The following is a 576,716-nucleotide window of genomic DNA, read 5'->3' on the forward strand; positions in this document are numbered from 1 at the left end:
ATTATTTTAGATTCAGTTCACACATTTGGGTAAGTGTATTTGACCATTTGGAGATCAAGAATGGAGAATCAGAATCAGTTCCTCCATTGCTTTTTACTTCTGAGTCCAAAATTTCTGCCTGTAGATGATGATTTTGTGGGCCAGCTACTCCTTGCTGAAGGCACAGAGGAGAATGATGGGCAGAAAATATTTCTGCAGATGATTTTGAACAGATTCTGTTCAAAAGATTGAAAATAAAAGAGCAAAGTCTAAACTCTATTATTAATTTGGACCAAAAAATGTGTGTAGCACCAAACCACCAGAGCAGTGATGGGTAGGAACCAGGTGGACTCTATTAGAAAGCGAGGAAGGGAATCTTTCTTCTTTCTAATAGCTGCCAAGAAACATGCTTGTTTCAGCTTTTGCATGAAATGATAGATGGGGGCTTTGAAGCCCAAATCTCTGGTTTTTTTCCTCCTCCCTTTGGGACATGGGTGCTGTGGATGTTCATTACTCACGTTGGAAACATTTGCCACAGGAAGCTCCTGGAACAGGGTTTGGAAAGCCATGAAAGCCCTAACGGCAGCTGAAAACATCAGTACTGTCCCAGCACTTGCTGAATCAAATTATTAAGTGCCAAGATAAATTAAAGTTTGTCTCTGAGTCATTCCCAATTTTACAGAGTCCAAGGTTTTCAAACTCCCTTCCTACCAAGAAAATCCTCTCTACTTGAAAAAGAAACCCCATTTTGGTGGCAGCAGCTTCCAAAATCTGGAACTGTGTTTTCAGAAATCTTGCTTCACTCTCCAGTAAATTCCTTTCCATCTCTCCTTGCCCAGTGAAATAACTGGAATATTTGCATTTTTTTTAAACCAGGATTTTCAGTAGTCATAAAGCATAGGCTAACGAGCCTCTTCTGCAAGGTTGTTTAGTTAATTAACATTTATACACTGAAGCAAGGCTCAAGAGCTAATCTATGAAGTGTTATTCAATGATCCTGAACATCTGGCTTGAGAATTCAAGATTTCACTGAAATTGAATTAAGATTCCTGCCATTAGGCCTTCAAAATAATGGAGATAAATACAACAAAAGCATGAAGCAAGGAGACACAGCTCTGTATGGCAAGCCTGTGGGCTGAGACAACCAGGAGCCACCCCTGTTCCTGGGGCTGTTGCTGAGACAACTGGGGTGCTGCAGGCAGCGGGTCATTATTTGTCTTCAGGGGGGAAACACTGAGCCCACAGCAGCTGAGGTCTCTGCTCCTACGCCACACTTGGCCAGTGGAGAAGAGGAAAAAGGGAAGACCTGCCCTTGGCTGCTTTCACTCTCAGTAGCCCCGAGCATTGCCCCTGCACTGGCTCAGCTCCTGTCCGTGGGGGCTGGCCCTGCCTTTCTGGGAGAACGGCACAGCCCCACACTCCTCTCTGTGGGTTGTTAAATAGGAAATTACCAAGCAAGTGGCTGGGTACAGGCCAACGCTGACACCCTTTGCGCTTGTGCCACCAGCAGACATACCCCGACTGAGCGTTGCTCACCTCTCTCCACTGCATCTCCAGCCAGCACCTCCCCCTGTGACACAACTTGCCCTGCTGTCTCCCAGAGAAAAGACCCGAATATAAAACAGAGAGTGCTTTCTCACCATCATTCAGCAACCATCAATTGTGCATCCCTTCCAGCATCTACAAGGGTTCGAATGAACAGCCTTGACATCACAGATCTCTCTTCCAGGCTCACCTTCCATTGAGACAGGAAAGCCACAGCACCTTTCAAAATCCTTGCTGCTTGAGCCTTATTCTCCTTACTTGGTGTCAAAACCAGGGTTTCCTATGATTTCACAAGGATTAAGATTAGGTTTAGTTTCTTCAGACGCTCCATACCTCATCCCCATCTCAGTAATACACCAGGGAGTGAAGACACATGACGGCTGCCCCTTGCAGGTGCAATCAATGAAGTTGGGGCATTTTAGGAGATGTAACTCATTTCCCTTCTTTAGCAGTGCCTGTGGTGTTATGTTTTGCTGCTGTAGCATGCTCGTAGGCTTAAGGCTTTTTATGTTATTGAATAACTTACCACCTCATTTCAGTGCTGGGTCTTGGCCTTCCAGCTGGTCACATCCTGGTTTGTTCCCAGGATGTCTTTTGGAGTGCACTATTTCCCCCCTCAAAATTAAGCCTGAATGATACTTGTGGATCATTAGCTTCAGAGACTACCTTCTGGATGGATGAAACCTTCATCACTATCCCAACAGGCCCCCAGCACTTGCAGTTCCCTCACATCTCATCCTTGGACATGCAACCTCAACCTTGTGCTCTAAAAACATCCACTACAGTACCTTGGACATGCAACCTCAAGCTCATGCTCTACAAACATCCACTGTAGTACCTTGCACTACAACCCTCACATTTCATCAGGCAACTGAACAGAAAGGAAAAATTTAAAAAAGAAAAAAAATGGGACAATTTGGGGCCACAGAGCACCCCAGAGGTCACAGAGGAGCCCCAGCCAAATGCTAAGAAGGGTGGTCAGCCTTGAGCAACTTAAGTGTGAGCCAGTCCAGCACATTGCTGTGCCAGGGATCATTCCCTGGGACTGATGTCTTCAGTAATGTTGTTGTGGCCATGTACTGGTGAAGTGTTTCTCACAGGCCAAGGACATACTTGCTCTTGGGAAGGTTGGGTGTGCGTGTGGATGTGTATGCATTTGCAGAACTGCATTCTGCAGTTGTGACTTTCTAGAGGATACTAGTGGGTGGTTCAAAAAATATAATAAGGATATTATTATACATATATAATTTGATTCTTTTAGTCTGAAATAAGCCCCTGGTAAATTTATATTTACTTGGCAGTGAAGATGTAAAACTTGGTTTGGCAGTTGCATTTAGGAAAACACTGGGAACTCAAGGGAAAAAATACTGCCTGGCTGAGTAGGTTGAACTAATGCTGAGAAATGGGGCTCTGTGAAAAACCCAGTTTTTCAGAGCTACTTCCCCAGTCTCCTTCCACCGTTGGCCAACAGACAGAAATTCAATATTTTTCTTTTAGTGAATGAAAAGCATAGTTAGAAACAGCCATTGGGTCAGGATCATATGCAAAAGCTCCTCTTGTGCTTTTGTTTCCTAATTGCTCTTGGAAGGATTTTTTGGACTGGGCTGACGCAGTTGTGTGTGTGAATTTCCTGGCAAATAAGGAAGGTGACTGTGTCCAAAAGACATTTAAGAGTGTGAATTCACAGCCTTTCCATGTCTAATCAAGGAGCGTAAACCATTAGCCACATGTTCTCCATTTCCATCACATTTTTTCACACTTAAACAAAAACATGCCAAAGAAAAGGTGCTACATTTTTTAATGCCCCCAAATAGGAACCACGGGAGTCCGTTAAATGCTGTGGTCATTTCCAGCATACAAATCAATTTTCCTTGTGGTGGTGAAGTGGTGAATAATGCTTGGTTTGTTTAAAGGAGCATAACTGATTTTGGATGAAGGATCCTGTCACTTTGGCATTTTTAGTTTTATTTATTGCACACAACCGTATAAAACCTGGTACTGGTCTCAGTGCCAGGCTTACTAGTGGAAAAGCTGAAAGGACCACATAACTCCTGGTGCAGCAAAGAGGTTCTCCTTCTGCAAGGCATTTGCTGGACTCCTGAAAAATTATTTTGAATAACATGGCAGAGAAGGATTTCATCAGTTGGCATCTACTGGCTTTATTTTTTCTTCCATTTTGCCTGTGTCAAGATGAATACATGGAGGTGAGCAGAAGATCTTATAAACCAGTGGCCAAAGTATTGCAAAGTCACCACCAGACTGGCCATAAAGGTTCCAGAAGCAGGGAAATATTGAAACAGCGGAGTCAACTTATAGAGTGGACTGTTGATAATAGCACTTCTACAGACCAAAAGGTCCTGAGACCAGAGGTAGATGATGTAGAACTGACTACCTCAGATAGAGTCCAGGTACTCTGAATTAATCTTCTAAAGATATCTTTAAAGCTAATGAGATTTTTTTTTTTTTGCTAAGATTACTAGTGATATATTTATGAAATTATTTTTATTAAAGGTGTGTATTGGTCTGTATCCTGCTGGGTTGCTTTATGGGATCTTTTAATGAGCTGGTAGAACCAGCAGTGGTTGGGGACAATGGTTTCAACATAGACAGCAGCCCTTTGTTTTGCTGAAACTCTGATCCTGTGCAATCATATATTCTAATATACAGTCTCTTAATTATTTCAAGGTATTACTTATTTAATATATTAAAATTTAAATTCTGTTAACTCATTTGGATGTGAAGGAAGATTACAGAATTTATAGAGGTATTTGGAAAGATTCAATTAGCAGAGAATAGCTTTACCTGAAAATTATGTCTATAAAGTATATTTTTTGAGCTTGAGACAAACATAATGAAATGGTGAGTGTTCAAAAAAATTTATTCTAAGGAATAACTTGAAAAAAACAGATGCTAATGTAATGAGTAGATTTAATAATATATATCAACTTGACAGTTTCAGAGGAAAAAAGACTCAGAATGAAACTCTAAATCATCTGTAGTATCTGCGTTTTAACCTGGGAATCTTTTTATGCCTTTTAAATGACATTTTAGATATTATAGTCATTAAGTCACAGCAAAGGGAAAATGGCATAATTTGATTATACATAAAATATTGCAGTCCAAATTTAAAAGGAAAAATCTGAAGGGCAGAAGATGAAGCTTTTTCTAGCACTAGGCAAAACAAAATTCCACTCAAATGAAGTGTTTGTTGATTGATGTTTTTTAGAAACAACAGGAACATTAGTGTTTCATTCCTATTGCTGATACAAATGTTTGAGTTCACCTTTTATCATTTGTTTTTTAAAACTCTTTCAGATCAAACTATGATATTTTGGATTCCAAAAATCATGGACATGCAGACAAGTGTTGAATAATAACCTATGTGATAAGCAGAGGAGATTTAATTTTAATCCTGTCCTAGGCTTGAAGAACTGAAACACATTGAAGTATGGGAATAGGTTTAATACACCACTATAGTCCCTGTATTTAAATTTTATAGTGCTTTGCATTTCGTATTTCTTGGGCAGGAGTTATGTGTTCCTCCAGTGCACTCAGCAAAATAGATATTTAACTGTAGGTATGTTAAATTGCACTTGCAGTATATAAACAGTGTAAACCATCTGGCATATAGTCCAATGAGCCAGCTAGTGTGTGTGTACCTCTTTACTGCAAAGAGAATTGTGCAGCTGCATACTACAGACCATGTATTATTGGTACTCAAAGAAGATTCCCCTTTAACTTAACATAATTTCAGATAATGCCAGATTTAATACAAAATTACAACTTTTGAGGGGTCAAACTCTCCCTCACAGAAAGTGTCACTGTGTTTGGGGTGCATGTGTCTCTCATCAGAGTTTAATGCAACATATTTGGAGTTGCCTGCTGGGGGAAGAGGTTGTGACATTAAAACTGAGCCTGGCGAGTGAGTACAGCTGATGGCAGTCGTTTACCTGCCAGACCCTCTCTAAGAAGCAATCTTTGCTGGGGAAATGATGCAACTTTTGGCTTACCGAAATGAAATGGAGCACTAGCAGATGCATGGCAGGCATAATCCATCACAGAGTGGCTGACGCAATAGGTATTTTTCCATCTCCAGACTCCAGGGATTTCCAGGCAGAGGAGGAACAAAGGTGGCACAGACATGTTTTAATTCATGTCAAACTCCTGTCTTCCCTTTGAGCTATCTGAAAGCTGTTTCAACCCAAAGTCCCTACCTTCTTGGTTATCTTAGCTCTGGCTGCAGAATTTCACCCTCTTGCTAAAGTGTTTTAATGGTCCCATTCCCTGTTGTGGAACAGAGACAATGGCATTTGTCTTTGCTGCATTGGGTACAAGGCCAGTTTCCACACTGCTGGTAACTTACATAAAATACAATGTGCATTTCTCAAGCACAAGAACTCGTAGTGACTGGGGAGAGCCATGCCAGCCACATTCTTCCTTTTCAGGTTGCTCTTTGAAAACTTTCAGGTACCCCTCAACCTACTGGTGTTTTACCCTGAATTTTGGCAATTTTGGTTTGTTTAATTCTTTGCCAGAGAAGGGACATGGAGGGCCTCAGTGGCCACAGAGACATGCTATTTTGCATTCAGAACAGGAGCCAAGAATGGTGGATGTACATTACTCATCTTCTGCATTGTCTTAGACAATATAACAGAAACACATAAAATTAATCAGGAAGTGAAAAAGAGCTGGGTCTTCACTTATGATTCGTTCACAGCTTTAAGTTAAGGGAATTTTATAGACCATCTGTTGCCTAGAACTGCCTCCTACATACTAAATCATAGGAAATTCAGCAAATAGCCTCAGAAATATTTCCAGTTTTCTATCTGTATTAGGATATCAATGTGGCAGATGCATTTCACAAACTCCTAAATCATAGTCATGTTCTGAGAGCAATGCCAAAGATTAATGGTGTGATAAAATTTATGTGCAAATGGCTGCATAGGACACCTTTGGCAAGTAGGTTGTAATTAATCTCTTTGTCCCATTTGAGTGTAATTTTACTTTAGGAACAGGTTTTTCCTTTAAATGTACTCTTCATGAAGTTCTCTGTTTTTACAGATTAAAAGACTATCCTGAATATTCATTGTTCTTGGCAGCTGACCATGAACATTTTTTTCCTCCTAGTCAAAGGATCAGTAAAGATAATAAGTCACTACTACTTTATGACTTGCATAAGTAGTTACTTTTAAGTTGGTGGAACTGTTCTCATACAACTAGGTTGGCAGGACTTGCCTCATTTAACATTTAATAACCTGCTGAGCTTTTTGAGAGGTAATGCCAAATAGTATTTGGTTATGACCAGCACTAGTATCTATTTTATGATAACATAGCAGGTTAGCTCATAATGTCGTTCAGGATTTCAGTGCATTGGGTAAAAAAACAAATTGTACCTGCACAGAGAGAGTCTCACATGCAGTCTAGTTTACTGGATTCATGCCTTCTCTTAGCTACAATCCAGAGTTCTAAGTTTTTGCACATTTCTAGGCTGATATGACTTCTTTTCTCTTGGCAGTTGTGTATATAGATTGCCTTCTCATTTAAAATGAATATGAACCACTATCAAGAAAGAGCTGGAGATTTTAATCTCAGTGCAACACTCAACATTAGCATTTCAGGTGGTGCAAAATGCTCGTGCAATTCCAGTCCTCTTGTACTTGTCTCCCCTTCAAGGACTGAAAATGAGCTGAAAGCAGGGCTACTTCTTCTCTCATATTAGGAAAGCTTTAAAGAGTGCGTCTGATGATTGTCATTTATGTTCTTCCTAACAACTGGGAGAGACAAAACAGCAAGAAAGATACAGATGGGTTTTCCAGGAACAGACAGTCCAACAGGCAGAACTCATTTTTCTCAAGTATAGACCTTACCCAGAATTAAGGTGAAAAGCATAGTATTGACCAAAACCGCATAAATATGAAGCCTTTCTGCCCATTGGCAAGTCTTGACATTTCCATAACTCTTTGAATATGAAGCATATTTGCTGAGCTGTCAGGTCAGCCTGTATTCCCATGGCAGCTCCAGCATCGGTGGTTCCAGCTGGAGAAGGCAAGTGTCTGTCCCATCAGAGGCACTGCAGTATTTTGGTGGCATGAAGGGGTTTTCTGTATCCATAAACATAAACTCCCAAGCCTCTTGAAATTAATGAATTTTAGGGATGTAGGTATTGGTAGATTGTAGACTTGGTATTGTTCAAAACACAGGCAGAAATGTTTAGTGTTTCAGATGAAGCCAGTTGATGACCTTGATGACAGGAATACAGCACACCTATATGTTCATTTGGCAGCTCCCATCCCAACCAGAGCTAGTTTTCTGCTGTTAAACCAACAGGTCTGCATTAGGCAAGTAATTTGAGGATAATAAAGATGCGTGGAAAGAAAGGAAAGGAAAACAAATAGTGGAATGATTAGAGAAAAGTAGTAGTTGGATTGGTGTAACTATCCCCCTCCAGAATTTAAGAACTGCAGGGTTGCACCTCAGGATAATAGCAAAGAATTGTAAGCAAAAAGAAATAAAGAGGGAGAAATAAGAAGGAGGTAGAGAAATAAAATCAAATCCTGGACCTCTACCTCAGCTGACCCATTGGAGGATTTGTGACCACAAGATCAATGCAAAAGCCTAGTTACGAAATCCAGCCAGGATTGAATGAGACGCCATTAATATAAATACAATAATGTGGGAAAGAAAAGCACTGAAGCAAAGCTATTATCAAACTACTATTACAGTAGCTGAGCTGTGTATAATAAACTCATTAGTTTATTTATGCTGCTATATTAGTTTCAGCATATAAACAGGTTTTCATAGTTACACACCCACAACTACAAATAATCAAATGCCCCTAACACCAGGTGTTTCGGTCGGTTCAAATTTTTGTCATGTATCTTGGTACTTTTTTAGGTTCTCCCAAATTTAGTGGCCTGTAAATATGCAAGTCTGGGGCCATGAAGAGGAATATGCTGCACAGACAGTTTTTAACATCTTCTTTGGGTGGTCCAACACAGTTTTCTTTATGTTTAGTAGAGGATAGTTAACTGCTGAATGTCAGATGCAGTCCCTTGCGTCCTACCACTAGTTGTACATAGGCTTGTTTGTCAACAAAGGTCAGCTGAAATGTGGGATTAGTGCAAAGCAGTATAAGAACCTAACTGAAATATTCATCTAACTTTCATTACTTGGTATTATTTTACTTTCAAAACCTTCATTATTTGACAGGACAAGTTATTTTTTTAATATTCATATAGGTCTTAGAACACTTGAAGAGGTATTTCCTTAAATCTTCCAGAAATAACATCTTCAGGGACAACCCAAGCAGGGGAGATTTCAGCCCAGATAAGAAGTGTTTTGAAAACTTACCAAATATATAAACAGAGAAAATATAATGAAGACCCTGTAACTGACATGCATATGATTGATGCCCTCCATGAATGAGCTATTTAAAGCTTACTTTTGTGCACTTAGCCCCCACAAACCGGACCACAGAATCCAGACTGTAGCTCCTGCTGCCGTGGTGACTTTGGAGTTCGACTCTACCAAGGGCCCCCAGGACCTCCTGGGCCCCCTGGGATGCCAGGTAAAGACAAAGTTTAATTCATTTTTTTATTATTCTAGTTACAGGCTATAAATCACAGGCTCTTCTATGAAATATCAGAGAATGGTCAAACATCAGTATTTGGGGACAGATTCAGGAATAAGTTTCTCTATAATTTCTGAGACAAATTTTCAATTAGACTCTAAAGTCTTTTCCACTGAAAACCCTTTTGTTATTAAAATTTAGCTTTCACAAATTCATACTGAAAGTAATCTTCTTACATTTCTAGAGCAAATTGGTCTCTCTTCTTGAAGCAGCATGAAGCTGCCATTAAAGTTGGAAGAACTTGCTCCCTGGAGTTGATTATTGGGATCACTTTTGAATATCCAGCTACGCTATTGTGTACTGTATTCAGGAGCTTTTTTTCATCTAGCACACTGCTAGCCAGTATTTTACAGACACACATATGCTTTTATTCTCTCATAGAAATGTCTTCTTTTCCTTCTTTCTTCTGTTCTTCTCTAATAAAAAGTACTTTTTTTTTCCATTAAAAATGCATACAGAAGAACAGGATACACAGGAAAAGGGTATGCTTTGATCTGATAATTGGTATGGAGAAAGAAGAGCCTAGAGAAGACAAAAAGATAGTTAGGTGCATGTTGGTGTAAGTTTGTTACAGCAGGTACCTTCAGGGATTTGAAAATTACCATTCCTAAAGCAGAAGTATAATGTAAATGAACATGTCACTGACTGACAGATTTGTCTCATCTTCAAAAGCTTACATCTTCTGTCATCACAATAAAAATGCAACTTCATAATTCTTCTGCCTCACAAATGTATTGACAGTAACAGACCTGACATAACCATACACACAAAAAATTAATGTAGTGATTTTTGGTAGAAATGGTTTACAGTAACAGTTAAATCTGACTGTTACGAAGTTAAATCTGAGTGAATGCAGTGTTTCAAGAACTAGCTTCAGTTGGCAAAATACTGAAATAAATTGTTGCTTTGACGTATTTTGGGTATTAGGCAAAATAAGGTCACAGGCATATTTGGTATTAGGCTGCTGTGAGCTATTCATGCATCAACCCTTTATAGAAATATCATTGACCATTATACAAGTAAGAAAAATCTAATGGTGAGACCTCTTGTGAAGAAATATTGCATTACGTATTAATAAATTGTTGGCTTCTTAGAAGCAGGACACAATTTTGTATTAGACCCACTCTTTCAAGGCTGCAGTGGACATACAGGGGCACGGCCCAGTTCCAGCTTTGCCCTTCCTCATGCGAGGATGTATCGCAGTCACACTTTCTTAACACCACAGAATGACACAAATGTATAGCTGACAGCAACCTTCTGCACCCTGGAATTTCTCTGTCTCCTTCATCTGCTGCATTTCATATCGTGCCCATAAGGGGAATGACAACAGCTGCTTTTCCCTTGATTGAATCAAATGTCACTTGCAGACTTCTGTTCTGAACTGGTAGAGGAGTAGCTCTGGCTTTACATGAAGGATCATTCTTGTTATTTTTAAGTTATTGATTTCTCTATCCAAACAATGCTTAATTTCTCCCACCATTTAGCTTCCTTTTTTGAAGTAAATTTTTTTCTCAATACAAAAACTCTGAAGAATCACTTAATCCCTAGATTTGATCTTAAACACCACCATTCTTCCTGTAAATTCGTAACCAGAGTGACTAAACAGAGAACAAGCAGAGTGGCAAAGAATCTAATTTAAATTCAGGTAGAATTAGAACAATGATGACACTAATTAATCCCCTGAGTAATTAGTTGAAAGGTCAGGCTTTTGTTTCAGATAGGCATAATAATTGCTCAGTTATTCTAGCCAACTTTAAAATTTTGTCAGTCGCATAGAAGTTTGCTCAGTAATTTCCTCAGCAAACATCAGGAAGTAAGTAACACTGCAGATGCAGGAATGTGTTTTTATAATGAGCCTTTTTACAAGAAGCCATCATTATAAAAATTTTGTCTTTCTTTAAATCTAGCAACATGCAAACAATCAACCCCTTCAAGCTAACCAGCAGCCTGAGAATGCACACTTTCCAGGTTTTGGTACAGATAGGTCATTTAGCTAGTTTAAGGCTACACCCATTCTTAATTTGTGTAGACATGCTTTAAAGATAGCAAAACATTAATCAAAATTATCTTAGCCTATCCTAATTAGCTTAAATTATGAAGAAATAAGTTTTTACACAAAAGGAAAAGAAAGAGTGCTTATGCAGGCTACCTGGTACGTGTCAATAGGCAGGGGCTTTCACTTTCCTTGAGCCTCACAATCGCTAAGGTCTTGTCCCTTGCACATCTCCCCAACAATGTAATGACTTGAGACATCAGCAGTTTATATGGCAACACCAAGACAGCATAAGGGTTAACTCTTAAACATCAATCTACGTCCTTCTGGAAGCTTGCTCCTCAAAACCTCCACCTTCAGCTTAACCACACAGTTGTTTCTTATCCATCACAGCTCAATCTGGGCTTTATGGTACTGAAAAGTCCATGTGTTGCAAACTGGTGGAGAAGGACCCTGTCACAGTCATCTGTTAAAATATATTATATGAAATTATTTAAGTTAAACATAAAGCTCTGTTTCCTTTAAGGAAATCATGGAAACAATGGAAATAATGGAGCAACTGGCCAGGAAGGAGCCAAAGGTGAGAAAGGAGACAAAGGAGATATGGGACCGAGGGGAGAGCGTGGCCATCATGGACCCAAAGGCGAGAAGGGTTACCCTGGGATTCCCCCAGAACTACAGGTACAAAATCTCTGGCTTGTGTTGGCTGCAGCATTTCTCAGGTTATGGTTTTCTTCTCTGAAAAACAGCACCTAACTACTGTAACATACTTAAGAAGTAAATCCCCCTGTAAATTAATACAGTGAGAGACATATATAGCTCTTGTCATGACTGACAAATTTGCTCTGCCAGATCTTCCTGGAAAAGAAAGACATCAGGGCTTAGTCTTTCCTTAGAGTATGAATCCAGCTGAGAAATGGACAGGAAGAAACATAAATGGTTCCCTTTTAGGGCAGAAAGCCAGTATCTGGGTCATTAAAGGAGAATAGCAGGGACTATCATTTTTCTATCAAGCTGTATCACATACATAACTGTGCTTCATATGGCATATGAAAAGAGTAAAGGAGTCACTCAGGCCCATGCTTCTCAGGTTAGTCAGGCTTTGTGAGATTCTCAGAAGCATATGTATGCAACTTCCTAAAGTATTGGGTCAAAACCTCTGAGTGCAGCCAGAAGTCCTCTGGTATTGAAAAATACCCCTCAGTAGCTATCTGTGTTTTTATATGTCTAAATACCTTAAATATGTTGAGAAGCATGTAGGTTCTACCCATGAATGAACTACCCAAAAGCCAGATAAGCATTAAAACATGGGTTCAAGCCTGAGCTTGTAAGCTCTGCTGAGGGATGGGATATATTTGTTTGGGCTCAACACTGTGTTGGCATAGACTCATAGCTTTTGGATTAGAGCTTCTTCATGTCCCAGGAATCTGGCAGGTGGCGGAGAGCTTATGTATGTATATACCTGCAGTACAGCAGAGACGTGGTGTAGTCCTGTTCTTAAGGCAACTGAAAGTAAATGGGACTTGGGTAACTAAGACCCTTGGTTGCTGTTGCAAAGGGGATTTAAGAATTTCCACACTGTATACTGCAGCGTAGCAATATATGAGCAGTTCATCTGCAATAGCAGGAAGACTTGACTATATGATGTAGTGCAGCTAAGATGCTGAAGGCAAGATTTAGATGCATGGCAAGCCTTTGAGATGTAGCCCTCCTGGTCTCCAGCTGCCACTCTGTAGGTCATATCAGCCAGCCCCGTGTGGCAGAATCCTAAAGCATGTCAAATGGCACAAGGTGCGTTTGCATGGGCCAGTGATTGCAGTCAGATTCAGCTTCAGAGAACCTACATGTGAGGGAAGCATCTGAGCTCCTATTACAATAACTGAGGATCTAGAAGAGCAACTCAGCTTAATCTGACAGTCACTGTTGCTTTTGGGCAAATGGGACTTCACATACCACAGAGTATATAGATCTGCAGAAGCTATAAGTGAGTTTGCATCCTCACTCACACAGACACACTTCAATGGAAGTGTCTTAGTCTTGATCTGATTTGTACGCCCCAAACCAAGTTCGCCACTGAAGGGACAAAGTGGGATATAAGCAAACATGTACAAAAAGAAATCCCACTTCCAAACACTCTGACTATGGGGAAAACTGAAGTTCTGGTCTATTTACGGATCTACACCTTTTAACTGAAGGATACTGTTTCCCAACAACAGTCATTCATATATGTTTTATATTGTTGTAAAAGGTATGCAAATTAACAGCAAAATCAACAGTACAACGAACGTGTGCAGTGTGGGAAAATGGCTTTGTATTTCTTGGCATTGTGTATGTTTGAATTCTCTAAGTTGCATGAAGATGGGGTAATTGCACAGAATAAAATTCACAATGAAAATAGTTTCTAAAATTACTGGACTTTTGTAATAAAGTAGAATTATTTTAGTATTCTTAAATAATTAACTGGAATTAACACTAAAGCTGAATATCTTAAAAATGTATTTGTTGTAATTACATTCAACATAAATCCTTTTGCAATTTTAAAATGAGCTATCAGCATTTTTTTCGTACATAAAGATAGTGGCAGTAATGTAATTAAAAACTGAATAATGAAAGAGGTTGAATAACAAAAGCTCACCTGTTTCCAAGTAAAATTCCATCACTGTTTTTAACACGTGTTTAAAAATTCTTTACACAGTATAGCATATCATTTCTTGTTAACATCATGCTTAAGAATTTTAGAGCAGGGATAGGTAGAGGAGAAAACACTTTTGAATCCAATAATAGTTTAAGTACAGGATTATTTTGAAAGACTTGGCATGTCCATGTTGATCTGCTATTTCAAAATGAGACCTAGAGAGAAAGGACATCTTTTTCAACTCTTCTGATCAGCCCAAGAAAAGTAGCATGGGGTCAAAGAGAATGTGAAATGGAATCTAGACAAAAAGCAATAAATTCCATCAAGCTGCCATTGCAGCTGCTTTCCTTTAACACATGATGAACTTTGATGTGATCCTGGCTGAGAAGCAAGAAGTTAACAATTTGCCGTCATAGAAAATGCATTCATGCAGGCATAAGGAAAATCAGTCCAAGCTTTCAGCTCACATCTGGAGCTCCTCAAATTTCTGAGCAGATGGCTAATGATTTCCATTGTTGGATCCAGACTTGCATTTGATTTTGCCTGTTTTGGTTTTGTTCACATTTGGATCTGAAATCAAAAGAAGATTGGGGTGGGTTTTCTTAATACCAGTATAGCTGGAATCTCACGAAAAATGTCATTTTTGTGAGGGGCAGTAACAACTGTAATGGAACCCTTCTCATCTAAGAAGTTAAGAGAGAGAGATAAAATGTCAAGTCACTGCGTGACCTTCTGGCATCCAGGTGCAGCAATTCTGCCTGTAGCCCTTTTACTGACAGTCAGATGGAGGATCACAGACTCACGGAAGAGATAACCTCCCTCCCTGCCCATGCAAGTTGGCAGGGTTTTTCCCTGGTATCTTGCTGAGGGTAATTTGAATTGTCCAATGTGGGAGGTTTTGCACTGCTTTCTATGAAAGATTTTCCACAGCCAATACATCTCATTGCAAGAAGTATACCATGAAGTTGAAGCACAGTTTTTACTTTCTTAGTTTCCTCTTTTGGTCTCCACCACTCTCTGTTGTCGTGATTGAGGGTACAGGGCAACTGGTAAGAGAGAAAAAGCACTGAATGTTGAGTCCCAGCAACTGCACTTACAGAGGATCTCTAATAAAAATGTTTAATTTATCTCTGAAGGTAGTTAGTAAGAAACACTAATGTGTATGGATTTTACCAATCATTATTTATTCCACACATTCAGTTAAAAGCAATATCCAGTCCAAATGCATTGGGGAATATATAAAAACTAATTAAATCACTTTTGTTGGAAACACCATCTATTTCAATGCCAGTTTTCTGTTGCATCATTCTAGAGAGACTTAGAAGTAAATAAAATCTCAAACGAAGGTCCTGACCTGCAAACACTTGCCCATACACTTACTTTTACAGTCATGAATAGTCCAATTGAATGTAAGAAGCCTAGTCCTCTTCCAGTTTCATTCAATGGGAGTTTGTTACTGGAGTTTAATGGCCTTGGAGCAGGCCCTAGAAGAACATCTCTGGCAGGAAAATAAACAGACCGCAAATACATGAAGAAATTCTGTAGCTAATTCCTCTACACATGTGCATTTCGTGAATGACTGCCTGAATAAGAACTGCATTTTTGCAGGTCGCATTCATGGCTTCCATGGCTACTCACTTCAGCAACCAGAACAGTGGGATCATCTTCAGCAGTGTTGAAACCAACGTTGGGAATTTTTTTGATGTCATGACTGGGAGATTTGGTGCTCCAGTTAATGGTGAGTGTTTGCAAAACAAAATAATGCAATTCTGGGAGCTACAGGGAGAAGTGTGGTCAATAATGATGAGAAACTAGTTAACTGGCTGTGCACAAGGCACTGATGAGACTCAGTCTGCATAGCTCTTGCTACCTACTTTCAGGAAAAACGAGACTGGAAACTAAGCAAGCCAAGAGAGGGCTTGCCAGCCAGTGAGACTAGTGCTGGGACAAAGGCAGGAGGAAGAGGCATGGCCAGAGCTGGGGAGGGAGCAAGACCATCTGCTTTGAGACCTTTAGCCCTTCAGCCACTGTGATGAGATAACCATGGCCTTCATGTTGCAGCATCAGCAGCTTCACAGTTGCCTCCTCCAGCTCGTGCCTCCAGTCACTCTCTTCATCCCTATCTTCCCTCATGCCAGTTCAGCCATGAGCTGGCCTGCAACAGACGTGTGGCTGGAAATGAGGCATTACATTTTTTCCTGAGTTATTTCTCCACTGCATCAATCCCCCATCTTACGCAGCTGTGGTGCCAGAAGAACAACGGGAGATGGGGGAGGCAGGGCCATAACCAAAACCATATCTAAGCAAAGCCTGAAACCACCTTCCTTCACTTAGCCTTTCTCACCCCGCCATTAATTTACTCACTGCTATGGGAAATGACATTAGATTGAATAAAAGTCAGGCCCTCCAAGTTTGCTGTAGCACATCTTACTGACAGCGGTGTGTGTCCTCACAGCTGTCTCCTTTTGAGGTTAATGTAGATGTGGATGTCAAAAAACTTTGACCCACAACGATTTAACAACTTTGATGCAAACTCCAAGCTCCCATTGCAGGGTCAATGCTACAGATGTACTGTTCAGGAATGAGGAGCTTGTCTTCCCACGCAGGGGAGTGTTGTAGAGCTCATGACACATAACGTGGTTGCACTGACAACATTGTTGGCACTTTTCAGACAGAGAAAGAGCTAGAAAGAAAAAGGGTGATGGTAAGCGTGTGTTGTGCAAGAAGAGAAACCAGTGGCTATGCCTGCATTGTTTAGTATGGAGTACTGCCAAGCGAGCAGCAGTGGGTGATGCTGAAACCACTCATGCCCTGCCTGGCCTGGGCAACATGCTGTCTGTCTGACAGCCTCTAAGGCTGAGCCCTGGCTGGCCTGGAGGCTGCCCTTTTGGGAGAGGGCAGGAGCAAGAAGGTAAGGAAAAAGAGGTGAGAGAGGGGCCACTAGACTTAGCCTCTGGGAAATTTACCTTTCAGTGAGAAGGAAGGGATGAGCGGTCCTGCCATGTTCAAACACAGTCCTATTTCTCTGGAACAGGATGTGGCTGAACCCCTGCCATATGCAGAATAAAAATGAATTAGATTTTCACACGCTATAAGCAGATGCAAAATACCCACTGGCAACTGGAAGGTAATTTTGGCCTCAGCTGGTTTTTTTTCTAAGCAAGAAGCACAAGTTTGTAGCATGATTACCTCCCTCTATGAAGAGAACACATTGTATTTGGTAATCTTTTCAGGGGTGTATTTCTTCACCTTCAATATGATGAAACATGAAGATGTGGAGGAAGTGTACGTGTACCTGATGCATAATGGTAATACAGTTTTCAGCTTATATAGGTAAGTGAAGGGCCAGGACGTTTTAATGCAAGAGACGTGTTTGCACAGATGCGGTACCTTGCTCACATTTCAAGAAACATGAAATTGTTCATTTTTTGAAGAAATTCTGTAGGGTAAAATAACCAACAAAGAAAAACTATTGTATTTTGCCCTCCTCAACTTGCAAATTTGGATCATACCTCCCACAGATCCTGGACCTAAAATTCATCCTTGATCACAAGTTCCTCAAAGCTCAGGGGAAATGAATTAGCACTGCAAGTCAAGGTTGGAGTCCAGTGGTAACATGCTGTCATTCTGTTAAAATATATCTTCATCCTCATTTTGCCTGTCAGAGAAAGGGCATAATGAAGTGTTCAGCAACTAGTTACAATCTTGTTAAAGATTAGGGGAGAGTAATTTACTTTAAAGGTGGAAAGCATTTAAACTGCAGTAGTAAGGATGAGTAAGAAGCAAAGGTGCTCCATTTACTGGCTTTGTTATCATTAGCACACTTTGAATAAAAAGTTTCTGAATTCTTTATGTTAGCTGGAGGATCATCAAGAATAGGATCCACTTCCAGCTTATCAACTTCTATAAGGACCAGGTCAAGGAGCTTGTAGCCAAATGGATATCTGAAAAAAATACATATTTGAAAAAAATATTATTTCTTTAGTGCCAACCAGGGGTGTGATGCCAAAACCAAGCTTGTCTCATGAGCCTGAATAAGCAGACACAAAAGCTTAGATGGATCACACTGGATTTTAGGCAGTTAGATGATAGCAGGTTCATTTAAGCTGTCCAGGTTTCTTCAACAGCCCGCACCTGAAGCACCACCAAAGGGTACTTCATCCCCAGTAGATCTTTCCTGCAAAAGTACTCAACTTTTTTCCCCTGCAGCATTGATGTCAGAAAAGGCAACAGGTGGAAGAAAGGGAACCAACACTCATGCAAAGCCAGCAGGTTAGCCCACATCAAACGCATCTACGTTCCAATGAAAGGCCTCAGGATGGAGTGAGCTGCCTTTCTCTGCCCACCGCCTGTGCCAGGAGCACAGGGGCTCAGCTCACGTGAGACTCCTGACCTGGAGGCATTTAAAATTAGCTGGAATGAATCCAAGGGAAAAAGAGTATCACAGGAAATCTTGTTGTGATGAACGAGCAGAGTTTTATTTTAAACAACAGATTTGTTCCTATGCCCTGGAAAAAAATATGTAAGTTAAACTTCCAGAATTTCAGAAAGGAATGAAATGATGCAGTTAAGTAAGGTGCAAAATTTGACCAGGAGATCAAATGCAGAAAGATGCCAAAATTTCCTCATAAAGCTGAAAAAATGTTGGCAAGCCTTTCAAGGAAGTTTTGTGCAGGATAACAATGTTCTTTCTTGGATTCTTTTTTTTTTAAAGTTGTTTGTTTAATCATTGTTGAGAAACAAAAAGCTGACTTGTTAAAATATTCATCCCTAGCTATGAATCAAAAGGGAAAGCAGACACTTCAGGAAACAGTGCAGTGCTAAAACTTGCCAAGGGAGATGAAGTTTGGCTGCGAATGGGAAACGGAGCCCTCCATGGGGACCATCAACGCTTCTCCACCTTTGCTGGGTTTCTTCTTTTTGAAACCAAGTAAAAAAAGAAACAACCCAATAGATGTTTATCTGAGGAAACTTCTTTTTTGGAACTGGTATTTTTCTCTGGCCTGTGGCACAGCATTACAACATTGAAAGATCAAGAAGGCTTGTTTTGATGCAATGTGTTGCTATTTGTGTATGAGATAAGCTGAATACATTGGGTAGTTGACACAGATTCACAGAACATGTACTATCACCTCAGCTCTATCTAGTGAATCATTAAATGTTGCTATTGCTCTCTTCTCCAAAGTGACAGAAAAACAAAGCAAAAGGAGTTTAAATAATTTAGAGAGCAGTTTGCGCAGTAAAGTCAATTTTGTCTGTAAATATACTTCAGCTAAGTATATGTCAGGAATGGAATAATTGATTCAAGTTTTTGTGTTCATTTATTCAGTTCTTATTACATGTTCATTTAAGTTTGCGTCATGGAAACAGGCCTGAATGAATTATAAGTAGGCTCAGCTGAGACCAGATTTAAAGGAAGAAGTTTTTACTGGACTAGAATGAACTTTACAAATAGAAGAAAAAAATGTGAAAATAAAGATGTCAAGGATTCAGGTTTATTGCATTCAAACCTCTGAAGATGTATCTGGTGTCATTTTTCATAGATTTTTAGTACATATTTATGCTCACTCTCTCTCTCTTAAAAGAAGAGTGGTAGTAATTCTTGCCTTAGTAGCAGCTTGAAGCTAAGGTAATTTAGCTGCAGTGTGCAGGGGATCAGACAGGGGAACTGTAATGTTTCTTCCTAGCCTTCAAATTGTTAAAACCTGATGTAACTGAATGCAAGGTGTCAAAGCAGAGGCATATACTCTGGAGAAGTTGGGATATGCCAACAGCACAAACAGAGAAACACACGCTTTGTGGAGTTTGGAGCTCTTTTAGAAGGATGTACCTTTTAATATTGCATATTTACTTAACAGTGAAGTTGTTGATACAGTTTTCCTAGCAGCCTTCCAAGTACCAGTATTTCAGGAAAAGACACTGAAGCCTGGCAAAGCAGCAGCTAACCCAGTTCAGTATTTAACTGGTGAAAGCAAATGCTGGCTGGCTCATGAGTTCTGGTCACAGTAAACTGGGCCATTCCTCACCATTAATATTTGCCACCGGCTTTTCAAAATTTGGGTACCTGAAATCCTGGCTTGCTACTTTCTTTTCATCAGAATCAGCACCAAATATACTGAGACAATACTGAAGTTTGAATGTATCTTCTGCACATTCTGGCTCTCCACACACAAGCTAATATAAATTACATTTTAACCAGACATTACCTGCCATTAATGTGTAACAAGCAAGCGGGGTTAGGAAAACATTTATTTGAAATTCTTTTATACTGTATACAGATATCAGTAGCACAACAATAAAGCAAATGAATCAAAATCTGCCCTATAAATTTGTATGTCCTTGTACACGTTCCTAGTGTATGTAAACCACGTCTTACAATGAAAAATGCATGTTGATACTTGATGATTATGACTTGTGATTTTTTAGTTTTAAGCATCAACCACTGAAAATATTAGCTTTAATGAACTGTCATCCAATGAATTTTCCTGTTTCTTTATGAACTCCGGTCAGGTTTGCACCACATAGGTTTTCATGCTTATTTTAATAAGCATTTTAGTAAAATTCTGGCACAGCTTCAAACTAAAACCCACCCACCACGTAATCAGATAATGTTTTTCTTTTGGAATAAGTGCACAAGCTGTATGAGATAGATGGCATCATAAGCTAATGTTCACAGTAGGAAAAATCTTGAAAAAAGTATTTCTTGTTGTGTTAGGAATGTTTGCTTACTTTGTAAACCATACATTTAGCCAATAAAGATTAATAGTCATAAAACTGTACTGGTTTGTTCATACCTGTATTTACTAAGGACCTTACCATTTGGAAGCTATGGAGATACGCTCCTAATATGTATTTCCTAAGCATTCATTTTGCTACTGAATGGGAGAAAGCCAGCACTAGGGGTCAAAATTTATTTATTTTACATGTGTGTACATATATACACACACACATAAAATTTAAATCCCTAAGGTTTCCTTTGGGTACTTAATTTTCCTTTATGGAATGGCTGTTTTAATCCATTTTGGTCAGAATAAAGCACTTACTTAGAAACTATGATACATACACTCATTTTAAGCTCCTTTACATTATCTCTTGTAATGGCCATGATATAAAAGAAAGCCAAGTTTTGCCATTCTCATCTTACGTTTTTTTCACAAGTTTTGTGCAATTTGGCCTGCTAAGAGTGGAAAGCAACTAAGAATCACCACAAAAGCTTCTGACAAACAAACAGCAGCATGGTCTCAGTTCCAAGGTTAAAGCTAAGGGGGTTTTTACATCAGGGTTGAAACTTCCTAGCTTTTGTATGAAATCTCTACAGTCTTTTCTCTGCAAAGTTATTGCACGCAATCTCTGCTGACTGACTGTTGTAATACTTTACAAATAAATTAACTTACATATTAATTTCAAAGATCCTTCAAAATATAGCAGCTGATGTAAAAATCTGTGTGTGTGTGTGTGTGTGTGTGTGTGTGTGTGTGTTCCTGTTCCTCAAAATTATCAAGTTTAATATTCAGTCATGTGGAATGTATGGGTTTTTTTCTCAGAAATGTTTATGAAAATCAGTCACCTCTCCATTGCCGCTGATAATTGAAAGACTCTGGCTTAGCAGATGCTCAAGACAAAATGTCTTCTGTCAGAGACTTTTGTCCTCTGTTATAAAATAGGTGGTATCTTGTAACCTGTTTTATGAGTCAGAAACCTGGAAACTCAAAAGCTGCAATTTGGAGTATACTTAATGGTTTCTTGTCTTTGCTAAGCTGAGTCTATATCTCTCTCCCCCACTCCATGAGCTCTCAGATTTAACCAAAACTTGGCAAGAGCTGCAAGCTCCTGGCTGCAATGAGAGCTGTGGTTTGGTAGGCAATATCCTGCCTCTGTGGTAGAAGCTGGCATTCTAGCAGGAGAAAACACTGCCCCGCACAGAGACAAGTTGAGCTCTGCTCTGTGACAAACACCAGCCACCACTCTTGGTCCTCCCTGCCCCCTGAGACCCAGGGACTGCTGTCCTTCCCCGTGATATTCTTGCAAGGTAGCAGCTCTAATTGCCAGCTGCGTTAGGAGCATTAAGAGCTGCATTTTGCAAAACAGGGCTGTGTGCCACTTGAGAGATGCTGGTTGGACCCCTTGGCAAAGGTAAAACACAACTTCTGTGCAAGAAAAACATGAATTAGAATGAAACCTAACTGAAGGCAAACATCTTAGGTCTGGGTCCCAGTTTCACCAGTGATGTTTAAAGAAAGTGGAAAGCAGATCAGTTTAATTAGAATTCCTCGAGAAAAAAAGCATCTGTGGTTTTAGTTTCAGAGGCTAGTCCATGGCCCAAGGGTGACTGAGTTGATTCCAAGGTGGTGTGTGAAAAGGCCCACAGTTCTTCATTTTGGTGAATCAGTAGCAAAATTTCTCTATTTTGCAGTTAGTTCTGCTTCAGCAACCAAAGGAAATAAAAACTGACAGTGATCAGTTCAGATTTAAAAAGCTGAGGCAACAAAAGAAATTATGCAAAGCAGTGCTCCAGGCTGGGTGTCATACTTGGGTATCAGTGAAGGAAGACACAAACTCTAGATACTATCTTCATAAATTAAAAGAACTCAATACAATGTACACTTCTTAGTACGACAAGGTTCCCTCTTACCCCAAAGGGCGACAGCTCCTTTAGTCTTTGGGCTAAACCACACAGTCCTAGCACAAGTCAGAGCATCTGCAGTGCCATGTCAATTTTCATTATCAAATAGTTTTCTTGAGGGAATTACGCAGCACAGGAGTAGCAGCAGAGAACAGCCATACTTCCCAAGCCTCATCCCCCTGCTCTCTGGTTAAATTGATACTGAAAAACAAAACAGTGCCGGAGTCTATTCTCTGGCCCAGAGTTATCATCTGACTATGTTAATGCTAATTAAACTCTCTCAGACCCCATAGCAGGGTGTCTGCTTGCAAAATTGTCTCTTGGGACTGATCCCCAGCTTGTGTTAACTTTCAAGCAGTACTCAACAAAAGTTTGGGAGATAGCTCCTTGTCATGGGCTAAAGGCATTCACAGGACTGTTCTGCTAACATAGTTGTATAACCCATCCATTTTGGTAACACCACCCTACCATCCAGCAACTCCCAGACATGGAAATTCTTGTTGCTGTTTAATTCACTAGTTGTACATTGTCCCTGAGTACCTTGCAGGCTGAACAGGGACTGGTAATAGGCGTGGGAAGAGACTATGAAGGCTTCTTGACATCGCAAATTCCTCCCAACAGGACTGACCAGCTAGGTCATTCTTTTCTACCACTGGATTGACGAAATCAGTGCACAGATGTTGGCATGAAGACTGTAAAGACAACAGTGGGAAAGCCTCAATACTGTGCATCTGCATTTGAAATAGGGCAGGGCATCATCCATAAACACACTCACAGAATAACAAAACCCATACGGTGCAAGGTTTTATTAAGCAAAGAGACTTCTTGTGTTAACTGGTGAAAAATTGCACAAATGGAGTTTAATCCTTCTGCTTTTCTGAAAGCAATCCAGCAGACGTGAGAAATTCCACAAAAATCAGTGTTTTAAAAGAATCACATTGTTACAACACCAAGAATGGAAATACCCATGTTAAAATCATCTTTGACATCTTAGCTCCTGTTCCCTGTGAATGTGTCTCACAGAATGTTCCTCCGATCATCTAGTCACATGCTACTTCTTGGCCTCATCCAGCAGCAATTATATGATGCTTACCGAACAAGGCATGGGCCATATACTGGAATGTGATAGCAAGAGATGAATATAGAACAGCTTCATTCAGTAACTTACCCAAATGTATAGTTAATGAATCACTGATACTATAGAAAATAGAGCATACTAATATGTCAGAAAGAACAGAGGAATTAAATTCACAACAGCAACCTTCATTTTAGCATTTTCTAAGAGCTTCATTTTTCAATCTTAGCAATTCTTTGAAAGAAAAACGCTCCAGGCTGTCACAGTTACACTGAAGTTGTTGAGAGTCAAGGAAGTCCGTAAGGACTGGAACTTCAGGCCAGGAGACGCAAATTCAGAGTTTGTGCCATTCTGTCATGTGAAAAGTCCTGGTCTGCAGCTGAAAGCACTAGATGGAATTTAATTTGTCTCTTTTAATTTGTTCATCTTTTAAACTAGAAAAAAGTAGATGTATGATTGTTTTGGACAAAATCTTTCAGATATTACATCACTTCAGATCAATGCTTTCTTCCCTCCAAGACTACCTGCTTCTCAGAATGCTCCGTGTTTGCTTTCTCAAATTATCAAAGGCACACACAATAAAGAACGTGAATTCGGTATGCCATAGCTAAAGCGCAAATAAATGGCTCATGGGCAAGGTGTTGTAAACAGTTTGTAAAAACAAAGGCTTATCAATCCATTGCACTGGCAATGTAGGAGAAATTGTCTTTACTGAATGCAGTGGACAACACTATCCAGCAGGAATGGTTCACTGGAAATAAGTTTAGGGCAGGATGGCCAAGTGGTAGTATATGTGGTACCCAGCACAGAGCTGAAGCTCAGTATCCATGCAAACAATATCTGGGAATAACCCTGGTCTAGAGTTTCCAGTCCCTATAATAGTGGTTAATAATAAACTCGTAGGAAAATATTTATTTTCTACTGATTAGCCAATATAAAGATTAGCTGTAAAAAGCTACTTGCAAGTCTTTTCATCTAAATCATTAAAGCACAGTAATACCATCAGCTGTGACTCAAAGGAAATAAAAGATGAGTATTTTGGTTCAGGTACAAGGGTAAATGTCCAAAGTACAGAAATCACCATCACAGGCATCAGTAATTTGTTCTACTTTAACAGAGTATGAGGGGACAAATTTCTGACACTGTGAAAGTTAACAGCAAAGCTTGTTTACTGCAGAAAGGCCAGATCATCACCCCAGTGGCTGACTGGACTAAACTCACAGACAGTAGTTTTTCTAGGATATGTTGATCTTAATGAAGTAGCAAAAGGCAGCTTATACAACTACTTTCTGTGGTTGAGACTGAGCTTTCATTACTAAATCTGTAATTCGTATTCTCAGAAGACAGAGCCAGATTCTCAAGCAGTGTGAATTCACAGCTACTTTAGAGGGATGTATCGATCTCAGGATAGATTCACTTTGGGCCTTTTTGCTGGTGTGTGGTGGGATGTACAGTTAAGAGAGTGAGCAATAGTACGCGAATCCACACTCACACAGAAGCAGAGAAACACAGAAAGGCAAAGAGATGCTCCAAGCTGAAGAACCTATTGAAATTGCAGAGATTATGCAGCTGCATTTGACAAGCATTTTGTACAAGGGACAGTGTGTCACAACAGCACACAATATGAGGTCAGAAATGTGGAGTATCACCTACACTGTCTGTGTGGATATGGAGAAGTGTTATGAATGGAGCACAGCTTCTATTCAGGCATGGCATAAATGCATGCTTCGGGATAAAGCATCCATGACTGAAAGCTTTGATAAACTTGGGACACAAAAATACCACCATAAATTTCATGAGAATCTTTAAAGTTCTCAATTTCAGATTAATGTATATATGTTTGAATTGACTAGAGAAGTTTCACCCTAAGTAGTGACCTATTAATTGCATTTTTAGGCAATTAAAATCATCAAGATTTGAAATATTGTAACAGATGTGAGCAATTATTGCTTTTTCATTTAACAAAACCAATACAAACTGTACTGATACTAGTATCTCTTTAACCCTGTATTAAGATGGACTAAACTGTAAACAATATACAGGTGAAACGGGAGAATCAAGGTTTTGTGTACAGCTGTAACTTCACATCCCTGCCTTGGTACTTTTCCAAAGGACTGAAAAGTGGGAGTAATTGTAAACAAACTGTACAAAGATACAAACTGTGAAAGTCTGGCATGCAGCGGAGCCAGCCTGTAGCACAGAAGTGCCTGTACCTCTGCAAGAAATGTTGATATAACACACAGTATATATAATTTCATTTTTTAAACACTGACTGTGGAATACACTGATTTCAGTATAGGAATGATATACATTTCACAGGATCACACAGTTGGCAACTCACTGACATAATTCAGTAAAGATCACAAAAGCAGCCTGACAAGGTGTGAAACACAACCTAGTGTCCCGCCACCCAGACTGGGGTTTTAACCTCAAAACAATCTCCTTTCCTATACTCGTTGCCTCTGCAGTGCTGAATTCATACAGCCACATACTTGCTGCTGCATATTAATGATACGTATTAAATGGTAGCACTGCAATGTTTTTACCACAAGCCCATGCTAGGGGATGGCTCCTTGTTTTTAACACATATTCTCTGCTGTCCAACTTACTTCCGGAGAGTTTACTGGATTCAGATAATTAGCCTCATCTTTTGGTTAATTAGAATATCTGTTTCTCTCTCATGCCTGTTTATTTCTTCGTTTGTTAAAATCCAATTTTTCAAAGTGGATTTAATGCTTATAAAATGCTGCCCTCAACTCCATGAAACTGAAATAAAATAATAAGGTCCTGATTTGAATGTTTCAGCCACAGAGTACCCATTGTAATGGTGGACAACAACAAAAAAGCAGGTGCAAAGGGCTGCTCAGTTAAACCACAGCAAAATCCAGACATTATCCAGTGTGTGATTATGGCATTACTTGGATGTGGTAAACGAAACAGCATCAGGTGAAATGAAAGAAGGCGACACAACAGGAATTGCCTGTCCTATTCAACACAAACTCCAGGACCCAAAGGTAAGAAGGGACAAAGGAAACTGAAAATTATCTACAGAAATGCAGCGTCCCAGTAACATGATGATGTCTGTGGAAACAAACCTTTATGTGGAACAGTGTCTCTAAGGGAGGGAGGTAATAGACAAACCAAGCCAGCTTCACCTGAATGAAAAGGCCTGCTTTTCTCTCTGCCATTTCTTGTGGGTGGCAGCACAGCAGTGGGTACAGTCAGGGGGATGGTCAAAGTGTCAGGAAAAGAGAGGACATTTCTGGCTGAAGCTCCACAACACCCCTGGCCGGCAGAAGGCTGCGGGGCCAAAGGCCTCCATGGTGACTCGTCTTCCCTTTGTGGCACCGCTGAGCTAACGGCTCTGCACCGGTGAGCTGCGATCATCAAAATACTGGTTAAATTGGTATTTATTTAAAATCCCGCCACCATCCTTTCCGCAAGCGGCCATGCCAGGCCTGTCCTTACCGGATTTAGCAGGGCCTGCTGAAGGTGCTGCTACCCCAGCTGCGGGCTCTGCTCCTCCAGGAGAGGCTACAGCTGCCGTAGCAGCAGCAGCTGCAGGACCAGGCAGCCCAGTTTAAAGGCACATCTGGTTTAAAAAACCCGGTTTTATCAGCTCTGCCGCCAATATCCCCGGAGTGTGGCCCGGGGAGGCTGAGGTGCGCGTGGGTTCGGACCGTGCACGGCAGCCCCGGGACGGGGCAGCCGGCTGGCACGGCCGTTGGCCACCCTGCAAAACACGACGGCTCTCGGAGTCCATTTTCACATTCTTTGCTGTCCGTCCGACCGCCGAGCAGCAAGAGAACGCCCATCTCCTGACTGAAAACCCCACGCGGAGGGGTAAGGGGGCGACCCTGGGTGTAGGACGGGGCTCAGGGGGCGCAGCCGCGGTGGATGGTGAGGAAACACGGGCCGTTTCCACAGGGGAGGGGCCACGCGAGCCTCCTCAGGCCCCGGAGAGTGAAGCCATGTTAAAAGGGAGAGGCGTGCGTGGCACCGCCCGCTCCTCCCAGGACACCCCTGGGAGCCTGGGGCGCTGAGCCCGTCACCGGAACCGACGCGGCTCGGGGGGCCGTGAGGGCGGCGGCGAGGATCGATATCTCGGGGCTCGGCAGCCGGCGGCCGCCATGGCGCTGAGCGGGGTGCGGGTGCTGGAGCTGGCGGGCCTGGCGCCGGCGCCGCTCTGCGGCATGATCCTCGCCGACTTCGGGGCCCAGGTGGTGCGGGTGGACCGGACGCCCCGCTCTGCCGTGGCCACCGACGTGCAGGGCCGCGGCAAGCGCTCCTTGGCGCTCGACCTGAAGCGACCGCCGGGCGCGGCGGTGCTGAGGCGGCTGTGCTGCCAGGCGGACGTCCTTATCGAGCCTTTCCGGCACGGTGAGGCGGAGCCGGCCTCGGGAGACGCCGGGGGAGGGCTGAGGGCGGGGGGAGCGGTGCGGCCGGGAGGTGGGCGCAGCGTCACGGAGGTGGTGCGGGGTGAGCGGGAGGTCCGGTGGGTGGCAGTTGAGGGGCCATGGGGTGGCGGTGCTGAGGGGACTCCTGTCAGTCTGTGACCTCTTGAAGTGCCTAGCGGGAAGGGAAGAGCTTCTGGGGGTTTATTTCGTGTGAACGGGTGAAAAATGCTGCGGGACGGACTGGGATTTGTGAAGTGCAAGAGCCGTGCGACACCGCAGGGAAGAAGCTGCGGGAGGTGATCAGCCAGGGCCTTCCCCCCGCTGACTGAGACACTGAGCAAATAGTTCTGGACGGCGCCACGGGTGACTGAGCAGACGATGCCAAGTGTGAGCTTGGGCAGCCGTCCTGCAGTGAATTTCAGGCCTGCTGGGGTAACTCAACTCACATCTGCAAGGTTAGCCTGTGGGTAAGATGTAGCAGACGGTGGTCTAAGTCTCAGAGCTTATGATTCCTCTGAAGACAACAGATATAACATGATCTCTTTGTTCATAAACCATACACAGGCACTCATCTGATGCTTATGCATGGGTTATTTCAGTATCCCTGCTGATCCTTGAGGATGCTGTTCTGTTACGAAGAGTATCGTTAAGGTCAGGTTGGATGGATGTCCCTGCTCATTGCAGGGGGCTTGGACTAGATGACCTTTAGGTCATCTTCCTTCCAACCCAAAGGTCCCTTCCAACCCAGTGAGGAGCTAGCTGAAGTGTTTGGGGGTTTCTGCAGTCAGTTTAGAAATAGAAGGCTGTATCACACACAAACAGAAGTTAAACATCACACATCATAAACAGGCTTAGCTATCCTGTGTCAGGGATAATGCTTTTCATTCTGAGAACAGGATTTTATGATGTTTTTTACCTTATGAATTTTCTGTTTTGTTCCTCAGAAGCTGTGCAAACAAAATTAAGACATTAAATTCCATTTTTCATTGTAGCTAGTTTCCTATTTTCTAATGGGATTTTTTTTTTTCCTTACCATGGAAATTTCTGTTTTCTTTGGTTTTATAGGCACTCACTTTTTTTTTTTTTTTAAAACCTGGAAATGCAGGTAATTTTGTAACTAGACGTTAAGTTTTAGGGGCCTGTAACTGAACTAGGCAAGTCTGTGATGCAGCATGAAGCTGGTGTGAACCAATGAGAAGATGAGGGCCCAAGTGGCAGGAGAGTTTCTTTAAACACGCATGTACCATTGACCTTCCGACACTGACTTAGTGACACCAGGGGTTAGTTGGCACCCAGTTCTCACTTGTGCTTTTGAAAATCTTGCTCCTTACCAAATTTCACTGCTTTCTCCCTGGCATTAATCACTTGCCCCTGCCCAGTAAGTAATACAATAGAAACAGGTCTTAAGGAATTTGAAGATTTAGTAATATTATGGACTAGTCTGTGAAACAAGTTGCAGTAATGGACACTGGGGGGGGAATAGGCACTGAATTTATGTTATCCCTTCCCCTTCAAAATGTGTCTCCCTGTGTCTCGCCAGTATAGGTTATACAGCATAGTCTGACCAAACTGCACTAAGCCAATAAAAATCTATCATTTATTTGCTACTTGAATTTGCTTCTTTTAAAGCCATTATTTTAGAACTGCAAGGTCAAAATTTTAGCCTTGATTACTGTAAACCCATGCTGACAAAACCTACATTTCATTGATTTCTCAAAGTTCCTTATTCACTGCATTACAAAAGAACACATTTTCTTTTGTGCAGTTCTTGCAAATCATTATGGAATAGTGGCATGGTCCATTTGCGTCAGTCAGTTAAAAGATGCAAGAACAGATGGGGAACTGAGAGGCTAATACGGTGAGGAAAGTATATTCCAGTGAAAGATGGAACCATTTCCATGTCATTTTAATGTGGAAAACATAAAAGTTTGCTTTCTCTCTCTCTCTTTTTTTTTTTTTTTTACAAGCCTTTGGTAGCTTTCTCTCTCATTTAACACTACATGGATTACAGCAAGCTGTCTGGCAATCTTTTGGGGAAGTAAAACAGGAAAAACAGCTGAAAAGAAAGAACACTAAAGCTTAATTTCCACTAATTGGCTTGTATTCAAAATGTATGCAGTGTGTTGGTAATTTTTAACATTCTGGCTGTTCACATTGTAGTATGGATACTGAATTAGAATGTATTACTTCACAAATTGCAGTTCAGTTCTGTTGTTGTATAATTTAACTTTGAACCATGTATATTTTGAATCTTGTTAAATGTAAATTAGTATTCCATGCCTTTGTCTTTTTAAGGTGTCATGGAAAAACTTGGTCTCGGTCCAGAGGTCCTTCTGCAGGAGAATCCCAGACTCATCTATGCCAGACTTACAGGATTTGGCCAGTCAGGACAATATGCTAAGTCTGCTGGTCATGATATCAATTATTTGGCTTTATCAGGTAGGCTGTAAAATTTCCTGTCAAATAAGGGGTTTTCCCCCCTTAAATAAAGACTCAAGAATTTATCAAAAGCTCATTTGCAGATAGCTCGAATTACCTGAGGTGCAGTCTGATGAAACAGCTGAGCAGATCGGAAGTGTCTCTGTCAGTGAAAGAAGGGTTTCCTTCTCTTTTTTTGTGTGCTTCTCCCTGCTTCTTTCTCTCCAGTTAGCTCTGGCGCTTGCTTAACCCCTCTCTAAGCTCCCTCACAAGTCAAAAACTGTCCAGGAGAAATAAGGATGTTTTTTCGCGTGGTTATTGAGGTGAAGCGGTTCATTAAGGGATCCAACAAACGTAAAAATTCAGCACAAGAAAGGAGGAAACATGGACTGGATGGGCTGTTCATTTTGGCAGCAGCAGTAAGCTGTTAGGCTGGATCAGCATGCCTTCTCGGGCTGTACAGTGTTTTCCTTCCTTTGTGCTATTTTATCTGGATAAAGTTTTCTCTTTGAAAAGAGGACTGAAGTTTTTTGCATTTTTGTCTTTCTTCAGGGCCTCTCTCCTAGAAAATCTGTATGCTTATAATTCTGAAAGGGCTGCAGATTATTTTGTGTGTGCGAGCACCTTTTTCTAAGTGAAGAAAAGCTAGGCAGCCTAAGCCATTTGAGCTCTTGTGCTTTTCTGCTGTAAATATCTCTCCATTGATACCAACCGAAAGGAAAGTAGGCTTAAAATAAAGTAGCAATGCTATGTTTCCTTAAGCTGTTATAGACAGTATGCTGGGTTTAAGTGTCACGATTCTACAAATATGCAGTAGCAAACAATAACAAAATTACCCAACTCTGGTGATAGCAGTGTGTCATGCATGGCCCCACCATGTTGTTCACACTGCTTCTGTCTGCTGTTTCTCTGAGCCTGTGAGGGAGGAGAGAAAGTGCCCCAAAACTTCTTGGCTTCCTACTGGATAAAGCATTTATTTTAGCCACAGCAAAGGGCCAGAGCAGAGGCACTGCAAATGTAGTGATCCGGTATCACCTGCTATGGAGAGTCGTCATGTTGAGTAATTAAGTTTCTTCAGGGATGGGTTCAGTCTTCTTGCATTATGTAAGATTGTCAGGGAATAAAAAAGAGTAAGGAAAGGATGCCTCATGTGAAACACTTTTGTCTTCATGTCCAGATGATTTCAAAGTATTACTGTATTTTTATTTGTTATTAGCGGAGGGAGAGTCAGTACAGAAACAGTGTAGTCCATCACTACCTTAGATTGTAGTGCTTTCTGTCTACAAAAAGAAGTGTTTTTTTCTCTGGAGCTGATTTAATCAGTAGTACCTTGTTTAGTCCTATCTTCCTAAAATTAAATCACTTTGCTTGAAATTTCACAGGTCAAGTTTTTCTTCCTATTTAAAGGAAATAGGACAAGATGTTTGGGAGGTATCATTCCTCAAAAATGATATCTCATATCCTGAGTATTTTCCTGATGAGCTTTGGTTTTCTTTAACTAAAAAATGGCTTGCATTAGAAACTCCAGATGTAAGTTAATATTAATATGTTGGTGCCTGTGACAACCTTTAGGCTGTTTAAAAGTGAGGTTTTAGTCAGCGACAGGGCTTTATGCTTGCACCACAGGCTTTGGAAACATCTTTATACTGGGCACTCAGTTGCTTGCACTTAGGAAGCACATTAGACTATTAGCTAACTAAACAGTGCATCAGAATCATGCAGTTCTCAGGAAATTTTGACCATGTATGCTGCAAGGCTCAGACTTTAGGCTACAGGCATAGGAGAGAGAGGATCATACTGCAGAGTTTCTTGCTTGCCCAAAGGGAATCGCCATAAGGGAACGAGAAAGAGTAAGGTGACAGTAAAGAGGTGGTTCAGGATGGCAGAGGAATGCTAACAGATTCAAAGCTCTGTCTGAAGTAAACTGGCTTAACCTTTGGTCTATTCCCATTCATTTCTGCATAACTGCTGGCATAAAGATAGGTTCCCTGTGTCTATGTTGCATGCAATCAGAGGTAACCTTTCTGCATTATTGACCTGTTCCTCTTACGCGCAACCTTTTTTTTTCCAAAGGTAGTTGAAGAGGGAGGATAGGACTGAAGTGCAGTTGTTGGTGTGAAATCCTTTGTTATGATTATTAATTCGTGGGTTATGTGCACAGAAGACGGTACATCTGCATTTTTTCTTTAAAAGATTCAGAGAAGAACAATTTACCAAAGTTACTTTGAGACATGTTCATAATGCCTATTGAATTCTTATGGGGGAGGTTCTATGCGGGTACAAAGTACTTAAACAGAATTATTGCACACAGGGGTTTTTGGATGAAATTTTGTCCCCATATAGCCAAATTATTGATGGTTTATCTGTGAGACTTTTATTAATCTCTTAAATTAAATGCATCTTCACTAATATAATTTCATATGTTCTATTCTTTTGTGAATTAAAGAGTAACTATTTGCTAAGACGCAGCCGAGTAGAGACAGAAGACTGTTGGTAGAAGCTTGCTTTATCCCTTGTTTACTTGCATAGATTGAAAAGAATGAAACTTTAATTGTTGAAATATAGAAATGAACATTTATACTTATGTTTGCTCTACTCTCAGGTGTGCTGTCAAAGCTGGGTAGAAAAGATGAAAATCCTTATGCACCTGTAAATCTTCTGGCTGATTTTGCTGGTGGAGGTGTCCTGTGTGCAATGGGCATTGTTACAGCCCTTTATGAACGTACCAAGTCTGGCAAAGGGCAGATCATTGATGCAAGTATGGTAAGTTTGGTCTCAAGAAGGTGAGGTTTCTTAGGTTTGCTTGTTTGGGTATTTTTTCTTACTCTTGTCTGTAAAAGGGAGGAAGTTCGAGCTATTCATAAGGTTTAAAACTGAGAACTTGTGAAAGGGAAAGTAAGTAATCTCATGAAATGGCTATTCCTTCATGTGCAAGCATTTTCACCTATCACTGTTGCCATAACAGCCTTATGACATGGGACACATTCAGTGGCTTTCCCCCTGTGCCATTCCCTATCTTTCCTTTTACCAGTCTGCCTTCTTCACAAAATATTAGCTGTGTACATTTGACAAGTAAGTTTTGTGTATGGAAATAGGGTGTATAATAAACAATTAACATAATGCATAACAGCAAAAATGATGATCCTAATAAAATAAAGGATTGCATTAGCTTTATCCAATGTACATCTGCTTATGAATTTGTGACAGGTCATGTCTTATTAGAAGCACTGTTCCCTTGAATAATTACACTGCCATGGATTATTGCCAAGAAGTCAATTTCAAACAGTTTGTGTTAATGTGCCATAAAATAAAAAAAAGGCTAAATTAGCTTAGTAATGAATACTATGCATTTTTTCACTGGAGGGCCACCCACTTACACACAGAGGAAAAACACGTATTTATGTTTATCCTTGAAACCTGTATTATCTGCAAGTGTTTTTTCCTCTCTCTGTCTCTTTTTCTGTTTTTAAAGAGTGTTGCAATTAAAATTTGACCTCCCTTCAAGGTGTTGTGATACAGTAAAGGCTATGATTTGGACTTAATTATAAATTGAAAAAAATTACATTAATTGAAAAAAATCCCTTTGTTGAAGAGGTCTTAAAGATAGAGTGGCAAGAGGTGTTAGCTATCTTGACTTAAGTAAGTTTTTGACAAATTCACATGACATTCTCAGAAGCAGGCCATGGCATTATGGTCTACATGAAAATTCTGTGGGATCAGTGCAAAACTGGTCTAATGTTTTTAACCCAACAATAGTTATTAGTAGTTGATTGTCAAAATGAAAAACTTACCAACTGGAGTTCTACAGATGTCTTTTGGGTTTTTTTCAGTGTTTTCTCCAATAAGCTGAATGATGGATGAGCGATTGTGTTTAGTAAATTTTCAGATGATGTGCATGTGGGAAGAACTACAAGTATGTTGGACATTTGGATTAGAATTGAAAAGGACCTTTTCAAATTGGAGAAATGGCCTGAAAAAAATTAGCTGAAATTCATGGAGACCACTGCTCTGTAGTTCTCTTAGGCAGAAACAATTAGCTGCACAAATGCAGTATAAGAACAATTAGCTGAAGTACAATCCTGAGGGTTTGTAGTAGTCACAAGCTGAACACGAGTCAACAATATGATGCTGTTGTAAAACACAGACACACTGTATTAGGATGTATAAACGGGAAATAAAGCCAGCAAAGTTTCTGAAGTAATTCTTCTAATCTATTCAATATTTATAAGGCCTCAGGAAAATACTGTTTCTGACACTGGCTATCATCTTTCCAAAAAAAATGACCAATTTGAGGAAGTCCAAGAAATACAACAAAAAAGATAGGAGTCTAAAACATGACCTACAAAGGAAAATCGAAGTAGTCGGTATATTTATGAACCAAAAACTGTGGAGAATTGTGACAAGTCTTCAAATATTTAAAAATATATTTCTTGTAGTTTGGAGCATTACCTTATTTTCACTATTGATACTTTAAGTCATTAAAATAATTTGTTATAACAAAAATCAGTGTAAGTCTGCTAATGTCCTAATGATATCTGTGGCTCACTGGGAATGGAATGTGTTGTGGGTTTTTGTATTTTTTTTTTTTTTTAAGCCCTCAAAACTTCTCTCTCTCAATTTTTTTGTGTCTCATTATAATTGTGGAATTTACAGTTCCCTGCTGATGTTTCTGGTGTCCTGTGAAATGGATGGAATATTGTCCAGTACCACTGGATGTACTTTACCTGGCATTTTGTTATGTTCCTTTCACTTGAACAGACTTTCAGGAAGACAGTTGATGAAAAATGTACATGCATCATCAACAGCATGTGATTTTGCTTGGAAAGGCTGGTACAAGCTTGATAATTCTTGAAAGGCTGAACAAACTCAATTTTCATCTGGTTGTACTCCACATAGCCAAGATTTTAAGGAGCAAGTTGGAACAGGATTAATCATGTTTTCCAGTGCTGTATTCATCAGATACTTGCCCATTTAGAGACTACCTTGCATGTCTATGTACCTGTCAGTGATGAGAGTGGGAGAATAATTTTTGTTCTAACTTGGTGATGGATATGAGCTTCCCAGTTCCCATGGTATAAGAGAGCTTTAGCGTTTGATTTCCTTCCAGTTTTCTTCTAAAAATAGAAGTCTTATTATAATCAGTAAATTCGAAGTAGTTAATGTTGAGATAAAAACTTGATACTTAGAGGACTGGTATAGGCATCTTGATTTCCAGAGGTTTAGAGGGCTTGATGGCTGTCAGATACTTAATGTTCTCTAGAGTCAAGAAACTTGTCCCATTGCCTAAAATTACTTACATTCTCTTTTTGAGCTCCTAATGATTATAAACTTGCTAAACAAGGAAACTTTGTGTATTGAAAGTGTGTTATCCATCTGAAGCTGCATTATTACATTTATGCTCCTTCTTATTCTCTAATTCTAGATGATTTCACATATGCAAAATAAACAGTAATTGAAAATTTTAAGAAATTAAACTACTTACCATAGATTTTGTCATTAAAAGTCTTATCAAAGGACAGAACTGGTGGTAGTTTTTTGCTGTTTTGTTTTATATAGAATTAAGGTAACATACCAGCTAATTTACTGAAGCTGTTACTTTTTCCTGTAAATCTTCAAGGTAGAAGGAGTAGCATACCTAAGTTCTTTCCTGTGGAAGTCACAGAATTTGGGACTTTGGAACAGACCTCGAGGTGAGAACCTGCTAGATAGCGGTGCACCTTTTTATGAAACCTACAAGACCTCCGATGGAAAATTCATGGCTGTTGGTGCCATTGAGCCTCAATTCTATGAGCAGTTAATAAAGGGTAAGTAGCTTTGAGCAGTTGTTTCACATCAGCAAAGCATGATTGAATGAATTCTTTAATACTTGATTTTAATTCATGACGTTGGTTATGTTGATTTCTTTGCAAAAGCCAAACACTTCTTGAAACTAATTGGGTAGTAGTGTAGCAGTTTAGTTGATTTTCTTCTTCTAGCAATTGATAACTATCTTTTTCATCCCTTCTTCACCTTACCCTCAGAAATTACACTTAAATTACAGATTTTCTTCTGGAGTTATGGTAATGGTAGTCTGTGATGTGGCTGGAGCACTAACAACTATTTCTGGAAACCACTTTTTTCAAGGGATTGTGAATGTACTTTAAAAAGGAGAACTAATTGTTTGGTATTGCAAATAAAATTTCAAGCAATTTCAGTTATTTGTGCTATAATTTTTTTTTTAAAAGAAGCTATTTAAATTGTTTCAGAAATGAATGTTCATTGGAAGTAGTTCATAGTATTTCTTGACAGAACAGAATTTTTCTAGAAGCAAAGTCAGCCTTATAAATTAATTTCCACCTCACCGTTTCAGAGTGCTTTTAGTGTCCAGCTGTGGATATAATTTTTACATTTGCCTGAAGACTCTTTAAATATGAATATAAAATATGATTTATCTGTTTGAGAAATAAGAATGGGTCATGCAAAATAATTGTGTGAAGTTAAAACAAATTTGCAGGCGCCTCTTTACCTTTGAACTGTTTGTGTGCTTCAAGCTTTTAATCAGATGTGTTCTTTGCTTCTAACTGGTTATTTAATTTAAAAATAATTTATTCTGCTGTGCTCCTTTGGTAGATTGCTATGCTTTCCGTGCAGAATTTATGAAAATACAAAAAATTCACAAAAGAATTTGGTATTTATTCTTTTTCCATTATTCTGAATATGAAGTATATAAACAGTTCTCAATCTAATTTTAGTTTTGCTTAATGAGTAGAAGGAATACCAGCAAAGGATATACCTAAAGTGGATGTACTCACTGTTATGTGAACCACTTTTGTACGTGCTTGACTTGCATGTGGTAAAAGGGAGGAAATTTGCTTACTTTGCTGAGTGAGGGTGGCAGTGGAGTAGCTCTTTATGCTTGCTCAGTCTCTCCCCACTGATAATTCCTTGAATCGTAGCATGGATACTTGTACTGGTTTTGGCTGGGATAGAGTTAAATTTCTTCATAGTAGCTGGTATGGGGCTATGTTTTGGATTTGTGCTGAAAATAGTGTTGATAATACACTGATGTTTTAGTTACTGCTGAGCAGTGCTTACACACCATCAAGGACTTTTCTGTTCCTCACACTGCCCCACCAGTGAGTAGGTTGGAGGTGCACAAGAAGCTGGGAGGGGACACAAATGGGACAGCTGACCTCAACTGAGCAAAGGGATATTCCATACCACGTGACATCATGCTCAGCAATAAAACTGGGGGCAGGTTGGCAGGGGGTCCACTGCTCAGGGACAGGCTGGGCATCGGTCAGTTGATGGTGTGCAATTGTTTTCATTTGCATCACTTGTCTTCCTTGGGTTTTATTTTCCTCTCGCTTTGTTATTATTTTTTTCCCCTCTTTTCCTTTATGTTTTTTAAAATTTTTCGTATTTGTTTGTAATTATTAAACTGTTTTTATCTCAAACCACAAGTTTCTTTCTCACTTTTATGCTTCCAGTTCTCCCTCCATCCAACCGGGGGGCAGGGGGGTGAGTGAGCAGCGGTGTGGTGCTTAGTTGCCAGCTGGGGTTAAACTGTGACAGTTCCTCTCACAGGCAGTTACTGCCAGCTCAGCCCCAATCAGCTATGTTGTGCTAACAAGAGCGTAGTCAGTGGCAGGGCCTGCACTTCCAGGAGTTCTTGAAATTCAGAAGCATAGTACGATGAAATGAAGGTAGGGGGTTGTAAGGTGGGGTATGCCTTTGGTGAGCAGGATCCCAGAAAGAGATCTTGTTCTGTACACTTCGGCTTTGTTCTCTTGCAACCTGTGATGCTCCCAAAGTTCTTGCACATCTGTGGCTGTAAATGGCTGCTTCTCTTTGTAGCTTAAAGAGGACACTGCAATTGCATAGAATATCCAAATTGGTACATGGTGATACATGAAACACATAAGGCAGGCTCCTGGAGTGACTCAGGGACATGTCCAGCATTATGTGCTGTCCCCAGATCAGATGTCAAGTTTTGAAGAGCCATGTTCTTGGCTGAAGAAGCTGGTACTTTGTCCCTCATTGTCCTGAGAATAACTTGTTTGCGAACTCCAATTCTAAGCTACTTGATCTTGAAAAAGAAAGTATAGTTGATTATTCCACACTTTGCAGTTCTTTGAAATGTTATTCTCATCCAATCCCTAAAGATTTTTTTGCTTGCAAGAAATGGAGTTGGGGAACAAAAATAAATATAAAACTGTATCAAAGTAAAATGTAAGCCCTTGCTCTGGAAGTTAGGGAATTTGGAATTCCAATACATGTCTTCAGGGAGAATGCTTGTATTGAATATAAAGGAAACAAGAAAAGAATAAAGCTGCTTACTCAAATACCCATATGTTTGGCTTAAAGTGATCAAACATTGGCCTGCAGTATTCATAGCTGCAGTATTTTATTCTTCTCTAGAGATTAAGTTGAGTAGCACTTACTTTTAAGCTACAGGAGGGGGATGGAATCTATATTTGTTCAGAAGGAAAACAAATTCTGTAATGGAGTCTGGTCTTGTTTGTCACTCTTCTTCTCGGTGAACCTTTGCTGGACACTCTAGCCTTCTCGTATTGATCATTGCTACAAGGCAAGACTCAGGCTTTTTCTCCCAACCAGCCAGCCAGCTTATCTAGAAAGAAGCCTCTGATGGATGAATCCAGTGGTCAGGCAATATAACATGATCAGTGACCAGTCTCTGTCTTATTTAGATAAATCTTTACTGAGGAAAATGCTAAAATTCTCTGTTTTCCTCTTAGTTGTTTCTCAGAAATTTACACCATTAAGTTGGAGCAGCAACTATGAATTCATCTGCCTATATTGGGGCACCCACATTGGACAGCTCTATTTTCACGTTTGAAAGTATTCCTTATGCTTACAATGCACAGAAATGGCTTGATTTTAACAGCTAAGTTTCAAAAATAGTTATTCCAGCAGTAAAGAACTGGTGTATCTGTAAGGAGACAACTACTGCAATCACAGCTGTGCCTGTGCTTCAGTCTGTTTCTGTCATATTTAAAAAATCCAACATACAGACTACAGTCTTCTGAGGAAATTTTGCTTTTTACCTTTAATTGTATCACAGTCTTTCCTTGTTTACAGTCAATAATTTTTCTTTGGTTATTTCCTGAAAGTGTGTTGTTGAAAGTATCAGAACAAACTAAAGATTTTTTCACAATATTGCTTTTCAAATAAGTGGTCTTTCTTCACTGTATTTTTAGTATTGTATTTCTGGGATATCTATTGCAGAAATTCAATTCAGAATTTAAGCCTTTGAATGTTATAGGGAAGAAAAAGCTGCTTGTGAGAATTGTATTGCTCTTTCACAAACCAGAGGAGCTTTGACTTAGGCTGAGTCGTCTGTTCCAGGCACTAATCCCCTGTTTCGAAGTGGTTGTAAAATGGTATGTTCCAGTTACAATTTCCATAATTTCATTTCATAAATTTTTCCCATAATTCTGGCCTGTTCTGCTGGTGAACAATATGGTGCTGTTCCAGATAAAATATATTCAAAAGCCATGTTATGTCTCTGTCCATATTCAGAGAGTAGGTTACTTTTGTTACTCCTATGTAATGAGAACACAAGGATATGGGTGTTGCAGATGTAAGAGTTGGAGATTTAAAGATTGCAGAATTGAGAAAGGAACATGATATCTGAACCATTTGTCACTGCTCACAGAATTCTGGTTAGCTGAAGTGAAACTAATTTCCTTTTGGTTTTGGTTCCCTTCAGTGTTTCCCTGCAGAATTAGGAATCCAGTGCTGGATCAGAGTGCAGTTAATGCCTTGACAAGGAAAGTTCTTAAGGGGTCTGCAGAGGCAAATTAACTTAAGTTTAAGAACATATAGCATTGTAGTCTGAGAAGATTGTTGGCTTTGTAGATCGTGCTTGGCAGGGAAAATTAAATTTCTGCTTACCACAAATTTATGATTTTTTTTTTTAAAAGGTTATATGAGAAACTGAAGCTATATAAAATAGATATGGTAAATAATTGTTGTAGTAGCTGTAGTATTATGAGTTGTATTCTGGACTCACTATAGACTATTTGCTGTTAACAAACATGCTGTAATCCTTTCGCTTATATTAATTTTATTGGTACGAAAGTCAGCCAAGAAATAACTAAAATGCCTTTGCATCTTATGAAAAATCTGATTTAAGAAACATGTGCTACTAATGTTAAGTCTCAATGTTTTGACAGAAAGAGACAGAGTGTCTTCCAACTGACCTGTAAATTGCTTCTGCAGGTTTCTTTTGATTTTTTAGCAGTATGTGCTTAGTATTGCTGTAGCCAGGCTACAAGAAGCATGCAGAACACATTAAATTTTGTGTATCAGATGAGAGTAAAGGTTTGATTCTGCATTATCATGTGGTGTAAATTTGGTTGCATAAGGTGAGCTTAGTATCAGCTTACATTGATGTGAAAAGCACTAGTAGTCACTGAAGTTCTGAACATGTATTGATAGTATTCCTTTTATACTACTTTAATACTCATATTTTGTGACTTGTATTTAAAAAGAAGGGAAAAAAAATAGGAAGCACTTGAAAAACATAATTTACATCATTATGAAGGGTTTCCACAGGGCGCTCAATTTTGTGATTGTAAAGTATTGTGTACTGTATTAAAAATCTGCTAATGTACAGAATTGAATACAACATTGTTAGTAAGAAGTGCAAAGTGGACAGTTTCCTCATTGCATTTTAGACACCCTCAGTGACACATAAGGTTAAGTTTTATTTGAATTTACTTACCGTGATAAGCCTTAAACATTGTACATACACTGTAAAGGCCAGGTTCTTGCTGCACCAAAACATTTGTAATTGTGGTAATTAAATATGTAAACTTGGAGTACTGCTATGGATGCACTTGCAGCGATGCTGTGGTAGTACTCTGGGCCTGATCAACCTTTTGCTGAACTGTCACTTTCCAAAAAATGATTTCATTTCAGTAACTTCAAGCAGTTTATGTAGTTACTATAATGAAAATTCACTACTGTCTTGGAATATTCTAAAGTTCAATTCCCTCTCAGAATGAGAATGAATTATATTTAGAGAGAGAGAATGAGCAATGGCATACACCTTATGGCTTGTGGTTTGGGCCCAAATTAAGGTTTCCCGTACTAGAGGGTTCTGTTCAGTCATGTTGTGGCAACATAATTTCAAAATTACTGTGCTATGAGCATACAATTTTGAAAAGAAAATCAGCAAGTTAAAACAAGAAAATCCTGAACAAAGCTCTGCTAGGGATCCTAAATAATTTTTTAAAATACTATGGCTGAAATGCTGTAAGAAACTGTTTATTTCCAACATACCAAAGCAACTTTGCTGATTTATCTGATGAATCTTCCTGTTTTCTCTCTCTTGAAATAGGTACCTAATATTACTGCAGTTTGTCTAAGATGTTCTGTAGAAATAGAGATTTCAATTTGTTGCATTAATAAATGACATGCAGATGTATGTCAATAAAACTATAGCATTTAAAGGAGGCTTAAAGCTATATCATTAGAAGGAGACTTACTTTTTTGTTTTTCAAAAATCATTATTTCAAAGCTGTACTAGGGCAGGTTACTGGGCTTTTCTAAACAAAAATCCCTAGATGAAAATTTGAACAAAACCCTTGGAAACAAGTTGTGATTGCTTTACCAGATATTCTGCGTACAAGATACTTTGCTTTTGATTATGTTGGGTGAAATCTGTCATCCTGTGGTATCCCAAACAATTCTGTGCTGTGTAATTGTTTCCTTGTTGACTCAGTCGCTCCTGCTGTGATTCTGTTCATCTGCACCACAAATGGTTAGCACAAGCTGGAAAATGAGAAGCTGTAATGCTTAAATGCTGTTGGTTCATGCTATTTAAAGTTGAAGCCTTCAGTGGTCAATGGAAAATGAGCATGTAATATTAAATTCCAGGTTCTGCATATTGTTCTATTTTGCTAGAGCATGTATGGTTAGGTTCAGCCAACTTTCCATCTGGCACAATCTTCAAATATAATTGTGTAATGGGATAATGGTAGAGCTCTGTTCATGTGGGACTGGCTACTAGAACCCAAACCATAATTAATAAGCAAATAAATACTTATGAAACAATGTTTCCAATCAACAAGATTTCATGCACTGAGACAAAATCTCAGATAGTATGTTGTTACTTAGCTTTACCTATTGTGGCAGGTAAATTTGCCTCACCTCCTAGTTCTTAAGTAAACTGTACAGCACTGTTCATCTTTAATATTATACTTTGAAGATTAATAATCAAATTAATTTTGAAAGCATTGTTAGTTTCTATTTAATTATGGATGCTCAACCAGTATAAGTAATCTTCAGCTGATTTTTTTTTTTTTTTTACAATGATATGAACAGTTATGAAGACTAGATTGTAAGTTTAGGGATTTAAGGTGCACATGACTTGGTAACTCAATAAGGACTGATGTTTACCTTGTAGTAATACTTATCCTGATATTAGAGATTCCTGCGTATAAGATGTGAAAATGCTTATTCTGTCTTTGACTGTGGCGATTTTCTTCTAAACATGAACCACTGCAAGGCTATATTTCTGAGTCTGGAGATTGGCAATTTCTCTGTGTTCTGCTTTGCAGTACCAAAGTAAGATTTCAAAGTATATATTCATTTTCAAAGCTACTATTTAGGAATCTTCAGATCAACAGTGAAATTCTTAAATACTATAATAATTTGGGGGAGACTATGAGCCCCAAGAAGTGCATGTAGTAGAGATTATGAGCAGAAAGAAAGAACTTAAACAGCAGAAGAATGGACGTTATCTTTGTTTCTTCTCTCCTGTATGTTCAGTAGCTATATGTCTAACCCTCTCGGTGATAAGCTGTAGAAATAGAAGATACAGAAAGTTTTTTCTGCCTGTCTACAGCCAAAGATTAGAGGAGTTCGGTGTAAATTCTACCTGCAAACAGGCATCTAGTAGCCAAACCTGTTAACAGTTGCAAGTCAAATCATCAGTCTGATGCCAGAAATCCAAGCGTATAAGAATGCTTAAAATTATATGTTTGCAGAACTCCACATTTTCTCTGCCTTTTACACAGAGCTGTTGTTTTCTAAGCAGCTCCCTTTTTTTGTTGTTTATGAAACATTATGATGATAGTTGTTCTGTAGGCTTTCTAATTTCTCAGATTGACTTCTTTCTTATCCCCACTTTTTCTGAGTTTTTCCTGCTATGCTCATGCTCCTGAATTTCAAGGTGTGACTGTTTGGACAACCTTCAATATACCACTTCTGATTTCTATTTGATATCATAGACTCTGTTTGTTCTGTCTCCATTTTGAAAGTGTGGTTTAATTGCCTTTTCTCTTTGTTTCTTACTTCCTTTTTGAGGTAAACGCTACAAGAAGTGATAACAATTCTCGCATCTCCTTGAAGTAGGAGAGTGGAAGGGTAGGGAGTGCAGAGACCAGGATCCTTGAGAACAGAAACAGAGGTGGGAAACTGGCTGCACAGGAGAGATACAAACTCCCCAATGAGAGGGAAAGTGGTGCTTAGTTAAGGGAAGGACCTAGGACTTGACTAGTTCAGGGAATTTTCGGTACAAAGCCTGTGTGTCCACCCTCTGCTCTTGTGTCTCAGAAGGGGTGTGCATATTGCATACCTAGGTTGTCCATGTGACTGATCTTCTGGGAAGCAGAGTTCTTAAGCAGTTAGTGAGTGTAAGGGCTATGGGTTTCACTATTCCAAAAGAGCAGCAGTGGAGAGTTGGAACCTGGGAAGTGTGCTGAAGAGGGGAGAGCAGCAACACTGCTGGAGTCCATTTGGACTGAGGGAGTCAAGAAGCAGGTCAGTTAGCCCACAGGCACCTGCTGCTGAGCTACCTTATGCACATCGAGCCTGGGTATATCCATCCACACCACCTTCTCATCTTTGGCATAGAAATATCCTGATCGTGTTGGACTTCAAACACTGTAGCCTGCTGAATGTCCAGCTCTGGCAGATGTACTGGCTTCTATGAGATAAGTATATTGCTGTAGTGCAAGACCCATTAGGCAGACATTTGTGTTGCTACTGCTAGGTAGAGAATACAGTACCTATTATAGAAAGTGTTCTCAGGACAAAATGGTATCTCTAGGCAGCTGCTGCTCTATGAAGTGTTTATACAGATAAGTGTTTATTATATGTACTTAGTTAAAAGGTTGTAGCTGTTGTGGTTTAGACTAATTGCAAGTAATAGAACATTTTATTCTTCTGCTCCCTCCCCCTCACAGATATCCTAATAAAGTTTGAAGTGACTTTCAGTATGTTCTGCTGTGTTGGACTGCCTGCAAAATACTAGCTTTTTGAGGAACATACTTAGCTGTGGGCAGCACTTGGTAATTTATCTAAGCTATACTGTAGTTAAAATTTGCTTTTCTCCTTTCAGGTCTCGGGCTAGATTCAGATAAACTTCCCAGTCAGTTGAGTTTCTCTGACTGGCCCAAAATGAAGGAAAAATTTGCATCCATATTTGCACAGAAGACACAAGCTGAGTGGTGCAGCATATTTGATGGTACTGATGCCTGTGTGACCCCTGTTTTGGCTTTTGATGAAGTTGCCTCACATCAGCATAACAAACAAAGAAGTTCTTTTATCAAAAATGATCAGGAAGAGATAAGTCCTAGACCTGCTCCTCTTCTATCAAGGACTCCTGCTGTTCCATCATTTAAAAGAGATCCTTTTATAGGAGAACACACAGAAGAGATACTTCTAGAATATGGATTTACTAAGCAAGAGATAGCCAAACTTTATTCTGATAAAGTAATAGAATTCAGTGAACCAAAAGCTAATTTATAATCTCTAACTATGCAGATCAGACAAATTTCAGCAAGTTTTTATGCATTAAAATTGAATTATATGACAAATAAATGTTTGCATGATATTGCTTTTAAACGATTTTTAAAAAATTAGTGAAGTTTTAAATTTAATTGAAAACAGTGGGAGTTACACACTCATGTACCTGGATTTTCTGCAGTCTAGAATGATACCAAAATTGTGTTCTGAAGATCTACACAGTTTGCTTGGTAAGCAGCTGTAAATCCTCAAAATTTTTCTTTAAATGTGGTATCCTGTGAAATGTTTGTTTCTTTTAATTCTTAGTTACACTGTTGCTTTGTAATATGCATTGTAATTACATGAAGGCAATACTTTTCATAAGATACAGTTATATTCTTCCTAAACAAGTGATTGTGTTGCTTACTTATATATTAGAAAGGATTTTTTTCCTCTCTTATCATATTAATTCATTTGCTTTATCATGCCAAAACAATGATTGAAATAATGCTGTTTTCTTATGTGCTGCTGCAGAGTTATTATCATAAAGTAATTCTATTTAATAGCCTGACTACATTTTCTTGATGCAGTCTCCTGATTGTATTACATTTGGGATTTCAGTTTGCCTAGAAAATCACTTCAGAACAGAGTTTGTTATTTTAAAATAGCTACCGAGTATTAATCCTTTCCTCTTTTTTTTGAAAAATGGTAGGCAATTTAGCTGCACAGGTTTTAAACAATGGTTATTCCGTGGTGATTTTAATTTCCTTCAAAATTAAACCGTCATTTGAAACAGTCTTCTTCAACGCAAAAGAAAATAAGCTTTTAAAAAGAATTAGTTATAGGCCTTAATACAGTTTTCTTTAGTCTGATGTGTCAGGAAGTATGATATGAGGAGTTGTTTTTGATAATTTTGCCAGTGTTTACCTTGCTGAAAATCAGTTTGTTGCTTACAAAGACTTCCAAAGCTGAGATATACTTTAGCTCATTTTACATGTGTCATGCCAAAAATTTCAGCATTACTGCTATAAAAAAACCTTTTACATTCTACCACATAAACACCTGCCTGGAAGCAAGAATTATCTAGTAGGTCCTGATAAATTAGATAAACAATCAGCAAAAGCATCTTAAGTTTCCAGCTGATAATCACTCTGATGTAAATTACTGAATACTATACACCTTTACAGAAAGATTTGACAATTTGCTTAGTCCCAGATGCATCTATCTAAACGTGTTGGAGAACAATAAACATCAAATGTAATCTGCAGTGCACAGAAGCTTTGACCCTAAAATGGCTGAAGTCAATTAAAAAACTCCTGTTAGCTTCAGCATAGGTTGGTTCAGCTGCCTCACTCAGGTGGCTGACCTGAAAGGTACAGTTTTGGTATGTCACTACAGATTTCTTTTAAGGCCATCTTTTGGCAGGGAGGGTTGTTTAAAAAAATCCTAAGTGATCCTGATATCATTTGTTTTTCAGAAACCATGAAAATTATCAGTTGTATTGAGGGTGGCACACAGCAGGTACAAAAAAATAGTCACCAGTTGCTGTTTGACAGGCTTCTGTCAAGCTCTTTATCTGCTACTAACACTAGGGCGATAGGTAGGTTCACTTACTAATCTTCATGAAGTGCATCAAAATTCTTTTCTGGATACATGTTACAGATTCTTTTTCCCCTGTTTGTTCAACAGGAAATCGGCACTATGGTGCTCACATTGCTTGCAGAACAGAAAGATGAGGGGTCTAGATTCTTGGTGTTACTGCTGTCCTACAGCAACAAGAGGAATAGATTGGTGTCAGGCTAATCCTGCACCTTGCCCATGTGATGTATGTTCCCATTATATATGTGTTTCATGCTTAAACAGTAATTCTTTAGTTGTGGATAATTGGGAGCTTTGCAGACACCCAAGAGCTCAGATCTGCTAATGTTAACACACGCTTCCCTGCCCCCTTCCTGGCATAACTAGTGATCACAGAGCCATGAAAAGTATGTGAGTCCCTCCCCCAGCACAGACCGATCCCACCCGGCATATGATCTGGGCTCCATGTCAGCCAGGGGAGGCAGCACTGACTTGCCGGAGCGCCAGAGCGATGACCTTAACAAAGGAGAGTTTCCACAGGGCTCTTCTGCCCTGTTCTGAGGCAGCCAAGGTCGACATGGACTGCACCAGAGAAGAGGAGGAGGCTCTGCTGCAGTCAGTGACGAGGACTGGAGCAGTGGTGCCAAAGAAGCGAGCGGTGGGAAGGCTGGTCATGCACAGCATGGCGATGTTCGGCCGGGAGTTCTGCTATGCCGTGGAGGCTGCCTTTGTCACGCCGGTACTGCTCAGTGTAGGGCTGCCCAAGAACCTCTACAGCCTGGTGTGGCTCATCAGCCCAATCCTGGGCTTCGTGCTGCAGCCTGTGGTAGGTTCAGCCAGTGATCACTGCACCTGCGGCTGGGGCAGGCGGCGACCTTACATTCTGGGTCTGGGCGTCGTAATGCTGTTAGGCATGGCTTTGTACCTCAATGGGGACGTGATGATCTCAGGTGAGTGAGGGGCGTGTGCTGTGTGACAGACAAAACCCATCCTAGCCTTTTGAATTGGAAAGAAAAGAGGGGTTCCTCTTTTCCCTGCTAAAATGGACTGTTAAAATTGAGCCTAGTGTTACTCAGCTGCAGTGAAGGAGCTGGGGAACACTGAAATCTTCATAAGCATTCAATCCTAATGCTGCATGTTGTGTACCCTAGAGGTAGTGTTCTGTAGTTTCTGCATGTGTTTACAGTATGCTGGTGTGGTTGCCTGATCAGTTCATATGAGTAAAGCACTGCTTAGGCCCAGAGAGGTTTTTATGAACTAAAATCTACCTTGTTAAGTTAAATGATCAATATTGTTTGTGTGATGTAATGCACATCCAAACTGAATATCTGTTGATCCCTCTTTTAGATAGATGAGCATTCAAAATACGTATCTTTAATTATTGCAGCACTGGCTTGACTCAGGACTGTGTTATGCTGGTGAATAATAGAAATCCCTAACTCCGTGGAAACCGTGTTGCACCTGGAATATGCAAAATCAAACAGGAGTGACATCCTTAGATACCGCTGTATTTCAGCTTGAGATGTAACTTCTCAAAGTCTTGATGGAAATTTGTTGCTGTCATTATGACTTGGCAGAGGGGGGAGGTTTGTGTTTTTATGGATTGTTTTATTCCCTCTTCCTGGATATCATTGGTGTATTCATTTGCCCCCAAAGAGATGTTACAGTCAACTCTTGATTATCTAAAACAATGGAAGCGTGGGACAAATAGAATAAACCAAAAAAGTACTACAAAATGCATGTACATAGCATGGCATGGAGCTGTGAAGGAGTAGATTAAGGCTAGTGATGCTGTTGATTGTGGAGCTTGGAGTAGCCCGAGCTTCTGCTGACTCAAGGCACTAAGTCAATTTAGCACAGCTCAGAGCTACACAGACTCAGTTATCCTGCTTCTCTGCTGTGATTCTGGTATCGCTGCTCTCTCTTGCATAACTAAGCATTGTTTAGATTTGGAGGTATCAGGAAAGATAAAATGTGGTTTTGCAGAACATGGCACTGTTGCTGTCAGAATGAGGATGTTTTTCTTTTTGTAGCTTTCATCGGTGAGAGAGACAAGCAGCGGACATGGGCAATAGCCATTACCATGCTGGGAGTAGTGCTTTTTGATTTTGCAGCTGACTTTATTGATGGCCCCATCAAAGCATATTTATTTGATGTCTGCTCTCATCAGGATAAAGAGAAGGGTCTGCATTATCACGCCCTCTTTACAGGTACTCAGATCCCTTCCTTTCCTTCCTACCTCGCGAAGGAGGGGAAGGTAATTGCGTGGATTTTATCCTCACTGTGTTTCTAATCTTGAATGAACTGATCTCGCGCTTCAGTCACGAGTCTTTTGTTGGTGGGTTTTTACTACTCCAGAGAACAGCAACTTGTGATTGCTGCTACAACAATTCTGCTGCAGAAGGCTGCAGGCATAAACATTTACAGCAACATAGCCATGATTTAAGTAAGAGCAATTAATTATTTAAAAAATTGAAGTAGTGTTTATTCAACTTGTTCTGATTTTTTTCAAGTTTTTGGTGAAGCAAATACTAAGGCATGTAAGTTGTTTCCTTGCCATAGCACATAAGAATAACATTTTTGACTCAGCATGTGACATAGAGCAAGAGCTGCACAAACCAGAATAGTTGATTTCCATTCTTCAGTAGTGCTCCAGTATGTTCCTATATAGAAATAGGAATTGTGTGTACAATTCAGAACTTCACAACTTCCACAAAGTAAGTCCAAGTGGTTTAGTCCAGGCTCTTGCAAATTAAGTAAGAGCTTCATTTGCCTTTACATGTTTGAAATGTTGCTGAATTACAGAAGGAAACCTTCTGCACTACGTGAGCCCTGTGTTGGGAAAATGCACAGGGAAGATACGTAAGGCTGTGTACCTGTAATGTGAATCGGGAGGAGTGAAAGGACTAGACAAAAAGCAGACTAGATGAGAAGTCATGCAGTCTGTGTGTTGATGCAGATTTTTGTGGTTACTGAGCTGTACCAAGAGCAGAGGCATGTAGTTTCAGTGGCAGTTACTCCAGTCGAGGAGGGAGGTGTAGTAGCTGTTGACAACAGGCTGATTTTGGACATACGAAATAGCTGTGTCCAGGAACACGGATTATAAGGGAACCTTAAAGCCATGTGGGAATGAAATCATTAGAAACTGACTGATTAAATTTTTAACAATCACCTGTTTGAACAGTGAGGGAAGTGAGTCTCTATGTAAATTCTTGCCTTCAGCCGAACTCTGGTTGCAATTTTTCCTTGGGTGATACTAAAAAAGTCTTGATTTCCAAATTTGGAGCTATGGATTTAGCTGATTCATTTGTGTACTAAGGTGTGAAAAGAGATGTAGGACAAATCACATCAAGTAGGACTGGAACAGATTGCATTATTTTGTCCAGCACCCTGTGCCCTCTATAGCAAGACCATCAGTAACTTAACCCTTCCTGATGGGTAATCACCTAGTCTTGATAGGTAATTACCTTGATAGGGGTTCTGCAGCCCTCCCAGGGCAGTCTGTTCCAGCACTTCACTGGCCTTGTTAGACAGTTTTCCCTAAAATCTAAGCTTAATATCCATTCTCTACAATTTATATTTATCATTCCTTGTTCTATCCCTACTGGACACACACAGCAATCTTCCCATTTCTTTTCTAGCTTCTGTTTTAGATATTTTTTTCCCCCTATTTAGTTCCTTCTTTTTATAGTAAATATCTCCAAGATTTTGCTCTCCAGTTTGTCTTCAGTTTAAGGTTTGAACATGAAACTCGATAACTTTGCAGTTATGAAACTTAGGACCACTGAGACAAGTGGAGGGAAGAGTGCACATATCCAACATGCAACACTTAGACTGCATTGCAGTCTCATGATTGCTTTTTGTCAAAACAGTATGCAAAGACAACCTCAAACATCAAACATTCACTCTGTGCAAACATTTAGTGTAGGTTTTCTTCAAAAAGTTAGTAACAACTTAATTGTTTTTCATGAGAACATGCAACTGTAAAATGCAGTAGGACACAAAGAAGGAGGGCCATAATCAGACCCAAGAGGGAAAAAAGTACAGAACGTCCAGAATGAAATCAAAGTCCCGTGTTTTGTAGGTGAAGCAAATGTAGGTCCTCTTACCTCTGTTACTTTTTGTTAGACAGAATGGTTCTGCCATACATTGTCTTCAGTTCCCCTAAGCAGAAGAGTAGAAATCTTCCAAGTCTTTCAAATGCTTCTATCCTGCTTAACCCCCATGTCCTGCAGAGCCACCTGGTTAACAAGGTGTCAAGACTCTACAAAGCTGTTTCCCTACCAGAGCTCTGTACTGTATGTAACAGTGTGCGCTTTCTTGCGCTTCTGAAACTGTGTGCACCAATAACAAAAACAAGAAATTGTAAAAAAAATTGGACTGAGCACTGGTTTTATTAAATTCAAGACAACAAGGTAGCATTCTCATTTTACCTTTTATTCTAACTTTTCTGAGAAAATCAGTAAACGGAATTACACATTTGTATTTGATCCTTTTTGTTTTCTTTTCCGAGTGGTGAGGTACTTGGATTTTGATAACTACAAAACAATGCTTTTGCTTTTAGCTCCTTTTTTTTAAAGTTCACATGGAGACAGTATTTCTGTTCAGATTCAGCTATATAAACTACATTTTACAAAGTCTAAACTATAGATAGTATTAATATAATTTAAAAAATATTTGTTCTGTGAACTTCTAAAAAACCCATAAATTTCAGTAGAATTTTGTTTTGTATTACTCACTGTTTCAAAGAAAAGAAAGCTTCAGAGTCAAGAAAAGAGATGGAGGCCCATGTTGCTTTATGTTGAGTCATTCTTTGGAGAGCTCTTTCCACCAGAGCTTGAGGAGATTTTTCAAGAGATGGTTTGGTAACTGCTCATGTATGTGATTAGCTCAGTATTCCTATTTCTTGTGATTAATATCTGAATAGTGATTATTCAGTCATTTCTAGAGGGGATCACGTGTTGAGGGTATTGGGTACTGTTTGTTTATTTTATCAATGCCAGTAGATCTTTTTCTCCTTTTTTCCCACCCCCATAGGTTTGGGAGGAGCCCTAGGTTACCTGACAGGTGCTATGGATTGGAGTCAGACTGTACTAGGATATTCCTTGGCATCGGAATTCCAGGTGATTTTCTTCTTCGCAGCCTTGGTTTTCCTAATCTGCCTTTCCATACATCTGCGCAGTATTCCTGAAGTCCCACTCAGATACGAACATGAAGAAACAAAGTTCTTGTTGGAAGTGACTGGATCCTATAAATATAGGTCCATAGAAGAGGACATAAAGAATTGTTACTTAAAATCAACATGTACTGAAATAAAAGCTGCAGCTAGACCAGGGAAACGCTCTGTTACATCACATACAGAGGTAAGTGCAGAGATGATTTTGTAAGACATATCGTTGCATCCCTGGAGGCCCTTTAATTATTTAATGCTGACCATTTGGAATGGACCCCTTTCACACACACAGAAGAAGAATCATGCACCAGGATACAGAGTCAGGAGAAAGCCTGCTTTCTTTTCTCTTTTTTTATTTCTAAAGTATTTCCAGCAAGAGGAATGAGAGTAGTCCTGGTGCTTTGAACAATTGACAGGGATGAGGGAGAACCAGGTTCAGGTTTCTGCTCTATGTCAGTCTCTTGATGTCCTCCTCGTGAACTTTGTCAAGAGGATCTACTTTGTCCTTCAGTCCTGATCAAATTAACATTAAATCATGGACAAGCACTACAAGCCATTAATCTTTGATATACATCTGTAACTCCCACTGAAGTCCACACACTTTCATACATAGTATATATGAAGTGTTTGTTCTCTGGTCTAGTAAACATTTGGGTTTGCTGCTGCTCAACGTTTCACTGAGGATTTAGTGACAGTACTGATGTGTTTAAAACTGCTACTTCTACAGCAATGCTACCTCGCTTCTGGAGTTTTTAGTTTTATTTTGAAGTGATGCTGTAGCCGTGTCTTTGCAGAACTTTTAGGTAGGCGAGGATAGCAAGTACTTTCAAATCATCACTTACTTTGTTTCTGCTGCATTTTTATAAGAGATTGCTTCAGTCTAAAGCAACTAGGAAAAAGTGAATCTATCTGAAAAATATCTGGAGAGCACTTTTCTAGAATGGTCTTGAGAACAGATAATAGTTTTTACTGTTTTGTTGATGATTTTTAGTGCTAGGAATTCTCAGTGCACTCTATGGTACACTAGGTAAGCAAAGGCTAATGTATATATTTGGCTATAGTATAACAATAAGTGATGAAACAATTGCTTGTTGTTTTAATTTCACCTCTGATCTCTTGGCGTTACATATATCTATCCCTGATACAGGTCTTGATAAATCAGGTAAAAAATCCTGAAAATGTGCGGGTGGTTATAAGTTAGAAACCTAAACTCATGTTTAAGCTACAAATAAAAGGGATTTATTACCTTTTACTATTTATCATTTGTATTATAATAACACTTGTTATTCCTAACCTGAAGAAAAATATTATTACACCAGATACAGCACAAAGGTGGAATAGAAGATGAACACTGCCTGATGAGAATGGCAGACAAACACAGAGAGGGGCAGACAGCAAAGCAACAGTTTGTCGGGAGAATATGGCTAGCACACTGCAATTCTGTCCCCGTTTCCCCACTGTAGGCCAACTTGAGCAGCCAGCATCCTTCACCAGCACTGTTCACTCTGAACATCCTCCAAATTGTCAGAGATGCTGAGTGTCATTGACTGCTTGGCCCGTGTGGGCTCTAAAGAAAGGAAGGTAAATGAAGAAGAGAGAGCAGATGCAGCAAAAGCAAGGGGAGCAGGCTATGGATTGGGGTAGCCTCTACCTTGGCAAGAACTAATGCCACTGAACCAGTAACATCTGATGCCCGAGCTGAAGCTCTGGCGTCCACTGTGGGACGATATCCACTGTTGGATGAACAGACATCCAAAGTGATTCATCTTTTGTTCTTTAGTTTAGTGCCAAATTACTCAGGATCTACTGCCATAAAACCCAAGTGATATTGATTCCTCTGTATCCTTATGAATCATCTCAGGCCTTGAGTTATAGTGATTTTATAGAGAAAATGATTGGGTATTGTGAGGTTTTGAAGGGTAAGGAACTTAAGTGGAGCCAAACTTCAGCACATCATTTAAATTAGCGCAGGCTTTGTGTGTTAGTGTGTATTGAATGTGTGCATTAAACTTTTCAGTTTCCATTTCCACTCTCTAAAATATCTAAATAGAAAGCAAGCATTTCTATCTAGCTGTCAAATTATTGTTTGTAATTACAGCAGTGTCCTTTGTAGTTCCCTGACCTTACATTAACACTTTGATTGGAAAGGCTGTTTTAAAGAACTGTGTGGAAGAGTTGAGCAAATTAAATAGGCCAAGTCAAATGGTAGTAATTATCCTTGAAATAACACTAATGAGACAATGTGGAATTTTGTTTGGTTGTTTTTTTATAATTGTAGAAGAATAGAAAGCTTACCCTGTTTAAAAGAGACAGTGATGCCAAGAGAAATTCCAAGGGATTTGGACAATATGCAGTTCAAGGTGAAAGTCGGCAACTTGAATTTTGGCATTCCTACGAGGATTAAAAACTTCCCGCTGTAGCAAAGTTTTTTCCAACTTTATATGTGGTGATTATTCATAGAGTAGCTTGCAGCATAACCTAGTTCAAAGGAAAGCAGAATTGTGAAAAGTAAGTAGAATATTGAAGGAAGGAAAAAATGTCGTTATCTTACAGCAAATTGAAGACAAAAATCAGCTTTCCAATAATGAACATAACTTTTACAGTTCTTCCACATTTCATGACCATACAGCTTCCCTTACCATCTCCCCCAACGCTGTTGCCTCCATACATCACTAGAGAAAATTGGAAGTGTTCCATCATGCACAGGTAAAATAATAGCTTTTTTTCTTTAAAAGCAAAGAACCGTGCAGGAGCTTTAAAGCAGTGAGAATTGTGTGTCACAAATGCCTGACATCAAGCACACCTACAGTACTAAAAAAAATTAAAAGTGATACAAGTGATCTGATGAATGTGACTGGAAAAGAAACAGAGAGAGTTTTGGGGCACAGGGCTCAGACAAGTAGGAGGGAGATAAGGTGGGGCATTGAAGATGGCGAGAAATTTTGTTTTTTCCCATCAGTGAGATTTGTTAACGAGCACCAAAAAAGTTTTGGTTCTGAAATCCTAGCACCCAGAGAAGGTTTTGATTTTGAAATGCGTTATTTCTCCCATGGGATGAGGTATTCAGGTGCTAGGATTTTGAGTGCTGCATCTCCTGTGGTGTATCACAGTCTTTCCCTGCTTCAAGGAGGGGAGGACAGTACATAGTGGAAATCTCATGGTAGTGATATGCCAGAAGAGGTTCAGTTTTCTAGGGAATTTAGCACAAAGAAGGGAATGGGAATGAGGTCTCAGAAGTGCCGTATTCCACAACTGATACGTTTTAATTCTCAGGAAGTATTTTGAGTTTCATTTTTTCTGTGGCAGCTTTAAATTTTCAGTGGAAAGCTGATTGTCTCCATAAAGAAATTATTTTGGTTTCTGGTTTGGGGGTTTTTTTTGAAACTCCACTGAATCTGTTTTGGCAGAAAATTTTCACTTGGATCTACAAGTAAATAATAATCCTACTGATTGTAACAGCAAGAAATGTTACATCCTTGCTGATGTAGCCCAGCTCTCCCAGAGTCTCTGTGAATCTTTTGGATGACTTTCTTAGGCAGTGGCTCTACAAATGACATATATAGTGAAGGACATTCAGTACCCAAGCAACCTTTCCTAGCAAAAACAAAGTAAAAACTTTGGAGGTTTAGCAATGAAAAGATGCTGAGGCCTTCTTCCTTTGCTGTCAGCTATTTTATTAGCCCAGGGCAATAATACAGTATTATTGTTAAATACTTGCTTTTAGGATGAAAGGCGGATGACCCTTAGATCACTCTTGAAGACACTTTTAAGCATGCCGTCCCACTATCGCTATCTGTGTGTGAGCCACCTCTTTGGATGGATGGCTTTCCTGTCCAACATGCTCTTCTTCACGGATTTCATGGGACAGGTAAAAGCGTAAAATCCTCTCGCTTCTCTGTCCTCTTAGCATCTCCTCCTCCACCAAAAAGAAATAAGGCAGTGTTATAATCCTGAAGAAATGACAGTAGTAGCAGAGCCAGTTGTATCTGGATGGCTGAACAAGAGTTTTGTAAAAAGCTAATTGATCTCAGGCCCTCGTTCTGAGCCAGAGCTGGTTGGATCTTAGGGGAAAACCTTTTAGTATTTGTAAGACTATTTGTGTCTATTTAACTGTTTCAAATGAAGCTCTCAGAGCTGTTCCAAACAAATCCATTCCCTGCTTTGTCTTCAGAGCTGCTCTGAGGTGGGCCGGTTTCCTAACTGAAGTAATGCTGATGTTGCTTGGATGCAGTTGGCCTTACCCTCGTGCATGGGCACTGTTGGCACAAGGCCGTTCACCTGCACTGCAGCTCTTTGCACACAGTGAGCTACTTGGTAGCCTAAGGCTTTTGTCTCCTCGAATTTGACTGTCCCTGCCATACCTCTTTAAACATTTCCCCGAGTCCCTTCTGCCAACAGTTCTTTGCCTTCGTGATGCCCAGTGCTCCGTTTTCCACCCCATTCCCAGGCAGTAAGACTGTATGTCCCTGCCCATGATTCTTGCCTATACGATCCTGTCTGCCTCCTTTCTTCCAGGGTACAAATGTGATCCTAGCACAAATCCTCTCATTGCCATTTCCTTTTTACTGTGGTTTCCACCCGGTATTTCCATTTCCTTGCCTTTTTTTGTCTCTGTAGATGAGAGGGAGGGTTTTTTTCCTGCAGTGTATATGAACAACTGAAAGAAAAAGTTTTGCTTGCCTAAATAAGGAACTGAGTAAGACAATTAATGGGTGGAAGAATGAGCGAGTGTGTTGGGGTAAGCCTGAAAGAGAAAACAAAAAAATCAATTGTAAATAAATTAGGGAAAGAAAGGCTAAGGCAAGAACACAGAAGTGGAGAGAGAAGGAGAGTGGGAAATAAGACACCCGAAGGAAAAAGAGCAAACAAGTCAGTGTAGAGTGGACAGTCCAGGAAAAGGCAGAGGGTAATAAATGAGGAGGAGCCTGGGATGTGAGAACCTGGGAGAAATGAGTCTCAAACCTGGAGAACTGTGAAGGGATGGTTAGGGCACTGCTTAACAGATTTCTTGGGTGCTAATTATTTCCCCTACCAGGGATGAGGTCCTGTCTTGGGTACTCTGTTCCCATAAGAAGAAGGTGTTACATGCATGCAGTCCATCCTTGCCGTCTGTGATCTTCGTGGTCTCTTTCAGGTTGTGTATGAGGGTAGTCCTTATGCACCTCATAACTCCACACTTTACCTTACCTACAAGACAGGAGTAGAGATGGGATGCTGGGGGCTGTGCATCAATGCTATTTCTTCATCAGTCTATTCGTGTAAGTACCCAGGAATGTACTCCAACACTGTGTTTTGATACAGTGTTTAAACTGTTTGCTGTTTGCCATTGCTTAAAAAAATTAAGTGATGTCAATTTAATTGGGTTTTTTCCACATTAAAACTTTAAGAAATGTTACATTCTCAGCATTGTTAGAAACTCTTACCTTAACTCAACCAGTTCCTGACCACATGATGAGGGGTCACTTGGGGAGTAAGGCATTGTTCTGCATGTGAACTGACCCTGAACACTGGAAATAATCCTGAAGTTAAATGCCAGACTAAAATGGATGCCATGGGCATCATTCTGAGATGCTCTTTCACCTAGCAGTGCTGTAGTTGTAGGTTCTCAAAGGTCCCTCTGATGGCCTCTCCCATCTGCATTCTTCATAAAATAACTTTTTCACAGTGCAGTAGAAGCTCTTGCCAGAAGCATGAATGTTGCTTTCCAAAATTGTGTGTAAATATGCTAGCACAGTTCCCCAGATAGATTTCACCATAGCTTTCACCAAGGATTAAAAAAATTACTTGCGATGTCAAAACTCAGATGAGCAGCTTTTGGGGGGCTGAACTGAGCATCTAAAAGAGGCTTGAGGGAAATCTTTTCCCCTTTGGAGCGTAACTACAGGCATCTCTGTAGCACTTTTCTCAGCTCAGACAGAGGTTGATGCCAAATGTTCGCATTATAATCAAACAGCAGAAATGTCTGAGGTTGTCAATTAGGGCAGTTCTTCCAGAATGGTTGTTAACTACTTCTTCTCTGGAGTTGGCTGTGCCAGAATAAAACTATCCCCAGAGAGAGCAAGTATCCTTTGGCAAGTTTATACCTACAATAATTTGAGGCAACTTCCAAAATCAGTAAGATTATCTCCTTTATTGCATTTTACAAAATAAACCCCCTTGAAGGAGCTCCCTGATGAAAGCTGATGTGTTTTGTTTTAGTCTTATCAGCATTTTCACTTTCTTTTCACAGACCTGCAGAAAATCCTTCTGCCATACATGGGATTAAAGGGACTTTATTTCATTGGATACCTACTTTTTGGACTGGGTACTGGATTAATTGGCTTGTTTCCCAATGTCTATTCCACTCTGGCTCTATGTTCCCTCTTTGGTGTCATGTCCAGCACATTGTACACAGTGCCATTCCACCTCATTGCAGAGTATCACAGGGAAGAAGAGGTGAGTTCAATGTCTAAGGAAGTCTAAGTTTGTATCTGTCTGGGTCTGTTTAGTCTATTTTGGGAGAAAACTGGATAGAACTGATGAGCAGCTTTTAATTTTAATTGCAAACTATTTATGGTGACACATTATAAATGGAAAGTTTCTGACAGAGAGAGTTAAGGTCCCAGCTCCAAACCCTCCAAACAGTCCTGCAGTGAGACAAATAATTACTTAGCATCACAACTGAAACAAAGCCAATCGCAGTACATGTTCGGGCAGTAAGCAGATAACAGGGCTCCACTTGGGTTGCCTTCAAGTGCTACATTCCTTATATCCTTCCTTCCAGCTATGTTAACTGAGGACTTCACTTCTGAATTCCTAAGGTTAATAACCACACTGCAAAAGCTGGCAGAATTTTTAGTTAACTGCAAAGTGTTACAAAAGCTGTTAGCTCATAAAGATATGAAATTCAAGTACAAAGTTTTATATAGTTCAGGATTAAATTATATACCACGTTCTCATTATCTTTCTAAATGTCTGGGTTTGGTTTTTGGTCCTCCACAGCATGAAATCTTGTTTCCAAGGAAAATCTGGAAAAGCTTGCATTCCTTATATCATGTTACTGGGCACAGCAGGATCTTCATGTCTTGTAAAGTGTTGAGCTCTGTAATGGAAAAGTTCTCTCAAGTCTCTTAAATTAGTGAGAGAGCTGGAAACAAGGATTAAGGAGAGTTGGGAGTACTTAGGAAAAGTTCTCACTATATCTGGAGACATTTGAATAAGTTAATAAAGGAAATATTGAACCACTGAGAAACAACACAGAAACATAGTTGAGACCAGCACAGGGATAGATCAAGTCCTTGAGAACATGTCCTACTGTTCTGTACAACTTCTAAGCATCACTATCTAAATGATGAGTACAAGGAAACTCTTAATTATTCTACTGAATCCTAGGAGGATGTCTCAATGTGGTTAAATACTTCATAGATCTGATTCCTAATTTTTCAGTTAATTTCTCTGTTCCTTCCAACAGAGAACGATCATGATGAAGAGTTTTTGAAATAACAACGGACAGGGAATGAACCCAGTTCAGGGTGAGATCACAATCCTAACATTGGGCTGGCCAACTCAGAGGGAATAAAGGCAAAATTATAGTCTAGCTCTGATTCAGAGCTGTTCCAAGACAAGTGAAATAACATATGCTGAAATGTGCATGGACTTTAATAGGCTAATATATTCAAATGTTACTTGTAAGACAACCAATTGTTTCTTGTTTGATGTATGGTACTTGCTATGCCAGATGTTAAATGATATATAATTCTATGTTACATCTGGTATTAACAGAATTAGGTTTAGCTCAAGTCTTCTATAATATAGAAGATTGAAAAAAATAAAGAGGAAACATCAAGTGCAGGATTGCATTCAGTTACACATTGTAAGGGATGAGCCCCAAGTGATTGTACTCTGAGCCCAGACAATGCTGCAAGAGACCCAAAATGGAAGTCATGGGTAGAGGCCTGGTGTCACTCCTCTTGACTGACTGGTGTCTCAACCACTTCTGGAACTGAGGCGAGAGAAGGTTCCAGAAATCCAGGAACTGGGACCAATAAATAGGGGCACGTATGAGTCTCTGGGGCTCTCTATGCTGAATATGCCCGTTGGCAGGTCCAATGCTGGATCCAGGACTGGTGATCTTTCTCTTTCTCTGTCTCCGTCTCTCCCCTGTCTTCCAAGTAATCTTAAAGCTGCTGCGTAATGGTCAAAATTGTTAAGTAACACAAGGCCAGCCTTGATTGCCCATAAAGCCGCATAGCTCAGGTATAGTTGTGAAAGTGCCAACAATCGCAGAACACTTGTTTCTATAGAAATTTTCCATTAAAGTTGACGCTTATGTATGGACCTTGAGTGTTATCTCACCTTAGTCCACACTGAAGGGGATTTGTGAATCTGAGTCACCTGCTCCTCTCCACAGGTGGGGCGTGAGACACACACTTGTATAATTGTTGTCAGAACTACTGGCACATAGGAACACTGGCCACAGCACAGCAAAATAGATATAATTAAAAAAAAAAAAATTGTGTCTAAAATTGGAAATACTTCAGGTGAAGGGACTGTATCATTCCAGAACAGAGAGCAGACATTTTCCCTCACTGTGCATTCTACCAAAATCACATGCTGGGTTTTAAAATGCTGCCATTTTAACTCCTGTTCTGTGCTGCTATTCCCTAGGATCCCAAATCAATTTTGTCTACTGGATTAGGAAAAGACTGTTTGTCTCCAGTACTTTTGAGCTTTGTGTGTTAACAGCTCAAAGGCAATGTAACAGGTCTTGCGAAAAGCAAAAAGCATCTTAATGGGCAAGGGTGTTTGGATTCCAGAAGACAGCAGCACAGCTAGCCTACAGCATGGAAACCTCTTGTTTGTTTGCAATACAACCTTCTCCATTAAACAGCCTATGCAAGAAGAACAATAAATATGTAAACTATCACATAATTTCCCAACAGAACAGAATAGTTCTTCTGTGGAGCGAATCACAGAACAGCTGAAGTTAGAAGGGACCTCAGAGACCGTGTAGTCCAATCCCCCTGCTCAAGCAGGGCCACCTGGAGCAGGTTGACCAAGGTCATGTACAATCTGGTTTCAATATTTCCAAGGATGGAGACTCTACAACCCCTCTGGTCAACCTGTTCTTGTGATCAACTACCCTCAGAGGGTGCTTATGTATGAGATGCTTGTATATAATAAATGAAGCCTTTGCTCTGCTATGTATATCATAGCAGATATACAGATAACCAGTAGTTAATAATGGTCTTCTGTAGTGTAGAAGAGTCCTAGTCTGGACATTTGTTTTCAGATTTTTTTTTTTCACCAGCAATAAAAGCACTACATTTAGATTTTAGTACTGAACTCCTTTATGTGCTTTGAGCCATAACTTCAGAGCACAGTGCTCCATTATAACAAATTATGCTCTGTATGTGCGTGGGACATAGTATGACTCAACATCTCTTTGAGGCTCTCCTTCAACTGTGAGAGTTGGAGCTAAATTATCCATGACAGGTCGTCCTGTACTGGGAAATGTCAGTTTGCCAGAGCTCAAATAGACCTGAACTGGTTTTTCTGATCAAGTTTAAATTCTTTCCTTGAAAGAATGGATAGAGGGAAAAAATGCAGATGGGAGAAATGGGACAGTGTGGGGGGAACTTGGAAAACTCATTATCACTTGTAACATCCCTGTTTGAGTTCCGTAACCTCTGTGGGACAAGCAGAAAAAATGGAAGGGAAACTGAGAGCTATTGGCCTGTCTTGCTGCACGTGGGGGTCGTGACAGTGCATTGGCTGGGACCTGCAAATTGTCGGCGCTGTCTCGTTTCACTGGGTTTTGTTTTGTGCTTATTTGCAGAGCCTGAAGCTGCAGGATGGGGAACAAGCTGGAGAGCATGGGCGAGGGAAGGGCATTGACTGTGCCGCTCTCACCTGCATGATCCAGCTGGCCCAGATCATTCTAGGTGTGGGCCTGGGGCTCTTGGTTAGTGTTGCCGGCAGTGCGGTCACTGTGATTTCAGCATCTATGGTGGCACTGATCGGCTGCTGCTTTGTTGCTTTTTGTGTTCGATATGTGGAGTAGGACTGTGTGAAGCAATTGGAAGGATCTCCCCAGGGGACCGTTTTCGTTCTGGGTCAGCAGCAGCAGTGCTGTTGCTGTGCTGGTACTGCTGGCACATCCTCCTCTCTTGCCTCCTCCAAGCGGTTGCAATTCCAGACCTTTATGAAATGGAGACTTGACAAAACTGGTTGCCTAATGCCTCAGATTGAAAGCTTCTGTATTTTGACTGCTTTATTACTTCATTCCTGCTGACCTCAGTGTATTAACACACTATTACATGTGACGGTGTGTATGCCCATGGTATCTCAATACCCTACATGAAGAGTCATTACAAAACTCCTCATAACCAATTTATGGATGTTAATAGATGAAGTATGTGATAAACTGAAGATGTAATAAAAATGGACAGTTAGGAAGGTAGTTGTTATTTATCTTGTTTTTCAAGTATCTTAAGTTTGGGGATATTCCTTCTGGTAGTCAAAAGCTGCAGGAAGATGAAACGTGTCAGAGGCCATGCAGGGTGCAATTGTGTTACGACTAGCAGTAATGTTAAATGGGATCAGTAAATTCCCAGCTACTGTCAAAAGCAGATTTGGGTGTGAAAGATAATTGGAAAATAAAAATATTGAAGCCTATTGTTTCAAAGCATAACTGTAAAGTAATTATTTTATACTGGATCCTGCTGGTTCTGTATAAATGAAATGAAAGTACTGACTGAGCTTGTCATGAAAGTCTGCCTCAGGCTGCTCTGCAAATCCATGTATAGGCACCTAAACAATCAATCTATAGGAAATAGCTGCTGTTTCTTCCTTCTTAAAAAACTGGCCTCTTGACTTTGATACTGTAATTGAAAAAATAAACTTGGCCAAAATAAGAATTTTATGAATGGTTGTAAGCCACTTAAATCTTGACATTGGATATGACAGTATTTAAAGTCGTATCTCTGTTCTATTTTCCTTCATGCATCTAGCTTTGAGTGAAATGGTGTTTGCTCTTTACAGAATATTGTAAATAAATTCAGTTCTGCAAAGCACTATCAGGAATTATTGTATAGTAAATACTTAAGTCCAGTTATTTGTATTTCATTGCATATGAAGCTTCATTCTTATTTTTATAATATTGCCAGAGTTTTGAAAATCCTGTGTTTATGAAAGTGATACACTGTATTTAAGCTGTGCTTCCTCTGTCTTGAAAACTGTCATATCCATTTCCTGTGTTATACGATAAGCCACATGAAACCATCTGCTAATGCAATATTCTTAATGAACAGTGACACAGAGAGGCTGTTCCAGGTATGGTATTTTTTTGTTTTTGTTTTTTTTAAATGTTGTACATGTATAATCAACACTGTTCAAAATGCACTGTTGAGCTGATCAGCTCTTACAAGCTCTGCATGATATGAACTGACACCACCACAATTAAATGGTTAGATTTGACCATAAAGTGCCTCTGCAGAGATGCACCAACTTCATCCTTTTTGTATGTTTTCAAGAGTAGAGTGAGTAATTTATTCTCAGGAAAAACAATTTTCCCTTAGGTAAACTCTTGTTAATTATAACAAGCCTATGGAAGCTTCAGCTACCTTTTCTTGTTGATGTTTGTGTCTCCACTGCAGGCCCAAACCAGGGCTCAGTGCATGGCAAACCTTCATAACTCTTTCATCCTGCCTTACGAAGAAGCCACATTGTATGGTTTCTTTCATTTTGTGGCTCTTCATGAATCCCCCTCATGTCACACTAGTGGAAGAGAAAAGCTTGGAAGACTGAGCCCCCAGACTGTGCTTGAAACACTTTGTAGGTGCTGAGATGGCTAGAGCACAAGGGTCTCAACCGGGACAAACAGGACAAGGCCAGAAAATGAAGGATGGTTGTCTTCTCAATTTGCTTTATGGCATCATTAGCTCACTAACTTCCATTAACTCAGTATCTCCTGGGAGGAGGAATTTTTAAGGGAAGAGTGAGGCTTCTGTGGAGCCATAAAAATAGAGAAAGGATGAGGTGATGTGATTTTATAGGACTGCAGGACTTGAAGCACCATGTAAACCCATGCTCCAGGAGCTGAGGTCATAACGCTCTGATTCCAGTGTGAAGCTGGGAAAGGAACTTTGCAATGTTTACCTATGTCTTTGTCAATATTTTCTTTGAGGTTTAACTCCATCAGAACATTAAAATTTGAATGGTCAATGCTATTTCTGCTCTGTTACACAAAGAGAAAGCTGGCATTGATTCAGGCTCACAGACTGACTGTAGATCTGTAGCAGCATAACAAGAATTGTGAACCTGCAGGGAGAAGAGAGATGTGACCATCACATATATCAATGCTTTTATTTACAAATTTATTCAGAGAAAACTGTTTCTAGAACTCGCATGTCTCCATAAAAACATCCTATACCTGTTTCTAAGACTTCAAAATAATAACTTAATGGGTCTTTGTTAAAAACAGCAAGCAGAAAAAACTATGTACAATTTCAGAAACAGTGTTTAAAACAGAAAAATTATTATGGTGCTCATTCTGAAGTCGAAAATGTATTTCAGGTGTTAACACAATCTAAAATGTTACTAATTCATGAGAAGGGATAGAATAAGTGTTTCAGCAATAGAAATGCTAAAATATTAAAAATGTTAAAGGCATTGAAGAACTGTACTGTGGTGCTATTAATTTAAGAAGTTCCATCTTTTCTGTCCTTTTACATTAGTTCAGGACTTGAGTTATCAGTATGATCAGTTATTGTACTTAATATCAGCTTTTATGGCAATGATGAGAGTTTCAAAGTTAGAAGTACCCTGGGTCTGACCTTTCTCATCTGGTTTTATTTCCATATACATAAAATCAAATAAATAAAGATCTTCTCTATATCATGTTTACACAAATGATACATTTAGATGAAAATGAGATGTCTTGAGATAACCAACCCCTCCTCCCTCCCACTTTAACAGAACTAGTCATGGCTGAATGAAACAAGGCAAGAAACAAGTCTGCCATCTTATCTTCATGACACTTTCCTTTTTCTTTCTCTTATGGATGCCTGACATGTACTCCCATTTAAGCAGGCATGTCATGCAAGCAAACCATTCAAGGAAGTTTGGGTTCTCGTTTGGAGGACTTGCAGTAATAGTAACATTACAATTGGTTTTTTTTTTCCAATGTTCATTCTGTCTTTCACAGTGATCTCATTAAGTTTCTTTGACTTCCAGTAGTCAGGTGGTTTGTGGGAGATGCTTTTCTTCCAGATAAACTACACAAGTCAGGATGATTCATAAATGTCTTTGCCTTGGCAGAACTCACAGCTTTAGCATTGGTGCCCAGGAATTGGTACAAGTCCCTGGAGCATGTCAAAAGATAGGGAGAATGGTGTAAGAAGGAGATGTGGCAATGATGACATGATATTTCTGAACGGTAGAGGGATCGCTTCATGGAGGGAAAGGGTGGAAGTGTCTGCTGTAAAATGTCTTCAAATGATTTTTGGTGTGATAAAGCTATAAAAAATGATCTATAAAACAAAACTTTTCCCTCTAAGTTTCCAGCATTCACTTCTTTTTCCCTAACTGCTCCTTCTTTGTTTATTTAAGCAGCAAATGTTTGGGGCCACTTGCCCAAGACTGAACTGTGGAAAGCAATTTGTCATTCTGTTGCCTTCTACGGTGTATTCAGTTTCATACATTGCTCCTTTAGTTATGCAAGGTGTGTTATCAGTTGTATTTGCTGAAGTTTTGTCTTGGAACTGAACTATTTACCTCCCCGTGTATTAATATTTTACCTGTCTATTAAAGATAATGACTTCACATCATGCAGAGAGACATCAAACCAGAGAGTATTGCCTTGTGTTGCTCCAGATAAATGCTTGCAGTAGTGGGAAAACAAAATTCAGTGCTTTCCACTCTGGATTTCACAGTAGACTGAGATAGGCAGATCCTGCCTGTTATTTTCAAGGAGAGGGATCTGTGACCTGCTCTAAAAAGCGGACATGCTTTTTGAAAGGATAATTATCAAAGGCTATGTCTGCTCCAAGGAGGAGGGGGAATGGGGCTGCGGTCGTTCTAAGGATCAAGTACTGTCCACCCCGAAGGCTCGCTGCTTGGTTGCCCCCCAGTGTACAAGGACATGATAGCAACTTCTCCAGAGCGTAGGAGCTGCTTTTCCTTGCATCGCTTTCTGACCTCAGTCCTGTCCCTCTGGGTTTCATCTTACTCTGAAGTTTCCTTATAGTGATGCAGTGCTGCAGTTGAGTTCTCTTTTTTTTTTGTGCCTAGACAACACAGGAAAGTTGCTTGTTACTTACTGGCTGTAACCCAGCTGTGTCATGCCAGTGAAGACACTGCCATATGGACACGTGGTGGTAGGAGCCCACCGAGGACGTGCCTAGCATCAAACTCATGGTAGAATCTGGCCTTCGAAACCTTCAGTGCTAATGCCAAGAGTCAATCCTGTAGCGCAGACATCCCCCATTCGTTTGGCAGATCAATTTTTGTTGCACTGGGTCCCAACAGGGAAGGTGCACCAGGAGGCAGGGACAGTGCTCGCAGCACATAGAGAGGACAACAGGCAGCACCAGGGTCTTTGAGACCTCTGTTTTCAGGGCCTCTCTGCTCACTAGGTGCTGAGGAGGAGAGGGGAAAATAGGAGAACTGTGGGGCCTAACGAGTGGCATGAGGGAAAGAAAAAGGTTCTGGCAGAGATGCCTTTTGTTAAAGACTGGGAGCACTAGCCTGCAGTTGCATGGCTGGCAGATCACCATATACGTGCAAATGTATCTCAATTGATTTGTTTTGGTTTTCAACATTCAGATCTGGTTCCTTTTTTTTTTTTCTTTTTTGATAAAATAAATGCCATCTTGCAATGCAATTTGCAAGTTACCAGATTCCAGGGATTTTGAGTACTTGTTTCTTTAGTATGTGCTGCAATTCCAACATAATATCCAATCCCAATAAGTAGACCTTTAGGAAATATATCCCAAATATTGTTAGAGTGCCATAACATTGCAAAACATGGCAATAAAACAGCTGTTAGAATTATGGTTATCTCTGAGAGAGACATGGCACCTTATCAAAGGGTGTTGTTCTTTTCTGAACAGGAATTTTTTTTTTTAATATTTTACTTGGCATGACTTTGTATCAAGTGTGCTCAAAAATCAAAGATTTCAGTCTGCGTCTCTGAAAATGTCATCTGAAATCCAAACTAGATTCTTCTTTTCACTATATGTGATTGGCTGTACAGGTTGAACAGTTATTTAATACAGTGCTGTAGGATCCCTGTTACCTTCAGTTCAGGAGTTCATGGGTAGCTGTCTACCTGTATATGCATCACTGGATTTGCCTATGAATAAGGGACTGGAGTTCAGCAGGAAATGCCTTTTGATGGGCAAGAGGAAGAATATATTTTCTCTGAGCCCCCTCAGCTGTTTCAACAGAAATAAAAAGCAGTAAAAACATTTTTGAAATCTGTTTATGACCATAAACATATAATAGATTATTTGAAATACACAGTAGGAGATGACTTGGAAGGCATAAAATTTTTAGAGGTTTTTCAGAATAAATGTCAAGCAAAACAGACATGCTAATTCGACTGTATTGGAACAAAGATGTATTCATAGCCATTTATTTGCCATCACAGAATCACATAGAAGCACAGAATAGTTGAGGGTGCCTCCAGGGATGACCTAGTTCAAGCCACCTGCTCAGCACAAAGTCACTAAAGCTGTGTCGAGCCAGATTCTGAGCATCTCCAAAGATGGAGACTCCACAACCTCTCTGGGCAACCTGTTCCACTGCTTGACCACACTTATCATAAAAAAGGGTGGTTTTTTTTTTCTTATGTTTAAATTTATTGAATTTCAGTTTGTGCGTATTGCCTCTTGTCCATCCCCTGGACAACACTGAGAAGAGTCTGAGAACTTCTTTAACCCCCCCCCCCCCCCTCCCTCAGGTATTTCCACACATTGGTAAGATCTCTCTGAGCCTTCTCAGCTCCAGGCTGAACAACCCTGCTCTGTCAGCCTCTCCTTGTATGGTAGATGCTCCAAATGCTCCATCATACTGGAGCCTCTCCAATAAGTTCACCTCTGTCTTGTACTGGGGAGCCCAGAACTGGACACAGCATCCCAGATGTGGCCTCACCAGGCTAAGCAGAGGGGAAGGATCACCTCCCTCGAGCTGCTAGCAGTGCTCTACCTAATGGAGCCCAGGATGCTGTTGGCTGCCTTTGCTGCAAGGGCACATTGCTGACTCATGTTCAGCTTGTCCACCAGGATCCCCAGGTCCTTCTCTGCAAAGCTGTTTTCCAGACAGTCGGCCCCCAGGCTGTAGCAGTGCTGGGGGTTATCTGCCCCCAGGTGCAGGACTTTGCATTTCCCTTTGTTGAACTGCCTGGGGTTGCTGCCAGCCCATTTCTCCAGCCTATCGAGGTCCCTCTCAGTGGTGGCACAACCCTCTGGTGTATCAGCCACTCCTCCCAGTGCGAACCTGCTGAGGGTGCACTCTGTCCCATCATCCAGCTCGTTAATGAAGATGTTGAACAGGACTGGCCCCAGTTTTGACCTCTGGAGCACACCGCCAGTCACTGCCCTCCAGCTGGACTTTGTGCTGTTTATCACAATCCTTTAAGCCTGGCAGTTCAGTCAGTTTCAGTCCAGCTCACGCCCACTTATCTAGTCCATACTTTATCAGTTTGTCTATGGGGATGTCATGGAAGAGAGCATCAAAAGCCTTATTTAAGTCAAGATAAACAACATCCACTGCTCTCCCCACATCCGCCAAGCCAGTTGTCTAATCAAAGGTTACCAGCTTAGTCAGAGGTGATTTCCCCATCATCTAATCATCATTTCCCCATCCAGGCTAATTGTTGGTAGCTATGAATTGAGAACAACTTTATTATCTCAGTTTTAGTATTTGGCCTGAAAAGAAAATTGAAGGTATTTGATTTTCAGATTTCTTGTCTAAGCTGATCAGAGACTTTTTTCACAGAGAAGTCATTTTTTTCCACAAGATTCCACTTTTATCCAGCATGAGATTAGATATGACTTCTGAACAAAAGTGGAAACGTTCATTGAACAATGATGTCAGAAGTCAGTGTTGAATAGTTAATTTGATCATTGTGCAATGAGTGTACTCATTCAGTTGGTCTGTGCAAGGAAAAACACTGGTCCTTGGAGAAATAGTATCTCATTGTTCCAAGGAATGGACGAGTGAGGGAGAGAGTTGTTATCTGAGTGAGCTACCTTTATTTAGTTATTTCCCACACTGAATAGTCTGCCAGTCCTCCCCAAGCAGATAGGTCAAGGTTTCAAAAAACTTGCACAACTAAATAAATTGTTTCTGTCTCCAGCTGTGGTTTTGGCCCAATTTGCTCAGCCATCCTGTGAGTCTTTATTTTACAGTTAAGATTTTGGGAAGGACTCTGAGGCTATGCACAAACATAGGCTAAGAAACCTGCACATATCTGCAAATGCATATGGATTTGAAAGAGACAGTTCTAAGGAAAACAACTCCATGCAACTAAGGAATATATCTAAGACATGTTACCAACTACACCTTAGCAAAGGAACGAGTTAACTGGTTTCCCAGCCTTTTCTTGCAGACTTTGTCTCAACTGCCACTGCACTGACTGATGCTGAGAATCTACCCAGAGGAGAGTCTTATTCCTGCTTAATCATGATAAAAGATATTTTCAATACCCCCCTCTGAACAGATTAATCAGAAGTCTCTTTTGAAGCAGGAGAAATAACCCTCCCTAAAAACTGGAGATCCAAGCTCCCAATCTCATATCCTTGAGCTGCACTGCACCCATACCTATGCCTGCTCAAGCTCAGGGATACCGATTAGATCAGAGCTTCTGCACAGGCACTCAATTGAATAATCAAGTTTTAAAGCAGACAGTCGTGAATGGGAATGAAGGAGCCTGGATTTTTTTTACTGCTAAAGTGAGTGCCAGAATAACTCAAAGAGAAAGTGAAGCAATATTTCTACCGAAGAGGCATTTCAAAGGGAAACCTGGAAATGCAATTGGAGTTTGTTATTGAATTAAGAGCTTGGTTAGTTATTGGGGGGGAGAGATACTTAAAAGTCCTTAGGCAATCAAAGTCAGTGCCTAATGAGAGTATCTGGGCTTTAAAGGTTCTTTCACTTTGTCACTAGATGTCAGCCTGCACCTTCGAGTCTCTATCATTCCGTAGCAATGTGCGCCTCTACCAGCAGTCCACCAGGAATCTCTAACAGGAGGAGACCCATCACAAAAATCTCTTAAAGAACTCTTAAGTATTGTTTTGTATCCTTCAGCTGTGTTTATTTTATTCCATGAAAAGGTGATTGTTACAAATGAAGACATGAACATTTGGAGGAGACAGGAGTGGTTTTGAAGCGGGCTATACTGATTACTTAGGAAAGCCCCAGATACCCAGTAGGATTTATTGTTGTTAATGTGTACTCTCAATGCTGGAGCTGGAAAGATCTGCTCAAGCTTACATGCCTGATGCTGTGTGCACACTCAGAGCAACTGCTCCTTCCTTGCAATGCTCTGGCTGGTGCCCCTGTCCATGCAACACAGAGCCCAGATTTCACACACTGATAGTTGGGTCTCACAGCACACATGAAACGAAATTTCTCTCTGCTCATGCACAGCTAGAGCAGTGCTCTTTGGCCATGCTGGACCCACACAGCCTGAACTGCCCGTCTGGCCTAAACCAACATTTGGCCAGTTGTGGATGGGTTGTGCCTCTTCAAACAGCATATTCATGATCTACACCTGGTGGATCAGTGGTTTAAGAGAGCGCTGCCCTTTAAGTCCATAGTCTAGTCCCTACACACCCAAGGTATTTTCCTGCTTGGATGATTTGCCAAATGTACGTTTTTTATGTCTTTAGCGATCAGATACCTGGGGCTTCCTCTGAGCATGGTATCTTGCTAGTATTCTGAGCTAACTATAGGTTGTTCTATATATCATCTATTTTACTGTTGTGTTTTGCTGGCATAAAATTATGTCTACATTGACATCCACAAAAGCACATGGGTTTTGTCATGCTGAGCACCGCAGAGGTTGTCATTTAGGCAGTTTGCTATCTACTGAAATTCATATTTATGCTTTAGACACCTGGATAGCTTTTTATGTAATGCATAAGAACACTAAAGCATCGGGATAGGGATTAAAATTCCAGCAAGCCAAGCAAGAAACAATGCTGTTCAAAAGCAAACACTAAAAAGAGAGTCTGGCTTTGAGATTCATCCCCTCTTCTTAATTTAGGTACTTTCTCCTGGCCTACAGAGACACGGTTAGATCTCTCTGAATTCTAGAGTTAAGTGTTCATGGTATCCTTTTTTCACACAACAGTGTAGCTTGCTTCATCTGCTAGCATAGGCATTAGGACTTTTTCCCAGAACATGTGAGACCCAAATGCATTTCTTGCAAATCCTTTGACACATTAGGCTGCTAGACTTAACGGGTCTAGAAAGGTCTCAGGTTCTTGCATGGCAAACTGAAACTTCAGTTGAATCAGGACCTGGGAACAAGTTAATTATTGTACTCAGAAAGGGGAGACCTAGAATTCAGACCTGGATCCAATTTCTCTTCTCTATTTACAAGGAAAAAAAATCTTGGCACTTCATTTTTGGGGCTCACACCCTAACCACTATGCTGCAAAGTAGCGTTCGAGGGCTTGCTTTCCCTTTGTGATTCAGCAATGGTGAGCAACTCATGCAACAGGGAACTGTTTCAAGCCAGAGGATTTGAGCACATTCACAGAGTAGCCCAGAGATTCAGTCATTCCTCAGGGATGTGGAAGGGGGGGAAGCTGCATCTCCTAGGCTGTGGGCAAAAGCTCTGCCCACTTATTGAATGGTTCAAAAGGGAATAGGAAGGAGTATAACCTGCACATGCATTGAAGGTGAGACAGGAGAACGATATCTAGACATAGATACAAAGGGATGGGGGGAATGAGTTAAGTTTACATCCCCTCCTAACTTAGTGTGGCCTGGCACAGGGTGTTCTGTGTTGGGATGCAGAGCTGCCTCCCTCGCTTAGGATACCCACTGTGGCCAGTCCTGACTGAGAAATCCCCATGAAGCACAGAGATAAATGCTACAGACTTAAGCAGATTTAGGCATGCTCAGGAGCAGACTTATAGGCACAAAAAATTTTACTAGAAAAAACTTTTAAGTACCTACAGACTTCAACTGGCAGCCATGTCAGGACTTAGGAACTTGTTGTACAGTACTTAGATGCTCAAGTTCTCTGTGGATATATCTGATTTCTTCAGAGTCTTTGCATCTGTATAAGTATGTCCATCAGCTGCCAGCTCACTTCTGCTGTTCTCCTCCAGGCACCTGTTATCTTCCCAGTTAGCAAGCACCCAAGACAGTAGTGGCAGTCTATTCTGCCTTGAAAAAATAGAACAACAGCTTCTCCTTGCAAGTACCAGAATCAGCTGCTTCCAGACCAAGCCTGAATTTTACAACAGGAGTTACCGACATGTACAGTAAGCCTAACAGAGTCTGCAAAGCATAATTGCCACTAATGGCACTGCAATTTTCTCTGGACAGAAATAGCAAGTTTGATCCACATCAATACTTAGAGGTGCCAAAGAACCCTCTGCAGAAATGCTTTTTTAGCAGAGTTGGGCAGATGTTGGAGTTAGGCTGCAGGGGAAGGGGCTAGAAATAGAGAGGGGTTTTGAATACTGTATGTATATATTAATCCCATATGCAGTATTGGGGATTAATGAACTTGTGTTTTGGCAACAAAACCAGAACTGTTGCATTTTTCCTGTCTTTTAAAAGAAAAATTTTGATCTTTCCATTTTCTCATAATTTAAAAAAATATTTAAAAATGTAAATATATAGCCTTACCATAAAAAGTTTCTCAGCTTAAAATTACACTTTTTTCATGCCCTTAAGAGTTCATTTCAGATCAACATAAATTTATTTCCCAGATGTTTCTCTGGTACACAGGCTGGGACAGGCATTGTCCCTGCCCTTCTCCAGGGTGCGAGAGCACTGAACTGCAGGCTCTAGGGCTGCTCACACCAGAGGAATTGAACTGGAGTTAATTGAAAACACTGGCAAGTATCAATGCAGACCCTTAACAAACAATTTAGCAGAACAAAAACCTTTGTGCTTGGTTTTAGCTGAACCCAAAAGTATCCCAGAGCAAACAGCTTGAAGTGTCTATGATTTGTTTCTTTTTCCCTTTTTTATTTATGGTTGTGCTGATTTCCTGGAGTGACATGCAAACAGTCTGAAGCACCGCATGAACAAAGCCTGCAGCCTCAGTCCCCTTGGAGAGATGGCTGCCTTGCCACACACAGTTTGGGGCTGTGAGTTTCCTCCCAGCAGCCTGGGGAGAGGCTGGGGAACAAGATGTCAGGGGGCTCACACCCTCCCCTCCAAACCCAGGCAAAGCATCACCTCTCCATGAAGCTGCAAGTCCTGTCCTTGGCTTTCTCCGTGGCTGTCTGGGTTGCTCTGTATCCTGGCAGCAGCAGAGGGGTTGGGGTGAGCTGGAAAAGCAGATCCTGCACAGATCGGGAGGAGAGCAACAGTGCTCCTTGTCCCCTCTCCTTCCTGGGTCCCTAAAAGAGGAGAAAGGGGCCAAGCCTGAACAAGCAGGAGCCTTGTACCCACTTGTCCTGGCTGTTCCCATCAGGGCAGGTATGAAATAGGACATAGGCTGCCTGATCCCTGTGCCCTCCCTGGAGCCCGGGGAGCAGTGACCACAGCCGGGTTGGCATCCTTTACAATGCCACACAGCAGTGACAAAGAAGCCCAGATCCCTCCTCCTGCCACAAACACACACACAGGGGTGGGAGGGCTGCTGGCCCCTTGCTGCTTGCGCCTCCAGGTTGGGGGGACACAGCTGAGGCCTCCCAGCCTTGCTCCACGCCATCCAGCCCCTCTCCTCCCTATGGTGCCCTGAACATCCTGCATCTTCCCTAGATGGAGTCCCATCACCCTCCCCAGTTCCTCTTCCCCAGAACAGGTACAAGCACTAAAAAGCATCTCCTAGAGACACCCCAATCCCCAAAGCACCACCACTGCCTCCTCCTACTCCTCCAGTCTGGTGGACATTTTCAAGACAACAATTTCAATCAACAAGTTTCTGAGAGCAGACACAGCCCCAAAAGAGCATCTCTCACGCAGAAGCCCTCCTTTACCCATCACTCCTCCCCTTGTCCCTACCAGGCATTCCATATCCCAGGGCAAGATCTTGCACAAACCCCACAGTCCCACCCCCCGCAGAGCCCCCTTCCCATCTCAGCAGCGCTGCTCCGTGGAGCTAGCAGGCAGCAGGTCATAGCGGCTGCTGTACATCACCACCCCAGGGGGGTAGTAGGCGACCTCCGGCTGGACGGTTGCAGCAGGGGAAGAAGCAGTGACAGGGTGGACAGGCACCAAGGCGTTCAGGGCCTGCTCCTCCTGCTCGGGCTTGGTGGTGTCGGTGAAAGGGCGCATGGTGGTGAGGGAAGGTGAGGTGATCCGCCAGAGGAGGCTCTTCAGTGCCTTGCGAAACTCCCTGCGCATGAGGCAGTAGAGGATGGGATTGAGGCAGCTGTTGGAGTGTGCCAGGCACACGCTGATGGGGAAGAGGTACAATTGGGAGAGGAAGTACTCAGTACTGAAGTGCACCACGTTGAGTTTGATGAGGATGCCCCACGTTGTGAGCGCTTGGTTAGGCAGCCAGCACAAGAAGAATGACAGCACCACAATGGACACTGACTTAGTTACTTTGGAGCGGCGCTTGGTGCTGGGACCACTGCAGGTGCTGCCAACGTGCCTGTCACTGATGAAACGTACCAGGAGCAAGTAGCAGAGGCTGATGACGGCCAGCGGCACCACGAAGCCCAGCAGCACCTTCTGGATGTGGTACAGACCCAGCCAGAACTGGGCATTGCTGCCTCGGCCCTCGGGGAACTTGACGAGGCAGAGCACATCATCAAAGACGGTGGCGGTGGTGGAAAAAATGGCATGAGGCAGGGAAGCCAGGATAGCTGACAGCCAGATGAGTGCACAAAGCCACTTGGCAGAGCAGCAGCCACGCAGTGGGTCACGTCGCCGCTGATTCTTCAAGGCGGAAGCCACAGAGCGGTATCGAGCCACACTCATAGCAGTGAGAAAGAAGACACTGGCATACATATTCATGGCTGTCACATATGAGACAATCTTACACATTGCCTTGCCGAATAGCCAGTTGAAGTCCAGTGCGTTCTCCACTGCCCAGAATGGCAAGGTCAGCACAAACTGGAAGTCAGTCACTGCCAGGCTGGTCACAAAGAGGTTGATGGAGGACTTTCTCCAGCCTTGTTTGCTTTTCATCAGATAGAGCACAAGCAGGTTGCCCACCAGCCCCAGGGCGCACACCACCGAGTACACGAGGGAGATGACAATCCGCACCACGTCGGAGCTGTCCCCCTGCATCCCATCGGCTCGCTCCAGGTTGATGTTCTTGAAGAGCTGCAGGAAGGACACGTTGCTCCTGTTGCCCATCTGGGCGCCCTCCAGGAAACCCAGCGGCGCGTCCCAGGACTCCCAGTCCTTTCCTTCCTTCATGCCGGCGGCTGGCGAGCAGGCACCGCGCTCGCACGGTTCGCCCATCCCATGCTAGGGAGGGCGACGGGTCCGCGGGAGCCTTTCCCCAGACCCCCGAGTCAGCAGCAGCGGGCAGCCTCTTCGGCGGGCGGGCTGCCGGACCGGGGACGGGGACGGGATCTCTCCGGCCCGGCGGGTCCGAGCGGCTGGCGCCGATGCCGCGCCGCGCCGCGGTTATATCCGCGCCGGCGGGGCCGGGGCATGCGCGGTGCAGCGGCGGAGCTCTCCCGGGTGCTGAGGGCGGGCGGCCACCCTCACCCCCCCCCGCCTCCGGCCGCCCCCCCGGCGCCGCGGTGCTCACGCCGGCTTCATCCCTGCTGCTCGCCTCCGTCCTGTTCCGCCTGCCGGGCCGGGAGCCGTGCGTGTGCACCGACCGGGCGGCGCGGTTCCGTGGGCCGAGTTTGGCAAGTTCCCGGCCCGAGTCGATGCTCTCTCCCAAAAAGTCCGGCCAGCGGGTCAGCTTCTAAAGAAAATCCCCTGCCTCGCCCCCCCAACTCCCGCGCTTGGGAAGCGCTGGGGACGTCGCACCTCTGCTCAGCTGCAGGGCGAGCCCCAAACAACCCGCGCTTGCCTGCCCGCCTGCCTGAGAAACCTCGGCACCACGCCTGGACGTGCTTCTCCGTCCCCGAAATGACCACCACATCCAGGACAGGGACCAACAAACACCCTTCCCGCTTCGGGGACCTCGGAAGACGGCGGCTTACCCCGGATTTCAAAACGAACGGCACGGGCAAGGAAGCTGCGAATTCCGGCTGCCGGTTGCACGCAGCGCTTGGACGAAGGCAAAAGCGGCCGCCACCCCCGGCGGGCAGAAGCCGCGTCGCCCCCCCCCCCCCCCCCCCCCCCGGCCCGGGAACCAGAGGGGCGGCCGCGGGCTCCCGGCAGCCGCCCGCCCGCCCGCCCGCCCGCAGGGGGCCCCGGCGCGCCGGGAAGCGGCGGCGGCCGCCGGCCCTGGCCCGGGGAGGGCGGCCGCTGCAGCCGGCCCCTTCCCTGCCCTGCGCGGTGCCCGAAACTCGCTTCTCCGCCAGGTTTGCAGCAGAAACGGAAAGCAGCCGACAGGAATCGGAACCGAGGCTTTCCTTCTCCCATTCCGCTCTTAGATAAATCAAAATAAGTGCGCATTTCGAAAACGAAACAGATGCTTAATACACCTAAATAAAGCACTGTGAATCAGCCGTCTGGGGCACATTAAGGAAAGATTTAACAAGTACATTGTTTCTCCATAGTATTTAAACTGATTTATTGTATTGAAATTCCTGCAAACGCATGGCCATGTGTGCCACTTCTTGCCAGCAGTCCACTCATCACTTCGGTTTCTATCTGCAGTGACCCTGTAAAAGTATCAGCCAGTCCACAGGAGTGCTGAAGGGGAACAAGAGTAATCAGTAAGTTTTATACATCATTCATATTGCATGTGATGAGAGTACGACTTACTGCAATTAGCAATGCAGTGCTCTGGGAAGGCTTAGCCTTCAGATTACTTGCTACACTAAATACATTGGTACTAGAATGAAACAAAAAAATTGAAATAATGGGCCTTCAAAAGGCTGACTGCAAGCAGGCCCTGAAAAATGGACTCCTGACATTTCTTCCCCACTTTCTCCAAATCATGGATTTTTTCTAGACTTCCATACCTCTTAATGACTGACTAGGGTTGGATTCAGGTGGCACTTTCAATAGTAGGGCATTAAGTTGCATCCCTTAGCCTCCTGAATGGCAACACCCAAAGTAAGCCATCACTGCAGTGAAACCTAACAACCCCATCAGCCCCATCATGTGTTGCACAGCCAACTGTAAAATACTACAGACAGGAGAGAAAGCCAAGGATCCTTCAACACCAGTAGTGCAACAACCATATAAAAAGCAAAGTGAAAACACCAAGTCTTAACCAGAGTTGCACCACTGCAGAGGTTCTGCAAACGGTACAGGAGGTGAAGGGCCCCCCAGCCCTCAGTGGTGCTGGCTGCCTTAGCACGAGTGTCAGCACTTATCCACAATGAAAATTAGTAAAATATTTGAAATAAGCAAGTTCTTGCTCAATTTTCCCCCCCTATTTAGTCCTTCCACTATTAGCTCATGAGGAAAAAGTCATCTGTAATCGAGCCATGCAGAGACTATGACACGTTCACTTGGTAAATCATTAGCGGGATGGACAGTGCAGGAAGTGGATTTTCTCCAGATTGATTTCTGCCCCATTCTGATCACATTGCTACCTCCACACCCAATTCTAAGCATTTCACTGGAAAAATTGCAGAAACCATGTCTTGCACGAAATAATTTCTTCTACCATTTGAATATTTCCCTGCTCGGCACTATATCTTCTTGATATACTGCAGAGGCTGAACAGTAATAAAGATTCAGAAAAGGGAGGGAAATCATATCTGAAGATACATTGCTTTCTTTGTTAGCCACCTAGAGAAAGCAACAGAGTGTGAACTGAGGTACCTCAACAGGAATACTGCTAGTGGATTTTGAACACAGGGCTGCAAGTGAAATGCTTGTCCAGGTTTTTTGTTCGTATTCTGACCACCAGACAAATTCCTTCTCAGTCTTGGGTGGTCTGTCTTTTTCTTTCGTCACGCTCCATCTCAGAGAAGAAGTTTTAGAGGCAGGTAAGGGAACTTGCTACACCTAGATGAATAAAAGAAATATTCACTGAATAATTTATTCATCACACCATCAGAACATTTCCATAGCCGGAAAAATGTTTAAAAAGTCATCAGCTATTTGCAAAAAGTATTACAAAATTCATCAGATACATTACCTAGGGGTTATTATTCTGGAAAATATTGTCTTCTATTTGTTCCTTATTTATTCCACCAATGCAGCCAAAGGCTTGTTGCTAATATGTAACTTTCTGGAGTCTTCTCTTTATCAAAGTGTCAGTGTAATTGGTGTTACTGACTCAATCTTTTTAAAAACTGTAATAAACTTGATGGGCATAGGCTTTGGGGATGTATTCTGGTGATAACAGGGAAATAATGGCTGATTTGTTTACTTTGGAAATCTCAAACAGATCCTATAGCGTTTTGTAAGAGGCTTTTCGGGGTTTATATAGTACTATGCTAAAATAATCCATGGGACTAAGGTTGCTAGTTTGCCTTCAGACAGCATCAATCTGTGCAGTAAACTTAAAAAGCTTGCATCAGTTCAGACCACCAACAGCAACTGCCCATTGATTTTGACTATATTGTATCAGAGATAGAAGTATCCCTGCAGGTATTTCTCAAATAGCCTTTAAAAATGTTTCAGATAAATATGCCAAATAAGCTATTTGCTGAAAAGGGTAATTTTCCTACAATTTACCCCAAAGGATCCCTATAATTTTTCACTTCCTTTACATACCTTGTACACAAACAGAAGACTGATTATGATTACAATAGTGACTGAATCAGCTGTACTCTGAAATGTTTTGGCTAGGGAGATGGGGTTCTGTCTTCCATATGAAAGTCATTTTTGTAGCTTAAAGTGGGTTTTTGAAATACTGAATTTATCACTATTTTAAATACAGAAACATGGGACTATTTCTCGGGGCATTTTTGTAGCAGCAAAGGATTTTTTAATCTTTTTCTGTTCGACATACTGAAGCAACGAGTAGTAAAATAGTAAAGCTCTTGAACAGATTTCATTAAAAAGAGTTATTAATACCTGTTACTTAAATGGGCTTTATATTATTCTTAAATGTTGCATTCTTGCCATAAAATTCTGGTTTATGAATAATTCTTTTTATGGCATTTTCTTCTCATTAAAACAAAATTTTGGAGCAGGAGAAGGAAAGGGAAATAGGAAAAAAGGGACGTTTCATATTTGTTTATTTTCTCACTTCTAATTTCTGGAACCCATATGGTCTCCCTTTGGCTTTTTATGAGCTCAGGGCTCCAATCTCAAGCTTTTGACTAAACTCAGACAATAACTGTTAACAGTTACATTTTCAACTGGATTTTCCAACTCTACTTTCTCCAAGCTGAGAGTGGAAGGTTTGGTGTGACTTGGTGTGTATCCACCATGGGAAGATTCTCACGGCAATTCGTTTCTTAAAAGTGTAGAAGGAAATGTATACATGTTTTCATTACAAAATGTCAGTTAGATAACACAATCAACACACTCAGTTAGATAACGTAATGATCATACCATCATAGGTATGCTTCATGGACCATAGACATATTCTCCAGAAAGTATTATTTGAATACAGATATAAATTTTAGTTTAAAAAAATTACTTTAATCATGTTCACGTCCTATCCACATTTGCCTTCTAGGTAGATCACTGAGAACGTATTTTCCTGGCACTAATTTTCATAAAAAGTTAATTTCAAAGTGACCTGTTGCTCCAGAAACATGCTTTAAAACTGTCAACATGGATACTAAGACCAAATGAGATTTTAAATTCACATAATCCAAGCATGAAATAATTTTGTGAATTAGCCCACCAATTACAAATAACAATCCGTGTTTGAACACTGATCAGCAATCTGAATGTGAGCAACCCAAAAAATTTCATGTAATAGAATCACTGACTACTTTAGAGTTTACTTCATTCTGTTACCTGAATCTGTCCAAAGACATACCATAAGTGCAACGTCAGCAAATATTTTTTTGCATGAGTAACTTACGAAATTCCAAAAATCTTTAAAGACTGTAATTGAAATGGAAGTTGAGAGATCCAACAGTGTCTCTGATTCAATTACCAATAGTTAGCTGTGTTAAGAGGCTGCATCTCTAAATGAGAAAGAGGGAATAAGATTTAAAAAAATGTGCTCACAAGCTTCCATTTAAATCTGTTTCAGAAAAAAATCAACGGATGCACAATAATTATCCAGCAAACTCCACAGAGTCTTTGGGATTCAGAGTCATTCTCTTTCAGTTTGTCTCTCTGCTAATACTCAGTACCTTTAACATGGCCCACCACATCACATGTGATTCATTTTCTTAACATTTCTAGTCCATGCAAACTGAGTTATCAATAAAAAAAAAAATGCCCTCACATTCACAAAAGGCTTCCAAACCTCAGGTTAAGCCTGTTTGGAACAGGAAACCATTAATAAATTTCTTATAATTAGATTTTTACAATTCTTTGTGAATAACCAAATAGTTTAATATATAGGTATCTAATTTTAATAGCCCACAAATGCTCTTCTAAATCAGGTCTGTACTGGGAAGACACAGTGCCATAAATTCTCTTCACTTAAATAGGTGGCCTCAGTATGTACTCACAGCAGGAAAGTGCTTTCTACTTGTGCCATTGCTTCACATTTTAACTGTATGTGACTCTGTCAGCTACAGCCACAGCATCCCTTAAGTAGGAATCCAACTGTCCCCCGGGGTATTCCCTGACACTACAGCCAGTGAATCATTTTTTTCTGTGTATGTGAACGCTGGCACAAAGCCCAGGGAGTTATAGATGTTTCAGATCAGATTCCCACAGTTCCCTTTCTCCATTCTGTATGACTTTTGCATCTACAATTTTTGGTCATTTAAAAAAAAAAAAAAATCAGACCAAAACAAAACACCCACATTCCCACAAGCCCTCTTGAGTTCCTAAAGCTTTTATTTCTCCATCACTTCCTGATTTTTTTCCTTCTCGCACGTGATGCTGTCTGGAGAATGGTTAACAGGGAAGAAAACAGGCAGAAGTAACAGGTTGAAAGAGTTAGTCCAGAATGAGAAACTCTCTAGTCTCAGGAAAGGGCAGAAGGAAAAACATTTCATGCTTGAAGAGAATTATAAGCAATGGGAATTAACTTTTCCTGCTGAAGAAGAAACCAAGATGGAATCCTGCATGAAATACTAGTTGCCTCACGTCAGACATGGTGAACACCTACCCCAAAAGATGACTAGAAATTGAAGCAAATAGTTAAATGCCTCTCATAGAAGGGCTGGTTTTCTGATTGCCTTCAAGAAGTTTGTTAAACCAGTACTTTGTAAACATACACCCGTCCCTTGAACTTTCACCCCTTCTTTCCAACACTCCTAGCCTGTTCTGCTCATTTTACAGTCCTTCTCCTTTTTATTCCATTTACTGTAGTTACTTCCTTATTCTCCAGTTTAATTATTTTAAAATATTCACAGCAAATTGTGTAGCTTGCTCGATGCAACAATTGTCAAGTGTTTTTAAAATGTTAAGTATTATAGACATTATATCAATTTCAGGTCACACTTAGCTTTAAATCAGTTTCAGGGAAGTACTGATAAGGAGTTAAGCAAGCTACAATATCCAACGTCACAAAAAGGTCTAGTGCCCACTATGTGACTAAATAATTCAAAGAATCCTAGTGGCAAGCACACCAGGAAACTTGTTGCTGTAACAGGCGAGATACTGTTATTCATGTGCAGAATATATGGAAGGCCATATTAAAATAAATACCTTGCAATGAACAAATCTTCTCTTGGCAAGTGTTGTTGGATATCAAATATTACACAAAATCATCCTCTTTTACAGGATCTGTGTCCTTCCATTAGCTAGAAGAGAGCACATTATGACTCATAAAGCAAACATCATTCTTTTATAAATATGTTCTGTTTCCAGAGTTACCATGTCTCAAGCCTGGGAGAAGCCATATTTCCATCTGATTTAGAAATCCTTGGAGTTTTAACTCTTCCTTGCATTTTCGTTCTCTGGAGTTTGAGGTTCACAGTTCTCACAGAACTGGGACAGCCATTCGCCTTTGCCAAAGTCTGAGCACAGGAACGAGCGTAATTAAGCACAGACCGCCATGAAACTATGCAAGAAACCCACGGCAGAGTCCATTTTAAGCAGAGGGCTATCGAAGAGGACGAGGAACTCGGCCCAGGCCTCAAGGACGGGACGGCACCGAAGCTGTGCCCTGGGCACCCACCCGTGGTACCTGGGGAAACCTCGGCAGAGGCTGCGTGAGGGGATCCTTGGCGGACAGTACCTGACAGGCGCTTAGAACCGTAGGTGCCGAGGCTGTTAGGAACTTCCCCTGCAAAGGGAGCACATTCCGACGTAACCCCAACGTGGCAGCGCACTGTTAAGACACAGGAACGACCTCAGCGCCCCGGGGAGAAAACCTGGCAGCCGGTCTCTGGCTGCGCGGGGGCCAGTGACCCCGGGCCGGGCCCTGAGGGGCCTTGGGCCCCGGGCACCTCAGGCGGGACGAGGCCCCCACCGTCCCTTGCCGCTGCGGCGGGAAGTGGCGGAAAACGCCTCGAACGCCCGCGTGCTTCCAGCACCTTCGCCGCAAGCCGGGGCGAAACCTCTGCCTGGGCGGGTGCGGGGCTGCGAGGCCGCGGCGGGCTCCTTCCCCCGGCCCCGCAGCGGAGACCCGCGCTGTGGGGCCGGGGAGGGGAGGCTGCCTTGTGCGGGACGGCCCTCCCCGAGGGCTGCCGGGGCTAACGCCCCACCTTTGCCTCTGTGGAGGGCGGAGTGGGGCGGGGGGGGGGAGGGGGCGACAGTCCCCGCTGGCGGCCTCTTCTCCCTTCTCCGCTGGCCCGGCCCGGTTCGATCCGGAGCGTTAACCGCGGCGGCTCCAAGGCGGGGGCTCCCGAGAGCGGCTCCCTCCCCACAACCCTCCTTCCTCCGCCGGCAGAAACCAGACACCGGGACGGCCCCGCGCAGCCCTTCTGGGGAGCGGCGCCTGTGTCCGGACGGCGCCGGGAGGCCGTTCCGCCGCTGCCCTGCCGCCCGGCCATGCCGCGGCCCGGCTAGGCGTCGGCGGTCGCGGCGCCCCGCTCGGAGCTCCCCGCCCGCACCATGTCATGTGTCCCGCGGAGCCGGGCGGCACCGGTCTCCTTCTGGCTCCTCGTCCTTCACCTCCAAGCGCCCTGCCTGGGCAGGGCCCCGCTGGCCAGCGGCTCGCTCTTCCCCGACGGGAGGCAAGGTGAGTGGCGGCGGCGGGCGGGCTGGGGTGCGGGGAGTTGCCCGGGCACGGCGTGAGGCAGAGCGGGTTCCCGCCGCCGCCGCCCCGCCGAGCAGCCTCGCCGCGAGCGTGCTTCCAGCCGGTCGAGTCGCGGCCCCTTGGCGCTGCTGGGGCAGGAGAGGCGGCCAGCCTCCCTGTTTCGGACCCCCTCCCCCCCGCCGTGCCCGGTTTGGCGTTCGTGTTACTGCCCGGGCTCTTGGGGGTACGAACGGGCAGCGCAGCCCTCGGCGCCTCCAGGGACCGGCAGCTCCAAACTTCAAGGTTTTGCAGTGAGCGCACACAGCTGTAGCTGTGCCTTCCTTCCTGCTGCTTTTTGGAAGTCATTGAGTTGCTCTGTATAGATGAAGGTATCGCTAAGTCCTGCTTTTTGCTCATCTTCCTCGTTAAGAGGCAGCTCCCTAAATACCAGAATCGTTTTGTGCTACTAAACTGAAAAAGTTTACTGTCCTGATTGTTTTTTTTTTAAACAAGTGATCACTGCTGTACTGCAGCAGCACAAACTACAGGAGGATTGGTGTTACCAGGGTATGAAACCCACTGTGACTTATTCATATTCAGTGAGGATGGTGTATGAAAAGGGAGGCTTCATCTGCGGGAGGAGTCTCTAGATTAACTTCGTTCCCCCAGCTGGTACTGGCTGCACACCTCCCTGGGGGAGTGTAACTCAGGAATTCTATCCTGTTGCCTGTTTAAGGAAAATCAGAGAAGCAGCTCCCAAGAGAGAAAAATTATGATTAGCTGGAAGGCTCTGCCTGGTGGTAGAAGACCCAAAAGTGTCAGAGGAAATTTTGCTTCCTGAAAACCTTCCTGATGCAATCAACAGCTGTGGTGCTGTCAGTGGGAGAGCTTGACACAGAGGAGAAAATCTGCTGTGCCCCTCAGAGATCATGGAAGGGAAAAGCAGTTAAGTAAGCTGCCTGAAAAGTGAAGTTAGTTCTGAAGTTAGTTCCTGCTGGATTCATTTAAAGTGAATGCAAACAATCATTGCATTCCTCTGACTCCACATGGGACAGAACAGGGTTGGCTGTGTTAGCACGTAGTAGCTGTTTAATTGTCAGGCATTTGGACATGAATGTAGAATTAATTTAACTTTCTAGGCATGAAAAACCTAGGCTTTTCCAGGAGTTTGGAAATAGCTTTGTGTAAAGGGACAGCTCAAAATTTGGCTAATTTTTTGCAGAGGAAGACTGAATGCAGTGCTAAATGTGAAGGACTAAAATTTATATCTCACATAGCTGAAGTGACTGTTGAGTGTTGTGCTCCCTCCACATCCACGAGTAGTGTGGCAGATGGAAGAGTTAAGGATGCCCTTGCTGAATGTTGAAGGCCTGCTCTCTGCCATGGGGCTTCGGAGCTCGGGGTGTTTCCTGGGTACAGAGCCTTTCTTTGGCTCGGGAAGGCGCTTCATCCAGAGATGAGCAATGCTATTTCCTATCCCAAGGAATCGTCTGAAAAGAAGCCGGAGGGTCTGAGGGGCAGATGTAGATGAACTACAAAGATGGAGATAAGACAATGGCAAATGATGACGTATCACAGTTTAAAGGAATCTTTCAGATAACTTGTTACTGTCTAAAAGAAGTTGTGCTTTTTCTGTCATGTGCGACAGACCGTGTACGTTTTTCTCTTTAACCTAGTTTATTCACTTTGTGTACAGCCATTGTTAATATAGGCAGTTCTCTGCTATGTGTGGTGAGTTTGAATCCACAGAGGACCAGAACAGACAGCGGTGGTTTTGAGTATTATCAGATGTTTTCAGTGATGCAGAATTAGGAGGGTCTGCAGGGAAGGTTTCTCCAACAATTTAAACAATTCTTAGACTCGTCAAACAAGTGTGAAGGGCCTGAACCTTGCTTGTCCTTTATGCCCAGAAGGGCCTGTGCAAACACCGTGATTGCAAGGCAAAGTACTGACTTGAACATGTGCTGCCAAGTGTGATGTTTTGGCCTTGCTTGCCGCACCAATGGAAGCTTACATGCTCAGACTGCAGTTGTGGAAAGACAGAGCATTCTCTGGAGCTACACAAGCCACCCAGGGAAGACTTCCCTTTCCTGGCCTATAAATCCTGAGCAGTGCCACTCGAAAGGCAGGGATTCCCTGGAGTGGAGAGTATTCTAGGTGGCCAAGGAGAACACCATGACAAGCAAGCCCCAAGGCTTGTCAGTGGCACTGGGATAGATTCCCTCCACTTAATGTTTGCTGGCACTAAGTTTTATGAGAACCTGTGGTGTTTTAATATGAATTATTACTTTAGGAAAATGGGGGCAGTCAGTGTTGAATAATACAACCCTTATTCTTGTGCAGTCTGGGTTGCATGTATTAAGTTATTCTGTTTGTTGTCTCTGCCTTCTAGTTGAGTGTTATTCTTTCCTAGAAAGGCAGAAAGGTATTACCAAAATTGTACCTCCTGTCTTTGTTTTACACTCTTCTCCAGCTAGAAAGGTCAAGTGGTATGTTAGGCTTAATGTGGAGCTCGGTAAATTGTTCCCTTATTGGTAGGATTGCCTTTGGTAACCTCTACCCAAAAGTCTGGATGAAACAGATAATGATTACTTGCAGAAATATCTTTAGCCTCATCTTGTTAAACTTTGTTATGTTGTAATCTTACTCTCTCTGGTCTTTGGCAAACTTTTTAATAAATCATTTCTGCAGTTGTATTACAGTATGTTATTATTGCAGCATAAATCTCCAGTGACTAGCATTCAGAAATGAGCACTTAAGGAGTGGGTGAAGTTAGACTTCTCTGATAATCCTGTTGCCACCAGGTACTTAGGCATTATTTGCCCTTTTACTGATGATGATGATGTCCAATTTGCCTTAACCTCTACACACTAATTACTCTAGTGATGAAATAAAAAACTTCCTTGAATAGTTTGAAGTCCAAAACCGCAAGTCTTTGGTCTTGTACAGAGCTTAACAGTTAAGCCACAACAAATTAAGCTCAAGACATCAAGCAGAGGCAAATCGCACAGTGACAGCAAATGAGTAAGTTTTCCTTCAGGCATTTAATTTGATTATTTCATGAGTTGTGCTGAAAACCATAGAAATGGGAGCCTGGTCTTGTAGCGTTTTCTGTTAGCCTGTCTTCGCTAGCACAATATGGGATGTGGGACTACCCAGGAGTCTTATAATTCAACTTCTGCAGGTAAGCCATACTTTTGGCTGTTTCTCCTTTCTTCTCCCTGCCTATTTTTTGCTTCATTCTGGAATGTGAGGAAGGGGGGACCTCGATTTAGCTTCAGCTGCTAAATTGTCAGGCAGCTGGTACCTATCTACAGGCAGTGTAAACTGCAGACGTGAAGGTGTGGACTCAGCTTTCAGTGTCTCACTCCCTGTCGTCCTTATGTGAACAAGGGCTGGAGACGTCTCTCAGAACTTGTGGTAGGTGTTAGTCTCCATGTTGTCAAGACCTGCCACTGTGGAGATCTAGAAGCCCACTGCTGTGGCTTGTCCTGCAAAGGCACAAAGTCCTTGTAGGCTGGTGAGAAGGCTTGTGTACAAAGAAATCTGTTGTGTATGAGAATAAGCTTGCTTCTGAAATAACGATGCTCCAGAGGCAAGGCCAAGTCTCTCATCTAGTTTTATATATGTGCTGGGAAGTGGGGTTTTTGTGTGTTTTGGTTGGGTCTTTTTGAATTGGGAGTGTTTCTGTGCATGTGTCTCAGGGGTCTATGGCCTGAGGAAGCATGAGTAGCCACGTCTCATGCTGCAGCTAATGAAGACAAAGGAGGTATGTTCCTCCCTGAAGGGGATGAATCCAGACAGCTATCTGTCCAGGCATGACTTATCCTGTGTGGCTTTGAAGGTGCAGGTAGTGGAGAGTGAAGTGTCTGTAGAAGGATTGTCTTAGCAGTCCTAGGGAGGAGTAAATTGTTCTGGAAGTACCTGGAGCAGGTTAATTGCTCTGTTAACCGGCTTAATTAATGAATGAGGTGTAATCACTTCATGTATAAGTGGCTGAGACTTTGGGAATGAAGAACAGCCCTGGGGAAAGAGGAACTGGAATGACATGTATACTCCCAATTTCTTTTTGATTAAATAAGTTCAGACTGTGATTTCTTGGCCTGAAGTCAAGTATGCCAGCAGAAGATCTGGCCCATAGGGACTGTGTTTTATGTGGATTTATGTTATTTGCTTGGGGCTTTTGAGTTTTATGCTAATTAAAAAAAAAAAATTGGGAACAGGTGGTGTTTGTTCTGTATCACAGCAGGAGCTAAGAATGCCAGCAATGCTTTCTTCCCTTGCTAGATCCTAACAAGTGATAAGATGTCCAATCTTATCCTGGCTGGAACCCCTTATACAAAAGGGCATGGTTACTTCATTCCTCTTCAAACCCTTCTTTAAAATTTCCTCCTCTGCTGCAACATCTGCTAAAGCTGATGCTACTGAGGTGCTATTGCTACAGACTATCAAGCCAATTAGTAGTGTTCTCTTCACCCATGTGTATTTGTAAGGCGCTCTCTCTTACTTCAGGTGGTCATCTTTCTGGACGTGTGAGGATGATCTCCTTGATCAGAGCATCATGTACTGGGGACCTAGAACAGAGAAGGTTCCCAGCTCTTGTGGGAGTGGGAAGGGGGGTGTGTGTGACAGTCAGTCTTTTATATGAATAGTGGCAAAATATTTTAAAAGAAGAATGTTAGCTTCTATATTGAGTGTTTTAATGGGAGAGTAGAAAGCCCAAATGAAGACTGTATTGCACGGTGGTCTGTGTGCTGCCTACCTTTGTGTTGGTAGGATGGTGTGGTGAATTGCAGTCACTTTTGAGTTTCCCTTTAAATCATGTGAGATCTGAACAGGCTAGCACTCACCCTAGTTTTGCTTCTTTTTTTCTCCTTCCTCTCAGAGCAATTTATCAAGACGTTGCCAGAATACCACGTCGTTGATCCAGCACGAGTAGATGCAAGTGGGCATTTTCTTTCTTTTGATTTACACCATCACATCTCAAACACAAGGAAGAAGAGAGATCTCGGCAAAGAGGAAAATTTGGTATATTACAAAATTAACCACAAGGAGAAGGATCTGTTTTTTAACTTGACTGTCCACTTGGGATTTCTTTCCCATAACTACGTAGTAGAAAGGAGACGTGGCAACCACACCAGTGCGAAGATTGCAACTCGCTCGGGAGTTCCGTGCCACTTCATTGGCACAGTGTTGCAGCCAGGTTCTAAGAGTGGGACAGCAGCGATCAGCACTTGCTATGGCCTGGTAAGTGATGTGACCTTTACTGGGGTTTTAGGCTAATTTTGGTGTCCTTAGAACTGAGCTAGATCATTGGTATATGAGTATGTCTGGTAAGAAACTGGATGAGCCATGTGATACCTTACTGACATAATGCTCTGAAAGAATCAGTTTAATACTGTGGATGTCATTTGGATTTTTGGAAGAGAGAATCAGAAGGTCAAAAGTTGATACTGAGGCCCCTTGTGGTTTGCTTTTCGCTACATTTTTTTTCTGGTGGTCTGGACTGAACATCTGTATCATTCATATGGCTTGAAGCCATCCAAATACCCAGTCATTGCACTGATCCCATTAGTAGTTGGAGTGCCTTTGCTATGCATCTGGATATGAGGTTCTGTTTTAGTTTCCTCTGAAAGGAATGTAGCTCAGGTGCACCAAATCGAAAGTTGCAAAAACTGGGAGATATGCTTCAGAACTGCACTGCAACTTCAGAAATAAATGGTAGGGTAGATGCAACCTTAGCTGGAGCTTTAAATTCAAACCTGCACCTCTTCTAGGCATCCCTCATTCAAAAGAGCATTTCTAAGGCTGGAGCTTTTACATTTCTCAATAGCTTGTGGTTCAGACTGAGACAAGGAGGTGGAAACCTTATTTTTGCTGTGCTTTGTTTTTTAGCACTACCATAGCTTAGGTTTCTCTTTCTAGAGGATAAGGCTGAACTTGTCTTGTCAGGGTGGGAAAGAAGAGACAAACTGCATGAATGTGAAGGGGATACTGTAGGGAGCCGTGTAAAATGGCGCATGTAATTTGTGAGAGGCAAAACGCAAAGGGTTTGTGGAGTGTGCGGGCAGAGGTAATGAAATGTATGCACTGTGCATGTGCTCTAGTGCCTTGATCCTTGAGTGACAGATGATAGTATTTGAAAGTGTGTAGCACAGTACACTGATGCCTTTTGGCCAATACATCTCAGTCTGCAACAGGCTAGGGACTGATGTTTCATTCTTGAGCCGGAACTTAACACCAAGGTGAGTGTCTGTAAAGTACATCCTTTCCTGCCAACCCATCAATATTGAAGTGTGTTCCTTGCTGTTGAGCAGTATGAAGCTTTCAGAAGCTTTGGAAAATCAGTGAGTTACAGAAGTATCTTGGCAATGTACAAAAAGCAACATGAAGACAGCTGTGATGTAGATTGACTGGGAAACTTCGGAATCTTACACAAGTGCTTTTGGCATGTTGCCTGGAGAAACAGACCATTGCTTGAAGTCGGAAGCTTCAGTCCCACAGACGTGAAGATAGGGATTTTCTAAGTAATTATTCCAGTGGGGACCAACTTACCGAAACTTCCCTGAAACATGTTATGGTCATACAGGGTCAGTAAGGAGAAGGAGATATGATGATACAAGTAGTGCCTTTGGTTGGTTTGTCATGTGCTTTACCAGAATGTCTTTGCTAGTTTTCGTTAGGATGAGAACTTGAAAATGAGGTGCTAGGTCTTCATTATGCCTTCTGAAGTATTTAGTCTGCAACAAGGATTAAGAACAAATACTCAAATTACATTTTAAATTCAGCTTGGTAATATTCTTCAAAGTGATCTTTTCATTTGGGTTACAAACTTTTTGAGGTTTACTTTGATTTGGAGGTTTTTGAAACAACGTTTGCTAGAATACACGCTTGGGGATTTGTTCTTTTTGACAAGACACTTGTATCAGAAAAATACTGTTCTGGTTTGCTATTCCCCCCTACCCCAAAATGAAACTTTGAAAATATAGAATCATAAATTAATTCAGGTTGAAAGTGACCTTTGGGGAAAAACATGATGGTTTTGATGCAATGATTTTCGAAGTCCAGAAGTAACTGCCCTGAAGAGGTTGCAGTAAGAGTTGGGTCTGAATCTCTTAATTCCTCTGAGTGCCACAAGCCGGGGAAAGGTGGTTTAGCTTGCCTTTCCCCTGGAAGTTTTCCAAAAGATCCAGTGTCACATGAAAACATTTATTAATGAATAGTTTTGCCAGCATTGAGAAGTGCAGTCTGGTTTTCAGGATAAAAACCTGGCATTTCTGAAACTGTTTGTGGTGGTCTGCTGCATCCTGAGCTAATGGTAAATTATTTCCACCCTGGAGATCCCCAGTTTTTTGCACTTCAGCACCATGTCTGTTTCTGCTTTTTTCTTTTTTTCTATCTGGGATGTGTTGTGTTTCTCCACTGAAAAGAAGTTTTCTGTTTATTCTTAAGAGGGAGGGAAGGAGAACTGAGAATAGGTAAACACCATGGAATTAGAGCAACTTATTGGAGATACTAAAACCCTATCTTATGAGGAGAAATGGTAAGCTTGTTTACTGTAGGAGATTAATTCTAAACTACGTGATAAAAAGTTACACGAAACAATGAATTGCACAGGGCGAGTTGTTAAGGCGGTTGAAAGGTGCCAGCTTCCCAGAATATGCTTTGGCAGCAGTGGCTCCTGCACAGGTTCTCACCTGTGACAGCCTGGGTCAGGACTGCACTCTGAGTGTGTGCTTTGGCAAATGGGTCCCAATAAAACTTAGCTTCTCAGCCCACCACTGCAAGCTGGCACAGTGCTGACGTGCTCAAGCCTCATAATCCAAGAGCTGGGAAGAACCAGTATCTTAGCCTTCAAATACGGGGAAGATATGTCCTTTCCTGATGCCGTTTTGGCTTGACAGCTCAGGTACGTTATAAAATGATAAACATATTGTGCTTTTTTTGTTGAGACGGTCCTTAATGGTCTTAATGAGGCATGGTAATGAGTGACAGGAAAGTGTGTGATCCCTAAACTGCTAGTTTTTGGCTTTCTTAAGGATAGGAGCTGGTCAAAAAATTTATGATACTGGAAAACACTGATTTGGTTAAATAAATATGTTGTACCGGAATATCCCTTTTGTTGATATTTTTAGTGGGAAATGGTTGAAATGTTATCTTGTAATTTTGTCCAAGTGAATTGCTTAAGAACATGTCATCTTTTGCCCCCCCCCCCCCAATTTGGCCTGAAGTGGGGAAAAAAAACCTCCTAGATATGCCTGTGGGAGGGGAATCCTAGTTTTAGTCCTCTTTCTGGAATGACTTCCTCTCATGTGAAGTCTATTTGATTCATATTTGAAAGTTCCTGAATTTCCAGGATAATAGCAGTGTATAAGAACAAAACAAAGATGTGTGGTGTAGATTTGTGTTCTGTCATAAAGATCACTCACACACAGCACTGGAAGTATAGAAAACCTAGAAATGGATCTTCATCTCCCTTGTGTTTTTACTTTGAAATAGATTCCTGCTTTCATTGGCATTACATGGGCATCACTCATATAACAAAGTTACAACTCTTACTATTCATTTTTATTCGTGACACTCTTCAGAATCAAATTTCTTCTGCATAAATCGAGTGGATGGTGCTGAGATGTGATTTTCAGAGGGGCACCTGTTTGACTACATCATATTGACAAATGATTGAAAACGAAAAGTGACACTTTCAAAATGTGGGAAACAGCGCTTTGCCATCAGTGCTTTTCCAGGTTGACAGTATGTTGCCTTTTCAGCTAGAATGTCATCATACTTAGGATTTGAAGCATTTGCTTAGCTGTTTTGAAAACAAAGTACGTTGATGTCTTACAAATTTCATTTTCCTATGTATTTATATGTTCCAAAATGGCCTGCAAGGGGAATAACAGAGTGACAGATTTGAGATACAAGAATGTGGTGGACAGTCATTGTATGACATTGTTCTTTTTTAAAAATGTAAATATGTCTCTATTTTCAGAAATATATATGGAAACACATGGCTAGTTTCATAAAGGGATTTGGGCAGAATTGGACAAGAGGATAAAGAAGACAAACTAGCAGATATCTGGAGGAACTAAGTTGTAATTTCCAAATCCATTTTTTTCTAACACTCTGTATGTATATCTGTGTTTCCCTTTCACGCTACATAGGTCATGACCTTCTTAACAGGTTGAAAAACATGATGTTGTAAGCTCTGTCTCTTCTTCTCTGGGTTAGTTGTCTAGTTAAGTCTTTTGCACTGCTGGGTCTTGTAGAATAATGCATGAGACTGCATTAACATGGGAAGATTTGGGCAGACCTTGCTGTTTATTTTGGGTCACAGTTGGAGGAGGAAACCCCAGAGAGGAAGTCACTACTGGAGCACCAGAAATGGATCAAACTGTGGCACTTGGGAAGACAGCAGACATGAAATCTCTTAGATACAGGAAAGTTTCCAAGAGGAAGGAAAGGGAGAAAATAGTTTTGGTTTTGTCTCTCTCAGTGGAAATAATATTTGGATTTGTCTTGGCAGGCTATTTAGGGCACACTTCTAATAATGCTTTATATTTCCAAAGTGCCTTTCCACAGGAGATTATAATGAACTTTTCCAAGTACCAATGCCTTAATTCTCAGTTGTGTGTTAGTCCTGAGATCCCCTGTGTCACAGCAGTAGTGTCAGCTTGTCCCCTCAGTAGGGCTGGGAGGGAGCAAGGCTCAGTGAAGTTCAATGAATACCTTAGGTTTATGCACTGAGTCCTATAGAGCTGTGAAGTGGATGTTTCTCTTGATAGTCTGTCCTCTTCATTAGGAACAAGGCCCTCTTTTATTCATCAGTAACACAGACACTGTTTATAGTATTTTTAGATGACAGAGCATCATTAAGGCTTTGTTTCCTTGACCCTTGTTTACAGTGGAGACCTGTCAATCGACAGTTGCTTCTGGTAATACTTTTATCTTCAAAGGCTATGCAAGCATCAGCATGGAAATGGCTGAAGAATAGAAGGACATTAGTATGGAAATTGAGAACGGTCTGTACACATGTACCTGGTAAGCTCCTGGCTATGCTGGGCCTTGCGTAGTAGCGCTGTGGACAGATTGTGCTTTGGCTGTCTCCAGCTGGTCAGAGGGTTGCCTCTGTCCTGAAGGGCATCAGCGTTTACAAGAAGTGCTGCTGTTGTCTGCTGCCCAGGCAACAGCAATGCAGTACAAAGTCGTGAAGCACTGTTTGTTTATTTATTCCCCCTCCCAAAATCCACCTACTGCAGAACACTGCTGTTTCTTAGCAGTGACAGACATACACACTAAACCTGGGGGCTGCTCTGTACTCTGGCGATCTGTAGAAAACTTGGTCAAGTCTGCTGCTTGTGCCCAGGATTTTTTGAAAGGTTTCCCCCACCTCAGTTCTTCCTCTGTGCCCAGCTAACAGTCAGGGCAGCCCTCTGTCAATGTTTAATTGGTGGCTGTATGACTGTTTCTCTTTATATGGCAGCTGGCGAGAGATGCTCCAAGTGGGACCTCTCTGGGCAGATCTGTGTCTGCCCTGACATATGTGGCAAGTTTGTCACTGAAGAGTGGAATGGTGGCTGAATTCTGCTCGAATGTAACTGTTCTCCTTATTGCAGGATATCACCATTATATGAAGCCTAAGAATGAGTTCTGGTACTTATGCAGTGTCACCTATATTCTTACTCTAGTCCACTCAATGCAGCATAAAATCCACCAATGGCATTTTATCTGTTGAACACATGCTTCAGTTTGGGGGAATTCAGCATGATCTCTGTTCTCCTGCTACATGCCAAGAAGCTTTTCTAGTTAGAGTGAGACGCTTTTTCCATGCTGACCACATGTTACCATGTTATGATCTGTCCCAGGTTGAACAGTTCTATGCAGGTACTGTAACAGTACTTCAGTGGAGGTGTGCCCTATGAAAGTGGTCTAATACTGCTGTTTAGGCTTTCCTCTCCTATGGATATGGAAAGTTTGCATCAGGATGCTGGACTACTCGTTATTTTCCTGTTGTGGTTTAACCCCAGCTAGCAACTAAGCACCATGCAGCTGCTCACTCACACCCCCCCCCCCCCCCCCAGTGGGATGGGGGAGAAAATCGGGAAAAGAAGTAAAACTCGTGGGTTGAGGTAAGAACGGTTTGATAGAACAGAAAAGAAGAAACTAATAATGATAATGATAACACTAATAAAATGACAACAGTAATAATAAAAGGATTGGAATGTACAAATGATGCGCAGTGCAATTGCTCACCACCCGCCGATCGACACCCACCTAGTCTCCGAGCGGCTATGCCCCCACCCCCACTCCCCCCAGTGTATATACTAGATGTGATGTCACACGGTATGGAATACCCCGCTGGCCAGTTTGGGTCAGGTGCCCTGGCTGTGTCCTGTGTCAACTTCTTGTGCCCCTCCAGCTTTCTCACTGGCTGGGCATGAGAAGCTGAAAAATCCTTGACTTTAGACTAAACACTACTTAGCAACAACTGAAAACATCAGTGTTATCAACATTCTTCTCATACTGAACTCAAAACACAGCACCGTACCAGCTACTAGGAAGACAATTAACTCTATCCCAGCTGAAACCAGGACATTTCCTTAGATGAGGTTTAGGGATAAAGGAATCTTTGCTTTTAACCAGTTTTATAATATTTTGTTCTAAAGGAATGGAAGGATAAAATGCATTATAATAGGGATTTTTATCTGCTTGTGTATCTCCCAATTTGTGAGGTTGGTTGGTTATTAACAATTTGTTTGCTAATCTGTTGTTAAAGGTAGTTACCAGCAAAGCTGGTAGTTACTAGCTGCAAAGCTACTGTTCTACACAATTCATTCCTATAGCCCAGAAAAATGACCATGTCTTTCTATTCCCTGGTGGTACACCTGTGACCAACAAAACTGTTTCTCTTAAAATGGAAGTGGGTTTCAGTCATTGTAAGTGGCCAAGTATGTGGCAGTACAGAAATAAACTTAAGGAAAGGGCATATGTAACGTCTTCTTCAGTTGCACTTGTGGCCACCTGAAACTGAATTCAGCACTGATCTCTAACATGGAATTGTACAGCCCCAGAACACATTTGGACACACATGCTGTTTTGGTGGCTGTTACTTCAAGAGGTGAATTGGAGTGTATTCCTGTAGTGCTACCTCAGACAAATGAATTCCATTCTGGGAACAAGGGTAGTGGGAAACAAATGCACACGTTCTTCTTCGGGGGTCTCTTCCCCTTCACTCTTCTCTCCTTGCTTCCTCTGAGAGAGTCTTTCACTTCTTTGTTTGCCATTCCTTGCCATATAGTACTTGATGGATCCTGCTTGTGGTTGGAAGTATGGCAGATGGCCCTACCTGCCAGTCATGTCATCTTATTTAGATGTCAGTGACATCTCCGCAGCAACCTCTTTTTGTCCAGCTAGTGATAATCTGCTGGAAGCAAAATGTAGGAATAAGGTGTCTGGGGAATGTCAGAGAGGAAAGCAACATGCCAGCCTTTTCCTTGGAGATGGGAATTGTTCCATGGTTGGATATAATGGAGCTCCCAAAGTCTAAACATTGTGATTTGGCTTGTTCTGGCATGTGTAAAGAAGGAAAAAAGCTGCTGAATAACTCTGTTGTGTATCTGCTGTACATTTCTTCTCTTAGGCAGTAGTATGGAAAATGCTGTAAGTAGAAAAATTTACACTGAAAGTAACTAAGTGTTCCCTGTGCATCTGTTCTATTATCGTGCTTGGTTTGCCTGTTTTCTCCATGTAATAATAAATATCTGGATATTCTCTTTGCTTGACTAGTGTTCTGGTTGTGTTGTGTGGTTTGGGGTGTTTTTTTGGAGATGATCCAAAGATAGGGTGTGTGATGGTGTTTTGTTGGTTTTCTTTTTCACAACAGATTCATCATTCAAAATTTGACTAATATTTGCTGCAGTACTTCAACATCCATCCCTTTTCTTTGTGTTTGAACTTCAACTATCCATCTGCCAGCTCCCTTCCCCCAGTCTTTTGTCTGCAAAAATACTCTAATTGACAGGTCAAATGAATCTCATCAGTGATCTCAATACATGAGAATCCGGCTGTGTCTGTGGCTCCTGGTCTTGGCCTTGTCACCTTTAACCAATACGAAGTTGTTAGCCCAGAAGCTGGGTATGGCTGGAGTTTTTATAATGCAGTTGTTAACTTTTCAGTGGAACAGTCATTGATGGGGTAGGTTAAAATAAGGATTAGTCAGTATGATCTGATTTGAATGGAGCACCCAGGATTAGAATGCTCCTTTAAGATAACTATTTTTTGAGAGTATGAAAGATTCTTTTTTATATAGTTTTAAGAAATCTTATTCTCTTGTTTAGATTTGTACCTACTTATTTGCTAATTACTTAGGAATATTGTTAGTGTACAGAGCTGTCAATCATATTTCCAGTTTCCATGAGTCTTTTTAATGAATCTTCTATGTATGTGTGTGTGTATCTTTTTTGGGTTTTTTTCTGCAAAACGATTTCATGAGTGTGGTGTTTTTTATAAAAAGTGTCTCGTTTACTGAGGGAAAACTGGGGGATTGTGACTTCAGTCTAAAGGTTGAGAACCCAGAAGTAAAAAATACACATAACATCTATTTTGCCTTGATTCTTAATAATGTAAAGTTTGTAAGATGGTCTGTTCTTTGTTTCTTCTAGTATCTTTGGAATTTGTTGGCCAAAATCAGCCCAATCTGAAAGAGACATGGAGGTATCAAAGCCATTAAGTTCTTACGAATTTTGCAGGTAAAGGTGGGAACTTTTGATCAGTGAAATGATGGATTAACACAAGCAGGTTGACCGGTGGCTCAGCACAACTGGAAGTTGTTACTCAGCACGGTGCAGTGCTACCTGTGGCCCAGCTGATGGAGGATTGCTGGAGGATTCAGGAGAGACTGGAGAAAATGACTTTAAGTGAGGAAATGGAGCACATGTGAGAAGCAGATCTGTGGGGAAACAAGGTTTTGATAGTTCTGCTGTTCATAAAACTTTTTTTTTTCTTTAATCCATTTTCATGATGCTGAACAGAAGGGTCCAGCTTGGAAGTAGAATTGTTTGCGCTGGTTGCCATATTAACAACACGTAATACCTGCTGCCCATCACAACACATGCTTTGTATGTAGTCATTAATAATGAGCAGAAGAGAGGGGAAGAACCAAAGCTTTCCTACATACCCAGTCAGTGATGCATATAATATGACATTAATAGGGACAAATCTTGCCAATTGCATGCCTTATTTTCTAGCTGTTCAAAAAAAGAAATTTACCAAGAAAAGCCTATCTTGCTCCTGTTCTGAGCAGCCAAACATGGGTAGAATGTTAGGTGGTGAACAGCAATGGGTGATCTAAACAACAGACCCAAATAGTCTGTGTCTACTGCTTCCACTTAGAGGATGGATGGGCTAGTGGTACTTTTACAGCAGCTGTGTGAGCCTGGCTTCTGGCACCAGCTGAAAACCAGCAGCCTGAAGATCAGGTCCTGCCTCTTCAATTCTCTCTGAATTCTATCAGAGAGGAGCAGCTGCAGTCCCTAAGCAGCATCAGCATCAGGGCGTGGTTATATATACACGTACTTCAGGCAGACACACATATGCAAATCTATATATGTATATGTAGCTCTGTCATTGCAGAACAGTTATGCTGCAGCTAAAGCTCTTGGTTTAAGATCCATGTTGTGTGCTGAGGAGGCTTCTGTGCTGTTTTATGTATTGGGTATTGGGAAGCCATGGCCAAATATATTGTTTTTTTCCAGAAACTGGCGCTTAACAATGGACTTTCCCAACCCATTTGTAAATTGCAACAGAATTTAAGTATTTAGTAATTTAGGCTCGGATATTTATGTCCTTTACATACACACTGGCTCCAAGGTGTGCTCTGGAGAAAGACTCATCTGAAATTGCAAGCTTTAAAAATAAATAAGTAAATAAGTAGTCATAAAAAAAGCTGGTTGTCTTGGCTAAACAGTGCCTATGTTTAAACACATGCATTGTGCTTTCCAATTCTCATGGCAAACAGCAAGTCCCTAATAAACTGCTTAAGCCTGTTGATGCATGGAAATCCCACGAGTAGATCTAAATCCATTGTGGTTGTAACTCACAATAAAGGCTCATGCAGGCAGTGTTTTTGATTTGAAGTTTTCTTTTGTTCAAATTCCACTCTTTTCTATTTTTAAATGTATATATTTAAAACAAAGATGATTCTAAGTGCTCAGTCCAAACTTTAATATCTGTTTATTTGGATGCAGCGTTAACTCTGTCTGCTTCCTTACTTAGAACAGTCATGGACCAAATCTGGTCAAAATCCTAAGAATGGAGGCTGTGGATAGGGTGAATGTCTGTTTTATCCAGCATCTTCTGTCCAACAATGACTAAGTAGATATCTAGGGAAGAGTAAGAACAGGGCAGTAGGACATCTCGCCTTTGTTCATCCTTGCTTCTGTTTTCAACTCAGATAAAATTTCTTGGTATGGGTATGTTTTCTCTGTTGAGAATCTATTGATGGATTAGTCTTTCACATACTTTCTTGGTCTCCCCTGAGTCACTTGGTGTAGAAACATGAATCTTTACTATAAGTTACAACAATTAAAAATGGATTTAGATGTATCTTCTTTTGCTTTTCACTAGCTTTTTATCAGCTTCATTTGATGCTTCCTGAATCTATTGTCTTGGAGGAGACAATGAATAGTTAAACACTGAGCACAGTGTTTGAGATGGTTTACTCAGTGGCATAGTGCATTCTTCATTATTTTTTTGTTTCTTGGTAATTCCAAACACTTGACACAGCCTTTTTGGACAGCTGTTGAGATGGGCTTGTTACGTAGTTCCAAGGTTTTTTTCTATGAAAATGGCAGCTCAGGTTCCTATTTCTGCACAGGAGCAAGTAGGTCAGAGGCCATCATTTTAATACACAAAGGTTGGGATTATTTCTCTGCTGCCTTTTTGCCTTCACCATGCCATGCTTTATCAATTTTCATTAATCTACAGTGAATTACATCTTCCTTCTTCTTGTTTAGCGGCTCAGGCTCAGGAGACTTTTCTGAAGCTTGTTGGTCGTCCTTCGTCCTTACTCTCCTGAATAACTTCTTATAGCTGTGTTTTATGCTGTATAACAGATTCTAATTTTTAATCAAAATGTAAACACAAGGAAAGTTGCCACTAAGAAAAAATTTATGTTCTTCTGCAACATTGTTAACACAGCCATAGCTCTGGAGCTTAATGGAACTTAATAGTTCAAGCAAATGTTTTTCTTCGTTTGTAGTACCTGTGGCTTTTACCTTCCCTCTGTATTCCCCCGTAATTTGTCTGATTTTGAGTTTATTAAATAGATAAATCAAGATCTAGTCAGGTCCACTGTCTTTATGATTAGATCAGATCAAGCAAATAGTGGATTAGGTATTGGGGGACAAAACATGTTTGTTTTTGGCAAAAATCCAATTACTATGTAATTTATTTTCTTTTTGCAGAAACTCCTCTGTTAAGAATTAACATGATTCTGTGTTAGCAAGAGATATATGAATAATTTGTATTACTACAAATCTCCTTGGTGGATACTTACGGAGCTGGAATGACATTATAGGTAGTATTTCACCCTTACTGAAGTCCATTACACTTCAGTTTGTGTGTATCACTTGAGAAAAATGTCTCTGCCAAAAACTATACTATGAATTCTTCTAGTAACTTCAGATCAACTGCATTTAAATTGGAGAGTTTTATCACTGAACAAAACATTTCCCCCCACCCCTCTTTTCCCAAAACGCTCACGTAGTATAATTTCACTGGAACTTTATTTGGATCCAAAACTAAATTTTTGTTTAGGACTTTGCCTGTCAGTATGTAATTTTGGATAACTTCCTAAAAGGAAAGCTAGCAAACAGTTTTTGTTTTGGAATTATGGAAATTATTGGAAAAAAATTCTTCCAGTTTGTGCATTACATTGTTTTAGTTCATCTCAATCTGCAGGTTTTTTTTAAGGGGGGGTGGGAATTGGCAGAAAAAATCCTCAAATTGTATTTCTGAATGCCAGGTGGTTTAACAACAAATCCCAAACAGTTGTTCCCATCTCAAAAATTTTGTTTAATTAGTCCCTGATTAAATGCCTGTTACTTTAGAGGTGGGCACAGGGGCAACTGAATTAGTAGAATTTTCTTTTGGTCTGTATTTCTATCAGTGTTGAATGACAGACATGATATTATAGTGCACCTGTGCAAATATTTGTAGTGTCTTTGTTTTGAGTGTGCATAATTATTGTTTATGATTTGCACAGTGGCAGTAATCTATTCGTTGCAAATCATTTTTGCATTCTACAATAGGTCAAATTTGTATTTGCTAGATTGGCAGGGGAATATTGTTATCTGGGAATGTTTATAGTCAGAAACATCATCTTAAATTGAAAACAAACAAGCCTGGCACATAATTTCCTAAATTTATGCTCTTTTTTTTTCCCCCTCAGGTCCTTTAAGTGAAAGAAAATTGTCTCTGCACAGTTCTCTAGAACTGTGGCTCTCTGGTAATTACGTATTTTAATAAGCCAGAAATCATAAATTTTTCTAGGTCACATATACCATGGTTTGCCCCAGACAATCTAGTAACTGGTTTTAAAAGGCAGCATTTTCATTGTGCTGTCTGAACTGTCATGGACTTCGAGGGGCTGTGTCTTGAGATGTAAATAATAATTGCATATGGGGAAGTTGCACACTTGAGTGCATTTAGGTTAAAATTCAGTTTGGTGCTGTTGGCGCTAAAATAATCTCCATACTGCGACTGCTCTGACCCCTCGCGGCTCTGCCCACTTGCAGGGGGTTAAATGAAGAAAGAGCTTGAATAAGAGTACTTAATGAATATTAAGTTGTCACTGTCCTTCACTGCTCCTTTGTGTATTGTTTCATGGCATGGACCCCTTTCTGCTCAGGGCATGAATACACTACTGGGCTGTAAGTTTTGAAATTTGTATGAAGGCCAGGATGTATGAAGGGTTGAGCAAGCGTCCGTAGACATCACATGCCTGGTTCTGGCGGTGCAGTGGTGTATGAGAGGGGTGCATGAAGCCAGTTAAGGGTCTGGATCTGCTTGGGCAGCCATGTGGAGCAGCAGGGAACCCTAATGCTCCCTCACCCTCATACTGGTGCTTGCTGCTGCTGCTTCCCAGGCATGGGAAGCAGCAGACAGAAGGCAAGTAAGTTTAGGCAGTGTGAGGGGGCCACTACAGCTGGTCCTGCATACCAGGAAACACGGTGTCTTCAGAATGTTCTTCAGCCAGGAGAAGCAAGGAGGCCAAAACATAGGTCGTTCCTTTGGTCTCCCCCTCCATCTTAAGGTAATGTAATGTGTGCCCCTCGCTCTGGACTGCATTGCAGATGAACAGTTTGGGTGTTGTCATATATACCAGTATGACACTAAAAAAATATTATTTAGTATGAATAGGGCTGAGTCTTGCATCTCACGTGGGTGGGAGTCTTTTTTTCATAAGGTGGATTTTTTAATATACCTTTTCTTCAGCAGAGTTGCCATATAAAGAAGCACTTCTAATGTAGTGCGGTATGCTGGCAAGTGGCTGACAAACTAGCTGGGGTGTGTTTTAATGAGAAGCAGTATGTAGAATAAAACCAATGGACTCCAGCAGCCTACCTCACAGGGGGTGCATGAGGCAAAAAGCATTTGGAGATCTCTCTGGGGTGAATGTGTAGGTTTCCAATCTGGTGTTCCTTCAGGAAAGGGAAAATTTAATGTCTTGAAAGAAAGGACTTCCGAACTTGATTCATGAATAATCATAGTGAATCATGCTCACAGATGCCTGGAGTCTCTATCTTATATATATCTCAGACATTGGAATAGGCTGCCCAGGGAAGTGGTTGAGTCACCATCCCTGGAGGTATTAAAAAAGTGCATAGACGGGGTACTCCAGAACATGGTTTAGTGGGCATGGTTAATAGTTGGACTCGATGATCTTGAAGGTCTTTTCCAACCTAAATGATTCTATGATTCTATGATTATGTGTAATCCCTGTTTTACCTTGGCAATTAAAGTTGGCATAGTAGCTTCACTTCTTAGTCAATGGCTGTGTATGCAAGCATCTTAAAGGGGTATGGAATCATGAATGGAATAAAACTGGTCTTTGCAACATCACTGATGTGGTGTTATTTATTTCCCCCCCCCCCCCCCCCCTTGCCTGCTGTGCAGCATGGCATAATACACCAGGTGCCAAAGTAGAACTACCCATGAGATTGCTGTATTTCATTTGTACTTTCCTCTAACTAAGTTTCTTTAGCCAACTCTGCTATTATTACAATAGCTGTCAGTGAGTACTCCTTTAACATGTGGTCTCTGACAAGGAAGATTATTTATATCTTTATATGTTTGTACAAACAGGTGTTAAATACATAGTATTTCCCCTCCCTGGTCTTTCTGCTGTGTTAAGGTGCACAAAACAAATAGGAAGAGGATACTGTACTTGTCTTAATGATGTATTTCACTATTTAAAAAAAAAAATGGAAACAATGTTGTGTTTCTCAGTCTTTATTATCACTTCTTTTTCACACTGGGACTGTCAGGGGTCCTTCTGCTAGGGTGAAAAACATCTTTATGTGTATTAGCGCTGTGCTGAATATAATAAGGTACTGGATCTAAGGCTAGGACTCTTAAGATCTGTTATAATTACAAGCAATATTTTGTAACTATTAACTTGTGCTGGAACTTGCAGCTCTGATTTCTAATCCTGTAGATCTAGTGTGTGTCCTCTATAGGTGTGCTTAACTTCTAAAGGGAAACAGTTTAGAAATGATGAAGGGTTAAAAAGAAGCAGCTGGTGGGGTAAGATACTTAAGTGGTATGGGACTTCTTTAATGATGTCTTCTTGGAAGCTCAGGACAAGTGATAATTCATGATTGTGGTCTTAATTCTTTAAAAAAGAAAACCACAAAAAGCTGGTGGGAATAAACAGAGTAAGAAGTAAAAGGAAAAACGAAATTTTGTTCTTGCAAATACAATAATTATATTCAGGTGGGGGGGAATGAAAATTAACATACAAGCTGCTCAGATAACCAAAAAAACTTGGTTCATAAGCAAAAATGTCTTAAAGAAAAGCTCATCAAAGGTGCACAAATTGGGAGCTTTTTCAAATACTTCAGAATCAGGAAGCCTTCCTGAGACTCTGTTAACAAGTGTGTGGTTGAAAATAGAAGAAGTGGTTGAAGGAGACAAGGCTGAAGTAGAGAAGCTATGTTATTTAATGAAAAACAAAAAAATCACTAAGACGAGGTGCTGTTCAAAAGGAATTAATATAAAATCATTGAATTACTAACTGTGAGACATAATCTATCATTTAAATTGACCTTCAAAGGTGGGTAATTATGTGGACAATGAGATACCTTGGATAGCAGAGTAGTAAATGGATAAAATGAGCAACTGATGGAGGAAAGCTCCAGCAAAGTGATGAGAAAGCAGCCTTTAACTGGAGAAGTCCCTAACTGGAAGATTGCCAGAACATCTGTAGGTCAGTGATTGTGTCCTTTCATCCTTTTACTGTTCTTACAGCCTTTCTGTAAGAACCTGCTCTTGTCTGCTGCCACATGAAGGCTACTGGGTTGAAGGGATCTTTATTTTAATCCAGTCTGGCCATTCCTGTGTTCTTACCGCATAGGGTGTATAACGGATTTTCACCAACCTGGAGAATTTTTGCTATAGCTATTTGTTAATATAGGTGCCCTTCTCTTGAAATCTGTTGTGCACAGTATAGAATACAAGAATCGGCTGCTGTTGCTGCCATGAGATATGAAGATTTCTTGAAGTTCTTTCTGGCTTTGTTTTCCGTATGAAATCTGGATTACCTTTGTTGCTTTGTCCTCAGAGGGCCTCGTTAGATCTTAATCTTCATTAAACAATCTTTGCCATGTCTATAGATGACACCAAAGCATTTGAACTGCATTGCCTATGCATTTTAGAACAGCTGTTGTCTTTTTCCTAATAACTCATAACCAAAGGGAGAAGCAGTATTTCTTCCCTCAACAGATTTTTACATCATGTCAGTTCAGAGTGGCTCAGTACTTGCTGACAGTTTTTGGTGTATCTTTTTATAATCTAGTTAAATTACAGTCTGGTAACAGACACTTATCAAAAAATGGCAGGTGCACATAACCTTTTTTGCATCAAAATGCACAGAGGAAGCTGCTGCTATTTCTTCAAAGTAGGACCCCAGTCCCAACAGCCAGAAAAAACGGATAAATTAGAAAAGTACAGGTTTCTCCTTACACAGAAAAATGCATATTTCTTATTTTATTGCTAGCTAAGCTACAGGGACAAAATGCCACTTGTTTATCCAATTAAGCGTTCTCTTTCAAATGAGGAAATGGATTTCACTTGGCTTTGGAGAAGAGTTCCAAAGTCTGAGAATAGTAGCAATTCAGGAGAGGGATGCCAACGAGAGTTATAAAGCTAAATGACCATTACTGCTCCAGTGGGAGGCAGTCCAAACCGAAGGAGGGAGTGAAGCTGGAGAGCGTAAATTAGCTACGACTAACCGCAAAGCCCCTGCTTGCAGCAGTAATCACTGTCTTCCAGGAAGAGGGGTAACTGTGTATTGAAATAGTGTAATATTAAATGTTAATATTAATTAGTAATATTAACTATAAATAATAAATATTAAATTAATTAAATATGTAATGCCAGATCATCAGCTACACTGATTTACCCAGGTGAGGTTTTAGGCCATCAAATCTGTTTTGTAGCAGTGCTCTGAATTGCTCTGGTCATTAGAAAGGAATACGATCTCCAAGCCAGTTGTGTTATGGTTTTGGCCATTTTCTTGTAATTAGGACACATCATCTTCTGGCAAGATAGCAGAGCAGTTTTTGGCATAATTTCTTCGTGTTATGGCTGTGAATGTTGCTTTATATGGTACTTTTTCTAATTAAGTTGAGTATCATAACACTTCTCAAGAAACGTGTTCTCTAAAGAGCTTGAATGTCAAATAGATATTTTAAAATGTAAGCCAGCCAAGTTTGTTTATGTCAAGCTTCTTTATGGAGACTGAAGCTAGCCAAACTGAGTTGTGTTTTTCATCCTTTGACAAATGTTCTGTGTTTCCCCATTACTAAGAATTTCTGTTCTTTGAACTATGAAGTCCCATCTGACACTGGCATGGGAAGTCATTATTCATTGAGACACTACAGTGTGAAGAGTCAAGGTGCAGAACAGAGAGATGCAGTGATGTACAAAGCCTGTAAATGGATAAGTCTTGGGGGAGTTAAAAGTCCAAATTAGAAAAACACGAGGCATAATAGCTCAGACTTTCAAAGTGGGTGGATTTCTTTGAAGTGTAAGAATTTGTGAATTGTCAGTCTGCCACTGGCGTTCCTGACTCTTAGCCCTCATACAGGCTATTTTTGTGACTGAGCAAGTCCCTTAGGTCCCATTTCTGTCCAAGTCAGGAGATCAGACTGATCTGATTTAAAACAAAACAAAAAAATCAATACAGAAAACCTCCACAAACCAACCCCCCTAAGCCCCAGCCAGTGTGCTTAGGGCCTCTCTTTTTTTCTTTTTTAACCTGCTTACAAGACAAGGTCTCATTAGGTGTTCAACCTGATCATGGCAGTAGATTGAGCTGTTTATCTGTGTTAGATCTGTAGCAATGCCTCAGAGACTCGAGCAGTATTCTCCACTGTCATTTGTCCACTGTAGAATTAAATCAGGGCACTAATTTATATACTTGCCTGGTACATATACCATTGGTGAAGCACCACTGTGTTACTGACTGAGAGAAGTTGTGTTAGGCATTTGGGAACTGCCTTTCATCCTTTCTATACACCCGGTTGCATCCAGCTAAGCGGGCTAATGATACCTATGTGGCAAGATGAGTATGTGTGTGTCTGTGTGTATGTACCATTTACCCTCCAGTATTTGGCACATATCACGTGTAATGATAGCTCTGCATTTCAGAGCACTGTGTGACTTGGGGTTACAGGTTGCCAGTCAGTGGTACCCAGCTTTCTTCTGTCTGGTGTCAAGACATGAGCCGTGCTGGGTTCTTCTTTAGGCACTGCAACGCTTCCATTGACTGGAAAGGCGGTTGAGCTTTGCTGGCTCAGCCCATCTGAGCTGCTCATTGCTTTCCTGGATGTACTATCTGACTGATTGCAGAATAGTTCTCCGATTTGTCTAATTTGGCAGTGGTAAAGAGGAACCTGAATGCAACCCCTAGGGACAGGGGGGTAGTAATTGGTGATGGCAGAGGTTTTCTGTCTGTGGCAAGGTGTGTAACAGACCGCAGCATAAAACAGGTAGCAGAAACCTCTTGGTGTGCTAGAAACCTACTTGCAGGGCTAGGGCCAGTGTGGTGAGACAGATGTACCACAGGTCGTGGACAAGACAGTAATAACTTTCATTCTGAGTACTAGAGAAAGAAGCCAATAAAACTGTAAATACCACAGGAAAGATTTTAAGTAAGGCTACTGAATTTCATGGCTTCATAAATTGGGAAAATATCAAGTGAGGGGAAATGACTGGGAGAAGTACAACTGTTCACACAGTCCCTTATATCTCTGTTCTGGGGCTGCTTTTATTTAATATTTTTTTTTATACTCATGGGACAAGAATAAGGAGCATGTGATGAACTTTGCTCAAGACGCAAAGCTGAAAAGTATCATCAGTACTGAGGAGGACTGGGATGTTGTATCACTAAAACATTATGTTAGACTTGAAGTAGCAGGGTGGAAAATTCAGGTGTCATAGTCTGGAGTGTGAAATCATAAATTTAGCCAATAATAGGAATTTCTGCTTTTAAAAGCTCATCTGTTGGAAGTGTAAGACCAAGACTTGAATATACCTGCTTTATAGTTTGTGTTTGTTTATTACTAGCAGGATGTTACCCTGGGAAAAAAAAAGAAAAAAGATCCTAGGATTGAGCAGAGATTAGAAGAATATGGGAAAACCTGTCTAAAGGTTCACTTAGAATAGAGCAGGCATTTCTCATTACTTAGTTTGAAAAAGGCAGGGAAAGAACTAGTGGGAAGTATCATGTCTTATTTTACTATTCTCCAGGTGTCTGCATTTGGCAGTTCTGGGAAGTAGGGTGGAGGGTAAGAGATGTTTGTCTGAGCCAGTCCCACTCTTATGTGGGATTTAGTTTATGCAACGGAGAACTGGCAACTAGATCTCTTGATTTAGGGTTTCCCTTCCCATCCTGTTTCTAGCTGCCTGAGTACTGTTTTGGATGCTCAGACCAGAGTGGTTTGTGAGGATTCACAGACTCTTCTTGGAACAAGCAGGCTGGCATTCTTAGGAAGACCTGGAAAACAGAAAAAGTAAATAAACTTTGAAATTGGAGCATAAGAGATTAGGTAACTGTGGGAGATGATTTAGGGATACTTGGACCTATCTGGGGGTGGGATTTCAAGAAGTCAAGACATTCCCTTTTAGCACTCCTCTGAAATCTGATTGATAAACATCTTACTTCCTTTTGGGGATATAAAGGCTAAAGTGAAGGTAATTCTCCAGGGCACAGTGTGCCTGTATTTGGTATGAGTCCAGATAAGGTAATGGATGAAAATAATTAAAACCAGCACCTTTCCCAAGTATAACCCCCCAAATACCCAAAAGACTTCTGAACCAAGTGAGATGCCTAACATGAGCTAAATTAACACAGTTGTGGATAACAGGGAGACAGAGGAGAGAAGTAGTAAAGGGAGAGACAGAAGTTGAAGAGAAGAAAAAAAAAATAAAGAAAAAGGAGAGCGTGTTCATGTAACTGATTGCAGAGAAAAGATCTTGGCAGCCATGAAGTTCAGTTGTCTGGGATCTGTTATATACAGAAGCTGAGGCAGTGCAGTCTGTATATGTCTAAAGGACAGCGAACACAGCAGTATTTATTCCTGTAGGGCTTGTGTCAGGGAGCACTTCACAGTGGTATGCATCAGGAGCATCCACTTGCCAGTGGCTTTATTTGGGAGCACAGATACTCAGAGAGACTGCAGCAGAACTTTAGAAACCACTGAAATCTTTTAAAAAGAACAGCAAAATACCTGAAATGTGCCCTGCTTCTCAGGGGTGTTGCAGCATAATTCTCTGGTCCTTTCAGTCAGGGACAGCAGGGTGTGGATGCCACAGCATTGCAGCTGTGGAGTCTGGCATAGCATTAACCTCTTTCCTGCTGGTTATGGCAGAAAACATTCTGTGCAAAAACCATATTTGCAAATGGGTTCTTTCAGGCTGTCCCATCTGCCTTCCCATCTGGGGCATTTCTGTTCCCTAGTATTAAGTGTTTCTCTACTGATCACTGCTGGTATATAGCAAGAGAAATAAAATGGATCCTGAAAATGGTTTGCATGAGGACTCTGCACTCTGGACCTGATCAAATAATACCCTCTCCTCATCAGACTTTTGCCCAACCTCTTTCCTTCAGGAGAACCAGGGATAGGTTACAGACGTGTCTAGCTCAGAAAAGCAGGAGAGAGCATCTCAGTACATTGGCACATGAAGGGTGCAGTGCCCACAACCGCAGGTGCTTTGGTATTTTATGCAGTGAAAGGGAGGAGGCAAGCATGAGTTCCAGACAAGGCTTAGGAGGTTTTTATAACCTCTTTCTTTGTCCTGTTCTGAGATGAACCTACCTATGCAAATACATTTCATACTTGTCTGCTGTAGATGGCGAACCATGGGGAGCACTGATTGCGTGGGATGCTCTGCCATGCTTGGCCAAGCATAGCCTGCTAAAAGCAATGTCTGTGAGCATCAACATTCTGGAGATGCTGAATGGGGCAAGCTTGAGAAGGTTTCCCCCCCCCTCCTTACAATCACATTTTCTTAGCCAATTTTCATTCAAAAGAATAATTTCTGAACAGATCAGTGAGGGTTGCTGGATAATTCAGGCAGAATGCACTAAAGAGCGAGAGTCCACCGTAACTGTTCTTAGAAATACCAAACAAGAAAAAGGTCCTCTTAAAATTTTCCCTTTGCTGGTCCTACTGTACTTGCTACGGTAGTTTTTATTCATTAGCCACATCTTAGAGTATGTGACATCTAAAGCAAATTAACATCTCTGTCTTCACATAACTTTGTCATAAGACCTCTTTTGTCCCTTCGTGATGACATACTGATGCCACGTTGCTTTGTGAGTGCAATTCTGTAGTGTAATACCAGCTTTTAGGTGTGACTGTCACCTGCCATACACTGTTCTGTGTGGTGCGGCTCAGCCCTCTTCTGTTCATTGCTTGCTCTGGCTTTTATTACTTCCTCTGACCCCTGCATGGAGCTCGGGCCGGTTGCTTGCACTGACCTCTTCAGTACAAAAATGAGGAGGGTGATGGGTTTGGAGGTAGGCTGGGCACCCCCTTCCCTCCCTGCGGTCAGTGGCATCCTTTTTTCTCTTCAGCGAAGTGCTGTGGCACCTTTGTGTGGTATCAGAAATGTTTGGTTGTAGGAGAAGGCTGATTGAGAGCAAAGGTCTCGTACGTTGAAGGAGTGATGGGGAGATGAATTACTCTAAATGTGGCCTCTGACTTTTATAATTAGATAGTCTCCAATTACTGTCTACCATCTTTTGTTGGTGTCTCCCGGGGCCATATCCTTGCTTGTCAGAAAGAGCGGAGTAACCTGTGAGAGTCTATAGGTGCTGCCCAGAGTCCCCTGAAGCTCACTAGCCCTTTGTCCAAAAGGCTTACTAGTACTACAGTTTCTAGTACTATCATGTGTCTTTTTGGTGTTGGTTTCATGAAGAATTCAAATTCACTGCTTTCTGTTGCTGAAGTAACATAATGTCTCTTATGTTGGTCTGTTACATGATCGCAGTGCACTGGAGTTGCAGAGAGAGAAGCCTGGGCATTCTGTCCTTGCACTCTAATTCTGCAACCTAAGAGCCAGATTAACTCTTTAGAGAATTATTTTCTGAGGAGTTTGCCAGGGCTGGAAAGGCTTTTGGGGTCACTTTTCACTTCAGGAAGTTACTGGGAAACATGTGAACCAGCAAACTACTTACTTTCTGGCTTGGATTCTTTTCTGTATAGACTTGCATTGGTTTTAGTCAGACAGCAGGTGCTTACTCTGTAGTCTCTGCTTTTTTTATCTCTGAAAGGCTAATTTGTACTCCAGCGACTGTGGCAAGAACAGAGAGGTGAACTTGATGCTGACAACAAGAAATTCTAATTGTTTGGCTCTGCATAAGTGTTGGACATTACAGAAAATACTCTGGTAGTGCTTCCAGATCAGTCTTGTACAGAGGCTGAGACAAAGACCATCTCTGATTTTCTGTATTACTATAACATCAAAGAATGAAACATGCTATCTCTGTCTTCTGCAGCAGCATAAACTTAATGGCTGACTTGTAACACAGTTCTTCATGTTGTATTATGTGTTACTAGAGCAAAGATTTACCCAGAGGGGCAGTTTCATGCTGTGGCTAAGGAAAAGAGACAGTAGTCCCAGATAATATACTGCGTTCTTTTTGGCTCGTTAACCGTGCTGGATTTTTTTAATCTGTAAAATGGGTAGAACTGCTCCTACTAGAGCCAAGAAGAGGTGCTGGGGTCAGGGCTGGGAATGGAGGAGTGATAGTTACAGCTGGGCAGCTGGGAGAAGTATGAGAAGAGCAGGGATTTTTGTCATAAGCAAACCAACATTTTTTGAGCCACAAAAACTCATAAGAATATTTGCAAAAGTGTCACAGCTAAGGGCCAAATTCTGGTCTTGTTGCACAGCCAAGAAAAGGGTAAACACCAGTGTGATGTTGAATGTTTTCATATGCTCAGAGCAACTTTAGAGCTTTGGCTGTATGTTGATACAGATTTCCTTGCACATAACAAAGCAAGAATGTAGTGCTTCTAAATAATTTTTCTATTTTTGTAGGATTATTAGACAACGCAGCTGCCACATAAGGGCAGGATCTACAATCAGACTAAGTGTTTTGCTGAAGAGTGTAACATCGGCATTTTCAACGTAGCTCAGGTTACTTGTGTGTTACTCAGCAGGCCACAGCGGATATTTATTGAAATAACAAGCCCATAAGAAAGGCAGCAGGCAGTTGGGAAGAATCCCCTGGGAACCTAATCAAAGTTAATTTTCAAACAGTTTTTTTATGTGTTGCTCCTGCTTGCATGGTAATGCTTTTGAGCTTACTGGGAAAAATAGGAAGTTCATGTCCTTAGGATAGGGCTGACTTGAGCCTGATTTGAAACTCATAGGATATTGTCCTGAGCTGTCACACATGCCTTGCTCTTTCTTTGTCCACTATATTCTGTCCTAAAAATACTATGTGCATGTCACATCAGAAACACACATCAATGAGTAGTAATTGAAGGGCTGATAATGGGGACAGGTTTAAACAGTTTGGACTATTGATTTTTAGGAGCTGGTACGTGCCTTTGCAAAGAAAGATAAATGCTGCACTGGATTTGCTAAAATACAAAGACTGGAGGGAAGGTTAAAGCAATGGCAGTTGCTATCTGACAGAGGAAGAGGTATTTTGCTTTGTTTCTGAGGAAACATAAGCTAGCCTACTGATGTGAGCAAATCAGCACTGGCAGATGGAAGAATAATGAGGTTGTAATAAGTATAGCTTGCATAAGTAAAGGTCTAACTGTACAGGCAGCTGAAGATGGAAAGACCATGGGGAAAAATATGAAATATCATACTGCTTACCATATGATGGTAGGTAGCAACGTGTAATTTTGAAGTGTATACTTCTTCTTGTCATTTGGTGTGGCAGCTCTGAAACAAGAAAACAATACTAGCCTGGCACCTGCTTTCTAGCAAAGCTTTTCTGTGCCAAGAGAAGCCTGGATATTGGTGAAAGTAGAGTAAATGTATCGCTCAGGCAAAGCAGAGCTGGCGGAGATGTAAGCAGGCCCCTGCAGCAATAGATGGCAGCGCCAGGAGAAGATTCTGAGATCCTGTTGTGTGTCTCCCAGGGTTGTGTTAACCCTCATAACTGCAGAGGTATGTTAAGAGCTCGTGTTCAGCCACTCTAAGGTGACACCAAGAGTCTCAGAGTTGCTGCTTTGCAGACTACAGCCTTGTTTCCCAAGGCTTAATTTCTCTGTTGTGTGACTTTTTGTTTGAACACCCAGAAATTTGTGCTGTTTCCTGGAGCTCAGATTACAAATGGCTCTGGTGGTTGTGTGTCTGTCACCTGTGCTCCTGATAAAGATGCATTCCCACAATCTTTATATTATCTACAGACAGCACCAGCAACATTTTCACGTCGTCTTTCAAATCTTTGTAAGAATGTTCAGTGCCAGAGGGGCAAAACTGATACCCCTGGAGGGTTTTGGTAGAAATGTACCTGCTTGATAATGGCTCCTCATTCATAATTGTATCTTAAGGTCTCTCAGCCAGGTTTTGAATCAGTGGAATGTGTATAGCATTGATTTTCTTTCAAATCATTCTTCATCAAAATGTGCCAAGATACATGCCTTACAAAGCTTAAATGTGTCTTAAGCATACTGTGTGTTTTACTGGTCAAATTGTAATCTCATTAGGAAATGTGATTAGAAAATGTAAAAATTGTAATCTCGTTAGATAGGATCTGCTGTTTAAAAAGTTTGCCTTGGCATATTTCCTGCTTTTAATTCTTTACTAGTCTGGTTAATATCAACTGTCCTTCTTTCCCTTCCTGCCCATCCTGAATCATGTCAAGCTGACATGACTGTGATGTCCTATGTTGTGCTGTGTGCCCTCACTAGATACTACGCCAGCACTGACTTTTTTCAGTTCTTGGGAAAATTTCTCTTGTTCCAAAATTTATTGAACAACACTGTGAAGTTTCCACGCAGTTCTTGACCTTCCCTTTTACAACGCGAAAGCAAGTTATCAAAACTTGCTGGCCCTAAAAGTGTCAAGCTTTAGGAGTTGCTCTTTAACATCTTCTTCAGTTACTTTTGAAGCAGAAATAGTATGACTACATTGCAGGACTATCTTCCCACCTACAAAACAAGAATACTTTGATAAACAATTCTGGTTTTGGTTTTTTTGTTTGTTTGTTTTTTCTGGCTGTCTTCTATGTATCAACAGTTCGATCATCTCCATTTAATAACAAACTAAAAGTTACATTTGTGTTATATTTGTGTTTCACTGGCTTAGTAATCACCATGTCAGGTGTAGAAAGGATCTAGACAAGGTAGATGTCTACCTCAACTGAATTCTTTAATTCTTCCTCTCTGCTGACCTGGGCATCTGTTCATTTTGCTTGAGGATACTTCTAGGGGAAACTTGTAAATACCAGTCCTTGCTTTTGAATCAGGTAGCATGACTTGTGCATGAATGTAAACGGGCATATGGTAGGTACAGTTTATTAGGATGAGATTGCAAGTATGAGTTAAAATGACACAGCAGTATGGGGGCAGCTTTTCAGGCAGATAAGCCATTGTGTTTGAACGTAGTTTGGACAAGAGAGGAGCCAAGTTCTAGTGGACAGATGCAGGACTATGGCTTAGATTTACCAGCGTTTGATTGAAATTTGAGCAGCATTTAAAAAAAATAGACTCTCTTAAAAAAATCCATTCACAAGTGTAGTTCAGAGAAAATCAGTTATTCAAACTGTGCCATCCACGTAAGTTAATCCTTTAAAACAGCTAACAAGAAAGCTGAAGAAATGAAGACCTGCACATTTGTCTCACTGCAAGTTTTATTCCATCAATTTCTCCCTTTCGAAGTTTGGGGTTTGTTTTGTTGTTTTTTTGGTTTTTTTTTTTTATTAATGTGTGGCTGTATCATGTTTTAGGATGACTTTGTTTTGGCTTTTCACTTTTATTTTTTAAAACTAGTGTGAGACATAAGCACAAAATAGATGAACTCTATGAATGCCAAACAATACTAGGAATTCTGTTTTTCATAAAAGCCAGAAATGCTCTAGTAGCGGCATTATGGCTTACGTGTCAAATTCACCCTTGTTGATGATAGCTTATGTTCACTCCCTTGGGTCTTTTATAAGTTTTGCTTCATTGTGCAGGCTTGTAAATCCCAATTATACTAATGGGTGTCATGCTTTCACATTATAGGAAAGAAGTGCCAAATACAGCCCACAGTGGGATGCCCTCATCTAGCAGCTAGCTCTTACACTATGGAGCCTTTCTCTTAGCTATCAAAAACATTTAACACTGGGGAAGAGAACATTAATACAGCTTGTATTTGAGTCCAAGGACAATGATCCGGAAAGCTGTTTGCAGTTGTTTTCTATCAGGCTGTTGCATATTGGGATGAGAGAGAAAGCAGTTCTCATATGAAAGAAAGAAAGTGGCATTTGCAAAGTTGATGGTCAGTTAATTATTGCTGAAAAATACATAGCAACTTGCTCTTGTACTTTTTAGAAACATTATTTGATATGCTAGCCTCATTTACTGAAATGTCTCGTAAAATAATTCTTTGCTACAAATTAGAAGGCCAAACATTTGTGCTCCCCTGTTTCTGAGAAACTGGTTCTCAGAAAGCCATGAAACATAGGTTGGCACCACTATATGGCATTTTGATGAGGGCTGATGTCCTGTCTTTGTTTTGAAAGAAATCAAATCACAGATGTTAACTGTGCTTTCCTGTGGAGTGTATAAGTAGGATGGGTAACTGTCTGATGGTTTTATATCGCTGATTTCGTTGGCAGCATTTTAAAGAGAGTGCATGAAAACAGGTGCATTCAGAGAGATGTATGGACACCAGTTTTAGTTTGTTCATGCTTCAAACCAGTGCTCTTAGAACTGGATTCATATGGGTTTATTTTAGACACTTACCCAAGAATCTTGAGGTGGGAGCATGGTTGCTCGGGATGGTGGTCCAGCCTGCTGAAGTTCAGAGTCATTCTTCTGAAGACCTCTAAAAGGGTCCTTCAGCAACTGAGCTCTTAACTGTGGTTATTGGTGCTTCATAGCTTTGTAAAGGCCTTATCTAGCACAGGTCACATTTATCTTTCATTAATAACTTCAGTAGGTATTTTGACTGCCTAAAGCTGGATGGGGGGAACCTATGGTGTTATCTCTGACTTAAGTAGGGGTTCAGTCTGTGTGTTCAGAAAGGAATGAAGTTACTACAGCCAGGATTTTTCCATTTGCTAGTCTGCTCTTCAGGTTTATGTCATACCCAGAGGCTCTTAAAAGGGTACTCAGAATCCTTACCCTTGACTGGTTTAATGAGACATTTTGTCTAGGCTATAGCTCCATAGTTTAACATCTTCTCTGGACGAAATGGTGGCTTTTTGCCTTTTTCATAATCCTGGCTGTTTTCCTTTCTTTTCTTCATCCCAGCCAAAGAAAATTATCTTGACAAATATTTGACTTCATTGAATATGTGTGAGCCCATGGCACAGTTGATTGGGTTTTCAGCTCTGGGCTGCTGGTCAATAAACAGGTTGACACTGGAGGGACTAGTATCCTGATTCTTAACATTTCCTGAAAGCCTGTGCTGCAGACGATACAGCAATTAGGTTTTCTTAGAATCTAAAAATGTGTGCAAGCAAGAGAGTAGCAATACTTATTACATGGAGTAATGATTTGGTATTATAAAAGCTTGTAACTCAGAGGGAAAACCATCTGGTGAAAAATATGTGCATTTTTCTCATTGCAAGTATAACCCTGGGGTTGTTTTTTCTCATTTTATTTCTGACTGCTTGTCATTTGGTCGAAGAACTTGTTAATGACCTGTGGCAATCAAAGTCAGCAATAGCTAACAGCGAAAATGAGAGTTAATTTTGGAACACTGTTGTCCCTCACTCCCCTCTGTTCTCTTATAAAATGTTACATGAACCTGTTGTGCCTTATCTTAAACTAAATTATTAGACGTAGGCACCGTGTATTCTTTTGTGGTTTTGATCTTTTCAGCAATGTCTCCTACCAGGTAGTTTAGTATGTATGGTGTGGAGCTATCTATAGATTGAAGAAATGGCTATCAAATGACTAGAAATATGACTTCCTGCTCTGTTTATAAATGATTTGATTTTTTGGAAACTATTTTTATTCCTGATTTTATGTTATAATGTTACTTCTTTTTTTTTTCTTTTTTTTTCTTTTTTTTTTTTTAATGAAGAGTGAACTGCCTCTAAATGTGTAGTAGAAGATACTGGATTTCATCATGGAGGGCCAATTTTTGCTCTTGATGTAACAGGTGTAAGTCTGCTTTGTTTCATGTGATGCAGCTGTAACGAAGGGAACAGAGTCTGTAACAGTATTCCGAGAATGAAGACTTGGACAGGGACAGCAGGCAGAAGGACTGTTCAGGTGTTACTTAGATGGGCAAGAGGGCTGAGTGGCCTTCTGTTAAGTATGAGGTAATTGAAGGAGAGTAGCAAAGAGATCGTATAGCAACTCAGCTGTCTCCAGGCTTGCCTGGGTATCTGGCTGTCTTTGCTTACATCTGCGCTTTGTAACGTGGTGGAACATGAAGATGCGCAAGCAAGGATTAGACTAGCTCAGGTACCAGAAAGGTCCAGCTCCCGCAAGCTCCACCTCCTGACAGCAACCCAAACAGATATCTCCTTTCCTGGAAAAGGTGAATTCAGCACTGACTGTGGTATTTTACCCCATAGCTGTCTCATGCTGTAACTAAATATAGGCCCCGTTATATGTCTTAAATGAGCAGGAGCTTATTGAAATGTAAAAGTATATTAAATAATCAGGTGTCAAGATTTTTTTCTTGTTACCAACAGCTGCTAAGTTATCTAGTGCTGGCTGCTTAAGTGCTATGACTTACCTGAATTTTAAAGGTGGTGTGGACCTTTAGTTCTGCATGAGCCTGACTTGAATAAGCATTTCTGTTTAATAACTTAAATAAAGTCCGGAGCTCCACCTCTGTGTTTTTTCCTGTTTGGCAGCTCCAGTGTGTGAAAGTAATAAATGAAATTGAAATGGCCTTTTCAGTGTGGCTCTGGGCTATACGGTTTTTCATAACTGGTTTTTGAAAACATAACTCTCCTTTTTAGAGAAAGTGGAGAGGTGTGCGTGACTGACACAGCTGGCCTTCCTGCATATCGTCTTCAAAGAAGCTGGTTTTTATTATTTTTCTTGTGATAAAAGAAGTAAAAATTAATCTGGAGAAACCCTAATCTCTCACGTATTTTTGTAGATTACATCTCATAGTTGATTGGTTGTTTTTTTTCCCCAGTCATAGTCCTCTTTTATGTGCTGAGTTTAGGAAAACTGGTGAATGGTCTTTAGCTTGCATGGAGATGGTATGCATGAGAAGAGTGGATTTTCCAGCTGAAGCATGCTGGAAATTCATTACACTGGTTTTTGTTTTGTTTTTTTTTTTTTAAATACCTGTCAGGTCTGAGTTTTCAAGTATCTTCTCCTTGCAGAGTTGGCTTGCAGGAGCACAGTTATCAGTGACTGCATTTCCCTTTCTTGGTGTGGCAGCTCCAAACACAGTCACTCCTTTCTTCTGTAAGCATCTGAAAAATACCTATGTTTGGTGGTGCATGATCACCCTGGCTTTGATACGCTCTTATTCTGTACAATACCTCTTGCTGTTTTATGATGTACCTGAGACTACTGACTAATGCAGAGTTTTGGACAATACTCACTTCTCTGCATTGATAGTGCTGCATTAGTGACAGACAGAAGTAATGAATTTTATTTCAAAGGTGTCTGTAATTCACAGTGAAATGGGTATTAGTAGTTTGGTGGGTTCAAGACATTATCCACTTTTCAAAGTGGTGACTGCTTAAAAATGCATCGTGTTCTGGCAAAAGTTATTACAATGTGTATTTCCAGTCAGCTGTGCTGAAGGGAAAGGAGGGAGACGAGATATCTGAAGGTAAGATCCTGTCTGAATCCTATGTAATTGTTAAGCTGGGTATGTAAAATCCTACCACAGTCCCACAAAAGGATTCAGTCTGCTTACTTTCTGGATCTATCTAACCCTGAAAGCTCCTACACACTAACATCTCAGCTGCAGCTCAACTACATACCTAGATTCTAGTGAAGGTGATGCAGAGTTAATTGTGGTTGTGGCAATGATTTTAGGAAATAATGTTCGTCTTTTGTGTTATAGCCTACTCGTGAGAATATTTTGCTCAGTATGTACACAACCCATTTCAAGGCTCAAGGCAAGAGGTTTCTATTTCTCCCTGGCACATCCAGGAAATGGAGGGCTTACTTTAGCCTTCGATTTCTACCATCTAGAATTAAATGCTTAAATCTGTGGTGTATCTGTGTAAATACATGACTAAATTGGCTGGGTGATTCCATCTCAAGTATTCAAAGCTGCTGAGCTGAGAGGACTTCATTGTACAGCCCTTCCCTGGGATAGACCCCATGGGTCTTAAACTTAATCCTGGGTTTGGTTTTTTCATTTTCTTTTCAAAGAAGGATCTGCAAGCTTTCTGAATGTAAACATGTTATTAACATCCCAGAGGTAAAGAACTTAATCTTTCAGCCTTCAGCTCCAGGTTTTTTCTGAACCTACAAAATCAGGAACTGTACAGATGTAATCAAATTGAGAAATGAGATTGTTTCTCTAGAAGTGACTGTAGGTTCCTTAGCACTACGTGGTGCCTGACACTTAAAATATGCAGAGGTTGGGGCACCAGAGCAGGGGGAGGAACAGGAAGGTTTTGTTCCTTCTTTTATCTGCACTCATTGTAGACAAGATAGCATTCAGTTCCTGCTCTTTTTTGGGGGTAAAGGTACCCACCCCCTTTATAGAAATGAAGAGGGAGGCATAGCCATTTGAAAAAAACCCAAAACCCTCAACAAAAAATCCCTGACCAAAAGTAGCTGGTGCTGTGCGTGCTGAGGAAAAGCAGTGTGAAACAGTACAGTAAGAAAAACAAGATGGATGATGTGCAACTTCTTGTGTTTTTTCTTGTCTTGATGCATTAAGCACCTAGTGTGCTAAACCTGAGAAAGATTTTTGACATACATGAATGGCAGCAAGAGATCGAAATCCCATTTGAAAACAAACACCTTACAATCCTAGCTGGTGTTTCGGTCACTGAAAATCTGTCCAGGCTGTTCTGGGGACTTAACGTCATTTAATGCCATGCTGGTGAGCCTGGTGTGGAATAGACTTACATATTTACCTTTTCTGGTAGACAAAAGTGCTTTTGTACTATCTAGTTTTGAGTCAATGGAGATTTTGAGTCAAAATCTTACTTTTGTATTGCTTGGTAAAGATAACATTGTTGGTGTTAGTATCATACTCAGTAATTTATGTGTGTGATTGAAACAAATCTTATTTGTGAGTGTTTTTTCCCCTATCTGAAGCTTTTTAAGCAAACCACATAGATAATAGCTTCACGTTTCATTTAAATGTCAGCTGTGGTATGTTTGAATTGTGGATTATATTATTAGGCAAGTTACATCCAAGCAGTGCTTCTAAATGAATCCTAAAGTTCAAGCGTCGTAAACAGTTGGACTTGACTATTTTTCTGAGTTCTTTTGTTAATTTGAGTAAATTCTTCCTCTGTTTACAAGAAAATATATTATACCTTGTTAAATACATGACTGTATAATTTATTGGATTTGCGAGCATACATGTATACAGCTTGTATAGTCATGAAAACCGGATAGTCTGTAGTGTGCCTCTGGCGAGGCAGCCTGCTTAAGCACAAAAAATGAAATTGAAGAGCTCAAACTGAGTTTAGGTCCTAAACGGATGAATCCAACCTACTACTTCAGGTTTAGCAATTTCAGAATTATTAATTTCAAACCCATGCATGCAACATGCTGTGAAATTATTTGTTGAAATGATAGTGAAACTGCAGTGGTGGGGAGATTTCTTTTTTTTTTTGGCTCAAATGATACCGATTAACTCATGTGTCCTAAAAAGATAATACAACATAAGACTTCTTATCTATTTGAATTGAGATGTCAAACTCTTACCTTAAATTGCACCCAGTTATCCATGTTTTGACAGTGTTTAACTTTAGGGAACTAAACTTCAGTGTACTGCTAACAATGAAGAGAGGAGACCAAGGGCACTTTAAATACCTGAAGTCCCGTAAGTGGCAGGAAATCATTTGGTATGTCCAGAGAATTCTGGTAAGTTGTGCGTGTTGCAGAAGGTGTTGCTGGTTCCTTTCTGGTAGTCCCTGGCAGTTTCATGTGAGGAAGATCTATACTAATCCCACAGTTGGGGATTAGTTTAATCTTCGCAGTTTTAGTCAGACATCTAAAGATAGTGTATACTGCCACAGACTGTATTCATGTTCTTTCATTCTTCAGAGCTCTGTTATTTCTAGATAGATATTCAGATTAAAATCCCAAATATGTACACACTGCACATTATAAACAGACCTTGGATGCTGTTGGTCATACAAGAGGATAGACCAAAGATGTGTCATTTCCCTGGCAGATCTGTGGTTTCTGTGTGTGTGATAGCTGGTTGTAATGACCTGTTGGATAACTATGCTGCTGACTGAAATGTATTCTTTCCTTTCCCCTGGTTAGGATTGAGAAGGAATCTCTGCTGATGCAAAATGTAACCATTTCTTCCTTAGAAGGACCATTAAAAAATTAGTAATGTGTCTTACTTAAAATGGGGTTTGGACTTTCTCATTGCTGTAGGTGCAAAGTGGCAGTTCTGTGCAGATATTCCTGCTGCTTCTGCAGTGTTCAAATGAGTGGCCCAGATGGGTTTTATCCTTCTAAGTTTATATTTTTCTTTGCCAAAGGCAAATTTTCATTGCAGGGAGTTTCTCTAGGCTTTTTCCACAACTATGTGCAACTAAAAATTTGATTAGGCTGTTGCCAAAGGATGTTAACAGAAGCCTTCTTTCGAGTCCTTAAACCAGGATTCATCTGCATCTGACTCATCCCCGATGTCAGCAGACAGTCAGAGGAAGCTGGATTGACTTTAGAATTGGATCTGAAATCTGAGGATGATCAGTCTGTTTCTTTCACTAAGGATGCTTTATCCATCTCTGCTGTTTATGCTGTTTAATTTTTCCTTTGGTGTGAGGTTGAGAGGTGCTGTCTTTCTTGCAGGTAGTAAATTTGTACAGAAGGGTCTTGCCTGAGCCTCACAGCCAATCATTAGCATTACTGGGACAGGAGAAAGCTGTCTTGGACTGAGACTTGCATGCTGGGTACAGTTAGATGATGCAGTAAGTAGTCTAAGCGCTGGAAAGGTGCGCACAAATAAAAAGTGCGAGGAATGACGTGATCTGAAACAATACAGAAGTTGATAACTCTCTTTCTTTTAGATCAGCTTTTCTTTGCTTGAAACTGTTCTTTAGGACTCTCCTGGTTCTGATTGTTTCAAAGCAAACTGAATTAAAGAATTGTAGGTGAATCTGAATGGTACAAGAGAACTGGTTCATTTTTCTTCTTCAAGAGAGGTTTTATAGAAAACTGTTAATTGCCCTAGGAAAACTTAAAGAACCCCCTCTCCTCATGCTCCAGGAATAGATTGCTGATTACATGCAATATAAATTAAGGGAAGAACAGATACAAAACAGTAACAAAAATATTTTTTTCCCAAAGGATTATTGTATCTGGAAGTTTGTGGGAGACCATGTATGCCTAAGTATGTCTGGATGTCCATTCAAAGTAAGGCTCAATCTCTAGGAAACAGACTTAGTCTCCTGCATCCTTTTTAGCTTTTAAAAATAAGATTTTGCTGATGTCATGTGTGTGTGAATAGCAGAGACTGGGAAGCCATGTGTACAGCCTCACTTCCCTACAATCCTGTAATTCTATTACTGAGAATTAGAAACTTGCATTAAAGCACTGTTGTTGTTGGGTTTTGTGTGTGGTTTCTTTTTTTTCTTTTTTTTTTTTTTTTTAACAGTTGCCACTGCATGCCACCTGATACAATACATACTGCTGTATGCTATTTATTATTGATGGGGATCCTGTGGGAAGATACTTTGGAGCAGTAAACGTAGTGCACTTGCCAAATACATCCATCACTCCTGCAAAAGGTGGTGATGTGTGGGAAGAACCCACAGCAAATCAAGTTGTTACATCGTTTTTATTAAGGAAATCTACTATAGCAGCATTAAGGTTGAGAAATGCCTGCTGCAGTGTTGCTGCTAGAACCTCAAGTATAAAATCAAGGGTGCACGTGGTATGAGATCTTTAAAAGACTCAGTCACAAATGCTTTTTGTATTGGATTCTTTTCAAGTGTTCCTAGTGACACTTAATTGTTGCAATTTCAACTGTTTCTCATTGCTTGCTGTGTGGACCCATGCTTTGTTTAATGAGAACATGTTTTTTATTTTGAGAACAAACTTAGATAGTTCTTCCTGAGTTTTTCAGTGCTCATCAGTGTGACTTCCACAGAAATGCATGTATTTTTCACAAAGCTGAAGTGGCTAAGGTGATAATATTACACTATTTTACATGTTATAACTCTGAGTACAGAGAGATTAAAATCAGATGTGCTTACTGCTTTGAGATATTTGCTATAAAGTATCAGAAAGTTCATTTCTACTTTCCCTGGGAATGTAAAATCACAATTTTTTGTATGTTCAGCTCCTGCCAGCTTTCACTGCAGGTAGGATATAAAAAAAGAACAACCCCCAAACGTTGTCAGGGGTTTCTCATGAGGTTTTGTGTTAGTGATGTGCCCAACATCAAATAAGAATGCTAGAACAGATGCAGTGGTAGAATTAAATTATCAAAGACTGCTTTAGCAATAGGTCCTTGATTCCCTTCCAGCATGTGCTCACAGATATAAACAAATGGTGGTCTAATCACGCAATCTTTTTCTTTCTCCCTTTCTAAAATATGGTGAGTTGCTATAAAAGTGTAGAGCAGCAGAAGTGTCCAGATCAATCTGGCTTTGCGCGTTATCCTGTAGCTGCACCACTAGACATAAGCAGGAGAATCAGACAGCAGTTACTTGTTGTTTGTATTGAGGAGAGTCAGCTTTGGGAGAGCGAAGTCAAAAATTCAGCTTTTGCCAAGCCCTTAACAGCTATGTTACTTGTTATCTATGAACTGTATATTGATCTTTAAAAAAATGTTAGTAAAATACTTGCACAGGGCTTGAGAAACTGTTGATTGTATTGGGGAAAAACAAAGTTATTACATAAACTGAAGTGGAATGTGCCACTGCTCTTTCTGTTGGTTTCATAACTTGGCTGATGAGCCAGATTGTATTTAGAAATAACCCATAGCATAGTGTCATGGTCCAAAATCTGGAACTTAATGCCATATTAGGTATAGCTGCAATCAGCTGCAATTTTGTTGGAATGATTACACATGGGGACTGGAATTTGGAATATGAACATGTTTATTAGCACATAAATGCCATTCTGATGGTTAGCTAGCATTTAATTGTTTGGGCAAACTACACTTAATTTTAACAGAGTGTCTAACATCCTCCTCGTATCTTGCAGCACCAGTCTGTGAAGTTGTAGCACTGACCGAGCAAAGCTGACGTAATTTGGATTAAAACTAATGCTATTCTCAGATGAAGGCTCACTATTTTGACTAATAGAGCTAGTGGAATTAAGGGGAAGAACATAGGTAGTATCGTAGAAAGTCTTTTGCATGTAACTGGCAGTGAAGACATCGTCACTATGTCTGTGTACAGTTTTACCCACACTGCTGTTTTAAAACCGGTTAAAGATTCCTAAATAGCCAGCAAAGGTCCCATTTTTCTGCTCCAGGAGCAGCTGGAAATTCAAGGCAAACATAGCAGTATGTGAGGCACTAGGGTAATCCCAGTTTAGCTGCTGCTTGCTAACTGTAGTTTGCAATTACTGGAAACCAGTTAGCAAAGGATGAGTGAGAGGGCTCCAAAGGGATAAATAAACAAGCAGTTCTGCCTGCTGCTGCAGCTGTCTAGGAAGGGATTCTGCAGGACAATAAGGAGCTGCAAGCAAGGCTTTGGGGAAATGGTGCTGAGTTCCAAAATATCTTTTTATAGCACTGCAGAAGCGACTACATCAGAGTAGAATGTTATATACTGTGTGGCAGGTAAAAATCAGCATTATTGGCATTATACATTGGGGGAAGAATGTGCTTGTCTTTTCCACCCACATGAGATTAAGGATTGGCTGCTTTTTTTAATGGAATTGTCCTGGGCCCAATTGACAAGAACTGTACTTTTTAAATCTTGCTCTGAACACAAGCTATGCTTGCTTTGGAAAGCAGTGGCAGAGATCTTCATGACTGAATTGTTCTTTGTCTTTGAAGAAGGACAGGCTTCACGAGGCTATTGTATTCTTGGTATCTGAGATAAATCCTATTTTGTTTTCAAATAGTGTTATCTCAGACCTCTTGTTTCAGGCTTCCTGCAATCTCAAGCAAATATAAAGGTTCATGCATAGACTCTGGCTGTGTTTTCACAAGTCTTTCACATATGTAACAGCAAAAATCTAGCTTTAAAAAACTGAATGGTCTGATGTGGTAGTGTTTCCTGACTTGACTTGTTTTATGGTGTCCTGTTCCTTACGCTTTGGGAACTGATATGTGTCGCACTCTGCTTTAAACTAGCTTTCACATCACTGCGCAATATAGAGATCCAAGAGGGAATGTATAATAAGCATCATCTATATGAATTAGTAAAAATAATATTGATTAAATGTCATTGTTTCAGGGGTAATATCTTTTAGTGTTTATGGAGTATCATTTTTACAAACTGCTTTGTTACATTTTTATGTCATTATTGCTACAAATTGCTAATGATAATGAGCGCTTCAATTCAGCTGGGTTGGAATGGGATGGAAGAATTGAATCTCTTGCAGGTCTGCTTTGTGAGGTGTAGGAATAAAGACAGTGGGTAGAGGTAGTATTTTCTGAGTAATGGCATTCATAGCAGCAAAAAGTTTACACAGAAGTGTAAGAACCATACAGTGGATCAACTGACTGGCCCAGTATTTTATTTACTGATATTGCCACTGTAACTTCAATGTTATGAAATTATCATAAAAAATAAATAAATGAAAAGAATAAAATCATAAAAGCCTAGACTAAAAAAAGAAAAAAAAATCAGAAAGCTGCAGAAAAAAATTTTCCACAGCTGGAGAGAAATTCAGTTATATATATTAATGAGAATACTTAGGCATGTGCTTCTCAATGAAATGCTTGTTGTATTTTGCTTCCAGTGCTTTACGGTTTTAAATGTTTTATTAGTTGGACAGGTGAGGACTTACTGCAAATGATCATAATTCAGAAATTAAAACTAGTCCATAATCTCTATCCTCTCTTTATGTGGTGATTAGAAATATCTCCATGCAGTCGAGAATATCTTCAGTACTGCTTGTTGGGTTGCAATGTTATGTACATATGATGAGTTTTACATCAGTTAGATGAAGATGTTACGCTCCAGGTGTTGGAGATTCACACAGCAATACAGACTTAGCAGCAGTCAGTTTTTTACAACCGAGTATAGCTATTTGGTGTTCCCCAGTGTGGCAGGGAGAAAACCATTAAGTGGAACACAGAACAGTCTAATGGTATCCCAGGTCAGTGTAAATGAGATGTATCTGACCAAACGTGAATGTCTCACGTATAGGTGTCCACTTCTCAGCTTGTCCAGACCTTCTACAGAGCCACTGAAGAGGACGCTTCTAGGACACTTTCTCTGGTGCAGTTTAACTCATCCCGAGATTGATGGTTCAAACTTGCCTATTCTTCACTGATTATGAAAGAGATCCTGAGGGCACAAGCTTAGAGGTATATATTTACATTTGGTCAGATGAATGCCATGTCTGCAGTTTGGTTTTGGCCTTGAAAAATACTAAATTATGGGTGGAGCTCATTGGGTCCAATCTGCCCAGCACTGGGAAGGTAGTTTATTTGTTTGTTTGCTTCAGCTTGTAAGAATAAGTTTAACATCTGGGATTCATATTTACCAGCTTTGCCAGTCACATGATGCCAGAGACAAGTCACGGGGGGGGGGGGGGCAGGGAGGGAGTCTAACAGGATAAAAGCAACAGTGAAAAGTCTACCTAAAAAGTAAGTCAATGTGTGGCTCATCCCCTAATGTAGGACTAAAGTAAATGTCGGTTTACATGATTAAAGTAACAGTTTCATTGGTAGCTGTTCTGTAAGCAATTAATATGTAGCCACAAAATCCATGGATGTTTGTTGGCTCTGATGAATAGGATCTTCTGAGTTACTTCAGAGATGCTTCTGAAGACTCTGCAGTCTCATCTTGCTGCAATAATTTGGGTGATGGCAGTAAAAGTTCCTTTCCTTTCACAACCAGTAATCTGGTTTCTGTCTTGCTTTTTAAACTTGTGCTTCTGACTTGTGTTTCAGTTTGGGATCACTGACCCTCTGAATCTTGTCAGGAGTCTTAGTCACTGTTCCATTCACCACAGTCCAGTTCCCACTGATGTGCATTTTTGTATTCGACTAGATTTACATTTAACTCCCAGGAAGCATAGTTTAGACAAGAATCAGAGCATAAACAAGATCGTTATTGCTCGGTAACTGCTAAGTGTGTTTGGTCAGGATTTGAACTGGTGGCCAGCTGGAACTGGGAAATGTATTTGCTTCTCCTGCTGTAGTGCTACACATAGTGACTATTCATGCTGCTCTTGTTTTTTTTAATTCCCTTCTGTTTCAGGTCATTGCTAGAAGCTTGGAAATGCAGCATATGAGCAATCAATTTTATTTTAACTCTGTACTGTTATTCATTACTGCACATATTGCATCAAAATGCAAGTCAGCCTGACTTGCGTAAGTCAGAATAAAAAAAGGCACTTCCAGTATTGCATTCTGTATGTTGCCAATTAAAAGAGAATAGTGTTATTCCCTCAGACAGAGAGCAGATGCTTCTGATCACAATGGTAACAAATGATTTATCAGTGAAGAATAGGGATGAGGAAACGTTTCTAGTCAATGCCAGGAGATTACAGATATTTAATTAAACCACCCACAGGCAGATTGGCCTAGCTGTCATTGTCTGGGGAGGAAAGCTGCTCCTTTGTAGTTCAAGCAGACAAAGACAGTCCTTTTCTTGAACCTTTGTGATTTGGTACTCCACATAGGTGCAAGTGACTGGGTACTGGTGCATCGAGCTACCATGAAAGGGTTTGAAACTATTCTTTCTCCTGGCTATTGGCTGAATCCAGGGGGGGCGGGGAGGGGGAGAAAACAAAATCATTTTCAGAGAACTTTTTCTAGCAAGCTGAAGTGTTTTTCAGTTTTGAGTCACCATTGGATCTCAATGTGTCAAGTGTCTCTTAAGTCATGCTCTCTAACTCGGAAGCCTTGAGAAAGTTGTGCTTGTGAGGCTCAGTAGTTTCTCAAAAGATCAGAGAAAAACTGCCTGCCTAAATCCCCTGCTTATGTTACCAGTTGTGCCCCTCCGTATTCACCGGAAACTGCAGGACAGCAATGCTACATGCGACTTGGTTATTCTGTCCCACTGGCCTTGCAGAAAGACCTCAGCTCAAGCTAGTTACAAATACAGAATAAATTAGGCAATGCTAACAGTCAGTGTCAGTTTTGATTTTTGCTGCCTACCTCTGCTAATTCCTGTTCCTTTTACCACCCAATGTTACCTGGAATACCTTGCTCTAGAGTCTTCCCATCTAGTTAACTGAGTTTTTAAATTAGACACCTCCTTAATCTGTGGTCCTTCTGTGGCCCATGGTTTCAGTCACCCTCTGGAGATGCCTGTCTCTTTCCACAGACAAAGTTACAGAAGACAGCACAACTCAGAGTAGCTTCTGTGATGATTTAAACATGAGATCAAAGACTCTGATGATGTTGTCAAAAGTGGTAGTGTTAATTCCAGTTAATAGTCACTGCTGTGCTGTGACACTAAGCCAGGAGATTGTAGCTTATGGCAAGTAAAAGACCTTCCTGTCAAAACATCCTGCTGCTCTCCAGTGCTACACAATGATACGCCAACTATGGGCTTGTCTGTTCACCAGAGCTTTCAATACCCTTACTGGGTTTGCTTCTAGGAACAAGCAGCAGAACTTCACATGAGGTCGAGGACTCTGTGTAGTAGCCCTTTCTGCTCCCCAGCCCTCTGTGTGGGCTTGACCGTTCCCATCCCTTCAAATCTCAGAACCTTCAGAGATGCTTTGGTGTTTCAATGCGGAAAAGACTGAGTTCTGCTAAAGCAGCTGTATCATTCATGGAAGTTCAGGTTTAGAAGGAGCAAGGTAAACATGAAGAAAGAGGAGTTTAAGGATATTTCTTGCGCCAACATGGCTTAAGCATTGGCCTTTCAGAAAGCTTCTGGCTCCTGTCCAGCTCTACTCAACTTGTTCCACCCCACAGTAATTCAGTCTGGGATCCCCCACACAGCACTGACTCCAGAAGCATTTGGGGAGTTCACCTGAGATGTAAGTATGCCCAGAATATCTGCCTGAACAGCACAGTAGAGCCTCTGCAGTGAAGTCTGTCCCACCAGAGTCCAGATCCCCTTCATCAGATCTTTGTCAGGAGGTGACCTGCCTGAACAACACCTGAGATCACCCTGATGCCTACACTCCTTCTTCTGTGAAGGCTACCACGTCAGGCTGTCAGCCCTCAGAATCAGTCCTTGTCCTTCCGAAATATTTTTCCGTCGAGTGAGAATTAGCTCAATAAGTGTTTTAAGGTTGATTCTTGGGTGACAGACTCAGAGGTAGAATTCTGCTACAACAACCTTCAAAGCTAGTTGAGCAGAATTACAAACTTTGTTACTTACTTCCTGCCTATAGCCTGTGGAAACACAACATGATGGCAATAGGACTGACTTTGCCCACACCTTTTCAATTGGTTGGTCACGTCCAAATGGACAACTGAGACAGCCAGTGCAGGTGGAAGGGCTGGCAGGAGGGTAATTGCATCATGAGGAAACCAGTTTTTATCAAGAAGCAGTGAAAGCAGGACTCACCTGAACAGAGTAATGAAAATACTGTGGGGTTTTTTTTGCAACAAGATCTTTGAACATCATGAAGTTTTCCATGGGCTCCTCCAAATGTTGTAAAACATATGATGTTCTTCTTTGATGGTGAATTATATAATGTGCCATCTACTAAATGAATGTGTTTTCTGAATTCCAGGTGTTGGCAGGAGCATGCCGTGGTCTAAGTGGACGGGTTGAATTTGGTTAAAGATATGATGGAAGTTAATCCAAATGCACTTCTCATGCATTTCGCGGTTCTGCTTGCAGATTTCTGTTTCTGTTTGGGCTTTCCTATTAGAAACACTCCATGGTAGCAGGGGACTGTGACGAAATCCTTATTCTTTCACTCTTTGCAGAGATGTCTGATGTTAATTACTCAGGAAAAGATTGTATTTAAGTTGCAGCATAGGGATTATGAAGCTTTTCTGGGAATATGAAAACACTGTGTTTGAAAAGTAGCAAATATTGCTAAATAAAACAATATAAATGAAAAAGTTCACCCCAGACCTTGGTACACTTTGAAAGAAGACTAATACATTGCTATTCTTGGAGGACCAGAAGTGGCCTGGGTTAGTGTGTCTGTAGAAGTACAAACAGACAACCATTATGGATTGTCTTTCTGATATGCTTCTGATTCCTCTGTATTTAGTGTATGTTTAACAGATTCTGGGTCTGTCAGGCATTAAAAAAAAAAAAATCACTTAATTGGTAGCTAGTCTTAGAGATTCATAGGAAGCATGTTTTTGTGATGAACAGTGTCTTGGCCACCACACAAAGGGTTTGCTGGGTACCTCAAGAGATAAAGCAGGGCCCGTGACATCTTGCAGCTTTGGCTGTAACATGGATGGTTTGTGTTGCTGAGACTCAGAGAAAGGTCTGTAAACACACACATGCACCCCATTGTGGCAAGTGGGTGTATATGGTATTGTTTGTAAGATGTTTTTTCAAGCCTATCTCTGTAGGGAGCCCAAGCAGTAAAATAAATTTTAATCCTCATGGGTAGTACTCATTTTTATTGTTGTTGTTATCAAGAGTAGTAATTCACATGGTAGTAGTGCTGTGTGTCTGAGTCACAGCCATTGTGCTAGGTTCTGCATAAACATCACCAAAAATTTATTCATTACTGTGAGTGTAGAACAAAAGGCAGCAGGATGAGTGCAGGCTGGAAGAGAATGTTTTCCCTTGGGAGATGGTACGTTTGACATATATTTTGGTGTTCTACCTTTTCCCTTCAACAAAGGGAATGGAGTTTTCTGTTTGAACCCTCTGATTCTGAGGGTTTTTTCAGCCTTTCAGTTCTGAAACCCAACTGGCAAATCCCAGCAATTCTGTGAGTAGTCCTAAAACGTGCAGATGGTGTGTGTCACCAGCAAAGCAGTGTTTGCCACTGAGTATTAGTGTCAGCAGGCCAGAATCTGCCATTCGTTGGCTGTCAGTCCCTCAGATAATTCAGAGTTGTGGCTTATGCTGCATTGTCCAAAAATCCTTGTGGATGCCTTATGTGTGAAGGATCCATGGCAGATGATCAATAAAATGAGCTCATGTGGTCTGAACTTCTCCCTCTCACTGTCTCTCTTTCTCATATACAGGCATACATGCTTGCAGCAAGCTGGATTATGGTATTTCTAAAGGATTTATGGCTGTAGAAGAAAATTATTTACCTGCAGCTTGAAAAAGGCTAACATATGTATATATATTTTTTAACAGATGTCCCATCTGGAGGAGAGCAAATTTAATTAAACTGTCTTATTTTTGTTTATGCATTGCCAATAGAATGAGACAAAGGTCAGCTGGTTTGTTGCAAGTCAAGGATTAATTAAAAATTCCTGTGCGAAGCGTTCTCTTCTCAGTTCTAGTCTAGCTGTAGTGCACAATTGCTCAAACCTTCTTCTCTGTAATTGCAGGGATCCAGCTGAGCTCTTTGTTGTAATTCTTGTGTTTCATGTGTGCTTGATTTTATTCTGTGTGTAACTGCATCCTTTGCTTATCCTTTATTTGCTTGCTTTCTGCACTTTACACTGCTGTGGCTAAGAGCTGGACGTGATTTCAAATGCTGGAGCTGGAGCTAGTCTTTAATTTCTGCAGCTGTGTTACAGTCTTCCTGAATTAGCAGAATTATTGTTTAAGGACAGCAGACAAGCAAATCCCAAAAGCTTCCCTGGAGCCTCACAAAATAATTGCTGAGACTTGAAATATGAAAAAAAATCTATTGAAAAGACTGTCTGAAACCTAAGGAGACAAGATAAAAACAGCTTGTACAGTAACTGTACATGCCTCTTAGCTTCTCAGTGAAAGGTAATCAAAGGCTGTGCCAAATTAATCAAATCAGATTATGTGGGGAAACTAAACACAGGGGTTTGGACAGTTTCGGCAGTAACTTCACAGGGAAGCCTAGAGCCTAAGGAAGAGGGTAGCTGAACGCTGGGCAGTCACAGTTGAAGGGCAGCTGTTGTCTCAGCAGCACTGGGCAGACCTGTTGAAGCTGTAACAAGGCACGTGCGAGTCTTGATGTTTTGAAGAAAATCGAGCAGAACCCAGAGATTTGCTGCCAAACAACAACCATTTGGGGGGGGGCAGGAGCCAGACTGTGGAAGGAAAGGAGAATGTGCATCCTGGAGTAGGAGTAGGTGGTGTAGCTCTTGGAAAACAGCCAGCAGCACTGGGGAAAGAAGCCTGCTAAAAGTGATTTTTACCACCCAGTTCCACTAAACCACCTCTGTGTTTCCAGCTCAGCTCTCACAGAACCTGCCTTGAAAAGTCTTCTCTTACAAAATGTGTGTAGGGCATCTGTAAGTGCCGCCATGTGTTGAGTACTGAGCATAGAGTAAGGTCAAGCATATTTTAAAGTGTGGAAAGAAGGAATGGGAACAATGCATGTGTTTTGCATCTAAGCCTACCGGAGGTGGCCTTTGGAATCCACACATAGTTTGTTGTGATGTAGCTGTCAGATCCATTCCTGCTGCAAATAATTCAGTGAGGTCGAGCCAGGGGTGTATTTGGTTCAGTGTTTGTTTTCTAGTTGTCATTGTTGGAGGGAAGAAGGAAAAACATGTAGCACTGACAAAGAAACACATCAGCTCAAGGAAATCTCGCCTGAATTGTTTTGGGGAGGAACAAAAATAGCTTTTGCTCGGCTAGTGCAAAAAACTTGTTTTTCAATTATAGCGTTTCCATTACTGATGCTTCAGTGCCTCTGTCATGATCCGGCATCATCCTGTACAAAGATCCTGGTTTTGAAAATCTCTCTCTCAAAAAGCCACAGTCTCATCTCTCAGTTGTAAAGATTTCTGCAGCACAGTTCTGGTATTTAGCTGTGCGACTCTGGCTAATAGTGACAGCAGAATGAATTGCTTATTTTATGTACTATTTCTGTAAGTTCACCTTTGCGAGGGGTGAACTGTGAATTATCGATGATTCAGTCCTGGATTTCTTCCTAAATTTGTTTCTAAACAGTCCTCTAACCACACAAAAGCTTATTAGAGGTTTATGGGTCAAATATACCTCTCTTTTAAGGAACTCTTATGTCCATTAGAGTTCTGTTAGGACTGTATATAATCTAGTCTTTATTATCTTCTATTTCTTTCCATTGTTACTTAGTTTTTGAATTTTCAGTATTCTTAGACTAGCAAGAATAGTGCTGAGTAGGAGCTGAAGAGACTTAGTATCTTTTAGGTTTGAGTAAACTTTTACTTTTTCAGTAGAACATTTAATTCTACAGAACTAGGAGCATGTCTTCAGGAAGGTGTTTTATCTGCAGACAACATCTGATCTGTACAAAAAGTATTTTCTAATTCTTTTGCATATTTTCCTACATATCACTGTATCACTTTTGCATAAGTATTATACATCCTAAAGAAACAAACTGCTGAATTCTTAGAAATGCTGAACATTTGTGCCTTTTTTTAATTTAAATGGATTTTAATAATTCCTGAATTCCTGAAGGGTACATTATGAGAATTTCAAAACATGCCAGTTCTAAAGACAAAACTTTTAACATCCCGTGAGCAAAAGAAGAGGTGACAACAGAGCTTTAACAGAAAGAAAATGAATCCTTTTACTATAGCAAAATACTTTTCCTCACCTGCCTGCTTCCAAAGAATGTCTTACTGCAATTTTTTTTTTTCAAATAAATAGCCCAATTCTTCTCTATATTGTCTTTTTCTGTGCTACAGGATACCACATTCAAACCTAAAAGGCTGACTGCTGCTTTTAAGCAAGACAAAATGAAACGCTTTTATTCCAAACAGTGTTGTATTTCCAAAATAGCAAAAGCAGTCTCTTCACAGTCAAAGAATTATTTTGATGGAAAGTCTAATTCTTCTGTCAGTTTCAAATAAAAACAATAGCTTTTTCAACAGACAAAACCTATTCTTTTACAGAAATATTCTAATAAAGAAACAAACACATGCATATCAAAACACTTCAAAACTGTGATCCTAAATTAGTAATTTTGAGACTGAAATCTATCCTTCTGATCTCTGTGGGTGAGCTACAAACTAAGACATTTTCTTTGTGTAAGCAGACAAAAGTGTATCCCCAAGAACGGTTTGGAAAAGGGGCACTTTTTAAAGGAAGTGGTTCCTGCTTGCATGGAGAGTTAAGACCTATGACAGTACAAGGTCAGCCCAAAAGTCCAGCCTGCCTCACAGTCAGTCTGGGACAAGAAGGGTGAGTCCAAAGAGATAGAAAGGAGTGCACATGCCCTGCTGTGAAGTCCCAGAGGGTCATCGTGGGCTGATGGTATGGCTAAAAGAAAATAAAAACCTGGAGTGTGAAAAGCACAATAGGAACAAGCCCCTAGGGCTGCAAAAGCAACCAAGAAGGCTAAGTACCCAACTGAGAAAGCCTCTTTTTCTACTGAAAAAGCTCCTACAAAGGGGCAGCACCTGAGCAGCAGATTGTGATTTCTGAGTTGGTGGCAGGTGTTAATTTGCCAGACCCTTGACTTTGTTGAGTATGCTGCTGACTTTCAGAAGGAAATAATGGTCAACAGCAGATTCCTGAAGAGAGGTGTAAAAACAGGGCTGGAAAATAGGGACATTTCCTTGACATGCTGTCTGTTTCTTAGCTGTAGGTGGTATTTTTCTATTTAAAAATGTGGGACATTCCGTACATGGATTTATCTAGCCATTTCTGGTAACTCTCTAAAACATTTCCTATTTGCAATTTTCAGTGGCAAATGCTCCTTCAGCTAATGTCTTGGGTGAAAAAATCTTTTGTTGCCTGCCAGCTTCTTTGAAGCTCCCTACCTCTTGTACTAGGGCAGATAGCAAACTGGAGAATTTCTCTGTGCCGCTTGCTGCTTCCCCATGTTGTCTCTTTTCCAGCCTTTTCAGGTGCTCATTATACAGGGCCTTGCTCTGGACAGTGTTGAACTTGCTAATTTTCCACCAGCTTCAGGAGGACCTTAAAGTATTCGGCTCCTTAGAGAAGGTAGTTGGCATTTCATCTAATCAAGCTCCTAGCGAGGGGGGCCTTGGTATTAGCAGAGATTTTATGCTGAGTAAACTCTGAGTAAACTAAGTTCTTGGTTTTGTACCAAATTTGATTTGGTTCTTATTGAGTATACATCCTGCCCAGTTTTGAGCCGAAACTTGACTGTGAGTAGATTGAGGAGTATTTGTTTGTCTTGCAGGCTTTTGTTCTTATTGGGGTTTTTTTGCACAACTTGAATTTCAAAGTATAGGTCATCTCTCTGCATCTCTGAGAGGGTTGTTAATTTTCTGCCTGCAAGCTGTAGTGTTACACACGTGCAGGTAATTTTGATGATATAGCAGTGTGTGCACTGTACCTCTCATATCAACGGGTTTGGTTTTCAGTCAGAATTGAACCTTCAAGGGGGGATTTAAATCAAGTTCAGAGCTAACTTAAGTGCTTTATGCTTTTGAACTGACCTGAACCCAATACTGAATCTGATCAGCCTTCAGCTTTGGTATGCATGGGAGCTGGGACTTGTACTAGATTTGTACAAACATTTATGGTGGTGTGCCAGACGCAGTCATAAAGTCACTTCATTCTCCTTTCTCAGGCGGACAGAAATAACAGGGAAGGTCAAATGAGTGGCATGTGATTTGCCTCAGGCCAATAGAAATTTAGCACTCCTGTTGTGATTGCCAGTTATCATCGTGCTCATTCCCAGACTGCCATGCGCTAAGCATCAGCTGTGTACTAGAAACTACACTTTGTCCTCCAAGTTCTGTGACTCAGTTTGAACCTTGTTCTTACAGCTTAATTTCATTTCTTCTCCCCTCTCCCTCCGCATCCCATTTCTTACTCTCAATCCTTTCTCAACACAGCCACTAGTTGGGATGCAAAGTAACCTTTTTGGTGTAGTGTGTCACTTACTTGACACTGATATCTTAATGTGCCACAGCTGCCCTCAACTGGGGACCGAATTTTCCCGTTTTGTGAGGTATTTGGTTTTGATAAGCTCCCTCCCCCTTCATTCCTCCCCAGTGAGAGCACAGCAAGCTGCAGCTTGAGCATGGCTTGCAGCCTGGTTCAAAGCTGTGCAGAGCAAACGGAGCAGCTGCTTTCTCATACCACCCACGGAAACAAGGGCAGTGTGTTTCAAGCTGCAGTTCTTGAGCAGAAGCCATGATTCCTCCTGTAGGAACTGAGCTGAAACTCCATGTCACAGTGCTGCTTTGAGGTTATCCTTTGGTATGGGGAAGTCACTTTTTATAAAGGCATTGGAAGCATAAATGGTAAGTGAAGAAGTGACTGAGGGCATGAGTATGGACTGCCTTTTAGGTCACCTTGATGTGATACTTCCGTGAGTGGTGGCATGACCCTTCCTAGGCATGCTGAAATTCATTCATAAGTCCCATCTGTGCTGTGCAGCCCGAGGCTTCATGAATTTGGAGGAAAGAGAGGCAGAAGCCTTCTCCCCCAACACACCTATGATCACAACTGCAGACCTAAAATATGCTGTCTGCTCTCAACATTTCTGCTTGCTTTTGGGCTGGACAGAATGAAGCTAGGAAAAGAGTGTCAGCAGGTGGGTCAGTGTAGTCCAGACTGATGTTGCTTTTCCTCACAGACTTCTGTTTCTTCAAGCAAAATAATTTCTGTGGAGTGGAAGAAGTTGGGCTGTGACCTTGCCTTGCTCTGCTCTTGAGGAGAGTAAAGCTCCTGCCAGGCTTTCATCCACTGGAAAATGGGATAATTGTGCTTTTTTCCATCTATCTGCACACGCTGTGGCAGCTGTCATCATTTGTATCTCTGCTTTTCTGGCTGTTGACTGGGGTTCCTGTGGGTCACAGGAATACAAACAATACTTGTCAATAGAAACAATGCCACTTGTCATTTGATCAAATATTTGCATTTAGTTATTCTGTAATAAAGTTTGAGCTCTGCAGTATTAACATTGTCATGCTCACTAGCTTGAAATTAGTTTTAGAATGTAAGTGAGCAGGAAGCCAAAACAGCCATGGTACTTTCTGTCTCCACGAGCAGAGATCGTGTCTGCTCTGTGGATCCTCTTGCTTGTGTTTTTATTGCTAATAGAAAGCCCAGTTTAGGCCAGGAACCTCTTAGCAATCTGGTGTTTAAATCTTTACTCTTCAGTGTTACATAGGCTTTAAATCATCAAACTTGATCTCCTTTGCAAGCTGTAAAAGTTTACTGGCTTCCAAATCAAAGCTTCACAACTTCTCATCCTGCTATCAAAAGTCTGAGAGAGGATTTCAAATGCTGAGCAGTACAAACCATTTTTATAGTGTTTATTTTCATTTTCATGAGAGACTGTTCTGATATTAATGAGATGAAAAAGCCCCTATTTGTACAATGTAGGCCCCCTGGATACAGTGCTTTCTGAAAAAGTTTAATTAGAAGGATATGAATTAGATGTTCGAAGAGTATTTTCCAGGAATAAAACAGCTGTTGCTCTTTCCTACTTTTCTAAACTGAAGGTAATTTTTGGAAGAATTGGGCAAACTTTTTGCTTTGTCTCAGAACAATGACACTTGCCAAGTTGGTTTTGGATCCCAAATGAAGTAAAAACTTGCTAGTCTCACCCTTTCATGACTATAGTCAAAGTAAGCCTCTTGCACCTGGAGAAACAGCTCTTTCCACCCACCCCACCCCCTCACCCCCCCCCAGCACTAGTTGCCATTAAAACTTCCAGTACAAAAACAGGGGAGGAGGGGAAGGGAGAAATCATGGATAAGAAGAAGAGTCAAAGACTCAGAAAAATACTGTGTTAATGTTCACCAAAGAGTGTCCTTCAGGCTGGATAGTAAAGCTTATTGATTTTTAATCTAGATTTAACTTGCTATTAGATTCACCCTGAGGTAGAGCTTGAGGCTATATTGACTACTTTTTCATACTCCTTTCTTGATGGAGTGCCCCGTGTGCCCTAGCTGACTTTTGCTGGAAGAAAATCTTCTGGGTGTTCTTTATCGTCAGGAGTGATGTAACTTGCTGTGTGGATGAGATCAGGGCACGGACTAGGCACCATCCACTCAGCCTGTCCTGGTGGGGTGTCACCTCACTGGCTTTGGGCCCACTAGGCAGCCCAAAGGACTGCAATGTTGTCTTCTCCAAAGACACTATGGACTTGTCAGCAATTGAGCGACAAGGAAATGTTGATGAAAGGTGCCCCAGATTTCAGGAGTGCCTTGGGCTTCAGAGAGCCCTTGGGAGTCTGTCTCTCAGCTGCAATGTGGAAATCAGGCTGGTAAGTAGAATAAGGTTTCAAACTGGGTTTGAGTTAATGAATTAAGAGTCAGCTGTGCCATGCAGTCAGTCTCCCTGCTGGATGCTCAGCCTGTGGCAAACACAGGCTTGTTTCAGCCTAATACAAGCAGAACTGGAAGTTGTGTAGGATTTATTAAATGCCATCTTTGCTGTATTTAAGACCATAAAAATGGCTAGTTATTAAATCTCCTCTAATGGACAATAATTTTTTACCCTGTTGGAATTTAATGGTGTGTCTGAGGTTTAGATGCAGCAAGGGAGGATGGTTCTGGCTCAAGCAGATCAAATCGGACATATTTCAAAAAGTAGAAAATGAGAATGCAGAAGGAAGCTGAAAGGTGCGCTGAGAATTGGACAATGTGAAGTGACTGCTGCTGGGCACTGTGATACAGTTAGAGATGTAGAAGCTGTGGGAACACAGCTCATGAACTGCTGGAGATTTCAAAGCAGAAGCCTGTACAGAGACTAACAACGCTCTAAGCAGTTTCACTGCCACACAGTTACCATCTTTCATTTGTGTATCTTCTATCATAAGAAAAGAAGTGAGATGATATATTTCTGTGATGCAAGTATAGCCACAGCCAACAGGGCACCCACAAGTGTATGTATGAATAAGATACATTGACTGTTACTTCTAAGGATAATCAGAAAATAGGCAGAAGAAATAATAAATGTTTTTAGGATGGACAGTAAAGATTGATAGTGGACAATGCCATGATGAACTACAAACAAAGGCGTCTTTTAAAATTATGTGTTCCAAGTTGTATTTTTTTCATGTGAGCATGCTCAAATCCCCACAGCAGATTAATTTCACAGAGAATTTCCTTGCATATAAATGAATGTAGCTGGGGTACTTCAGACTCTGTAAGAGATGCAAAGCTCATGGGGAGTTGGAGGTCCATAGAAATTATTCCTGGCTATCAGTATTACTTAATGAACTGTTTCTGCGGCACAGCAGAGGAGCAAATGAACACAGGATTTGGACTGTTTGCTTCTCTTACCCATTTTTATAAAGGGTGGATTTTTAATGCCTTAGCTTCTTAAGATGTATCCTAGATAACCTTTGTCCTAGTCCCCATCTCCACTGAATTGTGGAAAGAGGAATGAATCTGTCCTGCTCAAGTGCTGTGAAAAGAAGAAATGAAGTTGAGTGTCATCACCAGCAAGCCGATTCCATAACCCAGAGTAATGATTCTCTGCCAAGTCTCTCAGCTGAGTGATCATGTATTTTAAGTAGTTGTATAGTAGCTGATGAACACGACCATAGAAACTTGACTTTTCTCCTTTGCTGAGGGTATGTCCCCAGCCAGAAAGACCCTTGTCTCTGAAGTATCCAGGACTGATGTCTGACCATCAAGAACCTGAGAACTGGAGGATCTCAGACACTTCTTCCTCCTCTGATACCTTATTTTCTTCCACAAAAGTCCACCTTGCTGTAAATGTGGCTTTGCATTGGTATTTTCTTTTCTCTCCTTTGTGTCTGAACTTTTTGAGCCCACAGTGTGCAGGGCCTAACTCTGCACGTTTTTGACACTTCCGGCCAGTTTTCTGGCAGTGTCTGAAATACACGAGGTAGCAAGTGTGACAAATATAAGATTTGTGATATGGTAGTATCCTGTTCTTTTACTTATCTTGTTGTCTTAAAAATAAGCTATTTTAATTTTGGACCAAAGCTATGTTAAACTAAGGCTGTGTTCAGTGTCGTAGCACCAAATGGATTTTCACCAAATCCTGCTGAAAGCACTGTTTTTTTTCTGTAGAACTCTGTAAGAGCGAGAGTGTTGTCCTTTTCTGTGGGCAATGTTCATAAAAGTCTTTGTCAAATTTCTCAGTACCTAAAAAAATGATCACCCTCCTCTTTCTGCCTGAGCAAGCACATGGCAGGTCCATTTCTTTAGGTCTAGCTGAGGATGTAGGTGAAAATCTCATCTGGACGCTCATGTCACTAGGTTTGCGTTCTGGCTCAGGTAGGAACAGACAACGACTCGAAGAGGAAGATCCTTGGGAAAAAAAATTACATACAGAAAGCAATTAAGTCATAAGCTGAAAAAAGAAAATAAACTTAGCGTGTCTAATATTTACAGATAATTTACTTCACCAGTTCAGTTGCGATTATTTGCAGCTGAAGAGCACTGGTAATGCATGTTTCCTATGGCACAATTTTTTCTTTAATTAGCAAATTCTTTTATTCAAACTGAACTTCTCTTACCATGCATTACAGTTGTAATAAGCAGCTGGAGCAAAGTACTTAAAGGTAAAACCAGCATCTTGTCTTCTTACTTTTGTTTCACATTGCTTCTAAAAACTCGCCATGTTTTCAGAGTCTGTCGCTGCCTTTTTGTCAGAAATACTGCTGTCTGCTTTCAGTAAGTTACACACTACAGATGTTATTTTTTGGCACTATTGTCAAGATACTCAGTTATATAGCTTTAGACTGCAAATTGTTGGTTTTTTCCCTCCCTTTTTCTCCTGACATACACCCCCTAATTCCAGCCCCTCCTGTCTGGGATAACAGTGCAATTGCAAAACCTTAGCCAAGGCTAAAGCTGCTCTTTTCCCTTCCCAGAGGACTTGGCTTCAGCTTTCCACGTGGAAGTGATTGAAAAAATTCTGCCAGAAAATAGATTTTTACAAAACCCCTGAACTTTTGACCAAAAGAAATATGTGGAAAATATCTGCTTTCCACTGGAAAATGCAGATTGCTACTGAAAATCAAAAAAGTTGGTTGAAAACTTTGAGTCAGAAGTGTCCCAGGATCACCATGTCCTCCTGGCAAGCAACATGCAGTGTGGGAGATGCAACGTGTCCAGGGAGCTGTTTGTGTCAAAATAATGAGGCACTTGAACTAAAAATCCTATTAAGCAATGAAGCAGCACTTCCAGATACAGTCTGGGAAACATTTTCGGCCAAAATATGTCAGAATTTGGGGGTGAAGGAGGAGATTTGAAGGAGGAGAGAACAACAATTTAGAAAAAAATTCTGTGGTAGATTTTTAGATTTTCCCGTATAGGCATTGAGGGAGACAAACACATATATACCCACCTTACCCGCCACGTGACACTGCCCCACCCCCCCCTTTCTGGCCATTTGTATTACTATTTTACATGGTAGCGTTTCATGAAGAAGTTTAAATGAGGGAATCTTGGCTGCAGTCGTTTTTTCTGTGGTGAAAACTGAACACTGTAACGAGCATAAATAAGGCTGGCTTATTTCTGATGAGGTACTCCTTTGTGTATTCTGAGGCCGTGTGAATATCACTTAAAAGCGGATGATGCTACGAACTGCTAAAAAAAAGCATACATTGTATGTATACATAGCTTGAAAACTGATGAACTTTAAATGAAAAATTTTTGCTATTATATTTGTGAGTCAGAGAAGAACAGCTATAAAGAGCAAAACTAAAGAAGTGCTTAATCAGCAAAGGGAATTGTGCTGGTTCTGAGTGCTTTGAAGTAAGTTTAATGTGAAGATTGGTGGTGGTTTCTTCCAGTTGGTCTCAGCATTTCACTTCTTGGTGTATAGCCTGTGCAGGGTGAAAGTGCAAGTGCAAAGCACAAGTTCAGTTAAGTGCTGAAGTCTCTGGAAGCTGTTGGAAAGCATATCTACATTCTGGAAGTGGACTTCTACAGTCACTTCATCCCAAGCAGCACTAGCGGGCATGGTGCATTTGTCACTCTGATTTCCTTAATTGGCTTCACCCATAAATTTACTATCAGTAGGTTAGCATTTGAAATATATTTCTTTTTTTACAGTAATGGACTACTTCTGAGAGAACCACACTTCTCATGGTTAAACCCATTTTTTTATTCACTATTTCTAATGTATAGGGTCTTTATACTTCCAACTGATAGATTGTGTAATGGATGGATTTTTTTAAATTTATAACTTATAGTGTAACTTGTGTGTGCTTGTCTTTATGATTCTGGACAGGAATGAAAATCATGGTTTCTACCTGACATCCAAACAGTAAAAAATAAAATAGTTTCAGGATAAACAAAGCAAGGATAAAGGATTTTGGTTTAGAAGATATACAAATGCCTTACTTCTCTTCCAGTTCCTTCTGGGAATAGCCATGAGAAGAACTTTTCTCCTGGAGGATATCAGCTCCTCTTCTTGTTGTAGTCCAAAAGTGGAACTGGGAGATGTTTTTAGACATTCAAAAAAATACAGGATACTAGAATTAGGGGAAAGTTTTGAGGCAGGTTCTAGAACTGGTCTTTCTCATGAGCTAAATGTGTCTTCTCATCTCTGGTAAGTTTAGGCACACAGTGCAGCCATTTGCAGATAATAAAAATGGAGCATGTCATAATGTTTTACACAATTTTAGAGGATATGGAGAAATGCACATTTTTGGTATCACTCTTCAGTTTCTTTTGCAGTCATGAGTGTAATACATTTGTGCAGCAAGGTCTACGGTTCCTGAGCCTCCCTAAATTTGCTTTGGCACGTGGTACTTCAGATAACACAGGACACAAAACACATACCACATTTACAGAGGTGTATTTAAGACACTGGTCTCAAGAACCCTAATTTCCTCTTGGACTGGTGACTGGGAGTAGTAATACAGACCGGAGAATCTATTCAGATAATTTTACTTTTTCTGTTTTCATCTTCTTTTCCAGCTTGCTTTCTCCACATGCTGTAGCACCATGAGAACTGCAGTTGCAAGATATGTTACGACAATGCATGCACTGATTACAGGCTAGCAATATGGATAGAGAATACCCATATGCTGAAACTGTCAGGGAAGAGGGGGTACTCAGGGACGTTTGGTAGAACACTGACTGACACCTTTGGAGAGAGATGATCTGGCCTGGTTACAATATCCTGCCTGTGTCCTGTAACAGGGAACACATTGAGGCAGCTCTCTTTACTGGGGAGAGTGCAGATAGCACTAAAATGCCATGTAGGATGTAATGGCATTTCTCTTATTTTGTATTGTAGTGATGATGGTTTAATCCAAATTTCAAACTCTTTCAGAAAATCCCAGAGCACAAAGTTCAAGTGAAAGGAAAGATTGCTTATAAATATCTTGCTTTATTGGGGAATTTGTTACAGACAGAGTGGGCAGTTTTGTTTAAATAAATTCTATTGCTACTAGAATTTAGGATCCATGAGGCCTTTTGGGACAAATAATTTTTTTGTTGGAGTGTCTCCTTGGTAAAATAGGCCCTCAGACTTCTTCATGCTCTACAGTGACTTTAGTCTGGATATTGAGTGGGGAGCAGCCTTTTATTTTCCCAAGATTCAGCAATCTGTAGCCAACAAATATGAAAGTTCTGGTTATTATCAACCTCTTTTAAAGAACAAATGTTAAAGCTATCATGTAGAAGTTACACACACCTGAAGTAGCTTTCTACAGGGGAGATCTGACACACAGACATTGCCTATTAAGGGACATTAAAAATTTCCACTTTTTCTGCATGAAGTGCAGGAGGGTTCTCTTGGACCTTGCCTCATGTGACAAGAGGAGACAAACAGGAAGGTAGTGATTACAACATAGACAAGGACAGCGCTACTAACTGTGTTTCTGTCCATATTCAGTTATCTGTCAATGTAAAGAAGGAAGCACATGCGGTAGGTGTGAGTCAGGTAGCTACACATACTCCTGGAAAGTGCTACGATGACAGTGACAAGAACAGTATATGAACTAGTGCAGACAAGCAGTTACTGCAGAGGATGGGAGGAACAACTCCTAGTTTCATCCCAGATCGAGAGGAAGACTGGTAGAATTTCTGCTGCAGGTGGGTGGGATGTACAGTTGTACTGCTGAACTTAACAAATGTTGTCCACAGAATGCCAGTGGGTTGGGAGTGTTGTGGCTGTATTGGAACAAGGATGGCTTGGGATGGAGTTGTTACAGCAAAAAGCTGTAAGACTGTGAAAATAGATATTCCATACTGAAAAATGATGTTACAAAAACAATAATAATAATAAAAAAAAAAGGGAATGTCTGAAGCCAGGTTCTGTAGGAGCCGATGTTTGCTGGCTTATTGAACAATCTTTACTGCCATCTGTGTGTGTGCGTGTGCAGTATGAAATATGATGAATTTTTGGTTTTTCTCCTGCTCCACACAGCTTGAATGGAGAGCTGAATTTTAACATACAAGCATTGCTGGGGAAGCTTGGGAAATGAGGTTGCTACTAATATACTTCATTTTTTATATGATTGCCTGGCCTTTCTTCTTACAGATGCAACTTTGACACAATAATCCAGTGACTAATCAGCCTGCCCTATAAAATCAGGGTCTGCAGTGAAGATGGTTAGTTCTTCCTGGTTCCAACTGGGTTAAAAAATACAACAGGAAAAAAAAAGGTCAAATAATCTAGACTTTCAGAATATCCAGGAAGGATTGAATCCTGTGGAATGAAAAGGAATGGGCAAAGGTTTGTGACAGTGCTTTGATTCCTTGAGCAGCAGGAGGAAAGCCACATGTACTGATCGCCTGGTCTAGCCTCTGTGTGGGCGTTCTTGTTCTATAGACATCTTGACATCTTTATCCAATCTGAACATGGAATTTATTGCTTTTATAGTGTGTCTCAGCTCCTATGTCAAAAGCAGCCTTGATTTATAATTGAAAAAGAAACCTGAGCATTTTTGAATTTCATGTTTAAGAATCAGAAGTCTTGATTTCTTAAACATGAAACAAAAAACATACAGGCATTAACTGTAATCCCAGATGAGCAAACATATGTGACTTTGAGTCCTGAACCTGTGAAACTTTACGGGTGTAACCAAGGCTTCAAACCAAGACCAACCTCTGGCTTTTAAACTTTGACTCGCACTGGAAGACTAGAAGGAAAGAGTTTCTCTTCTTAAGGACTGTTGGGCAAACTCTGTGAAATGACAGTCACAGTTACTTATTTGTACAAGTTTGCTGTGGGATGTATTGGGCCTCTGGCAATCAGAGTGGAGGCAGAAGGTATCTGGTAGAGGGGACTTTGAAGCACATCATGTGGAGATCTCACTGAGCTGCCTTTGGGCTCCTAGTACATAGAGCCCGTGGTTACTTATATTTAAGAATGCTTTTCCTCCATTTATATGATTTCCCTCTTGTCCTTACCGTCATACTGGCTTTCCTAACTGTCCAGGGAAACTGTAAGACCTGGGAGTGTTTCAAAAGGGTTTTTGGATTTGTCTGTCCTTCTAAGTTTGAATACAGCAGCTGCAGGAACACAGTGTTGCTGCATTTTCTCCTGTTCCAGAACAAGTTAAGAAGGCTACACTGACCACAGCAAGAAAGCGAAGAGGAAACAAAGCCATAAGAGTGGGATACCTCAATCTCCTGTCACATCCCCAGTGTGGGCTGGGATGTCAGTAGATCTTTTGCTTTAGATTTAGTATTGTTGAAGTGGAAGGGCTATACAATGGTTCTGCAATATTAGCAATCCATGCAAAAATGCTGAGACACAAGGGACCAAGGCCATGTCCGGTTGCATGTGTCTCTTAGATCATGGCAGAGGGACATGTAAACTAATTGTGTAGTCCCGATGGGTATCAAAGGCCCTGTAGCTCAGTCAAAGCTGGGAGGTTGATACAGAAGTTATAGCATGAGAAATGTTACAGCCTTTGTTAGGCAGGTCTATTGTATGATCACAATAGCTTGCTATAATTCATGAAAAGCTACTTATTTCTTCCATTGGAAGTGTGGAGGCCAGAGGGGTTTGTAGTCTGAGTCAAGAGTACACCACACAGTGCAGCCTATCTGATGGGTTGCATGATCTGACTATGGAATTGCAGCTAGGGGCAGAATTGCGCTTTGTACTTATGAAACAGCTTCTATTCAGGGCTTGTTCTCTGGGGAATGGATGCAAAACATCAGAAGAACAAGATGCAACTCTCCCTAGTGCATCATGTTTGACAAATTAACTTTTGACCTTTCAGTGGCTTTGTACAAATATGGGAGCCTCTGCCTCAGTATAAAGGATTTCAGGTTATTAGGAAGAACATATTTTTTCTATTCCCCTTTGGACTGTTATGCCTTTGTGAGGTACAAAGCAACCTTGATGTATGCAGCAAAATAAATACTGAAAACCTGATGTTTTTCTATTTCTGCAGTGTAATGACTAGCTTATGAGAAAAGCTTAGGGGTGGTAATATGAAAAGTCTTTTATTTTTGACTTCCAGTACTGGACAGGAGAGATTAACTCTTTTATGCTTATTTTCAGACTGGATATTTCCATCTGCCCCATGGGGATTACTTCATTGAGCCCATTAAAAAGCATCCACAGAAGGAGGGAACACCCCATCCCCATATTATCTATGGGGCAAATATCCTTCAAAATGCTTTAAGGAGAAGACGGGCGATCCTGATGGAGAAGGAACAAGCATGTGGATTGAATGGTACAAATATTGCTGGATTTCTGCCTATTTACTTTCTGCACCTTTTTAAGCAGCTTATATTTTCCAGTGGTGTGTGCCTTTCCTTCTGCCAGGCTTTCTTAAATCCTGTAAAAAGAGATTATATAAAATGAGAACATCTCAGTCAAAACGCCTCGGGAGCCACCCCTCTGGGTTCCTTTGTGAAAACTTAAATCTCCCTTATGACTGCTGGGATATGTTTTTCACACCATTGATCCTTTCTACCCCTCACTTTTTTCTCCAACCAGAATTGTTCAGTGAGTTTGAGTCGAATTCTTGAGTAGTTCTGGGATGATGAGAATTGCAGTCATTATTATTTCTAATAAAATATTCATTCTCACTCCATGCAAATACTGTCCTCAACATAAAATACTCCCCCCTCTAATCCATGCTTAAAACTTAGGATTTCTAGAATCTCTGTGATAGTTACTAGAATATTTAAAGTCTTATTTGGTTCGTCTGAAAGTGGAGTGCAGGGCATCAACAGCAAAGTGTTTTTTGCAGAAGTGTAAGTAAAAATAATATTGGTGCACTAATACTCAGCATTGTGTCTTTTGGGAAAACAAACTAATACACTATCCTGGAAAGGAAGACTGTATCTAGAGGGTAGTTGGCATCTCATAATTACAAAATTAGTTCCTTTATTAAGTAAAGTCATTCACTTGATTGGCCTCATACCAAAAATTTACAGATCTTGCATTAGTTCTCTGATGTTGAGGCCTTCAAGCTGAGTCTGCACCAAACTTTAGAAAAGATACAGTATTGGTAGGGAGAATGAATAATAGCCTAAATGATGTAAGGGCCAAGTTATGTACAAATAGAGCTGCAGAATACGCAGGTGTGTGTTTCTGTCTTTCACAGGTTAATGATCAAAGAGTAGCTGGTTCTTTTCCAGGGGTGGAAAAAAAGGAGGAATGTAGGAATTTTTAATCTTCAGTCACGACTGCTGCTGAAGTTTTACTGCTGTGTAATATGAATTGATAAATTAAAGAAGCAAACAACAACTCAGCCCCACTATATTTCTGGTCATAGACCTGCTTTGCACTTCTTGCTTGCTGGCCAAGAGCAGTGTGAAATGATAGGTGGGGAAGACTAGAAAGCTGATGGCTTGCAGGGAGCTATTCAATCTTCTGTGATACTGGGAAAGTGAGGATAAGGGGAAGCTGTAAGAATTAATATGAATACTGTTCCTTATTATTCTTCATCAAATAAAAATATATCTACTTGTTAGACAAAAAAGCCTGAAATTCAAAAGCCATGAACATCTGAAGTTGATGTCTATTTTGGCTTAAATCTAAAATAGCTCCCTGATTTTCCGTTTCTTCTGATGACTGCTGGGACAAATGAGAGGACTTAGTTTAGATTTGCCTGTGAAGAATGAGGAAATTGTTCTTGCTTACTGTCTTCCAGGTTTCTTTTTTGGATGAAATAACATCGCTAGGCAATAATTTTAAGTATAGAGAGGAGACAGGAGATACAAGGGATCATGCTGTGTATTTGCTTTGTGTAGCCTGCTTATTTTTTTTCTACCTCTCACTTTTTACCCCTTGTATCTTTCTTCAAAATACTGCAGAATGAGACAGAAAAAGACTGGCTGTACCTGGATGCTGGAAAAAATTGAGCATAGCTTCCCTGACGTATCGTCACTTAGACCAGCTATGTTTGCTCTAATAGGCTTTTGGATTTAAACTGCCTGTCTAATGTTATTCATTCTAATGTGACAGAACTATATCTGGTGGTAATAATATGTTCACGACATTCCAGGCTAACAAAGGCAGTGTCTTATGAACTAACTAATACACTTTCATTTATGTTTCTATGTTTAACTGACTCCATCAGTCTTCAGAGGTAATGTCTGCCTTTGGTCAAGCAGTAATCTGCTTGGCTGTCATAAAAGTTAAGTAATCAGTGTGAAAAAGTTCATGGGGGGAAAAAAACATTTCCTTCATTACATTTTTGCCCTTTGTGTGACAGGATATAAAAATCATTGGTTCCCCTGAATGCCTTATGCTTTGTTATCTCACTTCTGTTGTAGCCAGCTCTTCAACAAGGGTAGAAAAAAGAAAGAAGTCAGTGTCATCTCCTGTTTACACTATGCATTGTCAGAGCAATTGCTCTTGTTAGAAGTGAAATACAGAGCAAAAAAGCAGAGTGAGTTAATTCTTGCTTTCTATGTTAAATATATTCACGACACAGGCTTTGGGGAATACTTGGTACATAAATACATTTTAAAGGTGGTAAGGTGACTCTTCCCCCTTTTCAAGACCTCAAGCAGTTCATACTGTTAAGTTTGATGCCAGAATTCTGGTACACCCACATGATACCACACATGGCCCAGAGTAATGCCTTTTGGGATCACTTTAAAGCAAAACAATTTCAATTTACAGTTCACATTTAATTCTAGAAACGAATTCTATTTTACAGATTGAACATCACGACTATTTTGTATTTTCAGCCCTAGCTTTGTCCCCATTGGGCTGGGGCTTAACTGATGAAGAGTTGCCTGCCATATCTTTTATAGGAACTGGTTTTCAGAATCAAATATTTTAATCTTGTGGGCTGAGATTCATCATACAGAGTGTCTAATTTGTTTATTTGAGCTCTGATTCTGTTAGTTTTTTAAACTTAAGCTAAGACAATTGAGTCATTTCTAAGACTTACACTTGGGAAATCCTTTGTGTGCCCAGGTTAAAATGTAGTGGTGACTTTTTGCTTGGAAAAGTTGAACCACCTGGATGCTTTCAAGTCAGCGCACAAAGTTGGATAGTGATAATAATAATCTTTTAGTCAGAACTAAGCTGTCTGTCAGGCAAGGAATGTGAAGACTATTTGTGTAGGCAAAGTCAAAATAGAGGAATTAGTCTGGGGGGGAAGAGGTGGAGGATGCTGACCTCCTGTGCAGTCTTTTTCAAGCTTTTTTTTAATGCAAGGACTGTGTCACCAGTTGGAAGAAGCCCTGTGCAGCATGCTCATGACTTTTACTGTGGCAACAACCACATGAATCTTCAGGCTCCAACCTGCTTGTCATCTGTGTCATCTACATACAGTAATACTTTAGCATCAGTTACATTCCTGTGCTCTTACAATGATTATATTAATTAGTTTATAATTTGCATTATCTTTAACAGTTTCAGATATTTGGAGAAAAATAATTGTGATAAATGATGTAGTTTAAAGTTTAGTTTTGTGCTGTACACTTCTATTGCTGCTTAGGCAACTGCCAGGTGACTCAGTCATTAGCTGCATGCAAAACTGAGGGCTAATCTTGAAAGTAGCATTACGATATTGTACATTGCAAGCTGCTGTCTTACTGTATCATTTGAAATCTGTGTGAGAAGTAGCAAAAATGGTAAATGAAAAGTGGCCCTGAGCTTTATAGATAATTTCTCTAATCATTTTTGCCTGTAGGATAGGAAACTAAAGATCTGGGGATTTGGTTTGGTTTTTTTTAAATAGATTATCTTAAAAACTTGAAAGTATTCCCGAGATATAATGCAAAAGAGAAGGAAGTATCCTCGCCTCTGCAGAATGAGAGAAGATCTCCCATTTCTTTCTGTTTGTTTTCATCAGTCTGCCACAAGGTATTGGTTTGTTTGTGAGCTGCAAAATGGAGAAGTTTTGTGAAGTTTGTGAATCAAAATGCTGTGATGTAACGGAGTCCTTCCTGACTAAGTGCTACAGAGGGGACTGATATGATATGAATAGATGGACATCTTTTTCTTGGACTGGTGAGGTGGTCAGGTTGCTGTCGTTTAGAAGAAGGGTAATTGAGTTTATTCAGACTGCAACCCAGTGATTGCTGCAGTAGTCTGTAATATATTAACTAAGGAAAGAAATGTTTAGGGTATTAAAATAGATCTCCGAGAATACTTCATTGGAGCTTTAGGTGTATGGATGTTGTCATATGCTTTACTCTCATTTTGGCATTGAAAAGATTTGATAGATGAGCTCCACACAGATCAGAAGTTAGGATTAGTTTGGGTTGTACATGGATGCCCAACTCCTTGTCGGCAGAGGAGTTATAAATCTTATAACTGAAAATTTGGCATTTGGAGCAATTTTGCATTGGAATTGTGATGGGATAAGGCTGGGGTGGGAGGAAGGAGACAGAAGCCAGGTGCTGTGTGAAGTAGTGGGGTGAAGGGAGCTGAAGGAGCAGAGCAACTTCATCTGTGCAAAACTGTTTTTTAAGTCTCTTGAATGATGGCTTGGTGGCATAGTTCATTTAACAGGTGACTAGAATGCCATTAAGCAGTTTCAGACAGTAGTTACCTGTTGTTCCTCCTAAGAATTATGTCTGAGTGCAGGATTTTATTCCATCATGGTCTTGCTTTTTGATGATTAACTTGATATTGCCAGAAGATTCTCTTCAATTTTTCTGTCTGCAAGTGTACAGCACAAACTGTTAGTCTTGGCTTTTGACAGTGAAGTCCTTTGTTTAACCACTTGGAAGAGGGAGAGAAAAGAAGCCCAGGACACTGTTTTATTCTCAAAGGATAGCCTATCTTTTTTTTTTTTTGAGAACTTTGTAGCCAATGTAAGCAGCCTTGCTCGCTGGCAGAACCCCTGGTACATGCTGTGTAGCTTCCATATTCTTTAAAGAATGATGCTGACATTTTTCCAGTATTTGTTTATCCTGTACTTAACCACATCAATTACTATTCAGCTTAATTTGCTTAGTTTCTTCAAAACACAGAGACTATTATTCTTGGGATGGTAAGTTCACACGTTGAATTGTAGTGAGATTAATTCAATGTAGAGGGAAAAGCATCTTTTTCCCTGCATCCCTCTGCTTTCTATGAACAGGCTCTACTAACCTGTTTAAAAGCTGCTTGCCATGAAAAAAGAGTGAATAGATATATTCAGTTAGAATGACCTGTATTGTAAAGTAGGAACAAGACAACAAACAGCTTGCAGCAGTACATGGAGTATCTCTCATCTCTGGAACAGTTTGCATTGAACTGAAAACTGTGAGTGCCTGCTTGTGCAGGCAGCAGAATATTTAGCATTTCAGGGGTGGGGTACCTGGGAAACAAAGACACAATAGCTGGTTTGTTGTAGCAGTGGATGAAACAATTGCTGCTAACTGGTATCAGGAGATTCCCTCCCCCCCGCAACAGGGTCATGAAATGAAAGCAGAAAATTCTAACTTTCTTTCAGGTTTCAGGAAGACTTTTCTTTATTCGGTTGCTCTCTGGAGTTTATTAGAAGCTAATCAGAAATAATACAGACTTTTTTTCATTGTCTTGTGCTTTCCTTTTCCAGAAAAAGGAAGAGTCATCTGTTTTCTGTGCCAGGGAGATAAGAAACCTTCAATTTTGAGTTTCTAACACCCGACATATGAATTTAAGAAGACTTCTGTGTTCATTTCACTTTACTGTCAAAAATCCTGTTACTTCTAACAAATGAGCAGGCGCAAATGTGTAGCCCTGGTAAGCAATAAAAAAAGGATTCTAGGTTTCTTTAGCATACAGATGTTTAATAGATATGTTTGCTATTACTTGAAATTCAGGTTTTAAGGACACAAGATAAGGTTCTTATCTCTTAACTTGAGTAGCCTAACAGTTAAATACTTGACTTTAAGCTAATCGTGTTACAAGCTGGCTCCTTTTATAATTACTGGAATAGAACAGTCATTGTCAAAAGCTGATTCACCCTATTCTAAGATGTCATCTTTGACTTTTGGGATGAATTGTGCTTGGGAGCTGTCTAGGCTGTAGTTACAGGCAGTAGAAATATTGGTAGAGGAGAAAGGAATAAAATACTGTATTTTGTGCAATTCTCCCTCTCCAGTTAAATGAGTGCAGACTCAGAAGTAGAACTTTCTCCAAGTCGATCCAAAGTCTGTGCTGAACAGGGGCCAGAGAAAGCTCAGTGCTGGCAGAGTGCTGGCACCTGCTTTCCCAGTCCCTGTTGTTTTCTCATCTTCTCTTTTCTGCTGGAATTTAACGTTCTGTATTTCACTAGCTCCTACTAACTGAAACAAGGTGCTTTCCAGAAGTACTTGCGTTGTGCAGGATGTAAGGGAGAAAAATGTGGAAATGTGATTGTTGTTATAATGTGGTAATTGTCAATTGTTGCCACCAAAAGGCATCAGAAACATGATACGTTTCCTCACTCAATGAGTGAATAAATTTTAAAGTTCTGTGACAGGCCATTTTCCAAATAATACAAGTCAAAACTATAAGGAGGAAGAAATCTGCTTCACTGTGTTTCAGTGGAGTCTTTCTGTTCAGTCCCTGTGCCACTGGAAAGAAACAGTGTTTGCTACACCATGCTTGCTTACTGCACTTGCTTTCCTGTGGTTTAAAGGGTAAACTGTGGTCTCTTCCATGTCTTCATTGAAAACAGTTTGCTTAACCACTCATCAGATTGAGGACTCTCAGTCTGGATCCAGAATGAACTTTCTAACCATGTACTGTCGTAGAGGAATATATTCTGCACTTGCTCTGTACCTACAGCTTACCTTATCAAACTGTGTGTGATGCTACTGCACTTTTTGAGTATTGCCATTGATTGGGTAAACAAATGCTTTGGTAATGTAAATTGCTGCAGTATTGATTCAGAGAGCAATAGCAAGCTTTAAAATTAAACTGTTACATGTCACATGCCATCCCTTTCTCTTTTGTGGGATAACACTAGCCTTGAACAATTGTAAACCTTATTTCCACAGTTGAAATAGAAAACCCAGAAAGCTAAGCTGCATTCAGGAAACATTTTTGTTGCAGGAATTTGAAAATTTGCTCAGAACACTTGACCCATTAATGTAATAGTATTGGCAAAGCTGTTCAGCCTTCAGTCTGGTTAGTGCAAGATTTCTCAGTCATACTGAACTCTCTGTGAACTTTCTAAAAAGAAACTACAATTACCTTATTATTTCTGGGCAGATCACAGATTTCTAATTCTTCTGAGAAGTGCTGGACTTGTGCTGTGGGGCTAATGCATTGATATGGGCTCAGTGTTCACAATTAGTTTCTCCAAAGTCTGCAGTCCCTGATGAGCCTCTGGCAGTCTCCTATCATATGTGACCCACTTTAAACAGGTGTCTGAGCACAGTTTTTCTGCATGAAACACGGTGTCCTTGCAGCTTGTCCACTCCTTGCTTGGGGTTGGTGTTCCTCACTCTTCATTTCCCAGCAGCTGCTTGAACTTGGATGCATTTTCTATACTGGGAGAGACTCCTCTGGATGAATTGTACTTAAAAGGAGATCTTAATACTCCTCTCAGCATAGATTTTAGTTTTATGATTAGTTGGGAGCAAGGGGAACTGCATAACTTAGGAGGTCATAAGATTTTTTCCATCCACCATTACTTCAGTCATCTTGTAGAGAACTGTAAGCTCTCTCCTTTTTAGGGAGAAGTGGGGCCATATCTGGACTTATCCCACACCACAGATGATTACTCAGTAGCATGTTCTGGGGTGCACAGATCCAGCACAGATCCTGGGGTGCACAGATTCTGCACTCCTGATTATCTGCTGAGTGTAGGATGGAGTTCTCAACTCCAGTGATGCATGCTTGTGGGGACCATTCTCATAATGAATTTCTGGCAATATTGAGTAGGTTGGGACGTGTTTAGTAGATGCAATTTCACTAGACAGCAGTCTGCAAAGGGCATCTTTTGGAGTCCAGGATGTCATTTCTGACACCAGTCTTTACGTCTGAATTGTTTTTGCGTTCGGTCAGTGAAAACAAGGATCTGCCTCAACACAGGTTTAGTGACCTACTGGACTTGCTAGCTGGATTTGATTTGTTGTGAAAGACTTCTAGTAGGGTGAGGTTTGCCCCTCTGTTTCACACTGCTTATTTAAGATTACCTGTTGCACAGTATTTTTGCAAAGAATACCTCTTTGCTGTGTGCTATTTCTGAACTGTCCTGAAAAAACTGTATGTAAATAACAGACTGGAGGGACATTATTCACTTAAAGATCATACAGAATTACACACAATTTTTTTTCTACAAAAAGGAATTGTCCAACAGAAGTAGGCATCCACCTTTATGCAAAAAAAAGTGGCCAGAAGATTGCTATGCTAAAAGATGTAGTAAATCTTTTTATTTGATGGCCTTAAGTACTGCACTTGTTTGAAGACTTTGTGGAAACATTTGTTGCATGTCAGTTTTCTGTATGAAAGAGCATAAAAGAGAATATTGGGTTTTTTGCCATGATCTCTTCTACGTTTTCAGCTTTTCTTCTCTTGCAAATATTCAACTTAAACTTACTTCAGCAAACAAGATGTTATCAGGTGGCTTAGCTGAAAAAAACTAAGTATTCCTGTCCTCTTTAAACAACTAATGATGAAGTCTTTGTGCACATAAATTAGACTGTTAAATTAGAGGAAGTCTCTTCTAACCCGTTCTAATCAGTCTCAATAAAAACTGCGCAAAAAATAATGTTTGTGCAAATTAGGAAGTCCAAAGCCTTGATGTCCTTTATTCATTTCTTAACAACAACAACAACAAGTTCTAATTGCATGCTGTCTCTGATTTGTGTTTATTTTAAAAAAGGTCTTGTCTAATATTTTGCTGAGCTGCAAAACAGTGTTTGAGTTGAAGCTGCAGAGAGATAGATTTTTGTATTTTAAATACTTTTTAAACACAATTAAAACACAGCCTCAGTCTGAGTCTTCCATTCTGCCAAAGTTAGAATTAGCAGCAAGTTTCTTGCCTGCCTGAGCTCTAAAACAAGCTAAATCAAGTTCCTTCCTCTCTGATCTGCACTGTTGTCAGTTGGGCCCCCAGTCTGGATTCCCTGTAGCTGTGTGGAGGTTTGGATTTGGATCAAAGTTTTCTTTCAGGTGCTGCAGTTTTAACAAGGGATCATTCCTGACATTTTCTGTATTATTTGCATGACATTCTCCAGGTAAAATATTCACTGAACCTCTCTGCTTTATGGTATTTTCTTTTCAGTGTCTCAGTTGCATCCATTTCCCATCGTGAGGTACTTCTGTCAGTCAGGTCTTCCTCAGAAGAGATGGAAGGAGGTGAGAGGGATGAAATTTCATCTGCCAGGGAGGTAATGGGGAAGAAGGGCAGTAAAAGAAGGGAGTTTCCTGCAAAGCCCAGACTGGTAACATTGGCAGGCAGCTGAAGGTTGTTTAAGCAGAAATAGCCTTAACATTGGAGAATGGATTACTGAACACCTCCTTCTCCAGCTGATGGATGTAGCCTGGTTTTATCCATCATTATCCATTTTTTGGATATTTTTCTCTCCTTAAGCTATAATTAATCATATTGTTTTATGATATGTGTGAACTGGATGTTTCTTTCAGGCAAGACTGTCTGCATTTTTCTCTCTTTCTGGTCCCATGTGTTTACATACCTTTATAATTTCAAAGCTACCTGGAGAGAAGAGGAGCCAGGGACTTTCTGCAAATGAAAACTGAGACTGTCATTTAGAAAATAACAGAGGCTGAGTCTGTTGACAGGGCTTTGCTTGGTTCTGTTTCCATGGGAGTGCAAATTTCAAAGCTCAAACCCAGTTCTAACCAAATGCTTTCAAACTTCTTGGCATTCTAGCGTGGGAGCCCCAATAGCTCCTGTCTGTGACAGATTTTGGCATAGTTTTCTGTAGGCAGTGAACCACAGGGAGTCCAGTTAATTATAGCTGGTGTTACTGGTGAACCTCCACCCTATTGATGACAAAAATGGAAGTGACTTAATGGAATCATGACATCCAACAGGTTATAGTGCCCCTGACAACCAGTTTCTGATAGGAAACTGGAATCAAAGGAAAAAGTCACTGTCAGAACTCTGGCTAAAACTGGAAACATCCTTTAGCCCATGCAGTGGTATGCATGAAGAGCTGAGAATGGCACTAGTCATGCCAAGACGTTGTTATCCTAACAGGGCTACTTGTGCTGCATCCCCTGAGATGTCTCAATGTCATTTGCGCTATTCCCTCCCCTTGCTCCTTCTAGCAGTTTACAGACACCTTTGCCAGCTCTCCGGAGTTGCAGGACGGAGTAGCTGGGTGATGGGCTGTCCCTGCTCTGCTGTTTCAACAGCTGTTGTCTGTGCATGAGTGCCTCTTCAGAGGCTTAATCAGGCAAAATGAAATCTTGTGGTGCTGAGCTGGAGCAGGAGAACCTCCATGGTCATCTTCCAAAATGTCATGAAGCTGGAAAATGTTGTTAATAGGACCTGCTTCTAAGAATAGAAAACATTAAAAGCAGCATGTGTCTGAGATTTTCAAGATGTCATATTAGCATAATTCATTCTGGTAACTCCCAGACTGACCAAACCTTTCTCAGTCCCAGGCTTGGGGGGGAGTCCTCACCTGTAAGAGCTGCTCTTGCACTGCTGCTGTTTGCTGCAGAAGCACAGCAAGGTTAGGGCTGATGTTTTGAAGGCTGCATTGCTTAGTAACATCATCTGAAATTCAAGACATTTGGCCTCAGCCAAGGACAAGGCTTGGAGGCCCCTCAAAGTGCTAGCATGTGTTTTTTCCTTTGAGCACTCTAGTGGGATTGGTATATTTTAAATACAGTGGAGAAATGGGATGGAAAAAACAATAGCTCGTCCAGGAAAAAGGTCAAATAAACTCTGTTGTATAAGCCCAGAGATAAGAAGGTTATAACATATGCAGCATTTCTTAAAGTTATCATATCAAACCTTGAAAGAATAGCATTTCGTTTCAAGAATAATTCCAGACTGTCTTTTTCTTCTTTCCCTTAGTAATCTGAATTTAAACCAAACTAATTAAAAGGCATAGCTTAACTACCACTTCAAAGACCTATTCTGTGAGTAGCCATTTCTCTTTTACAACACAGACGTTATACATTAATTTAGTTGGGGTACTTTACATTTCTTAAACTGTCTTTCAGACATTTAAAACAGATTTTTTTTTTTTCTTTAAACAATTCAAGTTACTGGAATTTTGGGTGAACTGTAATGGCTATTTTCTGTGTATAACAAACTGCTGTGCAAGGAATGTTCACTTACTGGTGGATGGTGCCTTCATGAGAACTTGGCCTCTGTGTCTGTGGCATGCCTTGAGCATGAAGGTCTTTAGACAGGTGCATGAAGATTGAGAGATGAGGAAGATGAGGCACAGAATTTCACTGACTTGACACCTGTCACCCAGTGCTGTCCACTCCCCCATCTTGCTTTCAAATTTTCTCTCATATGATGGTGCCAAAAAGACTGAATGGCCTGAATGGCCCAAAACAAACAGATACTTCCTATTTTAGGGAAGTATCTGTTTATTTTGGCTGTTTCTAAGGATGGCCAATGAGCAAAGGAATAGGATCCAGCCATTCTCTTCAGCTGTCACCCTTGCTCCCCCATAATGACTCATGCTGCTCCTCACAGTCCCTACATAATGAATATAAGTCATGATGGCTTTGAGTGATGTCTGGAAAAAGTACTGTTTTCTCCATAATTCTAGAGGAAGGAAGGAAGGGAAAAAATCAGTTGAAATTTAAATCCTGTAAATGTAATGTTAGAAGGCAAACATCAGGGCTTCTGCAGTCCATTGCAATACCTAATTAGTTCTGTTATAAAATTAATGGTATTACCTATTTGTTTGCTTTGTTCAGATAAACATGTTCTGAATATTACTATCTATTGGCTGCGGGTGAAAGGCTCTGGGAGCACTGCTAAGCTGGCTGTGCCGATATGGGGCTCTCGGTGTAGACTAATTTTTCTCGATTCTCAGGTGGGTCTGGCACCATGACTTGAATTCTGTGGTGTCCATGTCCAGTGTGCAGCAATAATTTCTGGTTTGTCCTGTGTAAACTTATATTTAGCTGAATTAATGAGCAGGTACAGTTTGTAGAATGAGAGCACTGGAGTATTCCTGAGAATGGCAATAATACATAAAATAGTTAATACAAATACCAAATTGGGGTTTCATCTTCACTTTACTAACAGCCAAGGACACTAGTTTTTCAATAGGGTTTTGGAGTATTTGGAAAATGCTGATTACTGTCTTGCTTTTTAGCTTTTAAAACCCCCTTCTAGTCCTGTTAGTGCACACTACCTATTAACTATGTGAAAGTATTTTGGGAAAAAAAAGAATGAAAAGGAATGTGTTTATATCCATGAGCTAAATAAAATGTTGAAACACAGTGCTAAAACAAAGCCTGGCAATTTATATAAGGAATGCTAATGGACCTTCTGTTCAGCTCCTTGGATGACTGAAAAAGTTTTGTTTAAAAGTTACAAGGGGCACTCCAAATACTTTATATTGGGTTTTAGAGTATTTTTCTTCCATCTCCTTCTCCCTCTGTGCATTTTGCTAAAAAATTGTATGATACATTTTCTTTTATGTGGCTACAACATGCAGTAGGTAGCTCTATGGCTGACATAGGTGATACCTTCTGGTAAGTTTTAAAAAAAAAAGCGGTTCTGTGTTCTGCGTTAATAGACCTAAGCTAAGATGTATAAAAAAAAGGAAAGTGTGATGTAGATTATTTTCTTAGTGTTCTCCTGTCCTTTTGTATTATAAGTCAGGATTTCAAGGCAGCTAAGAGACAATTTTTAAACTATTGGTTATAAGACCAGGACATTCTCATTGTCAGTGCTCTGTGAAGTAATCCTGTGTATATTTTAATGGGTGCTCCATTAATTCATATAAGTAAATGCATCCTTATACATTTTTACTTAGATATTTAGGACCTGGGGTCAGATTGTTTCTTAGCCAGTCAATTCTGCAAATACTAAGACAAAGATCTGTCTAGAACCATTTAATTTTTTTTTTTAATTTATTTTACCTGTTTTATGTTTGGACATGAAATAATCTATTTCTGTCTAGTGCTTTATAACCGGACTGTCATGTTACAGCTGGAGAACTCTCTCAAATCCAGTCCTGAAAAGATATTGTTATGTGAATTCTTAACTTATTTTCACATCTGGAAGAGTTAAAGTAGGTAAATCTGTCTTCTTGAAATCTACCCAATGTTTTTGTGGTGGCAGTGCCCAAAAATAAGGGGGTGCCCGTTGGGATGGTTTCAACTAAGTTCCCCAATTCCCATGCATATGGATATCCAGCAACCTCTCTGTTGACAACTTGAAAGAGATCTTTTGCAACGTGTCACAGTTTAAGGTGTACATTTTGAAAGCTGAACTAGAAACTATTATTTCTTAGAAATGTGAACATATTTGAGTAACTGAATGATAAAAATACCCTGAAAATACTAATCCAATGCCAGAATGTGTAGCAAAAACCTGACGTTGTAAACACATAGAATAGCTGCAAAGGCAGGCAGTTTATATGATGAACATAAATATTCTATTCAATAACTTTGCTTGAAAAATTTTGTTTAAAAGATGCCAGTGGTATTCCAAACACTATATATTCAGTTTTACAGTATTACTTTTTACCTGTAAGCAGAGTGCTGAGCTGGCATTTACTCTCGTACTGTAACACCATAGATATTCACGACAGCCACTATTCCTGTACAATGAGACAATGTTTGTGCTAATAAATTAAATACTCCAGTATTCTTTGGCATTGCTGCCAAGTAGCACAGAACAGTCTGTGTGCATACATGAAATTTTCTCAGCCTCTTGAACAGAGTGGCCAGATCCTGACTCCTGAGAGGGATTCCTGGCCTGTGTCCACTCCTGTGCCATGCTCAGGAATTGATTGAGAGCGAGCTCGTCAGCCCTTACTAAGGCCATGCCAACAACCATCCACTTTAATAGAGTAGGCAAACAACTTCCAGTGCTTTGGTGTGTTTGTTCCCTGCCTATATTTAACTTACTGGAGCAGGCAAAGCCTGGTGGGGCAAGTTCCTGTTGTATTTTTTTGGTGAGAGGGAGAGGACTTGAGAAGATGCAGTGCCGTTTTGCTCCATGGTGCTTCAAGAGTGGCATTATATCTCCATGGTACACAAAGAGCACATCACCTGGAGAGGAACCAAGTTAGTGGTGGGTGCTCTGTGCCCTGGCAGAGCATCTCTCTTGGGACAGTGAGTCTGCTGAGCTCTGCAAGGGTGCCATTCACAGGAAGCCAAAGGTGTCAGTGTTTTATAGCTGAAGGTCAAGCAGGAATAAGCCAGTTAAATCAGCGTAGTGGGGTTTCTCATCACTCCAAAATAGAAAAGTCAGATAGAAGTGTATGAGGATTGCTTCTGCATATGGAAATACGGAAACAAGTTTTCAGGAGTGATTTCTGCTTGCAGCTGCTGAGGTATGACCAGGGGGTTGGGTATTGTGCAAAAAGTTTTGGATCATTGGCCAAGCTGGAAAATAAGAGGGATTTGAGTGTAAGAGAAAAATTATGCATATGTTAGGGTGCACTCTGAAACATGATTTTGTTGTGACAAAAAACAAATGGAAAAATAGAAAGTTATTTCAGGTTTAAAACCATTTTGGTCAGGTGCAAATAAAGCATTTTTAATTTCTAGGGTGAAATGAAACATTTCTAGCTTTCATGTTCTTCAGCCTGTTTTAAGTAAACAACTGTATTCAGACTGAAAATAGTTGCATAATTGTTAAAGAAGTCTCATTTAAAAAGTATTGAAGTGAAGCATTTGACTTTTACGGTGTTTCATTGATAATTTTAAAATATTTGTGAATAGTTTCAGTTGACCAGAATCTACATTTTTGGTGACAAAAGTAGCAGACTGAAAATTTTCCTGCAGCTCTGGACTGTATTCATATGTTAGAGCAGCACTTTCTCAGTTGCTTCAATGTACAGCTGTAGACACAACCAGTTAAACATTGTAGTAATGTCAGAAATGAATGCTGTAATAGTATTTTGATGAATACTCTCCATGCTAACTCATAGCAAGCCAAGAATGCTGGTCGCTACTAACTGGTGTTATAGAACAGTGTTTCTGAGCCTTTTTTTAGTTGCAAGATCAATTGGTGTGGGTGAGAAAAAAAAAAGAGTATTTTGTACAGTTTTCACTTATGTCCAGCTAAAAATTGGCTAAACTTTGAGTGATCATTTGTGGCTCTTCTTTTGTTGGCTTGCTCATGTGTGTAGAAATGTTAATTTTTTTGAACTGTCTTGTAGATGCTTAATGGGTTATCAGTGGTCAGGAAACACTGCTACAGAACACTTCAGACAGTCTGTAACTTAAGGGGGTCAACTTTTAATAGTTAAGACTACTTAAATAACAAGTATGAGCTATACTGGATGCCACTGCTGAGTTTAACCTCTTGCCACACTTTTCCCAGTCTGTTACCAGACAAATACAATCAGTTTTTGTTCTTTTTTTACCAGGAGTGAATGAAGCAAATATTAGAATTATTAAGAGAGGTGAAATGTAATGGTTTTTAAGGTGCTACCAAAAATAATCTCTGTGTGTAGAAGGCAATGAGATGAGTACCTATAAGGTAGAGGCCCAGTGTTCTGGTAATATTGCCCAAGTGCAAAAAAATGCAAAATTACTATTTCTAGTAATAATAGCAGAGATGGAAAGAACTGCCATTGACTTCCAGAAGTTAATGGAGATAATGAAGAGCAAATTTTGTCAATGTTTTTAACATACAATGTGCTTCGGAAGCTAGAGACAGTCAAGTATTACGGAATATTGTTAAGTTTCTGTTTCTTCACAGAGCCTGTTTAGACTGTGAGCCCTCCTCCTGACAGAAAGCTTTATACGGAGAACATGAAACTCCTTGGTTAACTACAAGAGACTGCCCCAGAGCAGCTACTCAATAGCTGTTAGGTTTCCTGTAGAGACTCAATACATGCAGATAGTGTTCAGTCATGGTACCCAGTAGTATGTCTGGAGGGGGGGATACATGCTATGGGCTTGGGGACAGTTTGGAAAGATAAAGAGCTCATACCTGTTGGTGACCTAAGCAGTTTTGACACAATTTAGAGGACCTGTTTCAGTCCCTAAATGTTTTTGGAGTCTGTTCTGTCCTTAGCCAGCCCATGTATAGATACTGGGCCCTGTCCCAGTATGTGATTTGATGTGATTCGTTCCACGGTTCACCTAGGACGTGGCAGATTTCAGCTCAAGCGTTTGACCTGGAGTCATATCCTGAATTCCTGTATTTTTGTAACACTTATGTCACAAATACAGCTGACAAAATCTGCCACTTGCAAAGTGAAATTAATGTTTCCCTCAGCTGAAAAATCTCTCCATGATTCAACTTTTCAGCCAGGAGAATATGGATAATTAATTCACAAGGTCGAAGAAGGTCTAACAAGCACAACTGTCTGCTTCTTGGTTTTGACACTTAGAGCTATCTGGAGATTCCTGGGGAATGAGCTGAGCAGCACTTCCCAAGCTGTCTTTGACCCAGAACAAGTGCAAGCAGAGCGAAGGCGGTGGAGCAGAGTGTGCCGACATCTGAGAGTTGGCCCTAAAAATGGCATGAGGGGTTCAGGGTGCCTGGGCTTGCTCATGGGAGTCACAGCTGAGCTGGAACCTTGCAGAGTATTCAGTGAGGGGAGTTTTGTGTTTCGGGAAGAGAAGAAGTGCAGTTAGGGCAAGATGCGCAGAAGAATGCAAAGAGATCAGGACAAGCAGGACAGAGGTGGGTGACATGAAACAGCTTTAGTTTGGCAGCCATGCTTTTCACAGGCAGCTGCAAACCAGACTGCTGAGGTTCAGTTCTTGTTACGTTGGAAGTTTTCTTTGTGAGGGTGAAGCTATGAGCTGGAGCAGGGTCACAGCCTGCAGGGAGGCTGCATCCTGGTTTGGGGCCACCCAACACGCTGGAGTGGTGGCATCCCGCGGCTGCTCTGTGCTGCCTGTGTGTGTTTGCCTGTGATTTCCTATCCCTCCACGAGAGGAGGCAGGAACGGCTGATCCCAGCTGGTTCTCTAATGATCACTTGCAAGTGCAGAGAGACGCAAGTGGCTGGTTTTGCTGTATTAACTGAAGGGAAATCATGAGTCAGAGAGGAGTTCCTGTGGTGCACAAGTTGGCTCTTGGAGACCTAGAGGAGGCCCTTAAACACACCCAACATTTCTGATTCCGCATGGGGAAGCATAAACAGGCAAAATAGTGCTGGGAATATTGGTTTTGTGGTGATGGTGATAGTACAGGGAGGATTTTGTGAAGAGTATGTGTGTGGAGGGAGTCCTTCCTCAGTTGTTGAAGGCTGAAAAAGCCAATATGGGCATCCTGGGTATACAGAGCAGCAGTCTGTCCTCTCCAGCAAGGTGCAGGGAAATCTTGAGGTGTTTGCAGAGAGCAGAGCAAGACTGCAAGTGGGAAGAGAGGCCTCTTGTTTTCCTTCAAGGCGAATCCCAAACCCTTCCCTTCTGCTCTGCAGCTGTTTATCCCTGGTCAAACCATGGGAAACTTACACCCTGGCTGGAGGATGGACTAGCATGGAAGGAAGCACAGGTTAGGACTGGAGGAGAGCTTTATGCCGACATACCTGCCTCCTTTGCTGTACTTCAGCTTGTGGTTCTGTTGGGGAACAGAACAAAATGTTTCATTTTAGGACTTCGATAGGTATCTGTACCATGCAGAATTTGGTGTCTGATAAAAGAGGAGCTGCACAACATTTCTGAATAAAGTTTTTGTACAAGGAAATGCACCAGTTCACTTACAAACCCTGAATCAAATGTTATTATACTCAGTCATTCTTTCTTGAAGAGGGGACTGCTAATGTGCACCAGTTTTAGATTCAGTTAGTATTGTGAATTTAAATGTGTAAGTGTGGGTACATAAGCTGCCTTAATGGCATTTGCCCAAGAGGAATGGCTCTCCCCAGTCCCTGTGGTACAGCACCCAGCCTGCAGCTGGGTACACAAGCTCATTAAAGCCCAGCAGGTGGAGGCCCCTTTCAGCTGCCTCGAGTCCCTGTAGTGGCTGGTTGCAATCTGCACAGCTTGAAAACCATGTTGCTCTCTTGTCCCAATCACATGCAAAGAGCAAACCTTCCATGTAAATCACTTACACTGCCCAAATCCTTGGAATTACAACCCTTAGTGCTCCTTTCCTGTCTTTCGTCTCTTCCAGCATGGTTTTGCCTTTTTTGGCACCTTTCCTTGCATTAATACTCTCTGTCCACCATTCCTGCATTCTCACCAACTATTGAAGCTTGGCATTAGGGCAGCCAGCAATGAGTGCCTGTTGTGGAAATCACTTAGGTAACTTCAGAGAACTAATGGGCACTCCAGAGACGTGAGCTGCCAGTTTCTGGATCCTGCTGGTTCATAACTGTCCTCCTGTCCATGTGTCCAAGAAGCTCCACAAAACATGTATCCTTCCAGAGTTTCAACACTTTCTTTCACTGCTGAATTCTATAGTGCCTGCACAAACTTACCTGCAGCACGCAAGCTTAAGGAATAGAATCATGGAATCATTTAGTTTGGAAAAGACCCTTAAGATCATCTAGTCCGACTGTAAACCTACCACTGCCAAGTCCACCGCTAAACCATGTCCCTAAGCGCCACATCTACACACCTTTTAAATACCTGTAGGAATGGTGGCTCAACCATTTCTCTGGACAGCTGTTTCAATGCTTGACAGCCCTTTCAATACAGAAATTTTTTCCGAATACCGAATCCTAGACCTCCCCTGGCACAACTTGAGGCCATTTCCTCTCATCCTATCACTAGTTACTTGATAGAAGAGACCAGCACCGACCTCACTACAACCCCCTTTCAGGTAGTTGTAGAGAGCGATAAGGTCTCCCCTCAGCCTCCTTTTCTCCAGGCTAAACAACCCCAGATCCCTCAGCCGCTCCTCACAAGACTTGTGCTCCAGGCCCCTCACCAGCTTCATTGCTCTTTTTTGGACATGCTCCAGCAACTCAATGTCTTTCTTGTAGTGAGTAAGATCATTGTGGCCTTTTAGCCTTACTCCTGACTTAAGCAGGTTGGTGGCCTCTGATCACGAGCATGTAATCCATTTGGTTTTTCTTCATTATTATGTGAATGAAATTTATGGAACATTAATAGAAATTTTTGGAGTCTGATTCAAGAGCTTCTGAATACTATTTGGTTAACCTCGCTGAAAAGCAGATCAAACCTGACAATGCACAGACAACTACTTCAAGATGTCCCTTTCAGTTATTTGCATTAATTTTGTGTGAATAAATTTTCATATATATATGTAAAAAGAAGAAGAATTTTTAATAAAGCCCATATATTTAAATTCTCATTTGCATCATAATGGCTCCTCAAAACTGCATTTCTCTGTTATTCTTAGGTCAACAGTTCTTAAATTATTTGCTAAGAGGCATTAAGACATAGACATAATTTATTGGGAATTTTTAATCTGCAAATATGTTTTATAGTGAGATGCATTCTGTTTCAGAAGATACTTGTTTTTCATGAAATGAAAATAGAATTGTGCTGCAAGTTAAATTATTTTCAGATACCATTTTACCAAGTGCTAGGTTAATTCATAGAAAAGTCAGTTTGTTCTTCTAATCCATCACATTAATGTTTTCACCAAAATAAGGGGAACCAGCCACTGAAGTTAGCAAGTGATTGAGCATGGAAAGTTCAAACAACATTGAGTAATGTACTCCTAGAGAAGCATTTTATGCAGCTGTAATTTTTTATTGTCTCTTACTGACTTGGGTTTAATCCCTGGGAAAAAAAGTAAGAACATTCAGGCAGAAGGAAAATAGTGGTTGCAAAATGTAGAAAGCTCCAGGCATAGCTGTTTCCCATGAAGTTGTTCTCTATGTACCTCCTGATGCCAGTGGCCCAGAACATTTATCATTCCATCCTTCCAGCGTAAGTGGTAATGAGTGGCAGACACACTCATCAGCAGTATTGGATCAAGTGCATCAGTCAACACAGGTCCACTTTTAGCTTCAATTCTGCATTAGAGTGGTGTGACTCCACTGTTTGATACTTCATGTTTTTGACAGCAGGAATGTTAAAGTTAAACAAAGCTTGCAAAGTTGTGAGCTTGCTTTCTCTGTGCTTGTTTTTTTGGGGACTTGAGGGTTGTCAACATGGGGAAGTACATGATTAAATAGCTATACTAGTTTCCTCTGTGAACACTGCTTCACACTCAGCATTTGTGTCATTTAGCTTAGCCAGTTTCAGAAATGCTTATAAAAAGAGCTGGTTTGGTTACCTGTTCAGTTTTAAATTCATATCCTTTCTTCCCTGTTTTATAACAGTTTTTCCATACAGCATGTGAGCCCTTACTCTTGCATTGTCAGTATTCAGGCTTAGTTTTGTTACAGATATTTGTAACGACGATTGTATGTATAAAATACTACATGTACAAAATTTCTAGTGTATTTGGTTTCACTGATTTTGTTCTAGATAGCTGACTTATTTATTTCAGCAGAGATAGTTAGAATAGAGGAAGGTGTTCACTTACTGTATTTGAGTTTTGTAAATAATTAGTAAGTTCTTGCAGTAAATCAGCTATTTGAGTTGCTCTCCTCCTTCATGAGTGAAAGAGGAGAAGGTCTCGCCTTCTTTATCCAGAAATGTGCTGGCTAAAGCACTGTCCTGGGAAGTCCCAAGTCATTTATTAGATCTAGCTCAAAGCTGATGGGATAATAATCACTTTTCAGAAAACTCTGTTGATTTCCTCTGCCTTACTATCCTTTTAATTCTTATTAGCTAAGTCACTCCTCAGCCTTTCCTTTAGTTAGGCTATGATTGGACATGTATATACTTTTTAGTGCTCAGTTCATATTATTAATGATGTTTTCCTATGTTTATTCATCTTCTCTTGTACAATGACTCTGCTTCAACAGAGTTTATTAACCTCTTGAAGAACTCACCCCGAAACTACAGTCTTTTTGTTAATATTTAAACTGAAGGCATGTCTTAGAACGAAGATGAAGTGAAGATTATAGGAAAAATAATGTAGCAAGTTCTGAACAGTGTGGGATTTATTAGTCTAGCAGCCCTAGCATTGTTCATGCCTCATGTCTGGAGATGTAGCGTTTTGACTGTGAATATTATAGAGTGGTAAAAACAAAAGAGCTCTTGCACAAAGAGAAAGGAGGTGACGATAGAAAGTGAAGACATAAATCAGTACTACTGTATTTCATCTGACAGCCTTCAGTCGTAGGCTGCATTCTGCTCTTCTAGGAATTTCCAGACATTTTTGCCTTGCTTCGTCAAAGCCCTGTGTATCTCCAAACATATTGAAAGGTGGCTCTGTACAGTTAGCACCTTGATGTCCCCTTGTGTTGCACTGTATGCTGCACTCTTCATTGAGCAACACCTGCAGGAAACAAAGGTGGAAAAAAAGCCTTTGATGTGGAAATCTCACATAATGCCTGTAAATGAGGTGAGTCGTATCCGTTCTTTAAGGGAGTTTGGGGGGCAAAAAGGCAGAAATTAACAAAAAACCTTAATCAAGCAACATTTTGAGTGGGTGAGTTGTTCAAAGTGAAGAACTTAAATGTTTTTTATAGTGAGACTATTGACATTACTTCTTGAAGATTAGAAAGGTCTTTCTTAATAGGGTTTGGCAAATTGTGATACAGTTCTGTTGTCACCTAATGAAAAATGAAATTGATTTGCTAAAAGAGAGAATATAACTTTTCTTTCACACACAGAAGCCATGCAGCTTTAACCTGTACTGGAGAAGTTTGCACAATACTGTTTCTTCAAACACAGTTGAGACAGTTAACTTAAAATCTTTCCTTGTAGCTGAGAGTTAAGGGTCCTGTATGTTGTTTAATTAGTCAAGTAGGATTTGTATGGATAGTTTCAGGGGACATTTTTGTTTTTCACTAAAAACAATTTGGATTTTGATTTTAAAAACCAACCCTTTTGCTGAAATTCATCAGCTATTTCTAACTAGAGGTTGACGAAATGTTGTCATCTACACCATTTCTCCTGGTTATGCAGTGATATGGCTGGATATCACATATGACTTACGGAATATTGTACGTGACTTGTTTGGCTGAATCAGGTTTTCTAGTAAAAGCCTCACACCTGCAAAATTATCTCCCACAACAGATAGAAACTTCTGAGTATTGCTGCTTGAATTTCATGCAGTTTGTTAGCTGAATCTCTTACCAACCTTCTTTTTATTTAGTCTTAGACTGTCTTGGGTGTACTCTCAGCACAACTTTCATTTCTATTCTTAAGGACTGCGGCACTGTACATACCTGTGTTACATCTCTTTCTCAAAAATACATGGAAACCCTCAGGGTTCAGGTACACCCTTTCTCTCTTCTGCTGCTTGTGGAGCCTGTTGTGCTCAGCAGTTATGATGGTAGAGTATAGGGAGGCAGGGTTTTCTCAGTACTGTATGTTACTAGGTCTCAGACCATCCACATAGAGGTGACTATTGCAGTAACTGAACAAAGACTGAGGGAGACAGCAGGAGTGATGCTGCAGCATGGGTTAGTGGTGTTAGGGTAAAGGTTATAGCAGTCATAGTCCATTTCCCTTCTCTTAAAACAACCCCCCCAAACCAACAAAACCAAATAAACCACCCACTTTCTTTTCTTTGTTTTTACTCACAAATTATATTCTTCCATGTAGACAAGAACCTATTTTTCCATGCAGCTCGTTCTTCAAGATTAAGATAGAAAAATGTATGCCTTTCTTTGAGTCCCTTGGGTTGGTGGGAAGGCAACTTTCTTTACTGACTAACTTATTTTACTAGTTGATATATCTACAAGACAGTCTTTTTGTGGGGGTGCACAGGATGACACTGACAAGTGATTTGGGTTGCTAATCACAAAGGAAATTTATATCCTTGGGCTCTTTATTGTGACAGTGTAAAAATTATAAGCTTACACGTTGATTGGAATTTATTTACATTTATTTACACTTCTCTTACATTGAAGTATTTTTTAATGCTGTTTGCTTTGCCAGGCAGGTCAAAAATCTTATGGTTCTTTGTCTTTCACAAGTAGTACTTTCAGTGTCTTTTAAAATGCAAATGCCAGTTAATGCAAAAAGAACTCTGCTTACAACTATTTTTATTTATTTATTATATTCTAAATCTACAATATAGAATACATGACATTCTGCATAGTATATTAATTCAGCTTTGTACAGTATCCTTTAAAAGGTGGTCAAGGGAGGCACAGGTTTCCATCTAGGAGAATGAACCTTACGGGGGTAGGTTTGTAGGTTTGTGTGCTTCTCGGTGGTATGTGCCTGGTGCTGGCTGAAATCCTGAACTGGTACTGCGACGCAGTGCTAACTGCTCACAGTGTGTGTCAACTAATGAAGCTGCTGTGTACTGCACACTTGTGCACTGCTGCTCAGTTCTAGATGTGTGATGTGGCTGCTGTAGTTTTGGTTATTAATGCAGCATATTTCAATTTTACATGTAGTGTGTTGTCTGTACCAGCACTTCTTTCTCTAGGCATCTTTCCGACTGAGCTCAGAGAACCCATTTCTAAAAACCTGTGCATCTGCTTTTGCACATATACAATAAACCAAGATATCAATAACCTTTTATGCTGAGAGGTGTATTATACACATCATTAATAGTCCAATGGTGTCACATTTTGTAGACGTGCAAGATGCCGTGATACATTCTGGCTGCACTTAGGTCTTCTACAGGGCAAACAGCGCATTCATGACAAAGGCATAACAGATCTTCTTCTGGTGTGAACACAAGATTTCAGACCTAGCTACCAGGTCATCCATTGTTCGAGGGAAGAGTGCTCTGGTTAACTGTCCCTCAACACTTCGTAGTGCTGGGAGGTGGAGGTAATGCTGGATGACTGTCCCCTGCCACACAGTAATGGGGGTAATGCTGGACAGCCATAAGCCCTTTGAGGCAGGAGCTGTCTTTCTGGGCTGCGGATGTGCCCCATCTGGAATAAGGACATCCTCTTCCATGAGTGAGATGCCAAAGGACTACTGCAGTATCTGTAGTAGCAACAAGCCCACCTGATCCTACCTAGGACTCGGGGAATCCCAGCACTGTAGAAGTGTTCCTCTGGCTTCTGGGTTGGAAAAATGCCACCGGTTGCTGTCAAACTGGCATCTCTCACTTCTTTTTCAGGCCCAGGGGTATTTACATCCTTAGTATTTCCCTGGTAACACAGTCAGCTGGCATTCAAAGCTAGAATGAGTGGAGAGTAATTAGCCCCACTGAGTGCAGCACAAGGTTGCTAGCAGCTCTACAGAGCAAAGACTTCTTTGTGAAAGGCTTTAGATGCACAGATCCCAAAATTATAGTGGAAATGGTGTCTTGCCTGTCAGTCAGACATGACAGGAGCTGAGAAGCCCGCGGCCATCTGCCTGGCTGATATTTAGATGACACCTACTGGTGAAGTGTCCCCACTCTTCAGGGATATTTTCCATGCACAGAACAAGCCATTCTCAGATGTGCCACAGCACTGGGCTTAACGTGCCATCCTGCTGAGAATAAGAGCTGCCTGCGGAGAAAGCATATTCCTTATCTTAAACTATGAACTGGTGTCATTAGAGAGTTTAGCGCCAAACCACAGAAGAGAAATTCCTTGAAAATGGCATCCCCAATTCAATTTTTTTAACTTGGTTCTGTCTCACACTTTAATCCCTGGAGTTTGAGTAGGGGTAACTTTTGGATGCGTGTTTAATCTATCTAGGGGGGTATGCAAAACATTACTGGACAGGGCCTTTTGCAGGCTGGTGCCACTTCGGAGTTGACCCTGCTGTGGGTCAGGGAGGTGGCAGCCAAAAGTCCCTCGCAACCTATATCATCCTGTGATTCTGCAGTGCTGCCATTCTGTCTGCAAGTGTTACAGCCATACACTTCAAATCAAGCTTGAAAATATTTTCAAGTCAGTGTTGCTTCTTACTCTTCCAGATACCCTCGGCTTTTTCAAACAGCAGCAGAATCGGAGGGAGAGGTGGGAACAAAGTCATATGGCTGTCAGAAAGGTCTCTCGGCGCTCTGTCAGCAAGGAGCGATGGGTGGAGACGCTTGTGGTTGCAGACAGTAAGATGGTTGAATATCATGGAAGTGACCATGTGGAATCATATATCCTTACTATAATGAATATGGTATGTACGATATTTCCCTTTTTTAGATAGGTGAATGAAGCAAATTTTAACTTCATTATGTCACTGATCTCCTTGAAGCAAGTCTGTAATATTGTTCACTGAAACGAATGTAGTATTATTCATATATATTCATTGAAACTCTGTATTTTAAAGTATTTTTTACCTTGTATTTTGCATAGGCATAATTTTTCTCTGGATTTTAAGTGAGAGAAGTTTCATAGCTATAAATCCTAGCACTAATTTTCTTTCCACTGAAATTCCCTGTCTCCCCTGGAACCTGTTGCTCATTGGTGATTTCAGGTTGGTAGCTACAGCAACAGAGAGAAGTTCTACAGTTTTAAGCAGCCCACTGGAGATTGTAGTAACTTAGCAAGAGCTAAAATGTCAGTGTGTTAACTGTTTTGGTCACAAATCCAAACAGCACTATTTGAGCTATTACGAAGAAAGTTAACGCTGTCCCAGTTAAAACGAGTACAGCTGTTTTTCCGGATGAGTATCCTGCCTACAACACAAAGTCCATGTTGGAAAAAAAAAAAGTTTATCTTTCAGTGTTTTCCTGTGTGGCAAGTTTCAAAATGTAGGTTGATCTGGGAAAAGCAATAGTGTTTCATGAGACTGCCTACAGATATGTCTTCTGCTATTATCTGTATCATGGTAGATACTGACCTTGGTAGGTCTATTGAGGATGTCTTCTACGTCGTTATCATGGTATGTGTGTAATATATGTGACATTAATCACAGTGTAATTCTAGCCATGGTAACCGATCTGTCCCTTATGTTTATACAGTATGTTCCCAACTGTCCCCCAAGCAGTCTGACTAGCTACTGAGGCAGTGAGCCTGATAAAACAGACATAAAGCTGATATGAGTACATGAGGTTTTGTCCACACAGGGAGAATATGTGAAATAAAACCCTGTCATGATCAGATTGATGAACAAACAAGACTTAACATTTTCTCTGCAGTCTGTACCTCAGATATTAGGGTTAATCACAATGATTCAATTTTCAATCTAGTATCTTGAAAAAGACCCATATCCAAATCAGACCTTTGTAAACATAGTTCCCACTTTATTTTGGTAATTTCCCCTTTAGTGGTCTTCTGCAAAACAGTTTTGACCCAAATGCAATCCATTTTGTCCATTCGTATTTCTTGTGATATATGGCATAGCTCACATATAGATAGCCTATGACTATCTTCTGTTCTGATTCCCTTTCCTTCTGCCTAATTCAACATTGTGATGACGTTTATGACATTTGCGTCAAGTTTTTGCCAAGTGCAGTTCTTGCTCGTTTTTTATGTGGATTCTTATTTTAACTGGTTCTTTTTCTTTGCTTTTGTTCTTATTATCCTCTTCTGTGCTGTGAAAACACAAGAGTATACATCATTTAACTGATTTCTCTTTACCTAGTACTGACTAATTTTTGCTTTGTTGTGGCAGAAGCTGATTCCTATCAAATCAAAACAGAACAATTTGATATGCTGGTTTTTTAGCACCCTGAGTGGACTTTTCCATCAGTGTTATGTCACTCTAGATGTTGTGTTCTTTTCTGCTAATGTTTTTTAAGAACTCTGAAGTTCTTGAAAGGGAAATGGACATAAAATGATCTTGTGACTCCTTTTGCTCTTCAGCTTAGTAACTTTTGCCACATCCTGTATCATCACTCATTTGGCAGAGCTGCCTTTTGCAGTAGTTCTAACATTTATTGCATTTCAGTAAACTTTCAATGAAGTGCATTGAGGATTTAAAAAGCAAAACAACACCCCCGCCCCAAAATGAGTAGTGTGCTTGAAGTAAATGTTGTATTTTCTCTCTAAAGTCCTGTTCTGCTATAGAGGAATTGGTTAATCTCATACCTCCTCGCTCTGGCACAGGTCACAGGGTTGTTCCACGATCCAAGCATTGGCAATGCAATTCACATTGTGCTGGTCCGGCTTATCCTCTTTGAGGAGGAAGAGGTAAGGTTTTTATTTTCCTCAAAATATCACTTATAAAACTTGGGAGTTCAATGCATCAAGCTATAATTATAGAGAGGAGGGTTCATTTGCTTAAAATGTGTTCATTTTACTCTTCTATTAATCTTTGTCATGTCTGTTTTTAGAATAAATGCTGCCCTGGATAGCTAAGTATTTAGATGATGACTTAAGGTATTTCTGCATAAAATTGCCACAGAAAATGTAATTAAAACAGGCAAATTAGGAATGGGGAAATGGAATCATATCAAAAGAACATGGCATGCCAAGGAAGACTAGATGAGAAACAGAAATTATGCATCATCACTCAGAATCTAATTACCTAGCAGTACCTGAAATGTATTATAAAGTGTAATGCTAGAGTATTTGCAGGTCTCTGAAGAAGTAAAACTGTTATTGTGCAGCTCAAACACACGCTTTTCTTTTTAGATCTCTTTCAAAACAAAAAAATGAAGACTAAGTAAATACTAATTGCTGTAAAGTAGTTATATAATGAGATATAATGATATAATGAGAATATCTCTCATTCAAAAATATATTGCTACATGCTTAAATACATGCTGATTGTCATCATTTTATAGTTATTTTAAAACACTGTGCATGACATAGCTTGCTCTGACTGCAGGAGCACATTAAGAGGATTTTCTCAGTGGCTTGTGATTTATGGTCCCAACGCTATTGAAGGCAGTGAACCAAGCCATGGGGCCAGGTTATGTCTTCTGAAATAATTATTAGGACAGAGTCTATCCTTACAGCCCTCAGTGTAAGGATATGCAGGCCAAAATCTGTAGTTTGCATCTTAACAGGACCATTAGGACCTGAAGCCCATGATGATGTCCAGTTAAGTTTACTTGCTAAATTTCTGTGGCTGTTTTGATAATAAACCATGGATTCCTGTTCACTTTAGCATGGCAATGTCAGAAGCAGCAGCATTGAATATCTTTCAAAATTTGGTTTTAAGTTAGCCAGAAACTACTGTCTGGTAGCAGTGTTATTTAGGTGCTTTGTAAAAAGTTTACTTTACTTCAGTAGAGTAAACTGAGACAAGATACAGTGAATGCCCAAGACCAGAAATGAGAAAATATGTTTTTGAATTAGTTTATTTTTGCATAGTTTGTATTTCAGAAGAAAGTTCAGTAACTTGCATGTATACTATATAATAACAAGATGAGGAAGAAACATCTATGACTGCATTGTTTCTCTTTGGAATTGAAAAATATTGTGAAAGAAATACACCCTTAGAAGCAGAATTGTTCCCTGAGCATGACTTTGTTGATGTAACATTGAATGACAAACTTGAGCATGAAGTCCCACAGTAATTAGTCTTTGCCTTCTCTTTAGAGGAAAACTCGCTTTCAAGAGAATATAAAATGTTTGTTTGAAAGTTTTAATTCAGTGTTGGATCCCATGAAGTTCACTTACCAAAAAATATGTACATTTCTGCGTTTAATTTTTCTTTTAGCTGCACCAATTACAAAAATGTCAACACTTTAACTTAATATTCAATATGTTAGATAAATACATGTCATTACTTCTAATGATGGCTCTAGGTTTAGGCAAAAGCATAATCAATTGTGTTTCAAAGATTACCCAGCTTCTTGGCTAACATCACTGACATGTTATTGCAATGCAGTGTGGTCTTTATAATAATATTTTCCTTCATTTCCCATTAGCAAGGCTTGAAGATAGTTCATCATGCTGATAAGACACTAGCCAGCTTCTGCAAATGGCAGAAGAGTGTCAATCCCAAGAGTGACATCAACCCTACACACCACGATGTGGCCGTCCTTCTAACCAGGTATGACAGCAGTTCAGCAGCTGTGACTGACTGTTGTTTAGTTGTGGTTTTTTGGTGGTGGTATTTTTTTTATAGGCTCATGCCATCATTTAGTTCATCTGCACAGAACCCAGAAAAGTGGTCTGATGAAGACATGCTGTTTCTGAAGCACAGTGTCAATGCAAAAATGACCTTGTGTAATCGTGTCTGACACTCATACAGGCAGAGAATATGAGCTGTATTACAAAAATGTGGTTGAAGTTAGACCTGCTGTACCTTTTAAAGGGAGGGATTGTTTTTCATTTGTTTTCAAGGTACATATAACACTTTATGTTTGTATGTGGGTGTTTTATTAGAGATGCATCTTAGTCAGGAAATTGAAATCTGTATATCCCGAGAGATTAGCAATTTGCAGAGCTCAGGTCATTTTCCCCACTTGACCCTATCTCATTTTGTGCTCGATCACTCCTCTGTTCTTCTTTGAGGCAATATACCAAACAACGTAGCATGTAGATGAACAACTTCATAATGACAAATCCTAAAGTAATACAGAGGTGCAGCTCAGAATGGAAGAGTGTTTTGCGAACACAGTGCTGTTTATTTTTAAGCTTTAAAGTGTATGATTTTTAAATATTATCTCCATATTTAAGGAGACACAAAATGGTTTTTTACATGTGAGCAAGGGAGGCACAGAAAACTTAAAGGCTATGTCTGAGGTTACACAGGGAGTTTGTGGCAGGGCCTGAAGCAGAACTTGTACAAGTCTGTAAAAATGGATCCAAACTGCCCACAACTGAGAGAAAAGATTTGGTCTATGGTCTGCAAAAAAAAAGTCTTAAGTTAAAGTCCATCAGGAAAAAAAAAACCAACAAAAAATCCCTCAAGTGGTGCAGTAAAGACAGTCAGCAAATCTTAAAACAAAAATGAGAAAAAGAAGTCTCACAATGATGCGTTTACCTCTCCAAATAAACAGGCTTCAAACAGTTCACTTGAATGAAGCTGAGTTATGGTGAGTTTAATAAACTGTACTTCAAAACGCTGTCAGAGGTGGAGGTTGTAAAACTTTTTCTTATGTGAGTTGACAATAAACATATGTATTAGGCACTACAGCAGCATAAATATTGGCTGCACATTCTAGCAGTATAGTATTACAGTAGCAGAACAAGTGCATGTTGTTGTTGCGTATATGTTTGTAAAAATGTTAATGCTATGCTTTGCTTAAAATGCAAATTAGCAGTGATACATTATAAGATGGAGACTTACCACCCATTGTAAGTGACACTCTACAGTTGGTTTTATGCTATTCTAATGGCACATCTCTTTTGTGATTCTAGAAAGGACATTTGTGCTGGCATGAATCGTCCATGTGAAACCTTAGGTTTGTCTCATCTGTCAGGCATGTGTCAACCTCACAGAAGCTGTAACATCAATGAAGATTCTGGCCTTCCATTGGCTTTCACTATTGCTCATGAACTTGGACACAGGTATGGTTGAAAGTGAAGGGAGAACCTAGCTGAGTTTAATTTGTTATTTGCCAGACAGAAAAAAACAAGGAGTGAGATAATGTCTCTATTATTAAAACCGTGTTTGTTTTTTCTAAGCAAAGGAATAAGAAGGAGATTCTCAAGCCTTTGACTTTTGTTTATATTTACAGCTATTCAGTCTGCCCCTTTTAACAGAGTCTGCTAGAGCAGTATATCAGGATGAAATAATTAAGCTACAAAGAAGCATCACTTAATCGTGCTAATTTTTCCAAACAGGTACTGAATTACTATGCAATTACTTTACATGATCTCCGAATCAATCCAAATCATTTACATACAACATACCTGTTTCATTATGTCAAGGTATTTCAATATTGCAGATTAGCTAGAAACCAGTTTTGATTCAAGCAGTCAAACTTCACAGAAATATCAAATCTTTTTTCTCCTTTCTGATGAATAAATAAAGACACTTTTGGGTATTTCTTAACAACCGGTATCTTCTGTATATTAATGTTGCTGTTGTGGATACACTTAAGTCAACTGAAGTTCCTGGGCATTCAGTTTTGGACATGGCTAAACTTTTTTTATGATTGGGTATTTTTGCTTGTGTCGTGGTTTAACCCCAGCCAGCAACTAAACACCACGCAGCCCCTCACTCACTCCCCCCCACCCAGTGGGATGGGGGAGAAAATCGGGAAAAGAAGCAAAACCTGTGGGTTGAGATAAGAACGGTTTAATAGAACAGGAAAGAAGAAACTAATAATGGTAATGATAACACTAATAAAATGACAACAGCAGTAATGAAAGGATTGGAATATACAAATGATGCGCAGTGCAATTGCTCACCACCTGCCGACCGACACCCAGCCAGTCCCCCGAGCGGCGATTCCCCGCCCCCACTTCCCCGTTCCTATACTGGATGGGACGTCCCATGGTATGGAATACCCCGTTGGCCAGTTTGGGTCAGGTGCCCTGGCTGTGTCCTGTGCCAACTTCTTGTGCCCCTCCAGCTTTCTCACTGGCTGGGCATGAGAAGCTGAAAAATCCTTGACATTAGTCTAAACACTACTGAGCAACAACTGAAAACATCAGTGTGATCAACATTCTTCGCATACTGAACTCAAAACACAGCACTGTACCAGCTACTAGGAAGACAGTTAACTCTATCCCAGCTGAAACCAGGACAGCTTGAAATTAGATTTCTCAGTATTTCTAATTTCAAAGGATGTTTTGGCTGGTTAGTTGGTTTGTTAAACTCACCTGAAAAAATTCTGATTTTTGGATCTGTTTTGACACTGAGCTGTTCTCCCCAGGGTAAAGGCCTATCTCATGGATACTCCGGTTTGGCTATAAAGCCTGCACTTTTCAGCTGGACCGTGTTGCTTGGCTAGGTGACATGATCACTGCTGTATCTACAATCACATTACTTTCATTCTGCACCCAACCACCAGTCAGGATGAAGTCTGTATTTCCTGATGGGATATAGTAATAATAATCTCATACAAAGATTACTGAAGTATTGATCCTGTCACCTGTTAATTGGCCTTTCTTTATTCAACCCCTCAATTGCCAGAAAGAAAATAGTGTAAGTAAATAATGCTGAAATCATTACAGTTGGATCTGGGTGCTTTGGGTTTAGTTACTTGGTTCCCACAACCTCTTGCTGATGGGGAGCTTTTTTCATTAACACTAGTTGTCTGAAGACAGTTATTCCCCATAGAGCAGTGTGTGACCTTCTCCTGGTCTAGCTTGGGTGGCTGGTAACTCACTGTCCTTTGGATGCTGTGAGAGTACTGCTATACTTGCCTTTGCAGGAGTGGTGCAGAGCCTTGCCTCTAAGAATTGTCTCCACAAAGAAAATTGAATACTGTAGGGCTTGTTGTGAACATGAAACCATCCTTCCCTCAAGCCAGGTTAGAGTACATATGTTAAAAAGTTCAAACGTGAACAATAAAAGTCTGTAAGAACAGGTGAACAAAAAATGAGAAGCAAGCTGTGCACGCGTTCCTTGGATGCCAAAGTCAATGCTTTCCCATACTGTCCCTCTAGATGTTCGCCATCTCCTGTGTCAGCAGACCCTGTTCATGGAAAGAAGCCTGTCACTAAGGGAACACACATGCTTTTATACCTCAGAGCCATTACTGAATTTGATTCAGACTGAAATAGTGCCCTGCTTTTGGAACATTTGAGTCATGGTACAATTATATTTTCCAGAAACAAAGTCTTAAGTGGTTTGAACTCATTTTGATCTGTGACTGAATCACAACCTGAGTCAGTTTTCACTGCTCTTTCATACAAGGGCTTGTACAACTTCAGATGTTAACAGTGTAGGTGTCAACACCTTCATATGTCAATATCCTTGTATTTTATTATTTCAGATAATCTACTTCACGATGAGATGACGTGGAGGCATGTATGTTTAATCAGCTGAATCCCACCCAAAGTTTTTAATGTTTATGACTTTTACAAGTTGTTGAACAAAGAAATGCCTTAATAAGTCAGAGAAGCTGGAGAGAACCATGTTGGGAAGACCTGCCATGGAGGTCTGTTTGTAAGGCACAGTTTGTAAGGCACAGTCTGAGAAAGCTAAATAGGAGGAAAGACTGGAGGTTGTAGGCTAATTCACGGAACGTTCAGTAATTTGGAAAACTATCTCTGTCTCAAAAGAGATTTAAAAAGAAACAAGCAATAGAGACATGATTATAAGATAGTGTAAGACAGAGTGTAACAAAGCCTGATCTTTGTTAAAGTGGTACAAATCTGGGATCCAAGAGCTAGGAAGCTGTTAGCTTTAGCAGCTTTAACATAACTGAGATTTAAACTGTGACTCCCAGGTCAACTGTGCAATAGTGTTTTGACTCCCTTAAAAATACCCCTGCATATAGCTCTGACAGCCTGTTCTTTATTTTGTGCTGGTCAGTATTACTGTACATAACAGATATGTTTGAAAGCCTGTTGCAGTGTAGATTTTTTTGTAGGCTTTGGGTCAGATCTTCTATATGGCTTTTTAGCAAAAGGTATCTACAGCCCACCAGGGGAAGAAGCAACCTTAGTGTCTTTTTAAGCACAGTGTGGAACCCATGGATAGATGTTGTGGTACAGCCAATCAGCTGGAATTATTAGATGTTGTTTTTTATCTCCAGTTTTGGTATCCAGCATGATGGAAAAGAGAATGACTGTGAGCCCATTGGAAAGCACCCATATATTATGTCCCGACAGTTGCAGTACGATCCTACTCCGCTGACCTGGTCACAGTGCAGCAAGGAATACATCACACGTTTCCTAGAGTGAGTGATCAGGTTGTAGTATTTCCCTGAAATGAGTACAACTGTGTATGAGACATTTATGTGGAGTTTAAAGTAAATCCTGTATTATTACGTTCCTAGATGTAGGTTTTTGTAGTGTGCTTGAGTTAACTCCCATGGAGGGCGTACCCCAAGCTTATTGCTTACTTAGTATTTGGGAAAAGCTCCATTATATTCTTGCTTTCTGGAAGTGAACTCAAGTCTTGTCATATCAGCTCAGGTTTGGTGCAACCTGCAGCTTTTTGCAGTTATCAGGAAGAAAGAAGCATTTCCATCAAGGACTGATGGGATGTCATAAATGTTGCCCTTGCCCACAATAACATATGCTTGACTTCAATGACTTGTACAAATTCATTATGTTCTTTTTAAGAGCAGCAATATGGTATAACTTTAAGCAGAGGCTTTGGTGTGCTCTGAAGCCACACTGCAAACCATAATGACCTCATAATATTTCCACTTCGATAAACTATATTTTGCCTTTGTGACCCTACCTAACTAGGTGGAGTGCTGTTTGTTTGCAGCACTTCAGCATATCTTAGCTGGAATCTGAAAGTACTATTTCCAAAGGCCATATAAAAAATTACCATTAAGAATTAGATATTGAAAGTCTGTATAGAAGTGTCAAAAAAGTGTGGTTGTGGGTTGGTTTTTTTTAATATGCAATTTTTGTCTTTTAGCCGTGGGTGGGGATTCTGTCTGGATGATATCCCTCAAAAAAAAGTTTTAAAGTCCCCAATCATTGCTCCTGGAGTGATTTATGATGTGCATCACCAGTGCCAGCTTCAGTATGGTTCCAATGCTACTTTCTGTGAAGATGTGGATGTAAGTGCTGTATGTTTTTCTTCATTCTCTTAATAAGAACTTAATCTTCTTGAATGATGTGGAAGTGCAGTCAGTGAACCTCAGTTGCTAACTACAAATGCAGCATGTTCCAAGTCTCATAGGCCAGATGTGTAGCGCAGGCATTGCCTAACACTGTTTCAGTTCCACTCTGCAGATTCTGGAAGTGAGTTGTTGCACTGTTTGCCTTGTATTTTGCAAGACCTTTACTGGATCTGGCCCCATATCTATTGTTACATGCCTGTCCTTCAGTAGTAGAGTCATTTGGGTTTTAAACTTATAATACTGATCTTAGGTAAATTATCAATGCAGCTTAAATCCCATTTTAAAAATCAAGATACTTCAAGGTTGTAGCTTTCAACTGACCAAATTGATTCTGCGAACAAATCTTCAGTTCCAGGAAGAGTTTTCTGAAGAAACCAGGATTGTGCTCTCTTCCCCTATGTCCTGATTTTTCACACTCTTGATGGTCTAACTAATTAAAGGAAATTTCAGTCTATGTACCCTGAAGAATCTTTATTTTCCCATAAAATATAAGCTTTTTATGTGGAAATATGTAGTTTACAAAGTACCCTGGGGTTTGTCTCACAGCACAGCAAAACAGTGTTGTATGAAGATGCAAGGGAGCAGTATAGTCATAGCAGCACAACTGTCTACAAGAGCTAGGAGCCACTGCGGAGTAACAGGTTGTATTAGCTAAGGTGCAGTGGTCTGGTATTTTAACTGTACCTAGCATGTTCAGGGTTATTTGGCTCTGTACAGCATTTTTCTACATAGAACAGTTCAGAAACAGTGGCTTCAAGTGCTAGTCTAGCTACGTGATCACTAATTTTTGCTGTGTTTTGGGCAGCAATATGCAGCAAACTTTGCAGACAGCATCCAGCTTGCTCCCCTTGTTAAACAGGGCTGTGGCAGAAGTGGCATCATGGCTATCAGCAGTGCTGGAGTGTTTTGTAGGCAAGGTGTTGTGCACAGCTGTGGATTGGGGACTGCTGATGTTGACTGTTTATTCCATTCAGATAATTACATGTATCCTCATCTACCTTTCTATTAGGGATATTATTTCTGATTTATCTTCTCAGCCTTAATAGATAACATAATTACCGATGTTGAACTGCAACTACTGAATCTGAAGCAGGTATTGAAAGATTGCTTTCATTACCTGCTGTTCCAGTTTCCTCAGTTACCATAATTTGTCTGTTGGTACAGACAGAAAATTAAAGGTAGTTTTGCAGTATTAGTTCATTCTACCTCTCCTTGGGTTTGAAGCTAGTAGGCCTTTTACATTCGACATCTCCTGATTAACCAATTTTACAGCTAGACATATGTCAGAAGATTAATTGGTATAATCTCATTTTGCATTTTAGTGGAAGGGCTGTGTTTTACAGGTAGCTGAACTGGCAAGGAAAGGAATTGTGAATAGTATAGTCTGCCTGGCATGTTGCATGATCAGTGTAGTCATTTTGTCTAAGAGGTCTGACTGTTCTTTGCCTTTCCACTCTTTACTTAACACTCACTAACTGACCAGGCTACATTTGTTCTGTAACTTTCAATGTCTGACTGAATTCAATCCACAGATTCTTTTTGAGAGAAGAATCTGTATTTAGCTGGATATGTCCCAGGGTTCAGTGATTACACTTAGCAAAGACTGAGGTTTATAATTCAGATAGTGGTTTCCATGAACCATTTAGGTAGTAAGTCCTCTAAGCATCTTGTGAAGTACATAAATATCATACCTCTAATAAGGAAAAGAAGAGCAAAATACACAATAGGGGAAGGAATTTTCCAAGTGGTAGGTAGATCCATAGTTTCCTATAGGACAGGGTGTAGCAGCTCAGAATCCTTATGTTATTGCCCTCTCTTTATCTCCAAAACTTTCACTGACTTCAGTGAAACTGGGTTTTTTTGGACTCAAGTTTTCTTTAAGGCACAAACTCTGATTTTATAGATTGGGTGGAAAGTGTATACTGTATTGCTTCTGATAAAAATCACTTGCCTTGCAGTGGGTCCATGGTAATGTCATGAATTTCTGGCTGTTGCCTCCAAAAGCACACAGTAAACAGTGCTTTTTCATTTACTGTTGTTATTCCAGGATTCTTAGAGGTGGAAAAAAGGTCTGCTACATGGAGATCAATATGGAAAAATTCTTGCAAAGCTAAAGAATTTCCTCTGTGAACTCTTGACTTTGAAATCTATGAGTGCACTTCATAAAAATGTAACCGTCAGTGGAAAGCTGTGTTCGGTTCCTGTGCCTTTCTCTGGTGTCTGAAACACAGTACAGGAGTGCACTTTATACACTAAAAAGCACAAAACATATTCTTTATACAGGATTTAAAATAAGTGATGAATTTCATAATGAAAGAAAATTCATCAGCCAGAACACTTGCGTAGCTCTGCCTTGAGAACCTGACAACAGTGGCTTAACAAAGAGTTGCTAAGTAATGCTGCTCTTGAACTATAAATAGGGAACTGCAAAACAACCTTTGACTTGTATACATTGCCCAAAAGCAGCTAAATGAGCCGAGATGCAATGCCCCAGACATTGTATTCCAACTAGAGATTTGGGGTGCTTTGAGATGTTCTGTACTATCAACTTTCTTTCTGGTGTTCTAGATGACAACCAAGGTGAACACACAATGCAGAAAGTAAATAAAAGGCAACTTTCTCAAAACAGACTGTGCCCAAGCTTAGCTGTTTTAAATAGAAGCAGGTCAGAAACCAGCAGCCAAGTTTTGCATTTCACACTCAGCCAAACGTTGCTGCTAGCTTATTGGGGCTGGATTTTTGCAAGTGCCCAGTTTCTGTGTTGGCTCCCAAACCTGGCATGTTGCTTGCTCTGAGAATCCCAGTGGATGTTGCTAGTGAGATCCTTCTTATTGACTCCTTTCTCTGATGACACTTACAGCTATCACTGCTTCACAGGTAGATGCTGCCAGCTCTGTTCCTTCTCTCAGTGCTGAACTCTGTGTTTCAAACAGCTTCAGCCAAGACCTGGCCCAGAGCCCCTGGGCTTTTGCTTCTGCTGTTCCAGTTGGGAGTGCACAGTCTCTCTGACACCCCTGGTTTCCCCAACTGGGAAGTGGTCTTCCACACAAAGCCCTGCTCATTCAGGAGTTCCCAAGCATACAGGGCTCCTGCATGTCAACCAAAGGAGATGCTGGTGTGCATGTGAACTGAGGAGGGGGGAATAGCCCTTGATGTCTGTCCTCACTCTCTAGAGAATAGTTCTGATTGAGTGAAGAAGACTTGTTATAAGGTGGCTGTAATGTTTCTTGCCCTGTTAGGTTTGTTAGCTCTCAGGAGTTTTTGTCCCTTCTCTGGAGTTGACCACTGCACGTGGAGCAGCAGCTGAAATGCTGTGCTTTACTGGCAAGGTACTACATTAAGCTGGCACCAGTTTCTGAGTAACTTAATATGCATGCATTCACTAACCAGGGCCCTTACTCTACCCAGCCCACTAGGCTTTTTTCTCTGCCAGCTAGCCCGGACTGCTTCTTTTGGATCATTCCCTTTGCCATCTGCTTGGCTGATGTTTTAAGAGACCTGTGTTTTGATCTCTTTTTTTCTCATCCAGTTTTGGGACCTCCATGAGTATTGACCTGGCTGTTGTACTTGGAGACATGACGTTGTTTTTACTTACTTGGCTGGCTTCTCTAACCTTCTTTGATTTCACTGTATGTTTTCAGGCAGACAGCAATGCAAAATTGAACATTGTATTCATTAGTACTCATAAAATGCAAATAGTACAATCTCTGTTCACCTTCACTATAAACAGTAGTGCCCAGACTTCATAAAGCCATTTTTCTGGTATGTAGCTGTGAGCTGAGCAGCCGATTAGGAGAATATTTGAATGCATGTAGTTCAAGTAATTCACTTGACAGAAAGTATTCACCATTTTGTATTTGTCAGATAGTCCATCCTTGTACACCAAGAAGGAGTTCCTAAATTTGGACCCTTGGTGGGTGCTAACTTTGTGGAAAACCCTGAACATCTGCCTCTGGAAATACAGCCCTTATAAGGCTTTGTAAATGGATGTACAAAACTGTGGGAGACTTTTGAAAATCTTAGCTGTAGAAGTTCAGCTCTGCTTCAGACTGCTGCAGTTTTCTTTCTTTTCCAGAACCTTTGCCAAACACTCTGGTGCTCGGTGAAAGGCTCCTGCCGCTCTAAACTGGATGCAGCTGCAGATGGAACTCGATGTGGAGAAAACAAGGTGACTGTGAGCCATGCTGCCTGGAAGCTGCGCTGCCTGCAAAAGGGCAGCAGAGGAGCCATGAGTAGCTCTGTCATTGTTCAGCGTGAAAGAGGGGCATCCTGTGACGTCTCCATTTGCACTTCCACTTAAGTTTTCGACCTTCAGGGCCTGAAATAACAAACAATTCACAATAACATTTTCCGGCGATGGTGATCTTAAGCTGTGTGTCCTTTCTCTTCTCTCTTCAGTGGTGCTTCTCTGGTGAGTGCATTACAGTAGGCAAGACTCCCGAAGCAATCCATGGCGGATGGGGCATTTGGTCATCCTGGTCCCATTGCACAAGGACATGTGGGGCAGGAGTTCAGAGCGCAGAGAGACCATGCGATAACCCAGAGTAAGCTGAGTGCACAATCTTTTCTTACGTTTTATTCAAGACCCCTGATGTACTTATGACATTGGAAACTCTTTTATATGAGACTGTTATCAGCAGGTGCCACAGCAAGACAGACACTGAACACCTCTCCTTCCCAGTTAAGCATACCTGTGTGAAATTCAGTTGGCTCACCTTTTAGAATCGTCATCTCGTTCTTTAATCCTTACCCTCCATGCAGCTTATTTCTACACAAAATGAAAAAAAAATTCTGTTATTTAGCATTCAGGCTTTGCAGAAACAATAGAAATGTTGCTTTAATAATACTGCCACACCTGCCAGGTGAAAAGAATAGCTGGCAATCTGTTCCTGAGGGAAATCAAGGACTCACCTTTCATGTCTTGTTCTAGTCAGCTTTGTTTGAGCTTCAGACACATGAGTTGATAGGTACAGAACATGAAAGGGAGAATTTTCTAATACATATCTGAGTTCATGAAGACCCTACATCTCATTTTCAGAAATCACTAAGAGAGTGCCTAACAGCAGAAATCACTTGGCTTTTCTGGAAGAACCATCAAGCATTCTGGAAAATATGGTATTTTGGGGGAGTTCATTTAATAAGGTAATTTGTTGTGAGCTCAGCCGGGCAATGCAGCAAGCACTTCTTTGGGATACAGGGTTTGTCTAGATCTCTGTGCTCCATACTGGCATGTCTGGGTACTTGAACGTGTGAATGGTATCTCTACCCTGTCAAGGATTCAGATTCACCTTGTTATCCCATTGCAACCTGAAAGACATTGCTCTTTTAAAACTATTTTTTACACAGATTCTTATGTCACAATCTCAATGTTCCTTTTCTAGACCACAATTTGGAGGAGACTACTGCACTGGAGAAAGGAAACGCTATCGGATGTGTAACATTAGCCCCTGCCGCAAAGGCTTGCCAACCTTTCGTCAGATGCAGTGCAGTGAATTTGATACAGTTCCCTACCAGAATGAATTTTACCACTGGGTTCCTGTTTATAACACAGGTACGAAGCTACAAATTTTTTAAGATCTTGTATAACAAGTCAAATTTACAGACCTATGAGAAACCTCTATGAGGGCAAGAAGTCACTAAGTTACAAGTCTTTAATTAGAGATAAAAATCTGGTGTGCCTCCATATGTGGGTGTGCCTTTTGTGTATACACAAAGGCAGTGGTTCTCCTCTACACATAGATGTTTCTTCAAAGCTCTGGTGTTAATGGCTGTGAGTGTAACTAGCCCAGTTCCTGGAAAGATATTGCATGCAGAAAAGCTGTTGAAGTCTTGTCTATACTAATTGTTTGGGATTGACCTAAACCATCTTTTCCAGTGTCAACTGCAAAACAAGAAGTACAGTAGTATAGTGTAGAGCTGCATGTTTGGGCCTGCAGGCATCACTGCACCCAATGAGCAGAGCTCTTCTGCTGCACAAACATGGCTTTACTACTTCCAAACTCAGATCTGCATGGTAAGTGTACCTGGCACCACACTGAAGAAGTACTACCTTAGCATGTTCGGTTTTGTACTGCCTTGTATTGTAGAGACAGAACCGATGCCTCTGCCTTATAACTTGCTTTGTAACAGCTAGTTACTAATTACAGGGGTTATAGTTATTACCATGCAGTTTGATTCTTGGTGTATGCATAAATGTAAGATGTAGATTATCCAGTAGAAGCTAGCAATTTTTTAATGAAAAAATAAACCAGAGAAGTGAAGCTCAAGATTGAACTTTCATTTTCATTTGCCAGTATTATTTTTCAGCATGTTCATTGCATTTTCACAGTTACTGGCAGTTCTGAATATGTTTCCTAAATTTCAGCTACTGTTTCAATTTTTTCTAACAAATACACCATTGAAGATGAACCTGGAGCAGACAGACTTCCAGGAAAATTTCTGATGAAAGAAAATATGGTTGATAGAAAAAGACTTTTTCAGAAGGACTCCCAGTAAAACAAACCATGCAAAATGCTAACAGCCTAAGGCTTAGTCCAAAGCCAAACTCATAAACCATTTTCTACAGTCAACTGTCACTGAAGTTGGGATTCCAGTCCTCTCTGTTACTCACGTGTACCACTGCAGGGTACGGCCTTCGTTCTGTTCATGTCTGCTCTAGGGCAGAGCTACAGAACTGGTAGTTCTGCATGTTCATTTGTTGCAGAAGGTCTGCTTTTAAGGGAATTAAGAATCATGAATCAAATGCTTCCTGCACACTGGAAGGCAGGCCTATGGTGTGTCCATGCCATATTTCAAATAGAGCTGATTGGAGCTTTACAGACAAACCACTTATCTTTAAGTGCTGCATTGCTGAGCCTGATATATTTCATCTGGAACATCCTGGGTTTCAGTGACCTTTTACAAAATCCTTCAAATGCCAAGGATATATTTTTTCTGTGGCTTAAAAAGCTTTTTGACTGTTTTCACCTGTTTTCTCAGCAGCCTGAATTTCAGTCTAGAGTTACATATCTCCCCCGTGATCTGTGATGTCCTTGATGTTTGCAACTTCCTTCTTACATTCCATTGACAGCACTTGAAGTGTTTTCTTGCTGCTAAACTCTTAACTTACAAAAATCGTCGCTTCCTCAGATAGGCTGGCTCTCCTGGGAACGCTAATCTAAGCAGGTAGTTGGCCAAATCCTGTTCTGATCCTTCATCTGGCATCATCATTGTATGATTCAGGGTGGGTGGCTATCATGGGCACACTGCTTCCAGTTTTGTCCAGCCAGCGTTACCTACTGCACTGAAGTACATCTGAGAGTTTTCCTCCCATCTTAGTTTCAAATTTTCTTTCACTTTCCATTGGTTGCTAAAGGTGTCCTGAGCAAAATAACTTCAAATAGGGTCATGAAACAGTGCGCTCTCTGTGAGATGGAGCGGTCTGAGCCTTTCTTGTGAGTGTTTGTCCTAAACAAACCAAGACTTTAAACAAAAGCAAACCAACAGCCTCATGTAAACCACACACAAAAAAGAGCTGATGTTTCAGGGCTCTGGAGACTTAATCACCACATCCACCATATGTACACTAACCTTTGTCAGTGTGCACCAGCTTCCCTTACTTTTCCACTTAACTGGTGCAATCCAATTTCAAAGACTTTTCACAGCACTCTGTTACTACTTTAGCTTGCTGCCAAGAAGGTTTTGGCTTGTGTGGTGGGTTGACCCTGGCCAGATGCCAGGTGCCCACCAAAGCCACTCTATCACTCTCCCTCCTCAGCTGGACAGGGGAGAGAAATATAATGAAAAGCTCGTGGGTCGAGGTAAGGGCAGGGAGAGATGACTCAGCAATTACTGTCGCGGGCAAAACTGACTTGACTTGGGGAAAATTAATTTATTACCAATCAAATCAGAGTAGGATAATGAGAAATAAAAAACAAACCTTAAAACACCTTCCCCCCACCTGTCCCTTCTTCCCGGGCTCAACTTCACTCCTGATCTCTCTACCTCCTCCCCCAAGCAGCGCAGGGGGATGGGGAATGGAGGTTTGGGGTCAGTCAATCACACACTGTCTCTGCTGCTCCTTCCTCCTCAGGGGGAGGACTCATCACTCTTCCCCTGCTCCAGCGTGGGTCCCTTCCACGGCGTGCAGTCCTTCAGGAGCGCTGCTCCAGCGTGGGTCCCCCGCAGGGTCACAAGTCCTGGCAGAAAACCTGCTCCAGTGTGGGCTCCTCTCTCCACGGATCCGCAGGTCCTGCCAGGAGCCTGCTCCAGCGTGGGCTTCCCACGGGGTCACAGCCTCCTTCGGGCACCCACCTGCTCTGGCGTGGGGTCCTCCACAGGCTGCAGGTGGATATCTGCTCCACTGGGGACCTCCCTGGGCTGCAGATGGATATCTGCTCCACCACGGACCTCCCTGGGCTGCAGGGGGACAGCCTGCCTCACCATGGTCTTCCCCACGGGCTGCAGGGGAATCTCTGCTCCGGCGCCTGGATCCCCTCCTCCCCCTCCTCCTTCACTGACCTTGGTGTCTGCAGGGTTGTTTCTCTCACACATTCTCAGTCGTCTCTTCCGGCTGCAGTTGTGCAGTAATTTTTTTCCCTTCTTAAATACATTATCCCGGAGGCACTACCACTATCGCTGATGGGCTCGGCCTTGGCCGGTGGTGGGTCCGTCTTGGAGCCGGCTGGCATTGGCTCCATGGGGCACAGGGGAAGCTTCCAGCAGCTTCTCACAGAAGCCACCCCTGTAACCCCCCTGCTACCAAACCCTTGCCACACAAACCCAACACAGCTTGTGTTTTATTATCAGGCTTTTTAAATCCTCTCATACTGCACATGGGTTATAAGGGGAAAAGAAAATATCATGAAGCTTTCCCAAGCCCTGAGTGCATGTAACAGTTTTTGTGTGGAAGCACCTAGTTAAGGAGATCAAACCCTGAACTAAACATTTTGTGACATATTAGACTTTCTGCGTTCCTTCATCCTGCTGGAAAAACAGTAAATGATCTAGATGGTCACAATTGTCTCTCCTGGCTTTAATTTCATAGCTTACATAAGCCAGTTGTAATGAGTGACAAAGACTTTTTTGAATAGCTTATGATTTAATATAAGGTGAGATGCAACAAGCAGCTTTGACAAGCCACCTGGCAGAAGAGCAGTGAATGACATCTCGCTATTACCTAGGCTAACTCCAACTGAGATTTTCCCTTCTGTTTTAATTGAGTTTGGGCCTGTTGAGGAACTTTTGTAGTCCTGTTGTGGATTTGCCCCAGAGCATGGAAACCCATGTGCTCAAGCTGGAGCACCTGAGTATCCCTGGGAGTCTTAAAATGAAGGGGACTTCCAAGTTCAAGTGTAGCTAAAGTATCCAGCAGCTCTGACCAGGATATTTTCTGAACTATTCTCATGAGCCAGGCCCCTACTTTGACACTTTAGTCAGACTTCGGTGCTAAACTACTTCTCTTGCCATCAGGCTGACCCCACATTTATTTCTTTCACACCATTTGGCAAGTTACATTTATCTGAATCTGATGGCTTCTCGGGGCTTAACTTCTATGTAGTAAGTATGAGTCCTACACTGAATCATATAAATACCTTTCTTTTCTCAGTCAGTGCCAGGATCATCTCACGTACTGGCAGATAGGGGTTATGTTGCTAAAGTGTTTTAAATTATATATTTCTTCCAAAATATGTCTGTGTATCAAGTAAGATCTGTATTGATACAGTCACAGGGGCTGACCTAACAGCATGAGATATGTCTCTGCTGCCACAGCTTTGAAACTAAACTTTCTTTTGGAGTTCCAAGCTTGGTTAAAGTGATAAAGTAGCTTCACCTCAGCTTTTCTTCTCCATTTTGTCTGTGTTTGGTAATTGTCTTTTCTAACTTTCTTTGTTTTGGATTTCCTCAGCCAATTCTGAGTTCTCATAGAGGTGAGGGTTTGAAGAGAAGAGGACCAGCTCTTTTCTTCCTTGTGAAGTAGGAAAAAATATTGAAGCCTTATCTTCTGCTGGCAGACACATTAATTACATCCTTCTCATTCAGGTTAAGCTGGATCCTTCCTGTATGTGAACTCATGGGAGTCAGCTGTGAGGGAAACAAATTTAAATGGGAAGGGAATATGTTCCTTTCTAGTTATCTTAATGTTGTTCTGTTTACACTTGGTGAATCTGAACTTCATCATAATATACATAGGGGAATAAAATCACATGCCTGAATTTTAGATTTTTACTCAGCTTTCCTGGCTTGCTTCCTCAGTCCCATTCTGATTACAAATAAGTCACTGGGGAGCTCTGTGGCTTGGGATTCCATTACATCTGGGTTTCTTCTATGTATTAGAGGATTGATCTTGTCTCTAGTCAAACCAGCACCATAATCTTGGTGCAGGATATGGGCACTACAGATAAAAAACAGGATGTAATTTTTCTAGGCTGTTGAGTGTTGGTGGCACCTCAGCTAAAATCTTATGTCCAGCTAGGAGCAATGCACTGCCAGAAAGATGCAGCCACGCTGCAGGAGGTTTACAGGAGAGCAACATGGAAGTCAAATGATTTGAAAAACATAGTTTACGGGAAAGGTTGAGAAAAGCAAGTTTTGCTCTAGAAAAGAGAAGATGGAGTGAGTTAAATGCCAACTACCTGAAGAGACTTTCTAAGAGTATTTAGCATGCATATCCTTGAGCTAATAGAGATAACAGGCTAGCAAGACTGCATGGCTCCATGCAGTGTTGTGCTTGGGTCCAATAGAAGCTGTCGACATCTAAGCTCTTCTGTGCCCTTGTTAACTGACTTTGAAAAGCAGGACCCCGTGGTCTTATCAGCTTAGTTTGAATGTAGCTCTTCTGCTTTCAAACTTGGATTTGACTTCAAGTTTTCTGTCACTGTACATCATACTGCAATGTCCCATCCCCTCCACACAAGTAGTACAGGAATCCCCAGAGAGAGACGGATCTGACAGTTCTTCATGTCCATGAAAGGCAGGACAAGCAGAAATAGCCAAAACAGCATGAGGGAACTTCAGGTTGCATGTTAAGAAATCTTCATTGCCATATGGGTGGTTAAACTTTAGAACAGGTTACCTAGAGGTTGTAGATATAAATACAATCTAAGCAGGAGCAGTCTAAGTGGCTTTGATCCTATTTTGGTGTGGAAGGATGAGTAAAATCCTATAGGCTTTATGCAGGCAGAAATCAGCTCTGTTTAAATGGGAATTCAGTGTGCTTTTTCTGAACAAGGATTGTGTGAACATGGTCATTACTGAGTGTTCACAGATTGGATCTAGTAGTTCATGCATATGCTGGATTGCAAGAATTTCTGTATATTTTGGCCTAAAAGTTACTAAGATGACGGCCTTTTTGTTAAAGTCTCATTATGAATTAATCAAATTTGCTGAAGTAACTGAAACTAAACCAGCTGCTTTATTGAGTTCCTTCTGAGCAACCCTAGTGCTTATACTGATCTCAGTTTAGTCTTTTTAGATTTTCAGGACTGGAATAAGATTTAGAAAATCTGAATTCAATGCCAGTCTTTGCTTTCAAGTTCTTCCATCGGTTTTGGAAACTTATTTATTTTCCCTGTGTGTCAGTTCCCCAACTGAAAATAGGAGATGAAAGTACTTTCTACATCAGTCTCTGTTTCGTGTTTAAAATGTTAGACTTTTTGAGGACGGTGGCTGATTCTGGTACAGTTTGTTTACAGTCCTAGAATAATGGAGCCCTGATCTTTTGTCAGGTCCCTGAGCTCAGCTGTAAAAAATAATGATAGATAAGTAAATAATTTTAGAAAATTAATGGCTAATAACAGTGCTAGGATAATTTCCTCAGTGGTGCCCTAACCAGCCTTCTTTGCAGATGAAATAGCAAAATAACTTGAAGAATGATGGCAGGAGTATAAATATTGGATAGGATTGAGTTTGTGGGGAGGGAGCAATATCTTCTCATTTCCAGTGGGGCTCACTAGAAAACTGATAGGAAGAAAAGCAATACAAAATTTGTGGGTACAAGTAGGATCTAATTTTACATTGGTTACTACAATTAGGAAAACCAGGAAAGCTTTCATGCCTAGAAAGCCCTTCTTTGAATCATGAACCTTTGCAAGTCTGAAAGTTTGCTTGTTATTTATTTTCACTTTTTATTTTGTCTTAGTAAGGGAGTTATCTTTCTCTACAAACTTTTTCTGAGTTATATACTTAAAGCATCATAGTTATGTCAGGAATATGTCAGCAGTCAGCACTGCCTGCTTTTTCTTGCTCAGGGATTTCTGAAGTGAAATTGGATACCGTCTTGCTTGTTACACACAACTAGGGAGGAGGTACAGACAGCAAACTGCTGCTCTACGTATTTCATTACAAACAATGTAAAAGCTGAAATGGCTTTCTGCAAGGTCTGTGTCTGTCAAGATAGATTCTGAGCAGGTAAGGGACTAGCTGGAATTCTGGGATTCTCCTTTTCATAAGGGTATTGTGCTATGTGTTTAAAAAATGGTGCATTGAGAAGGTAAGCAAGGTGGAACAAAACTTAGAGCACTAAAGTAATCAAATTAGCCACATGGCCAGAAAAAGATTTCTGCAGATAGAAGTAAAATTACTTGTATCACTTATCACGACAGCTCTTACCAGAACAACTGATGGATGTTATGGCTGGCAGTTTTCACAGAGGGGCTTGAGGGCTGATGAGGATTACAAACTTTATGTTCTTGCCTGAGACTCTTTTGTAGCCTCATCTCTGTTGATAATCTTGAACATGATTTGCATCACCTTGAATTCCACCAGTTTTATAACCTTGGTCCATGTGTGTCCTCTGCCTCTAATCACTCTATTGCCCTTCCCGAAGGCATCTTTGAGAAGCCACAAGCACAACATTGTTGTCAGGCCTAAGATGCTATTTTAGCTCTACTGACAAGAGGGAAAATACAGAACTCCTCATTAAGGTTTTGGATTTCATTTAGTATCCTTTTCTTTATTTTTTGGATCCCAGTTCTGCAGAGATCCTGTTTACGTGAATGAGATTCATAGTTTTAAAGCTCAGGCTGTGTAGGATTCAGTCCTTAAGCTGCAAGCACTTTGGGGGCAGGAGCTGCTGTCACTCTTGTGCACTGCGTGGTATTGTGTATACATTGGTGCTGTACAAACCAGAGCAATGAGAGCGAATTTCCCCCTTCAAAAGAATAAACTCTTTTGTAGGAAAATACTTAGTTTCTTTGCGTTACCAGAAGTTTGAATTTCATTACTAGAAATTCCTCTGATTTTAAACACGGTTCTTTGTATGACACAACCCAGGTCAACAAAGGAGGAAGAGGGAGAAAGACATTCATCAGTCAGGATGTAGAAGATTTATAGTTACTGTGCATCCTTCAGAGACCAAGGGAGTGGCTTTTGTCGGCTCTGTCAGGCACAGGATGAAACTGTCACTCAGCAGAGGCACCTCTGCAGCACACAGGGATATTGTATTAAAATGGCTCAATAATGGTGCCTTGAAGTCCCTACTGACTGGCAGTTTTAAGGCCCACTGCTTTGCTTAGCACAGCATTTCAGCTTGCTGAGCATGAAGAAATTGCTTAAGCACCTGGGTAGACTAGGGTCTTGGAATAGACCACAACCAGAAGACGGGTCTTCTATTGCTGTCCCTCATCAATGAGACAGTGGATAATTTTTTTTTTTTTTTGGTCAGATAGCTCTGGAGGATTTGCCAGACACATTAATCCTCCTCTGCTGGAGGATTTCCAGGGAGTGGTATAAGAGCAGGGATTATATCTGTCTTTGCTTTGACCATGGTTTCAGTTCTCACTCATCTTCCGTGTACACAACATGTTTATCAAACTTGTGTCCTTTGACTCTCTGAAGCCTGAGTTTTGAAATTCCCATTCCCAAGGGCCAGTGTCTGTGAGGCAAGGCAGGGTATGTTTGGTTCTTCTTACTCCATGGATGGAATAGACTAAGGCTGGTCCATTGCAGAAAATCTTGTTCAGAGACCCACAGATTGCTTTTGCTACAGCTTTTCTCTTCCCTGTTGATTCCGTGCACATCTATCCAAGAACAGCCTGGGTCTGTCACACCTGCCAATATTATCCCCATTTCATAAGTTGCCAAGCAGAAAAGAAGTCCAGTGTTTGAAATAATTTATTAAGTGCCAGTGTGTAGCTGAAAATAAGCAGTGATGTGACAACCTGCTGACATGCAGAAGATCAGAAGCAAGCATTTGACTGCTCTCTGAGAGAGGCTGGCAGCAGTGATGAGCCGTTATAAATTATCTCTGAAATCACTCGGCCATCAGCTGGTGGAAGACTGTTGCTTGGCAGTGTCCTTAGCAATCTCACCCCCAGATTCCTCCTTTCCTCTCACTAATGACAGCTGGTTTTGCTGGTTTCCCATCCCTTTCTCCATCACAGCTGATGGCCTCATTACTGCTTGACTCAGCCAGCTGGCTGTTAATGGAGAGCATAGAGGCATGAGGGCACCAGCCTCCAGCTGCTTCCTAGAAGTCCACAAGTGGCATTTATCAGGTCCATGTTGCTCTGTCAGCAATATGACCCTGGCTCTGCTAACTGTTTCTAATTAGGCCATTTCTGTCAAATGCCAGGGAAAGTGAGTGGATGGTGCAGAAAAGACATACTGTCATTCCCTGTGCATTGCAGTTCAATGTCCCGCTGAAGTATTCTCTGAGAAAGTATCTTTGTTTTCCTTCCAGCAAACCCCTGTGAGCTCCACTGTCGCCCAATAGATGGCCATTTTTCAGAGAAGATGCTTGATGCAGTCACTGATGGTACTCCTTGCTTTGAAGGAAGGCACAGCCGAGATATCTGTATTAATGGCATGTGTAAGGTATTGGGTATGTTTGCATGTTTCTTTCTCTACAATTTTAAAAAGTTATGGGAAAATGTTTAACAAACTTCTTTTGAGGATCGAGGCCAAATACCCCAATTTACCACATTTTTAATGATCATGGAAACAAGTTTATAGAAACAGCTTTTCCAAGTAGATGCAAGAGTCATTTCCATCCTTTTTAATGAAACCATTAGACTGAATGCTAATTACTTTTGGTACCTTTTAACGCCTCTCTTCTTCTTCTGCTATTTTAAAACATCAGTTTAAGAAAATCTGTTTGTTTCTGATGAGATGTTTTCACAAAGGATTGTAGCTTTAGGGTTGTAATTGGTGTCACCCCTCTCTGTGGGGTTTTTTTGTGAAAATGCAGTTTAACATTACAGATTATGTAGCAGTTCTGAACTGACTTGTAATAGGATCAGACGTTTGCACTTGAGAGCAGTAAAAATTATGTTAATTTACAATAGTAAATTGAATAATGCTGTACAATGAGATAGCGGGCAAACACAGAGTATATGGCTCAATAATGTTCTGTTTATTGAAGAATAAGTATAAAGTTCTCTGCGTATTCGACATGTTGATAGTAGGTTTCCAGGATGATGTGTGTGTGTGGCATTTGAAGGTGTGTTCTGTAAATGCTGTAACACCCACAGTCTTAGCATTGGTTTTAGTGAATTTCTCATAAATAAAATGAGTACTTTATTTGTATTGGATGTATTTACAACTACAGTTTATTTCTTTGAATTGGGGATTTGTGTCCTGTACCCCTTTGAAGCCTGATAGTTTTTTTGCTGTTAACATCTTTGGAAGCAAAAGCAGGACTTGGTGTCTTGTGGAAACTACATTAGCTCCCTGTAGGGAGCTTGGGATTGTATGTCCTAAGTCATGGAATCATATAAAAATGCAACTAGAAGGGACTTCAAGAAGTCATCTGTTTCATCCCTTTACAGAATCATGCTCCTCTTTTGACATTTTTCACATTTTTTTCTTAAAAGACTTCTAGTGATGGAAACTCCACATTTTTAATAGGTCATTGGCAAACCCTCTCTGAAGACTTTCTGTTTTAGTAGAATGCCAGTGCCTCAAACGATTTGTTTTAAGCTTTCCTTGCAGGACGTTCATTTGTGAAAGGGAGTTACCAAGACCCTGCTCAAATACACAGTGAAGAGATTCTGCTTGAATTTGCTGAGAGACAGGATGGGTCTTCTAACTATGATGGTGAAAGACCTGACCTGGCCTTGAGCAGTTCAAACCAGATGGAAACACATCTTTAGCATATTGAAACGTGTAGTAAATGTTGCATACTGTATCAGTGCTTTTGACCTTTTCTTGGAAGCGGCCAAGTGCTAAACTCAGAAGGCTGTCTTTGTGATGTTACACTTTCATTTTCTGATTTGCAGCCCAAATGGACTGGGATCACTGTGGTTAATTTTAGTTTCCATATGCTTTCAGTATTGAATCTTGCCTGTGACAGTTCAAATTCATACCTATTTTAGAAATGACAAAACTTCATTCATCAGAAGCAATAGATCAGAGGTGAAACAAAAGCTAATTCTGATTGCAGTTTGTAGATACTAGATACACTTTAGCATTAATAGTTCTGGGGACTCGAAGCCTTCCTAAAAAATTTCCTCCAAGGTACTGGTGCTATCATAAATACAGTTTTGTCAGCATTTCACATGTTGACTACTACTTCACATCTTCTAACAGATTTAATTGGAGTCAGAATCACAGAGTGAACAATGTAATCATGCAGCTGCCACAGATGAGCCCAAATGATGAATAGGTAACCCAAATGGCTCACATTTCTGAAAGACAGTGTTCTTTTATCTGAAATAGGTACCCAACATAACACTTGAGGAGAAGCTTTTTCAAGTATCTCCATATAATTCACTAGTATTTTAGTCTAGCTAGTTAAACACAATACATACATTACAGGTCACGGTGAATAAACCTGGAAATGCATTTAATATAATTAGTCTGGTACATCATTCTTGTACTCTGATTGCAATGTGTTGCTAACGATGTGAAAAAGGAGTTCACAAACATTAGTGGTGATGTCTCTTAAAGCCCTGTTCTGGTCTTCGGTACTATATCTCAAAAAAACACTTCACCTTTGTTCTGAGTACTAAAGTAACACTTCACTTAGGTCTGAAATTGAGCAAAAAATCAAAATGGTGAGATGTTGTATGTTAGATCCACTGTCCATATCACTCACGTGTTTGGTGTGCAGAGGAGCTATTTTTTAACAACCGAGTTCAGAGTTTTCCTAGTGGATATGTCAAAACAAGATAGAATCAATCAAGGATTTAATCTCCTAAATTCAGCTGATTTCAACCTGATTTTGCAGTTTGCCATGGTTTTGTTCAGAGCGATCAGAGAAATTGGTCTTACCTTGATGGCTAAGTGTAGACTGAGATGCCTCATTTTAGCTACCTGAGGTATACTGGGTGCTTTCCTAGCCACCTTGGAAAAGCCGTAAAGTGTGAGTGGGAACTAAGTACAGACAGACACTAGCGCTGATTCACTTGGCCCTTGCAATTTGTCCAATACATGGGTCTTAATTTTTTAGAAGTGCTGCCTATGCCTCAGTGCAGAAAGGATCCTTACTGTTGAGGTGTTGGTATGGTATTCCTTTAGAACTTGCCTTGTCAATTCAAAGACAAGCTAGAATTGTTAACTCATTTGAGGGCCTGGCATATAAAATAGATGGGTACTCTCTCAGCTTTGTTACACAGAAGAGGAGTTCCCTAAACACATGTGATGGTGTTAAATCGCTCAGTGCTGGAACCAGTGGCTGCAAAGGGGGATCTCAAAGCTATGTGCCTGCAGTTGCAACCATGTTTTGTTCCAGGTGGTGCTAATAAGGAGATGAGAGATGTGGTCCCCTTAATCCTTTTATTGTATTTGCACCTAGCCTGGCCCTCCTCCAGATACCTTCTTAGACCCTCTTCCTGTCATGATGTCTGACTTATAAACAGCTTCAAGTAGAGGGAGTCAACAAGACCTGTCAGTAATTTAATCTAAAATCATCAAGATATACCATGACTAGTTTGCTATTTAACCATATTCCTCCACACTCATCCTTTGAGTGTCACTTTTTTCCCTTTATTCAGAAGATCTTTAAAACACATATCCTATCTTTCTGTGTTTTAAATTATACATCACAAGTGCACTCTTAATTCTTGCTAGAGCAGTCAGTTGCTCCCTCAGTCTTAATAAGCAAAGATATTGCCACCAGAGTATGTTGTTTGAGCAGTGATACATACATGACTGAGAAGTTTGGTCAAATACAAGCCATGGCATCATCTAAAAGTGAAGGCTTACATGGTGTATGCACTGAGAGTGTGCAGATGCTGAGGGTGGAGGACCTGGCATCTCTGCTGTTTCTAACAGGCATTCATCTCCTGCACAGAATTTTAATAGGCTTAAATGACCTTCAGTCATGCAAGTCTGTGAGCTGTTCTCTGTGGTAATTCACAATTGTTATGTTGAGAGACTAACGTTGTATTGGAGAATTACACAGCTGTGTAATACTAGGGAGGAAGGTGGGGTTTTATCTTGCTGAAAAGCATATTACACATCTCAGAGATTTTTGTAGTAGCTTTACTATACCTCTCACTATGATTCAGTCTTCTCCCACTGCTAGCCTGACAGGACATTGATTCAGACCCATCTAGACAAATTATAAGAGAAATAGGCACATCGGGACACATTTCTCTCCATTCAAGGCAATGTCATGGCCAACATGACATGAACATGATTTCTTTATTTAGAGATCAGTGGGGAAGACAAATGGAAGGAAGAGCTTAAAAGCACAATGTAGCATCCATGTAACTTTGATATCCAGGTCGTAGCCTTCAGCGACAGCAAGGATTTTTTTATCTGCCCCCCTGCTGCCAATGTGATGTGAAAGTTGCTCCCTCTGGAAGTGGCAAAAGGGTAATAACTCTGGCTGTTTTCCCTTTAGTCACTGAGCAGCAGGAAAGAAATTATTTCTCCTTCCTGTAATACAGTCAGGAAATTCAGGTCATTATTTCTGCCTCTGCACTGTGTGCTGGGACCAGAAATAAAGCTAGTCTCAGGTGTGTCAAAAAGGCTCTTGGTGAATGGTGCAATGGCAAAGAGCTGCATGAAGGGATGCTAATTTGCGCTGCAGCATGCTATGGCACACGGTTGCTGTAGCACAGCACGTTTCGTTGGTAGAGGGTGCACAAGGACATACATGTGCAAAAGAATCAGAGCCTAATTGCTGCTGATTTTGTTCTTGTTCTGTAACCTGCATTTAGTCTCCAGATCCCTTTTAACAGGCAATTTGGCAGAAATTTGAGGCACATTATTTAAGGCAGTTTTAGAAAATATGGCTACTGTGTATGTAAAAGAACCAGAAGAATGATGAAAGCAAGTAAAAGGAGGAGGAAGCATCTAGAAATTAATCTAATGGATGACAAAAATAATGTGATATTCACTGGAGCAGGAAAGTAAAACACGGCCTGGAAATTAAAGTTCATGTAAATGTACTTAGAATGAATAACTGCTGGAGCTGTTTATTCTGACACATGAGAATATACACTTTGTGGTGGCATTAATGGCCTTGTAAGATGAGGCCCTGTTGCTAGATACGAAGGTCATTGCACCACCAGCAGCCCCCAGAGCTAAGGAATAAAGATAAGGCTTTATTTACTGTGACACACTAAATTGCCTGCTCTGCTGCTGTCTGCAGTGCCTCATTATTGGGGATCCCTGCACCTCACCCTACTGCATGTATAGATAAGACTGTGATGTCTGATCAGATACTATGTTTCAAGTATCAGAGGAAAAACGAAATACAAGCTTCTGTGGTTATAACTGAAAGGGACAAAGGCATTCCATCATATCATAGCAATGTCATATTTTGACGCCATGGATGTGTTGCTAAAGGAAATGTATGGCCAAGTGGGAAGGATATGAGCTGATTCTGACTGAGCTGATAAAGAGTACAACCCACACAGAGACACTAATTGGCACCCCAAAGGCAGGAAAGTGGTGGTACTATGGTGCTGCTACCAGACTCATTTGCTAGTACCAGTGCAGTTGTTCAGGACTAATTTGTTCGGTGTTTGGGGGTTTTTACACTGCACAGTACTCACAAGGGACATATGCTCAGTGTTGTTCATTTCAAAATATCTGACTGACATCCTGAACTAGATAAATTATTTCTGGGTGCAACTGCTCAAACAAGCATGAACAGTAAATAAAGATGAACAGAAGCCTTTTCAAGAACACGCATTTTCAACCAGAAAATGCTAATTTGGCAAAAATTATACAATTTGAAGACAAGTAATTTTTTTTAAGAAGTTCAAAAGAGAAGCTCCAAAACACTTGTTAATAATATTTTATAATAGCAGAACATGAAGTGCAAGGGTTCCATTTCCAGATTTTCCCCAACTTTCTGTTTAATAGTGAATATATGCATAGAACAGGAAATAAACTTCAACTTTCAGGACTCCCCATAGAGGCTGGTTACTCCTCTGGTCTAATAATACACCTGATAACAATGACTTTACTAACTGTATGTAGGTGATTAACAAATGTACTGATAGTACAGTAAATATACTGCAGAATGCATCTCTTTAAGAAAACAGCTACACACCTACCTCTTTAAATTCATAGGAAGTGTTAAATATAAACTGCAGTGCATCTGTAGGTTGCAGGTGAAGAGTCAGATCTGAACTCTTGGCAAGACAAAGAAACATCCTGCACTTATCGCAGTGGCGTCTGTGTGCTTTGAATACTTCATTAAATCCATCCTTGGTCAAATAGCTGCATGCTTGGAGGCAAAAATGTAGTCACCTTCTTAATGTGTACTTATCTCTGTAACATTCTGTACTGCTCATAAACATGGTCCTTGGTGCCGAGATCTGTCTGTGTGAAAGACATTACAAAACCTTCCCTTTCTTGAAAGTAGCCTTCACTGAAAGGAGAGGGAAGCTGAGGCTGCTGCAGAACCTTTTGGCATGGCCATTGTTTTTCAGAGCTGGTATCAAAGGTGCTGGCTAAGTGTTGGCATTAAGTGATGGATGAGTCTTTTTTGAATCCTCTGTAAGAATGCGAGGTTGTTTAACACTTCCTAGTTTGAGGGCCTTCCTTGCTTCTGTTTTTGCAGCTTCTCTAGCTGTTCATTAAATCACTGGCACATAGAGGAAAAGTTCATATGTTTCTTGAGCTGAAAATGACAGGAAAATATTAGAGAATGCAGGAACCTTTACACCTAGATTAGTCTAATAGATGGATTTTCCTGTCAGAAGCTTACAGAAGATTACAGTAGCTGATGTACTGAAAGTAAAATAAGATCAAAATCAAAAGAGGGGGTACCCAGATTTTCATACATCAAGAGGGTGTTAGAGAAGTTGGCAGGTATCGCACCTGAAAGCTTATTTTGAGAAAAATCAGCCGAGAAGAACTTTAAGTACTACCAGACTTACGGCTATTCATCTAAATCACAGGCCTTCAGATATCTTAGATACTGTTAACAACCATTAAGTGTTGGACATTAGGTTGTGTTCTGCAACCTTGCTAGTTTTTAAAGAGAGGCAAAAACCACCCCAAAACCAAATAAAGATTTTCTTGAAGTTTAAAGGCATTAATGCACAGAATTTTTGGTTTGGGCAAGGAAGAAGTTTTGTCCTGACTCAGTATGAATAAATTTTTCTCTCACTTTCTCCTTGTAGCAAGCATGAACTGGAAAATCGGTCTTTACTAGAACTTTATCTTGACCCATTCCCCCATGCTGGCAAGCTGGAGAAGCAGCTGTCATGGGTGTAAAACTTCATGTCTGCTGAAGAGTTTCTCTTTGATTTCTCTGTGCTGGGGGGTTTGACTGCAGTAGAGGTTCTGCACTGTCTGACGGCCACAAAAAGCTAACACAGAGATTTCAATTATGTTCCTGCATTGTATTGCTAGGAATCCGTGGATGCTTCTGTGACATAAGAAGGCAGACACAAATCCTAGATTTATTGGCCAGTCCTGTATGTTGAGGCTATTTGGGTGGCACGTTTCCATCTCAAGTAACTGGTCACTAGTATATGTTTCATGACCTGGTGGTGGTTGTTGCTTGTTTGTTTGTTTGTTTGTTTTTCATGTTCATATAATACACATGAGTTTGACCTAGGTATAACAATCTCTACTATTAATTTGTTTATATAGGATATATACTCTTCCACAAAAATGATTCTTCCCCTTCTTATAAGAGCAGAGTACACTGAAGGCAGTGATACATGAGCTCTGAGTATTTCATTGTGGAGGCCACATTTATTCTGAAACTGTTTTTCCTTCTAGACTGTTGGCTGTGATTATGAGATAAATTCCAACGCAACTGAAGACCAGTGTGGAGTTTGCCTGGGAGACGGCTCTGCTTGTCGTACAGTGAAGATGGTGTTTAATCAAAGTGAAGGATTTGGTAAAACGGGTTCTTCTTTTGAACTCTTAAGTTGGTGAAGTCATTTCTCTACATAAAAAGGATTAAGCGCTTCTCATTGCAAACTGAGTGATCGATCTTCGTAGGAGATTGTAAATGGATGTTTCACAGTGAATCATGCTTCTGCCAGAAAAGATCTGTGGTCTGTGCTTTTTAAGTTCACCTTGTCTAATGAAAATTATGTCAGAGACCAACAAGTCCTATGCAAGTTACGCAGATAATAATAAAACCCAAAATAGAAAGTGCGTTTACAAAATGAATGTAATTTTCCACCTTGGAAAATCTGGACCAAATCTCTGGACAGTGTAAAGCACCAAGTAAATGCTGGAGTGGTTTGGGGATTAATTTCTAAGTGTCATAAGTCTGATACCATTGGCTCCTGGTGACTACGTGCCACCTCTTCCCCATGCAGAACTTTGCACTTTTGGTTGCTCAGAAATTTTCTGTGGGATGCCTCTGGCTTTAAAGGGGAGAAAAGTAACTCCCTGCAGGGTTAAGGTGGTCTGAATCAGCACTCAGAGGACTGAGCCTTTTTTCACTGATGGCACTGAGACATTCAGGCTTTGAGTTGCCTTGTGTGGGATGAAGGGGAGCTAGAGAGTGTAGAAGAGGGAGTGGGAGACTGAAACTGAATGACAACCATGGCGGTGAGCTGGAGATGGAAGCACCAGCCACGATGAACAGCTTTGAATGGGAAATCAGCACAGGAAGGGGAGAGGTGAGAAGATGGTGCACTGGAGAGTATGCTTAGAGCAAGGTCTGCAGCTGAAGAAAGAGGCTGGTGCAGAGATGAGAAGTCTCAAGAGCAATAATTGGTACCATGCTAGTGAGGAGGGAGAAACTGCAGTGAGGTGTGTCTTTGGCTGGCTTTTGTGTTTGTGGTTTTTTCATAAAATAATTCTGATTTGCACAAATATGATTTGTGCTAATAATTTAGAGCTGGTTTGATAAGATTTTCCAAAGTTTGAGGGTGTACTGGTTTCAGCTGGGATAGAGTTAACTGTCTTCCTAGTAGCTGGTACAGTGCTGTGTTTTGAGTTCAGAGCGAAGAATGTTGATAACACTGATGTTTTCAGCTGTTGCTCAGTAGTGTTTAGACTAATGTCAAGGATTTTTCAGCTTCTCATGCCCAGCCAGTGAGAAAGCTGGAGGGGCACAAGAAGTTGGCACAGGACACAGCCAGGGCACCTGACCCAAACTGGCCAGCGGTGTATTCCATACCATGGGACGTCCCATCCAGTATAGGAACGGGGAAGGGGGGGGGCAGGGATTCGCCGCTCGGGGACTGGCTGGGTGTCGGTCGGCGTGTGGTGAGCAATTGCACTGCGCATCATTTGTACATTCCAATCCTTTCATTATTACTGTTGTCATTTTGTTAGTGTTATCATTACCATTATTAGTTTCTTCTTTTCTGTTCTATTAAACCGTTCTTATCTCAACCCACGGGTTTTGCTTCTTTTCCCGATTTTCTCCCCCATCCCACTGGGTGGGGGGGAGTGAGTGAGCGGCTGCGTGGTGTTTAGTTGCTGGCTGGGGTTAAACCACGACAGAGGGAAAAGCACTTTCATTATTTCAGGGTTTTTTCTGTACTGTGTACTTGGATGTGCTTTCCTCTACTCCGTATCCCACAGGTTAACTGTGAAGATGCCTGCAACCATGCAGCAGTGCAAGCTGTATATGCGTGTGAGACTTAGAAAGGAAAATCTAGAGCTTCCTCTCCTCCAATACTACAGTAATCCTCCAGCCTCTGATCTTTTGCTTCTGCTACTCTAAAATTCACTCTGCCTTTGGCTGTGTGTGGGTTTTCCAAGGCTGCAGATGATGTGAAGTGTATTTTCAAATACCAGTTTTACCAAAAGGGTCCAGTACTGTAACACATGGGAGAATAAGTGCCTCTTATTTTATTTAAATTCATTTTGTGTTTTATCTTCACTTAGTTTTTCATGCTCCCAAGAATCAATAAGCCTTACTGACAGATACTGCTGAGGGTTACTGAGTGTTAAGTAAAATTACTTCATTGCTTTCTTTAGATTTAGCAAAAAATGGATTGATTCTGCAGATTGTCTTCTACAGACATTGACTCCATTGCAGATAAAATAAGAAAAAGTGTCAGGAAAGGCAGAGGTTGGTGGGCTCTTCAGCTTTTAAGACACCATGTGGATCTTGCTGATGTTTACAGATGCTTACTGATGCTTACTGAGAATAGGGAAATGGTTTTGTTCACAATATCTGGATTCTTTTTGTCTCTGACAAGTACTGTGGTATTCTGTCTTGCAGTACAGATTTACGTCAGAGTGGCTACTGAACAGTTTATGTAAATATAAAGACTTCAGGCTCATAAATTCAGTATAGGTAACAAGACTGGACCAAAGCATGCTGCCAGTCACTGGCAAGATTTGAAGAGTTTTTTCTATGTTTAATGGCACTGAGAAATAGAAAATCAAAGCTAATATATTTTGATTTAAAGCTTTATTCAGAACCTGAGTCAAGCAGGGCCTTTCTTGGGTCTGGTGCTGCAGCAGTGTGTATTCTGTCTGCAAGTTTACTTAAGTTGCCAGGCCAGACTAATGAAATGCTAGGAAAGAGTTTTACTAATTCAGCCTTTCACTGCACAGCTGTCGTGGTTTAACCCCAGCCAGCAACTAAACACCACGCAGCCGCTCACTCACTCCCCCCCACCCAGTGGGATGGGGGAGAAAATCGGGAAAAGAAGCAAAACCCGTGGGTTGAGATAAGAACGGTTTAATAGAACAGAAAAGAAGAAACTAATAATGGTAATGATAACACTAACAAAATGACAACAGTAATAATGAAAGGATTGGAATGTACAAATGATGCGCAGTGCAATTGCTCACCACCCACCGACCGACACCCAGCCAGTCCCCGAGCGGCGATTCCCTGCCCCCCCTTCCCCGTTCCTATACTAGATGGGACGTCCCATGGTATGGAATACCCCGTTGGCCACTTTGGGTCAGGTGCCTTGGCTGTGTCCTGTGCCAACTTCTTGTGCCCCTCCAGCTTTCTCACTGGCTGGGCATGAGAAGCTGAAAAATCCTTGACATTAGTCTAAACACTACTTAGCAACAACTGAAAACATCAGTGTTATCAACATTCTTCTCATACTGAACTCAAAACACAGCACTGTACCAGCTACTAGGAAGACAGTTAACTCTATCCCAGCTGAAACAAGGGCAACGACAGGGTGATCAGTTTTATCTGAAGTCTTACCGCCTCATGTTCAGAAAGAAAAGTTTTAAGATCTGTATTATTACTTGGATTTTCTTTAAAATTCTTTGTGTTTCCTGTGGATGCAAAATGGGAATAGCAGTCCAGGGGCTCCCAACACAGCTGCAAGAATGGCAGCATTGTCTGTGTAATGGATTCCATTAGAGTTTCATGATGGAAAACAAATCAGAGGTCTGATGTGCGCAGGTGGTCTCAGCTACTAACACTAATATTAGCAAGTATCTGGTCTGCACCTTGTTTTCAGGAGGTTCATTTGAAAATCATACAGGTTGCTTCAGCAGAACTCTTATGGCAGAAAGGTTGCAACACGAGCAGGGCATTGCAAAGCAGGGTCTAGGCCTGGGCAAAGAATTCACAAGCTCTCATGTTAAGGTAGAAGACTTGTGCTTTTATTTTGAGGTAGGAGTATTTAAAAGTCAAAATCCCTGTTGTTATTCATGTTGTTGTGATGACTGTGAAGGAGTATTGTGTATAGCAGAACGTTTGCAAGGTGTGCAAACTCTTTTGGAAGGAGAATTAATTGCGCTGCTGGATGAGGAGAAGCATTGGAGTAGGAGAAAGACTGAGGCACAAGGGGCAGGGGTTTAGGACTGTGTCAAGTGCAGGGAGTGTAGAGTAAATGGATAACAAAAAGGGGGAATGAGGTTGTGAGGATCAGATCCCCAAGATGGAGGCTGGACATAGCCATGGTGCAGTTATTTATCTCAGAGACTGGAAGGTCTCCTGGATCATCGCTTAGGAGTCTGTTTCTAGACTACAATTTTTTTCCCATTACCATCACACACTGCAGTGCTCCCTCTATTCCATGAGAAGGCTGTATGCAACTGTACCTTGACTTGCAAACCCAATATGCCACCAGGATCCTGTCTTCCACATAATATTCTTGTGGTAGTGCCTAGAGCCTGGCTTAGGAAAATCGTGCCTCAGGAGCATGTATTTTTAAGAGAGAGAACCTCACAGGTACAACAAACTGGAGAGCAGGATGGGAGCTGTTGTGGTAAGGAGATTGATTATCATCTGACCTGCATTACTGTGCTAACCACCTGAGTGAAATTGCTCCTCTCTCACAGCAATGGGAAAAGAGAAACAAGCTCTTCAGTCCTGCTAGAGCTGTGCCTACAACAAGGGTTGCATGAATTTATTCATGTTGTACTCTCATCAGTGTTTGGAGCATATGGATTTAATTTTAATTAAAAAGGGAAAGATTAATAGCATCTTAGAGTTGCCATTTCATGAGTGTGTGGTAGCACCCACAGTATGGATGCTCCAGGATTTAATGAGCGTAGCATGTCGGTTAGACAGCTGACATTTTGACTGTTATTGAATTTCAGATCTCTAGATCCTTATCAGATGAAAGCGTATAACTAGGAACAATTATATAAACACATCAAATCCACATCATTTTTAAACAAAAATTTATTTTGAGGGACAAACTCATAAGCTTGCTGGTGATTAGCTTTGCTTTCGAAAGCAGATAACATTCATTGGAAATTAGTCTGAGGTTCTGGGAAATCAGGAGGTAATTTAGCTAGTCAAAAAAAGGGAGGGCCAGGGAGAAGGGAGTATGATACATTGACCAAATGGTAACATCTATCACCGGACAGTTGCAATACATTTAAAATCAGGTTTATGAGTAACAGCAGGTGATTCAGACAAAAATAATTATGCAAAAACTTGAGAGGTTACAAATTTTTATTTCAACAGAAAGAAAATTATGGTTTATTGGTTTTATACTTTGTGTTTTGAACAAATGTTACTCTAATTACATCTGAAAAAAAACCTGCTGGAAAAGGACACCAACATTGCAAAGCCAAACTCTCAGGACGTGACACAATTAAGATTTTCCATGCTGTGTTAATTTGGTCCACTTGTGAGTATGCCTTCTAATCAAGTCTTTAGTTATACGATCACACACTGTGTTCACAACACATCTCCTCTGCACTAAATGAATAGAACATTTGGGAGAATCATTAGAACTTGGTTACTTATAATAGACCTATACCGCTCGTTTCCTATAATAGAAGTTGTTCAGTAATCCTCCAGATTTTGTTGTTCCCTTGACATATGAAAGACTGAAAAGTTTGAATTTCCACAGTCAGTCTAGGAAACTTGCAAAAGGTGATATCCAGAAAACTCTCCCTCTTGAGCATTAATAACTGGAAAAATACATACATAATTATATATTATTCATGTAATTAGGAAGGGCCTGAAGTAGACAGATCCTTTTTTGTACCATAAGCAACATAGGACATTAGAACCAATACTTATCACCCCACAAAAGAGCTGCGAAGAAAATTCAGATGTTAAAACTTTGGGGCACTTATTTATGACAGCAGGTTGTTGTACAGCATTTAAGTACTTCTGGTAGGTGGGGAGTGTTGATACTGAAGATCACTTAGTATGCCCAGCATGGTTTATCTCACTCGTGAGTGAGCAATCAAAGGTGATAAGCTTATCTCACAAGAAAGGTGAACAGGATGTGAGTCTCAGAATTTAATTCATGACCTCAGCAGTGTGTGACAAGAACTGGGGAACAGCCTATGTTCCAATCTTGAAGTAAGCCAGCACAAACTGCAGCTCACACTCCCAGGGCACCTGCTTGTAGAGCTGTCATCCATCCAATTTCTAAAGCCCAGCCAGGAGAAACAGCAAGAAGGCAATCTGAGTTTGTGTTCAAATTTCTACGTGAATTTCCTGGTTTTACAGTTCAGTAGCAATAGCAATAGCAGTTCCCTGTAAGGTGAGAAGCACAGAGCCTTATGTCATAGATTGCCTGTCGTGCAAACAGAATTCTGTAATAGATGCTCTGGGTCCATTCTTAAGACACATACCAAAAATCCCTTTTTACAGATAACTTTATACATGAAGAGCTGTTGAACTTCCTTATGAAAATCAGTAGTTTATAAAAATGTGTTCAGCTGATCATAGTAATTTGAGGCATTTGAATAACATTCAGGTTTTTGTAGCAAGGCTGTCGATGGGAAACACCCGTGGAGAAGTTAAATGACAAGAGAAGGTGCATGGAACTATGTACATACCTGCATGTTGGTGACAGATGAAAAAGTTCCTTGCACATTGAAAAGACCTTTCCCACAACAGACTGTTAACTTGCTGGGACTCCCTGGCATTTCTCCAGATTACTCACATTGCAGTATGCCAGAGCCCTTGGGTGTGGTTATGGAGATGTTGATGGTCATCTGGTGGAGTAGATTTTCCCTGGTGCAGCTTGGAAAGTCATTCACCTCTATATCCCTTCTAAATGCCACTGTTACTGCCTAAACACAATGTGTATTCATATTCCCCAACTGATACTGGAAAACCTGGCTTGGAAAGTCACACTACTAACTAACTGAAATACAAGCTCTGTGATAGCACATTTATATATATTTTCAAGCAAAGCTGATGTTTTAATAATCTTATGCATAAGTAAAATGCAGTGACATTTTTGTTGTTCACCTCCATAAACCTTTCTTGTCTCTTAGGATATGTTGATATTGGGCTAATTCCAAAAGGTGCAAGGGGAATCAAAGTCATGGAAGTTGCAGAAGCAGGAAATTTCCTTGCTGTGCGAAGCAAAGACCCAGAAAAATATTACCTGAATGGAGGCTTTATCATCCAGTGGAATGGTGAATACAAAGTGGCAGGCACGGTATTTCAGTATGACAGAACGGGGGATCTAGAAAACCTGACTGCTCCAGGACCCACCAATGAATCAATATGGATTCAGGTAAATAGATCACTAGCAGAACCTGCTGGTTTTGGATAGCAGCAGAATGTGCTGGGGCTCTGTAACTGAGGCTGGAGAAATACGTGCATTTGTATATAAACCACTCTATTAGCATGCTGTCTTGTGAAAATCAGCTGAGCTGTTTTAGAAATAAACACCTTGCTTGAGAGGGTTGTTCATCCTGCCTGAAAATAGGTGTCCAGTATCATAGTCTGGTCATTATTAAAGGCTGGTATAATCCAGTGGTGCCACTAGGATAGGGACCCTGCCACCTGTAGTTGGTCAGTCCTTTGCCCAAACTTCCTTGTCTCTTGTGCCATCTTAGATCTGCAGGTGGTTGTGATGTCAACCAGACCCACATGCAAAGTAACTATCACAAAAAGAGAGCTGATGTCAGGCTGTGAACAGGGAGAGCTAGGGAAGGCTGACAGAAGTGACAGCTTACACTGAGTGAGAAAATACAGCATTAGAAAAATGAATTAATAGCTTATGGTAAGTGAAATGGATCCATTTAGCATCCACTGGGGTTGCTCCCTTTTGTTTCTTTTATGTTGCTTTATAGATTCTAACTTAAACGTAACCAGCTTCTGTTAATTCTGCAAAAATACTTTTAAATTGCCCCTTTGTTCTCTGAATGTATCTTTCCTGGGTTTTTTGCCGGTGTATCCACCATGCAATTAAAAGAAGTATTAGGGGTGTGATGGGAGCCACTTTAACACTTTGAATGTCTGGTGAGAAGGCGCATCTAGTGGGTGCTCAATTTTCACTTTCAGTAACAAGGTCAAAGAAACGATTAGGAGGAAGAGTAGAAGTTCATTGCTGAAGTCTTTTATCCCTTGATGTTTTTCTTTTCTCGCTCTCATCAGCCAAATGGTAAATTTCTTGAGTGGCTCTTCTCAATTGGAATTTTCCTTCTTAATCCAGAAACACTGAAAATACTATTAAAGCAGTGTCTGAATAAAGTCTGTAGTTTTCTGGCCTAGTGGTTGTTTTGTAACGGCTATTTCAGAAGAGTAGGGAAATTATTATTTATAATGGTGATAGGCAGTGGCTCTTAATCAGCAGCACATTTGGCAGTGCCTTGGATGGACTTTGTGTTATCTTTTCTTACAGTCAATAGCATACCAATTATGCTGACCCACTTACTCCCACCTGTGCTTGCAAAAGTGCTTGGCAAGCAACTGTCTTAGAGAGATACACATATCCCACTGTCAGCACACAAATGGAAGTTTTGCTAGTCTGCTTTTCTGAACTGGTAGTAGGCTTCAAAATGGGCTGCTTTAAACCTTGCTGATTCTTCTGTTTTCATGCTTCGAAAGCTTTGGCCCAGTAGATTATTAAAATCATAAGTAATTAAATAAACCACACTCTTTTTCCAGCTACTTTTTCAAGAAACTAACCCTGGAATCCATTATGAATATACTGTACGTAAAGAAGAAAGTAATGAGAACGAGATTGGAGAGCCAGAGTATTTTTGGCAGTATGGAGACTGGACAGCCTGCAGTGTTACCTGTGGAAGAGGTAATTCCTCACTTCCTTTTTCTATTACTGTTTGTCTTCATTACTGGCAAATCTCATCTTTAAGTAATCCAGACAGCATCCTCAAAGAGGTAAGTTCTTTAATCTGCATTTGATGGGAAATCAAATCACATCGTTACAATAATGTACTTTGGCTTTCAATTAAAATGTTATTAAAGCATTTAAGGCAAATATGTTTCTATAACACCTGCCCTGAAATTCTCAACCTCTGTGAACCAAAATAAAAAACTACAATTTTCTTTTCCTCATAATTTATTGTCAATATTGTTCACAATAATCCTACTTCCCAGCAATACTAATTTATGACCTGCTCTTGTTTCCCTACTGAGTCTTTCCAATATGTTAACTACAAAAATAGTCTTCATTTCTGTCCTGCCTTGATAAGGAACAATGCTTTTTGTGTATTTCTCAATAATTACTTTATTTAAATCAGTCTTGAGAACTTATATGTCTCTGCCACTCTCAGTACAATGGCTTGGGAACAGCTGCAGTTATATGGTAGCTCTGTGCAGCATATTAAACCAGACAAGCAGAATGACACCCATGAAGTAGGATTAACAACAGGTCTAGAAGTTTGCCTTTGGTAACACACAGAAAATGCTAGCAGGAAAACTTTCTTTAAAGCAGTTAACAGATCAATGAGATAAAGTTAATGCTTGCAGTAAACCAACAATGATAAAAAGACTGAAAGTTTCTTTACAAAAGTAAAGGGTTTTACCCATACTTTGCAAGAATTATTTTTAAAAGATAAGAAAAATGTTGTGTGTGAAAGGAAGTCTGCACCTGGGGGGAAGAGACTGCAGCCTTCTGTCTGAATTAGTGCCTGAGTTTCACTGGACAGAAGACAGGTCCTGGAGATAGGATGGCAACCTTGTTTTTTGACCGTCTGTGTGAAAACAGTACAGAACAGTAGAAGATCAATGTTACAGCCACTGGACAAACAACATGAAATAAACCTTTTCTCTTTCTAATGCTAGGCTATTGTCTGTATTTTCTGATAATTGCCTTCTTTAACTACTTTCCAGAGGAAAGAAAAGGACAAATGTTGTAACAAATCCAATTGGGAGTCTAGAAGCAGTGATGATTACAGGAGTAACAATTTTTTGATCATTCCTGTTGGGGAAGATACTGAAATAACGCATTTCCAGTGGTTTGAACAAAGGACACTGTATGGCCTTAATTTTAGAAGATTAAAAGAATAATTTTAGAAGAGTAGTGTAAATTACCCCATCCCAATACCATTCCTATATTATTAAAAAAATATTTTTATATATATAATGGACATATTATAGAGATGTTTATACATCCATATATTATGTCTGTACAAATATTAATGTGGTTTGGTTTGGGGGGGGGGGGTTGAGACGAGCCTCTCAGCACAAAACACCATGTTCTTTCTGGTTAACAGGAAAAAAACCAAAACATTTTCTTTAAATAGGTACCCAAAACAAGTGTTTTGCTCAATTGCATGCTGTATGTTTTAGTTCTGATACCTAGTTGTGAATAGTGTTTAATGTAACAATTAGCGTGATAACAAAAGGGGGGGGGTGTTATTAGACTGTTTATTGTGTCGGTTTGGGTTTTTTTTACATCAGCTGCACTTTTCCCAGAACTGTTTCTCACTCAGTGAATTATAATCCTGTGTCCTACCTTCTGGCTAAAGAACTTTGTGACTTGGCTTTGATTTCTAACTGCCACATGGATTACTTAAATAGAGGACTGCAGGATAGAGGTTTTCTTCAGTTTTTATTTAATAAGTGGCTTCCCCTGTTTACTGTCTTTGAGGTCTTAATAAATATTTCTTGAGCTCATTGGCTTTTTCTTTGCTTAAGTAGAAATGATATGTTTCAGGCAAGACTGTGGACTTGCTGACATGAGTTTGCAGGGGGACCAAGAGGTGCATCACAGTTCAAAATGGGCATGGAAGCCTTCCCAGTTCTCTACATTCCTTCATGGACAGGAGAAAATAAATAGACCTTTTGCTCTCTTTCCTCTTACATACATATATTTATAGAAGTAACCGAACTGGTCTAAAGGAGGATGTGATCTGCTAATATATGATGCAGTCAGGTTATGGTCGCTTACTCCCTGCCCAGAAAAAAGAGAAACCCTGGCACAGAGCTTCAGTGCATCACTTGAGCCAGGGGAGCTCTGATATTAGTCTGTCTGCAGTGTTCTGTAGGTACCTGATGCTTAATCTGGTGGTGCTCTGGGCTGTCTGAATGTGGACCAGCTGTGCTGTTGTCATATTGGCTTGGCACTGAATCTGAGCTAGCTGGCCATCCTAAGCACCACACTGGTGCAGTAATATGGCAGGTTTATGCCCAGATGATCAGAGCAGAAACACATCAGCAAAAATACCTGGAGCTTTGCTGCATAAAAAAAGGGCGTAGCAGCAGGGAAGATGTATTTGGAAAATGTTAACTCTCCATCATTATAGAAATTTGGAAACTCTAAAAGTCTTGCTATGTTTAGCAGGGAATATGGGCATGGTAGTGATCGTTGACCTAGAACCAGAAAGTCTCACACGGTTATCCATTATTGTGGTTTGATCCCCCCCAGAGTTCAGTTCAGCACCAGGAGGCAGAATAACAGCAGAACTGAATGTTCCCAATGTTGCTGGATTAAGTAACACCCTTCTCTGACTTCCACAGGACTTCTTTCTGGCTTTGAATGATGAGATTGATTTTTATCTGAACATACACTCTGCTTAGATTCAGAATTTATTGTCATTGGCAGTAACAGACCTGTTGTGCCGAATCTCAGGCATTTGAAGAGTTTTGAAAGGTTTGTAAGATAAAGTGCGTTGGAGTAGGCAAGATCATCTTCTGCTATTAGTGTGCTGCATGACAAGTCTTACTGAAGACAAGCCTACAGTGGGGGTCCAGGAGATAAGTTGCATTTATTTAGACTAAAGGTAGTAGTAAAATAACCTTCAAGGAATTTTGCAGTTACAATTGGTGACTAATAAACCAATAGTTTTTGAGGATAAAAGGGAGGGCCAAGGAAGGTTGAACTATTGAACTAACTTTTGACGGCCACAGCCAGTGGGAGAAATTGATCCTTACTTAGAATTTTGTTCTCTTGGCAAACCTGGACCTGCCTAAAGATTCGGCATAGGGCCTCTCACCACAACTGGTCAATATGGTAGCAGTAAATCCAAGGGCAGTTTGGCCTTTTGTAGCCACAGAGAGCAGGACAATGCAAGCAAACGCCTTCTGGAGCCAAGAGAGTGAAGCTAAGTTAGGGAGTGACAAATGGGGCTCCAGGCACAGGAATGGACTGATGCATGAAAGCCTCATGTGTCCTAAGAGAAAAAATACAGGTTTAGCCCTATGATACAGCTTCTTATCCAAGGGAAATGTACCTGGAAAAAGTCCCAGTGATGAATAATATCTTTGTAGAATGAAGCTGTCCCTTCTCAGAATTAACCCAGGGCAGCTCCCTAAATATATTTTCTAACAGATTCTTGGCCTCAAGGTAGCACCACACTGTGCCCTGACCCATATCCTTCCCCAGCTCCATTGCAACTGAAAAAGAGAAGATGCAAATGTGCTCATGTTTTCTTTCATTTCCTTCATGTGCCCCTGTCTTTTGTAGTCTCAAAGAGTGGCTCTGGCCAGTCTACAGTAACACCATTTAACAGGGAAAAAATATTGTCTGAAAAATCAATGTTTTCTGTAGCAGACATACCTAATACTGCATGCAGGGTAAAGGAGAACACATTGCAATACCTGATACCCGTTTGCAATGTAGAAAAGACTTTGGTAATTACACAGCAATCCATTTCATGGCAAACTAACACTGAAGGGGATAATTTATAGTAAAAATCATGAGCCTTGTTCTGTCTTCGCTGCAGGGCAGTTTGACTCTGTCTGCCATTTGCTTTATGCAGAAGGGAGTTGCTTTGCAGTCAGCATGTACACACACCGCACAGTGTCCTGCAAACTGCTGCACACTCTGGCCAAGAGCCTCTCCCTCCAGATCCTACTGTCAAGACAGCATGTAAAGCCCTTAAGCTTTTTATAGGAAGATTAATTTAAATGCCCACTGAGCTTTTGTTCTAGACCAACTACCCATTATTCTTTCTTTAAATAATGGTCAGTTAGAAATTACATGTATAAATCCTTCTTCCTTGTCTTAAGGCTTTAATCATGTTTCTTAGAAGTAGCTTCAAGAACATAACAAGGAGTAAATTGCAGTCCAGCTGCAACTAAGGGAGAATATTAGGCAACTTCAACAATTTACTTCTCCATAGATAACATAAGTAATTGGCAAATTTTCGAAGCTTTGCAAAAGGACTTAACTGTAAGGTTTGTTTGGGCGTTAATTGTTATGTGCCCTCTAAATCCTTTACAACTCTTATCAGGGCTACTTTGCAAAATTACCTCCAGGTGTTCCTGAACTGAAATGTAGTACTAAACTTGTAGCATTGATTTTAGAAAACAAAGGTCACGGTATTTTCCTTTGCTATTATGGGTCCAAGTTTTATAACACCAAGAATGTAAAGGCTGGCTCTGGTATTGTGTACATAATTTGTGCATGCACTGAATATAATTTGTTCATTCAAATACTGAAGTGAACTCCTTGCAGAGTATCTGATTTGATGCACAACTGTGACAGTTACATGTTCAAATTAGTTTTACAATCAAATATGCTCTTTTGCATACACATTTTGTATGTTTGCTTCTGGTCCTTCATTTCTGTTGTTCTCAGCCTATATTTTGACCACACTGATGGCTATGCAGCCAACAGATTTCTAATCTCTGTTTCAAAAACCTTCCACACCCAAATTATTTTAAACTGGCACCTTTTTTGCAAACTAAGTGAAAAATCAGGAGCTGAGTGGGTCAACCTCCCATCTGAAAAGTCCTGCATTAAGGATGAAGTGGCACAGAGAGGTAGAAGCAATCTTTGAGCAGATTTAGTGAAATCAAGACCATTGTTTGGTCTGACTGTTGTCATTCATGGTTTCTTTTTTTTCCCCAGAAATATTTGTAGGGGTTTTTTCACAGAACCGAGATGGTACGCCTCTGTGTAAAGAAACATGGGTGTGGGAAGGGCTACAATGCAAGGAGTGGTAAGGTGAGCAGAAAGGAATGGGATGTTCCCACTCCAGAGGAAGAAGCAAGATCTTTGCAGTGGGATTATGACCACAGAGGCAAGGTCCTGGTGAATACAGCCAGCATCTGTGTGCATGCAAAACAGTTGTCAGCATGGACTAGTTACCACCGAGGTCAGAGAGAAGTAAAAGAGATGAAAGGAGGAAAACAGCTACTCTCTCAGAGCCCTATAGAAATAGTGTCTAGGTTTCCCAATTTTACTGAGTTTTTAAGTATATTTAGAATTTTTAATCTGTGACTTAACTTAAATGTGTAATATTCTATTTATGTAACTGTGTAAATGTTTGGTAGGGCAGGGTCAGTGTGAGGTGGCTGGTTTTCTACTTTTGCAATGTTTTCTAGTTCAACTTGCTCAAGCTGAAAAAAAAATCTGTTTATGTCATTACATGTATACACACATATACATGTATGTATCAATATATGCATATAGGATTCCTTCCAACTTTGGAACTGAAATATATACAGTCATGATGAAAAACCTGTGCATTTATGGCTTATTTAAATACACACATCCATCCCAAAACTTTCCAGATTTTGAAACTGCAGTGGGAGTTCACATAACTTCCATAATAAAAATTGTTTGTGTGAATAAATAAGTTTATTGATGCCAGTGACCAGCAAATGTTTTATGAGAATGTACAGCCTCAAAACAAAACTTTTGCTAAGGTTTATAGTGGCTTTAAAGTGAATTACAGCAGCTGAAATGACACTAAAAAACTTATTAAAGCAAAGGACTTCTTATCTTATGTGCATCTGTAACAGCAACATATCATGATTTTGAAAGGGACAGAAACATATTTCTGTCAACTGCTTTGTTTACAACTAGCAGGAAGGTTGTAACTATTCCAGTTACATTTTTCATAGCATAAAACAGAGCACTGCTCACTGGCAGTCCTGCACTAAACCAAAAAGCTTTCTACTGCTTGAAGTCCCGTAGGGACACAGGAGAGCCACATCCAGCCATGCTGCAGTCATGCAGCTACTTCCACATCGCGTACCCTGGAGCTTGAATGCCTCAGGGAAGAGTATTAATGGGAACACAGGGCTGCAGTCCCTTAATCCTCCCTTCTAGGTGAAATTAATCCTTGTTTTAGCAAAGTAATCTTCATATATGACTGGAGGAGACAGTCATCAAAACCTGTAATGTTGCCAGTAATTTTCTTGTATGTCTCAGTCGCAAGTCTGAAAGTACTTTAAAAGCTATAGCATTTCCTCATAGTGTCACAGACCTGATGTCTTAAAACTATCAATATAGTGCTATAAAAATGAGATACAGGTTTCCATCTGCTTCTATGGAATGACTCAAATATGCATGGAAAGTTTTTAATTTCCTTGTGTTGTGGAGGCCTTTTTCAGTAATATCTGACTACAACCTCACCTTCACACATGCAGTCCATGCTCAGTTCTCCCACCAAAAGTTGTCTCTGTTGCTAGCTTTGGATTTCCTAGTATTAGAGTTGGCATTCTGTCTTTTCTGTATTTATTTTTACAAGTAGATTGTTAAATTTTGGAGAGGAAAGAAAAATTTAATGCTGTAAAATTACTTAAAGCAAGATAGCCATAATGCTAGCGTGAAATTTTAGGAAATATGTTTTACTTGCCATATATGGGGACATTGCTGTATAGGTGAACATAAGTATATGTTGTATAGAGGAATATTTTCATATTTCCCAAGTATTATTATCTATGGATTACTGTTCTTATCTTCCAGATAGTTTCCCACACTAGTTATTAGGAGGTCTGAGGCAAGGAAAAGCTTGATTCCTAGACATAGTGCAAAGTAGCCTAACACTTATCCCTGACACCATAATAACAGCACTCTTAGGCCCTTTGCTTCGCAGAAGGATAAAAGTCGCAGAGATACAGTGACCTACTATCTGCATATTAACTGCTGTAAATTAATTTTACAAGAGTTAATAAACATGTTTCTTCAGTCTTTTTAGTCCTTTGGGATTTGTTTCAGCCTAATGCCACTATTTTAATGTCTCTATATCAGCCTAGCTACAACCTTTCAAACTGTAATATTGTAATACTTTTTTTATACTGGGTTTGCAGCACGGGACCTACCTCAAATTACTGCAGAACTCTCTGGAAAGCAGGCCCCTGGAAACTGGCTTTCTTTAGATTCACACTAGGGTAATGCAGTATTTTGGTGCATGTTCCTTTGTGTTAAATGAGTGGGAGTTTTTATAAGTGGAACTGTTAAGAAATAGCCCAGACTGTATGTATGGGATGTCTCTGTGTGTCTCTTCATCACTATGGTTTGCCTCTTGTGATAAGTGTTGTGTATTAGTTATTTAGAAAACAGAAGATTTTCTCCCTTACGTTTTAGCATCATCATTTTCAGTAAAGATTTGTACCAAAACTTCTTAAAAGTGGAATTCAGAATTAAGTCACAGGGTTATAGTTTTGCTCATATACCCCATTTTGTATTCCACTTAAACAGCCTTCCCAGAAGTACAAAGAAAAGATCAGCAAAAATATTGTTGTGAATAGTGTGATGCTGCTGTGTCTGTGAGCAATCCAAGACCCATTCATATCCGTTCAATCCTGCTTCAGGGCCTGCAGGAGCCTTTCTGAGGCTGACAACTAAAATAAGATTAAGGAAAGTGCTTTCTAATTTGTTGCTTGAGTTATCTGATCCAAAAGAGCTCTGCTTAATGCCTTTTCAGCTTGATTAAAGGATGCTCATACCTGACTTAGCTCAGACATTCAGCAGAACTGACTTTCACAGGTGTTACTGTATTCTGGGATGTGGAATACAACCAGGGTGTACTCCGCATTCTAGAGGATTTCTGCAGCTCATCCCCAACCTGCAGGGATTACTATTCTGGGTTTTTTTGTCTTTCTCTTGCAGGGGTGCGGCGCCAGATTGCCCGCTGCATGCGGAAGGGAAGCGGAGCAATCAAAAACTCCTTCTGCGACCCAGCAACACAGCCAAATGCGCGACAAAAGAAATGCTACGAAAAGGACTGTCCGCCCAGGTAACGGATGATGGGAGGGCTCTGGTAATGCAAAATACCAAGCAGCTTTATTCAAAGGAAAATGTTGGTTCTAATACCAGATTAGTGTGGCATCTACGGGCTGCCATGGTGAGAGCTCCCAAGTGTTTCAGAGCAATGTGGCAGAAACCCAGTAACAGACAAATAAGGAGTGAGCTGCCCTAGGAGGTTTCCAATGCAAGTTACTGAGCAGTCTGTGCTGGAAATGGCAGAGATTGCTCTCTGATCTGTATAGATACTCTTTTTGGTCAGTTTAGGTGCAGGTATGTCTGAAAACCATATAAATTCTTATTTATTTTAAAAATTGTATTCCTGTCTTAACTTGAGTGATAATGTATTACTGTGTGTTCCAGAAATTAACTTGCAGAGATGTTTTTTTAAGCCTTTTGATACTGTTTTTCAGTATTTTTTGATGCTCCTTTTTCTTTTTGTGAGGGAGGATGAGTGGAAATGCCCACTTCTGTAACTCTAATTATTGTACCTTCTTTATAACACTTACGATTTGGCATCTTTTTATTATGTCCCTTCTTATTTTTTCTTTTCAGCAAAGTGCAGCTTGCTTTGTTCTGTGATCACATGGGAAACATTTTTTTCCATTCCCATAACATTATTTTAACTCCTCTTCATCTCTGTTTTTTCAGTTCTACCATTTTAGCAAGTAAAGTAAGGAAGACTAACCACAGCAAACATCCCAGGTGACAGCAGAAATGTGGTCCTGTAAAATAGGCACAGATTTGCCGGAAGGGATCAATATTGGGTTTAGTTTCATGCTTTAGGTACTGGAACATCTTGCTTCTGTCTTTCATTGTCTTTGGAAATTGTTTATCATGCTGTTCACAATGGTATACCAGTCTTTCCGTAGTAATTTTAGTTAGATCAGAATCAAATTGAAGTCATTACAATGATTCCCATAAAGTGTATCACATTACATTTGCTGACAGTGAATTTCATGAAGCTTTAATGTAAAAAATTCTGCATGGCTGTTGGTTTTATTAGTTGTTTCCAAGTATCTTCACAACAGTGTATGATGCCTGCTCTGGGAATTACATCTTTGCACTTGCAGCATCTGTAGATGACTGATAAAAGCATAAACCACCAGCATTTCATAATTCTTTGTAGATTGCTGGAACATCAGTTGACAGTAGATCAAACTTACTAGCTAGTTGACTAGTTAAGAGCTGAGGCTGCCCACATGCCTGGGGATGTTTTTTATTTATAGCATGTATAAACTGTGCTATTTATTCCAGAGTTACAAATGAGCTCAATTTATCCTGTTTGTTCTAAGTGACTGAATTATTCAGACCTGCTCTTGAAAGTGAGGGAGCAGAATTTGTCCCTTGTTGGACAGATTGTAGAATTATGTGACATGTGAACCAAGCCCTTCTGCAGGCCAGGCAGAAAAGCTCTCATATGCTGCCAGCCTGAGTGATACTTCTCAAGCTCATTCTGTACTGCAGAGGAAAGGACTAGTTACCCTTCTGAGGATAGCAAAATACTGACAAAATACAGTGCAGGAAGCTCATACGTTTTTAGTTCTAGAGTCACATTCTGTATTTATTTTTCTCTTAATACCAGAAGAGTGACCGTAGTAGTTTGACCAAGGATCTAAGTCCCCGTTCTGGCTCCCAGCAGAGCTTATATGCCTAAGGAAGAGTAAAGGCAAGGCAAGCATATTATATCTCTTTCTAATTACTCTTACAGCTTCCAACTGTTTTTAATTCAAGGTATTTCCAGAGGCTTTCATGTCTTGTCTAATCGGTAACCTCCAGTGGACCTCTCTTCCAAATACTTGTCCAGCCTCTCTCTGCAACCTTGTAAAACTTCTATCATATACAACTTCCTCTGCAAGAAGTTCCACAGCTTAATGCCTACTGTGCGAAGCACCACCTCATTTTAATTGTTTTGAACCTGGCTCTCACTAGCTTCTGTTGGTGGCCCTGAGTTCTTCTGTTGGAAGAGTTGGCAGTGAAGAGTAAATTCCAGTGACCCTTCCCAAGCCCTTCATTTTGTAGATCTGGTCTCTATTCCAGGCTGTAGTCCCAGCATGAGATTTAGTTGGTATTTACTTTCCATGGCATATGTGTCACCTCTAATCTGGACAGATAGTTACACGTCTCCATCTGAAATGTAAGACAGGACTTAGTTCAGTTTGGTTGTTTGTTGGTTCTAAAGAAAATCTGAATGTTGGAGGAAGGTGTGACTGTCCCATATGGCTTGATGCAGCATAACAGAGTTCATGTGAAGCTGCTGAAGAACAAGTGTTCTCTAGAGAGAGGTGGCTAAATTCTGTGCTGGAGTTGAGGACAGTGTTGTTAAATACAACACTGCAGGGGACTTTTGGTTAGTGCATGTAGCCATGAGACTGAAACTGTTAGATGATTCGCACTTCCCAACAGCGAACCACTTTCTTTGTGGGAACATCCTATCTAAAACAAGAAGTATCTTATCTTGCATAACCCTCCCTTCTATGATCTGCCAAATCCCACTGATGGAAAACATGCTACCATGAAACTAACTATTAGACCACTAAATCGGAATTAGATAATTTATTAAACAGTAGCTACAGGCAAAGAATAACATTAGTATAATATTTGTGATTCTCACAAACAAGATCTTCTCTCATTAATCCATTTCAGGTACTTAATTATAAACTGTTTAAATGACAGGCTTCTGAGAACTCCAAGTCTTAACATTCTTGTTTGTTAGCTGATTTCGTCCACATTTGTTTTTCCCACACTTTCTACTAAAAGAATCTGGAGCAAAACAAATAAAATATTTAGAATGCTGCAATACATGTATACCACATTGACTCAGAACAAAATAAAGATAGCTGAACAGTTGAGAGTTAAAATGTCATACAACTCTCATGTAAAACTTGAGTGATACTGCTTAGCAGGATTAGAGCAAGACTGTAGCATAAATGCATTCTTTTTTCCATGTTATGCTATGGAATATGGTTTCCAGTTATATGTTTCTTTGGTAGGTAGGTATTTAGCTCCATAGGTGTTAATGAGAAAAATTAATAGGTACTACTTGAAGAAAAAGAGTGAGATTTTAACTACTTATAGTGTTGTGAATAAAAGTTTTGCTCTCCCCTGTAAAGAAAATTGCCTGAAGCCTTTTTAACCTGACTACCCACTTGAACAGAGTAACCATAAACAGATTATTTTACAAGTACTTGGGATCTCCTGCTTTTTGTGTGCTGTTACTATATTGTCCTGCTTCCAGACTGCTTAGTAGACTCCAACAACTTAATAAAAATAGGAAATCTTGTTTCTATTATAATACAGAGTGAAAATCAGTGCCCTGTTGGTATCTGCTGTGTCTGATGCTATACAAATCATAGTGAAAGAATACAGTCTTTCTTTAGGTGTGACACAATATGGTGGTAGGGTGGGAGCATTCAGCCCCATAGGCATGAATATAGCAAACTTTGGTTCAAAAATCCCATGCTACTACTTTTTCAACAGGATCCACACCTGATTTGGCACATATCATGTAGGTATAGATGAGGATTATGTAATGGACAAAGCTGTTGGGCCCTGCCTTACATTTTACAGACCTTGGAAACTCAGCATGGGAGGAAAACAGATGGGTCTCATTTAAGGCAGCTGAATGCCACCTGAGAAAATCAGATTTTCTGCTTACCTCTGTCTCAGGCTGGATTGCAGAAGAGCTGAGCACTTGCAGCTGCAGCTGAAAACTAAGCGAGGTTATGCTTTCACCAGACAGACTGCTCTCTAGTTCGACAGGCTCGGGAAAATTAGTGCTCACAAAAATTAATGATCCAAATCATGTATTTTGCTTGCTTGTTTGTTTGTTACCACAATCTTTCCATGCCATGCCTGCCTGTGGAGATAAGACAGTCCTGTCATTTTGCAGGGACCAGGTGATGCATTAATATTTAAGAACCACTCTGTTGCTGTAGTGGTAAATGCCATCAGAAACCAGAGGCAGGAAAAAATACTGGACGGCGACTCCCGTCAGGCTTCAGTTTCCACCAACTTGTCCCAGTCTGTCACCACAATCAGCACAGCTACCTACTAGTTTTGTTCCTCATATCCTTTTCTTTGCAAGCATCTCCATGTACGTGTGATCTAAAGAAAGCCTTGTTTATAACCTGCCCAAAGCTAAGTCTGTCTGGCAGTGCCCTCCACTCTTTAGCCTACAGTTGGGAGGTCCAACAGATTGATCATTTCAGCTTAGAAGTTGCATATTTGGATCTCAGATTGCTGTGTCAATTCTGGATGTGTGCTCAGCAGTCGCCTCCCATTTTGGTTATGCCTCTGCAGTGTGAGGAGACAGCAGAAGTTCCAAGATAAAGACAGTTTGGCAAAGCAGTCACTCAGTCTGTGTGGTCCAGGACCTGCTTTGGGGCATCCTGTACCAGAACAGACAAATGGATTGTAGATATTCTGCTGTCCTTGCTTTGCCTTTCTTCCCCTTCAGCTGGGATGCCGCAGTTCAGAAGTCCTCAGTGGGGACCATGAAGAGACAAGAGTGCATGTGCTTCCATGTTAAGTTTCTCATGCTTGAGAGTTTAAGGTATGGGCATGTACCCTAGAATGGAAATAGGAAAATGCACCATCAAAAACTCCCATTGCTGATAAGAATAAACTTTCAGTCAGAGCAAGTTTTTTGAAGTGTGTATGATAAACACGGTGTAAGGCAGTTAACTACTTGGCTCAGTAGTACCATCTGTTACCTGCACTGAATGAGGAAGAACTCTATAGAAAAAGTTACATGACTAAATGTAATTTAAGATTGACCATGAAGGTGCAATAGGACAAAATCTTAATTCTGGGATTTCCTAACTTTGGAGCACTTTACTTTCTTCTGTGACTTTTTAAAAATGTTTTGTGTGCGATAGTTAATTACGCACCATTACAGCTGACCAAGACAGTTCTGTAGTAAGCTCTGATAATTTATTGCTAGGAGTTTGGTATTTAAACCTGCAAACTGCTGAACCGTCACTCAGAGCCATTTGAAAATGGTGGGGGGATGGGAGGGAGGGTGTCACCTTAGCATGTCTGTAGCTTGAAATACATGATCTGGTTCCATTAAAATTAATAGGGCAATTCAGATACTTCAAGTTGCATTTGTGCTGAAGTGTCAGCAATTTAAAAGATATTAGAGATGATAAAATTGGAAAGAATATGCAAGAGATGAAAACCACCCTGAAATGGCTTGATTCAGGTTGCGATAATACATTTTTTCTCTTTTTTATTGCTCTGTTCCTCTGAGGTGCACTCGCTTTTTCTATTTAACCACTTGTTAGTTTTCCTTTGTTTGCAGAAGCCTGGAAGAGCAAGAAACAATCCAAAGAAAGGCAGGAGAAGGAGAAAAATAATCTGTTCTTTTATTACAGCAATGTCCAGAGGCCTCACACAGGGTTGTGGCGGCAATGGGCTGCATTCTAGAGCATGTAGCAAAACAGTCTGTGCCCCAAAAAGCTTCTAGGGTAATTTAAAAGGAAATGCAGTATGTATACGTAACTAAAGAGAAAGAAGGTAGGTAGAGGTACCCCAAAGGAGACCAGATGGTTACACAAATGAGCTGTGTGCATAGCTTGATTGCTCTGAGTCTTTTTTTTTTTTTTTTAGAAATTATTAGTAATAGGTATCAGTGTCTCCCACATCAGTGACAGCTTATTTGCAAGTGAAGAATAAATAAATCAGGAAACAGAGAAGGACATGGAAACTACAGAGGAAAGGGGAGAGGGATTTCAGCAAACTGAAGAAGCCAGAAATGCAATAAGATGGGAGACAAAGCAAGGAGCAAAAACTGTTCTAAAACTGGACGTTGAATTTTGATGTATTTATCAGAATGGGATTATTTTGCACTAAGTTCATTGACCTTAAAAGGAAAAAAATACAATAGAATGGTGTTGGTTGTAAGCCAAAACCAATTTTTTCTGCCTTTCTGTCTAGAAAGGTGTTTTCTAAATATAGCCCTGTTTTGTTTTCAGCATAAGGTTTTGTCATGATGTGCTTCAAAACTCAGGAACAAGTAATATTGTCTAGGAGCTTTTGTGTCTTAGTGTTCACAGCTGGGCCAGATTTTTTGTACAGCAGCTTGGAGCTATGTTCTTGCCTAGGGCACTATAAACTGGAAGGAAAAAGACTTTTCTTGTTGTTTCTGGTTTGTAAGTATAAAGGTAAATATTTAGGCAAATGTCACAATTGATGCCAATGCTTCTCCAGTAGTAGAAACCCAGAAATTTTTGCCCTCCTTTCTTATCATGGAAGGCAGGTATGCAGATATTTGATCTACCCTGGGTCAGCACGAGAAGAAATAGGTGGATGAAACTGGAGAAGGGCTAAGTTAAACCGAATATAAAGGGGACGGCTCTTGTCGATAAGGTGTTTAACATTGGAAAATAATGCACTAGAGGAAATATTTATTTTTCATTTGGTGGAACATTGCATAGCACCCTATGGAAGACTATCTTTAATCCGGAGAGACACACATAAGGGGCTTGTTTTTACTTCATGAAGGAACGAAGTACGGAAAAGTCCAGCCTAGTGCAGACCCAGAGACTAGGCCCAGAGGTACAGCACTGCAAAGCACTGATCCCCCGTGGGTGCACGCAACATAGCTCTGACTAGCCTGGTTTTTGGGGTTGTGTGTCTTGCTGCTTCCCCTTCTGGAGGTAACACAGGGCCAGTTTGAGCACTTGTGCAGTACTGGCTGCATAGACATGTGTGAGGGGACCTTCTCCACCTCTCTGCTGTCATTACAGACCCTCCAGTGATTCTCATTTCTTAATTCTTTCTACACTGAGGTAGCAATAAGCAGATAAACAATAGGATAGAGTGAACAGATTACTAAACTTGCTAGCAGTTCCTCAAATTTGGATTTGAAAGACCATCTATTCAGTGGATTCTTATGCATTGTAGAAACATAATACTTGGTGCCTACTGCTGTCTGGGAACTGGCATCTTTCAGTGCCTGGCTGGTACTGGAGCACAGGGCAGATTGGAAGGCTTGAGTGATCTGGACTTAATATTAAAAGCATATATCTGAACCCAGAATTTAAATTACTAGTTCTTTTTCTTGTAGTCTCTGACCTTTTCCTTAATGTGCTTGTGAAGGTTTGTTTTCTGTTTCTTATCCCCTGGTTTTCAGATGGTGGGCAGGAGAATGGCAGAAATGTTCAACCACGTGTGGCCCAACAGGCCAGAAGAAGCGAACTGTACTTTGCATCCAGACAGTGGGATCTGATGAGCAGGCACTAGCTGCCACAGAGTGCCAGCACCTGCTTAAACCAAAGACCCATCTGTCATGCAACAGAGATGTCTTGTGCCCATCTGACTGGACAGTGAGCAACTGGACCGAGGTAAATTAATGTCAACTGTAATATTGAACATTTTTTTCAAAATTACCTATTAGAGTCAGCAGAGATGACCAATAATCTGCTTTTTTGCATTTTTTTTAATTTTTTTTGCTAACATGTCTTCACAAATCCTTTGTGCAGAGGGGGAAAAAAGCTGCCCTGCTTGCTAAAAACCTCACCAAGTGTTGCATGTTAACTGTTTCTAGGGGTTTGGCTTGCTGAGCTTTTGGGACTGTAGAACAGAGCATGCTTGCATGCTAAAAAGACTGTGTAATACTCATTACTGCTGTGGACCAGATGGGGGGAGGCTCTGTGTCATGTCTGTAGGCCTACAAAGACGCATTTTTACATTCTTTACATTAGTTTCTCTTGCATTCATAACTCTCCTGTTTTTGCCACAGCATGCAAGCTTTTTACTTCTAGGTTTAATCTGAAGCCCTAACAAACACTAGAATACCTGTGTATCATTCAAGAGTTAATTAAATATTGTACAGTTATTTCACTGGCAGCTGATGAACTGCAGAACGTGAGGTCAACAAAATGATGACTGCAACATACAAAATTTGTTTAAATATACTGCAACATATTCTGCAATATTTGTTAGTATTAGTAGGGAGTGCTCATTTGATGTGCTTTGTCATAGGTTTTAATCTGTGGAAGGACCTCATGCTTCTTAGCTTTATTTAGATTAGGATGCTGGTATCTACAGGTGTTTCACAACTTCACTTTCTATTGAAGGCAAGGAGAGTTCAGGGTCCCCAAAATGTGGAACAGTCTACTTCTCCATGAAAACTAAAAATGCACTAAGATGCTGCTTCTGGAGTGGGGAGAAGTAGGTTTTGAGTCATGTGAAATTTTAGAACTATTTTATTCTGATTCTGTTGTAGTACAACTTGCTCATGGTTCACCTCACAAATAGGCAGTTTAGCTATACGTGTAGCTGACAATCGTGACAAAAAATGCACAACAATTATTTTCCATTTCAGGTGTGTCGTGGTTTCAGCCTAGCCAGTAACAAAGCACCATGAAGCCGCTCGCTCATTTCCCCACCCCCCCGGCCACAGTGGGATGAGGAGAAAATATAAAGGCAGGCTGGTGGCTTGAGATAAGGACTGGGAGGGATCACTCACCGCTTATGATCATGGGCAAAAGACAGGCTCAACTTGGGGAAGAAACAAAATCAATTTAATTTACTACCAATCAAATCAAAACAAGGATATTAAGAAGTAAAACCAAACCTTAGAACACCTTCCCCCCACCCCCCCTCCTTCCCGCCTCAGCCCCACTCCCGGTTCTCTCTGCCTCCTCCCCCCGGCGCCGCAGGGGAACAGGGGACGGGGGTTGGGGTCAGCTCGCCACAGCTCGTCTCTGCCGCTCCTTCCTCCTCAGGGCGAGGACTCCTCAGTCGGCCCCTGCTCCGGCGTGGGGTCCCTCCCACAGGAGGCAGTCCTTCACGAACTTCTCCAGCCTGGGTTCTTTTCGCGGGCTTCATTTCTTCCCGAACCTCCCTGGCGTGGGTCCTTTCCGCGGGCCGATCTTCAGTCACAGACTGCTCCAGCGCGGGCTTTCCCATGGAGTCACGGCCATCTTGGGGGGCCTCCGCTCCCCAGCTCCTCTCCCTGGGCTGGGGGGGGACAGCCTGCCGTCTCACCGCGGGCTGTAGGGGCATCCCCTCCTCCCCCACTCCTCCTCCCCTCCTTCTTCACTGACCTCGGTATCTGCACAGGGGTTTCTCTCACATTCCAATCTCCTGTTTCTCTCACATTCCAATCCCCTACTCACTGCAGGTTCTACTTCTTAAATCTGTTCTCCCAGAGGCACTACCAGCATCGCTGATGGGCTCAGCCGGGGCCAGCAGCAGGTCTGACTCGGAGCTGGGGAAGCTTCTGGCAGCTTCTCACAGGAGCTGTCCCTGCAGCCCCTCCCCTGCTACCAAAAAACCCCCATGCCACACAAACCCATAACAAGGTGTCAGTAAAAAAGAAGTTTACTAAGTTTTTCAAAAATTCCAAGACTAATGATCTGGATGCAGGAGTTGAACACAGTATTAGCAAGTTTGCTGATGATACCTCACTGGGAGGTGCTGGTGACTCTCTTGAGGGACAAGAGGCCTTGCAGAGGGATCGAGATAGGTTGGAACACTGGGCAATGATCAATGGGATGAAATTTAACAAGTCCAAATGCCAGATTCTGCACCTAGGACAGGGTAACGCCAGGCACAAGGATAGACTGGGAGATGACTGCCTGGAGAGAAGCCCTGCAAGAAAGGGATCTGGGGGTGCTGGTTGACAGCAGGCTCGATGCGAGCCAGCAGTGTGCCCTGGCAGCCCAGAAGGCAAACCCCATCCTGGGGTGCATCAATCACCGTATCACACGGTCAAAAGAGGTGATTATCCTGCTGTATTCAGCATTGGTGTGGCCTCACCTTGAGTGCTGTGTGTGCAGTTCTAGGCCCCACAATTTGAGAAGGATGTGAATGTCCTCAAGTGCGTCCAGAGGAGGACAATAAGGCTGGTGAGAGGGCTGGAAGGAATGTCCTGTAAGGAGCAGCTGAGGACTTTGGGTTCATCTAGTCTGGAGAAAAGGAGGCTGAGGGGTGACCTTGTTGCTCCCTGCAGCTTCCTGAGGAGAGGGGGGTGCTGAGCTCTTCTCCCTGGGATCCAGTGATAGGACACGTGAGAATGGTTCAAAGCTGTGCCAGGGGAGGTTCAGACTGGACATGAGGAAGCATTTCTTTACAGAGAGGGTGGTCAGGCACTGGAAGAGGCTTCCTAGAGAGGTGGTCAATGCCCCAAGCCTGTCAGTGTTAAAGAGGCATTTGGACAATGCCCTTAATAACATGCTTTAACTTTTGGTCGGCCCTGAATTGGTCAAGCAGTTGGGCTAGGCGATCATTGTAGGTCCCTTCCAATTGAAAATACTCTATTCTATTCTGTTCTGTTCTGTTTTGTTTCCTGTTTGAAAACTCCTCTCCCCTGTTTCTCCTGACTCTTTTACCAAACTCATTATTGTGTTTGAGAGCAGATTCAGATAATGAACTAATAGAATTTTGTGACAGTATTAATTCAGTTTATGCTGCTCACAAACCATCATCACTGAATTTGATTGTTTTGTGAATTGAGTAGCCACCATGTTTTAACTGCCTGTGAAAAAGTAGACTGGGATTACATGGCTAGCAGTATGATTATATAGAAATGGCATGCTGTTACAGAATACAGCTGGTGCTCATGTGTCATTGGATTATATTTGCAAGTTACTGACAAAAATAAATTTCTACATCTGTAGAAATTGGGGAGGGAGCGTAGGACAGACTACCTGCACAAATGACAGGATTGTCAGGAGACTTGTAACTGCAGAATGTTCTTTATTGTATGTTCTTTATTGTATTGAATGTAACAGAGAGATTTTACTCAGGCAAAACTTCCTTTTCCTCTGAACTTAACTGGCTGTTAGAAAATCATTCTGTACCTTATAAACTGAACGTACTTAATTAGACAGATAATGAGGATAGAATGTTGTAGCCATTCTGAAATCTCTTTTTAGAACATGGCTGTAATCTAAAGCAGAGATTTTCAAAGCTAATTCTGGGATACAGCCATTACCCCAAAAAGTTAATGAGGTTGGATAGTCCTTTTAACTCACACAAATGCTAATCTAAATCATCCAAGTGGCAAAGTGTGTTGTATTCCTCTGTAAGCAGCAACATAGTGTTAGTAGTTGCTGTCTTCCTCAATAAGCAAATTCCTTTACTGAAAAACTTCAAAGGTCAAATTGCAGTTGATGTAAACTTGCATAGCACTGAGTACTTTAAATGTGCTATACAGCTGGAAGTGCAAGGACAGACATAATAGCTAATGAACTTATTTATTCTGAGGTTACTCTGCTTTCTTCCCTGCTCCTGTTGCTGCAGAGCTGATGTTATTTTACAGGTGTTAACATCAGAGAGCACACAAGTAACACAAGGTCACTGGTGTTTCTACTGCCACATAACCTAGACTAGCTCTAAAAAAGGTTAGATACCCCATGGGCTTCAAAGCGCTGGCAATAGGAGTGTTCACCACTTCATGTTGAGCACCTGGTTTAAGCCCGCTGAATTAGCTGGTCAGGCTCCATCATATCCTAGGAAGACTTCCTCCACTGGGTTGTATATAACATCTTCATTCATACTCAACCAGTCATCCAGCCTTAGTACTTCAAACCACAGAAGTCTGTTGAAATTTCAGAAAATCCTCAGTGGTCCAACAGCTGCTGAAGGCATGGCTGTGCCTGTGAGGATGAAAAACATCACAGAAAAACTGGGTCTCCTTAGCTTCCATCACCCTTTATACACAACAGTGCTTCCATTTAAATAGAAGCCAGATAGGTTAATTACTTTCAGTGGTCTGTAATTTAGGAGAGACATGCTAGCAGCCCTGGCAGCATGTGGTGGTTGTATAAGACTGCATGAAAAATCCATTTCATAAAGTCAACAAGGACCTGTGAGCTGCATGGATGATCACAGCAGGTTTGTGGCACTGTGAGTAGCTAGCACTGAGCCAGTCAGGTATGGTTTTGATGGCAGGTTTTTAGTCTAGTTTTTATAACCTTGGTGGAAAAGTTATTGGCTAAACAACTTCTGTGATTCACTGAAGAAATCAAATTCTAACATATTACTTTCATATTTTGTCTTTATTGTGTAGTCCTTTTTCACTGCTGTTTCCCCAGGGTGACGTTTACTGTTCTAAAAATTTGAGCTCCTTGATAGCAGAACATCACTAGAATGAAGGGCTTGTTCCTCAGGAAAAGCTCTGTTATTGATGATTTATAATGATGCTTCTTTATTATAAACAGATGCCATTTGATACTTATTTTTATTGATATGTGCAGCAGAATGAAGAAGGGAGATACATTAATTCTGTTTCATTTGCAGTGCACTGTTACTTGTGGTGGTGGAATAAGGACTCGTAATGTCACTTGTGCCAAAAATAATGATGAGCCATGTGATACTTCCAAGAGACCAAACTCTAAGGCCCTGTGTAGTCTCCAGCAATGTCCTTCTGCTGGAAGATTTCTGATACCCCCACTGGCACCCAGAAGAGGAAAGATCATAATTAGAAAAACAACTACTAATCCCAAATGGAGTCCTCCTCGCAGAATACCGACACCAACCCCGAGGTCCCATACAACAACAAAAGTACCCAAGCCTGAAAGTGTAACTCCCCATTTACCTACGTCCTCTGGTTTGGGTAATGTCTCAGAAAAAGAAGGAACAGCCAACAGAACATTACAAAATAATTTTGCTGGACCAAGTGATGTTTACAATTACCCTGCTGGTTCTACTGAAAATACTTCACACCAAAATACTACTTCATGGCCTTTTCATAATAGCTTAAGTACTGAAATCATAAGGCATGCTGAAAGTATTTCTGAAAGTGAGCCAGTTTCTACTTTAGAGAGTGAGGTGCAAAGAAGTGAGGGCACTCCGGTCTCCCCTTTTAGCAGTAATCCAGAAATAACTTCCAGCTATGATTACTTAACTGAAGATTCTGATGACATTGATGGGTCACTTGGAGGCAGTGAGAAACCGCTTGATCTCCTTTACAGCACAGAACTCAATCCTGAAATCAGAACCAGGAGCACAACCCTAGATACTGGCTCTCCTGTCCTTCAAAATGAGAGCATGACTCCTCAGCCCTCCCCAGCATCTCATCACCAAGACACTTCTATGCTCCTTCCTGTTAGCACAGCAGCACAAGGGTTGGCATTTCCCACAACAGCAAACTATATCAGTCTGCAAGTTGATGTGCCTGTTGTAGAAGTAACTACCCCACAAGCATCGGTTACAGTAATGCCCACAGTGTTTGGTCACATACCAAGAGACCAGATTGACAACAGAAGAGAAATGAAGCTACCTGACACTGTAACCACCAGGACACTGTCGTCAGCTCTTGAGCATGCTCTCAGGAACCGAAGTGCAACATCTGAGGGTGTTTTAACAAATGTCACAGAAAACAGCCACCTAATAACATCCAACAATTTGCCTGGTGATGCCTACTGGATAGTAGGCAACTGGAGTGAGGTAAGTTATTTCTAACTGATAAGAAGTGGAAAGTGTGAACTGCTGTTTGAACCATTGCTGAGGAAATAAATCTTCTTAGTTTGTCATGATTGTCTGAAATGAATATCACAGATTCAAGTGAAATACTTGTCATACAAAAAAATTGCTAACTTGGAATATCTATTAGATTGCTTACATAGAATGTGTCTGTATTTCTGGATTCTGCAAAACTGTGCATAACTGGACACTGAAATTTTAAGGAATCAGCTGTATCAACTGAATGTTCACAAGTCCATGGGGCCTGATGGGATTCATGTACTGGTGGGATTCGTGAGTACTGAAGGAGCTAGTGGACGTTATGGCAGGACCTCTCTCGATCATCTACCAAAGGTCTTGGGAGTCTGGGGAGGTCCCTGCTGACTGGAAGCTAGCCAGTGTTATTCCAATGTACAAAAAGGGTGTGAGGGGAGACCCAGAGAACTACAGACCTGTTAGTTGAACCTCAGTTCCTGGAAAAATTATGGAGGAGATCATATTGGGTAATCTTAAAAGGCATTTGAAGAACAATGCAATCATCAGGGTTCAATTCTAGGGCCGGTTCTGTTCAAGGTATTTATCAGTGATCTGGATGCAGGAGTTGAACGCAGTATTAGCAAGTTTGCTGATGATACCACACTGGGAGGTGCTGGTGACTCTCTTGAGGGACAAGAGGCCTTGCAGAGGCTGAGGGGTGACCTCATTGCTCTCTACAGCTTCCTGAGGAGGGGAAGTGGAGAGGGAGGTGCTGAGCTCTTCTGCCTGGGATCCACTGATAGGGTGTGTGGGAATAGTTCAAAGTTGTGCCAGGGGAGGTTCAGACTGGACATGAGGAAGCATTTCTTTACAGAGAGGGTGGTCAGGCACTGGAAGAGGCTTCCTAGAGAGGTGGTCAATGCCCCAAGCCTGTCAGTGTTAAAGAGGCATTTGGACAATGCCCTTAATAACATGCTTTATGCTTTAACTTTTGGTCGGCCCTGAATTGGTCAAGCAGTTGGGCTAGGTGATCATTGTAGGTCCCTTCCAATTGAAAATACTCTATTCTATTCTGTTCTGTTCTGTTCTATAACTCTTCCAAGGTCATGACATTCAGGTTTGACCATAACCAGAAATACCTCAAGGGTTTTGTTTTAGAGCACAGCAAAAAGTTAAGCTATTAGATTAATCCTGGAGAAACAAATGAATATGCTTTTATTTCCAAATAAGTACGTAACACATGTTAGCAGTAGATGTGCTGTTATGTTCTAACCTTCACTTACGTATCATTTCTCTCTAAATTATGTGTGTTCTCTAACTTAGTACGTGACCAGGGTCATGTAGGTAAGCTAACTTTATTTCTCCATAAAGCACATTAATACCGTGGATACTTAAACATATATTAGTTAGGTATTAACATAACAGATTTTTCTGATGCATTTCTATCTCATCCCACCATCAACATTTGTATCCACCATTAAGCAAATGCCTCTGAACTCAGAGCAGCTTCCAGCCTGGTAAAACCAGTTTGAATCTACAAAGAAAAGATAAGAATATTAGCCCAAGGTTAAATTGGTGTATCTGGGGTTCATTATTTGTCCAGCACATGCCCATAGGGAGACACTGTAATATGGAGTTCTGCACCTTTGTCTGAAGCTGAGGGGATTGTATATTGGAACTGGGTTGTAGCAGTGGTAAAGTAAAAGCATTTTGTCTGGCTGGCATAGAAATTAAAATCATCAGGCCAGTGGTTGTGGTTGTACAGTATTCTTTGGATACAGCAGCTGATAATTACAGTGTTATACTATGTCTTGTTTGAATGTAGAAATGAACAGTTATTTTATCTGCGTTAATGGCTGTGCCAAAACGAACTTTTTAATTTCTAAAGGTAATGAAATTCAACCAGAACACATGTTAACATCTTGTAATACCCACTTTCAAAGTGCTGTCTTTCTGTATGAATAAATGAAACAAGTACAACTTACAGGGCGTTTGAAAACTCTTTCGAGGTGTAAAGCATTTGGAAGATACTTGATCTGAAAGGTGATGACTTGTCCCAGTTTCCCCTGATCCCTGGTCATTACTGAATGGTTATAATACTTGGGTAACTTCTACCTTCTGTGCAGGAGCAATATAGATTGCAAAGTTTTCTATGGCCTCAGAGAAGTGCCTACTATTTTTTGTGTATTGCTATTGACTTTCCTTTACAAATACCCAGCACCAGGCTTTTCGACAGTTAGGTTTCTGTGCTGTTACCTTGCTGTGTCCTGAGACAGTAGTTGCTGTAAGGTCAGGGCTGATAAGGGGGCAGTCACCCAATTCTGCAACTATAATAAGAGAATATAGTCATTAGGGAGCCTACTCACATTTTACAAACTTCTATTTGATATGCTTCCTGCTGTAAAATTTTATTTTTATGTAAACAGAATTCTTTTTATGCTAATGGATTTTATATTCTTCAAATCATGATACCTAAAGTGAGAGACTTTGAACAAGTTACCTCATTTTTCTGATGGCCTTTTTTAACCAAGCTAATCAGTACAGCCAAAGGTCCAGATCTGGAAACCTCCTTGCACTGATCAGCCTCTGTGTCTTAGTATTGATGGAGAAGGCTATCAAAGGTCTGCTTCTCTGTACCTGTTTGCTCTTGGGTCTGCCTGGAATGACGCAAATTAATGGAAATGCAGAAATGCAGCGCTAAAAAGGACAGCAAGAGATGATTAGTGTATCCCATGGCAGTGGAGGCACAGCTAGACCACCGAGATCATGGTGCCCTCTGTCTGGATGCAGCCAGTAGGTAAGACCCCTCCTCTGTCACCACCAGCGGTCATTCAGGACATGCACTCCTGATGGCAGTCTGAAGTTTCATCCTGTGCCTTCCCATGGCCAGGTGAGAATGGCTTTAGCTTCCCCATGTTCAAGTGGGACAAGTGAAGCATTTCCTCCTGCACACACCCAAAGACCTGCATTTAGATCTGCTTGGGTGAAAGAGCCTACAGGAGAAAGTCCAGGCAAAGGTGCTCCTAAGCCCAGCACATCCCAAACAGAAGTCTATAATACAGAAATGCTACTCCATTAGGAATATTTTCCTTATACATAACCAACATCTTCTGTCCTGAAAATGAAGATTCTATTTTTTATATGCGGACTGTGGAAGATAATTGTCTTCTTAATAACTGGTTTTGGGTCTGATTTCTAAACAAAACAATCTTTTCAGATTTTCCTTATGTTTTCTAAATATCTGGTGACTTTGTTGTTCTCCTCTGGACTTGCTTCAGTTTCATCATGTATTTCTTCATCAGTGATGTTCGTTATGGCCCCAGCTGACACCTGGCAAATAAAATGGAATAATTGCTATCATTTCATATATGACCCTCTTTGTGAACGTTGAGATGACATTTGTCTTGTTTTGTAACGGTCCCACTTTGATTTATTCAATTCGTGGTCCATTGTAAACCCTGGATCCCTCAATACTGTATTTCTAGGTCAGCAGATGTTCTCAGTTTTGTTTAGGTGGTATGCGTGTGTACATATGTGTGTGTGTGTGTATATATATGTATGTATAAAAAGTTCTCCCTAATTGTAGTATTTTGCATATGTTTTTGAATTTCAGGTTACTGTTTTCTTATGATTTTAACTTGGTGAGATGTTTTTGAATTCAGATTGTGTCCTCCAAGATTCCCATCAACTCTCCCAACTTGGCATCAGTTGCAAATTTTTTAAGTGCATGCTGTCTTTCATCATTCAATTAGTTAATGAAAAACTGAAGAGAGCTTGGCTCTGGACAGAGCCCTGCAGGACAATACTTGAAATGTCTTTTCATTTTGACACTGAATCACTGAGGACCACTTTATTAGAGTTTTTCAGTTAACTGTGCACCAATCCTGTAATTATTTCACTTAGAGCATATTTCCATTATTTGCTAAAAGAATGCTCTATGTGATCATGTCAAAATGCATCATATCAGCTGGCTCTCTATTTTCATTAAGCCAGGTACTCCTGTTAGAGAAGGATATTAGATTAAATTGAATAATTTGTTCTATGCTTTATCATCTTTGTTAGTATTTACCATTTTGATCTTGATTGTTTTATAATTTGCTTTATATCTTCTTGTGAAGTAAAGTTAGATTCCATTAGGCCACGGATCTGGCTTTTTCTTTTCCTAAAGATAACTTGAAAGATGTTCTTCTCTAATCCTCTGGGACTTTTCCAATCTCTTCTAAAAAATAATTCTCGACAGTTCAAAGGTTATTCAACAATTGAATGAATATTGAGGTAAGGTCAATACATTTGGTTTCACAACTGATGAAATCAATTTGAGGATACTTGATGCATGTAACTTTGCTATTCTTTAATGTTTTAGTAATCTTTTGCTATTCTTGTTCAAGCTATTGTTTCTTGTTAAAGTTAACTTTATGTGAAGCCTGGCACATTAAACTGTTTTATTTTTTCAAGTTCGAAGAAGAGAAGGTGGTGAAAAAGAGAATTTCTGGAATCTCTGTCCGTGGAGATACTCTGAAGCCATGTGGACATGGTCCTGGGCAGCTGGGTCTAGTTGGCCCTGCTTTAGCCAGGGAGTTGGACAAGATCACATCCGAAGGTCCTTTCCAATCTCAACCATTCTGTGATTCTGTAAATACATCAGCTATTATCTTTCTCATGAAATAAAAGTTTTATATTTTCCCCACACACCATGATTCTAACATTCACAGAACCTTTCTTACTGTTCATTACTTTTAATTCACTTTTAGTCTACAATTTTCTGACATCATTTTTGCTCTATTTACTAGTAAACAGTAAAACTTAGTAAAACTTTTTGCCTGTTTTTAGATGACATCTCTCCAAGGCATTGATATTTCAAGACCGCCACATCTACCTACATGAATCTCTTGCCATGCTCTCTATCTTTCTCTTTTAGTAACTGCCAATATTCTGACGTTTCTTTGCTCCTTAGCATATGTCTATACTAGTAAATAAATAGTGCCCAAGAATAGTGATAGTCACTGAGAAGGAAGGGTGTGACATGTCCCACAGCAGTGTTGGCACTTACCTCCCAAGGGAGAACACTAATGAGAGTAGGGCAAAACAGTGCCCCACAACACCGGTGCTCCTGTCTGTAACTTTTAACTTCTTTCCTACTACTTTCCCAGGTCATTCTGGGCTGTCATTTTTACCTTTCTATGAGCTTTCTGGGTACCAAAGATACCCCATTACCACCAGATCTGCTCATTCTGCACCTCTGTTATTGGTCATGAAAAGTCACCTGCACTTCTTCCCTCTGTAATAGACATCTACTGTGACTGGTTCCTGAATGACAAAAGGGAAAAGCAGTAAGTCTTCCTGAACTTCAGAGCAATCAATCTCCTTTATGTAACATGAAACAATGGTCAAGAAAGCTCAAGCTTTCTCCCAGTACTATTTGCAGCATCACACTTTTCTCTCTTGGCTCTGTACCTGCACACAACAATTTTTGAAATAATCCTGCTGCGTTTCACCTCCCTCAGACAAGAACATAAAGCTTTGTAAGTGTGATCTGCCTAGTATCATCCCTGGAGCTATTTTTGGTCTTCTCATGAATGCTCAGAGTGAGGCTTTGGTCAAACACTAAGCAGCCCTTAAATAAAGTCTTGGTGTTGTCAGACTGGTGTAGCAGGGGTGGGGGGAGCCATCAAACAGCAACCAAAACAAGGACAGTCCATCCTCTTGAACAGACAAATTGTCTTGGACAGGTATGTGACTATGCAAAACTGAAGAGTGGTATGCAGTCCCCTTTAACAGGATCTTTGTGGCCTCTTGGACAGATGTCCCAGGAATCTCAGAAGCTGGAGGTGGCATGCTGCAGAAGCCTTGCAGATTCACACTCTTCATAATGTGCAGTTTTTCTGAAATTTTTTGTTGTGACCATTAACCATTTTTCCATTTCTTTAACTGAGTCTGCTAACAAACAGCTCCATGTCTTCAGCGTTGGGTTTTTTCCCCTGCCTTAGCTTCAGCTTAGCTTTCCTTATCTTTCCAAGGACACGTACTCAGCTTTCCCTACTTAACTCTCCCACTTCCATGTAGGGAGTTCAAACCACATAATAGTTGCTATCTTCATCATTTTGCTGACTTAATTCAAGATTATTTATGTTGTTTCTCCTGCCAGCTACAGGCTGCTTGGCATGTGTTGGATTCGACTCTGTGTATAGTTCACTGTCCCTCCCTTTTTAAGGGAGAAGAAGGTAAATGGGTGTCTCCAGCCACTTTTCACCCCTTCCTGCTTCAGAATACAATGATAGTGACTTTTTTGTGAAGAGTGTGCACTCTAGGGATCTGGACTGGCATGATCAATATTCCCTTACCTCAGACACTAAAACCCTCCCAAATGTTGGAAACACTTAGCCATTCTCTGAATTCATAATTTCAAAAATCCTTTTCCGGCACAGTTTTTCCAAGTCTCGCGCAATTTATTTCAGATTTTCAGCATCATGCACGCAATTTGCTGAATATCTCTTCAGCAGTATTAGGGATAGAGAACAGTGCTGAAGATTGGATGCAATGACATTTTGCACTGGATCCCCAAAACCAACAGAAGGAAACGGTGGAACACCTGGTACAGATTTAGGATATCTCAGTAAGCAGGAGTTGGCCAAAGAAGAGCAGTGCATAGTATAAATCAGAATTGGTGTTTCCCTAACAAAGCAACAAAAAGCCCTCCTTCAGAACCTTAAGTAAGACTTAGGTGAATTTGAAATCTTTTGAGTAACTTAGATAACGTAGGTCATCTAAAATGGCTCTAGATACTTATATTTAGGTTCCTGGATTGTTTCCAGATTATTTATTAACACTGAGTTTGCCCCTGGGCTTTCTTCTCACCCTTGTGCAGTGCTCTACCACCTGTGGAATGGGGGCTTTCTGGAGGCACGTGGAGTGCAGCAGCAGGAACATATCTCACTGTCAGCACACAAAAAAGCCTGATCCTGCAAGAAAATGTTATCTCCGCCCATGCGCTAGCTGGAAAACAGGAAATTGGAGCAAGGTAACTTCATTCAGAGCTGTGTGTGAACAGTAAGCTTGCTAACTTCAAAGAGTAGGGAGTTCTAAATACTTCATTTTTAAAATAATTACTTACTCAGTGAATGCATACATGACTCCCAGTTGACCATTCAGCACTAATTTACTAATTTCCTGACTAAGTTATTTTTGGAAAAGCCTCTGCTGTGAGTTCTGTTCTTCCTGTGTGGGGGTCATGCTCATTAACTCTTGCATCTAGAGCTAAAGCAGGGCTCACTGTCCACGTTCTGTGGATATCCCAGGGCAAAGCTGCACATACTTGCATGTGGTATCTTTTTGGTCTCTGCTTCCAGAGCCATATCCTAATTTTAAGAAGCAAGTGGGAATTCGGAGAAGGAGTTGGCATGTTTCTATTCACCCTTGCCACTCTGTATGATCTCTTATGTAACGTGGTCTGAACCTCATTTATGTAACCTCTAAGTTTTACATTGCAAAAACTAAAGGAAAATATATTGGGGAGAATGCCTGCTATGGCTAGGGTCTTACTTGGTCCTAGTTAGGTACACAGGTCTGGTCAAGAGACAGAATAGTGTCCAAGGTGGTAAGTGGAACCCAATGGATTGCATTTGAGTTCTTTTTTGGTATTTTAAGATGTGTGATGAACACCTGAAAGGACTTCAGTGACTTCTTGAAGCTTGTTACTTTTTGTCTTCACACTGTCTAAAATTGGGGCTTCGAACAATGGGTTATTTTTCAAGACTCAAAAGAGAAAAACTACAAAATTCTATTTGAAACAATGTTGATTTAATAAAGAAAAAGATTGATCTCTCAAACTTTCTCAATACATATAATTTTTGCAGATGATGTTGTTGCCATTGGACTAGAGGGCAAATTCATACAAAGAAAAGGTTATAGTTACAAAACCTGTGTTAAATTATTGAGCTCTTTGACATAGAATTGATTTGTACGTGAAATACATGCCTGTTTAGAAAGTACAGGAAAGGCCAAGGCATTACATAACCACATTTAAGCCTTTGAAATTCATTTTAAATGATACATAGACATTCTGCAGTTGCAGTTGGGCATATTTCACCTTCACTTTTTCTTCATAAATGTTACTGCTCTTGCAACAAGTGGATGATAGTTTACTCTCATCTAATTCTGCCCCTCCCCTAAAAGAAAGGTGCTTCAGACTAGATCTTACAGTCTGAGTTTAATACCAAAGATAATTTGCATGTATTTTGGGGCTGTGTGTACACAGTTTCTTGCACAGTCACTTCTGTCCATTGTTTCTATCCAGAGGGACAGAAGCTTCTGTGAACAAGTGTATGGACTCCCATCCATCCTTCAGCTCCCAGGGGAAGTAGTATATTCAGGTTCCTTGTTCAACTGAAGAATGCTTATTTATGCAAAGGAGAACAGCATCAGTTGTTACATTGCATGATGGCGTAAAAGATGAAAGCTGACCTGCTCAGGTGTAGGCAGAACTGGCTTTAATTCTGGATGAAGACAAAATAAATAAATGTATATTTGTCCCTATCCTTGAGGTAACACATTCAGTTCTTCCTCAGCAGCAGGAGAGGTCTTGGGCTTTGATATGTGGGGACATAACCTGGTGCTGCTGCATGAGGCCTTGGAGCAAGCTCTGGGGAGAAATAGGAGGCTGGAAGGGCTCGCTGGGCTCACTTGGCTTGCCAGTAGAGCTCCAAGCTGAGAAGTGATTTCACAGGCTGTGAGTGAGGCTCAGGGTGTCTCTGTCTTGTCTCCCATCCCCTCACACCGAGGCTGCTCTTGGGGTATGGACCTCCTGGTGCCTCTTGGGGTATGCTCCTCCTATGGAGGAGCAAGGAAGGTGAGGGTGGGAACTGCTGCTGTGGGATGAGTCCACTGCCTCCCAGTGGTTTCAGGAGCAACTCAAGTCTATGGGCTAAAATGAGGGGCAGTTTTGCCAGCCTGAGCAATCTGCTACCATGTACACCTACCTCTTCTATGGCTGAATGAGAAATCAACTCATGCAGCTGTGCCTCTCTCATGCCTGCCTCCCTCCCTCCAAAACAACTGAAGAACCAACAATTTCCCTGCATACAGGATTCATTTTTTTATTTATTGCATTATGGCTGTTTCACTATGACATTTTTGGAAGTAGCTGGCAAGATTTCCTAATTAAATATTCATCCATGTTATTAGTGGATATTCCAGTGAAGAAAGGGAAGTATTTATATGGGGTGTTCCGATTTGCTATGATGAAAAACACAGTTTTTAAGCCTAAAAACAGATTGCCATTACGATAAACTGGAAATTCCCTCTATTAGTCGGGATGCTCAAAGCTCAGGCTGTCCTCCTCCTCTGTGACTGGGGAAGGGACAGCCCCTCAGCAGAGCATCATTTGGAGATGTGCCCCTTTCTGTTTTGTGTACAGTGCTCTGCTAACTGCAACGGTGGTTTCAAGACCCGAGATGTTCACTGCATCGATGTTCGTGAAAAGCGACTTCTGAGGCCTTTTCATTGTCAATTACTCGGCTATAAACCACAACTCAACACCACTTGTAACATGGAGCCTTGCTTGTGGTGGCATGTGGAGCCCTGGAATGAGGTATTGTTCTTTAAAAGACGCTTTGGGAATGAGCAATTAGCTGTCAATTAACAGTGAGTGTTAGATCCTATGCTGTTAGGTAAACTTTCACTCAAAGGAAGATACACAGCTAATACCACTCAGAGGCTCTGCAGTCCTTGTGTATGGTTACAATAAAAATTATCATAGACGTTTGTAAGACTTCCCAGAACCATTTTTAGGATTGCATGTGATACACAGCTAGATCTGTAAATTACCATACCCTGAAAGAGAGAAGCAGATGGCCTGGAAGAAGATTTGTTTTAGCTATCCTACTCGATCAGTAAATCTGATTCATTCAGACTGATCCCTTTTGCTGCCATTTTAATGTTGCTTTCTCATTATGATTAATTTAGAATTTCCCTTTACACTTTTAGGCTGGAATTTTATGGGGCTAGAAGCTGAGGTCAGACGTAAGATAAATCTGACTTTTGGGTCACTTTGTAATACAAATCTGTGCCAACAAACTCATAGGCAGCCAGGCACATATTTATGTCAGCTAAAGCATGTGGTCTCATTACACTTTAGTGTTTACTCCCACCAAAAGCAGCTTTGGAGAAAGTGCCACAATGTTTGCGGCACTGTGGACCTGTTGCTTTTGGATTTCAAGGGCGGTGATCTCATTGCTTCCTTACAGGCCACTGACAAATCACACCTGCAATAAGGAGCAGACCAGGATGTGGGTTTCCTGTCAGAGCAGTCAGCAAGGGTTGAAAAAATAAGAATAACCAAATTATTGCACCCGTTTGCCACTTAAAGTATTTTATAAAAACACTTGTCCAACCCTAGCAGTTGTCCTCATATTAAGAATAGTGGATAGAATTGGATTGAAAAGGTTAATTTATCAGATGTCAGCTCTGGTCCCCTGTCCATAGGGATGCAATTCCCTGTAGGACAGGAACAATGCATTATTCAAAGTATATCTGGTGCCTTATTTCATGTCAGAGTATGAAACTGTTTGTGTATTTCAAGCAGGCTCTACTGCAGACCTAGTGAATAATAGTAAAAAGTCAGTTGGTAAGTAATATTAGAAAGTGGACAAAAGAATGTTTAAAAAATAACCTTGGTCACTGTCTTTTTATGACACTTACTGCCAAATAGTTAATTTATTGTATGGTTCGGGTGAATTTTAGTGTCCCCAACCGCCTCATAAAACTAAGATGCTGCATGTCATGAACTTATACTGTCTTCAGTAAACATTACAGATTAATCCTGCAGACATGTGTCTTCCAATCTCATTCCTGTTAGAAAAATTACTATTGCTGGTGGTGCTGCATGAGCAGTTCTGTGTTGGGTGTTCTATGTTACCACTTCCACGGTGTCCTATATTTGTTGCATTAATACAGCTTTCCCCCAAGCGTTTTGGACCAATAGTGGCTTCCTCCCTGTCTCTGCCCAAGCATATGATGAAATAAATGTCTCAGTGCAGAGCTTTTCATACCTGGACTGTAAGACTTGGTATGTAGACTAGCCCGTGCATCTTTCTAAATCACATAGTCAGTGACATGCTTCTTGTTACCTGTAGCTCTACATTTCTAAATGAAGAACATTTCTTACTGTCTTTATGGTCTGTTTCTGGGTTCTCATCCATTCTGACCGCTCTCCTCATGGGTTTGTGCACCTCTTTTGTTAGTGTTCGAGAACATGTGGTGGTGGCCAGCAAAAGCGACATATCTACTGCCCAGAAGGCGGCTGCTGTGACTGGACAAAAAGACTATTGCATCATGTAACAGGCAACCTTGCACGCAGTGGATTAACCAGGCGTGGGGCCCAGTAGGATTCAGTTCTTTTTTGTTTTATTTGTTGTCATGAGTTGGCCGTATTTAGTCATATTATCTACTAGTCAGTGCCTATAGCAAGTATAGTTTCTTATGCACAGTTGGAGCTACAATGGGAGATCTTTTGAAAATATTACTAAACATTTCAGAGCCAGCCCATCTCAGTTCCTTTTGGTGATAGACATTGTAGCTTTTACTTTCTGTTGCTGCATTAGATGTTGTTGGAGGACTGGGGGTTTCTTCCTTTTCAAATAAAAAAGGAGATACCATTGACATTCTTCCATTACTCATTTGAAATTTTCCACTGTTCAAGACTATTGGGGTGGGATGACCCTTAAAGCAACTTGTGGAATATTGGACTTTACGCACACAAACAGTAATTCTGAATTTTGACCAATAGCCTTCTACTTTGGCATCTTGAAATCTAATTGACAAATATGAGGTTTATGTTTGGGGAACCTTCCAGTATCTGCAATACATGTTTAGTTGTGAAGAAACTGGTAGATCTAATAAACCTTTCCATCCAGTTTCCTTAATAAACCTATTCATACATTACAAATCCTTCTCACAGCAGAAGAGAACATTGAAAGAACACCAAAAGCCAGGCACCACAAATAAGGAAACAATGGAGAGTCATTTAACACAGAAAATTTAGTAAGTTGTTTTTGACACAAAGCCGTTAGATGAGATATGAGTATAATGTGATGTAGAGTTAGTGTAACTCTAACACTTAAACATGGAAGTGAAAATGTTGGGACATGCATAAAATAAGCAATTGAATACCAAAATGTATGGCAACTATTCTACTGATTTATTTATCACATTTATTTTACTTCATAAAAAACCTACTTTAAACATTAATCTGAAGTTGTGGCAAGAGTACCTAAGACCTTTTAATGTACTTCACACCAGTAATATTGTGTCTTATGCACAGAGATAGACATTAGAGAGAGGATAATTTGCAGAAAAATTAAAGAGGTACCAGTCCTGTCTTCGTCTCGTGCGCTTCATTAGCTGGCATTCTCTATCTGTTGAAATATTTATCTTGCTGGCCACTATCTGAAGAGAAAAAGAATTTAAAATTAACTGGAATTCTCAGACGCTCTGGGATGTCAGGAGAATTAAGTACATTTACAGAATAGTTCAGGAACATATTTTGAAAATATTCTTTTTTTTATGGCCATCTGTGTGCAGCCAGAACAAGCAGCTGGCAGTTGTTTTGAGGTCATAAAGAAAGGGTAACCACAGTGTAAATGTCACCAAAGAAAAAACATCTCACTGAGCTTTTTTTAAATCTTCAGCTCGGTCATTTCTAGAGCTAACATTGCAATTGATGATGCATGTCTAATTTAGATGGTGAGAAAACACAGGAAGCAAAAAATGCCAGTGTGCAGTACTAATGTAGGTTACTACTGTCTTACTTTGTAGGACTGGCATCTCAGATCATCCTTATCCTCCTGTGTAGAAAACAGTCCTCTCACTCTGGTTACACATTCCAAGATGCTGTATTTATACTATTTACCCTTCCGCTGTATCCTGCCAAATCGGGCCATGATGCACCTTGGAGGTGTCTGGATGGAGAATACAGTACACAAAGTACTTTAGTGTCATTGTTTCTGGATCATATGGCATTTTTAGCTTCACATCACATTACAGCTCAAGTATTGGCATGTTACACAATTTCTATGTAAAAGACTTTTATATATGTTAAAATTACTCTCTTTCAGTGCACCGTTTCATGTGGAGGGGGCATTCAGCAAAGAACTGTGAAGTGCATGAATATAAAAACTAATGAAACTGAAAATGGCAGCATGTGTGTGGATAAACTCAAGCCCACAGAGTATCAGAAATGCAATCTGCAAGAGTGCAAGAAAAGTACAGGTATGATAATACACCTGCCTCAGTTTCGAAAAAGCTCTCCATTTGTGCTGAGATTCTGCAAAAACTGGGAGCTGACCCAATTTAACAACTTGTTGTGAATACTATGGGCTCAGTAATTATAGGTCAGCCTAACCTGTTACTGCTCAGCTGCACTGTTGGCAGAATCACATCATGTTCTCCATTCGTACTGGCCTTGTGTTGCCATGATAGGGAATGGAGTTCTCTGAGCATGCATCCCTAATGTATGATGCCACAACTAAATGAACAGGTCTGCTTGTATTGACCTGTTTTAAGTAACTCACAGGCTGCTGTGGAAGGTCATGCTGTGAGTCCAAACAGATGCCATTTCTTAAGATAGATACCCTATGGGAACTGCAAATTCTGGACTGGGATTCCAGGCAAGCAAAGTGAGACAGACGCTGTAAGAAAAATCTGACTGGCAGTGAACCCAGATACAGGTCTAGGCACTATGAATTCAGTGTCCCACAGGGTGAGACTGTCTCCAGAATGAAGACGTGGAGAGAAGTCCTGTTGTGACTCTGGGTGTCCTGTACCTCTCTTCTTCGAGGGCCCAGGAGCCCAGTTGTGTAGATGGTTAATAGCCCAGCGAAGAAGCAGCAGGGGAGGGAGGAAGTGTACAGAAGGGTATCTTTATCTGTAGTCTGTGTACTGCAGTATCAAGCTGGTACCCTCAGGTAAGAACAGCAACAGCTCAGAGTCCTTCTAGAAGAGCCTTCAAAGGCCTTTTGGAGGAGGATTCTTCCCTCTTAGGAAGTCAGCAGTAAGGGTCTAATGTGGCAATGAGACAAGAGGTTGACTCCTGAGGGCAGTGCAGATCTGGCATACCATTGAGAGTGATGCATCACTCCTCCTGCTGTTCAAAGATCTTTAGCACATGTTCTGCCCTAAGGTTGAACTGGTCTGCTTATCTCCTGTCCCTCTCATGTTCAGAAGGACAGACTCAGATAAATACTACCTACACAGATTAGTAATAGTTATTTCATGAATAAAAGCTCAAGGGGCCAGTAAAACGTAAGAAGTGCCCTCCTGGGTAGACCAGTGGTCCATGCAGCCCAATATTGTGTCTCCAGCAATGGCATTAGAAGATGCTACTTAGGGAAAATACAGAAGTTTAGTCCTTTCCTGTGATTCATTTCCACAGTATTCCTCCAGCATTCCCAACTGACATATTAAGACTATTAAAGGCACCCCTTTTAGAGCCTTTTAGTTTAAAGTTATGGAACCTTTTTCCATGAATATGTTGCATCGCTTTTTGACCCTGCCATGCTGGCTGCTTCCACCCTCTCCCGTGTCAGCAAGTTCCCAAGGTTCACAGCCTGCTGTGAAAAGTGGTTTTATCTGTTTCAAATTACCTTTATCCTATAGTTTCATTGAGTTTCCCCAGTTCTAGTGTTGAGGGATTTGCTGAACAACAGCAGCCTCGCATTCGGCTAATCCACCACCTTCCTGCCTTTGCAAACCTTGGCTCTCCCCTGAGCCATCTCTTCTCACAGCTGAGGACCCCTATTTTGTAATATCTAACTAAGTCTGACACATCTCAGTTTATTAAAGCTACCACAGACCTTTAAGCACCATAATACATACAGTACCAGTCCCTGGCTTATTTTGGTGCAGCGGAAACTGAAGCATAGTCAAGCTGAACATGTAGTTGCACGTGCCTTGTCTGTGCTCTTCTGTCTGCTCTGCATGGCTCTGCAGCACGCTGCCAGCCCATTGCACTTGTCTTAAATGCGCTTTTACAAGAATGCGAAAGTACCAGACTTATAAATCATTGTTGCTAGACTTTCTCTGGCAGTTCTTAAAAGCAGAAACATTAAAGTGAAAAACATAGATTGGCTATGTCTGCCACAAAAGTAAAGCCTCACTGAACAGGAATAAAAGACTGCTGTATTTTTCAAGAAAGAAGGTCATGTGAAGTTTAATAGGACCTGTTCACTTAAAAGTCCTAAAATTCTAGGGGGATCAAGCTGACCTATAACACAAAGGAAGAGAAAGCCATCATAAATAAGAGCCTTAACAGGCATGACTGTCTGGCATAAAGCAGTTTAAAATTCTAGAAATACAGATAGTTTGTCAGCAAAATATAGATAATTCTTCTCATCTTCACCATAGGGCTACCCTGCAGCAAAGACCAACTGTCAGTTCACTTCTGCCAGAGGCTGAAAGGCATTGGCAAGTGCTTGCTGCTGTCAATACGGACTCAGTGCTGCTTCACGTGTAGTCAGCCCCGAATTCGTAACAAAGCAAGATACTGGGATCAGCGAGGCCTCAAGCAACAAAATTACACAAAATCTAGAAGAAAATCACCTGAAAACCAAGAAAACAACAACCAAGCTGCTCGGCACTAGCTGTTTTTTATCTAGTTGCTTTGAGTAGGGCTCCTGTTTACAGGTTTTATGTTCCTTCTTTTTTTTTCTGAACCATCCAACTTAAATGGAAATCTGTGATCAAAACTGGGAAAACACATCCCTTAGGGTTATCAGTCCTAATTTACTGCTTCAAATTTTGCCCTGTAATAGTCCAAAATTTGTAACATAATTTGCAATGTACCAGCAGCTATTACTTCTTAGGCATGCATAGAGGCTAGAAACAAGTTTGCAAGAATTTTTTTATTTTTTTAAATGAATGTTTTACTTGTTCTTTCTTCCATCTCTTTTCCAAAACCCACTTGAAACAGCAGCACCGCTTTCTCAAGAGTGCTGAGTGAAGGCGGCTGATGGGGCAGCAGAGATAGATCTGTGCTGTGGGCCAGATCTCTCTATGCTCACTCACTTTTCTGTTTTTAGGAACCAGGGTGAAGTGGCAGTGTTTCTCTAAATTGTTTGCTCACTTCATAAATTTAAAAGCAGAGTTTTACAATAACTGATTATGATACACAGGCCAAATTGAAACATTGGGTTTTTCAAAAGAAAAAAAGCTCATTTAGTACTTGACTGAACCTCTAAAGGATACCTCAGCAATAGCCTGTCCTGGCCAGTTTGCTACAAATATCTTGCTGTAACCTGAAAACCCCACCAAATATGGGATGCTAAGTTCTCAAATACATTTTAAGCAACATTTCTGGGTACCATGAAAGCAAAGCTGTTTGCGTCTACCACCTTAATAGATAGATTGTAATTCACGCCAATATTGAGTGATAGAGCTATCATCTAATCCAGTATCTCCTAGTAGAGTATAAGCCCACATCCACAAGAGTACTCTTATCACCTCCCTCACAGCAAACTTTTCCCCCAGTGCAAATCCTTGATCATAGTGAGGGTGAGGGCACCTGGGACAGGAGCCTGACACCCAGAGTATCTGCGTAGCTCTGGGCCTCAGGCATTAGGAGAGCACTAGCCAAATAGCTTTTCTGTTTTACTATCGAGGAAAATGGCAGAACAAACTTTAGGGAGACCAGACTTGACCTTTTGAAGCAAAGCCGGGCATTTTCAAAAGAGCTGGACAGAGTCTGGCATTTAGATTGCTTTGAAATTCAGTAGGATTTGGACACCTGGGTTCTTCGTGCTCTTTTGAAAATCTCAGATTTACTCCCTAGCTACCTGACAATTTGAGATTGTAATAATACAGGGAAATGTCTTTTTTTATGCAGTGTAGAGCAAGACACATAGCCATGAATCCAAGTGTCACTATGGTTACAGAACTATGACTAGCAATAGCCCTGTTTCTAGACAGACCTTTATGAAAGTTAATAGAAATATTTGGGCCTGGCTATAAGGTATTAACCTAATGATGGCCACAAGTCTAATTGTCCTTTTTCATACGTTTGTGACCTTTGGCTAAAGGCTCACTTCACTTGAACTCTCTGGGAGTTCAGGATATGCAGCATGGTACGGTTAGATTTATTAACCTCTGTGATGGCAATATAACCCCAGTTATAGGTGCTGATAAAACTTAAAATCCACTGTTAAAAATATGGTGCTAGCATAACAGATGTGGGGGATGACTTACAATGGTGCATGTGCATGCATGTGTGTACATAGCATACGTGCACATACTCTTAAAATAATACATGTCTATGGTGTTGCTGGCCAATGCCAGACATAATGCTTTTTAAGTTTCACAGTGTGCTTATGTCCTTCTGAGGTCCTGAATGGCTGCTGACCCTCTGAGCAGTAGAAATCTGGGCAGTTCTTATTCCACTGGTCACAGAAATACTGAAGCATGTGAAGGAGTGGAGGTGTCCCGTCTAATTCAGGCAGCATTTGGGCAGAGCTTTGCCTCAGGCTGTACTGCTATGTCCAGGGAAGTTCTCTGATGGCCAAACAACCTAGACTGGTGGACAGCACAGATGCTTCTGATGTTCCCAGAAACATTGTCTAGGATTTGGGCAGGACAAAGTTAGATTCGCTTCAGAGTCAGACTCTTCTGTGCTCAGAGGTACTGCAATGTTTTATCCACAAAGGTCAGCAGAAGTGGGCCATCAGGTATGTGGGCTAATGAGAAAGGAGCTGACTGAGTGGATATAGTGCAGGTGCGAGGAAAAATGCCTGGGAGGGTTGTCACTTCCTTACAGCTAGTGTGGAGTAAAACCATTTCTGGCTTCATTGTTTTCTTCAGGGAGCTGTAGTTTCATTTGAAATGGATAAAAGTGAATAAATTATATTATGGACATTAATCAAAATAATCTTTCTACCCAGGGAAGCACAGTCATCGCTGTTGCTCAGCTTAAAACTTTAGGGAAAAAGACTGTGACAACAAAATGAACTGTTTTAATAGAGCAGTGCCAACTGCTGTATTTTACATAGGTTCTTACATCACACTCATCAGCCTCTTATCTCCTCTATGCTAGTAATATGTGCAGTCATCTCTTCCATCCATTCAGCAAGATTCCTTTCTTAGAACGTAACTATTTTTAAGTAAAGGTGGATTTATCATCCTAACCCAGATGGTCACTATTCTCAAAACTGAATCGAGTATTAAGTGCAGAGGCGTAATATCATTATATTATCATACTAGCCTGAGACACATCAGCCTCAACAGGTTGCTCAGGAAAAAATGTGTATTTGGCACATTCACTGCATGTTTTAACATTCAAGGCTTAAAAAGCAAACTATGATGACATATTTGTTTCAAGCTTCAATAAATGGCATTGCTTATGTCTGATGTCTCTGGTATTTTATGTTTCCAGTGCAAGAAGATTTCTAAGATGGAATTCCAAGGAAAAAAAGCTTAGACAGTATCTTTTCTATTCCAGGGGAATCCTCATCATTGAGGTATTTTGATTCTTGATATTCCAACATAAAGGAGTTGATTAAAAAGGGTGAGGGGGGAAAAGTAATGGAATAAAGCATGGTGCTAAAGTAAAAGTATACATTAGTAGACTTAGTTATGTCCTATGAAATAAATCACATCTTACCACTTCTAGTCCAAGCAGATGTGCCTTAGCTCCCTGGCAGCAGATGTGTGCATGTCTGCTGTGTCCATTGTGGGATGTATTTGCTTTCCTGAAGAGTTGTATACAATATGATCACGCCCACTCCCCCACCTCCCCCACCGCCCCTGCCCCAGAATCTTTTCAATACTCAAGTTTTGCGAGTGCTGCTGATGCTGATGCGCAGAAACTGAATCACACTAACCGCGTTCCTTGACATGCAGCCCAGGAGCACAGGCATCGCAGTTAGACATATATGCTTGGGTAGAGAGCACCATCAGTTTGCACTCAGTTACCAAACTCCACCCATGCATCCATCCATAGGTTCTGCCTGATAACACCCGATGGAAGTTGCAGGAAGTTGCTCCTTCTTACTTCACAAAGTAAGTGTGGATCTTCAGCCCACAGTGGCAGCATCCTGTACAGGTGCTGTAAGGGAGAGAAATGAACTGAATTGAGAAATGAGTTGAAGCTCCCTCCACTTTGCAAAGGCTCGTTAGGCATTCACTGGATGACCTGCACAACACACAGCCTGACGAGCAGTTTCTGCTGTCTGCTGCACTGTGTGGCATGGCTCGCTGCACTTCTTCAGCCTGGCCAAATATGCAGCACCCGCCAAAGGAACTGGCTTTTGGCTGCCTAGCATTAGCTTGAAATGAACATGTGGTAAACATGTGAAGACCAGGAAGTTGTTAAACATCTGGGCTGCCATCAGATGCCTACCTGAAAGACACAATCGCATCAAAAAGAAAATTTATCAAGGTTCTTGAGGGCTTCTGCTAATTCACTGTTACCATTATGAGTCATTAGGTGTAGCTTTTACTAAATCAAAGTTAAAAGATTTGGAACAGAGAAAAATAGTTACTTGGAGAGATTGGGTGTTTGGGGGAGGCAGTCTTTTGCTAGACCTCTGGAGTTACCTCTATCTCTGTCATGTTACAAGCAGCTGAGAAGATGGTCCTTGGCAGCCATCTGTTCTCCGCTGGATTCAGTGATTCAGTGGTTTTGGCTGGGGGCTGAAATGTGACATATCGCTTCTCCTTATATTGATGGTGGAGAACAGTACTTTTGGGGCTCTGAAGGCTAGTGAGTCAAAGAGGCCTGCCCCAAAGCCTGGTCTGTGAGAGGCTGCAGTCTGACTTCCCTCCAAATTTGAAAGAGAAGGGGTTGAGCCCAGCTTCCTAATTAATAGGTCAATACAGTGCCCAAGGCACTGAGCAAAGGACACAGTGTAAGAGTCAGCTCTTACTATGCCATAAAGGCAGAACAGAAACCCTGAATTCCCTCTTGTTTAGCATGAAGTCTCAATAAATGAAAGAAGGGGTGAACCTTGGATTTTAAACTCTTAAAGGTTGTCTTCGATTTCAGTAAATACTATCTGCTAGCAAAAAGAGACCGTGCTGTGTGTGTAGAGGCTGGAGGAAGCTGGAAGGAAAAAAAAGGCTGCCTGTGGGGTCAAGCCACTTCCTTGCACATGAGAAGGGGAGGCCCAGGCCAGTGAAGGTCAGTGCACACGCGAGCATTTCAAGGCAGCGTGTGGCTTTACTGCAGCAGTAATCCTTGGGATGTGAACAGGCGTCCAGTGCTGCCCTCGTGTAATGCCACATCTGTGGTCCTGCTTGCTGGACTGCCTGGGCAAAGGGCATGGCTGTTTACTGTAGTGCTGGTGTTGGGGGAAATTCCCACTGGGAACGCCAGCATGCTGAAGTGATGGCAAACGTGACATTAATGGGAAACCACCATAAGGAAAGCTCCAGTGTGAGGGAAGCTGATTAATGAACTAGCAGAGAGGGAATGTTTTATTACAAACCCATGAGGACTCTCTGTGGATGGGAGTGCAGTGAATTTTCAAGCTCCTCACATGCTTATTTACACATATGGCAGGCATGGCGAGACTATGTTTTCTGTCTATTCTCCTGTATCTGTTACGTGTTTCATACAATAGCTGAAGCTTGAGATTAAACTACCTCTTATCCACTATGTTCGCTTGGAAGTATATTATATGGTTGTTTGGCTCTGGAAGTAGAAATGTATTGTCATGTTAAAATATATGGGAGCCTGAATCAGACTCATAACAGTGCTGGCATATAAAATTACTATCCTTTGCTGCAATGCCTACTATCTGAAAGCTAATTGAATGGTGTTTTTCTCCAGAGGAAAACTGCTAATTCTTTCTATGTGTCCCTGTCCCTGGGCCTAGCCTTCATGGGGGACAGCCCTGGCCCTGGTAGTCAAAGCAAGTCACTGGAATAATTAACACACTGAAAGACCAGTGAGATTCTGCCCCCAGCTAAAAGCAGGCTGTGCCAGACCCTGCACCCAGCAGCTGTGGACCTAGATGAAAAGTGACTGACTTCACTTCTCCTGCCCATCTGATGAGATGTTGAGCCCAGCTGGTCTTGGCTTCACAACCACGCAAAATTAAAGTTATTGCATCTGAGCTGAGAGGGAGGCCATGAGCATCCTTGGGCTCCAGCATCAAGGAGGAGTTTGCTTACAGCAGACATTTCCCCTCATTAGCAAGTGCTCCCTGCATGTGACCTGGAAGCTGACAGTTCCCTGTTGCTCCCGGGTCACTTCATTTCTATTCATGCCTGTCTTCCAAGTGTATGTTTAGGCAAGGAGGCAGAGGGAATGTTGCAGCAGCCAGACCCTGCTGGAGATAATGGGAGCAGAAATAGGTCTTGGTAATTATTGTAGTTATATGTTCAGATAACTTGATTTTGGCTGAAGCTTCCTGCTGGCTCCTGCTCCTCTCCCAGAAGGGACACATGGTCTGATTGACAACAGTACCCTCGTTTATATGGGGACCCTGCTGGGAGCAAGCAGCACTGGTGTAAAACCCATGCAAGGATGCTGGGGCTTTTGATCTGCTTTTCCTTTGCCTCTTCAACAGCCCCTCAGACTCAGCTTTCAGTCTGCTTGACCCACATTCACCCTCTGAATGGGAAATACGTCTTTTACCCCTTGTTGGACTCACAGTATCCAAAGGAATAGTGAGGTGAGGAACACGAAAACGTTCTCTGCCAAGCTCAACAAATCCTTTGAGCAAGCCATGTCTCTGGGTTTACTAACTGCTGTTGTTACAAGCATGTGAGGAGGCAAAAAGTGTCCCCTAATACAAAGGAAGCTCTGTCCAGGGAGCTTTTATCCTACTGCTGTGACTGCCATGGCTATGACGCTTATTGGGTCTGAAACTGCAGAAAGGTAATTGAGACAGGAGTTGAAATTTTCCATCTGCTACAGCCAGTCACCCTTCCCCTAGGTGCAGAAGGAGTTTGTCTGTGTAAATGTGAAGTTTTTGTTAAGCAGCAACGGGGACAAACTATGCTAGAAAGTTTAGTTGCTGAAAAGTGGAGTACCGGAGTGTTTGAAACCTTTTGCACGCTAAGTTAGGTTCTGTGAGAAATCATTAACGATGTCAAAACTGATAATTTTGATGTTTCTGAAATTAAATGTTTCTGTTGGGGAGTGTAGGTGGGTGCTATTCACAGGACAGAAACTCTATTGGGTAGTTCGTCCATCAGCTGCCACTTGCTTGGAGTTCACATTTGGATCAGGTATCTAGCTACAACTTGGTGTGAGTGCTGTAAGTGCAGGTTTGTGCAGGATGCCGGATCAGTCCCTTTCCAGTCTTTCCTCTTGACAGTTTTCCACCACATAGTGACAATTATGGCAGCACTGACAGTATAATGTGATATTTAGGGCTGTCAGCTGAAAGCAAGGAGCAGACGCCTCTCCAGCGTACAGGGAAACATCTCAGTTTCATCTTGACCCTAGATGACCTTTTTTTTTTTTTAATAAATAATCAGTCAGCTGAGGAAGAAACAGTTACTCAGAAAAGCTATTAATTTTCTGGTGGCCAGACATGTTGTGCTGGTTTTACACAGGAAATCTGCTGAGCGCAGAGCTGAAAGTTGTTGGCTTCACTGGGTGTGTTTTACTAGCCAACAGCCAAGGCAAGTTGATGCTGAATTGGCCCAGTAAGCAATTCCTAAAAGTCCCCAAACGGATTTATAGGGTCTGTCTGACTGACTCCCATTGTTTCTGCACACACAGAGCTGTCATGTGCTTGAGCCTGAAGACCTTGCATAGGGAAAACAGTAAGTCTCTGAGGAAAAAACATTGTGTATGCTCTGCAATAGCCCATGCCACCTCTCCTTCTCGGATGGAAGTTGCCTGCTGAGATGAAAATATGCCGTATATGGAGCATGAAATCCACTGTAGATTGGAGCTACATGGGCAATGGGTTTCTTTGTCCTCTTTCATCATCTTTATTTATTGTTTTCCTTCACATTTGGTGAATAACTGTAAATATTTAACCCTAGATTAGTGAATTAAGGTTGTTAGTAAGAGGATACTGTTGCATCCTTAACAGAACTTATTCTGATCAAAGGAAAAGTATGTTCTTAACTTGAGCTATGCAGAGGTTGTGTCCCAGTGAAATCAAGACATCTTGTTTGCTCGTGAGTTGGATGACCAAAACTCCTGATTAACCTCATGTTTCATTAGTACACATTTTCAAGCTTTTTGCCTTTTGCTAGCTGCAATTTTTGTACCTTCTGCTTCCAACCTCAGGACTGTGCTCTTTCTTTCAGTGCCAGGAATAAGTGCAGCCTCCATTAGAAATCTATTCCACAGAGAGGTGCTTGCAAACTTTGGTCAAATCACCTCTCTGTCTTCCCTTAAATGAAATAAATACACTGAGTTTCTTCAGTTATTCCAAGGTGTATTTCAGACTTCAATTTTTTCTGTTTCTGAACCCTGAAAAATTTAACTTGGAAGTGCATATATATAAACTTGCTACAGGATTGCAAATCTGGTCTTGTTGCTGCGCACAGCATTGGTATTCTATTACTTTTTCAGGGTCAAATTTTACTTATTACAGCTCTAGCATTAGGTTATAAACATAAACTCATTTGGTAGTTTGCCATTACTATGCTGCTATTTTCCAATGTCATGAACTTCAGCATACAGCTCCTCTCATATATGACCTTTCATCTTTGCTTTTAGTTTTTCTTCCTTTATGAAAGCAGGTCTTTAAATTCTACTGACTTTAGCAAGTGACCCAGTTCACCCTATTTAACCAATCATGTCCCTTATTTACTGTCTTGCCAATTTTTTTATCATCTTCAAATATTCTCAGCACTGATTTTCTGTTTTCTTCCAGACCACCAATAAAGATATTTAATGGCGGGAATATCTCTCTACAGGAATGAAAGTGTTTGGTTGATGTTTCCCTTGTATATTATTTTTATGAAGAATTCTGAATATGCTTGTCTTTCTTTAACATAGTGGTAGTTTATACAATCAAAATATTGCAGGGGGCAAAATGAAATTTTTCACAGATATCTTTTGTCCAGTCTAACCAAGCTCGTTGTCTGTTGGAGGGAAGCTATGTTAGGGTTGTGGCTTTTACTAGGTTGATTTGACAAGAACCTTTGTTTTACTGAAATTTCAACCTCAAGGCACACTCAAAACATGCTAAACAACAGCTTTGGAATGTCTTTGATGTCAGCTTTCTGTTAGCAGAACCATTGAGACATCTTTGGGTCAGCTGGCCAGTTGCCATCTTAAACATCCAAAATGGGAAGAAAGAAAAATCAGAGACTTGTAGAGGAGATCTACTGCATGACATGCTTCTCTGTTGCCTTTTGACACTTCTAATTATGCATTTGAAATCATAGGTATTTTGAAAACTTAAGCAGCTGCTGTTCCAACCAGCTGCAGACCAGTGCATGGGAACAGCGAGGCTCCGGGAATTTGTTACAGCAGAGGAAAAACATCTGGCTTCTCTTCACACTAACGGCTGATATGCTGACTGTAAAGCTTCAACTTACAGATGTTCCTAGGGCATGCCCTGAAGCTGTCTGCCAGGAACTTGCAGACCCAGTCTTTACAGCTGGATGAAGCCTGGTGATGAAAGCACCTGACCTTTATAGAGTGAGGATGGTACTGATGCGTCCCTAGAGGTTACACACCTTGTTTCTGTAGACCGTGCACTGAGGCACAGCAGCAGAAAACCTATTGCTTCTGATGTGTGGCAGCAGCAACAGGGACCACCAGGGAGTTCTGTGTGCTTGCAGCTTTTCTGGATCCAGGCAGGAGCACTGTCTTCTTGCAGAGCCCAGGCTGAGCAACCTTTTAGCATATCATGGGGGGTTATGATGTGGGAGATCCTGGTTTTGAAAGTCTTCCTGAGCCAATACTTCCATGTGCCTGAAGATTTGATCAGGGGAGCCTGCAATGAGACATGCTGTGCTCCAGGCTCATGTTGGAAAAGGTGCATCCCAACCCCAGACTGGTGCACACAGGTATTAATCCAGAACCTTCCTGCTCTTCCCCAGGGGCCATTATTTGGCCATGGCTGCTACAGAGTAAAATGAAACTGAGGCAGGAAGGCTGGCAAGGGAGCTGGCTGTCCTTATGATTGCCTTAATTGAGCAAATAATCCTGAAGATTTCTATAGCTGAAGCTGGGAACAGAGCTGCTTTTGATCTAGGGAGACTAGTCTAGCTCAGTAACAGCTTAGAAGGGAAAGTCTATTGTTCTGTAAGCAGATCCAGCTACTGCCAGTTTGGATGGGAAAGAAGAAGACAACTTGGGAGTGCTGGAAATTTGTGAGAGGAGGCAGGTGACAGTGACCTTGTTACAGATCCAGGTGCTCTTTGGACCTGCTTGCCTGTGTAGTGCTGAGCTGTGATCCCTCTGGATGGATCCCAAAAGTGCAGCCATAGGCTTGTGGTCAGGCAAAATGTCCACGGACAACTCCAAAGCAGTGGTAGTTATTGATGACTGATAAAATGAAGTCAAAATGTGTGCAGTTTTCATAAGAGAAGGAATTTCATTGTCTCAGTGAAGGACTTGCCACTTTCCCCTTGTGCCACCACTGTGTAAGCTTGTGAACAAGGAATAATTTGCCTCTGAATTGACAATTTTGGGAATGCTTATCTTTGATGATCTGAGCTCTCTCGCCGTTTAGCCATTTTGTGACTGAAAACACCACCTTCTATATGAAATAATATCAGATATTATTTCATATGTCAAAGGTATCTAGCTTATAAAATAACAGCTGGACTCTGAATCTCTAGACAGTTCAGAACTGGAGCTTGTCAGGAGTTTTTTAATGGATAAAAAGAGACTTCACTGAAGACCATCTAAGGAACCTGAAGGTGCACAAGTCCATGGGACCTCATGAGATGCATCCACGGGCCCTGAGGGAACTGGTGGATGAAATGGCTAGGCCACTACCCATTGTATTTGAGAAGTTGTAGCCGTCTGGGGAAGTTCCCACCAACTGGAAAAGGGGAAACATAACCCCCATTTTTAAAACGGGAAAAAAGGAGGACCTGGGGAACTACAGCCCAGTCAGTCTCACCTCTGTGCCTGGCAAGACCATGAAGCAGATCCTCCTGGAAACTATGCTAAGGCACATGGAAAATAAGGAGGTGGTTGGTCACAGCCAACATGGCTTCACTCAGGGCAAATCATGTCTGACAAATGTGGTGGCCTTCTACGATGGGGTTACAGCATTGGTGGATAAGGGAAGAGCAACTGACATCATCTACCTGGATTTGTGCAAAGCATTTGACACTGTCCCACATGACATCCTTGTCTCTAAATTGGAGAAACATGGATTTGATGGATGGACCACTCAGTGGATAAGGAATTGGCTGGATGGTCGCACTCAGAGTTGCAGTCAATGGCTCGACATCCGAGGGAAGGGAAGGGATGCCATCCAGAGGGATCTTGACAGTCTTGAGAGGTGGGCCCGTGTGAACCTCATGAAGTTCAACAAGGCCAAGTGCAAGATCCTGCACATGGGTCAAGGCGATCCCAAGCACAAATACAGGCTGGGCAATGAAGAGATTGAGAGCAGCCCTGCAGAGAAGGACTTGGGGGTGTTGGTTGATGAGAAGCTCAGCATGACCTGGCAATGTGCGCTCACAGGCCAGAACACCAACCATATCCTGGGCTGCATCAAAAGAAGCGTGACCAGCAGGTCGAGGGAGGTGATTCTGCGCCTTTACTACGCTCTGGTGAGACCCTACCTGGAGTACTGTGTCCAGCTCTGGGGCCCCCAACATAAGGAGGACATGGACCTGTTGGAGCGAGTCCAGTGGAGGGCCACAAAGATGATCAGAGGGATGGAGCACCTCTCCTGTGAAGACAGGCTGAGAGAGTTGGGGTTGTTCAGCCTGGAGAAGAGAATGACCCAGGGAGACCTGACTGTGGCCTTTCAATACTTAAAGAGGGCCTAGAGGAAAGCCAGAGAGGGACTTTTTACAAGGACATATGGTGATAGGACAAGGGGTAATGGCTTTAAACTGGAAGAGGGTAGATTTAGACTAGATGTAAGGAAGTTCTTCCCTGTGAGGGTGGTGAGGCACTGGAACAGGTTGCCCAGAGAAAGTGTGGATGCCCCATCCCTGGAAGTGTTCAAGGCCAGGCTGGATGGGGCTTTGAGCAACCTGGTCTAGCAGAAGGTGTCCCTGCCCATGGCAGGAGGGTTGGAACTAGATCATCTTTAAGGTCCCTTCCAACCCAAACAGCTCTATGATTCTATGATACTTTGTTCAACTGTGGGAAGCTCAGAATTCTTTTTAAAAAGTGGCATATTTTAGAATAAATGACATCTTATTAGACAAAGTGATATTTTTTTTTTCCCATGGAAAACAAGAATATTGCCATAGCTAACATCTCCCTTTCAAAGTAAAGTCTTGGCAAAGTTGTAGTTCTTAGTGGAAAGCTGACAAGCAATCAAAACCTTGACCTGCATCTAATTGACCTGTGTGCAGTCCTAGCAACTACTGAGAAATAATGTGTTTCTGAAATGATGGTGTTAACTCCAAAGTCCTGTCTAATTTCCTTTCTGTGCCTACATTTCCCCCCTATAAAGATTGGAGGAATACTGCATGGTAACTGATGAGCTGTGCTATCATTCAATATTGTTCACTGTTAAGTAGCCTTTATATGCTATATGTTATATGGCACTGGATGTTATTTATTAACATATGCAACTTCAAATCATGATCTGTATGAAATTGCTGTCTCTGAGGTCTGAAGAGAGTCCTAAAATGATGCATTGAACATGATTTCTACCTCAAATACAAAGTCAGGCAACTTTGAAGAGAGAGCTAAATAAAACTGAACAGCAATTTATAAGATTCTCAGCAGCAGCAGCTTGCCCTTTCCCCATTTTTTAAATGAGAAACAAAACCATAATTGCTTTACAACGTATTTTTTCTTGAAATTCAATCAATGTTCACAAAAAAGCTCTGCTAAGCTTTGGGTAATTTTGAATGAAGCTTCAGGTCTTCAGCTAAGTATCCCTTGGATGAGATTTGCGTGACTCTAAAACTGTTCTGATAACAGTGCAGGGTTGTCTTCTGACAAATGTCTGTGTGTGCGTCATTTTACAATGTCCTTTTCAGTCTCCATCTCTTCTAGCCACCTGCTGCTGATTCTGTTTCCATCACATCTGAAGCAATGTGTGTGATTTCTCCCTAACAGACTTCCTATATCATCTTTGTGGCCCTTCACAGGACTCCCTCCAGTATGTCCGTGTCTCTTCTACTGGGGAGCCCACTGGACGCAGCACTCCAGAAGTGTCTCACCAGGCTGAGCAGAGGGGAAGGATTGTTCTGCTAGCAATAGAGCCAGAATGCTGTTGGCTGCCTTTGCTGCAAGGGCACGTTGCTGACTCATGTTCAGCTTGTCCACCAGGATCCCCAGGTCCTTCTCTGCAAAGCTGCTTTCCAGACAGTTGGCCCCCAGGCTGTAGCAGTGCTGGGGGTTATCTGCCCCCAGGTGCAGGACTTTTTGCATTTCCCTTTGTTGAACTGCCTGGGGTTGCTGCCAGCCCATTTCTCCAGCCTATCGAGGTCCCTCTCAGTGGTGGCACAACCCTCTGGTGTATCAGCCACTCCTCCCAGTGCGAACCTGCTGAGGGTGCACTCTGTCCCATCATCCAGCTCGTTAATGAAGATGTTGAACAGGACTGGCCCCAGTTTTGACCTCTGGAGCACACCGCCAGTCACTGCCCTCCAGCTGGACTTTGTGCTGTTTATCACAATCCTTTAAGCCTGGCAGTTCAGTCAGTTTCAGTCCAGCTCACGCCCACTTATCTAGTCCATATTTCATCAGTTTGTTAATAAGGATGTTAACAGAGGACAGTAGCAAAAGCCCTACTAAAGTTGAGAAGACAGTAGGTAGGTATTCAGGTAGGTGATTTCAAAACACTGATTTGCTTGAGCAATGATAGTCCAGCAGACTGGGGCAGTTAAAGATGTGCTCACAAAAATCTCTCTGCTCACAGTGCCCATGGTTGCAACCCAAAGCGAAAAGGCTGTCAAAAGCAAGTACGGACTAGAAGCATATTCAGCAAGCTCAGCCATTTACAGAGTGTTGGTAACTGAAACAAATAATGTCTTGTCTTTCTTTAGGAAATTCAGTCCTCAATCTTCTCACTCTGCATTTACAAAAGAGTAACTGAGTGCCAAATGTTGTTTGCAGCTGAGACGGCGAAAAGAAAACCAGCCTGTCTTGCACTGAGTTGTATCTGAGGATGAAACAGAACAGAAAGGAGGAGTCACTGATAAATTACTGGGGAGAGGGATCAAGCCTTTGTGAGTGGCTCGGAGAGATCCCCCAGCCACCACAGCTGGTGCCTAAACACTGCACAGGGTTATCTACAGTAATAACCCCAAACTGGCTGCAAAGCCTCAGCACACATCCATTGCCCTCTAGAATTATGCTTGATCATGATGTGTGATGAAAACTGCCTGCTTGGTGGGTGTACCAGGTCTGAAGGCCCTGCTGATGAACTGTGGGGCAGAAGTAAACAGCGGGTTACATTTTTTTGTCTGTTTTTTCCAGACTTCATTAACCATGATAGTTCATGAAGACTGTTGTCTTTTGAAGAACTGAAGACCTCTCATAGATAATAACCATTTAAAGACACTGGTGATATTTTGAGCACTGAATCAATAACGGGCCTGAAATACCATAAGCCAAGGTATACCAGAGAAGAACTGGATTGATTTTCCTTTTGAGGCTTTTGAAGCAGCACCTCTCTGGGCTCCCAGGGCTCCTCTTGCCATCTGGGCAGCACGGCCCTTGTGAGATTGCTCTTTCCTGCAGACCCCGAAACAGAGCCAATACAGTCCAGAGGAACAGGTCGTGCAGAGCTGTACACAGCAGGTGACACAGATGGGCCTGGGTGCCAAATGCCTGGTCAGTGAGTGTCCAGAGGAGGCAAAGGCTTGATCCTGCAGTCAGCATTAGCAGAGGTAACACTAGCCCTCTGCAGGTCCCCCATGTTTTGCTGAATTGGGCCTCAAAAGGGTACTGTGTGTATCTACAAATGCTGCACAGCTGCTGGGCCAGACCAGCAGTTAAAGGCTGGAGGGAAAAACGCGTTAAAGATTTGAGGTGAAGGTGGTCCCACTGAAAATAGCAAGTCACTCTCACGATCCACAAACTAAATGCTACAGCACAGAGCATTGCCGCGGGGATAGGAGCAGGGCTTTTTTTACAGCTGCAATTTAAACAGCAGAAGAGCTCCATCCTTTTAAAGGTAAAAAGTTTTGACCACATCTCTTTTCTCTTTCTATGGCTGATAGCGTGGTTCACTTACTGCTCTGATGCAAAACACTGGGTCAATGAGTACTGGCAGCTGCTAAAAATGAGTGGTGCAAGAAACAGCAATCCCCTTGTGCCGTGCCTGTTGGCAGTGCTGCACACATACATACACACACATGCATGGCTGCTCTTTCTTCTAACAAATGCAATCTAACTAAAAATGCCACTTGGCAAAGCACACAGAAGAGGCAGTGTGGTGCGGGGAGCAGAGCCCTGGTTTGCAAGTCTGAAGGTCTAATTCTTCCAGGGGTTTGCAGAGTGACACCAGGTAAGTCACCGCAGCACTCTGCACTCCTGGTGCACCCTGTAATTAAATTGCCAGCTCTTCAGAGCAGAGGCTGCCTGTGTACAGCTTTGAACAATGAGGTTTTGATCTTGTTTGAGGTCCCTTGGCACTGCATTAATACTGTTATATTAATCATATTATAGGATTTACTGCCACATCACCAGGACAGTTTTTAAGAAGAACGACCCTGCGATAAAGGGACAGAGCTGAGGATGGGAAGTTAAAACTTCTAGTCCAGATTTCCGTTATAATTTTGAGCTTAGCATTTATTCCTTCAACTGGTATAAAACCCTGGCTTGCGTAGGTTAGCCATTAGTGAACTAAGATTTGTAGACATTATCTTTAGATTGCTCCATTGGTTGCTGTTCTTATTTATTTTGTCTCAGCTGTGACACAGATAATCCATTTAAGCTCATGTTGTCATGTTCAAAAAGAGGCTATATAACAAAGGCATTATAAATTACTGTTCATAAGCAAACAGTATTCTCCCAGGGGTTTGAAGCTGTGAATGAATGGGCTGCTCACCTGTGGTGGGGAAGAGAGGGGAGTTGTAGAGAGGACCCACTTGGCAGCTCCTGGCACATGCGAGAACAGAGATTTCAGTGTTCCTAGTTTGGGTTAATACATGCAGCTGAACTTCAAATCATCATTTCCTTTGCCATTGAAGGTGGCCTCTGTGCTAGGAGGGCAGGGACAGCAAGTACCCACCACCTCATGAGCCCTGACACAGGCATCTCTGCTTTCCTAGCACCCCCTAATATTGCAAGCCCAGAAATACTTGTCTGAACAAGCATGACTGATTAGCTGTGGATATACGGTAATTATACCATACTCAGCAGTGGCAGTGCTTTATCCTGGTTACAGCAGGGTGGGATAAGAATGGTGTCAATGTTTGACTTTCAGCAGGTTCTTCATTTACTGTGATGAGACTACTGCTCCATATGAGATACATACGGATACCTTTCTCCATCTTCTTAAGTTTTAATGGATAGTACAAGACAGAGGTTTCTAAGCAGTGCAATACTTGCTTTTCTTCATTGACATGGAAGGAAAATTGCATTATTTGGTGTATCTTAAATCATGTGCAGACTGATATCACAAACTATAGCTGCTACTTTCTTCCGTTCACTTGGAAACACTGTTAGACAAAGAGTGACAGCTTGCCATAATCTCCCTGCACTACCTTCCATACATAGGGATGATTGAAACAACCTTATCAGTGGTTTATGATACTTGTTCTGATGAGTTTGTTAATTGCAACATACAGATTATCCTGTAAACAAAGTACTGCTTTGCAAATTATTCTTCTGTTGAGAACACAAAGCCATACACCATGTCATTGCACCTTGTGCTCCACTGGCTCTACGTGGAGCATCTTGAAAACTGAGTTAATTGCTGGGAAATCAAGATTCATTAAACCAGAAATAGTAAAGAAAGATTCTAACTTTATGTGCTGGTGGTGAGAAAAGAGTAGCTCCTTCCTATAAAGTAGAAAAGTGTTTGAAGCCCCCAATAAGTGTACCAGATCTACTAGACAGCACAGGCAGGCCTTGTTTTCTGTATTTCCTTACTCTCTTCCCTTTTCTTTTGTCTTTTTCTATATAGAAGTGTCGTGGTTTAACCCCAGCCAGCAACTAAACACCACGCAGCCGCTCACTCACTCCCCCCCACCCAGTGGGATGGGGGAGAAAATCGGGAAAAGAAGCAAAACCCGTGGGTTGAGATAAGAACGGTTTAATAGAACAGAAAAGAAGAAACTAATAATGATAATGATAACACTCATAAAATGACAACAGCAATAATGAAAGGATTGGAATGTACAAATGATGTACAGTGCAATTGCTCACCACCCGCCCACCGACACCCAGCCAGTCCCCCGAGCGGCGAATCCCTGCCCCCCCACTTCCCCGTTCCTATACTGGATGGGACGTCCCATGGTATGGAATACCCCGTTGGCCAGTTTGGGTCAGGTGCCCTGGCTGTGTCCTGTGCCAACTTCTTGTGCCCCTCCAGCTTTCTCACTGGCTGGGCATGAGAAGCTGAAAAATCCTTGACATTAGTCTAAACACTACTGAGCAACAACTGAAAACATCAGTGTTATCAACATTCTTCACATACTGAACTCAAAACACAGCACTGTACCAGCTACTAGGAAGACAGTTAACTCTATCCCAGCTGAAACCAGGACAAGAAGAGACCCCAGCCTCACAATATGCTCTTCTTTGGATGCTGGGGATTTGGGTTTGAATCCCCTCAGGCAGAGGAGGGAATAAAATGGGGGATGCCACGTCTGGGACAGGGAGTCAGTGCATGGCAACTGGCGACTTAGATGAATAAGACATGGCCTTTGTGGTTTCGGTGCTTCAGGGCCAGGCAGCAGCTGATTGCAGAATCAGTTATGGACTCTAGTTTCCAGTTGAGTCCCACTCTAGATGCTGAGATCTTTCTTGAATTCAGTTGCAAGAGTTGAGGTTTTAAACAGCTCTTTTTGTCAGCTTTTCACATCAGTGAGTTGTTGTCCTTTCCAAACCAGCCAGACTAAATGCTGGATTCCTCTGACAGTCTGTACATGAAATCTGAAAGGAGGGACCTGAACCCTGAAAAAAACAGCTCTGAATTTCTTTAAAATAATGTGCTCTTTGTTCCTTCTTAAGTCTAATTTCCCCACCTGCAAATCCAGAATGATACAAGTTCATACATCATACGATGAAATGCAGATTTGTTTGATGGTAATTTCTAGTCAGAGCTTGAAAGTCTTATTCTGTGGAAAAAGTCTTATACTGAAAAAACAAAATAAACTTGTCATTGGAAAGTAAAACCCAAACATTCTAAAATTATTTTTATTTCCACTCTGTGAACAGTCTCAGAAAAATTTCTGATAATAAAAGATATTAATAGCTCAGCCTCCTGATGCTGAGGAGTGTAGGGATATCTGCCTTTCAGTGTGAGAAAGGGGAATCTTGGTAGTAAAGGGAATGTACACTCTGTCCAGGGATGATATGCTCAAAGACTTACAGTCATTTAAAAATCCTAAAGAAAGAAATCTTACTCCTAAAGAAAGTCTCTATTTCATCCCTTTGTCCTGTTAGTATGATCTGAAGGTATTTGGACCACCTGATCTCTCTGCTGACACCATCTGTCTTGATGTGGGGGCCGGAACTAAGAATACATATGTGTGATTTGATTTCCCATAGCTAAAAGTGGAGTATTTATGAATTAATGTCATTGTATAATTATTAACTCTCAGCTGGCAATGGCTTCTTGGAAGGGCAAGCTTAGTAATTCATCCCATTTTGACATTTCAGTGGCTGCACCAATAAAACGTGTCTTTCCATATTCATGCTCATATTCATAGCTAAGAAGTCTATTGCTCAGTTCATTCAAAGCTGTTCCAGTGTGCAGCCTGGCATCCTTGCAGATACACAAGGGGTAGAGATTTCACATCCTTATGCTCTTTATCCCACTGAATAAAAATACAGAGAAATTTTCCTTTTATTACTAATGTGTTGTAGACGGGTTACAGTTTGTCTCTGAAGTGTGCAATTAAACGTGTGTATTAAACATAATTAGATTAGTGCAGAATATTAAGTTAACTTGCACTGAGGTTGCCATACACACTCAATGTACAACTGTTAGTTTTGAGAATTACCAAAATGAAGAGTCATGTTTCAGGAATGTAATAAATCAATAAATGTCTGGTTTCTAAGCCTGCTTCTTGTGATGGCTAGCAAAAGATGTTTTAAGTGTCAGCCACAAACTGGCACACAGTGAACATATTCTTTTCTAATCTAGTGAGATAAACCCATCACAGCATGGGATGCTTCAAACTCCAGGGACCTTAACTGTACTTTGCATCTGGGTGTCAGCAAGGAGAGCACTGCGTGTCTTTGTTCCACGCTTTCTTGCTTAATCTCTGCTCACCTCTGCCAACCCTCTTGTCCCTGTTTCTGCTTGTCTCTCTGGGGAATCCCAGAGAGGCAATTCCAAAGACTTTGGGGAAGACAGGGCTGTCTCATGATGCAGTATGGATTCAGCTGTTGTGCCTCCATTCTAGTGGTCCCTACTACCTTATCTTTTAATACAGCTAGATATATACAGTCGCTTTGTGGAAGCCCTGTCATGTTTAATTGGCATAATTTTTTTTTTCCTGGATGCTGAAGACTTTGGGTTTGGTTGGTGGGTTTTTTTCAGTTTTCACAGCTGCCTTCTGTGCATCTCAGAACATTTTCCTGTTTGCAGAAGAGCTATGTGATTGATACAGTGGAAGGATATTGTTTTAAGAGGGAGGCAGATACCTTATGTATTGAAACTAATTGTGTAGACCAGATGATTTACCTTTAAAGTCTGAGAACACTATAACCTGCCTAACCCAGTTTATCTAAGCACATGGTCTTTTTAGTAAATTACTGGAAGATGTTAATGTGTGCCTTGCTCCAGAGGCTCTCCTATGTGAAAAAAAATTAACTTTGATACAAGGCCAAACGTAGCTCATTCTGTGTGAGCATACTCAATCACAGTGGCTAACAAGGCATCACCCACACCCAGACAATAGTGAAGGAATATTCCTGTCCAAGGCAGATGGAAAACACCAGTGTGTACAAAGGCTGAGTGGTTTTGGAAATACTCTTTAAGCACCAAGCAGTAAGTAAATGCTGTCTTTTTTTAATAAGCATAGCCTCTAGCAATGCTTAATTTTCATTGCATCAGTTTACCATCATCTGATTTGAGGGCCAGTTGCTTAGATCTTTGCCAGAATTGGCTGTACAATTAAGAAATGGTGGAGAAGACTAAGGCAATCATAAAATTACACAGGGCCTGAAACGAGTTTTCAAAGACCCCTTGATTTTGGCCTACTCTAACATGGGAAAAAAATCAGACTTGGCAAACTAGCTTGCTTTTCCCAGAAGGTTTGCTGCGTTTGCTTTTCTGGGGGAACAGACATGGACAGGGTTTGGATGCAATGGAAAAAACATGTCAGAGCAAGACTGATGGTGTAAAGGTACCAATTAACAATTTATCTGACAGCTGGGTTCTCCCCAAAGGTGATGCTTCAGGGCTTTTAGAGGAGTTCATGTAACATTACTGAATCTGAATATTGAAACTGCACCAGATTGTCCCAGTGGTGTAACTGAGGAAGTCTTATCAGCCACTGTGTGAATTTCATCCCAAGATATGACAGGAAGAGTCTTAGTTGAATTGCCCTTTGGTCATGGCAGTGTCCAGATGGCTCTGGGCCAGGGGAAACTCTTTTATGGGAGTTTGCAGAACTGAGAGTTTCACAGAAAACTGAAGGCTGGCACAGTGATTCCTGCCAGGTACAGAAATTCCTGCCAGACCTTTTCTGTATATACTTGGATGTTCTATCAGGTTAGGTATCTTACTTCCCTGTCATTCTGTGTGCTTTCTTCAGTGATTTGCTTTGAAATCTGCTTTAAGGTATGAGTGAACAAAACTTGCTGTGAAGTAAAGCAGAGTTGGAGCTGTACCTTATCAGCTACTCCACAGGAAACATTCATAACATGGAGGAGTCTGTGGTAAACATGAGGTGATTTACATGCCCATGAAAATCTCACTAAGGGTGTAGACTAAAAACCAAGCTGCAAATGTTTTGTTTCTCTTGCCTAATGCCGGTAATCAGAACACGCTCTGCAGAACCAGAGAGGTGGCTTTCAGCCTTCTCAGACCCTGGAAAGAATGATACAAAGGCTTCTCTCCTGCTTGACAAGTGGTCCCACCATAAAGCTCTGACACCAAAGTCGCATCCTCCTGCCTTGGAAGACATGCACAGTACTTTGTCGGGAGCTTAGTCCTACCAATGGTTATAAGCAGTCATCAAAGTCCACTCTTCAGAGGACTTCTGGTTGGACCAAGAGAGGATGTGCTGCTCAGGCCAGGCCAGTTCTGCTTTTGCGCATGTCCACACCTCTTGGCAGCTGCAGAACTTAAAACAGCACAGAGCTTGAGTTTAGATGGCACTTGAGTGCAGTGTGGCACAGACACAATTTGGATGTAGACACCTTCGTTCTGTCCACACCCTGCTGGAGGTACATATTTTATTGGATTGTACTCTTAGGTGTTGTTTCTAGTAACATGTTCATGTATGTACATATATATTGTTATATAGGTATTTAAAAGCATGATCTAAGTCAATGAGGTTTCTGTAGCAGGGTAACTTGTCCAAGACTGACACCTACTGAGTCATACACAGTAGTGGCTAGCGTTTCACAGCATCAGTATCTCATTGTGTGACTATGGCAGTTTAATCCTAGTGTGCCTAGGGATCCCTGCAAAACAAAAGGCAGAGCTCTCTCTGAAAATCAACAAATACACCAGCCTAGTGGAAAGGTGGTCTGAGGCACAATTCCTAGAGAGAAACAGAGCTAGTGGCTCCTTTTTCCTGGTGGACAGATATCTACTCTGGTTTTGCTTCAACATTTGATGAAGTTCTTCTGCCCCAGGGATAGCTGACATCTGATTCCACCGTTCTGCACAAGCAACAGTCACTTCACAGCATAGCAAAGCAGGTGCAAAGTACAGAAAATAACCACCCACGTAGTAATTTTGAAAGCAGCAAGGCAGTGGAAAGTCAATTCCTCCCCCACCCCCCTTTTTTTCCCACAGCAGTTAGATGGAACGTTTAATCTGAATGAACCAAAGGAGGACGAAATAGATTTTGCTAGAAGTTGCTGGGGTTGTGGTCTAGGGAGACTGAATGCACAGCAGGTTCAAGTGCTGATACAATGTTACCATAGCCCCTGAGAAAGATAGGTGAGAAAAGGCTAGATAAAATGCTTCTGCCCAGATAATAAAAGAAATGGTGAGACTTGGGAGATTTTCAAAAGATAGGATGGTTCAAACCTGTCCTCAGCTTTGTCTGATCTTTGCTAGGGCTGTAGCAATAGCTTTCTTTGTAAAGGAACAGTTACCAACCACCTTTGGAAGCTGTTCAGGTCAGTTAAGATTAAAAAAAAAAAAAAACAAAACCAAACCCAAACCAAAAAAACTCAGACCATGATTTTATTTTTTGTCAGTGACAGACATTTGCCTCTTGTCAGCCAGATGTGCAAAAAAAAACCTCAATCAACAAAACAAACCCAAAAACAGTCGATGTGATCCCTCAACTGTGATAGGAGGGGCTGCTAATTGAATATGCAGTACCCTGGACTGGAGGTTTGGGAAGGAAGTGTTCCACTGAAGGGGACTGTACATATTAAACTGAAAAATTGCATTTGTCTTAAAAAAAAAATCATTATCCTTTTTTAGTCCAGTACATTCTTGCTTCTGCTGTGACATATACAGCCTTACTGAAAGGACAGCTCAGTGTAAGAATAGAAACACTCTCTGTTCCCAAGGCTCTTGCTTTTCTTAGCTGTTTCTTTGGCCCTACTATGCCCTACCTCTTCCAGACAGTCTTACCCCCTTCTACAGTTACAACAACCTTCCCTAAGAGCCAGCACATTTCAGATACTGCCGCTGGAAAAGGGTATAGTTGGCTTTGGTTGGCAGCTCAGTGCTCTCTGGCAGATGGCCCCATGTCAGGAGTGTCATGCAGTGAGAGCTGAGCCACTCCCAGAGGCAGCAACCGCTGTGGAAGTGGGAGACCTCTGTTCCATTTCCCTGTTCATGGGAGTGGGAACTGTTCAGAGTCAACATATTTAATTGGTGTAAGACCAGCAGACAAGACTGCAAGGTACCACTTTCCTTGCTAAAGGAGACACTCCAGAAGCTGCTGCAGTGCATGGTTTGTGTGTGGTTTCTTAAGCCTGAGGTCTTTTGTTTAACTTTCATGAAAAACATTTGTTATCAAAATGTGTTTTATTCTTAACAGGGTAGTTAGAATGCTATGGGTATCCCTGATTAACATTTCCATTTTCCCTTGCAGTCACAGAAAGTCATTTAATCTTGCTTCACCTGTCATTGTCAGAGGCCAGGAAATTTTACTTCAAGGTTTGTGAAAAACTGTTTTTTTACAAAAAGAGACATTTCTGACTAACGAAAAATCTCTGCTAAAGTGAGCAAGAGGTCCAATGTGAAATATATTTCAAATCTGGTTCAGCACAAAAACTCTGTGGTTAACTGAATTAAGAAAACTATAATCTTTTTTTATGCCAGAGAGAGCAGATGGTGTTAAAATTCCTCTTCAGCTTGTCTGGAGCGAGAGCATTTCAGTTCCAGCAGTCTCTCCACAGTGTCTGCAACTGTACGCTCACCATGCACTTTGTTATCTCGGGTGCGGATGTTAACTGTTCCACTTGCCTTCTCCTTTTCACCAACAACTAGAAACAACCAAGATGCAAAGGAATGAACTTAACACTTAGCAAGCTCTTTTTTTCCCCTCCTGTTCTCTTAAAACTTAGGCGTACTAAACAAAAATTCTAAAGAGCTTACCAACACAATCAAATCCTTCTTAGCCCTCCTCCCAGCTCCCCCCACTTAGATCTGCAACAGCCAATAGCCTCATTTCATCTCCTATCATTTAACAGGTTTTAGTATGTTATGAACAGCAGCTTAGCAAAATATGAGTAAAGAGAAAAGTAAATTTAGTAAGTCCAGCTTGACTTACTTAGAGAGAACCACAAAGTCAAAATGAGAAATAAACATGGAGTACTTAAGGGCAAAGATTAGAAAGACAACTTGATTGTAAATAACCAATAGCTATTTGTTTTCTTTACAGAGACAGCAAGACAGTTTATTGGAAAATCCCAAAGCTGTTTTACTTTAAGATACAAATACCAAGAAACTATATGTGTGTCTCATTACTAATACAAATTTTATGTAATATACTTTGATGTTGCTACAGGAGATTTTACTTCTCTGGTACCCAATCTACATTCAGTGGGACAACATTTTGAAACAACCTCTGAACGTAAGTTAGGTGAGATTTTTTCCCTGATAGGCTGATCATTTGTTTGTGGTCATGAAGGTAAAATGTGGTTGTGTCTTATCTGTATCATATGCTTAAACTTTTAAAGAACACAATAACTTTATTCATGATTCTATCAATTACTCTGAGGGTAGAGTTTCTCTGTTAAAGGCTCCTTCTACTCTAATGGATCCCAGATAGTTTTAGGGTCAATGCTAGAGCCTCAGTTTAGATGACATGACTAACGTGGTGCTTCAAATCACATACTTCAGGGTCAGTTTCTAATTGTCCCTGCATCACCCTCTCGTGGAGGAGTCTTCTCCTATGCACGCATGTATAGGTCAGAAGTGCACCGCAGCAGAATGCAGTGAAAATACGGTACTTCTTTTGCTACACTTGAAACAAGAGCCTAAATTATTGGGGGTGGGGGTAAGCGGGGTGTGGAAAAATTGCTTAACAATCTGACTGACAAAGGGAAAGAGATTTCATGTATGTCTCCACATTGCTGACCAGAGGACAGCAAAGACCTTTTTCTAAAGCAGCAGTAATGCCTTGGGCCATGGTGACCTCCCTTCAGTGACAGCTATATAAGCCAGCAAAGCCTATCATGCAGGCAGGAGAGGCTCCCTGGAATGGAGACTCTTAGGAGCAAAGTGACCTCAAACACTGACTACCACACTCTGCCTTGCTCACAGGAGAAAGATCAAATCCTATAACCTATGCAAGAAAGTCAGCCAGGATAAGGTAACAAATGCACTATACATTACCCAGAATAAAGTTATACTGTGCAAGCTGAGCATTTCTGATCTTCTTGTTCAGCGTGCACCCAGGATCTACATCAACATCTGCCATTAATCCAGCATCGTGGAAGTGCTGCCTGACCTAGGAGAAAAAGTATTTAAACTGTCACTATAGGATATTCATGACAATGAACTATTTATGACTTGCAGACTTAAGCCAGTCAAGCTTATCTGACCCCTAAAGCAAAAGCACTGTCATTGGCTCAGGCATTGGAGATGAGCCCAGTTCAAGAAATGAAAACAGGTCAGCTATCGTGCAAGTACACACACACTAAATAACTAAGCCGTGATGTGAGTATCTAATGTTTTGTACTGAATAGTGATTTGAGTTTGATATTGTGAAAGGCAGCAGCACGATGGAGCTTTCTGATTAGAACATTATTTTTTTTTATTTTGCAGACTATTTTATTTATGTATAATGTCCCTGAAAGAAATACAGGAGAAAGTCTGCTGGATGCTAAATATGTAAAGACCCATTTTCATCTTTCTTACTGCTTTTGCAAGATGCACATGGCCATGGGAGACTAGAACCTGAAGGGTAAGACAGCTTTTGAGCTAGAGAGAAAAAACTAAGTTTTCCAAAAATAAAAGCCTCACACAGATCAGCATTTGTTGTTTAGCTACCCACAATCTATTTCAGGTCCTCTTTAAAATACATCTACAACTTCAGAAGCTAATAAGTGTCATTGCACTATAAAAATGATACATTGTAACATGCAAAGACTTGTAACATTTATCTGGGATAAATACTATTAATCATTAATAACCAAGTATCTCAACTAAATACAATATACTGGGGAAAAAAGCCCCCAAACCATATACGTCACCTTTTGAGCATACTCATCACACGTTGGTCCCACTGGTACCACCATTACCTGCTGCGGAGACAGCCAGAGAGGCCTTCAATAAACAAACAAAACAAGTTTATATAGCTTTCAGTAATTTTTTAGTATGAACAATCCTCTTAACAGATAGGACTAAATTCTAAACAAGAGATTCATAAAGCCAGCTGCTTAGATTGGGTTCAGAGGCAGTGACAGCCCTATACTTGTTACAATTTATCTCCCCAAAAGAACTGAGTGTCTAAAAGAATTGCAGTGTGGACAAAAGTACTTTTTGACCTGAAGATTCAAGTTGTGTTTTACAACAGACAACAAATCATAATTGAATTGTTGAGCTTATTACTAACCATGGGAAAACATTTACTTTTGAGTCTTGTAATAATCAGAGGGGTCATCCCTGTCAGGTATTATACTGCAGCAGGTAAAGCAGATGACCTACATAAATGACTTGTTGCAAGGCAGCCCAGCTGCAAAAGCAAAGTTGAGAGATATACACCTTGGGCAGACAAGCTGTATGCTGCACCTCTATGAGTGGTATCACGTAGAGGCTACCATATCTAGAATTATTTAATATCTAAGGAAGGTGGTTCAAAAGAAATTTGGTTCAAAAGGAATTGCCCTGTGGTACACCTACAGCATGTCTCTGTAGCAAGCAAGCAGAACAAACCCTCATATTCTTGCATGCTTGGGCCTAATTTCTCTTCTACATAAAGTGTTTGCTCAAACGGGAATAATAAATCTACTTTTCAACGTTACCATTTGCCTCCATAGTTTTCAGTTAGAATGGCAATCATTCTCTCCACAGATCCCAAGATAGCCCGGTGAATGATAACTGGTCTTGTCTTGTCATTACCATCATGGCTGTGAAGAAAGGTGGGTTGTTTTTTTTTTAAATATAAGTCTTTTTCTTGATGTAAACTTACGCATGTAAGTGACAGGGAAGTTAGATTATATAGCAATTAAAACCACCAGCCTCTGTGCTTACCTGACAAAGGTGAGGTTAAATCTGACTGGCAGCTGGAAGTCAAGCTGGATCGTAGCACATTGGTGGTAGCGGCCAATGGCATCTTTAATCTGAATGTCAATCTTAGAAACGAAAAGACACAAACTTTTAGTACAGTTTAAGATAAAAGCACACCCCTCTGAAAGCAAACTCATTGTTTTAAGATGGAAGGTTTCACTCAATGCAGAGGAACTCTATGTGGTTTTAGACAACATACTTTTACTTCAGCCTGCATTAGGACTTAAATGATTTTCAGGCTCTGATAGAGCTAAAAACAGGGTGAGCAAGTAGAGAGATATTACTTCAGGGGGAATTACATTTAATACCTCAGACTATTTTTTGCAAGTTTCAATCTGGGACTTTCAAGGGCCTTTTCACCAAGTGAGTTCAGCAGTACGTAAGTGCAAGTGCAAGATCAGAACTGAACATGTCTCGCCAAAAATGAGATTTCTTCAACCTCAAACTGGCGAACTTACACTCCTTTATCATGCAATACTTGAATACTTTGTAGGTTATGTTACAAATTCAAGGGCATGAACATGGGATGAGAATCCTACTGTTAAACAGTCCACTTACCAGTAGGGATCATATTAATCAATGACTCTTGTTCTGACTATGAGTATGTACAGTCACACCTATTCTTTCTATTGCATCTTACACTTTAACCCTGAGTACGCTTATGATACAAGTCAGACAGAGAGACGGATAGAAAACAGTATATTTATAGTCTCCTGACCTTATTTATTTATCACATTGCTCTATTATTTATCATTTTACCAGTATGGCTATTGTGTTGGGGCTGTGTGCCTTATTTTAATTCAGGTATCAAACAAACAGATCAGTGTTTTGTTAACTGAAGTTCTAAATGTCTTTCAATTTTGCATTCAGAAGCCAGAGTTCATCATAGTTCAGCTACCCACCAAAGAACTTATATCAAAATAATTTACAACCTTCTTTAATATCACATCACCCAGTTACAGAGCAGGAAAAAAAAAATATCCAAGTAGTTTAAAGGTACCCTAGATGTAGAGTTTAACTTAAAAACGCAACTTTAACTAGTTTCCACTAAAACCAGTGCAAAATGCTATGTGTTTGCTCACGTTACTTTGGCTAGAGTGTATTAGGAGCAAGTATAAGGTTAATTAAGGTTAACAAAGGTTCCTGTAGATATTTGCCTTCTTTCAAATCAACTGAGGAAATTACTAAATCTTGTTTGCATTTCACATTATGAATGATTAGCTGCTATAAAACATTTCACCTACAACCCATAAAATGAAATTGATTCAATTAGCATACAAAGAAAGAAATCAGAACCTGTTTACTAGATGACTGAATATAGACATAAATGTAGTGTAGGTTTATTAGGGAAAGATTTACAAGTAATTTTGTAAGGCTCTCTGTCTTTATGCTCAAAGGTATCAGGAAATTTCTAGAAAGCCCTACTTAATCTGTGCAAACTGAATATACAGCTTTAAAAAAAGCCAACAAAACCACAACATCAATGCAAGGGGCTTCTTAAAATACCAAAACCCACCAGCAGCTCAATGCAGCTATGAAACTGTGCCAGTAAAAGCAGTATTTTTCAAAAATTTGTTTTACCACAAAGTTTATTTTTGTTTTTCTCATGACTTAGGATTCACTTGTCACCCAAAGGATTATTTCCAATGCAGCGATTGCTGTGGTAATACAGTGCCACCTTCTGTTCATGTTTCCCACTAAAGCAATCAGCTCTGTTTAAGCAGCAAATAGTTTACACATGTAAACTGGGTTTAATTAATGAAATGAGTGTTAAAGCGATGTGAAAGCCAGGATCACAGAGTATTATTTCTCTCTGAAGTATGTCAGAGTTTATGTACCTGGAAAAACCACAAAATTTCAGATGTACAGCACCTTAAAATGGTATTAGAAAACTATAAAAAAAAAAAATCCCATCTTCCTAATCTCATGTTTTAACATCTCAGCTTGTACCAGGTCATCAGTTTAAGAATCAGTTTTGTTCTATATCCTCCAGCCAAACCTAAACAGCACCAATGCTTTAGAAACACATACTGACATTTAAAATTTAGTTATAACACTACATGGAACAGAATGTGCAGGACAATAAGTGAAAAATAAAAGTTGTCTTTACCAAGAAGATCATGAATAAAACCCAAGACCATCACCACACTATTTTCTCCCCCTTGCTCATAATAAGATATGTAAAACATTCTTTATATATTAACAGCATTTAGCATCCATCTGTATTTGTTTAATTAACTTAAAGCAGAATGTTAACTAAATGGAGACTGTCTTGGTCAGGTACCTATCTGAAGTCATCTGGCAAATATTCTGCACAAACAGATGCCCAACACTCGTCTTTCTGGGGAAAGCGACATTTAGCATCATTTTACAAACACATGAAGACTTTGGGGTTTTTTTCTGCTCATCCACTATACTGCAAAGAACAGTATTTGCGTGCTACGGTACCCCTACTGCCCAGATTACGGTAGTATCAATGGAAAGCAAGGAATCGTATCTTTCGTCTGCCTCACCCAAGCAGAATTAAAAGCCTAGCCCAGCTAGGGGTTAGCAACATACTGACCTTAGGTCCATAGAAAGCTCCATCGCCAGGGTTTAACTCCCACTTCTCACCAAAGTCATTGAGGCTGTTTTCGAGTTGCTGGAGATAAAGGACACATACACTCAGTGTTTCTCAAGCATTTGCTGTCTTTCCATGTTACAGCATCAGGTCAGCCTGCTGCTACAGATATGCGACACTACCAATTTTCAGTACTTCTCAGGTACTGCTGCAACTCATTTATTTTCTGAAAAAGTTTTGGAAGAGCCCCAGCTAAAAAAAAAAATTTAGTCCAAATTTAAACAAAATTAATACATTCATTTTGGAAGAGGTCAAACAAGCAGCGTTAGCTAAGATGCAAGAAATTTTTACGCTGGACGAAGTTTGTACATAATATTGAGAAGGGATCCACCCTGATACACCTTATGTCTATTCCTGCCCTATCTTCTCCCCAGCACTGCACCTCCAGGGGCTAACCCCATACCTTTAATCATGAAAGCAACCTGGCTTTTGGAAGATGGCTCTAAGTCTTATTACAGAGTCTGCCAGAATTCGTTCTCTTCCTCCTTTTTTTTTTTTTTTTTTAAATTATCAATAAAATATAAGGAGAAAGAGAAGGAGGGAGAGGTAATTTGATTCTGACATGGAGATTGCTTCTGTATGCAGAGTAAGCTATTTACAGCAGCCAGACTGAACTGAAGACAGTTATTGAAGTTATATTGCTCATGACCATCTGTCACAGTACCTCCCAGAAGGGACTATGTTCTTACAGGACTTCCAGCTGCAGCCTTGCTCTCATATAAAAAGTTAATAAAAATACTGTTTACCTTTTCAGCTTGATTCCACACTTCAATATCTCCCAGGAACTTTTCAGGACGAGTGGAGAGATTCAGTTTAAAGGAAAATCCAAAGACATCATACACGGTACGCAAAAACTGCAGACAACTCTTTATCTCCTCTTCAATCTTTATGAGAATAGAAATAAAGTCTCAAATATGGAAAAATCAGTTAATCTGATTTTAATACCCAATTTAATTTAATAGCAGCCCATACCTGCTCCATAGCACAGAATATGTGAGCATCGTCCTGCTGGAACCGACGTACTCGAGTGAGTCCTGTAAGAGCTCCTGACAGTTCATTGCGATGCAGAACACCAAAATCAGCCAACCGTAATGGCAGCTCACGCCATGATCTTGGACGATGATCAAACATAAGGCTGAAGGAAAAGTTTATTACTTGAAGCTTATCCAGAATCAAAATTCTGCAACGAACAGCCAGTGAGAAGCAGCCAGTATCTAAGCAGGTGCCCATAATGCCAATGATGTAATCTGAATTACAACCGTTATTCACATCCAGTTTTGTCAGGAAAACAAACGCAGATATCCTCTTATAGCTGGTAGGCTTCACCCACCTCACAGAGAGAAGATAAAACAGCTCCTAAAACTGAGCACTAAAACCTGAATGCCTAAATTGCGACAAAATGGACAATGCCCCAGTATCTATTTTGGATACCCAGGTTTTGCAGTACCAAGGTAAGCTTCGGGTCTAAAACACAGTCACTGTAATGATGGAAAAATGACATTTCTCAGTGTCTCAAGTAAAGAGAGCACATATACAACAAGACTCATAATTACATCACTCCTGGCAGCATGTCACATCTAGACACCTGAAGATAGCCATCTTTACAATTAAGCAGGCAAAAGAAACAGGATTTTTTTTTTTTCTGAATCAGCATCACCTTTGGTAAACTGGATTTGCTATGTATTTACCAGTGTCCTGGACAGTTCATAGGCTTCAGAGCAAAGATTTCTTTCTCCACTTCAAAGGAAAACATGTTGTCACTATAATGCTGCCAGTGCCCTGAAGTCATCCATAGTTTGCTGTTGAAAACATTTGGAGTGACAACCTCCTGGAATCCACGTTTTCGATACTCACTCTAAAAGAACAGACCCAGTACATAAAATAACTAATAAAGCAAACAAAAGTAATGGTACTCAGTCTTCAATCTGCAGCCATAAAAATATACAAATGTTGGCCTACAAAAGCCCATGACTTGAGAATAGAAGAGGAAGAGGAGAGAGAAATTCAAGTTGGACATGCCAGGATACATCCCTTCCACCAGCACCACCCTTCCCCCAAACAATTCCTCTGTAGTAAGCAAGAAGAACAAGTTTCCTGTCTGCAAGCAAAGCAGCAGTCTCTAATTATTCAATGACACTTGATAGTACATTGCAGCCCAAATATATAATAATAAGACAGACTTTAAATACTACAACAGGAAGATCAGCATTTTTTTTGCTACACATAATTTCATGACACATAGTTCTACAAGGCCAAATTTAATAAGTTTATTAAAACAAATCAATATGCATCAGTGGAACAGCTGTTGTGAGAACTTAGCTGCACTATTAGATGTCAAAGAATTCATATTATAAAGCATCGTTATCACTGCTTTAACTGCAGGTATAAAGTATTGATAAAAACATAACTTAGCAAAGATTGTGACAAAACCAATTCAAAGAGACCAGGTTTCTTTAGTTCTGTGGCTTACGGAACTAAGAGATTAAAGTAACTTGAAATGAAGGGCTGTTAATACTGTTATACGTAGCATGCTGTTACGTATTTTTCTAAAATTAAGCTATTTCTTCTATAAGATTTCCAAAAGACATTACTTACCCGGATGAATTCAATTAATGTGTTATAAATGTAAGCTCCTTTTGGCAAGAAAAAACAGCTACCAGGGCTGAGCTCATGAAAGAAAAACAGTTCTTGGTCCTGCAGAAAAATAGTATTTGAAAAACTTAGTATTTGTACACCACCTTTTTCACTTAACATTCACAAATGAATTACTACTGACTGGGCATCACTACTCAGAGTTTTCAAAAAACCCTAAAAAAATAAAGCAATACCAATAGATCAGATGCATTTTCACTAGTATTTATATGTCCATCAGTACTTACAGGGGAAGGAGATTGTTCAGTTTCCTGATTCATTACTGATGCTCCGAAACTTCACATTTACGTGTAACTCCTAACTGTGTGCCCACAGCTGCCTTTGTACATTGACAAGTAACACTTAGTTCTGTTTCTGCAGCTCTCTAATTATTTGCACATGAACTGAACGTGTGAACTGTAGATGGCTAACGTGACAAACTGTGCACGTCCTTGAGCACTGCATATAGTGAATTCTTCTGTATATTGTCCTGATGTCCTAGCAGCAGACCTTGTAACAGTGTTCAGGACTATCAATTATCTAACAGGGGTTTTCCATCTGAAAAACAAAACCAAAATCCAACCAACCAAAAAACCCATAGAAATGTATTATGGATTCTGAAATCACACAGAAGAAAAGAACTGTGAGTGAACAGGCTGCAGCAAACTGCGTAGGAATGAGCATTGCCTGCAGACTGAAGTGTTCGTGTTTTGCAGACTGAAGTGTTCACATTCTGTTCCAATTGATCTGTGGAATAAGGACGTCATCATGTTTAAAACAGCAAAAAGTCTAAACAGAAGTTATTTGCTTTAGGATTTTGATGTTCTTCCAGAGAAAAGTACCTGACTTTGCAACTTGACTGAAAATACAACTGTGTCACATCTTGGTTGTGGCAGCAAGTATACGCTGCCTTTGAGATGCTTCTAGTTAAGGGGTAAGATCCACACAGTGTTTGTGGAATACATTATCAGAAAAACCGTCTCACCCGCCCAATTTTTCTGTGATCTCTGCTTTTAGCCTCCTCCTGGAATTTCTCCCATTCCTTCAGCATTTTTGCATCTGGGAACGAAATTCCATAGATCCGCTGGAGGGATTCCATATCAGCCTTGCCTTCCCAGTAGGTAGAAGAATTCTACATGCAAAAAATAAATAAAACATTGAAGAAAAGGAGGAGCCTCCACATTTTACTACTACTGCCTGCTACGAAAAGGCATGCAATTATTAATAAATCACTATAATTAATGTAGAACAACTAAGGCATAAGAAGAGTTTTAATCTTAAATTCAGAGCACTGAACAGAAAACTCCAGAAAGGACGAGTGAACAGAATATGTAAAAATGGTTTCAATCTCTCTCTTGTCTTTTTTTTAAAGCCTGTTTGCTTTCTTTGCAGCCATCCTATTTCAACTGTTTATTCACACTCAGCTATAACCATCAGCTGAGCAAAAACTATAAACTCTAATTGATACAGTTCAACCAATCCTTAAGCCACACTCATGTTCCTATCTGTGCTGGAAGTGCTGGCCCTGGACACTTAGTTGGGCTTCAGACCATTTGAATATCGTTCTAGCACACAACCCTCTCCCAATTTGTTATATTGAGTTTTTGGCCAGGTTACCCATTTCACAGTACTTTTTTGGATAAGCCGCTATCATATTGCCCAAAGACAACAACGCATTTTCAGTGAAAACATTTGTCTAAGGCAGTTTCAGCACTTACCTTATGAATTTTTATGGTCTTTATCTTGCCAGTATGTCTAACATGAGGCCCTCTGCATAAATCTATCAAGGGACCACACCTAAGAATAGGAAAACATTCATTTGGTATATTTCATCCTAGAAAGTTATATCCAGTAATATTATGATGCATGTGTAATTACCTGTACACTGTTGTAGTTGGAGTATTGACCTTCTCATTCAGGATGCGACACTTGAATTTATTATACTGAGAAGAGAAGCAACACACATATTTGTTAACTCCTTGTTAAGCAAGAGAACTGGCCAGCAGTTTAAATTATTTGCAAATCTGATACTTTACTGCACCAAAAGAGGATTATAAAAGACAGAAAGACAGTCAAGAGGTGGAGCAAGCTGCCCAGAGAACAGGTTGTGCAGTCTCCACCCTTACAGGTTTTGAAGGCCCAACTGGACAAGCCCTGAGAAACCTGGTCTGACTTCAATGTCAACCCCATGCCCTGTGCATGAGATTGGACTGGAGACCTATGGAGGTACCTTCCAACCTGAATGACACTATGATTCTCCTGATGTTCTAACAGTGAAAACTGTGTAATGTCTATCTCAGGAATGCCAGAAAATTATTTGCAGCTAGGTACTGAAGAGAAAGGATCAGCTTTTAGTGTTCCTTGGACTTTCTCAGAAGTCCTCATTCTCAAAAATGTTTTATGGAGCTTTCTGAATACATCAGCTCATGCAGTTATAGTACCACCAAAGCATTTTACTAACAGCCAATATAATAAAGGCATATAACATAACTGCGCATAATATATTGCAATTTTACATCTGGGGGAAATAAATGAAGAATGTGGCTTTGAAGATTTTGCCAACGTCACCCAGTGGAAGAATGAGAATTCTTAGAGTTGCATAAAATCTGATACACATTCCCAAGAACGTAAGAATTACACCTTTGCTCATTTTTTTGTTTTTAAATATCACAAATGAGCTTATAAGAACGTATCACCTTAAAAAGTTAATTTGATACACCTTCCTCTACCACTAACAGAACAGGCGGCTAAAGTTACAAATGCTTAAAGAATAACTGCAAGATGCTAGAAACAACCTTCTAAACCAGCCTACCTTAAACATTTCAAGTAGTGTTTCCTTCTTAACTTCCAGTCTTTCAAAGGCTTGTTTTTCCTTCATTATCTTTTTGCATAATGTTTCCAAAGCGGAGAAGTCATTACTTGATACACCCCTAAAATAAACACACAGAAAAAAGTGAATCATTCTTGCTTTCACTTGCAATTTCTGATCCAGTTGCAACACACTAGCTTGTGGATGGGACACGCTGCAAAGAACAAAGCAATCTGCAGTACTGCAGATGACTTTGTTCCGGGAACAAGCGGGTAACAGAAATTTTGCTATAACTGCCATCCCCCTGCTCCTATAAAGAAAAATACATAACCTACCCTTCCTCAAGGAACATGTCATAATAAAATCCATTTTCTATTGGTGGGCCATAGCACAAACAGCCACCATAGATTCGCTCCATAGCTTCACCCATTATGTGAGCACTTGAGTGCCAGTATACCTAATGGAAGTCAAAAAAGAGGGAATCAGTCTGAATACACACAATGTATTTCTGAGTATTTTATTTAAAACCTTTTCTGAAATGCTTGCTTTTAAGGATACTTGATGCAGATCCCACATTAGAGCAGTCTGCAGAGCAGAAGTCACCCACCCAGCAACACTCACATCCTAAGCACCAATATTTCCAAAAGACCACTGGAAAACTGTTTACAGCCTGGTAGCAAATAGTTCTTATTTTCACCTATTGTTGAAATGATTCAATTATTGTCAAGAAGTCAGGAAACTAATTCAGAAACTTTTTCTTCTATAAACTTTAATCAATCAGCTCTGCATAAAGACCAAAAGATGCACTTTCAAAATAAGGCTGTGGTCCTAATCCTTTTATGCATGGGAAATCCTGCACTGAAGTAGAACAGTTCATAAAGTTAAAAATTACACTCCATGTTGTAATACACCTAAAGTTTTGACAAATTAAACCCAAATCTATAGGACTTCAGTCCGCTTTTATTTGTGCGGACCAGAAGACATAAATCTCACAGGAGCCATCATTTAGCCAATACAAAAACTCTAAGTCTGAATGCGAGATCTCTGTGATGAGTTTGACTGACAACTTCTTGTACCAAATTATTTTTTCTAAAGATGGTATTTACAAATTTAGGGGATATCCACATTTATCTGAATTTTGCACGTACAAAGTAAAAGGGCAGCCTATGGTTGTACATAGACAGTACTTTTGTACTCAGTATCATTTTCAAAGTCAGTGCTGAAGAGGTCGGTTCAAAAGACCTACTTTACATTAACATCAAAGTGGCAAATATAAAATTTTAACAAGAACAGACTTAAACTACAGCAACTGCTAGCAGACTTCGCTACAAATACACAGCAGAATATACATTATCCGCAGTACCGCATCTCCCTTGTAAGGAACTATTAGAGAATGCAGAGGTACCTACACCCCAGACCTCTTCCTGTCTCCTCATATTCCGAACGCAGTAAAGATGCAAATAACTACTCGAGGCTGAATTTAATGCAAATCCAACGGCAAACAAATTTTGGTAGAAGATACTCACTGCTTGAGCCTCTTCATCTTCAAACTTAAGCAGCTCCAGGGTACAATCCTCCTCCAAAGGACGGTCTAGATCCCAAACCATCTTGTTCACTTTAGCAATAACAGTGTTGTCAGCTAAGCCCTGACTACAGAATAAATACACGGTATATAATCTTTTGAAATCAGCAAGTAGAAGTTCCCCAGATTTGCCCTCCACGTTGAATAAGATTTTCAGGAGTGCTCAAATTGCATACAATGTCATAAATTCCAAATAAAAGAGCGGTTTAGCCAGTCTTGAACATTCATGAAAATCCTACTCACATCTCAGAGACAAGAGAATAAAACTGTACTGTATACTCGGCATTCATACATTCATTAACACATTTGACTTAGAGGCAGCCACCTCAAAGAATTAACCTGACTTCAAAATCCTACTGCAATAAAAGACAGTTTCTCTTTTAAAAATTATCAAACACCACTTCTGATGTAGTAACTTTACAGTTTTGTTTCCACTAGGCAAAAAACCCTTTCCTTAATCCCAAATCACAAAAGCAAAGAAGCTTCCAGTGACAAGGCACCTAAACGTGAAAAAAAAAAATGGCATTTAACCTTGAGGAATCACCCAGTTTTTGTAATTTTAACTGTCAGGGTGTCCACTGTGCATTGTTCAAATCTACTCCACAGCAAGTTTTAGTAACCCAGAGATGTGCGATGCTCCTTTTGATGGGTATCTCCCACACAAGTAAAAATGCAGTTAGGTGAAAGATACTCATACCGTTAACACTCTCTGAAATCAATTGAAACATCACCCAGCAGTCGTCTTCCCCAGGTCAATGCAAACTGGTTTGCATGTGCTAACATTCAATCTGATAGAGTAAATTTATTAGTAAATTAGTTCTTAATGCAACAACAGTACTTGCTGGGAAAAAAATGCAACTAATGTGTACCTAGAAGATCTCAATTATATTCTTATTTAATTTTAGAAACTGTATCTTCATAAGGCAAAAAATTACACTCCAAAACTAGAACCTTATTGGTTACCTCCAGTTTATGATATACAAGATGCCTTGAGAAGAGTTGAGATAAATGACTAAGAGAGAAATTATACATTACCCATACCCACACAGCCACAACCTGCATACATAGAGCCGTCTGAAAATGTTTGAGTGTATCACAGAACAGAATCATACCTAATTCCAGAAGCGATTTGATAAGGAGTAGTCTTCCAAGATTCAGCATCAACCTGCTTGCCATCGGGTAATGTAACTTTAATGGGTTTACTGTCATTTGCAGCTCTTTCTGCAAGGAGTGCATCATGTTCAGCTTTAAGTTTGTTGTACATCTCTAAACGTTCATTGATAAATGCAGGCCAAGGATTCAGCTAGATATAATGAATAAGACAAAGGAAAAAATCTATAACAGATCATGAGAGTAATCTTGTATCACATTATGTCAAGCATGCAAACAGAATGGATATACTTTTCACAAGCAGTTATGTGACCATATCTATATATGTGCTATATCTAACAAATAATCATTATTATTACAAATTCATTATATACCATTAATTACATAATGATGTTATAAGACTTTAGCTTAATGACAATTACTTTGAAATGTACCACTGTACACCTGTTTAATAAACTACACATATGTTAATATACCACTATGCAGTTTATTAAACACCTGTTTAATAAGCTACACAAGGACAAAAATCAATTTGAAAAGACTGTAGAAGTTCCAGCATAAAAACAAGTTTTTCTTATTAGGTCAAAAAACTGAGGAAAAACCTCTACTCTGAGCCACCTGGAGACGAACCAACTCCAGCCTGTACATCATATAATGATGTCAGGACTATCAGCTTGGGCATAACCAAGGTTATACAGCTATGCAGTTGGCTCAAGATTAGTACTGGCCAGCAGCTGGCAGCCATTTCTGTGCAGTCAGAGAGATCTGTGTTTACCCACCATGAAGATGAAAAAGGCACAGCACCTTATGCAGGCTTTCCTCATCCCAGAGATCTGCTCCCTACCTCCTAGTGCAAACAGGGGCCCTGTGAAAAGCATCACCAAGCAGCAACTATGGAAATCTAAGCTGCTCTCCCATTACACCAATATAACTTGGTGTAAAAAGCAACAAAGTCACTTCGTGGCAAACTTTGGGAAATAAGAGAGAGCAGGAAAAGGAGTAACTGTAACGCCAGATAAAATACTTCAGAGTGGTGAACTGCAGTGCCAGCAGTACACAAGCCAGCAACCAGAAGACCGCATCTTTCAAACCCCCGTGGCCCAAGGGCAGCTCACCTCCGTCCGCCCTCCATCGCCGGCCCCTTCCTTCATTTTCTTCGTTCCGCTGTCTGCCTTTTTTTCTTCCACAGCATTCACCTGAAGAGGGCGAGCACCATTTCCTCACTCTCCAGCAGTCGCTCACACCTACGGCGCTTTAACCCCCCTCAGCCCCACAAACCAGGGAAGAGACACGATCTGTCCAGCCCAGCTCCCTGCTCTTTTACCTTTAGGTAAATCCCACCGCCTTTCGACCCGGAGCTGGGGAAACCCCCGGCGAGCCGCTATAAGGGTGAGGGGGAAGAGGCCTAGCTCCCTCCTGCCGCCAGCACCCGCCCTCCTGACAGGGCTGCCCCCCGCCCCAAGCCTGACGCGGGAAGAAGGGGACGCCCCGCCTCAGGACACCCCCCGGCCCGCGGTGAGGGGCAGCCGCGCTGAGGAGAGAGCCGCTGCTCCAGCGCGGTCCGCCGCCGCGGTGCCGGGCCCACCTGGCTGCCAGCGCCCGCCATTGCCACACGCGGAGCCGCCCGGCGCAGCGGGCAAGGGGCGGGAACGGCGCCGCGCAGGCGCCTCTCGGCCTGCCACAGCTGATGCAACCGGGGGCGGCTGCACCGGCCCGGCCTGAGTCAACCTGAGCCGCCGCGGTCGGGCCAATGGGGCAGTAGGGCCGGGCCGGGCCGGGCCGCCCTGGGGTGTGTGGCCGGGACGGCGGGTATGGAGGCGGCCTGTGAGTGGCCGCAGCAGCTCAAGATGGCGGAGCCGCTGCCAGCACCCCTGAGGGCGCGAAGCGGGGCCGCGGGGCCCGCGTGCCCACACCCCTGCCCCCGCCTCGCTCCTGCAAGGAGAAACGTAACCAGCCTTCCCCCGCCAGCAGGGCCGTAGGCCCCCACGGGGGTGGCAAGGGGCTGAGGGACGGGGTGGCACTCGGGGAGACCTAGCTACCGTTCCTCTGAGGCAGAGATTCAGTCGAGGATGGATCAGCTAATGGGAGTACTCTTCGCAAAGGAGACAAAAAATAAAATAGAAATCGGATCGAGCAATGACTGATTTCCCAGGGCATAAAAAGTGGAAGAGATTCTGAGCAGTTTCTCTCAGACCTGGACAGCGGGACTGCGGCTGCTTTGCTTAGCCCGGTCCTGAGGGAAGGCTCAGCATCAGGGTTGGAGGCTACCGACATCTCAAAGAAAAGGATGTGATATTCAGGCACGGCTTTTTGCTTTGTAACCTTACTCCCCTTCTCTCCCTGCTCTTGTTTTTTATATAATAATAATATTTTCATTTAGGAAGGTTACTTTCTCTCAGGACATTCTCATGGTGGCCGTGGACTACCAGAGCAGTCAGTCCCAAGGCCTTAGGTGTGTTTGGTGAACTTACTCAGTAGCCTAGTTTAAAAAAGTGTTTATTACAAGATCTGATGTTTTCAAGAAACGCTGGCATAGCACCCTTACTTTGAAGAGTCTAAATCGGGGTTCAGGGCTACGGCTTGGCTTGGACCTCTGCTACCTGCAGAACACCCAACACCACTTCTGCCTCCTGTAATAGCCACTTTCTCTTCATCTGCAGCAATGATGTGAGATTTTAGAGTGTTTCAGTCAGCTAAAATGTGCTCAGATGGACATCAGAGCACCTCAGACTCTGTGGACTTAAGTAAGTGCTGTAAGAAAAAAGTTCAGGAGAAACAGGCAGTTTTGTATAGCTTTCAAATACTGGTTATGTAGGGGTGAAGGACAGCTGAGAGAACATCACTGCATTATTTGACCACAAATGTAGAGGCTTAAAAAATAATGCAAATATTTTTATATTTTTTTAAATATTAAAATGGGAAGATGTAGTAAATATGAACTTACAGACAGAATCAGGCCTAGACCTGAATAATTTATTTGCTATCTAAAAGTAAAATAAGAGCAGCATAAATATTGGCAAAAACATTTCTTAAACAGCTACATTCAGTAATATATGTAAGATGTTGTGTAGCAATACCATGTTTAGTAATACAATGGATATTTTTAAATGCTAATTTTTAGATTTGCATCATCTTCAAAAGTCTTTTCATGTGGACGAGTTACAACTGGCTCAGAGCACATTGCAAAGCTTATAGATAAATTATCTAACGCGAAAATGAGCAAAAACTTGTATTGATACTGTTAAAGAGAAAAGAGGATTAAATATTTCAAAAGCCATCAGGACAGTTGTAGGAGAACTGTCCCTTTTGCCAGAAGATGGCAGCAGCGAAACACGCTGTGCTGATGAGAAGTTAATTGTGCGGGGTACCCTCACACCTCTTGGCTTTAGTTAGCGGGATTTATGGTGTAAAATACAAACTAAATGACTTGTTTTACTGGCTTCGCTCTTAAGCACCGTAATTAAAGACGTGTGACTGAACTCAACTGGATTCTAAGCCAGTGTAAATTGATTTCAGTGTGCTTTAATGATTATCACCAAGTGAATGAATGGATGTTTCTGCTTAATTTGAAGTTTGCTGGAAAAAATGTGGTCAGAAAGTTCGATTGGAATTGCAATGTCATTTGGCTTATATTCCGTTTAGGAACTAAAAATCAAAATGAAATAAAAATGAAAAAATGAAAATAAAAATTTTAAGAAATTAAAATTAAGAAAATAAAATTTTAAAAAGGATAAGAGAGCAAAAAAGAGTGAGAAACAAAAGGTAAATGAACATAGAAGGAACCAAGGACGGGGAAAGAGATGATATTTTAAGAAAAATATTTCACAACCTCTAATACATCTACACCCTTTACTTGCATCATCTGCTCTAAGGAAACCAATCTAACTTGTGATACAGCACTGGCCTTTCTGTAATGTGTCTGGGTTTGTTTATATTTGGTGTATATTAAATCAACTCTATTCACTGTAGAGTATTTACTAACTTCGCAAACTCCCAGCTAATTTGAAAATCAAATTGTACAGAAGCCACCCATTTACATCCAGGGTCCAGAATACAGCATTTGAATTCAAGGCCTAATGGATTTCCATAAGCCTACATCAGGTGAAGAGCTATCAGATGTCATTACAAAATCATGCAGATATGGGAATTTCAGCTTTGAGAATTGAAATATTTTTGTGCAGTTTTCTGCTGTATTAATTTCACCTGGGCTGATGCAACAACGCCATAGACTTCTTAGAAGTCCAGTATAGCAAGCTTAGAAATGTACATTCAGAAATTTAACAACACATGAAGTTAAATAAAAAAATAAAAAAATTGACATTACATTAAAATACCTATGAAAATAACTGAAGTTCTGATTCAAACTGGAAAATGCTAGGAAAACTGAATCTAAGCCTTGGCTTTTGATATTTTTTCAACTTTTGTGGCCTTATTAAAAGAAAATAGTTATCTTTTTAGGAGGATAAGAAAAATAACTGATATTTCACGCGAAGAAGGAGAGCAGGTTTATTTTGTTTCTATATCCATAATGGCTTCATGTACAGCCACTATGGTATGTAGGCCAGTAGTTGTCCTGGTGCTAAGAAGTTTGCCACGTCTACCAGGCATTTTTCTGCTTCTTCCAGAAGAGATGCATGCTTGTGCTTGCTAGGGAGAAAATCCTTACTAACAGCAGAAATCCCCCTGACCTTTTGTAGACTGGAAGCATACTGCACAGTGATAGCCTTGTCCCACCTGTGTCCCAGGGTGCAGATCCTCTTCAACTGCCCCTCTTGCCACCGTTTCTTCATACCTGCAACTGTGGAGTTAATGCATTCAAATTACTCAGGTTCAGTTTGTTCTCTACCACCAGGCAGGTTTTTTGAGTAAAACACAGTAAGGTTGTATTTGGTCAAATGTAGGAGACACCCAGTTTCAGTGCTTATAGTTACAGATGGTGGAATCGCCGGTTACAAATTCTGGGTGAAACTTAAAACCAGATTCACTTCTTGACATCAGACAAGCATCAGACTGCTATGAGGAATCCTTGGGCCTTTTAAAGAAGTGAGATGCTAGGCGATTTTTTTTTTCTCTAATAAACTAGGTTTGGCTTTCTGCTTCTTTGTAACAAACATACCAATGATAACGCATGTCTCTCATCTTCCCTGCATCTCAGATTTACCCCTACTTCACTTGGCTAAAAAGTTTTAGCATACTTACAGCTGAGTCAACAATGTTTTATTACCACACATCATGAGAAGTAGTAGGTGTGCATACATTCAATTAAACTCAGATCTTTCCTGTGTTCTTTCCATAGAGCTCATACATGTAATTTTGGGGGACACATTATTAACCCAAGTGATGTATCCACAATCCAGGATTAAGATTTTCCAAACCTTTGCCTTTAGGATAAACTGCCCCTCCTTCACAGTATTACAGCAGATTACTCCTATTTTCCAGTAAGATTTGCACTTAAAAACATAAAACCATTGTTTGTTTTTCATTTAAAATCTTTTTTGGATACTGGTCTCAGAAAGATATGCTGTCTGCAGCTGTGTGGATCTGTGACTCCCACTCTGGTCTCCACTCTCAGTCTTGTTACTGGGCTGTGAGATAGGCATTCAGAGCTCCTACCTTCCATTTCCTATTCTTTCATTAAGGTAAAACAGTGAGGCAGCAGTCATTTTAAAAGGCAAATAAAATGTTAACAATTTCATATACTGAGGAGGAGGGGTGATAAACTGAAAAAATTAGAATCACATGTCCTTGACTGTCCTTAATCACAACTTAAACTGTTACAACAAAGTAATTTTAACAAGCCAATTGATACAACATTTTTTCCAAACTTCTGGCTCTTGGACACACCCTTGGGTTTTGTACCTAAATTTAAACTAGCTTTTACTATAACTGAGCATCACCAAGCTATTCTACTACATAATATTTTTTTGTCCATATTTGGAATTTTCCAGAATCCAAAGTACTTTTTTGGTAACCTTTTTTCCCTAACAAGAAACTATTATGGTTCATTTTAGTGTGTATTTCAGAATTTAAAGTCTGAGATTGTGGTTGATTTCAGATATTTTTGTAATAATGGCATTCCAATTTCTGAAGAGCTTTTTTTCCCTATAGGTATCATTGATATTTTTTCCCTGAGAATAGTCTTTTCTGTACCTGTAACAGTATACCATGGATATATTTACATAATACATATACAATGAAAAGTTAAACTTTATAATTTATGAAATTTAAAAGATAATTAACACAAAAAATAATTAGCCTGATCAGACATCCTTCCTAATACTCTTACCAGAACAAGTAGTGATTTGCACATTACGGAGACCAAACTGTTCCTTCATCTTCTCTGTGAGCAAAGTCCTCCATGCCATGGCATGATGTGGCACATGGAGGAATTTCCTACATGATGCAGTTAGAAGCAAGAAATGCATTTCCAAGTCATTCCTTTGGTACACTCCATAACCATCGATTTTCCAAATTCAATTTTTACTCCAAGCAATCTCCGTCATACTCCATAGCACTGGAAATGATCTCCAAATACCAAAGGACAAAAAATTCTTGCATTAGCTTCTCCTGCAAGTGCTCCATCAGACAATTTTTGGGGGAAATGGCAGACAACACAGGGAAAGCAGATGTTGCATTCTAGGGTTTTGTTTCCTTTGACCATATTTTTCATTGCAGTTATGACTTAATTTCACACATTTCCAGTGAAATTTATTTTATTTGGAAAGTATGTTCTTGGTTTCTCTTTTTAGCCATGACTCAAATGTTCTGGTGATCTTCTTATTAACATCCCTTTTTAATGATGTTTCATGGACACAATCCAGTAACATTGCTTCAAATAAATACATGAAAGCTGATGAAAACAGGGACATCTTAACCGTGAATTTTGTCAAGCCACTTGTGATGAGTTATATAAAGGCTTTTTTCTTTGTGTCCTTTTCACTTGGAAGTATTTGGAATCTTACTAAAAATAATACCAAACTGGTAAACCATTTCAAGGTTTTATAACTGCAGGGATAGATGACAGAAAACTCTCCTTAGTTAGCAGTAGCTGCCAGCAGATGGATTCCTGAGGGACTCCATCGTTAGATGCTGATCAGAGGGAAAAGATATTCTGAGGGGAGATACAAAGTTTTATTTATTCACAGTTCACTTGGAAGAATGGGATGGGACGTCTTGGCAATACCATATAACAGAAAAAACAGCTAAGCACTATCTTTAAAACATCTTCTCCATATGCAGGGACCACAACATCTCTTTTCAGTCCTCTTTTCTAGACTAAGCAAACTTAACTTCTGAACCTGTCTCAGGGGGACACGCTTCCAGACTAGTTCTTCCCTTCTGAACTCTCCAGTTTGTCTGTGTTTCTCTCAAAACAATAATGCTCAAAGCAAACATAGTACTCCTGCAGAGCGGAGAGGACTATTGCTCAGACCTGACATACAGCACTTCTGCTAATGTAACAGCTTCATATCGCTCACTCGCCTTCAGTCTGTGGCTCTTTAGGATGAGCGGAATCTTTTCTGCAGCGCTATTCTGTGCTGTATTCTGCTTTTCCGTACACTTTGCTGAAGGGCAAAGCACTGGACATTATTAAATTGATTGTCTGACTTCAAACTACCTCTCCAGTCTGTTATGATCATCAAAATTTTAAAGTACTTGTCTGCCCTCTTTCATCTTGACATGGCCACAGATTTTTAACATGTACTCTTTCCTCCTTCATACACCTAATGACTTTTTGGACAAGAACCGAACACAGGATAGAATCAGCTTGAAATATCCTTCTGGTTTAACACAGGCTGACTGACAGCTGTTCTCTAAGTATATTTTTTTCAAACATTTATGCCAGTTTCATCTAATCAAGCCAGTGTTCAGTAAATTAATGCAGCCCATACTAATACAGTCCTTTTTTGTTTCAATAAAGTGATTATTGTCGCAGCTAGCTACACTTCTTATTGCTCTCATGTCTCTCTGATGTCTCCCCATTCGTTGTCACGATTCTGGCTTTCTTCACATGATTCTCTCATACCTGGAAAGCACTGCATTGTTCATCGTACGTAGCACATACACAGCCTGAGCTGCTAGGCTCTGTACATAAAGCTTTTCTTTCACAAACATCATAAGGTCAATCACCCCTTTAAACAACAGTACAGTTTAATGATAGCACCAAGGGTAAACCACAAGAGAAGAAGGAAAGATAGTAAAAAAATGTATTGTCTACATATATGTTTCTTTTATCTTCTACATCACCTGAGCCCAATATGCCATCTTGGGTGCAGCTGCGTTGGGATAAGAAATTTGTTACTGCAGCTCACCTGGAGCTGTTTTCTCCACTACACCAGAAATTATGACCCCCTCCAGTCTCTTGGCATTTCTTCACATGGAGCCACTCCCTAGCCCGGTTCCGTCAAATGACCTAGTTTAGCAGAAACACCTTTTACACTCAAATCATACTGACAGAATGAGGGTAAGTAGCAATTACACATGCAGTTGTCCTGGCATATCTGGAAGGGCAGTAAACTGGCAGCAGGACCCAAGCAGCCAGCCAGCTGGAGACCCAGCCAGCTGGAGACCCATCCCCAAAGCCTTTTCCTACGGATCAGCTACTACCGGAATGGGTGTGAGCTCAAGGCACTTTTTTTGCCCTTTTTTTTTGATTCATGGTGGTCCAATTGATTTCGGCAAGTACAGTTGTACACAAAAACCAGAACAGTCCCGTTTCAGCTACAAATTACACTGGGGGCTTGCTCTGCTCTGTCCTACATTGGACCAGCTCCCGACTGCATTTGGGAGAACAAAGTTGGCCAAACTCATCTTCATTAAAAGATCCGTCTGGTACTAAAAAAGAATGGTGTAACAATTAAAGTTGACAAAAAAAAGAATTAAAACCTGATATTTTCTCTCCTTGTTTTCTTTTGTGAAAACTGCCGGGAAAATTTAAGAGGAGAAAAGAGGTGTAAAACCGCTTACTTCTTCAGAAAGAGGTCTAATTCCTGCTAACATTTCCACAATTGCCTATGTTTGCTCTTTTTGTCTGCTTTGGCAGCAAAAGACACGGAAGAGGGTTTTGGTTTTTTACAAATATAAGGAATATTTCTGTCCTTTTGACTTTAGTCTACAAGGGCACATACAGGAGAATGAGTTAAACATTTTCAAGCAGTAACTTTGTGTGTGTGTGTGTGTGTGTGTGTGTATGTCATAAAAGCACTTACTCATGCTGTCAGCAAGAGCAAAATATACACCTAAAGGAAAGAACAAGTAGGCTTTTAGGAAATAGATGGTAAACTGCACATAAAGAAGATGTCACTTCCTAGAGTTCTCTGTTGTCAGTGTGCAAATAAAAGCCACACTTCCAAAAGGCCTCTCTGTCTTTGCAGAGCGGATGAGGACACCTCCATTTCCTCTTCCTCTGCTTCTGGCAGCTTGAAGAAGTGATCTGTTCTGCACTGCCGAGGTCCTGTGCAGAAACTAGAACCTGTGAACCTCTGTCCATTTTGTTTTTTGACCTCTTACCCATCTCAGTCAAATTAAATTACATTAACTGATGCATGAAATGGCCAGTTCCTCATTCAGTGTAAGATCTCCTCTTTTGACTTGCTTTGGTGCGTAACACTTTATTGACTACTGCTGTCCCACTCTTTGCTTTGTGCTGTTTTGATTACTCTGCCGTGTCTTCCTCCACCCACCCATCTGTTCCCGGAGCCTTTGTCCTTCTCTCTCAGTAATCTCATTTGTTCCCATTCCAGTCGCGTGATGAAAAATGACAAATGGGTATTCCACCAAGTCCATACATTCATTTTTTATCACATTAGTGCTTTAATAAACTGGAAAAGACAGAACTCCTGAAGCAAGTATTTTTATTTAATTAAATATTTTTAAAATCTATTCACTGGGACAAGATCGGTCAATAGTATAAAAAGTGGGTTTTTTCCACACTTGCCCCATAATTTAATAATTAGTTAACATGCAAGAGAAAAGACATACAGAGATTTCAGTGCTAATGCCAACTCTAAGGAGTTACTGTCTCCTGACTCTGGCAGCTTGCTGCTGTCCTTTCAGATCTCTTGCTCTGCCATGCCAACATAACTGCAAACCATGTCAATGAGCCAATCTGGCTGAAAAAATAATCCACATTTTCCCTCAGAATATTTTAAAGATTAATCGGTTCCTGCACTGATATTACTATGTAAACTGATACTGCCTATAGTGCTGAATATCCAGCCAAAGTGTAGATGTCTGGTTTCTTTATGTCGTGAGACTTCTGTTCCATTTATATGGGAGTACAAGTCAAATTAGCACTTTAGAAGAGTTCCTGTCTTGGGATTACACATAACCACAATCCAGCTCTTAGGCTGACAGTGGATCTGGGATGTCTGAGCCCAACTCTGTTTTTGAGGGACATCATGAGAAAATTTCTAACATTTCTTTTACAAGCAATATGGGTACCTATTGTAGAGTTACTAAATCTTGATCAGAAATCATTTTTGCTCTCCAAAGCCTTTTAAGTTCTCTGGACAGAATTGCTATGGTGTTGGTAAGGCACAGCAGAGGTTTGTATTTCAGCACTCGCTACTTATCTCAAATTATGATATGGTTCTTTGATGGAGACAAATGCACGTAAGGAACAAGGTGGCCATTGTCCTGTGCACTTCAGGGACGATAATCCAAGGCTGAACTGACTGCAGGAAAGAGTCAAAGGTATTTACATTAGTAAAATCCCAGGGGCAAATTTTGCAGGTGTTGTTCCAAGACATGGAAATGATAACAAAAGTGAAAATCTCCACAAGCCTAAGTAATTATTACAGCATCACTTTGATCCAAACCTAGATGATTTATCCTTCCAATTCAGTTCAGTTAGCATAAAGGGTTTGTTCTGTAGCCAGACACTATATATAAATGCAGAAATTGGTTGCCTAAAGAAAGTGAAGGTGCCTAAAGCAGAAGAAGGTGGTACATTTTGAGGAGGACCACTATGAATTAGGCGTAGTTTGTAAAGTTACACTTTTAAAAAGAATGCAATAATTGCTTTCTCAATATTTCTTTCATCTCTGAAAGTACTTCAAAAAACAGAGGAAGTGTGGAGATACTTTGTTTAAATTGAAAATAAATACAAAAACATCTTTCTTCTTAGAAATAAAATTTATCTTGAAGGTTTTGCTGTCAACTTATGATCAGTATCTCCTTCCATAGGCTTCAGTGGAATCATGCACATGTTGTGAAAGACTTAACAACTAATGTAAACAACATTTGCTGTGTATAAAGCTGCCTTTTGCCCATGTTATATGTTGTTTCGGGTGGCAGGCAGCAGAAAAATGTATTATTCCTCCTTGAACAGCCATGAAAAGAAGTTTAATCTTTACTATTTATGGAAGAGAAAGGAAAGGTATCTCTCACTCTGTGAAAATCAAACACTTTGAGGAGTAACTGTGTAGAGCTCAAATCAAGTCAGTGGAGTCTGGCAAACTGGCCTCTCATTTCTGTGGAGATGATAGTTTACTGGAGGCACCGGCTTTCAGTTGTTCAGGATATTGGTCCCTTTTTTTTTACAGAATGACAATATAAGTCCTGTTGTGCACTGCATTTTGCTGTTGTTTAGGGTTTTTTTTAAAGCAAAAGATAAAACAGACATACTTTTTCACCTAGCTACACAAGATTTCATCTGAAGTATAATGCAGTCATTCCTCGTAATTCATCATTGCTCTCAAAGTTTCAGGCAAAGATCTAGTCTGTGGACCCATAAAGAAGGAGCTTCTTTCACAAAGACTTTCAAGGGAAAAATCCACATTTTTGAGGGGTTTTTCTGTAATTTTGATCTTGCCACAAAAAGGTGGAACTCTGCTGTTTTGTCCTTTTCGGGAATTCTGTTCCTTTTTTCTTGAAATTCAGTTGATAACAAATTACTTGATCAGGCGTAGCTTTCCAATGGCAGTACTGCATTAAATATTTTCAAGAGATAAAGTAAATGAAAATCCCAAACTTTGTCAGTGGTTGAGTTTATAGTTGGGTTACACTTAAGAGTTTTACACGGAATTCCTATAAAAACAAAGAAAAAACTTGAACTCGATGGACCAAGACCGGGGACTGGCTCAAAATTAAGAGCTCTATTTTAACAGTCTCTGTTAACTGTTTTCAACACCACCACAAAACAACTTCCACAGTAGATCATTGTATTACTCACAGATTTGCAATAAACCCAAAAGAGCACTTGGCTTTTGTTTGTATGTGGTACAGAAATGACACCTGCACCACATCAATAACAGTGCTATACAATCAGTGCACTTTTTCATTTGTGGATTTATGAGTAATGCCATACTCTTGCCCCTGAGGCCTAATTCTCTTATTTCTACTTGTGACCTGGGTTATGCTCAGCTTGATCAGTCATTTCGAATTTCCTCTTTTGTCTTTCAGGGAAGATCATAAGCGTTGCGCTGCTTCAAAGCCGATGCTGGCAATTGATGCTCGGCTGATTCTTTTTAGTAAGGCCATGTTAAGAAATGAGTCCATGATTTCTGGTTGGCCTTTGAATTCTTACACCTTTACTTGTTCTGCTGCTTGCTGTCAGTATAATTTCAGAGGCTACAGTTTGCGGATGCTGGATTGAGATTGAGTTCAATAGATATACATCTATATATAATAAGAAGACTAAGTTCTCCCTACCATAGTTTTGTAATTGAAATACCATGTAAATATAGCATACTTTCTTATTATTAATCACAACCATTTTAAAAATTGGTCCAAATTGAATGTTGCCCAAACTGAATATAAAATGTAAGGATTGGTTCCTGTTACCCAGGGTGTCTTTTTTCTGTGAAGCATGCAAAGTGCTTTGGGAAATCTGTGGTAGGACACCAATAGGAATCGCTGTTCCCAGCTGTCCCTGGAGAATTGCCAGCACTGCAATGGCTCAGGAGGAGGCAGAAGAATCAGTCCAGCTTTCCCCTGGACTATACAAAGAAAACAAAATGAGGCTTCTTAGTGTTATTTCTGGTACCCTCGTGCAGCAGTCTGGAGCAGCTGAGGTGCCTCAAAGTCCTGGCCCAAAGCAAGTGTATTCATCTGTGTCGTGCTGTGTATGTGCCGTTGGGTCACGGGCTGGCTACATGGTTGGGGTGGGGATAAAGCTCAGTTGCTGGAGATGGACAGTGCAACGTGATAAGCAAGTTGCAAGGGGATGGTGCCCACACAGGGGTGATGAAATCTTGGATTTATGCTGTTAACCTTTTGCTGCTTGTAGGACTGCTTGAAGGAACATCAGTCTTTTCAACCTTAGAATTCACACCTGGTTAAACACAAACACATTTTAATGTGCTGGTCCCTCACACAGAGGCTCCCTCCCCTCTCCCTGCTCCCCAAATTGAAGGGCCAGAGTCAAAAAGAAGTTGCCTGAGTTTTTTATAGATGTGAGACAATGAATATTTCTTTAATCTCTTGAGGAATGGCCATGCTTTTCCAGCTGAAGTTAGAACAAGAACAACAACAACAAAATGCCATGGTAGACACACATTCTGAAAACTTCAACCCAAACTGTTAATGTTCAACTAAAATCATAAGCAACCAAAACCCATGTCAGTTTATATATAATGGCTGTATGTAATGCCATTATATAAAGGCCAATATCAAGCAGGCTAGAGTACGTAGAGCTAACGACACTGTAATAGCTAAGATATCTTATTGCTGTGTTTGTTGAAAACTATGGACCTTTTCCATAGTCATGTCTTTTTTAGCTTTCTTTCAGTTGGGAAATGAAAAGCATAGGTGTGGCAAAGTTACTGTTGCAGCTGCAGGCATGCCTTGACTGCAGAAGTACAGGTAATTATTTTTTCATTAATAATAGTCATAGGGAGGGAAAGAAAAACATGCTTTGTAATAATGCCTAGAGCAACTACTTCAAATTGGAAGTCGTAGGACTACTGAAGAGAAATTAACTTCCAATAGAAATATAATCTTGTGCACACTGTTCTTATTTTGAAACACTTCAAAAGATGATTTTGCCTATCCCTCGTGGAAATTGCAGTGTTTCTTCCTGCAGTTATCAGAAGATAACCTTCCTGAGACGGGTGATGAGTTATTAGAAACTGAAAAATGCTATATACAATTCGTGAGAATTTTAGTAGCATCATAGAAATGAAAAAGTATTTCTCTGTATTTTAAAATTAACATTGATCTGAATGAGACCTATATTTCCTTGGCAATGTGTCGTATATTTAGACACATTCATTACTAAGGTGGACAGTTTATTGTTCACAAGGACTATGGCATTAATTGGAAAGGAAACATGGAATATGATCTAGACATGCTGTCTTGATGGGCTGCTACTGTAAAATAGGGTTATTCTCACAACTTCACAAGCAAATCTATTGCCTATCTTCAGCTTTTTCTTACAGAGCTGACTTATCCCTGCTATAGTGCCAGATGGATTGACCTGAAAAAGAAGGGGAGAAGAAATGAGGTGACTGAAAGTGTATCATGGAACAGCTAATGAGACATCTCTACTTTAAGGTCGTTGATGTTGTTTCTGCATGCAGTGAAGGGCAGTGCTTCAGGGAGTCTCCAAAGTCTTCTGATGGAAATGAAGGTATGGATCCAGTTCCTTTTCTATAACTACATAGGGCACAGAAATACGACTGCTAGAAGACACACTTGCTGACTGCGATGTATACTGTCTCAGTCCCCAGGTATTAAGCTGGGCCCTCCTGAAGTTGCTGTAACTCATACCAGTTGTCAATAATCTAATTTTGATAAATCAGGGTATGTCCCTAACATGTGTATCTGTCGTAATCCTTCTTATGCCAGACTGGGAGCTCCTAAGACAATTCTGAGAGCAGGATTTTTCTGCAAGCCATGGCAGCTCTCCTGCATTTTGCCTTGAATGTTGTATCTCTGCAAAAATTTCTTGATTTGTTGTCTTTCACCCTGTTACCTCACATTCAATATTGCCCTGTAGATGTGAGGAAACACAGCAAGTACTGATCAGATTACATTGAGTTATCAGGTTGGGTTTTAGCCCCATAATTTGTATGCTTTAGAGGAGTACGTGCTTTTGAAATACGCTCCAGGAGCATCAGCAGAATCTGTGACTAATTGTGGGGGGGGTCAGTCTTTTTCAACCTAGCATCTGCTTTTACATAATTGAACAGCACACCTCTCGTGGGGCCACATCTCAGCTCACCTTTCAGTATCGGTGCGAAAGGATGGGTAGGTGTAGCACTGCATGACTGTTGAGGACCATCTAGCCATGATTTTAGCAGTGGTAGTGAAGATAAGCAGTGTAGTGGAGGGATGGTCTTGAGATCACCCTAGACCTCTGGGACATCACAGTTTGCCTTCCCAAGTTCCATTCTCCCCATTTGTAAACTAAAAATGACATCCACCTGCCCGCCTTTACCTTACTTTGTGGTGTGAAGTGGAAGCTGTTAAGATAGCAAAAGTAGCAAGTGCTGCAAAGTGTTATTACTGTATGTATGTATGTACGCTCATGTTTTGTGTGTGTAGTTTTGTCAACTTGTAGTTCTTGTATACATATCTACACAGAAGTTGGTGTCAATTAAAAGAAGTAAACATGTCCCCTTTTCATTTAATTTTTTAGCATCAGATCGGCTCGTCTTGAGTTTTCATGCTGCAATATTTTCAGCTAAAAGCTTCATTGCATTTTTACATAACATTAAGTATAGGAAGGTAAAACCACAAAACACAAAAAGAGACACCCAGATACATCATGTCGCAGTAAGAAATCCCTTAGGTGTGTTCCAGAAGAGTACAGATTCCTTGAAATAAAAAGAGAATAGCTTTGTAGAAACGCAAGGAAAGAACTTGAAGGTCTGAATGGCAGGATATATTTGTGGTACAGATGATGTTAAAATATTTCGTCTTTTCAACCTCTAGGGGGGACTATGTTTTCAGCGAACCTGTCTGTGAAGAATTTTCTTAATCTGCAGCAGGCAGCTCAGACTGTCGCTCATGCTAGCTGGAGCGAGTCAAGTGATTCTTGATTTGTGTATGAGTTATTTCTGGGGGGAAAAAAGCCTGTGTCTGAAATGACTTTAGTGCTAAAAGGCCAGCCTGAAATCTTTGCTTTCACTGCAGTCCACGGGCATTCTGCCTGCTACTGATTCACGATTGCAGGATTTGTTCCTATTAAAAAGCATTTATGTAGCTGAAAAAACTGTCTGTGGAGAAATGTTGAATTTATAGCTATGGAAAATACTGTAAGTGAACTAATGAAGAGGTGGATTAAGTGACATTTTGAATTGGGATTAACAAGTAAATCCTCATGCATAACTTTCTGGCTCAGAAAAATAAATCAATCACAGGCTGGAATTCTTCTTTATAAAACCACTTGTGGTGAAGGGAAACAACCAAAATATTAACAACACTTTGGGCCCGCAGAGACACTGTGACTCCCATAAGGCTAAATGCAATTGCTCAGGTGAGTAAGGACCACAAACTGTTGGCCAAATCCTTTTCTGAAAGCATCAAAATTGGTCTTCGACGTTACTACTGCTACACAGTACTGGCTAGATGCCTTTTGTTTCTTTTTCCCCTCATGTTGGCACTGCTTCTCCCACTCTTATTCATTCCCAGCAGTACTTTACCTCACAAGGAGCAGCCAGTGTGAAGGGATGGCAGCCCTGTGATTTATGGGCTTACCATCTCTTCCGTTGTGTTTACACAGCTTACGCTCAAATAAGACAGCTAGGAGAGTATGGAGCTCACACATAAAATGAAAATGATATTCTGGTGGGGGAAGGAGGGAATCAAGAGAGATCCGTCCAGATTTCGGTGTTGTAAACACATCTGTAGGGTCACCATAAAGCAGTGACTACAAAGGTCAGCATTTCAAAATGTGTCTTAAGAAAATGTTTTCGCAAGCTTTGTGGTGAAGATGGCTGGCGTGTTGTATATTGTAACATTCTGCTTAATCTCCACTCTGTTATACGGAGTCATTTACAACAAAAAATGCTTGACATAACTTACAGTACAGGAACATACAAAGCCAGCTTCACCAGGGTGGATGTTTATGTAATCTTCAAGAACACTCTGAAGTTCGATTCAGTAATCAAATAAAACTACGTGAGAGGCACATTTCTCAGAGGCGCTACCCATGTTTGAATTTCTGAGCTTCTTTATTTTACCGAGCTCCATTAGACAAATGCTCCTGAAAAAAAAGATTTTTTTTTACTATTATTTCTGTACATTATTTGCTGTTTTCATTCCACTTTTCAGTTGTAATTGCACAAGTGCTCCCAGCTCTTTTTTCATTTTAGTCGAGGCATCTTAAAGGTGAGCATATGGTCACCCCTGGAGCGCAGGTTTCCCATTCATAGACTGCACAGGGAGGGCAGCAACAAAAGTAAGTTTACACATACTGCCCTGACAACGACCTCTGTGCTGAACTAAACAAACCCCTTCTGTAAAGCCAGGAGCAGTTCACTCACCTTTCGAATGCAAACCTGGCACTCTCTGAGTAACCATAAAACATCAAACCGCACAGCCCTGCTCTGGGTTTGAGGATGTGTGCTGTTAGGGGGCACAGAAAACTCTGTAGAAAGCCATCCTTTAGGATTTTGCTGTCAAAAAGCATCAGGTATTCCAAAGCCTCTTTCACAAAACATTTTACATGTTCTGCATCGACTTTATTCCAGAACAGGAGTGTCCATTTTAAATGGACACTAACAAAATCTTAAGCATAGCAGCTTTACAGCCAGTGAGCACGGGGATGCATTTAACATGCTCTGCCTAGGCAGTGTTGTCAAGATAATTGAAAAAGTTATTTTTCTTTTTTTCCCCAAGAAAACAATCTCAGAACAGGACTTGTCTCCTTCACTGGGGAAACCCCCTGCTGCCTGGGGCACGGAACTTTGTCTCTGAGACACGGTGGGGGGAAAACCGTGTATAGGCCCTCTTGCCACGGGGGTCTCAGAAAGACCCCAGAGGGACACGGGCAGGGGTCAGGGATCCGGGCTCAGGGATCCAGTGCCAGCTTCCCCGTCGGGTTCTGTCGTCCCTGAGCACGGGCATCTCGCCACGGGTGAGCAGCCGGGAAGCCCTGCTTGCGCCCTGCCGCAGCTGCCTGCATCCCTGAGCGCTGATGCTGCAACCCCCCCTTCCCCAAATCCCCCAGCCCTGCCGAGCACCGACCCCCTAAGCCCTCGGCGGGGGGGGGGGGGGGCGGCTGGCTGAAACTCTTCCCTTGTGCGGCTTAACCGGGCTGAAGTCAACCCCCCCAAAATACTTTACAAAAATGACAGTGCGATGGGATCCCTTACTCCCCGACCCTGCCCGCCGGGACTCGCTCGGCAGGGAGGGCGGCAGCCGAGCAGGAAGGTCCCCATGTACGCGCACACCGAAGTGTTGCATATGCGATAAGGACACCCCCCCTCCACCCCCTCGCCCGGCCGGCGGTTTCGGCGGTCTCCACGCTCGCAGCTCGCCGGGGAGAGGTGTGCAGGCGCGGGGGGGGGCCGCGGGAGGGGGGCGGGCGGGGCGGGCGGGAGCGCCCGGGCCGGCTCCTCCCTGCGCACAAACCCGGCCGCGCCGCGCCGGGCGTGCGGAGAGCCGCCGCCGCTCCCGCGCTACTTAAGCGGGGAGGGCGCAGCCCGGCAGCCCCGCGGGGGAAGCCGGCGGGGGGGGCGGGCGGGGGGAAGAGGCAAATAATTAACAACGACAACAACAATCTATATCTATAAGAAAACAAGAAAAGCGGAGCCGAGATGCTCCGTCCGTAACCCGCAGGCGGGGGCAGGTTGTGAATCCGCCAAACACCTGAGAAATAAAGCACGACCGAACAATTTCGAGGCGGGCGGGGAAGGGGCGGGGGGGGGGCGGCGGCGAAAAGTTTGCCGGAGCTCGGGCGTCTCGGGGGGGGCGGGCGCGATGCCGCCCTGGCTGCTCGGCAGCCTCTGCTGCGTGCTGGCGGCGCGGGCGGCGCTGGGCGGCGGCCCCGCGGGCGCGGAGGCGGCGGCGGCGGCGGAGGAGGAGAAGCTGATCCGGGTGCTGGTGCTGCTGCCGCAGGACGACGCCTACCTCTTCTCGCTGGGGCGGGTGCGGCCGGCCATCGAGTACGCGGTGCGGAGCCTGCGGGAGAGCGGCGCCGGCTTGCCGCCCGGCTACGCCTTCCAGCTCACCTACGAGGACTCGGCGTGCGGCAACCGCGCCCTCTTCAGCCTGGTGGACATGGTGGCCCTGCAGCGCCGCCGCCCCGACCTGCTGCTGGGGCCCGTCTGCGAGTACGCGGCGGCGCCGGTGGCGCGGCTGGCGGCCCACTGGGACGTCCCCATGCTGTCGGCGGGGGCGCTGGCCGCCGGCTTCGGCGCCAAGGGCGGCGAGTACTCGCACCTCACCCGCGTCGCGCCCGCCTACGCCAAGATGGGCGAGATGCTGCTGGCCCTCTTCCGCCACCACCAGTGGAGCCGGGCCACGCTGCTCTACAGCGACAGCAACCCCGAGCGCAGCTGCTACTTCGCCATGGAGGGCGTCCATGTGGTCTTCCAGGAGGAGGCCTTCCACATGGCCGTGCACAGCTTCGACGAGAGCAGCCGACACCTCGACCTCGACGACGTTGTCCGCGCCCTCCAGACCGGCGAGAGGGGTGAGTGGCGGCGGGGCGCCCGGCTTGGCTCCTCCGCGGTGTTCGGTGGTGGAGGGGGCCAGGGACGGGGCAGCGGGAGCACCGGGGAGCGAAAGTCCTGCGGGAGGGAAGGGTCACGTCCCATCCTGTCCCGTCCCGTCCGTCCCGTCCCTGCCCAACTCGCTGCGGTGCTGTGCCGGCATCCCCGGGCCAGGCATCCCCCGACAGAGGGGGACCAGCTGCCCTGGGCGAAATCTGTGCCCGCAGAAGTTCCTCACAGTTTTGCCTCCCGCAGCGGGGAGGGAGGCTCGCCCTCGGGGACCGCGCCGGGAGGGTTTTGTGTGGCATAGTAAGAAATCAGCTTTCTGCCAGCGGTTTGGGTTGCCCAAAATCGCCCGCATCTGCGGAGCAGCAAATCTGTTGCTTACTCGCTGAGATTTTTGCAGTGACTCTCTGTAAGTAAGTTCAAAGTCAAAGCAAAGATGTTTTCTTCTCACCCTGCTGTGTCTTGCCACGGGGATCCTTTTCCCCGCTCCTGCCGTTGGAAGCCCCGTCGAGTGCCTCATAAATAACAAATGCATTTAGGGGAAGCGGTCATTTTGGGGGATGTGTGGATGCGAAACCTGTGAGTGCGCGCAGTAATATTGCCACCAACTGTTAGCAAAACACCGTGGAGATAAATGGCTTGTAAAACATCTTGGAAAGTCACCCCTGGGCTGGATGAACTGGCTTTGCATCATGAAGTAGTAAAAGGCTCAAAGTGCTTTGGGATGTGGAAATTTGTAGTTAGATGTGTTTTAAAGTGAGATCTCGCTGAGCAACATGTGGATATGTGGGCTTACCAAAAAGGCATTTTCTGTTAGAGGCTTTTGCCAGCCACAGGCTTCCCCAGTAAGGTACTGCAAAAGAAGAAAAGGTGTATCCCAGGAGTGGACCGCAGGATCAAGTTAAAGAAAGTCACCTTAGCTGTTTTCCAAAAGAGGTGTAGATGTACGAAGTGCTTTGTAAAATTGTTACATCCCTGTTTGTAGAATGTTAAAATAGCATCAAAACGGGACCAATAAAGATCATGCCGTGCGTGACTGGCACAACTGGTGTAATGGTGCTGTGGGCTGGAGACGGAGCAGCCTTGCACTGCTGATGTTGTTACGCTGCTGTGAAATCCTTAACGTGTGCAGGAGCGTGTGTGAGATAACTGAGGTCTAACAGCATACGGCTGTTTAATTCTCTATTCACCGAAGCAGGTGCTTAAAATAAAGCTTTCCTAGTAAGTGCCATTCAGGGAAATATACTGAATGGAGAGAAAGAAATGTGTAAGTGCTAGAGCAAACCACTATGTGGGGAAAGATGCTTTTCTTTTTTAATCAGTGAAACTTTCGGGGGGGGGGGGGCGGTTCAGCTTTCCAGATGCTAAGAGCGTAACAGCATGCTTACAGCAGGAAAAGGCGAGTGTTCACCCTTAGCCATAGGGAGCTATGGCTATGCTGTGGGAATGTGACTGATGGCTAAAGACAACCCTGCTCTTCAGACCATGCTGACAATCAGGGAAGAGAGGCTTGCTTTCAGCCTGGGCTTAAATGCTTTGCTGAGCTGAGACCTTTGGTCTTGCATGATTCTGTAACTTGCAAATGACTGAACAAAAGCAGTCCGCTGTCTCACTTCTTTCCCTGCCTTGTGCCCTGTGGGGTCCCTCCCTCTGACTCACCTCTTCGTTTGTCCTCTGGCTCATGCCGCTACTGTGAAATGCAGCAAGTGGGGCCCTTCAGCTTCCACTTGTGCCTTTCTGACTTCAAAGTCTGACCGCAGGACTTGCCTGGCACGTTCACTGGGGCCCAAGGGATGGTCCTGCTGCTTATGGCGTCTTTCAGGTTGTCATAGTATTTTAAAAGTCATATATCATGTGAAGGATGCACCGTGTGCCTTAGCTAACCAGATGAGGTCTTCATTTCTCCTGAGGACTCCTTGGAGGTCCCCCCAATGGGGCAGCAGGGCTTGTGGGTGACGTGGCACTGTCCAAAGCACTTTCTAGAAATGTTTTTGGTTGGTTGGTTGGTTGGTTTGCTCACCTACTGTGACACTGTCCTGGGCTCTGACCCTGCACCTTCTCTGTTTCCAGAGATTGCTGCTGGTGTTGGTCCCACCTGAGTGGTTGGGCTTCCTTGAGCTGCCTGGGTGGGAGTGGGCTTTCAAGCAGATACAGGATACCTGCTTGGAACTCTCCCAGGGCTCAGAAAGAAGCTGCCCCATTAGCTGGCCTGTGGGCAGCCGGGGCAGAGGCTGGCCCTGTGGGTTAGGTTGCTGCTGGCTGGGGGTGTGCACTGAGCTCTCGGGGGTCCGGGAGGCAGGGGTGCACTCAGCCATGCACCTGTGTTTGCCAGTGGCTGCCTGGTCAGTCCTTGGAGCCACAACAAAATCATGGCGAAAAATATGATGATAAAAGTTAACCACTTGTCTTTAATGAATTTCGTTAGTAGTTCAAGCTCCTTTGTAGGCTCGGTTAGCCACTCTGCAGTCTTGATGCTGTAGGCTCAGGTTTGCCATAACAGTTACAAACCCAGGATTGTGCTTAAATGCCTTGTGCATAAGCATGTAGTCCAAGGGATGCACGTAGCAAAGGGAACGCTTACTCCTTTAACTGGAATTAAACTCTTAAGTATTTGCAGGATGAGTCAATAATCCTCGTCAATAAATTCAGAATATTAGTATTAGAATTACTGTGGTCTGTGTGTACTAAACTGGAGGGAGAAAATTTTGTATGTGTTTGCACTTACACATTTGTATGTACGCAATAGTAAGGTCCAGATGCAGATTAAATACATGTAATTTACATTTCTGGAAGACATACCCTTAGTTTATTTGCTTCAAAATTTTGAAATATGTAATCTTTGCTCTCCTGCTGGGTTAAAAACCACATCCAAATAGTTAATATTACTTCCCTTACATTCCTTTAGAGGCTTACAAAATATGATTTAATGTATTTTAAAGTAGGGTTTTTTCCCCCACTCTCTTTGTTATTCCTTTTGCTCAAAGTCTTTTACTGGTGTTGTGGGAATCTCTTTGATTCCATCTACAGATTACGGTTTTATGATAGATGTGAATTATAAATGCAAAGTCAAGGGAGAATTGGGAGGGCAGCAAGGAAACATTTCAAAAGGAAATCTCTCACCTATACTGAAATTAGGAACAGTGAGACAAATTCGTTCCTGATGTGCATCTGGAAAAGATTTGATCCAAATTTTATTGTAAGAAATTTTTTTTTCTTCTTCTTTTCCTTCATGCTAATATACTTCACAATGGTCATGAAATATGTCTTGCTCTGTTGCTCTGGAAATTATTATATTACTCTGCTATAATCAGTAGGATAGAGGTATGCATGGTATAACTCTCCTGAAGCGTGGGGATGTACCGAACGTGACTCACCCCAGTGGCACATCTGGAGCTTTATGCCTGCGATGGCATCCAACCAGAAACGCGATTGGAGAAGATTCATTGTGTGCGAAAAGATTTGGCCTGTTTGGCCTTTTCATTTCTTATAATAGCAAACACTTCTACCCAGAAAAGCCGAATGTGGTTTTGATTCAGTTTTATTGTTGGGGTGAAAATATTTGCGTACATTACTGTAGCTTTTGAGCCTGGCCATGCGTGACGGCGTTCTTGGAAACGTGAGTGCAGTTGGTTTTGAATCATCCTCCCAACAGGATCTCTTACGACTTTGCTGTAGGATATAGCCCTGAAGCACACACTGGTGCAATACATTGCTGCTCCCTCTCATGTCAGTAGCTTCATACCCACAGTCTTGTGAACCTATATAAAAGTTTATAGTGTAATGTTCTCAGTGTGGGAGGTGTCTCCCTGTTGCTGAAGACCTTGCCTGAGTTTCTGCTTTCCCTTTGCAGAGGGAAGGGGTAGCAAGGGGGGTAGTTCCTCCTGCCCAGCAGGTTGGGGAAGAGATTGTGGATCCTGGTGCCCACACAGAGCACACCTGCAGGCTTGTGCGTCCTGTTGCAGCAGCAGAGCCCCTGCTTAGCTCTTGGTCTGTGATAAATGAGTTTAATCTTTTAACCATCTTTAATCTTCACACTCAGAAAGCGGCACTTGCTTTTCCCATTTCTGAGCATTAAGTGTCCCGTCAAAGGTCATTGACTAGGCTTATTGTATATTCTCTGGAGGGAAGGTCACGTTCTGGAAAGATTGATACCACCGGCCCTAGACAGCTGCAGAGATGCTGCTCTCCATTAACTGTAGAGAGGCACCAAACTGTTCAATGGTATGGAAATTAAAATGGTGATGTCATTCTATCATCTTAATTCTTCATCTTCAGATTGTCTTATGTCCACTTAGAAGTAACAACAGAGGCTTATGGTTGCAATCAACTCTACGAATATATGCAGCTAAAGAAATCTGGAGCCCGAACTTATCACATGTTGCAGGGGTGGAAAAAGCTAGATCACACACAGGCTTTATTTAAGTATTTTGAGAGGAGACAAGGGAGGAGGAAGCCTCGCCGTGTTTTGTACCTCTCTTCTGTCAGCTGTTTGGGAAATCAGCTTTGTTTGCCATCTGCGTTGTCAAGTTTGTTGCAATGCTGGGAGGACAGCTGGGGTCACTGTCTCTGGCAGCGTTCATGCTTAACAGGCTGTTCCCTCAAGTTCTTGAACTGCTTCTTATCTGTGTTTTTAATTTTCTTCCACTAGTTGTAATCATGTGTGCCAGCGGTGACACAATCAGGAACATCATGTTGGCTGCTCATCGGCAAGGAATGACCAACGGGGACTACGCTTTCTTCAATATTGAACTCTTCAACAGCTCATCATATGGTAATGTTTTTCCTGCCCAAGTGTGTTGCAAAGTCTTCTGTAAGCCTGGTAATATTTTTAGATTTGTTAGCCTCAGAATATGCAGCACTGAGTCCCAGAATACACCCCTGTCTCTCCCCATTGTTGCAGTTATCTTCCACTTGGGCCACTGCGGGAAATAAAATGGACCTTGTGGCTATAGCTGCCTGTGGGTGGATCACAAGATGCCAAATACACTATAGGCATTACTTATTTAGTTACTTGTAGGGTCACAGAAGCAGCACCAGATGGAGACATTGGTTATAGCAGCCAGGTGTGGGTACCCCACTCTGCAGTGTGCGTGCTCAGCTCTGCGTGGCTTGCACCATCCCCAGCCTTGTGACTGCCAAATCTCAGGGCAGGGGTATTCCTGGCTGCCCTGTGGCCTGCTGTCTGTGTAGGTGGCTGGAAGGAGGCACTAGCAATCGCCAGGGCTGTGGGCAGCTGCAGGGCCTGGGTCTCCAGAAGTTGTCTCTGTGCTGGGGGATCCACACATCTAATTTGCGTCAGCTTTTGATCAGAAACTGCACCTGCAAAAATACTCAGCAGTGTTGTGTTGAAGGGAGAGCACTGGATGGGACACAGACAGTCCAGATTTACTAGAGTGAGGCAGATAAAAGTGGCTGATTCCACCCCTAAGTCAAAAGGATCAGAACTGTCAAATTAAAACATGACTTTAAAATGTAAGTTAAATACGTTTGCTTTTTGAAATATGCCTACCTTCAGTTACATTTGATATTATGGCAGAGACTAAATCTGCTCTCAGCTGCTACAGCTGTCTCAGTTAAATTCAAAGTAATACTGGAGCAACGTGTTTGCTGAGTTTTAAACAACATCAGATGGCTGAAACAGAGGCAGGTTCATGCCTGGGAACTAGGTTTTATTGAAGTGTCAATGTGGCTTTTGAAAGGAGCAGCCTCTTTTGCAGGTGCAGAGAAAATAATTTCCCCCCTGCAGGCTGCCTTAACTAACCCACCACAATAACAAATTCATTGCAAATTGAAAACCAAGTGGGAGTTGAGAAAGAGGGAAAACTTGGGTTTTTTTTCTTTCTTTCAAATCTCAAAAAGCTGACCAACAGGAACACCTGAACTCAAAAAAGGATGATGTATTTTGTTTAATAAATCAGTTAACTGTAAGTTATATTCTTTTGCATAAACTTTTTGTTACCTGTCTACCACCTCTGAGATTATTTCACAGTAAACAGTGCTGTTTGTTGAAAAGCTCTATAATGAATATATGTAGCTGTTTAAATTCAGAGATACAGATACATACAGAAGTACAGATACTGCTACATGTATCATCTAGGTTAGCTAAAGAAGTGCCAAGTTGTGCCAGGTAATAAGGAAATCACTTAAGTAACTAAAAGATAAAGTTGCAGAACAAGATCAAAGCCAATGGTTCGAATCAAGGTGTTCCTTTGTTGAGTTGAATTTGGAGTGACTTCATCCCTTGTGGTGTAAGCAAAACCATTTGGCATTGAAGCCTTAATCAGGACCAGAGCAAAAAGCTGAAGTATCAGCAGTCACAAAACCCTGAAGTTTTGGCCCTTCTGTAGACCCCAGGAGCTTTGCAGCCTTGACTTTACTAGAAACCACTGATCAAATAACCCCTCTGGCTGCTGGCTGTGGCTCACTACCCCTGCACTACTGCTGCATTTCATCTCGCAGAGTAGAAGCGCATCAGAAGTGATTCATCTGGCCATAGGTACATGTCTGTGTGTGAGCTTTGCTCCCTTTGGAGTCACAGGAGAGAAGTAGGCGCCTCTGGACAGCAATTCACCTCATCCTTAGGTGTATGCAGTGGCTCAGATGAATCATCCCCTACAACTGATGGATGGTTTCCTTGCCTTGGCTGAAATGAGCGCAGGGTGACTACCTGGGAAGTGCTGAAGCTGGCTGGGACAGATAGTACCCAAAGTTCTCCGTGAGCAGAGGATGCTCACGTAAGAGCTGCGGCTGCAGGAGGTCGGCTGCTGCGTTTTGGAATGGTTTTGCTTTCCAGGATGATATTTGCTAGGAGGTAGCGGTGGTTGCAGGAGGCAGTGTTGCAATCCCCAGGCTCAGCACCCTGCCCCAGGAGGGACCCTGGCATCACAGCTGATGTGGGGCGGGTGTCCCCAGTGATGCAGCCCCCAGGAGGCGGCACTTGGTTCAGCCGTGTACAGGGCAGCGCTGTGCCATCCTGGCGTGGGACCTCCACGCGGCACGGTGATGGGGGCAATACCCATTTGCCCCACAGTCGTGTGGGAGCCTCAGCACCATCCTGGTTTGCATCACAGGTAGTCCAGTCTTCTTGTAGCTTTTCCAAGGGATGAATGAAAACTATCTTGTCTTCTGTTGTAGTGTAGTTAGAATGCGGCATTTTCTGACATTGCTAAGTAATAATTCTTTTAAACCAATTTTCATGGGAAACACATCCACAAAGAAACAGAAAGAGTGAAATGACTGTGCCTCAGCAGTTGACTTTTGTGCAGATGGTCATCACATGTGGAAAGCAAGCATAAAAGAGAAATATAGAGAGATTCCCCCAAAATTCCTTGTTGCCGGTGCCTGGAGATACTAGATTTTGTACCTTACAAAAGGTACAAAATCTAAGAGTGGGTGTGATTGGCAAATTGACACTTTGCCTTTAAGTTCAGATGGCCATATTGCAGTTTGTTGTTGCCCTCTGTTCTGAATATTTTTAATTTTTCAGAAGAACAAGCGTATTAAATGCCAAGGCTGCAATTGCACATAAGTACTGTGGCAAGATGACCTCCTGCAAAATAATCCATGAAGGAATTTAAATATGTAAATTATTCTAGGAACGCTGTTATGCAAGTGTACCTTCCCTGCTCACAGTGTCAGGATTTTTAAAAATAAATATGTATAGTGTCCAGGACAGAAACTTATTCACATTCTACAAGTGCTATCGTTGGTTTGGTTTTTTTTTTTCTATAATCTCACTCTTTTTAGTCATCTGAATTTGCAAATGCAAAGCTACAGCAAAGCCCTCCGTGCTGTAGTCTATGACGTACTTCTCGAATATCCCTCTTGAATATTCCTCTGAAATGCAGCTACCCAGCTGGGGCAGAGGCTTTTCAGCCTCCAGGCTCCGGCAGGGCTAGTACCCTCTTGTGGGGAAGCTAGCAAGACGTGCTACCTTACAATTGCCAGATGTGCATTTCTTTCTTTTCAAAAGCAGTGACAAGGACAGGGTGCAGGCACTGAAGGGAAGAGTGCCATCTCTGAGGGCAAAACCAGATGGTGGGATGTTAGTTGCTTGCCAGTGTTTCCATCAGGTCTGATGGCGTAAGTAATCAGGGTCCTGGCGTAAGTAATTTTCACTAGTTCAACTTTGTATTGGGAAATAAATCCCTAAACCAAGGCAGATGTACCTAGAGCTTCTTCCTAAGAGAATGAAATCACTTCCAAAAAAAAAAAAAAAAAAGAAATTAAGAATTGGCAAGGTTCGTGGAATTTATAAAGATTACAGTCCTAGCTGGTGCTGAACTGTGGTAAGTAAGGCTTTCCTGGGGTGGAAAAGAGAGGTAAAAGGGCTCAGGTGGTCCTGTGCCTCTCGCCCTGTGCTGGGCATGACAGGAGCTGCCCTGGAGCCAAAAGCAGCAGGAGGAAAGACTTGTCCTCTGGAGAAATGCAGGTTCTTTCTTCTTCCCCTGTGCTCTCTGAGGAAGCAGAGCAATTCTCCAATTACATTTATTGTCAAAAATAGAAGGGAAAAAAAAAGTTGCAGCAGCAGTGCCGGGCTACTGGGAGGACAAAACGCAAGCTCTGTATTCACCTGCCTTGGGGGGACCGAGGTTGTCCATGAATTTGATCTTGCAGGCATGTGATACAGCTGGTAGTGCTGTGCAAGAAGCACCATGGGTTTGAAGCCTGGACTCGATCTCCGTTAGCATCTCCCCTCCCAAACCACTTGCTTCTCTTGGTCCAAATGACACCATGACTCCTTGACCCAAGCAGCCACATCATCTCTCATCTCAGGGTGTGCCCATACTAGCTACTGTGAAGAAAATTTAACTCTACCCCAGCCAAAACCCGCACACTGAGTTAAATTGTTGCTGCGCTGTGACACAAAATGTGTAAATACAGAATAGGCGCAGGATCCCATTTTATTTCTATGTGTTTCTTTTCCGCTAAGAGCAGGGCTGGTCTGGCAGCCACTGCACACATCGTTTTCTCCTTGACTGTAGTGGGAGAGCTGTGGGAGAAGTAGCTGCACCATCTGCCTCTCATTCGGGGTGACAATCATGCTATTGACTTTACTGATGCCTTTCTGACTGTCCAAGAGTGTTGCTGGTGGAGTGATGTCTAACAAAAACTTTGTGGTCAAATCCTCCCTCACTTGTTCTAACTTAAATATCTCTGCGTTTGAGATCTGGCACATGTTTTTTGAGATGTCTTTTCACACTTAAGCTTCATCCCACCCTTTAAAAATAAGCAAGCACAGCATGGGAGTAAAGTTGTCCTTCTGTTTGCACATTTACTTCCCACAAGCCATTCCTCCCTTCCCAGTTTCCTGTATGTCATGGAGCAGGTTCAGTTCTCCCTTGTACTCTGCCATCTCCCCAAGGTGCCGGAGAGGGTAATTCTGGGTGGAAAAAGGATGGCAATCCTGTAATGCTACCTAATTTGGAGTTGGAAATATGCTTGCTTTCCCCTTAGGAAATGGCTCTTGGAGAAGAGGAGACAAACATGACCTTGAAGCCAAGAAGGCATACTCGTACCTCCAAACTGTCACTCTGCTGAGGACCGTGAAGCCTGAGTTTGAGAAGTTTTCCCTGGAGGTGAAAAGTTCTGTTCAGAAGCAAGGTCTGCATGAGGATGACTACGTAAGTACTTGATGACAGGCCTTAGGTCTTAGCATGCTCCTAATTAAAGCAAAAGTAGCAGTGAGACCTGATCAGGACAGAATCACCTGCGTTCAGTTGTAAAATCCCACTGTTGCCTATATAATATCTTTTTTTTTTTCCTTTTTTTTCTTTTTCTTTTTTTTTTTTTTGTGGATAATGCAAATAGTAAGAATAGACTTGATCTAGGTGCACTAGTGCTGTGCACCACCATCCATGACCAATTGCCCTGTGCTCATCCCCTTGTTCATCAGCAGGAAGGTTGTGGAAAGGCAGATTGCCAGGTCTTTCTCCCTTGCCCACCAATCACTTGTCTTTTTTTAATAGGCAAAGAACTATATTCTTCTTTTTTGTTTTCTCCCAATAATTTTTTTTGGTACAATCAGATCTCAGAAAGTTACACTCTCTGTATTGCATCTGATGAAGTTTTTCTTGATGTGAATGAGAAAAGTGGTTTTATTTCCCAACTAAGCATGTTTAGGTTGTTGCTGTTGTGTATTTTAAACTGTCTAAAATATCAGTATAGTCCTTGTGAGTTGTTTTAAGCCTAGGAGAGTGCCACTGTCCTCCAGAGACGTATGTGGGAAAGTATGTCTTTTTTTAATCTCTCCAAATGTAGGAGGAAGATGCCTCTGAACATTGCTTTTGAGCTACTGCTAAGCTAGTTCGTTAGGCATTTTCGTAGAAAAGTCTTTTGTGAAAGCAAGAATGTATAGCACATACCTATAGGGATTTCTGCATGCTGATACAAGTACTTCCCAGACAGTCAGCCTTCCCCGTGGTGAGGAATAAACTTTCCAAATACACTTAGGAAGAAAAGAGGCTTGAAGAGAGTTTGGTCAGTCTTTAGCTGTAGGAAATGAGAGCTAGGAACTTATGCCTGAAACTCAAGAAAGCAATCCAAACCCCTCCTTTGCCTGCTCCCACTTAGGAGCTCCCACCTACCCCATCTCTTTGCTTTAAGCATTGTGTCCGTCACAGGTGGAGGCATCATCTTCACTGTGAAGCACAAGCTGATGAACTTGAATGTTGTGTTAATAAATGATCTTTCCTGCAGTTTATTGCATAACCTCAGCTGTCTTCAGAAAACTTACACTTCTTAGAACTTGAATATATTTTATTTAAATATTTTACTTAAAATTTGTTTGAATCACATCAGTGGCTTATATTTTTCCTGTGAAACCTTCAAAGTCTAGGCAGGCAGAAATAGTCTTTTGTTGGCATTCTTTGCCTTGGGTTAGTGGAGAAACTCCAACTGCCAACTTCAATGTGCTGCTCAGTGAAGAACCTGCTAAATGAGTTTTGAAGAAGGCGTGGGACTGTACTTTGTGCTGTTCCTCCCTTTTCCCTCTATGTGCCCTTTTGCAGGTGTCACTTAGCAAGCTATGTACATTGAAGATCTGATATGTGCTTTTGGTTGTGGTTGGTGAGAAGTGTGATTTTGAATATTAAAGATCCAGTCCTCCACAGTTTTGTGGCTTTTGTAGTCTGGGCAGTGTGACATTTCCCCAGATGAGAAAAGCGTTAAACTGCCAAGACCTCAGGATGCTGTCTGTGGGTGGTTTGGAGGCAGGCAAGTGGATGCTTTGCTGTTCTTTAGAATGGGGACCCACTGCAAACCCTATGCAAGTTCAGCATTGATAGACGCTGGATAGATGCAAGCTGTTAGGGTCAAGCAGAAGTGGATCCATGAGACAGCAAATCCCCTCATGCCAGTGGGGGGGAAATTTTGCAGGCTAATGTGGTTGTTGGGGAGACTCCTTGCACAGCTGCATGCCCACTGCCAGAAGTCCTCTTTTCTCTTTCCTCGCTCCACGGTTGCTTGTGCAATCAGCCATCCATGCTGGCAGTGCTCCTGACTGTCCCAGGGCAGCTGTGTGGGTGCCTGGCTCCCTTCTGCCTTGTCCTTGCCCTTCTGCTGCCTGGCTCTGAAGGCTGCCTCTCCCCATATCCCATTCTTACCCATGATCCAGAGCTTTTAATCTTGCTCCAGGTACTCCCTCACCCAAAAACATCAGCCTTTGCTAGGGCCAGGCAGGGGCTGCTGCTGCGTCTCGGGCTCCTCTTCCTTTCCCACCTGGCTTTCTGCACCCTTCCCAATCTCTTCTTGTGGGGGCAGAGGGAGGACTTCTGATCTATGTACACTTACCACAGCTTCCTGCCCTCTGAAACATCAGTCCTTGACTGATGGGAAGCTCATGGTGGAGGCCGTAGGGATCTGGGGCTCCCTGTGGAGGAGCTACAGATCATGGCTATGGGGGAAGGAGGTTTGGTTTCAAATGCTTAACTTAGATCTCAGCAGAGACTCTCCTACCTCCTTTCTCACGGCTTCCTAACCCAATGGGAAAATATAACTTCTTTAAGAGTGGTAGCCTTGGGTTGAGCGTAGCAAAAAACATTAGCTGTGTTACTTCATTAATAGTGTGTGAATTTTAACTACCTGGTTTGATTTTCGTCATTTATGATGAATTTTACATTTCCCCACTTTGGACAGTGGGAAAGAGATGCTTTGTATTCCCTTAACTGATTGTCCTGCTGCTGTGTTCAGAGGAGAAACATTTTGGGGCAGCCTTCAGGCTTGAGAAAAAAATCCATTTTAAAAACTAATGGGGAAAAATAAAAAGCCAAACTGAGGGCCAGTTTCTTCCTCTCTGAAAGATATGTGGCTAGTGGGCACATCATTAATGGTGGTGCTTTTGGCAGCATGGGAAGAAAGCGGCAATTTTGGCCTAGGCACGTGCTGAGCAAGGCTGTGTCCTCCAAGGAAAGCTTGGGAGGGAGAGGTCCTTCAGCTGAGTGGGTGGGAAGTGACAGAGATGGATTTTTCTCTGCTGGATTCTGCTCCTGAAAACAAAAACTCTGGGGAAAGATAGTCGGTGGTAAAGTCCATCTCAAGTCCTTATCCATGGGTGTTGAAATATAATCCTCATCCTTTCCTGCAGGCTGTGTCCCAAGAGGATGAACTCAGGGAGGTTTGGATTTGAAGCATTCAGTGTTTCTGCTTCTCTGTGTGGATTTTTCCAGTGTCATGGGAAAATGGGGCCCCACGTCCATGGTCTCAATTATCTTGCAGTGACCCTAACTCAAACCAAAGTAGTTAGCGCTGCCATTTTGTCCTGGCCTCTTGCCAGCACTAATCCTAAAGGCGTTATTATCTACCAAAAAAGAATATCATAAGAATGGAAAATAAGCAGATGACAGAAGGAAAGATAAGGGAGACAGAAAGGGCAAAGTCCTAAAGCAGCAGCTGTCCAATTGCCAGATGGAGAACACATACGGCTCTTAGAGGAGTAACAGGTTAAAGAGTGTTGGCCCTCTTCATCTCCAACTGTGAAATCACACAGAAAAAAGAAAAATGTGTTCTGGGTTCATCTTTCCCAGGTCAGAAATTGCTTTTGTTTCTGCATGGGCATTATGCTGTGGAAATGGAGAATGTGGAAGAACCTGCTCCTTGTGAGTGAGCGGGAAAGTGTGGAAAAGGCAATTTCTCTGACTCCTCCAGGAATCTCTCTTGTGAAGGAAGAAGCTTCCTTAAGCACCTTTCAACTAGACAGCATCGAAAATAAGAGTGGCAGAGAGGTTCTGAGAAAGCTTCTTAGAAGTATTTGGGTAGGTAATAGTTGCACAGGATACGGCTAAAAATGACGATGTTCCCTGTCTGCAATGTCCCATTGCAACAGCTGCCTTAGTCCGTTAGCAAATATTATTAGTTTGCTTGGTCACCACTTTCAGAGTCTGAAAGCAGTTACTGTCATGTTAACGTAACCCAAAGAACTGTGGGCTGAAGCATCAGATCTGCTCAGCCCTTGTTTCAGCATTCAATAGTGTCATGATTTGTTTCAAGAAACATCCTGTAGTTCTGTAGAAAGCCTGGCCATTTTATTTCATGCCTACCTGGAGACTGACCTCTCTGATAAAATAGCCAAAAAAGAGGAATTTTTTCAAAAATCCACTCAAATTTGGGGTTCAAGCATAAGGGTAGTAGAATCACTTTAATGCTATTATACAAATTGTAGCAGTTTTCTCACTTCTTTAATGTTAATGCATTACCAAGACATTAACAGCAACATGTCCTGGTCTCTATAAACCAATTGATTCTTGGCTTAATTGCAAAATACAGGACAAGCTCTGCTTGCAGACCTATAGTCTAGGTGAGGCAGACAGCAATGGGAATTGCATGCATTTACTTGAAGGAAGAATTTGAAACTGTCTCTGAATTGGTGTGTGAATAACTCCCAACAGATACTCTAGTTAAAAATGTTTATGAATAAATAGCATTTCAGTTGAAGTATATGCATATGCCATTTTTATTAAATAATGCCGAACACTTAATGAATTGGCAGTAGGCTGCAGTTTGAAAGCTCTTAATGCACCTTCTGTTCCTCACTCAGGCCTAGGATTCAATAAATGCTTTTTTTATGTCCAGCCCAGTATCCTGAGCTGGGATGATTTTACAGCCTGGGATATTTGCTCTTCTGAGGTTACAGACCACCCGTGGCTTGTTTTTACTTCTCATTTAAAAGCTGAAAATGTAACTAATTAAACAAATATTTCTGCTGTGTTAACTACATGACAGCATTGTTTGCGAGGTGGATACTCACACCGAAAATGAGCAGCAGGAGAAGCGAACTGGGGCTTGATTTGCCAGTAGTTATCTCAGTGAAAGAATGAGCTATGTAGATTAATCAGATCAGCGAGATGCTACTACCTATTAGAAAGGGCAAGTCTGTTTTATTTAACATTTTCAGCCCTCTGAAATGAGAAATGGTCCACATAAGAACAGCTGTTCAAGCTCCAACAGCTAACTACAAAAGCTACGTGGGAGGTAGCTGTGCTCATAAAGTTTATCATCTCATCCATAACGTCCATGCCAGACTCTTCCCCATGTGTATTCCTTACGTCAGCCTTTTAATTAGGATTGTACACCAGCTAAGATAAGGATTGGGAGAAGTGAGCAATTCAGTCATGTCTCTGAGAGAGACGCTGAAAATGTAATGTATTCAGCGGTGTACATCCTACTTGTCTTTTTTCAGGCACAGGCAAGCAAGATTAATGACAGGCAGGCTTTTGTGTCTCTTCTGATTACACCAGGATGGGAGAGAGTTTTGGGGAGGTTTTAAAAAAAAAACCAAAACCCCAACCCTGCCAAGGAATAATTTGTTCAAATGAATAGGTCTATTCAGCTGCTGGAGTGCTTTGCTAATTGTGTTAGAAACAATGAAAGCAAACCACAAGCTGCTTTCAGCAGCCGGAAAAAATGCTTTCACATGCCAGCTTATTAACAAGATGAATTCTATTAGTAAAACGTATTTAGGATTTTCATGACCAGCCCTTCACCCCTTGGAATTAATGAGTTTCTTCAATTTCTGTAAGAGCAGTGTTGAACTCTGGACTGCTAAATTTGGTGAATACAGCAGACACTTTTTTTTGCTGAAGTTAATGCTTTCTCAGTGATACGAAAGGCTAGTGTCTTCCACGTTGGCGTCCTAGGCAAAACTACAGTGTAATAGTATGTTATTTGCCATTAACAGATGTCATAAAAGACAGTAAAAGAAAGAAATTCTTCTTCTCTCTTCCAGTGGGTTTCTGTTTAGTTTTTCTAGCCTGTCTAAGCATATTTTTGAAGCTGTCTTAAACCATGGAGGAGATAGTATAAAACTCTAGGTAGATCTGAAAATAGTAACATCTGAACTCTTTGGGAATGTAAAAGTTTAGAGTTGATCTTCATATATATGTTGTATATTTTCCATAGCCACATGTTTTTACTTGGGTTTCACAGATATTCACATTCCACTTTACTAAACAGACACTCAGACATTTATGGGCAAGACACTCTCCCTTTGAAGTACTTGCTAGAAATATACCTTATTTTCCACTAATAAAGTGTGAAAAATATGTCTTCCAGCAAAGTTAATAACCTGTTTTTGCTTTTAATGCCTCTCCATGCCATTTGCATTGCTAATGATCCAAAAGCTAATTTGTCCCATTGAGGTCTTGTTTTTATGTAAATTCATAGGATTTTTGGTACTGGTATTAAATGGTCCTCAGGTTTGGCTCAGAGATGTTTGAATGAAGGCAAGGAAAGACTGTATATCTGATTTTGCACAAAATGACACTTTAAAAATGAAAGACCTTTGCTAACTGACTTTCTAGCAGCTAGTATCTTCTTGTATGAGCCGTGTTCCCTGAGGAGCTTACGAAAATAAGACTCAGTTGAAAGTTTCCTTTTTAACTGGAAAAAACCCTCAGCTCAGTAAGGCATGAAGCAGGAGTTTTGGGAGAGCCTGTCCCATGTCAGGGTGCTGTTGCAGCCAGTGGCAGGGTCCTGGGTAGGCAGCTGGAAGCTGTTTTCTTGTGGGGGCTGTTTGCTTGCCAGACAGCTGATGGGATGCTCCAGCCTCAGCGCTGCGGGGTGCTGCGGAGGGTTCGCCTGTGCAGATAGCCTCACACTGCAGTGACATAGACGGGGTTAAGAGTTTAGTGTTTGAAATCTGGCTGAGCCAAACAGTTTAGTTGGAGAGTTTGATTAGGAGGGTGGCAGGCGTTCGGATGAAGGAGACAGGTTTTGTTTTCTTTAGGGACATAAAGGAAGGACAGTCCTTCAAGGCCAGAAATGCATATTCCTTGTTTGAGAGCTCCAGGGCAGACGAGGTGCTGCCTCCACAGGGGCAGATCCCGCACTGAGGTGGTTCAGGGAAGCTTTCCTGTACTTGTTTGAGCTGTTGATACGGTGAAAGTGATCCTGAATGACAGCAGAGCAAGGTTTAACTTTATGACATTCAGGTGACAAGTCTTCCTGAAAGAGCAGCATAGGTAGCAATCAGTAACACCTCAACTCTGTGATCTCTTGCTACGTTGGCACATTCATTTATTCTGGCTGAGTGCTGGGAGGTTAAGCAACCTGAACGTAGCTCTGAGAAAGCCTCACTCTCCAGAGGGACAGATCTTTTAACAGGAGGGCACGCCGGCCCCCTGGGTGAGTCAAGTCACCCAGGTGTATGAGTGCTGGCAGAGCAAAGGCAGGCAGCAGCAGCGCTCAGGTGAGCTCTGCCTGGGCTCTGAGAGACGATCAGTGTACCGTGCTGCCAGCTCTGATTTTTCTTCAGTGGATGTTTAGCAATTCCTCTAACGTGGAGGGGTTAATGTAGTCGGCCTGTGAGGATGGACTGTGTGAATAAAGGCATCGGTGTTCTTGTGCATGCAAGGAGCCATAGGAATCCACAGGAGGGTACTCCCAACTTTCCTTCCCTCTTTAGCAGATATGTTTTTCCTTAGGAAGAGAAGCCTGAGGCAAAAATCAAAAGGTTTAGTCCATTCTAAGAAGAACTAATATATCAAGGTGGATTGAAAAGACACGGACTGTCTGTGTCCCAGAGCAAATGAATAAGAGGGGCATGAGAAAGGGGCACGGGACAATGGGAGAAGGGTAGGTGAGGACCTCTGGGCACCCTTTGCTCAGCGGCCAGGAACAAGGCAACATTCAGTAGGCAGGAGGACATTTACATTTGATGGCACGCACATTTGTAGAATGCATCCAGTTAGCCCACCAGACTGCAGACTACAGAATACCTTAGAAAACAAAATCAGGCAGGATCTTGGGGATCAGACAGTCAATAAGGAAGCAAGAAGCTAAACGAGTGAGGTTTTAGCCTTTTGGAGGGGCTGTAAATCCGCAAATTTTCAGGTGTTAACTATGATGCTGTTGCTGGAGGGTGGGAGGACACATTCCATGTGTGTAGCTGGAACAGTACCGCCTGCTGACAAGTACACATAAATATCTTCCGAGATAGCTGCTGTACCTCTCCTTTCCCATGCTAGTGGGATCCTCGCAGGTATGCCAGCGGAGGGATGGTTACTCAGCCAGGTGAACGCCTTTCATCAGATACCCAGTATGTGAAAGAAAATAACAAAGCCAAGTCATTAATTTTTTAATTATTTGGAATGGAAGCATGATTGACAGCAGCCTGAGGGTTTGCGTTAGTTCCATGCCATTAAGGTTTACAAGTTCGTATGCCCATTTACCCTGGTATTTAATAAAAGGATCATTTGTCATGGCAACCTCAGCCTTAGGTAGGCTCTTCGGGCAGATGATCTACTCCCAGCCGAGGTACCCCAGGTGTTGGCAGGTCATCCCTCTCCCCCAGTACCGGGGTTTCAGCTCCGAGGCGCAGGCACCCCAGGATGCCCTGCAGACGGGGCAGGGGAAGGGTGGAGTTCAGACTCCCTGAAGGCAGGGATTTGATCCTGAATTTCTCTCATGCTAGCACAGCAGTCGTAGCCCCAGGGCTTTTAGGTGAAAGGGGCAGGGGATTTGAAAGGACTGGCTCCCTGTGGGGTTTCTGTAAAGACTTGACTGCATCTCAGTGCAGCGGGAGTTTGTTACCCGCCTGTCTGAGAGTAATGGGGTCACATCCATCCCTCATTCTCCACCTCCTCTGCTGGCAAGGGTGAGGCGGGTGCTGGTGCTTATGAATCCAGGTTTTGTGTGCCTAATTTTTGCCTGGAACTGAGTAAGGAGCTTAGATGACTAATCCTAGCTCCGAGCATACTTTTGAGCTAAGCACCACTTCTGGTTGTGCCTAAATCATCCGTGTTTATCCAGCCCTTAAGACTGTATTTAAAGCAAAAGCTTTGCTGGGTAGCCTTTGCTAACCTGCAATCAGACGGTCCTTTCATCAGATGGCTTTTTACCCCATTGAAGATTTCATGAGCCCACCCTCATACTACTTATTCACCAGCCAGTGTAGCACAGGTAAATTCCATTTGAACATGTGAGTTTTCTTAGCAGTGATAGTAATTTTTCTCTTCAGTTTTGCATGAGAAGTGATGTGATCTTGAAAGTTTTTAGTATAGAGAATAAAATTATTTCCGTGATTTTTGTGGTTTGGTGATAATGCTAGAAATCCAGAACCCAAAACAATTGCACATTGTACAAGGATAAACATTTAACAAAAAATGTCCTTTCTGTTTGTCCTAGCTCTACATTTATTTAAACCAGTTAGCTTATTTTAGCAAGTGGAACTGATTTTTTCAGATGAGTGACTCTGTTATCCTGAAAATTGTTCCTGCTTGAAAAACAAACTTGCTCACTGACATTTAAAACTTAATATCTAATGAAAGGACTGTGGTGGGGGTTTTTTTGGTTACTAGGTGTTTATCTGCAATTAGAGTGTCCCAATGGTTGCATAATGCTAACTTAAAATGTAAGCATTCATTACAACTGTATAACAGGTTATTGTCAGACTACCAATGGGGTCCTTAGAAAAATCTATTTAAAACAAGCATGTTTTAATTTTTGTGTGTATTAAAGAGCAACTTCTTTAATATTTCTTGTGTTTTACCACTGTGACTAGAAGTATGATTTCTGAACATATTTTTGTAACTCATTACATGAATGACCATGTAGTTTGTTAGGAGACAGGAAATTCTAAAAAGGTGGAATGGTTAATTTTTAAATGACAGCTATACCTTTTGCAGTTAAGATCCCTTCAGTATTCATGCAATGATAATACAGTGCTGTGCGCTAGAGATCCTTTGCATTGGTCATTTATCTGGAGTTAGAGATGTATTATTAACATGGGGAGGTGGATTTCACCTTAACTGCAGGAGCATATTAATGCATTCTCTGATTCTGTCCTTTTCCTTGATAGGTGGCCTGGAGCCCTTCAGAGCTAAGTTACATAGGTGAATAGTATGTGTGTAAAGTATACATAAAGGAAAAACTCCCCTAAATGATTATTCTGTAGGTAGTTCACTTTTGGTACAAAACAGTGCTGCTCCTTAGCTACATTGATTGCACTCCTTTGAGACCAATATTAAAAGGTAATACAGGAACCAGAACCACAGAGGGGTAAAATGGCTGGTACTGACGGGCAGAATGAATCGGTGAGCACGTTGGATGGAGCCAGGAATAAATCCCACACAGGTTTGCAGGGGGAAAGTCTGGTCCCAGAGGTGCTCCCTGTTCCTGGAGCAGGGCAGTTTTCAGCTCACCCCCCTCCCACTTCGGCCACCTCGTTGGAGGTCTGGAGTGGGGTCTGAGACCCAGTGATGTCAAGCCGTGGGTTCGGTCCAAAGTTCATGCAAATCAGCAACAGTAAGAGCCCCTTGACGTGAGCTGACTGTGGGTAAGGCTCTAAATCTGCTGAGGTGGCTGTTCCCATGTCTGTGTTTAATGGAAGGAGCAAGCTTTGGCTGTATCTTGAAGGTTTTCTGCCTGACCTGTTGGCAGCAGGCACTAGGGGTTTAAAGCTGTTTTCTAGATAATCATAGGAGAGTGTTGCAAGCAATAAACAAAGAATGAGCAGCTCTCACAGGCAGTGGGGTAGAAGGGTGCCTCTGTGCCCTTGCATCTCGGTTGTCGCTGTGCCCTGTCGTGTTTTAGCTAGCGTTTCGCAGCGCAGCTACCCTGCAGCCTAGGACTGAATAGGTTTCTACTTCAATTCACCGTTGAGACGAAAGAGCAAATTGTGGCTGCCCCAGCCCGATGACAGAGAGTAAGTCTACCAGTTTTTCAAGGACGAGGTGTTAAGAGAAACAAGGTAGAGACCATGAAGAATGAGGACAAGATACAAGAGCAAAGGAGCTCACTTTGTGGTTAGTTTTCTTTCCCTAGCAAGAAAATAACCTCCACTGGCAAAATCCCTCAACTCCCTGAAATTGGCAGCCTTTTTTAAGTAAATCCCAGATATTCATTGTTAATTTACTTTTATTTTCTTTTTGTTAATTTCTTTTATTTCAGCAGACCTTCCTGTGGAACAAACGGCTGGCTTCAGGTCCACAGCTAGCTTTAAAGTGGACGGGAGTTTGTCACTGGCAGTATTTCAGTCTCGTTGGAGTAAGCATTCTCTTGTCTAGGTGGAGCAAGGATAGCAGTGGTTTGGCATGCCCAGGGTGCACATGAGCTCGTGTACCAGCTGGTCAGATGCACGGCTAAACAGTGCAGGTGGGCAAAGGCACGTTCTCACGCTGAAGGAAAAGGACTTAGCTGTGTCAGAGCATCTTTGTAACCAAATCAAACAGAAAGTGCAGTAAAAGCAGTGATCTTTCTATACACCTTGTCTCTCAAATGGTGCTTGCAGGCTCTTTCATGACGGAGGTGGGCAGCTGGTGGGCTGTGACCACTGCCTGCTTCCCAGAAGTTATCATCGCTCTGGTTTTTCTACTTACACTTTCTCTCTCAACTTGCACTTCAATTGCAAAGTCCTCACATTCGGGCCATGTTGCCTGGTGTGCAGAGTGCTTAGGCAGAGGCGCACATCTCCATCTCCACTGCGCTCAGCATTACTGCTGCACCAATAAATACCAGTGAGGAGACGGATACAAGCAGGCAGCCCCGTTGGAAAAAGCCTCCTTAAACTTAAAGGGAAGTGAGGTCTTGCTCAACTGCAGTGCTGAATTTTTAAGCTATAATTTTAAAGCAGACTATAAGATTCAGTTTGCAGAATTCACTTAATAAAGTCATATGCTCCCCTATAAGAAAAGTCTTGTATGGGTTTCCACATACGCACTGTCTCCCTGCGAAAGATGAAATGGATGCAATAGTATTTGAATAAATCTCTCTTAAATAGGCACAAGGTTTTACTGTTATATGACATCTCCTTACACTGGGGAATGCTCATCCTCTTTTTCTAGAGAGAGGTGTGGGTTCCAGCCCCAAATAACAAATGAGGGTTGGTACAGTTATCTGTTGTTTAGAAATCCAAGTCCTGAGCTCTGGCCTCATGTGTTCTTGAGCAGATGCCAGCTTATATATTTATGTATTTATAGAGAATTGATAGCAGTGAATACAGTGAGAGGCTGTCCTTGGCTACAGCGGTGTTGCCCAGAATTTGGCATAACGCCCTATGTTCTTTTTCAATTGTGAATTAAATATTGAGGAAGTGGCCTTCTCTGGAGAATGCATGTGTTTCTATTATTTTTCTCTTTCCCTTCCTGTTTCTTTGAACCACTAAGGTCCAACTCTGTTAGGGAAGCAATCTGGTTGCCCAAGCAAACAGGCTGTATTTTTAGTATTAGACATCTAAACATATTGCTTCGATTAACTGTTTTACACCTTTATCCCCCTTTCCAGTTGCTGGGCTGGTTTCACAGTGATATGATCTCTGTGGAAACAGGTCAGGTCATGTATCCGTGTCTGTAGGCACCCTGAGACATGCTGTTTATGACAGCTAGCTATGGGTGAAGCCTGTGGCTTTGCATTTGTTTTATTTGGGAATCCTTGAAATCCCAGTCCCGATGCATAGGAGTAGCTGTTATGCATAGGTGAGATTTAGGAACTCTGTGAGTTTCTGTTGCATAGTGGCATTAAGAAATCCCATGAGGATCTGAGGAGCAGGATGGTGAGTTAATGAGAGCTGTGATAATCCTGTTATGATGGTAACATGCAGGATGATATGCAGTAGTGTTATGGCAGTAAGACTAATAAATTATTGCAAAGGTGAAACTGGACACGGCATTACTGTTTTGAAATGCACTTCACCTATTTGCAGGTAATGCTCAGATGTAAGGGTATTCTTCCCTCAGCTTCACATTCTCAATCTACATCTCGCTTCCATCCAGAGTTTCTCACTGAGTTTATGCAAACTAAAAGTTTAACAGAAAATCAGTTTGTAACAATCGTATTTTATCTTTAAAAAAGAATTTAAAACAGAATCAGTTGTATCTGTCTGTCATCTACTGTATGGGCATCATGAGCACCTTGCTCTGGATTTGTGCAGCTCAGAGCAAGGGTACAGCAATTCATCAAGGAACAGCAGAGAGCCCCTGGGCATCCCAGGAACATAAAGGAGTACTTCTAACAATGACATCATCAGCAGTGATGTCCTGAATGGGAGCATGTAACATCAGCAAATGGTATCAAAGAGTAAAGTCCCTGCTCCAAAATTAAATGAGGGGTATATTGCTGGATAGTGAGTCAATCAACAGAAAACAACCAAAGATACATGTCAAGAAATGCATGTTAAAAAGTTAACTATGTCAGGGTTTCTTGGAAAAGCTCATAAAGGAAAGACTGTAATTATAATTAGCTTGGTGAAGAAGGATTAAAAAGAGAGAACTGACAGTTAAACTGCAACTGCTTAGGAAAAGACTGTTTTATTGAGATACATTGAAACAGCATGAGATAGTAGGAAAACATCTACCTAAACTGTTAGATGGGTTGCTGTGCTGGAGAAGTGCATAGCCATGAAGCAGGTGAACCAGCTTGGCATAAGGTTGGCTTGAAGTACATCATAGCATTTATATATTTGAAATATAGTTGCTGTTTTTGAAGTTCATTGCCATATTTTTACTGTGTCATGCTATAGTTTTACAGTATAATACAGTATTGGTAAAATTCACAAGGATTCATTTACAGTGTTCATAGTCCTGAGGTTAGATGAGCTTCATGTGTTTATAGGATCAAACTTCGATATTTGATTGCTTAAATTTCATCCCTGTGGACTAATCTGAAAGAGGGTGAAATACCAGTGAGCTTTCAGTGGCCATTAGCTCACCTAAGCATCATGTCAAGTATGTAAATTGGTAAGATTTTTGCAAAAAGTCTGGGTATGCCCTATGCAATCCCCCAGGGTCCTCACTGATTTTGGCAGGGACTATAGTTTGACAACTTGAAAATCACTGTGGATGTACTGGGAAGAAGATGCAGAGACCAAGTTTGGGGAATGTTAGCTGTTTGCTTTTGTAGTAGAGAAAAAGTGATGATGATCCTCCCCACCTAGCACTGAAGTGGTATGAATTGCTGTAATTGCTGTGATTCAGAGCTGGGCAGTTCCAGGTGGAAGAGAATAAGCTTACTTAACAGTCAGTGGGCAGGATATGGAAAATTATGGGTCCTGCATAGCTGTAGCTTGGCTGTCTTCCACGTCGGTAGTATTTTGCATTGCTGTGTATGCTGTTAACACCTTGGTATATATGAATAGTGTGGTCATACTATAGCTGCTTGGGGAACTATAACTTCGAACTGTGTAAAATTTATTCATGTGATTTCCATGGAGAGGGGTTTTTTTTCTGATGGAAGATGGTTAATTAGAGTAGAAAGGTAGGAAAATAGAAGGTTCAAATGTATGCTTATCTCATCCAGTTAGCTTACCTGGTTTTTAGTTATGTGGTACCTTGCGTGGGATGTAAAAGTAATACGGAAGATATACCAGCAGGGGAGTTTCCACATATTTGTATTGCAGCCTCCAAAGATGTTCAGCAAACCTGGCAGCTTCTCTGCTGCCACTCACATTGCTGATGACACATGTTAAGGGGTGGCTCTGCTGTGCAGTATGGGTCAGGGACAGCAACATTTTGGTAGACCTGACGTGCAAATTATGATCACAGCATTTGGAGCTCAGCTCACACCTGTAGTTAAAAAAACAGCATAAATCAAAATGAAAAATACTATAATCAAAAATTTCTGTGTTTTATTAGAGCTCAACTAAAAGAACTGTTAATTACCTACAAGATTAGTGGATCTTTAATAGCTTCTATAATCTGTTTAGTTTTGTCCTGAGGGCTGTCTGATGTTGAACCACACATTATTAATTGCCATGGAGACCGTCAGGCAACCTGTGAAGACATCTTCACATTTACTCTCATTCCTATTTGAAACATTCATGGCACATATACTTCTTCTAGCCCTTTTTAACCCTTTTCCTGCAGCAAAGGAAGGATAGGGGTTGTTTTGTAAGTATTATTTATTCTTACTGTCAGGTATTCCAAAATTCAAATAAACACAGGCCAAAAAGTGTAAAAATTATTGAGGAAAATTTGGTGTCAGTCTGTTTCATCATTTCTGATAGGACTGAAGGCAGAACAGAAGCTATGTTAAAATAATAAAAAAAGAAGAAGAAGAAAGAAAATCCTTCATACCCATGAGGTACATGGGTTATCATTAACAGAGTTAATGTTGTCCAGAAAGGAAGTTCTGGGACTATATGGCTTGAGACACTGTTCTAATAAGTCAGGAGTGGTATCACATGGAACAAATTTTGCACTCTTTTTACTCAGGGGATCTGTTGTAGACAGTCACAGGGAACAGGGCTGCAAAATGAACCTGAGTGAGCTCTGGACAGGTGGAAAATGGAACAAGGAAAGAGCAATCCCTTCAAAATTATCTGCAGCCATTACTTCATGTTGTAATATTCCTCCCATCTCTGATGTTTTCTCCCTTCTAGGTTAGAGCAGTCCTACACATCATGCAACCCATTCTCTGTGTAGGATCGTGGCAAGTTCCAAATGATTGAGCAAGATGATATGCAGGAAAACTTTATGACCTTCATGGCATCCTGTTTTCCCTTTCAAAAACTGGTGCTTGAACATGTTCCCGGAATAATGTGAAAAGTAGGTAGTGTGCCCAACATATCATTTGGCTGGGGAGTGTAGGTGCAGTCTCACCTGCAAACATAAGGTATAAAGAGTAAATATTACTCTTTTAGAAGAAGATTTGAAATGGCATAAATTACCTGCAGTTTCACCTTCCTTGACAGCATAGGATAAAATGCTGGGGTTTGTGCGTGAGGAACTGAGAGGTGGCACAGACGATCTTCTGATGATTTTCTAATGTGATTTTTTGCATGTAACGTCAGGGCTTTTGGCCAAGAGTCAAGGCAAGGGGCTGTGGCAGTAACGTCCCAACTGCCAGGTGAGTTTTGACAGGGCTTATCTGGCAAATCTGCAGTGTCTACAGGAGGGTTTTCAGGCTGGTGGCATGTGTAGATTTCAGATTGAGCAAATAAGCTGACAAAATGGATTTTGAAGGTTGCTGTGTTACACTGAGAGGTCTTTGCCATGGACAAAGGAAGTGATAAATAGCTTTCCTTGAAATGGATGCCAGCCACAAGCTGTAAATCAGCCAGCAGGGAGGTAAAGCAACTAGAGAGACTCATTTCTCTCCTCAGAGAATGAGTGTCACTTCAAGAAAGCCCTTGTTTGATCATCCACAGGCCACTTGGACTCTGACGCTGGCACAGAAAGCAGTTGTCGAGCTTTGTGGTTTCTCGGTTTGGGGGTTTTTTTCAATTCTGAAAAATTAAATCCCCTGCTGGCAAAGCCTGTCCTAGCGTGCACTCTGTCCATCAGCTCTTGTTATTCAACCAAAAGCCTGCCTTTCACCTCTTCTTTCATGCTTTCTCCTTAGGTCAAAATAACTGCAGCTGCCTTTTAGTCTTTGGCTGTCAGACTGAGCTGAGCTGTTCTGTGCCTTCTGTAGCACTGTGGGCTCTTCCCCTAAACTGGTGGTGCATTTTCTTAATGAAACATAGGTTGGAGTTATCTAAAAGTCCAATTTTAAATGCCAGAGCAATGTAAACTTTAGTATTATCAGTAAATAATTCCAAAATTCTCCTTAGTGTTGGCAGCTGGTTTAAGAGTGAAGGAATGTCTTGCATGTAATTACATTACCAGGGGCTTGGTCAGTTCGGCTTAGCCAATCAACTATGTAATACTTTTTATCTATGGAGCAGTTATTTACTTAACTGGCTACATGTTTTTATCTTTTAGCATTTTTAATGTCCAGCAAAACCGTGAGAGTTAGAGTAACACTTTACTTACCAACATTTTAAATTGTTTAGATACAGTGAAGTGGAAGATAAGCTAAATGTTGTTTCTACCCAGGAGAATATTTGTAGAGGTGGGTTGTTCACTGGAAATGGCAATAAGAGACCTCGTAATGTGGTATAATCATCGATTACGCCTTTGCTAGGATGTCAGGAGCTTTTCCATTGTAATGAAACTGTGAGTGAATGGGAACATCTTTCCTGCAGCTGAAAAGATAGTTCATTCTGAATTATTGTGCATCAAGGCAGGGTGCATTGCACTACTGAGATGCAAGCTGCTGCTTACAGAAGAGGAATACCTGTACTGCTCAAGCCATGTGTGTCTGTTTCTGCTTATGGGTCTCCATCTGTACTCAGCTCCTGAAGTAATTATGGCTTCATCACTGAAGCACACCAGGCTTCTGTGAGTAAACCTGTAATGTTTCTGCAGCACTCTGCGGCTGCAGCACTGCAGCTTTTAGCTGTTGTTGTTACTCACAGTGATGTAGACCAAAAGCTGTAGGCTGCTTACAAAGACTTGTGGGAGGCAGAGCTGGTTGGCAGCAGTCTTTTATATTAGGGTTAGAAAACAACATTTCATTCATTTCGTGTCACTTACTTACTGAAAAAACTGTAAAGGACAGGAAACTGTTCTCCTTGCAGTTCCAGAGAATGCATTACTGTAGAGGGTAAGTAGTTTCCTCCATTGCTCATTTGCTAGTGGAGAGATGCTCAGCTGAACAAGGGCCAGAAATGGAAGTGGTAATCATTAAACAAGCAAATCCACCAGTTGCACTTTCCAAAAAAAATCATGGCAGAACATACTTCCCAATCCTGAGAGGTGCTGAGTCCTCAGTGCAGGGGCAGGAGGACATATTCGGTGCTGTGGGATGGGGTTGCTCAGTACCTTACAGAATCTCACATGGTCAGCTGCAGAATTTGTGCATCTGGGCATGGGAACTGTGATCTGTAAATTTCTCCCCTATCTGCAGAGCTATTCAGACACAACATTAAAGTGTGATTTGAATGTTCAGAATAGCAGATAGTGGTTAACTGTTTTTAAAAATGAGTCAAAAGTTGCTGTTTTCCCCCTGAGTTTTTTTGAGACACATTCCTTTGTGTTCCAGCAGTTGAGAAAATAACCTTCCAAATTAGTCATTTTGATTAATTTGGAGATTACCCCTAGTTAATCAATTCCACAGGGAAGAAAAGTTTTTCATGTGTCAATTGCCATTGCTTTTATTTTCTTTTTTATTTTTTTTTAGGTGAACATGTTTGTGGAAGGATTCCATGATGCTATTCTTCTTTATGCTCTAGCTTTACAGGAAGTCCTGAAGTTTGGTTTCAGTAAGAAAGATGGGGAAAAAATTGTTCAGCAAACACGGAACAGAACATACGAAGGTGAGAGTTAATATGGAATTCCAGCTTCAGAGTCAAAAAAATTCAGGTCTTTGTTGCGTGCAGAGTAAGGACCTGGGCCTATTCCACTCTTGAATGAGAGGAAAATAACCATATGAAACCATATGGCTCACATACCTCACCAGTCTGACTTGGTTTTTTTCACCAACCCTTGAGGTCTTACTCAGCTCAAAAAACTCCTAACAATTTAATGACCCTCACTGATGTTGTAAAGAAATACCAATAATTTTCTCAGGCTCCATTTTTGTTTTTTAAAAGATTACAGCTGCTCGCTTTACTCATGTGCATCTTTTAGCTCTGAGAGTGCTTCATTTTTTCCATTTGACTTTTTTATCTTAAAAGCCTGGGAATGGCTAGAAGCAAGCAGGTGCCAGGTTATTTTGTTTCTTGACGGGGCTCCTTTGGATCCTAGAAGGATTTCCCCCCAGCCTTCTTTCAGGAGCTGTGTGTGTTATCTCAGAGACAGGAGCTGAATAGCACTGTGCCTTTCTATGCCTAATCCTGTAGGTTGCAATTCCGCAGTGCAACCGGCACTTGTATGTCACCCTGCTGATGCAAAGCGGTGTGAGTGCTTTTGCCAGGTAGGGATCATAATAAAGAAACAGAGGATTACTGGATTCATCTCTCATCTCTTAGAATTTTCCCATCCATCTCTTATAATACTCCAATATTTTGGTGTAGGATTGGCGAGATTTCCTATGGAAATGCCTAAGAGGAGACATTTCCCCTAGATAAGAAGTGAATGATTATTTTGAATGTGTAAGAAAAACCTCAGTGGCCAGGTTCTCTGCTCTAAGAACACACTGGACATAGCAGAGGAAGGCAAGAAGGACAGCAGCTCCAAACCTCTTTTCTGTTCTCAAACTGTGGCCTGAACACAAGGCAAAAAGATCCCCAGGGCAGCTTAAGGCAACACAGGGATTGCTTTAATTATGCTGGTTGCAGTCATCCCATAAGGAGCCCTACACCAGCTGGAGATTGTGCTTGATGTCCCACTACCTCCCTTCGCATCCATGGCTTCCCAAGACATACTGTTTTAACAGAGGGTATTTGTGTGTCTAAGGATTTGCCTCACTGTTTGGTTATCCTGTGTATGAACAGATGCCCCAGCGCAGCCTGTCTGTGTTTTCTCTACTCCTGCTTCTCTGCTCCAGGAAGCCACCAGCTGGTGTGCCCATGCAAGTCTTTTATAGTACCATGTGCTCCATGCAGGTTCTGTGGTTGATTCTCACACCTTTCTTGTAAAACCAGCCAGGAGGAAAAAATGTTCTCTTTTCCCACTTGTGAAAACTAGTTTGTTGTTGCTGGCTGACCTGTCACAGCTATTCTGAAAATGTAGCTGTCAAGTTGAGCTGTGAGTGTGCAGTTGAAAAGGTCAAAATGCCATCTAAGTCATATACCATCTCCTCCCAGTGGCAGTACTTTGCTGGACATAATTTACAAGGATAAAACGGATTTTGAAAGAGGCCTTTAACTTGATGTCTTGCAAGCCAGTCCTTTTAGGAAAATTACGTCCCTTTATTCTGCCCGTAATCCCCTCTCTGAAGTGGTTGCAGCATCGCAGAGTATGGTCCATGCATAAACCCACCAGGCTCTACTGCAGGACCGAAGCTTTATAATTCACTTAAACTTTTGTGGGCCTTGATGATGAGAACTCCAGTTTCATTAATGACATCAATTTAACTGCTGACATCTAGATATCAAATTGCCTGGGCACCTCATTTTACAGCCTGCTCTGAATAGGAGACCCATCAGAAATTCAGTGGGATGTGGATGCTGTTTCCTGCAGTTTTCACAGTCTGCCAGCTGCAAAGGCACAGGCAACATCATGTGCTTAGGAAAGGATAAGGCTGAGGTGGATTTCTCACTGCTTGGGTTGTTAGAGACACCCTGGTATGACTGCAGGGCACTTTTTGTGGAGAATATTTTCTATTCATTGGCATTTCCTCTGAAAAAATAGCAACATTTTCTGTATGTAGGTATCTAACATAATAGAACAAAAAGACAATCTGGATAAAATCCTTCATCCAAACGCAGTTCTTCATTAAGTTTGTTCCAAAATTTCCTAAATACGTTTCTTAAGGAGGAACATTGTGGGAAATGTCAACATTTCAAAATCTTTGTTTCAATTCAGATGGAAAAGTTAAAAATTAGTCTTTCCCATTAAAAAGAAATCCCATAGGAATTCTGAGTTTTAGCAAATTTTAGCACCTACTTCTAAAAGCTGAGTTTTGGCTTTCATAGGCCAGGAAGGTGTCTGTTCCAATTAACACCTCCTGTCAGATCCAGAATCCAAATTGCCGTGTAGGCAAGGACGTTGCAGCTCTTCATAGTGGCCTTTTCCAGTGCTTTCACAGCCAAGTGGTTGTTAATACCCATTCTGTTTTCCTGCAGTAATTAAATAGGCAATTGTTTGATTACTGTATTGTTATAACAAAACAGATTCTTGACAATAATCTTTCGATGACCACTACATGTTTTGAAAATCACAGTAAGTTTAAACATTCCTGACCTCACTAAACGGGAATAAAGACAAGATAAATGGAGGTGTGTTAATCTGTTGCATGTTTACTATCATTAGGTATGTTGAGGGGAATATACACTCTGACTGAAGATCTGACCTCTCTCTTCTGATTTACAGTCACTGAGAACCTGATTCTCTACTGCTTTGTGTCTGGTCTAGTCATGTAGTTGGTGTAACATGGATGTATAATGATGCCTGTTTGAGTTGCACCAGTGTAAATGGCTATGTGTTGGTGTCAGTGGAGGATCACATTTGAGAATATCTGAGATGATAAAGCATATCAGCAAAGTCTTACAATGTCTTCATCATAGTTGATTGGTATTGTTTGATGGATTTTAAGAACCTGTTTGACTTACACCGCAAGGAATTGGAGCCATGCTCTTTGTACACAAGGGCATACATTGAAAGAAGAGGTTCAGACTGAATGCAAGGAAGTGTTTATTCACCATGACAGTTGGAACAAGTTGTTCCAGAGAGGTTGTACAGTTTCCATCCTTGGAGGTGTTGAAGACCAGATAAAACCCTGAGCATCCTCCTATTCTGATGCCCTGACGGACCCTGCTCTGAGCAGGAGGTTGGGCTCAAGACTTCTGAAGCCCCTTCAAACCTGAGTTATCCTACGACTCTTATGATTCCCAGTTTCCCTAAAGTTTCCTAGAACTTGCAAAGGAAGGAAGTGAACTGGGGGTCTAAAAATATAAAACATATTACGCAGTTAATCCTATGTAAATGAATGCGGGACTTAATACATATGTAGTGTACATGGTGCCCCTTGTCCACGCCTGCTCCCCTATCCCATCAGATGGAAGCAACATGGGACTGGCTGTATGGGTGCACGAGCCCCGTCAGTCTGTGGGGCATAGGGCTGTGCCCCTGCGTCCTCTGCAGCACATGAGCTAGACTGTCCTTATTGTGGCATCGTTAGATATTTCAAGGTTAGGCTTTCCGTAAATAATTCACGTTAAATATATTTGTGTTTTATTCTTGCATGCTGGCTTTTGGATTATTTTTTTCTTATGTATTCCCCAAACAGTCTCACACATTTGATATTTAGAAAGGAGAAATGTTAAGAATTCAGGAATGCAGACACTGAGGTGAAATTACAATTTCTTTTGGAATGCCAACAAAAATGCTGGGAGACTGATGAGGTTTCCTGTCATATCAGTCTGTAAAAACCTGTCCACTGTTTTCTTGTTTTCCTTGGAAAGACTCAGTATTTTAACTAATTAATTTTCTAATTCTTCACATGCAATTCTTTAGGCATTGCAGGGCAGGTGTCCATTGATGCCAATGGAGACAGATACGGGGATTTCTCTGTGATTGGAATGACGGACCCAGAGGCAGGCACGCAGGAGGTAAGGAAACAAACACCACTGCAATTGGCCACTGATGAATTAGCCAATGTGATGTAACACAATATCATCTGTTTACTTGGTGGGCATCTGTTTATTTAATATACACATTAAAATGGTATTGCTTAAGTTGATCAACCTGGAGACCAAATTCTTTCTGTAAAATAATTATCTTGAAGTAGTTATACTGAGCTTTTTTTAAACTTTCTTAACTTCTTTTCTTTAACAATCCATCTTTCTTCACATGATGCTAGAGTCTTTAAAATTTAAAGGGTGAAATCTCACAAGCTAGCTAGCACTGATAAATTCTGAATATGGGAAATTATTGTTTAAAATGAGCGAGGCCTTTTATTCATTGGTAAGAAGGAAGATTAATCTTATAGCAACAGGGATGCATGAGTTACCCTGATGTATAAACACAGTGAGTACATGTATTTTAATCTTACCCTGTGGTCAGCCACAGGCAGGAGTGCAGACCTTGCCTTACCTTGTTTGTCAGGGAGTAAGACCTGCGTGTCTTGTTTTCAATGTTTAAAAGACATTTTAATCAGACAGCTCCATGTACACCGCGTGGGTTATTCCACTGGACGCAGCAGGAGTGGAAGCAGCCAGAGTGTGAAAACGGCCTGTGAGAAATAGCACCAGTGGCACACAGAGAATAACATGATTAATAGCAATATTAATTCATACATTACCCTAACTCCAGCTGCAGCATAAAGCTTCTGTTAGTTGCAAAGTCAGCATCAACCTAAGCTTTGCTGGCCTCCCTTATTTCATCAAGCTCAAACATAAAGCGGCAGTAAATCTGAGCTGGTCATTTCTATGTGTGGATTTGAATCCAGTGAAGTTATGTTGTTCTTGTCAGTGCTGTGGCAGAGACAAATTCAAGAAGCCTTTTTAAAAGCATCAGGATGTCTAGTGTGTTTTGGTGTGTAAAAGTGACGGAAAAGCTACAGCAATAAACTGCAGACACTCCCAGGGTAGGAGTAATCATCATTAATTGAAGCTAGGAGTACAGATTTGTTGGGATAAGTTTGGTTTGAACAACTTTTTTGTATCTTTTCTGTTTGTTTGGTCCATTAGCTTCTTATCTAGTTTATCAATTTAATCCCCCTCTCCTACTCTTCCCATTGCTCTTTCACTTGCAATTTAAACTATCTTTGATTTCTTTCATGTTACATTTCTCCTTTTAACATATTGCTCATTTTAATTTCCCTCTGCTTTATGATGTATATAAATATACATGCAATTAAAATATTTCACATGTGACTACTTATTACTTGTGTCTGCTACATTTATTTCTACCCTCATGCCTCACTCTAAAAACATTGTTTCTTTGATGCCTTGTTTTATTCATTTTGCCAATTTTTGCTGTGTTTGTGTGAGAACGTTTCTCAGCTGAACTGAGCCAGATAAATGGATGTCCAGGCAGAGCTGTTTTCCCAGGTCCATTCACAGAGTTTAAAGCTGGAAGAAAACACAAGATTACCTAGTTTGACCTCTGCTGTGTCACGGGCAGGCAGGTTTCTTACCCTTGTATGGAGCCCTGTAGTTTACATGTGACTAAATCTCACGCGGTAACAGGCATTTGTTTTTAATTTGGAGACACTGAAGAACAGGGACTGCCCCCCTTGCTCCCTCGGTATTTGTTCCACTGTTTAACCACTCTTGCTCTTCAAAAATCTATATCCTACTTCTGGTCTGAATCCACTTGGTTGCTGCTTATAGCTTTTTGTACTTCTTAAGCCTTTCTGTGTGCTTTCACATTTAGTAAGCCCTGCTGGTAGAGGACTCTCCCACTCCTGTTTGATAAATTAAACAGTCTTTTAATGTATAGTCTGCTGCCTGCAAATGGTTTCTGAGGTTTTTTCCCTCTACTTTTTCCAGTTCATGCAATTTGCCTCTATTTTTGGACAAATGTTAAAAAAGTCTTTCTTCTAAGGATTTATCTCCCAGTTGCAAAACTGGGAGAGAAATTAGCTCCTTTATTTAGTGTGAAAACTACTTTTGTGTATCTAACCAGGACAAAAGTTACCTTTTAACTCTTTCCCTTCAAAATGAAATTTAGGTGAAAGATTTGAACAGGCTGTCAGTGGCTTGAATTCTAAATCCAGTGTATTAATAAATGGGGTTTTTATCCATGATAGGACAAATATGTCTTTTGATACGCTTCTGCCATCACTTCTGACTACTTCAGTGTCATGATATTTGGCCTTTATTACTGTACATAGATTTTTTTTGGAACTATTTTCAGATGAGTAACCCACTACTGTTAGTACAATTTAGTCCTGCAGCTTTGCAGCAGATCCAACATGTTATCTTGAGTAAAGTCTGGATTTACTGTTGAGGACAGGACCGAAATTCTAAAGTATCTTGATGAATTGGTCTGAAATAATAGTCCTGCCATGCTACCAGAATAATAAGCATGAAAGGCCTTTTCTGTGGAAATATCAACAACTGCAGAAATACAAGCTGGAGGATGACAGGCTGTGCCACAGTTCTTCAGGAGATTTGAAGATTTTAGCTGAACATGGTCAAGTACCTCCAGATCCGTGCAAAATAGAAAAGTCCAGCCTGGAGCATGTAGTCGGGAACCTCAGCCCACAAGGTACTTGAAATGATACTTTCACTTAACTGGGTGACAGTCCTGAGCACTCAACCCACTATAGAGCAATTGAAGAAAGCCCAGGGAGAGCAGGAGGAGTATTCAGAGGGTTAAAAAAACTTTTGTGAACTGGGTTTATATAGAAGAGAAGCTTCTGCTTGAGGGCAGACCAGATAAGAGCCTGTGAATATGTAAAGCAATGTTTCAGAGAGGAGGAGTCTCTAAGTCTGGTGGCAATTCGGTAAGTAGTGAAGGATAATTGCAACAAAGGAGATTTAGGTTACACGTTAGGGAAAACAACTGACAGTAAGGACAGCTAAATTCCAGAATAATTGCCTATAGGAATTGTGAAGTCTCCATCTTTGGAGGCTTTTAAGAACAGGTTAGATAAACATCTGTCAGGAATGCTTTTGTTCAGCTGATCCTGCCCTGGGGCAGAGTATACACTACATAACCTCCCACAGACTCCTTCAGTGTGATTCTCTGTGATTCAACATCCTGCCACAGGAGTCCAAATGAGTGATGCTGCTCTCCTGTTTGTTTTACTTCCCTAAATTGATACAAAAATCTTCTCATTCATTTCTTTTTTGCATAGGTGATTGGGGACTACTACGGAAAGCAGGGGCGTTTTGAAATTCGATCAAATGTGAAATATCCTTGGAATCATGGCAGGCTGCGACTAGATGAAAGCCGAGTTTCAGAGCACACAAACAATACACCATGTAAATCATGTAAGTTTAGTGACTTAATGCTTCTGCCCAGGCTGTCAGAGAGAGGAATCCGTGTGGTGATGCAGCATAACAGGCCATATTAAATTGCTTAGCACAGTTGTCCGGCTGAGACATAGTGACTATGTCTCTCTGCTGACTGTTTGGGAAGTTAAGGTGTGGCAGCTGTGGGTAGTACATGGTCTGAATCACTTCCCTGAACTTAAACATGACAGTAATCTTGATGCACAGCCCAGGACCCTGGAGGCTTTAGGACTTTCCAGGGGCTAAAAGGTAAAATCTCTTTTAGCCAGAAAGAAGGATATAACTGAAGCCCCAAAGAGAGTATAATCATATTGATAATTAGCAGCTGGGGAGGCCAGTGCTGATGGGAGCAGTGTTCTCCCAGTGCAGAATGATTTTGAATGCTATGAGAAGGCACTGCGAGGGGCCCAGTAGGCTGAGAAGTGAAGTCAGTTGAATGGGTCAACGCCTGTGAATCCAGAATACTGGGACTACCCTCCACAGAGAAGGTGTCCTTGTTTTCCAGTGTGCTGTCTTCGCAGACCATGTTGAAGTGAGCAGGACATTGCAAGGAGGTAAGGGTAGGAAGATATCAATCAGTGGCAAAAGGTGGTCTTAGCTTTTCACAGCAAACAAATTGCTAGCCCTGCAGTGAAGAGGTATCTGCAGCCTGATAATTCTTCAATCCCTGAAAAACCTATGTGTACACACATGCTGTAGAGACTGTTTCCAGGCCATAGCCTCTATGCTCAGCATGGTGTAGCTATGCACCTTTTTCCTTCCAGACAGCCTGATGTACAGACAAAATCCCCTCAAAGGGTCATGGATAAATGAAGAGGAGGGAGCAGAAATTTCCTTAATATTTCTCTGTTCCTTTCTGCAAACCCAGGTAGGCATGGAAAAGGGAGCAGGCTGAACCCACATGAAAATGCCATTGTTCTTCAGCTGCCCTGCACTTTGCAGAGTGACAGTCCTCATCTGGGCTCCACTTCAGCCACTGTGTCCCTGCTCTGCCTGTGTTGACATTTGGAGGAAGGCAAAGCTCATATGGCTTTAACTAGAAACAGCATAGGTTCAGAAAAAAAATATAATTGAGGAGCTGTTGGATAATCATACAATCATTTTAATAAACCTGGGTGATAGAGGATTATGATGCTAAACCAGTTGAAATGAGTTTGTTTCTGTTATAATGACTTGGGGCATATTCAGTAGTGATACCTAGTATATGCATCACTGTAATCCCAGTCTGTGTTATGATTCAGACCAAGCTGTCCAGACCAGCTTCTTAACAACATTCCTGTGTATCACATCTCTAGAATTGTGTCTTCCTCTGACACTGATCTCGGGGACTTGTTTAACCCCAAAGAAAGCAAGGACAAAAACATGCAGAAACTGGAACTAAGGAAGAGGTTCCCATGGAGTCCTGAGCTCTGAAAGGCTTTAGTTATTATCTGATGTTGGATGTTGTTCCTAGTTGTGTGTATTTTCCAATATGTGAATGCAAATAGTTCTCAATATGAACCCTGATTGTTTATTTTTCCACTTTTCAAGCAGGTGGTCTAGGAGAATCAGCAGTTACAGGAATAGTTGTGGGAGCCTTGCTTGGAGCAGGATTGCTAATGGCTTTTTACTTTTTCAGGTTGGTCCAATTCATTGAAAGTTCTGTAAACTCTTTACTCATCATCCAAACCTCTCGGCTCCTGGCAGCACATCTTTGATGGGAGACAGAGAGGCACTATAATAATCTGTGGTAACGTTCCCACCAAAGACAGTGAACACACTTTGATTGTCCTTTTGTGTATAGCCAAATCATTTTATTGACTCAGAGCCTTATCCTGTAACCACTTACATCTCTTTACTCATGGAAGTAATTCCAGTGAGTTCCAGTCATTCACAGTTGCTTTACTAAAAGTGCCCTGGCCTTGAAAGCCTTCTTTGTTTGGTGTTCCTTGCCAGCACAATTGTGCAGGCTGTGATCATGCAACAGATTTATATCTCTTGCCTGGTACCATGCTTAGTTTTTGAGTACGGAGTGGAATTGTACTGGAAGCTAGAAAGAGATTCTCTTTTGGTATAAGACAACATTTGGATTTCAAAGCTGTGCATTTAACTTAATAAGCTGAGGTCAGTGCAGGGTGATTAGTGTTTTATTCCTGTTTAAGTAAAATAATTCTTACACTGCTAGTCAGCAAGTCTAAAGTCTTGAGAGTTGATCCTACATTGACAGAATAAATTAGTTATACATGTTCAGCATCTTATATGTACTGTAATTTATCCTCTTATGCTATAGAAGAGAAAAGGCAGATAAGAGAATAGAATTAACTTCTGCATATAAGAATCAAATAATTCAATCCAATAAAAGTATCTGTTTATAAAAAAATGTTAACAAAAAGAAACAAGCAAAAACTGCTTCAATTCACCAGCACACCACCAGGGTTTCAAAAGATCCCAGAACCAGGATTATTCATCAGGTGCTTACAAGTGAAATTCTGCAGGGTGGTTTTATTCTTGCATGTGTTTGGTGCTTATATAATATGTTGTTTGGGTTTGAGACAAGTTAGCTGGGACTAATTAAAGACTGTCTTTAAAAGAAAAAGAAAATACAAGTCTGTCTTTATATTGTATGTCATCAGAGGTTCTTGCATCTTTTATACATTCTCAATCTGAGATGATAATTTTTAGGTGTGTTTTTTGGCATTGCTGATACTGGGAGGGAATTGGTATGTGAGGACAAGAAATGAGGCAAAAGACGTATCCTGAGCTGGTATAAAACTATGCAAAGCATCATTGTAGGAACAGGACTTAAACTCGTAGTCATCTGACACAAAGATTTGGATTGGAAATATATGTGAGCAAAGGTGGGTGTCTGTAAAAGTAGATGTACACACCTCAGCTCAATCTGAGTCTTTGTATTTATGATGAGAGGGGAGGAATGAGCACTTTTTTTGGTGCAGTTCATGTCATCCTCATGTAAGAGCTAAACCAGGTCAGAATAATGCCTCTTAGAAATGCCTGTTTCTCTCCATTGACTGAAGGAAGCTGTGAGTACTCTGTCAGATGGATTTGCACGTTGGAGATGTCTAAAGGCACATGGGTGAATTTCACTCTGGAGATCTGATTATACTCACTCAAAGCAGGAATAGGGACAACCCTCTAATTCCACCATTAGAATAAACATATGAAACATAGTGTATCAGGATGAATGGGTCAGATTTTCAGGAAATGTAGGTCTATCAATTGTGCGCCTGGAAGTAATTTGTACCTTCAGCTTCTGCACCTTTCAAACTGCGTATGTACCTTCTGATTACATCTCATTTGAGTCTGTAATTACCACAAATGAGCATGCAAACACAGCTTTGAGTGTGCATGCAAACTGTTAAAAGATCTAGGTGGTAGTTCTGATAATGTAGCTTTGAAAGGATTTAAACTTAAAGAGCTACATTGCTAAAATGCAGTCCTGTCCTTGTGCATGAGCTACTACTGTGCATGCTCTAACCTGTGGAAGGATCTGACTTGAAAATACATAAATGAAAAACATAGGTTTTTCAAGTTATTTTGGAGCCTACTGATACAGACACAAATGTCTAGAGAATCTTTTCAGAACTTCTAGGTTCCTACTTTCTATTGAGCCATGTTACCAAATTAAAACCTTGGTTTTTTGAAAATTATTCTTCCACTGCTACATATCTAGCTCTGACTCCTGTTAAATGTGCAAGTGGAGCAGAGCTTTCCTTGGCATACAAGCTTTTTGTCATGCATCTGCACAAGCAGTACTGTATGCACATGGGACTGGACTAATGTGTATACAGGGTTTCAGACCCTTCTGAAAAACTGGTCCTGAAACTCAGTAGGAGCATAAATGCATAAAACATAAATGTGAATCTTCTTATGATTTTGGGGGGAGATTTGGATACTAAAGGGGAAACTGAAAGGCAGGCAGAGGCCTTGTTTGATGTATAAAGTAACATAACAGTATTCTTCAAAAGGCCGTAGAGGAAGACACACAGGAAAAACTGTGTTTGATGCATGAGCAATTGTATTTATTTCTTCTCTATCCTCTACATCCCCTTCTTAATTCATCATACTACCTCCTCTGACATTACAAACTTAGTAGCTTTCTCAGAGGGAAAAGGGAGGATTAGTTAGTTAATACATGGTTTCAGTGAGAAACCCAACTGAATAAGGAGTCAGATCTGTTGTTTGAACTCTGCTGAAAGTGCGTTCCGTCCCTGTTCCCCCCCGCCTTATACTGGAAGGAAATTTGGCTTTGATCAATATTAAGCAGTGATGTGACACAGTTCACATGAGACTTCACAAAAACTTCCTAATCACTTAGATCAGAAATTTTCAAAGAAGCAAACGTCTGTGTCTTGGTGCTTTGAGACTGCCGTGTAGAAATTAACAGGCATTCTTGAGCCTGGGTAAAAAGTTTCGAGGCAAACCACTTTAATCTTTGACCAGGGTTTCACATTCTGCCACATTTCATTTTTCAACTGGCACCCAGCTGTCCCCTACAGGCATTCTTTATAAGGGAAGTCCTGTTATCCTATAGCTGGAGAAGGATTTCTCACTCTGTTCCTCTCCTTTCATGCAGAAAGAAATACAGAATAACTATTGAGAGAAGAACTCGACAGGAGGACTGTAACATGGGGAAACATCGGCAGTTACGTGAAGACTCCATTAGATCTCATTTTTCTGCTGCATAAAGAAAAAGAAGAAAAAGAATCCCTTTCTTCCTAGGGAAAAAAAAGAATTAGGGAAAAGTACACAACCAAAGACATCAGTGTAAAAAGAAGAGGCTCTTGAAGAACTCACTCTTTCAAGCAGTAATTTTGTCTTAATTTCTTTCAGAAGCTCAGGAATGATTTAGTAATCACATATGCCGCATGGCCTTTCATCTCATGAAGAAAGAAAATGATGCAGTTTGATGTTATAGGATGTACTTAATATGTAAAGACAGTATTTCTTAAGGCATATATTAAGGGCAGCAGATATGGGTTTAGTTGATGGGGAATGCCTCATTCTGTTCCCTTTTTTTTTTTTTTTTTTTTTAGCTCCCACCACCTCCTTCCTTAATTGGATCTCACCCATGGGTATCAAGTATGGTTTCACAGGCACAGGTGCTGGTTGCTGTCAAAGGGAAAAAAGGGATTCATTTGGGGTATGATCCTGCATCACTGAATCATTGCCATTAATTACAGGGGATACAAGATTGGGCATACGGAGTTTAGTTCTGGGAGGGAACAGGCACTTGGGTGTAATTAACTCCGCTGAGAAAGTCAGGCAGGTGGAAACACACACAAACCCTTCTTTCCTTGTTTGTGTAGTATCACAATCAAAAGCACTGATTCTCCCTCTTAGGTGAAGGGAGTTAGGAAAAACTCCAGTGAAAGATGATGAGTTTCACTGGTGTGAAATAGTGAGAGGGAAGACAGTCAGGCCTCCTGAGAGGACTGGCTAATTCCTCAGTCTTATACATGTTTTATCATGCTCTTTGCTCTCCACTGCCATGACTTTTCAGAGAGGCAAATATAGTCCATGTAGAGCCTGGTCCTGCTCCCAGTGAAGTCAATGGCAAAATTCCATTAACTTCAGTGAGCACAGGACTGCATCCAAAACTGTAAATACGAAAGTGTTTGTATAGCTGAGGCAATTCAAAAGGGGATCTTTTTTGTGTAAAAATGACATTCCATGCTACCATTTTATTTTTAGGATATTTTTTATCTTGTATTTTTCTATTAAAGTATCTATTTTTGCTTTGGTAGGATTAAAAATTAAGGGAGAGGATGTTTTGAAGACATATTTTTTATGATAGGAGTAACATGCAGGGAAAGTCAACAGCTGTAAATACATTTTAGGACCAGTATTTAGGGGAAGAGAAGTGACTTTGTGGACGGTAACAGACTTTTTGTCGCACTTTCTTCTCCAGGCATGTACAACGTTCAAATAGTTATTTAAACAATAGGAATGCAGTTATTGAGTTGTCTATGTGATGGTGGCCCTGATCCTGAAAATAATGAACTTTTCACGTGTTAAATAGTCCTACATTAGTTGGTGAGACTAACTATTCATGTGTGTACAGTTAAACATGCAAGGAACTACCTTCAGGGATCGGGTTGGTAAAACACTACTCTAGGGCTGACTTTAATCCTGCTGCCATCAGTATCCCTTTTGTCACTGGCTTTACCAGGAGCAAAACTGAATCTGTGATGAATTAGCTACTGACAGGTTATTTTATACTAGACAAAGGAGAGCCCTGCACTTTCTAGTCAACAAATGGAAATGAACAGTGCATATTACAGATGTGGTGAAGAAGACCCGTAAAAATATCATCTGTGGGAAGCCACAATTTTACATTCCAGCACCTCCCAAGGAAGGTGAACCTTTCTTGCACATTAGAACATTTTAGGTCAATGGGGTTTAATCTTTCTAAATTGGTGCACACCTACCTGTGTGTTTTTCCCATGGAATTGTGGAGATCACTTAAGACATTTCACATGGTTCTAGTGCGTGAAATCTTTTAGTTTATCCTATTCTGATTTCATAAGCAGAACTTTCTGGTCTCAGCAGTCATAGTCAGACTTGAAAGTTAATCTCCAAACTGGCGCTGAAGCCTGTGTTCTACAAAACTTCTAGGCCCTGAGAAGCCAGAGTGCCAACTGAGAGAAACCATTTCGGGGTAGCTGGAAGTGAAGGAAGCGTGAAAGCTGGCTTTGTCCTCTTTCTGCTGCCTTTTATTTGTTGATGGGGAAATACCCCATGGAGTATTTCCTTGGACTTTTTTTTTTCTTATGTTTCACTTGTCTCTTAGCGTATGCAGGGGTTCATCACCTGCCCGTGTGAAATATAGTCCCATGTCCCAGGCAGCCAGAGGGCAGGGCTTCCTGCCTGTCAGGGCAGCTCCATTAAAGGTGGTGGATGTAGGCCAGGTAGATTTGGTGTCCTTAGGACTCACTGTAACAGCTGTTGGTCACACGGTAGATTTACATCATTCCATTTCCCAGTCTGGGCCTGTATGACTTCTGCAAAGGTGCCTTAGCCAAAGTAACACTGTTGTCAACGGACAGTTTTCTGAAGTAACCTCCTTATCTCATGGGCACCAGAGAAGAATGTAGGCTAGAGCAGCATTCATACTGCTGTGGAGCTGGGGAGAAAAAAAGACTTCCTGATTAATTTCTGGAATTTTTTTCAAGCAGTTGAGTTTGTCTAGCCTCTGGGCATGCTTAAGGTTTGAGTTTTTTAAAACAATTTCCAAGGGAGTTTTGATCTACTTCTTGTTTTGCAAATATACCTTTCAGCATTTTTACTTTCTTTTACCCATTTGACTACTTTGCTACAGAAAGAAGGAAGAAATATTTTTAAATATGTAGGAAAAGAGAGTATGATTTGAAGCATAAACTTTTTTTGAAATTATGTTTGTTATGACTTGCCTTGCAGTGTGAACTAGTACTCAGTCACTGGTTAGGGAGCAAGACAGTAGTGTAGATTGACATTTTTCCTGTGCCACGCATAGTCAGGTCAGACCAGAATATCTGAGCCAGGAGATGTGGCTGGGACAATAAATTGTTAGACAGCTTTTTTATTGCATCATCTTACTATAACTAAACTTATTAAAAAAATCCCCTATAGTGAAAGGTCACTTTTTAATTAAAAAGATAATAATTCTGATCTCCAGTTTTATGTAGGGTTTTTAATCATGACCTCAAGAAGTGTTTTTATGAGATGTCTGTTGGTGGGATGCTGATGGAGGCCTAGCCACAATTTTACATTCCAGCACCTCCCAAGGAAGGTGAACCTTTCTTGCATATTAGAACATTTTAGGTCAATGGGGTTTAATCTTTCTAAATTGGTGCACACCTACCTGTGTGTTTTTCCCATGGAATTGTGGAGATCATTTAAGACATTTCACGTAAGTAGATAACTGTATAGCATAAAAAAACTTGCTCTTCTTAGCTGCCTTTCACAGGCCTCTTGCTAATAGTTCCCAGGTCTTCTATGGACCATAGATCAAAAAATGCCTTGAGTTTAGATTATTCAGCAGAGAGATTCTTTACCAGCTAATGCACTTTTCCTTTCTGGTTCATCTGCATTAACTCAATGCCACAATGTTTAGGCTTCAAACTCTGCAAGGGAATGTCTAATCAAAATAATAATAATTGATTCTCAAAAGAGTTTTGAAAACCTACATTTTTGGCTTCATCAGATTGCCCATATTACAAACATACGTCTGTATTACAGAGCAGCACAAGGAGGGCCTTGAGTCAGCTCAGCACTTTAGAATACACTTAAAATATGCTCAACTTCAGCTTATAAGTGCTTTGCTCACTTGGGACCAAAGGGCATGATGCTGGCCATTGCTGAACCAAAGGGAATCTTGCCATGTGCTTGAATCGGAGAAAGGTTGGCCCCATAGGCTGTATGTTCATTGCTAAATCTTACAGTTGTGCCTGTTAAATTGAAATTGAACTAGTGGCTTTGTACTTCTTGTTTGTCAAAGTTTGACAAATTCTGCTAATTTAGCATTTTTTAAAATTACCAGATATTGGTCAGCTTAATAGCTGATTCAAACAAGAATCTCTTCTTGAGGATTCTGTGGACAAGTTACCTGACTTCCACCCTCCTATCTTCAATGTGTAGACTTCCGTTGCAAGTTGACAAAGATGAAGCAAAACTTTCAATAGTACCTGTGATTTAGTATGCTGAGACCCACAACTTTAGAACCAGATGCCTAGATCCTTTGTCCTGGGCCATTGGTAGTTCTGGAATTTTTGTTTACGGACAGTTGTGTGTGTACTGAGTTGTTTGTGACTACCACCATCACCAGTTAATTACCAGTTCCTTCTGTGATGTGCTTCACCGAAGACCAAACACAGCTAAGTTCTGAGAACATTCAGTCATTGCTAAAACTTTTGATTGAGAGTGCTGTGCACCTTCAAGACTGTGGTCAGAATTCAGCTTATTAAAGAGTTATATTCATTGACTTCTGGAAATAAATTTTCTTGATTTATTTACATTTGTTTTTAAGAAATGCTTTGTTGCATTATTGAAAGTATTTTGTTGGTTTTTAATGGTGAATTATTAAGGTGCAGCTAATGCTTTGAAAACATTTGTGCTGGACAAAATAAGAGTGTACTCCCTGACAGCATGTTTTACTGGGAGGGTGATCTCTGATTCATTTTTTGGCTTGGAGATGCAATCACACTCTCATTAAGCTGATGAAAAACACTTCTCATTGATTCAGTGGAAGTAAACTCAGGCCCTCAGTGAAGTGTCTTCAGGCGTTAAAGTCAGCATCTTGAAGCAGTTCAGAGTGAATTTCTCAGCTTTGCAGTAGAACAGGCTGCATCAGCCTTAGCTGACCTTGGCTCCAATGCGATTTTCACCTCATGAATGCCATAATGCTTTGGAAAGCCAAGAATAGACATCAAAGACAGGAAGCTAATAGTCCTGGTCATAAATTTCTTTGGCAATTCAGTCCACCTTTTCCGGAGCTCAAGACAGTTCCACATCCTTCACTACCCTCCTCTGTGCTTTAGAGTAGCCATGTAGCTGTTCTGTTTCTTTAAATAAAGCAGTTGAGGTTATTTTTCCTCATTTTCTCCCAGGGTAGAGTGAATACTCTTGAATTCCCCATTTTTTTTCATGCTCTCGTCTCTAGCTTCCGATGTACTTTGAAAAGAGACAGCCATTTTTCCATCATTTAGTCAGAAATGCTCTGTCTTTACTGAGAGGTGGCTTTTACATAACTTCAGCCATTGTTCATTGCCGCCATGCTGCTCAGCTGCCAACACACTTTGTGTTGACCCATGGCCACACCAGTCTTTATTGGAGATCTAGACCCAGAATTGTCTGATGTTGCCTGTCTTAAGCAAGCAAAGTTGAAAAATCGGATTGACCAAAAACTTCCAGAACTTCAGTCTGAATTTTGCAGCTGGCATCCTTTCCTTTTAAAAACACCCAATGCTGGCACTATGAATTTTTTGTGGTTATAGAAGCAGTCTCATTAAAGCTAAAATGATTACTGGGCACCACTGGGCTCACAGAAAATGCACTAGTCCAAGCATGGTGAGATGATGTCAGGTGATGTCACCCAGTCTTTTTTTTTTACCCTAATTGTTGTTGCTCTACAATGACATCAAATCTAGTGACCACCCTCCCCAAGCAGGGCATATGGGAACAGAAACACAAGTTTCTAATGGTACATTACCTTTTCTGTTGGTCAGCAACATGCCCTAGTAACTTGTCTCACAACAGTGAGCAATGAAGGGACAAATTTCAGCAAAGTGCATGTTTTTTAGGAGGCAGCTTTAGCCCTTTTTAGAAACAAAGAAACACAAAAGTTACTTTTTGGAATATATTTTTAAGGATATGCTGGAAAAAGTTTCACCTTCGGATCTGTTGTGTGTGTCTCCTCTCCTCCCCCCCTTTCTTTCTTGCTGCTGAAAGCACAAAAAGATTTGTGTGTGTGTGAAACCTTTCAAGTGGAAGAATGGAAGTGTTTGCACTGTGCATATCCCTGCTTAGAGGCAGAAATGAATTCAGATGGCTTGAGGCCTGTATTTTTTCCATTCTCAGATACCTTTTTTAACATCTGAGCTCTGAGACTGATGGAAAATGATTGTTGAAATTAAAACAAATAGCTGTTTGTGAGAGACCTCAGACCTGGCTGTCTCCACGGGTCAGCAAGCTGTGAGGCAGACTTTGATAGTGTCTTTTCTCTTCTAGAGAATGACAGGAAGCCTAAGCACTGTGGTTTGCCCCAGTGAAGCCTTAAGTCTGGCATAAATGCAGCTCTCCCTTTATCTCACCCATAGAGGAGGAAAGGATAAAGGTTGATGTTGGTGTTTTTATGAGGTTACTGCTGGTTTTGATCAAGAAGATAATGCTGCCGCGGCTTTGAGGCTTTCTTGGGCTAGTGTTTAATTATGTCTAGTGTATCATTACATAGACTGTTTTATTATGGTATTCCTTCTTCCAGAATTTACCTTTCAGAATGACTCCCAACTGACATACACCACATTTACAGCATACAAAACTAGCTTTCAAAAGGAGAGGCTTAGAGTTCATTCAAAATCTCTCACTAACCACTAAGTTAATATTCTGCATCAAAGGCAAAATATTCGAAATAACCTGACACTGTTAAAGTTTGTATGTTAAGCTATAGTACTTCAGAAATCTTATGTGGATTCATTAGGTGTTAAATCTTTGAAAGGTTAAAATCCACTCTGTGTGAACTGTTGCTTGGTGTTTCTGTCATGTTAATGTTTCTAGAGGACGCTTCAGCAAGCAAAGAAAATGTACCAAAAAGGTTATTTAAAAAAATAATCTTGTTTTAATGGTTTCTTTTGTAATTTCAACTGGTATGCACAGGGAACACACAATTCTGCCCCCAAAACTATGAACAGAGGTTTTGCTAGTTATACTAAACCATCAGCAGACATAATGAGCACAACTATGTTGGTTCATACTTGGTGATGATCCAGACTTTTCTTTCTCTGTGAACTTGCATATGCAGCGTGACTGAGGAACGAGCCACCACTGAAAAGCCAGTATCACAGTTACTAATCAGTGGTCATTTATCTTGGTGCCATGTGAGATGATAAATATTTCCTCCTATGTTTAGTATCTCCCTTATGTAGCTTTGTGGCAGATGTTGTGGTGACTTCTGCAGTATAGGATGCAAGGGATGAAAAGATCTGTTGAGAATACAGGGAAAATATCTGTCCAGTTGAGTTAGGGAGAAAGAAGAGGGAAAATACTCAGGGATTGATTATACTCCCATGGTGATACTATTGACTGTACGGAGGATGGGATCAAGCTCTTTCTGCACAGTACACTGTCTTTATTGTTCAATATCTACTTTCTTAGAGACTCAGCAGAAAGCTTATTCACCTTTTAAATCTCACATAGCCCCCTTTTACCTAAAATTTAAACAGGATTTAAGTGGTGCATAGGACCTGCTCAGGGGGTACCATGCCCTTAGGTTGGGTATTTACCTAATAACAATGTCATCTTTACTGTGTGGGTGTAAAAGTGCTGTGAAGACTTGGGTGGAGTGGCAGGATTAAGGCAACGGGTAGAATTTGCTGTGTTTCTTGTGCATAGGGTGTAATTATCACAAAACTAAGAGGACTCAGGATAGACACTGTGGACGTTAACTTTGTCCCCTTTTTTCAGTGATACTGTTCATTATTAATGTAAAAATACTGGACAACAGAGAAACCTAGTACCAGTTTGGTAGAAAACAAATGGAAAGCTGCATAGTATATTGTACTGATGTAAGTAGAACTATCTGCATATAATGTGATTTTATTTATTGTTGGTTTTGTGTAGAGGAGAGTGCATATTCATGACTGTGGATATAACCTTTGTTTATTTGTGTAATGTATTTTATTTCTTTTATGACTTGATCATTTAAAATATCTACATTCATTGGTGTCCTTTGACTTTTTATTCTGTGCATTTTCTTTCACACATTTTAAAAATGCAAGAATATCACATAACCTAAATTGTAACAAAATGTTTCCATTAAAGACATAGGAATATGTTATCACCTATTTCTGTGGTGTCTTTTGTCACCTGTTGACTACTTTCCTGGTCTGTCTCTTATGGAGGGTACAATCAGATGGTACAGAGTTAACCACAGGAGGGTTATTCTGGGTCTAAGACACCATATAAACCCCTGATTTTAATGATGATTAGCAACTGATTAAATCAGGAATCAATCTAACCTTTCTTTGGGAAGAAAATTCCCCCAGTATTTTAAGGTCTGGGAAAAGTTTAAATCAGTATAAACAAACTTTGGATATTTTTCTATTTATTCTCAGTCCTCCAGAAATGCAATTAAATAGGAACCAAATTATTTAAATACATTAGAACCTTAACTAGTAAGCATTAATTTTTATAGCCTGCAGAGAGGCAAAACTTACACATTTTACTAAGCTACAAGTTCATTTCTTTGCAGCAATCTTATCTAATTGAGGGAATTTAATTCTGTTTCTTTCCTGTGCTATTAAATACAGTCTTCAAATTATCCTGTTTTGTCTAGCCTTCTGCTTTCTGTATGCATGTGTCTGTTGTAGCAATGTTGCCAAATATAAGATTTGTGCTTGAGAGTATGCCAGGCCTTTATAATCTAAAATAACTTGGAAATGACTGTGAGGAAGAACTATCTGATCACACTCATATCAAAACTACAAGTACCAAGAATTCACAGGAGAGTTGATAGAAAGATGGAAACATCCTCTGGGTTAACTATGGACCTAAATTCTTTCTGCAGCCCAGGAAAGAAAAAAGTGAAGAGTAAAAATACAGGCTTGGAGAGGCCCATTCGGTTAGGGGAGGGTTGAACTACTTTCCTAGCTGCAATGCCTTTTACTTGTAGATCTCTAAATATGTCACTAAATCAAATAACTCCATACTGCCAACAAAGAAATTAATATTAACAGTTTGTACAGCTGTTCAATTCTTTTCAATCTCTTTAGATTGGATTTTTGAAATTGTAGAATATATTCCCAATATATGTTAGAATTGAGATGATTTTAAATCTGCTTCCTCAGAGATACGTTGTACATCTGTACATGTTGTACAGATAGAAATTACTATTTCTCCTGCTTTTGATTGATGGTTATGCTCTAATGTCTTCATCCCATTGCAAACAGGAATTCTCTGAAGTACCTAGCGATTTTCCAGTATTTCTGTATAAAGCATTGTAGCAAAAATGGTACAAGTAGTGTTCTGTGTTCCTGATAACTGCAGTAATCATTAAAGCTGTTTTGTGATCTTTTCAGAAGTGCACATTTTACATGACTCATCTCCAGTCTCTTCTAGCAATTTAAGATTCTAGTCAGGATAAACTAAAGACTAGTTTACTAATGTTTACTAACATTCTAAGTTTACTGGATCTGAGATCAGTAATGATACATGCTTTACCGCTGCTATATTGTAGGGATACGACAGCAGGAGAGACTTGACATCTTGCTTTCATTGACAGCAATGGAAAAAATCTCATCAGCTTCAATAAAATACAGTGTGTACTCAGGCTTGGGAATATGCCAGGAGAGATTATTGACTGAATTTATGTTCAGTATATGACCCTCAGGCTACTAGTGCCTGTCCAACAAGTCATTACCTTCACAGTGGCAGGACTTTCTTCCCCTGTCACTAGATGTTTTTTTTCTTTTTTAATAGCTTGTCCTTCAAAATGAATGCTTGAGATATGTGTGATGAATTGTGTACGTGTATATATACATAAAAATTTATTAAACAGTTCATCCAAATGTGTTGGGTATCTTTTTGTCAGAGAGTATCACCCAGTCTTGACAGGTAAAAATTTCATTTGGTGAAATTACTGACAGCAATTGATCTTCAGTGGTAGCAACTTTTGGATATCATTCTAGATATCCTGTAACCTAGCTGGACACATTTTTGTGGCTTTCTTAGGAAACTATTTCTTGAGGAACATTCATCACATTTCTGAAAAATTATAGTGGCATTTGAGCCAAATCTTGGTCTTGAACCTCAGCCAATGTTTTCTTGAGTTGAAAGAGTACTGCCAATAAAAGTAATTGTACAAGTGACAGAACCTCTTTTGTTGCCTCATAGGAATAACCATAATTTACAGATTGTAATGCCAAAAAGGGTCTCCCTGTGTATATGTGCTACTCTTGGTTAAATTTTCCTGAGTCATCTTATGGTTGGTTTGATGGTCTTCAGTCCTCTGCCTCAGAAAAAAAAAATAATCATATTTCCCTTTCTATAAGTAATTACTCTATCCAGCTATTTTTTTTCTGGCAGTGCAGTGGTTTACTATCAGTGTCTGTTACTTCTTGACACTGTCATTCAATTTACACAATAAAGCTCTGCTTTCAAATTTTAGATACATGTATATATAGTTTAGAAACTAGCTGATGGCAAGAATTGTAACCATGGTTTTATGTTTGTCTAGGACAGGGGACATAGGAAGCTCATGTCTATGGAAGCCCTGTTCTTCTCCCACCTGTATTTCTACAGTACCAAAGCAGAGAATTTTCCCAGCCTACTCTATTCCTAGTACTCACTATGTGAACAAGCACCTACCTCTTGCCTAGTGTTAGAGTAGTAGTGGCATGACTGGGGGAAAACCAGTGTCCTGGATTTGGATCAGGGATAGAACTGTAGTTTTTCTGCCTCTGAAGAGAATAATCCAAACATGAAAGGTATTTGTGAACCAGTGTCTTGCTGAACTCATTTATTGTTGTGTAAAAAATGAAAATGCCTCAAGTAAAGGCATTTAAAAATAATCTTCTTACAATCTAAATGCCTAGACTACCAGAATACAGCAGGCATTTCTCACTTCTTATTTCTCTTGCTTTAGCAGAACAATTTTTTTATTGTTATTTAGCCTTCAAAGGGAAAGAGTGAGAAGACAGACTATACACTGTAGCACAGGGGCCATTCTGACAGCAACATGAATTGGTGGATTTAAATCCCTCTTCAAACCAAACAGAAGAAAGATACAATCTGGGGCTTGTTACAGCCCTGGTAACTAGTATTTATTAAAAGGACAGTAGTAGGAACAGTCCCTCTGAATGTGACTTATGTGTCCTGGCCAAATGAGATGCCTGAATCAAGGACTGGACTAATGTCTCTGACATCTGAAGAAGGAGAAAGCTTCTCTCACGAAGAATTTCAGATAGAAAGTCCTGACAGCACTGTTTGTCATTGAACTTGTATATAAGTTCGCACATGTATAATATTCCCTGCTGAAAAGGATTGCTAGTGATGATTATGTTGAACTATTGCTTGGGCAGCCTTAAAGTGTGGAGTATGCTGAGACTCCTCTGCACTATTAGTCTCCATGTGCAGGATGGAGGGTCTAGAGGAAGAATTCACAGCCCCTGACCGAACCCTTTCATGCAAGATTTTTTTCAGAACAAGGGAAGGGATCCTACCTGCTCCCATTTGATTACCGCAGTGTTTCATGGGATATTAACTAGAATAACAGCTTAAGAAATGCCTTTCTTTCTTAAGAAAAAATACTTTAGAAGTACATGTTGTGCCCAGGTATCAAAGGAACAGGTCCAATGAAAAGGGATTGATAAACCTCCTCATTTAGGTCAGGGAGAACAAAAAGCAGGGCAACAATCTGATGAGTACAGGAAATTAAACTGGAGGAATTAGGCTACTGGGTAATGACTAGAAAAAGGCATATTATAGATGGAGGAGATCAGGGCTTTAGTCTCTGTGCTCAGAAGAGATTTACCAGAGCAGAGGACTGGCCAGTATCCAAGTTCCTACCCTCCTGGGATAGAGAGAAATGAGGCTTCCTACTGGGTCCTGGGCAGTTTTAGGGAAGAAATAACAGAGCCTGTCAGGAAGGCACCAAAAGGTTTAAAGAATATGGACTAGTCTCTGCCTTTTTGCATGCCTTCTTAAACAGAAATAAACCTCAGAACCACCTGGGATTCACCCAGCACCGGTTATAAATAGGAATAACGGAGTAAAGACATCAAACAAAGGAAAATGTAGGCTCTGTATCAGGAAAAATTGTGTAAGAGTGTGATCTATTAGCCCTCAGGCACCCCTCCCAAAGGGGGTGGAGGTGGAATTTCTGTTGCTCAAAGCATTAAAACCCCAAGCCCTTGGGAGTGTGCTGCAGGAACAATCGCGGGCTGACTGGAGGGAGGATGAGGTGATTTAACTGGTGGTCATTTCCACCTCTAAATCCCTTTTATGTACATGCCAGGATGCCTTTAGTGACAAGCTGCAGTTCAACGCCAGAGCTGAAAGCAGCCTGGACACAGCTCGAGAGAGTGATTCAGAAGAAGTAGACAGGAAAGGAGGTATAGAAAGAGGAGCGGGGGGGTTAATTTAACTGAGACAAGCCAATGTCCATAAAAAATTTTCCAGTTCAGTTTGGGATGGGAACTGAGACTGAAACAAAGAAAGAGTGGTTAAGTGATCCCATCGTTCCTTGAATTTATAGACGCATGTCACACGTCAGTGGCAAGTATGTTAAAGCCTCATTAACATTGCTTTCCTTAGTCAAGGCCTGACAAATTCATATAGATATTAAGGGCTTTTGCCTCCAACACAGATACCACTGCTCTGTAAGCCCTCACCTGGGTCTGACCAGGGGAAATTCTTCCCCTGCCTGAGCTGCAGCTGAAACAAAAGTTTCCATCGGCACCAGCACCAAACACTTAATTTCCTCCTCCCTACAGCTCCCCCTTCTCTGCCAAGGAAATAAAAATGAAGGAGAAATAACCTTTCCTAATCATGAATGCCTGCATAAGAGATCATGTTTTATTTCACCCCTTTACATTGTCAGTCCTTTTTATAGTCCCTCCTTTCATCACTTGTTTTCACTTTGTCATTTTTCCCTTTATTTCCTCCATCATCCTTCCTAGTCCCTCTACTCCATACCTAGCCTCCTTCCTTCCCTCTGCCTGCCAGTTTTCCTAAGTGCTTGCCTTCTCTTTCTTTAAAGCTATTTTTAAAAATGTTGTTGTCTTGTTTTAAAGAGTACACCTGGATTGTCCACTCCTGGAGAAAAAGCCTCAGCCAAGCCAGCAGCCTGAGGCAGCAAATCTCTGGGCCGGGGTCCTTTCCTTTGGGTCCACCAGGCTGTGCTGAGGAGTGCTGCATTCTGCTCCGTTGTCACTGACCTGCTCTTAGTGTCATTTTACCCCCTTACTGCTGCAGGGACTGCTACTGAGGGAGAAAGTACCTTTCTCTAATGCTATGGGGCTCTGATTTCATTTCTGGCTCACAGCAGAAATGTAAATAACCACGAACAACTGCATTCCTTCAGAGGACATTGCTTATGTCACCTGTCCATTAGCAAATACCACACAGTGTGATGATTTTTTTTTTTTTTTCATAAAAGATAACACAACTTTCCTTAGGACATTTTGAAGATTTTTTTTTTTTTTTTTTTTTTTGTAGAAATAACTGGCTTCTCTCTGGTTTCTCAGACCCTAACCTCTCAGACTGGAAGAATGATCAAAATCCAATTGCAGTATTGCAGCCTTCAATTCCATGCAGACCACCTGTTGAAAATAAAGTTTATTGTCTATCAAACAAACATTATTAGGAGGCTGTGTTCTGCTAGAACATAATGTACCTAACTTGGCAGACTAATGTTAACAGGATAGTACCATTGTAGAGGGAGGAGTCGAAGACACACCCGTGCGTATCCCATGATGCCAGCACAATTCTTCCTATTCCTACAGGCCTGTAAGATTTGAAGCTGACTCTGTTATCTGGAGACCTGCAGTCCTGTGTTTAGGCAGCAAAGAGAGCTACATTGCAGGAGAAGATCTTCCAACACTGCTAGTAACTATATGTTACACAAGGCTTCACAAGCATAAGAAAGTCCTACGGAAACATTAACCAACACACACCACACAGCATTGACAATGAGCAGTGCTGCCTCTCAAAGAATGTTTTAATATTCTGGCTGAATGCGAGCTCAGTTTTCCTTGTAGAGTAAGTTCTTTGACTGAAACTCTATGTAAGTTGATATGTCCCATGACAGATCAGGCATCTGATGCAGCCCTTGCATTTCTGTTGTTGATTTGGCTAAATATTGAACCTGGCTATGGGGCAAACACCATAACTTACTTGCATCAGAATAGGCTAGTTGGGTTAAAATGCTTCCAGGTGCAGCAGTCAAGGCTTTGAAAAAGGACTGGTGGTTTTAAATCTCTCAGTTCGGGGGATGCCTAATTTGAGATACTTTGATGTAATTTGACTTTTCCAGTGGCAAAACCTTGTTCTGAGAAAATCAGATCTACTTTAGATTGACTCAGGCAGGCCCATGTATAAATAATGCATCCAAAATCACTAATCATTTGGAAAAGGGAAGTATTTAAAAAAAAAATCAGTCTCCAAATCCTCTTCAAGCCCCAAATCCTTAGTTACTACCCTAAAAACCTGATCATTATGTCCTTTTTTTGGTAACTGGTTTCTTCTCATGAGTAGTTTTGCAGATGCATGTATGGGGAAAACACTGAAAACAGCAAGAAAACAGTATAGGAAAGTTCGAAACACTGAAAAAAACCACCCAAACACCCCAGAGAAATTATTTTTAACAAAGTTAAACACTAGTATAGAAACGTATGTGGTCCTTTCATTAGAAAGCCAAGAATGATCCTAATTCTTTTCCATTTTGCTGTTGAGAATTGACACAACTATCTCCTGAAACTCCAGAAGCTCCGCCAGTCCCGTGGATGTAACAAACCTGAAGTCATTGCTTGACTAACACCTGTATTCAAAACACAGTCTGAAGCAGGGCTTTCAATCAAAAACATCACCTCTCAGGTCTGCAGCTCTGGTAATTTTAAATGCCCAGGTATTTACACTATATTTACACTTCTCCAGTGCTCTGTGTTTCATATGTTGCTCAGGCTCCCTTGTGGTTGCAGGGCTAACTGGATTAATTCACAGTTCCCAGGAAGATTAGTGTCCTAGGTGGGAGGCAGGAAGCTGGGCAGTTTTGTGAACTATCCATCTTGTTCTGCTACTGAAACAAATTGTTTGCTATTGTGATTACAGTTTAAAAATCAAGGAGGTAATGTTATACGAGGTAAATACTGTGTTAACTGCACCTTAATAAATCTAGCCAAATTGTATCATTGTATTCTCATACACAATACATTGTCTTCTGTTAGATCATGCCATATACGTATTGGAAATACTGAAAGCATGCATTAACTACATAGTGGAAACACAGCTAGGTTGTGTATCTATATGTTATTTTCAAAGAGTCAGGGCTAAATGCTTTGTATACCATAAAATTTATACCTCCTCTGTAGATATACACATTTCTCTCCAATGTTTGGAGAGAAAATTAATAGTTGTGAAGCAACAGTTTTTAATGGGAATGAGGGTTCTTTTCTCTTTCCTGACCATCTTTATTTGCACAACCCTCTTTAGGGTTTGTAGTATTCAGACAAGGAAAATACAGCTCCTGGAATAAAGGACAAGCTTTAGAAATTGTTCGAGACATGATCTTCCAAAATAAATTTGGTAGAATTACTTCCACGGTCCCACCACTGAATTTAGCCCTTAAGAGGCATGTGTGCAAGATTTCTCACAAACACTTCTACATATACTGTCAAAGCAAAATACATTCAAGGGTGAAAGATTTTTCAGTGCCTATTCCAAGTTATGAAACTTCTTGATATATTTTCTATTTGTTGCCATTCCTACTCCTGTTTTGATGATCATGTGAAAAGCTTTATACATGAGGTTGATTGAAAAATGTTCATCTGCACTGTGAAAAAGAAGACGGTTGAGCCCTGCTCATAATACTCTTTCCTTCAAAACCTTTGAAAGACTGTTAACATCTTCTTGAACTAAAAAAATTATTTTCGGTCATTCTTTTTAAAAAAAATCAGTGTTTCCTGAAAGGAAAATAGACCTTTTCTTTTTTCTTTTGAACAGCTCTGTTTTCAAGCATGTAACAAAAAGAAATTACTTAAAGGTAAGGTAAATATATTAAGTAATGTTACCTTCACCATTTTTTACTGAAAAACACTCAAAGGTGCAAGCAAGAGTTTTGTAGCAAGCTAAAACTTAAAGGAAGGGTTTCTGTAACTAAGGGCCTCATCATGTCTTCCCCTGTGCTTGCCTGGTTTACTAAAGGAATGGGATTATGCACTCTAATATTTTGTCCATTGGTGGCAAGTTTTGAAATAGCTGGCTAATTTCAACTACCTTTGACAGAGGGGTGAAGGGATCTGAAAGGTATTTGGGGTTCAGAGATTTCATGCAAATGGGTGACTAAATACAGGGAGGCTGTAAGAGTGAGCAGGTGAAAGAAACAGCTGAAAGTCTCTGCTGATGGAAGGAATCAAAGCTGAGTCCAGCATTTATCATCTCTGTTGGCCTGATGCCAGCCAGTAGAAATCCATGCACTGAGAGGTCAATCAAGCATGTTGTCCCAGGCCCATCTCACAGTAACAGTTTTGAATGGTAGTAGAAGTTGGAGTCATTATTTTTCATTTGGCATTGAAATAAACAGAGGAAAAGGACAAGGAAAGGGAAGGATAAATATTTCTGCAAAACACATCTAAAACACTAATGAACATTAAATCATTTCTACAGGAGTTTGCAAATCAAAGGAAACAAGGAAGAAACCCTCCTAAGTTTATTAAATTGAGAACAACTGCACTTATTTTTGGTTTTCTTCTATTATCTGGAATTTTCCTTCTTCCTAACATTATCATTATTACCTTACATTTAAGCCTATGCTAAGTGTGATTTAACACAGGACACAGAAAACCAGAGAGGCCTGGTTTTCAGTATCAGAGGTGTCTTTGTTGTGGAAACTTGTCAAGTCCCCAAAGTTGTCTACACCGCATAGATCTGTGTACTTTGGCAGGTTTATAGCTCAGAATCTAACTCCCCAGAGACTTGCTGCAACTTGTAAATGCATAAGGAATTTTTCAGGCCAGTTCTATATCTGAATTCATTCACTTATAAGAACAGATCCATTATAAGATTTTTTAAAGGCATTTTCAAATACTTGCTTTTCTTTGTCACTCTTGCAGTAACAGTGATTTGAAACATTGAAAAAGATGTCAGGCTAGCTCCTTGTACCAGATAGCTTTCTCTCTGGATTTCAAGGTAGAATTCCTAAAGCTTTAGTTTTGTTATCTGATATGCAGAAAAATAGAAGGGACAGAAAAGGGACAGCATTTGTTCCTGGCTTTTTTTTCGGGTTTATTTCTAAATGTACTGCTTGCCCTTTAGGTCAAATGCCTGTATCAGCTCTGCAGCTAGACAAAATACTTCCAGCTGAAAAGGTCGAAAAAAGTGAACCAAATAATCATCAAATGAAACATTTAATTTTGTGTTAAGCAGTAGAGTTCAGATAACCTGAAACATTTTGGAGTTTTTTATTTCATCTTTTGCTGGGAAAATAACCTGTTTTAATTTCATTTTGGTCTGAATATGTTATGCTCTCTGCACATGTTTTCAGCTTATTTAATTAATCACTAATAAAGCAAAAGCATGAATTGGGCTGTATATTACGATATCATCTAATCCCATTTTTTCATTAAACATCTAAAATGTTCCCATTTTGTCAGGGTAAAAAGAATCAGCTTCTTTTTTGACTAGAGATTATTCAGGAACTTCCAGTACTACGAAAATGTAGCTCAGTAAATTACTTTACACTTTGTCCCAGGTTTATAGCTTTTTCGGTTGCCTGGATTACTTGGCTTGGATCTTTTACATTTTTTTCACATCAGTGGCTTCCAGTCTTCCCCTCTTACTCTTTTATGTTTACTTTCTCGTCTCTCCATCCTTTATAACCTCTTCTTTGTACTGTTAAAGCCACATATACAAATTTTTTTTTTTGAAAGACACACCAAAACTTGACTCATTCCTGAATGCCAAGAGAATATTGCAAATTATTTCAGACACCATTCCAGCAGGCCCACTCAGCACAGAGACGGGGCTTGCATTCACAGGGTAAGATGTACATCAGGACAGAGAGAGGATGGCCAAAGCTTTGCTGTACTCTAACAACCCCTGCCTAAGAAATGGCTCTGAGGGGGGCTGTTGCAACTAGAAATACCTTGAAGCCCTGCAAAGTCCTCTGGGGTGCCTCTGTTCCTACCCAAGGTGAGGGAAGATGGAGGTCATTTACTGATGCAGCTGATCCCTTCACTTTCTCCCAGAGCTCCAGCACACATACAGTGCTGTCTCAGTGGGACTGTGAGGGACCAGGAGCGACTACGAAATTAGCCTCTCGAGGACTGACTGTGAAATTATTCAAACCACATTGTATGAAAGCACATTTCTGATAAAGTATTTACACACCAGTTTATAGTGTTTTCATGTAACCCATACTTCCTCCTATTCTGTTCTGGTTCATTTACCCTGTCCACAACTGTAGTATGTAAGAGTGTTCAGAGAGGGTGTGATTGTGTCTGTTTTATAAATACACACCATTCTGTGGAAATGAGACCAGCAATTAAAATTAAATTATGCTGTTTTCCACTTTGAAATCATTGATGAAAAAAATAATCTAAAAATATTATCTTAACCTTTTGCTAATATCACTGTGAACCTTTGGTTAAAGGTCTCTCTATTTAACTGTTTAAAAGAGGAAGTGATAACAAACATTTCAAGTAACATTGTTCCCAAAGACATAGGAACTCTGTCTCCAAGCAAAATACTTAACCACTTCTTGTTTACAAGAGGTATTTTCTGATGTTCTTTTCTGGTCTGAAAAGGTCCAAAACTCTTTGGAGAAGCAACTTTTTTGAACTCACAGATAAAATCCCCTACTTGCATTGTAGCTGGTCTGATACAGAGATGGAACAGAAGACATGAAAAGTACCAAATAATGAGTTTTCCCATAGAACTACTCTGTGGAGCACAAAAGCACAAGTGACACTAATAATATCTAGCCACATTAAATTGCTGATAAATTAGAGCCTTCTTTAATTGAGAAATACTTGATTTAGCTCATGTTTCTAAGAGAGACTTTCAAAATTGAATTGATATAAATAAATTAATGCTACAAAATATTTGATACTTCGTTAACTAAATTAAGTTCTTTAATTAAGAAAAAACTACACATATTATTAACTGATTTTTCCACAGTGCTGAATGGTATTTTTATCCACATTGCCTCCATGAAATTCATGGAGCAGACTGGGAGTAAAAGTGGCATGTGAGAGGAATCATCACTTTTATTTTGATTTACTTATCAAGGCACATCTAGGAACTTGCACATTCAAGAGATTTTGGTCACCAATCTTTAGTTACAGAAATAGTACTGCTGCAATCAGAGGAGAAGCAAGTGCCTTATGGACTTTCCTGGCCTGTGGAGTGCATGCTAAAGGGACTCAGCACTTCTGGAAGGCATAGAGGTTATGAAACCGCTAAGTATTACCAGTTGAAAAAATTTTTAGGATTTATGTTGCTGACGTGGAGATCATAACCTGGCCTGCAAAATTCAGTTGCTTCTTCAGTTTTCTGCAGCTGTTCTGGACAGTTGCTGGATCTGGTCTCTGGTGGGAGTTCTCTGTTGAATGCTTTCTGACAAGTGGACAGAAAGACCCTTGTTTAGTTGTTTTCCTCATTGCAATGGAAAGAAAATTCACTCTACCAGTCAGTTTGAGGAAATATTGAGATGGGGGCAGGGGGGAACCAAACAAAAAAGGAAAACTTTTAAAGAAGGCAATATTTAGCATTTTTAAAGGTGAGGAAAACATGCCAGCCAAACTGTCTGACCACTGGTATTCAGCGTCAAAGACAAAACTAAGGAACGTTAATTTGTCTGGGCTTTCAGTTCTTCACTTGTATAAGGCAGTAAGAGTAATTACAGTGAAGTCAATAAGGTCACTCAATTGACTTGAAACAAGGTTTCATTTTTAAGCCTGGATGTGGATGTTGGGTTAATATCAAAGAAGTTCTATAGCTATAGCTGGGCAAAGAAACAAGGAAGGCTGACTCTTCCTGGTGAGGGACATTATGACTTTTATCATTGTTAGTGTGAAATGTATGTATTACTCAGGAGAATAACAATAATGAGAAAGAAAACAGATTTTCCAAGGGATCTTTTTAGTTCATAGTATTTACTCTGTGTTTTGCAGTGATCAGATAAAGAAAGCTGAGAAAAATCTCATCAAGTAAAGCCTTCCCAGAGAAGGAATTTTTCCCAATCTCTATTAGTGATTATGTTGTGTCCTGAAGCAAAGGATTCATACATAAACATAAACCACAATGCCTATATTAATGTCAGATTCCTATCTGAATACGTGCAGTTATGTGTCTGTGAAAAAACAGAAAATACTTTCTATGATGGGTTTCTAGAATCTGTCCCAGGGCAGATTACTATCAGCTTCCTAATGCTCCAAGACATTTGTGACTCTGTGCAGCTCTGAGGAGTTGTATTTGGAGATTGGAATACTGACGGACTACTGCTGACTGGATTTGCATTGCTGGAATATCTGTATGACCTGCAAAATCTCCTGCAATTTCTTTTTCCTCATACCGCTTTATTTCAGCATGGTGAGAACCCCTCATGCAATTTCATTAGGAGAACCGGAGCTGAATACAAAGATGCAAAGTCTGACTGGTAAAGGATGCTTTCCTCACTCAGATAAAAATACTTCATTTTAAGCCAAATTTAGAGCTTTCACAAGAGTACATGAAGCAATGCATCTTGATTTTTGCCAGCACCTTGTGTCATAAGAAATCTGTTTAGCCCTTCCAGGAGGAATTTTGGAGGTGATTATTTTTCACATAATTTTACAGTTTTAAAATACTTCTCACTTCCATGTGAGTAGAAGGAAAATGACAGTCAGGACAGCAAGCCATGCAACAGAAAGCTGACCCTGACGGTGCCACCCTTAATCAAGCTGAAGTGCTAACCATTTCTCTCAGAAATTATTTCCTGTCTGCTGGATGTATTCCCACAGCACTAATAGAGAGATGGTTTATTGCTCTAATTGAAAAAGCTTAAGTTGTTTAGGAGGCTTGCTTTGTATAAAATGCAACACAGAACATTTACTATCAATAGCAGAAAATACAGAAGTTAATCCAAACATGTCTATGTTGCTTTCACCTTTTAAAAAAAAAATGTTTCATGAACAGAAGAACTAGTAAATGCTGGTTGCAGTATGCTATGCTACCCTTTTAATAACCCTGACTCCCTGACCCTTTCACAAAATCAGTCTTTGCTCTCTCGTATTTACCTTAAAGCATCCCATGCATTTTCCCCAGTGCTTTCTCTCTTTCCTACCTTCTCTAATGCCTACCTATGCAGAAATTAATGGCTGCTGTAATGCATTCAAATCCAAACAGATATTGCCCTGCAACCTTTCTCTTGGTGGTGGCAGCACTAATCCATTGATTTTCAGGAAATGAAGAGGAATGTAATTTATATCCCTTTATGTAATGTGCTCGAAATCAACCAACGGATTCAAGTGGAGTGTCAGATGGACTCTCAGACAGACATTATGGATGGTTATGAAATGAGACTAAAAAACCGAGGCTGAAGAAATAGTGCACACATTGTACACTCCCAATGTTAGAAGTGTGATACTTACATTGCCTGCATGACATAAATACATACATCTGTTGAGGAAGGAAATGCCTTTATTTAATGAATATTTCCACATATAAATACCTGCACCTAAGTACATAAGAGTTACTTTCATATTTAGTGGGAGTACATACAAATCATCAGGCCATTATGGTACACAGACTTCAATGTATAGCTGTTTATCAAATCTGCAGTGTATTCTTTCATGAGTATTTGAAATGCATTCTATAGCAATTAGGCAGGCCTGTCTGTTTATAGTAGTACTGATCTAAATCAACCCTAGAGCCAAACTTTATTAAAAAAAACCTAGCTCCTCCTGACACAGAGACTTACAGAGTACTGATCAAAAGCTATTACCCTGTTGGGCAGCCAGAAACTTCCTATCATCTCAGGTAATGCAAATCTGACAACACATTTACATATTTGTAAGCATCCTTTTCATTTCATTAAAAAAAATTGAAGAAAAAAATTAAAGGGGCTGATCCTAAGTTAAAGCAGTACTTATGCAAAGTGTGTGTCCTCAGGAAACTGGTCAAGCCACCGCTTTTGGACATTCTTGATATTGCTGAGAATAGTAAAATGATCATTCCGTTCCTCCCTCTGATTTTGGTGCCTAATCACCCCTTTCTGAGAGCTGAAAGCCTGTGGTCCCTGAGTTTAGACACTGTGATCAGTACAGCAGCCACAGATTCCCCAGTGTCTTAGCATAACCCTTCACAGAGTTCCCTTTCGTGGGCAGTCTGACTTATGGTTCATGTCTCCAGGGATGCATGATGGTGGAAGCAGACAGACACAGGCCTTGAAAAAGATCCAGATCTATTAATCTTTACTTCTGGTAGCATAAGTGATATCCAAATCCAGACAAACAATAAACCATCTGTATATATTTGCCTGCTTCAGTTTCCTCATACTTAAGCATTCTTTGGGGTTAAGTCACTCTTCTAAGGAGTTCAGCATTTTCTCCTTCTTACCGTAATGTGACGTTTACTTCAAAGCACAGAATTGAAACAAGCTCTTCTTTAAACTACTCTAAAATGTCCACTAGGGAAAAAAAGGTTTCTTTTATAGCTTGCTTTAGTGTGACAAGCTGCCTTATTTTGTTTAACTTCTGTGTCTTCGGGAGCTCAGACTTGAAGAACTGGTTTGCCCTGAGCAACAGTTCTCTGTAATGACATTTGAATGCACAATCATAAAAAAGTTTAACATATTATCATTATCTTCCATTATTATCCCTGTAACCAGTGCAAGACTTCTTCTTGACATTGCTGCTGAGGTTTAACTTAGTAGGAAGGCAAAAGACAACAGCAAAAGCAATCGAGCTCCACCTCCAAAATTCATGTTGCAAGCTGAGAAAGTCACGTGCATATGGAGAGCTCATTTCACATGGACATTTTCAGTGACCTTTTTTGCTACCCTATTGCAGAAGTGATATTCTGCAATAACTGCATCCACATGGCCAGCTGCTTCCTACTTAATTTCTACAACAATGGTATAAAGACAGCAGGGGCCTATTTCAAAGTAAGCACATAGCATTCTGGGCAGGAATCCTATGGTGCTTTTTCCAGATGGTGAGCTAGCTGTCTATGTTCTGGATCCTCTCTTGTGATGTGTTGTGATTATACAGCAAAGCCAGCTGGAATCAGCCAGAATCGCAGGACTTGTGGTCAAAATACACATTTCCACTGGTTCATCTCCTTCTGGTGTACCAAAGCATTTTCAAGTTGCCGTCAGCTACCATGAAAGCAACTCTTCTCTCTGCCATGCCACTAGGAGACTCTCATACAAAGAGGCTGAGATCTCCACACTGAATGGATTTGTCTATAGAAAGCATACACCATTTTGACAGGTCATTTAGCAGCTCAAATGAGGTGATGGCACCAGGAAGAAGACCAGAACACTAATGAGGAATGAACTGTTTCTCAAATAATTTCATTTTCTGAGCACAGGAAAAAGGCAGAACATGCTGGGAGAGCACTGTGCTGCATATCTGTCATGCTTAGTGAAGAAGATAAAAATGTAAGTACTATGATGACCTCTGTCCTTAGGATTTCTGCCATGCCAATCTTATGGCTATAGCAGCAGCACAGCAGTGTGGGCCATAAAACATAGAAGGCATGGGAGATTCTTGGTGACTTTACCTGCTTGTTCCCATGTGATATTAATGTATTAACGGCACCCATGCACCTATACTTTGCCTGCTGCACCAGGATGAAAAGTTCTAAAGACATGTGGTTAAAGAGATGTTTCTCTCTAGGTTTTGATGGCCTGGTTGCTCAGTACAGCACCTTACAGAATCATAGAATCATTTAGGTTGGAAAAGACCTTCAAGATCATTGAGTCGAACCACCATCTTCTCCAACACCAGAGTCATGAGCTCATGTATACATAGAAAAAAACTGGACATTGCTCCAAAAACTACAGGGGATGCTCACAGTGTTTAAATTGTTGCTATTGTTTTGGAAAAAAAACAGCTTACCTGACATCCCCCTTGCCCCTGAAGCCATCAAGCAAGAGTCCTGCACAGTAAGATGTATTACTTTTTCCTGAGAAGCTACAGGTTGACAGTGGAGTGTGCATTTAAGGGACTGAGCAGGAAAAAAGTGCTTAAGTGGATGACTTTGAACACTACCTCCTTTGTGAGTGCTTGCTTGCTTGCTTGCTCTAGTTTCAATGAAGAAAACAAATGAAAGCATTTCTCGAGGAGGCAAAGAGCAAGAGGTGTTCCTAGATGGCAAGTGGCAAGGACAACAAATTCAGAGAGGATTTGTGTTCCTATGTGAAACGTGAAAATAAAGAGACTTTATTAATCAAATCTTTTAAGCATGGGAATTACACTTTTATGGAAAAGAGAATTACTTTTCACAGAATGGCATATGTTAAATATATTGCTTTGACAGGAGAGACCACTGTATACACTGTATTTTGCTGATGTACATGAAGGCCAATGCTTTTATCAGCCATTCTTTCACAGCCTGAGGTACTTTGCCTTACAAGAATCAAATCAGTTGTTAACGAAAATGTTCTTATCAAGGGAACAAAATCCACTTATCATCATCTGATGCGTAAGCTTTATAACCACTGAAAAAAAAGAAAAAAGATCTGGGAAGGGTCAGGCTTTCTACCAATCTCTCTTGATAAGTCGAGCAGTGTGCTCAAAACCTCACTTTCAAGCAGAAGGTCATGTCCCATCACCAGCACCTCTGGCTGCCCTGAAGGGTGCTGGGGATACAGAGGAAGGTGCTACACAGAAAATTTCTCCTCTGAGCAGGCAGTATTCTCAATGACTTATGTATATGACTGCATCGTTGCACTGCCTGAGGCTACTGTGGTCTCTGAGAAACCAACAGTAATAAGGTGCACTTGTGAAAAATCATTTGTCTCTTCATCAACTCCAAGAGCTGCCTCTGGCTGCCTCTGCCCTCTGGGTACTGTTGTGGGGCAGGCAAATGCTCTTTTATATCAGAACAGTGCTGCCCAATGTGAAAGCAAGTCAGCAGACAGATGCTTAACTTTCTTTCCACCTGAACAAGATATCATTTGTTTTCACTTTCTTCCATGAATTTGATAGATTTCTGGCCCATCTTCTTTTTTCTTACGCCTTCTCATTAGGCCAGTATTTAGCAGATAATAACAAACCTCACCTTGAATGTCTTGGCAACTTGTTTATATTGGTTGTAGAAAATGGAAAGAAAAAAAAAGCCCTGTCTCTGGGTGTTTACTTTTCCTTACTCATGCTCCATCAGTTTGCACAAGATGACAAACTGCTTTCTCAGTGCCAAATTATGAATCTTGCTGCTGTGAACCACATACTGCTACTGGTTGTGTGAAGTCATGGTCTGGACCAGTGGACCACAGCATCTGGCTTTACAAATGTGCAGTGGGACATGTTTAGCACTCACACAATGAAGCAGCCACAGGCCTTGAGTTTGAGGCAAAGGGAGAGTGGGCGGGATGGGAGCAAGTCAGTAATTGCACCTGCATGTGTGCAGGCAGTTCTCACAATGTTGGATATTAAATTTGGGGTTTAACATTATTAGAAGAGATTGTTCACAAGACAATGCAGATTGAAGACACATGCAAAAATGCTGAACCAGGTGAACTCCTCCAAAATCTTGCTGAGTGGAAAATGCCTCCTTATGTGTCTCATTGCTGTACAGTTCTGCCATGCTGTCCATCTTCTGCACTGAAACAGAACATCTCTCTGGTTGTTCAGAAGGCTCAAGATTCACTCATCCACAGATTTCTACATAGATGTCCTCAACATTTGGGAGAATGATTGTATCAACAAGAAATCCTGATTTTCAAGGAGTCGCTCCTCATCAGTAACAAGGGCATGTCTCACCAGTCTCTTTATCATTGCCCTCGACAATCCTGGATGCTGAAACAGCACCCTGGGCGTGGAAAAGTAGAAGAATCATTGGGATGCACATAGTTAACCAAGCAGGAAGACAGCAGAGGAGAGGAAAGGACTGGAAGACTGCTGTGAAGTACAGATACATACATGCAAACATTAGTCATCAAACACTAGTCAGCAAAACACAAGAAACTGGAACTTTTTTCAATGCAGACAGGAAAAGTGACGTTAACTGGCAAATGAATTCACAAAGAAAAATACATCAAGTGCTGCAGGAAGAGTAAATGTGGTAAACAGTCTAGTGCAGACATACTCACAGATACTGAAAAAAAGTTCCTACTGTCAAAGATCCATGAACCATGCAAAAATTTCTCTTAGCATTAGGTATGAAGCTGTCTAATTTCTATGTTTAAGCACTGTACAAACTGGAGCTCAGGTTCATAGGTTTTTGAAAATGAATGCAGTTAAGCTTACTAATCAGGTGTGAAAAGTTTGATTCTAGATATTTGCATATAGCACTGTGTAAATAATTGATTTTCCAGTTGGCTAGGGCAGCGTTTCTGTTCAATTTCAGTTGAGTGCACAGAAGAGATGCAGGCTGCTCATTAGCATGGAAAGAAGAAACATTTCTTAGCCTTTATACCTCAAAGACTCCTATGAAAAACACAGTAGATCTACACCTTGATACAGTTAGAGTAGGAGGTAAGGTTTAGTTAATCATGTTAAGATTCTGTTTCTATTTTTAAATTTACAAATATGCTTTTAGTTTTGGAAAAATGTTATGTTGTTGATGTTTGATATAAATTATCTGAGGGAAGATGTGACAATCAGCATATGCATGTAGTCTTTGCTTTAGTACATCTGAATGAGGTCCATTTTTTAAGAGTCAATATTTTTCTAAAAGCTGTTCATTCATGTTTAGGTTAATATGTCCATGGCATTGTGTTCAAGGGCAAGAAAAATTTCAGAGATAAAATGAGTTACACCAACACATACACGGATTCCACATCACTGATGTCTCTTGCAATAAAAAGCCAACAACCCCTGTTATGAACATTTGTTACCACACAATGAAAGTGTGACAATACCCCCAAAATGCTTATCCTTTGATTAAAACAAAAGTTCCCAGGCTGGCAAATGTGAGTGTCCAGATATGCACCAGGAAAGGAAGTGAAAAAGTGCACACTGTCCATCATTAGCTATGAGGAAAACATTTTTATGCATGAGGTGACATCCATTCTCGGATATGATCTGAATATCAAGGTCAACATGCTGACTTTTGAGAAAAAGATCATGCCTGGCTTTAGATTAAGTAAATCTTCATGGTTTGGTACAAATTTTCATATAAACATTTCTTTCAGTTTCAGTTTGCATCTATACAAACCAGATCATTTCACAAAAGGGTTTTGAAATGAGACGTGTTGGTAGTTGACATGGGTGGAAATCTGCAGCCTGAAATTTGCTTAAAAGAAATCATGTTGAGCTGACCTTTGGCATAAGCACCAGGGGAAGCCAGGACTCATGCAAATTCAAGGCAGGAGGGATTAAAGTGTTTGCCAGTCTCTGCACTGTGCTGACTTCAGCTGAACTGCAGTTTCATATGTATGGGGATGAAGCTCTGTAGCCTCTTCACTTCGTGGCAGGAGCCTCAAACCCTTGGCTTTCTGTCATCTTCCCTCTCACCATTCCTCTTCCACTTCACCATTCCTCTTCCACAATGTAAGCAGCTTGATCCAAGTCAGGAACACGCCCCTCACCTACAATGCAGAGAAAACCAATATAGCCTCTGCTGCTAAGAAGACTTCAGTCAGCTCTGAGCCAGGAATATTACACTTGGATCCTTGAAATTCATAAAATGTGTCTTTAGATTGCTGACAGGAGCCCCTAGACCTTGTATTAATCATTATTTATTAATAATCCCAAACTAAAATCTTTAGGAACAAAAATTCCTTTTTAATCCCCAGGAAGTAATGTCAGGCAGTCAGATTTCCAGTATGCTTGGTATTTTGCTTCCTATTGCCATTAGGTGAAGCATGAAAGGACAAGAATCACTTATGTCACCAATCAAAGGACCCAGAGGAGCTCTTCAGCTCATTTTCACTGCATAGAGTAAAACAGAGATTTATAATGCTATATATATGATGCCTTTGAATTTATAGTGTGCTGTAAAGCAAATTCAGATGTTAATTTAAATGCATGATGATCCTACTGCATAATTTTGTGAGACATTTCACTCATGGACAGGTATCTATCTGTTAAACAACAGGTGAAACCGTGGACCTGTGGGGGTGTTTTGGTTGGCTTCACCCCTTGTTGGGTTTTTCTCCAAAGTGGTCTTGGTGCATGCTATTTCTGCATACAGCTCTTTTAAATGAATGTATGTTCTGATGCATATAGTGTAAAAGTCAAACTTTCACCTGAGGCATGTGTTTCTAGGCACAATTGGGAGTTTGGAAATACTTTGGGCTACATGCTGGAAGGGAGGCCCAGTTTCTGTGGCATGCTGCCACATCTCTTTTAATTAGGAAGCCAACGGCTGGATGACTTCTGAAAACAGGAAGGTATGACAGCAAAACTTTATTTCGATTAAATAGCTTCCATATAAACACAGGAATTCCACTGTCATCCCTGCTCCTTATCCTCAGCAGGTTTTGCAAGGACAGACTGGCTGGGTGACAGGTCCAGCAGCCCCAGGTTACTCAAGCAGGTCTCTTACCTAGCTCAGCTGGCAGCCGAAAGAAATTGTATGAAAAGTCACAACACAGCCAGTGTTAACATAGTTTACTATTCCTCTGTGGATCTAGTGATTTTTTTAAATTTTTCATGGAGACTGAAGGGAAAGCTTCCAACACATGAATCGTCTTATACACAAAATGGCTGCCACCTCCCTTTACTGCCAATGGTTTGGAAGCCGACAAAATGGCTACCCCATCCCCTCACAGCATGTGAGAAGAACAAGCAGAATTGACGCACAGGAAGATAGAGGAGGAGACAGCCAAAGTGTGAGGGCTGCAAGTAGTTATGAGTGAGTGTGGGACACCCTGGCTGGGCTGGCAGCCCTTCACTCTGTGAGCAACATGGAGGAAGGGCATCCCTTCTGGTGCTGTGTAGGTGTTCAAGGTTAGATTTTAACCTTAGAAGTCAGTGGACACTTTGGAGGTATCATCCACCATAAGCTCAACTACCGGCAGGAAGATGAAAAGCCTTAAAAATAGATTAATTTAGCATATCAGCAGTGATTTTTAATCTGTTCTTGTGTTTGTTGGAGGCCTAGCTGATGATCTTGGGCTGCTGAGGCCAGCAGTCATGAGCAGTGCCATTCTGAATGCTGGTGGCTGATGACTAGCAAAGTATGATTTTTCTGAATTATTTTTGGTGTACTTCAAACATTATGAAAAAAATTCAAAGATGTCTTTGGAATTAAAAAGAAGTATGTCCTGTTCTGGTTTCTGGTGAAAGAGATCAGCTGTCTCCTATATTTTGACTCTCTTCTCACAGGAGAGCAACAAGTATTTTGGTGAAGGAATTCAGCTGGCTGAGGATGCCACGTGAGCTGCTGCAGGGAAGATGGGTAAAGGGAGCTAGAAAGTGATTTGAAGACCTCTGAATGGAGGTAGGGGAAGCTGCAAATGGTAGTAGTGTTCCCACTGAAGGGCATTGTTGAAAGGCTGGAGACCTTAAGGAGAGTTGAGTTCAGCTCCTGATCTGCAGTCACTGAAGAGAAAATGGATCACCTGGAGGTAGCTTAGGCTTAGGCTCAGGTGGTGGCAATGGGGCATGGAGGTGGGAAAAGTTTATAGGGTACAGAAGGTGAAGGGCACATCTAGTTTTTCATTATTAGATAGCAAACTAGCATTACAGCAGTGTAGCACTGTGCCTGCAAAACTGAGAGCACGCAAGGCAGCAGAGCGCTAACACACATCCTTTCTACACCATAGCCCTGAAGTTTCCCCAGCCTATATGGAGTTGAAGTCTTACGTTCAGTAACATCATGAACACAACTACCAGTTAAACATGAATTGACCTGTCTACTAACTAGCCAGTGCCCATGTAAAAAGCACTGATTCATATATATTGAAGGAAGGAAAGCTATAGAAAAGATGCAGTGGTAGTTTGATGAAACACAGGTGGTGAAAAATGTTGTGATGATAATGGTATGAGCTGTTACTAATTTGCTTTGTTTATAGCCCAGTTTTCCCTAAAGTTCTCAATGAAGTTTAATGTAAAGTATGAATGATTAGTAAACACTTCTGTTAAATAAACAAAATGAAGCTTAGAAATCCAGTTTCTTAGAAGGTTGGTTAAATTAATTTTAACTTAAATGATCTGCTGCCAAATCCCCCTAAAGTTCAATCTTCACCTACAAAAAAAAAAAGGTAAATTCTGGACTGACAGCATTCTTCACATGAAGCAATGTTATTTCATTTAATTCCCGCATTTAAGTCCCCTTTTAGCCATAGAGTTGTGCTTTCAGTGTTTGTATACTTACAATGTATTGTAGTTCAACAAATAACTAATTAGAAATTGCAAATATTCAGGTGAGAATCAGGTGGAAGAAAATCAAAACAATATATCAGAATTATTATTTAAATTCTAGTGTCTCTTGCACAGTTTTAGAATATCAGTGGAAATCTGGTATCTTAATCACTTTAATCTTGATGCCTGCCATTAACTCTTTCCTATGCATTTTATAAATTACTAGGTGTTAGACTAGGTTTGTCATTGCTCCCACAAACTCAGCTGGACTTTAAGTGCAGAGAAGCCTGAAAATGTTCTGTATCTCCACTATTGTGGGCCTCACACTTCAGATAAACTCTGGAAAATACCTCACACTGATAAATTAAAAATCCATCCTCAAAGCTGCCCTTAATAGTCATACATTGTTTAAACATACTGTGCAAACTGTGACTCCTTAGAACAATTACACAGATCAGTTGCCTATATTTCTTTATAAACAATACTGAGATTAATTAGTTGGAATGGCTTCCTTTGCTTCGCCTCTGATGTCATGAAAATGCTATTACTAGCTCTTCCTTGGACAGAATAAACAAGCATATCTGATATGCAAGCTAATATAATGTCCTTTATTTACACGATTGTAAATCCTGTTAGGTCTAAAACAATTTTCAATTTAGGAGTGGGCCAAAAAGCTGAATAACAAAGGAGAGAAGTGACCTCAGTCATTCCACACTGACGTATCTTCAGCCTCAGAACTGGCATGGGAAGGTTGTGTTATCAGTTGGCTTGGGAAACCTGAGTGATGGCTCTGCCATTCTGCCCACAGCAGGACATAAACAACTATTAATTGTTTCAGGAGTTCATAGCTTTTACCTGTACCTCAGTTAGTTTGCTGTGTAGTATGCACAGCATTTCAGACATGTTGAATGGGGCTAATCATAGAACCGTAGAATGGTTTGGGTTGGAAGGGACCTTAAAGATCATCTAGTTCCAACTCTCCTACCATGGGCAGGGACACCTTCTGCTAGACCAGGTTGCTCAAAGCCCCATCCAGCCTGGCCTTGAACACTTCCAGGGATGGGGCATCCACAGTTTCTCTGGGCAACCTGTTCCAGTGCCTCACCACCCTCACAGGGAAGAACTTCTTCCTTACATCTAATCTAAATCTACCCTCTTTCAGTTTAAAGCCACTACCACTGGTCCTATCACTACATGGGTAAAAAGTCCCTCTCCAACTTTCTTGTAGGCCTTTAGGTACTGGAAGGCTACTGTAAGGTCTCCCCAGAGCCTTCTCTCCTCCAGGCTGAACAACCCCAACTGTCACAGCCTGTCTTCACAGGAGAGGTGCTCCATCCCTCTGATCATCTTCGTGGCGCTCCTCTGGACTTGCTCCAACAGGTCCGTGTCCTCCTTATGTTGGGGGCCCCAGAGCTGGACACAGTACTCCAGGTAGGGTCTCACGAGAGTGGAGCAGAGGGGGAGAATCAACTCCCTCGACCTGCTGGTCACGCTTCTTTTGATGCAGCCCAGAACGCTATTGACTTTCTGGGCCATGAGTGCACATTGCCGGGTCATGTTGAGCTTCTCATCAACCAACAACACCAAGTCTTTCTCCTCAGGGCTTCTCTCAATCTACTCATTGCCCAGCCTGTATTTGTGCTTGGGATTACCCTGACCCATATGCAGGACCTTTAAATAGAGCTAAACTGGGATTATAGGGCTTCATCTACAAAGGACTTTGTATTCAATGTCCAATTGTTTTAGGCTTCTACTATAACGTCTGTGAGTATTTTTTTCTGTGGCTGCACATCATATTGAACAAATTATTTAAGTATCTATACGGGAAATCTAACCTCTTTCAAAAATGGAGACCATATACCTTCTGAAAACATTGCTGTATGGAACATAAAATGCCATGAAATATCAGCCAGTTGGTGTTGTCTTTGTGATGGAATGCTGCCCAAGCTTAAGCTTAAGCTCAAGCTCAAGCTCAGACTAGTTGTCTAAGCACTCTTACCGGTATATTTTGAAAAGTGTAGGTGTTCTCCATGTTTCCTCATGGCGCCTACTAAAGAATGAACATATCTTGTAAAAATGATGAGCATTTAGCACACTTTGTCTATTTAAACATATCTTTTCAGCTACATTCCCCACTTCATTGCGAGCTTTGGTATCAGACCAACTGTTAAAGGTTACAAATAAAGAACCAAGGTAGAAGCCAGATCCATAGAATGAATGGCAAAACTCCTACTTATTTCAATGGAACTGAGGATTCAGTCCAGCCTTTGTCAAGGAAGAACTCACAGAGAAAAGGCTAGGACTTTTCCTTGTAACATGCTAGGTTTGCTTCACTAGCAACTGGTTGAGACCAGGGCTTCACAGACATCCAAACAGAAGTTTATTTCTATCACATTGTCATACTTTATTTAAGTTTACAGAAGAAGGCAAATAATATAAGGCTGGGAAATTGAAATTGTGTTCCAAGTTATCCATACAGGTTAATATTTGGTTAGAGCTTATTTATTGTAACTTAACTCATAGTGGTCTTGCATTATCAGATGTCCAAAAGCACAGAAGAGCCATCTTGCCCAAGGTCTATCCAAGCTAACTGTCATCATGAGCAGATGCCTGGAGAATAGTAGAAGCATGGCAAACATTTCTACAAGTACTCCAAATATTTTCAGTTCAGGAACTTAATAAATTGTCCTGTCCCCAAAGCTAATGATTCCTTAAATGCATAATCTATGAATGGATGCTGAGGCAATACCCCATACACTGAATACAGCCCATGAGAGCAACTCTTCTGGCCTACGCCCTATGCCCCATTTGTAATAGCGTTATTTCTTGTTGGTGTCTCAGGAGGTTTACCTGTGTGCATGCATTCTGTAGCACACGCATGGTAAGTTACATTGAGTCTTCTGCATGCATGTTACACAGTGGAGCTGTTCCTCTTCAGTAATTCTAGTCATTTGTCAGGGAAAGGATAGTGACATTCAGGCTCCGTCTGCCTGCCTGATTTGCAAGGGCTGGAAATCACTGTTTTTGCAAATGCATTCCCATTCTTTAGTGAATATGTGATTTATGGGATCAGCCTTACCATGGTATATGCAGGATTAACTTTGCTGAAGTCAGTGGCATTCATCCCATGATTTGGCAATCTTACTTTCCGAAAAAGGCATAAAAAAATAATAATAGAAAAAGTAACTGATTACTTCATCATAAAAAGAAAAATCAGCCCGATTTATGTTTTTTCTTCTTTCTTTCATTTTTCTGTGACAGAAATAGACAAAGTAATCATGGGTCATACTTTACCAAGAAATCAGAAATTGTTTAGGAGCTCATCTTAAGCTCTTACCAAAAACCTGAAGCAATGTTTACACATTTAAGAGATTGTAATGTTTAATTATGTGTGATAAATATTATTCCATTTTTAAAACCCCTGGAAATTTCCAAGTACAAAACTGAGCCTGACCTGGGACATGTTAGACTTGTGAGCAACCAAGACCTTCAGATCTAGCAGAGTGAAAAAATTAAAATTGGATTCAGTCTGTATGACATAGCTGTGAATTTGCATTTTCCTCCAGGACTCCATGTCTCTTGAGTGTGCCCTAAAATAAGACCGTTTTGGACACCTAATATCATTTTGGTAAAATTATCAAAGCCTATGATAGCTATAAAAATTAATACAAGTGTTTGTAATTGTATTTAATAGAATTAATGTGCTTAATATACATCAAAACATTGAGAATTCTGCTAAAGTTAGCTGTACTGTGCAAACTGGTTTTAAAAATGTCAGCCCATAGGCTATCTAAATGCACTTATTCCCATTTTGCTGTGACTTTTCTAGAGGAATGACTGGTCTTTAAATGGGTCTTTTACTGTTTTACCTAGGCTAGGCTGTACGGGGAAGTCTGTGTGACACCACTGTTACCAGCTAGCAGGCTTTGCAAGAGGAGCTGCTGGTTAGGTAAAACCACTAGTGAAAAAATGCCTGCTCTGCATTTCCTCATTGCAGTTAATGTTACATCCTTGGGCACACCCTGCTCCCCTGCTCCCCTGCTCCCCTTCTCCGTCAGCCCATTTGCCATAGAGGAATTTTATCTTTCTGCTTTGTTTTCTAATTCCTGTCCCAAACATCTAATTTTCAGAGTCCTGTAAGCTCTTTCAGCTACAAGGAAAATTGAGTGATATATTCAAGTGCTATTATATTCAAGAGTGTTTTCCTGAATGAGACAGTAGACAACACTTTATTTACTGTAGTGAGCCCCATTCCAGCCAGCTCTAAGTTCTCAAACTTGCTCGTATTTGGTGTTGCATTCTTGAGGGAACTATTTGAGTCAGTTTGTAGTCAATTCTATTGAGTTGCTATTTGTGTTTGCTTTGTTTCTGTTTTCTATTGATGCCTTTTACTGTTGTAACATTCATACTCAACAGAAAAGCGTAACATCTTTACAGATATGCTGAAGGAAACCTGCCCATTGCAGTCATTATCTTTACAAGGTTTACCTCAACGCATGGTCACTTAACTCTGGGATGTGAAAAAGTCAATAAAGTACATAGGCAGAAAGCTGCGAGAGGTTCACTAGAAAGTCTTGAAACTTAAAGGAATACTGCTGTTCAAAATGGTGTTCTGTTTCATCTGCAAAGCTGGTATTTTTGACAGGATTAAGTTCTCTAAAATTTTCAGCAAGCATTTACATTATGAAATGGAAAGTTTTATCTGACATTTTGTATATGTAAAACTTGCTCTTTTTCATACCAGGCTTATTTTTTATCCATATGTTTTAATATCTTCCTTATTTTAATATTGTATAGTATTTTATCAGATGATGAACCGCATTCTATAACCATCTGAGTTATGTGGATTTTTCACTATCCTGACCCAGTAGCAGCCCTGTACATGACATAATGTAGCAGCCAAGCACACTGTCCTAAGGGCTTGTAATTAGTGTAGGACATTAGTAATTGGAATGCCTCAGTTCCACTGGTCTGCTCTGTGACCTAGGACAAGCTTTTTAACTTCTGTTCTTCAGCCTTGGAGCTCAAAAACACAAGACTGCACCAATTTCCATGTGGAAAAAGCCCCAAGAATTTCTCAATTTCTTGGTGGTACATCAACGACAATTTTCTCTCCTCTCCTAGAACATTAACAGAAACAAGGGAACAGAACTTTACAATGTCGATGTTGTTCATTCAAGACTACTGAGTGGTTAAAGCAGAGGCCTGAATCTAGGATATAGTCCACTGGGCAAGATCCTTAATCTAATCTTCTATCTGTGGAGTAGAGATAATGTAGTTTTCCTTTTCCCATCTTCTTGCTGTTATTGGTTATTTATACTATAAGCTTTTTTCTATCTGTTTTACTACATTCATGCATAATTTCATAGCTAAATGCCGCTTTGACTTTCTAAACGTTGCTTAACATCTTGAGGGTTTTTTTTTTTTCCTGCAGAATCCACTGTAAAATCTGTCTTCCCTTGGTTATTAGCTATTTTTAGGACTCTTAGCTCTTTTATCCAGAGTAAGTCACTCTAGCATCTGGTAAGTTCTGGTGAAAATAGGAGTTCTGCTACTCCAACTGTTTAAAAGGGCAAATAAGTGACTGTTTACACCCAATATATGACCCCTTTGCATTGCCAATATCAAACCTATGGCTTTCAATCTTTTAAGCTACTAGTAGTGTAAGTATTGTATAACTACAAAGCATTCATTCTCAATGACTAAATGGTGCCACAGAGATATAAAATATTATTTCATTGCTATTTATACTTTTGTTGTTATGATAAATACAGTGGTGAGATCAGGAGAGATTTATGTCTGACAACAGTTCTTGTATAGTCATTTTGTGTTCTGGGAGAGCATAAAAGCCTTTTTCTCTGTTTTGTCTTCCATTGAGGCTAGCAAAAACAGCAAGCAGGACAGGACAAATTCTAGGGTGTGGTAAATTGTGACTTTTTCAGTGACAGTCATTGTCACTGAGAGACAAAGGGTAGGATTTTTAGTTGTGAAAGAGGAGGCTGTAAGATTGGGCTGAATAAAAAAATGCCAGGGGATTTACATATCATTCTACATCTTTGAACTGTACGTTTCTAAGCTGTTTTTTAAACATATTTCTCTACTCCATAAACTATTTTAAATGATACTTGGATTGTACTATGTCACATTCCTGTAAAGATGCCGGTAGCCGAGTTAGTCATTCATTATTATTTAAGGAATATTTTTTGACTCCTTTCTGTTTCTTCATCCGTCTTCACATCATCTTCCTTCTGAAATCCATTTGTGCCTGACTTTTTTCATTGCATGATTTTAGCCACAGATGCTACAATTTCAGAAAACTCAGGGTATGGGAGGGTAATGTCAGCTGTTCAAGACCTGACCTTTAAAGATGCAAATAATTTGAAGACCAGGGAAGGTGAAAAGGATTAATACATCCCAAATTTGGGCCTCAAGAAGATTGAGGGCCAGATAGTGTGCTATCACAAATCATAGAAACGTGCTCATGGATGGCTTAAGGCTGCTTTGGTCGGCTCTGATCTGAGGGTTGCTTTGCAAATGGCCCACTGATATATCCTGTGAGAGCAGCAAGAAAGCCCTGTGATTGCCATGACATTCACATTGTGCTCAGTTTGAGGTGAGCAGTGAAAAAGGATGACTAGGATATCACTACTTACAAGCTTCCAGGGACAATCTTGCAAGCTTACACCAGGGAGAGCAGCATATGCATACAGGTTATTAGTGCTGATACCACCTGCTGAAAGTAACTTGCATTGTGTTTTCAGAAACCATCCTTGGTATGTACTTGAGGTATTCATAATCCCTGTGTGGTAACCTTATCTATAGCCATCCTGCCTCATTTGTTTCTTTCAGGATATGCCTATATATATGTATATATGTATGTATATAAACAGTATAAATAGCCATCTGCACTTTCTGTGCTGAAGTCAATTTTGATTCTCATTTATTATCAAATTATTTAGTCGCACCAATAAAACTTCTAAGCCATTTCACCAAGTTCTTCGAAGAACTGCTACCTCATGGTGCTTCTGAACACATCATCAAGCTGGGGAGGGCAGACCTGACAATTTTCACCTGTAAGAATATCCTGGCCTACAGTCTTGACTTTTCTCCATGGGGGAAGTTTGTAGATCTAGTGTCAGTCCTTGGTCAAGTTAACACCAAAGATTGCAGATCCCTTAATCAGTGGGTGCCTTTTGTGAAGGAAAGGACTGGACCACAGGGAACTCCTTCTCTTTTTTCTTCCTACCATTTCTTCTTTCACTCTGTGTGCACTTTTGCCTAATCTCCCCATTTCCATCAGGTGAAATCTACAACTAATTGAAGGAAGAGAAAGGATAAATATATTTATCTGTTAGTGTGAAGGAGGATTGATTTAGGACTGTGCAGCATCAAAGTAAAGAAAGGAGACTCTGTCAGCAGATGAACCCAATGGAAGAATCTCTTTTAACTCCCATGTTGTGAAGAAACTTTCCCCTGACTTCCAGAAATGCTGAATCAGATGCCACGTGAAGCCACAATAACCCCTGAACAGAGATGGCTCAGGTAGTACTTGTTGTTCTTGCATTCAATCTCATCCTGGTGCTAACTAGCTTAGAAAAAAAATAATGGCATTTTTCTAGACTCATTCTCAGAGGTCACTCCAGGCTTTAGGAGCCTCCCAGATACCGAACTCCCAAGAACTTACATTGTTTATGAAAAGGGGAGGGAAATGATTTAGAAAATACCAGTCTTCCTCACAGAATTTGTGCCTGGAATTGGAACAGGAAGACAGTTTCAGTTCTGGAATTGGAACAGGAAGACAGCTTCAGTTCTTCCAGCATTTCTATCACTGTCGTTTCATCAGCTTGGATAGGTCAAAGAAACTCAGAAACAGAAACTCATCTTTTTATACCTATCTATATGAAATTCTAGCTCTTATTCTCAGGACGCTTGTTTGGTTTTTAAAACATTTTCTGCGCATCTCTATAGATTGCAAGCTCGATGTGTGAGTCCATTTATTAGGAAAGTAGTAAATCTCTGTAAAATATTTTTTCAAAAGGTAAGGACAATACATGTTTGCATAAAGACTTGCTCGCTTTCTTTGTGAACTACCTTTTATCTTTACCGTTGAAGATCTTCTAGCATGTTTGATAACTGGCATGCTGCCAGCTCTCTCGCATAGACCACCCACCCTTCACAGTGACGTCAAGGAAGTCCCCGAGTTTGCATTATTCAATGACAAGGAAGCCTTTGCTCTCTTCGACTACACAGATGGTGAGCAAAAGGATGGGAACCTTTGGATTGGACTGCATCCCTTGATTCTGATTTGTTTTCTCTTCTCAACAGAGCCCCTCTGTAACAAAGAAATCGTCTGTTTGGTATACTTGCAATGAGAAAATAATGTTCCAACTGATGACAGGTGCTTTAGCTTCCAGCTGATTTCAAAGTGCGTCATACTGCTAGAACAAAAACCCAGCTGAAAAATGCATGGAACTGTAAAAAGCTTTTCACAAGTCGGCTGTGCGATCACCAGGAATGTGCCTTACCCAGCTGAGCTCAGTGCAGTGCTCAGTGCACAGGACTGCATGCTTCATCTCCTACCTTTTTACTCTGCTTCTCTTTTCTAGTGTCTCTGTAGGGCCTCAGTCTGTCGATGCAAACAGGTTCACAAGAGCATCTGTGAGATCTAATAGCAAGAGAAGCTACTCGCATTTTGATTTCCTTCTTTGTACTCTGCATCCTCTGCCATCTGCTCTTGGGCTCTTCCTGATGTTTTTATGTTGCAAAACTCTTTCAGGCAGGATGTTTTCCTTTTTATTCGTTAAGGGCCTAGTGCAGAGTAATGATAAACAGGAATCTGAGGCTATGATGAATATCAAGTTGCTGTACTTTCCTGACATTGTGGAATGTGTCGGTTCCTCAGGTGTGTGGAGCTGACACAGACAAGGAGGAGAAAGGCTCCAGATAGCCAGATACCAGCTAATACTTAAGAGTGGGAATAATATTAAAACTACTAAGTTTTTATGATTTTGTGTCCAGATGTCCCCCTATTTTCAGTTAAGAAAATTCAAGACCTGTAAATTCAGATTAAAGGACTCCTGAAAAGTGACGGGTTCTGCATATTCACATAGGGGAAGAATGAAGAGTGGAAAGAGTGTATTTTCCATCTGTTAAGCCAAGGTGAAAGACTGGTTGAGTCAAAATTTGCCTTCAAGCAAAGTGGTAGGCACTTAAATGTATGCTGCAGCCTTTGCCTTCCTCACCAACTCAAATGTGGAAGATGTGGGAGGCCTGATGATCAGGGGTGGATCAGGCTGTCCTACAAAACTGTTCTGTGTAAACCAAAAGACAGGTAAGGAGCTTCACCTGAGCACATGCACCTGTTAGCTGTTCCTATCTTTCATCTGATACCAGCAGCTTCCTCCTAGGAGTGGAGAAGGCATGGTGGGGAAAGAAGGCAGGAGAACTGTTTGGTTAAACTCCAGATTCTGTCAGCTACAACCTCTCAGCTGAGACACATGCCTGACTATAGTCACAGCTGAGAGGAGGGCAAAAGCCGGGCGCTAAAGACCAAGCTTAACATGCAAGGTGCTTATTACCTTAAATAGGGAAGGCTGATGGCAATGTATGAATAAATCAGGCATGCCTCATTCCCCTGTAAGAGTTGGAAAGATTCCAGGGAAAGACAGATTTTTGCCTGATATCATGTTTCAGCTAATGATCATTCCCCTTCTGTTTAGAGAGCTGCTTGGTCACTGCGTACTTCTGTTCAATGGCACCAAGAGCTGCAGATTAGATCTAAGGAACATTGAACAGTTATTGGTTATCGAAAAAGGCCATAGCCTAAGAAGAGGAAAATTGCAAATCTTAACTTAAAATCAGTTGAAATATTAACCTAAAGTTGTGGGAATATGTGGGGAGACAACAGGTGGGGACCTAAGACAAAGCTATCGGGACAAAGCTCATGAGGTGGTTTGTTAGAAAGAATATAGTAAAGCGTAAGAGCTCCACTGATGGATGTGCCCTGACATCTCTCAGACTTGACACCTTTTTGTGAAAATTTATTTGTAAAAGCTTAATTTATAGAGTTCACCTTTAGGAGTATAACACCTTTTGAAGTTATTTGCCTCAGATGACACAGAAATTTTGAGAGACACTAGGGAACAGAATGGAAGAACCATGATTTACTTTTTATGCTCCACCCATTAACACATGCTTTATCTTCCTGGACCAAACAGGAAGAATTATTGAAACCTGTTACATCAATTAGGCATACATGAGGGAAAAATTGCTCTAAGGCTATATGTGGACATAATCCACTTCAAAATTTCTTTTACAGCTTTTGCATAATAAACATTTGTAGGTACAAGTAATATAGCTTATAAGGGGAAGCCAAATTTACATATGTACGTTGGACAGATCTAAGTTTCAATATGCATAGCTGCTTGAGGAAACATGACTTACATATATAGATTTTGTTTATAAATAAGTGTGTACAAATTTTGAGCATCCTATTGAAAATGCAAACTTTCAATTTAAATGTCACTGCCTGAAGGAACACTGAAAAAACAAAAAGCTACACTTAAAGAAATACACAGTGAAATTTAAGTCTGGCAATCCTAAAACAAGTATCTTTACTGATTTTAGTTTCCAACAGGAACTGCATACAGAAAAGAAGGGGGGGGGGGGGGGAATAGGTTCAGTAGTATAACAAAACCATGTAGGCCTGGATTCATTACCCTTAACTTTAAGTGCTTATTTGAGCTGCCTACTTAAACACCTTTTTCCTCAGTCTGTTTTATGATCAATGGAAAGAAAGGCACTGTAACTCAGTTAGCCACCTTAAACCAAAATCATCCCTGAAAGTCATCTAGCTATCCATTAAATATAGACAGAATCTACAGCAAATGAGCTGGTAACTTAGGCACCTTACAGATAACCCAAAAGTCAGTGGAATAAACCCAAACCTAAATGAATGTCATAACAAACCTGGAGAAGAAATTTGCCTTTCCTTTTCTCAGAGTCAAAAGCAAATAGAAAGCACCAAATAAGTTGATTGCCATCTTCTAAAAATCTTCCAGCTTCTCTCTCTAAGCCATAATCCATTGTTCTGCAGGAATCCATCTGCAGTTTTACATTACAGTCTGCAGGAGAAAAATTCTGAAAAATGCCGTAAGCATGATTCTACACTCTTCATAAAATGTATTTCAAGTTCTGGCAAAACTTGGATCCGTAAAATGTATTTCAAGTTCTGGCAAAACTTGGATCTTTCCATTAATTTTAAATTATTTTTCCTGAACAAAATAATCCCATCTTTCAAGGAATCTCTATTTTGGAATTATTCTATTGTATGAACAAAAATATGGAAGGAGATCCAACACTGACATTTTGGAATTGATTTATTTCCACTGGACTGAGTTAAAGTCAAATACGATGTATTCCATATGTTTCTTCCAAAGAATTAGCAATTCCTTCCAAACTGAGAACTAGGGCAATTATTGTGGCTCCCCTAGAAAATGGAAATAAGTATTTCTGAAACCCGGCTGAACAGCATTTTCTGTCACTTGCAACAACAGATCAGCTCGTGCATTGAGTTACTGTCAGGCAACCATTTCTGTTCTTAAAGCTCAGCAAGGTGTATTTCACATCTTGCCTTGTTTCTATCCTCTGACCTTCGTAGCTGCAGTAGCAATGCTCCCACTTTTTGACAAGCAATAACAAGCTTTTTTCCTGGTACTTATCTGCAGGTAAATAAAAATTCCTCGTAAATGCAGCAGGGAGCAGATGAGCTGGAAGTAGTTTAGTAGTTGTTCTTGATATATCCACAGGAACGATTTTGGTCTAAAGACAGCATTGATCCAGATTGCATAATTTCTATTGTGCTTTCATCTGTATGTGAAAGTGCATTTGCTGATTAGAAGCTGAAGTGTGGCAGCTGGGAGATCTAGCTAGAAAGAATTCCTCAGGCTCTATCCTAGGCCTATTAGGCTTCTTCCTCTTAGCCTTTCATGTTTCTGTTGGGGCGACCAGAAAGAGCAGTCACCCAGGGTGTGCAAGGAATTAGCATCTCGTCTTTGTACCCATTGCTCCTTCAGAGCAGAACCTGTTTCCCAGCCAAAGGAACTCCGTGACCAATGAATAGGCATCAAGGCTGCCCTTTGGCTTCGGCAGAAGAGTAAAATGATCTCAAGAAACTGGAACTCAAATTTCCATTTTAAGACCCATATCAGTGATTGCCATAGCAAAGAAAGGAAATGCGTAACATAGCAGGATGGCCCTTTTACAGCTACTGTTTTCACATAGAACTGCCCTCAGCTGCTACAAAATGGGGAGCAAATTACATTCCTTTTTGTTTTGGAATTCAATCAGTCTAAGATACCCTCCTGCTCCAAAACATGTTACTGGTTCATTTCTCCTTGAGTCAACTCTTGCATCTGTGCCGGCTAAGGATAAACTGCTACTGTTCTGATTTGGTTGAAATTACATTTAGACTGCCAGAGGCTGTAGCAAACCAAATGGATCAGGTTTGTATTTCACTTATCCCCAGGCAACCCTAGTGGGTTTAGCAGGTTCACAGGGAGGTGATTAAGAACCATACTCAGTCTTTGTCTCTTTTACAGGGTTATGTGCAATCTGTCACACATGCTTCTCTTTTTTCACACAGTTACTCTTTGTATTACACTTCTGCATTGCATTCATTTCAGTTTAGCCACAAACACCAGCTGAGAAGGAGAATTCTCTAAGGAGTTTGTTGCTCGCTCTGTGCTGATATGATCTATACCATGCTTAGGTTGAATGTTTGTTTAGTTTTGCCCTGCTTGTGTCTGAGAAGCATAAACAAGTTGCTATCCACATACTCATGAAACCTGGTTAAGAGAAAAGCCTGTAAACCAGCTATCCTATGTTGCATTTAATAATTCTTCAAAATGTATGTTCTTCTTTCTTTTCCAGCCATTGGCTTGTTGTTCTAACAGGGGAAGTTTAGCAGCTTTGTTTTCAAAATAGATGAATTTGAGCTGTACAACTTGGGAGATATTTTCTTAACCTTACATAGGAGGAGAGCAGAAGTCAGAAGAGTCAGAACCTCAGATGACAAAAATTGATGAATTTGGTAAGAATGATTTATAACAGCTAAGGATCTGGCACAGTATCAGAGCAGACAGCGTAGCATGATTTGATGCAAAGGATCGTTACCTAAGGTAACAGACCAAGCAAGGAAACTTCAGTTATTCATCTCCAAGGAGTTGGTGTGCAGAGTTTCTTCTAAATCAAACAATCCCTATTGCTGGGCTGAAAAACTAAGGCTCAAGCTTCAGGGCAAGGCTGACAGCCTTGTTTGCTGAAATGTACCCTTAATTTTCAAAATGTCCTTCCCTAATATGATGAATTTGATTCTTCACTGGAAAATCTTCTGCCAGAAAGATTGCTTGGGATTCCATGGGAGTTCATCTGAAACACATCCAAGATAGAGCTCAGAGTCTGTATACACATACAGTAAATTGAGCTGTGCTAACTAGGGTGAACTTAGAGGGGAAAATCAGCAGGCAGCTTCCATCCTGAATGTGGCTATGCCAAAACCTTCATGTGCCATTTTCTTTGTGTGAAGACAGGAGTTTCAGATGGCTTAGGGAAACATGCTGTTTGTAGAAATGATACATAGCAAAAGCATATTTCAAACAGTTTTAAGGCAAAATATCCTTCTAACAGCATTTTGAGGTGGTTAGAATTCGCATTTATAATCTAACAGAGACAGGCAGGCAGAAACAGTTGCTGTAAGATCTAAATCCAAATCTTCTCATCTCACAGGGAGGACATGATATTTCTACAAATAAATTACTGGGAAATGTGGTAATAAATGGCCCTTTAACCTTCACAAATTAATCTTGAGAAAACAAACATAAATAGCGTTAGGATGTTTCCATCTGTTTATTTTGTATCTTTCTATAACTGTGTCCCAGAGAAAAATAATCTCATATGCCTTAATTTCAGGTCTACATATATAGAGTTTTGCACCTGCCAATGCTCAAAATGCACAGAGAACATCCTGAAAGTGGCCAGTTTATTTAGATATTTTAAATATTTGGCTTAAAATACGCTGAATAAAGCAATACTGCTATGAAAATACTGAGTGGCATTTAACAGATAACAAGTGAAGGGCTGTGGATTACCTGCTTTCAAAGTTGCCCCTGCAGATCCCCTCTCTAGGCAAGACACACATCTTTCCTGCTCCATCATATTCTCTATTTTAAACTGCTGTTTCTTGAATTCCATCACCTGATCCTAATAGAAATGAGGATTTACATTGCTGGTAACTCAGTATGTGGAAATCAGTGGAGGTTCTTCTTCATTGCAACAACAGGAAGTTCCTTGCAAATTTTCCCAAAATGTGTATTCTGATAGAGTAGTAATCACTCCAGAATCATGTGCTCATCTTTCCCTGTTGGCTGTTCCCTACAGAAGGTCTTCTCATCTCCTGTTTCAGGAGATGTATCTTAGGAGTAATTATAGTTTCACTGACTAACGGTGACCAAACTTTTGCTTTCTCTGTTCCTCTTTCTTGATAGGTGGTGTTGATTTTCTAAATTTCTTTTCATCTAGGGAGTACTTAGTTAGGTATTACACTAAACCTGTAGGAAGATTTAGATGGTTAAAGCAGGACTTTAGGTGACAGGATTTAGATGCCTAAATGGCAAACCATAAATCCCAATTTACTACAGCTTGTGGAGGAGTGTGAAGTCTGTAAGCAGTTCAGATTTTTAGAAGAAATTTCTAGATGTATCTATGTCCTCCTGGGCATGGCAATTGTGAATAGCTCCTGCTTAACTTATGACCACAACGTGCTGGTATCTACCAGCTAGGCCTTCTTTAACCCTCCTTCAGTCCTCCATGCAGAGTGTGGTCTGAGGGCGTTCTGAGGGTGAGCCTATTGAGACCAGTCCCATTCAAAATCCAGTAGCATAAGCTACTTTTTTTCAAAACATAGGTGAAGGTGATGTTTCCCCAGGCCATTTATACCTAAGCTCAGTGGTTGGAGGGCCTGGTATGTGAGAGACCTATTGACAATCCTTCATCTGATGGCCTAGGCTCAAACCCTCTTTTTCCTATTTTACAGGAAAAAAACTTATGACTAAGCTGTAGGCTACCAGCCATAGACTACTGTCCTGGTTTCAGCTGGGATAGAGTTAACTGTCTTCCTAGTAGCTGGTACAGTGCTATGTTTTGAGTTCAGTATGCGAAGAATGTTGATAACACTGATGTTTTCAGTTGTTGCTCAGTAGTGTTTAGACTAATGTCAAGGATTTTTCAGCTTCTCATGCCCAGCCAGCGAGAAAGCTGGAGGGGCACAAGAAGTTGGCACAGGACACAGCCAGGGCACCTGACCCAAACTGGCCAACGGGGTATTCCATACCATGGGACGTCCCATCCAGTATAGGAACGGGGAAGTGGGGGGGCAGGGATTCGCCGCTCAGGGACTGGCTGGGTGTCGGTCGGCGGGTGGTGAGCAATTGCACTGCGCATCATTTGTACATTCCAATCCTTTCATTATTGCTGTTGTCATTTTATTGGTGTTATCATTATCATTATTAGTTTCTTCTTTTCTGTTCTATTAAACCGTTCTTATCTCAACCCACGGGTTTTGCTTCTTTTCCCGATTTTCTCCCCCATCCCACTGGGTGAGGGGGAGTGAGTGAGCGGCTGCGTGGTGTTTAGTTGCTGGCTGGGGTTAAACCACGACAACTACCCACGGTGAAGCAGGGTAGTCTGAAGTGGTTACTAGCAGAGAGGAGAAGCTGGGTGTCAGACCAGTATGCTACATTACACTGTGCACATACATCATGACAATTGAATTCCCTTTACAGTCCCCTTCCTAGGCCAAACCCAAACTTTCCCCCAGACTGTATCTGCCTTTTCTTTAGATTCATAAGTATCTTTTTCTCAGTGTAGATTCTTCCACGGTTCCCTACACAAACAGCTCCCAGATACAGGTAGATACATTCCAGATAAATGCTAAATATTTTCTGAAATGCTAATGCTGCACATGGCCTTTCTAGTGCAAACTTATTTTGATCAATGTCCTGTTGTAAATTTCCATGTAGAAATTTGGGTCTGATTTGGTACTGGTTCATTTCTATTTGCCTCACAGTGTACCTCCAAGGCTTAGTGAGGCTCTCCAGTGAAGAGTCAGTGATATTCTGCAGCACTGTGTTCAATGCAGTTGCATAAAACAACTCAATCGTCTTTGACGGTCTAAGCACAACATAATAATTTATTATAATTCAGGCAATAAATCCCAAACACTATAAAAATACCAAAATTATATGACTATAAATTATTTTAGAGTCATCTCCCAGAAGAAAATTTTGATTAGTGACTCCTTCCAATAATTATTGCCTATCTGATCTGATCTTTTTTTAATTAAAATGTGGGTTTTCCAAAGCAATGGAAATGTTATCCAGAAATATATAATGAAAACTGAGGGATATACACAGATTTAAAATTAAATTTTATAATAGAAATACAGATGTTAATAACATCAGTAAATACCAAGATAGTTCTTATAAGCTTTGATAAACAGGAGCAAAATATCTAGTTCTTATCTTGCATTCTGTAAGAATTGTTGTATTATCAAGTGGAATTTTTTGATCCCAGAAGCCTATAGTCCTAAGAAAAATGACCAAGAGCAGTGTTCTTCACCAAGAATTGTACTCAGTATAGTAAAAACACGCAAAGATATAGAAGACTTAGCAATTAACCCATAGATGAACTTTAGCAGGTTACAGACCTAAATATGTTACAACAACGGTACACTAGGGGGACTAGTTTTACTCTTTCTTCAATGCTGGACATATGTCACAGTCACAGAATAGAGTGCAGATTCAGGGAATTAGTACTTTGGCACTGCTAATAGTGGATCCTGCGCACAGCAGGGCAAATATCATTACTGTAACTCCTCTAAAACCAGAAAAGTAACTAATACGTAGAAGTTATCTGACCTACAAAATCTTTGTTCCCTTCAGTTCAGACATATGTTTGTCTGGCACAGAACTGCAATTGTTAAATATGATTGTGGCAAGAAAGAAGAAATAAATGCTCATGATATGGAAATGGGTAACTTCAGATACCATTAAGCAGACCAGACTGAACACTTTTCTGCTAGTGTAAATCTGCAGCATTTTCACTACATAAAATGGACTTGCTTTAGAACAAGTGCTATCCAGCTCCTGGCTTATTTTATATGGTATAAATAGGAAAGTCGAGTTTCATGCCACAGAACATGTTTAAATTCTGGTTTAAATAGGAAACTTGATTAGTTTGTTAAATAAACACCACTTATTTCTTTGAATAAGTTAGTAGAATTCAGTACCAAAGTGAATTGAATATTTCCTTACTTAGATATTTTGTGTTTAGCAGAGAACTGGTAAGAGTAAAGCAAGGAACTCCTAACTTCTCTGGTACTGCCTCTTGTCTCTTTCAAGAAATCACAGAATGTCTCACCTTCATTTCCCCAATCCTTTTGTTTAATCTTTGGCGTGCCAGCAATTCAAAAGGCCAATGTATCCTTAGGACACTCTCAAAGGGCTGTACTGTATGGGTCAGACTTTCAAGAATTCAGCACCCGAATGCTCCTGTTTAAACATAACTAATATAAAACTAGACCTGGATTTTCCCACTGAGCTGTCATTCTCAAAAGGATCTGTATTGTGGTGGAAGTCTCTTTTTACATATGTAGGGTTCTTAAATTTTCTTCAATTTTAGATACCCCTTTGTGTCACTAATAAAGTGCTGGGAAAGAAAGGTTATATAAAAAGGTGCTGATTGCCTAGTATTCAAATTTTACCAGATTGTGTTCTTTATAGGGTAGTTCTCCAGAGTGTCTCACCTGCACAGTTTATGGAAATCTTCCATGATACTGTCTCAAACAACTTCTTTTGGAGTCCAAGGCTATTTGAGTTAAGAACTTCTTACTACAGCCTAACCTAAACTTTCCCTTCCTTAGTTCCAGGCCATTGTTCCATCGCAGTTGTAAATATTTCCCTTCCTTCATTTAAGATAAACTTTTAAGGAAAACATCAAGCAAACAAACAAAAAAAAAAAGACAGAAATTAATCTTCACTTTTTCTTTATAAGCAGTGAAATGCCACAGTGCTGTTCAACTGTGGTCAGCTTTTAATATTTGTGCAAGAGAGCAGGCCATCTGGAAATTCATAACTGGAGAATAATCTTACATGTCATTATAAAGTCTCCTAGCCTGAGCAACTGAAAAACTCACAGGGAAAACCTTTTATAATCAGAAGTTTTCAAATGAAAGTTCGCACTGCCCATACTGGCAGTATGTGGAGACACAGTTCTCCCACATATGTGGCCTCAACACTGACATTTACATCTGGCCACCAAATTAATATGAATGCAATACAGTCCAGCTCTTGTAAAACATTTCATTTGGTACCTTCTGGCATTTTGATTAGGAAGGAGAAAAATTAAAATATCAATATTGCACATATTAAATAATGTAATAGCAAACAGATTAATTCTTAGACTATAAGTGCAAATAAAGAATCTTCAATGATCTGGTATTTTCTTTAGTGAGACCCTGAAAACCCTCTTCCTGTTTCTGAGATAATTATCACATTTGATAAATGGTCTGGAAGAAAACATCAAATCTCTGCTGACCAATTTTGCAGATGACACAAAGACTGTGTAAGTAATGTAATTGGTGAAGGGGCTGTTTAGGGTAATTGAATCATTTCATAAGAAAGTCACAAACAAATTCATGGAATCACAGGATCAATATGTCTAGATGCGCAGTCCTATACCTAGAAATACTCTTGCAGGATGTGGTTGGCTTTCCTGGGGAAGAGTAAATTGGGGTTCATGGCAGACAGCTAACTTGGATATGAACTACCATTAGGGTCCCATTTCCAAAAGCGCTATTATAATCCTTGGATAAATAAAAAGGGGAATACTGACTGTAGATAGCAAAGACATACATCAGCTCTTTATTTGGTGCTGCAACTAGGAATATTCTGTCTAGCTCTCTTGCCCAGGACTAGACAGTTGTTATCTGTGTGTTGATAAATTAGAGAAAGCTCAGAGCATGGAACATGAAAAACATAATACAGTGACAGATTCATGGAGCTGAATCTGGTTGGTTTTATCAAAAAAAGTTATGTGATGACAGCAACTGCCAGCCAATATCTAAATGAGAAATCAGAATTAAAATGAGAGGATGCTAAAGCTAGCCAAATACAGGCTAAAATGAGCTTTTTTTAAAAAAAAACAGTGGTGGCAATTGGTTACAAAAAGAGTTTAATAAGAATCATAGTGGATTCTCAATTCCTGGAATTTTTAAAGTCGATTAATTTCCACTGACATGGAAAGTAATTCATGAGGCCCTGTGCAACTTAATCTAAACTGGTCCTGCTTTGAACAGGGGGTTGCACAAGAGGACCTCCTGAAGTCTCTTCCAGCCTTACAAACTAAATTACGCTACAGTTCTATGGTTTCTGCTTTTTGGGAGATCTGACTAGATAACCCCTTTTGGCCTTAAGGTAAGTCTCTACTTGTTTGCAGCACAGTGTAGAGATAGCAGCAGCACTGCAGCTGCAGGGAGCACAGCTCAGCAGAGCTAATTTATCCAGTGAACAGTACAGCTTGTCCTCCAGTAACCTAAGGGAGATCTGATTTGCAGTTTTCCAGAACCAAGGTGTTCATGTGTGCCAGTGGAATCCAGATGCTTCACTTATTTGAGGTTAGCCTTTAGTTTTGATGTTTATTTGCTAATAACAAACTACAACTGATTCAAAGTCAAGTTAGCACTGGCACAGAATTGGGTACAGGAAATATCTTTCCACCTTTAGTTCCTGTTAGAAACGGAGGAATAAAACAGGGCACAGTACCAACATACCATTACCAACACAGGGAAAGATACATTCCCTGCCCCAGGAGGAGAGGTTACAGAGCTCGTTATAGATAAGATGTAACAGGGTTATAACAAATAATAGGAGACAAGAGGAACTGCATTCAAACCCACATATAGATGCTGTAATGAGTTGCTCGGTGAGGTATTTCTGATCCCTGTAACATTCATTTGCAGCATTCATGGTTTGCTTTGTTAGTGTTTACTCAGTTACCAGCCCTCTGTTGATTTCTGTAGCTATTATGGCTACAGAGGAGGGAGGAGGAGGACTTAAGAATGAGTGTAATACTCTTGTACATTTTGTGGGGGAATTTGTACAGGATGACCCTGAATCAAGGCAGGCTTGAAGAAGGCACTGAATCATGTGGAAGGCAGCCAAGCACAGGTTCATTGGTGGAGTAAAGGGGTCAGAGAAACACAAGCTAAAGAAGATAAAAAAGAGCTGTGGTTTCTACAGTTATTGTTTGTTCTTGCCTTTTGCACTTTCCTGTGTTGCTGTGTGGTTTATAATTTTTCTGTTTGGTAAATGCTGGCATTAGAATTTTTGTATGGTTATTACATTGCACCTTGCTACTGTATTAATATTAGTTTTGCATCTCAAATATCCATATTCAGCAAATATTTATCTAGCTGTTTGATGGATGATGGCTAATCTCAGTGCTTTCCCTTTGAAATGTTTTCTTCTTAAACCCATACAAATTATCATCAGTGAGTAAATCCAAACCAAACATATCAGCCAAAGGAGTTCACCTTCCAATTAAATGTATTAGCTGATGTAGCCCTAATACTAAAACTTCCAGATTTAAATTAGTTAAACAGTTACTGTGTTACTTCTGCTTGGCCAAAAAGTCTGCTCTTTCCAGATGTGAAAATCAGTCTGTTAAAAGAAATAAAAAGCAAGTGAAGAAAACTAAACATATAGCACCAAACGGAATTCTCTCCTACAGGAGAACAATGTGCATGCAAGGGCCTAAATGTCTGTTACAGTGTCTCAGATTGTTGGATGTCTGTATCCTGAAGAGTCTTAGCCCCAGCTTTGCACCTGGACAGCAGCACAGGAAGGGAAGCAAGTTAAATATCCATTTTATTTGGATCACTTGTAATTCAGTTTTTAGAATACAGCAGAAGAATTTGGTATCACAGTGCACAGGTCTCACAAATCCTTTTTTTTAATTTATGTCATTTCACTAGAAAGACATAAGCTATTTACTAGCCCAAAGTACATGCATTAAATGGAATCTGAATGCTGGCTGAGGAGAGTGATGGGACCAGCAGCAAGAAGAGCAAGGAAGCAGGTTCCCAAAGTGCAGCACTGACATAAAACTGCTTTTCCTTTGACTGCTCTTTTCTTTTTGCTGCAGTAGCAACTGCTGAAAAGCACTGACCTGAACTGAGGTTTCTGCAAGAAATCTAGAAAGCTATTTTTTTATGATGTGTTTTCTATCGTTGAGACAGGCTCCACATGCCCAGGTTGGAGGTGACGTTCCTGTACCTAGTTACTTTGAAGAAAATAGGGCAAAATTCTTACTGAGAAGGGCAGTAATAAAATTATCAAAGGAAAGCTAGAAAGGTGCTACCTTTTGTGCCTGTGTGGGAAAGAATAGTGCTAATGGGAGAAAACAGAAGGAAGAGGTAAGAACACAGTGGTTTTCATAATGTTTCTGTGAGCCCAAGGATAGAGATTAACCTGTCCTTATCAGCTGTCCTGGCTGACTGCAAGGTAAGAGCTCCAGTACCTGCTCCTGCAGGTCCTACGGGGCAAACCAGCTGGAAACCAGAGCAAGCTTAAGCAGGCCTCCATTTGCTCACTCAAGCAAAAGTATGGTGTTCCAGAGAAAAGACAACAAGAGTTTTGTCCTTTAGCAGGGAGGAGGGGATCTTAATAATGGGAAGGGAAGAGCTGCATGAGCATGAAGTCAAAAGGCACAATGCAGGCAAGTCTAAGGAATAGTCTGTGCCTCAGTTTCCCTTTTTTCTAGGGGGACGTTACTGTTGCCCTTCCTCCCAAGAATGCTGGTAGATAAATAATCATAGTAATGTGCTATTGGGAGGCTCTAAAAAAAGAAATTTGATAAGAATTAAGGATTATGCCAGAGGATGACTGAATTTCCAAATTCAGAATTAATGGAAAACTCATAGTACACATATTAATCATGAGTTTAATGTTATGGAAGAATCCGTGATTACGGACTAGAACTGGGTCGTTTGAGGAGAAGTTGAACATTTGTCTTGTGGAAAGGACAACATACCAAGTACATTGTGTACTTATTTTTAAGTGCAGTCACCCTGTATCTCAAATGAGTACAAAAAGCATGTGAGAATGAATGCACGTGCTTCTTCGGCACACAAGCTATAACCCGCAGTCTCAACACAAGTTGCACCAAGCAATTATTTTTTCTCTCTATTGGCACAAACGCAGTTTCACCTTCACCTCTTTGTACCTCTTTTACATTTGTCACATTTACACAGCTGGATCTCGCTGGACACTGGCTGTTCCAGCAATGTCCGCTGCAGGCCCTCCCCCGCTTCCCCTCCTGCTTTCACGCCTTGGGGTAGCTTCACAGAAACATGGGCAGGCTTGCAAAAACACTCATTATGTCTCCTTCCTTAGCTAGACAGCCCGTTTATTTTAGATAATGCTACTGCTTCGGATGAAGGAAACGGAGAGTGTCAAAGTGTTTCATGTTTCTTATGTCTTCATAAACACAAGATTTACTGACTAAATATAAAGCAAATGGAAGGAGAAATCATGCATCACAGAAATGGGAGTTAAAATAAATACAAATACAGGCATTCATCTTTCTCCCAAAAACCTGAAGAATCACTTCTGTGCCCAAAAGCTTAGCTGTCTTTTTATCAGCTACCCTAACTAACCTAATGAGAGGTACTACTTTAAGTTGCAGATTGTCTCCTTTTTCTCTTTGTCCAAGGCAGGCATTTTCTTCATAGACATGTACAAATACAGTATTTGGGTAAATATTTATTAAAGATTTGTGAACAACTTTTTTCCCATATATCAAAGGGCACCCCCCCCTTATATTTTTTTAAAATGAAAAAAATAAAATTGAAAATAATATTTGGTATCCCATACACAAAAGTCCCTGCCTTGCCCTATTCTTATGACATGGCTGTCAAGAGTAGGTGATAGGTATGGGATGATTTTTGTGAGAATTAGATTTAACAGACTATGTAATTTTTCATTTTGGATGGCAACAACTCACAATAAGTTGACCTCTCTCTGTAGAGAGGGAGGGATCCCACCATGTAATCAGGACCCCAAGCATGCCTGCGCGGGCAGTTACACTCAGGTTATCTATTAACTGTTTTGCTTGCGCGTGGAGATTTAGGCTCCATAGTGCTCTAAGGGTGAAAATCTGAATCATGGTTGTGCAACCATGATTTGAATGGATGAGGTCTGGAAATGGCCAAGCACTCTACACAGTGCACTAGGAGATAATTGGCACTCATTTCTTTCTAAGGACAGTGTGCTTGCCATGACCATGTGCTACCCCTGTGCTAATAGCAGCAATATGAATGGAGAATATGTGGGACATGAAGCTGGTTACATCTAATCCCACATATGACCCTGTTTTTCCTCTCACTGAAAGTCCATGTGTTGCAGAGCTTATGGTCAAATTAAGCAGTAAACAATGCAGAGCTGCACAAAGACTTTGAAAAATGGACAGAAAGACATTTTGGCAAAGAGAAGAATTGGGAAGTGCAGAAGAACCCCTCATGTTGGATCAGCTCATGGGTCTTGGCCAGTCTTGGGTTGCACTGGAGAGAGAAGAATGAGATGACATAGCCATTTCCCACTCAAGCACAGCTCTGCTGCTCTGAAGGAGCAAATGGGAAGCCGTGATGCTACATGGAGCTGGAGACCTACAAACTATCAACACTGTAGCGGGAGCCCGGGAGGCAGGATTAAGGTTCCTAAAACCTCTCCCCTGCAGTCAGTATGTGTTCAGTGGGATCACAGTGCCTGCAGTTTGGCAGTGTTTGGAAAAATTAATCCTTGTGAGGATGCTTTTAAATCTCTAATGTGAACCGTCAGCTCTAAAGAGCAAAGTCCATGGAATTTTTCACTGTGAAATCTAGACTGCTCAGTCTGGATTGCTTAATTTTAATGTAACTTGGGAATCTCTGTAGTCTGTAGAAGTGTATCTGCACTATCACAGATGTCAGTGAAAGAAGTGGTAATTATTTTCTGTATTTAAAACCTGCACATTTTTTCTTAAGCTTTTTCAGGAGAGCAATTCCAGTATTATAGGCCTTTCTAGATAGCACACTTTAATATTGAACCCGCATATTTGCCATTTTTTACCTCTATTTTATCATTAATTTGGAGTTACAAAGACCAAGCAATACTGTGCTACAAGGACAGATAAACTGTTCATCTTCTGTTTTGTGAACACCATATGAATATCTAATAGATTCATAGAGATTTTGATTGACTCAGGAATGACTTGTGATCCAAAGAAAGAGAAATAACCCAAACACCTTATGAATGTATAGACTAAGTAAGTTTCTAAACAAACTTTCCAGACTATTTATAAGCACTCTATACAGTTTCTAGTGTATGTATGTCTGACAGGGAAAGAAACTGTTGAAACAGTAATAGCTCCCAAATGTAATTCTATACTGAGCCATGGGAGTTAATACATATTGTTCAGTGGATTTGAAGCAATGAGTTTCTGCAGTCAGGGAAACTCTGCAAGGATTAGAAAGAAGTTACAACAGTGACATGGCCAAAACAAACAAGTAGAAAATTTACTAATTTTTCTAATTCAACCTGACAGGGACTGTTATCAGTAACTGCAGAGTGCAGAGGTGACAGATTTTCCCACTGGAAGGGTAATGAGCACTGCATGGAATGATTAGTGGTCTGAGTTTGATCTTTTAAAGAGATGTGAAAGTTTCTCATGGGAGAGAGAGCACAAAGAAAAGTAAAGGTTGTACTTATTCTGTGGGATCACTGTATATCTAGATAGAGCACAAACAGCTGGGTAGAAAGATGCACACTCCTTAGGTGCAATGTAGCCATAGACCAAAAAACTGAGGCAATCAGTGTGTTTCAGAAAAAAGTTAACCTATGAAGCAGAGCACGAGGCTGTTGTATTGAATGTTAAAGAATTTTACAGGACATTTATGTTCCATTTGTATAACACCACACCAGCAGCAACAGGTATTTTCTTCTGAATGAGAAGGCCAAATGAGAAGAAAATGTGCTATACACATGGATAGTTGCCATAGGAACAGTGGCTGCATGTAATTGCTCATCCTTTTCAACCTGCAGCAACTAAAAGAAAAAGCGGAAGGTATGGAGACTCAAATTCAGATCAGGTGTAAAAATGTGCAGCTTCTTAAACTCAAGAGAGCTGCATTACCCTGTACCAGATAATAGACTGCCCAGCATGCCAGAGGAGACAAGGGAGAACACTACAGAAACAGTGTTCACAAACTGGCCAGTGACACTGCCTTTTATATTTTCTTTCTAGACATTTCAGAAAAATGAATTGTAATTATTCTTTCAGAAAAGCCATTTAATTTCACTAATTTCTGCAAAATCTGGACTGTTCTGCATTTATTGCCTGGCATACGGAGACATACTTAGCACTTCCACTGCTTCCCTTGCTATGACATACCCTAAACATCATTTGAAGTCCCTTTGAAATATCAGCACAGCTTCAGCAGATGCCAAATAAAAATTCACCACACCTAATTTTAGGAGTCTTTAGTGAAAGCTCTGCAATCTGGGCTGGCCGTCTAGGTTCCCTTTTTATCCAATGCAGAGAAACAGGCACTTAAAAGAGCTGGCTATCTAACTTACATGGACATCCTCCTGCAGATGGCTTCTGCAGTAGAACTACGCTTTTCTCTCCATCTTCTGTAAAGGAAACCTCGACAACTGGCCTATGTGTACTTCACTGCACAGTAGAAGACTATGTTTGGACACATATCCTATCTCACATATCAGAAACTAACGCTGCAGTCTTTTTCATGGATATCGCTGCCACACTTTCCTCTGGATGGCTTCTCAGCTCCTCCATGTAACCTTCCCCACTGGATCGTCCCCAGTGCCTGGCTCTGTGTGTGGACTCATTGCCAAACATTCTGCATAGATAATAGTGTTTCTAAGTCTGCCCCTGCCTTTCTGCCAGCTCTCATAATCTTCTCCATTGCCCATCATCAGATGGAGTTTTTTAAATGCTTGAGCTGAACAGCCTCAACTCCAACTCTAACTTCACAACTTTGAAAACGTGTCAGTCTCCTGAGGTGAAATTCTCCATCTTGACACTCCTTGAAGTCCACAGCAATCCTGAACAAAACCTAAAAAAGAAGAATATGCTGTTTACACATAATAATCCCTTAGGAAGTGTGCGTTGAATTGATAATTTCTGATCAAAACCCAAACCAGTATCTCTCGTGTTTTAAAATTTTTGCTGAATTCTCATGGATCCCATTGCACTCAGCCAAGCTTCTTTGAATCGCTCTCAGATGATGGCATTTGCAACAGTCCGAATAAGTAAGTCTGGGCTATGTGAGGACTATAACTTGCTAACGAGCACATAACTGTCCTTGTGGAAGGAGTTCAGCTGAGTTCTGTGGGATTAGATTGATCTAAATCAGAAGAAGATTGCCCCTTGTATTTGTAATAATTGTTTGCTCAGAGTATTTACCCTGATAAACAGATAGATCAGTTCTATCCTTCTGTTTATAGAAAGATAATTTACTGATTTCCTAGCTGGCCCAGGAATCAAACTAATAGTTTAATTCTTTCTCTTTCCTTTTTTTTTTTTAAAATATTTTCATTCTTAATTAATTCCATTGTGATTTCAAATTTCCCCAGACACTGAAATGTTTCTATATCACATTCACATAAAAGATCCCAAAGTTAATTCTCAAAAATAACTGGTGCCACAAGCATTCCTGGCACAAGACCTGGCTGGTGTTTGAGGTTATCTATTCTAAAGCGCACACAGAAAAATTATATAATAGGAACTTGGGAAGAATGCACAGTTCTCAGTAATCTCTTTTCAAAATAGTAAATTTTAATTGTTCCTCAGCAAAATTTTCTTCCTTCTCTTTCTTTATTTCAATTTAATAATGGGGTTTTATGATATAAAAGAGAATATTTCATTCAGAAACAATAGTTATTAAATGAAATTACCATTATTTGGTTTTTGCATTCCTTTCCAAACTTTCAAAGAATAATTGTCTTGGCACTTTCATGACAAGGGCAAAAACCAGAACTGCACGGGCTGTCAGTTACATCTATTGAAGAACAAAGGAACCTCAGAAACTATATTTTAACTGAAATGAGAGTCACTCTGTATTAAGCACACATTTGTTCAATGTTATGGAGCATATTAAAGGTACAACATGTAAACCCAACGGCCTTCCTGCCAGAATATATCCTATCCAAGTCAGTTTTTGCTATAGTTTTCAAATCTCCTTATACCTTTGATACACATTTTCTGAAAGTAGCTTAGTAGTGTTTTCTTTTTAACTCTAGCTACATTTGGTCTGAAATAGGAGGGCAGAATTATTTAGAAACTCGTGTTGTGAGTGGTTTCATTTTATCTTCAAAGGATGTCAGTAGGGTTTAAATTTGCAAGTCTGAAGTATGTTAAGCAGCAGACACAGAACAGAAGGTGTGTCAACAGTATGCCATTGTCAGAGGAGAATAAACAGCATAACATGACTGACAGCACTATGGTTATTATTAACCATGCAAGAAAATGCATTTTCTTTTAGGCTTGATTTATTTATCTGGGAAGGTTGAAGACTGACATAGCATTTAGTTCTCAGTAGAAACTTGCTTTTAATCACATTCCAATGCTGCCTTTATAATAATACCAACTAACTTTCTGCATTCCTACCTACCTCACCCATACTGTCTTAAACCATTTAATGAAGCTATGGTTGCTCAGTCACTTATGATCCCTCACAGACTGCCTGCATGTTCCATAACAGCAATCCCACTACTAGGTCTGCTTGTAATATGACTAGAGAAATTGCTTTTCCTACCTAGGATTGGATTTGAATATGGAAAGAGTTCTTCACAATAACTTGTACAAGCAGCTTCACCTGTTCTATTGCTCAGGCTCCTGGTCTTAATATCTCAGTTGTTCCTTACTGACCAGAGTTTAGACTGCAGTAGGTACCATCTTACGATTTGCTGCCCCAGCTTCTGCGGGGTTTTGAGAAAGACTATGCCAAAAATTCCTGCGAGAATGTATCTTTTTACTCTCTGTACTTAAGCAGTTTATCCTTTTAAGTCACATCCATATTCTAATCAAGAACAGTGAACACAAGAGAGTGATTCAGATGCACGGTGTAGGTACCTACCTAAATTTAGATGTCTAAACACAGGTATCTACATGTAAGATAGGTGTCTAAGCTCTCATTACTGTCAGTAAGTCTAGAAAGAGAGTCAGTTGACAAGAGGTAAAAGTTTGCCTCAGGTGGAGCTGAAGAGGTCTTAAAATGTCTTTGTCTTGACTAGGAGCTTGATTCAGTGTCCTGAACATAAACATCAAGTGCCAACTGAGATGCCCAGGAGTATCTTCAACAACCATATGGGGCTGGGCAGATGTGACGCAAGATCCATAGGAATTCTCTGCCCTTCTGGATTGACAGCTGGGTGTCTCATGGAAAACCTAAGGTTATCAAAAATAGCATTTGACAGCAATTTGTGGCTAGGTGGACTGAACCATTCAGCTCCTCTGGCTATACTAGAAGCCTTTGTACTGAGTTAATAGTTAAACACCTAAATCTAGATATCTACTGTTTGAATTTGAGTTCCACCAAGGTAGAAATGTAACTACAGAAGAGAAAGTAGCATCAATTTACTACCTGAAAAAGACCCTGTTTCCTGGATGGGTTTGCAGCTGTGAGAAATCCCATGCTATTGTGATTGTGTTGATGTTGTCATGCAAGCATACCAAGCTAGTTTGAATGTAAGCATGGTAGTAAACTGCTATTTTTAATCATCTCTACCAAAATGCATCTGTTGAAAAAGTCAGATCGAGTTTCATCAAGATTCTCATGCAGTTGCTGCTGAAAGTAGCATCAATAGCATTGGTAGAAACTGGATTAGGCTTTGACTATACACAGTACTTTTCTTGTGGACGTTGATATGACACAAAAAATAAACTTATTTGTTTCATATGTTTATGTGGTACTGCTGTTACACTACCTGATATTAGCCCTCCTGCCATACTGTGAATTATATTACTATTCCTGTGTTGTGGAAGGAGAGTTGAAATACAGAGGGATATGAGAGCTTTCTCAAACTCACAAAATAGTCCACAGAAGAAAGAAGAAATGAACCCGTATCTCTGAAATGCTGTGTCTGGTGACTTAAATTGCATGATCTTCCTTTTTTATACATGTAGGAATATATTCTCAATTGATGCCTTTTTTCCACAGCCACAGAAAAATGAAGTAGCCAGAGCTTTACCTGGCATTATGCAGGTATTATATTGACAAGAAGAGCTTCACAACAAACAGGAAAAAGATCCATTTTAGCTCTTCCATTTATGTAATTTTCTATCCTAAAACAACAGCTATTCTTAAGAACATGGATTAGTCATTAGGTTTGAGGAAGTTTTGGAGTTTTTTAAGTATACATAAAAAGTTATAGTGTAAACTCCGCCTGCTTATTCTAGTAAGAACTCAGTTCTATGAAGTTGAGTGCATGCAAACGAATACAATAATCTATAATTTTAAAGTGTACTTGGGAGAAGCATGGGCTCTTAGCTAGTGAAAATCTAGACACAAGGATTGTCAAGATGGAGTCTCAAGGTCTGCAGTATTAGTTTTATTGTCCTTAATAGGCACTCCAATATTAGGATAATTGAGTAAGTGGATAAAAGAAGCTTTGTAACTTTAGCTATGAATTTTAAACTATGAAAGAGCTTAGAGTCAGGAAAGGCATATGAAAATAGCAAAAGAAAGCAAATAAGACACTATTATTGGCTAAAATGAGTATGACTGCAGGAAGTTTAAATACATAGTGATAAATGGAAGTATCTAAGATGGTAAAACAGATTACAAAGGCAAATTCAGCTTGTCTCCTGATAGGAATCTAGCAAGCAAGGACAGTAATTTTTTGTAAGATTTAATTTAGCTCACTGCAAGCTGGATTCAGATCTCAATCATTACTTTGATTTAAAACAGTGTCCATTAACTTCGGTGGGCTTTGGACCAAATCCTCTGTGGACATAACAACTCTTCTAATAAGGCAAAACTAAGAGGAAGAAGCAGTGGTTTTTAAATCAAACTAAATGATAATTTGGAAAAAAAACAGTCTATCTTCCAGATGCATAAGCCCTTCTTCAGGTCTGCAATGGAAGCAGCAAAGTAAGTACTTGATAATGTAATTCAGAAGATTTGGGAGAAAATGTCACTGTCTGTAGCATAGGGAAGATGTTAGCAGTGCAGCTAACATTGATGCTGTATCTTTTGATTTTATACTGAAACAGCCAGTTACTGGTGAAAGAATACTTTTCACAAAACAACTATTACAACTATGACTTCTCACTTACTTTTGTTGTCAGTGGAGACCCACTTCAAGAGGACAGTCAGTCTTCAGTAGAAAGTTCTACTAGGCGCGGTAAGGCGCATACTGACTGCAGACATTGGTTTTATGAGATAGGATACACTCCAACACCTCTAGTCATCCTCTTGGTGTGCAGTGGCCAGTATTACCTGGATGTCTCTTTGGTCTTGTTGGAGATGATAACCACTCTCCACACTAACATCTCCTACTGCTCCAATGCTACTACAGCATAGTGGACAAAGAAAGACAAAGACAAACAAGCAAAAGTTCTTTCCAGTCCTTTCCATTATTCTAGGATATTACCAGATTTTCCAATCAGTAAATGTTATATGTTATTTGCGTTGTCAAAACCTGCTGTTACAATTCAAAGTTATTATTTTGTTCTGTAAGTCAGAGTACTGCAACTCTTTATAAAATGAAAGCTAGGACAAAAGAGCAATGGTCTGCAATAGATGCACAATCCTTCAATCCTTGAAAAGAACTTGTATATTTTTCTGTGATTCCTGTTGTTTCACACAAAGCAGCTTTCTACGTAAATGGTTACCAGCGTGGCTATCAATCATATCTTGCTGTTCACAAATAATGAAGATTATACACCAATGGATCATTAACTTTAATTAGGAAGAATGTCATAATAGTCCTAGAAAATTTTGGTGGTTTAGTTGGCATTTCAAATAACAATTGCTCATGTCCTCCTGAAAGTCATATTTTAGTGGACTTTGTTAAGCTTCTGCTACATTTTAAAAAAGCAGTTTGATCCTTTAATTGGCTCCTGTAGCTATTTTCTCTCTCTAACAAGAACAGTTTAGCTTTCTGTAAACAGAGTTCTAAAAGCCACGATGTAAAGTGGTATACTCAGGGCATAAAATAACATTTGACTCATGTCATTTTATTCCTCTGACATCCACATCTGGAAAAGGTACAAAGTGGAAACATTCTGGTTATAATTATTCCCTTTTAGGCAGAAAGGAGGATAGAAATTCCTGCTAGCATTCTAACAAAGATATAAGCATTACTATTTTCATATTTAGCATGACTTCTTTACCATCAGAAAACAAAGAATAGATGTCACAACTTTCAGAAAACTAAGTTGTTTTCTGTTTTTATTTTAAGATTTACACTATAGATTTCAAGTGAGGTAGAATGAATCAGTTCAGGAAGATGGATAGCTGTAACCTGAAATTTCTCTTCACTTAAGCTGCAAAGTCAAAACCAATTTTTAAGCTTTTGGAACGTTTCTATCATTTTTCCTATTTAAGTAAAGAAAAGAGAGGCACTCACTTTCTTACATAGCTCACTAAAGACGAAGAAGATAAAGACATTGTGGTCTTTCATGGAAACTTTGTATTGTTCTTATTTTGTTGTTTTAATCTAAACTCAAAATTATATTAATTGAAGGCATATGGCAGTTCTTTGTACACATAGCATAACAGTCTAGGAACAAAATTATTGGATATCTTGCAGTTAAAAAAAGCTTTCTTACAAGATTTGTGGCTATTTTACAGACATACAGGATTTTGTTCTTTCTGGTACCTTGGAAAAGCATTTGAAATTTCTGATGAACTCCAGAATTGAATTTGATGGTGATTCTTTGAAGTCACCCCCAGCATTTGAACTCAGTTACAGAATACTGGTCTGTCCACATTTGTTATGCAGAACCTGTCCCTCCTCGTGCAATGCCATTGAAAAGAGGGAGTAGAATAGAGCATGTATATGTTAGCATCCATGGAGCAGAAGAAAACATCTAAGACAATTGGTAGTTTGTGTAATTTAAAGTGCAACTTTTACACTGGCTAGGAATTGACATTTGCATATAGGCCACTTTTTAGGAAAGGAGGAGGCAGACAGTTGTGTATAAAGCAGTTCAGGGAACAGACAGAAACAGTTCTTAAGAAAGATGGCTATAATTCAAAATGCAATCAGGCCATTTATATATTAAAAAAATAAATCTGCCTTGGTCTTTCCATATGAATCATACATACCTACCCTATTTAAGTTGGTAGATTCATATTGAAGACTTTGTGGGAGGTAGGATGAACAGAGATAGAAAACCTTTTTCCTTTCCTCTGTGAAGTCATACTGACCAAGAGGAGCATCAGTTAGTCATGGAAATACAATAGTCATAGGCCTGCTCATGCATACCAACATGATCGCTAAAAGGCAGCAAAGGGTGGAAAAGATTAAGCAACCAATTAAAAATAAATAAAGAAGTACTTATCATAATCTTTAGTACTATACCAGGAGCTGCTACTCTGAAATAAAAGTCATACTACATGCCCTCTGTGTCTCTTTCTTAGTCTGCTGAATTTATTCTTCTTGCTTTGTTACTAAGGCCAAACTAGGCAAATTCAATCATAGCTTCTTTTTGCCAATTTTTACAAATACACAAAATAAGATTCTAGATAAAAATAAGATGGACCAGCAAAAGTAGTATTAAGTTGTATATATTTGCTGATACTGTATAATACCACTTTACTTATAAAAGGTTGGTTTTAACTAAACATTTACAAGAATGCCTTTTTCTAAAACTTCGTTGAACTAAAAGACTGATCTCATTCTCAGTGAAGTCAAGATCTTTTGCCCCTGGGGTCAGGACTTTGTATGGACCAGGATTTGCCTTAAAACTTTAGTCAGATTATTCACTTGCTAAATAGAATGTTTTGGTAACCAAAAGTGAGTATATGTGGTGTATCCATCAACATCAAGTTATACAATATATTAATAATTTTCCCATAGTATTTTACTATTAGCTACCACAAGCACATTTCTGTGGAAAGCTGTTCAGTCTCCAAGGCTTCTCTGATGATTGGTAAAACAAAAAAATCAAAGAAGTAAGTTCCCTGATGGTTTGTTCAGTTAGAGTACAATTTGCAGTGGATTTGACCTTGGTGACTGAATAAACAGAAGGAAGAATTTTTAAAGAATAGTTGATGGTATCATATTTCTGATAGCAAAGAACCTATAGTAAAGTTAATGTATGGTCTAGACTTCAAAGTTTTGCTGGCACATTGAGCTGGCTGGAGAGTAACAAAATCTGCTGGGGAAAATTCAAACTGAAGTTTGAATGCCTCAATCTGAGTTTTGAATGCCTCATTAGCTGGAGGCAGAAAAATAGGCTAGCAAAGCCCCAAGCAGAGATGCAGCTAAAGCCATATAAGCAAGTTTTAGCAGCTTCCAGTTCAGTGTTTCCCAAGCTCAGGAAAGCTGCCATGACAGAAACCTGCCTAATACAGATGTACCTCTGCTAGAGGACTTTCTCCAGACCTTGAGAAAATCTGATGGCTGAAGACCTTAAGCCTAGACGCAGTAGAGGCACACATGCCTACTCCTGAAATGAAATCCAGAAGGCTGAGCTAGGTATTTTCTGTATTACATGAGATGATGATTAAACGGGGTCCAGAAGAGGCAACACACTGAAAGAGCCTTAGGTTAGCACGCTGTCACTACAGCTGCCTATGGTTAACCCATAGGAAACAAGGGTCTGTCTGAATTTTCTGTCCGATGTCCAGAATGGAGGATGGAGGTACCTCTACTCACTGGTGAAAACAAATGTTTGTAATCTTCCTCTCAAAGATCTGTCCTGATAAGGGAGACACCGGAAAGGACAGGCATTAGGGGAGCACTGCCTCCTTATGCTGGCCCACCAACACAGCCTCTACAATATCATGCACAGAGGATTGTGGAGCTGCTTTAAAACTTGCACGTTGGAAGAGGATGCAGGTAAAGCTGCTTTCTTTCAGTTGTGGTACTAAGGATAGAAAGCTGCTGACATCACTAAAAGAAGAAAGGTTTGGGATCTACACAGTAAGAAAAGTCATGTAAAGTTTATACATATGATCCAGCTGTCATCTGAAATGGTAGGATCCTAGAACAACAGAAATCTAAACCCAAATGTTTTAAATGTAGTAACTGATATTTTATCCAGAGGAAATAAACAGATGGAAACAAAGGGTTGAAAATTGCTTGAAGCTTAAGGAACCAATTCCGTGGAAGCCATCCCACCCAAACGCAACAGAGGAGAGTAATCTGCTGGGGAAAATTCAAACTGAGATTTGAATGCCTCAGTTTGAGTTTTGAATGCCTCATCAGCTGGCTGATGGCATTAGAGGTCCCCTTCAACAGTCACTGTTGGCACTTAAGAATGAGACAATTAGTAGTTTGGGAATTGTCTTAAATACTAGACCTGTATCAGGACATTACCAGAACTGTGCCAGAAACATCCAGAGTCTTTCTTGTGTTTGCTTTCACAGCACTTCCTTGCATGAAAAGATACTGTTTCATACTCTGTTAATTAACTATTGTGATATATTTCAGAATAAGGTGGCTGAAATTATAATTCTGAGCTTTGTATGCTTTAGTGAAAGCTTTCATCACTGTTATTTTCTCTCTCCCCTTCAAATTCTTTTAATCTTTTCATCTCTAGAGAAAGGACAATCACTTCAAGTACATTAATCAGCTGTACCAGTGATACGGCTCTAATAGCAGTATCTACTATATAGTAGTAATGAATGTGGAAAAATAACAACCTCTAACAAGGCCTGAAAAACCATGATGCACGTGCTTATGTTATTCATGGAAGAGACGCATAATTGCCATCTGAAAATGTCCTTAAGAGAATATAATATTGCATGTCACTACCAGCACCACTGTATAAACCCAGATTTTGGCATGTTTACTCAAGTGAAGTGGTAGCTAAGTCCTCAAATACTGTAGAGAAGAAATTCTGCTCATCATGACTAAAAGGAGCAGAATTCAGTTCCCTGGATTTAATTTCTTTGGAGTAGTATCTACACTATCTTCTGAGCTTTGACAGCAATGACTGTACCTTTGACTGCTTGAGGATGGCACAAGTATTAATTTTAGACATTCTTGTGAGTGGACGATTTGGATTTGTATACTATTCCCAAATCAGAGTTTGGCAGCCCAGAAGTGCAAGTGAAGGTGAATAATGACAACAGAGTAACATTCCCAAGCAAAGACATTTAACATCAGTACAACTGGAGTGATTCAGACCAAAAGGCCCTCTATCCAGTAGCTCATCTCTGACAGTAACCAGTAACGTACAGCCAAGGGAAAGAGTTTTATAAAGAGGTGAGGTGTTAAAAAGGTTGTTCTGTGATACACCTTGTCTGCTGCTGGCAGTTGGGAGTTCATGGACTTTCTGAGCCAGGATATGCATCTGAACCACTGAATTCATCTAATGTCTGGTTGACGGGAAGAACTACTGACCTGTTTTGGGGAGCTGCATGTACATTGGGATAGTACTATCATATTGCTATGCCAAACACGCCATATCTTTCATCTCCTTTTACACAAATTTTAGGATGTTTTGTGATTCATTCACTTGAAGCATTTCATAAAAAATGAGATGCTTACAGAAAATCTTTTATAATAGCCATCCAACCCCTTGCTTGAATTCTAGACACCTTCAAAACCATACAGTAGAAAACCAGCAATTTCAAGCTTAAGTGGAAAACAAATTGAAAGTATTGCCTGAAAACATATGTAAGTATCAAGGGTTGAAAATAAGGGTTGATAACTTAAGAGATTGTCAGAACCAGATACTTCTTCATAGCAGAACTGCAAAAGAGAGAGAGAATTGTAATCCAAATCTTAAGGGAAGGAAATCTACTAAAGAGGCAGCAGTAATTTGAAGGTGCACATACAGTTCTGTTAGATATTGACAAATAAGTGTCGACATATCAATCAATATTTTCTTTTTTTATGTTTTCCTTCATGCAAAACCAAAATATGTGGATCTTGAAAAATGCACTCTTAAAAAGGCTTACATATATTTCTTGCAAGTTTGTTCTATTTAAAAGTAACCTCTGGATGAAAGTAAGCAAAGAATAAGAACCCTTACTAGGAAAATGCATGGTGTTTAATTTCTCTTTTCCCCAGTGTTTTCAGGGTGACTGTCTGTTACCAGTATGATTGCAAAGGCTATCCCAGGTTTTCATGTCCTTTCTTTGCTCCCCGTGGAGACTTGGATGGATTCACTTGATCCAAAACAAACTTGTTCCTCCACCCATCACAGATAACTTTTGTAATTGTACAAACATCAGAGTGTAAATCCTGTTCTGATAAATTTGAAATGTCAATTCTGTGAATGAAGCTTCACAGTATGTTCTTTTGAGCAGTTATAAACAAGATACGAATATTGTATCTGACATAACAAAATCTGTACTTCATTCACAGCTTTTGCAAGGAAAATAAAACCTTCACATCGTTACACAGGGGACTTCTTGGAATTGCAGTTGGAGATGATGATTATGGGGAAACTAAGACTTATAAATGCTTTATTGTTTTGATGGAAATCAGCCAAGAAGGCAGATAAAAGACTTAAGAAGAGCTAGCTAGGAAACAAATCAGAGACCTAAATGACCCTACTGGAAAAATAAATTCTAGAACTTAACATCTGGTTCTTGCAGTTGTCAACTCACTCAGCAAATGGTCAGACTGATTAGCTGCTTGTTTGCAGAGTATAGGGGAGTAAAGACCACACCATATCAACAGTAGCAGGCAGTGCCAAGTGAATGCTCATAATCTACAGTGATATTGCTATAGGTAGCAGACAGCAGTGCTAGATAAAGCCTAAGTTTTAAAGTTTGTGCCTGTGCTTCAGTGTGACCCCTCTTGCTGGTACAGCCCTACAAACAATAAATAGTGATGAGTTGGTTGTTAAGGGGATGGATGTGGAATCTTGAGTGTCACATGAAACATTCAGTAGCAAATTACCTTGGACTTTGTTGCAAACTTTAAACTGAGGCCAGGTTTATTCAGGTCATGAACTGTTCTTCCAAAAGTTTCCAGTCATCTTGGACTGATTTACAGTCACTGCCTTACTGACTTAGCTCAAAACCACATTTTGATGCAAAACCACAATGAAGCCAATGAGTTTGAAGTAAATTTTTGCTTGAAACAAAACTTCAAAATGAAGGATTTGGGAAGCCCTCTCAAAATGGGAGAGAAATACCTTCACCTGCTTGAATGTGCAAAAAGACTAGCACTTTACATAGGCTGTATTTACATCATGCAATAAAAGAGGTTTAGGGAATTACTATACATGAGGAACCTGAGACAATAAACCCACTCAATGCAGCTTAACACAGTGAAAATCCAGGCACATCGATCAGCTTGTGTTTTACCAATCCTTGCAAGGTGTGCAGCATGTATGCTATCAGGGGACACACTGTTTGGCTGCTTCCAGACCCCAGCTGTCCTCCCCCAAATCAGTATAGGTGTCTATCCTGGTGAAGTTCTGAGGTTGATGGGAACAGGAGCCACAGGGCTTGCCTCTGAGCCACAAGTTACATGCATCAAGAGTACAGTGACACAGCAATTGCTCAGCATTGGACAGTTGTTTTCAATGCTAACCGAATGTTTTCTTTGTTAATTTAAGGAAGATTAAGTGGAGTTCAAGTGGGTTTGCTTTGTTACGTAAAGTATAGTAGTGTGTTTGAAGCTTGGTTTTGTCTCCACTAGCCTGCCCCTTTGTCCAGGATGGTAAATCTAACAGTAAACAGGTGTACCTGGAGATACCATTCCCCAAAGTCTGGTGGGATCACAGTTTTCTTGCATTACTAGTCATTCCCACCTTTAAGCACTTCAGCATATTTTGCTTGCAGATAGGTGTTGTTCCAGTGTAGAAACTGAGCACTGGTAGGGGTCTTTTGTAACATTCTCATTTGTGAAAAGCAGTCTTCTTGCCTGAATATTAATCAGAAAATTAATGGATCAGTTTTTGATGATGCAGTGAACAAGAGAAGGGTGCTGAACACACACACACACAGACACACAAAAATACACAGAAATTTGACTGTTACTCAGTCAAGCTTCTCGATAATGAACCATCTTGAAAGGATACTGGTATACCTCCAAACCTCCTCCGTTAAAGTCCAGGGAATCAAGCCCAAAATGCAGTCTTCCCTTGAGACAGTAGTAAGAGAGAATTAGGACTGTCTTTTTTTCTACCCAGCTTACTTTCTATGAACCATATTGAATGCCACCCAGACATTTTCATAGGAGCTGCATTTACTTCCACCTGATTTGAATTTGATGGTTGACTTATAAAGCTAATCTGTTTGTAGCATTCCTTTTTACAAACATAGCTACATTTCATTCTTTGCATTTTTTTTTTATTTGTTATTATGTGGCTCCACAATAGCTCCATCAGTTCAAGATGCCTTGACATAAACTACACAGAACTCTTCAGGCTAATTCTTGATTTATACAATCCAGTGGAAATTTATAGTTCTAACTGGGGCAGACAATGGCTCCAAATTTTTTTTTAGAAGCTCACAGATTCATTCTTTATCTTGTCACCTCCTACAGTCCCTAAAATAATCCTCCTTTCTTCAATAGAAACATGTGCTACTGCAGATTTTAGCCATAAAGGTGACTGCACCGTGCTCAGCAACCCAGCATTTATACATCATCCTAGGTTACAACAGCAGCAGTCGATTATCAGGAAGCGTTTCAGAGTGGAATTTAAGTGACTTGCATTTTTAAGACAAGCACAGGGACCATAAAAGGGCACTTTGGGATATTTGAGCTTGAGTATAAAGTATTCAAGTACAACTATACTTGGCACTGGTGAGGCTGCACCTCAAATACTGTGTTCAGTTCTGGGCTCCTCACTATAGGAAAGGCATTGAGGTGCTGGAGCGTGTCCAGAGAAGGGCAACCAAGCTGGTGAGGGGCCTGGAGCACAAGTCTTATGAGGAGCGGCTGAGGGAGCTGGGGTTGTTTAGCCTGGAGAAAAGGAGGCTGAGGGGAGACCTTATCGCTCTCTACAACTACCTGAAAGGAGGTTGTAGTGAGGTGGGTGCTGGTCTCTTCTATCAAGTAACTAGTGATAGGATGAGAGGAAATGGCCTCAAGTTGTGCCAGGGGAGGTTTAGATCGGATATTAGGAAAAATTTCTTCACTGAAAGGGTTTTCAAGCATTGGAACAGGCTGCCCAGGGAAGTGGTTGAGTCACCATCCCTGGAGATATTTAAAAGATGTGTAGGTGTTTAGGGACATGATGTAGTGGTGGATTTGGCAGTGCTACATTAATGGTTGGACTTGATGATCTTAAAGGTCTTTTCCAACCTGAACAATTCTATTATTCTATGATTCTATAACTTTATGTTCATTCATTGTGATTACTGAATTTGATAAATCATTGACTTGAATGGAATACATGAAACCTTCATGTTTTCTGGGACTATTTCACAGCTTGAGCTGGGCAATGAAAATGGAAAAAAGTTGATTGAAAGAAACACTGTCTTGTTTCAGGGTCTTGCACTCTGCCTATTAAAATACTTTTATAAAACAAAAGCATACCATTTCATTAAACAAAATAACTACATAGGCTTCTCCATGTGTTATTTTCTTTCAAGGTCTATGCATGTAAAAAATCTGTATTGCATTAAATAGGAAGTGAATGTAAATATGACATATGGAAATCTTCCAGATGATTGAACTGTAAAATATGATTTAATGCTGCAGAATATTTCTCCTCTCTCTTAGCTAACAGCATGCATTTCTACATAGAGACAATACAAAACTTTTCCTGTGTTTATTTTAAAGAAACTTAACAAGCACTTTTAGCAGAAAAATCTCATCCTATTTCTAAATTGCTGTATTGGGATTTTTACTAAAATCAAAAGAAAAATAATGGATTTAACATGAGGTCTAACTCTGATCTCATTCAATCAGTGTAAATCAAAATCAACTCCACTGAAGTAAGTGAAATTCAACTGATACTGAAGTTATGAGGTTAGGGTCAGTTCCATTGACTTCGGTACCGTTACTTCTGACCTCCCTCAGTGTGAGATCAGATTCAGTCCAATATGGATAGACTTGCACATTCAGTTTAACTCCAGGAATGGGCTTGAGACACAAAATTTAAATCCACAACCACGCTTCCAAAAAGGTATAGTGTTCAGTACAATGATTTGAGGCTTGACAGTAAGAAAAATAGCAAACAGCTGCAAGTTCAGGATGCTTGGATATAGATAAATTTCTAATGAATTTATTTTAAAATTAAGTGTCTGCAAATCAGCACCTGTGTTTTTATTGCCAGGACCTAACTGCGGGTCTCTGGATTTCTACTGTATGAGAGTCTAATACATAAAGTACAGCATAGGCTTAGGTGTGAGCAAAATTATCTGCTGTTGCAGAAGAAATCCAGAACTCTGGACTCAGTTCTTGGCAGGTAAAAACCTTCTGATTCATCTTTATACCAAAACCTATCATTGACATTAAAGAAGGATAAGATGAATAAAGTTTGGTTCTGTAACTCTTCTGAGTGTTCAGCATGAGGGAAGCTAACAAAGCTGGCTAAAGTGGTGAAGGGATTTGGTGGTACAGAGGTTTGAACTGGATGGTCACATGCAGACAGGTTTCTGTATTTCATATAAACGTTGAACCTTCCCCATTCCTACAACTACCTCCAAATTGCACTGTTTTTTGAAGTTTAGAGCCATTTCAATAAGTTTTTTCCACTTTTGGTTTCTGATTGCATCTAAAGTGCCAAATGTCTTGAGGAAGGCTGCTCTCCTCTCAATTTATTCAAGATGTTTGAATACATTTTAAATCCATATGGAAACCCAACCTAAGTATAAAGCCTTTGGAGATTTCACCTCATTACACCCTTACAGGTTCCAAAAAACCAGTGCCAACCCACCTACCAAAGCTGTGAAAACATCCACTTCACACTGAACACTTGTTAGGTTAAACCAGGGAGCAAGTTGTTAATAAAGATCACATTGTCAGTAGAGCATTACACCTACATAAGAATGTATATTCTTCTTTTGTTCCATTTCTTATTTCAGAGCAAATCAGGAAAATTAGAAGGGAGCCATGACTTGTAATTTCCTTGCAGTATTGGTGTTAAGGATTCTTGCTGGAGTCATGCAGAAGGAGAAGGAAAAGAACAAAACATGTCACATCAGCCTTTTTAGACTGACTTATGAATAGCCAGACATCGAAGTGAATTCAGACCTTTTCTCTCCTCTCATTCTCATATGGAGTGAATTTCCAAACAGAGGAAATAAAGAACAAAGCGGAGGCCAGGTGACGGTCTGGTCATGACCAATCATAGTGAAGCAGTATAGGGAACGTGCTGCAATTTTCAAGAGGTAGTACAGTGCAACATAAACATCACATTTTCCCTGGAGACTCTTAATGTGTTGGAATGGCAGGAAAGTTCTGAAACCCATTAAGACTTAGACTTGTGAGAGTTTAAATTCCTGGAAATCCACATAGCTGGAGAGATTAAAGAGCTAAATCCAGACAAAAAGCTGCCTACAGGATAGGAGTTGAGTGATAGGCCAGCAACCTATCCCTTAAAAAAATAGTAATATGATAAGGCTGCCATTCTGACAAACAGCATGATAGATACAGATGGTAGAGTTTTGTTCAAAGTCTCTAGGCAATATTTGATGGTACAAAAAAACTTAGAGCGTCCACAGTAACTATAGACTTAGCTTGATGTGTTTTTTTAACTTTGCTTACTTTCATATTGCAGCAGTAGGATATATAATTTGAGATATAAAATAAATAGGTGATTAAGATGTCATATTAGTTTTACTTGTCTTTTTAAAGCTTCCATATAAAAGATTTATAGATGGAACAAAATGCAAAAAGAAAATATTATTCCAACTGAGGTCTTCAATGAATGTAGATTGTTTGCATCTGCTGTGCTGCATGATACTTCACAGAATGGCAGATCACTGAGAAGATCAAGAGACAGCAAGCGATCCCAATGGGAACTCCAGAAGTGTAATAGAAGGGCCCTCTGAGACCATCTTACCCTGGTGCAATTATCTCCTGTTACCAGACAAATGCCGAAGTGCATTCGAGTCACTATCAAAATGAAATGTCAAGGAAAAGCTGAGATATTTATTTCCAAAGCTGGAGACTCCAGCCCAGGAGAACAACCCGCTGAATGACCCTGTTCTTCCTGACAGCATCAAATGACAGATGTAGGTGTAGGATCATGTCATCTGATAGGCACCAGAGCAGGAGGGTGACATTTCTCCATCATGAAATGGGATTCATAGAAGTTAACTATTTAAAAAATCATCTGTATCTATTAAGATTCTGATTATACTTATGATTTTGAAAAGGTTCCTGGGAGTTTGAGATGCCCAGTGAATGTGAAACCAAGTCATTGAGGAGAGCCTCAAAGGGCAAGTCTCCATTGAGCCTTGGCTCTAGGCTCCTGAGACAGAACCACATCAGCTTGGTCAATCTATGAGACATGATGGTATTTTGAGACACAGCAGCCAAAAGTTAGGAGAGCCATCCCTGCATTGTGGTGCCTGTCAGCAGCCTGCAGCTCAGCAGGACTTTTCCTTTAGCTTGCCCTGCACTGATTCTGCCTCTCTTCAGCATCCTAGGGATGGGAGCTGATTGTCTCCCCTGTCAGAGGGGCAAGTTACAGGTAACTTTTTTTGTTGATCTGTTTTGGTTTATACAGTCAAAATCAGGATCACACAATACTGCTTTTCTTGAGAAAGGCTTTGGGTTGGGGGGGGGGTGTTAAGTTTTATTTTAATGAAATTTAAAGTTTCATTTTGAAGTTTTCCATTGTGACCTATGCCAAGTTCAACACAAAACTGAAAACAGTCATTAAGGGTTTAAGTTGTTTCTTCCCTTTTGGGACTTTTATTAGAAGGAGGTTCATGGTGGTGATGTTTCATCAGTATTAAAATAGAGGACCATGAACAGTATTTGGATGCTGGGCAGGGAGAGGTGGGGAGAGTATGTCTCTATAACCTGCATAAGGCACCACAGAAAGGACCCCAGGCTCCAGACATGCATTTATAATCCATTCAGCCTCTGCAGCAGCTGACCAGCAGAAATCCATGAAATTTCCAGAGCAAACCTATAGAACTGAGAAGACAGATGAACAAATTCTTATGTCACATTTTGGTTTAACTCTTTCAGAGCACTGCCTCAGTTTAACTTGAAATTAAAATAACCAGATTTATTTGTTTTTCCACTGTGTTCTTTTATAATTTCCCAGTAACACAGCTGGAGGAAACCAAGGATGATGGAATTAGTATTGAGAAACAGAACTGTTTGGCTTTAGACTACTGAATTGAACTCAAAAGGGGCAAAGCATGTCAAGATTTAGTAGTTGTTCCAGCCTGCATATAGAATGAATTAGTAGCTTAAATTCTATTCTCAGTTGCATAAAGATAAAATATACCATTACCATGACTTAAGGCTTTGTTGGCAATCCCAGCAGAAAAAGATAGGTCAAGCTTGAAAGCAAATGAGTGGGGTGGGGGAAATTCCCTCTCAATCCTACAGGTGCACTATCTAAGACAGCATTGGAGCACATGGAGAAAGCAATATGAGGAGGTTTCTGCTGCCAGAACACCAGCTGAATCTCCTCTGGGCTTAACCAAAAGACCTGGATACACAAATTCAGGTTGGAATGGCCCTAAAACACTTCATTTAAAGACAACAGATCTCCAGTGTCTGTCACCAGAACTCTTGAGTCTTCCCAGGCCTCCACTGGGTCCTGGGAAGTTAAAATAAAATGGACTTCAAATGGAGTAATCCTGTCTAGCCTCAGAGTGCAACAGAGCACTAAGCACAGTGCACTTTAACTGCATTTGACAAAAGGAACGCTTTCAGCACATTTTTATCAGTGCCTGGTTTTTATTTGTTCATTTGTAAGGTTGCTGATATTAAGTTCATCTTAAAGCAAACATTCACCGTACGCTGATAACAAACTTGGGACACTTTGCATTTGATTGATAGTGATAAAGTAATCCCTTTCTTCCACAAAGTACAAAACATATTTATTTTAGCTAAGGTTGCCTAGGAATTAACACTATTTATCTTACAGTACAATGAAGAACAAACTTAATTAAGCTACAGCAAAGAAAAATCTGTATAAAAAGTTTTGCACGTGACATTGGGAAATCTCTGAATCACTTCTATCTATGCTATCAAGACAGAAATGTAAATACTGAATGTCTTCCATGTGAATAGCCTGTAATTTTAGAATCATAGAATGCTTTGGGTTGGAAGGGACCTTAAAGATCATCTAGTTCCAACCATCCTCTGTCCTGCCATGGGCAGGGACACCTTCCACTAGACCAGGTTGCTCAAAGCCCCATCCAGCCTGGCCTTGAACATTTCCAGGGATGGGGCATGCAAAACTTCACTGGGCAACCTATTCCAGTGCCTCACCACCCTCACAGTAAAGAATTTCTTCCTCATATCTAATCAATTCATATCTTTCAGTTTAAAACCTTTACCCATCATCTTATCACTACACTCCCTGATGAATAGTCCCTTCCTCCCCATCTTTCCTGTAGGCTCCCTTTAAGTACTGGAATGCTACTATAAGGTCTACCTGGAGCTTTCTCTTCTCGAGGTTGAACAACTCCAACTCTTACAGCCTGTCTTCACAGGAGAGGTGCTCCAGCCCCCTGATCATCTTCATGGCCCTCCTCTGGACTCACTCCAACAGGTCCATGTCCCTCTTATGTTGGGGCCCCCAGAGCTAGACACAGTACTCCGGGTGGGGTCTCATGAGAGAGGAGTAGAGAGGGACAATCACCTCCCTCGACCTGCTGGTCACACTTCTTTTAATGCAGTCCAGGACACAGTTGGCTTTCTGGGTCATTGCTGGGTAATATTGAACTTCTTGTCAACCAACACCCCCATGTCCTTCTCCACAGGGCTTCTCTCAATCCACTCATCGCCCAGCCTGTATTTGTGCTCGGGATTGCCCTGACCCATGTGCAGGACCTTGCACTTGGCCTTGTTGAACTTCATGAAGTTTGCACGGCCCCACCTCTCAAGCCTGTCAAGGTTCCCCTGGATGGCATCCCTTCCCTCCAGCGTGTTGACCGCACCACACAGCTTGGTGTCGTCAGCAAACTTGCTGAGGGTGCACTCAATCCCACTGTCCATGGCACTGACAAAGATGTTAGACAGCGCCGGTCCCAATACCTACCCTTGAGGAATGCCACTCATCACTGCTCTCCACTCAGACATTGAGCCATTGACTGCAAATCTTTGAGTGCAACCACCCAGCCAATTCCTTATCCACTGAGTGGTCCATCCATCAAATCCATGTCTCTCCAATTTAGAGACAAGGATGTTGTGTGGGATGGTGTCAAACGCTTTGCACAAGTCCAGGTAGATGATGTCAGTTGCTCTTACTTTATCCACCAATGCTGTAACCCCATCATAGAAGGCCACCACATTTGTCAGGCATGATTTGCCCTGAGTGAAGCCATGTTGGCTGTGACCAACCACCTCCTTATTTTCCATGTGCCTTAGCATAGTTTCCAGGAGGATCTGCTCCATGATCTTGCCAGGCACAGAGGTGGGACTGACTGGGCTATAGTTCCCCAGGTCTTCCTTTTTACCCTTTTTAAAAATGGGGGTTATGTTTCCCCTTTTCCAGTCAGTGGGAACTTCCCTGGACTGCCATGACTTCTCAAATATGATGGATAGTGGCTTAGCCACTTCATCCGCCAGTTCCCTCAGGACCTGTGGATGCATCTCATCAGGTCCCATGGACTTGTGCACCTTCAGGTTCCTTAGATGGTCTCAAACCAGATCTTCTCCAGTGGGCAGTTCTTCATTCTCCCGGTCCCTGCCTCTGCCTTCTGCAACTCAGGCAGTGTGGCTGGAGCACTTGCTGGTGAAGACTGAGGCAAAAAAGTCATTGAGTACCTCAGACTTCTCCATGGCCTGGGCAACCAGGTCTCCCATTTCCTTCCAGAGAGGGCCCACATTTTCCCTAGTCTTCCTTTTATCACCAATGTACCTATAGAAGTTTTTCTCATTGCCCTTGAGGTCCCTGGCCAGATTTAATCCTATCAGGGCTTTGGCTTTCCTAACCCAATCATGGCTGCTCAGACAATTTCTCTCTATTCTTCCCAGGCTACCTGTCCTTGCTTCCACCCTGTGTAGGCCTCCTTTTTGTGTTTGAGTTTGTCCAGGAGCTTCTTGTTCATCCACGCAGGCCTCCTGGCGTTTTTGTGTGCCTTCTTCTTTGTTGGGATGCATCGCTCCTGAGCTTGGAGGAGGTGACCCTTGAGTATTAACCAGCTTTCTTGGGCCCCTCTTCCTTCCAGGGCTGTATCCCATGGTACTCTAGCAAGCAGTTCCCTGAAGAGGCCAAAGTCTGCTCTCCTGAAGTCCAGGGTAGTGAGCTTGCTGTGCACCCTCTCCGCTGCCCTGAGGATCTTGAACTCCACCATTTCATGGTCACTGCAGCCAAGACTGCCCTTGAGCTTCACATTCCCCACCAGCCCCTCCTTGTTGGTGAGAACAAGGTCTAGCATAGCACCTCTCTTCGTTGGCTCCTCTGTCACTTGGAGAAAGAGGTTATCATCAATGCATTCCAGGAAGCTCCTGGATTGCTTATGCCCTGCTGTGTTTTCCCTCCAACAGATATTGGGGTGGTCCCCCATGAGGACCAGGGCTTGTGAACATGAGGGTGCTCCTGTCTGTCTGTAGAGGGCCTCGTCTGCTCAGTCCTCCTGGTTGGGTGGCCTGTAGCAGACCCCCACTATAATGTCACCTATCCCTGCCCTCCCTGTAATCCTGACCCATAAACTCTTGGTCAGCTCCTCATCAATCCCCAGGTGGAGCTCTGTGCACTCCAGCTGCTCATTGACATAAAGGGAAACATCGCCTTCTCATCTTCCCTGCTTGTCCTTCCTAAAGAGCCTGTATCCTTCCATTTCAACAGTCCAGTCACGGGAGCCATCCCACCACATCTCCGTGATGCCAATAAGATCATAGTTCTGCAAGAGTGCACATGCCTCTTGCAAATTTTACACTTTGCATCCTAAGAAATTACTGCTGCATTTTAAAACAAGTGGTCATTTAATATTTATAGTAAAATATTTGAATTTTAGTTATTAAAATAAAGGAGAGAGAATTGCAGTGAACAACTCACTAGCTGAATTTTATATTCTATTTTGTATTTTACAGATTGCTGTTAACAGATGACCATTTCCAGGAATGTATCTATTCAAAATCATGCCAAAATTGTGAAACTATTCTAATTTGAAAATTTTTTGAACCCGAGGGAATTTTTCAATGAGGGCAATATAGGAAGTATTCAGTGTTAGTATTTCAGTTCAAATACCTATCTCATATACCTATCTATAAATAACTATAATAAATGGTTTTTAAAACACACTTTAAGCCTGGTGTGTTTTCTTCTGTCTAAATGAACTTAGAAAATAACACTTACAGTCCAATTCTTGACTTAGCATACACAGAAATTAATTTTACTTAAATATTTTGTAGTATTTGCTCTAAGTGTGCTGTCTTTGTTATTACTCCCGAAAATATGTTTCCTTGAGAGAAAAGTCACAGAGGAAATAAAGAAACATAAATTGACTGTTTAATTCAGTTCAAAATTTGGAGAAAATGTTCCTTTTTTTAAGGAAAAAAAGAGATAGTTTTACCCAATTCTAATTGAAACGATGTCTTTGACTGACATATTTTATCTAATCCTACTTATTTAAGAGAATAAAGGTGCTTTATAACTTTCCAGCTCTATGGCATTAGAGTGCTTGCCAAGTTTTTCTTGGCTAACATCATGGATAATTATTTTTCAACTATGTGCATTTTAGCACTTAAACCACAATATTTACCTACATAACAACTACAGAGAGAGTGCAAGTTTCCTCAAATCAGTGTGGCCCAGGCTGTTTTGTCATTAAAAGCCATAGTGATAAGAAACCAATATATGTGATAGCTGTTTCAATCAAATGCACAGATTTTCAGATCTGTTGTAAGCACAGAGTTATGCTTTAATGTAATTTACACTGGTGTTGCCAAGTCCAGAACTCAGCCCAGAATGTTTCTTTAATTCTTGACATTTTAACAAGTTGCAAATAAACCCTACAATTAATGCTATTAGCAGTCTACGTTTTACAGTGAAGTATGTTTTTGTCCTCTAGGAAAAAAACAGAGACTGATTCATTTTTCACGGATCACTGAACAGCTTTGTGTGCAGTGCTCTTTGGGTAATACAAATTATACCAGCAGCCTGCAGTTCAGAGCCTTTGCCTTTCCATCACCGTAATCCTGATGGATGAACAAGAGGACTGCTATTAATGACTGTATCTACTTGCTGGATCCAGGCTATGCATGATCTTCCCATTTTCCTGGTATCTACACATACAGAGGAGGAAGAGAATATCCAGCTTTTAAAGGAAGAGGTACTGGCTAGTTCCCAGCAGCTCTCAAGTACTTAGATTAAGTAGTCTCCCATAGGACTGCTTCAATAAGGCACAAGACTCTTACTTAATGCTTGCATCAGTTGGTTTATTTGAAAACCACTGACCCATCTTTTCATAGCCTATGTCCCAGGAATGCATTAAAGTGAGATTACAAACATCCTTTTTATTTTCTGTTATTAGTCCTCGCAGCTCTAAATAATGGAGGCCAAAAAACCCCCCATCAAACTTTCCAGTTTCTGCTTCTCTAGCTGCCACCTCATCTAGCTGTAGGGGTAAATATTGAAATGCACTGGCATTCAGTTACTAAACTGAAGACACCTAGGTGGAATGAGCTGTTTCAAAACCAATTAAATTTAATTTACTTTTAAGGTGGATGGTAATCTCCTGCACCCACCCCAAAAGGTAAATTAAGTGGGAGAAACTGTGATATGTGAAGAAGACAGTCTGGAGGGATTCTTGATTGAAGTCATGGCTAAAGGGCAAATAATTGTGTTTGTATAATGCTTGTTGCTATAAAAAGCAACACTGATATTGACCGGTGGAATATTCCTTGATGTGGAGACTCCGGGAAGAAGCCATAGTAGAGAGGTATACCTGTGTTCCAAGTTAGTTAGCATTAATTGCACTGCTGCTTTTGTACAAAAATTATAAATATACCAGTCTGTGTGACCCATCACAAACAGATCGTAATTTCCTTTGAATGTGTCCATTATATTTCAAATTATTACCAAGGGCTTTGCTAAACAATTTTTAGAGTATCTTTGTGAAACATTCTCCATAGATCTTTCTTTTTAGTTTTCCGTTTGGTTGCCTGAATCTTGTGTTGCAAACAGGAAGGAAATCTAACCTGCAAACAGGGGCAGTGCATAGTTTCACTGCTGTAGCCATACCTCAGGGGAGATCTTATGACTCTCTCCTTACCTCTGGTAGGGGAGTAATCTTGTCCATATGTGTTCAGCATCTGAAAACATCTCTACTTACATAGACCCACTCCAGTTGTCAGCATGCTTTGAATCCTGGGCAGCCTTGTTTCTGACTGGTGACCCAATTACTGCTCACGTTAGATTACAGGACATACAGGACAAGCAATGTTTTGCACAGGGTATTATTCTTGTTCTTATACTTTAAGACAAATCAGTGAAGAAGAGAGATCAGATTTCTGCTATCGTTAATCGTTTGTGCTAAAATCCACAACTCCTGTATGATTTATTAGCATCCTCTGAAAGAGTGGAAAGTTGTCCAAACAATCATGATTCAATAATGTTGTAATTCTGTACCAGTCACCCTGCAAAGTGAACTTGGATTTTATATTTACGTAGGGATACACATAACAGGTTTATATATAATTTCATTAGCCAGCTAGCTCTCTCTTTATGAAGCATATTGAATAAAACAAACAAAAATAGCCCAACCTTTATTGCTCTGTTTGCTTTTTGATGTGTTGGCAGCCTGGATTACTTTTACACCACACATAAACACTCCCTAGAGAGAGATGTCAAAATGGTTCAGCCTAAAAAAAACTAGGGTAAAGGTTCAGGTTCTGATACTTGGTTGTTGGTGCTTCTATTTTACAACATTTGAGAAAGGCAAAAACACAATAGAGAGGTAAAAATCTACCTACTTGCTCAGTCCTCTTCTGTTGTCTGCTTTGGATGCTCAGGCTGGCAGGTCCTTATTGCTGTGTGAAAAGGTGGCCAATTCCTGCAGCAACAAGGCCAAATGATTCCTTCATAATTTTGCAGGAAAGCAGAATAATTTTCCTGAACTTGAGTTCTTACGGCAAAAAATTCACAGGGAGCAGGAGTCGTTGGTTAGAAGCTGCCCATTTTTTTGAAAGTCCAATAATGACAGTTTGAAAAGGAAACGGTTTTGCACGTGGTTCATTCAGCCTAGTACAAAACTAATGGCCCAACTTCAGGCCTGTTGATATTCCTCTGGTGGGGTCAGCTGTCCTAAACTGAGAATGCCTGGAACTGAGGTGCTGAAATGGGTAAATACTATCAAATCTTCACGGATAATGGTTGCACAGCTACGAAGAGCTCTTCACATCCATGAAATAGCTGTGTCCAGCCTAATTAATACTGTGATATTAATTAATTAGGTAAGGTAATAGTATCTCCTGGGCCAATGGTTTCTGCATTGGTCTGTTCATATGCAGGAGACAATCATTTGACGGCCCTTCCAACCTCTGGAGACTAGGGTCACCAGAACATACTGGAGACAGGTGGGAATGTTTCTGGCCCATTCCTTGCTTTCACTCCTGCACTGCGTAACAGTAGTCACTGTAGATGTAATTGCATGAGGTCTTTCTTCATGAGCAGCTCTGAGCAATCATGTTGTCCCTCCTGCTCTTCAATCTTGTGCTTCTGAGCTGATGTCCTGAACAAAATCTGGCTTGTTGAGTCTGCTAGGATAACCTAGAGGTAAAATATTTTGTGAGCAAGCATTGGGGTTGAGCCTACTAGCTGCAAAGTGACTTTTAACACAGGTTTTCTCCAGAACACCACCATCCTAAAGGGCCGACAGCAAATCATTGTTCTTGGAGACAAAACCAGTCATCCCATGCAAAATATCACAAGACCCATTCTCTAACCTGGATGATCCCAGGGGATTTATATTCCTCTTCTCTTTACTGGGTCCCCGTTGGCTTTCCTTTCAGCTCTGGACTCTCCATGGCCTCTGCCTGTGCCAGCACACATTCACTGAGACATCTGACAGTCTGGCTCTTCTTGTTTCGAGGCAGCCACTACTCTGTCCCTTGCTGGTCGCTCCCCGCCTCAATAAGCATCTGCACCTGCTCCTGGGTCTACCAGCGGTGCTGGGATGTGGCAGCAGCTAGAAGCAGCAGGCCTGTACATCTGAGGCCACAGGTACGGCTGAGACAATGGGCAAGAAGCAGCCAAGAGAGGTGCTGCTGCACTCGGAGAACAACAGCCCTCCGCAGCCAGCAGAGCTGAGACATTGGCAGGGTCCGCTGTAACCGATACAAAGAAAACCCATCCCAGCCAAAGCCCGACCCTTGGCACATCTGTAACTGCCGAAAGAGTTACACAATTTGAAACACAAAAGCATTTTGCAGGCTGGTGGGGAGGAGGAGGATGAGGAGGCTTCTGCCTGCATAAAACCTGTCATGCACTGTGTGCACAGACGTTTGTATTTTAGTGGCATTGGTGATACAAATTTTCTTTTTGAAAGTATGTGCACGTGCTGTAACAAGAGAGAGTTACTGGGAATGCATAACCAGCTGGAAAAACGTGGTCAAGGTTAAACTTTTCAGGTCCATTCATGCCTGTGAATTAATTTACCTTGCCATTTTATGATATTAAGTTATGAAATGTTCATGCAAAGCATTAACAGCTAAAGCAATCCAAGAGATGGTCTGTTATGCCAAACTCTAATCACTAGACAGTAATTAGACTGTCAGTTACAAAACATAGCATTTGTGATATTTCCAAATGAAGCAACAGCCAGTGCCATGTGTCAAAACCAAGGATTGGTTCAGACAGGTAAGAGTGTCTTTATTTGACATTTGCCAGCTTAATTTCTGAGCAAATTAAAACCTTGTTCCATTGTGCCAGTGAACCCTGATTTGAAAGAAGGGCTTACAGAGACATTCTCAGTGCAAGCCCATAGATAATAAAAAAAAAATTTGCTAAGAATATAGTAGAGATTTTCCCTTTGAATTCCAACACAGTGGCAGATTCTTATTCATCTCATTATCTAAGACCTCAAGGCATTCCTTTAACACATACACTAGCAGAAGTTAAATATCACAACATCCTGAAAAGTTTGGTGAAGCCTGCTTTATGGCTATTGAAAGTGAGGCACATCTTAAGTCCAGCATTTTTTAATAATCACCATGAAAGTCATGTGAAAAGATCCATTTTCAGGCTTAAAAGATGAAATCAATGGTTCGCTAGATTAGGGGCCCAAAGTGTACTTACATATCAATGAGCCTATATATTTTACTCCTAGGCTCAAGGTAACATTTTACTCACATTTACCCCTCACTGACAGCTCCCCACGGTCTGCTGGCTGGAAAGGTAGAAAATGAAGATGCACTTAAATCATTGCACTCATGAACATTGTTTTACTAGCATAAACATAGATAAAACATTTAAGCTCAACTGTAGAAACAGTAACTGATGCTGACTTTGGGTGACATAAACAAAGACAGTGATATTTTACATTCAAATATGCCACTTAGGGCTCATGCAGCAGCTCGTCTGCAGCTGAACCATCCAGCCTGGCAGCAAGAAAAATACCTCACAACCCTCCAACTAACCATGGGAGCAGGTATTTGACATTTTGGGTGCTGCTGATGAAACCTTTGCATTTATGGAGTACGAGTTATTTACTGAAGACATGGATGCACAGTTTTTGGCAGTGAACAAGCTGGTTCCTATAATGGGCAAAAAAAAGCATAGTCCTTCCTTGGTGCAGAGAACCGCTGTCTTTTTCTTGAGAACATCCATGTAAGCCTGCAGGTTTCATTTCAGGTAGCAGCAAAACTCACCTTAGGAAGGATTAACATTTAGTACTGAAAAAGGAAAGACTTATTAGAGGTCAATATTATCTCTTTTCATGGTTTTACTATAAGTTTTGCAATATTTCATTTTTTTCTTATGAGATCACTCTTGGAAGTAGGCATATGGCATTCTGAGCTTTTATTTAAAGAAGTGAAGTAGACATCTACGTAACTAGAGCTCCTGCCTGCAGATGGGCTTCAATGTCTGACCAAAAAAGGGACTTCCTCAAAATATCAGAAAACGTTTTTTCTTAAAATGTTTTTTGAATCTGATAGCCAGTTCTCAGCCTCACAGCCCTATACACAGATGCACATATACTGTACTGTATCTCAGCTCATAGATGTAGACATGAGTTTACCTGCTAAATAAATATCAGGGGTGTTTTCCAGTTTGATATACTCAGAAGCCAGCATTAATGCTTTGCCAGTTGCTGCCAGGAACAACCAACCCACCCACCATAGCCATTTTGAAGGCTAACAGATACAGCACTGTAAGACAATGTGAGTAATTTTACTGCCTTGCACATGACCAGCACCAGTTGCTAGTAAGTCTGTGTTTCTCAGAAACATTTATTTGGAGAAATAGTTGCTCAGACATTCAGACACTATATAGAAATCTGGGAATTTCTTTTCTTTTGTCAACATGCCTTTTATTTTATGTGTCAACCGATCTAGAGTCATGCTAAACTTATGCAGGTATTTGGCAGGTACTTAGGAGTAGATTCTATGAAATCGCAGATAAATTGGGAAGTGTAAACACTGCAAAGGACAGAAAATACTATTCAAATATTTACTGAAATTGAAAACACAACAAAACCGAAAGACTTTATCCATGGCATTTAAACAGCCCTAATATCAGCACGTATAGGTGTTTTGCAGTGGTGAAATGCCCTTAAGCTCACAGCACCATTTAGTCATAGAAAGGTATATTGCCTCCTTTTCCATAGAGCAGGAAAGTAAGCACAGACTTCTCAAATCTTTTACTAGTATCTTAAGCCATCATTCTTCTATTATAACTAGAAACATACAATGTAAACAATTCTGGGGAATGAGTTACTGCCAAATGAGGACAAAAGGAGAAACGTGTGGAAAGAAAGAGAGGAAGGGAGAGATATGGAAAAAGATTTTGAAAGAGACACAGATAAGACATTTGACGTGACTTTTCAGTGCAATATGGTAGCAAGAAAAAATTTAATTACAAGCTGCAGGGCATTAGGTCATGGGGAAGAGAGGTTGTAAAACCCTGTCCATATGGTTCTGGTGAGACCATGCCTAAAAAATACATTCAGTTTTGAGCAACTTACTATAAGGATGATTGTGCCAAACTGGAATGGATTCAGAGAACAGCAAAACAATTATTAAATGGCTGAATTTATGAGGAAAGATAAAACAGCTAAATATATACATAGCTTGGCCATGAGATATCTATGGGGAGACATTAATTGTCTGTTAGTACAGTATTCAAAGGCTTAAATGCCAAAGAGGCTGAAAAATCATATGAATTATTTAGTGAGATATTAAGAGGATGTAGTTAAGGCTAATGAAATGGAAGATTCTGGAGTGATAGTGCTTGAGAAAGGGCTGGCCCTCAATGGTGTAATATATGAATAAAGTCTTTAGTTTAGCTGCCACGTTATCTATCTGTAGGTTTATTGAGAGTATATTTGTGTAGGCCACGGAGCAGAAAAGAAGGCAGTAGAGGCAATTTCACTGCAAAATTGATTTGTGGCTAATAACGTCCAATTTATGCTCCGGGTGAACAAATGGCATGTTTTATGTATGTAAACTTTTCAAATCCTTGTGGAAACAAAGTGGTATAAGGACTACAGCATTTAGCTATCAAAAATTGGAAGTTTCTGTGGCACAATTCGCATGTGGGCTACACATTCATTGCAAATTCTGATATTAGCCTTTCCATTACTGGTTTACATCTGCAAAAAGTACATATGCAGTACAACTGAATAAACTTAAACTGTTCAGTGGATTCAAAAGAATGTACTTTCCTGCCTACTGGATTTTCCTGCATGAGAAAGAAATCTCCAGAGGTTTTTCTTTTGTTTCCATGTGAGATGGATGAAACTACACAAACACAGAGACCCCAAACTCATTTAATCTCCCCTCATTCCCTGGCAAAGAGTGTGTAAAACTTTGGAGATCTTTGGTTCTGCTAAAAAAATAGACTTCATCCATTTCCGCTGTGCTGTTACGGTTTTTATCTATGGTGCTTTGTATGGAAGTTGCCAAACAACATCTGTGTTGCTCATGAAAAACAAATGAAAATGTTTTCAATTTGTTTAGATCAGCAGAAAAATATATTTTCACGTGAAATAGTTCTTGTTCTAGCAGCTATCTGATGAAGAATTGACTCACAAATATATGAGTCAGAATTGCTCCTGGCATTTTGCTGCCTTAGGTTAAATACCAGCCCAAATACCCATTCAGTTCTTTATCATGTTTGACAAGTTAATTTAAGAGTGCTTTCTATTCGGTCAGAATTTTGTGAAGTAATTTGTCTCTTTTGGTTTTGCTGTGCTTTCTGCTCTTATCCTATTGTCCTCAGTCAGCTTCATGCTTCAGCATGTCTCTTTCCTCGTTACACTTATTTCCTTAGGATATTATAATTATTTTTGCCATCCAGCCTCTCTTCATGCATTTTCTTGCTTTTCCTTCCCATGCACTGTTTTACTGGAGTCCCATATCTTCTGGTCCAAGCCATCACAGTTTTCACACATTGTCACCTGATGAGCCCTGAGGTTCATGAATGCACTTACCCTTGAAGGAAGAGTAGTCTTCACTTTGGCACTTTTAGGGCCTCGGATTTATGGGAGATTTAGAGTGATCTGATGATGAAGGGAAGTGCAAAGATCTCTAAAGAGAGAGAAAAGGCAATAGTTTCAGCTGCAAAACCTCCTTTATCCTGTTTTTATTTAATTTTAATGATTCTTTATGCTTGTACTTTAGTATCTGCAGTCTTTTCTTCCTATCTTTCAAATGCTGCCTCTCCAAATCTGAGAGGAGAGAAGATCTTGCAATCCAATCTGCTGGCACTGTGGCAGATAAGCACTTTTTCCCTGTCCTTCACTTACAAATAGGCAGGAAGGACCATCCAGATAGATAAGTTTTCTGACCTTATTGGTTCTGCACGAACAGCTGAGACATGACTGATACAGGTCGTTAACACATAAATGTCATCTTTTGGAACAGCTTTAAAGTAGTTGCTGGCAGAAGGCTCTGCCTGGCCCTTAAGGACTCCGGTTTAGCAAAAACACCCAGGTTCATGATCTTGAAGATAAGGGTGTGAGATGGTGTGACAGCACAGAGCCTTATTGTGAGTCCTGCTTTAAACTTCAGGTCCAAGGCCTGAAACTCATGTGTGTCCTGCTAACAGGAGACCTTTCCAAGCCCTTCCAAAAAGCTGCCTTTCCTGCAATTCCTGCAAAAGGGCCAGAAGTAGACAAACTTCACAAAGAATGGTGAAACCTAGCAAGCTGAAGTGACCCTTTGTAATAGATCTCCACAAAGAGTTCAAGTTTACACTGAGATTCAGGAACATTTCAAAGAATGGGAGGTGTGATACACATATAGTATACATGTATGCATTATCATATGCATGCACATACGCATATGCATGTACAATATACTTGTATTAAGCCTTCTGAGTATTCATCTTATTAAGAGACTGTAGTTTAAAATTTAAGAAGATAAGACATTCAGTCAGGATTCTTCTCTTAATGCTTTGCCCTGCTTTTTTCCAAACATAATTCCTCCTGCTCTACTTTCTACAGTTTTCAGCAAGTGTTTTTAGGAAGATGTCTTGCGTGAAAGTGAGACCTTAAAATTGCCATATAACCATATTCAGACTAAGGAGACTGTGAAACCCGATGCATGAGAAACAGGATGCAAACTGATTATAGAGAAACTAGAAAAGTATCCAAGAGTTTGGGAGTGTAGGCATTTTTTCCAAGCACCACAGAAGCACTCAACCATGTTTTAGATGGAATGTATTACTGAAGTTCAGTTGTTCCTTGATTTAGTTTTAGAAAAATACTCAAGAAAATTTGAGGCTTCTCCAGGACACACTAATTTTTGGTTTTGCAGTTGCAGCTGTCCACTGAGATTAAGGAACTTGGATCAGTTCCAGCCTTCATTTACACGTGTTGAAATAACAAAATTCTGTTTGCTGTGTCACATGGTGGTGCCTTTAATGAAATGCATTAATTTGTGTCCTAACTGTTGACACTGAAATAAGGATAGAAATAATAGAGGAAGATAAGCATTGTTAAGCTTCCTTCTTGTCTCTTATTTTATTAAACTAAGCTACAGTAAACTTTGAATATGAAAGTGCGTATATGACTTTCATTTCAGTATTAGACCTTGATCCTAAACACCGCTTCAGCTGAGCAGATTCCTGCAGCCTCAAGAAGCACACAAAACTGGCATGCACACCCGCAGCAGAGGAGGACATAATCTTATATCATTCATAACAGCACAATAAATGAGACATAGCTATTTGAAGTATTCAGAAGAAATAATTCAGCATACAACTCTTAATATATTCAAGAGGAAAAGAATACACCAAGGGCACTGGGCCTGCTGACTTTGCCAATGTGAATAGGCCTTCCTCATGGGAATAACTCTGTTGTCCTCACTAGGAGGGAAGTACCCTGCAGCAGCTGAAGAATGCAAGAAATGTTCCAGAAATCATTTCATTGTTAGCAGTGTTCGAGGTGTATTTAAAACCCTGTATTACAAAAAGCAAACAAATGTCCCAATTAAAACTTCACCAGGCCCAAATCTTTGTCTAATCTATTATCAAAAAATGACTAATTAGAGGTCAGCTACAGAAAGAACCAGTTTCTTACTGCTGTTCCTAAACATGTCTGCAACAAACAAGGGATGCATGAAACCTTTTACTGCCTACCAGCAGGTACCATCAACAACTAAATTCTAGGCACTGTTAATGACATCACCAGGGAGTGTGACTTAGGTCAAAAGCTTGGCAGGAGGTGCTGGCAACTGTTAAATCAACAGCAATCAAAACGGGAAAACTAACTTGCTTGCTACCATCAAATTTAAAAGAGAACTTATTGTGCCTCAAACACAGCAGCAAGTTTAATAGAAAAGTAGACATGTTTATGGTTTCAGATTTACAACAAGACTTATAAAAACCTTATTACTCAGAATCCAGTCTGCTGCCCTAGAAACTAAGAATGTTACTTTGTTGAGATGAAGGATCTGTTGACACAAATGTCTTGCCTAAGTTTGCCATTGTGGTTAACCAAAATACATTTACTACTGAGAAGGTAAATAAAAGCAAACAAGATGCCTCTTATACCACAATACAGTAAGGTTCAAATTGACCAAGCTTAATGCTATGGCATAAAAATGCTTAATGTTTATGGAATTTTTCTAGAACCTATTTGCCCTGCTTGGCTTAACGTCTTATGAGAGACCTTCTGAATGGGAATGTGTTTTCGGTATTACATGTACTTAAAGACCTCATCAAAAATATTCAGAGAAGCTGCCATGAATACCACAGTTAACCATGCTGCAAATAAAATGGGTCACGGTTTACTCTTACATTAACATGAATAAATCAATCTTGTCCCATATAGTATATGTACACAGAAAAATTAACTGACAATTAAAATGATAACTGTAACGGAAACGATGCTGTATAAATGTAAGTCAGCTACACAGACTGTGCTAAAATAGCACAGTAGGTCTTCAATCTGCAGGAGAACTGACAAACTGGGAAATCCAGGTCTGGTGTCTGAGCTTCTGTTCAGGGCTGCAGGGTCTTACACAGCTGCTGGGCTGCTTCTCCAGTAAGTAATCAAAAGCATGCCCAGCATCATCTGGTGCTAATGGAGAAACTCCAGCTCACAAAGAGGCTCACAATGTCCAGTCTTGGATTGCTCTGCTGCCACGGGATAGACTGCTTGGTTTTGTCTTCCTCCTACATGGAGGAGAAGGAAGACAAAAAGAGGGAGAAGGAAACTACTAAGAAGAAAATAAGGCCATAATATATCCATTTCACTATACAGCCTTGAACTGCATCAGGTTGGTTTGCAAGCTAAGAAATCTTGAAAGGCAATTCCCTTTCATCTGAATTTCTTTTTTGCTAAATTCATGCTTTAACACTCCTTTAATTCTACTTTTAAAATCAAGCTTGAAGCCATTACAAATAATGTACCAGACCAGCCTCCAGTGATTTTTAAAAGCATCTGTTATTAAGTCTTGCTCCAGAGCACATCTATGTAAGTAGAGATTGAACATTAAAATGAGTTTGTTTTCTCAGCAGAAATTCTTTCTTAGAGTCTAAGATGACCCCCTCATGCACATCTGTGAGCAAGACCGGAGCCTCACATCAGAAGTGTTACAGTTAATATGAAAACACAAAACAGTCAGCAGCTGTTGAAGGAGGAAAAAAAGAAAAAGGTCAAAGTATTAAGATCATGTGATTGCTCAGTAAGCCTATAGTTTACACTGTGCCACAAATCAGCATGGGAAGGGCAAATTTTTCTCAGAGATCACAGATTCCTTCAGAGAAGATCCCTACAGCACAGCTGTAATTTGTGACAATGTGTGACAAAACCACTCAATGGAATAATGCTGACAAGTAGAAGTTTTCCACCTCCACAGAAAAAGCCCCAGGCTCTGATTTCTACAGCTTCTACCTCCATTTCTGCCTTTTTTCCTCTCCTGGTGGTGGTGGTAGAGGAGGGGAAACATTTCCAGTCACTGTATATTTAACAATATTGTGCAAAAGCTTGTGAAACAACATTTCTTATATTACATCCTGAGAGAACCAAGGCTCAGGAGTTGGTTAGTCACATCGTTCATTTGTGGAAGATCATCACTGCCGTGAGATGTCATTCTCCCATGACTCTAATGTTTAGACAAAGCACTGCAAACACTCTTTGTCCATACCATAACAAAATAAACCAAATTCAGTTTTATTAGAAGTGCTCCAATGACTGGGTATCGTATGTGAGCTAAACAACAGTAGCTTGTGGAAAGACTCCAGCTAGGAAGGAAATGGTTGGCTGACCATGCTTGAACATCCTGATTTCCAGTTGTACCTTTCCACACTGAAAAGCTTTCCATTTCATTCACAGAGTTTCTCTGTCATTTGATGTAAAAAATGAGGTAAGCTAGAAGGAGAGAGATAGAGGCGATACTTACAGTAGCCGAACTGTGGTTCCTTTGGGGGCTTTCCAAAGAACTGGTATCAACCATGGTTTTGAACTGCATCCAGTATTATAGGTTTTCCATCCTTCCAAAACACTGCTGCCAAAACACCTTCATCAGCTTCTCTCTAAATTCACTGAGTTTCTCAGCTGGTCAATGTCATGGTAAGGTTACTCTCAATAGTTTTTGAAAAGTCATGTGATCTGGGCAGGTTCTCAAGAAATAGAAGAAAGAATCATAGAATCATTTAGGTTGGAAAAGACCTTCAAGATCATCGAGTCCAACCATCAACAATGCCCACTAAACCATGTTCTGGACTGCCTTGTCTATGCTCTTTTTGAATACCTCCAAGGATGGTGACTCAACCACTTCCCTGGGCAGCCTGTTCCAATGCCTGACAACCCTCTCATTGAAGAAATTTTTCCTAATATCCAATCTAAACCTCCCCTGGCACAACTTGAGGCCATTTCCTCTCATCCTATCTCCAGCCACCTGACAGAAGAGACCAGCACCCACCTCACTACAACCCCCTTTCAGGTAGTTGTAGAGAGCGATAAGGTCTCCCCTCAGCCTCCTTTCCTCCAGACTAAACAACCCCAGATCCCTCAGCCACTCCTCACAAGACTTGTGCTCCAGGCCCCTCACCAGCTTGGTTGCCCTTCTCTGGACACGCTCCAGCACCTCCATGTCTCTCCTCTAGCGAGGGGCCCAAAACTGAACACAGGACTCGAGGTGCGGCGTCACCAGTGCCGAGTACAGGGGAACAATCACCTCCCTGCTCCTGGTGGCCACACTGTTTGTGATACGGGCCAGGATGCCGTTGGCCTTCTTGGCCACCTGGGCACACTGCTGGCTCATATTCAGCCGGCTGTCAACCAGCACCCAAAAAAATGTCACTCCTGTCTTCAAGAAAGGCAAGAAGGAGGATCTGGAGACCTACAGGCTACTCAGCCTCAGTTCAGTCCCTGGGAAGGTGGAGGAGCAAGAACTTACCTCCTTTTGTTTGAAGGTCATAATCCTGTGTCAATTAAGGTGTGAAAATATAGATTAGATAAATTAATAGCAGGTAACTTCATTGATACAGTCTTCAATTCAAGAAGTCCTTAGCCACTAGCTTCTGAAAGCTCAGAGTAGGCTGGAGGGAAGATCAGTCTATACAGGCCATTCTTATACTCTCATCGTAAGCATTCACTGCTGCTCTCTACGCCAGATATGATAGCATGGCAATTCTTAAATACTTCATCCCTATTTACAAGCTACTAGGCCAAAATCAAGCCGCTTCTCAACTGTAGCAGAAAATTGGCCATTTAGCTAAAGATGTGGGTCACTGTTTCTTGAAAATAACATCGAAAAAAGGTAAATAGATCGAGATGAGAGGATAAAAATATAATAATTAAATTATAGCTAAAAGTAAATTCGTAACACATCAGAGAGAGAACAGAGGCATTTGTATACTGAGTTTGCAAAACAAAAAAGAGTTTGTGACGGTATGGCAAATTCAATGTCTCAAACATTCGTTAAAGAACTTTGGTGGAGAAAACGGCCTCTGTAAAAATGCTGGAGTTTTGTGAACAGGATAATGTGGCCGGAGGAGAGGGCCCCCCGGAGGGTGGGACCACGCTTCTCCAAAGCTGCAATTCCTTATCTTAAGTGACCAGGAGAAGGAGCACAGCATATGTGCCTGGAGGAGGAGGCCCCACGGAGGATGGGACTATGCTTCTATCTTAAGCAGTCATGCCAGCAGAAAAAGAGAGGCAACTCTGCAATGAACCCCCCCCAAAAGCTCTCCGACCGATTCCAGAGAACCCCGGGAATGGGACTGCGCATGTCGAGACCATCGACTAACACACTATAAAAGAAGGGAGAACGAGTCCTCAGCGCGCGCCCTCCGGAACTGGATCTCTATGCTGGCTGGACCAATGCTGGACCCAGGACTGGTGAAACCCTTTCCTTCTCTCTTTCTTTCTTTCTTTTTCTCTTTCTCTCTCTCCCTCTTTTCCTTCTCTCTTTTCCACAGTCCCTACACCTCATCCTTTTAAACATAAACTGTTGACCAAGTCTGAGACTAGGAGTGGATCTAGCCGCCCCTGGGCTCCTCTTTGAGAAGGAGTCCAGAAAGCAAGGGGGTCCGCTCTGAACCTCGTGACTCAACAGGAGGGCTCTCCTTCTGATACATTTCATGTTTCTTCTTCCATTTCTTTTTCTACACCTCCCCTCTTTTCTCAAACAGCGGCTTAATGACATGTTGCAAGGTTCATATTGATAAGTTCACATGTACTTGGGCAAGGTTAGCTAGGTTGAATAAATGTTGATTGTTGTTTGAACTCCCCTGGTGTCGTTTCACCTTAATTCTGACAAAGGAAATCCACGAACCTGAGTCGCTCCAACTTTGGGATGCGACAGTGTTAAAACGTTTTCTTTCAAATTTTGGCAACAGAATTTAGCTTTCAGAGTTAACATAGCTCTTCCAAAAAATAGGGGGGAAAGAGTTTTCTGTAGTGTTCATATGGCACAATAATCACTATCCTTTTAAAAATGTTTCCTCAGAGACCTTAATTTTCTCTGAATCCAGCAGGTGAAGTACAAACATCAGTCTCTGTACACATATGTTTAAGTAGTGTTTCAGTCTCTAGGTACTTGTGGGATTTTACAGTGAGTAAGAGTTCTGCCTCGTATAGGAAGTGGAGATGTAGATTGTAGGTGATTGTACGTTGGCATAAAACTAAATTTGCTGTGGGGCTGATGTGTTTGTGTGGGTGTTCATGTATTATGATTTTGGTTAATAAGACACATAATTTGGGGTTAGTATGGTTGGTTTGATGGCTTTATTAGTAATTTCCTGGAATTTAGCTAAGACTGATAGGAAATGCAGTTGAGGAATTCTGACCCTAAATTAAAAATTTTGTTCTAAGGAAATAGTTTACTACACATACTTATCATAAAAGGAAACTATTACATTTCTGAAGAACTATGAAAAATACACTTACAAAAAGATTGCATCACTGATTCATTATTTAAAGTGTTAACTAGAGGTTAAATTATTAACCTCTTGGAAGTGTAATTTAAGACAGCTTTAGGATTGTTTCACCAGAGGACAGTTTTTCCTTTCTAAGCACTTTTTCAGGCTAAAATATCTGGAAAACTAACCCCACAAGCACACTCCAGCCTGGTTTATAAGAACACATGCTTGATTCAAACTCCACTGAAAACAGCCTGGGTTTCAGTGAGATCACCAGATCTCAGCAGGGGTCCCTGGTCTACCTGCTCCAGGTATTGAAATAAATAATGTACCTTTAAACTAGGAACTGGCTTATTTTTGAGACACTGAGGAAAAGCTATCTATCTTTGTTGGGCTAATGTCTTTTCACATAGGATCATTCTGTCATCTGCTGAAGATATCTGGGAGTGTTGAGTGCCTTCTCCTGGGGCAGATGTCCAGGGATGGCATGCTTTTAGCTACAGCACTTTGGGATATTTTTGTTCCTATTGGTGACCCACATGTCAGATGCACCTGATTAGTAGATCACAGTGATAAACATTAATAATATCTGCAGAAAAGCAGGCAGGTAGATCAACTGCATGTTTCATATTTGATATGTGAGTCTTCATTAATCAAGCTCATAGTTATTTTGCACTGTTCAGAGCAGTTGCAGCACACACAGTGATTCTGGCCGTTGGTGTTAAGGTGCTCCATTGGTTTTGAGGAAGGCACTAAAGTAATTTTTTAATTTTTTCTTCTTTCAATTCATTTTTTTTCCTTGGAAAAATGCTTAGACAGTGTCTAAGGATGATGTCTTTATCAAGATATTGCAGATAAATGTGACTCAATACACTAAATTTAAAGACAGGATAAGTTGTCTTGCCTCATAACACCTTCTACACTAGCTGATTCACGGAACAGCTCTACAGAGCCTGATTGATAGGATCTCTCATGTAGTTCTCTTCCTTCAGAAACAGTTTAATATGCAGTCCAACATAGCTGATTTTGGTCATCCTGTTGATAGTGATCATTGTGACAAAAAAGTTAGGGCATGAATTTTTTTAAACTTTGAACTTGGAAACCCATCACCCTAAGGACATTTCTACCTCAAAGAGTTTACTTAATATTGTGCAGGCTCTCCACTCAGGGCCATTAATAATATAATTATCCTTTTAAAATGATTGTACCATGCACATTTCTAACACACAAATTGATACAGAAAACATGTTCAAGCGAAAGACACATTTGGGGTACTGGTCAGGCTACCTCCTACTTACAGAGGAAACAGAATTACTTTCACGAAGAAAGATTAAATATTTGTAGAGGTAGTGGACTGCATAGGCAAGACTAGCTGGAACAATGAACACACTCCATAAGAAGAAGAGGGAATGCATGCGCACAGCCTGAAACTCTAAATACCAGCTGGTCAGGAGAGTACCAGCCAGCCAGATGCTGGAAGGAGAGGCCTTAGAAAAAAATTTGTAGATCAACTATAGATTTTTTTCTGTTTCTTCACCTCTGTCTTTAAAAAGCATTTCTACCTATGCTGGCTGCTTTGAATACCATGGGTGATGTTTGGATTTGCACTTTGTCTTGATTTGTCTTGAGATAAATATGATTTGAAGTAGCTAGAGAACAAAAAGGGTAGCATAAATCTATAAACCAAGACTCCAGGACATGTTAATGAGTGTCCTAATTCCCCTGCACATCCTAGGGATAACACTGCATTTGCCATTTGGACTTTGATAGGTAAGATGAAAAGCTAGTACAACAGGGTGGGGGGTGGCGGGGGGAGCAGAAGTGTCTTCCAGCAATTGCTGGTGACACTCAAGGAATGTTAAGGGGCTTAGGCAGGATGTCCCAGCTGCCAGCTTAAATTCTTTTTTCTCTGCTGTAAAAATAGGAAATCCAAATTAATATTATTTCATCAATAGATAAATCAGATTTTTTTCATAATAAGAGGTACTCTACCCAGCCACAGACTGAACATGAGTCAGATTAACCAAGGTGCCACCCCTTAAAATAAATCTCTACCTAGTCTACAGAACTTCCTTTTCAGCCGGAGCCAGAGAAAATAAGTTTCAAACCATGACAGCATTACTGTTTCACAGCCCTGAAGCCCATTAACTAATTTACCAGACTCCATTTTCTGCTACTTATAAACATTTACAAAAATTAGTAACATTCTTTTTCATAAATAACATCATCTTTTTTTTTTTCCATAAAACTGGTCCTAGCTGTGAAGTGTTATCTATAAAGTTACCAAGGAGAAGGTGCTTGCACCATTAACTCCTTCATGTCTGTGGTCTAAAGACTATAGGAGCTTCCAGCTTGTTTCTTGGTAATTAGAATTGGGTTGATACAGATGACTGGGAAAATGATTCCATGACTTTAGGACTGTTCTCCTTTTTGTTTTGAAATTACTCAAGTATTCCTACTTCAAACACTTGCAACAAAACCTATTTGGTTATCTTTCGTTATTTTAAAAGGGAGACAATAAAAGTTATTCAATGATGGCATGTTGGAGTGAAGACTGGTTCAATTTTCATATGACTTTTTATCGATTTAAGACCTATGCTTCTAGCCCAGGGAGGTAAAAGCACCATGAATCAAATCAAATGCATTAATCAAGACACAAAGGCTCAGTTCGATGTAAGAAGCCTCCCAGGAAGGCTAAATGAGTGCTTGTATTCAATACCACTCTCCTGCTTTACCAGTAGATGTCTCTGTGTCAGCTTCTCTCTCTATCTTGCCTCTGATAAAAAAATCTGCATTTGAACACTTTGCTGTAAAAGAATGCCTAACAATTTTCTTTGCACCTGCTAATCTATGCCTATATCCAAGTGATTTTGAAAGAAATTAGAAGAATCTGGTTTGTCTAGATTATTTTAAAATGTAAAACAAGATTTTTTAAAATAAACTACCAGCAATTAAATCAACATTGATTGGGGCATCTTCATCTTGAATATCTACGTGTTATTCATGAACTAATCTAATAGATGAAATGCTAATTCAGCAGAAGCATATCACAACAAAACTATTGATATAAGGAAAAATTGAGTTGACATAAATGAAATAAAATTCTACAATAAGAGTGGCTATGAATTTCACATTATCTCAATGCACTTTTACATCCAAAGAAAAAAAGAAAGGGAGAAATATCACCAGAATGCAAATATCTTGCCCTATAACTGTTAATTATTCTTAACAAAATTGCCTGAGAGAAAAGAGGCTACTAACCAGTAACAGGAATCATTTGGGATGTGCAATTCACACATATGCATGACAGTCTGTCAAATACACATACCTGAGAATTATTTCTACTCCTGATAAAGTTAATCTTATTAGCACCTGATAGGGTGCACCAAACCTACATGCAGAGATTGTACCTATACTGGAGTGCCATCCCATGCCTACCTTTCCTCTCAGTCCACAATGTAATCAAAGACTTATAGGACAATACTACAGAACATAATAAGGTTAGGAAGCAAAGATGCCTATGGACTGCACATCTTCAAGAAATCTAAGTATAGCGGGTATGTCCTTTTATCCTCAGGTAGAATGCACATGCTCTACCAAACCTTCTGCAGTTGCAAGCAATACACACAGAATTACCTTGTGACTGCTGTCAGTGCTATTAAAGAACTGGGATGTCAACATAGTCCTGGTTGTGCTTCAAAAAGGTGTGAATGACAGTCACCCATCACTGTCAGAGATACAGATATGTCATAGGAAGGCTGCAAACTGAAGGGAATGTGACCTTGTCATTTCTGTCATTCCTCACATGACAGAGACTGGCAGTGTTGGAGACCATCTTGGAGGAAAGGGAAGGGAGGAAAGAGCAGAGAGCCCTCCCTCAGTAGGGAGGCAGGAGGCAGGAAAGTCTAGGATTATAGGGATGATGGACACACGCAAAAGAAGAGTAAACCGAGAAGTTAAGTAGAAAAATAAGTAGAAAAAGGGGGTGGTACAGGATCAAATACATTGCTCTGTTTCCTCATTCTACAGAGTTAGAAAGATGTCTGAGGGTGAATGTGAGTTCAGCTTTTCCCTGAAGTAGAATACCTGCCAGCCTGTGGGAGTTGAAGGGCACTGATCTTGGGGTATTGCCCGATGCTGAAGAGATGCAACAGAAAGGATGTTCAAATTACCTGTGATTGAAAACTTTGCATCAGCTGAGGTAATTTGCCAAAATATGCAAGGTAAACCCAGAGCTTCATACATGTAAGTATGTATATACAGAGGTGGATCATGGGCCCAATATTTTATCTTTTGATAAAAAGGTAAGGGGAAAAAGCAAAGAGGACAGAAAGAAAAAAAAGTCATGACAGTAAATGAGCTGTGGCTTAGAGAAGAATACAGATCTAGTGAATGCTCTGTCTGGTAGTGAGCTGAGAATAATGCAGTGTGTGCTGTGACCACTGTGATTTTTTGCTAACATCAGTGAGGACATGACCCACACTTTCAAAGTTTAGTGCTATTGTGGAAAAGGAGTCCAGTTTCTAGTACAATCTGAAGTCTGAATGGACACACCGATTATTGCTCTAAGTGATCACTATAAGAACCTCTAGGACACCTCCAAAAAGATAGTTAATCTAAGCTACAATAATAAGAGCTTTTAGTCTCAGTTAATTTCAGAACAGTTATGCAAATGACTGAAAAAATGATCTTCAAGAAATTCCAGGAAGAATTCCCTCAGTTCTGCATGGCATGCTGCAAACCACTAGAACAGACCACTACAGAAATAATCCAGGGAATTTCTCCATCGAAGCTTTGTTTTCAAAGACAGTACATGAACATTTAAAAAATTGGCTTCAAATCATGAAAGAATTAGGTGTAGAAATTAAAGCTTCCTGGCATAACACTTTAATGGAACACACTCATTGTTTATGGAACAACTGACCCAAATGTACTGGATAAGTGAAAACACAGTATTTTCTCACAAATTAATTCTTCTCTGTTTGAACTAAGGCTCTTCCCTGAATTGCTCTACCAAATTGCCACAGTTTTTTTTGTTCCAGGTACTTGTTAAGAAACTCAACTTGTCACAGTTCACCTCTAAGCATCTCAAAAACAGAACACAGAACAGCAGCTCAGAGGTGCAGGCTATTTTGTAATCTCTTCCTGAAAGACAGTGATGTAAAAGATGATTTCAATTTTAAACACCCAAAGAAGGTGTTCATAAAGCTTCACTTAAGGTAGCCGTCAAAGAACAGTTACATTAGGAACCTCATTCCTTCCACTGATTACCAAAAGAGGAGTCTGGACCCTTAACTGCAATGGCTCCATTAGATGTTAGTGTACTGTCACTTATGTGAGGTTAATATCTTCTCGAACACGGTTTGTGCCTAACAGCATGTTCAGGTTTCCTGGATAAACAAACAAAAAGAAGAAAAAAATAGGCACTTAAGTTGAACAGGGTGAAATAGCAGAGTTGTTTGTAAACATAGCATATTAAAGAATTGTTAGAAATAGGCTACACAGACATGGTTAAACATACTAGATCTCAGCGTGTAATAACTAAGGAATTCGACAAGGTACGAAGAACAATGAAGCTCAGCCTCTGAGAAAAAAACATTTAGTATGGTACAGGAAAGAGGCAAGTTGCCAGTTACTGGACATTATACATTGTTTCAAGTTAGTCACTTTTCTCCCCCGAAAAGAGCCTCTTATATTTCATTTTGTATTAGTTCTGACTGGTTCAGCTAAGTAAGAATTAATCCAAACTCTTTGTTCAAATGAAGATCAAACCTATGAGTTCAAGTACATTCATTAAAGGAAAACATCCATTTGCCTTTCTTTTCATATATCGAAAGTCAGCTCTATCACTATCCTTTAGAGCCTTGTATCAGTGTGCTCCTCCTGCCTCTTGCTTAACACAACGATTTCAAAGACATGCTTCCCAAATATACTCAATTCCCTCCAACCCTCATCATCTCCATGCACTCATTACTTACCCTTTCTTCCTTTTTCCTTCTTGATTTGCAGCCTTGTCTTCTGACTGCTTCTAAACTCACACCTCACATGCTTGGTAACTTCTCCCAATACACATCTTCCACATCACTCCCGTCTGCAAAACTGGACGTAAGCACCTGTGTAATCCACTGAAGTTGACTTCTATCTTACAGCTATTTTTAAAGAATAGCCTCTTTGAGTCCTTCCCAGTAACAAGTGGCTTTAGGACGGAAAAAGTATCCTGCTGAAGAAAAGCTGTGAGGTGAACAGGGGTTAACCCACGACATTTCCATCCAAAGCAGAAAGAGTTTAACCAGCTGTGATAAGGTGACCACCGATAGAGGAAAAACAGTAATTCAGCCTTGAGAAAAACCTCTCACAAGTTGAACAGAAATGGAGACATAACAAAAATGAAGAGAAACACATTAATATGTATCTGTCTGAAGGCTGTGGCAAGGAGTTTTGATTTTTTGTATTTGGAAATGAACCACTGAAGAGAAGTGTTTTTATTATGCTTATTTGGCTAATCAACTTATGGTGAATAATAACAGTGACTTAGCACTGTTCTCTTGAATGTCAATCTTTATGCCACTTGTAAGTGAAGTGTACAGAGCAAGACAGCAATGAAACTACAAATGTGAGAGACTTAGAATTTGTGCGTGCCACCAACAGGTTGTAATCAGCAGAAGCCAAACAAAAGACAAAGATCTTCTAAAGGAAGTAAGCAGTTCTGAAGGGTAAAGGCATTAAAGTTTCATTTCATTCATTTAAATATTCATAGGCCTCCTAATTACGTAGATACCTAGAAAACTCTGTATGGACAATGCATTTAGAAAGTGTTTCATGTCACTTCCTTCTATTCTCACTAAAAATTTCAGAGAGAAAAAGTAATCAGAAATGTTCTTAAGGAATCTCCTGTATGAAAAAGAAATCCAACTTCTCATTGTCAGTTCAAGAGCTCCTCACTGACACTGCTTGACAACAAAACAGCAAAAAAGAAATCGTGGTTTGCTTCTCTTTTATCACAGTCATCCTTTGATGAACAAACCATCATGTTGCTCCCGTCACTACTTAAAAGCCTAAGGTACGCAAAGAGATTTTCCTCACAGCACTGTGTCGTTTGTTTTCCCAGTAGAAGATAGATATTTGTAATATGTTCTCTCCTTGTCTTCTTTCTGCATCTTGTTCAAATTTCCCCCCCTTGCTCTCTCTTCTCCACCAATATTACTACCACGTGTACAATCTTCTCACACAAGGGCTTTTTTTTTTTTTTTTTGGCCCTCCATACTAAGTACAAAAATGTAAAACCTGCAGTTCTGGGTATGTTACCAAAGGAAACAGTTTTACTTAAAATCTTGTTTTTGCCAAAATATTTTCAAAGTATCTGGAGAGGAGTCAAACCACAGTTGCTCTCAGTTGTATTTCCTTTTACTATTTCCCCAGGTAGTCCCAGCACAGCACTAAGTAATTGGATAGTCCTTCAGGAAAAAAAAAAAAAGCCTGCACGAGACAGTTTGTAGGTTTAAGAATTATCCTTCTGGGGCCTGTGGGGATGAATACAGGGCACACAGTTGCCAAACTTGAAATCCTTGCTTATGTTAGTTGTTCCTGAAGACAGGAATCAGATATGACAGTTTCTACCAAATACACTAAGTATGTTCAGGCTTTGTACTGCTGTTTCAAATCTGCTTAACTTTTGAAAATTACGAATCAGAGATTGAAATTATATGTGATTTTACTTGATTTTGGTATCTGAACCTGCCTTTATTTCAGATCAGCATTTGCCTGTAATGTAGATATGAAGTAAGAGTTTAGATATACATTACTCACAGAGCATTAACAGTGCAGTGGGAAAAAGCTTCTAATGCACCTAGGTTTGCCGAATTAATCATATAATTATATGCTACAACTGCTATCATTCCATTTTACATGCCATCTAACTAAACCTTGTTGCATCCCAGACTTCAGCTTATATTAAAAACACAGCTGCAAGGCTTCTTGGTATAAGCCAAACACATATTCCTTGTGTACTGGGGGTCTTCCCACAGGCCACCTGTAGTCTATTATTCTAAAATTTTACTTAATTCATCTCAAGCAATTTGTGGTCTTGCTGACATCTCCAGAAGGCTTATTCCACATCCCCCTTCAGGAGTGTTAAGATCTTGAGAACACAGGCACTTCACTTTGGCACTAAGGATTTTGTCTGCTTCTCTTGATGGTTGCTGAATTCTCTCCCAGTAAAACTGGAAAAAATGTTTTAAAGCTGAAGTAGGAAAAGTCTTTTTGTCCTGTGCCTTCATTATCCTCATAAAAAGCTTGATGTGAATGAATACTCATTTTGTTTTCATTTCTTTGCAGGATCATAATTTCTGGAGGAAGACGGGTGTCAGACATTGTTTGGTGAAGAGCATGAGAGATTGGCTGAAGGAGCAGCAGAATAAACATAATTAAAATATCACAGCCCACAAGATACAGAGTTTATGGTTAGCCCCAGAAGGATGTCTGTTGTATGCAGTGCATGCAACTAGGGGTTTGTTGGATAGACCTTTCAGTGAGTTGACTGTTCCCTTACATCTTTGAGGAGCCAGTGTTAGCAGATGGACTCTGTCTAATGGGTTTGTAAAGAGGAGATGACAGTTCCCTGGAGTACACATTGCTGCTATTCAGTATATGGGCCCTACTGCAATAATGTCTTACAGCCCTTAATATGCCTTCTCAAAGATTATTCATTTGAAGACATGGACATATAAAGAACATATATACAGCTGGAACAATGTCCAAAACACAGAACTTTTCACCTCAAGCTGGGATTCTCTCATCACCTAGTGTTATAACAAACACCCCTTTCCAAAAAGTGTTAGGAAGAATTACATACTCTGCAGTTTGAGTTGAAAGTGAATATATTTACGCTTGGTGGGATGGAAACTGATATGATTCTGTTCCATTGCTGTGCTCGTTTTGGCTGGGGTAGAGTTAATTTTCTTCATAGTAGCTGGTATGGGGCTATGTTTTGGATTTGTGCTGGAAACGGGGTTGATCGATAACACAGGGATGTTTTAGTTACTGCTGAGCAGTGCTTACACAGAGTCAAGGCCTTTTCTGCTCCTCACCCCTCCCCACCAGTGAGCAGGCTGGGGGGGCTCAAGGAGTTGGGAGGGGACACAGCTGGGACAGATGACCCCGACTGACCAGAGGGGTATTCCAGACCATAGGACAACACATTCAGCATATAAAGCTGGGGGGACGATCGGAGGGATGGCGTTTGTCTTTCCAAGTCACCGTTACATGTGATGGAGCCCGGCTTTCCTGGAGATGGCTGAGCGCCTGCCTGCCCAAGGGAAGCAATGGACGAATTCCATATTTTGCTTTGCTTCCGTGCGCAGCTTTTGCTTTACCTACTAAACCGTCTTTATCTCAGCCCACGAGTTTTCTTGTTTTTACCCTTCCGATCCTCTCCCCCATCCCAATGTGGGGGCAGTGAGTGAGCAGCTGCGTGGTCCTTAGTTGCCAGCTGGGTTTAAACCACAACAGTCCTTTTTGGTGCCCAGTGTGGGGCTCGAAGTGTTCGAGATAACAACAGATTTGAACGGAATGTGCCAGGTGGAATTTATAGCAGTTACTGCTGTTTAGCTATTAATTGGCAGTCCTCTGTGCTTGCCATGGGGCTTGCTTGCCTTACTGTAAATTAGAGTCTAGTGCTCGTTAGTGGCTGCTTTTTGCCTTCGCTGCTTGCTGTACTGCTGTGCTGCTGTGCTGCTTGTCATCTTTACTGTGCCTGGGAACATTTTGGTGACAGCAGTGGCGATGCACCTAGGGTGGCAGATGGCCAGCTGTTCCTGTGCTGCTGTACTGGACAGGCTGGAACTCCAGTGTGAACTCGAGTCAAAGGGACTGTGACCTGTGGATGAGTCCACATGGGAGCAGGACACCCCGAAGCGCCTGTGGCCGTGGATGAGTCCACGCCAGAGCAGGTACATCTCTAAGCATCTGTGGCCGTGGTTATGTCTGTGCCGCAGCAGGGATACCTCTGAAGGGATTGTGGCCCAAGGATGAGTCCACGCTGGAGAAGGTACACCTCGAAGCATCTGTGGCTGTGGACAAGTCCATGCTGCAGCAGGTGCACCCTGAAGCATCGGTGGCTCCGCATGAGGGCATGCGGGAGCAACTCAAAACGTGTGGTGATGGATAGGCCCACGACAGAGCAGGTAAACCCCTGGAGGGACTGCAGCCATGGGTAAGGCCACACTGGAGCAGGTATATCTCTGACAGCATTGTGGCCCGTGGATAAGGCCACGGTGGAACAGGTGCACCTCAAAGCCACTGTGGCTGTGGATAAGTCTATGCCGCAGCAGGTATACCCCTGGAGAGACTGTGGCTCAGAGGTAGAGCTCCACTTGGAGCAGCTACAACCCTAAGGGACTGGATTCTGTAGGTAAGTCCAAGCCGGAGCAGGGGCAAGGGGAGGAGTTCATTGCATTGTTAAACACTATGGGCTGGTCCAAAGGCACCAGGGGTGGAGATTGTAATGGCTATACCTTTAAATTGTTGTAACCCCTGGTCTGAGTTGCATGTTATAGGAACCGCTATAGCAGGAACTACAGGAACCAACAGAGGACAAGCCTTACAAGCAGCAGTGCAAGTGCAGCAGTGACCCGACCTGAGCTGGCTTTGATGCCCAATAACTCCATGCAACACACCACCTCTCCTGTCCTGAGTGATCACTGTAAGAGATGGAGCCCAAAGTCGTGGACTAAATGAACTCAGTGGGCATTTTGTGGACACTTTATGGACATTTTATAGGGGTGGTCCATAGACTAAGGGAATGATATCTGTGTATTATATCAAAGGATGGGAAAGGTGGTGGTGGTTAATGAGGTTGTATTGGGTAGTGTGGTACCTGAGCATGACGTAAATGGAATGGAATAAGGGGTGGAGAATGTGCTGGTTTTGGCTGGGCCTGAGTTAATTTTCTTCATAGTAGCTGGTATAGTGTCATGTTTTGGATTTGTGCTGAGAACAGTGTTGATAACACAGGGATGTTTTTGTTATGGCTGAGCAGTGCTTACACAGAGTCAAGGCCTTTTCTGCTCCTCACCCCAGCCCACCAGCAAGCAGGCTGGGGGGTCACAAGAAGTTGGGGGGGGGACACAGCTGGGACAGCTGACCCCGACTGACCAGAGGGGTATTCCAGACCACAGGACAACATATTCAGCATACAAAGCTGGGGGGACGATTGGAGTGATGGCGTTTGTCTTCCCAAGTCACCGTTACATGTGATGGAGCCCTGCTTTCCTGGAGATGGTTGAACACCTGCCCGCTCATGGGAAGTGGTGAATGAATTCCTTGGTTTGTTTTGCTTGTGTGCACAGCTTTTGCTTACCAATTAAACCGTTTTTATCTTAACCCACCAGTTTTCTGTTTTACCCTTCCGACTCTCTCCCTCATCCCAACAAGGGGAGAGTAAGCAAGCAGCTGTGTTGTGTTTAGTTGCCAGCTGGAGTTAAACCATGACAATTGCCCTGAGTGGGAATAACCAAAAAGTGCATCAGAGGGGAAATTATTCTCAACTGCTAATACTGTATTGCCGTACACTACTGATATCCTAATATGTCACAATATGTTATTGCTTCATTCAGGTTTGTAAAGTTAGATTTGGCTGCATCACTGAGAGCAATCCATACTCTGAAAATGCATTTTGGATCTACATATGCAATAGGAAGTAAAAATCCATCACAACTTTTCAGTGTCAAATCTTTCTTCCTGGGATCATACAGTGGAATATTTCACTTCAAATCATCTTTTCTTGCTACTAGGCTCACAACATAGGCGAAGTAGCCCCTCTTGAAGAAGATGTGGCATATGCCAAAATGTCACAAGGACCTGCAAGTAGGACTGTTAAATCAGAGGAACATTTTTCATTTGCTATTCCAGAGAGAATAAATCATCTATTCATTCTGATCTCCAAAATGACAATAAAAAACTTTCTGCCCATAACTACTTGAAGGAGTTACGGAGATAATGTAGCTGAACCTTTGATATAGTGGCAGATTACAAAACAAAGCTGGCAGCCACAAGTTAAGGTTTGAGAGGTTCAGACTGGACATTAGAAAAAAATTCTTCACTATCAGGTCATTACAGTACTGCAACAAGTTACTCAAAGAGGTGGTGGAATCTCCATCCTAGTAGGTTTTCAACACTTCACCATACAAAACAATTGCTGGTTTGATCTAGTATTGGCAAAAGTCCTGCTGCAAGTGAAATAGTGGACTGGATGACCTCCACAGTTTCTTCTAGCCAACATTTCTATGATTTTATGATAAATGACAGATGCAACAAATGCTAAAAACAACAATAAGAAAGGACAGCAGAATAAAAATCAAGGCAATCCAGATTTGCAGGAAAGACTGTAGGATGAAAAAATATCTATGAATACCTATGAATATCTATGAATATTTATTTTCTTATTCTGCTTTGACACCAATGAACCTAAGCAACAGCTGATAAGGGGTATTCAGGAGCATCCCTAGAAAAGGGGCATTTGGAAGCATCCTCCATCCAGTCTTCCCTCTAATGCACTCCCACAGTCCTCTGAATTTATTGCAGGGACACCAATATAGGTGGCCAAAGACAGGATTGCTCTACTAGAGCACAGTAAATCACGCATATCACCTTGTTAGCTTTGATGTGGAGTCCACATTGGAAGGTAGCTGTTGATGGCAGCAGAAGCAGAAAAGCAATGTTCACTTTTATACAGATGTGACTGTGCTGCAGTCCCTTCTGAGAAGTTTGGCAAATGCCTACAATGAATGGTGTCTTATGGTTTGAATTGCGCTCTGTCTTTCGTAGGGAAAGCAGGCTTATAATGCAGGCTTAATAATTCCCATAACAATTCAATTTCCTGTGTTTTGCCCACTCACACAGGCACTTTCCTTTTTCCCAAGGATGAAAGAGGCTGTATTTCTTTAAAAGTATTTATTTAAAGATATTCCAGCTGCTGTCTTCCTATTGGCTGCTAAGTTTAAGAAGAAAGATTTCACTCAATATCATACTGCAGTCAGACTCCAAAATGAAATAAAAGTATTTATTTTTGAAGATCATTGTTTTTCTTGAAGGCACCCCAACTTATAATTGGTCCCAAGTTGTTTCTTAATTTCTCCATATTTGTTCTTACTCTGTTTTATTATCATGAGGACAGGAAATATGAGTCAGTAACCCTAAGATCATCCATTTCACTCACTTATGGGGGGTTGAAGCCCAAGGCAAACAAAAAGTGTCAAATATTTCAAATAAACTGAAAATACCTCTACCATTTACCACCCACAGCTGAGTTCACATTTGCAGCAGAATCATAGCTGGTTTAAAACATGTTTAACGAATTAAGCATAGTAGTCCCACAGAAAGGAATGTTTAGGCTCTCAACAGTTACTCCTGAAAAGGAATATATTATAAGGTGTTCCTTTAAATGGAGCATTTAATGTCTCTAGATAAATTTTTTATATTCTTTGATGTGTAAATAAGGTATTCACGTTTGCCTTGGACTGCTGAAAATGTGACCAGTCCCCATATTTTCTTGACTAAAAAATTTCACTCTTTTAACTTTTCGTTTTCCTGACATTACCGTCTTGTTTTCAGCTGAATTATAAATAAGCTTTCTTATAGAAAGTCCATTTTTTCAAGATTTCCTGTTAGACAGAAAGCACAATTTGCTGGATTTCTCTAGTGTTCATCTGTTCTCCGTGCTCATCTGTTCTCTGGGGACTTTCAGATCTGTATTTAGGGTCAGAGGTTCAGATCATTTAGATAAGTTTATATGTGTCTCTCTAGACCCACCTCAGCACAGCTAATGGGCCCCAGTCATCCAGAGTAGCACGCTTACCTGGAAATGGCAACTGAAGAAATTTTCCGCCATCAAAAGCCAAAAATCTTAACCCAAAAGTTAGTGGTGACTGCTGGACCTCTAATTTATTCATTTACCAGTTACCCTATGGTTGAAGTGCCTCAATTAAGTAGAATCAGACACTGAAGTCTTTAATTGCAGAGTATGGCAAAACTTCTGTACTGTGAGTTACACACTTGATAACAGCATTCACAGAAGCCAGTACATAGAAGAAGAGGACATCTACACTAGCAAGCAGGAACAATGATGGAGAAAGATTCTTAACAGCCACTTTGCTTCTAGATTTAGGCACTGTCTGCAACACAATGCCAGATGCTTATATAAGAGTGTGGGTAACAGTCTCAAACCCATTCTTGACTTAACTTTTCCATTTGGTGTGGGAGCCTGGTTACTCTATTCTTTTAAAAGATGGGAAGAGATCCTAGTAGTGCCACATTTTTTGTAATAGGCTAGTGGTGAGAGCATTTGTGCAAGAAGTGGGAATCCTAGGCTCAGTGGTACACTATGTATCCTGAAAACATCCATAAATAACTTACTGCTATTGACTACATTCCCTGGAATTGTTAATGCATGTAGAAGAAAATTAATTTGCATTTCAGCAAATAGTGGCACCACAAATTCTGGTTTTCATGGGAAATTTGCAGTACATCCAGACCATTGCTGAACCACAGGCTGCCATTCCTGAATGAGCATTTTGACCTAAAGGTTTACTGTACAAAAGGTTGGTGGAACCAGCTTCATCAGCTGCATGTTTTCAGTTAAGGCGGCTGGAGTTGCCATGTGTGAGCTATAAGTATGCAGGAGCTACGCCTGGCCCTGTCATTAGGTCATTCATAAAACTTGCACATGGGGTAACCTACTTTGGGAAATTCAGGTGTGCACAAACTGCTGAGTGTTGTTTACATGATACTAATCAAAACCATCTCGGGGTATGTGAAGCAGCAATACTGTAGATGACTAAGTCACTTCACTGACAGTAAATAAGTGCGTGTGGTCCTTCTGTTTAATTAGGGAAGTAGGTGCTGTAGATTACTCTTTCAGTTTAGGTACATAAGACACACACTAGACTCTTAAATGCTTTTTCAGACCTATCTTTTAGGTGTCTGAATGCAACCCCCTCCCCCTCAAATCGATGGAATTATTGTTTCTTCACAACTTTTAAAAATGTTATCTCACCTCTCATGTCTGATATGAAGAAATATGAATCTTAGGTTACCACATACCTTTCTAAACAGAGATATACAAGCTTACTTGGGATAGCTGCTCAGTAGTTGGGCAGACGGAAACAGTCTGACTTTGTTTCTGTGCCTGTTCATGAGGGTCTCATGCTCTGAGAAGAGCAGTCTGTACCATTGGGTGGTTTTCAACTTTCTAATGAGTTGCTTGGTTTTTCCTGTTGATATAAAGAAAAATATCCAAATTTAACAAAGCTCTTTAAGTAAAATTGTCTCAGGGTCATTCTGCTGATTACATGAAATACTGCACAGAGGTATTTGGCCCCTCTTTACCTCTTAAGCCCTGTATTTCATATGTTAGGGAATTCAGTCAACTCAAGGCAAAAGTTCTTTGTGGGAGGTTTGTAAGGTATCCACTGCATCATTATACAGTTCTTTGCTATGGCATAGACTGATTTGTATCATGTTCTTGTGGTGCTCAGCAAGCCTGGGAACTGAGCCAAGTCTTTTATTACATATTTAAATACAGAAATGAGTACATTTGGGAAGATAGAAGTGTTATTAAACTGAATTACATTATGCCTTCATTTTTCTGCTTCAGAGCAGCATGATATAGAATGAATTAAGTCAGGTTTGTGGCCTTTGCGTTAAGGCAATGAGTTAAACATGAATATGGTACAGTCTGGGAAGTGATTTCTACCAAATTTCAAAGAAATTCATTAATCTTAAAGTAGTCATAGTTTCCTCTTAGTCTATCTGTCCAAAAAACTGTTAGTCTGATTGCCTCTTGATCTTTAACACAGTTTTATACATTTATGCTTAGTTTGGCTCAGAATCACATATAAGGCTTATGCAAAAAGATGGCTTCTCTAAATATTACCCCTTCAAATGCAATCTGATCTAAAGGTCAAGCTAAGTTCTTTCTTCTGACTCATCAAGAATAATAATGTTTCTGCAAGCCAAATTCTGGCTTTAAAATTCATGGCCTCACATTCACCTGTCCAAATAACTAAATGCAGAATTTGATCTCCAAACAGATTCCTTATGAAACTGCATTGTCTTCCACAGGGTTCTGCAAAGGTTCTGTAAGGTCCAGGTTCCCTCAACCTATGTCTAGCTAAATAATTTCTCTTATTTTTTCTCTACAGGAAAAAAAAAATTATATACTTTTGTTTCTAAAGCATCCAGAGAATTCCCTTTCATACACTTGTTCTAAGTCTCTCCACACTCTAGCCACAGAGAACAGTTGGGCATTTGTTGTAATACAAATTGGAACTGCTGCATTGCCCAACTTTCTGAGTGTTTTGATATGATGTTTCAATTCAGACCTCTTCTAAATATCTGGGAGATGAAAAATCTCAACTGCAGTAGTCCTAAATTTCATTTTGTTAAACATTTCCCTTCAAAACTTAGAAATAAATAGTTTTAAGTTTCTTGTTTTACTGGTTAAAAACTTGCAATTTATGTAAGCACTTTCGAAAACAATAACTATTAAAGGAAAACTCATAAAATGAATAACATTTTAAACAATTAGAAAAATTATTAAACTAGCTGGTAAAAGTGTCAGCACAAAAAATGAGTAGCACTAGCAATGATTCTACTGGGAATGTGGAGTAAGTTGAGGCAGGTTAGTTTGGCAGGTGTGAAAATAAAGCAAATTATTTGGAACAAGAAATATGTTTGAACAATGAGAATATAATTTATGATGATTAACTAATGCAGAGAGAAAAACAAAGAAAAGCATTCAGTCACGAGCCTGGAGGAAAGGTGATCTACCCATAAGCTTTTCTAACTTCTTTATCAGCAACACTACTTTAATAAAACTTTTTATGTTTCCCTCTACATCCTTCCTTTTATTTAAAAAAAAAAAAAGGAATTTATTTGTAGTAAATACTTCCACACAAATGAAGATTTTAAGATATTTTGTGAACACCGTCAAACCCTGTACTTGCCTGAAGGTTTTGGAGGTTTTCTTCCAATCAGAATGTCACAGGACATTTGTTCCCAATCTCACGAGCTTCCTCCTCAGTTTTGTGGTCTGCACTGCTTTAAAAGAAGCAGTTGTTCTAATGGTGAGACCCCACAACTCAAGATCTAAGATTTGATCTACTAAGTTGTTCAATCTAATTTCAATTTGGTTGAAATTAGAACCAAAAGCTTGAACTGGCATCGCAAGTGAACTAGGAATCAGCTGTCAGCTTGACACAGTACAGACAGAGAGTTCACATAGCAGCCAAAGTCACAGGTCAAAAGCCATATTATACATTAACCTGGGAGTCGACATCACAATTCGATCAGTAAAACAGTCCTCCAGAATGAGTGTGGCAAACTCATGGGCTCCTGTGTCCAGGTCTGCACTCTGAACAAAATTTCCTAGCAAGTCAGAAAGTAAAAGAAAGGCAGTCATTCAGACTTGTCAGGAAGAGTATTGAAAAGTTTTTGCACTGTTGTGAGTTGAATGCCTATAGGGACAAGTGGAAACAACATCATGGGCAATTCTTTGATGTGTTTTTTCCTTTCCAAATATTGCTTTAATCTTGTTTGTTTCAGCCTGAGTCAGTCCGTTGTCATCTGAAAGGTTATTTCCTGACCTATGCTGATGCATTAGACATAATGACAGCTGCATGAGCAAAGAATAAGATAAATAGTTGGGTATTATCATTCTATTGTTGGTAGCTAAGACCATGGTGTTTCTCTCTGCCTTTCTCCCAGAAGTCTTGTGCAGATTTTGAAAAAGAAGGACAAAAACCCCCAAGGTTAGCACCGATCTCTGCAAGATGTTCAGAGAGAAAGAGCAGTTGCGCATTACTACTAGGAAAAAATCTAGTAGATCGTGCCTGTGTATTCCTGCTACATGACAAAGATGCTGGTGGTAGTGCTAGTGTGCTTTGCTGTGTCAAGGCTACAGGAAAGTCTAGCAGTTTGACCAGGAGTATTTCATGTGTGCTTACGGCCTGGAGGAAGTTTTTAAGTAGCCTTGGCACCCTGTCCTAGTTCAAACTCTGTTTATGAGCCTTCCCTGAGGTCAGCTAATGTCACCTGTTGTTTGATCTTGATGGTTACTTTTTTCTTGGATATTTTGCCCAAAAGAAGAGGCTGGAATCGGGTCATTAGCTGAAGAATACTCTGCCTACATGTAAGCCAGAAGATGAAACCCTAGCCTATGAACTCACCAATTCAGTTGTCTATGCCATTCTCTAGCCTAAATCTTAAGAAAGTGGTTGCAGCTGCTATTATCCCATTTTGAGCAAAACAAACATTAGTTTCCACCCTCCGGAATGATTTCAGTTTCCAGGTGTTTTTCTGCAACAACTTTTCAAGAAAAATTAAATTTATTATTCAAACCCCTGAAACTACAACTCAGAGATTGAAGCACTATTAAATGCTTCCAAAACTTTAAGCAATTTACTTTAATATCAGTCAAGGGAGAGAAGACCTTTCTGTTTCTCTGCTTTGCTTATACTTCATGGCAAACTCCTTCTTTGCAAACTGTTTGTGCAAAACAAAGATACAGCCTTTTAGTTGTATCTTTTTAAACAAGCAGGTGACTCATCAGCTGTTCTTTTTATCACCACGACAACATAACCATGTGATTATGTCTCTCAGAGTAAATCTTTCTGTAGGGTGTGGACCCAAACCAACAATATTCACTACAAATATCCAGACTTTGGATTTCCTTAGCTGATCTTTGTGTCTTTCTAACTAAGGAAATCTTTCAAAGACACTCCCCATGGCTCTTGGCAGAGTGAGCTGCCAATTAACAGGGGAATAGCATACCTAGGCCTTCATTTAATGTGTGTTATCTCACGCAGATAGAGATTCATACTATCTCTGGATATATACATAATATACATACCCTAGATATGTATACATACCCCAGAATTTGACCTCTGGGGTCTTCTACTACTACTAGTTAGCTTCTGAATTGCAAAATAACAGCTTTTAGAAGAAAAGACAAGAAACAAAGGTCCCAAGCACCCACCGGGAAGCTGCTAAGTGCTTTGTGAAGTGGCAGTCAAATGGTTCTGGCCTCCAACATGCAAAGTTGATGTGGTTAAGAAAAACACAAAATAGGCACGTTACTACAGACATCTTAAGAAAGAAAGAGTCTTGAAGAAACTCATCTAAACCTGACCTTTTTCAAGCAATATCCTCTGTAATGATGAGGTGGTCATTTCCATACCAATCTGATTTTTCTAGGATGATACTGGTTTTAATTATTTTATCATTCCTTCTCCCCTAATCCGAAGCTCCAAGCAACATTCAGCTAAAGCTGTCTCTGCACAGTCTGGGTGAGCTTTGCATTTCCGAACAAGCCAGTGTTACTGGGATTCCATTCATTCCAGCTGGGGAACTGCAGACTGTGGGAACGGTTACAGGGAGAGAGGTTCCCCTCCTCCTCTCTTCTCTCTTTCTCTCGCTCTTTTTTAAACCTTTTTGGGGGATAAATATTTAAAGACTAGAATGAGGTAAAACTCCCATAGGGCTGGAAACACAGACAAGCTCACACCAGACAAGTCTGCAAAATAGCTTTTTTGTTTTGTTTCTCTTTTCAAAGTCCAAGCTTTAAAGATTTCCAGCTTTTAATTTGTCTTTGAAAGAAGAGAAACCATATTACGGACTTTTTGGTGAAGATAGCATATTGGATATTAATTTTAGTTCCAGGAGTTTATGCCATGTAATTACTAGAATATGTCTTGGTGAAATAACAACAACAACAATAATAAAGTGAAAGAAACACACTGAGAATAAAGCAGTCAAAACCCAGTTTTCACTTTATGAACAGAGGTTCAAATGCTCACACAAATCAATTGTCACTGTAGTTTTGCCACCTTTTATCATTTTTGTCCTTTGGCCATATAGGCTTACAGTCCAGTGAAAACAATTTCCCTACTGTAATTCTTTGTAAAATACTGCAGAGACAGCAATAGTTCTAGGGGGTTTTAGGCTCTCCCATGCAACATGGTACAGTTGGTGAATAACTTCTAATTCAGGCTAGCACTGGCCAAGTCTTCCTCGGTACGACCATGTATTCTAGAAGTTGTTTTAATAAAATTCCTATATCCCATATCTTTTAATCACTCACATGATATAAACACTTACATCCTAGTTCTGTCAACTTGAAATTATCATTAGTAAGACTTTGCTCCCCTCATACAAACAAATTTTTTTTGTAGAATTCTAGGTTTCCCACTACTAATTCACTTAGTTTAGGTCTAGCATAGGAAAGTCGAACACAATGCTAAGACCCTACCAAGAAAAAAATTTCTACTGTGATTTCAATTTGTGGAAGAAAAGAGGAATGAATGAACGAGCTTGTTGAGAAATTGTCATGGATCATGTTTAGATTTCTGCTATACTAGTGGGGATTCATGCAGAGGGGACAGCCTGTTGCCTATAGTTTCCACTTTGATCTATCAGAAATTCCTATACTGTCGCTTTTCAAACTGAACTGATTTCTAGTCTCATACCAGGTAAGGATAACTTTGTCCAAAGTTCCTGCACCATTTTTTTCATATGCAGCTTGGACTTCAGTCTTTGTCAGAGGTACCTGTTTCAGTGTCCTCTTTGCCATCCACATGTTTACCATTTTTCCCTACCTTTTTTCTCTCTTGACCCCATCAGCAACATAGCAATTAAGCTGCAGTAAAAGCTTGTTCAGTCTTATAGTGTTTTCCACTGACTGTGAACTCAGAAACTGGACTGAATTCAACTCTTCTATCCATGGTGGAGGAATGCAGTATATTGATTCTTTGGGTGTAAACTTGATGTATTTCCCAGCAGCTTCCACTGAAGACAGAACATTTAACCTTCCAAATGATTCAAGGGTAAGTGTTAGACTGCAAGCCATTAGAGAAAAATATATTTATGCCTATACTAGGGCACTGAATGTGCTCCAGAATGTTTGGCAGCACTGAGTCTAACTGGCACACAGCACCCTGTGTTGACACCAGTAAAGTCTCCTACCCTGATGGGGGTGCCTGCCAGCACACAGCTTATTTGGGAATGGTCGCTCCCAGACTTTGAGCAGAAATAGTTCAGGTAAGGGCTTTTCATCCCCACCATGCAGCAGAGAATCCTGTTTTATACTTCTGTAAGAACAGGAGTTCTGTAAAGTGCAGTAGCAAGAAGTGTGATGGTGAGAGAAGACTTGTAAGGGCCAAACTATGCTGGCTACCATCCTAACAGTGTACCAACACAATTAACTAGCCTGCCCTGGCTCTATTTGATTTACTATTATGGATGTAGCCACTGAATTTTCTGGGCTGACCATTGAAAATTTCCCCTCCAAAGTCATGTTCAGGTCTTCCTGACTCCTACCACTCTCATTAGGTAATGGCATGGCAGCAGCAGCTGTATGCCTCTTGAGCAGCATTTGACTCTTCCCACCTTTTGAGGAGCAACCTCTTCACCAGGAGTGATCAGGGGGAGATTTGGCAAAACCCTCTTAGAAATCCTCCTCACATTGAGGACAAACAGTGTCAACACATCTGACAGCTAAGGACTTGCTTCTTTTGGAAGTCAACAAAATATATAAAAATTCTGCACTTTTAGGTAAAAGCAGAATAAAGAAATTGTTCCCTGGCTATTTGCTGTTACAAGTCAACAGGGCTTGCCTTATATGCCTCTCCAAGGATAACCAAATGAGGAAGTTGTCTTTTAAATGAAGATATGTTCTTTCATTCACAGGGGAAGGAAATTGCTTTTTTTCAGACCACTTCCTAGGAGAAAAATCAGTACAATAGTCCTGTGGACCTCTTCCTAATTTCAGGGCACTTGTCTCTTCCCTTGTCTGAATAGTTAAGAAAAGTAGTTACTCTGACAGTCATGGAGTACATTTCAAATGCTGTCTGTGATGCACTAGGCTTCAAACATGCTGGCATTTCAGTTGTTGGAAGAATTCTACATTATTTGAATAATATATTATTTGCTTGCTGTAATATATACAGCATTATCTGAGAGAATTATGTGACTAATATTTTCCTCTATGTGCTGGACTTACTATGGTGTTTGGTTGTTGCATTGACGTTCTTTGGCCTTGCCATAGAAGGAGCTTTGTTCTTCTGTCCTACACTTCAAAGTTTATCTGCAAATGAAAGAATTAACCTGTGACCTTTCTGTTTGGTGTATGAGAAAATTGTAGTTGTTTGCAGGTTTCTCTTCACATCTTTTTTACTCTAGGGTTTTTTTTGAAAGAAATAATGGGTTGTGGTGAGCAAGAAAATTTGTAAGAAGCTGACAGAAAGCCTGATCCTCTATGTTTTGAAATCTTTTTGTTTGTTTGTTGTTAACAAGGATTCAAAAATAAAAGTTTAATGACAGTTAGAAGACAAAGACTCTGACCTTTTCTCCTACAGGAGGAGCCAAGAAGGTTCCCATTCCATCTCTTTGATGTCCTAAGCTGACTGGTTTAGCTGAATGCTAAAGAAAACAAGAGTTGAAATTCTTTGCATTTCTGAAGGGCACTAACCTCATTTTTAGTTCCTTATATCTCACCTTCAAATCTTAGGTCTCATTTGTATAAAACAAACAAAAAAAGTTTAAAGGAAAAAAAAATAATCTGGGTTTCTACTTTGTGCATGCAGTTTTGCCTTCTCTCTGAGCATCAGACTCCTTGCTTCTGCACTTTGGGATTCATTATAGAAATTTTATCCTTACAGAAGGATAAACCAGGATTCTCTGACACATGGCAGGGATGAAGAGGAACATGTTTCCTTATGCAAACATTTTGCAATGGAGAAGGAAAGTTCATGTCTTCTCTGCTTAGAAATCTTAACTTTTAACTACCTGCTTGTCACTCCCACTGAAAGTAACCTGCTCAGGCATTATATGATGTACATTACATAATCTGTAAAACAAGTAAGCATTGTCTAATTACAGGTTTCTTTCCAGAAGTAGAATGGAAAGGTTTCTGGGGCAGTTTTTAGACTTTCTACATTTCAGAAGGAAAATAATTGCCAGATTTATATCCCAGAATTACCAAGGATAATTACCTGATTTACATCCATAACCCAACTGAATTACCTTTTTGACAAAACCAGAATTAACAAAATAAACCATCAATACTTTTCCTGTCTTCAGATGAATTTCAATTCTCTACAGAAAACCCACATAGATTCTATGCATGATTTCAATTCCTTTGCTCAGCTTGGGGATAATCTCAGCAACCGGAGTTCAGACTTCTTTTTCATTATTTAACAAAGAAATTCAATTATTCAGTAGAAAAGTTTTCCATCAGCAGGATTTTCTTCTCCTTTATGAACTTTGAAGTCCTTAAAGAAAAGAAGAATAAGAAAAAAAAGGCAGAATTAGTTAGTACAAACAGCTGTGACACAAACTGATCTCAAGGGTTTGGCATTACATCCAGTTTTATAAACTCTTGGCCTGAAACTTGACTTTCCAAAAAGCATTCTTCCACCTGTGTTTCCCAAACATCCATTCTTATGGATCACTACCCAAAAGGTGTGGGAGAAAAATTATCTATCACTAAGCTCATTCAATAAGAACAAAGTCATGCTCTCTATCTTCTATCAAGCATAGTATTAAACAATTCAGGCAATGTTTTTTTCAGTACTAGTGTACAACGTAAAAATTTGTCATTTTTTTGTTAGTTCCCTCATTAACTTCTTTATTCTAGCTTTCTGGAATAGAGTCACAATAGAAATAAAACCATTAAAACTTTTTAAACTGTGTGGCATATATTTATTTCATTGTATTCTTAAGCAATCCAGTCATTTCCACAGAGCTTTTTAACAAGCCATATACAAAAAACAACAGCAACAAGCTAAAATAAAGTATGTCAGTCAAGAAAATAACTTTTAGATAATTTTAGCTATTAATATTTTTCCAAAAAGAGGCTTTTTTGTTGTTTGTTTCAGCATATACATGACGTGTCCACAGATCTAAGTTATTTTTGTGCAATGTGCAGGTAAATTCAACTGTATCTTATCTACATTCACAGAATAATCATTCATTTAAATCCTGCTCAGAAAATAAATCTGGAACATGGCCCTGATTCAGCAGAGCAGTAGCTAAGTGCTTAAAAATTTTATTTGGTCCTTTATCCTTGTTACTTAGATTGGTACCTTTTTGCAGCTAAAATAATTACTTAGTTACATGTGATTGCAGATACTGGTCTATAAATTTTTAAATATTGCTAATGATAATAACCCCACCATACTGGTTTGAGCAAACCAGTGTTTAGCTTCTACCTATTTCTAGGACAGCAGCACCGATCCTGGGCTTACTACAAAAGGAGTCTAGCCCAGGTTTATTCACAGAATCCAAATGGATTCAGAAAATTGCACAGGGATATCTGTTATTTCCTTCTTTTAAGTTCTGATCAATTCCTTTCAAAATGAGGCCATGTATTTTGATGGCAACTGGGTCAGGATAAAATTTTAATTGATTTAAAACATAAGTACATCATCCCAACACATGTCTTAGCTGGCTTGTAGTTTTACTTCTTTGCAATTAGACTAATGAATACCTGACAAAAAACATTTTATGGCTCTGAATCATCTCTTCTGCCTCTTTGAAAGAGAAAGCAACATCAAGCGATCAGCTCTTCAGCAAGCTGCTTTCTAAAATGACAGTGCTTTTCCTGTTACTTTACTGATCTCTTTCTTTTCCTGAATGTTGCACAAAATGTGTCCAACCCAAACTGTATTGCAGTATCTTGTTTACTAAGGTTATTCATGCAGTGAAACAAGTGCATGCTATGAAATAACTGCTTGTACATAGACACTTATTTTGCAGGGCTGGAGTTTGGCACAGAGGAAGAAGTGCCAAAGGCTTTCATATACTAGTTACCTGTAGGAAAAACATGTTACACTGAACTGAACTGTATGCTGGATGTTGCATATGAAACTCCTGTTGGCTTTAGCAGAGCAGTACCCCCACTGACACCTAGTCCTGATACAATCACCACTGACAAATCCAGCTTATACACTTCTGCTGAGGTTGCCTTCCAGGCTTTATGATGACAAGAAGTCCAAAAGGAGTTAATGTTAATATGACACTATCCAAAATGCCAGGGTGAAAAGGGTTACTGTGTTTTGTTTGTAAAAAGACTAACCATTTGCAAAAGAAAGAAATTGTTTTTATTTTTAAAAGACCAACCCCTTAAAGATTAATTTTTTAAAAATTAAAATGGATGTTGTGGAGCCTAGCATCATCAGCAACAAAAGACTCTGAGATCAATCCCAAATGCCACTGTAAAAATATATATATAGAACAATTTTATAGAGACATGAAACATGAAATGAGCTTGGATTTGAATGTTGTTTCAAGCAGCCAAATAGTAAACTCTAAGGGCTATTTTTTTACAATGAAGACATTAACAATGTTAACAATGGCAGCTCTGCTTCAAAGTTCTAATGAAAGCCTTAAATACTTGTAAAATATTAACAACTACTAGGGCCATTTGTTCACTACTGGAAAAACTCATTTCTATGTTTTCCCCTCAGATCATTTAGGTTGGTCTATACTTGAAGTGCTGACCACAGTAAGAACCCCAGACATATAAAAGAGCCTGAGAAGTTATGCTACCTGCCAAAGATAATTGTTAGTTTAAGAAGTAGTATGGTGAAAGAACATCATACCACTTGCTGGGGTCAGGCAAATGCACACAACTTAAAGACAGAGAGAAACCAACCATAACTTAACTAAAATTTTGAGAAGCTGGCATGAGTCTCCTATCTTATTTCTCTCCAATTCAAAATGCAAAGATATGTAATATTTCTCCCTCCTCCCTCAGTTCTACTAGTTAGGACTGAAGCAAAATCAAACTGATGTTTTCCTGCGAGGTGAGCAAATAACAGACCAGTATATAGAGCGAGCGGTACCTGAAGAGTTGCTTTACACACTGGCAATTTTGCTTCAGTTTCAGTTACAATTGCTCTGAGGCTACAAAGTTATTTTCCCCTGGTACAGAATAAAAGGGGGTTATGCTTAATCGTCATAGTAAGCATGAGACCTATCTGTACCCTGAGAGTTTTCTTCTTAGTCAGTCAAGGAATGTATTGCTGTCTTCAGTGAAGTTGTTATGTGAGAGAGGATTACAAATTAAGAAAGGACCGTTGTTGCAAAAGGTGTTCTCTTTCTGTGTCTGAAGATAATCTGAATGAGTCTGATACATGCATCATAGATAAATCAGTTGCTTCAAGTCCGTATATTCTTCTCTCTTTCAGTGTAATACTCCTTTAATATCTGGTTCAGCTGGTTGAAAAACAACTGAATTGGCTCTTTCTGAAGACACATTGTGAAAGGTATTTTCTAGAGATCACCCTTCTGTTGATGAGAAGCAGCTCTTAACAGTTTCTTCTCTATCATTCTGCCATGACATGCATTTGTGTATTCAGTGGCTCTTGCTCTCAGACACTGGAAATCATATAGCCAGTAAACTGAGGCCATGTGGCCAATCCAATAATCATATATACAGGGGGAAATACAGGATCTCCCACAGCTTGCAACCCCAGTGCCTGGACTGACAAAGGCAGTACACAGATAATTGCAGGGTTTGTATGAAAGAAAAAGTGAAGGGCAAAAATTGAGGGAGATCCTTTTTGAGGAAGAGAGGAGAGGTGGGACATTACCAGAAAGGCCTAACTGTTTATTCAGGGAGAGAGAAGGTATGAAGAACTGCTATTAGCCCAGAGGTTTACTGTTGTAGAAAGGTGAGAGGAAGTAAGGTTAAGTAAACAGATGATCCAGGGTCCTTGTTATCCCAGCCCCTTCAGGAGGAAAAGTATTTGCTGTTTGTTTTTTTTTTTTTTAAAAAGCATAATTTGGGAATCTGTAGAAGGTATGTGATAGGAAGGCAGAGTTTGCTCACACAAGAGAAGACATTTTGTCTGTGAAAAAGACAGAAGCCCCTTGCAGCAATAGATGCAGGATTGTCAGTAGAAGAAGCCTTAGGAAACCTGAAACATCCTCATATCTTAGCTGCTATCTCTTCATTTTGAGCAGTGGTGAGAGACACTTTACTCACGATTTAGTTTTTCTATACTGGATCAAAATATGCTGTCATTTCAGGTTAATGTGGATTTATAGTTTATTACTTCACTTAAACATTTTATGTGCTGGAGCCCTGTTGTTATCAAAGAATCCAGGGTTCACTAATCATCTACATGCTCTTTTCTGAGGAGAATTTACATAATTTACCCAGCAAAATAAAGAATAGCAAAATATATTGCAATGATATTTCCCAGCTTTGGGCTTCAGCCTAAGCTCTGGGCTAAAACAAGAGATTTTCCCCAGTTAGTCTCTCCCTTTCTGTTTCTGTAGCTGCTGCTAATGTCATTGTCCTTGACCGGACACATGCATGAGCCAGAGTTGCTATTGATTTCACCATTTGTCAAATGCCATCCTCCTCCTAAAGTCCCAGATGAAGAGCAAGATATTGCTTATAAACTAAACAGAAAGCACAATCAAGCTGCTGCTGAGAAAGCATTGTAATGTAGGAGGAACTGAGAGCAGAAGACAGAGCCTGAAGGAAAAGGGTGTGAATGATGGTAGCTGGAAGATGCATTTTTACCAAGGCCCTGTTCCCTCAGTTCAAAACACACTACAGATGGATGATCCACTCCTGGACATGGAATATATATTGAGATTTGGCATGGAAATTTTGTGACCTTCCTGGGCAAATGGTCTCCATAATGTTACAAATATCTCAGAGCAAGCAATTAAATTCCTGATATTGTGCTGACACAGAAGTGTTCAACTGGTTTATACTTAATAACGCCCAGCTGCAGTAGTCATGAGTACAGTAGAAAGGTGTGCAATAAATGGAGCTGTGGCTGTTCAGTCTTCACCACAATTTTGGGTTTGTTTTTTTCAAGCTCTATATGTCAGCTTTGCCCATAAAGGTGGATGAATTGCTGGTTCCAGTTTGTAGTTATCTGTACTCCTGGTTTCTTTTTACATAGCTGTTGCCCTTGACAGTCTCTTGCTTGAATGAAACCAGAATGCAGTGTGAAACATGGATAAACTATCTATTTCTGAACTGTCCGAGGTCGTCAAACAAAACCAAAAAATGTCTCACAGAATTTCCATCTGGAAGCATGAATTGGCTGAGCTGGATGCACAAACCCTGTCAAGCCTTCCCTTAAGTCTCGCCAGGATATTAACTTTGAAATAAAGCCTAGTTTTTCCGAGTTCTGTTTTGAAGATTTCTGCTCTACTCAGAATGTCTGTCTTGCCACTATTTTTAAGAAAGAGGTAAAAGCCAAAGACTGGAATTTGGAAATACATGTGTCATCAGCTCAATTATATTGTTTTCTAGAAGTGAGCCATGCTGGCACATAAAACTAATTTATGGTTGTAATTATATGCATGGGATACTCATACTACCTTTGCTTGATCCCTCTAGTAGCTACGGCCACTAGAAATATATCCATCCCATGTAAACTCAGCTATCAGTGACCCTGTGTAAACCCCATTTCTGCATCCTGCCTTAATATAACAAAGAAGAAAGAGATTTGGAGGGTCGTGAGGAACATTTCAGAGAGCTCTCTTTGTAATAAAGGTTTCTAAAAACTCATCCAAAGTTTCTACCTACAGGGTCACATTCCTGCCATATAAAAATTTTACCACCAGGTTATAAACCACTAGAAATTAAGGAATTCACTCAGACCCAATATCAACAGTGCTCAACCCTCACCGGCAGTACCATCATACAACAGGAATCACCAAATGACTTGATCCAATGCCCACCTAAATGAATAGGAAACTTTCTGTGGGTTTGAGGGAGAGCTGGTTGGGAAAAGGAAGAGAGGTCCAACGGTGATTTAGATATTAACATGGCTAGGTAAATTTTCAAACTTCAAGTCATAAGACTTCATGTTTTTGTAGAGAGGACATGGTTTAGTGACTAAAGAGCTTTATTTCTTTTTATTCCTAATAGCATCAAAACACTTGTTGGATGAGGATAAAACACACACACACACACGTAAGCAAAACATCTCACAACATTTATGCTAAAACCTTGAGGTGCACACACTAGCCAGTTCTTTGAAAATACTAATTTTTAGAAATATTTTTTTTCTGATTGATTTTCCACTGTTCTTTGGGAAATGAGGTCTTATATGGCTCACACTTTACACTATGATTCATCACTTTGAAACATTGATCATGTCTGGATTGTTGAAAAGCATGGTGTTTAAAAGGAAAAAATTTTTGCTCGAAAATTTCAAACTGGGTGTTCTCTGCCCACATATTCATGGATACACTTCTTTATAAGCAGTGCTAAAAAAATTTTCAGCCAACCCCTTCACTCAACCAAGCTCATCTTGTTTAGTGGAAGCAATATAGTCCTGACCTAGCTTTTGTTCATTGCAAGCATATTACGTATCGGTTGAATTCAGATTAAAACACCAGCTGGAAAAAGATACGACAAGACATTTTCGAAGTTAGTAAGAAACAGAAGGCAGATCTGACTGATTTTTGATATGTAGGCTGAAAACATGACACGAAAGAACTTGCCTGAAAAAGTATTCATGACTGGTGAGCAGGGAGCAACAGGGACTACATACTTATGTGATTGTAAGAGTTTGTCATAAGGTGCCATCACCTTCCTAGCAGCTGCTGTTAGTAAGCCTTGGCTCCAGTGCAGCAGCAGGCACTGGACAAAGAAGCTGAATTGTCAGTGCTCCTTTGTTTTCAGCTGCTTCTACAAGCCCCCAGGCTTTTTCTGTAAGCAGTCAAATACCTATATTAGCAGCTGGAAAAAAGGAGAGCCAAAGTTGTTCTACGTACAAGCAAGTGGGCCATCAGTGCTTCATTCATGAACCACAGCATGGGAACCTCTGAGAATACATGTAAACAACATATGCGATTCGTGAATGGAAACGGACCAGTCCAAATAGGGAAGCCGGAGCAATGCAGCTGCATGATAACTTTATGCGTGAAAAGTGAGCACGTGTGGGTTGCTGCTAATGGGAGAGTTAAATACCTGTTAGTCCCTCTGGTAAACTCATGCCGACAGTTTTGGGTCAATACAACACAATTAAGTGCATCGAAATGAAAATGTAGCCTATTCCCTAGCAAAGGAACGATTTGTATGGGACCAGAACAAAACAGGTCTGCAGTGCTAAACCCTCAGAGCATCTGCCCTAACTCTGTGTCAGTAGAAGTCATTGAACCAAGCAAATGTTCAGAATTTGCCCAAGACATGCAGCCTACACAGTGAAAGCTACAGCAATGCTTTTCAGACATCCATGTTATGGATAACAGATGGATAACAGACACAGGCTGCATAGTAGGAGCACAAAGTTTTATGTTTCACCTGTCCAGTTTTGTGGCTATTTTAATGTTTCTCCTCTCTTAGCAGAATTTCTGACCCAAACAACTCTCTGGAGGACTATTTGAGTCTGACCTGAAGCAAGACTTTTTCTGTATTCTAGGCCTATGCTTCTGCTACCAGGCTGCCTTATTCATTCAGCTTTTGGAAGCTGCTTGGAAGAGTGTGCTAATATGCTTTTGCATTGTTAGTTCATTAGCTTATTCCTCGTTTGCTTTTAGATTACAATGTCTTTCCAAATTCTGAGAGTTCAAAGTAAATACTGTTTATGAGCTCTTAGACTGGGATACCTGGCACCTATTTTTAGTTTTAAAAGTGGAGCAGCTTGTCTAAGCTGGCCATCCATACTCCTCCTTCAGGGAGGGACAAGGCACTCCAAAAGGCAACTCAATCCAGCCAGAAATGGATGCCTAAAATAAATGGGATGAATCACCATCCAGAAGCTTCTGTTTTTCTGATAGCAGAGGAATCTTGGGCAATGGGTTTAGAAAACAAGCCTAACTCTTGTCTAAAGTTAGTTGAGATGCACAGAAACGTTTAACCATATTTTAAACTGTTCATTATGCAGATCTTGAAACTTTGGGAAAAGTCTCACAGGTAACTTTGAAAAACCTCTGAATGAGGTGAAGAACTGCACTTGCTATATTTACAACAGAAAGCAACTTGCTGCTAGAAATTATTCAAGGGACAAACAGCAAACAGTCCAGCCAAAAGGAAGTAGAACATGGCAGGTTACTGAATTTCTACCACAGCATGTTGTGTATGCTGAAACTTTACATGGGCCCAGTGGGAGACTGGAAAAGTTCAAGGAAGAGAAATCCATGGAAGGTTACATATACACCACATACCATCAGGAAGCCACATGTCGTGACAGACAGGAGATTGCTCTAGTGATGCTTTGTTGAATTTATATACCTTGTCCCGCACATCTGCTTTTGGCCACTGTTGGAGTGAGAGTATGAGTTAGACGACATTGGTCTGACCAAGTATGCCTGCTCAGACCACAGATTCTTACACACCTACTAGGCCCATTACTAATTCTCGATTCACAGATTTACTGGCTAGGAATTATCACATTTGAAGAGCAGTAATCTAAACTAAAATTAAAATACTTGCCAATGAACATTAGTTAGCAGTAAAGTTTCATCTCTGGTGATTATTTAGGCTGAAGCTCTTCCTGAAACTATATCCATAAAACTGGCAATAATAATTGGCTACTTTTATTGACTGTATGTACTCTTTGGGGGCTCTGTATATTCCTATTTATACTTAGAAGGTTATAAAATATGCTCAGCTGAACAATTCTTTATAGTCAGTCTTTTTCTCATCATCCCTTTTTTTTTTTTTTGTAATTAACTACAGTAAGTTTGCATGCACTACTTAGCCTCATCCTACTATTTTTGTTGTCCAACCTACTCAAAAGCCACATGAAACAAGGAAAAACGTAAAGCTTTTATGTGGTCACCACCACCTGAGCCAAACCAACTTTTTGGTATCTTTGGACTCTGAGCATCTGGGCTTTAGCTTTACATCCTGTAAAGGAGAAAGGTAATATCACAGGGTACAGACAAGAAAAATAGGAACAAAACAAAGTTTTAAACATAAAAATTCTGAAAAAAATTTTCAGACTGTAGTGACCCTATTAAATGATTGTTTTTGTTAGTTTTCAGTAGAAGTTGTGAGAAGTTGCAACAATTGTGAACTGTGAATCGTGGGCTTGTGGGAAGTTTCACTTTTTCCCTTTAGACTGAGAATTCATCACAAATATGCTCACAAAAACTTTAAGTAGCTGTGGCTATCAGGGGTTCCCACCAGTTTGGACTAGAAAGATATTCTGTCCCTCACTTCACACTCTGTACTGCAACAACACAGTACCATGTCTGTTATATCACTGACGTCAAGTTACTCTCAAGTAAACTGGTGTAGCTCTAAATGAAGCCAGGAACAATAGAAATAGAAAGGGGGGGGAAAAATGGTAACAAATCATCACTGGACGTGATTCTGTGCAAAAAGGAACACATTTGAACAGTTCAAGGAAGGTCAATTTGTTTGTTTGTTTGTTTGTTTACTCACTCCTGTAATACAGGATCAAGGGGACATCTGACAAAATCAAAAAGCAAGTCATTTAAAGCTGTTGAAAGTAAGAAATACATAAAAATAAGCATTTTTAAACAATAAGCCCTTATATATTACCAACCTGTTACCACAGTACTAACTCAAGGAGAAAGCCATTATAGGGCTTACAGAAAGGTCAAGCATTATGTGAATTGTACAAATACCCTCACTTGCATAAAACATCGTTAAATTTTGGGACCTCATTCCTCAGTGAATAAGCAACCACTAAGAAATAGGGTTAGGAAGTCATTTCTCTTCGGGCATGTTTTACCATAATTCTCTATTTCATGGTTTTTTTGTAGATTCTTCTCAAGATTTTGCTCATGGACAGTGCTGGAGGTAAGATACTGGATTAAGTGAATTTTTGTGTGCTCTAATAGGATTCTGTCAAAAACCCTTAACAAACTGTTTGGTTTCATATCAGCTATGAACCCTGTTTAACACCTGTAAAGACTGTTAAAAATGTCATGGCAGAGTTCCAAAGATACCTGAATTTGATCCAAAGGAAAAAAAAAACCCACCGAAATAAATGGGAGAACCTATGTAAGAAGTGTTATAAAATGAACACAGAACTTTTTCATTTGCTTTTATATATAATTTCCTACCTGTATTAGAAATTATCTAACTAGACTATATCATTAGTGTGATTAATTTGATCTTTAAGAAGTATTTCTACACAAAAGAAGCTTTTAAATTTAACTAATCAGTAAGGTGAGACAGTATTTTACAATTGTACTCAGTATTAAACTAGAATAGTTCTAAACCAAGGATAGGGAGAAACACATCCAAGGGAACATTAGATAAAATAAACTAAATGCAATAAGCAGTACATTCAAAGCAACACAGAGCTGAATGATGGCTAATCCACTTTCTTTAAGGGGATCGAGAGAGCTGAGATAGTATTCTGCATGCAGTTTTAAACAATACATTTTTTGAAAGATGTAGATTACCTGGGAGAATCCAGAGGAGAATATAATAAATAGTATTAAAAACCTCAAGTTACAAAGGAGCTGGAGGACTTTGTTTTCCTTAGAAGAAGGAAGACCGAGAAGGATATGATTGTAGCTCTCTGATACATAAAAGACGGTAAATACTACCATGAAAAACTGATTTTCATGCAAACAGAAGAAAGATCAAGAAGAAATCTTACTGTGACTACAGAAAACTTTTTTGCTGGATATTAAGGAAAATGTTCTAATCAAAAGGTGCTGAAACACTGGAATAGGTTACTTCAGTATGCTATGGTATCTCTTGGATAACTTGGTGAACAGTTCAGAAAAATATCTGTCAAGTATGTGCAAGAATATTTGATTCTGCTTCAGAACAGCTCTGGATCATAGAATCACAGAATCATAGAATGGGTTTGGGCTGGAAAGGACCTTAAAGATCATCTAGTTCCAGCCCCCCCGCCATGGGCAGGGACACCTTCTACTAGACCAGGTTGCTCAAAGCACCATCTAACCTTGCCTTGAACACTTCCAAGGATGGGTCATCCACAACTTCGCTGGGCAACCTGTTCCAGTGTCTCACCACCTTCACACTAAAGAATTTCTTCATTATATCTAAGCTAAACCTACTCTCTTTAAGATGAGATGATGCCTCATTGTTCCCTATAGCCCTCCATTTTTATCATTTTGTGCTACACTCCTGGGCAGATGAATCCCAAGGGAAGATTCCTTGTGCTTAGTGGGAAATCCCAATGGGCTATGCCAAGGGGCACTACAGAGAATTTAGGACATGGAAAGCTCAAGTACTTGTAGATACACTGGAAAAACTGTAACATACCACACAAGCAGCTTTTGTAATTCCCAAACCTGGTATGTATTCATCATTCAAAACTAACATGACCCAGATGCCAAAACCTACATTGTTTTCTGTGTTGATTTATATTGTGGTTAAAATAGAGAAACTGCCTACATTTTCATACAAAATATTGACTTCATATACAAAAACTCATTTTTTGGTCTTCTGAGTTAGTGAAAAGTGAGGTCTTTTAAGATGTTTTAAGAATGTAATCCATCCACCTTCAGGATTGACAGTAACTGGCATTCAGCAGTCTTAGCTGAGAAACAAAGAACTGAAAAGGCCTAAAAGATGAAGGTTGAAGACTCAGTGGCAGAAGCTGAGGTATTATCATAGGCAAACTTCAATGTTTAGGACCATCTTTCTGTTTCCTTTCAAAATAGTAAGATTTAAGTAACTTTCTAGTTCCCATTAGTTTTTAGTCGATTTAACTCTCAATTCTGGCAGTTTTTCTAATATGTATTAGTTTAAATTGCCTTAAAATCAGCTCCATCTGAATTTCTTTAAAAAAATATCCTAAATCTTACTGAGTTAAGCAAGAAGGTATGCTATTTCATGATACTGTGTAAGAAAGGACTGATGAAAAGAAAATTATCTCAGTCACACTTAATTAGTAATTTTCAGTTTCTTCCAACAGTAACAGGGAAGATCACTTCCCTTGGATTATTAAAGATATAATAGTGAGCTGGGTTCTTTTCATGTTAGCCTTATTAGAACTAATCATTATCATGATAATGATTTTTCAAGAAGTGTCACAATGCAGTCAGGTACCACACAAAAACAAGAGAAGCCACCGTTCATCTGAGGGAGCAAGCAGTCCATTTGTTCTATGAGAGGTTCTGCTCTATCACTTTTGGGGTGTTTAATTTCTTGTCAGCCTGATGATGGCAATTCAGGTAAGATTTGGACTGGGAGCAGCTTTACAAACCACTGTGGGAAATGATCTACACAAAGGTGATAGCATCAATGACATTGCAGACAGCAAAAGTCACGGAGTCTGGCAACGATTTTGGGATAACAAGAACAAAGATAATTACAAAAAGTCATATGCATAGGTAAGTACAAAGGGTCAGACAGAAGTTTGGAAGGTGTATGTGAAAGGTATATTTCTACATCAAGTTGAAAACTGTTGCAAAAAAAATAAGAATAAGGATAGAATATTTCAGTTGGAAGGGACCTACAATGCTCATCTGGTCCAACTGCCTGACAACTTCAGGGCTGACTGAAGGTCAAAGCATGTTGTTAAGGGCATTGTCCAAATGCTTCTTAAACACTGACAGGCTTGGGACATTGACCACCTCTCTAGGAAGCCTCTTCCAGTCTCTGACCACCCCATTTCCAGTGAAACTGCTTTATTTGCCAGTATCGGTATTTATTTGTGAGAGTCAGTAGTGTGCCAGCACTTCAGAGGCCGTGACTTCAGTTCTCCTTGACACATTTCAGCAACTTTCCAATTCACTCATTATATATATACCATTAATAAATGGTCTACAAATATATTAGTACATGCAGCATGTTTAAACTTTAACTCAGAGGAAGAATTTAAAAATGCAATAAAACTATCAGTTTTGATATTTGACTGAAATTCTGAGACTTCACACATCCTTCAACCTCCTTTCTCTAGCCATGTTAGTGTTGGGTACCTTGAAGGTTGGCAAACCTGAATGGACACTGGGGAATACAGTTGTCATGGGTCTTTGCAGGGCACAATCAACTCTTTAAGCTTCAATCTACAGCCAGGTCAGGGGTAACTTATATCATGGTTTTGCACTAAAATATCTTGTTTAGAAAGCTATTAAGTCCACACGCCTTTTCTATATAGACTTAAAGACAATAGAACTAAGAGGTGGCCATGCCTTCTTGTACTGTAGGTTTGAAATGGTGGCTGTGAGAGAGAGGAGTCTATCTCCAGAGGTGAAGCAAATGAATGAATTAATTTGTAATGGTTCATTGGGGTTGCTCTGAATTCCTTCAGTTCTTTGTTCTGCTGATATGGTAAGGGCATTCAACTCTTTTCAAGTCAGTGGGCAAGGAAGGCACTCAGGGCTTGATCTTGAAAAGCTAAGTTATAAAAGTATGCATGGTTTTGGAATCACAGGAATGTGCAAAGATTTAGAATTTATACTTCTAGGATTACATTTTTTAACCCAATTAAATCTGACTGTGCCAGGTGCGGTAGCTGAAATTAGATTTGGAACAGTTATTTTGAGGGTGTTCCAAAATATATGTAAATCAAGCACCATGATTATTTTAAAATGAACCAAGAAGCACTTTGTATTTTTTAACAAAAGTTTTTCAATACCCCAAATTCTTGTATGTTTGCATGAATATTTAGCTACAGTCTGGATTATGTCTACATTGCAAAATAAAGCACCCAGGAAGGAGCGAAAGTGTAGAGAGATTGCAAGGCATCACTGCTGTTTCCCAACCACAGGATAAATGAGGAAGGCAGTATGAATTGTACAGCATGTCCAGATGTGTAGTTGAAGCTCATCCAGACTGTTCAAACCTCTGGAGACCTGAGGCTGAAAATACCTTTTGAACAACTCTCCTTCTGCAAGATCTATCATACTTCACTACGCTCAGTACTGGTACCCCAACTGAGCACACTAATCCACCAATCCCATGACAGTCAGAAAGCCAAAATAAGAGTGGATGTGTTAAGATTATTTTGATACTTAGAGTTTTTGACAAAACTGCATTATCCTATCACTGTGGCAACCATTCTCCTGACAGAAACAGAAGTTATGCTCTGTCACTAAGATAATTTCATTCAGAAAATAAGCTCTATTCAGAACCTTCAGTAAGACTGTGTGTGTCCTGGAGACACAACACGGCCCTATCTATATTATCCCCAGCTTTATAGTAGCAGAGAACATGCTGAAAAATGCCAAAAGACATTTTAAACAAACTACAAATGAGTTCCCTATCAGCCTAAGTGGTATTTTCATTGCAGTTCAGGGTAGGAGATGGCTCACTGCGAAGCAAAGTCGTGAGCAAATTCCTCAGCTGAGTTTGCCAAAAGTTTGCACTCCCCTTTGAGCAGTAAAATACAAAATTCCAGCGGTAAGTGAATTAGTCAAGTGTAAAAGCTATCCCTGCCAATAACTCAATCCTTCTGTGTTGTTGTGGGAGGAACAGCAAGCATGGAAAGTCAAGTAGAAACAATATCATCAGACCTTGCAAGGACCTCTTCACTGAACAGGTCACTTGAACATAGACAGATAGACCAGAACTCCCAAGAGGTCCCCAAGGAAACCAAGGATTTATTATGACACCACTAGTTTCCCACTGCACAGCTTTAATTTTCAGCTAGTAATCCCATGAAATGGGTCTTTACAGCTGACAGAACCTGTTCTCAGACTGATACACCTGTCATCATGAATCTGTTTGATCCAAATCCAAAACACTGAAGGCACCATATCGCCCCATGCCTTCCCCACAGACTTCTTTCTGTACACACCCCTGATAACAATGAAAAAAAACGCCAAAACAAAACAAAAAAAAACACCAAAAACCCCCGCAAGAATCAGCCAGGAAGGGAGAAGTAAATTTCCTCCTTTCCTAAAGCCAATATTATTACTACAGTGATCCAGGAGACAGAGACCATAGGAGCACATGTAACATCAAATGGTAATTTTTTTTTAACTGGGGAGAAAACAAACAAACAAAATAAAGTGTAGCTGCCATCCAGCTGCCTTAAAGAACTGCCCAAAGTTTGCACAAATAGGAATGTTTTGAAGGGAAGACTTCCTTATGAATTTATTTAGCTTTTACAGAGAGTGCCCCTGCTCTTCTTTTTCCACTCTCTGAGGTAGGTCATGGTGGAAAAGGCAAATGATGATTATTCTATCCATGTCATGAGCTTTTCCATCAGTTCTGAGACTAGAAATTGGGCAGATCTAGTTCCTAAAACTAGGTAGAAGTTTTCACAGGAGCTAGCCAAAACTACAGTTCTTCAGAAAGGTATTAGATATTACAGGAAAGAGCTGACTCTGCCAACTCCACCTAGTAAGCCATGCATCTTTCAGTAGAGACTCACATGCAGCAGAAGGTCCATGAAGTCCTCAAGGTTTTACATAGAAACTTGCGGCTACAAGAATCATAGAACCATAGAATGGTTTGGGTTGGAAGGGTCATCTAGTCCAACCCCCCTGCAACGAGCATCTTCAACTAGATCAGGTTGCTCAGAGGTCCATCCCATCGGACCTTGAATGTCTCCAGGGATGGGGCATCTACCATGTCCCTAGACAAGCCATTCCAGTGTTTCACCACCCTCGTTGTAAAAAAATTCTTCCTTATATCTAGGCTGAATCTACCCCCTTTTAGTTTAAAACCATTATCCCTTGTCCTATCACAACAGGCCCTACTAAAAAGTCTATCCCCATCTTTCTTACAAGCCTCCTTTAAGTATCAAAAGGCCATAACAAGGCCTCCCTGAAGCCTTCTCTTCTCCAGGCTGAACAACCCCAACTCTCTCAGCCTGTCCTCATAGGAGAGGTGTTCCATCCCTCTGATTATTTTTGTGGCCCTCCTCTGGACCCACTCCAACAGGTCCATGTCTTTCCTGTGCTGATGACCCCAGAGCTGGATGCAGTACTTTGGGGGGGGTCTCACCAGAGTAGAGGGGCAGAATCACCTCCCTCGACCTGCTGGTCACGCTTCTTTTGATGCAGCTCAGGATACAGTTGGCTTTCTGGGCTGTGAGCACACATGCCTGGCTCACATCCACCTTTTCATCCACCAGTACCCCCAAGTCCTTCTCGGCAGGGCTGCTCTCTACCCCTTCATCCCTCAGCCTGTATTGATGCTGGGGGTTGCCCCAGCCCAGGTGCAGGACATGGCACTTGGCCTCGTTGAACCTCATGAGGTTCACATGGGCCCACTTCCTGAGCTTGTCCAGGTCCCTCTGGATGGCATCCTGTCCCTCAGGCATGTCAACCGCACCACTCAGCCTGGTGTCGTCTGCAGACTTGCTGAGGGTCGACTTGATCCAACTGTCTATGTCATTGATGAAGATATTAAACAGAACTGGTCCCAGTATGGACCCCTGAGGGACACCACTCATCACTGATCTCCATCTGGACACTGAACCATTGACCACTACCATCTGGATGCGACCACCCAACCAATTCCTCACCCTCCAAACAGTCCATCCATCAAATCCATCTCTCTCCAATTTAGAGAGAAAGCTATACAAGGAAGCTATACCTTGTTCCTACATGGAATTTTTTGTATAATATTCCAAAACCAGCATTTCTGGGATTGATAGAGCTCAGCCCAAACTGAAAATACCATCTGTGGAACAGTGCTGAACAGCCATATCCTCACAATGATTTGCATCCAACATACACTCATTCTGGTACAGGGGCAGAGATTCTTGATTTACAGCAGCTCTTGAGTTATGGCAGAACTGGCATTTAGGAATGGGTCTGGACTCAAAGGCTTGTTACCTCATATACTGATTTTGGCAACCAACCAAAGATGGAAAGAGAGGGAAATGGACCTTTGACCTTACCTCTGGACCTTGTGTTGGCATCTAGAACCCTCATTCTCATGTGGCTGCCTTTCAGGTTCATACCCATCACAGAGAACAGAAAGGGGAGGCTGCTTGCTCTAGAACCAGTTTCATCCCCAGCCTGCTTTACTTCCAGGGAAGCTGGTGCATCTGGTGTACAAAATGACAGAAATAAATAACTGTTCTGAATGACTGATAAACCTCTGAATTGATTGTGGTGGCCATTTTCTTTTGCAGCTGGCTACAGAAGGAAGTGAAATATCAAGTCCACAATCATTTAAGACATTCCAGCATAATGGAGACAAAAATATATAAAGTCTAATTTGTTACTGAATTCACTGAGATTTTTGCCATCAGTGGGATGGTGGGATTCAGAACTAGGTTCACCAGTATTTCAGGAGTAAGCCAGAAAACTGAGACAAAATGTCCATTTTTTTTCATTGGAGCTTGAAATATTCAGACATTGAACTTTATTCAGATCCCTGAGAGGCTAGATTTCTGATATACAGTGGCATTCTGAATGACCACAGAAAATGTTCCTTTCATCCAGTAATATGCATTCATGCCATCTTTATGAACCAGAGATTGTCACATCCGTATCAGAACATGGACTCTGTACCTAAAACTTAATTGGAATGTTTTGCAGGCACCTCACTGGGGATAAGCCAGTGAAGGAAGTAATTTGGTCTCTCAACCAAAGATCCCTTTCTTAAGTTTTTGTCAATACCAACCTAGAAGGTGGGTGGTAATGTGTGGTTCTAAATCTCAGTAGCCAGTTATGTGCAAAGGTAAAGAAAACATTGAAAGCAGACTGAAAAACATAGCAATTCACTATTGTATTTTATCACTGGATCATATTTTACTTAAATGCGCATAAAATGTTTCAAATTCTGAAGTTTAAAAAAATACTGCAGGAATCTCAGTACATTTTTTTTTTCTTTTCATAATAAGCTTATATAAGTGCCACTTTCTAATTTTGCAGCAATTTACTCACTGACTTCTCTCCATCCTTTCTTCCATGCTGCCTGGAACACCCTTGAGAGCGACACTTCTCTCTCTGCAAAATTTACCTGTGCTCTGAAGGTTGAAAACAGCACAGCTGCATGGTATGCACTTATTTGTATGTATTACTACAGAAAGAAGAGAAGCTTTAAGGTTTTTATGCATTACTACAGAAGGAGACAGCTTTAAGTAACTCATGTATGCAGTTTTACTGATAGCTGACTACTGGTTAGTCTTATTCTCTCTTTTTCTTCTTCTTTGCTAATGGTAGCTATGTTCTGTCCTGTGCCATGCCTCTATTCAGCTAAATTGATTTAAACTGGTCTGAATGTGATAAAGAGGTAATTGCTGTAATCCTAACAAAATCAGATCCTAAATCTATTTGTTAGGGAGCTGCAAGCTGCATTTAACATTTATCTTGACTTTTAGTGTCACTACATTTTAAATATCTTGCAGTACAGAACTAGCCTTTATAACACTTTACACGTTGTCAGGGACTCTTTTTATTATCACACAGAGGGTAGCAATAACTGGGGAAAAAGAAACATGCCTCCTTGATACAAGGTGATATTTGAGGCAATTTCACATGAGAGCCTTTGAAGAAAGAGCTAGGCATGTTTCATGTCAAGACACAATAGAAAACTCACCCGAAATACCACGTGCCATTCTCATCCCTCATGTCTAATACAGATGAACTGAAGAAAATGCGGAAGAGCTTCCGTGAAGAGCTAACATGAGGATCCAAAAGGAATTATGTTTTGCTAAGTATGAAAAGAGATAGTATTGCTCTCTGCCAACACATAGATGGATAGATATCACTGGTAGAGAAAAGGTATTTAAACTGAAGACAACATTTGCAGTATTTACACCATGACATACCAGAAGAACCAGCTGGTAAAAACCAGCAGTGAATGACTAAATCTAAACATTGCTCTTTAAAAGAGCTTTCTGAGGATCCTTTCAGAAGAAAGAATCAGGCAAATAATATAATTAGTTTCCACACAGGGTTTGATTACATGCTGTTTTCTGCCCTTCCCTATCATAGCTAGGGAACTAGACTTCATGGTCCCTTCCTGCAGTGTCTTCCTACACAACACAGTCATGATTCCCCCATTTAAAACCTTGATGGGTTCAAATATTGATTTGATGTTACAAGTTGGAACTTGGGAAAATTTTCTTTCCATATTTTAAGTCACAGTATCTCTCTGTTATTTTAAGTATCAGAAGATATTCTTCCTTCTGGATCTACCATGATCATTCTCACCTCTCCATATATGTTAGTGATATACAGGAAATGATATACAGGATTCTTTCTCTTCATATAAAGCCAAATAAAAAATACAGGAAGAGATCAGGATACTATTGAGACAAGTCCAGCAAAGTGACAAGTCTTCTGTAAAGACTGTTTCCATCTGCCAAGGTAGACATCTCAATCCCATATGCCTATGCAAAACTCTTCAACCCAAATTAGATCTCTAGCCCACACTAGTCTCTCCAATGAAATTCCAAGTCAAACAATCGATTAAAATCCTACATCTTATTTTTAAAAATGAATGCTTCACATCCAGCTACCAGTAAAAATACACAACCTAGCAGAAACTTGTACCTACCTCTCTGGGTTTTATTCTCACAAACACTGTGTTGCCAGTTCCCAGTGGTACAATGCGGATATAACAAAGTTCTCCCCAGAGAGCATATTTTGGCAATGACTAGTTCACCTATGACCGACAGACACAGGTATTACACGAATTGCCTAGTGCTGCTGTTGTGTAACTGAGAGCTTGTTTCCCATTGGGACCCAAATTGCAACAGTGGAATCAAGGTAAAGATGAGACCCTGAAAATTAGTTTAGCTTTAGTGCTTTTCTTCACTAGATATAGTTTTCAAAAGCATGTCCCTTGATTACTTAGAAAGTCTTCTACTTGCAGATCTTAAATCTTAGAATAAAGTATTATGATCAGGTACTCTGACATTTCTGTAGCACAAAACACAAACCCACTTACTAATTCCTAAGACCTTAATTTGTGATGGAGCTAGAGCATTTGTTCCAGGGAGAACTCCTATCTTGTTTTCAAGAGTCAGAAATTCAGAATATCACAGTTAGTTGCCCTCACAGTGAAAATAAGACCCAACCACTGCATCTTGCAATGCCCATATTAGTGTTTACTTTGTGAAGACTTGCTTTGTTTCTGAAATTCCTTTGTGAGTTGTGCTGTCTGCAAAGAGCTGTAGACCAGTAACATCATTTCTTTCACATAGCACCACTCACATTTTTCTATTTTACTAATAATGACTGTGAGAAAAGTAAATTAGAATAAATTAATTTAGAGAGTACTCTTCATTTGGGAAGAGATGGACAAGGTGACAGTTTAGTTTGGTTTTTTACCGGCATGGATTTTATTATCTCCCTGTATTTAGGTCTAAAACTAGATGGAACTTTCCCTCACACAGTTTTGGTGAGTTACTGGATATATTACAATATCTCAGAGTCTTTGGCCATTTCCCAGAAAATCTAGAGGTTGGAGGAGCTGAAATAGGGTGGATTAGCATGGCTTCTGCATGTCGTGATGTGGATGACCAGTCCACTGGAGAAATGAGGAAGCAGAGATTCACAACTACTGGCAAGCTAACTGGAAAGGACACTCAAACACTTCTGCACACCAGTATCTCAAAATATAGTCCTATGTGATACGATTTTTCTCACAGCATTAAGCATCATAGAGCCATTGGGAGGAAAATGCACATGCGCAATTGTGAGAAAAAAAATTCGTTTAATACATAGAAACCTGACCTCCAAAAAAAAAAAGAATAGTGGCAGGGCCAGCTAAGCATGTGCAAAAATGTTCACAGGACAAGCTGTGAAGTCAGGCAAAGACAGCCCTCCTGGGCAGTTCAAAAAAGACATCCCTCTTGGGAACCTCTACAATAGCACTCTGGAATCTGCCAGATCCATGGAGTACAGTAAGTAGACTTTAGCAGTGAAAATACCTGATACATCAAGAAAAACGGGATCTTATCCCCTTTACCTGAAAGCCTTCCCTAGGTTATTTAGATGATTGGATATTTTTTGTAACCATTAAAAAGAAAAAGCTCTGACATCTGTGGAATCTGTTAGCTCACTGCAACACAAAATGTAGGCTTTATTTTACCAAATTGAGGGCACTTATGTCGGGGATGACAAGCCAAGTGGAATTCATTTGCAGAAACAGAATTCAAAAGTGGGCATTAGTCCAGAAGAAGGAAGAGTTCCCAATGGGAACATTTGCAACCTGATGCTTTTGCACATAAGAAAAATTAACTCAGCTACCAGTAAATCCACTACCAGTTCACAGCTTTGAGGAGGAGAAAAAAATATCTTCCTCTCCAGACACTTCCCCTAGACGTCCAAGAAAATCATGCAGGAAATGCACAGAAACACCAACATGCCTCATCAATATCATTCCCTCAAACCTCAGCTCTCACGCTAATGTGAATGATTTCAAAGCACTTCAAAGACTTTTATACAGATTATTGATGTAAGGGTTATGCATAGGACAGGCAACTCTGAAAAAGGTGCCACAAATTACCTGATGCTTTATTTGCTGCTGCTCCTGCCAGGACTGTTAAAACAATGGACAGTTCAACCCAGAGAAGTCACCTAAGGACACCATGAGCCACCATTTTATGAATTTACCTGACTCAGGAGTAGAAACTAGTAGGGCTTTCTTTTGTTATACTGGGCTGTACAAGGGAACTTAAGGTGAGTTGGCACCTTGTTGTTGATCACACAGGTCACATTCACATCCCCAACTGACAAAGTCAAAACAACCTGGTATGGTATGTACAAGGAGTGTGAGATGCAAGATGTGCACTGACAAAGCCAGAAAGACAAAAATTTTCTGTCTTTTTCCCCAAACTGCACAAATGAGGAGGCCTAGCACTGCTTTTGCCTGTGACTAAGCTGAGCTGGTTTAATCAAATCAATGAAATTCTACGCACACCAGCAAGGCTGTGGGCAATGTATTTAGTCCTTTAGTTGCCATGAATATCAAACTCAGTGAAAATATTTTATGAAAAATCATTAACCCTGAAGAGTGAGGGAGAATAGCTAACACAGTCACTGTTGAACAAAGATAGAGAGTCTAACTGGGAAAAATTTGCAAGCATAGACTCTCAACGACAGTGAGTAGTGTAAAAGTGATGCAGTGAAATATGTACATACAAGCCAACTTAACAAAATCTTCAGAATAATATATTCACATACCAAATAAAACAGTCCTTTTCAGCAGAGTCAGCTTATATGATACAAACTGACCTTTTGGGCATTTTTGTAATCACAACAGGGAGGAAAAAAGTGGAGGATTTATTTCATTTTAAATAATGGCAAGATTACATAATTATTTAATTTTATTATTTCTGCATTAAAAGGATACTTTTCAATAATACCTGAATGTTATGCTTTGCCTTGGTGTCCATATTATTGTTTTACAATGAGCTCTACAAATGGTAACCTCTGGGGCACTACAGGGTTTCACCTGGGAAATCTTAACACTGTTTGAAGGAATATTCTGTGTTGCTGGCAACAGTGGATTCAAAGGACAAAGGTGGGTTATAGTGATTGCCAGTGGATTCAATTCCCGTGATTATGAATCCACAGTTAATGATGGGATAAAGATATTCTGCAGGATGTTCCAAATGAGGAAAATCTTGGCTTTGATGTAATTCTAGGTAAAGCAAACTGCAGAGAAAAGGGTTTTCTATGAAAAGCTCCCTGCCTCCAGCTTCTTGGAAAATTAGCACAAAATGCCTTCTGGTGTCATGGGGCGTGAAGCAGGGCTTGCATCAAGGAAGGCTTGAAGACTCTCCATGACAACAAAATGGTACTAGCTATTATTTGCCACATGGCTGTGTGAAAAGGCATCTACTAGCACTTCATTGATGGCAAAGAAATGGAAGGTTAACTTGGCCCTGTTAGAAGAAAGAATTACAGTTATTGGTATAGTTACATCTGGAATCAGCACTCAAGGTCAGTTTCGAAGACAATCTACAAAGTAGAAGCTTTATAAAAAATAAATCTTATTTTAAAAAAGAAGAAAAAAAGGAAGAGGGAGCTCTGCCTGTTATTTACATGAGGAAACCTACCGAATTTTTCCTGGAAGACTATGGATGGCTGGAGAACAGGTGGGATTATCACCAGAGTAGCATATAAGTAAAACCTAATTAATAGACAGGGGAAGTGGTTTATTATTTGGACTGATTAATGCTTTGAGTTATTTTTATTAACACCTACTTAACTCAAACACTGAGAGACACCTGGGAGAAATATCTAATCCATTTTGCATTTCAATGGAGGACTGAGAGAGCTTATAATACCTATATGGGACTTCCAAATAGCCTTTTAGGGGAAACAGGAGAGACCAGATTTAATATAGCTTATACTTTTAAAAGGAAAAGCATCCATGACTAGAACACCCTGAAGAAGTAGAAAAGACCTCACAGCTTGTCTTTCCTTTTTTTCAGTACTTTGGCAGGAGTATTTATAATGCAGGAGGAGCCAATGTCCTCTGACATCTCACAGGATAAGGAGAGAGCAGACTGCTACACCACCATACCCACACACCAACAACTTCAGTACTTTGTTTTTCCACAACAAGACTTTTGTTTCATCGAAGTGGAATAGCTTATGCTAACTAACCCAGTAGCTGGAGGTTGTCAACCAGTTAGATTTCCTCTAATAGTTTCTAAACTGGCATGAGCATTTTGGTTGTAGGTTCAGAGTCACACACTAGACAATCATTTCTGCAAGGCCAGGGTCAGGAGATGGCTGACAGCAGACAGGAAAGAGGGGAGAAAACAGTACTGAAAAGGCAGTTAAAGACTCACAGTTGGCATTGAAGGAGAAAAATCTTTTAACAGGATAATGTTAAACTAACTTGGCAAAAATGGATACAAAATAGACACCAGTTTAAATAATAAAATGGAAATACTTAGCAATACTAAAAAACACAGGGCTAATGCTTAAAGCCAGAAAAAAGTGAAACAAATGTAACTAAAACAGCATTCAATACCTACACCAACAAATACCACTTCACAAACACATTCTCTCTTGAAGGCAGTTTCAGATATGAGACTAAACCAAGTCTCATATCTAGTCTAATATTTAGTCTCAACACAAGAATAGTTACTGGTTAGAAACTAAAATCTGAAGTGTGTCCATATGCGGGGTAGGCAGATACTGACAATTAAATAGGAGGTGACATGTTTCTAAAGACATTATTGTTAATATATATTCTTTTCCTTTGGCTGTGTGTATCTGGTAGAAATGACAGGTTTTCTAACACATGCACACAAGACACTAAATAAAATAACCTCCCAAGATATTAGGACTGTTTCGCCAAATCACAGATCAAGATAGCATGAAGTATAAAAGCCAGACACTAGAAGTATAAAGATAAGGCATTACTGTCACCAGTATTATTTTGCTCTTCAGAGTTTGAACACTGCAAATTTGCATGAACTCGCTCTACAGTGAATTTTATTGGCACTGCAAACATCTCAGGCCAAGAGTTCAGAGCATCTAATAGAAAACTTGGGTAATCAAAACCAAGTGTTCAAAACAATCCTGACACCAAACCAAACACAGAAATTTATTTACCAGTTACCTTAACAGGACTGCCAAGCAAGTGGCTTTTTTTCCCCAAAGCACCCAAGCTGGTTTGGTAACAGAGATGGGCCAGCTTCTCTTGTTTTTCATGTCCAATTCACAGGAAGTCTGGTACTTAACAACATGCAGTTTTCTCAGCCTTCATTTTATAGCAAGATCCTTGAATTAACCCCAGAAAGGTTTTTTTTAGGCTAAAAGCACCCATAGATCATTTCTGTTTCCTTTGTCAGAAAAAAAGCATTTCCTAATCAATGTCCATTAAGGTAAATATGCCAGCTAGCATTGGCAGCTGTCAACATTTCCTGAATTTTTCACTTTGGACTCAAAGTTTGAAAATACTTAGTAAGAGAAATTTAACAGTATTATCATGTCTTAAGAACCTTCCATGATTTACCTTTCACAAAGAAGTCATATGGACAAATGTATTGGCACAAAACCAAAACATACTTGCACTCAAAAAGCCTGCAAGGTTAAGAAAAGTTTCCAACAGACCTAATGGTAGAGTCTTCATACATTTTGATTCTAGTGGGATTTTAATGTTTCTTACCTCAGTTGTTAATTCCTTGTAGTCTGATCCTGCTTTCATACTGCTACAATCTTATCAATTTCATTACATGGATACCATAAGTAGTTGCCAATATCAGAATCCCATTATGCTGTAAGACAAGAATGATCCTGAACAGTTGACTGTCTCAGTACATTGGCTTATCGTTAGCATCAATATCTGCAAAATCATAATTAGGCCTTGCCTTTCTTAATATATCAGCATTTACCTTCCTGAAATCCTATGCCTTTATAAGGTCTTTGCCAATGATTTCACCCAGCATGTATGCACATGTGCTGGTTTTGGCTGGGATAGAGTTAATTTTTTTCACAGTGGCTAGTATGGGGCTATGTTTTGGATTTGTGATGAGAACAGCATTGGTAATGCCGAGATGTTTTTGTTACTGCTGAGCAGTGCTTAGACAGAGTCAGGGCCTTTTCTGCTCCTCACCTCACCCCACCAGCGAGCAGGCTGGGGGGGCACAAAAAATTGGGAGGGGACACAGCTGGGACAGCTGACCCCAACTGACCAGAGGGGTATTCCAGACCATAGGACAACACATTCAGCATAAAAAGCAGGGGGGATGTTTGGAGTGATGGCATTTGTCTTCCTAAGTCACCATTATGCATGATGGAGCTCTGCTTTCCTGGAGATGGCTGAACACCTGCCTGCCCATGGGAAGCAGTGAATGAATTTCTTGGTTTGCTTGCTTGCGTGCATGGCTTTTGCTTTATCTATTAAACTGTCTTTATCTCAGCCCATGAGTTCTCTCATTTTTACTCTTCTGATTCTTTCCCCTATCCCAATGCAGGGGGAGTGAGTGAGTGGCTGCGTGGTGCTTAGTTGCCAGCTGAGATTAAACCACAACAGCATGGTAAGGAATGGGACAGAGGAGCCTTGTGTTTTGTCAATACACGTTCTTGTTTTCTGAAGTTTAAAACCAGTGGAGTTTATATGACAGCTATAGATGAACAGTGAGTGAATGAGGAGAGGTATGTTCTAAAAGAGGCTGTGAATATATTTCTGGGTGGAGTAGCATTGGGACACCCCATCTGTGGAGTACAAACACCATCCCACCCTACACCATTCTGAAAATAAATAAATTAATGGTGCTTGCCCAAGAAGAACCTGTGAGGAAAATCATAACTACATCTTCAGAGAATAATATTCCAGAAGATGGAAAATGAGGATAAAGCAAGGTACTGAGTAGCCTAGTTAGCGCTAAGATTGTCCTCTACACACTAGAAAAGGCAGAGTCCAGATGAAAAGAAAAAAACCCAAAACATTGCCTGATCACATACGTAAAGACTGTCTCACAGCAAGTACCGGCCTCAGGTTTCACAGGCTTTTCTAATCCCAGTGTCTGACTTCGCAGCTTTACTAATTATCTTTAACTGGAGATACCTGTATGAACCAGCTGAGTGACTAGTAATGCTCATAACAGCAAGGTGGAGGATAATAACAGGGAACTTGAATTTCCTTTTTAAGTAGTTCTAGTGTTTGAGACAGCCCAGCTTAATCAGTTTTTCGATTTGACTGCATTTTACATTCACAGACATTTTTACTGCCGGCCCAGCAGAAGGAAAACACGTAATAGAGTAATACGGGGAGACGCCTGAGACTACCTCCATTCAGAATCTACCCTGAAACTCCCACTGAGCAACAACAGAGGAATTTGAGTTTCTAATTCAATTGTGTTTATTTCCTGGTGTTTACACCATCCAGTTTCTTTGCTACTACATTCAGATGACTGCCATTTACCAAATGCCAGAAAAGTATCTTTATGAGTCCATGGGGAAAGTAGTAAGTCCTCAGATCTAAATTTTTTCCATAGGCATTTTAATATTTGTATCCGCAATGACCTAGAGTCTTTCAAGTGACTCATCTATGTCTACAAGGAGGTTTTTCTGTCCATCACAGCTTTTAGAGTCCTAAACCTTTCCTGAAGGAGCCATAAGAAGCAGCTATATCTTTCTTCTCAAATAACTAACCCAGGCTCAGGATTCTTCTTCATGATGTCACTGGAAGAGAAAGCAGTATAGGTAAGTAGAAAAGCACATGGCCAGAACTGTTACAGAAAGAATGCTGAGTAAGCCATTGTCCTGGGGGGCAGGAGATGTGGAGCAGAAGCCCAGCAAGAAGAGGATGGACGGAACCTGGTCCTCTTCCATTCCCTTCCCCCAAATATAACCTCTGAATTGCTGCATAAGGAGCACTTTACCACTCTGGGAGAAAGAAGCTGCTGGATTTTGTGGAGTTGAAAGCTGCAAACGTGCTCTGAGAATGGCTGCATGACCAGGAAGGAGATAAACACCATCTTATGCACTTCCAAGTAAAGAGACATAGGTATTGGGAAGTTTAATGTTAGTATCTTTGGCTCCTAGAGATTTTAGGCACCTACAGGATTAGGCAACAGCTGAATAGGGATTTTGAGGATCTAACTGTTGGGTTTAGTCACCTAAATCCCACATCAGCATATAAGGCCTTTTGTGGATCTAGGCCTTGGTCCAATAGCATCTTTTGCTGGGAAACAGAACAATGTCCTTTGTTAATAATAACAGTGAGAATTATTGCAAAGCAAAGATACATTTTTTACCCTACACAGGATATAAAAAGAAACAAATGTATTTTCCAATCAGGCAAATAGAGATTAATCTCAATCTTTAGATCATCTGTAGTGCATAGCTTGCTATTTTCTTAGGCCAACTAAAACAGAATGAGAACTCCTCCAATCAGTTTCGCAATCAAGTTAACAGAATAGTCTTTATTCTTCACATTAGCAAAATTCTTACAACCTCTGTTAAAACTAGTTTGTTGTTTCTTCAATTTTGTATGAGTCAGGAACACAAAAAATCAGTCTCTAAATAAATCTCAGAAACTAGTAAAAACAAAGCAAGTCCAGAGAGCAAAGCACTTGTAAAACAACCAGACAGAAAAAAACAGGTAGAATTATTTTGTGCATAAAGTAAGCCAGCTTGAAAGTTCTCGAAACTTAGCACTATAGTTTGGTGACATTCCCCTTAAAATAATTTTTAGTAAAATAAAATAGAGGAGAAACAGACAAGCATCTTAATATGACAACAGACTGCTATCATTGTATTTATCCTGTTTTGTGTGTTCTTTTTTAGAAGGGTCCTCCACCCTCTTACTCTTTACCAATATCTGACCAATTAAAAGAATTATGAAAATTTAACATAGGTAGAGGGCCAAAGAGATGATGCATATTACAGCTAACCCTTCTTTTAGCTTTTCCCTGAGTTCCCCAGCCTCTGAGACCTGACTGATTAAATAACCACTTCCAGCGCATTTGGATATGTGTTCATCACAGCTCACCCTGCAATAGTTTCTTTGCAGGGAATAATGACCTGAGATTTAAAAATACTTCAGCACTCAGCTGCATTTTGAAAATAAGATCATTGTATTTAGGTGCCTAAGAAAATGTATTCTTTTACTTAAGCAGGAACCCTTCAAAAAGTCTGAAATGGGATATCATAGAGGGATCCTAGAAAGAGATGACTCCTCTAAAACTAAATAAGCCTGTCAGGACGTGGAGTGCTACCCCAGACAGCTGAAGTTCAATGAGATGCACCCCTTTTGTTTGCCTCTGGCTTCCATGAACAGAGACTACAAAAGTTGTAGTTTTTCCTATCCTCCTCTGAATGACAGAAGTAAGTTTCTACCAAATCTGCCGAAATACATTTTACGGAATTTTCTTCAGACCCCTCTTGTTTCTGAGGAAAGGATCTTTTTCACTGTTTCAAAGTTATCACATTCCTCAAAAAGATTTGCAATTTCAAAATAGATCTATTCCTTAGGAAATAAATTGCTTCTGTATATACCTTTATTTTTTCTCCTGAAGAAATGCATTTATTGCATGAATAGAGCAAGATGAGCACAGACTCTTTCCATGAAGAGCACACCAGAGTTACTATGCATCGCCTGCATTTGAAACATTTTGGTGAATCATTTCTCTCAGAGGGTCCTTTCTGAAAACTTGTGCAGTAAATCTGCCCTGAAGATCTTTCTTCTGTTTAACATACTTTAGATAAAGCATTAGTCAAATGGCATGAATTGTTTAAATAAAATTTTGCAGGAAATTGCTTTTAAACAGTTGGGTTACCTGGTAAACTTCATGGACTTTGTTCTGTTTCACTTGCCCTATCCAGAACTCCCCCTTCCCAAACTATACTGTGGTCTGTGATTCTTTGAGGTTAAAATGCACCTTTCATTTGAGAAATAAAAAAAAAAAAAAAAATCTGGAAATGTTGGACATCTATATTTGTGAGCACATTCCTGATATTTGCCCTCAGGTATTTACCAAGTCTATTAAACAGTCAAGTAGTGCCTTTTGCTTTTTCTGGAATTTGCAAATAGTAGGCATTTGTCATGTCTTGTAACCCTCCACCTCCCCTCAACTGTCATTCTGGAAAAGAAAACATATTAAAAGATGCATCTGTGCAAGCTAAATTTAAAACAACTTCTAAGCCCACAGTTATAAAAATGGAAAATATATTTCTCTGTAAAGAAAACCTGCAAGTTAGCTAATCAAACTGTAGCCTCAGGGTTTGAGAGAGGTGTCACTAAGGGCTTTTAATGTTGCACACATAAAGCCAGCCTGCAAAAATAGCAGAGGCTTAAGCCATAAACCGTGGTGTGACTTCTCTCTACCTTGCCCAGCTGCATGTTCAGGGTTATCTGTACTCCAGACTCCAGCATAGCTTAGAAATACTCAGGCTATCTTTAAATACACGGATTCAGGCATCCAAATCATTCTAGGCTCATCAGCACCATGCTTGGTAAAGTCTAATTTACCCAGGTAGCAGGAAGGCAGCCAAGGACATTTTAACAGTTCCAGACTCTTCCCCTTCTATCCCTGTCATCACTCATTGCTTTTTTAAAGAGATACTAATAAAACTAGGAGGTGGTATCTTCCCCATGCATTAGAGAGCTGAAAAAAAATGCCTCCAAATTTCAGGGGCAATAGCTTCTAGTTCTGTTTTTCCATATCTTAAGACTGGTGCTGATTTTTAATTTTGGGGTTCAACTGCCGAAGCAGATCCGCACCTGATTTCAAAATGAGGATAGAGGCTCCAGTTTCATCATTCAAGAAGGGACCTTCCTCACCTCAATTTACACAGCTCAGGGTTAGGACTCCAATTCTTGGCTTGCTGCTGAAGGTGCCTTTAACCAGCCAGCATAGAAAAGCTGGTACTTCTGGGTGGTTCATCTCTGGTGTCTAATGCAGGGGGAGATAAATCAGCATCTGTAACTGGCGAGAAAATGAGCCTGGAGTGATTATTTTAGACATAACTAACTAACTTTCCATAGGTACACCTCAGGCCCTGTTGCACGCAGCCACATTACCACGGAACCCAGCAGCCACTGCTGCCCATGTGGAGAACGTGTCCCCCAGGGTCTGGAGGGCCGAGCTCTGGGGTTTGGCCATCTCATCCCCAGGGCAGAAGTTTCTAGAAAAGACATTTCTGCCCCACCACTCACCTCCGTATTTGCTGGTTTTCTCAACTGAAAGGACACGTTGGTAACCATGATGCCAGACGCTTTTCACCCCTCTTTCACAGCACGCTCCTGATCCCTCAGCTGGCTGCTTTGCATAAACATTTACTCCACACCCCATCTCTCTGCTCCCATACAGGACGATTCTCTTGGTGGAAAACAGGGAATGAAGTGGGCGTCAGGGGACCGTGAGGCTCCTGCTCAGCCCAGAGCAACTCCCTGGTGTTGAGGCGGGACATGGCCCCAGCTTTCCCACTGCCTGTTTGGGGCCTCCCCCCAGTCCCCAATGGGATGTTGACCACCCTCAGTGGCCAGGGTGCCCTCAGCAGCCAGACCACTGGAGGGGAAACGGACAAGGCCCTGACACTTGCATCCCCTCTCAGTGAGGGGCGTCTGGGGTGCCCACAGCCTCCTGTACCCTGAGGGACAGGGAGCCAGGGCCGAGCATGCCAGCAAGGCAGGGCATCACCGGCCTCCACCACTCCCAGTGATGCCAGACTGGTTTGCTTGAGCTGTGTGGGCTCCTCCAAGGGTGTCCTTGTGCCCCCAAACCGGTCCAGAGGTGGGGAGTGGGGTGCACTTAAAAATCCTTACTAAAAAAATGAACAAAACAGATAAGCCAGATCCCGAAGATCCTGTGCTGCAGATCATCATTTTGCAGAGCAAGCAGCATTCCTTCCGAATGCAGGCAACATGACAGTAGGCTGTTTCACTTCAAGGAAAGCAGAGGCTGGCCCGCCATGACAGAAATGAGAAGGTTTTGAGAAGGAGTGAAAACTGAAGAATATTTGAGGCTGCAAGATGGGTTGAGACTAAAATCAAAGCACCGCTGTTTGGTTTGCATGCTCACCCAGCAGACGTGACCTTGGCACATTTTGGCTGGGACTTACCTTTCCTTTGCAATGAAACAAGACTCTGCTCCCTCACTGAAAAAAGTACTTTTAACAGAAAAAAGAAAAAATAGCAAAAGGTCTTCACCTTCCCCTCCCCCCGCCCCCAATTTGCCATCTGACCATGTTTTTTAAATGTTTAGAAGCATGAAAAGGTAAATGTCAAGGATCAGGCTTTTCATATGTTTATATTGGAGGCAAATCCCAGCACTTCCAAATACCATGTCCAAATTCAGGTTTCAAGTATAAAGAACCTGACTGTTAATTGAAGTTTTCACTTTACATAAAGGCCTGTATGACTTCAAATATACTGTTTCCACATATATTATTTTATCAAATAAAATTAGAAGATTGTTGTGATCTTAAAAGAAAAGGCACTCTAAATAGAGAGAATCCTGGTCTCACTGGTGTGGTTTGCATTTTTAAGGAATCTAATACAATATACAAGATTTCTTCCTTCTTTTTTTTTTCAGCAGACACCTGTTTCCATGCAGATGGACTAATATGTTCAAGATGTATCTTTATATGTATTTCAGGACATTTAATGTCTGACAGATGAAATTGGTTTCTTTATGGAACATTTAATATTCAGAAGTTGATTCACCTGTAGACAACATTAAAGGAAACCAACAAGGCCAATTCTAGTCCTTATGAGCTGCCAGAATCCATCTGAAGTCACCGGGCTGATGACAAATTACACTAGGCTCTGCAATCTTGATCTAAGCACAGAAACCAAATAGTGACACCTGTTCTATGTCTAGCTTTCCCTACTTCTCATTTATTTCCAGCAGTGAAAGAGATTCACATATCAAATTTGCTCTTATGCTAAGAATCTGGCCACAGTTTTCATAAACATATATTTTAATGTGCTGCACACTTCAATACCATGTATTCTCATGCTCTTTGCCCAAAATCCTTACGCTGAATTGTCATTCAGCAGTTATTACAACATTTAAATTTCCATATAATCCACATGGCTCTTTATGTCTCTGCCTTATATTTATATATTAGCCTGCATCATTTGGAGCCTTCTGTCACACACATTAAGAGCATTTTGTCTTTCGTGATGAGTTTAATTATCGCAAAAACTCTGTCATTACTCAGTTTGGTATGGCTAAGCATAGATGTGTGTTGCTGGCCCAAGTCAATGGCACTATGTTTCATCAAGCCAATGGTCCACTGTTGTTAAAGGTCTGTGTCACCTCACAAAGGTTTAGTGGCAAACCTTCCAAAATACCACACTTAACAAGTTCAAGAGGGCATGCTGTTAGAAACATCTACAGCTATACTAGGAATCTAGATATTGAGCGTTTATATTTACTTCATTCTTTATGATTAAATCCTTCAGATTGTTATGATTATTTAAAACAGTTTAAGTATGCTTGCAAAGGGATTATTAGAAACCATAAAGATATGTATCACCTTTTCATAAAGAATTGCAAGAATAGTTTTAGTTTTAGAATAAAATATGCAAGAATCAGATGACTCACAATAAACTGGGAGTTAATATTATTAGTTCCTAAAATATCTGAATAGCATGTATATAATCAATGTGTATTAGTTAAATTGTATTTATCATGGTTTTTCAGCAAGTCACCACCTGGCAATTTCTCACACCATTTAACATGCAGATACAGGCAGAACAAGCACAGAAATCTGCTTGCCTTCTGATGGAATGTTGTTGCTATGAAGTTGGTAAAGAGGTAACTATTTAGAGAATCATCTTTCTATTGTGTACGTGTATTGTGTCTAGACCAAAGAGCCTTAAATTATGTCTGGGGATTCCAAGCATCACCACAGAAGTAGAAATAGTATTATTGCTTTGGCTCAGTGTCTCCAAGATGCATTACTTATGGTCTAATAAAAGTTACAGTTTATAACAGGGAAGAAAGTTTACCTGCAAAATGGTTGTAATTTGTTTTTTCTTTTTTGTATCTACTGTTAAAAAAGCCCTACCTGTAAGAGAGGTTGTTTCTACATTTCTGTGGAAAAAAAGTTGCTCTTGCTGAAGAATCCAAACTGCAATACCTCCCATTCATCCCCTCTACAAAGACTGTATTTCTGACAGGGACAAATAAATTTCCTGTAGATCATTCCAACCAAGTCCCTTGTTTTCTAATTTTTCACTAAACTCCCAGATGGAGTGGTTTGTCCACGGCTATCCATGTGTAAGGACTATGCTAATAGTTAACACCCAGACCTGTCAGAGATGTGAGCAACAACCTACAGGAATGAAATGAAGAGCCACACTCACTTTCTGCCATCTTATGAGCCCACATGTTAGAAAAACATTAGAAAAAGGTGAATGGTATCACTGCTGACTTGTAAGGCACAATATTGCAGAACAGGAGAGAAGACCAAGTTCCACGCAGCCCACCAGCCCCCTGCTCACTGGTATGGCAGCACTGACACATGCTGCTCCTCCTCACGGGACCCCAGAAAGGAAGAAACTGGAGACGAGTTGTGCGTGCACCCTCCAAAAAGAGGCAATGCTACGCAGTATGGCAAGCACTGCTTCAAGGTCAAAGAATATTTGTTCTGTGCTCCCCTCCATGTGAGGACATACTGTTTTCCTTCAGTCCAGCTCACTGAGCCTTAAGCAGAGGGTTTAGGGCTTAGGTCTAAATGAGTTATTTACACAAAGGGATAACGGGTGGGTCAGGTTCAACAAGGGGCATTAGAATAAGCAGTACAAGACTGCCACAAGATTGAATAAATCCAAATATTACCATATTTTCTGGGAAGAAAATAAACACCACCCAAGAGAAAAAGTGGTCAGAAACCAGAGACGTGTCTGACCTGAGTTGTACGTACTGCGGTGTTGTTGCTCAGGTCGACATTCCCACCGAATCACTGGCCAGAAAACACTGCTGCTGAATTCAGTCGCTGCACTGCGAACCCAGCCGTTAAATACTGGGAACTCAAACAATAATCTTTCTAACGCACTGAGTTAGTTTTGTTCCCACCCAACTTTCCTATCTCCCCTTTCACTTTATTATTTAAAGGATCTATTACCACAGGTTTGTACAGCAATTTAATCATATAAGGCCTGATCTTGTGAGGTGCTGAATACCTTCACCTAACACTTACCACACATCACTGGAGGAATGTTTTGTCTTTGGCTACATTTTCAGCCTGGCTGTTTCCCCTGTCTTTTCCACATGTAGTGGTGCTACATGATCCATTTAAAGGGCAGCTTCACTGTTCTTTGTATTCCTGATACACAGAATTATTAAAGTCATAATTGATTTAGTAAAGTAACAACTTTAGCAAGGTAATTAAGCATGTTTATAAGTTTAGAAGCAGAGAGTATTTCCACAGACTTCAAGGGAACTATTCATAGGTTTAATGTTATTAATTAAATTCCAGCCAAAATGGGCTCTTTATTTTATTCCCTGTTTATGGCATACAGGTCCCAAGGACGTGGCTAGTCCTAGAGATTCACAAAGTTGCAAGGGAGCTTGTGACATCCATTATGTCCCTACATAGCAAAATAAACGTCACTGAAGCCATAAACCCAAAGCATCATCTTACACTAATAAGGCACTTTACAAGGGCTTTCCAAAACACTCCACAAAAGAGATTGATTAAATTATGGCATGTTGTTTGCACAGCCGCAAATACATGTAATGAAGATCAAGTCCTTGTCCAAAAGAATTTATCACCTGAAATGCAGCTGTCTGTAAGGAGAACTATAACAGCTCTTTAACATCTTTGTGCATTTTAGATTTTCTGAGGACAGAAATAGCTGCTCAAACCATTAGGACTATAAATAACAATAAATAATACAGAGGTAAGATTCTGAACCTATTTTAATAAAGAGCTGTCTCATTTCCACAGTTGTAAACTGTGGAAAACTGTAACTTCCGTTATAAAGCTGCCAAATTTCATTAGCTTTCTATTTCCAGTCAAATCTAAAAAGGACATGCCAGCCACTCAGTAAGAATTGCCAATTTTGGCCCAACTAAAACATGGGACTATAAACCAGATCTTTCCAGAGATTAATGAGAAGAAGGATCCTGACATAACACCACCACTGAGATGGGAACTTTCACTGAGAGAGCTGATAGCCCTCTCCATCTGGAGACATTAGAGGCAGAAAATCAGGGTTAGGCTGAAGCATTTTAAATGGTATGTCTTCTGCTAAAATCACTCATTTTGAATGAAATATTACAGAGTTGCCACCAGCAGAGGGAAGGCAACACCTGTCTGCAGCAGGAGAGGGAAGGAGCAGCTCTGAGACAGGAAAAAGTAATTTCTCCAGCAAACACGGTTGAAGTGTAGTCACGCTCTTGCCCAAGCAGTCCCTTTAAAGCATGATACAACTCATCCACATGGTTCTCCTCTGAAGCTAGAGCAAATGTCTCTTGCTCATCCCTCGCCAGCAGCTTTCGGCACATAGATCCATTAGTAGCAGTTAGTCACAGGTGTATCATTCTTCATGTGACTTTTAACAGAGAAAAGACAGCAGCTGCCCCTATTTGGAGTAAAGCACCACTGCCCTAAGCAGATTTCAAGCAGTCAAGGAGCTGTGCTATGGCCTCTGCAAGCTATCATTGCCTTAAAGACCAAAATATGCTTTTTAAGCTTCTTGGTGAAGAATCCAGCATCCTTAAGAAAGCAAGTAAGTACAGTCAATCACATTTGCCAAAAGTCGGTCAAAGGATGAGCTATTAAACTGAAGCTACTGCATTTATCAGGCTGGAACTAGTCCTTATATTCCCCCTTAAGTAAGCTACCAAAAAGTTTTATATAAGCAAGTGTTCCACTGACTTTGAGAGCCTGCTTTTGTGCATAAGGATATCATACAAAGGGAAGCCATCCCAAAGTCTCACCAAAAGCTGTAAAATTATCTGCTGGACATATGTGCTAAACAGTATGAAGGTGAACAATAGTGTTTGCCCCTAGTTCATACATGTACGTCCCTCTGAGAACATGAAGAATCAAAAACAATCATTATTAAAATCAGTACTGGAAGATTGTCTGTATATTAGTGTGTTCTGGCGTTAGGTACAGGGAGATGTCAAGCTAACTTTTTAATTAAAATAAATTTATTGTGTTTTTCTAGCCTGTTTGAAATAATTGCCCATATGAGTAGCATAGCAGTGTTTAATCAATAACTAATTATAATATCTGAAATTTGACAAAAAAAAACAATTCATGGAACAAATCTTCCAAATAAATTTCTAAAGTGGACGTTAATATTCCTGGCTACAGTTAAGAAAACAAAATTTAACATTTACCGAAGTTGCTGACAAAATACAGCTCAGCACAGAATCAGATTTTCCATGAATATGTGTGATAAGTGATTGATGGTTTATATTATTACCATATGCGGTAGTTAAACATTTGAAAAAGTAAACCTTATAAAGAAACATAGAAGATAATATTTAATTACCAGTGGGAAGAATTTAAGAATTTTCAGACGAAAGTGGTCTGTATGTGGAGTGAGTAGATCATGTAAACATGGTTTAAATGATTGTAACAGAGTGGTTGTGTAGAGCAGCTAGAAAATATGTAAAAAAATTAGCAATGTTTGAAACTAAAGTCATAATCAAGATTTATAAGTTGTAGAAAATTTAAAAATAATAAAATGACATTTTAAGTACAGGCAGAAAACACTTCGATGCACTTTAAAAATGCAGACAGATAACAAAATTTTGTTACCTGCAGTGAGTTTTGTGAAGAAAGAAGTGTAAAAAAAGTGTCTATTTTCCCTAAACAATGTTCTTTCTGGATTTGGATTCCACACAGACTAATTTAATTTCAAAAAGTATAGGAAAAATTTATTTAGATTGAACCTTTGCTTTCAATGTAACAGAGAATCGCAGTAGAACTCTATATGAGAGTGGCCTAAGTTCAAATGGTGGGGGGGAAACCCAAAGATTGACTCTTAGGAGAATTCTGCTTCGGTTGTGCATAAACATTCAACATTTCCATCATAAGGAGGAAAACTTTTAACTTAATGTAGAGCTAATCCTCCTAAATCTCTTTCATCCAGTCCTCCATTTAGAAATAAAGGCATGTAACATTTATTACACCTAGAGGAGAAGCTGGCCTGGTACTCTTGTATTAGATGGGATAACTATGCACAATTTATCTAGCTTTTCTCTTAATGGAAAAGGTTCAAAATATGCTTAGACTATGACCTGTTGTTGGAATCCAACAGAACTGTATGGAAAGAGAAATGTCAGGACTTCTTCTAACCATCATACATCACTGGTGTTGCAAACCATGCTCCAAGAAAAACAGAGCAGCATTTTAGAGTAGTGCATAGCTGAGTGGCATAACTTTAACTATCAGGTTTTTTAACTTACTCTATCCGGGAATGTTATCATCTGAATAACTTAGTTCAGTAGCTTTATTCTTTTCTATTAAGAACACAGAGGGCTATAAATTTCATGAGTATTACTGCTGAACTTGCTTTTCTTTGTTGACTCTGTGAAGAAGTTTTGGAGAAAAATAACAAACATTTTTAAAAACTCTTTTATGCTGGGAAATGTCTTTTTCTCATAAGACATATTCCATAGGGTAATTTTTATTGTCTCTCAGTGACACCTGAGTTTATACAGATGAGCCAATCCTATGCAAGGTGAAACATTGATTTGAATTGGACAGAATCCTATGTATATACTCATCCTCTGGAACCAAATGCTTATTTAGAAAAAAGATATCTTTATCTTTCTTTGAAGACTGGAGTGACGGAAGCACTAACATTGGTAAGGAGAGTCGGGCTGGGAGACAGCTGTTGGACTGACAAAACCAAATAAATGAAACTAGTTTATAAAGTTTTGCAGCCGGGTGCCATTTCCTCCAATGATGACAGTGATACAAAAAACCTGTTTTCTTCTAGGAAGAGAATGGAAACTGTGGACATGCAATACAGTATTTAAAAAAACAGCTTTGTGCTAGGGCTGGCCAAATTGCTGTCTGGGCCAATGATATGACATTTGTACAGATGAAGCTGGGAACTGGGAAGAAAATTTCTTTTGTATTTTTTACACTGACCTAGAAATTTATTTCCTTTGGTTTAGATATTCTGCATTAATCTCTTAACCTCAAAGAAAAATTTCCAAATACATATATTGGAAAACCAACTGTCTAATACCTCTGTGAGTGAAGCCAATTCAAATGTTGCTTGAGCTGGGTTGGTTTCACGGCCTGATCCAAAGCTGATTGCAGCCACTGGAAGCAGCACCACTGCATTGCTCCAGGCTTCAATCTGCTCTATGCTCCTGATCACTTTGTCATCTAACACTTCCTTTGCTGGAAGAAAGTGGACAGAAGTTTGGACAATGGGACAATCACCACCATATTTCCTGGAAACAAGGAGGCTCCTCCTTCAGGAGGAGCAAGAGCTTAAGGAAAGCTTCACAAAGCAACGTCTTAACGTAGGTGTTGTGAATCACTAGCTGAAGGAGCTCCTCTCACTCCACTGAAGGCACGTCGAGCCTGGGAGAGCATCTTCTAACATAAGCACGGAGGTAAATGCTGCCCATGACTTCCTATATTTGCCTTTGCAGTATTTTTCCCACTGGTGAGGCTGTTACAAAGAAACTTCTTCACCTGTAAGCTGAGGGCGTTTCAGCAGCAGTCATTAAGGAATAGAAGACAAAGAAAAAAGGCTAAACTTAGTGTCACTGTCACCTCTTAGTTTCATTTTCAGAATCGATCCTAAGTTTAGCTGTGTCACTGGAAACAATGCAAACAAACCCAGCACAAGAAAGGATTGTTTAATCTGCCACTGAAGTGGTAGCATTTGAATTCCTGTGTAAAACCTCTGAGATTTTAGTAAGACTTAAGGCTTCTCCAAAAGACATGAGCTCATGAAGATTCTTGCTATTTCTGTCCACAGTTAAATGAACTGCATGATCATAAGAGAAGGCAGAATTTGGGGGATACATTTTATCCTATGAAGACAAGGAATAAGCTGCAGTTTTCCCTGCTGAATGAGGTACACCTGTATTCCTGCCCCTTGCTGTCTATAGACTCTACATTTGAACTCTTGCTAGCAAGAAATTTAAATAACTCAAGAACTCTTTTAAGTGGCACTTCTGGATTGTACTGTGCAATTAATAAATTACAATTTATTATCACAGAATAGCCTAGAGCTCATATGGAACTGAGGTGCCTATGCACATATAACACCAATAATACAATGTCTGATTTAAGGTGAGTATGACTTGTGAAATATTTATAACATTCCTTATGATGCTCAAGTGTGTCTTGTATGTAAGTGCTCATAGACATGCATAAACCTGCATATTAATGACATTTAAAAGGCAAAGCCTGACCTTAGCCATACCTTATACACAGGTTCAAAGGAGTTGTGCTGTGAAGATAGTGAACATCAGGTGGGACTTCTGTGTAGGTGGAAAATTTGCACAGCTGGTCATAAAGAAAGTTGGCTTGCCAGAGGTAAAGACCATTCCTGCTGTCAAAGCTAAATCCTGATCCAGAAAGATTCTTGACTACAGGTTTAACAGTACGCCCTTGAGTAGACTCACTGGTTTCAAATTAGTTATATCCTTAGAAGTGTTGCTGGATTGAAATGAAAGGTTAACAAGAATTCTTAAATTTCCCTTCCTTTGTTTATATATTAATATAATAATATTATTAATAATATAATAATATTAATAAACAAACTAATTATAAAATCATACAGTATTAATTGCAAAGTACATTTCTTTCTACAGATATTCAGCATATAGTGCTGTATACCAGTACAATGGATGTCAGGTATCTCAAAAAATTACTCAGAAGAAACAGAATAATATGCAGGAGAAAACTTCAAAAGAGATTGGGATTTGCAGGCCTTAAAAGAAAGCAAGGTAATGAACATAGTGCTCCTAACCAACTACTCATAACTGAGGCTACTCAGAATGTATTTTTCCTGGAGCAGAACCAGACACTGCTTAGCACTCAAAGTTATTTTGAACCCAAATTGCACCTTTCAAACCTCACCTTTTCCTCTGCAGGTTAGTTCAAAAATACCTTCAACAGTGGGAAGAGCCTGACTTACAGAACACATCCCCAGAACTTCCACCAGCCTCAGCATCTTCAAAAACTTTCAGATTAATTATTCTGAAATGAACTATTTCATACATTCACTCAAAGCTTTCCTTGAGAACTTTTCCATTGTACCCATGTATATGAAGTGTATTTCTGTAAGAAATTACTGGTGAAACTAGATTCACTGCCATTCCCTCACCTGTCTCTGCACCAACCTTCTGTGTTAGGTTTGCTTTTTAATTCCAAATCTTTGGGAAAGTCTGTTTACAGATTTGGAGTAAAAAACCAATGTAGATATCAAATCAGGACTCTTCAGTTCACTTCTGAACTGAAGTTGGGAAATGCATATTTGAACCCAAATGGTAAAAATTTCCAGTTCTATTAACCCGACCAAGTCTTTGTGAGGAAATTGCTTTGTGATCTCATAACATTAGATTAATTACTTCTGCTTTTGAGACAAAATACTATGCAGAACTGAAAAACTTACATGCTTATGTACAAAATAATTAGAAATAACAATGTCAGTCTAGTTGTTTTTAAATGTATTTATTTCTGTCTGTTTTTCTATACAAAAACAGGTTCAACTAAAATGGGTCTTTTGTCTAGATATACTGAACATTGCCCTGAAACAATAAATCACCCTCTCCCAAAAGGTTTCAACTATAATCAGCAGCATAGAAGGAGGTATTGTCTCAAGGCTATGGAAAGGTATGCTGGTTATTAAAAAGCCTGATGAGTTTTAAAACATTGCCATAATGGATGTGCTTTAGAAGATCCTGTAAATTATTTTGATTACACTCATCTCCCATTTCAGACCACTTTACTCTCACTTTCTTAGTAAACAGGCAATGCAGGAAGCCTGCCCAAACTGATCTTTTGCTTTGCAAACTATAATACCCTACTTCAAAACCTCAGGAAGGTTATTTCAAAATTTTTCAGCTGTTCAGGAACCCGGACTAATCCGCTGAAATCTACTGACCTCACATATGGAAAATAACCAAGTAGGAACTAATGTGTATATCCTCTTTGAACTTCCTCTTACAAATTTCAGACTTAAGAAAAAGGTTGAAAAGGAAAAGCATTCTTTCCTATAAACATTAAACTTTACAATACCATTCGCTTTCCGTTCTCAAATTAAACCGGAGCCCACTTTTTGTTATGGTTTTAAATTGTCTGCAATAATAACACCTTCCCCCTTTCTAAAATGTAGAAGGCAAAGCATGTCCAGGATCATAATGTTTGGGGTTGTTTTAAACCACTTAGGAAGTCTGCAGAAACTGGACTCCCACAACGGCTTTGCCTTGAGAGGATAATATGTTCCCAAAAGGAACAAGAGGTCTTTGTTTTGGGTTGTTTAAGATGCAGAACAAAGGAAACTCTGACAACAAACAAGCCTTAAGAGACCTTAGAAACAACTAGGGTGAAAAAAATCTTTCTCTTACAGGATATGTAAGAAACAAATTTCACTGCATTCCTCAAGCTTCCTATGTTTTTTCCCAGGCACATGTCCCAGGATATGTTCCCAAAGCCACAGAGGACTCCATCCTAAAATATGAGTGCATTCAGACCCTACCCGTTCCACCGTATCTCTTAGGAAGTGTTCAGAGCATTGCACACTCATTTCCAAAGTTCAGCTTCCAGGATATTGGTGTCCTGCTAACTCTCAGCAGGCAGTTTTTCTTCCATAATGCACAGCTTTCTCCTGTTAAGTGTGATATCTTTTGCTGAATGCATCCTTTTCCAAACAGACTTTTTTTCCTGAAGGAAGAAGCTTTCATTTGTTGATCTTGTTCCATTCACTAAGAGACCATCTGAGTGTCCTGATATTTCTCTTCATCATATTTACATTGTTTTGTAAGAGTCTTTTGCTGCTGTCTTGTCGCTGGGCTTGGTCCTACATGGCTGAGATGAGTGGGAGTTTTGCCACTGAATTGCGTGGGAGCAGAAACAGATCCTCAAAGCAAGGATGCTTGTCAAAGCCAATTCGGTCTACTTTCTGAGCAGATAATGCATTTACTCTTCATATTAACTGATTTTGTTTACAGCATACATTCTGGTTTCTAGTAAGCATGTAATAGTAAAATATTGGGAATAACACAAAAAATTGAACCTGTATATGCTTTTCAAACTCAGTATCCCTTTTATCAGTTAAATACATAATTTAAAATAGGGAACTTTATAAAACTATTCTTGACTTCCATCTCCAGGACAGTATTTCAGGCAAGTGAAGAAATCTGCCATTCACATTTGAAGTGTGTTTGAACTGACAGAAAGCTTTCATCCATAAATTCATCCACTGTAATGCAAAATTCATGACTGCATCACCTTTGCTTTCTCTCTCTTTTTATAGGAACTAAAAAAATATGTTTCTTATGAGCAGATGGAACAAAGGTGAGCAACTGTCACATAAATGTGCTGGAGCATGGAGGGAGCCATTTCCCTTACAACACCCCCCACATCATGTACACATAGCCAGAACAGATGTATGTGCTCAATTCCTCAGGTGACTAGAAGTGTTAGCATGGCTCTGCACTCCCAAAAAATAGCTGGCATTCTTCTTGAGCTCCTCACCTCCTCTGCAAACCAGAAAACTGCCTTTCAGCATATGTTTCAAGAGGCCAATTAACACTTTTTCCAAGATCTGAAGAGAGGTAGCCCTAACACTTCTAGAGACTCAAGGCCTAGTTTGCAGCCAACCCTCAGACAAGCACCTTTTTCCATTCATAATGATACATAAATATTTATTCATATGTCTCTTTTTCAGAGTCTGTGGCATTGATGGAGTCGTGAGATAAATCCATGAGGCAAATCTTGTGTAGTCTTGGTCATGAGAGCGACATTGATGCAAAGTACAGGGCAATGGCTTCAATTTACAAAACAGACAATGATTGAAGGGAATGGGAGAGGAATGGCACTATAGCTGCCAGTTCTGTCTCCTGCACTATCAAAATGTTGTGAGGAGTGTCCATGAAAAACACAGGCTATGACAGAGCCAGCAATAATGGACTGATGATGCATTTTGGTTTTATGTACTTTTGGTAAAAGGAAACCATGAAAAATTTTGCTATGCAAGACATGATTCAGAAAGCATGCATCAGATGACATCGGAATGCAATCAGCTTTCTCAGGATGAAAGGGCAGCATCTGAAAGTCTATGTATATCTCAACCCAAGACAAGGAACAAGCAGTAGATGGACAATACACAGCACTCAGAAAGCCATATGGTTGTGCACAGATGTGTCATTTTTTTCAAGGCAGATGCTATTTCCTTGCCAATCTCACCAACTGCGTAGTAATTTTAGGATCATCTGATCATATCAGCATGTATGAGACAGTAACCTCACTCAGTAGTCTGGTTGTCATCTAGCTGGTGGGTTTGTATTATCTCACATAATCATTTGCACTGGCTCCCGTGAGACACTTGCTAATAATGAGAAGCTTCAAACTACATTTCCTGTTCTGCAACAGAATAGGAACATTGTGGGTACAAGAAATGTAAGACTGGCCATGTTTGACTAATTTACTGAGACAAAATCTCTTTAAAATCATGTAAATATTGGACAAGTTACAAAAGTGATGGGAAACTTGTGCCCAGCCAGAGCCAAGAAGTCTCACAGACACATGCTTCTTGGGATACTGCAGTCCTCTGGTCAGCACCCCATAGCACTAGTTTGGCATAACACAACATCCAGTTCCAACCAACTCTTCAAAGGCACAGTTTCCTACTTCTTTCTTTGCTATAATCATAATACAAGATTTTAAATACTAAACACTACAGTCTATAAACTAACTTGTCAAACCAAATTAATCGCTCCAGTGTCCTGCACCACATGGACCTGAAAACAGTAGCAGATGGCAAAGATCTGATGCTCAAACCTCTCCCAGTCTGCGGTGGCTACAACCCAGCCTGGATTCTCAGGCAGGTAAGGCAACCGACTGGCTGCCCCCTTTTCCTTTCCCTTGTGATATGGACTGGGCAGTGGCTGTTCCCAGGACCCTGCATCACACTGGTTTCGTTTGCCTTCTCTGCTCCTCCCTGTATTCACAGTTCCCCAGGCCTGCTGACAGGAGGTCTTAATGCTGCTGATGTTCAACTCCTGTCAAAGAAAGTGGCCATAGTTAAATGCTATAGTTCAAAATGTCCTTCTTGCATGGATTTAAGAGGAAGCAAAGGAGACATTATTCCCACTGTTATCACTGAGATCCCACATTATGTGACAGGGTGTAGCCAACTGACACACAGCCCTTCTGCCCTCCCCATCACATGAAGACCCTGTCTGCATATGATTTTTTTTTTAACATATTTGCCTCTTACTTCTTGGCAGTTACAACCCAGCAACGTTTAAATAAAGTCTCATTTGATACTGACAGCTCCTTTTTAGAGTAACAATAGGGAGTGGGAGCACATGACCTTTGCTACTCAGCCATAATGGCTTTACTTATTTCTGAGCAGTGACTGACAGTAACTGTCTATTACAATACACATTTTGTCAGTGTCTTTTTTAGTCTGTTTTGTACAAAATTTAACCCTAAATTGCTTCCCTGTACTTCAGTCAATTTTGTAAAACTTACTTAACTTTTGTGGCTGAGAATAACTCTGTTTTCTCAGGGGACAAATCTGCCAGGCTCTTTCTGACAATGGGAATAAGCCTCATTAACCAGCATGAATCTCTTATAATAAGATGTTTTGCATCAGTGGGCAAAACCCAAATCTTCCTTACAGTGATTCTGTGTTGGATGACCATATTCAGAGTGATTTGAACAGTGTCAAGGAGGAGGAAATAGAGCCCTCATTATTTCTTTAATGTTTCAATTTTTCAAGTTCTCAACTTTCAAATTAAAGGGGGGTTTTGTGTTGACCTGTGATGGTATGCAGAATCTGCCCACACTGACTTTTACCCAGGAGCCAGGGAGGAGCATTCATTTTTCACATTTTATAGCCTGGCAACTTGGCAGTGACTGCACCATAGATTTGTTGGCCTTTATTCTGCAATTACTGTCCTGATCTCAGTGGACCACAAAAACAAGTAGCAGCTCTGAGTGTAGTCTCAGCAGGAGAAGCTGTCAGGCTTTACCCTACAGAGCCCATTAGGGCTGAAATATGCCTGACCTCCACTGCTTTATTTGTTGTGTGGGTAAACTTCCAGCGCTATCAGACCTGGACTTTTGACAAGCATTTGCCTGCAATATTAAGGTAAGATCCTGTTGATTTTAGCAGTTTTCCAGCCTTGTTTGTTTTGGCAACATGAAGAACTCCTACCAACAGTGGTGATCTGATACCATCTCTGAAACATCCCTCATTATCAGAGAATGCTGTGGTCAGGGAATAGCAATCGTGCGAAGGAAGGCACTTCCTCTCCCTGCCTCCATTCCAGCTCTTGAAATAATTTTCATGCCAAAGGTAACAAGGGATGCATACACTGAAACGGATCAGCATTTGCTCATAGCATTCTCATATTTTTCAGCAAACTATTCTCTTTGCATGTAGAGAAACACCTTCCTAAATGATGATAGCAGGAGTTAAATTGTGTTTGCATCAGCCAAAAATAATACTTTCTTCATTCACACTGCAAGGTGTGAAAAATGCATGGGAACTGAATGCTCACAGAATCTGCCTGATGGAGAGCCATGGGTTAGCTCTCACCTGGAGAAGCACTGTGTGGAAAGAACATCTTGCTAACAAAGACTGATCACTGACTGACTGCATCCATGCTTACCAAGCTCTATTCTGCTTACAAAACCTACATTTCTGCTATGATTTTACTCATCTGAGACAAGCAAAACACACACTTGTTGAACAAGAAACGCATTTCATATGCAGAGGAGACCCAGGAGCACAAGGGATTGGTCCCAGCCTTATTGGAGTCAATAGGAAAATTCCTCCTAAACATTTCAGGTCTGCTGGGACAGGCTCCAAATGAGGACAGTGGGGTAGATGAGACAGGATGTCTCCCGTAATCTGCCAAGCCTTTACTGCTGACAAACATAAATGCAACAGCAAGAGCCCTCTGTATTCTTAGTCCTCATGCTGAATTGTCATGACTAACTGCCAAAAAAGACATGTTGTAATTCACTGACTGAATGATTTTTTGATGCACATTAAAATGGCCAAAGACTTTTTTTTTTTTGCAATTAAAAGACATTTATGCTACGTCTATATCACTACATAAAAAAGGGTCAGGGAATGAGCTTGCGTGCCAGACTGCTGATCACCCAGGCTGACTCACTGTCAACACATCTCAGCACAGGCCAGCTGCCACCTCCCAGAGAAAAGTATGGGTAAAACCACACCTTATGTGGCTCCCTCCCCTTGACAAATTCCCCCAGTGCTCTCCTGTAGGTCTTGGCACCCTCAAGCACCCTGGATGCCTTCATGCCACACATGCAATGCACACCTGTGGTTTCATGCACTGAGAATACCCCACCAGTGGCCCATAACATAGTCCTCACTTCAGTTCAGGCACTTGGAGATGGAAGGGAAAAACAGACAAAATAATAACTGTGTTCAAGGCTGGAAGGACCCTATATGGGACCCAGAGAGATAGAGAGCCAAGTGACACACAGATGAAGTGCATCTGTAATGATCTCAGGGCCAGAGCACAGATGGTTATCCTGTTTTATTTAGCAGTATAAAGGTAACCCAAGTCTCCTATCTACAGGACCATGAGAAATTAAAGTTACAAAGGTTGTTCAAACCATGTGACTTTTTCCTGTTAAGCTTGTTCTTCCTAATTTCAGTACTTCTTCATTAAAACACATTTATATAACACTTTCAAAATCACCCTGCTTGCCTCAGCTGTGATATGTGCTACAGCAGTTGTTGCAAAAATCCATTTCTTCCTGCCTCTGTGTTTTGGCTCTTTTCTCTTCGTTCCCTCTCCCCAGCTTTTTTTTAATTTTAATAATGGCATATATACACTCCACAGCTACCATTTGATGCAGTATGACCTACTTTTTCTATGTTTTTAGCACATACATAGGCTGAGAGCTGAAAATACAGCTAAGGCCAACACAGTTTTCAATCACAAGTATAGGAGTTGTATATTCTGCTTTATTTAAGCACCAAACCAAACAATTTGTTTAGCTTCTGCCAGGAATGAGCCCTTATTCTCTCCACAGTTTTGCAAACATTTTGAGCTGACTCTGCAATGTGCCAGCCTCCTGGAGACTTAACTTTTTTGTTAAATCCTGGAGGACAAATGGTTAAAAGTCCTGTGTTCTGGCGCAAAGTGTTTGTGCTCTGTCAGTGTGAGGAAAGGTGAATGAAAATTTCCTTATATGTGAAAGAGGGAAGGATTTCAGCTAATTAGAGGCAGACCCACTCCCAAGCCTGCTCTCTGGGCTAAAGTGATTCCTAATTACAAAATTCCCCAAAATCTAAGTGTCCTGTATGTAACTCAGTGCATGGTGCAGCCTACGGCACCCATTGTGGAAACACAGAACTGACCTTGAATTCAGGCAGGGGGAATCGGAAAAAAACCTTATAAATGGCTGGAAAGGCCAAAGGGAGAAGTGAACTCCAGAACTGGGAGCACATGGAGGAAGAGGTGTCTCATTATATAGTCATGACCTCAAACTATGTCTGAGGATTTTTTGCTTCCAAACTAAAACTAACTTCCTGCTTGTGGGTGAGGAGTGTCAGAGAAAAAGGACAAACACATAATTAAACAACAGCATTTCCTTCCTCTTCCCGCTTTCTGGTATTTCTGGACTTGAACTGTTATTTATTTGGGTCCTTCTTATTGAGCCAACAGGTAGCAATGTTGAGATCCAAAAAATATAAAAGCAGTTCCTCCTGTCTCAGCTTGTTTAAATATCATTCAAAAGCTTCACCATCTTTCATAAGACTGCATTAGACAACAGAACGGCAAAACAATTTCTTTTTCTTCTGGAGAGATAAATATAGCTTGACATCTGTTTTGTTTAGACTGCAGACAGTGCTGTTAGCATGCAGGTTTCTTAGCTGCCTCTTTATTTATCCAATTTAATGTATATTAAATAGTAGAAGTCTTTAAAAAGGAAAGTTCACTGGTTTAAAATTGCATTGCTGCTTCTGCTTCAGGCTCAGAATCAGAACAGAAAACTTGAAGGGGCAATTTCTGGCTTACTCAGCACTTGTGTCATTCAAGCAATGACAGCAGGACTGTGCAATGAAAATCAGGACAGAGTTTTGTAAGAAGATACTTGGGAGTGATGTAAGGTAAAGAAAGGCTTAAAAGAGATATTTTGGAGATTTTTAATTGTTTTCTAATACAGCTGAGAGTTTCCTGAAACTCCTTGATTTAAGGCAACAAGACTCATCGCCAAAATTCTTGATTTAAGGCAACAAGACTCATTGCCAATCTCCAGAGAATGGGGAATGAATATCCTCAGCATTTGCTCCTGCAACGCAACAGCAGAGATTCCCTGTAGCAATGACTGGCCCACAATCATAATTTTAAAAGATTTTGCAACAGAAGGGGAGCAAACAAGCCTTAACTCTTATTTTCTTCTATGGCCTCCATGGGGCTGATGGGGAAACAAGATGTGTTCCCTGTAGACGCACTTCTGGGATCCCCAGACTTCCCTTGGATTTCATTCATTTCCCTCCCACCCACCCTCTTTGGAAATGAGAACACCTTGTGAACTCCTTGGGAAAAAATGGAGTAAAGCAGTTGTGAAGCTTGCTCATCATGATCCAGCTTCTGCATCAGAGAGGAACTAGAAAAACTCTGGAGTAAAATCATGTCTGATTTTAGAGCCCGAGCTTATGCTTACTTGAAAATACTCCCACTGAGTGCGTATTGACCACAAAAATCAGGCCATTAGTCTGAAAGAGACAAGCTACATTTTACCTCATTATCTCTGAGAATAAAAAGCTATATAGATTTTGGCAAACACAGCCAGGTATTTTTTAATGTCTCTTTAAATCTTGCTTAATACATAAATGACACTTGAAAGTCCTTTTTATTGCAGTTGGCATTTTACCTAAGGTCATAACAAGTTGCTTCCCTAGTAAAATGTCTTTTTTTCCTAACCACAATGATATAATTCAGACGCTCAGATTTATTAAAAAAAAAAAAGTTTAAGTGTTAAAGCAACCCTCTGGGAATAAGAAGTAGGATTTCCCATCAAAGAGAAAGCAGTCACTTCAGTGTGCTGAACTGGCAGGACACCAAGGCCTGCAGTACTTCCTACAGACAACTTTCTAACACAGCCCTTGAAAGAAGAACTCACTTTTTCACCCATTGAGGTAATCTATGATAACAGCAGACTATAAACAAAAGGAAAACAAACCAAAGGAAGTCTCCCTGCTAAGGCATGATGTGGCACATTATTTACTGGGAAAGAGAGAAAATAAAAAGGCAGCACATGGCAGTGTACAAGCAGATTCAGGCTCTCCACGGTACAGACCCTTGTGCCTGCATTTGCACTGCAGGACACATTTGACGCCAGAATTAATTCCCATTAAGCTTCCCACGAACAGTGTGCAGAAAGAAGGGGATATATGTTTTGAACAACAGGACTAGAATCTAGTCCTGGTAAAAACAATTTAGACCACAGGATTTATCTGTAAACAGAAAATCACCTTAGAATTTAGCCAGTTGCAATCTGGCAGCTTGTTTAGACCATTTCCTCCATGGGGCTCTCTCCTTGCCATCAAAATCAAATGGTGAATCTCAGCCTTTTGGCAATTGCTTTCTATACCTTACAGCTGTTCCTCTTTTCAGGATCTAGTTTGGCTTTTGCATTTCTGTTGTAAAGTTCTAGCAAAACAAAGCCAGTAATTAGCAAGTCACAGAATCTATAAAGTGGTACCTGCACCCTGCACTAAGTCTTCCTGCATATGTGTATTATACCTTTCTTTGAGCTGCACTTATCTGAAGCTGCAATTTCTGCCGAGGAACTGGTATACTTTGAACTGCAGCATATAAACTCAGGAAATTCTTTCCTATGAACTGCAGCATATACACACAGGAAACTCTTTCCTACTGTGTGTATGAATCTTTAAAAGCCCTGTGGCCCATATAACAAAGGTAATTGTGAATTGAAGCCAGTTGGGTTTTAGGCAGCTGGCCAATACCAGCACTGTTGAAATCCCAGTGGTGTTTATCTACAACCTGCAGCTCCTAAACGCTTTTGTAATCTGGCACTATTTGTGCCAAAGAGAGGATTTTGCTGAAACACTGTAAATACACTGGTTTGGTTCATAAAGGTAATGTACATTCTGGTGTTTATACCTATCGCATAGCTATGCAATTCAAATGGTGCAAAACTATTCCAACTGTTTGGTTGATAAAGCCACAGGTTACAAAGATTTAACCTACAAACATGCAGTGGCAGCTAGACTGGATGCCCATGGCAGCATGCAGCCACGTTCCACCACTGTCCTCACTGCACCTGTGAAATCTGGGAATTCCGCCCTGGGGAAAAGCTGAATTTCATGCAAGCAAATTTTCTTAGAAAAGAGACATTTAAGATGTGCCTCAGGCACACAGACTCAATGCCAAAGCACTTTGGCGTTTCTCAATCCCCTGCAGGCACTTGATTTGATAGTGCCTATAGTCTTTACTGCTGACTGGCACCAGGCAAACCATGAGCCTGTCCAGCTCCTGTTTAGACAAACTGCCCCATGAAAGAAAGCGGATAAGCTGCAACCATCCTGGCATTGTGATATGCATAAGGAGAGTAGGGGTCCTAGCATACCTCCCCTCATCCTCTTTGCAAAGGCCAAATACGTGTTCCCCATGCCTTTATAGGACATGATTATTTCTAACCCAGCATTTCTAGAATAAAATTACAAATTCCAGATTGTTTCAAACCATCAGTGAACCTGTCCTTGCCACTATTGTTCCAATAAGAAAATGCCTAACTACCTATAAAGCACAAGCTGAATACACAGTCTCCGCTATTAACATTTTTGATGCAATGCCCGCCTGGAGTCAGGAGAATGCTGTATAATTCTCCAGATGAAGGAGAAACCACAATCATTTGACTCTGAATGTTTCCTTTTTCCTGTAGCTCTTGTGTACATTTCTTAGCTCATATCCCTAAAAGTTTTTGTTGTCATTTTCAATACCTACATTCCCCTTTACCTACCTACCCTCCTCATCATGTAATGGTTTTCCTTTCCTAACTTCCTCTCTAGAGAATGTGCCAAGAATGTACTCCCTGCAGAATTTTTATTGGCTTTTATTTTCTTTTTAGTTTTTTTTTTTTTTAATCTTCTATGGTTGTACATTCCAGTTATATACATTCTTTATACCCCTTCATTATTTATACTGAGTCCCAGTTATTACTGAACATTCCTTTAATTCCCTGCCATAGGCTCATGTACTTCTGCTCTCCTGTGGAAAAAATGAGCGAGCTCTTCAGAGCAGCTCCTCTGTAACTTCCAGATTGCTTCTGTTCTCTTCCAAAATCACACTGGAATTGTATCTTTTAGTCTTTTGCTGCTGGGGCATCACTTTGTTATAGTGGTTTTTTGGCTCATCGTGGTATGGGAGGATGTCTGGTGTAGAAGTTCATCTTCTGAAAATCACCTCTGAAGGCAGCAGTCTTGATTCAGCACCCCATATCATTCCCTTTTGCCCCAGGATGCTTTAGTCCAACCTGCAACTCTGAAAACCTTTACTCCTGCTGACTGAAATATTATCCATGCTTTGCCTTTAATTTACAGTAAGTCTTCATAAGGATTTTAAAAAAACATTAATAAAGAAGCTTTAACTGGTCTAGTACAAGCACAGAGAATGTCACAGGCTTAATATCTTCAAAATTTATGGTCCACTTTATAAAAATGAAAGATAATACTGACATTTATGGCTGAAAAGCTCTTCTCTAAATCAGGCAAGCTGAGGTCTGTTGTCTGCATTGGTCAATGAAACACTATATATATCCTTGCATATATGTACACTGTCTCTTACAGAGTTCAATACTAATGATTTTTCTACCAGAGAGAGTTTAGTGTCTTTACAGAGTAATTCCTGCCCTCTTAACTCAGTCCGTCCTACACTTTGGGGGTAGGAGGATGTGGGTAGATGGAGTGATGAGGGAACACAACACCCCTTGTTCACTCCTGGCCCCAGAAGGCTTTGCAGAGGCTGAGTGTGCAAGTAAGTTTTCTACAGTCTCTCTGATCCCTCCAGCACCGGTAGAGGTGTTAACAGGGCTGCAACACAGTGAGGGGAAGTAGATTCCCAGGAAAAATCCAAGCATGGGAAATGGTGAGCTCCAAAGCAGATTCAGAAGGGGATTACTAAATCACCCCCTATATAACATTTTAAAACTCAATATGTGTTATGTATTAGAATATATAAACATACACACATGTTTATATTCTTTTTGAAACTGTGTATATGGGGAGTCTGTCTCCCCCATATGAACCTGCTCAGTCTCCACCCCATGTGCCTCTCTCAGACACTTTCATTCTGCCCCTGCAGCATCATTATGGTATATCGCCTCCCCTCCTCCCCTAAATTTACCCAGAAGCACAGGGCAGATTTATGCAAGAATCACCAGCAGCCACCCAGGAATCATCAGTGTACTCCACACTGGCTACTCTGCAGTAATTGTGTAGGAGAGGGTCCCGACCCCATACAGCTGTACATTGTACATTATACCTCGCAGGCCTCCTCCCACCGTGGAGACGGCTGACTGTTCACCATGCACCATGGAGCAGTAGTTTACTTGGACCAATCCTATAGAGCATCCAACAGACATCACCCCGATGGCAGGAAAGGACTCGCATGATGCAGCTTGGGCAATGCAGAGGACACTGGCCAACAATGCCTCAGGATTTTCTAGTTCTGGGGGCAAGTTTCCAGCAGGAGGGGTGTGGAGCCAAACCTCATCACGTAGGAGACTCTGTGGAGGACTTGGTAGGAAGGGAGGTCCTCCCCAAGACCTCTGGGTAAAATGTACAGTCTGTCCTCTGGCACTGAGAAAGGAAAGACGAAGACACCCCATCTCCCATTCTGATGTCTGTGGTTTAATTTCAATGCTCATGTGTTCCAGGTGATTGTTATTCCCCCCAGTGCTCATAGGCTTTAAGAAAAAAAAAAAAAAATCCTCAAGAAATACTAAGTTAATTATTGTGGTTATTCAACATGCCTCAGAAGGGAACCACAGTCCCATCTCTCTAGTTCTTCTGGCTGCAAGTCTGTTCCCTCAGCTGCTTTGAATTTTCAGATGGTCTTAGCCAATTATGAAGAAATAAAATGATGCAGGAATTGTAAACCCTTTTTACAGAGAATTTAATTGAAGTGCTTGTTTCTATAAAGCTAAGAAACAAACAAACATTCAGGCACTTGCTTTAGACAAAATAAACAAATGAGGTACAGTGCATCAAGCTGGACAGATTTAACTTATGTCTTTATAAGGTGTAACCAGGACATTGTAAACCAACTTCCCTTGCTAAAATTCCCAAGTACAAATTTTATGTGACTTGTTATTAAATGTTTAGTCTGAATAAGACAAAGGAAGAATGGAGTCCTCACATGTTCTAAATGAGGCCTGCAAAATAGTTGAATCATTTTATTTCTCCTGCATCATGAAGTGGTCAAATTCTTCCAAAAAAGGAGAGAAAAATCAGAACAGAAGCACTTAGGACAATGTTATAAACCACCCTTCAATTCATTACAGAAACCTTTGATATACTACACACATGAGGAAAATGCCATTGGTCCCCTTGCAATCATATCTGTTAGATTTTACTGCAATTATCATGATTAGTACCTCTGCACAATCTGCTACAGAGACAGTCTGGTTGTCTTTCTATGTAGTAAAGAAGCTGAGTGCAATTCACAATTCTGCTTAGACTTGAACCCGGCTAAGTTAAAGGGCCTGCTTTTCCCCGTCATTACTCTTGGCTCTAATGCAATGCTTTTGTGCTCCATCAGAGCCTGGTCTGGCAGATTTAAAATAAAATAATGCAAAAAGTACTTGCTTAATGTGCTGTTTCTCTGATTTTTTCAATAGCTGGGTGGCCATTTGTCAGTAGGAGGCAGCAGGAATAATAGTCTGGTTTGTTGGGAGCACATTGTTTATAAAATGTTTTAAATTAGAAACATATCCAGGGATTTGGATGGATATGATTACAAATTAAAATGCATGTAAAAATATTACCTCAAAGAGCGTGCTTCTCATTTGTATTGAGACCAGTTTTGTCCTCTACCAAGCAAGTTAAGACAAGGTTTTGAATTCTGGAATTACACTCATTGTCTCCACAGCACGTGAAATGAGAGAGGCTGCAGTACCAATGCTGTACTTGGCTAATAAGCTATAGCACCAATTAGCAGATTCTCAACCAAAAAGAAAAGATATGATCCTACTCACCAGCCTTTGTATTACTAATTCTGTCAGTGGGTCACAGCCTGATGTTGGCAACAAGTAACAAAGCCTGTGCTTTGTTGATATACCTACCAGAAAAGAAAGATGTTGGGAAACAAACTTCCTATGAGTTTCCTACCAATCATCAGTAGGGTTTGGGTTTTTTTTAGATATATACAGCTTCTTCAAGACAACTGAGTCACAGTCTTTGGATGGATGGTAGGGACTATCCTATCCTGCTTTCCTGTAATACCTGCTGCTGCACCGCCAGTGCTGCCAGTGCCGATAGTCCAAACCATGTTTGGTAGATCAGGTGTTTTGCAGCTGCTTCTTCAGCTGTCTGGCAAAATCTTGCTCATTAAGAGGCACAGATCCCACCTTTGCCATCACATACACTGTGCCCTTCTTGGACTTCCCACTGTCACACCTGTGAGTACAGGTCCAGTGTGGAAAGCAAGTATAAATGACTAATGTAAACCTGCGTTTTTAATCAGCTGAGTGCTCATTCAGTTAACACCCTCCTTTGAATACTGCCTTCCATGTTCTCTAAAGAAAACATCTTCAGGTTTGTTTTGAAACAGTATTTTGACAGCCACTCTGCTGAAATGAAATTACAAATGCACATATAACATATATACATTTTCTTCTTTTTCCTTCCTCAAAGTAAATAAATCAAAGCCCTGGGTCTCTACCAACAACTTTCATTTCTGCAGTGCAGCTGGCAAAGAAAAGTACAAATAAGGTCCCCTCTTTCAGTTAATTGTACACTTTTAGATGACCTCCCAAGTGTAATTTATAATATTCGTGACATTTTCCTATTCATTTATTAAACCCCAGGAGACCATTACAGTTTCTAGCCATTCAAACAGAAAGTCACACCATTTCTCACACATTCCAAATGGAGCCAAAAAGATGCTGGCAACCCATCAACTACAGAGCAAGCCTGCGAGCATATTTCCTCCAAAATGTGTTTTCCTTACATGAAGATGGTGTGAAGATTTCTAATTCTTGCAGAGAAACAAAAACAGTCTGTAAAAATACAGCAACTCAGTAATATTGCAGCATTTGATCAGAGTCAGAAAGAAAATTTAAAAGGCTGGGCACCTTTCCACAGAAACGAGTGTGCCGAGTACGGTCTGCAGGGATAGTGCACAAGGATCTGAAGAAAGGAAGCTAAGGGATGGCAACAGCACCTGCTGCTTAAGGTAGTCAGATGTTATACAGTCAGAAGGGATAACCAAATCCTGTCCCAAGTAATCATTTTCAAAGACCATTGACAAATGGAACTGTACATGCAAAAGGCACCCATCTGGCATCAGCAACCGACTGTAAAAAGGCAATGGGTAAGTACTTATTTTTGAGTGAAACACAGTCAAATACAAAGCAAATATCAAAATACTACCATCAAGTGATGGGTGAGAGGGAGAGTTGCAAAATAGAGGAGAAGCCAGAAAACAAGGGCTGCACAACTAGCACACTGATAGGATATGAATCCAGAAATATGTTTTGACTCTACTGTGCAAGACAGCAAGGAGGGTGTGAAAGGTTTCTTCGAGCATCACAGAAATGTCTAGGCTTTGTCAAGAGCTTGGAAGAAACTTTGCCTTTTATCAAAGATTTTTTCTCTTCCGCTTTTCCTGCTCAACAACACTAGTGCCAGTAAAGAGGAGAGAGGAACAAGTATTAGTGGATATAGTATGTCCACATCTAATGCTGTTCGGCAACCTTGCTAGCAAAACAGCCAAGAATGGAACATGGTAAATAAAAGGTATGATCTTACCCTTAAATACGGCCATTCCACATCTTGGCTGAGGCACCGGAGCAGGACGCTGTGAAGGTTATGTCCCGTGTATTTCTGTACTGCGTACTCATTCCTGCCTTTCATTCTACTACTTATCGCGGACTGGTTTTCTTAGGGTCTTGTTGCAGATGTAGCTGGACAGACAGCCTGCTGAAAAGAAGAGTTACCAATGACTTTTGCTTGCCTGCACCCAAGCTTTCCTTCATCTTTTGGCTTTGCCTGGGAAGGATTTTTTAGCTTAAGAAGCCACACTTAAGGTCACATGCGAAGGCCACTTGCACAGAGGGACAGAAGCAGTCATAAGCAGACCTTAAAGCACTTTTCCTACTGAAGGGCTCAGGAGTCTTCAGGTCAGCTGGAACACCAGCACAAGTTGGACCCCAGAAAATGTGTATTTGAGTGCTAGGACTTGTCTGTGCATTGCCAGCAGTGGTAAGATGATTCTCTTAGCAGAAAATACAGAGACTGTCAGAGAGAATATGTACTGCATTTATTGAAACCTCAGTGTTTAGCACACAAAAACCTCTTAAAATCACTAAGGTGCCTCAAAACTTCTTCATAAAAGAGCAGAAGAATAGAGTACTGTGTTCCCAACATTATGGATGGAAAAACCTCCCAGAACAAAGTCCCAGACCTTATCACAATTGCTTCCTGAAAGGAAGCGAGGCTAAACAGTGCCCAAGGCCAATCGAAGCCTGCTTGGAAACCTTGTCTCTTGTTGCTCTAGGTATCAAAATAGGAAGTAAACAGCTCAGAAACAGTGCTGAGAATGGTTTGGAGGAAGTATGGTTTCCTCTCCCTGCACTTGCTAAGTTTGCTTATCTTTCATGCTCTCAGCATCCCCCATTCACTCACTGCAGCCAGCAAATGCTGCAGAGGCCTTGCAGAAATGACCTGGAAAAATAACATTTATACAAAAAAATCTATCACCAGCTCATGAGTCTGAGAAACCTTGCAATGCTCTACCTGAGAACATGAGCTTGGAGAGCGCTGCTTTACTGGGGATAACTGTACATCACATCCCTCAGACCCTCTCCGTTCAAGGCCCAAGATCTTCACCAAAGATACACCTGAAGTAGGAGGTGATCTTACACCTTTGCTGAAGATGCAACCTGATTCTCATTTTCACCTTCTTTATATACACATGGTCACAACAGCTAAAACTCTTTGAAATGCGTTGTAGGCATCACTTAATGGGAAACATTGTATTTCTTTAGTTTTCTTTGGATTTTCATTGGATTTGGGAAAAAAAAAGGCCTGATCTGTCTGATCTCTTAACTGGAGATACAATGTAGCAGAGATAACCAGAGATATGACGATCTTTTCATCAAAGCTAGAGGCTTTTATGAAAGACGTGACAACAGTAGACCCACTAATGAGAAAGAATGAAGGGCTATACAAGTCGCCAAGGCATCGACCCTATATGTGGAGGCCAAACCAGAGCTGACACCACAGTGTCACTGGTCTCAGGGTCCAATTACTAGTGCATTAGGAATTTGGGGGTGGATTTTTGGTTAGGATAAGGAGCAAATACATGATTTTTAAATGCACTGGTCTGGTGAAATTCACATTAGGGAAAGAGGTGGTTCAGCTGCAGAGCTGCTAATGGCTCTGACATGATGAAAATGACTGATGGACAGAAAGGGGTTTCCAAAAACTAGAAAAAGCAGACATGAGGAAAAGAGAAAAAGGAGAAAAGAGAACCCAGTCAGCTTCGTTCCAGTTACTAAAAAATACAAGGACAAATAAACAATTGCCTCCAAGATAAGTAGGCAATAAATTAGAGGCAACATGGAATTGTTGAGAATAAATCACATTAAATCACTCCAGTTTTCTTTATGACAATAACAGGCATTGTGGGTGGACACAAGCTGCAAACATCATTTATATTGATTTACACAGAACAGGGTCAAAACCTGTACTAGGCTTTCTCAGAAGTTAATCAAAGAAACATTTTCTAGATGAATCAACAATGAAGTGGGTGCTAAACTGGTAGAAACCAGGCCAGGTAGGTCTCAGTTTTTCACTGCAAGGAACAATCAAGCAGGACTCCTGGCTAATATGCCCTAAATGGGGACTGATTTGTCATTTTCATCAGTGATTTGGCCAGCAGGGTATAAAACATCATTGTTATTAAATTGCCACTGGCTGGGAGGAATGGTGGGACAAGCTGGCTTAGAGCCCTAAGGAATTCCCATAGGTAGGGGCAACTGATCACACAAAGAAAGGATAAAGAGGTTGCTAGTCCAGAGAAAAGGAAAAGCAGCTGAAATGTGGTAATTGTCTTCAAACACATTAAGTGTAAATGCAAAGCAAAAGGGCAGAGCCTGTTCTCCAAGCCTGTCTGCCCTCTAGAACATTAATTCAGAGCCCTAAATTTCAGCACAGGAGATGGCAGCTATGGCTTTAGGAGGACGAGGTTAGAGGAGCATCTGTGGGCAATTGATACTGCTTGGGGCTTGGGTCTAGCACAACACTCGTCTCCCTCCTAGCTCTGTATTTTCTCTGATTTTAACTGTAATGGAATACTTCTGTAAGCTATAAAAAAAGAAGGTAAAATCTGAGGTATATATGTAGGAGATCTACAGACGTTTGGCTTGGACTATTACCATCTGGACGTTGACCAGTTAAATGAGCAGTGAACATTTTTAAATTTCATTTCAAATTTTAATTCAAGATCAGGTTTTTACAATGAATCATGCAAACATTTGTGATTGACTATTCCAATACAAAATTACCTATTTTGGAGAAAAAAAAAGAAATTTCTGGATTGCAAGCTGGCCCAGATTTTACATGTGAGTAGTTTTATGAAGTTTCACAAAGGAATTTTCATAGCCCACCACTTTGTTTTCACTATCAAGTGAGAGGATTTTTAGTATTTAAAATCAAGACATTCAGAAAAACTGAGCTGATGAAACAAAACTTTTATTCTCATTTGTTTTTTCATTTTCTTCAAAAGCTCATGACTTCAGTCCTTCTGCTAAACATATATTTTAATTCTGTTCTTTTATTAACTGGAAAAAACACTGTACTAGACAAAAAATGCTACATCAAAACTCTGCTGGCTGCTGTTGCAACACACCTAGAGAGTTTTAATGCAATCTGTGGAATAGGTGGAATTTTAGCCTTTTCGATATTCTAGAAAATCTGATCAAGAGTTTGCAAACAGTTGTATTAGCTTTTCTTCATCAGTGCACTCACAGATTTTAAGATCAATTTTAACACTGGAACCATCTGAGAATTAGATTTTTTTATACCCAATGAGTAAGCAAACAAAATCCTTTTAAAAATAGACAAATGGGAACTACAAACATCATAATTTCTGGGGCTAGGAAGGATGATCATCTTCGTACATTTTTTTTAAGAAATCAAACTAAACCAGGTCAAATTATACAAAGAACAGTTTGGGGGTGGATGGGGTGGAGAAGATGACCATTTTCAGAAAACCAGGCTTTTGAGAAAGTCCTGGCATATTAAACAGGCAGACGCTGATGCCAGTTGAATACTAAATATTAAACCCACGTTAGTAAAATGATATATTTCCCACACACAGACTGCATCTCTAAAGACCTGCCGGAAACAAAAGCTGGTTATTTGTAAGGGGGACATGTTCATATTTGTGTCCAGATTCAGTTAGGAACTGGGGCATGGTAAATACCCAGAGACCACTCCTGGGACCCTGGAGTTTTCTGTCCAGCAGACATGAAAGGTGAGACATTGATTTTCACTGGGGAGAAATGGTGGAGCAAATCTTCGTTTTTCCTCCTGAGCATGTAGCTGGCCTTCTCCAGGCATAACAGTGTCCAAAGGAGGAGAAAGAAGCATCCTACAGGCAAAGAGGCCTCATAAGCAGGAGATTTAATAACAAGCATGGAGAGGAGTGTTTTCCTCTCTCTTTTTTTCTCAAAAAAGCTTCAAATGATCTTGGTTTCATCCCACTGTAGAAAAGGAATATGTTGAAATATTTAAAAATAAAAGGGTTGCACGACGGAAAAACAGTTTCCTGCCAAGCTTTAATTTTGAGTCCATTGAGTCAAGCCATTCTGACCTCACTGTTTGAATTTCGAATTTAGTTGGCCAGCCTCTGGGCTTTTGGATGGGAATTACTTACCCTGTGAAAGCAACGATCTGCAAAGCCTCCCCCCCCCAGAAGTGGCAATGGCAGTATTACTTTGGGAACCTGACTTTGAACCAGGTCAGCGCTCACTGTCAGTGGGAAGTTTGAGTGTACATACAAAAGGTTCTTCAAAAACACTCTTTTCTTTCAGTCTAAGCCCATGATGAATACTATCCTCTCCTATCTATGCTCTGTGGTCACCCTGTTGGTGACCTTACCTTACACAGCTTTATTTGCAGTTCTTTTATGTACAAGAGAAGTTGTTAAAGAAATGTAATTATTGCCATGAAAGTCACAAACCTTGTGCTGGGAATCCACGCATCATTTCAGGATTTCAACTGTATAACAGTTTTCACCGTGATTTTCTGATAATAAAGTAACTTTTACTACAGAATGGAAGTTGCCCTAGGGCAAAGTAAAATAAGTTATATTTGTATTATGTAAAGTGTTTTGTGATGTGACAAAATATATATATACACTTTTTTTAAAAGGAGAGAAAAAACTCTTTTTGTTCATGTTTGGAAGTTTGGATTAAGTGCCAAGCTTTGACTGAAGGGAGAGCTTAATTTGAACACCTGAACCAACAACGGATATTTCAAAATCCATCCATACATATTGCATTGCTTTTATTTGAAAGTTCAGAAAATAATGTTGGTAAGAATTTAAGTAGCATGTTAAATCTTCAGCCAGTCTTTCCACTCAATATATTTGTTAAAATAATGTGCTGAAGCAGCAGGAATTTATTATTGGGCTTTTTCACACAAGACACACCTTGAATTTTTCCATTCTAAATCTTTTAACAGATGCATAAAGTGGTAAAGTGCTTCTTAGAAAAAGCTTCATATATGATGTGAGTTCAAACAGCAACATAATGAAGATATGAAATACCAACTATTGAACTATATCTTAATTAGTTTCAGATTTTCAGTCTAACATTTTTAGGTGTTTTTGACATCAACAATCATATAAAGTAAAACCTGCAACAGACATTAGACTATGGAGAAAAGTTAGTTATCATTAGCATATATTTGAAGTAAGTTTCTGGTTTGAATTTTTTTAAAAAATTGTTTTAAGTATCACTTTTACCAATACAAAATGCTGGTATACTAAGGATTTGGCCTACATCACTTTAAGCTAACAACCTACTGTAGGTGACCTTGCATTTATAGACAAACTGACTGAAGCGGTGTCTGAAACACAGAAATCTCCATTACTGTGGCACAAGAAGTAACTAAAAATGCCTATTTTGTCTGGACAGACGAAGTCAGATGACAATATAGAGAGCCTGCAAACATAATGCCTTACTAGGATATACAGTGCCTTTGATTCTTTGATTTTGGAAATGTGTGTACAAAACGCTAGAACAAATGTAGAGGAATCAGACACCTCTGTTGCAAATACACACATATTGTGGGTGCTGCACCAGGCAGCACTGGCATAGCTTACAGGTTTGAATGTCACTGCTGGCATAATGCAGCTGTCATGGGAGCTACCAAAATGGGTTAGATCAGATTTCCTCTTTTCCCTGTTTGCTGCAGCACTGTACATTGTCTTCCTGCCCACGGGCCCCTTGCCTGCACTCTCACTAATTCCTCCCTGCCACCTTCTTTACAGAGACAAACCTTTCCTGGTGACCATACACATCAACTTTGGCTTGAAAAAGATAACATTATATTACACTAAGAAACAGTTAAGTTGTCATGAATTTACATTAAAATTCAAAAATGTAAGTTTTCTTCATTTTTTAGCATGAGAATTAGTGCTCTGCTTGCTTATTTATAATCCTGCCTTTCCTCCAGAAGCATCCTATCATTCATTCTTGGACAAAACCCATATAATAACATGTCACTAACTCAGTGCCTACAGAGATCAGCTTCCAGGATCAAATCTGAAAAAGGCAGACCCCTCAAAAGCTTGTAAGATTCTCGTAATGAGTCCTGGCTGGCTTTTGAGATATGCCTGATGGCTTTTGTTTTCATCTCATAAGTAAGGGGTATAAAAGAGTATGCAAGCTGTTCATAAGGATACTGAAACAGAAGTCATTGCACACTGAGATCAAACAGCTGTTGAACTGGTAAAGCTAAAAGTAACCCACAGTTTTATAACAAGGTCTGCAATTTTCAGAGCCTGTTGTATTGCACATAGTTAGCTGCATATGGTAAGTCATAGTATTTCACCAAATTTCCAACACAGCCTCTTGGGCAGTGAAAGAAATGCTAGCTAAAAACTGATATAAAGAAATTAAACTTCTATAGTGTTTTGCATCATACTGAAAGAGGTATTTTTGTGGAAAGAATAGAAAGAATCTTTTGATAAGAAAATAAGCTACACAGACAGCTAAAAAAAAGTGGATTTCACTAATTATGTCACTGTTACAGTGTGCTTCTGGAAGCGAATCACATCTTTTTTTTTCCCACCAGGCTACATATTGCTGGGCGGAATCCACTCCCTGTGGGCAAACTGGAAACTTTCCTGCCAGTTCAGGGCACAGTGTGCCATTTCATTTAATTCACTATTTGGAAAAAAGAAATCAAGTGGAAGAAATGCAGAACAATGCCTGCACTCAAACAAGATTAACCTTGCTCATTTTTGTGTTTTAACCTTGTCAAAGAATCTCTGCTTGAGCAACTAAAATTTTGGTAAGGTCTCCCAGCTCTAAGAGGTGTTTAGAAGATGACTTGAAACAACTCCTGAAGTATTTTGTAACAAGAATAATTAAGCAGTGAGCATGTGTGAAAACAAAACAAAATTGTTGTTGCATTACTGCTGTTAAAAAGTTTCACTGATCGCATGAATTTAAGTAATCATCTGAAACAGAAGATCTGTGCTGAGAGAGCAGATTAAGCTTTTATAGGCTGCTCAGTGAAGAACTGGACTCTCATCAAACATGGTAAGAAAGGATACTTTAGAATGCAGGTACATCCAAAATGACTGGAAACCTGGAAATTTGATAAATGTCTGCTTTGGTTTAGCATCTTAGAAAACCAGTGGAAGGACAAATGCGAGAGACCTTTGTTGAATCCTTAGATAATACTGGAGGAGAAAATTTGTGGCAGGAAAATGGTTGTGTCTACAACAGATACTGAAACTGGATGAATGAAAAATGGTGCCTTTTTATTGCAGTTATATTTAAATATCAATGTCCTTCATCTGGGGGGAGAAGAAGTAGGTCTGCAAATATATGTTTTGCTGTCATTAAAATGTGTACGCTGCCCCAAAGCATGGCAGATAGGTTGCAAGTCCAATGGACAGTCTGCAAAGAATGTGGCAACTGAGAACAGCAAACACCAAACAAATGACCAGGACATCTAGAAGAACACACAGCTACTTGATTAAATCAACTGGACAGACAAAATGCCTAAAATATGAGCACTTTCTGGCAGAGCAAACACACTCAAAGAGGTTGATTTTTATATCCAGTTTGTGCTAATGGCTGTCACAGATCAGCTTTTAGCCACTGTATAAGACTTGCTTGGGAATCAGTAATGGCTGCACTTGCATTGTCCCCAGTGAACTGTTTCCCCTTTCTCAGAAGCTCCCCAACCTTGGCCTTTTCTTAAAATTGCTCCCAGGCTAGAAGCCCACATCCTAGTTTCAAAAAACATGACTTGCTACTTAGGAATGTAAATCACTTTGCATCCTGATCTTTGAGAAACTAAGTCAGCCCAAGGAGTGGGAGAATGATCCTCCTTGTTCTGCACCACCCCGAGGGCCAGGGGGTAAGTGACCTCCACCCCCAGGAGCAGAAAGTGCCCAGCCAAATGAGCGGGCGGCAAACGAGGGCAGGTCATTTGGGATTGAAAGTGTTTCATTTACACGTAGTGAGGGCATGCCCTCCACCAGGCTGCTGGGGGCGGGGGGCAGATGCCGAGACTACTGATAGAGCATTTCAGTGCCTTTCAAAAGAGAGCATTTAAGGGCTGTCTTAAGGGCTTTTTTGCTCCTTTATTTCATATACATAGGCACCATGCGTGCAAAAGCCTGGCTTGCTTGAAACCCCTGGGGGAGGCAGCAACATCGCACAAGAAGGGGAAGCAGAACCTCTCCTGAAATGGTTTTAAAAGGTTTTATCAGAAGTTTTAACCCCCTGATGCAAACCGATTATTACAGCACTAAACCAAATAGCACATCACAGGAGTAGGGTAGCTAGCAGTGTGATACACATCAGGAAGGAATGGCGTTGCTCTGAAATCCACAGCAATACCTATCAGCCCCTGTGGATCTGTCTCAAACTAATTGTTGTGCAAGTGCTGCCCTGCGAGGGCTCAGGGAAGTCAGATATATTCTCATCACCTTGCAAGCAGTGTTAGGGAAGATCCCAAGGAGATTTGGTTCCCTGAGACAGACATTAGAAATGTGAAGATGAATAAGGAGCACTTGCTGACAAGGCAATTCACAAGCACTTAGCTGTCTACTTTTCTCCCTACCGCAATCTTTCCTTTTCTTCTGTAGGCAGAAACATCCAATTCTCTTCAGTTCTGGCCTGCTTGCCTGCATCTAGATGCAAAGTCTTCGTTGGGGTTGTGGGGGGCAGATACAGAGGCAAATCAGGCAGTATTTCCTAATCTTCTCACCCAGGCACAGACTTGGCCCTTATTACTGTGAGGTCTTCAGAGTGAAATCTATACTGGCACAGCATATCCAGGGGCAAGAGAATATCTCACTGAGTTGTTGAGCATCACATAGTGTTCAAATTGCTAAACCAAAATTTAGAAGTTCGTAACCAGTAAAAGTTATATTAAATAATTGTCACTGGACTAATTGAAGAGAAACATAAGCAAACGATGGAGTTACCAATAGTTACTCTAAAACAAAATCCACATTCCCACTTAGCCCTTTCATACATTTGAGAGCTGCCAAATGACTTATTTACTTTTACTAGTTAGCACTTACTGATTCTAACAAAGCCAGTAAAACATGGACTGAGTTATGCAGCCAAACAAAGGGAAACAAGTGAATAATGAGTTGAAAAATATTTGGTTATGTACAACTGTACTAATCATATTTTGGCAATAACTACCAGTCAGCAATATCAGAGTGTCTTCAACAATGACACTAAGTAGTAGTCAGTTGATTACAGCCCAAAATTTAAATCAGGTGTTTATGAATCAACTGAAGTAGACTAATCATAAAGTCAGTTATCGTTACTACTAACACAATAACTGCAGAAGTAAATGTGATTGTGAAATTTTGCCAAAGGGCTACACAGCATTTCAAGTAAAATTCAATTCCATTACAGCACACTAAGATGCAACTTCATGCTCAGATCTCTTAGACTGAAGAAAAGACTCAAATGCATAGTTAGATATGATGGGAATTGCTTAAAATCTCACACTACACCACATTAAACAACTAACCATAGCTTTTAGGGCTCCTTCAAGGAAATCCCATTCTAGGGCTAACACTAGGATTAAAAAGATAATGTCATATAACAATTACTGCTCAAGACTATGGAGTATTCCTATTTACTGGTGTAGCTGAACATTTTTACATTATAAAAGTTAGATTAAAATAACTCCATCCAAAGAGATTGGTTCAATAACATTACAAAATGAGGCAGAGAGAGTGTTGCTCGTACTGGATTTGCTGCACACACAAACTGGTTTTGTTGGACAAAGGTTGGAATTTTAATTTTATCTGTATTCTGAAAAGCTTAATTTTTTTCTCATCAAGAGTATATATGTATTTCTCTTGAAACTCAGGGGATTCCTCGTGGAATCTGAAGCAAGAAATGTTGGTTTCTCTGATTTGTCTGGCACTGAGCCAGCTTGGTGAACTCCATCCACACACCAGCTCTCTGAGTGGTCTGTAGGGGGCTTGTCAGAAGAAGGGTACAGAAGCTCTTGGAGAACGAGAGGTTCCTGGTCACTCTGATCTTCAGAAAAGCTGATTCTTTCCCAGAATTATTGAAAGTTTAAAGGACTCTTTGGAGAAGAATCTTTAGCTGGGGAGTTCATTCCCTGCTCCACAGCCTGCCTGAGAAGAAAATTTGGTTTTAATTGATGTCTGACTATTCAAGCCAAGCTCAAACTTTTACCATGTCCCATTTCTCAGATTCCAGCTGTTTTTGAAATCTGAAGGTTAACAGAATGGATCATGAGAGAGAACCTGCTGTTGTAGCCGCTGCCCGAAAGCAAACGTCTTCTCCTTACACTCGAGTTCTTCTGTCTTCCCTTCACACATAGGAAGACTGTATTCCTCTTTTGCTAAACAAGCCTCATGTTCATTTTAAGTATCATAACTATAATTAGTATACCCTAAATAGACTGAAAATTCTGCTTGGAAGGTCTAATAGCCTAGAAAGTTTTGACCATATGATGCAAATCAGTATGGTTTCTAACTAGCAACATCTTCCATGATTACTTTTCTCAGGATAGAAAAGACATATTTTGATAAAATTTTTTGCATTGCTAGCTGGATAAGAACTCCCAAACAGCAAAAATATCACATAGAGACAACAGCTGTAAAAAAGTTAGCTACACATTCATTCGGAGTTGCAAGCTTTCTTGCAAGAAATAACCGCAATTTGCATTGTTGTACAGAAAGTGTTTGCTCTTAAGTTTCTGTTTCTGAATAAGAAGAATCTATTAGTGTGTGCCCGGCTGATTAAAAATCTGATTTTTTTTTTTAGGAAATCTATACATATTTGCTTCTTTCAAGTCCTTAGGAAACATTATAAACAATAAACATGGTGCCAAACTTGCTGATTTCTAAGGAAAGATTCTCAAATACTAGGTTTCAGTATTTCAGTAACAACAATAAATCCCTGATGGCAGCCTTCCTAAGAGAGTCATAAATATTTTTCATCAGTGTGCAGTTCTACCATTTGCAACGTGATGTGACATTCATGGTAGTATCAAAAGTTCAAATCATAATATCCTGCCAGGAAGCTTTAAAGCAGCTCTTGGACTGCACTAAGGCATCTGATTGGTATCAAACATAAGATCAATAGTTTCCCTGTTGACTACTATTTAATAACCTGATTTTCTGGACAACACAAGAGAAGATACAACTTACAGAACATAACTGTAGTCATCGGAAAGAAAGCAGAAACAAATGGCAGCGTTGTTTGTTTGTTCAAATTCTTTTATGGTTAAAGCAAGCAAGGACATCCCTGCACACACAAGGAACAGATCAGTGGGGAGAGGATGCAGCCACAACAGTGAAGCCCAGCAAGGAGATCTTAACATTAATTCCCAGTGCTCTGTGTACGTCTGCACAGCTATGACTAGAAAGCAGCACGTAATCCTGGCAGAAATGCTTTGTAGGTTGAGTTCCTAATTTAATACTAAATAAAAACATGCTGAGAACGTTTATGTATATGATGCTACAGCAGTAGTTTGTGAGTTGGCTTCTACATGCAATATCAGGTTCCTCTGTAAACACAGAACCCTCTTCTTCATATATAACCCCAAAATATTACAAGGCTGATATATTAACTACTTGCCATAAGTTATAAATCACTGTATGAAATACGCCATAAAACTTACTGAGTCATAGGTACCACTCCTCCCTTGAAATTAAATACAAGTTAGGCCTAAACTTGAGTTTAAATGTTTGATTTCACATTTTTTTAATTGTTCCCAGAGTTATTGTTTTCTAATCAAGGAATTTCAAAGAAATAATTAAAGTATCTTGTGAAAGAAGATCAGAAACATGTGATCAATTGTGAGAACTCGGATGGAATAATTTTAATGAAAATCATACTTTTCTATCATTGTTTCTCAGAGGACAAACTGAAAGGACATAACATTAATCCTCTTTGCCAAAATTAAGCAATGAAACTTCCCAGGGGAATCTTTGGTGGAAGAATATCCAAGCAGAAAAGCCGAGTGTATTTACAGTTCTCTAACCATATGGGAAGCTGTCACATAAAGTTTTATGAGCCTTTTTTGAGATGTTATAATAAGCCTTTGTTAAGTGTATTGGAGATAATCTGAACTCTTGAAAGTGTTTTCTAAGTACTGTGAATATCAATGCCCTCCATGCTAGCACAAGTTTTATAGAAACACAGCAGATACTTTTCCCCTGTTTATAGATAAAAAGAAGAGCTCTTTCTTCACCAGTAAATGGGACTGTGACCCTCCTCAGCACTGTGTATGTTTTTTCAGCATCTCATATGGGTAAATAGCCTCTTCATGGAAAGACTGACTTCCATGTTGTGAAGGATAAGTGTAGAAGCTCTTGAAACTTACAAAGTTGGATACTTAGTGAAGTTTCTCCACTCTTGGTGAAACACATAGGTATTCCTGCAGCTCTTACAGCTCCCTCCTCCCAAGTTTGTTTGTTATCTCCTGCTAAATTCAGTCCCTGACAAGATGTGAAACAGATTAAAATCCCCTCTCAGTTTGTGGTGTCTCCAAAGGTTAGAAGTTCATGAGTTCATTTTTCAATGTTAAAAATATGCAAGAAGAAAAAAAGAGAGAATACAAAGCTTTCTGACACCTTTCAGGCCAAAAACAAACAAACAAAAATAAAAACAAAGAGAGCACAGACATGTTAATTATTGAGATTGAGGCCTCTCAGTCTGCCAAACCAGTGGCTATTTAAAGATCTTCTACACCTCATTTCTATGTTCTTCCCTGGTTGACCTTCCCCAGGTCATGGCTAGATAGGGAAAAAATAGTCAAGTGCAAGAAAAAGACCCTTTAATTAGCCATTGCCCTCTGCAAATGGGGTCACCAAAGTGATGAGCTTACTCAGCATCCACCAATAAAATCTTTTGGTAAGAAGTCAAGCCATAACCACACACCAGGCTCCCTCTTCCCTTCTTTGAGTTTCTAGCCCCAACCACATCTCTCCCCCAGGGACAGCCACCTCCAAGAGTGCTATCCCAGAAGGGTCAACCCTGAGTCACCTTCCAGCCTGCAAGTCCCTGGGGCAACCTTGCCATTGGGTACAGGGAATAATAACAAGCAAAGAGGGAAGTTCACACTGGCCATGTGTATACTAGGGAGTGATCTAGCAAAGTGAAGGAGCTGGGGCTGAGGACACAGCATTAGCACTATACAGCATTCAGGGTTTCTTTACTTAGGTTTGGTCCAGGGACCAAATGCCCATTTGTGTCTACAGCTCAGCTGAGGCTCTTGCAGCTTAGTATCACCTAAGAGGAGCCCAGTTCATACACCCTAAGACTGCTCCATGACACAAACCAGAGCACTGTAAGTGGGGATAAGCAGGAAATTTTCTTCAAAAGCATTCTGCTCATCCACACACTATGCCTAGAGATCATGGTCAACCTCTCCCAACAAATTCATCCACTGTCCTTCTGAGGCAGCCATTCCTGGAGGGCTCTCTTACCTTACAACCTCTGTCCTAATCCACACAAGTATCAGTAATATAGCAGGGGGAGACTGACTGACCCCAAGACACCTCATTAACTTTTTTCTGTTCCTCATGGACTTTAATTCTCTCGTCTCACTGGGAAATCAAAGCCCCCAAAATACTTCCAATCCATTTTTCTCTCTGCACCAGGGAGATGTGGGGATCAACATTTGGCAGGCAGTTTATTTACTACATATTGTTTTATCCCCTCCACTTAGTGTGGAGTATTTTCTGTGTGAAGGAGAGAGGAAAGCAGCGCTTCTCATTGCTTGTGAAGACAGCATCTTCCAGCAAGCAGCAGACACTCTCAGTACATCTCTTTTGGGGTTCTTTATCTAAAAACTAAATTCACAGCAATGATTTACACCACTTTCCCACTTCTGTCATTCATTTTAGTCATTTCATTAGGAATCAGTATTGCATACTCTTGGTGACCAATACCTGCAGGCACAGTGGGATGACAGCAAGACCCTGCGATCCCACAGCAGGTCCAGAGGGGAAGGAAGGGACAGGAACTGCAGCATTACACAATTATACTTCTTATATATCCACAGTGCCCAAACCACATCATCTTTTGAAAGAGAGTGACTTTCTAGGGGGAAGATAAACAAAGGTATGGTCTTTAAAGGAAGCTAATTTACTTCACAAACATTTTCAAGCCTTAAAAGAAGACCGCCCTACAGCCTTTGGGCAGAAGTCTGACTACTGCAAAACAGCTAAAATGCATTTCACTGAAAGTAAACAAAACCACAAACCTAAGCATTCAAAATAAATGTTGAGAGCATAAAATAAACCTTTGCCAACAAGCTAGTGTCTATTTCAATGACAGTCTTGGGCTGCTGTTATTTAAAAGAGAAAGTTTTCACAATATACAGTGATATAATCCAAACACTGCAATAAGTTTTGCTTTAATTAGGAACTCTGAGCCTCTCCATCCTGAAGGAAAAAAAAAAAAAAGGTCATGTTACATCTGAACAGAGGAGAGAAGCAGAAGAAGAGTTCCTGGCCCAGGGAATTTGCTCTTTTTTAGCATGGCACATGCAGACTCTATGGATAACCCTCCTTTGCTTCCAAAATACCTTGGTGAGTTGAATGGAAATGCCCTTCTTTCCTCCAGGGACAGTCCTGATACCATTTCTTTATGCATGATCTTTGATGTTTCTGTGTGATTCCTAAAAGTCTCCCAGCTGCCTGCAGTATGCTTCTCTTCCAGGAGTTACTTACCTCCAGGAGCAACACATCTACCTCAACCATCCAGCTTGAAAACATTTAAGCCCTGCTACTGTGCTCATGCCTCCTTTCCCTACTTTCCTCCTCTTGCAGCCACAGGTGCTGTGCAACATGTCCAGAGCTGCACTGATATACCCTGACAGATTGGCCCTCTGCAGATGTCATGAAAGAGCTCCCCAGTGAAAACAGGGGACAATTTTAATTATCTTAAAGTGGGAAATGTGAAATTCACTGTGACTCATACTGCTTGTTTGGCATCAAATCCAGCTGTTACAAACTGCTCTGGAGCAAATGACCAAAGTGTTGGCATGAGCAGTCTCTGCACCCAGCAGACAATCACCCATGGAACTATAGCCAATATCCCTTCATATTCTCATTCCTTTCCTAACCTGTTCAGCCCCAGCACCAGCCTGAGAAATATGTTTACCCATTCCTCTTCACTTCCAAGGAAATCCAGGGTGGCGGTAATTACCTCCACACAAACCTTTCAAGTTCAGAATGAGGAAAGGTGCAGAGCAAAGCACATTTTGCCATACATTCCTGCTGGACCTTGAAACAGTTGCTTAGAAATATTACTAAATGCTGTTACTCAATCTGCATGTGCAGTAGAAATACAAAAAAAGCAGTGAATGCTCCACTTCCCTCTCTACGGGTCCTTATCCACTGCTATTGGATCAGGCCAATATCTCTTCAGTGGATTCATATAATTCCCTTGTGTCTGGTTCCTCAGAGTTGGGTTCAGTCTATCCACTTTCCTCCATGGCTCCGCGGCAAGGTTTGTACAAAAGCCTATTGTACAAAAACCTGTGAAATACACATTTGCACAATATATGCAGAAAAAAAACCCACAGGATGCCTCACTGCAAGTTTTCACTGATGACTCTTCCACAAAAACAGGCTGGCCAGCCATTTTGCATCTTGTGGTTTCATCCATGGGTGCTGAGAGTAGGTCCAAATCTCTAAAATCTGTTCTGGTATTTTAGTGCCCATACCCAGCCATGCTTAAGGCTTCCCTCGTTACAGCTCCACCCTTTGTGGTGCTGGTCAGGCCCTGGGACAAGCAAGGCAGCTTCGTAGCTTTTTTTCCTCCATGCTTCTTCCTTTTAGCTCTTTGATGAGGTTTAAGGAGATGGAGGGAAAGGTGAGCATCTCAGTGAAGTTGATGGATTACTGATCAGCTAGGGGGAGGTTTTGTTTTGTTGAGGTTTTCTAAGATGATCAGCACTTGTGGCAACTGAAAGAAGGACTGAGAGGCAAAATGTCATTTGAACAAACAATAAATGGCTTATCTACATAAAAGAGATAGCATTTCATGGAGCTGTCAGAATGGCACAGCAAAGCAAAACTGTAAGTTAAATATCTGTGGGTTCTTTCTCAGGCTGGTCACTCTTGAAAGCGATAAACAAAGATTTAGTCAATACCCAAAAATAACTTCACAAAGTTTTGTTGCCACATTTTCAAAATGGGAGAATCTCTGCATGGGCTCATCGGACAAAGAGAGACCTTGTCTTTCTTCCAACCCAGTAGAAGAAAAGAGAAAATCATAATGGCAGGCAAAGATTTTTAACTAATAAAGTCTACATGCACGTTCATTCCTTTTCTTCTATGAGGGACGTCATAGTGATTTTCTGATGCTGCTAAGGAGAACCTTTGGCTTGTATTGGTTTGGAAACAGAAATTCTTTGCATATCATAGTCGTTAACTAGCCTAGCTAAGAATTACTCAATGTTAACCCTGACCTACATGGACTGGAAACAATTATCCCTTGATACTAAGAGCTTTTTCATTCAATAACTAAAAAAGTTGTTTTTCACCCTGGACCACACTTTAAAAAAAACCAACACAAACATGTTTTCCAAACCAGCCTAAATGCAAAAATGAACATTTACCCTAAAAGCAATTTGTTTAAACTGACGCAACATCACTTCTCATAATATATTTGGATCTATTTCAGCAATTGTTGGAGAAAAACAGCAAGTCTTGGAGCTCAGAGTGCTTAAGAGCTGCCGTGGCAAGTTTGCGCCATCCTATTGCTGTGCTCAGAGAGCGTTGTGTCATTGGTATGAGGTACAGCTGCGACGTTGGAGGGCCGAGCACGCAGAATTGGGCTTGGCTACAGTCCTTGCTGCCCCCACCACAGCACAGATGTGCACCCTTTTCCCCTTGTAGTAAATGCTTGAGCTGCTGCCAGCAGCAGGGAGTTCCCCTCTTCAAGGGGAATTGTTCACAGTGTCTCCCTGGTCTAGTTAAGAGAGTGAGCAAGGACTCCAGGGCTCAAGTATCTCTGTGTAAGAGATTAGCACTACAAGAGCTTGGTTTGCAGAAATAGAAGTTTCAAACAGCAATTTTAAGTAAAGAGTCAACGTGCAGGATGAGAAAAGAGCTGCTACTCATGTCTTTCCCAAAAGGTCTTATTCATATCCTCATGCAAAACTGCCCGGACCACATCTCTTGGGTATTTTAAAATGAACGTTTTTTTTCTCCACCAACTGAAAGTGATAAAAGTTTCCTATGATTTAAATATGTAATAAGAGCATGACACACAGGATTTCTGGTAAGAAGTTGTGTTTTTCTTTCCAGCTCAAACCACAGGTTCTCATTCTGAGCTAAGGATGTCACTGGATGACAGGTGTCACCGAGCAGGGCTGGTACAGCAAAAGGCCATGGGGCCTTTCCTGGGAGGGGGCACATGAGCACTCACTGCTGGGGCTGCAACCATGGGCAGGGCTGTAGAAGCCCTACAGGATGTTCTGTTGAACCAAGGGTTTGAGTTTGTTTCCAGCCAGGATCAAGAAAGGATTTTAGCCTGGATCAGAGGAATTTTTTAGCCTGTACAGGAGGGTTTCTTGGCCTTCTGGGAAGAATGGTTGAGTCGGGGTTCAGACCAGGGGGAAGAAAGCTGGGCTGTGAGAAACTGCAGAGACATTGAGGGAGATGTTTCTGAGCCAGGAGGGAAATGAGTTGTGTTAGGAGGGAAGAGTGAGGGTGAAGGACAGAGCAAACTGGTGAGGGGGAACTGCTCACATGTGCAGCAAGAGGAGGGACAACGAGTGTGTGGAAATGCTGCCTTCTCTTTGGATTTCACACCCTGGCTTACACAGCTCCCTCCTAAGGTGAGGTAGCCACAGCAAATAAAACATAAGGAGTACATCCCACTGCAGAGATATTTTAGCTTCCCCAGATGAGATGAACTGCTTGCTCTGCCTTTTCCTTTTAATTTAAGATTGTTTGCTAGCCCAGAACTGGTCATGAACTTGCAGAAACTTTGCCTGGAAACTGCGGGGGAAAGCAAGAGAGTCTTGGCAAGGGATGGCACAGTTGCAAAGCGTTTTCCCCAAGCATCCTGGGCAGAGCTGCGCTCCTTAGGACACACTGCCCGTGCTGTGGAGAGAGGAGCAATGACCTTTCTTCTGCAGCCTGGAATGAATGAGTTTGGGCTTGTTCACAGAGGGGTTGAGGGCACAGGGGAGGAAGGCAAATTTCAGTTTGTTGATCATCTCCAAGAAAATCTTTCAATAAATGATTGTGGTGTGTTGGCCCTGATTGGATGGCCAGATGCCCACCAAAACTGCTCTATCACTCCCCCTCTTCAGCTGGACAGGGGAGAGAAAATATAACAAAAGTCTCATGGATTGAGATAAGGACTGGAACAGATCATTCTCATGGGCAAGACAGACCCAACTTGGGGAAATTAGTTTAATTTATTACCAATGAAATTGGAGTAGGATAATGAGAAATAAACCAAATCTTAAAACACCTTTCCCTCACCCCTCTCTTATTCCTTGGCTTAACTTCACTCCCAGTTTTCTCTCCCTCCTCCCCCCCACAGTGGTGCAGGGGGATGGGGAATGGGGGTTACAATCAGTTCATCACACATTGTCTCCGCCGCTCCTTCCTCCTCAGGGGCAGGACTCCTCACTCTTCCCCTGCTCCACTGTGGGGTCCCTCCCACAGGAGACAGTCCTCCATGAACTTCTCCAATGTGAGTCCTTCCCATGGGCTGCAGTCTTTCAGGAACAGATGGGTCCAGTATGGGTCCCCCTGCGGGGTCACAAGTCCTGCCAGAAAACCTGCTCCAGTGTTGGCTCCTCTCTTCATGGGGCCACAGGTCCTGCCGGGAGCCTGCTCCAGCATGGGCTTCCCACAGGGTCACAGCCTCCTTCAGGCATCCACCTGCTCCAGCGTGGGGTCCTCCACGGGCTGCAGGTGGATATCTGCTCCACCACGGACCTCCCTGGGCTGCAGGAGGACAGACTCACCATGGTCTTCTCCACGGGCTGCAGGGGAATCTCTGCTCCAGCACCTGGAGCACCTCCTCCCCCTCCTTCTTCACTGACCTGGGTGTCTGCAGGGTTGTTTCTCTCACTCCTCTCTCTGGCTGCAGGTTGTTGTGCAGGGTTGGCTTTTTTTTTTCCTTCTTAAATATGTTATCACAGAGGTGCTCCCACCATCACTGATGGGCTCAGTCTTGGCCAGCGGCGGGTCTGTCTTGGAGCCAGCTGGCATTGGCTTTATTGGACATAGGGGAAGCTTCTAGCAGCTTCTCACAGAAGCCACCCTTGTCGGCCCCCCTGCTAGAAAAACCTTGACACGCAAACCCAATGCAATGAGAAATCATTACTTGGTTGGTATTGGACCAGGCTGCATCCAGATTCTTCCTCTGTTGGAGCTCAGTTGTATTTTATTTCACTTGTGTTACAATCCTGGCCCTATCTCGGAGGGGTGGGTTTGCATTTTGGATAACTGATAGGATGGGACCCCTCAGCACTTCCCCATGCAGGGCACATAGCTTGTACTACAGGGCTTTTTTCAAGGGGGTGGAGTTGTGGGAGAGGGAGAATGTTACATTTTTCACAATACTTAATATACTGTGACTCAAAGACCATTGGGGTCTCATTTCGGCTTCATTCAGTCCACAATTAATTTCTTGCCCCTTTCTCTAAAAGTCTTGGGTGTGCAACACCATTTTGCACACAACAGATGGCTCTGTGACATGGCTCACACTCAGGCTGTGGCTAGAATTTCTAAAGTTAGAGTTGAAATTGAAAAAATAGGTCCCAAAAGCAAAGCCAAGGGTTGGGGGTTTGGGGGTTTTTATTGCTGGAGATTTCTCTATGTGGGTCCTTTCTGCCACTGTCCCACAGTTAAGAAAAATAATCATCCCCATGGACCTTAAAGCTGCTGCAAAGACCTGTAGACAGCAATTGACTCTTTAAGGCAGCTATCAGGGTCCTGAAGGCACCAGTAAGCCTTACTGACCCTGACCAACCTCCCATGGGACCTCCCTGACACCCACAGGGCCCTGAGACAAGTCAGGGGATGGAGACAAGGATGGAGGCCATTTCCTTAATATCATCCTGCTTAGGAGGAACAAGAAGCAAGAGTTGCCCTATGGGCTTGACACCCAGGAGAACAGACAGGCTGCACGCATGATGGAGCAAAGGATGGCCTGGAGGAACAACACCCATGAGACACAGCTGACAGGTAAGGTGCCCAGACAGCACTTGGACACACGTTCTCAATTCCCAGGTTCCTTGCGGATCTCTATAACCAGCTCCTGCTAGTAGCTCCCTACAGAAAATGCATGCAGGGGATGAGAGTGAAAACCAGGGGGAAAGTAACTGAAATAAATTGCAGAAGAGATTTGAAGAGAATGTAAAAGCACAGCAGACTGCTTTTCTGATTATTACAAAACAAACATATAACAGAAATCCTCTTTTCTTCTCACTCCAGCAACTGATTTTATTGTTATAGAGGTAGTTTGTTAAACTCTCATGTCATGACAGGGTCATGGTCTGGCCCATAGGCTGACCCTGAGAAAGTTCAGTCTCAGGTCTGAAGCTCCTAGAGATTAAAATGGTGCCCAGATGGAAAGCAGTGTTAAAATGTTCACCAGCAACACACTCCACATAGTCTCATGAGTGTGACTGTACCTACCTCAGTGGACCAATGCAGGACTTTAGCATGGCTGGAAGGGTCACCTGTTGAGTTTGTGAGCTGCTGCTGTTACTCTGCTATTGATGTAGTAAAAGCTAAGTAGAGATGTAAAAAGAAGAGTGGGGAGCAGTTAACCTTCCTCAGACAGATGGACAAAACCAAATTTTTGCCATTATCGCACCACAGGGGGGAAAAAAAACATTTTTCACAATGGCATTGTCTGTTTTTAAATCTTTACAACTCTTTTAGAAAGCACCTGTGATCCAGAAAGCACTGAAATTACTTAGCAAAGACTGGAAACACGGACATGTCTCAGGCTGTATCACCAGGTCGTTTGGTATCTTAGTCCTGCTGAATCTTCTGAGTAAAATTTATCGTCTTCGTTTTTCAACCCAGAGCCACAGCCTTTAGCAAAAACAGTATCTGGGCAAGCCAAGCTGAAAGCCTTGGCATGGAGCGTTGCTGGGAGCGGAGAAGGGCGATAGCGCAGCCGGCGGTGCCATCTAGCTGCTGCCCTGCCCCCGGGTGATGCTCACCGTGGTAGTGGGCCCGCCAACCTGCATGGACCTTCCTAAAACAGCTTCTGGTTATTATTCCTTCTGTTGGAAAACGGGTGAGACATGAGATAAAAAGCTGGTGTTTCGGCACAAGTTGTGTTTTATTATAATTTCAATCCATTCTAGTTTTATTCGTCCTACTTTTCTCCTTTCTTCTGATTTTAATCAGTTCTGATTTTAGTCAGATGCTGCTGCAATTGCCTCTAACTCTTTCCACCAGTACTGGAAATATTCCCCCCCTCCCTTCTCACCACCTGCTCACTATCAGCCAGCTTTCCCCTCCCTTTGACCTTCCTGGTAATAAATATAACTATTCATTTCACAAAACAGACATGGGCTCCTGTGTGGTAGTTTCCAGCACCTTTAGAAAAATAAATGGCCAGGCCCATTCCTTAGGCAATCCAGGTAGCCCTGGATTTCACCAACAGCACAATCTTACCCATTGCCTTTGTCCCCTCTCTGATGTCCCAATAAGCTGACAGTAAGGAAGGGATTATCTATCCAAATTTTGATAGTTCTCTGCCACTACTGAAAAAGATATGTGAAACAATTTGGGCAATAAGAAAACCTTTTAATGCACATGAGGACTGTTACTCACAAAGGTTTCAGCAGTTCTAAAAAGGATTTCATTTTGAAAGTGTTCACCTCCCAGCAGACTCCATAAGCCACAGAAGACCTCCTGGACGCTCACATCATCCAAGGATCCAGGCTCTAAAGCCATCCAACACCTGTGCAAACAGAGCTAGTATTACACAGGCAGTGTGCCCTGCCATAACATCCGCCGTGCTGGGCTTTGTGCAAAGGACACACATCTTTCCAAGGGGCTCCAATGCAGTGGTCCTACTTGGTGAAAACTAACATAAAGTGATCTCAGGTCTCACAACAGCAGCAGAGGATGCCCAAGTTTCTGCCATGGTTCATTTGTCCTGAGGTACTCTGAGCTGCCAACCGTCTGGCCATGGGGGCAGATACTGTGTTCTGATTCATAAATGGCAGATGTGAAATATCTGTAAGTCAGTTGGAGCTCATTAGGCACTCATGATTCCTCTGCCTTTTCCAGGAATTGCTCTATGCCTGCAGAATATGGCCCATGCATCTGCCATGGTGTGTGAACTTCAGCCAAAAAGCCAGGGACTGTGCTTGGCACTCAGGAAAGGATCTACTGGGAGGGGGCTGATGGGCTATCCCTGGAAAATCACATGCTATGCAGCATCAGCAGCCAGCTGCTCTAATTTTGCTTCGTTGCCAGTGTCTATGTATTCATTCCTCCAGGACATGACAAAGGAGAGGTGGTGGTGGTGGTGTGATAAAAGAAGGAAATGGATGGCTGGGTTAATGGTAATGACAGACCAACTTGAGCTAGCTGGAAACCAGGATGATGCAGGATAGGCTGTTGCTAACACATTTGTCAGAAAACTGAAAATCACATTTATTTGAAGAGGATGAATGCGTGTAAATGCAGACAAGCAGAACTCAAAACAAGTAAACCATGCTGTCCAAAGCCCCTCTATGCTAGGAAACCCCTCTACATTACAGAGTGTTCACCTTAACCCATTTCTTCGGTATTGATCCCAGTAATTTCATTCCGGCCAGAACACAACCCCCATGAAAGGGGTTCAGCCCTGCCTTGAATGTGCATCACTGCTTTGTTTGCAGTACAGGTGACAAAGAAAGGTGTTGGGCTGTGACTGGAGGTAGGACCGGTGGCTTGGCCTTTCACATTGCAGTGAAAGCTTGATCCCTTGCATTGTAAGACCCTATTTTCAAGCACTTACAACGTTGCCAAACTATAACCATTTGGAATGAAATTTTCCATGCCAGGTATCTGCCTCAGGCTGAAGTTTTTGGAGAATGTCCACAAACTCAGCCGTTTCCAATAATAAGGGTAAGGAAAAATTCGTTGTTTTGTCCAAGCTAAAAAGCAATTGTGACCTTTTCTTTGAAAAGATCTGGCACCCCTCTTCCTTGGAGCAAGAACTCCAAAGAGGGTTGCCTTTCATCAGAGATATCCCTTTTGCCCTCCTGAAAATCTGCCCAAACTTGGCTTTGGAAAGCTGAATTTGCACATGCTCAGTGGATAACTAAGAGATTCCTTTCATTTTAGCAACTGAACCCCTGAAGTTTTCATCCTCCCTGAGCAGGTTTCAACCTCAGGTCAAACAGGACTTCCCTTGCAGTTTCAGCTGCAGACTTCCACAGCCTACAACAGGACCAGGCACCTGAAAGGAGAGCCAGGAGTCTGCCACTATTGCACTCTCAGTGATATTCACTGGGGTGAAACAATGTGGAGGAGAAAAATTCCTGGATTCAAACGCAGAAAGGACAAGAGCCAGACATGTGGGTGGTGATGAGGGAGGGGAAGACTCAGGAATCCTCCCAACAATACAAGCAGAAGGACAAGACCAGGAATGGCACATGGAAGTGGAACAGCAGCATGGGATGGAGGGCAGGGCAGTGGTAGGAAGCAGAGGGACGTGGTGGCTGTGGAGGATAGGTGAAATGAAGCAGGAAAGGAGAGGAAGAGGACGGAGAAATCTTTTCTCACCTGATAAGTTCATTCCCGGGAACAAGCTGCAGACCCCAGGGTCAGCATTTTTGCCTGTCATATCTAATGTGTGAAATGCACAGCCTCAGCCCAGACACAATAATGAATATGTATCCTTTACATTAATTTTCACAGCTATTCAGTAAAAAAGGACTCATTTCCTTCACCTCTGAATGATGCTGTAAAAATGAATTACATCTGAGACCGTGGCTGTAAAGACAGAGTGCCATGGGAAAAAAAGTGCATTAGAAAATCGATAACTCTTGGTTCAGGGCAGAGCTTGAATAGTGGGACATAACAAAAAGGTATTTTATAGGAGAGGACAGAGTTGAAATTCCACAGCTAACTTTAATTCCAGCATTTCCTTAGCAGTTTGTTGTTAAGATGTCAAAGTCAGGTGTGATGCTTGTAATGTTATCTTTTTTTTATTGTCTAATTTTCTTGGCAGTGCTGGCATTGTCCATAGGCACTGACTGCATGTGCCAGCTTGTGCTTCAAAATGCAGAACAGCAGGAAGCATGGAGAGTGATACAGGCTGGCATCTGGTGTTGGGACTGGTTATTTAGAGATTAAAAATCTGGGGCAGAAGTTGTTCAGAAAGGTAAGCAAGACGAGACTGTATCTTCCAGAAGGTTGATTTGGACTGAAGAAAAATGCTGATTACTCTGGAAGAGGAGGTGATCCTGGGAAACTCTCCTTCTCTCTATAGCATTTTCTTCATTTTTTTCAGGGATACTTAGAAAGGTACGTAAAAGAAGCACACCTATCATCATATCATTAGATTTATATTCACTTTATAGGAGTTTGTATTTCCACCAGAAAACCTCTAGGCTCCTGCAAATTAAAAAAAAGCTTTGAAAAATCCGACTAACATTTTTGGAAAAGAACTTTTGACCCATCGATGTGTGTGCTGACACAAGGAAGCATTACAGACCTCAACATGTATTTGCCTGAAGTTCTTTGTACTGTATTTGCTAAACACTTACGGCTCTGCTATGGGCAACCACACTGTTTCCTAAGACAGAGACTGGGGATGCTAAGAACAACTGCATGCCTCAAACTTGTGGAGACTGGGCTACTGGCAAGAACATTAACAAAAGAATGCTGATAACACAGTTAATGTTTGATACTAAAGAAATTATTTTATAACAAAGGGAAAACCTGGTCTTTCAGTGTTGTAGCAGTCATGCAAAGGGGACTTTCTCATTGTTTGACTGTCCATGGGATGTTTGGGTGTCCTACCTCACTGACTGGGCACAAAACTCCTGTCTTGAAGAGTGACTTTCATCAAGCCCTGCTACCTGCTGCAGCCTCCCATGCAACAAGAATACTCTCAGCCACTTGCTGCTTCTGAAGAAAGACCTTCCATTTGCAGCGGCTACCTACATTGCTAGCCTCATTGATGGCCCAGATCCAGAGCTGGTCCCTCTGAAGGCCATTGGTTTCTGCCCTTACAGACTTCCCTTAAGGGAGCAAGCACCTCTGAGAAGCCGCTGGCCACTCTTTGAGGAGTCTGGCTTGGTGTCTCGAATCTCTTGCCGAGAACTATAGGCTGACTCAGAAGTTCCCGTGCAGCCATTCTGCACGCTTTGGTCACTCAAGGTTCCTTTGAAAACCTCCAGACATCATTAGCATACATTAACGACTGCTTAGCATATGCTAATAGTTCCCAGATGGGAAATGTTGGTCTGCATTGAGTGGGTCCAAAATAAGCGAAGGAGACTTTGAGCATTACTGAGCAGCTTGACATGCATCGCTTATCGGCCCTGACATCAGAGAATCTATCAACATGTCAGCAAACTGGGTAAAGCAGGGGGAGAAATGGCAATTTGTCAAAATATTGATTCAGGGATGCACAGAAATACGCAGTCCTGCCCTCAGCCATACTGGCACAAGGTCACAGCCAGCCTTGAAGTCTGTTGTGTTCTTACCAGGATGAGAAAACAACACCTTTTTCTTACATTTATTTTTGGGTTATTTTTGAATGTTTGGGAGGTGCTCAAATATTATGTGATGGGAACTACATAAGCACTGAGGCTGAATAGGGGACACATTTTTTCTTGTGTGAGACATGTCTTATATATGCAAGAGTGGCAGTAATTACTAGACAATTTTTACCTTAAACCATCACCACCAAAGCAGCCTTTGTAACTGTTATTTCCCAAGAGGTCTCTGGACCTGGAAGGCTTTCATGGTTACTTATTTGCATGCCGTTGGGGAGAGGACATTAACCATGCTGAATTTATCCTATCCACCAGCCTTTGGGTAACCATCTGTGCTTCTCTTTATCCAGTGGACTAACTACAGAGGGGCAATACGTTTTTTTTCCTCACTGTCCTCATTCTTCCAGAGTCAGTAAAATTTTTCAAAGCATCAGAATCTCAGAAGTGCAGGAAACTGCTCACACCACAGTCTGGAGTGTGGGTTCAGCTTCAGTGAGTATTCAGATGCTTCTCCAAAGCTTATCTGGCCTAGCCAAAACCTCCTGAATTTACAAAATTGGGCTGAGCATTTTATGAGAACAGGATCTCTTACAAGATTTTCAGTATTTCCTCTGCTGACTAGAAAATACCATGAGATCAGCTTGGAAACCAGAATAATTTATTTTGATTAAAAATGGATCATAATGTTTCTAGATCTTAAAAAAATTCAAAGCAAATTGGCTTGTAGAAATTGATTGAAGGTGGAGGTGGATGACTCCTTTTATTTTGCCCTCCTTAACCCAGTTTGCTCTCCTCCAATGGCATCCGAAGTAACTTTACCCTTGGCAGCCGTGTTTCCCATTTCAAACCTAACTCTCCCCTTGCTCCAGCATTGCTTTGCTGCTGCAGCACCTTCTCTTGAAATAAATTACTAACAACTTGTAAATTCTAAGCCAACAATTATTCTTCAAAAGGTCAGGCAGCTCAAATGACTTCCACATCAGCTCAAAGCTCCTCCATCAAAAATGAGATGAAAGCACTGGTGTGCCTGATCCTTATTCCAGTCCTGCAACCCAGGTTTCAAAGGCCACTCTTTGCTTTTGAGGCTAAGGATGGGCAGTCAGATATCTTGAAGGGTTTTCCTATGGGGCTGACAGTCTGTCTGCTCTTTTGAACACATACATCAGGACTTTAGCATTTCCACTCGTTACGGTGGCCTTTTGCTGTGTTCACAACTGAGCTGGCTTTATCTCTGGAGAAGAAAAATGAAGTGCCACCTCCCAGCAAAGCCTTGATGAAGCTTTGCTGAGAGACATGGCTGGCACTCTTTTGGTGAAGAGTAAGCACAGCAGCTACATCACACCACTCATTACATCTTCACCTGGCACACACCACCCAGTCTCCTGGGGAACATTTCAACAACAAAGGTTACTTGCTGTTCTTAGAAACTTTCCCCAGAAGAGGCTGATTTCCTGTTGCTGCCTGTAAGGAGGAATATAGCCGCTCTGGTGACTGCAAACACTTAAAATGTAGATGCCAAGTGTGGTGGAGATCAACCTTGCTGTGACCCACAGGATGGGGCCAGGAAGTCTGCAGTGGCTGCTCATACCTGCTCTGTCTTCCTATTTTCAGTTTGCTTTTATTATTTGTTTCTCCCCTGGTGAGTGGTTGACTTTTTGATGACTGAGTTGTCCCTTTAATGACCCAGGAGATGGTCAGTACCTAATGGTCATCTGCTTTGTACATAGACTGTCACATTCCCCCATCAATGTCAATGGATGTTAACAGAGGTGATCAGAATGGGGCTGCTTTTGCTCCTGTATTGCCTTTTGGGTGTGCTGCAAGGAAAAACATGGATGTGTGCGCGGAGAGCCTCTTCTAGGAGGCAGTAGCAGCAGAGTTAGAGCTTTTTTCTCACTCTAAGGAAAGCCAAAGTCAACTTCAACAAATAAAACACAGTGGCTGTGACTACTTCAGAGAAAAGTGAGATCTGGCCAGGCCTGGACTGCATCCACACATCACAGCTAGAGAAGCTGCAGCACTGCTATAATGAGAAGAAGCAGCCACTGACCCCACAGAACAAGTTAACATGTAAAATCTGCTTCAATATCCTGCTCTGAACTACAGCTTTTTATTTAAAAAATCCAGCTCAATTTCAAAACTTGAAGAGATTAAAGAATTTGAGAGGGGAAGTCTCCCAGCAGCAAACAGATGAGAGAGTAAGTTCACTGGCCACTTCAAGGCATACAGTAGAGAATAACTGTAGGGGATCTAACATTGTAGGGGATCTGCAATCCTTCTGCCAGTGGTTTCATCTGTACTGCCTGGCTTCCTAACAGTGATGTGTTGAAAGCAAAAAGATGGTACAACACCAAGCCCTTGGGAAAACACTTTGGTGAGGGATGGTGTTTGGTGTAGTGATTTAAGGTGAACAAGTTGCCATGGGTTTAATTCCACTCCCACATATCTAAGTCTTCCTTTCTAGGACATCAGAGCTAGCTAGTGATATGCATATACAAACATCTGTATTTGTATGAATATATAAATAAAATGGGGACTCTTCTGGCGAGAAATTACTAAAAACAACAAGGCAAGCTCCCTTTAGCCAACAGACGAATCACCTCTCCCAGTACAAATCTGAGGTAAACTCAGTTGTTGGATATATAAACTAGAACAATAGCATCATACTGACCTATTTTAGACACTGCTGAGATCAGAAATGAGATGTTGTGCCACCTGCAACCCCAGAAAGATGACGGAATCATCTAGAAAAATGTCTGTAGAATGAGTCAGTGAAAAAAAAAAAAAAATCTTTGCTCTAAAACTACCAAACCAATCTATACAGCCTACTAAGCAGAAGGCTGGGGGAAACTTCACTGCAGTCTATAGCAACTGTGAAGAAGGAAGTGTACATTTGAGAGAAGGCTGTTCAAACTAGCTGAGACAGAATGAGATCCAGTTACTGAAAATAGGTATTAGATCAGCTTCAACTGGAAATGGAAATAAAGATTTCATGATGAACACAGCTATCCGCCAAAGTAGTTGTATTTGTGAGGGGGATTCTGTGTTCCTGGAAATGCAAATCAAAATTGACTTTTCTTTAAAAATATCCTCTAACTCAGGAACACCTACTCAAACCAATTATTAATACAGGGAATTTTAAACAGATTAAACTAAATGATCTCTGAAAGACCAGACTTTCTGGTCTTATATAGCTGCAACAAAAATGCAGCAACAAAGATGTTGGTCTTGGTTTTAAGTCGCTTAGTTAGCCCCTAATGCTTGAGGCTGAAGCAATATCTTTGGATCTCAGGGGATTACACTGCCACCTAGGTGTTAGGAAGTCATGTAGGTGGATACCGAGTATTTATTCAAATTCCTTTCTGCTGTCACACCCTGGTATGGCTCAAGCTGTTAGAGAGATGCAACATTCCCTGTACATGATGGTGTCAGCACATAGCAAATAATTGCTGACAACAACAGAGCCTCGGGCCAGATATATCTGGACACAGTGGAGTCTCAGTAAAAGAGCTGCATTCTTTCCCTTCTGAAAGTTGAGATGTGAGTCCTTTAAATATATATGTCTATCCTACAGTCATTCCCTTCAAATGCAAAGGACTGCCTCCAAAGAAATCTAGGCAGGGAAAAGGCAAAGCTTCAGCAAGGAAAGACAAGTCAAAAGACAGAACTTTATAAGAAGGTATTTTCTACAGTTTCCCTCTCCATCAGTGCCAGAAGACCTCTTTCAGCAAAGCATGAAGCCCATCTGTCAGTTGGGGACTGCACAGGGCACCCCAGCAGTGAGTGGAGTTCAGAGGGCACAGGGGAGCTATCATAGGGCAGCAAGGATTTCTCCTTAACCAAATTATAGTGGAATAAAAAATGTAAAATACCCAGAAAAATACCAGCAAAACTCAAACAGAGGGCAAGGGAAGAAAAGATTAACCCACTGGAAGGCTGGACCCATGTCACCCTCCCTGCCAGATGTCTGTCCTGTGTCCTCCTCTCCTGCACACAGCATGGTTCACATTCCTGCTTCTCCTGGTCAGAAAATCTTGGCAACAAACTCCTTGACCAGTTTAAGGATCCAGGTGAAGTTTTGTGAGATGGCATTTTTTGTGCCCTGAGATGCTACAGAAACCTCATGGGGTTTGCGGTAATGTTTGACTGGGACCTTTTCAGTGTGAGCTGATTGTTAACACAGATTTCACACCACTGAAAAAATGTGCAAAGTCTACAAAGGAAGACATTGTCTGCTTTGTTTAACAAATGACATTATTTCCCTTCTGCCTAGCAACCCATAACAGGGCCAGAGGATTTGTAACAAGGAGCTGGAGTGAGCTAGCAGGACAGAGCATTTCAAACTAGCAAATAGATCTCATGCTTTCATTGCACTTTACAGCTTAGACAAGAACTTGTGAAACGATAAAAAAAGAACGTCTCTCTTAATCCAATAACTGTAAAAGAACTCCATAAACTCAGATGCTTACCAATTCATCAGAACTGTAAGAAAATATAGCTTTCAACAGCATTTCAAAATAAATTTTTTGAAAGACTAATTGCTTTGTATATATTTCCATGCAGACAGTAAAATCATCCATCATCCTACCATGCTCTTAATTGCCACAGTGAGAACTAACATAATAATGTAATAATGTCACTGTAAACATTAACAGATCCATAAATCTGAGGCATTTTCTCACATTCCTTCATAGTCATCATCATTCTCTTGATGTCTTTGACATGCTGAAACTGAAAGAATATCTGCATTTTAAAACTTCCTTATTTTAAGCCTTGAAGTTATTAGGGTTGCTTATAGCCAAGCCATATGAGTCAGGCTGTGTCAATCATGTAGAGGGTACAATGGGACAAAAGCAAGAGGCTGGTAAAGGATTAAACCGGTCAGCTTGACCAGCGGCTAACTTGTAGGTCTTGTACATGCAGTAGAGTTGGGGAGGGGAAGGAGGGACATTGCTATAATCTATGTAGATTTGTTTGTCAATCCAGAATGACATGTCAAGATGATAATGCACTGGTGAGATCAGAAAGCATGTCAGGGAATAGCAAGAGCTGGATGCTTTGCAGGGGACGGCAAGCCAGAGCCAAGGATTGACAACAAGGCCACTAGGGAGGTGCCAACACCAACAGCCCCATCCCACAAGTCTATGGATGGTAGCCAGGGTCAGCCACAGCCCATGGATCACCAGACAGGTCCACAGTGACGAAGCAGAGCTGAGGCCAAGCTTAGAAGGTAAGTCAGTGGGTTGGGGTGAGGATGAGCAAGGTGCAAGACTGGGCACTGGCATTCCCACAACACAGCTGAGGAAGACACCAAGTGTAAGGGCCTGAGCTTGACTGTGGCTGCTGGGCAAAGCAAAGCAGACCCCAGCCAGGCTTCTCACTGCTCTCTCACACTGACTTTTTCCTCAGCGGTCTGATCCCAGGTTGCCCATTTGCATCAGGGGAGAGCTGGCCATGAGCCCAAGCAGCCTAAGCCCCAGGAGATGGGGGACGAGGCTGCAGAGCCCGTTGGTGCACACAGGGCACAGACAACATGTATGACTTGACACCTTTCCAGCTTCTTCCTGGGATGGAAGAGACAGAGAAGGATTTGCTACGTTCACATACATCTCTCTGCATCACTAGATTTAAAGACCTCGGAAGAATCTCCTGTCAGTGAGGTTTAAAACACTCACATGGAAGTGGCGCTTGGTGCCCTCCAGAAGTCACTGCCAGCAGATGCTGTGACACATATGAAATGTAGCTCAGCTCAAGGGGAGATCGGGCAAGTACATAGAAGAGAAATCCTTTGAGGGTTACTAAATGCACAGAAAACACAACCAGCTGAAGAAATTCCCAAGCTGAAGACAGAGGTTAGGAGGCTGCTCCAGGGAAGCATCCTATTTGTTTTTCCTGGCTTTCCTCTTCCCTGTCTATCACTTACAGCCACTGCTGGAGACAAGATACTGAGCTGGAGGAGACCTTGTTCTGACCCAGGACAGCTGCTTTGATGAACTTCCTAGTCACACTGAAGGATCAGTTTCATCCCTTTTATATTACAAGTGATTCAGGCTCCCTACACGGTTATTAGAGATGAACCTCACTGAAAGGCTCAGCTGAGACTCATTTTCCTCCATTCATCATGTAAAGACCATTTCCTCAGAGTCCCAGTGCTATGTAGGATGAATTTGGGTCCTAATGTTGTTTCCAATCTTGCTGCAAAAATAAGACCATTTTTGAAGTCCTTATCTCTTTGAGAATTACACATGAAAGTTGAAATACCTTATTTTCTCAAACAATTGCAAAAGTGGACACCTCATTTGACTCCTGCTGTAAATGACAAAGTATTGCAAAAGGCTCATCTGAGAAAAAATCTAATGGTAATCTTGATAAGAACAATTCTTAGAGATATAAGTTATTCTTACAAATATTCTGTTTTCTTGTGCAGCTCGTCTGGTCAGATTAGAAATTTTTTGCAGAGATATTTTATATGCTGTAGACATACATTATATTATCTCCTGTATGTTACACGTAAGTTCTAAACGGGCATGGCCCTGTGAATTATCACAGAGTCCCTTTTACTGGTACTGCTTCTTCTATTGCTCTGCCTGAAAAGGCAGGTACCTCATTTACCCCTGCCCAATTAAACGAACTTCATTAGGGACAGGCAAAACAAAGCCCCAAACAATTAAAAATGTCTCCACAAATGGCCTAGCACAGCATGTCCCAGCTGGAGCTGTCTGCACCCAGTTGGCCAGAAGACATCAGAAGGTGTCTGCAAAACAGCTAGAAAAAAACAATAGCACAAGCACGCACTCACAGCCACACAGAGGCAAGGCAACAAAATGAGGGGAAATACAAATATTAAATGAACATTCAAAGCTTGGCCCAATTTTCATTTAATTGTAAATGAAAGACATTATTGCAATACAGCACAAGATGGCCTTGAATTTTTTTTCCCAAAACCTGGGATAGTTCTGTGGGCTTTTAAGCACTACAATAAAATTTAAAACAAAAAAAAAGTCATGGTGTTCAAGTTCTCTTTTAAAAGCTGGGACTCCAGAGCATGGTTTAGGGGGCATGGTTAATGGTTGGACTCGATGATCTTGAAGGTCTTTTCCAACCGAAATGATTCTATGATTCTATGATTTAGAACTTAGATTAAAGTCTAGGCAAGTAGTGCAACCCCAGGTATTTGATAATTAAGCAATATATTTAATTTTTTGTCATGGGTTATGCATCTGTATACAGGGATGTGGAGTATGCACACACATGCAAAGTAGCGGTGAATTTCATTTCTGTCCCCCACATCACATGCATTCTGTGATTATTTTAACAGCAACATTTGTTTTTCCTTATTTCCATTGTTTAATTGGAACAAAAACAACCTGCAGCCTCACTCACAAAAATCATAAATCTCCCAGTTCAGTAGTCTGTTCTGTCGAATTGTGTTCAAGCTCTTGGGCAGTATGAGAACACAGGCAGTCCAGGAAGTGTTTATACAGATGAGAGATTTGCAGAGAGAGAGGGGAAAAGGAAAAGTGCATGGTTCATGTGTAATTTCAGTTATTCTGGGACTCAGAGTGACAACGAGCACAGTGGGGATTGCAAAAAGGGCTGTGGGTATGATAGCACCACGCAACCTTGGTCCTCTTTTAGCAGCTTTCTCCTGCTTGAGATACCAGGCAGATGCACTGAGTAACAGGCTGGGAAGGTTTGGTCTTATGTGCATGTCCAGATTTGGGACTGAGAGGCTTGCAGCAGAGCCCTTCACGTGCAGACAGATAACAGCAGTGCTGTAGCAAGCATCACATCAAGAATGATGAACAGGCAACTTGAAGAGACATGAACTCCTTTCCCATTGCCCAGAAAGCTTGTGATGGAAGAGTTAAAGAAATACATAGCACATTGCGTGGCTTACAAACAAAAGCCAAAGTAAAGAAAAAGCAATAACTTATCCCTCAGAAGTCATCAATTTCCCCTATTCTCACACCGAGTGCTGCAGTGTCAGGAATCTGTGTCTGCAGCCAGCACCAGGAAATCCTGACTCCCAGGGTCTAAAGCTCAAAGGGATCATTAACTGCAGCAGAATAGCACATAGGCAGGAGCATGGCTGGGAAGGAGACACGCAGGAACCTCATAGGGACAGAAGGAACCCTGTAAAAAGGACAATAAATGAAATGAAAGAGGGCATCAAGCTAATTCCTCTGCTGCTTTCACACTGGGAAAGTGAGCCACAGCTTCAGAGGGCAACGGACAGAGAGAAACGTGAAATAATGCATCAAGGTGCTGACAGCTTGAATTCTCAGGCATTGATTTTATGTGGGTATATGCAGCAGAGAAAAGAAGGCTCTTTCTAAGCTGTTAAAATAATACGGAAAACTTAATGTTAAAGGTTTTTTAACTAATTAAAGGAATACACCACCAAAGTTTCTAAATGAATTTGCTCTGGGAAGCTTTTTGAAGTGCTGAATCCAATGTACGAGCATAGGAGTACAGTGACAGGGGCTGCCTTCCTACTTGCACATGGTAAGCAAGTAATTTAATTAAATGCAAGTAATACAGGAAGTTTCCTTAACCCAGCCAGGGGACACGTTGTGATCCTGAAAAGGAAGGTGCTGAAGAAGCACAAAAATTGCATAAATTCCTGATTTCATGCTCTCTGTAAAAGTTGTTAAGAGCTAGGTAAACAAACTTATTTTCCCAGTAGCATGAATGTAGTGGGAAGTGAAAGGATTAGTTTGATTTAACTTGTGACAGAACACTTATAAACCATGCTCAGGGCTTAGGCCATGCAGATGGGGTGTTTTTCAAAGCATAGCTCTTGCAGCCATGTTGCCTCGGCTGTTCAAAACTGAAAATTTTTAAGGACATTTCAGGATATCTGGTTGAAAAGCCTGCCTGGAGATCTGCAGCTGTCACAAGTTAGGCTGCCCAATGCCTTTCAAGAGTAAAGGTTGAAGTCAGTGTTGGCTGAATTACGTCGATTAACAGAGAGGATGTGGAGATGAAATAAGAGTACCAAAGGACAGTACAGAATCACTAGGAAGTCCTGGCCTCTTGATTTATGTAACTAAATAGCATAAATGTAAAAGCAAGGTTTCCAGGTTTGCTATTTGGACTTAACAAATCTTTACTCAGATACAAAAGGATGTAAAAGTCTATCCAAGTATTTGGACCGAGCAGCTAACAAACATAGTCCAGAAGAGATAACTGGCGGACAATAAGGCTGGAACCAAAAATTCACAACAGTAAATACGTGTTTAAAATGCAGGTGCTGTATCTGATTGACCAGGGACATAGATTGAGTTATTATAGACAAAGTCCTTAACTCAATGTACAGCTGCAGACAAGAGCTGCTTTTGAGCTGATACACATATTACACTTTTATATTTAAAGAGTCAGGTTTTTAACTGATCAATTTAAAGTATGCTTTTAGGGGTGAATTCCATGTTATTGCTTTCCCAGATCTGTCTCACTATAGTTGGATCCTTTATTTATACAGCTCAAATGAAGTTGCTTGTCACCCAAGACACTCTCCCAAGGTCCACCATGAGCTCCCGGCTTGCTTTGCATCCACCTGTGACTTTGAGGTGACACCTTGCAGAGCTGTCTAGACACAGGCAGGCCCCATTTAGCATGGCGAGAAAAAAGGGGTGATAAAAAGCCAGGCTTTTACTCAGACAGTTTATAGTAGACCCTAATCTTCTCTAGACTGGCTACAGGGGATCATTTAGGCTATGTGCATATATGTTCTGCATATGCCCCAGGAGCAAGGCAGAGTGCTGGTGGTTATACTCTACCATCAGATTTTCCCAGGCTTTGCCTTGGAGGAACCAGATGCACTGGGCATTAGCAGGCATGATTCCCTGTCCCCTTCCTGCTGCTCCTCTCTGCTAGCTGTGTGCAAAAGGGCACCCAGACCCTGCCTTCGTCTTCACCGGTTTCTCCTCTTTCAGTTCAAGCTGGTATCTTCCTTCCAACCTCTCCCAGGTAGGTCCTGGCAAAGCTAGGAGTCAGGTCCTTGCTCCTCAGCTGAATTGCAGATACATCTAATGCACAAATCACCTATGGTCGTGTTTCCTCTGGTGCTTTCTGTTTGGAAAGTCTCCAACTCAGAGCAGTGAGCCTTACAAGACACTATCAGACACATATACCTACACTTGAGGTCCCACAGCCTGTGACCTGCTGTGGCACTCTCACTGACTCCTTGCTGCTCATTATGGCTACTTTTCTCTATGTCCAACTTAGAGCTGTCGGACTTTTTTTGTTTGTTTTGCTCTGTTTATAGAACAGCCAGCATAGCTGTGCTCCTTTACCACACCTGCAGAATGGGAAATCACCCAATATCTCACTGCAAAGGGGACACAGGTCAGTGTTTGTCCAGGGCTTAGAGAGTCTGAAGAGGATCGACAGCAATGCCACAGCTCTTCTGTGGTTCTCTGAATACAATCAGAGTCTGGCAGCTGAGCCCAGTGGGACAACTCATGTCATTTGTGTGTTAAAGAGCATTCAGCCTCACTGTCCAGTCAGCAACGTGCTACTCCTACCACATCACCCTCCAAACGACTGTGTTCATTGGCATGCTTGCCTGTTTATTTAGGTGTGTGACAGGCTTTCATTGTTATTTGGATCAAACCTGCCTCATTATGTTCATTCCAAGCACTGTTTGCGTGCTGTTTTGTAGACATCTCCTAGACATGCAGGGCACCAAGGGGATTAATAACATTCATCCAAATGTTTTTCCAGAGGTCGGTGTAAGAAATATTGGTATTGACCTCTCAGACTTGGGATACAGATAAGAGGCATTCAGAATGTGGAGGGACTTAAGGCTTGATGCAGCAGAGTAAGAATATTACACTTCACAGGATTTCAAGCCGGTTTTCTTTCCTGGAGACTCGGTGTTACTCCCTCTAATGCAAGACCTCAGGGGACAGCTGCTCTGTGCAGTTGCAGCCTACAAAGAAGGGTGGTTGAGCACTGCAGAAAAACAGCCTACCTGCAATGAGTCTCCTCAGAATATCACCTTACCATCATCTCTGATCTGCAGACTGTCCAGTTCTGCTTATCTTTAATCTATATTTATCACTGCAACACCCTGGGTAATAATGCTGACACAGCTTTCTTACCTTGGGAACTCAGTGTTGAAGAGCTTACAGCAGCTATAGTAGGAACAGCCACAACAGATCTTAATTATCTGGAACCAAAATGGATGTCACTTAAGTGCTCACCAGTAAGAACCTGTGTTGGCACTCATAATAACGTCGAGTCTTTAATAAAAAAAGTAGACTAACCTTGGAGGCTAGAGCTGAAAAGGAGAAAGATGTATGTACAAGGCTTCAGCTGGGCTTCCAGCACCATCAGGACCTTCCAGGAGCTGCTGTATTTCAGGACAAATCTTTCAAAAGGGCAGTTACATTTACTGATGACACATGGACACATTTCAATCTAGTGGGGCCCCATCCTCAAACATCAGCCCTTTCATTGCCACTATTCCCAAATGCCAAAGGGAGCCAGTCTTCCTGACCCTGAGCACTACATAGCACAGTGCTCGCAGAACTGAGATGTCCCTGACCGACCCCATGAAGCCCACCTTTGGGGAGCTCCCGAGGGCAAGGTCTGGGTTTTGCACAGCTGCATAGCTGGCTCAAGAAGTGACCTGCTGATGGGGACATGGGAAGACTTGCTGGCTCCTTGCCTTCTGCAGTAGGGGACTGCCACTGCCCAGCAGCCCTGTGCCAGCACAGCTGCCCACCTGGTGGCCAAGCCACCACTCCTGTAGAGCCACTTGCGGCTTCAGAGCCATGGAGTTGCCCCAACGTGTGCCACAAAGGCCATTTCCAAGCAGTGACTCAGTTATAGCCGAACTCTCTTTTCCCGACCTGCTTCCTCTTTCTCCACTGCCCCTTAAAGCCTCCTGCATTGGAAAACCTGGAGAGAGATTTCTTCCTACTCCTGATGTGTGATTCACTGTCTTTCACCATGCCATTCTGGTCCTTGACACCCCCTTGTGCATCCTATTCTCCCTCAAATACATCAATGTAAAATCAGACACAGCATTCAGTATATGTGCAGGTAAGAAATATATGGCTTCAGTATGTAGCCCCATGTTACAGTACATGGCATACCTGTATCCAACTGCGGTTTGTCTCCTTGGCACTTGAAGCCTTGCTGGTCTTGTCATCTACGCCTGGCTGCTCAGGCAATTTCTCAGCAGCATCCACCCGAGGTTCTTATTCTTGGCTGCTTGGTCTGAATACTTCATTTTCTGGCGGGGAAAATATATCCTTGTCCTTTACAACCTTGCAGGTCTTCAAGACTTTACTACCCAAATCCCTAAGCAACTTGATCTAATTAGATCTGCTTCCAGTGAAGGTTGGACTAGATGGCCTTTGGAGATGCCTTCAAACCTAAATCATTCTATGGTTGTGGTGCCTGAAACAAAGATCCAAGAGGACTAGCATTAAGTAAAGGTGTATGATCAAGTTTGGGGTTAAACATGCAGCAGAGGAGTGTGAGACACCCCTGAGGCCATGAAGCCCAGGAAGGCAAAACTGGGACAATTGGCAGCTGGGTGGTCAAACCACCAGGGAGAGGCTTAGCAGGCCATTTGGTCCCAAGAAGAGTGAGGACAGTCTATGATCAGTCTGGTGGCCCTGGTGAAGCCCATCAGTACCAGGCAGGAAGTTGAAAAAGCAATTTGAGCATTTGAAGAAATCATCTGAGCATGAATGAAGGCAGGACATGGGAAAAGGGCTACAAAAATTTATCTTTAGTAAGTGCACTTAACATCAGCAGGATGGATTATAAATTTAACACTGCACTTATAAAGAGCTGGGACTCCTCTGCTCTTGTTGGATGGATGCAAAACAGTAGTTCACTCCATGGAGAAGGAAGAAGCTAATACGGAATAAACACAGCACAATCTACCCCCCTCAACACAGGAGAAAATTAGACAGGTAGGGGTAAAGATTTAAATATAGTTGACTTAACTCGTTCATACTTAGACCAGCAGACTAAAGGTAGTTGCTTGCTTTCCTTACTGTCTAAGTACAATCCCAGATCTGCCATTATCAACGCTAGAAGAGAAAGAAATATTAGTTACATTATATGGTCAGGTAAGGTTCATGCTATTTTTGGATGAAGACAGTGTGCAGAACCCATGAGTGACTTCATTAAGAAAATAAAGATTTACAAAAGAATTTACCAACACATGGGCGACGATTGGAAGTGTGCAGAGTTACATTCCCAGGGCCAGTTGGGCATGGGACATAGGGAGATTTTATGTGAAGGTTTTTTGTTTTGTTTCTAACAAGAAGTAATTCCACAAGTAGAAATCATGTTTATGACCCTTTTCATAAGCCTTTAAGCCACTTGTTAGTGTTGGACACTGAACGGGATTTTGGCAAAGAAGTGACAAAGGAAGAAGCTTAACAATCAGTAAAAAACACTGTGAAAACAGGATAAAACATGTATACCTTGTGACAATTATTATTCACAAGTAGGTTATTTCAAGCAACAATCCCAAGCAGCAACCATTTGCACTGACAGCTATATTAATTCATCTGCACTCAGATGGAGACAGGGACATCAGACCTTTAACTTCAATTCAGGTTACTTTCCAAAATCAACATTCACCAAACTTGTTGAAATGAGCAGGCATGGAGCCAGGGTTGCACATTCATACCACTACATTCAGATCCTATTGAAGTTAATGGAAGATCTGCCATTAGCTGAAATTGGGGTTTTTCATACACAGCTGATGTCTGGTGAGATTTGGGAGTGGTATTTGAAACCAGATTACTCTGAATCTGGTTGATTTATTGTATCGTTAACTTACTTTGTTCATGCTTTTGAGATCTAGTTGTGATAGCTGACAAATCTGTTTTGCTTCCCCATTTCATATCCACCTTTTAGATACTTATTTTTACAGGTTACTCTAGTGTAATCACACTATATATTAACTGTGATGGTGTTATGCTTGAAATTCATTCTTGAACCTTGGCTTTCCCAGAGAAGGCATACAACGGACTGGTTTCTTCAGTTATTTTCTTACATCAAGCTGCATAAAGTGGGGATGGGGCTCTGCAATCAAGTACCTCTTCACTGTAGGACACGTACTTGGTCATCAGCAAAGCCAATCTTGTGGAAGTCCAGCTGGCACATCTTCCTACAGGTCTCACCTATTCCAGCACTCGTTTATCCAGACTCGATTGTTAGTATTCCGGGTTGTACTTTGACAGTCCTTGTACCTTGCCTGTTAACATCCCACAAGCCTTTCCAGGAGTTGTTTCAGGGAACATAAAGCAAGAACATGTCTGTCCACCCCAAAGCCCTGGCACGAAGCATCCCAGCCCTTCCAAAGCATTGCATGCTGCACACAGGGAACCAGGATGATGCTTACTGTAGTAGCTTGTGTCCCAGTGTATTCTCCATTCCTTTCATAGGGTTATAAGGAACTGAAACTTCATTAAAAGCTCCCAGTTGATCTTCCTATTTCTTTATTCTTTTCCTCAAGGGCTCACACATTTCAGTCCATTCTGGTCACAAAGGCTGAGAAGGAGCATGGAAGTGAGGTAGTTTCCTCCTTCCCCAAAACTACAGCTACCTCAAAACATGCCATATGCATCACAACAGAAATTGCGTTTGTCATACATAACCCAGGAAAAATCCCTTTTCATGCTGCAGTTTCCCCTCCTGGCAACAGTGTTGAGAGTCTCTTCTTTAGCTGTGGCTCTACTTCTCATGTTCCCCCTTCTCTGAACAATGCCATGTGTCTATCTCCAATCATATCTGGGATAATTACCTTAGGTCCCTCAACTGCTCAAGCAGTGCAGATGCACAATGCATGGTGAGAACAACCGGTTGATTGTCCTGCTGATCATGCACAGGTTGGAATGACAAGAGTATCCCTGCACAGCCCTAATCTGCTGCTTTGCTTTACCTAGGTTCCTTTCTCTCACTCACAAATAAACCCACCTTGTTTTAAACTTTCCCCTTTGATCCTAGTTTTGCTTATTTTACACCCTTGTTTCTAATTTTGGCCTTGGCCATCAACTCCACTCTGCTTTTACCATCTTTCAACATTATCCAGCTAAGTGAGCTCCCAATGACTCCTTTCACATCATTTGTCTATAAGTTTAACCCACTATTGTTTTATTAGTTTAACCCCAGGTTGGGTTGCTTATGTGCTTTTCCTCATGTCTAGCAGTTTCTCTCATTGCTACCTTGTTAGTTACCCCCCAGTGGATTCTCCATCCACAGAGATTTAGACAGATACATAGAAATAAGATTTAGTGTTGGCAGTAGTCCTGATCTAAGCAGGAGGCTGGACTAGATCTTTGGGTAACAGGACCTCCATACATCTCTCCTCACCACTGTGCCGAAAGACTAGCCGGCAGGGAAGAAGACTGGCCTGGCTGAACAGAGAGCTTTGGCTGGAACTCAGGAAAAAAAAAAGGAGAGTTTATGACCTTGGAATAAGGGGCAGGCAACTCAAGAGGACTACAAGGATATCGTGAGGTTATGCAGGCAGAAAATTAGAAGAGCTAAAGTCCAACTAGAACTTAATCTGGCTACTGCCATAAAAGACAATAAAAAATGTTTCTATAAATACATTAGCAACAACAGGAGAGCTAAGGAGAATCTCCATCCTTTACCGCATGCAGGGGGAAACATAGTGACAAAGGATGAGGAAAAGGCTGAGGTACTTAATGCCTTCTTTGCCTCAGTCTTTAATAGTAAGACTAGTTCTCCAGGTACCCGGCCCCCTGAGCTCAAGACAGGGACAGGGAGCAGAATGAAGCCACCATAATCTGAGGGGAAATGATTAGTGACCTGCTGTACCACTTAGATACATGTAAGTCTACAGGGCTGCAAGGAGGATCTGGGGAACTACAGGCCTGTCAGTCTGACCTCAGTGCTGAGGAAGGTTATGGGGCAGATCATCTTGAGTGCCATCTCACGGCACATACAGAACAACCAGACAACCAGGCAATCAGGCCCAGCCAGCATGGGTTTATGAAAGGCAGGTCCTGCTTGACCAACCTGATCTCCTTCTATGACAGGGTGACCCACTTAGTGGATGAGGGAAAGGCTGTGGGTGTTGTCTACCTAGACTTTAGTAAAGCCTTTGACACCGTTTCCCACAGCATTCTCCTGGAGATACTGGCTGCTCATGGGTTGGATGGGTGTACTCTCCACTGGCTAAAAAACTGGATGGCTGAGGCCGAAGAGTTGTGGTGAACGGAGTTAAATCCAGTTGGCGGCCAGTCACAAGTGGTGTTCCCCAGGGCTCAGTTTTGAGGCCAGTTCTGTTTAATATCTTTATCAATGATCTGGATGAGGGGATTGAGTGCACCCTCAGCAAGTTCACAGATGACACCAAGTTGGGAGGCAGGGTCGATCTGCTCGAGGGTAGAGAGGGTCTACAGAGGGATCTGGACAGGCTGGATCGATGGGCCGAGGCCAATTGTATGAGGTTCAACAAGGCCAAGTGCCAGGTCCTGCACTTGGGTCACAACAACCCCATGCAGCGCTACAGGCTTGGGGAAGAGTGGCTGGAAAGCTGCCCAGCAGAAAAGGACCTGGGGGTGCTGGTCAACAGCCAGCTGAAGACAAGCCAGTGTGCCCAAGAAGGCCAATAGCATCCTGGCCCGTATCAGAAATAGTGTGGCCAGCAGGAGCAGGGAGGTGACTGTTCCCCTGTACTTGGCACTGTCGAGTCCTGTGTTCAGTTTTGGGCCCCTCACTACAGCAGAGACATGGAGGTGCTGGAATGTGTCCAGAGAAGGGCAACCAAGCTGGTGAGGGGCCTGGAGCACAAGTCTTGTGAGGAGCGGCTGAGGGATCTGGGGTTGTTTAGTCTGGAGGAAAGGAGGCTGAGGGGAGACCTTATCACTCGCTACAACTGTCTGAAAGGAGGTTGTAGTGAGGCGGGTACTGGTCTCTTCTGTCAAGTAACTAGTGATAGGATGAGAGGAAATGGCCTCAAGTTGTGCCAGAGGATTTTTAGATTGGATATTAGGAAAAATTTCTTCACCAAAAGGGTTTTCAAGCATTGGAACAGGCTGACCAGGGAAGTGGTGGAGTCACCATCCTTGTAGGTATTTAAAAGAAGTGTAGATGTGGCACTTGGGGACATGGTGTAGTGGTGGACTTGGCAGTGTTAGGTTAATGGTTGGACACAATGATCTTAAAGGTCTTTTCCAACCTAAGCAGTTCTATGATTCTATGATTACTGCTTGACACAGTATCTGTAAGGATGCTTTCTGTCTGCCACTCTGCATTTGGGACCTCTGAACTGTAACATTATATAGTCTTTGAACTGTAACTTTGTATAGCCTTTCTGCTGTCTCAGGTGTACTTGCTCATGCTCAGAACAAGACCTGCACAGGGACTAAAAAAATCTAAGATTTCAATGAAAAATGAAGTTCCATAAAACTTGATAGCTCCACCAGTCTAATGCCAATATGACGTGTCTTTGGATTAAGCTGCTCCTTGCACTGACAACCTGTCTGCCCAGGAATAGACTTAACGATGCTCTTCCATCACTAGATCCCATGATTCAAGATTTCCAACAGGCTGTGTCCTTTCCTACCACCACATAGTTATTTTGTTGTTGGTTCCACACTGGAGAGCTGGTGGAATGCATTCTTGCAAAGCCTAATCTTAAAACCATTGACATTTGTACAAAGCATTGGATCAGTCCTGCACCCTGATTCCAGAACTGGGCAGATGGCAGAAAGCGAAGCATATTCTAAGAGAACATATTGGAATGTCATAAGAAACAATAATGAGTGAAATTTGTTTTCATAGTGAAACATTTAATATGCATGACATACACTGCACAATTACTCAAATTCTTAAAATGAAATGGATAAATGTTGCCAGCAGGCATCATCTTCTAACAATCCTTTCAAGTTGATGCCAAAGGAAAAAAAAAAAGGAGCTAGTAAAATTTCTGTACCGAACACACCAATATTGTCTCCAAAGCTATCAGACATGTTTATATGAAAATTAAAGTCAGGTTAAAAGAGAGGCATCCAAAATATATTTTTTCTAAGGGTGCGGATAAGTAAGTGAATCACATTAAGACCACTGTTTCACGTAAGATATTTTGTTTCCATCAGAGAAGGGCTGTGGATGAGAGCTTCCAAACCATATTTATCTGTATTTACAATTCCAATTTAGCTTAGGCTAAGTTCAGATCTGATCAAATGTCCTGTAAGATATGACCCCAAATGGCTGAATTCTTGCAGAGGAGTGTAAAGGCCTGAATCGTGTATCCTGTTAGTGTAGCTGGCAACACCAGAATCTGCCCACATTTAGACAAGGTGCTTACCTCCCAGGTTTACAGAACCAAATGCAAAAAAAGCTGACCATCTGCTTTCTGATCATATTTACATTACTGGTCCCATCCTTCTTGCATACATAGCACTTGAAGCAATCCCAAATATTCTCTACTCTGTAAGCCTTCCCATCTTTCCAGGTTCCTTTATCTGTCTCTTCAGCCACTACCTCTGCACCTTTTTCCAAGTAGTTTTAGAAAATTCTCTCCAATATTTCTACTTTAAGATGCTTCTGCTAACTTTACACTGAAACAATCACTTGTTACTATCCCACTCCTGCAGCTGTCTTTTTCTCTGTGTAACCATGCACAAAATTTTATCATTTCTTATTTGTCTATAAAATGTCTAGAATGTGGCAGATGCTGACACAAGTCAATAATAATGTTCGGTTTGCAGGCTACGATCATATCTACATTTTACAAGTGAAAACAAGTCTTTAGCTATCCCCTACTATTACTGCATCTATTTCTGAGCCTCAGCAGTGATTTCAGATGGCACCTTGGCAGTATCTCAAACGCCTGGACCAGGAACCTTCAAAATGTGGGCATGTAATTGCCAAAGTGGTACGTGCAGGTAGGCCATGATTGAGCAGCAGTCAGCAGCCAAGATTAAAACAGACCATCTAACGAGCCAGCTGCCTTGGATACAAACACAACTATGCAAAACTAGGCAGTAATGTGCAATCTCATGACCTGGGAACGTCTTGGGAAGCTGGACACTGCAGAGGTTGCTGCAGATATGACTCTTAAGTTCATGTATCCAAAGTGTTCCCAGGATCTTTGTTCTGCTCACTTTTCATCGTTTTTTTGAGATTTCTGCTTGAAGCTGGTAATTTTTTCGCTTCCTTCAACAGTTGTTTTTCCTCCCCTGACTGCTATATTACTTTGTGTATTTTTCCAAGGATGCTTTCCTCTCCTTTTCTACTTCTTCCACTTACATAGTCTTAATTTGCTCAGTTTTCCCACCATTTGACTTGTCAATTGTTGTTGCTACCTATTGATTGCAGCAGTAACAGGTTGCTTGCCTACACTTCCAGTTGAACACAAGTAATTATAGTGGAATTAAACCATCTTTACTCCATCCACTGGCCTTTTCCATGTGGAAGAGGTAGACACTGAAATGGCTGCAGTTTCAATTGCTTTGTCCTACATTTCTTCACTTGAGAGAGCACCTCTCATGGGTAGCAGCAGGTTTACAGCTCGCCATAGAAGTCCAGTGTAAGTGATTTTGGCAGATGTAGTGAGATATCTGGTTCTGCTACACACAAATATTGAAACCATCTATCTGCATGTGTCATACACAGGGCCTTGTAACATACCTCAAATCCTATTTAGGAGCTATTAGTAGGTTAATACATTGCTGAGATCAATAATTAGAAGGAGACATTGCCCATGATATTAAGTCATGGTAAAAGAGCATTATCTCATGCTATAAACAGTTGGCCCAGACAATCCACCAGCCTTATTACTACAGTTCTCAATGTGAATAATGACATGCCAAAAATGTTGGAGGAATGAAGTGTCTATAACTTTTCTTTAGCCTTTCTCACTGTAAAAATGCCATATAACATTTCTGCAGTGTTTTGTGTTGCTGAGATGACTCATTATACACTAAATTGCCACATAAGTAACTGTTTGTGAAATGCTGACCCACTTTGGTTTTACTGCATGTCAACCAGTCATGCTACCTGTGAAGGGTTACAGCTGTAACATCTCCCTGACCTACACTGTCATGAAGACCAAGGGTCTGCACAGCTGCAGTTCATCCCTAATTGCTCACAGAAAGAGCAGCAAAATGTCTAGAATCAAATAGTAATTGATAGTCTTTGCTGCAAACCAGATCACTGCTTCATCATCAAAATATTCAGAGAAAATTTTACAAAACACATGCAAAAAAGCTAAGAACTTTGTTCTTAGGCACTTATGGTCAACCTGTTTCAGACTTCTATGTCTTTTTCTCTATCCTTAGCTCTTCTTCCCTGCATGTTTTCTCCTTTACTCAGTCCAAAATTCTTCAGACAGGGACTGTCTTTTGTTTCATGTAAGGAATGTGCCTACTGTGCCCTCAGCCCACCATCTAGTTTGAGGCCTCTAGACATAAAGAAATAAAAATATTATTACTAAGAATAATGGAATAATGAGTTGTCCTTAGAAACCTCATTAATGCTGTATGCCCCACTGTGTGTCCTGTTTTTGTCCCCTCCTTTTGACTGATGACTGGACATATGAAAGAAGATGCTTGGTTCAGGGTTACCCTGCAGAGACTGGTTTGCTATTCTAACCAAGTTCTGGGAATAACAATACATTTTTCATCTTGGAGAAACAAGATACAATAATAAAGAATATTAATCAAATATTGTATTGTGTTCTCATCTTCGGTGAGCCTGAAACCATTTTCCACACTAAAGAAAATAAATAATTAATAAAGAAAGCTTTTTTTGTAACAGAACACAAGCTGAAAAACATCCTATAAAGTTACAAAGTAAAATGCAGTGTGTTTTTATAATGACCCATGAAATGTTTATAAATATTGTTTATTTTCAGTACCATGGACCACTGAACATGCAAGAGATGGCAAGGCAGTATCTCATTCATTTTTATAGATATTTTTCTCACAAAACTTGTTGAATATTCATCCAAGCATGCCACGTGCCAATTCTTCTCTGTTTGTCATAGTAACTGTAGCCAAATGCCATCTCAGCTAAAGCAAAGTGTCCTACGAAGACTGGAATGTATCACTCGACTCAAAAAAATAAGGCCTTGTAATACCAGTGTGTTCACTGTTTTTGAAAGGAAAAGCATCATGTTTTAAAGCATTCAATACATGCAGGAAGCATACTTCAGGATGCCTCTCCTGGTGTTTTTTGTTTCCTTTACTGCACTGCAGACAGCCTCATGTTGTTATTTCCCCTTTTTTCATATCCTAAGTGTAGTTTCCCTGCTCTAGATACCTTCCAGCACAATGGGAAAAAAATTTTGTCCTATGCTATGTATAGTAATTTCCTCTGAAATGCCCTCTCTTGCTGGAGAAAAAGAGCCTATGCCTGCCAGCCAGCACGAAGACCCATTCTCCAGCAGTCATGCGCAGCTGACAGAGTGCTGCTTGGTTCAGAGACCATTCACCCAGGAGGAAAACTGGTGTTATCAGTGGGAAGGTGGCCTCCAGAATGACACCAGTAAGCACAGAGGAGTCCTTGTCTCCCACCCCAGTCAGAGGGAAATCAGCAGGTTATAACATTATAACGTCCTGGTTATACAATCTTCTCTACTACTGGTTATACAGTCTTCTCTACTCAGCCAGGCCTTGTTCAAGTACACATCTCTACGTGTGACAGTATGTAAAAATACACACATAAATTAGAAGTTCCTGCTAGTATGACTCTGACTTCCAGTGGGGCTGAGCCCCAACACTGCCCAAATAAGCAGACACTTTGGCTTTTATTTTTAAGGACATTTAAAAGCCTAACTCTGGCTCTAATGTGCTTCATCTTTTGATATGCTAAGCACCTCCTGCAGATTATTGAGCAATCTTAGATGGATCCAGATAGATTAGTTTATTTATTATTTGATCTCCCAAACAACAAGAGCAGAACTATCATCCAGGGTTTTACAGTACATTATAGTGAACATTTAAAGCTAAGTTAAGATTTTAACTGCTACACAAAATTCAGGGCAATGGACTATCATCTCCTAAATCTCAGCTTTGCTTTCTTGTATCTATGTACTAGTCATTTAGCACAGGCTGTAAGGAAAAGACTTTTACTTTGCACAATGCATTTTTGTCATATTTGTTGACAGGGTCTTAAGAGCTCATTGAATTCTGCAGAGTTCCTAAATTCCCTCCTTTTATTTGTTCTTTGCTGCATGACAGAGGTATACATAGTGAAGGGATTCAGCAGCATGCTTAACTTCAGCCTGCTCTGCACCTGGGTTGTCCTGGAGTGCCAGGGCTCAGCCTTGGCTAAACCCTTACTTGGATGGTGGGAGTGACTATTAACATAAAGTGGCAGACAAATTGAAGTGGAAATAGTATTACAAAGTGAAAAGTAATTATAAGCTTAGATGGACTGTGTAGAGAGTGCCAGATTTATCAAAATATTTAAGGAGCTGTAGCCCTTTCATTAACCACCAAAACGAGTAGCAAGTGCTCTGCCATGGGATTGCTACTAAATGGTCTTTCAGGGGACATGGTGGCTTTCTCTGGATATATCCTCAAAGATGACCTGAATTACAAGGCGCTCAGAGTCTGGGTCTGACCTCCTTCACACAAGTCCAAGTTGGTCATTGAGCCATATGAGCTGTGCTGGTAGCCCTCCAGTGCAATAAGCACAGGACGGAGCTCTGAGGCTTGAAAAACTAACAAAGGGCAAAGGCATCTTGCTCAGGTAATGATTAATTTTGTTGTAGCAAACAATTACACTGCAGCAGAACTGAGTAAAGGGTTCACCAGAGGCTGGTTTTCACTGTGAGTTTAATTGCTTTAGCTGGCAAGTTATAGGACAGTGATGTGACCTTCACAGGGTGGTAAGCACTGCATTAATCCAGAATTGCAGGCAGCTGTAATTATAAACAGATACACAAGATTTGTGCTAGTGCAATGTCCCCATTCCAGTAAAATTCACACTGTAACCAAGTTTGGACTGAGGGAGATGCCAGAACAAGGGAACCATCTGTAAGGATCCCACCTTCAGTTGTAGCTAAGAAACAGCCTCCACCTCCACAACCTGTGCAGTAGCCAGAATTCGGGACTCAGTTTTCCATCTGTTTGGCCCCTTTCACATCAGTAATAAACACATTGCATATGCTATCTACCGCTATCTTGCTATTTGGCAGGAACTCTTGAAAAAAAATAGAACATAAACACTACAACAATACAGAACAATATACTTTTTGGCAGGTCCTTCTTAACCAAACATGTCTAGGTCTGCAGGCAGTGGGGCCTTCGTGGCCAGTGGACATCCCACAGAGTTGGAGCATGCACCTGGAGGAGCCCCAGCGCGCACACTGCATTAGGAGACAGATTAAATCAGTCGTCACTTGGAAATAACAACAATGGAGAAGTGGCTGGAGACACAGGTGCAGAGTGAGGGATGACAGGATCTTCCACTGCAGCCATAAATCTGGGGGAGAAGCAGATGCCTCACCCCACCCCTAAAACTGACTTTCCCTAATGTGACTCAGTCCAGGCTGTGTCTCCTTTTTCAGAAATCCCTTCAGCTGCCTACAGACAGGGTGCACGGTGAGAACTGCCTGGCACACTGAAAGACAGGACAGGGGGAAGATCTGTGAAGCCGCAGATTTCCAGGCAAAATTCTTGTGTTTCTACATTCTCCTCCCAAACACCATTCCTTTATCTCTGCTTCTTCTGCACTCCCTCCTTCCTCCTCCTCACTGGGAGGAGGCACTGAAGGGAGAACAGCAGAAAGAGTTGGTGGGAGAGCTGTTGAACTACCTGACCTTTCCTATGGGAAGGTGTCCCATCAAAAAGATGGGGAAGGGAAGGGAAGGGAAGGGAAGGGAAGGGAAGGGAAGGGAAGGGAAGGGAAGGGAAGGGAAGGGAAGGGAAGGGAAGGGAAGGGAAGGGAAGGGAAGGGAAGGGAAGGGAAGGGAAGGGAAGGGAAGGGAAGGGAAGGGAAGGGAAGGGGAGCTGAACACTGCACACACAATCTCAACTGTGAAATTTATTTGCATGGTTTACAGGTGCTGGGAGATTTCAAGACCACCAGTCTCTGCATGCCTGCATGCTCTGGGATTACAACCACCACCACAGGGCAGCCCTCCCTGCTCAGGGCACAATGTCACTGCTGCATCAAGTGCAGTTGGAGCTCAGCCCTGCTCTTCCTCCTCTTACCCTCACCTGCACATTGGTACAGCTTGTGCTCCTGAATGCTGAATTTCAAGCATAGACATGCCCAAGTTGATATATTAAGGCAGACATGATCCCCGCTTCCATCACAAACTAATTCATTGATCCTGATGAGCCTACAGGACACTGTTGGGCATGGCTTGCACCACTGGCACCACAGAAACAGCTATGGTGGAACAGGTATGTGATAGACAGTACAACCTAAAAGGGAATTTAAAAGTTACTGAGGACACCATAATAGTATAATAAAATCTCTGCCATGTTTCAGTACACCTGCAAGGGTGTCTGCAGACTTGTGACAGTGGTTGGCAATGCTTTCACTTGTGTGTCTGCAGCTGGCAGGCTGGTGGGCTACTGTTACCCAGGATTGCTGTGCACACATTGCTAACCTGATCTAACTTATCTGTCCCTCTCCAGGCAAGTGTGGTAGCCTATGCAGGAGTGGGTAGCGGAGGGTGCATTGAAACATGCCTTAGTTTTTTGGTTTCTTGGTCATTGAGACTGAAGATCTGGCTGGAGCATCTGAGTTTTGGCTGCAAACTTTGGGTCTCACATCAGTGCAGAGTTGAGATGTGATCAAGGCACACTCTTGCACATCAGAGTTCAAAAGCGCATCTGTGTTCTCTGGGCCAAACACAACCTGAGCCTGGTTTCCCAAGAAAGAGAACCAGGAAAGATCCTGAAGCCTGGGCTTTCAGGAATGAAAGGAAGCAGCTTGGAAATTAAACCTGTCTGCGTTTCTTGCATGGGAATGCAATGCAATTCCAATGCATTATCTCTAGTCCCCTCTACGAGGCAATGCTACAGGTTAAGGAGAGCCAAGAAGTGATGAGTCTGAAGTAAGTTTAGTAAACACATTCTTCTGACAACTCAGATTACTTAGTATTTCAATGACAGTAACTGTGATATAATGATGATTGTCCTCTCTTAACAGTGTTAGCATGTATATGGGAGCAATGTACATTTTGTTGCAGGTTCATAGATGTAGCTAGTTCATATGCTAGGCCTGAAAGTTAGAGCAAGTACAGTGTCAAGAGATCAAAGAGCTATAGTGTCTCAGAAATATATATTAAACAGGTAGAATAAAACCATATTCTGAAGGCAGTGTGGTAGAGTATGAAAGGCATTAAAAAGGAAAAACAGCTTTCTGTTGCCCATCAGCGAGGAGTTACTCTGTTGTGTTTTCTAGCAGTAGCATTCTCTAAGCAATGAGACACATGTCACATAGCTAACTATCTCCATGTCACAGACAGGCACAATACAGCCATTATTTCAGAAAGCATAAAATTTTATCATATAAACATGAATCAAAGAAAGGTGTTTGCATAAATTTAACTTCTGATTAGGTCTCAGATTCCAAAATAAATATCCATCTTGAGTGTTATCAGCTGGGAAAAAACCTAACATAGTCTGGACACAGTTAAAGTTCAGTGTAACCTTGGCAAAAGAAAGCTGAAAGCCACTTAAGCAGCATTTCAGACAACTTTGTACCCTTGCAGACACTTTTCCAAAGAGTCTGCTCTACTGTGCCCGAAGCAGCACTGAAGTCCAGAGAAAATAAAGTAACCCACATGAGACACCGTCAGTCACTGACTCCTGAAGGTTCACATAGCCCATAAAGATTACATTAAAAACTGCTGCAACTGAGAAAACAAGTTCTTGTTTCAAGACCGTTTGACCGGAATAGCTGATCAGACACTGGCTTTGGCCTTTCCCCCTGGAACTGCAGCAGATTATTGGTTTCTTTGTTTATGTAAAACAATAGGCTGAAATAGGACCTATTTTCAAAGAAAGTAGCAGAACACTTGTTGCCAGAAGGTGAACAAACAGCTCTAATTGCTGAGTAGCTTTTGCAGCAATGCAGTGTTTGAGTCATTTAGGTGGTGAGGAGTTGAGTGTGAGTGGTGGGATTTAAGTCAGAATTCAATGCAGCAGTCCTGTATGCCAAGTTTGTTGATTTATTTGAAGGAATAATAAAATGAGCATCAACCAGAAATCAAGCAATTGGAGACTGATTTTTAGCAATGGGAACAGCAGCTCTGGTCACATCAATTTTTACTTTGGAAAAAACTAAGAAAAATAATTGCCTTTCTTTGCAGAGCAATAAGTAGAAGGATAAATACTTTCACTGGGATACAAACTCTAGACATTAATAAAAAGCTGCCAAAGACTATTCCTGATCCCTGTTTGCAATTAAACCATATTTAAGTAGCACACATCTAGCAGGTGAAAAAGAAAACTAATCATACGAGTCAGTTACTTTACCAAATGTAATAGCAAATGAGGATTGTCATTTCCAAACCAGACAGTGAATTGGATGCTGGTTTCCCAGCCAGTGCCAGAACAATTTGGGCAAAATTTCCTTAAGGTCCTGTGATGAAGGAGTTGAAGATTAGCATTTTAGCCTCTGTGAAATATCTCATTGACCTAAGATCATGCTTTTAAAACAGGGTAGATGGTGTTATGTGGCTAGTAATACACCAAAGTAATCTGCCTGAAAGAACAGGGGTTTGTCTTTCTCATCCCCACTTGAGTCCACGAGCAGGTTTCCACACATCTAAGGTGTTCTGGAGGTCAGTTACCAACTGTGCAGAAGCAGGACTAAAAGAAAGCTCACTATTATTTCTCTGCCTTTTTATATTTCACAAGCATAAATACATGATAAAAGATTGTTTGATGTCCAGATGCACATTTTTGTGGGAACAACAGAACTTCAGTCAGGTATAAACAGTCAAAAGTCTTCACTTTGCAGGTTACCATGTTCCTTCTAGAGGCTTTTATTCCTTTAGCTATTCAAAATATACAATGACAATGTCAGATTTTACCCCTCCTTCATATTCCATAAACTGGTTGAACTTCAGGATGTGGTTTCATGATCAGATAAGGCCAAACTATGACTACACCATTATCAAAAGACATGATCTCACTCTCCACCCCATGTCCAGGTCCATGTTCCTGCTCTTTCCTCTGCTGGGTTCAGCCTCCACAGCTATATAGACAGGCAGATACACACTGAAATAATGTGAATACTACCCACTCCCCAAAATTAAATAAATATTAGTTTTCAGCTGTATAGATTTAAATCAGCTGAAGCTGATCTTAACCTGTCATTCTTTTCTTGTTTGTGCACAGGATTTCTGAGTCACCCATGCAGCCTGGGAGCCCACCTATTGATCCTGCAACTGCAGGCACAATGCTTGGGGACCAGCACTCCTGAACAGGCAGAGACAAGGTCAGAGAACACAGAAGAGGTGAAGAAGATGAGTGAGAGTATGTGTCACACCAGATTCAGTGAGCTAAGAAAAGGAAAGAATGAGAGATCAAGATACAAATTGAAGATAGTGCAAGAGACAGCAAGAATAGGTGAGGACAGGAACCCGGTGATAAGGTGAAATAATTTGCCAGAAAGAAGGAGACAGAGAGCTATGCACAGCATGCACAGAAATGCAGTTTCCTGAATGTACAAGAAACAGAAGTGAAGAAAAGCAGCCAGTGAAGCTCCTTAGAACAGAGTTGAGGAAGAGCCAGAGAAAGACATTTGCAGCTGATACATTTTACTAGTCAAAAAAAGGAATGGGAATATGCTAAACATTGCTCAGGTTGAGTAATGCATTTTATACCTATTAAATTTATTTATAGTCACAGAATTATATTCTCTCCATGCTCCCTCAAAAGTATACACTGAGATACACTGAGCATAGCTTACTGCTTCAACTTTCAGCTGTGTCATAAAGGGGAGATGTCACTACTCCTGGGTATCTTGCCAGTAAAGATTATGGCCTGACCAAGTCAGTAGGATTGAAGTCAACAGGATTTTTGCCATTTAATACTCTTCAGTGTTTGACTGCATTTGAAGGCTGATGGTCAACATTAATTAAGGAATGTAGGAATATAAATAAGATGGTGCTGGAAGAAGAGGTTTCATCTTCAGTTTGATTGATTTCAGGGAAGAAGAGAAAATTGTTTGAATTATTAGGAGATAATGAAGATACTACCATTTAGACTAAATTCCTTCTCTTTTTCCCTTAACTTCAAGTCTAGCATTTCGGAAATGTAACTTTATAGCAAAAAAAAGCATTTCTCTTACCCAGCAAACTTAAGAGTGAAACATGTTGGCAAATTGTACCTCCTGTGGGAAACAGAGGTAGCAGAAGAGTTGTCAGAAGGGCTGAAAAGGTCAAAACCAGATCTCAACTATGTCTTGGAAGAAAGATTTTTTTCTAAGTTTATTTCCCCTATGGGCAGCCTTGTCTGTACTCTGTCATGCTTATGCTATGTGATATTGTGATGAAAGGTCACATACTGTATGTCCAGTAACATATAAATCTGGAAGAGGAGAACTGACTGTGCCATTGTCACACTAAGTCTGCATTTCCTGAAAAAACATCGATCATTTTTAAAGATGTCACAAGGCCCCCTTATCACTTTTATTAACCAATTACTTATTCAGGAATCTGAAATCATGCAAAATATGTTCTTTCCTTCCAGCCACATAATTATTCTTTGCCTTCCTTTCAGTTTGGACAGGCTTGCAGTTAGTGTTAGTTTCTGGTGCCAGGAAATTCCCAGCCTGGATCAGCCTGTTGACCTCTAATTCAATGTCTTGTCTCAAATACCAGCTGCTTCAAACACCTCTCTGATGGAGGCAATACAGGACACCTTACTGCAAGGAAAGCTGCCTTCTCCCCGCTATGCCTTATGGATTGGCCTGTGCCCTGCAGAATTGTGACTTTGCTGTCATGCTTGGATACAAAGCACCACCGACTGCATATCCTTGTGACAGATCTCCTATCCTGAGCACACTTAGCTTTTGCTCCACAAGGGGAAGCTGCCCTTCCTCTTTTTTTTTTGTCTCACAACCCCTCCATCTTTGCCTTACAGAAAAGCTGGATGCCAATTAACACTGACTGTAAACCACCAAGTCAGAGAGCACCCTTGTCCCCCAGATTTTAAGGCAAACGAAAGTCATACTCAAAAAGCCTGGGAGAGAGTTGTGACCCTCCCAATCTCACACAAGCGATCCTGCAGCACTGGGTGCATTTGGGGTGAGCAGTGGGTGCACATAGGTTATGCCCTGAGGTCTGACCCCTGGGATGCCCACATGACCTTTCCCTCTCCCAAAAGCAGAGGGGTTTGGGCACTGCCCTACAGCAGCTTTGTTTCCTCTCTAGGTCATGATTGGGAAATATTTCTGTGTCCTCCAGCCTCAATGCAGCAAGAAATATGGGGACTTTTATGATACACGTGAAAACACAGAATAGATGAAGTTTCTCTGAGAGGCCATGGCAATTTCCCACCCATTATACCCCAAAAGGCATTCTTCCTTTCCTTTCCTTCACCAGAAAATATTTTTTTCTTCTTTGTTTTCCTGGCTATGTCAGTAAATTGCACTAACAGCAATGTAAATGTAGTCCGTAGGATTACAAGCTGCACCACAAAAATCATAACAGACTAGACACAGGACTTTATGCTTAAATCCCTACTTTTTACTGTGGCACCCGAGGACCCAGGTTATTTAATTAGGTACCTTGTATAACTGAAGAGGGGAAGTAATTGCTCTATACTTAATATTAGAAATGGACACAAAAGATCTACACGGAACAGATAATTACACAGCTAATAAAGTTATTGAGAAAACATTGAAGAAAAATCACACAGATTAGCAGTGATCAAATTCCACAGGATCTGTGGATCAGCTCTGCACGGGAAGCAGACTGAAAAGAGTCAAAGACACACTCGGACAAATGAAAAGAGATTTAACCTGAAACTGGCTTTAAGTAAAGCCACAGAAAGCCAAATATGCATCTAAACATTATTCTATCTACGTGTTTAGGATAGATTTTGATGCTTGTTTGGTAATATTTGTTTAAGAATGAATTAAGACATTGCTCTCTAGCTACGGCACATTTATATGCAATCACTCACGTGTTGCTTAAGTTGCAGGACTTCCAAACATAAAGAAAATATTATTAAAAGCTGAAAGAAAATATTTTAGAATTATATTTCAATAAGCTACAAAAAATTACCCAGGGCCAAATTAATCTCTCTTGCCATCACACTGACCACAACAGAATCACATTTGGAAAGTCTTGCATCAGCTTTGCCAACCGTGTATCTACAACTTACAAAACTAGAAACTAATGCAACAAGCCACATGTCTGCTGCTATATACTGTCCTGCAAGTTCATTTGCTTTCTCAGCCACTCAAAAGGAAACTTTGCACTTCAGTTCTGTCACTGCAGAGGTCTGACCTGCCAGTTGTCAGAAAAAGAGTGATGAAGCTGGTGAGGGGCCTGGAGCACAAGTCTTATGAGGGGTGGCTGAGGGAACTGGGGTTGTTTAGCCTGGAGAAAAGGAGGCTGAGGGGAGACCTTATCGCTCTCTACAACTACCTGAAAGGAGGGTTGTAGTGAGGTGGGTACTGGTCTCTTCTATCAAGTAACTAGTGGTGGGACAAGAGGAAATGGCTTAAAATTGTGCCGGGGGAGGTTCAGGTTGGATATTAGGAAAAATTTCTTCACCAAAAGGGTTTTCAAGCATGCGAAAAGGCTGCCCAGGGAAGTGGTGGGGTCACCATCCCTGGAGGTATTTAAAAGACATGTAGATGTGGCACTTGGGGACATGGTTTAGTGGTGGACTTGGCAGTGTTAGGTTTATGGTTGGACTCAATCTTAAGGCTCTTTTCCAACCTAAATGATTCTATGATTCTTACACATGAGGACCTTGTCTCTCTGCTTTATTAATGAGTGAAGATGAGACAGGATCTGTAACAGCCCTGATTCTGTTATAAAACTGCCCTCTTGAGTCAGACCAATGGTCCATTTAGTCCAGTATTATATATCTAGCAGTAATAAAGAAGATACAGTTTAGGGCATGGCCTCATAAGGGCGCTACGTTCTGCTGTCCGTTCTCTCATCCTTCCCCAGCATCCAAGACCAAGGATGTTAGTGAGTACATTCCTCCTTGGTTTTTTTCAGATTCCCTTTATGCACATGCCTTTGTCACATCCTTTTGAACTTGCCTTGACCACTCCCTGTGTCAGTAGGCTCCCGAAGGTCTTTCCTTTTCCAGTCTTAAAACTCTCTTCAGCTAGCTTCACCCAATGGCACCTAGTTCTTGTGTTGTAGGACTTGTGAGAACAGCAATCCTCCATTTCATTTATCCACCACCTTCTAGATTTCCTAAATTTAATTGTAAACCTGCTCAGCCATCTCCCCACAGACTGGGGAGTCCCAGCCTTTGCTGGGGCCTCACACAGGTGCAGCAACACCATGTATCTATCTAGATGCCCAAGAGCATTTGCCTTTGAATTAAACTAGTAAACTGCTTGGTTTGTGGCAAAAGAAATAGGCAGGAATTGCCATTCATTACAGTAAACATATATCCAGGATGAAACCCAGACTGAGAGTCGATAGGCATAAGGTTTGAAATGTAAATATTTAAGATCTCATTAAGTATTTGAAATATTTTTTCTACTAGCACACAAAAAAATTCATCACTTCTAATTATGGGCTTGCACTAAATGTACCGATATTGAAAGAATTTTTATGCTTTTAGGCACAGACAAGATGAATTTTAGCTAAAATGTAAGGTAGGAGCATCTTCCATGGAAACTTTGGGAAATCTCCAATCATAAAACAGCCAGTGGAACAGCTGTCCCCTGCAAATCCTTTGGGATTAGATTGCCTGCTTGGAGCTGAGTTATGCTGTCAAAGATGATGATACTCAAATACTAGCCTTGCCCTGGGAGCAATCAAATTGTAATAAAGATCTCTCAGTCATCACCTTGTCATGTTAGGCATTTGCAATTGGGCCTAATGGGGCATTCAGAACAGCCAGGCTCTGCTAGGTAATGCAATCACTGTAAAATGTAGTGTATAAATGTCCTCTAATTGAAATTACTGGTTAGAAATTGTCAGTGAGATTCAAATACACAGTACAGGGCTTGCAAAGTAATGAAGTCCACAGCATTTCTAAAATAAGTCACAAATGTCCTGACAGGATCTGTGGCAAGAAATAATCTAGTTTATCTTAATGACAAACCTTAACAACATTCTCCACATCACCCAGCTTTTCTAGCTTAAAATATTATTTTGTAAAACAAATGAGAAACCAGCTGATATTTTTTCCCTTCCAGATTCCCTGCAAAGCCAAGTGTCTAAACCAATTGCATTCACATTTCAGAAGACATCAGTCTCCCAGGCTGAATGCTCATCTGCCAAATTTTAGCCTGAAAGATATCCGGGGATGGGGGGAATTATACCAAATGTAAATTCTACTGGGGATTATAACAGAAGCACTGACAGCACAACAACATAAATGCAACTCTATCTTCCTGGATGCTCTATAAGACCAGTGCTTGCTCTCAGTTTCTGGTTCAAAATCAGGAACTGCTGAGATATGCCGTTTCCAATTATTTCTTGTTACTTGCACTTGGTGTAAACTCCTCCTGAGGACTCAGGGCCCCATTCCTGCAAGCTGATGCATGTGAACCTGCACAAACTCCCATTATCCTCAACAGGGCTTTGCGTGGGTGTTAAGGGTTTGCCTGAACAGATCAGTTTGCAAAATCAAAGCCTAAGAGACTGCACTTAAGTGCATTTTCATCTCTGTCTCCTCTCCTCCCTGCAGCTGGACCTCAGTTATCTCTCCCCCTAAGACATCCCTCCTCTTCAACTCAGTCAATCAGTCAAGGCTCATATCCCAAATTGCTGCACACTGAAGTTCAGACTTTCATGTTCCCCATCTTTTTACTTAGAAGGCAAGATGCTTCACTCACTGTTTTTTTTTCTTTTCCTCATTACCAGCAACCTCTTTACCCCCATTAAAAGCTCAGTCTTCTCCCCAGCAGATCAGCTCAGGGTCAGCCTCAGCTCATCATAACCTTCACTCATGAACGAAGCCAGGGCTGAATCACAGCTGACATTTTCATGAAATAGAACAGATCCGTGATATCTGATTCCCCAGACAAGGATTTGACTCTTCAGGGACATATGTTTATGGTCAAATTCTATTCTAGAATAAACTTCTTATGGATTTGTTTTTAAACTTAAAAAAACCTTGTTTGTACTAAGCTCCATAAAATGCATTTCTAAAGAAAAACTCTTTGTAGTGTAACCAGTAAAATTGTCCTTTTGAGCCTGGTATAATAGACTTCACTTTGAACATTCCTTTTCAAGGCCAAACTTGCAAAACTAGTGACACCATGACACTGAGGATCCTTGACTCTCCATGGTTTCTGAGCCTGGTTTTCACCCTCTTTGTTGCTGTGATGGTAAGAGTCAGGCTGGTTTGTTGTCCTGATTCAAAAAAACTGTTGCTGGAAACTAAATATTTAGTAGAA

General features: G+C 40.9%; 7 protein-coding genes and 3 long non-coding RNA genes across 14 annotated transcripts; 5 read left to right on the forward strand and 5 right to left on the reverse strand.

Annotated features, from left to right (window-relative positions):
• The first annotated feature begins 3,352 nt into the window (after positions 1–3,352).
• Positions 3,353–20,675, forward strand: C1QTNF3 (C1q and TNF related 3). 2 transcript variants are annotated; one of them, XM_052778953.1, is made up of 6 exons: positions 3,353–3,932; positions 8,980–9,091; positions 11,674–11,828; positions 15,391–15,520; positions 17,016–17,115; positions 18,557–20,675. In XM_052778953.1, the coding sequence occupies exons 1-6, from the start codon at positions 3,645–3,647 to the stop codon at positions 18,714–18,716; spliced, it is 945 nt and encodes a 314-aa protein (XP_052634913.1). In that variant the 5' UTR covers positions 3,353–3,644; the 3' UTR covers positions 18,717–20,675. The 2 variants fall into 2 exon arrangements, with proteins under 2 accessions (XP_052634913.1, XP_052634914.1); XM_052778954.1 differs by having other exon boundaries at positions 3,355–3,728.
• Positions 9,042–19,707, reverse strand: LOC128137773 (uncharacterized). 2 transcript variants are annotated; one of them, XR_008233833.1, is made up of 4 exons: positions 19,634–19,707; positions 17,295–17,440; positions 16,749–16,831; positions 9,042–9,676 (listed from the first exon to the last, which is right to left on the reverse strand). It is a non-coding gene; the product is annotated as an uncharacterized LOC128137773 (long non-coding RNA). The 2 variants fall into 2 exon arrangements; XR_008233834.1 differs by lacking the exon at positions 9,042–9,676 and adding an exon at positions 13,766–14,828.
• Positions 20,676–23,196: 2,521 nt separating the features above from the next.
• LOC128136958 (uncharacterized) lies at positions 23,197–27,624 on the reverse strand. The gene is made up of 2 exons (XR_008233528.1): positions 27,533–27,624; positions 23,197–26,857 (listed from the first exon to the last, which is right to left on the reverse strand). It is a non-coding gene; the product is annotated as an uncharacterized LOC128136958 (long non-coding RNA).
• AMACR (alpha-methylacyl-CoA racemase) lies at positions 27,418–46,301 on the forward strand. 2 transcript variants are annotated; one of them, XM_052777406.1, is made up of 5 exons: positions 27,420–27,860; positions 30,173–30,316; positions 32,898–33,058; positions 35,913–36,099; positions 44,649–46,301. In XM_052777406.1, exons 1-5 carry the CDS (start codon positions 27,611–27,613, stop codon positions 45,056–45,058), a joined length of 1,152 nt encoding a protein of 383 aa, XP_052633366.1. In that variant the 5' UTR covers positions 27,420–27,610; the 3' UTR covers positions 45,059–46,301. The 2 variants fall into 2 exon arrangements, with proteins under 2 accessions (XP_052633367.1, XP_052633366.1); XM_052777407.1 differs by lacking the exon at positions 30,173–30,316 and having other exon boundaries at positions 27,418–27,860.
• Positions 46,302–46,383: 82 nt separating this feature from the next.
• SLC45A2 (solute carrier family 45 member 2) lies at positions 46,384–64,436 on the forward strand. Its single transcript, XM_052777405.1, has 7 exons — positions 46,384–47,562; positions 48,646–48,822; positions 51,650–51,975; positions 55,510–55,653; positions 56,920–57,043; positions 58,015–58,220; positions 61,603–64,436. Exons 1-7 carry the CDS (start codon positions 47,064–47,066, stop codon positions 61,825–61,827), a joined length of 1,701 nt encoding a protein of 566 aa, XP_052633365.1. The 5' UTR covers positions 46,384–47,063; the 3' UTR covers positions 61,828–64,436.
• Positions 64,437–67,712: 3,276 nt separating this feature from the next.
• RXFP3 (relaxin family peptide receptor 3) lies at positions 67,713–75,636 on the reverse strand. Its single transcript, XM_052778644.1, has 2 exons — positions 68,363–75,636; positions 67,713–67,889 (listed from the first exon to the last, which is right to left on the reverse strand). The coding sequence occupies exon 1, from the start codon at positions 75,378–75,380 to the stop codon at positions 74,043–74,045; it is 1,338 nt and encodes a 445-aa protein (XP_052634604.1). The 5' UTR covers positions 75,381–75,636; the 3' UTR covers positions 67,713–67,889; positions 68,363–74,042.
• Positions 75,637–76,844: 1,208 nt separating this feature from the next.
• LOC128137144 (uncharacterized) lies at positions 76,845–83,199 on the reverse strand. Its single transcript, XR_008233569.1, has 3 exons — positions 83,087–83,199; positions 81,738–81,832; positions 76,845–78,005 (listed from the first exon to the last, which is right to left on the reverse strand). It is a non-coding gene; the product is annotated as an uncharacterized LOC128137144 (long non-coding RNA).
• ADAMTS12 (ADAM metallopeptidase with thrombospondin type 1 motif 12) lies at positions 82,781–250,882 on the forward strand. Its single transcript, XM_052777832.1, is given in 25 exon segments — positions 82,781–83,214; positions 88,097–88,458; positions 145,793–145,967; positions 170,606–170,802; positions 172,677–172,760; positions 174,449–174,573; positions 175,887–176,036; positions 179,180–179,323; positions 180,019–180,163; positions 184,302–184,394; positions 184,625–184,770; positions 185,608–185,777; positions 194,886–195,019; positions 202,340–202,460; positions 209,207–209,451; positions 210,831–210,972; positions 218,971–219,097; positions 226,244–226,454; positions 231,361–232,509; positions 239,366–239,518; positions 241,913–242,086; positions 243,738–243,816; positions 243,819–243,877; positions 245,610–245,763; positions 247,897–250,882. Coding segments are annotated over 25 exon segments (4,902 nt in total). The 5' UTR covers positions 82,781–83,087; the 3' UTR covers positions 248,133–250,882.
• A 19,202-nt stretch (positions 250,883–270,084) lies between these two features.
• Positions 270,085–287,061, reverse strand: TARS1 (threonyl-tRNA synthetase 1). Its single transcript, XM_052777072.1, has 19 exons — positions 286,948–287,061; positions 286,478–286,558; positions 285,365–285,555; positions 284,197–284,320; positions 283,006–283,127; positions 282,674–282,791; positions 281,740–281,804; positions 281,580–281,658; positions 280,847–280,993; positions 279,826–279,924; positions 278,919–279,085; positions 278,203–278,365; positions 277,977–278,114; positions 277,174–277,251; positions 274,575–274,675; positions 274,346–274,450; positions 273,575–273,647; positions 272,715–272,829; positions 270,085–271,360 (listed from the first exon to the last, which is right to left on the reverse strand). The coding sequence occupies exons 1-19, from the start codon at positions 286,966–286,968 to the stop codon at positions 271,212–271,214; spliced, it is 2,136 nt and encodes a 711-aa protein (XP_052633032.1). The 5' UTR covers positions 286,969–287,061; the 3' UTR covers positions 270,085–271,211.
• A 16,943-nt stretch (positions 287,062–304,004) lies between these two features.
• NPR3 (natriuretic peptide receptor 3) lies at positions 304,005–346,103 on the forward strand. 2 transcript variants are annotated; one of them, XM_052777074.1, is made up of 8 exons: positions 304,005–304,947; positions 309,621–309,743; positions 314,429–314,595; positions 332,402–332,537; positions 336,340–336,434; positions 339,632–339,767; positions 341,319–341,406; positions 344,362–346,103. In XM_052777074.1, exons 1-8 carry the CDS (start codon positions 304,233–304,235, stop codon positions 344,471–344,473), a joined length of 1,572 nt encoding a protein of 523 aa, XP_052633034.1. In that variant the 5' UTR covers positions 304,005–304,232; the 3' UTR covers positions 344,474–346,103. The 2 variants fall into 2 exon arrangements, with proteins under 2 accessions (XP_052633034.1, XP_052633035.1); XM_052777075.1 differs by having other exon boundaries at positions 341,322–341,406.
• Positions 346,104–576,716: the final 230,613 nt, after the last annotated feature.

The sequence above is a fragment of the Harpia harpyja genome, chromosome Z (genome assembly GCF_026419915.1).
Source record: "Harpia harpyja isolate bHarHar1 chromosome Z, bHarHar1 primary haplotype, whole genome shotgun sequence".
Taxonomy (NCBI): Eukaryota; Metazoa; Chordata; class Aves; order Accipitriformes; family Accipitridae; genus Harpia; species Harpia harpyja.

Coding starts and splice junctions, on each gene's coding strand:
- TARS1 (XM_052777072.1), bottom strand. CDS start 286,968: ATGGCGGGCGCTGGCAGCCAG. Junction 278,115..278,202: donor TATTCTGTGCTATGGAGCAG/GTATGGGCTGCT, acceptor ATTCTCATAAAG/ATTGAAGAGGAGATAAAGAG. Junction 271,361..272,714: donor ACAGTATAACTTTATTCTGG/GTAATGTATAGT, acceptor GGTTGTTTCTAG/TTGTTGGTGAAAAGGAGAAG.
- C1QTNF3 (XM_052778953.1), top strand. CDS start 3,645: ATGGCAGAGAAGGATTTCATCAGTTGGCATCTACTGGCTTTATTTTTT. Junction 15,521..17,015: donor ATTTGGTGCTCCAGTTAATG/GTGAGTGTTTGC, acceptor TAATCTTTTCAG/GGGTGTATTTCTTCACCTTC. Junction 17,116..18,556: donor ACAGTTTTCAGCTTATATAG/GTAAGTGAAGGG, acceptor ATTCATCCCTAG/CTATGAATCAAAAGGGAAAG.
- SLC45A2 (XM_052777405.1), top strand. CDS start 47,064: ATGATCTGGGCTCCATGTCAGCCAGGGGAGGCAGCACTGACTTGCCGG. Junction 48,823..51,649: donor TTATCACGCCCTCTTTACAG/GTACTCAGATCC, acceptor CCACCCCCATAG/GTTTGGGAGGAGCCCTAGGT. Junction 58,221..61,602: donor AGTATCACAGGGAAGAAGAG/GTGAGTTCAATG, acceptor GCTTATTTGCAG/AGCCTGAAGCTGCAGGATGG.
- AMACR (XM_052777406.1), top strand. CDS start 27,611: ATGGCGCTGAGCGGGGTGCGGGTGCTGGAGCTGGCGGGCCTGGCGCCG. Junction 30,317..32,897: donor CAATTATTTGGCTTTATCAG/GTAGGCTGTAAA, acceptor CTCTACTCTCAG/GTGTGCTGTCAAAGCTGGGT. Junction 36,100..44,648: donor CTATGAGCAGTTAATAAAGG/GTAAGTAGCTTT, acceptor TTCTCCTTTCAG/GTCTCGGGCTAGATTCAGAT.
- NPR3 (XM_052777074.1), top strand. CDS start 304,233: ATGCCGCCCTGGCTGCTCGGCAGCCTCTGCTGCGTGCTGGCGGCGCGG. Junction 314,596..332,401: donor GTCTGCATGAGGATGACTAC/GTAAGTACTTGA, acceptor ATTTTTTTTTAG/GTGAACATGTTTGTGGAAGG. Junction 336,435..339,631: donor CAGAGGCAGGCACGCAGGAG/GTAAGGAAACAA, acceptor TTTTTTGCATAG/GTGATTGGGGACTACTACGG.
- RXFP3 (XM_052778644.1), bottom strand. CDS start 75,380: ATGGGCGAACCGTGCGAGCGCGGTGCCTGCTCGCCAGCCGCCGGCATG.